Raw genomic sequence first — 529,426 nt, forward strand, 5'->3', positions numbered from 1 at the left:
TTCAGGACAGAAAAAAACGTTGCTGGCTACAACTTTACGTAGAAGGAAGCCTAAAATTAAATAGTTCTGGTGGATATTAGCATTTGTTCAGGATAGATAAACACTTCCCTGGCTACACGATTCTCTCGTATTTTCACTTGACAAAAAAGTTAGTTATCGTTAGTGATGGCCTTTCGAGGCTTCATTGCCGCAGCAGGATATTATGCTAGATTTTCTTTTTCAAAATAAAATCCATCATTATAAGTTAATATAGTTAACAATCTTGTCTGTACATTTTATGTTTAATGTCCGTTCCAATGTTATTCTTGTCTGTTCATTTTCACAGACTAGATTGTTAACTATTTTGCCTTATACATTTCAGTTATGGCTTTTATTGTGATAAAGAGTGCTGCCAGCATAATATCCTGCTGCTAAAATAAGGCTAAAGAAGCCTCGAATGGCCATCACTAGTTATCGTCACCTATATTGATAGATACTGTATCTATGTCATTCACAAATGGCTAATTAGCTGTTAAAATGGCCAGTGGCAAAAGAGGATTTGTTCAGGATAGACAAAAACCTTGCTGGCTACAACATTGAGTAGATACGTTATGGGAAGCCTAAAATGAAACTGTTTACTAAATTGTAATTATTTCTGGTGCATTTTCGAATTAAGTCTCAGGATTTGTTCAGGATAGACAAAAACCTTGCTGGCTACAACATTGAGTAGATATGTTATGGAAAGCCTAAAATGAAACTGTTTACTAAATTGTAACTATTTCTGGTGCATTTTCGAATTATGTCTCAGGAATTGTTCAGGATAGAGAAACACTTCGCTGGCTACACGATTCTCTCGTCTTTTCACTTGATGGAAAAGTCAGTTATCATCATCTATATTGATACAGTAGTTATTGTATCAAGGTCATTCACGAATGGCTAATAAGCTTTTAAAACGGCCAGTTGCAAAAGCCATAAAGTTTATAGATGCTATTTGTGGTGGAGGTAAACTTAGTAAGAAACGTTACTCAGTTAACACAATATAATGGCGTCTAGCGACATATTACTTGCTAATAAGCTTTTAAAACAGCCGGGGCAAAAGTCATACAGTTCATAGATACTATTTGTGGTGGAGGTAAACTTAATAAGAAACGTTACTTAGTTTAACGCTAGTTAATGGTGTCTAACAAAATATTCAAACTTGTTAATTAGTGAAAATAATATAATGTGAAGAGGCTATACTAATGCCTGAGATGTGTGCAGTTTGGTGGCGTAGTGATGAACGACAATGCCTTTCACGAGGGTGACCCAGGTTTGATTCTCGAGATGGCAGCCACGATTAGCACATTCTATTGCGGGCCGGCTGAACTAGGCTTGCCTGGTTTGTTGTTCTCCCCTATATCAAGATGTCCAATTCGTGTTTAAGGCCCTGCTTTATTGTGTCAACTTGGGAGAGTCTAAACTAGATGTGTCCTCCAAAGCACATCTGATGCCATTTTGCTTGTCAAGTTGCTCTCTCAACCTGGAAGTGTTCTCTGGAATCCTTATGCGCTGGAGGAGCACATTCTCTGGCCGTGATTGAGCTCACAGAGTCCCGAGGCACCCCAGGGAGTAGCTAGACCCCGACAAGGCAAGGCAACCATATTCAATGACTAAACCTCAACCTTGGATGGTACTGGCCAACTGCACAACCCCTGCTGGATCCTGGGATAATCTGCAAGCAGGATTTGAACCCTGGTCTTGTAATGACACTACGGTGAGGTATAATAAGTCTTTCTAACAGCAGGCTCCAATCACCTGTTCTAATAACTGTTCCCACGCTGAGGGTTAGTCTTCGAGGATTAGTCATGACGAGCATTGATGTAGTCAAAGTAGGCTATTAGTTTAATCCTTTGAATACAAACTAATGTGTACCAACAATTGGCCACTTGTTGTAACCACATAGCAAATTCCAGATAAATAAAAAAGGTTTTCATACATTGCTATTCAATGACAATTAACCAAAATGACTGAACATATTTTGTTTTACCTACCAAATAGTTCTTACAGTGATTAAAGGGCAAATAAGAGAAACAGAGGGGAAGCGTGCAGCCGGTCCGGGAAGAAGATGAACCAGGCTAGGGGGTTGAAGAACCAATGCGCATTAACTGGACCCTCAGGGCTCAGCTTGCTTTGTGGGCCGTCCACAACGCAATCCCTTCAACACCTACATACCAGCAGATGGCGAATACATTAGTATAGAGAAATTGATACTCGTGGCAACATCTAGGCTCCTTCAGAATCCCAGTGGTATCCTCTACTGTGTAGACCCACCTTTTGTGAAACATCCCATCACAATGTGGAATAATTTGAATTTGAATTTACTTTACCTGTTGTATGATGATTTCGTTTTTATGTTGGATGTAGTCTGTGGAAAGTGTCCATAGGGATGTGTTAGTCTATCACCTCGGTTTTTGGTTTGCTGGTCTGTAGAAATGTAGTCCTGCCCTGTTACCACCCGAACTAAAGACAATGTTTGATTTGCTAGCACACCAGAAGCACTTTTAGCTAATTGGGAGGTAATATAATATGTTTGGTACAATGTGGTTATTGTACAGTTTGTCATTTTGTGCCTGTTATGGGCAGGGATGAACCAGTACGAAAATTATTGTCAAATACCGATAGCCAATATTATTTTAACACAATCAGCTGATGTTGATACCAATACAGATGTTTTGTCATGTTGTTACCTGTGTGCCCTGACATGCAATAAACAAAAAGGCAGCTGATCATGGCTAATCTCTCCAAACGATTGTAGATTATGTTGAGGCTTCTAATTTCTCCAAATACTAATTCAGTCATACAAACATTATTGTTATTGTTCAATAACAAAAATAGGCAAAACGAATGGAAAGATTATATGATTAATACATTCTCTTTCTGTAATTATACTTTATACAATGCCTGGATATATATCAGTAAATAACAAGGAGACTTTATCAACAAAACTGCAGGAGATAATAATAACAATAAAACAATAGAAGACATGACCCAGGCTGAAAGAAAACAGACGATGCAATCTCATGATACTGATTATTACATTGTTGCCTATCACTGGCTGATACCAGTTCACGGTCGATATATCAGTGCATCCATAGTTAGAAGCTTGAAAATATGTTTACAAACCAAGAAAATAGGATTTTATTCCACATTGTGTCTTTTAAAGGCTCTATCAGACTGTCATGAAGTAACCATGGTAACAGCCTGAAGTTTAGACAAAATGCTTGGGACCCAAAAACTGAACCCGGTTGGGAAGGAATCAAGCAACTCCTTACTCAGTTCACTTGAAAACAACCCCAGAGAGCAAACACAGGAAAGAATCACAGTGGTGTGCACTGCCACCTGCTGGAAAAACACCACCACTACCAGCAAATACCAAAAATAAGCAAGCACTTTCACACCCTCAAGTCTCAGTGGAGATATGGCTTTGTGGATTACATTGGACAAGGTATGAAAAGGTCAAAGAAAATGATCAGGAATTTGTAGGCATTCTCTTCGAACTGGAACTTGAAATACTTCCTGTGTGAGGTTTTGAAGCATACACCAGATACACAAGTTTTACTGTAAATGGGGCTTTTTTATAGGAAGATACTCCAATTGCAAACTTCTAATTATTTAAAATTATTATTTTGCATTCTACTCCAAACACAGCGTCAAGCTATTTGCACAATTAGCATTAATTAGTCCTAAAAGAGTCTCTTTAACAGTTGAAGATAGAGAGACTAAACTAACATTGTTTCGCATGTTTAGGAAATCCCAATGTAAAATTCTCAAAATTGTTAATATACTTTAACTACTAATTTGCATAATAAGCACAAATGAATTCATTAGGATATCTCTTCAACAATTGAACCAACCAAATATTTGTTTTGCGTGGTTGGGCTAACCAAACCTCAAAATCGTAAACATTATCTTTAAAGAGTTAATTCAAGCCCCAGCAACTTTACCTGTAATGTTACAGTCTAGTTAATGAATACAATAGTAATGGATTGAGTCAATGCTGCAACACTTCCACCACAGAATGTGGCATTAGGGCCTTTTAAACTGGAGCCAAGACTGTCAATAACCTGAAAGCATTAGAGCTATGGGTATTTGGAAAAAGATGGGTAGCCTATTTGTTGTCATTTTGAGAAACTCTCTCAACTTCGATCCTAATCCAAAAAGAAATATACAATTAGGATTTTTTCATGATGTGAAATCAGTGAGTCACAATACATTTTTCAAACATATGGTGCAAACAGTAACTGTCTCAAACCTTTGTTCGGGTAAGTGTGAAATGATAGCAGGTCCACTCAGTTAAATGTCCCAAGGTTCATTGTGTCTTAGTGCCATCTGGTGGTGTTAAGAATATGTTACAAATCTGGTAAGAGTGCTCTGTCGGATATACTAAAATCTAATGAAAACCACTAACTACTCAATATACTTCAAACTGAATTAAAATATTTGATTTTAAATGTAATTTCACTGTCTTCTGAATTGTTGTTTTCACCTATGAAACATGTTGTGGTTACTATTAAAGTCTAAGACTGGAGGCTAAAGGGTGAATGTAAGCACTCTGTAAGTAGGTCACTAGTATACATGCAAGTGAGCATGCTGGGCAATGTATAGGCTAAGTGTGGCGCTAGAAGTGCATATACAGTTGCTGAAAAATATATTGGCACCCCTGCAATGTTCTTATTAAATATTCCCTTCTTAAATATTAGGTGGAAATTGACACTTGTGATTCCATCCTTACAGACCCGTTTAAAGCTTAATGGGAGAGACCAAACATGGCAGAATGAGAAGCTTGGGGAGGGACGTAGGATTTGAGCATTGCCAAAAGGTACAAATAGGCACTTCCCTTTGCCTTAGGCAAACCCTGTGTTCTGATAGTGGATGTGAGACTGTGGCGTGCACAGAGGAGAACCCAGGAAGGTTGGCACTACAAGGTGTCAAAAACGCTCCTCAGGGACGTTATCCTCGCTAACTCGTTAACTGTCCCGTGTTAGTGATGGACACTGGTGCCAATCCATGTTTTTGCCTGATAGGTTTGGAATTCGCCTCAGTCACTCTGCTTCGACGTCCCATCTGTGACAGGGAACAACCAGGCGTGCCTTCCGAGATGCCTTGCTACACCCCACGGTTGTGCTGTGCCTTCATTTGCATGCATTTGCCCGCAGGCTTTCATGATTCATGCATTTCTTCAACCTCTTTCATCAACAAACTGTCTTTGCTTACAGAACAACCACTGATTGGATGTTTTTTGTTTGTTGCACCAGTATTGATAAACTATAATACCTTTTTCTGAAATCTCTGCCAAGATTTGGGGAAATGGCATCCCTGTGGACCTACTACACATCTGTGCAGTTCGGTGCTCAAGCACAACTACTAACAAAGAACATTCCTCATCATTCATAATTCAAAAGACAGGGGTACTATTTATTTCACAGACAGGAGATCCAGGTACTGTATGTAAGCCTTGCTCTGGCTCTTCCTCACCCTTCCTTCAGAAAGCTATACATTTTGACAGACATTCCAACTATAAGTTTATGTTTTTTATGAACTTGGACATATTCAATATTTGCTGGGAATCCATTTCACATGCTTTTTATCAGATTCAGCCTGGGCTTTCCGGAAAAAGTCTTTCAAATCGATGAAATAGTTTACTAATATTCCCCTAAAATATTCAGATTAGAGAAAATATTTTTTCTCTAATCTATAGTTTGAACAGCACAGGCTTTTCAATAAAACAATGAATATGGGGTTAAAGTCAAATGTCATTTGAGGGGTATTTTCATTCCTATCGGATGAATCATACAGAAATCATACGGCACATTTCATACATAGTCCTCACATTTTAGTGAGCCAAAGTCTTTCAAAAGGTTAAATCATGAGAACAAAATAGACATGTTTAGGACTCTGTCACATAATGATTGTCATAAAGTATGAGACTCATAGGCATCACCAGATGCTCAGTATCTTCCCTCTTCAGTTCCTACTTGGTTTTAGGGCCTTCGTGCCTTCATTCTGGTTTTCAGCATGTGAAAGGCATGCTCAGCTGGATTCAGATCAGATCGCTGAACTTTCCGCTTTCTGGCCCTGAAAAACTTTTGCTTGTCATGTCATTTGGACACAGTATCTCTTTCTAGAATTCTGAATGCTCTTTTATGTACATTTTAGGGCATATTCTCTTTGAGGATAACTCACCTTTGCCATTGCTGAGCTCACCAATGCACCCATTCTTTATCTTAATGTACCAAACCGTTGATTTTGGTATTTCTAATGTTTTGGAATGTCTAATGGATTTATGTTCCTCATACACTTACATTTTATTAAGTTAGGAGACACAGGTTAATAGTGAGTGCATTCAAATTAATTAATTAGTTATTCTGCAACTAGTTAAAACGTCAGTGCCATAAAGAAGACCATAATAGTAATAAACATAAATAAAAGATCATCATTATTTAATTAAAAACTCATAAATATATAACTGAGTTTGATTTTCTCAATTTCTTTGGGACCCGTGTGTCACGATAGACGACAGGACCCAGGAAACAGGAGGCAAGTGCACAAAGTTTATTCATACAAAAGGTCAACAAAACGGAAGAACACCAAGACTAGAGAACGGGAACAAGAACAAAGGTGAGTACAGAGGTGGGTAACAATCTGGATGGGTATTCCACATACAAACAACATTAAGGCCAGACAATGAGCGCTAGCTGACTGAGGCCATGAGTAGGGTGGCTGATAACATCATTGGGAACAGGTGCACTCAATAATTAGGTGACAGTGACCATGGCAACATAGAAATAGGTTGACTAGAAGATGTGGGATGGTGACAACTGGGAACCCGTGCTAGTGGCAATTGAATCACACAATGTTCAGTTGTGATCATTCTCACCATAAAAAATGCCCGGTGATTTAAAAGGGCAGTTGCTGAATGTGTTTGTCTGGTTCCAATCACACACTTTTTCTTGTGGTGATTTTGTTTTGGTGTTGAGTGTCATGACGGTAGAAAGTATTATGATAACTAACCTGGTACGATATTGCGAAATCCAAAAGGTATTTGCAAGTCTGAATACTCAAACACTGACACTTTCTGACAACGTATATCTTTCTCAAGTTAACTTTTATTTCCTCTCTCCTCAGTTTGTGTTATTAGGTGATTTCTTCTGGAATGTGCTTAATCTGACAAATTCAAGACACCTTAAATGCTTTAAAGCATTTCCAAATCTTTCAGGTCCTGACCCAATTCTGGTTTTTGGACCAAACAACAATGAAGGTGCAACTCTGTTAATGCCCTCCCCTTAGTGGTGTCAAACATCACTTAAAACACCCTAATGAGGCCTTCAGCTCCAAACAGTAGGCCACCATAAATACCTGCTTTGGCGTAAAGCTTTGGCTTCCAAACGTCCTTCTAATTGAAATCTATTAAAACGAAACAAGGAATTATTGTGCTCAGGCAACTGAAAAATCCTCATCTCAGTTTCCTACAGCACTCGAAAATGATAACCTAGAATCGACTGATTAATTTAAAATTGTTGAGTGCTTCAACATCCACCTGTTAGGGTTTCCCATGCGTTTGTATCTCCTCTGCCTACTCCTGATGCCTGCACCGATGCCCCAACCCCCCGGGCTCCCCGTCAGAGATACACTCCACCAACGCTTTAGGCTGTCTGCCTAGATTATCTCAGCTCATATCAGTTGCTTCTTAAACCTCTTATTACAAACAGCTGTAATCCCACAGGATTGGAAAGCCGCTGCCATCATTCTTCCGTGCAAAGGGGCAAAATGCTTGACCTTTACTGTTACTGGCCTCTCAATATTGCCCTTCATGTCTAGATTATTTATGTCAGGTCCATAAACATTTTACCACCCGAAATCCAGTCAACAGTGCAGTTCAGTCAGGCTTCAGAACTGGACACAGGTGTACAGTGGTTATAAAAAGTCTACACATGCCAGGTTTTTGTGATGGGGATGTGGCTGTCTTCAGAACTAACCAATCACATTCAAACTCATGTTAAATAGAAGTCATTACACACCTGACATCATATAAAAGTGACTCATTATCAAGTGGAGAAAATATGGCACAACAGAGACATTACCAAGTACTGGACGCCCCTCCAAAACTGATGAAAAGACGAGTAAACCGATCAGGGAGGCTTCCAAGAGGCCTACAGCAACATTAAAGTAACTGCAGGAATTTCTAGCAATACTGGCTGTGTGCTACAACAATCTCCCGTATACTTCATTTGAATGGGCTATGGGGTAGGGTGGCAAGACGAACGCCTTTTCCTATAAAGAACAACATCCTAGCCCAGCTGAAGTTTGCAAAAACAAACATCAAGTCCCCCAAAAGCACGTTGGAAAATGTGTTATGATTTATCTTTGTCAAATTTTTTACATCACATGAACCTGCCATTTTAACAGGCATGTGTAGACTTTTTATATCCACTGTATCTCAGCATCTTTAAAAGTCCTTTAAGAACATAGCTCCTTAAGACAAAAGGCGGTACTGTGCTGCGGTTTTTATTGATTTGGCTAAAGCATGTGACTCTCTAACCCATTGCATCCTTATCAGTAGAAAAGCCACCTAGTGTTCTCAGAGGATTGTCTAGCCTGGGTTGAAAATGATTTCTTTATGTGCAATGCATCAAATCGGAAGGCCTGCTGTCCACACATCTGGTGCTCTCTATGGGTGATCCAAAAGGTGTGATGATATAGGGATGCTGTATTCTCTGTGTATATTAATGACATCGTGTTTGCTGCCAGTAACTCCTTTTTTCCTCCTTTACGCTAACAAAACTATCCTGTATTTAACCGCCCCAACTGAATACTGTTCTGTCCACCCTAAAACATCGGAAGTTGTTTCAATGACATGGGGCACACATCGGCACACATCGGCACACATCGGCACACATCGGCACACACCGGCACACACCGGCACACATCGGCACACACCGGCACACATCGGCACACATCGGCACACATCGGCACACACCGGCACACACCGGCACACATCGGCACACACCGGCACACACCGGCACACATCGGCACACATCGGCACACACCGGCACACATCGGCACACATCTGCATAATCTGCACTTTTTGACTTGACTGCACTACTTTTCCAACCAGTGACTGAAAATGGCAACGTTTTTAAATAACGTTTAACGCAAATGACTTAATGGCCTGGTTGGACTTTAACACAGGCTTCCTGTCATTCATGATAGTAATCTGGAGTGAAGGTGATGCTGTTGATTCCTTTCTGGTTTCAGTTATTGTGCTGGCAGCATCTTGTTGAGGGTGGACTTGTTACTGAGCTAATAAAACGACTAGACGAACGAATAAATGTGAAAGGTGCAAAGCCCATGAAAAATAGAGAGCAATGTCTGTCTCAGTCTTGTGAAAACCTAACCTAAGTAAAAAAAAATCTGCAGGGAAAACGTAACAAAATATAATGCCCAAGATTCACCTGAAAGGCTTTCCAAGAGTTGTTAAAGCTTCCTGAATGGTCCAGTCGCTGTCCTGACTTGAATCTGAAAGTGGCGCTCTCAGAACATTCGGATAGAACCCATCTTTGGTCCTGACCAAGTCCCCTAGTCATGGTCTATGTGTTATTTTCTGCCTAAATTAATTGCAGCATGGCTTGGGCTGTTGCAGCAATTAATTAATTTATAGTTAAAAATAATTTTGTATGATGGACTAAATAAAAAAATCCCATCAGCTGTATGAGGGACACAAGTCAATGCCAGATGATACTGCCATCTAGTGGCTGAATCAAGTTACAGGCGCTTTGAATCAGCTATCGTCTGGTTGCACTGTAATTAGCTAGTAATAATCTTAATCTGCAGTTGGGTCATCTGCAATGAGTTTATTCAAATTAACTGTCAGTTGGCTTGGGAGCAGGGCAGCATCGATATTATTGCCCGGGATAAACAGACAATGTGATACAGGCCAGAAGTAATTTTTGAGGGAACATCAAGGTGTCTGCATTCACCATTCCTAGTAGATAGCCACTAACTAAACCTTCCTGGTCCAAAATGTAGCACCCACTCAAATGAAGCCTTGGCAGCTGAAACACTAAAGAATTTAAAAGAGATGCTTGCAATATGTGCTATCTGCTAGCTAGGCAATCTAGCGAACTTTGTATACAATGTTTGATTTGGAATTCTCATTGTTATAGTTATATAGTTTGCTAGAATATATATATATATATATATATATATATATATGTATATACATATATATGTTACATACCGTGTGTCTAGCGTGCATGTGGTATTTAACTATAATATGTAACTAAGACCAAGTGAATAAAATGCTTTTTTTCCTGGGCTGTAGTGGCACCGGAAAAATATATAGATTGGTAGGTTACTATATGCTTGCTCATAGATGAATATATAGCGTACCTTTTCAGGAAAAACAGGTAAGCTATACATTTTGGTCCATATCAGTATTCTTCCATTCCTCACAAGAGATACTTATTCATACTTTATCCCAATTTCTTTGGAACTGATAAAACTTTCTTTCATTTGTGCAGTACTGCTTTAATCCCTCTGGATTTACATCCTAATCTTAATGTGTTTTTGCGTTTGTTTGGCTAGAGTAGTTAAAGGTAGATGGTCAATGTCAGTGTTGTGTCACTAATACATTTATTGAACTAATTAATTACTAGAATAAAATTTGTGTGTGTAAATTCCATCCATCCATCCATCCATCTTCTCCCGCTTTATCCGGGGCCGGGTCGCGGGGGCAGCAGTCTAAGCAGGGATGCCCAGACTTCCCTCTCCCCAGACACTTCCTCTAGCTCTTCCGGGGGGACACCGAGGCGTTCCCAGGCCAGCCGGGAGACATAGTCCCTCCAGCGTGTCCTAGGTCTTCCCCGGGGTCTCTTCCCGGTGGGACGGGACCAGAACACCTTCCCAGGAAGGCGTTCCGGAGGCATCCGAAAAAGATGCCCAAGCCACCTCAGCTGACCCCTCTCGATGTGGAGGAGCAGCGGCTCTACTCTGAGCTCCTCCCGGGTGACCGAGCTTCTCACCCTATCTCTAAGGGATCGCCCGGCCACCCTGCGGAGAAAGCTCATTTCGGCCGCCTGTATCCGGGATCTTGTCCTTTCGGTCATGACCCAAAGCTCATGACCATAGGTGAGAGTAGGAACGTAGATTGACTGGTAAATCGAGAGCTTCGCCTTGCGGCTCAGCTCTTTCTTCACCACGACAGACCGATACATCGACTGCATTACTGCAGAAGCTGCACCGATCCGTCTGTCAATCTCCCGTTCCATCCTTCCCTCACTCGTGAACAAGACCCCTAGATACTTAAACTCCTCCACTTGAGGCAGGCACTCTCCACCAACCTGAAGTGGGCAAGCCACCCTTTTCCGACTGAGGGTTAGGGTTAGGGTGTGTGTAAATTAGTGTAGCCTATATGTGTACATGTATGTATGAATGTACGTGTATATGTATGTGTGTTTTAGTAAATAAAAACTATGGATTAATCTCATTGAGATTCCGCTGGTAATCTCTGGAAAATAAATAGTGTGTCTGGACAGGCAACATGTTTTTTTTGTTGCACACCAAGTTTTTGTAGTCCGGGGGCGGTTTTGTTTCGTGGGAGGTGCTCCTTTATATTGTAACACATGATAAAACAGTGGTGTGCTACGGGCTGCTGGAGAAGAACTCTTGCGACATATATTATATCATCCAATCCTCCCCGATGTGTGACCTGAAGTGTGCCCAGTGAAGAGGGCTGGTTAGCCAATGTCGGGTAAGATCCCAACTGTGATATCGGAACAACCTAAGACAGGCACAGTCGTGCATCTAGTCACAATCCACAATATACATACCTGAGGTACATGTGAACGTAACCCAGAAACAGGATCTGTGCTGAAAAAATAGCATAATGACTAGACCAAGAAGATGTGGTGCTTTCCAGGTCCTGGGATGTTGTCGAGTGTCACTCAGACAAATGCACTGGATTCCCAACTGCACTAACTGTTACAGTCTCACTCTCGACTGGTGATCCAAACCATGTGCCAATTGTTTTTGTGGTTTTCCTGGAGCATGGAACCTCACATCTCCCGGATATAAAAGCAAGGGACGATGCACCACTTAATAATGTGTTTGTCTGTCTGTATTTTGTGTCTTTTTTGTGTGAGTTTGTGTGATTGAGTGTGAAATATGCATTAGAAAAAAAGGGGAAAAAGAATGGGTGCAGAAATTATGCTAATAATGACAGTATTCACCATTGACTTTTTTTGACATTAATAATGACAGTATTCACCATTGACTTGGTTGACATTAATAATGACAGTATTCACCATTGACTTGGTTGACATTAATAATGACAGTATTCACCATTGACTTGGTTGACATTAATAATGACAGTATTCACCATTGACTTGGTTGACATTAATAATGACAGTATTCACCATTGACTTGGTTGACATTAATAATGACAGTATTCACCATTGACTTGGTTGACATTAATAATGACAGTATTCACCATTGACTTGGTTGACATTAATAATGACAGTATTCACCATTGACTTGGTTGACATTTATAATGACAGTATTCACCATTGACTTGGTTGACATTAATAATGACAGTATTCACCATTGACTTGGTTGACATTAATAATGACAGTATTCACCATTGACTTGGTTGACTGCAGGTCTGCGTCTCTAACTGCTATTAACAAGGGTCAATCAGTCAGTCAGTCAATCACTCACTCAGTAAGAGACATTCACCCTTCTTGGCCGGCTCCGCTTATGCAGTCCAGCAAAAAAAGAAACAATGCTGGGTCAGGGGTCAGGGTTGTTAGAATTCAATGACTGTAAACCATGCAATCCCTACAAAAAAATCACCTGAACGCTATTTGTTCTATACAACCCTATCTGTAAATGGACCAATCCCATTTTTGGCCAGACAGTGTCATTTAAAATAGTGTGCAGGAAACAACCCCATCTGGCAAAAGTGTCAGGGATAACCCAGGTAGCAGTCAGTTCTAGGCCATATCAGTACATCACCAGGTCATCACCAGGTCATCACCAGGTCATCACCAGGTCATCACTAGGTCCCCGGACCAAGTCTGGCACATATATGGCCCTTATCTTGAGTATCTGGCAAAGTTCTGGCCCACATGCCCCAACACAGGCTGGTGATGTACTGATACAGTGTGGCCAAGAACTGACTGGTACCTGGTCACGCGGCGCTACACAACACCTAAACCATAATACACAAGAGAAAATGATTGGGTGACAGAATCCACTGAGCGTGAAGACGCCGACAATTATAAAGTACTCATTTCAAATAAAAGTTTCCCCAATTCTCTTTGAAATACAGTTGTTGTTTTTGTATTGTGAAAAATCTATGAATTTCTCAAACTATGCAATGATTTATGTGCCAAATGTGTATAGTAAAACTGAACACCGGTACTTCAAAAGGCAGGCAAATGTATTTATTTACTACTAGACAGTAGTATTTATTTAACTACTGCAGTTGCATTCGTTTATTCAGTGAACTGTCTGTGCATGCACGAGTTGAGCAGAATAATTATTTCATCAACACATCTGTGGTTTAGTGTGTTCCTTACATCATTGCTAATGTCTGACTGTTAGCTCAATGCAGGATTGGCATATTTTTATACCCATTACATACCCAGAGCACGTGCTCTGCAAATCTGTCCAGAGAAAAAAAAAAGTGAATAACATGGTTGACTAACTCCCTGGCTGGCATGTCATGCTGGGGTGAACATGCATAAGGGGGAAAAAATCTTAAATTATGGTCACGCTCTGTCTCCCACCCTTAGCTTAAGCCACTCTGTAAATGAAAAAAAAAAGATCACAATTTGCATGTTGAATTTCCCTAGCTGGTAATTTTCAGGTCTTGGTAGAGCTGCTTGTCAGGTAATTCCTTCCGGTAGGCAGCTTCCTGTCTGTCTGCTGTGGGCAAACTAGTTTTAAGATGAGTCCTTCCCGTTCCAGGATTACTACCAGTGAGAGGATGAGAGGGTGACCCTAAGAGACCCGGAATAAACAAGTTGGTAGCATATAATTACTACTGTAATTCAGTTTATTTTCAAATGAAAAATGTTTCCATGATGCTTGTGTTGCTGACAATAAGAAGGTGCCACTGAGGATAGTCGACGACAAACATATCTATGCTGCAGTACAGGAACATTATGCATGAGAAAGATTGTTTCATGCTATCACAGAGCTGATTGAGAGCCTAATGCATTCTGGGATCTTAAGCATTCCAAATGATATGAATGAGATGTTTCAGATTGGATTTTTCCAACAAAATGACAGCTTCCTTGATAATAAAAAAAACATTTTAATGATGCATTACTGGTTATGTTGTTGTTTTGGTGTCCTAAGAGTGACCAACAACTGTAACATTGCTGCATTTATTCTTGTTTTTCAAGCAAACAACTTTTCTGAGAGTACAGAAGCACAGTAATTTGCTTAAGGCTAGCCTTGAGCTTTGAGCAAAACAGACCGTAGTTTGTGTGCGTCTTTAGAGTATGCTCTTATATATCTTGTGGAACTCTGTAGGCTGTTTTCTTACTTTGTCCAAAAAGGGATCATCTGGTGCAGTGTTGAGGCTTGGGGATGCGTATCCATAGATTTCGCCATGATTCAGTCACTCCATCATAGCCGACTTTGTTCCCTGGAGCGTGAGGAGAAGCTTATCATCTGTCTTGACACTTCATGCCCCGCGGCAGTCTAATCTAATGCTGCAAACTTAGGATGCCTCTACATATCATTTATGGACAGACCTGCACCGGACCCAGTATGTGGAGAGATGGCATACTGTCATATATCTGTCGCAGGAAATGATCATACAAGTGCCCTACAAATAGCCTACACACTCTTGGCAAACTACCCAAACATCTTCTATTATAACTGCATGGGGATGTGTGCTTGGTCAAGGCATCCCACCATGTAATGGGATGATAATGGGAGAAGGCATTTACCTTACTGTTCTTGCAGTGGCAGAGGGTGAAGAAATACCACATATTTCTCCGGCTTCCCAAGAGCTCACAGATGCACAAACACTGAGGAAATAAATTTTAGGCAGCAATCTCCAGAGCTTCCTATGCCCACCTGACTGCCCTTAACGTTTCCTCCCTTGCATGCTCAGATTCACTTAAACCCTTTCCCATCAATCACTGTACCCACCATTTTTTATTTTTTTTACCTTTATTAATACAGGAGAATCAAACTGAGTCCTACAATACCAGTAAAAAGTTCGGACACACTTATGGGTAAGTTTTTCCAAACTTTTGACTGCTCCTGTATGGCATCAGCATAAAAATGAAAATGACAGTTTCTCTCGGTTTCATATGTCATTTATATACAGAGTACACAGTATGTGAACCTAAATGTAATCCTGGGGAACTCCTTTATAAATATCAGAAAATGTAGATTAGAACTGTCTGTTAAAATAACCTGATTTCTACCACCAAGGTCATTTTCAACCCATAAGTGTCAGTGGCATTGCCTGGACAGGTTAGTTTCTTTAGCAACATGGACAGATCAAATGTCTCAAAAGCCTTTGGGAGGTCAATAAACTGACAATATCATTTACGACCAATGCAGTTGCTGTAATACTACTGTGTGCAGGTCAAAAACCAGACGTAGATCTTTTCAGACTGCAGCTGTATATTTACTGATGACTCCAGGATTATAGCATGGCTGGACATTTTAGATGTGGGTCGATAATTGTCCAGGTCACTAGTATTCCCATACTTATGTGGTGGCAGCAGATGGGCAGTTTTCCATATCTTTGGAATAATCCCAGAAATTAGTGTTAATTAAAAATATGCATTAATGCTCCAGAAATAGCATGGTCTGTAATTCCCAATGACAGAAAATACAAATGTCAGGAATATTTCAACAAACAGTAGGCTATGCTGATTATCAATTGATCTTCTGGTCTTTGGGTCCCACTTATTCAAAGGGAGTAGTATGGAGCCAAATTGAGCTCAAATGTATTGACTGTAAGAAAAGAACATTTTTATAGAAAAATTTAAAAGTATGAAAAAACGAAATTCAATCGTATTGAAAAAAAATATTTAAATGGACTTTGTCCGATCTTAAAATGTCTTTGTTCAAACACATTTTTTCCACGTTTGCTTCTTCTTACGATTACAATTTCTTCCCACCTTCATTCGAGTCACATTTTCAAACCAAGTTTTCAGCCTCAATTGGCGTGGAGGCGGGGATTCATCTGGGCATTGAATTCTCGCACCCGATTAGCTGTGAATTCCACCATTATAAGGTGGGATTCATAGCCTTTCTATGCACTGCTTTCCCAATGCAATCTATGGAGAGATATTTAAGAATTGTATAAACTAGGCTAAATGTGTACATCGACTTGACTGTTGCCATGGTCACAGACACAGATATTGATGAAAGTTTAACGTGTTCAAGTGACTGAAGTTAGACAGGGGCTAATTACCATTTGTTCTAAGCCTAATGGTTTGGAAACATCACAGCAAAATATAAAATTTACTGCATTTGAATTTCGTTTTTTTCCAGCCCAATAACTGCCCATTTTTTACATTAAGAACAACTATATTAAATTAACATCAATAGTTATTATTTAGTTAAATAAATCTGAGGCCATGGTCCTCAGTCGGAAAAGGGGTGGCTTGCCCACTTCAGGTTGGTGGAGAGTGCCTGCCTCAAGAGTTTAAGTATCTAGGGGTCTTGTTCACGAGTGAGGGAAGGATGGAACGGGAGATTGACAGACGGATCAGTACAGCTTCTGCAGTAATGCGGTCAATGTCTCGGTCTGTCGTGGTGAAGAAAGTCGATTTACCGGTCAATCTACGTTCCTACTCTTACCTATGGTCATGAGCTTTGGGTTATGACCGAAAGGACAAGATCCCGGATACAGGCGGCCGAAATGAGCTTTCTCCGCAGGGTGGCTGGGTGATCCCTTAGAGATAGGGTGAGAAGCTTGGTCACCCGGGAAGAGCTCAGAGTAGAGCCGCTGCTCCTCCACATCGAGAGGGGTCAGCTGAGGTGGCTTGGGCATCTGTTCCGGATGCCTCCTGAACGCCTTCCTGGGAAGGTGTTCTGGTCCCGTCCCACCGGGAGGAGACCCCGGGGAAGACCTAGGACACGCTGGAGGGACTATGTCTCCCGGCTGGCCTGGGAACGCCTCAGTGTCCCCCCGGAAGACCTGGAGGAAGTGTCTGGGGAGAGGGAAGTCTGGATATCTCTGCTTAGACTGCTGCCCCCGCGACCCGGCCCCGGATGAAGCGGAAGAAGATGTATGTAGTTAAATAAACCATAGCACACACATCAGACTGTGCACTGATAGGCCTGACGAGCCGTGAGTTTCCTGTGTTTTACATGCTCCTGTCACCCTGGTCACCCTAAATCTGGGGGGAGATTATGTTGGGGTACATAGTACCTCCAGAACACGTTAAACCTCTGTGTCTGTGACCATGGCAACAGTCACGTCGATGTACACATTTAGCCTAGTTTATACAATTCTTAAATATCTCTCCACAGATTGCATTGGGAAAGCAGTGCATAGAAAGGCTATGATTTCCACCTTATAATGGTGTCATTCACGGCTAATCGGGTGCAAGAATTCAATGCCCAGAAAAAGCCCCGCCTCCACGCCATTAGAGGCTCAAAACATGGTCTCGAGAAAACATGATTCTAACGAAGGTGGGAGGAAATTGTAATCGTAAAATGAGAACGAGGAAAAAACGTGTTTGAACGAAAAAAATGTACGATCGGACGCGAAAATCCATTTAATTTTTTTAGCGTACACTTTTTCCGCACTTGAATCAATTGTTTTTCATTAGATTGAATCTTTTTTTTTTTCATACTATGAAATGTTTTTCTTTTCTTACAGTCAATACATTTGAGCTCAATTTGGCTCCATAGAGTAGGATCAATTTAGTGCCAGCTGAAAATGCACACATTACTTGTGGCTGAACAAATCTAGGTCCTGACCTCTCAGTAGATCAGTAATAAGAACCTTAGTGCATCCTTGTCTGACCCCTTGCTAGAAGCACTAAAGACTAGGTATTGTAGTCCACAAAATATATAATTCACTCGTGTCATGATTTCAATTTACTGACAAGGACGAGGACATAACCTCACTTGGCATTCATGTAGACAATCTTTATATGGAGTCAATAAAATGACACACTGCTAAAGTCAGGGACGGTTTAAAGAACTATTCCGGGTTCCTTGTAGAACACTTTCCAGAGAGGGTGGATAACATACAGTAAAATATATAATGTTTTGAAAGACAATGTTCCCTAACTAAGTTAAATAACTCAATGGGCACAAAGTGATTGGATCAACATTGTTTCATGTAATTCAAACAAAATAATAAGTTTCTGATTATGTTAAGTCAACATTGAAACAATGGATTAGAAAGAAGGAATTCATTTTATCTTTGATTTGTGCAACTTTTAACATGAATTCAATACAATCATTTGTTTTCACTTCGTGTTGATTTGACTTTTAATTCTAGTTACTTGACAACACAATTGTAAATCAAAACTAGACATTGAATTGATGTCTGTGCTCAATGGGATCAACAGGAATTATCAAGAAAACTACAGCCAATTCATCTCTATGTTCGGCTTTCTGTCATCTTACTGGTGGGGTATTATAGCCTCAACCACACATGCATACATATTTCCCCAAAAGCTAAAATACTGAAATATGTAAATGGTTTGTGCATGAGGCATCAATGTATAAACATATTTAAATTAAAATAAGAATTTTGCTTTAGTATGCACTGTTTACAACAACTGCATCAGCAAATGCATTGTGTTAGATGAGAGCACATATTTGTATGTGTGAGAGAGGCTTTCTCTGGTGAACTATGAGCTGTGGGTAGCCTTGTCCTCTCAGCTTTAGCGTGGATGATTTCTCTGTAGTACAGGATTACCCCAGGGATTAAGCACTGGGCCAGGCAGCACAGCTCCCATCGATGGGAGAGATGACAGTTCCCATCATCACTCAACTCCAAACCCTGGTACACTGCGGCTTAAAATGGAGCAACAGCAGATTACATGGGCAGGACGGCAGGGGGAGAAGTAGCCACCCATTACAAGCACAGTGCAGATTAAGAAGTTGAACAAGCTCTCTTCTCAGATTTCAGGGTGGGTACAACTGGAGCATAGGATGGGGCCTGGCCTCTTTGACCCTGTATGGGCCAAAACTTACTTTCAAAGAAAATATTTTGTAAAAATAAACAGAGTAACGATTGTCTTTATATTGTGTATCTATGGATCCATACCGTATATGTGAAATACTGGACCAAAACATTACGGGGTGACCTTGGAAATACAGTGTATTTTGAAAGTATTCAGCCCCATTCATTTTCTTCACACTCTTTGTTGTGTTATAAATAGCATTTATAATTGACAAATGACAATATCCCAAAATATGTGATTCACATAAGTATTCAAACCCTTTGTCATGACATTCCAAATTAAACTCAGATAGATCCTGTGTCCTTTGATCATTCTTGAGTTTGTAAATCAAGAATTGAGTCCAAAGGGGTCAAATCAATTGACTGGAAATGATTAAGTTGCACATGGAAAGCCTCGGCTGAGTATACATGACTCTGAGAGCATAAAGCAAAATATTATCTGGTCTGATGAGTCCGAAATCGAACCATTATGCCTGAATACCAAGTGCTATTTCTGGCAAAAACAAGGTACTGCTCATCACGTGGCTACAATACCATCTATACAGTCAAGAATGGTGGTGGAAACATTATGCTGTGGGGATTCTTCACATTGGCAGGGACTGGTAGACTGGTCAGAGAAGGATGAACGTAGCAAAATATAGAGAGATACTTGGACAAAACCAGATAACAAAGGGCCTCAAGCTGGGGCAGAGATTCATTTCAAAACATAAATCGCAACAGGAAGCACTCAGCCTAGACAATGCTGAAGTGGCTTTGGGACAAGTAAATGTGTTTTAATGGCCTAGCCAAAGCCACAAACACACCCAATTTAACCTGACAGAGGTTTAGAGGATCTACAAAAATGAATAGGGGAAGCTGCCCAAATCCAAGTGTACAAAGCTGGTAGGGACATACGGTATCAAAAAAGTAATGGTTAACATTTTTACAAAATATTAAATAATAGGCATGAATAGTTATGTACATTGTTTTGTTTTTTATTTTGAATATATTGGCACTCTTTTCTGATAACTTCGTAGTTTGATGGAAACAAGTGATCAAATATAAATTAAGTCTGCAAGTGTAATGCAACAAAGTGCAAAGAAAGTGAAGCGGTCTAAATTCTTCCAGAAGACACTGTATGTCCAAGGACACCGCCGTCTACAATTAATGACATACAAAAGGGTTTTGAATCCACTTGCTGTCAGTGACATCAAAATGAGTTTCAACAGTTGAACAAGATACGAGGGAAGACACTCCCCAAAACCATCTAGATCCATCTGTCAAACAGAAGAATGTATTGAGAACATATTCTGTTTCCCATGGCATCCGCATCTATCAGCAGTTTACAGACACTATTCTGTTCCCTTTCCGGGTGAGCTCTGTTGCTCTGACATTCATGACTGACTGTGGAACTCAACTGAGCTGCATTTCCTGAGGCACGCTTGTTATCTCAGATTTCTTGCTCTGGTGTTGCCTTTATGTGTATTTGTGTGTGTGTGTGTGTGTGTGTGTGTGTGTGTGTTTGTGTGTATACAGAAGCTATTTCAGTTCTTTAATATCATATAATATCAAGGTATTTATTTATTTATTTAATCAGTTATAAGTCCTCAACTCAACAAAATGTGGATGAAGGGAAGTGGTCTGAATATATTCCAAAGGCACTGTACATAACCCATTAAGTAAAATGCTGTATCCATGTACGGCCAAGTATGTAAACGCTCATACTGATTGATCCGTCCAATGAGTGTTGTTCAGTATTGGTTATATTCATATTTCTCTTCTAAGTAATACAAAAGTAAAGTAATCAGAGTTAGGTTATTCAAAAAGTCACGTTACTGATTATAATTTTGGAAACGTACCTTGTAACTGTAATGGATTTAAAATGTAACCTACCCAACTGTGTGTGTGTGTGTGTATATATATATATATATATATATATATATATATATATATATATATACATATATAAATAGTGGGGAGAAAAAGTATTTGATACACTTCCGATTTTGCAGGTTTTCCTACTTACAAAGCATGTAGAGGTCTGTAATTCTTATTCTAGGTACACTTCAACTGTGAGAGACGGAATCTAAAACAAAAATCCAGAAAATCACATTTAAATAATTAATTTGCAATTTATTGCATGACATAAGAATTTGATCACATACCAACCAGTAAGAATTCCGGCTCTCACAGACATGTTCGTTTTTCTTTAAGAAGACCTCCTGTTCCCCACTCATTACCTGTATTAACTGCACCTGTTTGAACTCGTTACCTGTATAAAAGACACCTGTCCACACACTCAATCAAACAGACTCCAACCTCTCCACAATGGCCAAGACCAGAGAGCTGTGTAAGGACATCAGGGATAAAATTGTAGACCTACACAAGGCTGGGATGGGCTACAGGACAATAGGCAAGCAGCTTGGTGAGAAGGCAACAACTGTTGGCGCAATTATTAGAAAATGGAAGAAGTTTCAAGATGACGGTCAATCTCCCTCGGTCTGGGGCTCCATGCAAGATCTCACCTCGTGTGGCATCAATGATCATGAGGAAGGTGAGGGATCAGCCCAGAACTACATGGCAGGAACTGGTCAATGACCTGAAGAGAGCTGGGGCCACAGTCTCAAAGAAAACCATTAATAACACACTACGCCGTCATGGATTAAAATCCTGCAGCACACTCAAGGTCCCCCTGCTCAAGCCAGCGCATGTCGAGGCCCGTCTGAAGTTTGCCAATGAACATCTGGATGATCCAGAGGAGGAATGGGAGAAGGTCATGTGGTCTGATGAGACAAAAATAGAGCTTTTTGGTCTAAACTCCACTTGCCGTGTTTCGAGGAAGAAGAAGGATGAGTACAAACCAAAGAACACCATCCCAACCGTGAAGCATGGGGATGCTTTTCTGGAAAGGGGACAGGACAACTGCACCATATTGAGAGGAGGATGGATGGGGCCATGTATCGCAAGATCTTTGCCAACTTCCCTCAGTAAGAGCATTGAAGATGGGTCGTGGCTGGGTCTTCCAGCATGACAACGACCCGAAACACACAGCCAGGGCAACTAAGGAGTGGCTCCGTAAGAAGCATCTCAAGGTCCTGGAGTGGCCTAGCCAGTCTCCAGACCTGAACCCAATAGAAAATCTTTGGAGGGAGCTGAAAGTCTGTATTGCCCAGCGACAGCTGAGGCAACCTGAAGGATCTGGAAAAGGTCTGTATAGAGGAGTGGGCCAAAATCCCTGCTGCAGTGTGTGCAAACCTGGTCAAGAACTACAGGAAACGTATGATCTCTGTAATTGCAAACAAAGGTTTCTGTACCAAATAATAAGTTCTGCTTTTCATATAATGTGATTTTCTGGATTTTTGTTTTAGATTCTGTCGCTCACAGTTGAAGAGTACCTATGATAAAAAATTACAGACTTCTACATGCTTTGTAATTGGGAAAACCTGCAAAATCTGCTATGTATCAAATACTTGTTCTCCCCACTGTATATATCAATCAATAAATCAAATGTATTTATAAAGCCCTTTTTACAACAGCAGTTGTCACAAAGTGCTTTACAGAGACACCCGGCCTTAAACCCCAAGGAGCAAACAACAGTAGTGTTGAATTTCAGTGGCTAGGAAAAACTTCCTAAGAAGGCTGAATTTTAGGAAGAAACCTAGAGAGGACCCAGGCTCAGAGGGGTGACCAGTCCTCTTCTAGCTGTGCCGGGTGAGATATGAAGAGTCCAATTGGAATAATAAATTCATTTCTCTGGGCTAAATCCAGAGTATATTTGAATCTAGACTAGGTCAAAAGTATGACCAGGTGGACAAAGACAGGGACAGCAACGGGCCCCCTAAACCAGGTACTCCGCAGGTGTGGACCAGAACCTCATCTCCTCCTAAAATTTAAAACTGGAGGAGACTGAGATATATACACAGCAGTGGATCCCATCATACCACCTGAGAACGTATCACAGAACTGCAGAGGTGTAGCTCAGTGTGGCTCATAGCATCTTCCCTCTGACTCTATCCTGTGAAATCTGACACACAAGTAATTCAGTGTGGCCACAGAGAGTCTGTATATTTCATCCAACGGCTGCCATAGCAGAGCACCTCACTTACTCCCCAAGTGCTGAACACATCTAGTGTGTGTATGTGCTCCCTGGCACCTGCTTTGAAAGCTTGACTTGAACAAGACCCTCACTGCTCACACAGTTCTTCAACACAACAAAGTAGATGGGCGACCAGTTACAGCACTTGCAAACCTCACTACCTCTCACTGATCTCGCTGCAGCATGACGGTATAGTGAGGGAAAAAAAAACATCAAGAAAGGTTCTGAGTGCTTTTGACGCTTTGTTCACTTTGTTGCATATCCTAACACAATACGTGTATGCCCTGAGCACACTGCTGTTGACAAAGCTTTAGGGAAATATCAACATTTTTGCTGACACACATTTAACTTGCTGTAACTATGCTGTATAGAATATGCCTGTTTTTGTCTTGACAACTTTGAAAACATTTAGAGTTCTCTACATTCTAATGATATGACAAGCCATTTCACAATGAGCTCGAAAAACTGATCGCTGATTTTACTGGCTGCAAGATTAATTGGAATGCAAGATACTGACTCCATACTTTATGGCTCATTGTGGTTCCGTTAAGAGAGCATGGTGTTAGCAATGTGAGACAAGTGAGTTGGATTCCTGCAGGGAACTGTAATCACTCACCACTGTATGTTGCTCTGAAGAACTTCAACATATCTAAATCCAACCCATAAGGTAGACAATTTTTATGTTATCTTCTATAGCCATCAGGGGGCACTAGAATTCTACCCCTATGTCAATAACATTAGACATTCAAAGCATAGTTTTTCCTAATTTGTTTAACAAAAAATAATAATAATTAAACAAATGTTGATCTCATTTCACCAACAATAAAAACTGGATGGAACTTTGAACAATACTTCATGTCATATTTCTCCCCAGTATAATCAACACAGGACAGGAAGAAAAATATCTTCCCCTCAAAATATAGAAAATATAAGTTAAAGTATATATTTTTTTGAAAATACATACTGTTCTTAAAGAACACGGTCTTACCGGTTCGACTCTATTGTGTAAAACACTGCCACAGGGATATTTTTCTCTGTCCTAACATTCGCTATAATTAGCTGGATGCCTGTTGTAGTCATTTGTTTACACCATTCTCCGTCAATATGCTCTATCCCATTCTCCCGGTGGATGCTGAATGTCATATCGTCATGTTTAATTTATTGCGTTGTTAATTCCTTATCGCACGTGATGTGATCTGACAGGAATGGAGTAGTGACAGATGACTTTAATGCCCCAAGCATTGCGCAAAAGGCAGTCGGTGATCTGTAAATCCCACTGAACACTGCAGTGACATCCCGACGGTGGTCAAAGTTGAGTAGATGTCTGGGTCAAGCAGCTGATATAAGGACTTTTAACCAAGCACATCGTTTTCGCATCGACGGAATTGGGATAAAGTAAAAACGGAGAACCTAGAAGAACAAAAACCGTACACAATCTTATACCACCTGAACCGGACATCTCCATTGTCGTTATGCAGAACTTTTCCACAACAGAGATCGTATCTGACAGCTCAATGTACGTTTATCTATGTAACGCACGGTGTGCACAGGAAAAGGCAGTATTCTTACAGGTGTGATTGAATAAGGTAGCTTAAGCTAGCTATTCTTCCTGGGTAGAAATGAATGAAGTATATTCCTCATCACTTTGCTGAAACTCAAGGAAGTTCGACCCTGGGAAGTTGCATGGAATAAAGTGACAGCCACGTCGGGTGCCAAAATGAGCATTTACTGTCATATCTGGAGGATTTTATCGATAGTCCTAGCGACGATTGTCTCAGTTGTCATGCAAGGTATGTAGGCTGCAATTTTAAATAGCTTAAAATCTGCCTTGGTATCTGTCGATATATTTGTTCTATTCGTATCTTCATTTGATAGGCAACACATTCATTTGCGGTCTCTTTATGGTGTTGAAATAGCCTAAATAGTTTTTATTTTATTTATATCCTATTAGATGTTACATATTTTATTTATGATGAAGGGATTATAAGATATATACTATACCCTGGTGTCTTACTTGTTATGTTAAGTATATGAAAAAGCGAAATCTTATAAATAATAATTATTAATATTAATTAGTCCAGTAAATAAAACTAAAGGTCTAATGTTGAAATTATACAACTTAAATTACTTAGTGCCATGAGAATCCAGGTAAGCCAAGGAGGTCCACCTTCACCTAATTACACCAAAGTATATGTTATGTATAAGTAATCAAACAAGGATGAATTGCTATTTAGGGTTTATGTTGTTGAGGTTTGAAGTTAACGTAGTTTAGTTTGGATAATTGGAATACAATTTTCCAAACCATCTAAGAATGAATCAATATGTTTTATGTACCAGTTATTAATGGGTTATTTGATTATAGCTTAAAAGTAACTGAACTCGTTTTTCCTTTGAATTAGCTAATTTTCCTTTCAACATTTTAATTATGTAAAGAAGCTGCTTTTTGTCTTGAAAACGTTGTGGCTGTACCTCAACAACAGCATGATGTGGGCCTATATAAGTCCTAAAAAATATTCATGAAGAGTGGAGGGCTGGTTGGCCAGCTCATCCTCCTTTACAACTATAATTGGCCAGCTCATCAGTTTTAAATTATACTCCATGGCATTTTATAAAAAGTCTGTTTCAATTACAAGTGTTTTTACTTTGTTTAGTTTATGCTTTGACAACAAATCCAGCATAGGACAAGTCAGCAAAAACATTTGGTTATCAGAGTTCACCGAATATAAACCTTTCAAAGCAACTTTTTTGTAGGCAGTTTAAGTTTCACTTATCAAATGGACATGCGTTAAAAAAAAGAAAGTGCTCTCATTCCCTAAGTTTAATCTTAATATGCGGACTGAAATGTGTTTCAGCGTGTATATTACAAGAAGTCCAAAATACATAATCAAGCTAAGTATTGAAATGCATGGGACACTGTGGACTTTAATTAAAAACCCAGAAAATATTCCACATCATAAAGGCAGTTGCTGAAAAGCTTTTAACTGCCTCAACAAATGCTATTTCCAGGCGATATGGCCTTCCTGAATTATAATAAACAGACTGGATAAAGAGATAATAAAAAGCAAGAAATCCTGATAAAACAGATTTTTAAAAGCAGCTTTAACAGTCTCATTGGATATAGCAATCCCTACCAATCTCTACATAGGCCTAAGCATCCTCCTCTCCCCTCCCTCCTCTGCCTCTCTGTTCACATGATCAGTGCACTCGTTTGTATGTAGCAGTTGCATCGAAATAGGGCCTTTTTCAGAGCAAAACATTCATTTCTGTTTTGAGAGCTCTGTCCTAAAATGCTTAGATCATGCCTGACCTTTCCTCTGGGGAGCGGAAATACCTACCATGGACGTAAATAAAATCTTGACCTAAAAACGCAAGCTCTCGTCATCATGCAGTGTGCAGCCTGGCCTCAGACCCATAGATTGCTTAATATATTTATTTTTTATGCAGGTTTTATAATGAAAGTACTAATGGTCTAGTTACTTCTGACAGAAATGTAAATAGGAAGGTTTAGAAGGATAGGCATCCATCACAGATGGGATGACCACTCAAAATAAAGGAGCTTGAATGAAGTCAGTGGAATGGCATAAAACACATGGAAATTATGTGTGACATGTTTGCTACAGTTCCATTTATTCCACTCTAGTTTGGGATACTGTGACCTTCTAGCATTTTGAAGGTTCAATGGTTGATTTGCATTATAGACAGCTGTAGCATTTTAGGTAACCCTTCTGCAAACCCTTTTGCTAACGCTAACCGAATAACCCTAACCTACGTAAACAGAAAACTACTTTTTGTTAGTTGTCCTAATGACCCACATACTTTCTACCTGTCACAAAACAAGCAAACTGGTCATTAAAAAATAATACTATAAAATAAATGGTAAAATAATACTGTATTTTCTCTAAGATATGATATTGTTCGAATGGGTAAGATGTATAATACTCTACTTCTTCTGATATTATGCGATTGCTATTCCAGTCGTAATGGATCCTAATGTAACATAAAATCAGAAATGTAGCAAACACATTTGAATTGCCCTGGGACAAGGTTGTAATGTGGATTAAGTGAGACATCTGTTTCATGTCTCCGCCATGTCATTTGAAGTCAGATCACTTACAGGCTGTTCTGCACATACGCAAACATTCGATATAGCACATTAAAATGCATTGAAGTTGCACACACAATATATTTAGCAGTGGAGGAACAGAAACTGATCTGCATACAAAGATGATATTATCACAGAAAGAAGGGAACAGTTACACTGAAACACCAGCATCATAATGTCAGCCTACATCAGTGCGTTCCATCAAAACTAATTGGAAGTTTACATACACTTAGGTTTTCAACAAATCCACAGATTTCATGTTAACAAACTGTAGTTTTAGTCGGTTAGGACATCTACTTTGTGCAGGACAGAAGTCATTTTTCCAGTAATTGTTTGCAGGGAGATTATTTCACTCATCATTCACTGTATCACAATTCCAGCAGGTCAGATGTTTGTTGACTGTGCCGAAATGATGTCATGTCTTTAGAAGCTTCTGATAGGGTAATTGACGTAATTTGAGTCAATTGGAGTTGTACCTGTGGATGAATTTCAGCAACTACCTTCAAACTCAGTGCCTTTTTGCTTGACATCATGGGAAAATCTAAAGAAAAATCTAAAGAAAAATAGTTGACCTCCGCAAGCCTGGTTCATCCTTGGGAGCAATTTCCAAATGCCTGTACCACTTTTATCTGTACAAACAAGAGTACAGAACTATAAACATCATGGGACCATGCAGCCGTCATACTGCTCAGGATCAGACCATCATTATGTTTGGAGGAAAAAGGGGGAGGCTTTCAAGCCAAAGAACACCATCCCAACCATGGAGCACAGGGGCTGAATCATGTTGTGGGGGTGCTCTGCTGCAGGAGGGTCTGGTTCACTTCACAAAATAGATGGCCTCATGAGAAAGGAAACCTCTGTGGATATATTGAAGGAACATCACAACACAGTCAGGAAGTTAAAGCTTGGCTGCAAATGGATCCTCCACATGGACAATGATCCCAAGCATACTTCCAAAGTTGTGGCAAAATAACTTTAGGACAACAAAGTCAAAGTATTGGTGTGGGCATCACAAAGCCCTGTCCTCAATACTATAGGACATTTGTGGGCAGAACTGAAAAGGCGTGTGTAAGCAATGAAGCCTACAAACCTGACTCAGTTACACAAGTTATGTCAGGAGGAATGGGCCAAAATTCACCCAATCTATTGTGGAAAGCTTGTGGAAGGCTACCAGAAATATTTGACCCAAGTTAAACAATTTAAAGGCAATGCTGCAAAATACAAATTGAGTGTATGCCAACTTCTGACCCACTGGGAATGTGATAAAAGAAATAAATGCTGAAATCAATCATTCTCTCTACTGTTATTCTGACATTTCACATTTCTTAGTGGTCATACTAACTGATGTGTGATAGGGAAATTTTACTAGGATTAAATGTCAGGAATTGTGAACAACAGAGTTTTAATGTATTTGGCTAAGGTGTATATGCTGCTATATATACAATGCTATATGCTGCTTTTAGTACTAGTGAGTAGTTCTGTGATAGACATTAGTCAGTTTACAGCTTTACTACTACCGTAATTTATGCCAAACAGACATACAGATACCATACATGTATGGTCAGTTTTGTAAACACAGATTAAGCCTAGTCTAGGACTAAAAAAACAAGCTCAATGGAGTTTTCTATTGAACTAGATTTTTCAGTCTTAGATTAGGCATAATCCATGTCTGCGAAACCGGACCTTAATGAATTAGCCTTTGTCTTTGTCACCTCACTTCTAGCAGGTCTATATTTGTCACTGTCTCCACTAGTAATCCTAATTGTACTGTACATCTCCCTGTTCCTAGTAGTAGTGTTCAAATGTTTTATTATTAGGAGAGTGGAGAGTTATTCTAAGAAGAGATTTGAACATTATGTTTAAAGGTCATCTCAGTCCTGTTTTTTCAGATCAGAAAACTGTCGTTGTCTCTCTCTCTCAAGGCTTTTCGTATGATATATAATGTTTTTCAGTTCTTAGTAGGTCTACTATTGCTTAATGCAAGCAAGACCACTGTACATGTTTAAAAACGTGCATACCTTATATATTTTCATTTGGAAACTGCTGGAGAATTGCCGCATGAAGTTAAACTGTAAAATATATTGGATGAACAGCAGATCATTTTGCAACCTGGATAAATATTTGGTTTTGGATGAAATTGGATGTTGTTTTTCATGTGGTATTTAAAGAAGCAAACATTTGGGTGAGCAAACATTTAGATGGGCTGAAAATTATTTTTAAAAGCATACTCTGTTTAGCAATTCCCAAACACTTCTAATTCTGAAAAAGGAACACATACCCGCCATGGTATTTGTTGTAGCTTTGATGACAGTACCAAAAACCCATCTGTGAGTTACCTCACAGTGAGTTAACACCTAGTGCATCAATTCTTTAATGCAGATTTGATTGAATTTAGCCACAAGTAATCTCAAAACTGCTATTTTGTTGTGTTGATATAGTTCTTTCTGTTGTCATTTAAGACAATATGGCTTGGTATTGAAATAGTCATTGATATATCATCATCCAATTAACATTATATTGCATCATCTAACACAGATTAGATGATGATGTCATGGACGTGCCTTTAAACTTTACATATACATATACTATGACAAATCTCAGTCTAAATGAAGCATGCTTAGAATCAGGGCTCCTGACTGTGGCATTGAAAACCGAACATATTTTTTCATGATTTGGTCAAATGGAACCAATAATACCAAACTTTTCACTGCCTGTAAGCCACTCTGTTCCAACATTATCCTACTGACAGGCCACTCTGTTCCAACATTTTCCTACCGGCAGGCCACTCTGTTCCATCATTATCCTACCGGCAGACCACTCTGTTTTTTGCAGCTACTGCCCGAGTGCCCCTGCGCAATGCGATTTCTCAATGAATCGACAAATGGCAGAACGATACCGCAAACGAGAACATACAGTTGTGCTCAGAAGTTTGCATGCCCTTGGAGAACTGGTAATGTAGAGAAAACATGAGTGAGCAGGCAAAACACGTATTTTATTTCTTATGGGATTCACATTCAAATGTAGGTCATAACAGAATGGCACAATCATAAAACAAAACTTGGCAACAAAGAAAACAATTAACTGACCCCTGTTCAAAAGTCTGCATATCCTTAGTTCTTAATACTGTGTATTGCATCCATTTAGGATCAATGACAGCTTGCAGTCTTTTGTAATAGTTGTCTATGAGGCCCCACATTCTTGCAGGTAGTATAGCTGCCCATTCGTCAAAATGCCTCCACGTCATGCAAAGTTTTTGGTTGTCTTGCATGAACCGCACGTTTGAGATCTCCCCAGTGTGACTCGAAGATATTAAGGTCAGGAGACTGTGATGGCCACTCCAGAACCTTCAACTTTTTTTGCTATAACCACTGGAGGGTCAACTTTGCCGTGCTGGAAAGTTCAAGAGCATCCCTTGCGCAGCTTTCATGCAGAATAATGCAAATTCAAAAACAGAAGCTGTAAGGTGTGTCAAGATGTTGTCGGGCATATTGTAACCTGGCTTTTTTGTAGCCTTGGTGCAGTAAAGGCTTCTTTCTGGCAACTGGACCATGTAGCTCATTTTTGTTCAAATATCGTCGTATTGTGCTCCTTGAAACAACCCCACCATCTTTTTCCAGAGCAGCTTGTATTTCTCCTGAGGTAACCTGTAGGTTTTTCTTTGTATCCCGAACAATTCTTCTAGCAGTTTTGGCTGAAAATTTTCTTGGTCTACCTGAATTTAGCTTGATATCAAGAGATCCCCAAATGTTCCACTTCTTAATAAATTATTGAACAGTACTGACTGGCATTTTGATATCTTTTGATATCCTTTTCCATCTTTATAAATTTCCATTACCTTGTTACGCAGGTCTTTTGATAGTTATTTTCTGCTCCCCATGGCTCAGTAACTAGCCTGTTCAGTGTATCCACGTGAGAGCTAACAAACTCATTGACTATTTATACACAGATACTAATTACAATTTAAAAAGCCACAGGTGTGGGAAATTCACATTTAATTGCCATTTTCATTCAAGGGTATGTAAACTTTTAATAAGGGCCATTTGGGTGATTTCAGTTATAATATAATTTTTTTAAAGGAGCCAAACAACAATAATAAATGGCTTCATATGATCACTATCCTTAAATAATGATGATTAGTCATGTTTTCAAAGTCAATGCCAAAATTTCACAATTTCTGCCAGGGTATGCAAACTCATGAGCACAACTGTAGATCATAGTGAAATCAAAACAGACTGTAATATCACCATAGATGAGATGCAATTTACAAAGTTCAAATCAGAGACTTGTTGCAGGTCTACAAGAAAATGTATCCCTCTCAATCCCTCTCAATCCATGCTAATGACGTAATATGCACTATTTTTATTGGCATCATAGTGGATGATATAACAAATATACCACAGATCAAGTTGGCTCCTCCCTTTATTATCACATTATCAGTGATGGGCAATTCATGAACAATTTGTTTGAAATGCAATTACTGAAAATTTGGCCAAAAACTAGTTGTGACATTTTAGAAATATTACATGTATTCTTTAGCATGTAGACAAATATCCTGTCTCTGATGTGTTGCATTATGGATAAAATTTAGGGTTATGTTGGCAGTAATTGTTAAGTCCCAGTTAAACAAGGGAAACTGGTATCACTCACCACAGTTACTGCCTTTTCCTTGGTTTTACTGAGGTTTGTTAATGGTTTACCTTGGTATTATAGATTGTTATTCACTTATACACTCACCTAAAGGATACTAGTACCATACTAGTACTGTGTTTGACCCCCTTTCGCCTTCAGAACTGCCTTAATTCTACATGGCATTGATTCAACAAGGTGCTGAAAGCAATCTTTAGAAATGTTGGCCCATATTGATAGGATAGCATCTTGCAGTTGATGGAGATTTGTGGGATGCACATCCAGGGCATGAAGCTCCCATTCCACCACATCCCAAAGATGCTCTATTGGGTTGAGATCTGGTGACTGTGGGGGCCATTTCAGTACAGTGAACTCATTGTCATGTTCAAGAAACCAATTTGAAATGATTCGAGCTTTGTGACATGGTGCATTATCCTGCTGGTAGTAGCCATCAGAGGATGTGTACATGGTGGTCATAAAGGGATGGACATGGTCAGAAACAATGCTCAGGTAGGCCGTGTCATTTAAACGATGCCCAATTGGCACTAAGGGGCCTAAAGTGTGCCAAGAAAACATCCCCCACACCATTACACCACCACCACCAGCCTGCACAGTGGTAACAAGGCATGATGGATCCATGTTCTCATTCTGTTTACACCAAATTCTGACTCTACCATCTGAATGTCTCAACAGAAATCGAGACTGATCAGACCAGGCAACATTCTTCCAGTCTTCAACTGTCCAATTTTGGTGAGCTCGTGCAAATTGTAGCCTCTTTTTCCTATTTGTAGTGGAGATTAGTGGTACCCGGTGGGGTCTTCTGCTGTTGTAGCCCATCCGCCTCAAGGTTGTGCGTGTTGTGGCTTCACAAATGCTTTGCTGCATACCTCGGTTGTAACGAGTGGTCATTTCAGTCAAAGTTGCTCTTCTATCAGCTTGAATCAGTCGGCCCATTCTCCTCTGACCTCTAGCATCAACAAGGCATTTTCACCCACAGGACTGCCGCATACTGGATGTTTTTCCCTTTTCACACCATTCTTTGTAAACCCTAAAAATGGTTGTGCGTGAAAATCCCAGTAACTGAGCCGATTTTGAATTACTCAGACCGGCCCGTCTGGCACCAACAACCATGCCACTCTCAAAATTGCTTAAATCACCTTTCTTTCCCATTCTGACATTCAGTTTGGAGTTCAGGAGATTATCTTGACCAGGACCACACCCCTAAATGCATTGAAGCAACTGCCATGTGATTGGTTGATTAGATAATTGCATTAATGAGAAATTGAACAGGTGTTCCTAATAATCCTTTAGATGAGTGTACAGTGATTGACATACAAGAAACTAACAGCTACATAACAATACATAAACACAATGTTAAAAAAATGAATCATGGTAACATATTCCAGTGGTGTGCCAAGCAAGAAGGCAGTAACTGCTGTCTAGGGTCAAATGTCATATCAGAGGTCATGTCAGATATGAACACGAAATTACCGTACCCATAGTAAGATAACAGAAAACCACATCTCCACTGATCTACCTATAACTAATTCTGCTAGAATATAAACAAAACTTTAAACACATTTTTCTCAATTTGACTCTATGAGCAGTTACTGCGTTTTTGTTATGTAGGGCAGAAGAGCCTACTATTCCGAATTAGAGTCTTGTATGTAGAAACATTTTCAGGTTATTGCTCGCGGACAGTGTGTCCTGTGAGGTGCTCTGGGCCTAACTCAAATGAATGCAGTCAATTGAAAGATTTGTTCACTGAATGAGCCAACGGTCTGAGTCAGTAAAACTTTCCATCACTAGTTTTTCCTGGCTAAATTAAGCATGCCAAAGCACAAGACTAAAGTGTAAGATTAAAATAGCTAAATCAACCCAAGAAAAATGTAATGTTCTCTGTAATCCCTGTATTTGGTGTAGCCATGACTGCATTCTTAAATAAAAACACAGAGACTCTTGTCCCAGGGTCGCGTAATCATAGATGTAAAGGACAGCAGTGGAAACTTAAATCGAATGGATTTACTGAATTAATATTTCTATACAAATGTATGTGCCAAATATGTTTTACTTTATTGTATTCAAATTCAATTACATGTCTTGTGCCAACTGAAGAACTCAGTGGCACCAGTAGAAAATGTCTGAAGTCTGGAGCCGTGGTGGCAGCAAATTATCTAGAACATTCAGTAAATAAGGTTGCATGGAAATGAATAGATGCAATTGTGTTATTCTATTCTAAGAAAGATGAAATACTCTGATATTTTTGTCACAGTACCCCCTGTCGAGTCCTGTATGTCTTGTGTAGGGGGTAGAGGGAAACAAAAGGCACGTAGAGAATATGTTCTAATAGCCCGAATTTTAGGTTCCCAATTTATATTCCAATCTGATTTGGTAGGTCTGGCTCCCAAGTAGGTGGGCAGTAGTCCATCCACGCCCACCCGTGCCTAGAAGACTCATGTTTGGGTGGGGTATGCAAAATAGATGAACTTTGAGCATCTCTGTCTTCTGAAGAAAGAGAAAACCAATTGCAGTGGAGACACATGGGAGGTGACTTTGCGCCGGCTAGGTTGTATATTGTTGGCCTGGGACGTATTAGTGTCCAAGCGGGGTCATTGGAGCAGCTCTGTGCTGAAACAGCTGGTGGAGGGATTTGGCTTTGTTAACCAGCAGGATCATGGAGAAGGAGAGAAAGAGAAAGCGGACATACAGTATAGGTGCGAGTTCTCTCCATAATGGAGACTCTGTGATTATTGTCACAGCAAATGCTGCAGTACAACAGTATTTAAGCATATCCCTAGGGAATATTTTACAGTACAATTTTACCACACCCACAGACCTTGCTCAGGTGTTTTGAAATACCCTGAGGAGCACATATGACAAGTCAAACTCAACTGTAGATAGATTGAAAAGCATAACATCTACCCACTGCAGATATGCAGAGGCGGAAAAAGTCGGTGAGCATTTATTGTCAGCGGAAGTGGTGTTAAAAGGTCAGGTCGGAGCAACTTTCTCACCGATCTCCAGACCAAATTCTCAACGGCCCGGGCTAAGGGGACTTGCATTGGTGCTGTCTTTCTGATAGCGTGTTAAAAGGGTGTCCAGACTCTCTAAGGTCCCTTTCCCGAGCTGCCCCACCCAACCCGGTATAGGCACTAAATGTATTCGATCAATAATGTACTGTAAGTCCATCTGGACAAGAGTGTCAGCTAATTGACTAGATGTAAATGTTGGGAGGCACTGCCAGCTCTGGTATTAAACAGCACATCTGTCAGTGGCACCACTGGAGCTCAGTGGGAGTCCCTAACGCGACCCCAGCCCTAATCCAGTTTCCTTCTATGGAAAATGATTGAGACACTCGACTGGCTGAGAAACAGAAGATCAAATTGTGTTTGACTTTGGAATGTTGCTATGTAGACATGACTTTACTATGACACAAACTTTTTTCTCTGACTGTGTGCAGCTTTCCAGTCGCTGCATATACTATGTCCCAGCTGGCTGCTCGGCTTAGCTGGACTTTCAAGAAGCTCCAAGCCCCTTACCTCCTAGAAAAAAACAACCATCCGTTGTCTGTGACAGATGCTGACAGGTGCTGTTCTCTCTGGCATTTCTTGTCATAATTTGACAAATGAATCCAAAACGTGTCTCGAGTCACGACAAATGCAAATAACATTATAAGAGAGGTAGATAATGATACTTTTTCATTGTGTCTGGAATTTCACTCAACTGTGCTAAGGACACAAACGTTGACAGATTAAAGAAGTAGTTGGCAAGATGAACATTGTTGTGCCTGGTGCAATTCTGAATATCAAGTAAATTGGATAGACAAAATGTATTTCTGAAGAGATGGTATTATTAAAATGTAATATAGAAGAGGACATTACACTGTTCAGTAGGCCTGCTTGCATTTCAAGATTATTCTATCTGCCTGCAACCAGATAGAATAATACACACAGACAGGCATCACATTATTTTATACAATTATAAAGAATGGGGACCTGGAGACTTTTTAGGACCTGAGTACAAGCGTGGCTCTGATAAACAGGATTTACATTTTACATTACATTTTAGTCATTTAGCAGGTGCTCTAATCCAGAGTAACTTCCAGTTATAATGTTGCAAACATTATAAGAAGCTGGGTGGAACAAACACTCAGTAGTGGTAAGTGCACTCTACTCAGTTCATTTGTCATCGACAAAAGTCTGTGGTGGGAAGAAGAGAATACAAATAATAAACATAGCAAGTGTTAGGTCACAAAGGCAATGAAGGTGGTGCCTCTGGAGATATTCTACATACTCTTTGAAAGGGTTGGGTTTCAGGGCAGAATGGGACCTGCCAACAGCCCAGAAGTGGAAAAATAAAGAGCCTTTGGGGAGGAAGATTTAGAGAATTGCTGTAAGGTAGGGAGTAGATGCTTCCCTTGCTGCTCTGTTGGCAAATACTATGGCCTTGTAGTGAATGCAAGCTTCAGTTGGATGCCAGTGGAGTGAGTGGAGGAGCGGGGTGACATGGATTTTAGGAAGGTTGAACATCAGACAGGGCTTGGCATTCTGTTGCAGGCATTTGGTGGTAAAGATTGAATACGTTTTAAGTCATTTGCCCCCACCACACCTACTGTAACCTTACTCTTACACCTACCCCCAAACTCGTAATGCCTAAACCAAAATGGAACCCATACCCAATTGTAACCTTTAACCAAAGTCTGACCCAAAATATCCTAATTCTTTGAAAATATGGTCTAATTCTGTTTTACTAGACATACGAACACAAAATCACCATTCAACAATTTGAAAGAACAGGACCTATAAAAATAGTTCCTGCACTAAACTGTACTAAAGTTTTTAGGGTTTTTTTCATCACAGAACGTCCCCTAATTTAGTCATTTTCACATGTTTTCACTCTCAGTTGGGAATGGAATTGACTTGATCTGGATGAGATCAAATCAATGGTGTCTGTTTTTCAGCTGTCCCCAGTGCTCTGGTGCCACTGCATCACACGGTAATATGCTTAAGCTGCTCCTTCTATCATTTGTAATATAAAGGTCCTCTAGTATGCTCTGTCATGGGAATTTGAAGATTAAGTAAATGGACAGTGCTAGCCCTTTCACTTTAATGATGATGTCCCATCCAGTTGATCAGCTTGCCTTCAGTCTATTTCCTGGAAATGTTCTGGATGGTTTCCTTTTGGCAGTTCCTTTTTGGCACTCAGATGATTATGATTATGTGAAACAATGGACCCCGTTAGTACTCCTGACCTGATCATGAGCGGGTGGTAGGAGGTAGTGATGGGCAGTTTGCAAACAATTTGTTCATTTTGAACAAATCTTTTCAAAGAACTGAGTGCACTAAATCACTTCCCTAAAAGATTTGTTCAAGTAAGTCACTTATGCAACACAAAGGAATGTATATTTAGACTGCTTTTCAATTTGGAATTGGAAATGCTTAACAAAAATAATATTCCAAGAAAATCAATTCTCCTCTTAGTTCAAATGTTTTCAAACCAATTCAACTAGATTAAATTTGCAATAACACATTATAAACTATCACTTATAGTTTACAGTGTATTTAAACTTTCCTTGCTCAAACCATTAGAACAACAAAATTATTATATTTTTAATTCTAAAATAGTATTTGTACACTTACTAAGTATCTCATTCCAAGATGGAGATTAATTAACAAAAATTAATTTAAAAAATTGTAAGTTATTTGATTCAAAATGTCAGAATCTATTGACTTAACTGAACTGAGTGATTTAGCTTTCAGAGAAGCTGATCAGTTGCCAGTAGATCATTAACATCAAGCAAAAAACTGCTAGCTGAGACTCATTTCACTTTCACACCTAGCTAGTTTAGTCCGGTTGAATTAAACCTGGGCGCATTTTCCCACCTTAGTCCATTTTGTTTGTGGAGATGAAGTTGGCCCAATTAAACCCAGGTGCACCAAGTAACTGTACTCAAGTACACAAGGTGGACTCGCACCACTTCCGAATGAGCCCTTGCACAATTTGTTTCAAGTGAGAATGCAGTCCGACCAAAATATAGGGAGCGACCAACAAATGCTTTGTATTGTGGGTTGAAATCGTTATGTATTATGGGATTAGCAGGGCACTCGTCAACATTGTGTTACCTACCTATGGTATGAATTCACGTATCACTGGCGACAAATGGTCGTTATAGCAAGGTTGTCTCCTGCAATATTCATATGTGATAGCAGCCCATCCCCCTTTTAAATACATCAGTTCTATTTAACGCAGTCATCATTGTAGGCAGTTGCTGAGGCTCTGTGTATTCATCGAGGGCTTAGCGCATAGACTTGGGATCTGTTACTCGCGGGGCAACTGAGTTTCTACTTTTCTTTGCCAAATATCTTACCAATGAGTAAAGTCATTTCTGACCACATAGTTTTTGTTTACAACATTTGGTTAGCTCAAATTTGGGCAGGATACAACCCAAGCAGACTAAATAAAAACGCAAACAAAAGTATCAATTTTGTTTTGATTCGGACTAAGCAAATGGACTAATAGGTGAGAAAATGTGTAGTGATTCACTTGCACATCCTAATTTATAAACCTGAAAACAACAGTGTCAACCTGGCTTAATGTTTTGCCTCTGCTTTTAACAGAGTTGGACAGTCAGGAGATGTCAGACAACACCAAGAGCTCTCTGCCATTGCCTGTGTTTCTTCCAGTCAGCTACCAGGTGGTCGACACAGATTACTTTTTCCTGAAAGAGGCTGGTCAGGACTTCATGAGGAACTTCAGCATGCAGACTCAGACCCAGCCATTCGTCATCCTGGGAGCCCGTCGTCCGCCGGCTGTCAATGCCAGCTACGGGCCGTTGTCCACACAGCAGCCCGTGCCTCTGGATCTGGTCCAGTCGGTGCAGTTGTTCCGGGCCCCGGGTGTGTTCACCTACAACTGGAAGGTCCAGTCCTTCGTGCTGACCCCCCGGGTCTATTCCACCATGCCCGTGGTCCGGGTGTTGTTCTATGTGGCTGGGAGGGAATGGGACAGGGGAGCAGACGGGCTAACGGATGAGTTGCCATGTATTACAGTGTTTGCCTTCTGGCAGACCCAAGAGGTAAGAGGCTCCTGTGCCCTCGGGGGTCAGAGGGGCACCTGCATGGCTGAGTTAGAGCCTGTCGCTGGCTGGTTTAGTCCTGCAGCAGAGAGCTCCAGTCGGGAGAGGCTGGACCAAACCGAGGGCAACACTGTGGAGCTGTACTACCAGGCCCGGCCCAGCGCTTATGGGCAGTGCATGGACAGGAGTGGGAGCCGGTGGGGCAGCTCAGAGCAGCCGCGGCAGGCTGACTACATTCATGTGACTCCCATGCAGAGGATCGGCAGTGTGCGTCTCCTTAAGGTGCCAAATGGAGCAGTTTCTCTGTCTCAACTCAAGCTGGGCAAGGCTGTTGTCATCCAGACCTCCTCCAAACCCCTGAAGAAGACAGATATTGCCACTTTCTACATCCTCATGACCAGTTCCTCCTCCTTGGAGAACTTCACCCTGCGGTGAGTTTCGAACACATTTACTTTACTTTACAGACTTATTAATGTCATGTCAACTTTTTCTCTGAATTCTGGTCATTCCTAATGCAACCATTTCTGCGATAGTAACGTGCCCATTTGACTGTCCTGTTGGTCAACGTTGCTAGGATTGGTTGAAAGCAGTTACCCCTGTTTGCTGAAGTAATGCTGATGTATTGCTATGTTGTTCTACTAGATTTAGCCACACGTGACCAAACCCTGTCCATTAGAAAGATTTGGGAAAATTTGGGAAAATGAGATTTGTCAAGGATTAAAGTAGTTCTGTGAAAATATGATGGATGCCAGAGGTCTTACTGTGAATTGAGGCAGATTATTAATGTTAAATAGAATAACACATTTATATGCTAGTAGAGAGTAATTATTCTCAGAGCTTTTTCAACTTCCCATGCAGTCAGCAGGCCTCTCTGTGGCACTGTGATGAAATGTGTGATCACATGTAGTTTTCCAGCAGATCACTATCTGACCTCATCTAAAAGGGTTTCCACACATGTTGTGTGTCTTAGTATAATGACTGTGTATAGGGTGATTTCATACCAGCAGGAACATAACATATTTTTGGTATTTAGAATGCCCTGTTCATTTTTACAAAGCCCCTTAATTGGGAAGAATAGTGTTTAACCTGAAATCTACCCATTTAGAATTGTATTTTTTTATATATTATAAATTTTTAGGAAACCCGATTTACCAATTAACACAACTTTAAAACCATTTATAAAATACAAAATGTCCTTTTGCAGACAAAGTTAGTACAACCCTACCTTTACAGTCACATAAAACAGCAACAGTTTGAGTCAAGGGCACCATAACAGGTGCACATTATAAGAAAATCATTAGAGAGTAACTTAACAGTGTCCAGTCTTCAACAAAGATTACAAAACCTGGGCTGCTTTGGTCTAAACCATATAGGTTTGAGGTAACACATCGTGCCAAAATCAAAAATACCTATCTGAGGCCCTCAAATTGAAGATCATTGAGTCTAGGAGTGTTACAAGGCCATTTCCAAACAATTCAAAGTACATCATTCTATTGTCGACAGATCATCGACAGTTGGTAAAGAGCTGACTGAGGGTTGGTCATGTAAGTCTCTAAGAATCCCAGGGTAACATCAGGGGATCTACAGGCCTGTCTTGACACATTCAGTGTTCAGTGAGTCAACATTCGAGTTCGTGAGTCATTCATGTTCGTGAGTCATTCATGTTCATGAGTCAACTATCAGTGGCTGCACAAACTTTGCCTACACGGGATGTCAGGGAGGAACACGCCTCTGCACTTGAAAATCTAGACTGAAATCAAAATAGTACTCTTTTTTTTCAGAATCTGGACATACTCCATATTTCAGAGCAAACCAGAAGGAGTACAATGACAGCAAGCTTTTCTCTGCATGGTTTACACATCACAGGGTATACGTAGGCTGAATACTTAGCTCTGAAAAGAACCTAAAATTGCCACTTTCATTGCGATTCAAAATGCAACAGAAAAAACGAATAAGGATATAAAAGTACAAAAGCTTTTGAAACGTCCTTCCTCCAAATTAAGTTTATATGCAAGAATTGCACAAACGGAGATACAAATTTCTACAAATGTCTACTCCAGCTGTCGTGAAACCACCGTGAGGATTTGATTTCAAGGCATTAGCTTGTTCATTAAATGTCCTGGTTGGAAACAGTACCTGCACACTACAGAGCTCATGTTACTGAGACATCATAGTGGGAGGCATGCAAGGATTATATCTTCAAAGACGGGAGGCTAATTTGTTATATAGCTTCCATTAAATAAACTGCAATTCATGGCTAGGTTTTGGTTTTATAATGCTTAGTAAAGTACATTGACCAGTTTCAAGAAAACAATCCAATATCTTGATTGACAGCGCTGATGGTAACTATGAGAAGAGTAGTCCTGTGTGTTTTCATTTATGTTCTGCAGTTTTGAATTGACATTCATCTTTACACCAGGCATTATGAAGAGAACTTTATTAAGGCTGAGCTCACAGATATTTTTGTCTGATTGGAATGCTTCTCTCTAGAGTTTTACTTTATCAATTTTGAATTGGGTTATTTCTAAAAGCATTTTCACTTGTTATAATAATATGCACTGAAAACACTGTTATATAATGTTTTCAGTGCATATTATCACCACACCGCAGTCAGTATCTCCACATCATTCCTAAAACAAATAGAAATGGATTTTCACTGATGAACAAACACATAGCCATCTTTGTCAAGGTTTGCTGTCAACAGTCAGGTGGAGATTTATGATGTCTTGATTAGAGATAATACATTTATTTTTCCTGCTACTAAATTTCCTCCACACTACTATAAGTAATGAATGATTACACTGTCAGGGGTTTCTAAATCCATTTAGCTTGCCTGTATTCTGGAATTACTGTGACAGTATCAGTGAGAAATGTTTGCTAAAGTCCATACTTCTCAATGTTATGACTTATCTCATCCCTAGAGATACACGTCTGTCTGGCTGTGTTTATACTCTGTTCTGCCACTGGGGCAGTGTAAGAGTTGATGAGGCAGGCCATAAGCGCAGGAAGAACAGAGGGCATTTAATAAAACAACTTGAACTGTAACCAAAGGAAACACTACAAACAAGACAAGACAGAACAACTGAAACACAAGACACATGCCAAACAATGACCGACAAGATACAGTGGGATTGGAGGAACAATGATTGGGGAAACAGGTGAGGGCAATATACAACACAACGAGTGTCCATGATCCAAACGATGGAGAGGGGGAAGGGCGTTGGGTCTCACTGACACAGCAAGCCTGCCGTCTCAGGACGTGACAGGCCGCAAGGAGCTCGTTTAGAAGGTTGGTCCAGAAACACACAAGCACACTGGCGGGAATATCTACAGTACTTGTTCTGATTTAATGCTATAGGGGGTATTTTTAGTTGACACAGGCTATAGCTTATCAATCCATGACGTTCTGCTGTTTGTCTGTTTAATGTAATGTAAATGTTTCAAAAGTCTTCCAAGTTATTTTGATAAAGTACAATAATGGGTCTCACTACTTTTCTACTTATTTAAAAAAAAAAAACGTTTCTAATGCGCAATGCACATTTTCACTCATTCGCTGCAACTAATTTGGATGGAGTGACATCAAATTGACAGCTGCCTTTCTCTGTTCAACTCCCACGTGTTGGAATGTTTACTTAAGCAATGGGGCTGAAAATAACCCTTTTCCCTGGGCTCTCTCTCTCCCCCCCGGTGCCTATGTCTTTTAATCACTGTTACCTCCCTTTAAATCCCATTGAAATTGCCTCTCACTCACAGTCTCTCCTCACTCAATCTGTCTCGCAGGTCAAAGGCCACATACTGCAATATCAGTAGAGCAAAGCATAAATGGCAAGGTCTCCATTCCCTTAAACTCAACCCTGACCTCTCGTAAAGAGAGGAGTGTGTCTGCCTGTGGGAAAGGAGGTGAACAGTTTGTAGACAGACTCACTGACATGCACACTGTTGTTTAAGTGCTACTGCGTGTTTCTTCTGGCCCCGGGCCTTGTGAGCTGTCAGACTATTTCATCGCTGTTCAAGTTCCCCATTAACATGGGCTGAATACTCAAGTCCTCAACTTGATGGTCCCTGTGGGGGGGGGGGTAAAAGACAGGAGGTCCAGTGGGATCACGTGGTCAAACCACACCTGATAGTTTCATTAGATGCCGGTGTTTCTGAGGGGGTTATTCTCTAGAACGGCTTTATTACTAATCGTGCTGACGATGTAGTGCCATCACCTCCCCATGTGGTCTAGTCAGTTACATGAAGGGGAAACAGATTGCTGTAGATGTGTTTAGTCTGTGAACCATGAGCTGTATAGAGCGCAGATTGCATCGGCAACCCCGACCTCCCGGTTTTAGGCAATGATTACATTTTGACAATATATGATCAAACACAGTTTTAGAAAATTGTATCTCATAAGCTGTTTTCTTCAAATAGAGCCATGTGGGGGTGTCTGTTATCATTTGCTGTTCTGTGTCTGGCTACTGACGAGAAGTCTGGTCATTCATTGATGTGACATAGGACTTTTTCAAGCCATTAGATATGTATTTGGTTCTGGCCATCTGGCATTGAAATTGCCCTAAAAGTCTTTCGAACTCCCTAAACCGCCCCATGAGTATCACAAGCGCATCACTAATGACTGCCGGAGAATCAGAGTAGCTGAACGATGGTTATTTGCTTGCATAATTAAAGTATGGATTGCATCTATTTGAGATTGCATTTGCATTCAGTTTTGGCTCCATGACTCTGCAGTGATTTGTGTGGACAGAGCCAGGCATGCAGGCAGAGTGGATCATGGGGAGGATTGTAACCCTTGGGTAACAGTAGAACAGGTGGGCTGGCCAGCAGGTTGGGTCCTCCTGGGATAGCTCCAGTTAACGTGCTCCCCTCAAAACCAGGTCAAATAAGGATGAGGTGCAACATGCCCCTGCTGACTGCAACTGAAGTGATGTTTGTCATCTTCATAAGATCGTCTATAGAATCACATACATGCATTAAAAGATTGTTGTTGCGTTTTAACAACAAATGTGATACTTTTGGTTTAAATGTGACATTTGAGTATTCAATCACAAACTGAAATGCTGAATTATACGAGACTATTCTATATCATTTTAGTGTGGGATTTTCAGGTTCTCATCCGTTCTTCACACTGTCTATACAATGGAAGTGAATATAGTATGTTTATTTTATTTTTTAAATGAGCAAACACAAAAGTAGGTGCTTGCTGTCTGGGGCTGTTCACGGGGTGAGGGCTGCCCTGAGTGTGTCTGACTGAGGCGAGGGAGGCCGTGGCTTCCTGTGGTTGTCTGGGGAGGAGGCGACTAGGTGGTGGGGACGCAGATAGGTGGTAAAACACAGAGAGTTAGTCCGCTACTCAGACCTCGCCTGGGGAAAAGGTAAGATGGATGGCAGGTGCAGCACCTGAGAGCTGCTGTTCTCACACACTGTCAGCTCCAGTCTCTGGGCCAATCCGTCTTCCCTGCCCTGGTGCCTCAGTAACTTGTCCTCCTCCTGCCTCCTCAGCCCACACTGGCCAACCACTGAATCGGTTCCATCTCTGAACCAGCATTAGAAAAAGTCCTCCCTCTCATCGTCATGGGATTTCCCCCTTAGAGCCCAGAGGGTCTGATGGAGACACAGCTTCAGATTGGTACTCTTGTAACCGTCAGTTTTTATTAGGTAAAGCCCACACCAGGGATAGGCTACTTTGGTCCTGGAGGGCTTTTGTTTGGACCTGGTAGTTAATTGCAGTCACCTGGTGTCAGAGGTGTCAATTTGTTTTGGATTAGAAACCAGTAGAAACGAATGATGGTTCAGCCATTCATGATCATCGTTTGAGAAAAAATTTGAGCAGTCCTGAATTAAAAGATTCAGATGAGGCCAACTTACTGCCTACCCCTGCTCTTGAAGTGCCATACTCCTCTGGCTAACAAGCACAATTCACTTGCAGGTGTATTTGACTTTAAAGTGCCGCACCTAACAGTTTAGCTTCTTCCACTGATAGTTTGCCTGCCCTAAAGTAACCCCCTGCTTTGCAGAACACATAACCACTCTCACTGACAACGTTATAACAATTTGGGGTATGCTCAAGGTACCAATTGGATAGCTCCATTGGTGAAATTTCAAGATACCTGTGAAGTGAGCTTATTGTATGTTCCTAATTTTGTTACACTCACCCCTTCTAAACTGGCCACACAGAAGCTGTTGAGCTGAGCCCAATTGCCGATCTGGATGACAGGTACCAGTAAAACCGACATCTGTGTGGTGTTGCTAACAGTTTAGTTTCCACCACTGACACTTAATTTGACCCCACATTGAACGCACACCAGTGATCTTCTGCTTTGAAACACTTAAAAAACTCTTTGCCTTGACAAGGTCTCTAATTGTTTGACCTATACAAAGGTACCAATAGATAGCAATGTTGGCAACATTTCAAGCTAGCTGTGGAGTGAGCGTACCGGGATTATCTTAACTCTGCTACGCAGGCACCTAATAAGTTATCAATAAAGTTCAATGTGAAATGGCACCCATCGCCGGCCATTCTTCCCCCGAACCGTACGGTGCTGCTGGTGGTGTAATCCAGCCGTCGGAATGCCGCTCAACAGTCTACACAAACAGAGCCAACAGACATGGCAGATGGTAGTGATAACTATGGTAGCGGCCTTGTTAACAGTAACTAACATTGTAGATTTTAGAACAGTTCATGTGGAACTTTGCCGTAGCATAGATCCACAGATTGATCAATAACAACACAATCCGATGCACATGGGAATATATTTGTCTCTATGAGTAGCTGCGCTATGACTTTTAAGTTATTGTAAAAAACATTTGGTTGCTGAATAACATTAAGTTAAGTACTGTCTATAATTATTATTATTAATATATTTGTCTCTATGAGTAGCTGCGCTATGACTTTTAAGTTATTGTAAAAAACATTTGGTTGCAGAATAACATTAAGTTAAGTACTGTCTATAATAATAATAATAATTATTATTATTAATAATAGCCTACCTAAAAATGTTTTAGTATTGTTCAGCTACATTGAATTAGTGGAAATTAGCTTTAAAACGACAACATTTCCCACAAATAAATAAAAACAAAATCTGAAAATGTGTTCCCTTGGGAAAAACTCTTGTCCTAGATGTTGTAGCGGTTTCAAGGTGACCTGTACTCCAGGCTCCAGGAGTGCTCTTGCGGCCTGGAAAGTTGTATGATGACAAGCATGTCCCCTTCTACCCTGTCGTCCCCTTCTACCCTGTCCCCCTACTAATCCGCTCCTCTTCTTTCCTCTCCCCTTAGAGCTTGTCTGTCCCCTGTGCCTTTGCTTCTGTTTCCCCATGATAACCTTCTGGTTCCTGCTAATAATAAAGTAAGGGCCCTCTTTGTCCCCTCTGTGTACAGTACAGAGAAGAAAGGTCACCTTCCAGCAAATGCACACTCAATACAAATTAAGTTGGCGCCTGGTGAAGCAGCACCGTGTTTTGAATGCAGCTAGTGTGTTTACTTGGTTGTGTATAGATTTTTAGAATGCAATTAAAATGCAGATTTCTTTCAATGAATAAGCTACAGAATATTATAGGGACACATTTCTGGCTGATTTATGTCCAGAAATCTTATACTGTGAAGGATCCCTGACTTTGAGTGGGATTTTAAGCTCTGTGTTTTGTACTGGGAGGAGGAGGATGAAGCGAGCTTGGCACTGTGGCGTTTTACAGTGCAAGGTCTCCGTGCCCCTCTCCACAGTCTATTCATTTCCAAAATGCAAAGTCACAAACAAAATCAATGAGCTACAAGTTCTGACAAAAACTGTACTTCTCTCACCTCTGCTTTCCGCATTGCTGAACCGTGGCTAAGAACCCCATTGCAGGTACTGCTGTGGTAGAGATCATCTTTCAGAATAGTGCAATAAATCTGAAGGAGGTGGTGTGAGCTTTTACATCAGCCAACATTGGTGCAATGTCACTATGTGTCTACAACCAGATCTGGAATATACTTTCACAACTGCAAACCTTGGTATTCAACCCACACACTGTGGTCAGTCATATTGGCTAGAGTTTACATCGCATAAAGCAACTGCAATATCCACTGGCTGATCTGATCACAGAGCTGGAGGGAAAGATCCCAAATTGACAATCATTGGGGATTTTAACCACACAATCTTAGAACAGGATCTTTCCAGATAAAATCAACTGATTAAATGTCCAAAAAGACCTGATACAATTCTGGACCATGTTTACTGCAATATTGAAGGGATGTACCACATTCCATCCATGTTGACCTGGGGAACTTAAACCATCTGATGCTTCATCCCTGCGTTCAGACATTAACTTAAACTGCAAAGCGTGTCAAACATTGGAAAGGGACTGACATATGCAAGCTAATTGACTTACACCCGAGATCTCACTAGGACACATTTAAGGACAATAATGCTGATACATATTACTACAGTGACAAGATATCATGTATGTGAGGAAATCTAGTCATCCAGTCAAAAAGCTTTTGTTCACAGCCACCACAAGCCATTATTCACAGAAGAGTTTAGTGACCTCCAGTGTGATAAATCCAGAGTCCTACATTTTCTCCACATTTTGTTGTGTTGTATACTTAATTTATAATTTATAAAATGTTTAATGCAATCAATTTACACACAATATTACAAAGCAAAAAAGAAAATGATTTAAGTTACTGGAAAAAAAGGTTTTCTGACTGTTTATTCAACTCTTTATTCAACTCTTTATTCAACTCAAAGCAATCACAGCTTTGATTCTTCTTCGGTACGCCCCTACCAACATTGGACACCTCAATTTGGGTAGTTTCTCCCATTCTTCATTGTATCCTTGTAGCTCTGTCAGATTGAATGAGGAGAATATGTGAACTGAGACCTTCAGGTCTCCCCATATATGTTTGATGGGTTTCAAATCCAGGTTTGTCTGGCTCACTCAAAGACCTTCACCGACTTGTCCCGAAGCCACTTCAACATTGTCTTGGCTGTGTGCTTGGTTTCGTTGTGGGGCTGAAAGTTGAGTCTTTGATCCATTCTAAGGCTCTATGTGCTTTGTAACAGTTTTGTAACAGTTTATTTTTCAAGGACCTCTCTGCCCTGGAAAAAAAACTGAAGGTGATCTGAATGACTATAGAGCTGTAGCACACACTACAGTCACAACAAAGAAAACCAGCACTGGTATCTTCCCAGCATTCAGACTTCTGCTGCTAGAATGTTAACCAGGACCAAGAGAACAGAGCACATCACTTCAGTCCTTAAATCTTTGCATTGGCTTCCAGTCAGTTACAGAATACATTTCAAAGTGGTGCTTTTAGTTTATACATTTCTGAATGGTTTACGACCCAAATACATTTCTGATATGTTTGAAGAATATAAACCGAGCAGGGCTCTTAGATCCATGAACACAGGTCAGCTAGTAGAGCCCAGGGTCCAAACTAAACATGGAGAAGCTGCGTTTAGCACTTATGTTGTACACAACTGGAATAAACTACCAGAAGATCTTAGACGAGCCCCAAACTTATACATTTTTAAATCCAGGTTAAAAACACTTCTTTTTTCATGTGCCTACGACTGAGTGCTTAAACTTAACCACAATGTTTAGCCTTATAGTTTCCTATGTTTTTATCCCATTTTTTATCTTTATGTTTTCTTATTATGATTTTTTCATTTGTTTTTACGTTATTGTACTTACATATATTTTTCTTTGTATAGCACATTGAATTGCTTCGATGTATGAATTGTGCTATATAAATAAACCTGCTTGCTTGCTTCCTTCATCCACTGCAGTTAGCCTGCGGAGCCAACAGGTATGTGGACCAGTACTATAATCAAGGTTCTCCACTACATCCTCCACATTCAACCCAAAGACATATGCAAGGTTTGCAAACTTTAACTCCATTCAACATCATCATCCCAGAAATGCTGGAAGACAAGCTGCCTCCACTAAATGTGACCCGGTCTGTCATTGGGTCGTGATAATTAGTAAGCACATTTTGGACTTTTTATCCCTGAGCACTGGAGTGCAGCGAGGGTGTATCCTGTCAACCCAACTCTCCAACCTCTTCACAGACGACTGTACGTTCAACAATGCATTTGTCAAACCACTGAATGTTGTCGATTGACACCACCTTTGTTCATCCTTATATGTGTACCCTGGAAAGTGACCGGCTTTTGCCGTGTGTCTATTAAAATAACCTGGAACTTAACACAAAAAAAACATGGAGGTTGTGGTGGACACGCCCCCATCTCCACCCCTCAAGATCGAGGGTTCAGCTGCTGGTTTGACTGAATCATTAAATTCCAAAGTGCCATCACAACCCCCGGCATCAGGATAACATCACAGCAATAACTAAGAAGGAACATCTGTGGATATACTACTTGGGGCAGCAGGAAAAAAAAACAAATCTCACAGTCAAGCCTGATCCGGCTTTGTGCATCAACTGTATTTTCCATCCTCTTTATCTTATGTTAATGTATATACTCACCACCACAATATTATGTATTCTGTCAGTATTGTCTACCAAAAGCAGCAGATTAAACATCTGCAGGTCAATGTGGATATTTGGCTCTCACATGTAGCCACGGGAGGAGGTGCTGATGATGGCCAAATGGGGGTATTTGACAGATATTGATCAAACAGATGGACGAAGAACCCCTACTTGATGTGGCACCCCCAGCACCACTACTTGACGAAGCACCCCTGGCACCTCTACTTGAAGAAGCACCCCTGGCACCCCTACTTGACGAAGCACCCCTGGCACCCCTACTTGACGAGGCACCCCTGGCACCCATAATTGACGAGGCTATGCGCATAGTCCTGGATGGCACAGACACACTAACACACACTGACCTCTCTGTTGGTTACTCAGCATTCAGCCCATAGCAAATCAAGAATTGTACTTTTTGCCGCTTGCAACCCTTTTAAGATAATCCCAAGACATTTCCTGACTGCATCCATCTCCTTTGGGGATGGTGTAATTCTCCTGTAATCTGCAACTTTTCTATGCCAGTTTTGTAAGTACTGTTAGCATTTTTGTCGGATAGAGATTGTAGCAGTAACATGGCAGGATCAGTGAGATCTTGCCGGAATTTCGGAGACATCTGCCACATGTACTGGATGTCCCCTCCCATCAAAAGAGGGAGAGAGAGAAGACCGTTGGAGAGCGAGGAAGAGCCCAAGGCATTGGGTCATTTAAGTGTACCATGTGTCACCATGACTGGAAGATTTCAGCAGCCTCCATGCAAAGATTAGTTCTCCCTTGAGTCTTCAGCCCATTGCTTCTGCAAGAGTGGTGTGTGCAGATGTTCTTACACAGTATACACAGACACACACACACACCACAAATGCAACAACTTCTACACACAAATAACACTTGCTTAAGCATACCAAGCAAAATAACAATAACTCAAACCATTTCATGTTTTATGGGATGAGTACATTAGTTGTTGTGCAGTAATGCGATTGTAACATCTGTCTATGACCTTGAATTGTCCTTCCCCAGCCCACCAGACGGGAAGTAGAATGCTCATTCTCTAGATTACATCCCCCCAGACACCCATAATGTTTTCAGCGTTTGTTTTACTGCTACGATATACTGTATATCTGAACGAGTCTGTCATAAACTCCTGAGCAGTAGCAATGGGCTAGAAATGACGTGAACATGACAATGCGACACTAATGATATTCAACTATAAAGAGAAGCTTTTATGAAGAAACAACTTGGTGGTGCTCTGTTTTTATAGACAATTCAGCTGGAAAAATGCTAATTGAAAACTGCTTTGAGTGGCTTTAAAGGCATACACGAGGGCAATGAGTGCAGTCTTGTAATCCTGTACAGTTACAGAGGATGGGAAATGGGATGGTAGCCTGTCCTGCATGACACCATGGATAGTTAAAACACTGCAGTCCATATGTGAATAGAAACACAACTTTTGTTGGTTTGGCTTTGTACTCCAGCACGATTTGAAATGAAGTGGGTTTAAGTGCAAACCGCCAGCTTTAATTTGAGTGTACTCACACTCAGAAAGAGTGAAACGTAGGAATTACATTCTGGATATAAAAAGGTATCAAAAGTATATGGACAAAATCAATGTCATCTTATATAAAGTTGTCGGATTTAGTGCTTAGCTGCAAACTTGATGACTATTTGATGACTGCCTGAAGTCTGTGACCCTAACATCACCGGATGCTTGGTGTCTATTCTTGTGATGCTCTGCCAGGCCTGTACTGCAGCCATCTGCAGTTCCTGTTAGTTTTCGAGGCATTTCTGCCTTCTGTCTTGTCTTCAGCAAGTAAAACACATGCTCAGTTCAATTCACTTTGGGTGACTGGCTTTGCCAGTCAAGAACATTCCACTCTCCAACCTTGAAGCAGGATGTTTGGGTGTAAGTGCCAGCAAATTTATTTTGAGGCATTTGGTTAGAATGGAGCAGACAAGATGTTTTTTTAAAGTTCATCCTGTCTTTTTTCCCTCTCCACACTTCCTTCTTGCCATCATTCTGATACATGTTAATATTTGAGTCATTGGTCCACAGTGTTTTTCCAGAACTTTGATGGCTCTTTTTGGTATTTTAAAACTAATGTTTTTGGATATACCCTGATGATGGAAACGAACACATCTGGCTAGCAGGAGACAGGCAGGTATACACTCCAAATACCTTAGATACTTTTAAATGGGGGGGTTGTGTATAAAAAAGTGCAGTTATTTTTAAAAAGTTAATCCATTATGAATGAAAATATATCTCAAATAAAATCTGACTTGAAAGTCTGTACTTCCATACTTGCATCTTTTCTAATCCAAAAAGCTGGAGGTCAGAGCCAAAATAACTTGTGTCACTGTCCAAATACTCATCAGCTGCGCTGTATCTGACTTCCTCCACACTTATGCTTCACTAACTCCCTTACCTGCCCGGCAGGACCTTTTACACTGGCCAAATTGGAGGGTAATGTTTTTAATTAGCATTCTGCTCCCTAGTGTTGTATTCTGTCTACTGGAACAGTATAACTGTTCAGCTGCATTAAATACTGGTTATCACTTACAAATGAGAGGCCAGCAGGCAAACAAGCCATTAGCAGCGCACTATAAATAATTTGTGTACAAGACAGGAACAAATCGTTTTGTATTATATGAAAAATAGTAAATACTCAAAATAAATGATCCTGTGTCCATTGAAACGTATCCCAAGGGATTTGTCCAATCCGCTTTTGCTATAAGGAAAGTAAACTCTGATTGACTCAAGGTCTTAGGAATGAGTTAGTTCATGGCTTCAAGCATTGGCATTCAACATCATGTTTGCTAGCTAGCTCCACTGTTATGGAATTACTACCAGGAGAATCCAGAAGCAGAGCACCCTGCATCTCACTGCTGGCTGACTGGTGAATCGAAGCAGGTTTGGTGCTTGTTAGCCCACGGATGGGAGACCAGATGCTGCTGTAAGTGGTTTAGAGGGCAAGTAGGGAGAACTCCTCCCTCTGATCTAAAGATCAAGTTCCAATTACTCCAGGGCAATGAATGGGAAATTGCCCTGCGTAAGGATACATTAAATAGGTGTTCTGAATCCCTGTGATCACTAAAGTTCCCATGGCACTGATCATAAAAGTATGGGTGTTAAGCCTGGTGTCCTGGCTAGATATCCAATCTGGCCCTCAGATCTTTATGGCCACCTAATGTTGCTCTGTTGCTGCTAATAATTGTAAAGTACTCAATAATGCCAATGCATGCAATTAACCCTGGATTAGAAATTATTACAATGGTTTTGTGCATATTGCGTTGGTTTAACATATTGTCTTATTTTCATTTTTCATTCACAGTGCAACTGTAAGGCAAGGAGTATTGTTTCGCACAGCAACACCCAGCAACTCATTGCTGTGGGACATCACTCTGGATACTGGAGTGGACAGCACCATTGCCGTTATTTGTCAGAGGAAAGTGCCCATATATGGAAAAAGGCAAGTCTACTAAAAAATAAATGATACCAGTGAACTCCATAAAAACAAGATTTTGTTCAAAGATTGGGCCATGGCTAGACCCTTTATGTCTGGGTTTGGCTGCTTTAAGTAGCAGTACTTCAAGAGTTGTGTCGAGAGAGTTTAATGAAATGGTGCGAGGTTTGGTCAAAGTCTTTGTCAGACAGGTATACCCTCCAATGTCACTCTCTGTGTGGATTCATTTAAATGATCTGGTGGGTTTTCAGGTTTTTATTGAGAAATTCCAATCAAATTAAAGGTTGTAGTTTGTAATCATAGCATTGTGGCATCCATGATTGCATTGTGTAGCAAGCAGGATATACTTAACATTGACAAGGCTTTAAAGAGATCGTATGACTGACACTAAAAGTATATTGTTATTGGTTTGACCTCATTTAGTGGTTTCTCCTTGTTTTTTAGTGGGGATTAATGCATTTACTCTTAAACCTGTTTCAGGGAATGCAGAATCCTTTTTTGGGGGTGGGGGGTTGCTAATCCATGTGAAAATGCCCTATAATTTACCAGACCCCCTGCAGTTACTGTCTAATGTTACACCCCTTTGGAGATTTCATTGACTTTGTCTCTCAGCTACCTAGCATTTGGCAAGTACCCTCTTTGCAGTCGTCTAAATATTTATGCATATTTTGCATCTTTTTGACAGCAACCAATCAGACGTTTGACAGTCTTTTAGTGATGTCCCTTTAATAATCTTACGGTTGGAAGTACTTCACTGACTCACCCACAAGAATGACAGAAGGCTATAATGGTGTCCCCCATTTCACTTTAATGCTGGATTAAAATACCATAATCTGTTTTAATATATACTTTAGGGGATAGACCTTTTTAATTATGCACACTTTCTGATTTTTAACTAAAATACCTTTATGGTTATGTTTGTGTGTCAGTGTGTTTTTGTGCTAAATACTTACTAAATCAAATTTGGGTTAATCTATATTTTTAAATCTACAAACTTATGGTTTGTAGAATAAAAAAATAAAATGATACTGAAATCAGAAGTGGCTTTGTGCTTGCAGTTGAACTGCACCAGATATTGGACAGATCAACTTCATAGTGACAGAACCTGGTGTGTTTCACAGTGACTCACAAATACAAAGAGACAGGACAGAGATCAGTTGTGAAAGACCAAGGGACAGGACCGAGACTCTTTTGTCAAACCCCATATGACTCAGAATTCAAAGTCCATAGTTAAAAGCTGCAAAAAATCTTCCCCATTCTTGTCATTCCCTTGTCATGTTTATGATGATCTAAATTACTTTCAGTTAAAATACGCCTAACACTGTCTGTAATGCTTAAAAGATGTTCCACTTCAGAGACTTTGAGCAGATTCATCCGATTAGAGGGGATCCCATTGAAGTACTTTTCAAGGTATTATAGTGTACAGAACACAGAAGATCAGGCTATCAGAGACCTACTACAAGCTATCTATCCTATTTAGAACATGTGTGCAACCTCCTCCAGTCTGTGGTAGCACGTGTGTTTGTATATATAGGTCATAGGTTTCCGTGGAGGCAGGAGATTGTCAATCTCATTAATCTGCTGTCTCACAGGCTAAGTAATCACTAATGCTCATTTGCTGTTTGACTAGTCATACATTACATGTGCACAAGAGTGATTGATTTAAAATAACAGGAAATAATTTCTTCAGCCCCACTCCTTGGGACCACTCAGCAGTGACAACAAAACATTGTTACCAATTGTTCCACAAAGCTGTAGCCCTCACAAAGCAAGGAAACATACTTTTTTTTCTCCGGCAGGGGATGTCCTAAGAATGTCCAAGGGACCTCTGTCCCCCCCAAAAAAAACTCCAGATATTTGGGGACGCAATGAACAATGAATTTTTTATTCTCTTTTCACATCACCCATGTGTTCAGGAAAATGACTATTTGAATATCTCAAAGTGACACCACCGATTCAAACGCTTAGAGCCCGGTCCAAGCTCGGACTACATTAGAATCAGTTTCCTCACAAAGCTAGGACACCTGTGTCTAAACTAACTTCACACGTCTGTAGACAGTCACCCCTCTTAGTTGTTTGTCATTTTGAGGGGTGACTGTGGACCGTATGTACATCACACCCAAATCAACTGACCCGATTTTGTCTAAACAGTCATAATGACAAGAATCAATGACACTGATTGGCCTCGTTCTTTATTGACTCTTCTGTTCCGGTTTACTCTGTAGCCTGTAGTATCAGGATCAAAGCTGCGCCACCCTGGGTTTCCTTTCTCACCACCCATCGCTCCGTAATATTGTATCTCAATTTGACCTACTGCACCACAACCACGTATGCTGTTGTGTTAGCGATTATAGCCTGGGCTGTACGTTTCCCCCCGGCAGTGAGAGTCCCAGTAGGATCATGGCTCCTCTGTCTTCTGCCTTCTCTAAGGACGGACAGCAGTCTACTGGAGGTCTTACAGATGGACTTTGAGGTGGAGGAGCTGGGCAGCCAGTTGGACAGCCAGGTGATTACATGGCATCTGGAGTCGCCACCAGACATCAGGGATGTGGGGAACGAGGAGGGGTCTATGAGGATCTACACCATCCAGAGGGACTTTGTTGGCCTGGCCCCGCTCGTCATGGTGAGCACCGCCTAACGATCTCTAAAATCCACATCTACAGTATTTTCACCCGTGACATTTGTTATTGTAAATGATCTGTTTGGCTATGGACACTGGCACATGGCCTCCAGCATTATCCACTCTTTTAGAATGAAAGCAACATTGTACAGTATGTGATCCTTGTTTGCTGACTACAAAGCCTATTTCAGGTACTGTGACCTCAAGCTCATGACACTGATGCCACTGTATCATGATATCATATACTAAGAGGTTGACCGGCTCTGACAGATGTTTCTATATTGTGTATGATGTTCCATTCGTTCCTTAAAACCACTGCAATTAATCCGCCATTTCATCTGTCACTAAATTGGGAGTGGTATGAATACTGTCACAGCCATTTTCATTATGGTATCCTATCTGCTCTTACTGTAGTTACTGCTGTTGACCTATTAAGCCAACTTTTTTTGTTGTCATAAGAGATTTTTATTCTACCAATGTCATGTAATAATGTTTTCAGAATGATATCTTTCAACATTTTCCATCTTTTCTGTTCTTGATTATTTACAAAATATATGTAATAGATTTCTGCAAATTAATTTTAGAGAACAGTGCCTTCATTGTCTTTCTATGATTCTAACATATACAGTATTTACATATATAGTGTATACAGTAAGTGCATAGTTCTAAGGCACTTAAATATGATCACATTGGTAATGTGATTTTTGTTGGAATTTCAACATGGTTGATTTCAATCATGGATTATATGGTGACCTTAGGCTTTAAGCCAAACATGAGGAGATTTGATCGTTGGCCAAAGCGGCATTACGTTTTGACTGATCTAGCTTTCAGCGCTATGAAGTCCTAAAACATTTTCAATATTGGTTGGAGCTATAGCTACGTATATAGCCAATAAAATTTGGATTTATACTGCTTGCTTGTATTTAGTTGCACTTATGTGAATGCTGTATATTTTGGGGTAACACATTTGAATTTGAAAATATAAATTCAGGTGTTATACGAATGGTTAGGAATGTGTTAGGAGTGGCTATAGTAAGCTCATTTTAAACCTGTATTTTAACCATAAGGGATTATGAGTGGATATACTCAGTAGATGTTAAACCTACATTTTAACCATAAGTGTTTAGAACTGGTTACACAGGCTGAAATTAAACCTCTATTTAAACCATAACTGGTTAGGAGTGACTAAAGTTGGCTGATGTCATTAAACTTCAATACAAGCGGATGATGTGTTCCTGATAGGACTCTGAGATCCTGAACACGGCCGTGTTGACTGGGAACAAGGTGGTGCTGCCTGTCAGGACCGTGGCTGTGGAGGCGGACGGGTCAGTCACTGATGTCTCAGACTTCACAGACTGCAGCTCCACAGATGAGGACATCTTAAAGGTGCAGTGGCACATATCATTTCCAATGATGTATGTGTGCTAAACCCCTATTAAGTGCGAAACATCAGCTGCTAGCTGAAATGGAGACATAAGAGGAAATGAGACGAAAACAAAAGAAAAAAAAACTCACAGGGCTTGTTTCTGCACAATATCCCTTTATTACAATCTATACAATCTATTTGCATCATCATAATTATACAGTATACCGTGGTCTGTTTACTATTATAAACCAGGTGGTTCAAATCCAGAATGCTGATTGGCTTAAAGCTGTGGTATACACCCATCAGCCATAACATTATGACCACCTGCCTAATATTGTGCAGGTCCCCCTTTTGCCGCCCAAACAGCCCTGACCGGTCGAGGCATGGACTCCACTAGACCTCTGAAGGTGTGCTGTGGTATCTGGCACCAAGACGTTAGTAGCAGATCCTTAAAGTCCTGTAAGTTGCGAGGTGGGGCCTCCATGGACCAGACTTGTTTGTCCAGCACATCCTACAGATCCACAATCTTCCATTGCTCCATGGTCCAGTTCTGATGCACACATGCCCATTGTAGTTGCTTTTGGCAGTGGACTGGGGTCGGCATGGGCACCCTGACTGGTCTGCGTCGATAGAGCCCCATATGTAACAAACTGTGATGCACTGTTTGTTCTGAGACCTTTCTATCAGTACCAGCATTAACTTTTTCAGCAATTTGAGCTACAATTGCTTGTCTGTTGGATTGGACCACACAGACCAGCCTTCACTCCCCACGTGCATCAATGGCCCTTGGCTGCCCTAGTTCACCGCTTTTCCTTCCTTGGACCACTTTTGATAGATATTGACCACTGCAGACCGTGAACACCACACAGGGGCTGCAGTTTTGGAGATACTCTGACCCAGTCATCTAGTCATCACAATTTGGCCCTTGTCAAAGTCACTGAGATCCTTACACTTGCCCATTTTTCCTGCTTCTAACACACCAATTTGAAGACAGAATGTTCACTTGCTGCCTAAAATATCCCACCCACTGACAGGTGCCATGATAACAAGATTATCAGTGTTATTCACTTCACCTGTCAGTGGTCACAAAGTTATGGCTGATATGTATATTTAACTCCTCAATGCGTCGTGCCTAAAAACAGCTCTAAGCCATGGTATATTGGCCATATACCACACCGCCATGTGCCTTATTGCTTACTTTAACCTCGGTTAACAGCCAATCAGCATTCAGAATTCCACCCGGTTTACAAGACTGTATAACACGAATATGACATCGCATAATGTTTTACTGCTCTGATTGCGCAATTAGGCATCTCTGGAGTTCATGGTACAATATATTACTAATAGTTGCTCTTAGCCATGGTATACTGTCCATATAACATACCCGATTGTGCCTTGTTTCTTAAACAGAAGTTTAACAAAAACAAAGGCTTATGCAAGACACAACCAATTGTTGTTATTCTGTATTTTAGGAGATCCTTTGGACCACAAGAAACACGTGGTGTCTGTTGTGTAAAGGAATACTGTATGACAGCAATTGGATGATGATGGTGGCATCACAATGTAAATCACAATTCAATGCATAAAAAATATACATATGACCCCTTCATAGTTACCCAAGCTTAGACTTAAAGCTTATAGTGTTTGTTTGCTGATCAGATATCAGTAAGCTTGAGTCGCAAAAATTCCCCCTAAGCTTCTTAGTTTAGCAGATCTACTCTGATATCTTTGCTCTTATGACGCATCTGAAAAAAGTATGAAATCTGCAGATAATAAATGCTAAGGCATTTTACCGTTATTATTTTGTTCTTGTCTTAAAATGCCAGAATGAAGTAAAATCTGTGAGGATGAAGAGGCTTTTCAGAAGTATGGAAACATTTGCTTTGTCAGTTGAGTGAAGAGCGTAATGGACACTTGGGCACTCGTGTGAAAAGCCATGCTATAAGATTAATCTGGCACGTCAAATATCAAAATGTACCACTATGACAAACTGTCTTTTTTAAAATGGATATTAAAAGAAAATTCTTTGTAAATGTGTAGCATCTTGTGTCATGAATACTGTATTCTCACCGCAACCTTTGAGTCCTTTGAAGATCACTCATTCATGCAGTTGGTATTCGCCTTGTCAGCTCAGCTACTAATAGATGTTTGTTCACTTGAGAGAGATGCAAATTAAATTAATATTGTTGACCTGAAAGAGGGACGCTCTTGCTCCGATTTGATACTGCGTGAAATGTTGAAAGACATGGTGTAGATCAAATAAAACGTACATTTCAGACCCAGAACACTGAGTGATGTTTTCTCAGTTCCATGCTGAGATTGTGTCTTTGGAGCTATGCAGGAGACTTGGAGTGGCACTCCAAACTCAACATCTTTTAAAGTGAAACTTTTTGGGGAATAATTTAATCATGCTGCCATGTAAACATGGTGATTGTCAATGAGAATACACTAATACGGAGTAGCTTGGAGATGAAAAGATTAGGACTTTTACCTTGAAGCCTCAGGCAGAGGAGAATCTCTCAGATTAGAGATGATTGTTTGATCTAATCTACCATTTTTGGATGAAAAAGATGAATCAGTATCACCTATTTTTTTGCCAGTAACATTTGCACATACGCACATTTTTGCTTGGTGATATGGTGCTTCTATTGATGAACAACCCTTATTATACCCAGTGAATGTGATTGAAAGCACTTTTAAAGAGCAGTTAGGATTAACTGCCCTGCTCAGAGACACACACCAGGTTTTTCACCCTGCTGGCTCTGGGATTCAACCTGGTCGGATGCTCTAACCAATAGTTACCATGCAGGTTACGGATAACATGCACATTTTTTTTTTTTTATGTTAGGAATTATGGGCATTTTGTGTGCACCATGTCTGTGGTATGTCAATATGAATTCAATGCATGGTTGTAATGTTAGATGTTGAATTTTTACCATCAAAAACCACCATGGTTTTAAGTGCTATCCTTTAGAAATACATTATCTTTCTGCATGAGAGACTTTTCCCCCAGAATAAATGTATTTTAATTCAACTCAATTTTCTACATTGAACTTGGAAAGAGTATTAACCAGAACAGTGTTTTAGTTAGTGCAAGTTAATTACTGTCACTCATACAATCTGGGCAGGATATCACAGGACCTAACTCTGACAATGAATCCTCTAACTGCTAAGTACATGAATAGGAGTAGGAATCTTTGCTATGTGCATCCTCCTAGATCCATCTATCAAAGTCACAGCCATTTTTCTGTTTCCCTGAGCACACAAGGGAGCCAGTGACATCTGAATTTCAATGCTCTGTAAATTATCAACTTGATTGAAGCAAGGAATGTTGATAGAACCAGGCTGAACCTACGGTACGTCTGCCATGGTTTCACAAAGAACCTGCCATTTCTCAATGCGCTGACAGAAACTATTCACCAAGGTTACAGTAGAAATTAAAAACAACATTGGCTCTTGGGTAGTTTTTAGAAAGATTGATGTCCAAAAAGTTATATTAAATGAAAATACATTTGCATTGTAATATCTTAATAACACTAGGGCCACCATATGCCTACATGAATTGACGTTTGAGTTTATAATTAAAATAAAACCGCCATTTTGAAAGCTACACTCCTCCTTCCATGACTTTTCCTAACTATTTACCTCTCCATGAACTGCCACCTTAACGTGGTGGAGGGGTTTGAGTACCCGGGTGACCCTAGTAGCTATGTTGTCTGGGGCTATATGCCCCTGGTAGGGTCTCCCAAGGCAAACAGGTCTTAGGCGACGGGTCAGACTAAGAGCGGTTCAAAACCCCCTTAATGATGATAAAGACTTTGAGTTCCGTGACGTCGCCCGGTATGGCGCAGCCGGGGCCCCACCCTGGAGCCAGGCCCGAATGCGAGCGCCTGGTGGTCGGACCTTTCCCCACGGGGTCCGGCCGGGGTCAGCCCGAAGGAGCGGGCGGCACTCGAAGACAACCTCGACAACCCGATCCTTGGACACGGAAACTAGTTCTAGGGAAGTGGAACATCACCTCGCTGGCGGGGAAGGAGCCTGAGATTGTGCGTGAGGTTGAGAGGTTCCGACTTGAGATAGTCAGGATCACCTCTACGCATGGCTTGGGCTCTGGAACCACACTCCTTGAGAGAGGATGGACTCCTCACCACACTGGAGTTGCCCATGGTGAGAGGCGGCGGGCTGGTGTGGGTTTACTTATAGCCCCCCAGCTCTGCCGCCATGTGTTGGAGTTTACCCCGGTGAACGAGAGGGTAGTTTCCCTGCGCCTACGGGTCGAGGATAGGTCTCTCACTGTTGTTTGTGCCTACGGGCCGAACGGCAGTGCAGAGTACCCAACCTTCTTGGAGTCTCTGGGAAGGGTGCTGGAAAGTGCTCCGACTGGGGACTCCATCGTTCTACTGGGGGACTTCAACGCCCAAAGGGGCAACGACAGTGACACCTGGAGGGGCGTGATTGGGAGGAACGGCTCACCAGGACACCCTAGGCCGTAGGTCGATGAACGACTTTGTTGTCGTTACATCTGACCTGCGGCCGTATGTCTCAGACACTCGGGTGAAGAGAGGGGCGGAGTTGTCAACTGATCACCACCTGGTGGTGAATTGGATCTGATGGCGGGGGAGGAAGCTGGACAGACTCGGCAGACCCAAGCGTACTGTAAGGGTCTGCTGGGAATGTCTGGCAGAGTCTCCTGTCAGAGAGATCTTTAACTCCCACCTCCGGCAGAGTTTCGACTGGATCCTGAGGGAGGCTGGAGATATTGAGCAGCCCGGGTGGTTGTTGAGGCAAAAACTCGGGCCTGGGAGGAGTTCGGTGAGGCTGTGGAGAAGGACTATCGGCTGGCCTCGAAGAGATTCTGGCAAAACATCCGGCGCCTCAGGAGAGGGAAACAGTGCCCTACCAACGCTGTTTACAGTGGAGGTGGGCAGCTGTTGACCTCAACTGGGGATGTTGTCGGGCAGTGGAAGGAGTACTCCAAGGATCTCCTCTATCTCGCCGTCACGTCTTCCATTGAGGAAGCAGAGGCTGAGGGCTCAGAGGTGGACTCGTCCATCACCAGGGCTGAAGTCACTGAGGTAGTCAAGAAACTCCTCGGTGGCAAGGCACCGGGGGTGGATGAGATCTGCCCTGAGTACCTCAAGTCTCTGGATGTTGTGGGGCTGTCTTGGTTGACACGCCTCTGCAGCATTGTGTGGCGGTCAGGGACAGTGCCTCTGGGATGGCAGACCGGGGTGGTGGTCCCTCTTTTTTAAGAAGGGGGACCAGAGGGTGTGTTCCAACTACAGGGGGATCACACTTCTCAGCCTCCCCGGGAAAGTCTATGCCAGGGTACTGGAGAGGAGAATACGGCTGATAGTAGAACCTCGGATTCAGGAGGAACAGTGTGGTTTTCGTCCGGGCCGTGGAACACTGGACCAGCTCTATACCCTCTACAGGGTGATGGAGGGTTCATGGGAGTTTGCCCAACCAATCCACATGTGTTTTGTGGATTTGGAGAAGGCATTCGACTGTGTCCCTTGCGGAATCCTGTGGAGGGTGCTTCGGGAGTATGGGGTCCTGGGTCCTTTGCTAAGGGCTGTCAGGTCCCTGTACGACCGAAGCAGGAGCTTGGTTCGCATTGCTGGCAGTAAGTCAGACTTGTTCCCAGTGCATGTTGGACTCTGGCAGGGCTGCCCTTTGTCGCCGGTTCTGTTCGTAATTTTTATGGACAGAATTTCTAGGCGCAGCCAGGGGCCGGAAGGTGTCAGGTTTGGGGACCACATGATTTCGTCTCTGCTCTATGCGGATGATGTTGTCATGTTGGCCCCTTCAAACCAGGACCTTCAGCATGCACTGGGACGGTTTGCAGCCGAGTGTGAAGCGGTTGGTATGAAAATCAGTACCTCCAAATACGAGGCCATGGTCCTCAGTCGGAAAAGGGTGGCTTGCCCACTTCGGGTTGGTGGAGAGTTCCTGCCTCAAGTGGAGGAGTATCTAGGGGTCTTGTTCACGAGTGAGGGAACGATGGAACGGGAGATTGACAGACGGATCGGTGCAGCTTCTGCAGTAATGCGGTCGATGTATCGGTCTGTCGTGGTGAAGAAAGTGCTGAGCCGTAAGGCGAAGCTCTCGGTTTACTGGTCAATCTACGTCCCTACTCTCACCTATGGTCATGAGCTTTGGGTCATGACCGAAAGGACAAGATCCTGGATACAGGCGGCCGAAATGAGCTTTCTCCGCAGGGTGGCTGGGCAATCCCTTAGAGATAGGGTGAGAAGCTTGGTCACCCGGGAGGATAACTTATTCATGTCACCTATAGACAAATCTTATATGAGACTAAAGCTATGCATTGGTGTTGAAATCAAGCAACCGTCTTTTAGGCCTATGTACGGCTATTCATACAGATGTCTTCTGATAGTCGGTTGGTAATGTCTGCTATTTTACCTTCTACATCACCAAAATGAAAACGAAATTCTAATTTAAGTGTTGTGTAATTTTCCTTTAGTACATTTGTATGGCATAATAATTGAACAATTGCTCTGGCTGGATGGTGATACTGTGGAAGAGAATTTGTATGCTAATAGGGCCGCTAATGACGACAAACGATGTTCGGCTCAGGCTAAGTTTATAATTGGCATGTGGAAATGTCCCTTTTTAAGGTTCTGTTAACTTAATCAAAAAAATATTGTTGATGCACTACATCTGTATTTGTGGCAAAATCTTTCATTTGGGAAAAAGAGTCAGGGTTAAAAACCTTACCACAAACATGGATTTCACATGCCATAGAATTGCCTTTGATATACATAAAAATAAAATGTTTTATTGAGCAAACCTGTAAAATAAATGTTTTAATAATAAAATAAAAAAAACACAATTACACAGTATGGCATGCTTACCCATGGGTTCATCAAATATTTTTATTTATATCAAAGGCAATTCTATGGCATGTTTTAAACTGTGCGCATATGACAACAAGCAGTCTATCTTTCAATTGACCTTGTTATTTCCTCTCTGATTCCTGTGCAGGTGTCAGACAGGTGTGACTATGTGTTTGTGAATGGGAAGGAGATGAAGGGCAAGCTGAGGATGATGGTGAACTTCACCTACAGCTACCTGAGTGCCCAGCTGGAGATGAACGTGTGGATCCCACGGCTGCCCCTCCAGATCGAGGTGTCTGACACGGAACTCAGCCAGATCAGAGGCTGGAGGGTGCCCATTGTCTCCACCAAGAGGTACTGCACAGTAGGGTCCAACCAACCTCCTCATTCCTGTAGTAGTGACACCTCCACCAGTAGAGAAACCTACTGGTGTTAAAGGCAGCTCTTAGCTCTAAAACATGTGGATATTTTTAGCACAAATGATATCTCAAAGGCTTGGGTTTTAATACTATTACAATACAGTGTGATCCAATCTCAGTAAGAGGATGACAATACTGTGTGTGCATGTGTGGGTTGTGACAGGTGTTCCCTTTGCTGTGCTGTAACACAGTCTTTCCATTTATTCCCCCGGCTCAGCTGGAACAGCGAGGACGAGGAGGATAAGAAGGGTAGAGGCTGCATGTTACAGTTCCAACATGCCCTGGTGCGCGTGGTGACACACTTCATAGCGGAGCAGTCGGACCCTCGTGAGCCCCAGGCCTACTTACTGGGCTCGGACTGGCAGGTGGACGTCACCAGGCTGGTGCGCTACTTCCTGAAGGTGGACGACCCCCGCATTGCCAGGTTGCAGGCAGGCACCGTGCTGTCAGGACGAGATGTGGGGACCACCTCTATCCAGGTAACAACCTGATGGAAAACAGGACTCTGAGTCTCCACCGTATGTTCTCACTAGTGGTGTTCCACAGGTTCTAGGCCTTCTCTTTTCTCTTTACATGAAGTTACTCAGCTCATATTCTCAAATGGTCCCTCCTGACATGCGGATGAGACTCAAGTACTTTGGTCTTCGCTTTCGTACACCCAGGCGGCGACACAAGACATGGCGACCACCTCAAGCTCAACCTCATAAAACGAAGCTGCTCTTCCTCCCGGGGAAAGGCATGCCGAGCTCCTTTATCAAGTCTATCCACTCCTTGGTTCCCCCTCCCAGAGGGCAAATAATCGTGGCGTGTCTCCAGAAAACACCTTGTCATTGTCTGCAAACATCAAAGTTGTGTCTCGCTCTTGCATGTTCATGCTAAACAACATCCATAGAATATATTTTCTTACACAGGAAGTGGCGCAGGTCCTAATTCAGGCTTTTGACATCTTGCCGTCTGACTACTGCAACTCTCTTTTGGCTGAGTTTCCCACTTGTGTAATCAAACTCCTGCAACTCATTCAGAATGCTGCAACTCACCGGGTGCCCAATCTTTTAAGTTCTCCCATATCACTCTGTTTCTCTGCACCGTCCGCTGGGCTTATTGTCAAAGTTAGCATCTTCTTCATGACTGACTTGATATTGGCCTACAGAACGGCAAGAGGAAATGCCTAATTCTTACCTTCATGTTTTGTTTTGTGCCTGGTCAGGTGCTGTCCCCACTTTCTGACTCCATCCTGGCGGAGAAGACGGTCACTGTAGTGGATGACAAAGTGACCATCACAGAACTGGGGGTGCAGCTGGTCACCGGCCTGGCTCTGTCCCTGAAACTCAGCCCAGGAAGCAACCGGGCTATCCTCGCGACAACAACTACCCAGGAAGTGCTACAGAGCCCAAAGCAGGTGAAGTTTCCCAATTTACTTGGATGACAGGTCATAGAAAAGTGTACCACAGATTGAGTTCACTAAAGTTTCATTAAAACACTTCTCTTGTTTGTTTTCAGGAGGCTGTGGTAAGTTCCTGGGTCCAGTTCAGCGATGGAGCCATGACCCCTCTGGACATCTATGATCCCACCTGCTATCGATTGACAGTGACCTCTCTGGATGAGGGCGTGGTGTCAGTGCGGGGCTCCCCGCCTATGGTGCAGGCCCAAGGAGAGGGACAGGGAGTACTCATCCGGGTGGAGATGTCCATCTGCGAGGCCTGCCAGAAGTCCAAACGGAAGAGCACCATGGCCGTGGGCAGCGGCAGCCTCAAGGTCAAGTTCCAAGTCAACAGCCGGCGCTTTAGCAGTAACAACAGCATCAGTGGTGGAGGAGGGGTTGGCAGTAAGAGCAGTAAGGACGGCAGCAGTGACTACGGAAACGACGGAGAAGAGGTGGACAGTGAGAGGAAGCAGCAGCAAACCATGTCCAGCAGCTCAGCCTCCGAGCGGGAGGAGAGTGCTGTGCGCAAGGTCACCACAACCGCCAAGTCAGCTGAGCGTGAATCTGCTCCGGGCAGCGTGTCTAGTGATGGCAGCATTCAGGTCGCTGAAGGCGGGGTCAGTGAATCAGGAAACTCATTAAACGCTGGAACCCTCAACAGCCCTGCAGGACCTATCAACAGCAGTGATGTTAGCAGCCCTAGTGACTATGTGAGAACTGAAGGGACAGACAACGGTCTTGTTGAAGACATGGGTAGCATTGTATTCAGTAGCACTGTGAAGGCCCCGGGTAATCTGGTCAACTATAAAAACATCCCCTCTGAAGAGGTGCCGGGACAGGAGCCAGTGGAGATGGACATGGGAAGCGAGGACGTACTTTCCAACCGGCCGTTCTCGGACTTGGAGATCGGCATGTATGCCTTGTTGGGGGTCTTCTGTGTGGCCATCCTGGTGTTCCTGGGGAACTGCATCTCCTACGTGGTGAAGTTCAGGCACAAAGAGCCCCCATCTTACGGCCAAGAGCCCACTGGACACAGGCATGACTGGGTCTGGTTGGGTACGGATGCTGAACTGGTAATGAACGTGCCTGGAAGTCCCATCCAGCAAGAAAGCCACAACGCAACCACGGTGATAGACATTGGGCCAGATAAGACTGCCTCTCTGCCCAGGCGGTCTAGCTGCCTGACTTCCTCTAGCCCCTCCTCTCTTCCGGGCTGTGCGGGCTCCCTCAGGAGTAAACCCATAAACCGCACCGAGTCCCTGCACTCCCCCACCAGCAAGAGGAAGAGGGTCCAGTTCACCACCTTTGCCTCGCTGGACCGCCAGCCCTCCCCGCACCTTCCCAGAGAGAAGGGCCATGGCATCCATTGGGTGGGGAAAGAAGAGAACAACGCTGGACCCCAAGTGCCCATCACAGAGCCTGTGGAAAGGTTGTAATACATATCGGGACTGATTCACCCAAACTGGCATTTATACAGACAAACCAATTTTGTATCGCTCAGTTAATAGGGGCATGGCACTTGCAATGTCAAAGGTTGAGAGTTCAGTTCCAGCTGGGGCCACCCATATGTAAGATGTATGCAAGCGTGACTATAATTTGTACCAAAAAATTTGTTAAACTGTCTACTAAACGGCATATGTTATCTTTTAAGTAATCATATTATGGTAGATCTTTCCACCAATTTGTGAAACAAATATCAGAATTGGACAGCCTGTGTAAATGCAGCCTACAGGATGTGACTTTGATTACCTCAATGCCTTTTTTCATGGATAAAAGGAGACACTTGTTCATTATCTGTGATTACACAAAGATCCTTTGTTTCAATATCTGTGAAAGAGTGTACAAATATTAAGTGTTTTGTGGAAGATTTTTTTTTATATTAGATACTTGAGAGAATACTGTGAATACTTGTGAGGATCCTTCTCATTAACTGAATGACGGTGCTTAACAGGGGTTTAATAGTTTGACTCAGGCTGTTGCATGTGAAAGAAATGTATCTTACCTTTTACACTCATTTGGTGGTAATCCCCTCATGTGTTAACATTTACGCTTTACAAGCAAGGTATTGTTAGTGAGTATGTGAGCCAAGGTACAAAACAAGGAGTTTTTCTATATGCACTGTTTGTCTTTATATTGTGTACATTTGTTTTTTCTGAATTTTTGATCGTATCTGAAAATATTTTTCATTAAACATATATCAGTACTAAGTTTTTATTCAATATTAGGATTTTATTTCATTCTGTTTTATTCCACGTTTACAAACTTACTTGTGATCCGTCCACTGATTGTAGACACAGTATTTGAATAATCTGTTAGAACTAAAATGCTTCAGCGATTGTGCGGTCTGTGAATGACCAGCTCCAGACAGGATTCAACCCCAATTTTATCCTATATTTTTTTTAAGCTTCACATTTCGGAAGGTTTTATTATTACTATCTCACAGTGAGAATTAAGCTACTCTAAAATAATCAACAGAACATTTTTATAATGCTTTTTTAAATCACATTATGGAGAGCTTTACCCTATATCCATATTCAGTGTGAATTAGGCTACTCTAAAATAATTACAGTACATGTGGGATTTGTATAGCAGTTGTGAAGAATGAGAGACAGAGAGATAGACTGGGTGCTTTGTAACAGAACTTTCTGACTACTGCTGATATAAAAAGGGCTTTATAAATACATGTGATTGATTGAGAGAGAGATAGAGAGAAAGAATCAGGGATAGAGAGAATGGCAGCCCAAATATGCAAAATTCTACTCGGCATGTTCATTGGGGATACAAGCACCTTTGTTTTTTGACCACCTGTAAGTGACCTGTGAACCTTGAGAATCACATTGGGTTTCCACAGTAGGGGATGTGTATGTGAATGAAGTTGTACTACATTGTATACTACACGTCCTAACAGAGTGAGTGTGTGTGTGTAGGGGGGTGGCATAGATATAAATTGTAGGACCATTGGCAACCTAAATCTGAAGGACATTCAAAGAAATATTGATTCAAAACATGTATGACAATAAATGTTCAAGGATGGACACCTACGAAAAAAGCAACACCATTTAACCATCTTTTTTTATAGAACGTGGTACATCAATAAGAAAGAGCATACAAATTTTTCATAGATTAACTTCCATTAGAGTATACACATTTTTCATAGATTAACTTCCATAATCTTTTAATGACTAACATTCTATTTGGAAAATATGATATACAATTTAGAGAGTAGCATCACGGCATCTATACTTTTTATAAAAAAGCATGTAATGGACGACAGTTAGCTTGCATGTACTTGACCCACCATAAGAGGTGCATTGTACAGTGTGACAAGGGCATCACTATGAGACCATTCCTGTCATGCTACTCTGCCTTGGACCGCTCCCTCTCATTTCGATCTGCTAATCAGGTTTGACTGTGCCGAGTGCTATTCGTCTGCATAAAACTTCAGCTCGAGATACATAAAATATGTAAAACAATAAAAGGAACCGTTGGTCCAATCCCCCAAAAATTTGTATGTGGCATCCATGTGCCCATTTCTTTAACCTATATTTTCCATCAGTCTAGCAAAAACAATATGGCCGCAATGAGCTTGCATGACAGGTTTTTCCCGTCAACCGCGCCACCTCTAGTCAGAACAAAATCACACTTTCAATACCTGAGCGTATTTCCCCACTCCATTACAAAAGGTTAAGAAGATATAAAAACTGGCCTTTAATTTGCCATCGTAGGATCGATCAGAATATGCTCTCACACATTTTACATGTGCCAAAGTCAAGGGACATCATTTACCACTGGAATTCAATATTGACCTATGTAATACCTGATGATAAAATCTATTTATCCCTTGTGGCCTTTTTAATGTGACCCAGCTGTAACTCGGTGTAGTTACAAAGCAGCAACAGAGCTTAGGCCGAGGTGTAAAGCCCCAGGTGAAGAGAAGGTGTAGGCCAACGTTGGTGTCATTCCTGAGTGATAATAGGGTTGAGACAGAGGAGTGGGTTAATTGGCTAAACCTCAGTGCAGTGTGTCCATCAGCTTCTGGTAAGCCTTCCTCTCATGGTCCAGGCTGTGGTGCTCCCTAACGTAACGTTTCCCGTTCTTCACCACACGATCTCGCAGCTCCTTGTCTAACAGCAGCCTCTTAGACATACTCACAAACTCCTGGAGGGACAGAGACAAATTCAGTAAGAACAATTACACAAGCCTCTAAAGCCCATCAAATCAATAACATTATCAGGTGGGAGACAAGGTGGGTAAAAAAATTAAAATAATAATAATCTAGCAGACCAGGACAACGGGATAAACGTGACAATCAAGGTACTCTCCACTGATAAGGTATCTGCACTTCATTAAGGGCTGGACTCTCTGTCCCTTTCACATTAACCTAATTCATTTCACATCTGACAAATGAAAGCTTAGCCAATGAAATTAAATGTGCATTCAACCTGAGTGTGCAGACTTGATTTACTGTTGAGTTTGGTGACACGTCAGCTATAGTTGGGTGTGCGATATGTCCTCTTCAGATGAGGTCTATCCAACCAGATGTGAATGACATGTGTAGCTATTCGCATCAGTAAATGTAATATTTTCAGCCTTGCTAATTTAGGGAGGCATCTGTGATGAGTTCCGGAACGGCCATAGCAACAGCACTTTGCAGCCTATTCTGGTGGCTGCTGCTTCATGGAACACAAACACTGCTGGTCGGCTGCTATTTAATGGGCACGCCACACCAGCTGGATGACAAGAATGAAATGGCAAGAAAAATCAAGCAATTACAACATGAGTAATGACATTATCCCTGAGCGCCAGTGGAAATGTCTCAAGCCCATACGGTCCTTTTTGGATTCTGGCAGCTTCTTTAGTGGCCTGGGAGGCTGAGACCATGGCTGTAATAACAGACAGACACAGCCTTTCAGTGAAGACTCCTGTTCTGGCACTGCAGCCGACACCTCCTGGAACTTAGAGCCTTGTGGGTAAACAGGGCTGCAGCCAACTGCCAGAGCAGAAGGCCGTTTCGCTTCACTCAAGTGATGTGATCACGTTTGGAATGCCTTTTCATTTGAGACGCAGCTACACGAGAGCCATGAATTCCCAGCGACACCATTATCGGTCAAGTTGAGCAGTATGGTATAATCACTGGACTCGATAAAACTATCCTACAGTCATTGTGAAAAGGCCTTATTCTGGTTACACTGCTACGGACATTGAAGTGCTTGATCCACAGACAGATCTAGAGGAGCGTTTGTTATGTTGTACATTAACAAGTAAACAGCACATTGTCAGTCCTGGGAAAGGCTTTTGCAAGATGTAGATCATCCCATGCAGCAGCTAGTCTAGAGGTCATGGTTTAGCTAACCTTTGTCCCTGAAGCCATCTGTATGAGAGGCTGCCGATAGAGGGATTTCTCCACAGCTCAGCTGAACACACGTGACTTAACCTACTCAGAGAGGAGAACACTTATCTTCTGGCATCAATGCAGTATCACAATTAATGTGTCTCTCCTGCCTGCCACCACGCCATGCTGAGGAAGTACCCCATACCAACTGAAGCCTACTTCTCTTTTCGCATAAAACCTACAAGCAGCCACACTGAACCAAAATATTTAAACGCATTGTGCAACCATTTAAAATATTTGACAAAGTTACTGCCTGTTACAGTTGGAACATGAACAAAGAACACACTTCACCAGCTGAAGGTTGGCATTTGCCCACTAATGTTGGTTACAATGTTGAACTGTAGGTCAAGACGCTGGTGAGGCCTACGAGTAAGTAGATAAGCTTCCCTGAGATGATTTCTGATCATTTGTCCAGAAATTCTTTGGTTGTGCAAACCCTCATTTCTATCAGCTGACCATTTTTCTAATCTTAGATGACCTTGCAGACCCTGGATGCGTGCTGTGGCGACCCTGGTCTGACACTTGTTCAATGCTCTACAACATTTTGGGGTGGCTTATGGTATGCAAATAAACATTCAATTCTCTAGCATCAGCTCTGGTGGTTGGGTTCTCCCTCAAAACGTGAGACATCTCTGGCATTTAGCATTGTTATGTGACTAAACTTCACATTTTAAAGTTGCCTTTTACTGTCCCCAGAAAAAAGTGCACCTGTGTAATGATCATGTGCACAGCATTTGTGAGAAGATTTGAATGTTTATGGACAATGTCTGGGATGTTTTATATTAGCTAATGAAACATGGGATCAACACTTTACATGTTGAGTCTATATTTTTGTTCAGTATAGATAAAATAAACCCTGTAGGGAACCTCACCTGTTCACCAAATTTCTGGTTGGTGTCATGTACCATTATACAGACAACTTGTTACTGTAGCAACTTGACTCTTTCCACTGGTCTTCATTCTTGCTAAAATCTTCAGTAGGACTTCGATATTGAAATCCGTATTCTTAACAATGCCTACTTACGCACATCAAAACTATTATTTAAATTATGGCTGTATTGTTAAGCCTTACAAACAAAACAGAAAATGCCATGACTGACTTTGTCTCGTAGGTAAAGCATCAGAAACTGTCAGAGAGACAATCTGAAGTGGTTCTAAAACACCTCAGTGACTGTACGTATTTGTCATTCCCAAGTAGACATAAGGCAAACTATGTTCATGTTGCTAGTGCTAGTCACTATGTTTTCATCCTGCATAAGCCTCTTACACAGTGGATGTTAAAGTTGAGTCCAGCTTTGACTGGGAACCTTGGGAAGGGGTACCTGAGGGGACGAGTAGAGCAGACCAGTGACCTCATGTTGCACCAGCGCTGTGTTGCCTGGGATGTCACGTGCCACCACGGGTACCTCCAGATCCATTGCCTGGACAACCCAAAACACAGACTGTTACAGCAACCTTCACACTCCCCCAGAGTGACAAACAGCTAAGGGTGACTTTCTGCCTTAATTTACTTATTATGTAGGTACCCCTATGGGATTTAAATGTCATTAATTGAGGTAATACCTCAGCAGGTTGTTAAACATGCAAATCACTGTTTAAGCCGGGATTGATTTAAATGACGGTGTATGAACAGATTAACAGGATTACACACAGTCCTCATTCAGAAGAACCAAAAGATAGCATGGCAAGCTATTCATTCTTATAAGGACTCTGGCACATTTCACAAGACACTCCAGGCCAATAACGGTGTCTTGAAGCAGCTTAACAATATGAGATGGATTCCAAATTCACATGGTGTAATGTTTGGCGGGCAGAGCGTAGCAGGGAAAATAACGACAAAATGAATACTGACTACGCCACAAATATTGATCCTTCACCCCTCACCCCTGAGAGTAAGCACCTCTAAAATGGCAGCAGACATCCCCTCGGAAACTGAACTGTTAACCACAGCAAATGACTTCCTCATCGCAGCGTGGAGCTCCTCTTGGCTCCTTTCCTGGGCCAGGTAGACCCCTGCAGACCTGGAGAAACGTCACCACAACACACTGCGTGACAAGGGGCCACTATAGAGATCGTCCGCCATTAACGACGGTAATGAGAGGTGACAGATGCAGGGAGTGATACATAGTGCTGTATGTGACATGACATGCTCTAAGATTACCGGGAGGTCATAGCCATAAAGACACATGGCCTGTTCCGGTCAAGCCCTTTGGCTAATATCTCTCTGAGAGCTGGGGTTCTTAAAACAAGGCAAGTTAGCTTTTTCCATTTGCATTCCGCTAACACTGCAGCAGACATAAGTTTGTTTACATGCTCTCTTGGGCCAAGTGGAATAAAGCGTGAGATAAGCCAAGGATTTCTCACAGGACCGGCCGGCTACAGATCAGTTTGGCAGATCTTTAGTTAACTTAGCCCAAAAGTTCTACTAAAGTGATAATCATGAAATAAAAGTTTAAAAAGGCTTTACCTTTTAGTTATTGCTTCGACTTCCTCGGTAAACAAAGGATCAATCTAAAGTAAAAATCAGAGATAAAAATGCTTAAAAACAACTTCAGACATGATTAATGTTCCAGTCAAAGCAGGTTATACTGGTATGGTGTTTAACTATATAATAGCTTGAGCATTAGTTCATTTTTCATGAACATATTCAGAATGTATGCAGTGCACTGTACAAAAGCAATATCTGCCTCATGTGGGGGAAAACAATGGTTCAGATCTATACGTAATACTGTAGACGACAGAGACATGAAAGATTAAGCATCCGACTAGGTGCTGAATAGTCAACACCTCGGCCCTGCATGAGATAAAGACATTGTTGCCTTAATCACAACCATACGATATACAACAATGGCAGAGCTTACATTGTTTTTTAACACAGCCAAATACTTTTCTGAATATACAGGATTTTCAGAGATTGGGCAACCACCCCACCCTGACCTCAATCTGATTAATTGCGCAGTGGGATTTGTGTGCATTAGCTGGTCCACTGCAAAGTCCCAGCAGCAGAGCAATTTAGGTCAAAGATTCTGCAAGCAAGCTGTTTTTGACTTTTTTGTTTTATTGTCATGCTTATCACTCTTTGGAATTTAAATGGGATATTTCATGCGCATGTGTATTACATGGAAATAGTCTTACTTGAGACACAACGTCCAGAAACAACGCTAGGATTTACAGAGATAAAATGGGCAAGGAGACAATATAAGCATACAATTAGTGATTACTCTTCTATATAATGATACAGAGATCAATATATTAATGGATTAGTGGTTATATAATAAGTTGACCAAACAGCACAGACATAATAAGAGATACATCATTCTAGTCCCCTTCCCTGATCAACTTTAAACAACAACATTATCTTTCATATAATAATTTATAATACATCTGTAGTATGCTACCCGTTTAACACAGAACAGGTGGATATGGAGTATATATTTCAGAAGCTGGTCAGAATAACTGCAATTAAAATATAAAAGGCAGAAGCAGAAATCAACAGAACGATACAGCGCGTTTCGTGACATCCCAAACTAGCAGACAAGTATGAAAAGTACGTTCTTTGCAGTGGCTGTGTTTTTATCACCAGTCCCGGGACGGCGTGCGCGAGCCTGAGCATGACTGTGCCACGACCTCTCATTAACACCGCTGGCCTCTGTTAACACAACATGTGACAGCCAGGGAGTTCCATCAGTGACCCGGATCCCATGCTGCCCTCTGGGACCCGGGTAGAACCCCCCTCCCCCCCAGACTATTGACGTAGCCAAGCAGATGTCCTGGTGCCGGTCCAGCGACTCCACTGACGAAGAGACAGGCCGTCAAGCAGGTGGGGCCAGCCCAGGACTGAGATGGCAACTCCCCACCGGTACATAAGCTAGACTGAGAGGCGGCCCATCGCCACCCGGTATTCCATCTTAATGCCGGCTAATGCTGTTATCTCTGTTACACCCAATTAGAGCTACCTTGGACCTATCCTCCGGAGGCACGTGGCGGTCCGCTCACTGCTCTACACTTAACAGGAACAAGCAGACAGTAAGCCGCCTTGGCCTCTCGGGAGTACAGTCTGTGATGTGACCATGGTCACTTACCTTAGGCCCGATGATGATAAGGACTGCCAGGGGATTCTCAGTGTGCCACTCTGAAAGACATGAACCAGGGACAGTGACAGGCAACCAGAATTACATTTACTCGCCCTGCGTTTCGGTTTGGGAATGCAAATGTAAAGACGGCTCAGATAGAAGATCAGATAATGTCGTTTTGGCAGAGAGTGTGTCCAGTGAGAGTTAAAGGAGGGTCTGGAGGGTAATCCTGTACCTGAGAACGCCTCCAGCAGATAGAGAGGATCCTTCACTCTCCTCAGGCCACAGACCAGCAGGAACACATGCGTGTCCTCCACGCCCTCCCCAGGCAGACCTGAGAACAGACAGACAGCAGAACGCATCACAACCTATTAAAATGTACAAGGAAACCTGGACGGCAGTTAATGAGAGACATTCATCAGGCGATGTCATGAGGAAAAAAGAAACAGCGGTGACTAATGCTCTAGTCAAACACAACTCTCAGATCCCAGCAAAAAAACACTCATGCAGAAGTGGTGGTTCATTAAGTAAAATGCCGTCGTCCTGGAAGCTGAAAGTGACGGAGAAAAAAAACAACGACAACAAACATCAGTTTCGCTATCTGAAATGTCACTTGGTGCATTTCAAAAATGGAAATTGACCGACTCAGAATCAGACTAAACACACTAGTGCGTTTATAGAAGTGACCTTAATTGAGAGACTGAAAAACTAAATCTGCGCTTTTACCAGATCATCCACCATCCATTCTCAAACCCTCCCCCAGATTAGTGGGGGATTGGCTGGCCTGCAGTGAGCCTGGACCTCCATGCCAGCTACCACTGCACCCTGCCTGCCAATGCAAATCAAAACCATATCTCCCCAGCAAACCTCTGCTGTAATAAAGCCTGTTGGCATACTACTGGGGGTGTGATTCTGTCAACTGTATGAAACTCCTACTATCATCGTTTTAGAAGGTTCTAGCAGATGTGAAAACAGTGCTGCAGTCAGTATGATGAGTTGATTAGAACATGTTCTTCATCATGTGTGCTTGGGTGGGGAGGTTTCAGGACTGTAATGTCGGTAGTGGGTACCACAGTGTTTGAGGTCTGGACGACATGGTGGCATGGGGAGAGATCATAGACAATACCACTAATCTATTGTTGCAGGCACACGGAATAAAACAGATAGCAATTACCGAAAATAACCGAATAACTGTGTCATGGCATTCTTCTCCATCCCAGTACCCTAATGGTGGAACGCGCTTCCCCTGTAGCGGAGTCTCTGGCCATTTCCAGTAATCTTCTTAAAACCATAAGTTTAAAAAGTATCTAAAATAATTCCACAGTTGCCTTAGTGTTTGGGTTTTCTGGTTGTCATACCTGGCTATCATTAGATGAATGCACTAACTGGAAGTGTCTCTGACTAAAATGTTAATGTAAACAAAGAGAATAAGCTGTCACTGAAAATGAGAATCGGTTCTCAAAAATGTGATTCATTGTGAAATGTTATGGTCTAAGAATATTGGCTTGTTGGGAAGTGGTCTGGTGTAGAAAATAGATGCTCAGCATTCTTAACACCACAGTCAACTTAGGAAGTCCTGCAGGCACGTTGTCTTGACTACTGCCCAGTCAAAAACAGACCTTGGAAAGCTACAGGTGGTCCAAAACAAGGCTGTGTGCCCTGCCTTTAATCAATGAGCCAATGTCAGAATGCACACATCACACTGTAAATTATACAGAAGAGATTAAAAGCACTTCTAGTTTTAGGAAGGAATTTTGTATTCCAAACTGTCAATTTAGTCAGCTGACAGAACTATGTAATATAGATGTTCCTAACACAACATGCAACTAGGGGTTCTTTTTACAGGCCCAAAATCTAGAACGAATCCAAGGCAACACACATTATGTGAACCCATGATCGTAATGAACTCCTTACCATCTCTAATTAAGTGAGTGGAGTAAGGAGAGTTTAAACAAATTATAATAACAACCCAGAGCACAAAATGAACATGTAAATGTTACATACATGCTATTTAACAAGTTCATTTAACTGAAAAACAGACTATAGTAAACAAACTGCTGTAAGCACACGTGAAATGTACTTTGCCGTGTTAACAGAACATATGAGATTAGGATATATGGATATAAGACTAAAGAGACATTTGCTCATCATATGAGGTGGGGGGGGGGGTTCCCTTGAAATTAAACAGGTTGTTTCATCAGGTTGTATCGAACGCCAGGCTTGAATATAATGAGTACTACTATATGAATTCTTCATGTTATGCTTTGATGTGAGATGTAGATTGTTATGTCTTTACACCATACTTGTATATTAATAGTATGTATTATGTAATGACCTGTCTAGCATGGAAGGCAGGGAGATTAGCTGCAGCTTTAGGCGTCAGCTAATGGGGATCTTAATAATATTCTCAAATACACCACAAACCCCTGACACGGATCACGTTTGTTTGTGGTATTTTGCCTGCGTGTCACGATCCCTGCTGGTGGGGACAAGCAACATCTAAGCCATGGTGAGGAGGTCGGTACCATTAGGCAAGGGAGGCAGACGCCTTTGGCCCCAGAAGGCTTGTATTAAAGTTTGATTCAAACTTTAACACAATTTTACATTTTAAAATATAATAATACATTTTTTTATTTTATTATTTTTGTCTTAAAATCTGACTGTGTCGCTCAAAATGATCATGCCTTCTAATACATTAAGTTTTAGACCAAACCCCCCTCTCTTTCTCAATATAGTCTGTCCCATATTGTTTCTCACCAAAGCAGCCTGAAAGTAGGGGTGTGCGATACCGCAAAATTTGGGTTTGATCCGATACCAAGTAATACAGGGCCAGAAACGCTGATATCGATACCAATACCCATACTTTTTATTATTAAAAGCGGCTTATGTACATTGAGGTGAAAACAGTGTGCCATGATCCATCCATCCATCTTCTTCCGCTTATCCGGGGCCGGGTCACGGGGGCAGCAGTCTAAGCAGGGATGCCCAGACTTCCCTCTCCCCAGACACTTCCTCCAGCTCTTCCGGGGGGACACCGAGGCGTTCCCAGGCCAGCCGGGAGACATAGTCCCTCCAGCGTGTCCTAGGTCTTCCCCGGGGTCTCCTCCCGGTGGGACAGGACCGGAACACCTTCACAGGAAGGCGTTCCGGAGGCATCCGAAACAGATGCCCAAGCCACCTCAGCTGACCCCTCTCGAAGGTGGAGGAGCAGTGGCTCTACTCTGAGCTCCTCCCGGGTGACCGAGCTTCTCACCCTATCTCTAAGGGATCGCCCAGCCACCCTGCGGAGAAAGCTCATTTCGGCCGCCTGTATCCAGGATCTTGTCCTTTCGGTCATGACCCAAAGCTCATGACCATAGGTGAGAGTAGGAACGTAGATTGACCGGTAAATCGAGAGCTTCGCCTTGCGGCTCAGCTCTTTATTCACCACGACAGACCGATACATCAACCGCATTACTGCAGAAGCTGCACCGATCCGTCTGTCAATCTCCCGTTCCTTCCTTCCCTCACTCGTGAACAGGACCCCTAGATACTTAAACTCCTCCACTTGAGGCAAGCACTCTCCACCAACCTGAAGTGGGCAAGCCACCCTTTTCCAACTAAGGTCAGTGGGCTCACCACCCACAGGAGGGACCATAAGGGGCCGGTGCATAGAGGATCGGGCGGCAGTCGAAGGCGGGGGCCTAGACAACCCGATCCCTGGACACGGAAACTAGCTCAGTGTGCCATGATTTATGAGGTAAATGCATCATCAAGAGGCTAAATTTGAATACATCCTTATGACCAATAAATGACTGCAATCATTGTGAGTGGTAGTGAAGGGAAGGACAACTAATTTTACTGACTCGGATTTTGTCTAGTCGTTGAGAAAAAAAAATGAATCTTTCGAGTCATTTCGTTCTTTTGAGTCAGTCATGCTTATAGACAACCCATCACCATAATGTCGTGTACGTGTGTTTTTTTTACTTAACCAAACACTTGTTTTACTCTGATTACAACTATGTTTATCATTACAATCAAAAATCAAATACTACATTAATTACTGTAGGCCAGGGGTGTCAAACCGGTTCCACGGAGGGCCGAGTGTCTGCAGGTTTTTGTTTTTTCCTTTAAATTGGTTCCCAGTTCAGACCTAAATAACCAGGTGAGGGTAGAAACTAACCAATTAGTGACCTAATTAATCAATCAGGTACAAGGTGAGAGTGAAAACCTGCAGACACTTGGCCCTCCAAGGAACCGGTTTGATACCTGTGCTGTAGGCCATGTGTCCAATTATCTGTTACAAACATGTATTTACAATGCTACTTGCTTGATCAACTTTTCTTTGAGAACGTCAAACTAACAGCAGTTGGACGGCAAGTAGGCTTCGGGGCTGGAAGCCAGCAGTTGGGGAACTCCGCTGGCAGACGTTCAAATGAACGAAACAACTGAATGAAAGATCTGAGCAAGTCAGTCGTTCACAAGTCTTTTTTACTCAAGCAAAGGCGGTGGCTCCATGGTCGTTTTCATCTATTTTCTGTCATGACATCAGTAATCAACTAACTATATTATAGTCTGCGTTCAATTATCAGTTATAAACATGTCTTTATGAAGTTCCTGTCTTGGTCTATTTTTCTCTGCGAATGCATGTAGACAAAATGTTTTGTGCTTCACTGTAGACATAGCTTACCAAGCAGTATGTAGCCTATCGTTCAGATAATTATTTTCTCTACTGAAAGGAGCAGCAATGCAAGTGTCTTTGGAAGTGGCAATTCCATTCAACAAGACAGAAAGAAGGTATTTTCAAAATGCCAGTTTTGCTTTGATAAAGACAATAAGATAAAACATAGATGATGTTGGGGCCTCAACCAGTTTCTGCCTAGGGCCCCCAAAATCACTAAAACCACCTCTGGGTGCACGTGGTGCATGAATCTACCCTCGCTTAGTCTAGTCATGGTGAGAGGGTAAAAGGGCAGCTAGGGGGTAGTTTCAGTACCAATATGAAGTCATGAACTTTTTCTGGCTAATGTAATTACTATTATTTCACCTAATATGTATTGATATGTATTTATTATTTGTATGATGCCTTATGAAGGCACAGAAATACAGTCTACTTGTGCTCACATAATTTTTGTACATTTCTGATATTTATGTTTTGTACATAAATGACCTGTTTTCTGCGATGGAGGTTTAAGAATTGTTAAATGTCTGTGGTTGTGTAATTGGTTCAGGTGTCTGTCACTCGTAGGATACTGCGCCACAACAGCAGCTATTGGACGTGCTAGCAGAGAGGTAGCCCCTTGGGTGCTGTCAGACATTTACAGCACTGGTGCTGCGCAAGGCTCAAGGTCACCTGCAAAAGATAAAACCATGTTAAATGTCTCGTATCTTTAGACTGGACTGACCATGTCAGCGTTTTCATAATATTAGATCCAGCTACTAAGCAGTTGTCGTGATTTATGTAGACAATCTACAAGCAAATCTTTTAAAAGATCTTTTATATTGTGATAAACTACAGTGAAACTGTCAGTGCTGATCAGTCACTGTGGACATGACAAGTAGTTTGCATCTGAAATCGCTAATTGAAAAGCAAGAGCTAAGAAATAGCATTGCAAAAACAAGGCCCATTTTGGTTCCCCTGCCTGCTACTCAACGGAGAGGGTTTGTCGTCCAACTCATTTGAAAGATTTCCAAAAAATGTTGCCCAAAAAGAATACTGCTGTGCTACATTGTTGGTCAGCTGAGCACAACAAAATTCCTTGCCTCTTATTTTTCCCAATTACAGTGGGTAGAACAAGTATTTGATACACTGCCGATTTTGCAGGTTTTCCCACTTAAAAAGCATGTAGAAGTCTGTAGTTTTTATCATAGGTACTCTACAACTGTGAGTGACAGAATCTAAAACAAAAATCCAGAAAATCACATTGTATGATTTTTAAGTAATTAATTTGCATTTTATTGCATTACATAAGTATATGATACATCAGAAAAGCAGAACTTAATATTTGGTACAGAATCCTTTGTTTGCAATTACAGAGATCAAACGTTTCCTGTAGTTCTTGACCAGGTTTGCACACACTGCAGCAGGGATTTTGGCCCACTCCTCTATACAGACCTTCTCCAGATCCCTCAGGTTTCGGGGCTGTTGCTGGGCAATACAGACTTTCAGCTCCCTCCAAAAATTTTCTATTTGGTTCAGGTCTGGAGACTGGATAGGCCACTCCAGGACCTTGAGATGCTTCTTACGGAGCCACTTCTTAGTTGCACTGGCTGTTTTTAGGGTCGTTGTCATGCTGGAAGACCCAGCCACGACCCATCTTCAATGCTCTTACTGAGGGAAGGAGGTTGTTGGCCAAGATCTCGCGATACATGGCCCCATCCATCCTCTCCTCAATACGGTGCAGTTGTCCAGTCCCCTTTGCAGAAAAGCATCCCCAAAGAATGATGTTTCCACCTCCATGCTTCACGGTTGGGATAGTGTTCTTGGGGTTGTACTCATCCTTCTTCCTCCAAACAGGACGAGAGTTTGGAGGAAAAAGCTAAATTTAGACCAAAAAGCTAAATTTTTGTCTCATCAGACAACATGACCTTCTCCCATTCCTTCTCCAGATCATCCAGATGGTCATTGGCAAACTTCAGACGGGCCTGGACATGCGCTGGCTTGAGCAGGGGGACCTTGAGTGTGCTGCAGGATTTTAATCCATGACTTCGTAGTGTGTTACTAATGGTTTTCTTTGAGACTGTGGTCCCAGCTCTCTTCAGATCATTGACCAGGTCCTGCCGTGTAGTTCTGGGCTGATCCCTCACCTTACTCATAATCATTGATGCCCCACGAGGTGAGATCTTGCATGGAGCCCCAGACCGAGGGAGATTGACCGTCATCTTGAACTTCTTCCATTTTCTAATAATTGCGGCAACAGTTGTTGCCTTCTCACCAAGCTTCTTGCCTATTGTCCTGTAGCCCATCCCAGCCTTGTGCAAGTCTACAATTGCTCTCTGGTCTTAGCCATTGTGGAGTGGTTGGAGTCTGTTTGATTGTGTAAACAGGTGTCTTTTATACAGGTAACAAGTTCAAAAAGATGCTGTTAATACAGGTAATGAGTGGAGAACAGGAGAGCTTCTTAAAGAAAAACTAACAGGTCTGTGAGAGACGGAATTCTTACTGGTTGGTAGGTGATCAAATACTTATGTCATGCAAAAAAATGCAAATTAATTATTTAAAAATCATACAATGTGATTTACTGAATTTTTGTTTTAGATTCCAACTCTCACAGTTGAAGTGTACCTATGATAAAAATTACAGACCTCTACATGCTTTGTAAGTAGGAAAACCTGCAAAATCGGCAGTGTATATATATATATATATAGCGAAGGGCAATGACGGCCATGTTCATCGTGAAATTCCTACGCTGGCTGTGACAGCAGGAATCAGCCAGAAACTAGATATGACACTCAACCAGGAAAGGGACAGCTAAGAGTCGTCAGGTAGTCTTGACGCGAGGGCAGAAGACTAGTAGTGTATGTGTAGGCAGGGGTTAAATTGTTATTTTAGGAAGTAGAGAGCCCTACATTATACTTTCCAGTTGTGTCTAAAGTGTGAATCTGCTGGCCAGTGGAAGTATGGGAGCTTAGCTTCCCCCAGGTCTCGTTTTGACCCTATGTGGAGGAACTCAGCTCCTGCTGGCCCCTGCCCAATTTAACTGATGCATGTATAGGTATATACGGCAGGACCAATTGGGGGAGAGAAATTTGTCCATGTAATGCTCTGCAGAATACTAGTAAAACCTTCAAATCACTCAAAGACTTAATAAGCAGCCTGTGTAGGTAATCTCTTACTGGAGTAATATTGTCAATTTATTTTGTTTTTGTTAAGATTCTAGCAGACAATTGTTTATCAGGGTAGCCAGAGAGAAGAGCATTGCAATAGTAAAATTGTAAACAAAAGCGAGGAATCTTTTTTTTTTTCCTTAAAATGTTCAGGAGATGGAAAAAAGTCACACTGTTAATATTTTATACATTCATCAAAACAGATGACTGTCCAGAGTAACACTGAGGGCCCTGGCTGTTTTGGGGGAGGTACAACAGTTGAGGTTCATAGTGAGCTCAGACAGCAAATCACTTGGTTTCTAAGGATCTAAAATTAGCATTTCTGTTTCTATCGGTCATCCACTTCCTCACACCTGGCAAACAGGCTTCCAGGGTTGGCAATTTGGGGGATGCCTTGTTTTATTACAATGAAAACAAAAGTGGCCCCAAAATCAAGTCTTGAAAAACACCATGGTGTGCTAGATTTGCCAGAAGACAGACAATCCACACATACAATTGATGTAATTCTGATAGATAAGATCTAAACCAGGTGTCCAAAACAGTTCCACGGAGGGCAGAGTGTCTGCAGGTCTTTGGTTTTTCCTATAAATTGGTTCCCAGTTCTCACCTAAACAACCAGTTGAGGGTAGAAACTAACCAATTAGTAACCTCATTAGTCAAGTACAAGGTGAGAGTGAAAACCTGCAGACACTTGGCCCTCCGTGGAACTGTTTGGACACCCCTGATCTAAACCATGCAAGAACATGTTAGTGTAGACCTATTTGAGTTTCCAATCTCTCCAAAAGAAGTGAACAGTATTGTTGAAGGCAGCACTAAGGTCCAGAAGCACAAGAAAAGACAGAACCTTGGATTGATCCCATTAAAAGGTAATAAACTTTTACAGGTGCAGTCTCAGTACCATGATGGGGTGTAAACCCGGACTATTTCGTAAATCCTATTTATCTTAAGGAAGGCAAAAAACTAAAGAACTGGAAGTTAGATATTAAATGGATTTAGTAAAGTAAAAGTAAAACCATTTTGAGGTGCAGGGTATTATTACTCTTTTTTGTTCATGACCAAATTGGAGGGCTATATTTTAATATGGTGTGCACCACCTTGTTTTATTTTACTCAACCTAAATTAAGGCACAATCGCAGACTCAATGAAGAAAACTAGGTGTACTCCACTGACAATGCTAGTGACAGACTCCACAAAGCTAGCGCAAACAGCCTGTTGCCTGACCAACACCCTTTCTTATTCTGAGCCTACATCGTTAGGTCTACTAGACAGACCTAACGATCACAATTCACAGTCAGTCCCCATTCAATCTGTCAGAGCTTGAGAGGATCTACAAAGAAGAAATGGGAAAACCGCCCAAATCCAGGTGTGAAAAGCTGGTAGAGGAATACCAAATAAGACTCACAGCTGTGATCGCTGCCTAAGGCGCTTCTACAAAGTACGGAATAAAAAGTCTAACCACTTTTGTCATTATAAAAGTTTTCACTTTGTAATTATAGAGTTACTGTGAGTAGATTGATGACATTTTTTTCTCTCCAATCAATTATAAATGAAGTGTATCACACAAAAGAGAATGAAGAAAAGGGGTCTGAATTCTTTCTGAAAGCACTGTATGAATAAAAAAAAAGTGGAAATCTGTGTATCCCTGGGGTATTTATAACTTCCAAAAGATCAGCAAAGACTTCCAACCTCCCAATACATACAATACAGTATCGTTGTAACAGAGGACTCAGCAGAGGGGGATATGACTGATTTCTTTGTGTCCCCTCTCTTTACATCCACCAAAACCCAGTAGCACAAGGAGGTGTATCACAAACCTCAGCCAGTTTTTGTTACTTTCTTACAAACACTAAGGGCTTTTGATGCAATAGAGAAAAAAATACACTTACATCTGATTTAAAGTGAATGAAATCCCACCAATTCACAGTAGGACAAAAAATATCAGGTACTGTACAATATTTTCAGATCTACAACAAGACAATGAATGAAGGAGAGCTGGGAGAAGTATTAACAGGCCTTTCGAAGGGGGCGAAGTAATCCAACAAAAATAAAATCCTCCGGACATTTGGAAAATATTCATCTTACTTAAGGGGAGAAACAGAATGGCCCAAACTCTGTTCAGCTACTGTAGCAGCATTTGTTTCTTGCCTGTCCCTTGTACTGCAGAAACACATTGTTGTTGTTCTGCCTTTGATCTTGAGGGGCACTTTGCATAGCTCAATGTCATTGTTCTGTGTGTGTGTGTTTGTGTCATCGTGGCGCCTGTCAGTATGTCTGGAGACTGTCACAACGTGAGACACTGAAGGCAGAGGCTAAATAAGAGATTTTGAAACACAGCAGCTTTCAAACATCATTTAAACTGAATTCTGGATAAACTATAGGGAGTTAGACTGGGGACTGACATTTCCAATAAGAATATTTGTAAAATCTGAAGGGAAATCTACAATATCCAACACACCTTTTAATCTCCAGATGTGGCAGCAATAGAGGGAAAAAACACTACATTATGTATATTTGTGGAAGATAAACAAGTCTCTTGCAGCTAAACATACCCATACCCCACATGCACTTTCAGACGTTACGGATTAATTTGTACTGCCTCTCAAGGAGGTTGGTGTCAGCCCCCCCCCGTCCCTACAGTGTAAAACCTTCTCCACTTCAGGGAAAACCCCTGCCTGCACCTGGCCCTCTACCCCTCTCTCTCCCCCTGTCAGTCACCAGCCTGTTCCCCCGACCCTGCCCCTGTGTAGCCACTGAACGCCAGCCAACACTGAACACAGCAGGGGGCAACACACCAGGCTTCTTAGGGGGAGCTGCAGCATTCAGACCTGCCGAACATTGCACTCGCTGCAACACTACGCCCCTGGAGGCCTTGCAACAACCAAAGAGTAACACAGTGAGAGACGCATCTACAATCAGGCAGCTGGGATGCTGGGGCCTCTGTCATGTTTCACTGTAGAGGTATCTTGGGTGAGTGCCCCCAGAGCCAAGACTCCCTCAGATTCCCATTTTTACACTCAAAGCCATCCACACACATGTTTGGAGCATAACCTATATGCAAGAGGGGTGTTTTAGGTGTCTGCCATTCACATGGTGTGCCATTGCAGTTGTAGGGAATGGCAAAACAAGCCCTGTTTGGCAGAATGAGCGTCCTGATCTACTTTGAACAGAAGATACGCAGAAGGTAAGTATTGAGAATGTGTCCTCCACAGTGCCTGAGTGCGCATGGACATGGATGTGCATGGTTTTGACAGAATAGACTAGGACTGATCTTTCTGAGAGTGGAGTTATTGATTCTGCCAGCATGTTTTGCTGTGTTGTAGAAATTAAGGTATGAATGAATATGAACAATTCTTGACGGAGAAATACACTGTAGGACATCATCATATCATGGTCCAAAAGCAGGAATAGAGAAGCAAAGGAAGTAGGAGGCCCTAACATTGAAGTAGGAGGCCCTAACATTGTAGCTATGGCTGCATGCACTCAGGAGATTCTTGTGCTATAGCTAAAGAAACTCCTGTGTGTTCATTTTTGACATACAACAAATGGGATTCAAGATAGGCTTTGGTAAGAAATTGCTTCCTTCTTGCAACCCTACTAACCAAGTCAGATTAGTAAAGTTTGGGATATTTTTGTGCTTTGCACACTTGGACCAGGCTTGGCCATAAAAGCCTGTAGCTCAGTCAAAGATAGCCTGTACCGTAGCATCAATCTCCTACATCCAATTTGGTGGGATGAGCCATGCTGGGTTGAGCATTCTCTTTGCAATTCACTACAAAGAGAGCTGTCAGAAATGACTGAGTTTAACCTGAAATTATGCACATAGCCACAGCAACGCGATTCGGACTGATTTGAGCTTGTAACACAATCACCACTAAGTTGAACATATTTTTTTAACTCTAGTTAATAGTGCTGCATTTTTTTTTAGCAACTAAGGTAGGAATGAACCTGGCTAGTCTGTCTGGAGAGTATTGCATTGTTGGTTTATTGGTAGATAAATCAATAAATTTTGACAAAACAAATGACAACACTTTCACATTTGTTTTTCTGTTATAGCCTGCAAGGACCTATAGGAAGTCCAGTGTAGCTCATCTGGTGCTTGATAATTGTGCTTACAATGCAAGCGTTGTGGGATCAACTCCTGTATTTTGCTCCATACATTCTTTTTTCAAATAATACGACCAGTCCCTGATGAGAAGCCTCCCAACAGAATGGACAATGTAGGATCAGCGCTACATATAGTGCTTTCAGTTTTGTTCATCTTATTCCCATCTGACCACAAAACACTTTTCCCACATCAGAGCGGGGTCACTCATGCTTTCAGATTGTAGTTTTTGAGTAACGGCATCTTTCTTGCCACCACAGTCTAGTCTCATGCTGAGGTGCGATATGATTGATCGCTTTACCATAACTCGCTCACAGCCACTGAACTATGTAGTATCTTTAAAGTGATAGTTGACCTGCCTATGGCTTCTCCCATAAGTCTCCTGCTTGTTTGAGCGCAGAGTTTTAAGAAACAGCCTTTCCTTGGCAGTGTCTAGATGGTGTGATGCAGCTTCAACTTGCTGATTATTGATCCAACTGCACTCACTGGGATATCCAAACAGTACACCCTTTTTCTAATCTATGTATACTTAATCTGTAACTTCTGAAAAGAAATTGGGGGGACTTTTCATTATGACCAATTATCCTTCAACAGTGGTATTCTATCCACAAAATGTAACAACTTTAATGGTTTCATTTGTGTAAACATATTTCAGTTTTCATTTTTCTTACAAATAATTTCCCAAAATGAAAGTAATGTCACATTGCAATAACTGATTTTGAGTGTCAGTGTTTTGAAAGTACCAAGCTGTTGCACACCTGCAAATGGACCGAAACGTTGTTCTTAATGAAGCCCTTTTGATATTGCAAGTGATTTGAACAGTGTGCAGGAGTTTTTGTTAAATGACTGTCAGTGTTTTAAAAGCAAATATCCAACAGAAAAAATTTGAGAATTGGTCAGGGATCTGAATACAATTACTGTGTAAGGCACTCTATATACAGATTGATAAGATGCTTAGTAGATGCAATTATCAGACAGCAGCTCAGACCATACGTTTCTGAAGGAGTAAGGAGTGATGAAAGTTTGAGAGTCTTTTGAAATTTGTTTCAATCACAGGCAGCAAAGAACTGAAAAAAGAACTGACAGCAAAAGGAAGAGTTGACTTTAAGAATGATCAGTGGGAGGTAAATACAAGAGCACAGCTATTTATTTGATAGCCAGATATTGATGGACTTGAATATAAGCTGGTTCCATTGAGTCAGGAATTGTCTCAAAGCAGATTGTGGTTAACTACTTCTAATTTATTGAGTTGAATATTAGTGGCAAACCTGTAAATTACTTTGCCATGACAGGCTGCACAGTCATTTTTACAAGAGTTTATGCAGCGTTCGTGAAGTTTGCGAAATAGGAAACTGATTCTGGATTTCATCATAGACAGGAGGTGGTCAAAGTGGATCTGGAACGAGAATGAATGATCTAACCAAATACCCAGACACTTGCAGCCAATCTTCCCTATAAGCTGTGTTCAAGCATGACTGCACAACTCTTACCGCACAGAAGAAATGCCAGCCCGTATACAGGATGTAGATCAACTTAACCATATTTGTTTGGACTACAGATTTTCCACAGATGACAAGATTAAGCTTCAATCAGTTCACCCTATTAATTTATATACCAGAGCTAAGTTTTCAATGTGATTGATTCAGCATTAAACCAGCCCTTTACAATATAAGAAACCAAAACACTGTCTTGTAATGGGTGAGTTACAGCATCATACAAAGCACAATACATGTAGCCTACATTTCCATCCATCTTTGAAACATTAGTCAAAAAGCTTGCTGATGAGTGAGTGAGCAGTGTATGTTGAGGCATGGAGGGTATGTTCTAACATGATATCCTGGCTTTCACTGAGCTAATATAAGCTGTCTAGTAATCTGATAGCCAACAAGCTGACAACAGTCTTACTGGGCTATTGACTGCTATTTGCACTACATTTATAAAGATGTATATGGTATTTTAAGATTTGGAAGGAAGACTATGCAAAAGCAAGGCCCTATATATGCTGGATGCCGCATGATGTGTCTCACTAGTAGTTACTGTTTTATAGTGGTTGACTAAATCGAACAATTAGTAGTTATGGTCACTGTAGCAAATCCCTAGAAGCTTGGAAGAGTTGAAGATCAGGGACGTGTCTTTCAAAACATGCCCATCTAAGTAGTACTTGTTCTTATCCCAAAAATATATATGGACCCTCCTGCCATGGAATTGCCCTGTTTGCAATCAGTATTACTGGCACTGTTGTATAAACCGTCTGAGGAATGGCCCTGTATGGGAGAGCTATTAATCACAAGGTATTGGAGAGCTGCATCCCTGAACAGCCCTGAGCTCTCTGATGTACCTGGGATGGAAATCATCCCACAATGTTCAATTTAAAGTCAGGGCTGTGTGGGGAAGCTACTTTGAGTAATGACACACATTTACTATGGTGGTGTTGGTGGTGGGATGGGGGGGGGGCTGTAGATCTGGATCCAAGAAAGAGAGACTGAGGACATGGGTGAGTGTGAAAGAAAGAGTAAATGTTTTTAATATCTTCTGGAAGGTGGTTGTTTACAAATCTGTAATATGTGGATACTTTTCCCTGTTTCTTTCCATGTTAACTGTTCAAAATGACAATACCTGAGCTCTTTAGAAATTCCCACCAGCTGAAGCTTGTAGCCACCTCAGTCTTGATCCCTTCAGAACCAAAGAAAAGCATGTTTGTGTAAGTCTTAAAAACATTTTTTTAAATCCCTTTAATCACCTTGTCTAATAAATGAGTATATACAAAGACCTTCAACAGCAAATATAAACAAGGAAAATATTATTATCATTACCCGGCCTTGTAACCAATAACAACAAAAACAACTCCTACACCTTTTTTATACACAGACAGTTTACCCATTTTTAGAGAGCATTATTGTCACCATTTTAGAGGTTATTTCTATCTTGCAAATATGAGGAAATACCTGTAAAATATGATAGTTTTAAGTTATATTAACACACGCTTAAATTAGGTCACCTGACAAGAATGTGCATTTAAATTGAATGACATCCATGACTTTCTTAAATGTCACATCTATTATTAGATCAGGGCTCCTCCGTATGAACAGGCTAATATGTACTGAATCTGGTTGCAGCTAATTAGACCTATTCCACCAGGGGTGATGACAACCGGCCACCACTGAGTGACATAACTGGGGTATGAAGACAGCCTGGTATTGCTAACTGCTGACATGAGTTTAACTGCTGACAGGAGGGGGATTCATGCATCATTACTGTACTTCTCTGGTACCTGTTTTTATTGACAGTCCAACTGTTTAATAGGTAACAGTGTTAGTAGATCTTTCCGTGACCAGGCTTTGCAGGCAACAGTGGGGACAATAAGCTTTTTTTGCTGGAACTGGGCCCTGGGATCAATTGGTTCAGCCGAGATGTAGATTGGACATCTACTTGTACAGTTCTCTGCAGCTCAAAATATTCTTTCTGCAGCAACATTTTATAAATGTGCGATAACTCCCAAATGTGCTTAATGCAACAGCAAACAATGCCAGAAACAAACAGTGAAACACAGCAATGGACACTGATATTTCATCCTGCACACTTTACCTTGAGGCTGGATGTAGATTTTGTTGCTTTGTGACATCTAGGGGAAATCAACAGAGGATATGATATTGGCAAAGATTGTGAAAGTGAAAGTTCAATGAATCAATTTAATCATTGTAAATGTTTTGCATGATGACACATACCAACCAAACAGAAGTAACAAGCACGGAGATTTTCATAATGGATCATTTTCACTCAAACTGAGTGCAGAGAATAATTTGTGGTTAGAGTATGGTTATAAAACACTGACATTAGGTGGTAAATAAATCCATCTTATCTTAATATAGGGGACACTAAAACAACCAAGGGAAAGTAACAATTCTAGTCAGTCTAATTCAATCTTAACTTACACTACCATTCAAAAATTTGTGTGTAAAATTTCCTTGGTTTTTTCCCTTAAAATAACCTCAAATTGATCAGAAATACAGTGTAGACATTGTTAATGTTGTAAATGACTATTGTAGCTGCAAACGGCAGATTTCTAATGGAATACCTACATAAGCGTACAGAGGCCCATTATTAGCAACCATCAGTCCTGTGTTCCAATGGCACATTGTGTTAGCTAACAATGTAACATTGTACATTGCGGTATCTGCTGAAAATTGAGGATTTTTTTTAGGACAGCAAAGTGTGACTAAACTAAAAAACATTATTTCTAACACTGTCAATGGCTATATTTCCAATTCATTTAGCTAGATTTCCTATTCAGACTAATTTCACTTATGTTTTCATGGAAAACAAGGACATTTAGAAGAGACCCCAAACTTTTGAATGGTAGTGTACGTTTATATAATCACCAGTCATCAACAGAATGAGCCACTGCAAACAATTTAGTTGATGGAAAGACAGGATGTTATCACAGAGTTAGGCTGGATTAAAGAGTTAGTCTGGATCAATTCCCCATTTGTGTTTTGTCCCAATAAAAACTGTGCACCTGTCTTGAATGCATGCGGTCACAGCTAAATGACAGCGATAAAGCGTGCCATTCGCCTCAATCTGTAGCCCACGGCTGGAATCAAATCTGGAAATAACACAGGGTAATATGGTTTTAATAAGACACTATTATGGGACGGGGCAGGATATTTGGTTTTAGGTAGTAAAACCCTTCTGTTTTATTTACTGCTGCTGTCAGGGCCCTGCTGTGTCTTGACGAGTTGTTTTCCAGCAATATGCTTCAACATCATGCTGGCTCTTTCGGGTTTTAAGCGAGGTATTTGTAAAACCTTTTTTTGACAACTGCTGCAGTAAAAATGGCTTTATAAAAAAAAATATTTGATTGAAATGGTCTGATTTGAAAGTGCAGAAAGTGTTCCTTTCCCACTATGACCTATGGCAAGTTTCAGTACACATACAATGCAAATTATTTTGGTCAAAATCAGCAGATAATACAGACTGCCCTTTTCCTCAATAAAGATGTATATTAGCATTTCTATGAACCAGCTATGGTTACATCTGTGACAGACAAAAAAAGAATATGGTACACACAAAAACATGCACTTCCAAAATCATTTTTGAAGCACCACACAGTAAATGTGCTTGGTTGCTCTAAATAAGATAATGTGAGCGCTGTTCTAAAAGTAGTAGAGAAATCAATCATAGCTACCATATATACTTCAGCCTCTTCTTTCAGTTTGTCAGTAAATGCAACAGCAAATCTGTAAAACAATAAAAAGGAAAATTAATAACTACATTTCATACAGAAAATGTGTGCTTGCATGCTTATAAGTAATTATTTGATGCAGATGCAACCAACAAATATGAAAATTGTTCTCTATATTTGCTGATTTGTGCCACATGTAATCAAAACCACTTGCTTTCAAACAATCTTGTGGCTAAAAGAGATGACAGTGATAAATAATACATCCAGCCCAAAATGGGAGGTTAAATTCATTATTTCGGTAATTGTATAATTCCAAGACTGCATCTTTAAATATTGTGACAAATTGTACAGTAGTGATAGCGACTAAAAAGTCATAGTAATAAAGGTAGTAATACTAGTGGCTGGTTACCTTTAAAACAAGCAGATTGATGGGTGAATTGACTGATTGTCAAATAGATAGCTTGCACATGCACACACTGGTTTGGTGTCAGTAGCTTGAAAGGTTCACCAGTTACTATTGATGTTAGGTTATCAATTGATTCACATTAAACTGATTAAAGAGTAGAGAAATTAAAGACTTGAAAGTGTTTCCATCATCCGGAAGTAGGCTTCAAGTGTCTAATTAATGCTTAAGGAGAAGTGGTTCTTTTAATATATACTGTACTGTACCACTCATGGTCAGCACTGACAATACCGTAAACGTAATCTTAACCAATCAGATCCCAAAATATGATATATAAATATACAGCCTCGAAACATAGCTAAAATATTACAGTATGGACGGTCAGACTACATCAATTACTTTGATTTTAAGAATGGTTATTATTAACCATCCTCATCATTCATCTGGTAAGTATAAATCATTTAATGTCAATAAAGATTAGAATAGATACTGATTCGGGACAATCAGCCTGCAATCAAGTAAAAAACATTTCAGGTCAGAATGGTCCAAAACATTTTTTTTTTAAAGGATTATGCATTCTTACCTTATCTTTCATTTTATGAAGAAACTGCTGTAGTTTTCGAACAATAATAAGATCTTTGACGTCCTTATGAATTCAAAAGAAGTATTACTTCCATTGCCCAGAGGCCATAACCATGCGTATAAATGAAGTTTTAACTGCTGTCTCATGGTCGATTACTTAACTCACCACAGCAGATGTGCTGACCTAAAAGTCCTGGTTAAAACATTTCTCAAGTGAAGAGCTAAGTACATTTTAGTCTCACTTAAGATAGAAGAGATTGTTTACCCGCCTAAGAAAGTCATAGACACCCAATAAAGATAGTCCCACATACATGGGATTCAGGTATTTCATAGCATTTCAGATATATATAGTGTAAAGCAAAACAGAGGTAGGCATTCAAAGAATAATAGTAATAGAATGCTGTGTTCAGGGGTGTCAAACTCATTCCACAGGGGCTTAATTCCACAGGCTGCCCAACCCTGTTCCTTGAGAGTTACTGTCCTGTCGGGTCTCTTTAACCCCAATCTAGCAAACTTGATTTTAATAATTATTTGGATGAAAAACTAAAACAGACTACAACTGGGTTTGTAGAGAAAACCTATAGGACAGTACATCTCCAGGGTTGGGTGGTTCTGGCCGAACATCTGCTGGTTTTTGGTTTTTCCTTTCAATTGGGGTCCAATTAACACCTTGACAACCAGATGAGGGAAGTAAAAAGGCAGGAACCAAAACCTGCAGAAATGCTGCCCTCCATCGAATTAGTCGATACCTGTGCTCTACTAAATCAGCATACTTCTTATTCACATATTTCAAAAAAATAAGCTAACAATATACCTTTTGCCCTGTCATATACACTCACCTAAAGGATTATTAGGAACACCATACTAATACTGTGTTTGACCCCCTTTCGCCTTCAGAACTGCCTTAATTCTATTGATAGGATAGCATCTTGCAGTTGATGGAGATGTGTGGGATGCACATCCAGGGCACGAAGCTCCCGTTCCACCACATCCCAAAGATGCTCTATTGGGTTGAGATCTGGTGACTGTGGGGGCCATTTCAGTACAGTGAACTCATTGTCATGTTCAAGAAACCAATCTGAAATGATTCGAGCTTTGTGACATGGTGCATTATCCTGCTGGTAGTAGCCATTAAAGGATGGGTACATGGTGGTCATAAAGGGATGGACATGGTCAGAAACAATGCTCAGGTAGGCCGTGGCATTTAAACGATGCCCAATTAGCCTAAAGTGTGCCAAGAAAACATCCCCCACACCATTACACCACCAGCCTGCACAGTGGTAACAAGGCATGATGGATCCATGTTCTCATTCTGTTTACGCCAAATTCTGACTCTACCATCTGAATGTCTCAACAGAAATCGAGACTCATCAGACCAGGAGTTCAGGAGATTGTCTTGACCAGGACCACACCCCTAAATGCATTGAAGCAACTGCCATGTGATTGGTTGATTAGATAATTGCATTAATGAGAAATTGAACAGGTGTTCCTAATAATCCTTTAGGTGAGTGTATTTCATGTCAGTAGAGGAGAATTTGTTACATTAATAAGTAAGTCCACATCTTATTCCTTAAAAAGAACAAAAAAGCTCCAAAAAAGCTATTTCGCGAGTGAAGTCTAATTCTTATAAAGACCTTTGCTGAAATTATTTACTCGACAAAAATGTACTCAAATGAGCACCACTTGGTGTCCACCTCTGTCACAAAACAGCTTCATGTTTCAGCACTCCAAAGCTGTCTACTTGCCTGCCTTTTTAGTTACCTGCTCTCGCTTCATCAATTTAATTTCAAATGTAAAATTTTTGCATTAGTCTTCCCTTTGGTTTCATAAAAATCTATAGTTTTTTTAATTTATGAATAATTAGAACACTATCTAAGAGTGATGAATTCAGCAAATGCAAAAACTGCTTTTACTTCAGTGCTAAGGGTATATGGATAGCTATAAGGGTTTTGAAGCCCACAACGTATCTTTCTCCATATCATGATAATACAATTGTATTTCAGCGATGGAATCTAGGCTTTGTCACTCCTCTCCGAAAAATGACAGTTAAGAAAATGTCAGAGCAGATATCAAAGGTGTATGACAGCAACACCACAAAATCCTCCTAAGTGAGGATGAGTAGATGTGGGGGGGGGGGGGTGAAGCTGCTGCTTGTGGTTTGAGAATAATTTTTGTGTGAATATACTAAAAATACAAAGGGAATGTTGAACTACACACACTTGTGTGCTATATTTCTTAAGGATTGTGAATTGGGGCAACAGTCTCTAGTTATGGATGAGTAAATTTCATGATCAAGGTTTGCAAGGCGAGGCAGGAACAGCAGGGAGTACCCTGACTGAAATGTTTGAAGTCATGGGACCCATATTGCACCAGTGCTCCCCAGAGGCAATTATCTCTTTACACACTAGATAGGTGTCTTCCTCACTGTCTGTAAAATAAAACACCACCCATGAAAATGAAAACAGTTATATGCAAAATATAGGCCCAGATTTAGATGAGCCAATGCTAGCCAGCCACAACAGGTGAAGAGTGGTGAAGAAAAAACACACCACCAGCACAACTTGGGTTAGTTTCACTGATAAACAGTTCCACAACAGTATTACCTGCTGGTAATCCAGATACTAGAATACATCAAAGTGATAACTGATAGGACTAATCTGACCCACATATTACTCATTACTGCCAAGCACAGGTCAACTGATCCAGTAGTATTATCTTCTCTCTACAAATGTTATACAGCTGTACTAGGCTTCCTACCTGTGCATTGAAGCAATTTGTTTTATTGGAGGTATGAAAAAGGGTGATTTGGGACAATCAGACATGGTAAAAATCAATAGATTATTTTTGGAGGAATACATGTTTTGGTTGCTTGTACATTTTTATTAAAGGACATTTTTGGAAGCATATAACCCCCATAATGGCATATAGAGCAAAAGTTACTCAACGAACCGTATTTCTTGAGTAATCAACTTTTCACATTATAATTATTGCAGAGCTGTCTAATGGGAAGGAGAATGGTAGCTTTCTGGAGTAGATGGGAAATATAGACCAGGTACATTCAGTGTTGGCTAATTTAAAATAGCATAAAAGCAAGGGAACTGTCCAGTGTAAACAAATTGAAATGGTTAGCATGCAATCTGTACATAATAATGCTCTGTGGTTTAAGTGGAAATAATTTCCCAAATTAAGAGTCTGAGAAAGGTTGAATTTACCTGGCTTTGAGCAGCACCTGCTCCATAACTGCACGCTTCTGCTCAACTTTAACATCTTCATTAATGTCTGTCCCTCCGAAGACTACTCCAAAGGGCACTTGGATATCTGGCACACAGAGTAGACACAAATTGCGAGATTTTGAGAATATTTTAAGGATGTTGAGACAGCTGAATATGTAACTTTTGTAATTACATAATTGGCTACTTATCTACTAAATGAGATTATCAGTACAATTAATCTAAATGGGTGAATCAATAAAGGAAAAGGTGGCAAGAGCGTTACCTAAAAGGAGCCTGCCTGCTTTGAAGAGGTGAATGGCAATTGCACCCTCGAAAGGTGGCTTCTGCTCTATCAAACTGGCCACCTCTGCCGAAGACTTGAAATCCGCGGCATCTCGAAGTTCACATGTGTGACCAGCAGACTCAATATGTGTCCTGAAATCAAGAGTGTAGCTAACTAACAAGTTAGATAACGCTATAGCGTTGTTTTATGTGCAGGTTTACTTTCCTATGGCTTGATGTAGGAGCAGTGATCCAAGTGACGCGGGCCTATAGGTTTGACATGAAGACCATTGAATGGGCATGGCGTCAGCCTTTATTGGCTTTACTGCATTAATGTAGCAAAGCACAGCTAACGTTAGCTAGCTAGCTATATATGTATAAATTCTGTATGCTAGCTAAGCAGGTATGTTGAGCTCTGTTTACCTCTGATTTAGCGTATAGTACTATATACAAAGGGTTTTCCTGACAATGAACTAGCGCTATAGCTACAGTAGCTAGTTACTTCCTTACTGTACTCAAGAGAAGACCACAACCCAAATATTAACTCGTTACCTTATTCTCTTAGCTGTGGTGCAGTTTCCAGTTTTTGGACTGAGGCAAGCAAGAAAAAGCAATTTCATAGCTAGCCTATACTTAGGGCGGTCTCTAAATAGACAATTTCAATAGAGGTTATTTAAAAAAAAAAAAATGTAGGTGCCCTGCTAAAAGTCCATCCCGCTGACGTAGATACACGTTGGCACCGGTTAGCACACATGGGACTGTTTACAAATGACTAATGACAGTCCGTCTTTCATAATGTCCCCGTAGAAACATGGAACTATCTGCCCCCCTCCACAAAAGAGAACCTTGTCCCTTGCCTGGTACATTATTATTTCATAGTAAATTAATTTAACTGCATTTTAGTTGTATGCAAGTTACTCAACTCAAGTGAAGGAAGAGAACGCAAACGAGACCTCCCGGAAGTATTGAAGCAAATAGTATTGAATGGCTTCCTTTTCGACCAATAGGTAGTGTGTTACTATTCTGGCCAATACGGTTGTGTGCAAAATTACGACACAGTACTAGGCAGAAGAAACTCATCTAATGCGTGCCTAATCATTACAGGAACTGCACAAATCGCAGAGTTGTAAATTGTTTGGATTGACTACTCCATTCGCTTTAACTTGCAGTTGTATAAAGTGAAGTTGATCGACCTGTTTACGGTAGGAGGGAAATAAGCACAGTTTAGACTTCGCTTAACGAGTTCACGGTCACGCGCCAGTGCTGTGACAGCTAATGTTAGTTTTGTAGTGTTAACAAACCTTGCTAGTTAACATTACTTAAGTAAGTTAGATGTTCGCTTTTCTAAACACAGTATTGTAGCTAGATACCTATTGCATTTACTGGAATGTCGAGCACATAAACTGTTTACTGTGACGTTAAATGGCAGACTTTGAAGCGTGTGTCATTCATTAAGGTATGTTTTTTTAATTACCCTCATGTTATTAATCGAGTCATCATCATGACATGTTGTTGTCATGCTAGCTAATAGCTACTTTATCAATTGATAGCTACGCTGATGATGTCTGTATTGTTGAACGCATCTAGGCGGACGTCAAAAGCACCAAACAAACTATAACTAATACTGTACCTCTACTTCTCGTTTTATGTTCTCCCTTAAACGAGAACGATCTACAGTAGGTATTTAGCTAACCTAAACTCTAGCTAAGCTTTGTTTCTGTGCTAATGTTTTACACAAAAAAGTTTAACTGAACTGGATCATGTTTTAATCACTCCTACAGTATAACATGTCGTATACATGTTTCTTTAATCGTCGTCCTGTTTTAATTTTTTTTAGGATTGACATTTTCCAGTAAATATTTAAAGTCAACAATAACAAAGTCAGCTAACGATGGCCAGCAGGGATGCCAGTGAGAGCACCCCTCTTTTGGACAGCAACTCTGTGGCTGTGAGCAGACCTGCGTCAGTGTTCCAGGGACGGAGACTGGCATGTGCCACTATACTCTTAGCTGAATCATTGGAACGAGTTGCGTTCTATGGCATAACATCCAACCTGGTACTTTTCCTCAACAGTAGCCCATTTTATTGGGAGGGGACCCAGGCCAGCCAAGCACCTCTGATATTTATGGGGGTTACATACCTAATATCACCATTTGGTGGATGGCTGGCTGATGCGTTTCTGGGCAAGTTTTGGACCATTGCTGGCAGTTTGATCCTATACTTCATTGGAATGCTGTTTTTTCCATTTATTGCAAGCGAAAACTCCAGGAATACCATTTGTGGGGATGAAATGGCATTTCCAGTGCAACCTCCAGAATGTTTGAGCACAAACAGTACCCCTCCAAGCAATATGTCATGCCCTACAAGGACACCTTATTGTGGTCCTGTGATCTACACTGGCCTTGTTCTCATCGCTCTAGGTGTGGGAACCGTGAAGTCCAACATCACACCATTTGGGGCAGACCAGGTACAGTAAAAAGTGCAATTCCATGGTTACTGAGCTGTTGGGGAGACTGATGCTTCACTTTAATGTATGTCAAACTCTCACCTGGAGCTGAGTGATCTCTGCTCTTCCCCCCCAGATCAACAATGTGGCAGTTCTGGTCTGGAAATCAGACTAAACCAATCTGAAACAATCATAGATGTGTATGGTTCAAAAGCCTTGACATTTTAAGTACAGCACAAAACAGAATAGTAGAGTACAGTATAATTCCATACCGTAGTACAGTTTAGTTAAGTGCATTACATTACAGTGTACTGAATTCTAACTTTGTAATGTACCAAACTTGACTATTCTAAATTATAAATTTTTTTTTGACTGTGCTGAACTGTATTGTGAGCCCCTTCACCTTCCACATTTGTATGCATCTATAACTGGTGGAGATTCGTCCGGTACCGGGCAGATGGTTACAGTGTGTGGAAGGCGAAAGGGCTCATTGGTACAGGAGGTGTCAGGAAGAACTGGGAGAGGTGAAATAACCGGTAGAGAGATTGGGGAGTTTTCCCTCTTGATTTGACCACGAGGAGACCGAAAGACGAGCAGTTAAATATGTTTAACATTACAGTATGGTAGTGGAAGTAGGGCTGTAACCGGTGACTCAACTGTGGTTCATTGGGACTCACATTTAGCCGGGACAGTGACAGATTATCGGTTTTAGATTTATCGGGGGAAATCCCTTTGCCACATATATATCACTTGATTATTCATAAACTACATTTATATTAGTAAAAACAACAGTAATAGTTAGGTCTGCCTTTGCTTATTACTTGTTTTTAACAGTCTTCGCCCTCACGAGATAAATATAATTTAAAAAGTGTGTTTTTGGTAATGGAATCTTTTTAATGGCAAGGTAATTTCTTTTTTACATTAGGTGGCAGAGAACCGTACTTGAATATGCTTGGGTTTTGATGTCAGCTAATAACATTTTAGCTTTCTCTGTAGATCTTTTATCAGGCCGCATTTGGGTTCAAGAAATCAAACCCATTCCTAATATTTACTATAGAGAATGGTAGTACAACTCAAATATTCTGTCTTTTCAGAGGAACATCAACTTTTAGCACTTTTTTTAAAAACCAGATTGAATGTGTTTGTCATGTTAGTGCTCATGAGACCTTCTGAATCGAAAGCACCTAACGTTCACAAATAAGCTGTGCATTCTCGAGCTTATTAAGATTGATAAAATATTCAATATGCGTTTGTTAATGCCAACCCTTGATGTGAGATAGGACAGTATACGAAAGTGTAATTTATATAGCCACTAAGGACTTGAACATGATATTACTTTGTTCAGCTTGTACAGTTTAATGGACTGAAATGGTAATTGTGGAATAGGCAAAATGTTGATCTAGTATGCCTATCATCTCTCTAGGTTTACTGTGAGAACTCAATCAGCCAGACTTCTCCTGGTTGTAGCCTAGCTGTTGATAATTTTCATCATGAGGTTTAGATTTAGGTAATGCTATCCATCAGATCAACAGCCCAGTCATTCTAAGGCTGAAGAGAAAGCTAGATGAGTCATTATACATGAAATAGGAACTGAAATTCACATCTGTCTCATTCTGATTCTTAACGAAATTCTAGATTAGGCCTGTAAGACCCAAGATGAAAGAGGAAAGGCAATTTATTGTTGTGGGACATTTATGAAAGGGCTCATTGTTATTCACGTTAGCTAACTGAAGTATTGACTTTGATTAGCACATATTTCTATCGTTAATCAATGATTTACATGTTTCTGCTTGCCTAATTGCGTTGTGGATTTATTTTTAATGGTGAATATATCCAGGAATCATAAAGCAATGTTGAAATTGTGCAATTCCACAGTAACAAAATTATGCTGAGACATTTTAAAGTGTTAAATGTGGAATTGCCCAACTGTGACTATTTATTTCTCCCTGAAGAGTTCTAAGGGAGAAATTAGTTTGAATGATGAATTTAAGTTGACATTAGTTTCCATGACCCTTCATTTTGTCTCACAGGTTAAAGATCGTGGCCCAGAGGCCACTCGCAGGTTCTTCAACTGGTTTTATTGGTGTATTAACCTGGGGGCCATATTGTCCCTGGGTGGCGTGGCCTACATCCAGCAAAACATCAGCTTCCAGTTGGGGTACATCATCCCAGCCGTGTGTCTGGGTGTCTCTTTCTTGGTCTTCCTGGTGGGGCGCACTGTTTTCATAACCAAGCCTGCTGATGGTAGTGCTTTCAGTGACCTGTTCAAGATCCTGGGCTATGCTTGCTGCACTGCACATCCCAAAGAGGCCAACCTGCTACGGTAAGATCACCTCTGTGTTGTTGTTAAGAGAGGCCCGTCAGAAAACCTCTGTGTTGTTAAGTTCAGCCAGTCAGATCACAGATTTTTGGCCACTGCTTGTAAAACTGGATTGTTCAATCCAAAACGAGTCCGCATTTTCTTGGGGTGCGACCAAATCATGAGCTGGTGCCACTAACTGAATGACTCATTGGCACCAGTGCCACCTATGGAAAATGTTACTCTTGAAGAGGTGGGTGAAAGAGGTCTTTGTTTGATATTAATCCTCAAGCAATTCTCCTGACTGTAGCAAACAGGTTCAAATCTTCTTTGGGGTTAAATTATTTTTATTATGCTGCTTCTTTGATCCAAGATTGCACTGCTAGGTGTTGCTGGTAGCACTTTGTTAAACCCATCTTTGATCCCCAACTTGTTCTGTAGATTTTGCTTTTGTGGTCCTTCCCATTCAGAAACCTGACACTGAATATTTTAAGTTGGCCAGTCCTCCAGCCTTTCATAAATTCCTTATTAAAGATTTTTCTCCAGGGATAGGGATTATAAGCTTTAGAATAAATTTATCGTCCTTTCTTTAGGAGTGCTGCTATTTAAAGGAGAGGCAATCACAAAAAAATCTGGATTAAGTCTCTTATCTTCAGAGTTTAAGTAATAATATTATCTTGAAGGGATATTTATTTGCAGAATGAGTTTTGTACATTAGGCCTGTAGAGTTGTTAATGTGTTGGTGTTTTTCTTCTCATTAAGGGCCAAACCCTCCATGCTGGATGGTGCTAAGGTTACGTATGGAGGCAAATTTCCTGAGGAGAAAGTGGATGAGGTGAAAGCACTGTTGAAAATTCTGCCAGTATTCTTTGCTCTTATCCCATACTGGACTGTATACTTTCAGGTGAGAATTATGTATTTACCTCTCTAATTCATGTAAATTGTTTTGTTTCCATAGATTTTAACAACGTTACTTACTTGAGTTGTTTGAGGTTTTGACAATAAAACCCTTTGCTTCAGTGTCTCTCTAAACACCCTTCCTTTATACTGGATTCAGAGACATACAAGTTTATGGGCCTGAACTATCTCTTAACCTTAGGTTTGTTAACTCTCTTAACCTTAGGTTTGTTAACCTTAGTGTCTATGCAAGCAAAATCAGGGCTTGTCACTAACACTTCTGTCTGCTTTCCATAATAAAAAAATGAAAAAATATATATACACACACACACACAACCATTCAAAGGTTTGGGGTCACTTAAAAATGTCCTTGTTTTCAAAAGAAAAGCACATTTTGTATCCATTAATAAAATAATATGGAACTGATCAGAAATACTGTGTAGACATTGTAAATGACATGAGATGGCAGGTATTCTATATTTTAATATTTCTACACAGGTGTACAGAAGCCCATTATGGCATCCCTCAGTCCTGTGTTCCAATGGCACATTGTGTTTACTGATCCAAGTTTAGAATTTGAATGTGATCAGCTCAAGCCAGTTTGCGCTGTTCTGTGAAAGGAGTAGTACATATCATGTGTCAAGTAATTAAAACAGACACAGAGCTCTACCAAGTGTTAGCATTTCATTCCCATTTTTCAATACAATGTTGTCCAAATGTTGTTCAAGTTGCAATAGATAGCGCTTACAAAATCCTTAAATAGCATCACTACTTTAGAAAATAGTTTGGGGGCTGAGTGATGTAGAATTCCTTTTTACTGTGCTTTAGATGCAGACAACGTATTTCCTCCAGAGCCTACACCTAAGGATTCCTGACACCAGTACTGGTACCAACAGCAGTGCTAGCACCCACCAGGTAAATTCTTAGATTTCCCTCTGATTCTGGATGGCTGTTTGGTATCGATGTGTTTGCCAGCATTTGTGCTATGAAAGTCACTTTTGCTTTTCCAGCCTCAGTGTTTATGTAAGTCATGCTGTATTCAAAACAAAATCACAACAGGTGTGATGGAAACAGGTCTGTAACAAGATATTAATGCTGACAATTTGTTTGGTGGTCATGGAGGGTTTATATGTCAGTAAAATGCGTAATAGGAGAAATGGCAGTAAATAGGAGAATTATAATATGGATAACATTTCCATCATATTGAACTAAATTTTTGTTTTCGGATCTTCTTACTACAACTGAGGAAAATAAGAAGTTTGTTAGGCTATAGATTAAATATAATTATTGTTAACATCACTGGTTACTGAACATGTACGGTGATTAGCTTGATGTGTCTTTCTATCTAATATTCAGGGTCTTTGTCTGGGGCCATGATTGATGCTGCCGTTTATTTAATCCATAATGCCTCATGTTGTGTACCCTACCTTTGCTGTATTTGCAATCTGTTGGCTAAAACATCGGTATCGAGGCTCAACCAGGCACGTTTTCTTTTAAATCCAACAGTTTTCATGTCAGAAATGAATATGGAAACTCTTCAAACTAGAGGATTTGTTTGGCAAATTAAAACGACCTCATGTAAAAATAAAAGCTTTTTATGCACACTAGCACATCTCACATTGATTTCTACCTGCAAAAAAAATATCTCTTGTGGAAACTCACCTCTGGTGGGACAATTAGCATGTTTTCTTGATGCACATTTTAAATACTCACATGAAAATCTGTCACCAAGTGGATGGAAACCTAGCTACTGTCTGTCGTGATTCAGAATAGGAAGGATTAGTTCTCCTGTAGAGTAGAGGTCAGTCAGTAACCAAGTCAAAAATCGTCAGAGGATACAGATGGAAGCAGTCAAGATTGCTTAAACCCTGAGGATTAAATCGAAAGTTTGACCCACTCCCTAATCACAGATAAGCAACCTGCTTTTTTTTCCTTTTTCTCTTGGGCGTCAGTCAGGCAATGTTCTTGGGTGCCGCCGCTGACTAAACAAGGCCAGAGTCCCAATAGAGTGGCAGTATATCAAAGAAAGTATGTGATTTCAAGTGTCTAGCTATTCTACATCTCACACACAATGATGTCATATAGGTATGATACTTGCACCTGTTAGTGGTTTGGGTTTATTGCTACTTTTATGTTTCTTTGGCATTTGATAAATGCGTAAGTTGGTAAGGGAAGCGTGTTGATTAAAATGTGAACTGAAACCCTTTAAAGGGCCAATCTGCAGTTTCTGCATCTCTTTTTGGATTTAGAAATTATGTATATGTACTGTTTCTTAAAAAATTCCAAAAATACCTAATAGGGGGTATTTGCAAAAAGCATTTTCAGAGTGTGGTGCCAGATTTATAGAGTGAATGCATGATCAACCTCACACAGCATATATTACATCTGATCAGTCAGCCATTCATTTAAACTCACAGTCCAATTACATTGGATTTGAGTGCATTTCAGACATAGCTAGATGTTTTTAAAACTTTTTTTTTATAAATATATTTGTTACTTCTGGTTCTTATAAACCATCATTTACTTTTTGAAGATAAATTGGCCTGCAATCAGACCCAACAGGCATGTATGATGAGCGGACATAGATTAAATGTAATCTACCAGTTGACTAGCCGAATTATTGTTCCATAAATCAATCCAGTGGATATCTTCTCATTTGCAACATCCCATCACTGACAAACTTTAATTAAAGGTTAACTACACCCACATTCCTCAGATTTCTTTACAGACCTGAAATGGTGGGAGGATTGTCTGACGGTTCACACCATTGAAGACCGTAGAAGCATAACTGGTTAGCATCAAGAAGATTGTTCTGAAACAGTTGATGCCAGGGTGCGGGCTGACACACCACCATCAATGACACAAGAGTCTTGATGCGTGAAATGCTAAAATGTCCTCCATGTCTCCCCTTGCTTGTCAGCTTTATTTTCTTAACATTATTTGACCAAACTGTCTTAAAAATCCCTATTAACAACCTAACTATTCACTTTCAATTTACCGTTCACTAAAACAGTTCATGAATCCCCTTCTAGACTCCTAATAAAAGCCACCAGCTACTAACTAATGAAGCAATCCATGTACAGTATATTGTGTTACATTGGGGGTTTAAGAGGTGGTAGAACATATAGTTTTGCTGGATGTAGCACACAGTGTCCCATCTCCTGAGTATTCTCCTGAGAATTTAGTACAATATAGTGTGGTTGGATTTATAACAATCTCCCTCCAAAGCTAATGAGCACAAGCAAATTAATAACAATATGGTCAATAACGGGGGGGGGGGGGTTATATTTCATGAGGAATGGTAGAAGGTATCCAGAGATGATCTGGAGGAGGGAGGAGGGGCTGGCATCACGGGAGGAGGTTGTTGGGTGACTGAGAATCGGCAGTTACGGGTCTTCATTAGAAGAGTGCTGAAAAAAAAGTTTGGTGCGAGAGTCTAGTGGACCCAATAGGCTAAATGATTAAGGTGAGCATGTCAGTTAGAACGCTGAAAGGCCAACAAGTGAGAAGTGGCAACGAGTTTCTTCACTTTTTATATTTAGTTCATTTTGCCTGTTCCATTAGATTTAAATCAGACTTCACTCTGATACATGTTAACCTTTTTCGCTCTTGTCTGCATTACGGTCTTCCATAACTCTGCAGTCTATTTTGGGACTATGCGATTTCCTAGCCATCTGGTTGTTGCGGCTAGGGTTTGCACCTTAAACTGATCTTGAAGTTGTGCTGTAGATGTATTATGTGGTTGGTATTGGTTAACACATCCAAGTCTTCCTCCTGGAAAGTGTTCCTCGTCTGTTGGACAGTTGTGTTTTTTTTTTTTCATTATATGGAACTTATTATTCAGGTATCCACTGTGGAGGTGTTCCTTGTTCTCTCAGGCTGTTTGCAATAACTCTGCTAACCTAGTGTTTTCCAACTTTTTTTTGATTTTATGATAATGCATTCTGTTAGGTCAACCTAAGGATTTTTTCTGATTTCAGAATTTTAGCCTCATAATAGCTGCCCTGGTGTTTTTATATCTTAAAATATCAAATAAACAGTTTTCTAAATATTTTAAAACGGAACTGCTTTTAATGTGATGTAAGCAGTCTTTAAAATGAAAAGGGAAGTGGGAATAGTTATCTTTACTTCAGTGAAATACATTTTAGACTGTAACTTACAGAGAAGTATTTTCAATTTCCTACTCTGATATATATAACTTTGCCAAAGTTACCAAAACGACATGCTCTCAGGTTAATTTACTTTGAGGATTTCACATTGTGAAGGTCAAGAAAGTCCAAAAATATTTAAATAATTAAGTAATCCTTCTTTGCAGTGACTTCTTAAGTAAATTGCAACACATGAGAGTTTTGTCCACATGTGTTTTTAGCGTCACTTTCCAAAGCCCAAGGAAAGAGTAGCAAGGTCCCCCTTGCCTGGCGGTTTTTCTAATTATCACTTTATACCCATTGTAATGTTGAAACACAACAAATTCCTCAGTAAAATGATTTACAATCAAAAGTCTTCTAACGTATATAGCAGTTGGTTATTTCGATTTTAAGTCAACAGCACGTCAGAATCAGAAGATACACTAACTGCAGGATGGGCTGCTCTAAGTCTTATGGCTACAGGGGGCTTTATATACTCTTGACCAAAAGGTTGATTCTTTGTTACAAAAGGTGTGCCAAATTCTAATGCCATCTTCCTTTGTTTTCTCCAACAATGAAACAAAGGAACCCAAAACTAAACTCTTAGTCTAACTTTTCAATTATCTCTTGATATCCAGGAGAACATTTACTGGTAACAACATTTTTATTCCAGTGTACTCAAGAATACACCCTTGATCATTTCAGTCAATGTAGGCTAGGTTAGCACACATTGATTTCTTACGGTTGATTAGGATAATGAATTAACTGGATAGGAAATAACTTTGATCAGGATGCAGAAATTGGGCAGTACATGATGAAAACAATCAAGGTAGACGATGTGAAATGACATACCCCTTTTGTAAGTATGGGACACCCCTTTTGTAAGTATGGGACACCCCAAAATCATGATCTCAACAGTAATTTGCTTACTATGATGGCTCCTCAGTGAGTCATGCTTGCTTGGGTGACTCAGTCAGTAAAAATACTAGATTAGGCACACTTTCATGTTTTCAATATGATAATGAGGAAATGGGGGGGGGGACCAGAATCTCTCAAAGCACCATCGATAAATGACTTGTTGATGGTCTAAGAAATGTAAATTCAATACGTTTAAATAGCCGGGTCGTCAAGCTATTTTGGGAGGACAGCAGGCATTTCAGTTGCAAATTAAGTTTTCAGTACTATTGCCTTTCATTTTAGTATTTACTACTGATGACGGTAGACTTGTTTTTTGTTTTGTTAACCAGTGTACAAATTTACAATTTCAGATTGTAATCTGCCAATGGTCTATAGCTATGTCATAATAATGGACTCTTAATCTCTGGTCTTTTAATACATCTAATATATACTGCAATGCTGTCAAATCTTACTGCATACTAGTGAGACCATGTTCTAGCTAACTCACATAACTTTGAAATCTGACTGAAATTGTTTCATTCTGTTGATGCTACTCGCATTGATTTAGAGTGCCAGATATTTTGTGAACTGTAAAGGATACTTTAAGACATATCACTATATTTAGATTTAGGTTAGTTCATTTTTTCTTCTGTCCACTGGAGGGCACCAGCACAGTGTCAAGGCCATCAGAACATCTCACCCCCAAGAAAGTGGACTAGAGTGAAATGACATTCTCTGTATTGTTTTTCATGCCTTGTGCACTTCTTGTACATCGTTTTTCTCATGTTTTTCTTCCTCTGGATTCCCGGCAGATCACTTTCCGCTTCCCTGCTGCCTGGCTGACAATGTTCGACGCAGTGCTTATTCTCATGCTGATCCCCCTTAAGGACAAAGTGGTGGACCCGATCCTCAAGCGCAGAGGCCTGCTTCCCTCATCCCTGAAGAGGATCGCGGTGGGGATGTTCTTCGTCATGTGGTCAGCTGTGGCGGCTGGTGAGTGGAGTGCACTGAGTGCAAGCCTTACTTATTCTGTGGCATGTCTGGAGAGACTGTCATGGTAAATCATGCTTGTAAATCTTCAATATAAACCACCCCACATCCTCTTTAAGAAACACTTCCTCCATGTCAAACTTCACAATGAAACATATCACACCATTCAAACTGAACAGTGTTGTCACATGTTAGGGAAAAACCCTTGATCTCCCATCTCTCAATATTGTCTCCTTATGAGGCTGGACATTGCTTCTGTAGAAGATGATGTCAGGAGTTGGCAAGAGGCTAACCGGACTATACCAACCAATACTGCTTTATTGTAGTATGAACAGTGTTTTCAAGCAAGGCACAGACTGGGATCCTTTCCCTAAATCCGAGACCTTATTAGACCAGGTGTGCCATGATTTGTGTGAGCCTGCATGTCACCCAGGTGTCTCTTCTAAGCTGTCCGTCACAGGGCAGTCTGTTTTCGTTTAACAACAACAGTGGTCTGCCAGAAATGTATTCCTCGTTTTTAGTTTTTACTGAAAGAGAAGCTGGTATCAAACATAGACAAGTAAGGTTTACTTTGTTTCTTCTCGGTTACACTGCCCAGTGAGTGAGGCTATGGCGTCCCACCCTCTACTCTGGTTCTGTTCCACTGCACCCATATCGAGAACTACAAGCACTGCTCGAGTCCAATTCAGTCTTAGACTGGATTATCTTTAAATAAACTCAGCCTACCCTTCCCCTGGGTGCTGCATTGATACATTCAGTCTAAAACATTTTCAGTGAGTGGAGCCTGAAGGCAATGAAAATACCTTTTCACGTGTCAGTGGCACACTGGAGAAGCGATGCACACTTTAAACCTCACATCCCTTTTCCCAATTTTTTTCTCCTGTATGTGCCACTTTAAATGCATTGCTTTCCACTTTGACCTTTGGGAAATTGAATCATACAGACAATTAATTGTTAATTATTCACAGCTAAATTTGCTTAACCGGCATTTGTGGAGGATCATTAAAATCTTCTGGTGTTAATATTTCATTTACAGTGGCATTAAACAACGCGCACACACACACATACCTTCTAGACATTGCTTTGTTGCTATAGATATTGCATTAGGTCCTACTGTATGATGTGTGTGACTGTGATGGTGGGTAGATGAATAGTGATCCAGAAGCACTAGCCAGCTATGTGATCAGAGCCTAATAGAGGCCCCAGAGACACAGTCCCACCTCTCCTAAGACATACTGGCTCTGCTGGATCCTATTCACTCCTACTGCACCATCATTAATAAACCACAGCCAACTTTTGGTTCTTTCACAGGTTTGGCATCTATCACTATGCCCTTGTTGAGCAGTGGATCCCGAAGCTGGGAAACATGGCCACGCTTAGCTGACATTGCCTTTAATCAGTTTCAACAATCTTTTAAACTTAGTATTTGTAATCTTGCTAGTCCTGAATGTGTTCTGCAGTAGATGACCGAAGCTTTGGCTCAGGCTTCTTTTTTCAAACGCCCAGGGACGGGGCTCAAGTGCCTGATATGATGTTGTTAAAAAAAGCATGTGTGTTTATGAAGAGCGTAAGAAGTTGCTTGGGGCAGAGCTGCCTTGCCTTGCCTGGGATGGACGGGTGGTATTATAGGATAGCTGGATTACAAGGCCCCATCCCCTCTCAGATACAGCATTAAATGTGGCCCGATGATAGGAGGCTGTCTCTGGGAGTTATCTGGAAATAGCTGCCGGTTCCATGATAATGGTTATCTAATAATGCTTTTAGTAAGCAGCGGCTTGCTGATGACAACGGCTAGCGGTGTCATTGTGGAGCTGTCGCCTCTCTTCTCCATTACTAACTACTGTGGTCTCTTGAGTGTGAGCGTGCAGATGTGATCTTAATGAAGCGCTGGCTTTGACTTGATGCTTAAGCCCTAATGGACTGTCAAATCCTCCTAACTCCTGCAATGGAATATGTTTGGCTGTTTGTCTGTTTGTCTCTTCATTTGGAACTCTTAAGACTTTTGCAAGTGTTTTCGTTTTGATCATCATTGTATATTGAGGGCAGGCATTTTTTCCAAGTCATTTTTAATACTGTGGGCTCTAAAAACCTAAAACATTATTATATTAAGGGGATAGTTTACATCTTTGTCTATCTTTTATGGATGTTATGGAGAAAACCTTTTTTTAGGTTTCTGTATGTTGTCTTTAACCTATTGGGTGCTCTAAGCAAGGTTGCTCAAGAAAGTCGTCAACTAGCATCAGTGCAATTGCTATTAAGAGCACGGTTACTTGAAAGTCATAGAGACGCCCAGAATGGCGCAGCAGTAAATTCACTACCTCACAGTGGACTGTCCCTGTCCAGAGGCCTCCTGGTTGTGTTGCAGATCGAGACGATGCCTGACGACTTCAGCTGCCACTGTGCTGACACCTCCCCCGTGTTGTCCCTTTCCTTGTCCATCTGGTCATGCTTCCGACCCAGACTAAGTTTAAATAGACTCTGGACTCAGCCCACATGCATTTATTAATGCAATTGTAATCTTAATATGTTCACCTGGCACAGCCAGAAGAGGACTGGTCACCTCTCTGAGCCTGGGACCTCTCTAGGTTTCTTCCTAAATTTTGGCATTCTTAAGGAGTTTTTCCTAGCCACTGTAATAAAATGCCAATTATTTGCTTAAAAATCATACAATGTGATTTTCAGGATTTTTGTTTTAGATTCCGTCACTCACAGTTGAAGAGTACCTATGATAAAAATGACAGACTTCTACATGCTTTGTAAGTGGGAAAACTTGCAAAATCGGCAGTGTATCAAATACTTGATCTCCCCAATGTAGACTAAATTTGACAGATACAGGAAGTCTCTACAACAAACAAAGACAGGGCTACTCACAACAGAATGGGATTTATTATATTTCGCCTACATGTGGAACAGATTATATGCCCATGCAACACACACACACAGCATATAAAAAAGTATATATGTATTCTATGATGAAAGAAGATACTGTGAGCAAGCTATCGTTAGCAATTTACCACTTCAATGAGAATGAGATGAAATCATGAAATACATTTTTCAAGTTGTTTAGCTTCTGTCAGATCTGACAGTGAATAAGCATTCAGCATTCGCAGAACAGATACAGTAGAGTACCTTTAAGGAAAAGGGCTTCTACACTCACCTAAAGGATTATTAGGAACACCATACTAATACTGTGTTTGACCCCCTTTCGCCTTCAGAACTGCCTTAATTCTACGTGGCATTGATTCAACAAGGTGCTGAAAGCATTCTTTAGAAATGTTGGCCCATATTGATAGGATAGCATCTTGCAGTTGATGGAGATTTGTGGGATGCACATCCAGGGCACGAAGCTCCCGTTCCACCACATCCCAAAGATGCTCTATTGGGTTGAGATCTGGTGACTGTGGGGGCCATTTCAGTACAGTGAACTCATTGTCATGTTCAAGAAACCAATTTGAAATGATTCGAGCTTTGTGACATGGTGCATTATCCTGCTGGAAGTAGCCATCAGAGGATGGGTACATGGTGGTCATAAAGGGATGGACATGGTCAGAAACAATGCTCAGGTAGGCCGTGGCATTTAAACGATGCCCAATTGGCACTAAAGGGCCTAAAGTGTACCAAGAAAACATCCCCCACACCATTACACCACCACCACCAGCCTGTACAGTGGTAACAAGGCACGATGGATCCATGTTCTCATTCTGTTTACGCCAAATTCTGACTCTACCATCTGAATGTCTCAGCAGAAATGGAGACTCATCAGACCAGGCAACATTCTTTTGCAAATTGTAGCCTCTTTTTCCTATTTGTAGTGGAGATGAGTGGTACCCGGTGGGGTCTTCTGCTGTTGTAGCCCATCCGCCTCAAGGTTGTGCGTGTTGTGGCTTCACAAATGCTTTGCTGCATACCTCGGTTGTAACGAGTGGTTATTTCAGTCAAAGTTGCTCTTCTATCAGTTTGAATCAGTCGGCCCATTCTCCTCTGACCTCTAGCATCAACAAGGCATTTTCGCCCACAGGACTGCCGCATACTGGATGTTTTTCCCTTTTCACACCATTCTTTGTAAACCCTAGAAATGGTTGTGCGTGAAAATCCCAGTAACTGAGCAGATTGTGAAATACTCAGACCGGCCCGTCTGGCACCAACAACCATGCCACGCTCAAAATTGCTTAAATCACCTTTCTTTCCCATTCTGACATTCAGTTTGGAGTTCAGGAGATTGTCTTGACCCTGACCACACCCCTAAATGCATTGAAGCAACTGCCATGTGATTGGTTGTTTAGATAACTGCATTAATGAGAAATTGAACAGGTGTTCCTAATAATCCTTTAGGTGAGTGTATAACATACCCAGCCAGCTCTTCCTGATAGCCAGCCAGCTCTTCCAGACATCCAGCCAGCTCTTCCTGAGGCAGTTTAAAGGGATATATTATTTGTTTTCCATGTTCGAGATCATTTTACACTTTTAGTGTTGTGGCATCTCACAGCAAAACTCCACAGCCCTGTCAAGCAAAAATATGTATAATTTGAATTATACTTCCTGAATTGCCCTTGGATTTAACAGTTTTAGGTAAAGCCTATACAGTTTGAGATGTACATTTGATAAATCTTATGATTTTGAAATAAGGATTGCATTTAAACTAAAGTATGGAAGTCTTCAAATGGGTTTGTAGTCTAGATTATAACTATCCCCTCCTTCATGCAGTGGTATGACTAGAGCAGCCATCTATATTTTGGGAATCATCCCTGAGATTAACATTAAATTAAAGAGGTGTGTTACTATACAGCAGAATGGATGGTTCCAGATTATCTGCCCCTACACACTTATTTTCATCAATAGCAAGCAAGGCAGCAATAACTTCAGATTTTTTAACTTCCTGTACTGTATATTGATTAGTCAATATGTCTGTCAGCTGTGGCAGCCCAGTGCTTCCATTGGAAGTAGACCTCATAGAGTAACACCTTCAACGTGCTCTTTACCTGTGTATTCTATGATTTACAAAGCCTTAAACATCCGTTTGTTTCCGTTTCGGTTTTTGATCCTTGTTTCTCTATCCTACATCGTTGTAGGTGTCTTTTTTGAGGTGTTTCTGGTGGGTGTCCATGGTGGGTGTTTGTTAATACTCTACCAGCTTGGCCAGCGCCCAGTAGGCACCCTCGCAGATGGATTGAGAACCCCCACCAGTTTTATTTTGAAAGTCATTTCTTTTGTTAGTTCTCTGTGTGTTGAGTGACAATATTTTATGTTTATTTATAACGGATTGTTAAATTTCCATCCCAGTTTCAGCTTTAAGGGTTTTACTCAAGGACCTTTCTGTTTCACTTTCATTCATTTTCACTTCATTAATTGAGTAATGGCTTCCTTCTTTCCAGTTGCCACCCTTCCATACAGGTCAGATTTGTGAAACCCTTGTGTCCATGCTACTCGATTGTATTCACATACTCTTTAACCAGTCTTTCACCAGAATAGCCTGTAGGTAAACATCTCTGGCCATCTCTGACTACCTTTGCCTGTTATTCAAGTACTCTGCCTTATGGTTTTGGTTGAACTTGGGAATCATTTAATAATGTGTTTGGCTGTGGCAACCATCCACCTGGAAAGTTACTGTTTACCGGCCCCCACCTGAAACCCATTATAAACCCATTTCAGCCTAAAGAACAATACCTTGAAAAGCTAGGGTGATTCAGTGTTGGATAAAATGGCTGCACGCCGAGCAGCTCCCCAGGTAAGAGTTTTTAACCGTGGCCTAACAAAGCAGTTATTGTACTTGGTTTCTTGATCAAGGCAACAATGGTTGGAGATGGTAGAACTATGCAAACAGCAAAGAAAATTGGAGACTGGGGTGAAATCCTTATCATTTCCTGCTTGCTAATTTGACAAAGTTCACAAGTCTGCTCATGAAAAAACATGTGGTTTTTCTGTGCCCACAAAATCATTAAAAATATAATATAAAAACTTTAGTTCTTTGAAGCTGGTCAACCAAAAGTGAAAGTAAAATGCTAGTCCGAGTTGGAAACAAGGAAGTGGGGAGGGTTGGTTTGAATGTGAACCGAGCTTTCACTAAATACATTTTTTCAAATGTATCCTTTAAACCAATGAACAAATATTTTTTTAACAATTCACAAGTAATGACCAATCATTCATAGTAATTTTGTAATGCTCAAACTGGTTATTGTGTGTCTGTCTGTATCTGTCTGTCTGTGTCTGTCTGTCTGTCTGTGTGTGTCCTGTTGAAAAATAGGAAAACAACTTGGACCACAGCCATGGTTGATGTTGTACAGAAGAGTAACACACAACTTTTACAAACATAACAAAGTGTACTCCAGAAACTACAAGTAACCAATACACCCAAATACAATTCAAAGACTGTAGTTCCAGTCAGTTTCTCAATCTGTTTTTAATAATTACAATCTACAGTATGTAATGTCTGTCTCCTCTCCACTGCAGGTATACTGGAGACAAAACGACTCGAGATCATCAAATCAAATGGCACCATCGACCAGGTATTTGGCAAAGCCATCTTCTACGCCGCAGATCTGCCCATATGGTGGCAGGTTCCTCAGTACGTCCTCATCGGAATCAGCGAAATCTTTGCCAGCATCGCTGGTGAGTCTGGTATTGCATATATTATAAAAAGCGATTGATGATGATTTTTCTAACAGATTTTGTTAACAGTTATAATTTGATCTTGCACCCACTAATTCAGTACTAATCGATATTGATAGATGGTTATCATTAATGACCTTCATTGCAGCACTACCATTATCCATGAGCCAGTAATGGCATGTTTTTAAGTTTTAAAGGACACGTTGAAGTGCAGTCTATTTATCACAATGAATGTGAAAAGGTTACTTTACATAGTCTTCCTTTCCTCCGGTCCTTGAAGACCAGGCATTGATGTTTTTCTATGCCTCATTGTTACGTCCTAATGAGTCACCCAATCAATGCTTTTCCTTTCTAAAACACAAAACCCCTGCTTGCGTCCTGAAATTCATGTAGCTGCTGTTATCTGCAGGGATTGATTTTGCCCAAAGGCCATACAGTAGTTGATAGCACAGTCGGATTTAACATTGGACTTTGCTGAGCTGCATGTTTTCTGGTGAATCAGATTTAAGCACAGCTTGTAGGCTCAGAAGGTCATCCATACTGGTCAACACCCACATGCAGTGAATTGCGCCTGCGATGAACTTACTCTTCCAAAAGGACATGATGAAATTATAGTTTAAGGTTGTTGTATACTTTCCAAATTGTTTCGGTTTTTCCCTGAGCGAGAATAAAAACCTATCATTTCTGTTAGTGTATTCCAGCACAATGGCTGATAGTAAGTGGGTAAGCATCAGTCAATTTCCAGACTGGTATTTATTCTTTCTACAGTGTCTGCAGAGAGCCAACAATCATATTTGTTGTTTGAAAGTGAAACCAATTCTCACTGTTCCACTCATCCAAAAATAATGCCAGGGAAATTATGCTTTGAACTGGGACTGTGAATTATGTCAGTACAGCAATCATTTGTCATTCCTATGTGCGGTGACATACTTTTCAGCTGCAAAGCCCACAAGTACAAAGAAAAGCTATGCTATTTTCTACCATTTGCCCTTTGCCAAAAAAACACTCTTTGCTTATAGATGTCAACATCTTCATTTCATTTTCTTCGTCTCTGCTCCGGTCAGCAGAAGGACAGCTTTACTCTTGACTTATGAACCTTAATTATTTACATGAGAAAATTGAGTTTTAGCAAATAGTATAATTTCTTTAAATACTGAGAATATTGTTTGATGTTCGGCATTACATTAATTGTGCCCAGTCATTTCATTTCTGAAACATTTCAATGACCTGGATGACTACCCCTCCTTAACATTTCCAGCATTATCTCTATCATGTACTAGGCAGTACCATGTGTTTCTCTTCCTTTGCCCAAACATTGTCTCCACAAAGGAAAGCATAATGGATTCCATGTTTTAGTCTGTGTTGTATGCCTGGCGGTGGAGACAGAAGTGTGAGCCAGACAGCCAAGTTGGCTGCCAAAGGTTCAGGACGGTCTTGAGTGTAGCCCTCCGCGTCCAGTCATCCACTCAATCCTAGCACACGCTGCCACGGACGTGTAAGGACGTTTCCGTGACTGTGTCTTCGGCTCATGTCTCGTCAGGCTTCCTTTGCGGTCATGGCTATAAGCTCTGTGGATCCCCCAACTATGACACAGGCCAACCACGTTGACGTTCGAGGGATTGGTGCCAGTGGTAGGTCAGCCACACTATGGCCCTTGGAGCCGTTACTGCCAACAATAGCCACTACATCTAGGATTAGCCCTTACCAGGTAGAAATACATGGTAATTAGATTTTGTGTGTCTGGGGGTACATTCAGAGACTTTGCTGATACAGAATGAATTAATTCACCTTAAGTATGTATTCACCGCATTTAATTAAATATCCACATTATCAATTAACTTGGTTAACTTTAACATTATTAAGTTATGTTTGGAACGGTGTTCACGTTGGTTTTCCCAGGGTGTCTATTAAAAAAACAGTGGCGGTCACACTTTACTACAGTGTCGGGACGACCGTGAAATTCAAATGCAGACATAAGGAAGCTGTGGGGAGCCCTAAAATAAACTTCCGCTGCACTCCTATCACACTGGCCCACTGGGGGTGTCTTCAATGAGAATTGGATGACAGAATTGTGACATATGTCTGGAAAACCAGTTTCCCCTTGGTCGTATTCTGTTTTGAATAAATCATTTGAATATATCTAGGTACCCACCTACTCCCCCACTACAATCCTTCCAGCCTCAGAGGTACCAGGGTAATTATGTGCTTATACCCCCCGTAGTTCTTCTGCTTTCAGGCACTAACAATATATGAAAACTTTGCAAAAAGGTTCCCTCTGGGATTTTTAATTATGTATTGCTCTTTTGAAAATGTTAAAGGCTAATGTTTTTTTTCCAAGAAAGAAAAATCACCCCTTCGACACAGCCCTCGGGAGAAAGCAAAATAAAATATTTTAACGTTCTGGTTACGTTTTGAATAATTCAGCCTCTTGGTGCAGAAAGGTCAGGCTGTTTGTTTTGTGTGTGGTAGTGAAGCGGACATCATTATAATTCCATCCCAACTTGTATCCACCTCCACATAGAGTAAGGGATTTAGAAAATAGTTCTGCAAAGACTTCCTTTCACTACAGAGCCCATTGTACAGTCGGACATTGTCTGAGAGGCCTCCATCCGTTCCCCTATGGTATGTATTGCATTAACAGCGGACCAGGGCATTTTTGTAATCTGTGAAAAGGTTATCTGAGGATACAAATAAAAGTGTTCAGATCGAAACAAATGGAAAGGTCAGGTGTGTTGTGGCAGAGCGTTTGACACAGTGTAATAAAGTGCCCGTGCCACATTATTTTATTCTATTAGGAAGGGTTTTCGTTCACACCTCCCTCTGTATTGTAACAACCTGAGTTAGTCCCAGTCCAGGTAGCTGTGAGAGGAGTCGTGTGAAGCATACATTCCTTGTAATGTTCCCCTCAGAGGATGGTTTAAAAAGGCATCCTTACTTAACAGAGGCTGCCTAATCTCTCCTGACAGCTTCAGCTATAGGGCCTAATTTGAAAAATCACAAGTTTGAGGCACCATGAAATTATCAATGTCAGCTAGCAGGCAGGCAGCTCTCATGGCAAAAGAAAAAACGATTTGATGTTTTTCTCTCCCTTTCCTCTCCCTCTCTCTTGCTTGCACGCTTTCTGTCTGTCTCTCGCTTGCGTGCTTTCTCTCTGTCTCTTGCTTGCGCGGTTCCCTCAAGCCATTCGTTTTTCTCATGGCATATAAAATATTGAACGACTTTGCCAGAAACAATTTCAGGTGCTTGAGGCGGGTCCTCTGCTGGCCGGTAACCCACAGGTGTAAGGAGAAGAAAACAGCCCTATGTTTTACTGGTATTTACAAGTAGGTGTTTAGGGGTTCACCAAATATTTTGTAATATAATACTAAATTGTTCACATTTTTCTCCCCTCCAATTTCTTTTGTGATTCTTAAAAAAAAAAAAATTTACACATTTCCTAGCTAACAACCACAGTTGAGATTGCAGGTGGTGAACCTGCCACAAGGAGTTGCTAGAGCGCCATGAGAAAGTAATATTTTCGGAAATCCTCCTTGGACAGCACGGAGCCAATCCCCACCATCCTGTGCCGTTAATGTTTTATCTCCAACTATCTGTCCATCACCATTGTCATCTGCAGTGAAGCCAAAATGTTTCCAAACTAGAGATTTCAGTCATGATGCCAGATCCTCCAGTAGGACAGAACTGTACCCCACAAAAGCATGGTTTAAAATGATTTTGAGATTTGAATACAACATGCGACGGACGGATATGTTGTGTAAATACACTGGTCAAGTTGTTGTTTTAGGTAAAGCCCTATTATTCTGATCTCATCTCCCCTCGTTGGCTCCTGAGTCCGAGTGGGACATGTGGGTGATGAGTCATCGTCAGGATAACGCACACTGTCTGCTGCTGACTCTGGACTTGGTTGGCACTGGTTGTTGAAAGAATGCACACAAAATTGTGGCTATGGGGTAAAATATGGGTATTATTATTTATTATTATTATAAATGTTATTTTTTTGTCATTTGGGCTTGCGACAGGCTGTTTTTGATGTCAAGCATGCCTGACGCAAAGGTCTGCTCCCTCGTTCCTCTTTGCCACTCAAAGGATGCTTGACAGAACTTGCAAACCCTAATCAGATTAATCTGTGTTGTCTGAGAACACAATCTCATTTGCTGCACCAGTCTGGGAGCAATTAGGGATAACAGTCCTGCTCAGGGACAGAACAACAGACTTTTCATCTCGCGATGTCAGGGATTCTATCTTACCGCCTTCAGGACACAGATCAGATGCTCTAACCACTAGGCTACCTGGCGACTCTTGGTTCAATCTTACCATGCAATGACTTAATACGATGTATACATTTTCTATGATATTTTAAGGAATAGATTTATAGGAAGAGCGGAGGGAGAGAAGCCGGTGAATGCTGACTGAAAGGCGATGGTGGATTGCTGATTATGGCTGTTACACGTGCTACATTTACATGCATGGAATTCAAGTAGACGTTACTGGAGCGCCACATATGATACTAGTAGCTGTTCACTTCTGAATGACTTAATGAATTCATTTTATAAACATTTAATCAGGCACTAGTACTTTCTTTAGACTGGAGGGCCTAAAAATGTGCTAGTATCATATGAAACAGTACTATGTTTTTCTAAAGGCTTTTGAAACCATGTTCGTGTCCATTAAGCTTTCATTTTTATAATTTTTTTCTGCCAACTAATTAATTGGGTAAAATATTACTCATTGTTGGGTAAACACAAAGTTGTGTGGTTGTTTCACCTAGCTATCAATGTATAGCTCTAAATGTATGCAAAGTGTAATTCTCTCTGGATAAGAGCGTCAGCTGCATCACTCAAATGAAAAATTGTTGTTGGTATCTTTGGTCTGTGTTCAGCTAAGTGTCTCTGTCTCCCCACCCAGGTCTTGAGTTTGCCTACTCAGCCGCCCCCAGGTCCATGCAGAGTGCCATCATGGGGTTGTTCTTCTTCTTCTCTGGGATTGGTTCTTTCGTTGGCTCTGGCCTACTGGCCATTGTCTCCCTCAAGGGGATTGGCTGGATGTCCTCCCACAAGGACTTCGGTAAGAATAACATTTTTGTTCTAAAAGCAGGTACTTATTCTTTGCCAGTCTTCATTGCTGAAAATATATCAGAGGTGGACAGGGTCTTCAAAGAGAAGTGATTGGGTATGATGATGTATTGTATCAACTCCTAAGAATATATGGACTCCAGGGAGGACTGCTCCTGCAATGGGCCTTAAACATGGACACAGTGAACAGAGTTGTCCAGGGACGATGAACTGTATGATGCTCTAGTTCCATCTACAATCATGATGTTATAGAGGTTACTGTACGGTAAGATGGGTGTCACAAAGCATGATGAAGTTTAATCATCTTATTGATTGTTTATGATCTATATTTTCAACAGATGTTTCCTTTGAAACCAAGGTCTCATTTACAAGGGAGTCAGGCGTGGACACAATATACGAAATACAATATGAAGCACATACTGTATTCAAGAAAAACGCATCATATACCTCCGCATGAAAGGTCCCAAATAAATATTTTAATGCTGTATAAAAAAACATCCAGTGTTATGGAAAGCTAAAAACAAACTTAATGCAGATTTACCCAACTTATAGGTTGGGTTTCCAGAATTAGCCATCTCTTGGACCCAGTATGGAAATGTCCTAACTTACGTGTGTCTTCATATTGACACGTGGATTCCCTCAGCAGTGTTTACTCTCACAACATCAACAGAAATGTATTTCCTGGGGGGACTTGTCAGAAGAATTTTCATGTCTCGCCCTTATTTAAAATCCACTTAAGGAGTTTGTAAATGAGTTGTGTCGAAAAGAGAAAAAACAACCCTGGTGCAATTCTCTTGTTTTAAGAGTGTTTCCCGTAATAAATAGAGATGTCAGACTAACGACAAAAGGTTTGTGTAAATCTGTCGTCGGGTAGAATGAATAGCGTGGCAGTGGCAGCAGATGGATGTGTTCCCTGGTGAGAGGAGCCTTGCGGCCCAGATGCACTTTACTGGGAGCATGTGGTAAATAAGACCGCACTGTAAATTGTTTACCCACAAACACGTAATAGCTCATTAATACAGTGTGCCGACAGTTTGGGAAGTATTTTCTGATGATGTTAGCACTTGGAGATTGTTGGCAAGGCTTCGTAAATCCATCCTTTAACTTTTCTCGCCCATGGAGCCGTTTGTTTAGTAAGCATCATTTGATTGTTAAACTAGTGCGATTTTCCTGCAAGCTTTCTTTCTCTCCTTCTCCATCTCCCTCTTTTCACTTTGAAATCATTTAAAGACAGGCCGAACAGCGTAAGGGCAGGCTAACCGAATAACACATCAAGGTCGCCAAAGCTTTGGTCTCAATATCCGCCAAAAAGTGAGTTCCTTGTTCTGCATGTCTTACCTCCACGACCTTTGCTGGTACCCGTCTCTGTCCCCCACCACATCTTGGGTTTTACACTCCGCAGGAGCTATGGATACGCGTCCTCCTTATTTCCCTGGCCGAGGGCTGTAGAGGCAGAGCAGTGTGGAGTGAAGCAGGCAGTGAACACAAGGCTTGGCGAGCAGAGCAGAGTAGGCCTGGGGACAGCCACCAGGTATTAATCACTGGCTGCGGGCCTGATTACACAGACCTTTCCTCTTAAGTAAAGCTGCCCCTGAGCTTGCACAGCGAGCGAGCTTCCGCCTTGGTGTGCTAGAGGCCACAACTCGTTGGTAGTGGATGCTAGATAGGCTGATGTCATAGCGCCCCTTTCATAGTAATTGAGCAATTTGTCAGCCATCTTAGCTAGGTCCTGTTTTAGAGCAGCAACAAATGGAAAACATGGCAGGGATCATTGCAACTCCTTTATTTCATTTACGGGACATATATAAAAAAAACAATTATGCATAGGATAATGTGTATAATCACAAAATAGTTTCGCTTGCCACCATTAGCCAACCATTCCAGTGGCTGCAGTTATGCCGGCATGTTAGATTCAGTGAGGAGCAGTCATATAGCAGGATTACATTGGGAAGGCATAGAATAGCTGTTGACAAAATGCTTGAAAATGATGGTGTCATAGATTGCCAAAAGGACACTCCCAGACCATATGAATGGATGTTCTTGCAGTAGCCTGGGAGCAAAACATACAGGCAGGGGTTTGGCATTTATGTTCAGCTGGTAAAGTATTATGAGAGGGGCACAACATTGTAGTGAACGTAATGTGTGCAAAATGGTAGAGAATAATTTAGTGGTTAGGATTGATGACAATGAAATGTTCACCCACTAATTATTCCAGTTACTATTCACTGCTGGTATATATATTCAATTTCAAGTCAATGTTAAAATGTTGGTTTTAATACAAGTATGTGTAATTTCTCAACTAGTGCAGAAGCAGCTAGATTGTATTGCTTTTTCAAGACTTGGAATGTACATAAGCTACAACTGTCTACAATATCTGAATGAATGTGAATTCCCCTTTTACTTAACACAGGAAATGATATTGGCTGGGCACCCAAGAGGACTCTGTGGTTATTAAACAGTGGCATATATTTTTGCTATGAAACCCCATCGAATGCAGTTGTGAAATTGTGGGGCCAAAATTGCATTTGGCATTTTTATTTGAAATGTTTCAATCATGCTGTAGAAATGTATTTGTGGATGTTTGTTCTTTGTATTGATGTGTAAGCTTAGGCTTGCTTAAAGGGATAGTTCGTCTAAAAATCATATTTATCCAGAAAATCACAAGTTTGTCTGGAATGGACATTAGTCATTTGTTCCAACCCTCCATTATTCAGCTCTGACCCCAGCTGTAATTAGCATTCTTAACATCGTCCAAATTCATGAACGGAAACTGTGCATCCCACTACAGCAAATCTGAAGTTAACATTGACGCATTGGGACGTCAGATAGGATTTTGTTGCCCTATCTCCTACTTTATGTATTCAACTTCTCATGAACAAGTATAGAAGAAAATTCTGATATGATGCATTTCAAAATGACAAGCCATAAGCATTTTGTAACTAATATCGGGATTAGGTGTTTGACTTGGTGACTAATAATACCCCAATTGTCAGTCAGTCAGGCAGCCTGACATTACATCTGTCTGGCAATTCATCACATTTCTTTATGTGGTCCTATAAAAGGCAGTCATCTCATCTCTAACATAAAATGCAATGGGTTCAGTTAACCTTACATATAGGCAAGTCAATAAAATGGCAGCCTTCTCTTTTTCTGCCTCATAAGTTTGCCTGTACACATGAAGATGTTTTATTCTGCTGAAGTGGTTATCTCCTTTGAAATGTTGCCTAGTATATTCATACCCTTGACTTTAAGGACCACTAAGCTTGAGGCACAAGTATAGTTGTTTAGTTTTTGTTTACTTACAGTCAAAGGCAAAAAACACAATTCTTGAATTTTCATTGTGTTATGTTCATTAACAGTCTAGTTAGAGGCGCTCATATCCTGCTCATGTCACATTGGATTATACTTAGCGGGTGTTTCAGTTTTTTAAGGTTTGAGATTGGTGGTTTAGTGGTATAATATGATACATGAATAAGGGAAGTCCTCCTTTTTTGAAAGAGGAAAGTATGTGTGAGAATGACATTTGTTCTAACGTAAAACAATACAAAAAGAGTTCTAAAGGTATTGATTTCTCCATCGATACGCGTAACAAGTTTATTGATAGATCCTGTAGAATACAATTACCAGTACTCCTTTATTTGCTGCCTACAGTTATTCTAGTCAGTCCAGAGATTTTACAATACAAGAAAGAGAAGTCAAAGAGGCGCTAATGGAAAACATTAAAGCATGCATTGATTTTGTCATACATTTTGTATCAGAATATGGTATGGAATATCTTAAAGCAGTGTTTCCCAATCCTGGTCCTGGGTGACATCGGAGACAGAAGAATTTCAAAAGTACAATTTCAAATATCAAAATAGTTTTTTGTTTTTCTCAAATCATTTTCCCCCTGATATTCTTTTTGGAGCCAGTTATATTACTTATTCTGAGGGGACGTTTATTCAATCTGTAAAACACAATTATGGTCAATAAACGGGTGGCTCTGTATTTATTCAGTTGTTGTTCTATCTTGGCCTCTCCTCTCCAAGTCCCCTTAAAGCAATCTCCGCTGTTTTAATTAAGGCTTTGCTTGTGATATCTGAAGGTTGCTTAAACTGAATTATCTGTTTGAAATACAAGCAGACTCTGCAGGTATACTCCCACTGTGCCAGCCTCCTGCATTGTTTTATTCCCTATGAATAATTGAACAATTGTTGGACTTGTTTCTTTCCTTCACTTACATTTTAAACATGGCCCACCTTGAGAGACGCGGGGAGCACCAACAGAAAAGGCTTGAAATGGAAAAAAAAATTACGTTTCTAGCTTTTTGCTATTCTTGAATCACAAAATGGCTGTTGCCATTCTAATCAGAAGCAGTATTTTCATTCCTTCTAAATGTTAGATGAAAGATTTTCTATTAGATTAATTGTATTTGCATAGATGAGTAACCCTGTTAAGTCATATGTTATTTTCAAACAATACACATTGTATTGTCCCCCTAATAATGAGCTCTATCCCAATAGTCTTTCTGCAATACTCTACTTTCCCAACTGTCTATAAAGACCATTCCGGCCATCTAGACAGCAGCGGGACCCCTGGCAGTAGGACACGTCTCCTCTATGTTGTGTGTGGATATGATGTGGACACCTGACAGGCGGTCCCTGTAACACGTTGTTTAATTCAGTCCTATTATGAACTGCTAAAGGCGCAGCCTGAGGCATGTGTACTGTCGTTTTACATACATCTAGACAGCCTGCCAAGTAAGTCTCTTGCCTGTTGCAGTTCAGAGGTTCTTCACGGCTAATGCCAAACTGCATCTCCTGCTGCCTCCCCCTGGTGAGGTTTTATCTGCAGTAAATCCACTGAGTTTTTAGACAGGATTTATTTCCAGTTAGAGCTTTCAGAGGGAATGGTATCGTTTTGTGTTGTAGAAGGAAATGAGAGCTCAGAGGTCCTGGACTGTGCCCTCTGCCATGAAATCATGTCTCCTTTAAACTGCTTTGGTAGAATGACAAAACAAGCAAATAAATGAATGCAAGCCGACAGTATGTGTACATTTTGCATACCCTTGGATAATTGGTAATATATGTACCATTTGTAAAGTAAACATGATTGAGCAGGCAAAACATGTCTTTTATTTCTTATGGGATTCACATTCAACTGTAGGTCATAACAGAATGGCACAATCATAAAACAAAACATGGCAACAAAGAACAAAATGACCCCTGTTCAAAAGTCTTCATACCCTTAGTTCTTAATACTGTGTATTGCCCTCTTTAGCATCAATCACAGTGTCTTTTGTAATAGTTGTCTATAAGCCCTGAATTCTTGCAGGCGGTATAGCTGCCCATTCATCCTAAATTTCACAATTTCTGCCAGGGTATGCAAACTTATGAGCACAACTGTATATGGTTAGTGTTTGTTGGCCTGACTCATGACCTCCAAATTGTATTCAGTCAGAATGTCATGCCCTTGGTTAATTGGGGTCATGATAATGACCTCCCCAGTATTGTGGATGTTTGATGTTGTCTGGTGTACATAGTGACTCTGTGACCCTCACTGAGGGAGAACTGGTGTTCTCCTGGCCTAAGGGACCTGAGCTCTGAAGGGACAGGTATAATAAGACTCCACTGGCACGGAACCCATGGGCCATCAGACCGCTGTCCCTGTTCTCTCCCAGTAGCCCACACCGCCCACCATCACTGTGGGAAATGACAAGAAGACTTTTGGAATTACATCCATATCAAATGAATATCAACCCTGGTCCTTGTCCTCTAGGTCTTTATTTACCGTGTCACTTCCACTCTGAGCACTTAAGAGGTGCATCCTTTTGACAGCGCTTTGCCCTGCAGCTTTGGACTGGCTCCTTTTCAGATACAGTATGTAGGGTAGCTACTGTAGCTCTGTCCGTACTCCCGTGTACCCTTCTCAGGCTAAAAGACCGTGCCAGGCTGTGTGCCTATTGTAGAAACCAAAACTGTTTTTAATAAACTGGAGAAGAACCCCAGGCTGGGTAGTCTGATAGGGCAGCCGTCAAATGAATAGCTGTGATTTGCGTCAAAGTGCTGCAGGCTGAACAGTAAGGCCAGTAAACCAGACTGCTTAGCATGGCCAGGGGTGGAAAGCCTCTCTAATGCCAACACAATTGTCAGACAATGCAGAGTTTAAGTTTCAAAATGGAGGATTTAATGCAGCTGTCGGCTTTTCCCTTCATGTCAAACTGTAGCGGGGAAAAACAAGATTTTGTTTAGAACTCCTCTCAAGTGTTTATTTGATGAATAGGGACAACCAATCAGCAGTGCCAGCATTGAATTCTGAAGTAAAGACTGCAATAGCCGGGTGCAAATATAAACCTTGGCAAGAGGCTTCTTAATAATGATGCACTGCTGAGACTGGTGATGTTTAGCTGTGAATAAGGGTGATCCTGTTTATCTCATTAAGACAGATGGGTAATATTTTCAAACAATGAAGAAAGCAATCGCAGGTAATTGCATGAAATTCTGTAGTTATTTGATTAATCTGAATTTAATTTGTCCATGTAAAAAGCTCAGCACTGAGTTACTGTAACGACAGATCAGGGTGTGATTGTGTCAGAAAACGACCTACATTAGAATACAGAATAGCATTTTCACCATAAACAGTAAAATGGTCACTTTAACATAGCTCCCAATGTTTAAGTAGGCAGCCTGCTGAGGAAATGCATCTCTTTTGAAATGGCTTTTTCAGTTATTTTCCTCCAATTCAAATGTGTGCATAGTTGAATATATACACACAAACACACACACACACAGCTCTGGGGAAAAAATTAAGAGACCACTGCAAATGTAACTGTTCCTCACTCAAAACCTTCCTTTTCAACTTTTTTGGAAAGGAAAGAAAAAGGTGCAGTGGTCTCTTAATTTTTTCCATATAAGTCTGGTGCCTCGTGTAGCTACACTTACGTCACAGCAAACACACTTAGCCACTGCATCTTAAGGGAGTGCATCCATTTTAAGATAGTTGCCTTTGTCTCTACATGGTCAGATGCATCTGTGGCAGGGAATGACGGAGGCATGCAGGAGTAGTCTCTCGAGCCAGACGGCTTACTTCTGCAATCTTTGAAAGCAAGGTCTGGTCACAGGAGACTATGCAGGAGTAGTGAACTGAGAAAACTAACATATTTTGATCAAATTTAGGAAACCAAATGTTAAAATACAGTTTCAGAAAGACTGGTAAATATTAAAATACAATGTACTGCCCAGCCCTAACAAACCCCCTCACACACACAAGTACACGCAGCTTATATTTCAATCTCACCAAGGCAGAATGTAGGCAATCTGTGAAGTTTGTACCATTGTGTTTTTTTCTTTTCCTTATTGAATTCATTCCCCTGAGGAAACAAACAGTCCTTTTAATAGTGATGAAAGACTCCCCGCCTCTCCTCACAGCTGTGGTTCAGACTCTTCTGTTATTTCTCATGCTTCAATCCCAGATCATCAGTAATGCCCTCTATGTGCGTATTGGGGGTCAAACTGTGTTGTATTCGGAGCAGTTCACTGTAATAAGACAGTAAGACGGCAGCTTTCCACTAGCCTGACAGAGTTCTGTTTCTTCCCATGCACCAACCACTTTAGACAGATTTCATTTCTCTCAAAAGAGTGAGCTAAACATGGAAGAAAAACAACTGTCGTATGACACATGACATTGTCAGGTTATGTTCGTAAGCTTGAATGGAGCATGTATCACTGCTTGTTGATGTTGGTGTCATGCTCCTGTCCCTTTTCTGGCTTGTTCTCCCTCTCTGTGGGTTACATCAACCGCTGCTGTTTTTGTCATGTTTTATTTCATTTTGATGATTTGTATACCCTTTTATTTTGACTCACAAATGATGACTTCGGCACTGTTCCTTATTCTTCCCCATCTCTTTCTCTTTGTACCTTTTTGTGGTGTCTGTCTGATGTGTTTCATTGATGTCATAACAATGCCCCTGTGGCTCCTCCCCCTGCTCCCCTGTCTCTAGGTAACATTAATGACTTCTCCCCCTACTCCCCTATCTCTAGGTAACATTAATGACTCCCAGCTCAACTACTACTTCTTCCTGTTAGCGGGGATCCAGGGCCTCACCTTGCTGGTTTTCCTCATCGTGTCTGTCAAGTACGACAAACAGAAGAGTGGTAGAGCAGGAAGTCAAAGGCAGGGTGCCACGTCCTCTTGACCCATCCCCCTCACCCTACCCGCCTTGGTGCAAAGTGGTTTGAGCCAAAACCCTTTCCTGATTTTGCTACGGGATAGAGTTTATTTTCCTCATGCACATCTTCACGTTAGATCAACTTCATCTTAATGTATTATTTTTGTACAGCACCTTATTTAAACAGTCTTAACCATGTTTGAAACTGTTTATTTTTAGATGACCGGGTTCTATCATTTTTACCAATTATTTAAGCTGATGTCGGATTTATGTCATCAGCAGATAAGTATGGCATTTTACAACTGGGCGCCCTTTTTACTTTTATATCTTAAGTAACAATTAACACACCGATTTGAACTAAATTTCAGACACCCTGAAACACCACTTTGAACAACTTTCAAGGCTTTGACTTGATACTGACTGATCAGGTTGTTGGGTTCCTAGTAAAGCCTTTGCACTACAGGAATTCTGCCATATTCAGATTATAATAAATGTTATTTAGGTCTGTGTGTGGGTGTGTTTATGACATTTATAGGGTAAATAGAAAAGGGCTTTTACTAATTACCATTACCATTGTTTTCACCTACTGTGTGTTTTTAATATGGTATTATGTTTTCGCTCTTTAATGTTGAATGAAATATTTTGTATTTTTTTTTACTGTTGCTCATATACTGCATTAATACACTTTGTCTTCTAGGTGTTGAGATCTGAAATTAATTCATATCTGGTTTCATTATTGAATGAAATGTGCTTGGTACGTCCATAAATAAGGTATAGCGTATTACCATTCCACTATGCAATGATTTATTGATTTAATCAAAATGATTACATATTCAATGGAACAGGTGCCAGCTGTTTAAACTTGTTTACAGGTTATCATAATTTAATCAAACTAACCATCGACAACCAACAAAAGCATTATACAGTGTTTTTGACTGCTGCAGGAAAAGATTATGCAAATGTAATATGAATAAAGTTTTAAAAACAACACAAAATATCCATTAGAATGTCATTGTCTGCTTGGATTGAAGGTTGAGAATAAGGACAGGATGTTCGTTATAGTCTCTGTTGAACAGCCTCTGATCTGAATGTATTCAGGTCAAAGTCCACATGGTGTGGACCAGGCTTAACATGGACAGTCTGCACGTCCACATGGTGTGGACCAGGCTTAACATGGACAGTCTGCACGTCCACATGGTGTGGACCAGGCTTAACATGGACAGTCTGCACGTCCACATGGTGTGGACCAGGCTTAACATGGACAGTCTGCACTTTCCGGTAGTGCAGTTTCATGACTACGGTATATCCATCATAGGGTTAACAATTTAAAGAACAATCCATACAAGCCCTCTTATGTAGTTGATACTTTTCACCCCACTCAAAGCTTTAACTATTGACTGTGGTACTTATCAACTTTCACCAATGGATTTCATTTATTTATCAATCGCTTGTGATTGTTTAGGAGTGATTTACTTTTGCTTTATCTAAGATTTACAGTAAATGCAAGATTTGAAACCTGAAAGTTAGATATTTATAAACCAAAATCCTTTTGGAGTTTGAGGGATTTTGAAGTAAATTTTATTGTAAATCAGAATATAATGGTCACAGATATGATAATCCATAAAGGAGCAATATGTAGAATGTTTTCACCATGTAGAAGCTAGGTGAATTGCAACCACAACAATTTGCATTCAAACTAACTCTCTCAAATTTAGCACGGTAAAATTTGTTTGATAATCAACATTAAATCGATTTTTTTTTTTTTCCTCCCAACAATTGCTAAGCATTTCAGGTGAAGCATTCCAGGACCATGGAAATTGTCAAGAGAAACCAAATATTCACCAAATGTATATTATACAACGAAATTTAACTTGCTTCCTTTTTGGACTGTTTTGTCACTTTTGGTGAACTGCATTTATACATATTACTCCTTTTTATTAATAATGATACTAAAAAGGGTGTGCCAAGTCCATACCCAGAGGACATGCAAATCTCTCAACATTAACAATAACAGGGCATGGTAGCAATATTGTTTTTGTATCATTTAAAAAATCCAGTGCTGGATTAAAGTGAAAAAACAAATTGTCACTGTCCAAATACTTCGGAACATGTTGAATTGACCTTTAATTATTGTGTAAGAACCACTTACTAACTAATTGACTGTGTTTTATGATATTTGGCCATTATTGTGTTTGTGAATGATGTAGCTCCTTATTTTATTCAGGCTTTAAAGTCAGAATCTTCCTTTTGTCATCTTAGGAGCTTTTTATTGTATTTTTTGAAAATGTGTTTTTGTGGGAGATTATTATTTTGCTAATAAAACGGATTAACATCTAAGTATGGAAAATGTATGGTAATTAATCAATTTGAAATTCAGACTGTTCTATTTAAATAAAGACTTTCATGACCTTGTATACCATGTTAAATCTGCTATGGCAATACCTTTTGTTTTTTGTTTCCAGTTCATGTAATCCATTAATGATTTGACTTTTCAAGAAGGTAAAAATATTCTTCCAATTATTATCATGCTTGTATTTGGAATCAGCTTGTCACAACTCAATCTAACACTGAATATCATACGTTTACATAACATCACTGTTACTTTCAAAACTTGCCATTACATGAGCACACAATTCAGGAAAGGAACTACAAGCCTGCTTGATAATCAAAGTTCAATTCTTTTTTACCCAGCATATGTGGAAGCTCAAGGAAGTGTTAAAAAACAAACAATGGACAGTGTAGTGGAGTAATATTTTACATGTAACTTGTGACCAGTATACAATTATGCAAACATTCCCAAGATGTATTTCACCCCATCATTTATAGTAAGGTGTGATGCAAGCATGCAATATGAATCATGGCAAAAACGAGACAGAATTGAATCATATATGCACACAGATATACTTTAACTTCACATTGCAGATCAATCAGCCTGATTAATGATACAGCAAATTCAATGGTTCACAGGTAGAGGCCAATGTTAAGGTAATTGTGTACTTTTTTGGGCAATTTATTTCATCTGCGTCAATTGGGAGCTTCCACAATACCGGGGTTGAAAACTGATGTAGCAATATATTTCTGGTTTTCTTTATTACATTTCCCAACATACAAGAAAAAAGTAACACACAAGATGTCAGTCATATTTTAAGTTCATGAGAAAGCATATAGCCTTTTTGCTCCTTACTGAGGTGTACAGTAACAATGGAGTGCACTGTATATCACTCTGACTCCTTCCACTGCAGTTGTTTAGGGAACATCAAAATTAGGGAGTTTTACAAAACAATCACCGATTGGATCATCTTTACTCAATCAGTATCAAAGCCAATGATTGCTTTTAGGCAGCAGCTATGTTGGGATATCTGTGACTTCCAATGGTCCTTGTCCTTAAAACACCCGTCTGTTTTCACCGACAAAAAGTACAAATTAGCTGAGATTTTAACTAGAGGTCGACCGATTGATTGGCGTTCATTAGTGCCGATATGAGGTTTTCAAAACAATCGGAGTCGGTGTTGTACGGCATGCGATCCATACTTTCTTGGGTGAAAGCGCGCGTTAGAATGGCATAGCAAACCACGAGGAAACTGCATGGCATTCTGACTGATTCTGACCACCAGTCAGAGCATCAAAAGGTTCTTGTGGCTGCAAAGAAGCCAGGGTAATATGCTTGCCTGAATGGTATGGTTCAGAAATCACTAGAATTTTGCTAGGCGTGGTTGATCAACTGTAATTATAAGTACTGTCGTAAAGACTGTCGTAAACTGCCTACTAAGTATCTGTCACGACAATGGAGAGGGGCAGTTGTGGTAAGCGGGAGTTCTAGAGGAGTTGCCAGATGACTTGACTTTGACAATCTTGTACACAGTACAATAAGTATCATAATAAAGAACGTTGCATGGTACCTGGAGTGAGAACCAGAGAAGGACACAATTGAAGGGATAAAACGGATGGACATGTGGATGAAAATATGAGCTTTCTCCTCTATCTAACGCAATTGGCGCCGATGAAAAGCCGACTGCATGTAAGGTAGCTCTGTTGCTAACAGTAGCTGACATACAAGCTACAGAAGTATACGACACGTTTGCCTTCAAAGATGAATAAAATAAAAAATATTTGGACAGTGTTAAAATTGTTTGGTGATTACTGCACGCCTAAAAAGAATGAAGCGTATGAATAGTATGTTTGTCACGCACGGGTTCAGAAAATAGGAGAGTCTTTCGAGAAGTTCTTAACGGACTTGAAACGGACTTGAAAATAAAGGCAGAGACATTCAATTTTGAGCAACTCAAGGAATCTATGACACGTGACCAAGTTTTATTTGGAATCTTGGACTAAAGGTCAGGGAGAGGCTGCTCAGGGATAGCGAGCTAACACTTGAGGCTGCGGTAAATATGCCATGCAAGTGAGCTCTCGGCTATGCACTCAAAAACAGTTGAAACTGAGGAATGTACAGGTGGATGTAATAAATAAAAAGGACACAAGAGGGCGCCCAGGATCCAGACATACGGCACCGTATGACTACGCGGTGCAGTAATAGGCATATTGCGAAACAGTGTCCCGCATACGGAGAGAACTGCGTTAAATGCGGAGGCAGGAATCACAAAAATGTGTTCCGGGGAAGAGAAATCTGGGGCTAGGAAAGCTGTGCACGTTATCGATGACGCACAAGCAACCACGAAATCAGAGGAACTGTTTGTTGGAATGGTTAGGTGTGAGTCCACATTGAACAATGCACAAGAAAATGTGAACGGCCAACAAACAGAAACATGGATGGCTCCCTTGCTGGTGAATGGAGAGCCGAGTTGGACCGCATGGAGGGCCTGGGGGTTGTTAAGATCATGATGGAACCCACTGACTGGGTTCATTCCATGGTCTGTGTACTTAAAAAGTATACATTGAGAGTGTGCATGGATCCTAAGGATCTCAATGCCAACATCATACGAGAACACTACCAGATTCCTAAGAGAGAAGAAATAGTTACTGAAACGTCAGGGGCAAAATATTTCTCCAAGATGTATGCCTCAAATGGATTCTGGCAGTTAATACTTGATGAGGAGAGTGTTAAACTGTGCACTTTTAACACGCCGTTTGGCCGCCACTCCTACCAATGCTTACTCTTTGGTATAAGTGCCATCCCTGAAATCTTCCATAGAGTAATGGAGCAAATGATTGAGGGTCTAGAAGGTACCAGGGTATATGTTGATAGCCTGGTAGTGTGGAGATCTACGCAAACAGCGTGATAAGAGACTGGAGAAAGTGAAAATCCAACTGAATAAGGACTGAATAAGGACTAATGTTTATTCAATGACCCTGAGATCAGGTTCCTGGGAAATAATATTTCTGATCAAGGCATCTAACCAGACGAGGCAAAGGTGCAGGTGATACTGGACATGGAGAAGCCTATGGACAGGAAGGGAGTTCAGAGCGCACTTGGCATGGTAAATTACCTAGGCTGATTAATTCAAAATCTGCCAGTGAAAACAGCTAGCCTGAGAAAGCTACTTGCATCAAGACTCAGCATTGGAATCACAAGCATGATAAGGAATGGTTGGAACTTCAACCTGTTTTAGCAAGTGAACCCCTAATGGCCTTCCTCTGGCATAACAAAAAGACAAAAGTTTCAACTGATGCCTCCAAGGATGGACTGGGAGCGGTCCTGCTCCAGGAAGATGAGGGTGGTTGGCGACTGGTGGCATACGCCTCCCTAACCATGACGGAAACAGTGCAGATATGCACAAATTGAAAAGGAATGCCTAGGCTTAGCATTTGGGTGTGTGAGAAATTTCACATGTACATCTATGGGCTTCCCAATGTCATTTTAAAGGCTGACCACAAGTCACTGCTGGGAATTGCACGAAAAAGCTTGACACAATGTATGTATGAGAGTACTAACTATCTCTATAAGAAGGACCCTAGTTAGGAAATGTGATGCCCCATTGCTGATGGGTCCCAAACACAATGTCCATACCTCCTGATAGTAGTTTTCCATGTGACTGTCATAGACTCTATGAATAGACCCATGGACCGTAGGTGAGCACATACCATTGTGAGAATGCCTGTCTTTACCTGATGATATGCATGTATTTTAGTTATATTCTCTTGTTAGAAGAGGGGTTCGTTATCTTGTGCTATATGAGGTACCGTATCACAAGCAGTTGGTATCCACTACTGAGGGGCCCCATACAACCTAATAAGCTGTGGAGCCAGGAAACTCAAGAGGGGACACTACCAGGCCATGTAAGGTTAGGATATAGAATACACGTATGTGATTGGAAGACAGACAGATATTGGAGGGGATATGCTGGGGCATAAAAGGCTGTGTTCACTTTGTAATTATTGGAGAGAAAAATTAAAGGAGGGTTAACATCGTAGCCTCATGCTGAATAAAGATGGCTCTCCCCTGACTTCCTGTTGCATTTATTTCGTTCATGGATCAACATTGGACAGAATCTAACAGCATGGTGCCATGACCCGGATAAATGGATTTGCACTCTGATTGGTGAGTCAAATCACTCTAAAAGAACAAGTCAGTTAAATCAGCATGGGTATCCAGATGAACACATCTGGAACAACAAGAAGCCCTAGAAATGTCTCTTTTTAGGCAATGGAAACCTGTGGTGAGGACATGCAAGACTTACGTTAACACTGAAAGATGTGTTCTTAGTCTTAGTCCAGAAACTCCACAGAAGATACTAAAGCTTCCCTGTTGTGATGGGAAGAGCTTACTAGACTGAATAGTGTGTCACATCTGTATTACAAGACCTTATATAGGTTGACACCTGTGTAGTAATACTTTAAATCTAAAGGGGAAGAAAAATTAAATGACGTCTTTAAACAATGTGGTAAAACTGAGGAGTGCAGAAAATAGCTTATGACATCAAAAAGAGCTTGAAAATAGATGCCTGGCATCAAGAGATAATTAAAACACATGCCATTGTTCCAGAAGAAGATACACAGAAAATATTGGAAGAAATTCAAAGAATGCCTGATGAATTACAAAAAACACGTTGGTCGTGATTATTATAGTGTTATAAGTAATTTAAATATTTGAATAATAAATTCCTCAAAGATGATTTGAAAGATTTTTGAATTAGAAATAATGTGTCGGCTGAACAACTGGCTGAACTGGACAAGTTGAAAAAAGGAACAACATCTAAAGACACTCAAAGACCATTGAAATAGAAACCAGGATCATGTCACTATTGTAGAATCCCTGGACATTGGCAGGATGAGTGTCGCAAGAAGAAGAAAAACCAAAGGAAAAAGACATGATGCACAGACAGTTGTAATCCAAAACAGCCATAGGCCTTTACAGAGGGTTTCCACCAAGTTGGAAAGTGTGTGTTCTCCCTCTCTGCCTCGTCACAGGACGCCTGGTGAGAGGGAAACAATACACAGTGGGTAATAATTTTGAAGTTAAGTAAAACAAATGGGTTTCCATGTGCACTGAATTTGGTTCTAATATATGTTATAATTTGGTTTTAGACAAAATATTGAGATTACAGTCTCGTGAAATTATGACAAAAAGGGTGAAAACAGCCAAAAACGAGTTTATCCCCTACAATTAAATATATATATATATATATATATATATATATATATATATATATATATATATATATATATATATATATATATATATATATATATATATATATTTATTTTGAATGTTGAATTGGCTTTGGTTAATTGGGAACATTTTCATTTGTTTGTTTCACTAAGATGACATTTGTGTTTTATAGAACAAGTCAGGTACTAAAAAGTTGACAGACTAAAATAGTCTCACCCTTGGTTCAGAGAGCAGCACATGGGGAGGAGTGCTTGAGCCAACCCCCCTACACACTGCCCTGGGGTAGCAAGAGTAACATAGGCTTACTTGGGTGGTCATGTCTGTTCTTGGTTTAGTCATAATTTGTATCAATGTTTTGGAATGTCCACAAGAATATTGAATTTTAAATTCCTCAAAGATGATCTTGAAAGATTTTTGAATTAGAAAGAATGTGTCGGCTGAACAAATGGCTGAACTGGACAAGTTGAAAAAAGGACTTGAAAAGTTGAAAGCAGGAACAACATCTAAAGACACTCAAAGCCCATTGAAAAAGAAACCAGGATCATATCACTATTGTGGAATCCCTGGACATTGGCAGGATGAGTGTCGCAAGAAGAAGAAAAACCAAAGGAAAAAGACAGGATGCACAGACAGTTGTAACACGAGTTGCTGTGTAGATATGACAAGCATATTTTTATAAACTGCCAACAATACTAGAGATGGGTAGGACAATAAATCTAAACCTTCACTTAAAAAAGGATATTGGTTAAGTTGAAAGAATATCATGTCTTGCTACAGACGATGTCTGATTTTTAATATGTGGAAACCTAAATTTCATATACATTTTAAATAATCCATTTGGCCTTTATTTGTGGCTAACCATAAGTGGGTAAAGCCAAGGGCTCCAGGAAGGGGGCAGATCCCGACGATGACCCCAAACAACCTCTCCCATTAAATCAGGGTAGCCTATTACTAAGGGTTAAAATTGAGTGTTCAGACTGGTCTCAATTGTGGTAATTTCCCCAACATAAGCATATTCAGTTTTGGGATAATCAAACATGAAGTGAAGGTTAGACACATTTTCCACTCAATAGCTTTAATATAGGAATTTATGGTTTTGAAACCAACTGCAGGAAGGGTGGAGACCAAAAGTCATCCCCAATTGTTGATGATAGTCAATTCAATGTCAATAGAACCACAGAGGTGAATATAATATAATTTGTGATTTAGTGTTTGGCTGACCGCCACTATTTGGAATAAAAATGAACTTTGACATAGTATTTTATGGAAACTTGTCTGAATAGGGTGTATGCTTCACTCTAATGATGGAACTTCTGAGATCCACAAGTTTTCAGGACTGATCTATTGTCTTCATTGTTGGGAGTTGACGGAACCATACCCAGTGGATTAAAGTCTGATGGACTGTTGAACCACACTAATCGTTGTTTTGCAGTTATACTTTCAACAGATCAGGACATCACAACACCTTTTCTGATGATACATCACGTCACTGACTGGACAAAAATTATGCATTTCATTAATATGTCATGTTAGGTCTGTTTCTGTTGGACACTGGATAGACTGATAGTAGCCTGGGACTTGATGTGTATGGTAAAGATTGTTCACAATGGTCACTACGACTGCAATGCCATACTATCTGTCAGAGCATGCTGTGTCCATTTAATCTTATTTTCAGTTAATTAGGAATTGGATTGTACTTTTATTTTTCTAGTTTTATCAACATGTAATGATTATACACTCACCTAAAGGATTATTAGGAACACCTGTTCAATTTCTCATTAATGCAATTGTCTAATGAACCGATCACATGGCAGTTGCTTCAATGCATTTAAGGGTGTGGTCCTGGTCAAGACAATCTCCTGAACTCCAAACTGAATGTCAGAATGGGAAAGAAAGGTGATTTAAGCAATTTTGAGCGTGGCACAACGATGCCCAATTGGCACTAAGGGGCCTAAAGTGTGCCAAGAAAACATCCCCCACACCATTACACCACCACCACCAGCCTGTACAGTGGTAACAAGGCACGATGGATCCATGTTCTCATTCTGTTTACGCCAAATTCTGACTCTACCATCTGAATGTTTCAACAGAAATCGAGACACATCAGACTAGGCAACATTCTTCCAGTCTTCAACTGTCCAATTTTGGTGAGCTTGTGCAAATTGTAGCCTCTTTTTCCTATTTGTAGTGGAGATGAGTGGTACCCGGTGGGGTCTTCTGCTGTTGTAGCCCATCCGCCTCAAGGTTGTGCGTGTTGTGGCTTCACAAATGCTTTGCTGCATACCTTGGTTGTAACGAGTGGTTATTTCAGTCGATGTTGCTCTTCTATCAGCTTGAATCAGTCGGCCCATTCTCCTCTGACCTCTAGCATCAACAGGGCATTTTCGCCCACAGGACTGCCGCATACTGGATGTTTTTCCCTTTTCACACCATTCTTTGTAAACCCTAGAAATGGTTGTGCGTGAAAATCCCAGTAACTGAGCAGATTGTGAAATACTCAGACCGGCCCGTCTGGCACCAACAACCATGCCATTGTCAAAATTGCTTAAATCACCTTTCTTTGACATTCAGTTTGGAGTTCAGGAGATTGTCTTGACCAGGACCACACCCCTAAATGCATTGAAGCAATTGCCATGTGATCGGTTCATTAGACAATTGCATTAATGAGAAATTGAACAGGTGTTCCTAATAATCCTTTAGGTGAGTGTATAACCAGCATATTGTGAGAACACTGGAAAGAAAGGAAGGCAGTGTAAGTTCAGAATCCACTAATACATTTGCATAGTTACTTTAATTATATTTGATGATTATATTTACACCTAATTACAATTAATGTGTATACAGTGGATATAAAAAGTCTACACACCCCTGTTAAAATGCCAGGTTCTTGTGATGTAAAAGAATGAGACAAAGATAAATCATGTCAGAACTTTTTCCACCTTTAAGGTGACCTATATGTGAACAAACTTTTACCTATAGAAAACAAACTGAAATCTTTGAGGGGGAACATTTTTAAATATAAAACTCACAATAACCTGGTTGCATAAGTGTGCACACCCTTAAACTAATACTTTGTTGAAGTACCTTTTGATTTTATTACAGCACTCAGTCTTTTTGGGTAGGAGTCTATTAGCATGGCACATCTTGACTTGGCAATATTTGCCCACTCTTCTTTGCAAAAGCACTCAGAATCTGTCAGATTGCGAAGACATCTCCCGTTCACAGCCATCTTCAGATCACCCCACAGATGTTCAATTAGATTCAGGTCTGGGCTCTGTCTGGGCCCTTCCAAAACATTAATCTTCTTTTGGTGAAGCCATGCTTTTGTGGATTTGGATGTGTGCTTTGGGTCGTTGTCGTGCTGAAAGGTGAACTTCATCTTTAGCTTTCTACCGGACGCCTGAAGGTTTTGTGCCATAATTGCCTTGTATTTGGAACTGTTCATAATTCCCTCCACCCTGACTAAGGCCCTGGTTCCAGCTGAAGAAAAAGAGCCCCAAAGCATCATACTGCCACCACCATGCTTCACTGTGGGTATGGTGTTCTTTGGGTGATGTGCAGTGTTGTTTTTGCGCCAAACATACCTTTTGGAATGACGGCCAAAAAGTTCAACCTTGGTTTCATCAGACCATAACACATTTTCCCACGTGCTTTTGGAGGACTTGATCTTTGTTTTTGCAAACTTCAGCCGGCTTGGATGTTTTTCTTTGTAAGAAAAGGCTTCAGTCTTGCCACCCTACCCTATAGCCCATTCATATGAAGAATAAGGGAGATTGTTGTCACATGTAGCACACAGCCAGTACTTGCCAGAAATTCCTGCAGTTCCTTTAATGTTGCTGTAGGACTCTTGGAAGCCTCCCTGACCAGTTTTCTTCTCGTCTTTTCATCAATTTTGGAGGGACGTCCAATTCTTTGTAATGTCTCTGTTGTGCCATATTTTCTCCACTTGATGATGACTGTCTTCACTGTGTTCCATGGTACATCTAATGCTTTGGAAATTCTTTTGTACCCTTCTCCTGACTGATATCTTTAAACAATGAGATCCCTTTGATGCTTTGGAAGCTCTCTGCGGACCATGGCTTTTGCTCTGAGATGGAACTAAGAAAATGTCAGGGAAATCCTACTAGAACAGCTGAACTTTATTTGTGATTAATCGGAGTCACTTTAAATGCTGGCAGGTGTGTAATTACTTCTATTTAACACAAGTTTTAATGTGATTGGTTAATTCTGAACACAGCCACATCCCCAGTTATAAGAGGGTGTGCACACTTATGCAACCAGGTTATTGTAAGGTTTTTATTTTAAATTTTTCCCCCTTGAAGATTTCAGTTTGTTTTTCAATTGAATTGTTCATATTATAGGTTCTGACATGATTTATCTTTGTCTCATTCTTTCACATCACACAAACCTGGCATTTTAACAGGGGTGTGTAGAATTTTTTTATCCACTGTAGTTACTTACAATAAAGACACAAACATACACAAGGTAAGAAGAAAATGTAATAGGTACTGTCGTAAAGACAACTGCCTACTAAGCATATGTCACGACAATGGGGAGGGGCTGTTGCCATAAGCGGTAGTTCTAGAGGAGTTAACCACTACAGATGCATGCGTATTGTGGTGGCAGAAAACTGGGAATGCGTGGGCGGAATATTTTATTAGCCTAACAGTTACAGCAATAAATACTATTTCTAATAGTTCTAACATACATTAAACAATGAAGCTTATGTACTTTCATGTACGGGAGAGATTCTTGTAATATCCAGAGCAATTGGGGAATGACCTAAGTAATTACGTTTTACCATATTTCAGGTTTGAGGTATTTTGTTTGAAAACCCATTAAAATAAGTAATTAATATGATATGTTTCAATGGGCTGAATATACTATTTGAATGTCTGAATAGAGTTTATATTTCACACCACGCTCCTCTTTCGTTCAGCCATGGCATTCATGCATGCAATAAATGTATGCCTATGGTTGGGATTGGCGGTTGGTGCCGGTAGTCATGGTGTGCGCTGCTGCGCGCTTTGCGTGCGCAATGCATTTGTTTGTTGTTTGATTGCACCGTCATACACTGACCAGCCATAACATTATGACCACCTGCCTAATATTGTGTAGGTCCCCCTTTTGCCGCCAAAACAGCTCTGACCCGTCGAGACATGGGCCCCACTAGACCTCTGATGGTGTGCTGTGGTGTCTGGCACCAAGACGTTAGCAGCAGATCTTTTAAGTCCTGTAAGTTGCGAGGTGGGGCCTCCATGGATCAGACCTGTTTGTCCAGCACATCCCACAGATGTTCGATTGGATTGAGATTTGGGGAATTTGGAGGCCAAATTGGATTGGATTGAGGTGGTTTACCTCAATCCATTCCATTCATGGTCTGCAACAATGCTTAGGGAGGGGGTACGTGACAAAGTAACATCCACATGAATGGCAGGACCCAAGGTTTCCCAGCAGAACATTGCCTAAAGCATACTGCCTCTGCCGACATGCCTTCTTCCCATAGTGCATCCTGGTGCCATGTGTTCTCCAGGTAAATGACACACACGCACCTGGCCATCCACGTGATGTGAAAATGTGTTTCTTCAGACCAGGCCACTTTCTTCCATTGCTCCTTGCTCCTCACTCAGATCCTTACGCTTGCCCATTTTTCCTGCTTCTAACAGATCAACTTTGAGGACAGAATGTTCACTTGCTGCCATATATATCTCATCCACTGACAGATGCCATGATAACAAGATTATCAGTGTTATTCACTTCACCTGTCAGTGGTCATAATGTTATGTCTGATCAGTGTAAACAACAGCAGTGGAGCTGGAGAAGCACTTAAGATGTGTTCTCGACAAAGGAATGTTGTTGGCACAGAGTGACAGTTCTGCTCTTTGATGAAATTGGTACAATCTAGGAGAGAAACATGGAAACTGGTATCTAACCAATGCTATAGTGGAGGTAAACTTAATAAGAAACGTTAGTCAGTTTAACACAATCCTCAATGGAGTCTAGCAACTGCTGAAACATGTAACATTTAGTCTCACATTTGAGACTAAATAAATTGTATTAATCTACTGTGTTAAGAAGTTGTATTAGGTGTGCATTTGTTCAGCATTTTTGTAATTGTTTTTTTTTTTTTACATTTTATAATTTGCTTTTATCGTCTCCCAACATTCGGTATTGGCGATGACAAACATCACAATAGGTCGATCTCTACTTTTTAATGGACACACCAATCACACTAATCCTCATTTGTAGGGTGGTTTGGGCTAATACACCCCCCTAAGATCAATCTATTTACTGACACAAAAAATAAGTTTAGTATTATTTATTTTTTATGTCAAATATGGCTATGCTTAGGTTAATGGATTATAAAGTAAAATAAATGGCTACAGTTGATCGATTATTTTGTCAGTTGACTGATTATTTTTTATCAAATATATATTTTTAAGAAAGGGGCCTTTGTTCCAGCTATTGTGATAAGATGACCCCATGGGGTTAGTTGCCCCCCGGGGAATCTTATACCTATAGAAAATAAATTATGTCTGAGTTGTGTCTGACTTTATCACAGAGTTCAGATTAAATGCATCATCATCATTCTTCATCATTACACTTCAATCACATGCATAGGTGTGTCTAGGTTGATCAGGGGGTTATTGCCCATTCATTGACTGACGCCATTAGATTAGATGTGACTTTATTGACATTGAACAAGTTTCAAGTACAGTAAAAAAAAATGCAGTTAGCATCTAACCAGAAGTTGCAAGTGTAAGAAATGTAAGTGGGATGTATGAAATTGAAGGTGCAAGGTGGCATGTGCAACTGAAATGTAGGGATAACAGCAATGAGGTTCCAGAGGAAGACGTAGTAGTATAACAACTGAAATGTAGGGATAACAGCAATGAGGTTCCAGAGGAAGACGTAGTAGTATAACAACTGAAAAAGAATGCAAACAACAAGTACACAATTTCAGAATGATTTGGAATAGCCTACATGAAAATGTAGAAAAGTAATTTGTAGATTTTATTGATCAGAAACAGTAACATGAAATATGTCTGCTGAATTGATAATTGGTGATCGTTGGTATTTTGTTTTGTGAATAATAATTTTGCCTAATACATTTGTAGAATCTTATTCTTCAGTAAAATAAGCAGAGACATTTCAAATGATAGGATTTTAGGAAGTGTGAGCGATTTTGTCTTGTCTCCTAAAAAAAACAGTAACGGTGTAATAAGTTTGTTGAATTTGTGATTAGTAAAGAATGTCTGGTATTTAGTTTCCTGAATAATTATTTAGATTTACATTTGAGAATTAAATTTTTTGAATTAGCCTACACAAGAATGCTGAATCTCCTATTGGAAAACAGTAAGGTGTGATATGTTGTATTGTCAAGTAACATATATTGTTTGTATTATGTTTCAATAATAATCTAATTAAATTGTTGAATGGTCATGGAAATCTTCTATTTTCTTTGTACGTTCATTCAAATTCCACCAAGACTATCATTCATCTGGGAGTATCACACATTCATCCATTGATGTCATGCATTCAGTGAGAGGTAATTAGCACCTAGGTACTGTACCATTGGGTACCAGCGTTAAGTGCCATGGGCTATTGGCAATTAAGTCTCCATTCTCACCAAGCTGCTTGGCGATGGTCTTGTAGCCCATTCCAGCCTTGTGTAGGACAGCTCTTTGGTCTTGGCCATGGTGGAGAGTTTGGAATCTGATTGATTGACTGCTTCTGTGGACAGGTATTTTTATACAGGTAACAAGCTGAGATTAGGAGCACTCCCTTTAAGAGTGAGCTCCTAATCTCAGCTCCTACCTGTATAAAAGACACCTGGGAGCCAGCAATCTTTCTGATTGCAAAATCGATTTATAACATTTTTTACATGTGTTTTTCTGGATTTTTTTGTTGTTATTCTGTCTCTCACTGTTCAAATAAACCTACCATTAAAATTATAGACTAATAATTTATTTGTCAGTGGGCAAATGTACAAAATCAGCAGGGGATCAAATACTTTTTTCCCTCACTGTACAAGCAATTGCCATAATCAGGGTTTTCATTTTTAGTTTTGTTCAATAATATCAGCTCATTTCTGTTCATATGTAATTGCTATGGCAGATTATATTAAATTTAAGCTATGGCAGATGTTATTTATGGGATTTTTGTTATGTGGGTATTATAAAGTATTCAATGATGCATTGAAGAATTTTCCTGACTCATAATGCATATTCTCTATATGCATCTAGATTAAGCACATATCAAAATATTACACATCCAGCCCAAAATGGGGAGGTTTACCAAATATGACTAATCGTAATAGTCACAGACTTTTCTTAAATTTCAGCCACACCCCTTACAAAACAAATATTGCAGTCAGACTGCAATACACTGCACTATAAATTAAACTATTGTGTAGTACAGTGCAATTACTGTGTACAAAATAACATAGTCGTAAGGACCTGATCTCCAGCAAACTGGTGACACAATTATAGGTCCAGCGGGATATAACGCTGTTCCGTCTTACACTTCCTATCTCGGGACTAATTATTATACATGCACATAACATTCACAGACAGAACTAGCATTAATGTGTGCCACATTCTGTTGACCAGATAGGCGATTTGCTAAATAACTCAAAAAACATTTAAACTACCAGCAAATAAACACGCTTTATATCTCTGGCTCGAAGACCTTGAGTTGTTTTCAAACAGGCAGAAAGATGTCACACCCGTTTTTGGAGCAGTGCTGATACGCTGCCCTGACACATTTTCCCACCAGCCTCACTATGTATCTATATGACATGGTTGGGTGCACCTTTCATCTTGTCGCTGGAGGCTTTTTGCCAGCCAGTCTTCCTTTGCCTTTGGGTTTTTGAGTCATCACTTTATTTTCTGGAGTGGATCAGGGTAGGGTTCTGGGGTTGAGGTGGGAGGGGAGTGGAGGAGAATGTTGTCATTTGTCAGCTCGCTGAGGTGCACAGGTCAGGCGGGAGACTTTGTTTACAAGGCGCAGCTACTTGGCTCAGGCAGCAGGGATTGTGTTTATGAATGATGATGTCTGCAGTTCCTTGTAGCTCCAACTGTAAAATAATTTAATGAAGCTATTGTACACAAGAGGGCATTGGTAAACAACTTTTTATCACGTGTTGTGGACATTTTTGAACTTATGTATACTTGGTCCTATACATGTATAAATAAGTTACTTGTTAAAAGGTACTGAGTCCCCATGTTTGGATAAGAAAAGGAATGTAGGAGAGGGGGATCTGGTGTTTAGGGTCAATATTGACTGGTATCAGCAGATTATAGGGTTACTTGTAAATCTGCATATCTGTACAACCCATCAGAGTCTATCTATTGTTTGTCCAGATGATGCAAGACCTCTTAGGGGGGTGAAGAGGTTACCCATCTGGGGGAGGATAGCCTGCCCCTTGTGTGAAACCTAGGTAGTAATAAAACAAAGGGAATGTGTTCTGTTGAGTTAGGACAGCTGGGCAGCAACTTACCACACCCCTTTTTCCACTATAAGTACTGATGATAGTCATGTATTAAGTTAGAGACTCCTCGGATGATTATTTTGAAAGCGTTTGACGCGTCTCTCTATTTGCAAATAAACTGTTAATTATGCCAAGAGAATTTTGTCTCTGTTCTTCCTCAAAGAGTTCTGATCAATGAAATTGCCATCACATCTTTGCAGTGGTCGTATGTACAAGGCAGTAGCCAAATAAGGTAATATAGGGGAATAAGCCCCCTCAATAAGATCAATGTCTAATTTTTGATACTAAAAGGTCTATGCCATCCTTTATTAAATGTGTTCAGGTCAAACTATACATGTTTGGAAATTGCATTTTAATACACTTCTAATATTCCTAATTATAAAATCATATTAGGAATATATTAGGAATATGTTTTAGGTGTGCTAAAATGCTGTTTACAACCATATATTACAAATAAACTAAAGTGTGAAATAAGTGTGTCCATTTGAACACATTTAAGTATACTTAAATACTATTTTATAATTTTTTTGAGTACTAAAATTACGACTTATGTGGTTCTAAAACAATACACCTAAGTATTTATTTTTTTGGCTTGGGAAAGTAGGCTAGCTAGCATCTACATTATAGCTAGGAACAAATTATCAACCATAAAGGGATGAGATTAGTAGTTTATCTAGGGTGGCTTCTGTCACTTTGGTGATTTATGACTGGGTGTTCTCAACATGTTATTTGACAGGTGACTTCTCTTTCGGTGGGCGGGACTTCTGGTTTGGTGAGTGGGACTTCCTGTGTGATTTATGCTAGGGGTGTAACTCCCTGTATTATGTATGTTAGGGCGGAACCTCCGTTATGACATTTGCATGACCGGTTAATGTAATATGGTGTGGGTGTGTGGGTTGACAACACTCCCACAATTAAATTACAGCAGGGGTCGGCAAGTAAGTTTGGCATCGGACCAACTAAACATTTAAGCTAGCTGTATACACAAAATGGCACTATAAAAGAGTCTAAAGAGGAAAGTTGACAGCGAAAATAGAACAATCAAAGATGAATGGAAAGAGAACTATGCATTCATCCTACCTAGTTTTGTGAATGCAAAGCCAGTGTGTCTTATTTACTGAAGTTGTCGCTGTTTGCAAAGAGTATTGTCAAGCAAGCCACAATTGAATGCACTTCAGAACCTTTCAAAGTAAAAACTCAATTCAACTCCAAATAAAGCATTGTTGCAAAAATCATTCTTGCACTTTTATTTTGTAGGCTAAATCACTAAAGAGGAAGTGTTTATGAGAGTAAATGTTGCTGTCATGACTGAGATCTATTTCAGCACCAGCCGCTGTCAAAATGATCATGCAGGCCATCTTTTGCCCAGTTTTACAGTGTTCGATGCTTTAGAAGGGTTCAAGCTTGTTATATTCCAAGACAACTGATAGTTGTAATAACAGTAGTGAGATGTTTGATGTTTAACAATAGGCCTTAGGTTTCCAGCTTGTAAAATGTCCAGGCATTTCATGTTACGATAAGTGCTACAACAGCTGCATTTGTAACAAATGGTTTATAACCAGCAGAAGGTAACGTTTCATGTTTTACAATATTTGTGTAACATAGGGTGTAGAAGTATAGAATTTAATGTGAATACATTTATTTAATCTTCCTTTTTGTCTAAGATATAAAGAAGGGGTCAGACGTTTTGGACAATTTTGGAAAGATTCATCAGATTTTTTTAAATGGAAACAGGATTTAAGATCAGATATGCTCGTTGAATCTGTCAATAAAATACATTTTATAAAATTCTTTAATACAAACCATAGTTAATTTTAGGTGAGAAACATCCCTATTTTCAACAAAGGTTTGTAATCCACCATAGAACTAAGTATGTGTGGGTAATGTTGGTATGACATACCACCTTGGTAGAACAGACATTGTAGCTAGGTTGAATATAATCGCATTTGGAGTAAAGAAAATAGCTAAAAATAAAACTGATGACTTTGCTACATACATGTGTGTGGGCAATGGTGATTTGTGAATTCAAAATAGCTATTTTACATCAGCATGAACTTTTGACTTGCATTGTATGGAAAATAAGTTACACCATTTCTAAATACCAAAACAATTTATCCGCAATATCGATTTGATAGAATTGCTTGAAAATAAAACAAAGATTATATTTTGTTTCTCAGGTTTAGTGGCAGCTAAACAAATTTTAAAAACTTTTTGGGGAGACTGTGTTTTTTGAAATTAGGGAGAGGGGGTGTCTTACCTCATGTTAACCTACCTTAGACCAGCACAGCCTTGATAAAAATGTGTATCTTACAAAGCCAGCTGATTGATCAATTTGCACTGTGATTTTTTTAAATGACTGGTGGTTCATACGATTTATTCAAGTTGCTATGGGAAAGGCAGTCAGCCAGGCACTGTTCCCTTCCTAAATCAACAAAAGCTGACCTTGACAGCTGCTCCTCTACCTCAAGTTGTGTGTGTGTGTGTGTGTGTGTGTGTGTGTGTGTGTTGGGGGAAGCTGAATATGGGTGTGTTACTGTTTTTTACAACACTAATGCTCGACAACAAAGCATATGAAAATATTTCAACAATATACAATAAATAATTGAATCAGTGAACTCAACTAGAGTAAACAGAGGCTCTGAGCAGCACTACCACATGGAAAACAGAACAGCTAATAATTTATTGAGAGACTCACATGATTCATTGAATTGGGTACATCCAAGTACAGTCCTGCGGGAGGTCTAGGTCTTTTTGCCTGGACAACTGAGCAAGCATCACATTCCTCAATGCAAAGCTCTAAGTACATTCATTATCTCTCCAATGTCATGAAGGTATGTATACATGTCTCAGTACACAGAGACTCAAGGGGGAGAAATGGGTGGATGTAATAGCATGTGCTGCTGCTTTGTCTCTACGTGACAAGGCCAAAGCCACCACTGGGTGAAGAAAGAGTCACAGTGGTGTGTTAATTAGAGGCCCCTCCATCAATCATGCCATTGTGGCTGACAGTTGAATTCCTCCTAGGCCCGACTGGCTCTCCACGTCCTTCACAGTCCGCAGGCTGAGCACAGTGCTCAGTCCCAGCCAGCACCCAGCCCCAACATCAATCCCCCTCCACTCCTCTGATAGAGCCACGGTATTGGCCAAATCACATGGGAAGACAAAAGAGTGGAGGAAAAGGAACGAATCATTCATCGGGACAAGGTAGAAACCAAGACAAAGGAGGAGAGAACCAGATAAGAGGGAAAGATAGAGCGGGAGGAAGGGAGAGAGGTAGAGATTGATATTTAATCTGGTCTTTTCATTCACCACAGAGAATAAGATCAATAGAGGAATAGCAGGAGCAGCAGGGAATCATGTAGACACTACTTGAGCTAAATTAATAAAGGAATGAAGATTACCCATATCAGTAAACAGGCTTTCAGGAGAGAACTATTCAGCAGGCCTTGAAGACATGACAAATGGTGAATTTAAACCATTACCTATCTTCTCAAACAGTACACCATGTTTTGGCAATGAATTTATGGACAAAAAAGTCCCTTGAACTTGATTGTACTACTGCAGCCCTCCTGCATCACTGTTCATGTATTTGTATCCCTTTGGGTCTCTGCAGTTTGTTGTTGTGGCATTAATTTGCCCACTCAAAGGGCTGTGAAAAAACAAGAAATCTGTCACCGTAGATTTGAGATAAAAGACAGGAATTCAGTTCAGGGATAAATATTACACCATTCCAGCCGCTTTGAAGATGAGGATGTTCCAACAGTCTCACACTCAGATCACGCAAAAACATGCAAAAAGTAATGACAGCATTTGTACATCTTTGAAAGACTTCATTAGTGTGAAAATGCAAAACAGTTAATTCATTAGAGGGGATACAGTGAATTGGGAGACAGCATGAAGGTTGGAGCCAATGATTAACCCTGGTTGGGATTTTACATGTACAGTGGGTATAGAAAAGAATCACCCCCCTTTAAAATAATCACATTTTGTTGCTTTGCAGCCTGAAATGAAGACAGACACCGTTTTTGTGTCATTCAGCTGTATATACTCAGTGCAGTTTATAACATCCAAGTGAAAGATATAACACCAACATGTCAGATTTAAAAAAAAATAAATAAATAAACAATCACTGAGTTGGAAAAAGGATCACCCCCTTTTGTCAGTATTTTGTTGAACTACATTTTGCTTTAATTACAGCCTTTAGTCTGTTGGGATATGTCTCAACTAACTTTGCACATCTAGACGTTTGACCACTCTTCTTTGTAGAACTGCTCAAGTTCAGTTAAATTTGATGGTGATGGTTTGTGGACTGCTGTCTTCAAGTCAGTTTTGCTGTCATGTTGGAAGGTACATTTTCTTCCCATTGACAACTTTCTGGCAGAGAACAGCAGATTTTCCTCAAGAATTTGAAAGTATTTTGCCCCATCCATTTGTCCTTCTATCCTGACAAGAGCTCCAGTCCCTGCTGCAGAGAAACAACCCCATAACATGATATTACCACCTCCATGCTTTACTGTAGGAATGGTGTTATTTGGATGGTGATCTGTATTGGATTTTCGCCAGACATATCGTTTGGCATTGAGGCCAAATAATTCAATTTTAGTCTCATAACACCTTTTTCCACGCGGCCTTAGAAACTTCAAGGTGCGTTTTGGCAAAGCTCAGTCGTTTTTTTTTCTTGCAACCCTCCCAGACAAGCCACATTTGTGGAGAATTTGTGATATTGTTGTCACATGCACACAATGACCACTCTTTGTCATGAATTCCTGCAACTGCTTCAGAGTTGCTGTAGGCCTCTTGGTAGCCTCTCTGACCAGTTTCCTCCCGGCTCTTTCATCCAGTTTGGAGCGACGTCCTGACCCAGGGAGGGTCTGTGTTGTACCAAATACCTTCCACTTCTTAATAATAGACTACACTGTGCTTCTAGGCACTGATAAAGCCTTTGAACTTTTTTTGTGTCCATCTCCTGACTTGTGCCTGTCCGCAACTTTATCCCAGAGATCTTTTGACAATGCCTTGCCACCCAACTCAGTGATTCTGTTTTAAATTTTTTTTTTTTTTTTGACAAGTTGGTATTATATCTTTCACTTGGATGTTATAAGTTGAAAATACAGCTGAAAAAAACAAAAATTGTTTTGTCCGTTTTCATTTCAGGCTGTGTGATGGTAATTCCATGTATCGACACTCGGAGTAAGGGACACAGAGACAAAGTTCTCTTTTCCATAACAGCTGCAAAGCAACAAAATGTGACTATTTTAAAAGGGGGTGATTCTTTTCTATAACCACTGAACATGGAGGCCCAAGCACATTAAATGTTGACCACAGGCTCTTCACCAGAGAATTTAAATGAAGACTTAAAGGACTCTATTTGAACAAACTAGAGACGGTGGGAAATCTTAATGCACGTTCCAGCGCTATAGGTTTGAGGGTGGGTCAGAACCAACCACACCTCTCAGCGATTACTTTCGCAAGGAACAAACCATGATTATGTTCAGTATGAACATAAATCAGTGCAATTACATTCATAATGACGTTGCACCTTAAAGTTTCACAAATATGTTAGTCTTTAAAGTAGTCAATTCCAAAAGGAAAAACATCTTGTTGTGAATAATATTCAGGGCTACAGTTAATTCATGTTTAAGTTTAGGCATCACAGTACTGGCATTAGGGTTCGGTTGTAGGTTAAGGTTACAAAGACACAAAAACGTCTGTCTAAACAGCACCATTCCCCAAAAACAAATATCTTCACGCTGGAATCAAACTCACAAAAAACGCCTGCCCACCATCCCCAACCACAACGCCCTAGCAAACAGCTACTATTTTATTATGAATACTTTCATAACAGCCCCTAGCAGCCAGGTTCCAACAGTAAATAGCACTTCTTATATGTTGAAATGTTATCGCGAAGACCAGTAGCACTGGGATGTATTCATACTGAATGTAATTAAGATGAAATGTACATACTGAACATAACTGCGTTTTCTAAAATAGTTACACGTGCACATAATAACTGAGATGTTGTGTTGGTCAACCGTTCTTGCAATTTTCTTGAGGTATTTTTTCAGTGTTCACCCCTCTTTGTCAATATTTGGTAGAGGCACCTTTTGCAGCGATTACATCCATGTGTCCATTTGAATTAGTTTCTATCAGCTTTAGACATTTGGACACAATTATGTTTTCCCATTGTTGTGTTTATAATTGTTAATGCTCCGTCAAGTTGGATGGGGCATTTGGTGCACAGCTAATTTCGACCCTTCCATAAATTCTCAATGGGATGGGGGACTGGGCTTTGAGCGGGCCACTCCAGGATATTCACAGACTCCAGCACTGTCTTTGTGCTTTGGGCCGTTAAAGTGCTGAAAGCTGATTCTTCATCCCAGTCTGTGGTCCTACAGTATGTGCTCTGGATCAAGTTTTCCTCAAGGATGTCTCTGTATTTTGCTCTGCTCTTCCTTCCCCTTAATCATGATCAGTCTCCAAGTCCCTGCTACTAAGAAGCTTCACAGTAGGGATAGTGTACTCGGGATGATGTGCAGTGTTAGGCTTGCACCAAACATAGTGCTTAAAGCTCTATTTTAGACCACAGAATTTCTTCCACTTGGTCTCAGTTTCCCACATGCCTTAGAAACTAGTCAAGATGGGGGTCGTAAGAACATCTTTCACCCGGGCCTGGCATCATCACGTCACGCCAGTGGTTGTACCACAATAAAATGTAAAACACTTTTGAGAGGAACTGTAAAAAACTGCAGTAAGTCAGAACATGTATAAAATGTGGGGGGGGGGGGTTTATAGAATTTTTTATGTGAGAGAACCATTTAGAGGGCATTGCATTTACGCCACTTGAAAGCCCATTAATCTAAATGCAATTTAATATTAATTTAAGGACACACTAACATACCATTATTTGATCAAATTCCAACCTGTAATCTGTAACCATAAGACAATAAAGCATATCTGTAATAATGCATGTTATCTTCATACATATTGTGGGATGACACTGTTTTGAATTGTCAGTTGGCTTATAGAGCTCTATAATTTCCAAAATAAACATTACATTATGAAAACCTATTTGATGTTTTAATTTGAGTAGAAAGAGTTTGAGTGGACATGTCCTTAAAATCTTTATCAAGAATAGATTTATGTTAAAGGAAAGGTTTGATATTTTTGACGATGGGGCCTTTTTTCAGATTATCTAGCATAATCCTTGACTGTAGAGACATTTTTCTGGAATTATTACAGGTTTTTTGATTTAAAGGAAGCCTCTCTCGGGCTACAATGGAAGTGAACGGTGCAACCAATATAGTGTTTTAAAATATATTATATATTTGGTTTTCCAAAACGGGAAGGCCATGGTATATTGATATAGGTCCCCGTATGTTCTCTGAAAACAATTCGAGCTAAAACGAGCATTGTTTCAATCGTTATCGCTGTTTATTCTTTCTAGAAAATGCATAAACAGCTGCTGTGCTGATTAATCTGTCTGTAAGGAGGCTGTATCTGGAACCATCTTAGTTTATACAACTGTAGCTCACATTAGCTAGTATTAACTACTAGCTCTAACAAAAATGCCAACTAGTTCTATTAGCTGGTGATAAACTGATGCAAATCTGTCTGCGAAGAGGAATTATCCAGAAACCGGCTTTGTTTACAAAACTGTAGTTCATGTTAGGAGTGGGATTTATTGCTACTAGTGCTCTCAAATGATTAAAATAATTAATTGCGATTTGAACACACTCTAAAATTGCAATTAATCGCAATTAACTACAGAAGATTATGTGATTAATCGCAATTTTAGAGTGTTCAAATGTTGCCCTTAATACACACTTTTCTGTTCAAAAAGCAGTGCATTATGGTAGACATCATTTGTTTTATTGCAAACTATGGACAGTGCTTGACTTGAAATTAAATAAATGCAAGATGTCAATTACCTTAATATAGTTTAATATACATACAATGTCAGTCCATAACTTACCACAATAACTGTCTGCAACTAAATGTAGCCCATGTAAATAGAATCGCATATGTTTTTCTTGATTAACGCACCATGGACAATATCTGCTACATTAGGCTACTGTATAAAACACATAATCAGCCCCTCTTATCTGGACAGCTACATGGTGTGCAGGCATTTAACCCACTGAATCACACCTAAGCTGGTCAAGGTATTGTCCTTTGATGTTTAGTCTGAAATGTGGTTAGAATGGGGTTCAGGTGAATGCCTGTAAACATCTGAAAGATGTTAGCCACAACCAAATACTTCATAAAGTATCTCTAATACATTTTTCCCAAATTCAACCAAATGCATAAGGTAGGCTACTTTAACAGGCAATGGCATAAGGTAGTCATGGTGGCTAGAGTTGTTATATACAAACATTAAATCTGGGTACATCTGGAATTCATGCAGAATACAGTTGTTTGCTAATTTCACTATGAGAATATGCTTTGGTGGACATTAATGCCTAGCTCAGATTAGCAAAAACATTAAATAATTGACAACTTACCATGCTACAAGCATTGTTAGTAGGTGGATTCATGAAGCAGAGCTGGGGATGGCTAGCATTCCTGTTTGAAGTGTTTTTGTAGTGAGACTGGGGATATTCCCATTTCCTCACATCCATTGAACAAACTCATGTGTAGCATACTAACGCATTTTTAGGCTGTTGTTGTTAAACTAGTGCCGAGTAAACACAATTCACGACATGAATGCAAACTTTCCAATTATATATTGGAAAAAAATGCCTGTGAAGCGCACAGGTCAAGTCAACCGCCAATAAAGTTAATGTTAAACAATAAATGTGTGATAGTAGCACGATCCTGTCAACTCCCACTAAAGTCAATTTCTTACTGAATGGCGCCGAGGTAAAAAAAAAAATGTTGCGTTAACGGCGAAAAGAAAATTAACGGTGTTAAGTATTTTAAATTAATCGTACGCATTAACGCGTTAACTTTGACAGCCCTAATGCCAGTCGAGAACCTTGATGTGTTTGTAGATGAGGCTGAATCGGCTCCAGCGTGTGCAACAGATGGCATTGACATTCAAGCTAGCTCTTATCAACCGGACAATTATGGAATACCTTCCACGTCCCCAAAGAAACTGGAAAAAGAGGCAGAGGCCGGAGGGACCAAACAGACAAAAACAAATTCTGTAAGTCGGCATGTAATAGCTGTTTGGATAATTCTGTCGTAAGTCCCGTTCTGCAGGAATAGTATGGGGAGGTACTGAAATGATTACTATATGGAGCACTGGCACTATTTTGATAATGTTGGGAATGGGCATGTCAGTTATTTTCCCTGACTGATAATATTCCAGAATGACGGCCTGTATTTTAAACAATTAGGTAGATTTTATTTTATTAACACAATAAAGGGACTGCACATTTTAGAAACATTTTGATAAATGTCCGTAAATTGTCCTTGTTGAGTTAGTAAACTCCAATGAGGTCAACAATGTGGCTGTTAGCTCGAGTGCGGAGGTTTACAGATGGTGTGAGGTAGTGCATTGTTTAAAAAAACCAAAATTGGTTTCACGTGTAACATACAATACAATGCTCATTCTAGCTACATTTTTGTGGCCTTCCCATTTTGAAAAACCAAATGTATCATATATTTTCAAATGCTATTTGGTTGCCCCGTTCAGTTCCATTTTAGTGTAGAGAGAGACTGCAGGAAATATCTAAAAAAACTCAAAACATAAATAATTTATGAAAACAAATTCTAGATAATCTGTAAAAAGGCCCTAAATTAAAAAATAGGGAACCTTTCCTTTAAGGTGTAGAAATTATGCTGGTGTAATGTGCTAACTCAATTGTTTACTTTTGTGTTTGCTCAGCTGTTTATTGTTGATTTCCATGCTGTCCATACTACCAAGGTTGATTATTGATGTCAAGTTGATGTGACAGGTTAAGTTAAATTTGAAGTAACTCCAATAAAATAAAATCTTCAATCCTCTTTCCCCACCCAAAATAAAACACATTCCCAATTTATTACAGTTGATAATAAGAAATTCCCCTATTCAAGAGAAAAGTAAATTTTGTCCTCACTGAGTGTTTCCTCAAGCTCTGAGATGGGTTAATTAGACCGTATATGGCTTTTTTATAAGCTTCCACTAATTTAATTTACTGAGTTGAGAGGAACTGTCACATTAATATGTAGTCTAATCATTCATTATTCACTGTAATCACACATTAATACAGTAAGCATCATGTTACTGTGGGGAAACACTATTTTCTGGTGAAATAAGTGTTAACAGCTTCATCCTTTATCCAAAACTAGCTCTTCAGTTACCAAGTTTAATGGTTTGGCCTAATATGCAGTTGAGTTTACAGTAATTGAAGTATGATTGGCAAAATTCTTGGAACAGAACAGGAGCAAATTACTTCCAGTTGCCAAATGATTGAATAGAAATATATTTCATGGAAATGTATCATTTGTAAAATTATTTAATTACTGTTCATTATTATAGCTAAATACATCTCACACACAATATTAATATACAACCAGGATTTATACTGTGTAGCTTATTAAGACAACCTGGAAAAGCGCTAATCTTTATTCAGTCCCCGAAAATAGTGGGCAGCAAATAGAAATTCATCTTGGCATGTGTAATATAATTCAATGTGGTTGGTGGATTAAAGCGGACACACACAACATTTTTGGATATTCTTTAAATGATAGATATGAAAATACAATATACAGCAACAATACAGTGGCTTGTAGGAGGAGTGTTTAGTATATACAGTACATAGCCATGTCTTCTGGTAAAGATGAGCATGAAGCTAAACTTTGTGCCATTATGTCAAACCACATGCAGGATGTTCTGTCAGCTAATTCTGGTTTATCCTGGGAGGTCAGACATTTATCCACCCCAAAAAAGACAGGATGTGGAGTAGGAAATTAATATAAAATATGCTACAAAACTTCCAACAACTTTCTAGGAGTACTTTATATACATCTTGAATGTTCATTCATATTACATTCTTAAATCTACATCATCATCATCATCATCATCAGCGTACATTTAATAATTTTGTCAGTAATGCAGAGCAAGTCATGGTTTAAGTCTACCTAAAAAAATAATCACAATGAAATAATAATAAAAAGGTAGGAAGAGATAAACAGCATAGAGAAATTATCAAAAAATAAACAGACATCCTCATTTGTTGACATATTTCTTTTCAAGTTAATAATTTTCCATTGGTCCTTTATGGTACCATTACTACTTTTGCCCTCAAGTTCATTCCCACTTTGGCAGTTCCATGTGATTCACAAAAATTTTGCTTCTAGTTTACAGCCTCTGACTGTAGCAATAGGTGCTGTCCAGGCCCACTTCACTGTGAAAGGCATAAGGGTGAGTTCGCTATAAGTGCAGTGAGCACACAGACTACACCACCTCTTTTAAAGCACTGTCATTTAACCTCTCCATGTAGTTCTGGAGCTCCTTGGAGTCGCCAAGCTCTACATCTTGGCACACCCACTTAATGTTCTGGCTATGACCCACGCTCAACGTGCTAACACTGGGACAGCCGTCATCTGGTGGAATGGTGGTGAACGTGGTGAACTTCACCCGCTTCCTCTTTGTGGTCGGCGAATCTCCTTTGCTGTCCTTGGCTGTGGCTGTGCCTGTGCACCCCCCTGCATTTGCTCCGCGGTGCACCTGGCCCTGCACATTCTTCTGGGCCAAGCACCCGTTGAGCAGGTGGCTGCCCTCTTCCAGCCCTGCGGTGCAGTCCACCATGGAGGTGAGCTCGTCCTGCTGGGGAGACAAGCTGACCTGACTCTCCAGCAGCTCCGCCTCATTCCCCAGCCACACCCAGTCATGGGCATGGTTCAAGCTCTCCTGACCCTCAACGGATAGCTCCTTGTGGCGGTACTTGAGGGTGTAGGAAATGCAGTTGATCAGAAAGACCAGGATGGCAAGGCAGAAGACCCCCAGCAGGGCGTACATGCCAATCTCCAGGTCAGTGAGTCCCCGGGCCGTCTGGATCAAATCATCCTCTATGTTGCGACTGCGAGGGAGGTCAACCTGGGCGGGGAAGTCGGAAAAGTCTGGCATGTTCTGGAACCCGTCGTCCGAAAGCTTGTTTCCATTGGGCCTCCTGATGATGGCGCTCTTGGTGGTGGTGGTGAACCTCCTCATGACGGAATCCTCCATGTCAGCGATGGAGCTACCATAGTAGTGTGTGTCCAGACCAGTTCTGTCCTGAGAGGGGGACTGCTGCCTGTGGTCGACGGCCCTGTTTTCAAGCTCCTCGGCCTCCGCCCCATAGTCACTGCCTCTGGAGGTGCCGCTGTCGCTCTGGCCAAACTTCACCCTGACGTTGCAGTTTCCCGCAGCCAGCACGCTGCGCCGCTTGAACTTCTGACAGAGCTCACAGACGGTCATCTCCACCCGTACCAGAAGGCCTTGGCCCTCAGCCTCAATCACGATCACAGGCCACTTCCAGGAGGGGGCCTGCTGGACAGTCACCACCTCCTCATCCAGGGATGTGGCCGTCAGGATAAAGTGCTCTGGGTTATACAGGTCCAGAGGAGCCATGGAGCCATCGCTGAACTGCAGCCACGCACTGATCAGAGCCTCCTGGGTACACACACAATGAACCAAACACAAACATGGATGTTTCTAATGAGCAAAGGAAATAAAAGTTATCTTCTAAAAGTAACAACAAACAAAGTACAGATGAATACTTAAATAATATTACTTCCAAATCCATTTATCCATTAGTTCTAGAATATGAAACAAAGCCTATTTCAGCAATTTGCTTTTGCTGTTATTTCATTAGTCAAGCTAATCTTATACAGCACCCTACAGCATAATTTTGAAATGGCAAAAGGAAACATTAAACCATGTCCAAAGCTACATTTTGCCAGAAAACTAAGTACTTCAAAAATACAAAGGGTCAGAATGTAAAAAGGAAACTATTTTTGATACTACTTTTAAAGATGTAGGCCTACAGCACTGTAATCCATTAAATGCCATATACACTACAGTAGTGGAAATGGCGAGGCAGAAAATGAGAAGCGCATTAAGACCCATTCAGCTGCTGTGCTCAGCACACAGATCGGAAGATAGCAAAGAGACATTAAAGACAGTTCATGCAAATTGGGATTTGCCACATGCAAGAATCTTAAGACCCTTTCTAGCCGTGAATCTGCAATTTGCTCAATAAAATTGGCAACAGGACAAATCCCTGGGAACAATGATGGAGATCCCCTTAGGGGGCAGCCTTTGCTCTCCAATTACAGATCCTCAAGGGGAATTACTGGCCGCTTATCTCTGCATGGACATCTTCCCTACAGAGTTTGGGATGATAAAACTAGCCTCCATCCCTTACTTGAGAGAGGACCAGAAATATAGGAAAATGATACTGGAGAAACTGACAGATTGGATCCAAGAGATCCCGAGAAAGAGAGGGATGAAGGAAGAGAGGTGTCAGACGATCGCTCAGCTCAGCCAGCCAAAATGACAATATGTTACCTCAGCGAAGCATGTTGCTTTTACGTGCTCTGACAGTAGGCTCATCTATCTCACGCATGTATTTACACACACACTGTAGACTTCAAATAAGATGTAAACTCCCCCGCTACCCTCTCTCACTTAAAACAGCCGGCTAATCCAGTAGTACAGTAGTTTCCCAAGAGGATACGTACAGGATGTTGAACCGACCTGTTTTGGGCTCTGTAGCACTTCCTGGGTAGTTGCCGTGGCGAGGATAGCACGGTTGCTTCCTGGGCTGAGTTTCAGGGACAGAGCCAGGCCGGTGACCAGCTGCACCCCCAGTTCTGTGATGGTCACTTTGTCATCCACTACAGTGACCGTCTTCTCCGCCAGGATGGAGTCAGAAAGGGGGGACAGCACCTGACCAGGCACACAGAGTTGAGTTGAGTCCATTGGGATCCAGGTTATGGGAGAGACATAAATATACATAAGAGATAAAAAATTCTCGAAAAAGAATTTCCTGTAACATCATCCAGCCTGAACTATATAGAGGGGATGTAAGGTGAGTCAATCTTTCAAAACATTGCATTAAATACACTGTATTGACAGATGTGTATTACACCTCATGTGAGATCCATCCGCTCGCGGCTGAGTGTACGTACACGGTTTACATTATCTAAATGGGGAGTCTGATGTAATTCAATTATTTTAGGATGCTCTGTAAATCCCGCAGTAATTCTAAGCTCTGACCTTGATGTCAACATTATACAACATAACTGGCTTCCATTTAAATTGATGATTGTAAAGATTTAGTTATTTGTCAGTACTTCAGGAGACCTTGACAAGCCCTTCCACATCTCCCAATCAGGTGTCATGTATTAATCTGGAGAGATAATCACCTGCATACACAAGCAACAATCAATAGGTAATGTCTGCTGTAAAATTACCTTCCCTGGTAATCTAATTGGAGCAAATCGGTTTTCATTAACTCATTTAGAAAACAAATGAGAGCTTTCCCTGAATACTCATTCACTGAGACCCCTTTCCAGCTCTCAGACAGACAGGTATTCACAGTTTTGGCCGGTCTTGACTGGTGTTGTTTTCCACTGTTGGGTGTTTTTTTTTCCTCTGCGCCCAGCCAATTGGTACGCAGGAGTCAGGCTGGCTATGGATGAGTTTGGAGGTGAGGGCACCCGCAGCCAGATGGATGAGTCCACGCTGTCAGGCTGCGGATCACTCTCATACAGATCATTACCTGTCTGCTATCTATCCAGTTAGCCAGCGGAGTCTGACAAATGAAGGGGCTCTGCTGGTGAGAGATCAATTGCTTCCTTTCCGCACCAGGGTGAGGCCCCATTTAGTGTCACTGCACCTTAGAACTAGTGACATTGGACCAGTGAAATTGACCTGCCTGGTTGATTGCACACACGGGGATAAGGAAAGTGTGAATAAAACTCAGATGTAGATGTTATCTTCACTCCACAATTGCAAATGGCAATGTTTTGACTGACTTAAAGGTATAGTTTACATTTTCCCAAAAGACACCCTTTAGTTACTTAATCAGTAAACAGTGGTGCAAACATTAAATAGGAGTTTCACTCAAACAATATAGAGATACAATTTATTACATACAGTGCTCATATGACTGCTTTGTGGACAAAATCACAAACTATGCCAGTATTATATTTTTAGGCTTATTTTGGAAACAGACAGGGATGTTTTACTGTTACTTTTTCAGTTCCCCCTCTCCTTACTATTCTAACTTGCTGGCTCTGTTGATGTTTGCTCTGTGGTGGTACAGAAACTTGGTCATACATGCACAGATATACCTGGATGGTAGTCATCCCCATGTCTAATCCTGCTAGTATGCGTCCATCCTGTAGCTGTGCTATCTGAGGGTCCTCCACCTTCAGGAAGTCCCACACCAGCCCAGTGATGTCCACCTGCCAATCACTGCCTAGCATGTAGGTCAGCTGACCACGTGAGTCAGCAGATTCGGCCACAAAATGTGTCAACACTCGGACCATGGCATTCTGGTACTGTAAGGTGCAGCTCCTCCCTCTCCGGTCTTCATCATCCTCATCATCACTGTCCCGTGCAGACCTGCCATTACAAACAAACCTAGTCATATAATATGAAATCCTACAATGCACTGGACACGTTTAAATGAAGACTTAAAGTTGAAATTAACATCTCTAAAAAACACCTACTGATCCTCCAATATTACCTATTTAATGATTATGGTACAAGTTATTTTGGAGAGGCATAGTTAGCGCATGCATAAAGTGTGCTATTCTAACTGTCAAATTTTTTCTGTCACGGACTGACAATACAGTCGTGTATAGTAATGTCAGGCTTAAAAAAAGCCAGTAAGGAGTCACGTCTGATGACAATGTTAAAACCAAAGCACATTTGTCGTAATTTATTCAAGCCACTAATCATATGTTTTGTACTTTACATCAGATTTAGTTTAGATTTACCCTCTACCTTCACCATGGTCAGTTTCCAGAGTTTGAGCACATGTAAAACAATACCTTGGAGCTCACTTCAATCAAACTCACTTTTCAGCATGTAGGGAGTAGTAGTTTTCCATAAAAAAAACGATAAAGCGTGTATCTGTTGTCTATTATAATGCTGGCTTGACACAGTAACAGAGTTGGATCAGTTGGTCTGCACAGTTTATTATTTTTTTTATTGCAACCAAGGTCAATTTAGCTCTAAGCTCTATGTAAGCTCCCTTTAGTAGTGTGTTAAGAAATCCAGCAGTAGCCTGCAGATAATATGCATGTCCCACGTCTCTGTTGCAATCCCCTCACCATATTCACAATCTGTTTATTACGTTATATAACTGACAAGATCATTTTGGAGAATGACAACAAGCTTTCATGGCAGTCTGGTAAAAAAAATATGCATGAATTCTTCAGTTAAGTTATTTAAGTTAACTAAGCAATATTTCTGACTTCCAAATTCACTTCAGACCAGTGTTTGAGTCCAGGCCATACAGGCCATATTTGCTCCATGCTTGCACCAGGCATAATGTCCCAGCAAAAACAACAGGGGTTAACAAATGTGATCCAAGTCTGTTGTTTATTTTTAACTAACATTAATATCTGGAGTTATTCCAAAAGTAATGTGTAAGGAAAAAACGTTGCTGCAGTGTTGAAGAATTGTGGTGAAACTCGTGACTTGGCAAACTATTACCCTACTACTAAATTGTCCTGCCTAGCAACAATTCTGTAGTCTTTGGTAAATACACAGTTGCATTCCTTTTTGTTTTTGCTCAAAACCCAATTCTGAACTATCAAACTGGTTTTAGACCTGGGCACAGTATTATAACTGCTAATACATTGGTTGCAAATTATACTGCCAACGCACTGGATGAAAAATCTAATTGTATGACTTTACCTGTAAAATGCTTTTGATACGGTTGATCAATCCATTTTGATTAAGAAATGTAACTTGAATAAATAATAGGCAAGTTTCATTTATGTTAATGTTTTGATTTGTTGAATCATCGAAATCTGTGCCCTTTTTGTTTTAAATATTTGTATGAAATACAGTGGGGAGAACAAGTATTTGATACACTGCCGATTTTGCAGGTTTTCCCACTTACAAAGCATGTAGATGCAATATGGACTTTCAGCTCCCTCCAAAGATTTTCTATTGGCTAGGCCACTCCAGGACCTTAAGATGCTTCTTAAGGAGCCACTCCTTAGTTGCCCTGGCTGTGTGTTCCGGGTCGTTGTCATGCTGGAAGACCCCGTGATCTTCAGTACTCTTACTGAGGGAAGGAGGTTGTTGGCCAAGATCTCGCGATACATGGCCCCATCCATCCTCCCCTCAATACGATGCAGTCGTCCTGTCCCCTTTGCAGAAAAGCATCCCCAAAGAATGATGTTTCCACCGCCATGCTTCATGGTTGGGATGGTGTTCTTGAGGTTGTACTCATCCTTCTTCTTCCTCCAAACACGGCGAGTGGAGTTTAGACCAAAAAGCTCTATTTTTGTCATTAGATCACATGACCTTTTCTCATGATCAGATCCCTCACCTTCCTCATGATCATTGATGCTCCACGAAGTGAGATTTTGCATGGAGCCCCAGACCGAGGGGGCATCTTGAACCTCTTCCATTTTCTAAAAATTGCGCCAACAGTTGTTGCCCATCCCAGCCTTGTGTAGGTCTACAATTCTATCCCTGATGTCCTTACACAGCTCTCTGGTTTTGGCCATTGTGGAGAGGTTGGAGTCTGTTTGATTGAGTGTGTGGACAGGTGTCTTTTATACAGGTAACGAGTTGAAACAGGTGCAGTTAATACAGGTAATGAGTGGGGAACAGGAGGGCTTCTAAAAGAAAAACTAACAGGTCTGTAAGAGCCGGAATTCTTACTGTTTGGTAGGTGATCAAATACTTATGTCATGCAAATTAATTATTTAAAAATCATACAATGTGATTTTCTGGATTTTTGTATATGTTCCCACTGTTGTACCATAGTCTTTTATTATTTGAATTGTGTGGTGTCTATAAAATACAATTGTTTATTTGAATGGATATGATATGCTGTTGGAACTATTAAGGGCTTGAGCCCATTATTTCCACATTTAGCAAGACAGACAAAGTGAGAAAGACAAAAGACAGAGAAAGGTTAGTTCCAGAGCATCAAGAGGAAGCCATACCAAAGAACACATTTAACAAGATGTCAGAAACGCACCCAGGCAAAATTGAAAAAGACACCTCATGTTAAATCATGAGGATTGAGAAACATGAGATTGATCAGAGATGCCAGTATAGAAACCTCCCCCTTTTGGATGCCGAATTTGGTCAGCCACCACTTCAATGCACCAAAGAAAGCAGTTATCTTTCAAATTTTACTTAGATCAGGAAAGAAGTTTATGGGCAAACTGCTCTGAGCAGTCTTCAAGTGACGGAGTGGACTGGGGACTAGCTCACGCAGCTCTGAGCTGTCTTCAATATATGAGACAATAACCCATAGTAAGTGCACTTGAGGTTGCATTGATCACAATTATATATTTTTTTTATTCCTCCATGGAGAAAATCAACGAGGATGTACGGTTTTGCCCAGCTAAGCCTTGATTATCAGCCAGAAGAAAATAACATGGCCTAATATAACTTAAGAAACCTAGGCCTTCTCATTAGACACACACCAACATATGTGTTAAGGGCAACATAACAATGTGATCTTTCATCTGGAAAACACGGACGGGCATTCAAGGGTTGAAATACTCCATCTTATCGACCAACCGCCACCAAGATGCATTTGAATCTATTACCACAAACTTGCTTAACCCAGAAGGCTTCCAAATCATGCTGCCTGACGAAGCTGCTACACAAAGGGACTAATAAAGTACCTTAAGTATTGATGTTTTCATTCCCACATTGATGGCATGTGATTATTCTCAGGATTTAGTATTAAGGGACAATTATAAAGTTAGTCTTTCATAAAAGACTTAGATCAATACATTCTTTTAGTTATTAAATATATTTGAGTGTGTCTGAGGTTACTACAAATTTGCTCAAACCATCCATTTGAGACTTCTAGTCTAACAATATATTTAAAAAAAAAGAATCAATAGAATTATGAACAAATCCCTATTGTGGTTTTACACAATGAAAAACTCCCATAAAGGTTTTAGGGGGTATTCTGTCTTTCTGTTAAAGTCAGGCACACCTATCTATTGTTTTTGTGTGAAATTGAGCATGCTGAACATTTTAATGTGGTTTCTCTTCATTCCATTTTGCCCTTTAATGCAGCATTGTTGGAGACTCACTAGAAGGGGCCACTGGATTGTCAAATTAGCCCCTACATCCTTAAAGGTTTCCACTCCACTTGGGCAAATTGTGAAGCCATGTGTCAATGCACAAATGAGGGTATGGGGAAGATAATCAAGAGGACTACATAATGTAATGAGCCCTCTCATCCACTGAGACCATGCTGCTCCCCAGCTAGTTAATGCCCGTATCTAGAAACTTCATAGTTTGAAACTGCCAAAGGATCATTCGGTTTTTATGTAAGTAGTCTTTGTTTCTGTTTTTACACAAATGTATACATTATGCAGTAGTAAATGTGATTTAGCTGTCACGCTGAGATTTAATTATATACATAAAAGAAAAATATAATATCAGCTACAGCAACAATATCTAGGTACTTTCTTAAGGAAGGTGTTCAGAAGTGACATCCAGATGGTTGCATCCAGATGTCGACCATACTACAAGTTAATTACTCCTCGATCGCCCGTCGGAATGAACATCACTTTGTTTTTACATGTTTTAACTATTGCTTTGCATCTGTTGTGCCAACTGGCCAACATCAACTAGTTAGCTAGTCGGAAAGGGCTGAGCAGGACGATTGACTTAGCCGACTGAATCAAATCCATTCGTCTCCACTTGACTCTTAGCGGCCCGATACAAGCCATGAATTTGAGCACCAGGCATTTCTACATAGGTGGGATGATATGGCTGTGGATCTTTTGTCTGACTTTTAGGGAAGAATATATCTTGATCACATTCTACCCATTTATTTATTCTGTATACAGGCATAGTATTCTAATTGATTAAGCATGAATTACGTCCTCAATCTTTGTAAGCTGCTCTGATTTAATCAACCTGAGTATGTCGCCCACAGCTCTGCCCCTTTAATGACGTGCAGTATGTATATAAAACCGTGAAGACCAGAATGTTTCCTAGGCTTTCCCTAGAAGTTGTAGAATAACTGCACATAACAAAGCATTCATTTCCTATATTAGAGGTCTTATACAGGTCATTATTAACCTGTTATTATAGTAAGTTAGTAAGTTTTTGTGGCCTCATTTAAAGTGTGGGCTATTTATATTTAATAAATAATTCAGTCATTTAACGTGTAATTAAAAAGATTGTCTTATATAATAGTGTTATATGACATTAAAATAAAGATATTTAGAAAATGATAACATATATCTATTAACATATATATTACTGGAAGTTACTTTTTCACCAGAACATGTATTCCAGACGATCTCAGTCTAATCATTGTTAATAGAAACACTGCATAATCTAGTAAAATGCATGACTAGGTATTTGTTCCATACAGTATGTCTTAGATACACAGAGATACAGATTGTGAAGACTTATTAGGCAGGTGTGTTTGTTTGCGTCATTAAGGTATGCAAGAGAGCTGTCAGTGTCTAGTCTTGTTGCTAGACTTTGCATTTGAATTGGTATCCTTTGCGAGTGTATAACAGCATGATGACCAAAGAAGTATCAATGGTATTTAAACTGGCCGTCATGAGGGAGATAATTAAGAATGTATAGATCAGATACACAGCCAAACCATCAGGCAGGCCAAAATAAACTGTTTGACAAAGAAGAAAGAAAGCTCAGGTTAGCTCTGCAATGGCAAATTATCTGGTATTCCAAGGAAGACCTCAACAGTGATGAACAAAGAATACCCAATCATAAAAAGAATACAAACTAGAACTGTCTGACAGATTGGGAACAATCTATAAGGGGTCGGGCGGGGATGTTAGCCACTAACATTCGCAAAATACTTCATCAGACTAACTACACAGGCTGGACTGCAAGCTGCATAAACAGTTCAGAAAAATATTATTGTAGACAGATAAGACAAAGGTTCAGAAAAATTATATTGTAGACAGATAAGACAAATGTTAACATGAATGATAGCAAGAGGAAAGTAAGGGGAAATAAAAACTAACTGGCATACCAACAAATCTGTGAAATAAAGAGGAGGGATGTTATCTTTTGGTCATATATGGCTACCACTGGAACTAGCTCACTTGTCTTCATTGATGATTACTACTGACAGCAGCAGTAAGTTAAATTCTGTAAAGAATCATCATATTTGCACAGATCCTACCAAAGGCTTTAAAACCCATTAGATGGCACTTCACCTTACAGTAGGAAAATGACCCTAAACATACAATGGTTTTTAGGGCCAAAAGTGGAATAGTCTTGCCTGGCCAAGTGTATTAGCCAACATGAATGCAATTGAGGGATTGGCTCTCCCAAAGAGCTTGGTATGAATCACAAGGACTATCATTCCTTTTCTGTGGGTGCAGTACTCTTGGCTTCTGTCAATATAGAGAAAACAGTATATCATCATAACCCCATCATACACAGCACTTTCTGTATCTTAAAAAAAAAATCAAATAGCACTTCAATCTTAAGGCCAATGTTATGTCTGCTCCCAGTAGCAGAAATAAATTCCTCCTTATAACCTTGAGAATACATTATCAAAGTGGAGAGACCTGGTGATCCATAGCATCCAAACATAAAAGAAGTCTTAGTCTCTAAGTTACACACAAGTCTCTAAGTTACACCCAACTTAAGGAAAGAAGTTCAATTCGCAGTTAGGCAAATTGAAACCACAAATGTTCATTGGATTGAAAATGTATCCCTTTTTGAAGTATCCCCCTTTTAAATAAAACATTGAAAAAAGTATGATGTAGACATCAGGTTTATGACATTCTAAATTGAGATGATGACATAATGTTGTACAGGCAAATAAGAGTGTAAGGGTTCCTATGTACTACAAAAAATTATTATCAACTCATTGTCAAAACAAGGAGTGTTGAAAGATGGAAATAATATCTTAATTTTAATAATTTAAGGTGACAATGTCCTAAATATATGCTGTACATAGTTCAGTGGGACTAATGATTTGATAAACTACAATTTATAAATCCTATTGTTCCTTTAAATGTGAATATATATGTAAATTGCAACAAAAAAAAGATTGTTTAGCATTGAACACTACAGACTTTCAGATTGAATAAATGAGATAATTTGAACCACTGTAGTACTGTTCATTGGTGGAAATTGTCTGGTGTCCAGTCCAGTAATGGCTACCTGCAGACTGTCTATTGAGTCTGTTGAGATGTGTGATGGTTGTGGTAAAAATCTATCAGAGACTAGCGCTTTGTAACCACTGCCTCTACACATATTACAAAAAGCAGGTAGTATAGCTTACTGTAAGTAAAATCCTTGGGACAATCCCAGGGCCAACAAAGTAAATTGAATTGGTTGTTCTGACCTTGAGCAAGACCGTTAACCCTAATTGCTCCAGGCCCCTCAGTAGATAATGGCTGATTAACTGGCTATGACCCCACTCTCTTTTATGCATAGGATATGCATAAAAACACGTCTAATTCACACTGTGTAAATGAGAAAAAGGACAATTATAAGCAAAACCTGAATTATTAACAGATTCAGTAAATCAAATTCATGGCCTCTACACGTTGGTCATTTACACTGAACACAATTATAAAAGCAACACTTTGTTTTGGCCCCCATTTATCATGAGCTGAACTCAAAGATCTAAGACTTTCTCTATATACACAAAAGGCCTATTTCTCTCAAATATTGTTCACAAATCTGTGATAGTGACCTCCATTTGCCTCACGCAGTCCAACACAACTCCTTGGCATAGAGTTGATCAGATTGTTGATTGTGGCCTGTGGAATGTTGGTCCACTCCTCTTCAATAGCTGTGCGAAGTTGCTGGATATTGGCAGGACCTGGAACACACTGTTGTATACGACGATCCAGAACATCCAAAACATGCTCAATGGGTGACATGTTTTCAGCTTCCTGGAATTGTGTACAGATCCTTCCAACATGGGGCCGTGCATTATCATGCAACATGAGGTGATGGTCGTGGATGAATGGCCAATTGCATGCTCCCTTAAAACTTGCGACATCTGTGGCATTGTGCTCTGTGATGGAACAGGACATTTTAGAGTGGCCTTTTATTGTGGCCAGCCTAAGGCACACCTATGCAATAATCATGCTGTCTAATCAGCATCTTGATATGCCACACCTGTGCGGTGGATGGATTATCTCGGCAAAGGAGAAGTGCTCACTAACACAGATTTAGACAGATTTGTGAACAATATTTGAGAGAAATAGGCCTTTTGTGTAAGAAAGTCTTAGATATTTGATTTCAGCTCATGATAAATGGAGGCAAAAACAAAAGTGTTGCATTTATAATTTTTTTCAGTGTATATTAAAATTGTTTAGACAGAAATCTGCTTGGCTTGGATTGGGTTTGAAGCCTTGGAGCTTATTTAGACTACATCAATTGTTGTGAAAACTATTTAATTTAAATAACAGTTGCATAATGTGGAAATACAATTTTCTATTCTATTATTACTGCCCTGAGTTACACCATGAGGCACACCATGCGTGCACAGCATTTTGGCCAGAACCTTGACCTGGAAGCAGTATAAACTCTCTGACTATTTCTTTTTACCTTTTAACTAACATTGTCTGCATACACAGTTTAAGCTGGATTCAACAGTTGGTGTTTGGGATGTGGGCGTGAAGTGTAGTGATATAACATGTATTACCATCAGCTGGTTAGCTTGGTAGATATGTTTAAACAACCACCTGCTTGTTCATACAAATAATTCCTAGTTTAACTCCTAGTTGTATAATGGTTACACAATTACACTCTCTGGAAAAAAGTCATTGGGAAACTTTTTGGTACATATTTGTACATATTGTGGCTTAACAATCCCCTTTGTCATAGTAGTATTAGTAGGTATTTTCACTAGACATTGTCTACTTATCTATCTCTGACTTGGCTGTATGACCAGGAGAATACATTGGTAGCCATTACAGGTTTCGGGTGTATCAATTGATGCCAAACCATAGGAACAGAAAGGTGCTGCAGCTTTCAAAGCCCCGCATCCCCAAGCAGATCCAGGACAGACCAACAAAATTAGCTGTCATATACTTTCATATCCATTACATAATTTGGGAGATGGAAAATAAAAATTCAATCTCCTCTTACATCAACCTTTTGATAACAGGATGTGTGACACAAAGAGGCCCTTTCACACTTTGAGAGAGTTAAATGAGATAGAAATGTTCTATTTAGCATAATCATTTCCACAGCATTTACATTTACATTGGCATGTACTGCCAACTAAGCCAAGTGAGGGTTGAAGACTGGAATCGAGGGACATGTGCATGCAGCAGCTTGTCCAGAAACCTTTCGGTTTCTACTGTCCTGATGTATTTTCATAGGTGACATTAGGTAGCTTGAATGAATATATTTGGCAAATAATAACAGCAGGCTAATTGCCATTTCCTCTGCCACCTTAATCACGTTTGCTAATTAGGCAATGTTCAATTAATTGGCACAAAATTAATCCATTATTGTTTCTTAATCAAACCGCCTCAGTCAAACTTTTACATTTCTCTCTATAGAAAAGGATTTCAATTTGAACAAGACAATTACAATGAGGACCTTATTACACTCTCCAAGAACTACAGACATGGCAGATACGGACAAGATTAAATCCAATGTGAATATAATTAGATTAGAGTTGTCTAGAAATTGTTGCGCATCCCTGTACCAAACTCAACACTCTGCAGAGTTTTTATGGTCATGTTCGATCTGTGAATTACTAGCCTAATCAGTGACAATCAAGCCCATGGCCAGAACGTGTTGCATTAAATTGCATAATGATATGTTACAGCAACAAATTGGACCCCAAGTTAAATCAATCCAAAAAATAAATCCCACTCAATGTAGGCTCCCTAATGATGGAATCAGGTACCTCTTGAAGCTAGGACACCAGAGTCCCTACCTATTTTCAGAAAACTTGAAAATACTTTATAATATATCTCAACAGTTTGAACCTTCCCCACCATTGTGTTTTGGAACTAATAATTTCCTTCTTTGTAGCACAGAATTTCCTGATTCTTTATTGAGTTAAGTCTACTTACTAGCAGGTTGTAGTTATTCCACCTAGCTATCTTAAGATGAATGGACTGTTAGGTAACAGTGTCTGATGAATACTATGTACATTCAATTTGTGTATTTTTGTAAATGTGTAATATATGTACTTGTGTATTTTTCTCTATATATTTTTTTTATTACTTTACTTTTTGGTTTTACACTACTATGTCATATATGTGACCATTACTATATTAATTGACCCACACAATATCTCACTGGCTGTATGATGTCATTTGCTATTGAAGTTCGGCATTTACAAAATAGGGGAATGCCTTATTCATAGTGGTCTGTGTGAATGGGCCATTGTAGGATGTGACCGGGTTAGTGTGAATGGGCCATTGTAGGATGTGACCGGGTTAGTGTGAATGGGCCTTTGTAGGATGTGACCGGGTTAGTGTGAATGGGCCACTGTAGGATGTGACTGGGTCTGTGTGAATGGGCCTCTGTAGGATGTAACTGGGTCTGTGTGAATGGGCCTCTGTAGGATATGACTGGGTCAATGTGAATGGGCCTCTGTAGGATATGACTGGTTCAGTGTGAAGGGGCCTCAGTAGAATGTGAATGGGCCTCTGTAGGATGTGACTGGGTCAATGTGAATGGGCCTCTGTAGGATGTGACTGGTTCAGTGTGAATGGGCCTCAGTAGAATGTGACTGGGTCTCTGTGATGTGACTGGGTCAAAGTGAATGGGCCTATGTAGGATGTGGACTGGGTCTGTGTGAATGGACCTCTGTAGAATGTGACTGGGTCTGTGTGAGGATGTGAGTAGGTCACAGAGGGCATAACAAGCAGACATCCTTTATGCATTATCAACTGATGGCTCTCAATCCCAACCCAGATGGTATTTTACTCCTGGCATGAATATAATCTGCGGCAGGGCACAATGCAGTGATTTCCAATCTCATCTAAGGTTAATCTAATAGACTCAAACTCAGGGAACAACCTTCATCTGAAAGTATATATTTTTTTCTCTGCTTCATTTACTCTCACTTCTAGATTTAGCTTTTGTACGAGATGCATTTTAACGTTTTGTGTCATGCTGATTTTGTAGTGCCCTGTGGATTCTGCAAGATATTTGTTTTTGCTGCATGTATTTTTTTCTGTTACAAAGACAAAACGAAGGTCATTTATTGAAAGATGGATGCCGCTGAAATGTCTCCTCTAAAGAAGAACATGGTTTACTTTTCATCGTTCAAGTGCGGATACTTTGAAATCTTGAATGAGGTAGTAAGTGACCTAATTTTGGCAAGGTCAACACTGGAGGACTACACACAGGCACTTATAACAAGACCCATGCAGATGTTCTAAAAACAGAACATAAGAAACCCTTTACAAAGGAAACCAGGAGGAAAGGAAACTTTGCCTTGAGAAGAAATCATCATGACATGTTGCACATCCCTCACAGTGAGCACACTTGTGTCCCTGAGCTAGGGGAATTCATTAATGTGCCTGCCAGTAAACGGTTATCTTGTCCGTGCTGGGGACTGGGAGGGGGGGGGAGTGTTTGGCAGGCACCCCACTCCCAGGCCTGGACACTTGGCAGCCTCCTAGACTCAGGGAGAGCCCTTCTTTTGGTGCTATGTGGGTCCCTTTGACTGTGGAATGATGCCCGGTGCCCACTCTTGTCACCAGTCACGCTGCTACTTTGCAAGGTCACGCCTGTTATTCCCTGATAAACAAAGATGAGAAGAGGACAGGGAGGAAACAAACTCCTAGTTGACTGTCAGCAGCCAGGCCAGACTGGACACATTTATCAGCAACGAAAACAGAAATAGGCTCTCCCTGCTGATAAAGGCATACCAACACACAGTTGGAAAAAGATGTCCTACACAACACAACAACCCCCAGAATTCCAAACTAAGCGCGTCTCTGCTCAGTCTGTCAAAGTGTTTAATGATGTAACAACTAATTATAAACGGGCCAGAGGCTGGCAGGTTAGACAGGTTCACTGAGTCTAGGCCAATACAGTACTAATTACAGTAGGTGGACATGATCTCTGATCCCTCCATTGATGCGTGTCAAACAATGTGAGGCCAGCAAAAAGGTGGAGAATGTGCTAGTGGAGACCAGGCCCCTGGGGAGATGCATGACCTTCAGACGGCTCTAATAATGTCAGGCCCTGCACTGAGCCAGGAGAAACCTGGAGCAACCATGGCATGCTGGTCGGCTGAAGGGTGTTACAGTGACAAGCTGTAATGTATCGGTCTGCCATTTGGTTATCACATCGGGCCTGTCGCTCCATTGTAATAGATTGAGGTGTGAGAGAGGGATGGAGTGGGGGAGTCAGGAGGGATGGAGAGGAGGGAAGAACCGAGCAAGGAATAAAAGGATATGAGGGTAGTTGTGTCCACATGTTCTTGTTACCCAGACTCATCATGACCACATTCCAATAAGTCCCAAGGTTCCATTCTATACATCACTATCCACATTCATGGGGTGAAGAGTCTTAGTTTAATGGGAAAGGAGTTACTTTACCTCCTACAGAGTCCCTAAATTCTACACAAACATTGCATATCAGTTTGGAGTTCATTCATCCTCAATCAAATCCAGACAATGTCTCATACAATACCTGAAGAACAAGCTACATAAGTCCTTCCCTGACACCTCTCACGTGTGACAAATTATCTGTGAAGAGCACTTCACTTTGTCCTACTGTACTTCTTAGCCTGCACAGCTCACAGTTATGCTTTGGAATCCTCACAGATGTTCTGGAGGTTCAGGCCTCATTCAGAGTTTTAGAGGCTGGTTTAACAGCAATACTATCTTATGGCTTTATTTTTGGGCAAATAATGTAATTCTGATTCGTAGGGTGCTTTCCTTTCCTGTTTTCTTAATTTGTTTGTTTTTGTCATTATTTTCTGTTTCCTTTTTATAATTTTTTTTTCCTTTTTTGTATTTTTTAAATCAAAAATAGCGCACATCAAATCTTTATTCAAGTGTAAAAAAAGAATATATATATATTTATTTGAAACAGAAAACCTGACATTTACAATAACATTAACATAGATTAAAATCTATTTAAAACAGTAAAACAAAAATAAAGATGTTCAACCAGAACATCTTGATGGCTGAAATGAATTACAGCTAGTGCATACAGTATATATACAGTATATATGCGTGTGGGTGATCAAATTAAAGTCATAGGTTCATACAAAGTGAAGAACACTTTATATTATGCTCTTCCAGTCTACCCTGTGTCTCATTTTCAATCCATATACCTGGCTAGGACAGCATGGATAAAAGCCTGTCGATGTGATTCTATGGAGGGGGAAAATGGGACACATACCTTTGGCTGCTCACCACAATGGGCACCCTCCAGCCTCTGATCTGGCTGAGTTCCGTGTCAGACACCTCGATCTGGAGGGGCAACCGTGGGATCCACACGTTCATCTCCAGCTGGGCACTCAGGTAGCTGTAGGTGAAGTTCACCATCATCCTCAGCTTGCCCTTCATCTCCTTCCCATTCACAAACACATAGTCACACCTGTCTGACACCTGCACAGGAATATGAAAAGAGGAAAGACTAATGTGTTAGTAACCCCTCAAGTAATCCCCAACCAAAGATGAACCAGCTGAATCCAACTAAACAGATGGTGAATGACACAAGAAGGCAGTACAGTAGGTCAACAACACACATTTTCCAAACTGGACGGTGGTCGTTTTTTCTCATGACCCTGACAGAATAAGATACAGACAAGATACAGTGCTGTGTGTCTCTGATGTATTATTTCTAACGTTTGTCCTTTGAGAAATAAGATGAAAGCTTGTCTGGCAGTGCTCGCCCAGCTACATAAGAAGAGAGGAGGAGAGAAGTGTTGCATATTTGAATGTGTTAAGGGTTGCAACGCAGGCCACTAGATTACCAATGCATAAGACCAGGGACGAAACGTAGCACCAACAGCTTGCCGCTAAGAAGAGCAATGCAGCTCTCCCCTAATAACATCTCAAAACCCCCCCAAAAAATTGGCCTTTTCAGAGTAAATCATTGGGACAATTTCATGCCATTGAAAGAGGCAGGGATTAACAGCTCCTTGTTGTTTTAACTGAATGACTCACCCCTTCACTAATAACTACGCTTTGATCCACACCCAACATCGCACTCTCTCAAAGCTCCATGATGTCACCATGCTAGTACCACACATACAGCATATACACAAAGGCTCTTCAGAGGGGTAGCCGTTGGCTACTGGAGTGCATCAAACACACACACACGTTTTAAATAAATTTTTTTGGAGCCCAAAAATTACACGTGTACTGATAAACATGGCCCACATAACATAAGGGGCTGATATTTCACCAGATTGGAAGTATTATGTCCACAGTCACTTTCCGTCCTAACTGGCTTACACAAGGCCTGCTCTGTGTAATCATCTAATAAGCAGCTCCTCTCTCTGGCCTCGCTCCACAACCATCCGGACAAGAGAATGTGAATCTGTGCTGTTGGTTAGGAACCTGTCCCAGTTCAGTAGCTGCATGTTGATAATTCCAAAAAACCAATCCCTGAGCAAGGTATCTGTCAGGCTGTTAACCAACTTCTAATGCAACTTCACTAAAAAGCGAGTGCATATTTTTTAAGGGACATTTGTTTTCCTGTGAATATATTAAAATATGAATGTACAAAAAACATTTTATTACATTTTAATAAATTATTCTGCTGTAATGTGTTTCCATATCAATTCGTAAATAAAAATGAATAATTCAGCAACACCACTCAGCACACCTTTAAATCAACAGACAAGCTTGTGAGCATAGTACAGCAAAACAAAGACAATTCTCTTGTTACAGAGATCCTATCGAGTCTAAAGAAATTAATTTGTATTTAGGATTCAAACCTGCTATCAGGTCATAATGTTACATTTTGTCTTCAAAAAACAGCTATGGTCGACTCAAATGGTTTAGTAATTACAGACCTTTGCGTGTCTGGAACACTGCACACATTTCACGTGCTTCATTAACAACACATAATGACTAATCTCATTCCCAAACACTTTCGCCCAAATTCTTTCATACTTAGCATTCCATAGCCTATAAGACTACTGCCAGAAATCGGTGGCTAAAATGCCATTGGCTTAGTCAACAAATTTGAACAACCAGTCTCCTTCTACACCAACCTCCGAATGTGTTCTTTATGCCATTGTTTATATTCCCTCAGTTCAAATGTTAGATTTCCTTTTACAAAAAAAATTTGAAATATGTTTTTGAAGCAGTTCTTTCATGGGCGCACAGACTGCACACAGTAAGAGCAATGCATATTTGAATTGAATTTTAAGAAAGCTTGACTTCTATTCATGGATGTACTTCTGTCACTTGGTGGTGGCATTGCCATGATGGTCAAAATCTGAATGGGTCTCATTACTTTAAACAGGGTAATTATTGTTTTTTTCTGAATTTCTCTAGGGGCTTGGAAAAAACATTGCTAAGTTCAGCAACATTATTTAGACAAATGAGTGCTGTCAGTTGCTAGCAAAGTTTGTCAAAAATTGCGAGGGATGCTAACGTTAGCTAGCTCATTCATTGCACACAAAATGAAACACTCAAAGGGTTTAGTTACTTGCAATAGCCTGGGAATGAGATTAGGTGGGGATTAACAGTAAATGCTTAATATGAATGCCATATAGACTAAATTTGACAGATACAGAAAAAAACAGGAAGTCTCTACAACAAACTATAATGGGATTGATTACATTGCGCCTATATGTGGAACAGATTCTATGCTAATGCAACTCACACACACACACACACACACACACACAAACACTCAAATAAAAGCATATTAAAAAGTATGTATGTATTCTATGATGAAAGCAGATACTGTGAGCAAGCAGTTTACCACTTCAATGAGAATGAGATGAAATCATGAAATACATTTTTCAAGTTGTTTAGTTTCTGTCAGATCTGACAGTGAATAAGCATTCAGCATTCGCAGAACAGATACAGTAGAGTACCTTTAAGGAAAAGGGCTTCTATAACAGATACCTAGCCAGCTCTTCCTGATAGCCAGCCAGCTCTTCCTGAGGCAGTTTAAAGGGATATATTATTTGTTTTCCATGTTTGAGATAATTTTACACTTTTAGTGTTGTGGCATCTCACAGCAAAACTCTACAGCCCTGTCAAGCAAAAAGTATGTATAATTTGAACTATACTTCCTGAATTGTCCTTGGATTTAACAGTTTTAGGTAAAGCCTATACAGTTTGAGATGTACATTTGATAAATCTTATGATTTTGAAATAAGGATAACATTTAAACTTTAATTTCTACATAAAAGACTGAAGTTGATTGTTGACTAAAGATTCTAAAATCTTTGCAAAGTATGGAAGTCTTCAAATGGGTTTGTAGTCTAGAATATAACTATCCCCTCCTTCATGCAGTGGTATGACTAGAGCAGCCAACTATATTTTGGGAATCATCCCTGAGATTAACGTTAAATTAAAGAAGTGTGTTACTATACAGCAGAATGGATGGTTCCAGATTATCAGCCCCTACATAATTATTTTCATCAATAGCAAGCAAGGCAGCAATAACTTCAGATGTTTTAACTTCCTGTAAGAAAAACCCTGATAAACAGTTCCCAAATACCTTAAAATTAACTAATAAGATATCTAGCAGTTTGGATCCTGGTTAAGCTTAGAATTTCTTTCAAATGTATAGCCAGCTGATATTAAATGTTGATTGAATAAATGAATGTTGTCAACCTTGTCAGTAATTGGCCCAGTATCTAAAAAAAATGTGGGGTAGAGAAACAGACCGAGCATCCTTCAATGATTCTACAGTTTCCAGAATATAGTAGGATTCCCACCATATGCAGATTGTGTTAACATAGGAATTTGATTTGGCTTTTCTTACTAGTTTCACACATAGATTTCTCAATTGCCAGAACGACTGCTAGTTTGGCGTAGGTCTGTGTATCAAAGCAGCATCTCTATTATGTATGACCTCCGAGAGCTCTGCAGTGAACCAAGGACTAGACCTATTTTAAATGTACAATCGTTTTAAAGGAGCATAATTATCTACAGTGATATTGAAGACATTTAAAAAAGGTCATTTACAAAGATCTGCTCACTAAAATGTTTAAAATTCCACTTAGCAATAAAACAGAATTAGCATCTACAGTAGGCATTCACACATCAGTCATTCAGTGATCATTAATATCCAAAGAGAGTATCCCACTAGCAACAGAGTATGAGTAAATATAAGATTGATCACAGTAGAATTTGTAGTCCTTAGAATTTGGACAGGTGGGCTTGTTATTAACATGGCCAAATTGAGACTAAAAAGTCTGAATTCTGTGTTTTCAATGCAAGGTAAATATTTAAGGTTATCAACACAAAATAGTTTGAAAAGAAGCAATCAGTAGTTTTTTTTGTGTAAATGAAATCACCCCCCATTTGCCCTGCCCATCAGCAGTTAATATAAGCCAACTCATACTGAGACTTTGAAACAACAGGAGAGTCAGTGTTTGGATTATCCCTTATTGGAAAAAGGGACCAAGTAGAAATAGCAATTTTATTTCTCCAATTATCACCAAATGAGCGATACTATGATTCTGTGATTTATTTTTCCCTTTCCTCACAAGGGAAGGCCTATATCCAATAACCTAAGGGTTCACCACTTTTATAATGATGTGCAATACACAACTAATTAAGGCAATGAAGACAATTACAATGTATTTGTTCTATTGCAAAGACTGCCCATTTTTCTACTATATTGCTAGAAGTTTTTAATGAAGTTCTTGAATATTCGTCACAGCAGTGCAGACCAATTCTGCTCTGTCAGAGCTTAAGGTGTGAGTCTGTGCATGGACTTATAAAGATGTCAGAGGAGCATCACTTCTTATCAGGCTACATTGTTCTCTTCCTCCTCTCTCTCCTACTCTCTCTCTCTCTCTCCTTCTCTCTGACTCGCTCTCTTTCAAAGCCATGTCCTCAGAGTTGGAACTTTACAAATTCTCCATTGCCCGCCATGGTTGTGACATCACTGATAAACAAAATGGCATTCAGCAACATGCATACTTCAATTGCCACTTGATGTCCAGCCTTCACCATTTATAATCCCAGCTCTGTAGGCAATCTTGCTGTTCAGTGGGTCACAATGTGACACCGCTTAATTCATGGCAGAGCTGCGACCGAAAATGTAATCACAAATGGATATTATATTAAGACTACATCTGTTAGAAGTGAATGTAGAGAAAAGCAATAGGATCTGACAGCATATATGAGTGCTGGGATTGATTAACATACAACACTACGGCTCCTGACAGCCAAATGAATACCTGCTGGGGCTCCAGTAATCTACTCACAATAATCTGAGCAGAAACAATTATGGAAGCCATGGGAGATGAAGTCGAGCCATCCTAACACATTACACTGACGCTCTAACAGTGGCCCCAAGTGGCACATTATCGGCCAGCTTAACTCACAATCAATACTTTAATGTACAGACTCACCGTTCTCCTCCTCGGGAGGCCGACTGGAGAAACCTGGTATTGTAGAGAGGACTGGAAAGGAAGCGACTACGTCACTGTGAGTTACATAGTCTCTGTCACACTCATCCCTCAAGGTATCATAAACGTCCAGGAGGATCCAGTGGCCCATTAATCAGACGCATCAGGCAGCTAACGGGAGAATACCTACAGAAGACATTAAGGCTGTCTGGGGATCGAGCCCAGGAAATTAACGACTTGCCTACAATCAGTGGCAGATATGAGGGATGGGATTGGAGAGCATGAAGGTGGGCATGCCTAGGTGTTGAATATAGAGTAATTCCTGACAGAACCAATTAGGCGGTACACGTCAGACATGCCACTCACATCGGCAGATCGCCTGGGGGTGGAGCCTTTAATCTTGGTTGGAAGAACCCATCTACATGGCAATAAACAGACCAGGAATCCACATGAATCAAATCCCACTGTCCCAACACAAGTTTGACTTCCATTAATTAGGCTTCATTGAGAGAGGCAGGTGAAATGGCAAATTGAATAAACTCTTGTGACTCCTGTGTCCCACATTTATACTGAATGAGCTTGCTGAGCTATGTTTTCTTGCTCTCCGCCTCATTTAGGAGATTTGTGTGAAGGCCAGGTCTAGTTGAGCGGATAAAGTGATTGAACGTGAGCTATAATTCTTTTTCACTATTGTCTTCATTGAGCGATGTCAGCAGCAGGTTGAGAGAGGCCAGGGACACAGAACATTAATGATGAACCTTAATGCTTTCAGTATGTTGTGTCAATAGTTTGAACAGAGCAGAACGCCTGGGAATTCCTCTTTCTTCCAGGAAATCCCGGCTTAACCTATAAGCTAAATGGTCTAATAACGTTGGTGAACCCACACACATCACATAAAAAGTAACAGCAAACTGATCTAGGAACAGGGGGTGAGTATGGGTCTCTCACATAAAGTTCACTCTACAGGGCCCAGTAAATTTGTCTGTATGGTTTGCCATCAGTCCTTTAAAAGCCCTGTCAAAATCACGCACTCAATTATACAAAATATTCATTTGAATAACAATGGCACAACCTAATTTCTGCTTGTATCTGTCATCTCAGATTTGTTTAAGTAACATTCTCTAGTGGGGGTTAACGGAAAATCCTGCCAGATGCTGTATCTTTTTAAAAGCATGCAGTGTCATTATAAAGCTATAGAGAGAATAAATCAACAGTGTTTCATTATTCAGGTGATGTGTCACTCTGTGTTTACTTAACAGTACTTTAATTCCCCAGACCCAAATTACATGAATTAGTCATGTTTACACTCAAGATCCACAACGAGGATTAGATATGAGCTGATACAATCTAGCTCTTCTTCACCCATTCACTTCATGCAAAGAATAAACATTTATTTATACTCAGAGCACAGACATCCTCTTCATCTAAGGTTGTTCCCTTTTCGTTGAAACTCATTTTGGTGTGGAGGGACTCTCTGTGTCTCTAGCCAAGAACTCAATACTAATGTGATAGTGTAGGCTAAAGAAAAATTAAAAACACTACATGAAAATCAGATTATTTATGGAAAGAAATATAAGCAAGCCAAAGTTCGTTCCTCAGTGTAACATAAAATGTTAAGTTAACGCTATAGCACCATATACTTAAAAGATTATTTCCTGGATTTCTCAATGACAAATATGCCTGTAATTAGGATAGTCACGATTTTTGTCTCCCTGGCTGAATTCATCTTCATCATCACGACATGTTCAAGGAGAGGGAAAAATCCATCAACTAGCGTAGGCTTCGGCAAATAATGGATGTCTGTGGATATCTCAGCCAGTTAGAATGGAAAGTGACTGTGGACATAATGAAGGCTCTGCCTCTTTACTCCAGTTGATGGTTTGGAGAGGTAATCATCATATGGACAGCTAACCAGTCATGGTCTGGAGGATGATTTCTCAGAGAGCGGCAGTGAGGCATTGAGGTGGTGGCTCTGCTTGAACCCTGCTGAACTGTTTGTTCTGGGTCTGATGTTTAAGATGTTTGTTCTGTGCCCTTAGGTTTGAGATGAAAAGGAATCTGTCATTGATGTTTTCATATCAAAAACTTTCATTCTCTCAATGTTTGTTTTTATGGTTTGGGGGCTAAAATATGAAAATAGGTCTATAAAAAGGTAAACTTCTATTTGTACTGGTTTTCCTTATTGACTTACACAAGCTTGAATGTACATTTACGAAGAAAATAAAAATAGGTCATTTAAAATTAGATTAGATTCAACTTTATTGTCACTGAACAAATACAGTACAACGAAATGTGAGCATTTAAATATGAATATATAAAATATTTGAAAATGCACTCACCTAAAGGATTATTAGGAACACCTGTTCAATTTCTCATTAATGCAATTACCTAATCAACCAATCACATGGCAGTTGCTTCAATGCATTTAGGGGTGTGGTCCTGGTCAAGACAATCTCCTGAACTCCAAACTGAATGTCAGAATGGGAAAGAAAGGTGATTTAAGCAATTTTGAGCGTGGCATGGTTGTTGGTGCCAGGCGGGCTGGTCTGAGTATTTCATCTGCTCAGTTACTGGGATTTTCACGCACAACCATTTCTAGGGTTTACAAAGAATGGTGTGAAAAGGGAAAAACATTCAGTATGCGGCAGTTCTGTGGGCGAACATGCCTTGTTGATGCTAGAGGTCAGAGGAGAATGGGCCGACTGATTCAAGCTGATAGAAGAGCAACTTTGACTGAAAGAACCACTCGTTACAACCGAGGTATGCAGCAAAGCATTTGTGAAGCCACAACACGCACAACCTTGAGGCGGATGGGCTACAACAGCAGAAGACCCTACCGGGTACCACTCATCTCCACTACAAATAGGAAAAAGAGGCTACAATTTGCACGAGCTCACCAAAATTGGACAGTTGTAGACTGGAAGAATGTTGCCTGGTCTGATGAGTCTCGATTTCTGTTGAGACATTCAGATGGTAGAGTCAGAATTTGGCGTAAACAGAATGAGAACATGGATCCATCATGCCTTGTTACCACTGTGCAGGCTGGTGGTGGTGGTATAGTGGTGTGGGGGATGTTTTCTTGGCACACTTTAGGCCCCTTAGTGCCAATTGGGCATCATTTAAATGCAACGGCCTACCTGAGCATTGTTTCTGACCATGTCCATCCCTTTATGACCACCCTGTACCCATCCTCTGATGGCTACTTCCAGCAGGATAATGCACCATGTCACAAAGCTCAAATCATTTCAAATTGGTTTCTTGAACATGACAATGAGTTCACTGTACTGAAATGGCCCCCACAGTCACCAGATCTCAACCCAATAGAGCATCTTTGGGATGTGGTGGAACGGGTGCTTCGTGCCCTAAATGTGCATCCCACAAATCTCCATCAACTGCAAGATGCTATCCTATCAATATGGGCCAACATTTCTAAAGAATGCTTTCAGCACCTTGTTGAATCAATGCCACGTAGAATTAAGGCAGTTCTGAAGGCGAAAGGGGGTCAAACACAGTATTAGGATGGTGTTCCTAATAATCCTTTAGGTGAGTGTATATCTCCTACAATGTCCAAAAAATCTACAGTGTTTTAAATATATGTTTGTCTTTGTATGAATACATAGCTTTGCAAGGTCAAAACCATCCCACAATATTTAGGCATATTATTGCCTATGTAAAACCATGAATATAACAAACTGTATGAATACTTTCAGCACTATGTCTTAATATTATGCAAACATACTAAATTAGCAAGCATGGTTAATTAGATAACGCTAAATAAGCGCTAGGTATCAACTGCTAATGTTTGATTGGTCAATAGCGATGCCAGATAAAATGTGGTCTTAACTTATAACCCCTACTGTTCATGCTACCACACCATGCTTGCATCGCCTAACAGTACTCCTCGAAATCTGATTGGTTAAAGACTATGACAATCAACAACATCGTCCCCATTTGCTTCAAAAGCAGAGGGGATTCACTTGAAATTTTGAAGGCCTCAGGGTAGATTTTCACCCGGAGACAGCACAAGTGAAAAATCTGATTGGATAAAAGCTCGGATTTATCTGCACTGCACTGGAAGCAGCACAACTGAGGGAGAGACTAGAAATAGAATGATGTTAATAGACTGATGGGAACAAACTTTGTAAAATACATACAAATAAATATATCTCTGTATCTGCCCACATTGCTTCCCTTCATTAAAATGAATGGAACTCTGTTATTTCATTTCCCTCAACAGAAGTTAAGATGCCATGTTAGAGGAAGAAAAATACACAGGGCTTCAAGGCAATGTTACATCAATATCCAAAGTCTGAAAATAATTTTGACAAAATGTACTTGAGTTTGATGACTAAATGTACTTGGGTTTGATGAGTTCTTGCAACTATAAATGAGTCAGGCTTGGACTGTGCCACCAGTCAATACAACAATAAATGGCCAGGCAACTAAATGCACTTGGCCATTCTTCATTACGCTCCACCTTCCATGAGCTGGCTGAAACCCATCTCAGTGGAAACTTCATCACACTCAGTCACCCTCCAACCACTAAACATGGGTCACTGGAAAAATAGTCACAAAAAAAATCAATGAAGACGTTTAAATAATGTCAACATGCATGAGCCTCACGAAAACATTCAGACACTTTTTCTAACCGCACAGTTTTTTTAACCCCTAAACAAATTCAATATGCACATAAATTACTAGTGGTGTCAATGTTTCAAAATGACACTGCTGGTGAGAAGAGAAAGAAATGAAAACCAATATCCTCTGCAATATCCTTCTTATAAAATACTTCAGTGCAAGATTGAGGCTTAGGAAAAAAAAAATCCATTATAAGTTTGATAATAGAAAAATAAAATGTTTGTCTATAAATCGAATAATTTCTTTTGGATTCGTTTCCACTGACTGACCTTGACCACATCTTCATCTGTGGAGCAACAGTCAACAGCCTCTGAGACGTCGGTGACCGCACCGTCGGCTCCAATGGTCACCACTTTCACTGGGACAGCAACCGTTTTCCCTGTCAGCACGGCAGTGTTCAGGATCTCTGTGTTCTGAGACAGAGACAGAGCATCAGCACCAATCATACACAGGGAAATATTAGTACATTACACAATATAGACAATCTTCCCAATCAAAAGTATTACTGAATGGACAGCTCTATAATCAGCTCCATTACTAAGTGGATGGCTCTAGAATCTGTACCATTACTGAATGGACAGCTCTAGAATCAGCTCCATTACTAAGTGGATGGCTCTTGAATCAGTATCATTACTGAATAGATAGCTCTAGAATTGGTGCAATTACTGAATGGATAGTCATACAATAAGCTCCACTGCTAAGTGGACAACACTGCAATGAGCTCCTTGATTAAGTGGACTGTCCTAGAATGAGCACTGCATTCCACTGGACAGCTTTTTGAAGTTAACATATACAATTAATTTTAATGCTTAATGGTGTAAAGATTTTTCTGAAGCCTCAGAACTATTGATATTCAGTGATTGACTTGATCCGGAGATTTCCAGGGCATGTTGCCAAAATTTCCCAATGTATACTTGGTTATTTTTTGCCATTTTACTTGTGCCGAAGCTGTCTGGAGCAATGCATAGGTGCTTCTTTGCACTTGTGTCGAGTAGAAAGAGACAGCGAGACATGACTTCAGCATCAGGTAGAACCCTGGCATACTGTATAATAGAATCATATAAAACAGATTAATTACATAGCAAATTGTAAAACCTAATAAAATAATGGTATGTTATCTGTAGCATGGAGGTGGACAAGACTCCGTCAGGAAAGCAACTGTGTGTAGGACCCCACCTGAGCCCCAATCAAGACACATTTTATCCTAGACATCAAATACTGGAAAATACCTTGAAAAGCGTAGGTGTGACTCAAGGTTAGACAGGGCTGCACATCCTGCAGCTCTTCAGACAGAAGGGCTGATAAGCATTTCGTACAGTAGGCTAACACAGCAGAGTACTCGATCAAGAGCACTATGGAAGAACTATGGGATCACAGACCAACCAATTTAGATTTAGATTTACATGTACTACAAATAGATGCTACCAGTTATTGTGTTAATTTGAGGTCAGAAAATGTATGGGTCTAATGGACCAAAAAGACAGTAAAGCACCATCCAAAGTTTACAATAAAACAGAATACTGTATGCCTTTAACATAATCCACTGCGTTTTAAACAATTGTTTTTATTTAAGGACACATTTGGAAAGATCCTAGAATTGTGATTAACTGTGATTAACTGCAGACAATTATGTGTTTAATCGGGATAAATTATTTTAATTTTTGGGCTGCACTAATAATTACTCTTAGTATATTCACAGCTCACACAGAAACCAGCTCAGTACTATTAATGATAAGGCAGCTGTGCCTGACCTCAGTATTGTTAATGATTGGGAACCCTTGTGGAGAAAAAGGATCAGCAGGGGTTCGTTACTCCCGATAGAGCTCTTAACCTTTCATTACACAGCCATCACACAGTCAGAGGAGATAATTGGGCCAATTAAGACAGCCAGGGAGAGGCTTTACTGTTTTGGCCAGACATGAACATGAAACTGTCTGTTATAGCCAATCACTTCAGTAGAGCTCCATTTAGATTAAGACAGATAGGTAAGCTGAATCACCACCAGCATAGCAACTTTCATGGAGATAGAAAACTATATAATCGTTGCTGTTTTGAGTGCCTTACATTATATTGTTTAATCTAAGGGCAAAAAATTACTAATTTAATTGCTCTGTGAACTCTAATTTCATTGGTTTAGCTTTGAGAAGGCTTTACAATGTGCCAAAACCTCTGTTACTGCCATGTCTGCATTAAAGACATGGCTCTCAAACTGATGTCTATAGAAGACAATGACATATTCTTTCATATTAATAACACTGACACCTCATGACAGGCTCTATATGATGTGTGTTTGACTTCCTTTCAACATATCCCATTTACCTCAATGTGGGGAAAACATTTGGATTTGTGAACAGCTCTGTATACTGCATGCATGGGCCTTAAGACTTTCATTTGTGTTTTGCGAAGCATTTGGGAACAATAAGAAAAGGGAGATTAAGTTCTGTTAAAAGGAGCCTGGTTGTTTGTAAGCGTCAATTACCCAGTCCATTCAGGCTTTAGAAAGAATGTATTATTAGTTGATCATAAAGATACCAATGAATCGCAAAAACACTTAATGTGGCACTATCTTCAAATGGCTTTTCATTACATTTTTATAGACTATGAAAGTGTTAAATAGCGTATAACCCCCCCCCCCCCCCCCCCCCTCCTTGGTACTGACTTTGATTCAATTCCCCTAAAAAGTGGCTGCAGTAAATTAATGATATCCCTTCTGGGTTTCCTCTATTTCCAAAGACTGTCTTATAATAGATGATGGGGCAAATGGTTGAGACCTGGTGAAACACAGGGCAGTGTTACATTACAGTCTGGAAAGGATCCAACAGACTGGAGAGCAGACACTGGCAGTAAGCCACAGCGGGCTGTTACAGAGATGAGTCAATTGCCCACACAGCCAGAAAACACACAACGAGACCGAACCATTTAGAAAGATAGTTTACCTATTTTTACATGTGACCTTATTTTCACTTCTGTGCCCCAAACAATTTTTATATGTTGTTTTGTTACTGAAAAAAATGGTTGTCAAATCACTGGCCTCTGGTGATGGATGACTACAATGCATTATGAAAATGACTAAACATTTTATGAAATGCTCCAAAACACTCTAAACCAACTCATATTACATCAGAATCTTATTCTGGATAATGTCTCTGCACTCAATGTTTTATTTATTTTTCCTACTGTGCCATAAATCCATGTTTGAATGATGCTCTTTACAACAATAATGTAAAAAATGTAATAGTCCATATATGTATATATGTGACAGTGGCATTTACCCAAAATAAATTCAGGAAAAAAAGACATTGTCCAGAAGGATATTCTGATGCAATATAAATGAGTTGAGGGTTTTGAAGTGTTAAATGCTCAGGCACATTTCCATAATGCATTCAAGTCAGTGGCAAATGTAAAAAAAAAATCTCTTTCATGAAACAAAATAACAAGTTGGTTTTGGGGATAAACTACAGAGTCAAAATAAGTGATGAACCCCCTTTAAGGCAAAACCGAGACCAATAGTTCACAACAGAAGCTAGAAAAGCCTAGTGGTGAAGAGCATTGATCCAGTAAACAAAATGTTGCTAATCGGATAATCTAATCCCAAGCCAACAAGGTAAAAACATTTATTGTTGTGCTGTTGAGAAAGGTATTTAATCACAATTGGTCCTATAAGTCACTAGATAAAAGCTTTTGCTGAATTACTAGAATGTTAAAATGTTATGGATGCAAACATTCGAACTCTGAAATGGACTGACGTCATAGTGAAATACAAGCCAGATTCCTGTAGTACAATAAGGATCACTCAATTAACCATGCTACATGGCTGGGAGAGTTAGACTTCAAGCATGAGATTCATTTCTGTTACCATTTAACATGAGAAACCTAGATACCTAAAACCCACTTATTTTGAACCGATACCGCACACTGTTATCTTGCATGGCCATTATGCAGGTCGTTCTGAAACCCAGGAGCACATAGCTAACAGTTCTTGAGAGCCTATTTGATAACCAATCAGTCCTGTCTCAGTGTTTTTCAGCCTTTGCCCTGTAACGTGAGGGAGAGGTGGCTGCCCGATTTTTCACAATGTGGTCCCTTCCTGGAGATGTGGTCTGGACCATAATTTCTGCACGCGTCTGGCTTGCAACTGAAAATAAGTGAGATTTATGGTGTCAGGCCGAGTGACACTGCCAGCATGAGAAGCAGCCAACCAAGCTCTCTGAGCTGTTCAAGGCCACAAGCTAGGGATCCGTCTACTTCTGCCTGCCCTAAAACATCCACATTCTAACCCAGTCAACTTGGCCACTGCTCCCACTAGAGCAGGTCAAGCACACAGTTGAGCCTGGGATTTTAAAGGCTTGCATTATTCATAAAGCAGCAATGTGGAGAGAAAAACTGACAGAGACAGAGTTTTATCCAGTTTGTGTGTATATTATGATATTTATGTTGGAGTTGGTGTTCAACTAGATGTCTTCTGGTGGTATGCGCATGTCTCAAGACACATTTTGTCTTGAGACAAACAGGAGTCCTAGCACTCACTCTCTGATGAAATGATTATACAGTGTGTATCATCAACCCTGTATTTTGAATCAGATATGTGAGTAGATAGGCAAAAACAAAAGGGTTTTTGATCAACAGCACCAGTAGTAAGAGAGGGAACCACAGCGACCTCCAGAATTATTGTCCCTCTTGGTAACGAAAAAAGGCAATGAAATAATCTAATTGTTGTGGGCTAGATCATACATTCAACCCATTATCTGAGTAAAAGCTGTTCAAATAATAAAATGTGATTATTTAAGTTAAACATGTTCTTCTTATAAAATGTGTATAATGATTATTGGCACCCCTAAGAATTGTTATGAAACAAATCTAATAAAAGTAATGACATCTTCCCATTGACATATAGAATATAGCGACATGAAAAAGAAAAAAAAGGAAAATTGTAAATTACAAACAATGTCGTCCAGAATCATCAATCTTGGTAAATACGGGAAGAAAAAGTTCAGAAAATATATAATTGTTATTTATCAGTTTGATTTTACATTCCAGATGAGAGAAATCTAACAAAAAACATTCATAATAAAAAATATATACAGTATCTCACAAAAGTGAGTACACCTCTCACATTCTTGTAAATATATTATTATATTTTTCATGTGACAACATCGAAGAAATGACACTTTGCTACAATGGTAAGTAGTGAGTGTAAAGCTTGTATAGCAGTGTAATTTTGCTGTCCCCTCAAAATAACACATCACACAGCCATTAATGTCTAAACCGCTGGCAACAAAAGTGAGTACACCCCTAAGTGAAAATGTCCAAACTGGGCCCAAAGTGTCAATATTTTGTGTGGCCACCATTATTTTCCAGCACTGCCTTAACCCTGGAGTCATCTTCCACTCCTCCATGACAACATCACAGAGGTGGTGGATGTTAGAGATCTTGCGCTCCTCCACCTTCCATTTGAGGGTTTAGGTCTGGAAACATGCTTGGCCAGTCCATCACCTTTACCCTCAGCTTCTTTAGCAAGGCAGTGTTCATCTTGGAGGTGTGTTTGGGGTCGTTATCATACTGCCCTGCGGCCCAGTCTCCGAAGGGAGGGGATCATGCTCTGCTTCAGTATGTCACAGTCATAGGCGCCGATTTATGTTTTCCTCCGTGGGTGCTCATAGGCGCACGCCATTTATATATATATACCCACCTATATACCTATATATACACACCTATATATACCTATATATACACCTATATATACATATATAAACGCACTACGCACACCTATTCATTTACTTATTAATAAATGTACCACTTATCACAAATACAGGATTGGAGATGAAAAGTTTAACTGACACGTAGGCCTAACCGCGATCAGTTCGTGGGAAATTCAGGTTTTGCGCTATTATCTAAATATCGATTAAAAAAAACTACACATATAGTTTCTGGGAGTTTCTCCCTAATTTCTGCTACGAGTTTTTGATAGTGGCATTTTTTCATCTGAGAAACGCTGTGATTGGTGGATAGGGAGCACCCGGAGCAGGCGACTGGTTATGTCGCTGTCACTAACATCGACATAACCAATCACAGTGTGACAGACGCTTTACATATCACCAACGGCAAGTTTAATTTTAAATGAATGTAGCCTACTGGCGGACTGGCGGTCTGGCACACGTGGGTGCTCGTGCTCGGTATTTTCGTGGATGCTCGCTATTTTCCGTGGGTGCTCGCTATTTTCCGTGGGTGCTCGAGCCCCGGAGCACCCACGGTATCGGCACCTATGGTCACAGTACATGTTGGCATTCATGGTTCCCTCAATGAACTGTAGCTCCCCAGTGACGGCAGCACTCATGCAGCGCCAGACCATGACACTCCCACCACCATGCTTGACTGTAGGCAAGACACGCTTGTCTTTGTACTCCTGAGCTGGTTGCTGCCACACACGCTTGACACCATCTGAACCAAATAAGTTTCTCTGTCTCATCAGACCACAGGACATGGTTCCAGTAATCCATGTCCTTAGTCTGCTTGTCTTCAGCAAATTGTTTGCGGGCTTTCTTGTGCATCATCTTTAGAAGAGGCTTCCTTCTGGGAAGACAGCCATGCAGACCAATTTGATGCAGTGTGCGGTGTATGGTCTGAGCACTGACAGGCTGACCCCCCACCCATTCAACCTCTGCACAAATGCTGGCAGCACTCATACATCTAGTTCCCAAAGACAACCTCTGGATATGACGCTGAGCATGTGCACTCAACTTCTTTGGTCAACCATGGCGAGGCCTGTTCTGAGTGGAACCTGTCCTTTTGAACTGTTGTATGGTCTTGGCCACCTTGCTGGAGCTCAGTTTCAGAGTCTTAGCAATCTTCTTATAGCCTAGGCCATCTTTATGTAGAGCAACAATTCTTTTATTCTTTTTCAGTTCTTTGCTATGAGGTGCCATGTTGAACATCCAGTGACCAGTATGAGGGAGTGTGAGAGCGATAACACCAAATTGAACACACCTGTGGACCCATTCACACCTGAGACCTTGTAACACTAACGAGTCACATGACACCGAGGAGGGAAAATGGCTAATTGGGTCCAATTTGGACATTTTCACTTAGGGGTGTACTCACTTTTGTTGCCAGCGGTTTAGAAATTAATGGCTGTGTGTTGAGTTTTTTTGAGGGGACAGCAAATTTACACTGTTATACAAGCTATATACTCACTACTTTACAAGTGTCATTTCTTCAATGTTGTCACATGATAATCAAATATAATCAAATATTTGGTCTGTGTAGATTAGATGGTAAGTGAACAATCAGTTCTTGTAATCAATATGTTGGATGCAGTAGAAATGGGCAGGAGTTAAGACCTGAATGACTTTGACAAGGGCCAAATTGTTATGGCCAGACAACTGGGACACAGCATCTCTGAAACCACAAGGCTTGTGGGGTGCTCCCGGGCAGCAGTGGTGAGTACCTAACGACAGTGTTCCCAGGAGGGGCAAACCACAAACCGGAGACTGAGTGTTAGGTGCCCAAGGCTCATCGATGCAAGAAGGCAATGAAGACTATCCCATCTGGTCTGAAAGGACAGAAGACTACTGTGGCAGTCACCAAATATTTTTCTGATTGTTACAGGACGAATGTGTCACAACACACAATGCATCGCACCCAGCTGCATATGGGGCTGGGTAGCCGCAGACTGGTCAGAATACCCAATGCTCTGGGCATTGTTCCACTGGGAAACCCTGGTTTGACCGGGTACACCCCTTTATGGCAATGGTGTTCCCTGATGGTAGTGGCCTCTTTCAGCAGGATAATGTGCCCTGCCACACTGCCCAGATTTTTCGGGAATGGTTTTTGGAACATGATGACGAGTTCAAGTTGTTGCACTGGCCTCCAAATTCCCCAGATCTCAATGATGGACCAACAAGTCCGATTGGCAGCTCCACCTCACAACTTACAGGACTTGAAGGATTGCCTACTAATTTCTTGGTGCCAGATACCAAAGGACACCTTCAGGGGTCTTATAGAGTCCATGCCTCGGCGGGTCTGCTGTGTTTTGGGCGGCACATGAAGGGCCAACAGCATATTAGGCAGGTGCTTGTAATGTTTCGGCTTATCAGTGTATTTAAGGGCTGTCAAAGTCAACTTTTTAACTAGAGCGATTCATTTAAAATGCTTTACCCCATTGATTTTCTGTCACACCATTATTATTATTTACATATAACATTTTGGGTAGGTAGATACCACCCAAAGGTACATTTTCCTCTTAATAAAAATGGAGTGTGGGCATTTTGTCGCAAATTCTGTTTACACGTCCGTGAATTCTTCCTAACATCCCATGATAAATGTAAACATGATAAGTTGTTCTAAGTTGGAAATTGGAAGTATCTTGCCTTGTGTGCCTCTTACCTGACACTTTTCTCATACTGGTCCCGAGATGCTATTTCTGATTCTGCTTGCATGTTGTGGGCCATTAAGCAAGCGTGTTGTGGCTTGAGGAGAAAGAGATATGACATTCAGCAATTAAGTCCCTAACCTATTAAATAATGATATACAACAGACTAGATAACCATTCTCAAATACCTAGCTTTAAGTATGGTAAGTTATCATTATTTGATATCGTTGCCAGTCACGTCTCCAACAAAACATATTCTAATAGTGGAATTAAGAACTTCCATGAAGCGCAGGAATCACCCCTGATTAATGCTTGTGGATAACTGCTGGTCACCTTGCCTACTTTATGCCTATTACTTATGTAGCCTACCTTGTGCATTTGGTCCACCTTTAATTGAATATGAGAATAATTTAATAAAGCACAGGTATTTGGTTTTGGCCAACCACCCATCAGAAAAACTGCTGTTTGCAGGTCCCTACCTCAGTTACAGGACAATACCTTGAAAAGCTTAGGTATGATTCAGGGTTGGATCAAATGCCTGCACACCCAACAGCTCTCCAAAGAGAATGATTCAAGTTGTGGCCTTGATCAACAGCACAATGGTACAAGATAGTAGAACTGTTCAGAGACCTGCAACCTTCTACAGAGAAATACAGTGACTACAAACAAACGGTATCGTTGTGGAAATTCGAAGGGAGAAATTTAACTGTAACACCTTGGTCTAATGGACGACTTAGAAAAAGACAGCTTCTGCACTCATTTAATGCCAAGTCAAGCACTATAATACAAAGTATATCTTAACATAGTGCACTATTAATTTAGGGCTAAATTTCAACACACTGTAAAAATGTGATTAATTGTAATAGGGATTAACTAGACAAGGATAATAATTTTAATCGTTTGACAGCACTGATATACATATATTGACCAGAGACTGGAATAGGCTTGAAGCCTGGTTCATTAATAAAAAAATTAAAATAAATTAGAGGCATAAAAGGAAGAAACTGAACCAAATATAGGCTTATCTGCGCAAGTCTCCCTCAGGTGGAAAGGGGCAGTTATGGTTGCCGGGCTTTGCCCCTCACCGTTTACGCCAGGAACGGCAACACAGCACATGCGGTTAGTCAAAACCTTTTCTCCTTTCCCAGGGGTGGCTCAACCATCCTCTTTAGTACAGCACTGATGCCAGGTAATGAGAGGGAGGTGTCAAAAGGAGGAGCTGTCCCTCCTCCCTCTGGAACATTCAGGGAAAATAATACCCCTTTAAAAACACTCAAAATAAATTATTATATGCAATTATGATCACAAATCTGACTGGGCCAATGTAGGAAATTCTACATGTTGAGGCAAATAAATAGTTTTTATAATTTTTTCACAACAAACTACGAATTTGTTATGGTCCATTGGTGCAACATTTTTATGCAAAAGAAATTCAAACAATTATGAATAGTGGACTGAGCATTAATAAATTACTAAAAACAAAATATGTAAGGTGCAAGAATTGTCCAGTTGAAGTTGTGTATATGTGGGGAGGGGTCATAGATTTGTCTAGTTGAGTGTTGGGTGTGTACAGTTAAGTCCAGAAATATTTGGACACTGACACAATTTTCATAATTTTGTCACTGTACACCACCACAATGGATTTGAAATGAAACAACCAAGATGCAAATTAAGTGCAGACTTTCAGCACAGTCCCGTTATTTCAGGGGGTCAAATGTAATTGGCCAATTAACACAATCATAAATAAAATGTAAATTTTTCATACTTATATATTTTGTTGAAAATCCCTTGCAGGCAATGACTGCTTGAAGTTTGGAATGCATGGACATCACCAAACGCTGGGTTTCCTGCTTTGTGATGCTTTGCCAGGCCTTTACTGCATGTCTTCAGTTGTTGTTTCTTCGTCAGTCTTTCATCAAGTGAAATGCATGCTCAATCGGGTTGAGATCAAGTGATTGACTCGGCCATTGCAGGATATTTCAATTCTTTGCCTCCTGGGTTGCTTTCACAGTATGTTTTGGTTCATTGTCCATCTGATAAGTGAAGGGCCGTTCAATCAACTTCGCTAAATTTGGCTGAATCTGAGCAGACAATGTATCCCTATACACTTCAGAAATCATCCGGCTGCTTCTGTCTTCTGTCACATCACAATAAACAATAGTGACCCAGTGCCATTGGAAGCCATGCATGGCCTTGCCATCACACTGCCTCCACCATGTTTTACAGATGATGTGGTATGCTTCAGATCATGAGCCATTCTAAGCCTTTTCCATACTTTTTTCTTCCAATCATTCTGGTACAGGATGATCTAAGTTTCATCTGTCTAAAAAATGCTGTTACAGAACTGGTCTTTTTTAGATGTTTTTTTGGCAACACCACACTCATTGATAGTATTTGGTCTTGTGAAGTCTTCTCTTCTCTAAGGATGGCCTGTTTCACTTGCATTGGGCGCTCCTTTGACCACATGTTATGGGTTCACAGCAACAGCTTCAAAATGTGAATGCCACACCTAGAATTAACTCCAGAGCTTTTACCTGCTTAATGAAGAAATAACAAAGGAATATCCCACACCTGTCCAAGAAACACCTTTTGAGTCAATTGTCCAACTGTATATGGGGACCTAACTGTATGTGAGGAGCGGGCTATAGTCAGTTTGACTCCGAGGGCATGTTCTTCAGGCCTACTGCTATAAGAAGGTGAATTGTCCTGCTGAAGGGTGAATTTTACTCCTGAGCTCTCCATTTTACAGCAGTCTGAAGCAAGTGCTCTTCCAGCATTTTACTCTATTTTGCTCCATCCGTTCTTCCTCCAAATCCAATGCTCAGTCCCTGCTGATGAAAAGCATCCCCACAGAATGATGCTGCCACCACTATACTTTACTGAATGATGAAGGTGTATGGTGTGTGTTGAGACGTGCAGTCTTTTTGGCCACACATTGGCCAAAAAGCTCAATCTTAGTCTCATCGATCCAATAAAACTTCTAACTCAATGCGGCTGGGTCACTGTAATACTTTCAGATGAGTAACAACTCTAGATACCCTCCAATACAGGCAAGTTTTATGCAGAGGGACCATGAAAATTATTTCTCTAACCTAAAAAATAAATACAATTGTAAGATAAAATATTTTTCATAGGCTTTTTTGCGAATATTTACCAAGAGAGTCGATAATTGTATGTAAACGATTCAATGAAATATGTGCATTCATTTAACAAAGGACAATTCATTCTCTACTCTACACATAATTTGTATCTAGGAATATCTAACAACAGCTAGAAAAGACAAAGACAAATAGTTCAGAAATGTAATGACAATCATACGCAGGTTTCTTGAATAAATAAAGCAGGCTACAGTAAGTGAGATATCCTTTCCTCTACTCCACTCTCCTCTCTGTGTCAAGTGCCAAGTGTCTCTTCTCTCAGTACAGTGGGCCTTTAATTGGGATGAAGTGAACATTGTGGAAAAGAAGCGAATAAAGGCATGGTTTGCACCAGGCACAACGATCTATCACCGCATGTGAACCCTTTGAAGTTTAGAGAACATTTGAGAAATGAACACTCCCTTTTAATAAAAGTCTCTGTTTCTCTTTATCTCCACCTGAGAAGCCTCTCTAACTCTCTGATGCTTTCCCCCTCTTTCCCCACAGAGAGGTTGGAAATGCTGTGTCAGCGGGGACAGGTCTTACAGTATCTCCAGCAGGCATTCATCCCTCACTGCCACCTACAACACAACTAACCACTAGTGTTCGCTGGACCTCCAGAGCCCGCTTGTCTCAGAGCTTATCTTCTCATTAGAACAGGCTGGTGCAGGGGAGACAGGGTGGGAAGTGCTGCTGGATTCAATGGGGGCTTTGATAGTGGAAATCTTCCACTGAGTGCCAGCCTGGGAACAGAGGTCTAATGAGAGAACATGCCAGGTATCCCGTGACCAAGGCCTATTGCTGAGGGAAATTAAACACAGCTATCACCACTGAGGAGGCTTCATTTAGCTGGTGGCATTAGATTTAATTTCTCCTTACTAAATTCAGGGCCATTACAGAGAGTAGTCAGTAAAAGATGAATACCCACTGCTCAGTCATTCACTAACTATCTGTAATGACCTAAACAAAAGTGTGAGTTTGATGATCTAGAAAAAGATCTAGGAGAGATAATATTCAAAACATGGCCATATATTAGCCTATTAGAAAAAATTTAACCACTCCAAACATGTTTAAGCTTTGGATTTAGGATTATTTCTTGATAGATGAATAGATGATTTCTCCAGTTTAAAACAACAACAAATGAATACAATCATTATGGTGGTGAATGTTTTTAAATTGGCCAATGAAATGTAAAAACAAATTTGAGAAATGGAAACAATTTGGAGATAATAAATTAAATATTAGAACTTAAAGGTAAGTATTACAACTGTTGATTTTACATGCAAATTACATGAGCATATGAAACTATGGATCCATTTCTCTGCGATGCGCTGTGTCTATGAACTGCTCTTAGCCGTGGTACATTGGCCATATACCACACCCCCTCAAGCCTTATTGCTTAGATATATAATTGTTAGGCTTTCACAAGGCAGTGCAGAGAAACATATAATAATTCTGATGCACAGACAATGGAGTCAGGACCTTTTAGAGGTTTATTTAGATATATTTTTGCTTACAAATTCAGACTTTTTGTGTCGAGGAACTTGTGTATGTATGTCTTTTAAGTACACTTGCATCAAGCACGATGTACATTAATCTTGGAACTAAAAGACTGGCCATTGCAAACTACATCATTCATCATAAATTAGACTTAATCAGTTATTACACAGATTTTTTTTTACATTTAGTCAACCTAAAAAAATGTAGGCTTATTTTTTAAGTTGGGTTAACCCATTCACACTTGTATTTGATCAGTTGACCCAAAGTAGATCAATCAATTTGATTTAACCTCATACATAATATGGGTTTAAAAATAGAAATGCACATTTTAACTAGTAAGTGAGTGGTTTGCTTGTATGACATCAAAGCACAGTTCATTATAAACCATGTCCCCTATTTCACTCCACATTTATGGCTGTTGAGTTACAGCATTATCGCAAAAGCAACCCAATTTTCAGGATGGATGGGGACATTTTCTTGTTGCACTGGTGTTATCGTTGAGCACATCGGTCAGTTCAATCCCATATGTTGCCTGAAAGCAGACACCCCATAGCCACTGCGATTCAATGTAGGTCCGTATCAGTGACCAGATCTGCCATTTTCAACTCGTATATGAGTTGTGAGCGTAAAGAGCTACAGAAAGAGCCATATTCATTGATTTATAAGGTTCCTATACTCATAGATATCATCTCCTATATGGAAAATGAGTTTGGGATGAATTGCTGCTCTGATAGACGGGACACACTTTATACTCACCAGAAGACTGCTCTCCTCTCCATCTCTCATAGAAGTGTATGAGGGTGTTGCTGATGCATGGGGATCCATATGACAGCTCATTGATAGTATTGACTCTTTATTCTTGTTGAATTGCTCTAGTTCTACATTATTTATGAGTACACGTGATTTATGGGTAAGCCTGTCCTCCAGCAACCAAAGTGTATATGTGACACTGCTGACTGGACAAATCCTTAGCTAAAATATTAATGACATTATCGACTCTGCTCCATTCCTTAATTTAAATTGAATAGTTTTCGATGAAAATGTACTCTGAGATATACAATTAAGAGTGTAAAATACAAGGTGGACAAAAAGCCAAACTATGGCAAGCTGTTTGAAAATGTATACCCTTGCGCTGACTAGACATCATTTAAAAACAACTAATAGTTATTCATTAGTAACTAGAAACTCTTTCATTTGACTATATACTAGTACTTATTAATTAGTTACATGCAGCTATTTCAGCTGTTACAAGTAACTTTCAATTTAATTAGATTGGACTATTCAATGGATTCTGGTGACTTTTTCCTTTTTAGTTTTTTCATTTGTACAAGCACTTTTAATAAATTGTTCTTTTATTTATTCATTATTATTATTTGCTTATTTATTATTTTCTTTTTCATGCACTTTGAGATTATCCCCTTTACAATGAAAAGTAATTAAATTATTATTATTAGATACTAAATCCAAAACTACTTGTCAACATTTTAATTGTTGGTCTTTTATCTATATAAGACAAAATCTAATTTCAACTACAAGTGATTAATGACAAGTTGATATTAGATTACAGATATCCACTGATTCCATTTGTCTAGACATGTGTTACTTTCGACCAACAGGTTAGCTTGGTCCATCCTTGCATGAGTTGAGAGTCATTATGACAGATGTGCATTATCAAAACCCCCTGATCAAGACATGTTCCAACCACTGAGCACTCAAAGATTTAGCAAAACGGTAGATCGAATTAGATTGGGTTGTCAGTGCATCCCTGGCATTTGTTGAAATGCACTAAATACTCAAACATAGCAGTAAAAGGTTTATGTTTAAGCATTTGGTTGCTTCATTGCAGCTCTGCCATGATGCTACCAACATCTCTGGGCCACATTCTGTTTTACAACGTTCTAAATGTTGCATGCAGACTGAAATGTCATTAGCAAGGGTTGATTCCTACATGTCAGAGATGCATTCCAAATATTCTATCTGAAAGTTTTGTCCTGTTGAATGCGCCATTGTTCAACTTAAAGTTCCCATCAGGAAAGTGAATGCATTACTTTTCTTTACAGTTCAGTCAGGATTGAGAGCTATACATGGGTGACTCTCAGCATCTCTAAAGATCCTTCACATCATATCTGCTGTAAGCAGTATTGTGCAGCTGTTTTATTGACATGGCTAAAGCCTATCAGCATCTATTGCATCCCAATTATTACTCAGCAACCTAGAGGACTATCTAGCCTTGTTTCAATGTATTTGGCCATATAATGTGTCAAATCCTTTAACCACATTCTCTCCCAGAGGCGGGGATTATGGCCTTGCCTCATCTCAACAACTCCATGGCAGGTGCGGAATAGTTGGCCATCGAGATGTTTCCTCGAAGCACATCTCCTAGACTGTTCTGATCGTTATCACATTGCTCTCTCACTCAGGTATCCTATACCAGTACACATGTACTTGAGGGGAACGCATTCCCCAACCAACAACCTTGCCGCCCTTTGCTGGACCCCTGGTCATTGTAGGCATGACACTGATATGGCTGTATTGCAAGATAGCAGCATAGAACACTGTGCCTTTTGGGGACTGTAATGTGTCACAATGGAGCGCTTGCTGATGTTATCTATAGGCATTCCTCAGTTATATTCGATTCTTGGGACAACCCTATTCTCTGTGGATTTAAATGAGGTTTTGTTTTCTGCAGATACAGTATCTAAACAAAAGTGAGTACACCCCTCACATTTTTGTAAATACTTGAGTATACCTTTTCATGTGACAACACTGAAGAAATTACCCTTTGCTACAATGTAAAGTAGTGTACAGCTTGTATAACAGAGTAAATTTGCTGTCCCCTCAAAATAACAAAACACACAGCCATTAATGTCTAGACCACTGGCAACAAAAGTGAGTACACCCCTAAGTGAAAATGTCCAAATGATTGAGAATGTCCAAATGATGTCCAAATGATTGAGATGATACTTAACTAACATACTGTACCATGTAAACAGTACTAAGATTTGAAGTTAGCAGGCTCACTCACAAAAAAAAGGAATACACACGCTGCTATATGATCAATCCAGCTGATCCGTCTGTATATGTTGGTCCTCTGGCTCGACTACAACAAATAACTGTTTGTTACACATACTTTATGCAGAGAAAAACAGATCAACCTGCAGGCAGCATTAGAGAAGAAAAAGACATTAAGATGCCTGGTGCAGGAATGTATACAATTAATTGATTATTGAATGTCAGACAGAGCTTTGTAGAACCAAAACATACAGTACAAAGTCTCTTTGAATAAACTGCTTCAGTTCACAAATTATGCATTCAGAACTCTCAAAGCAGTCAAGTAAAACCAGCTCCAACTAGACCACAGCTATACATTTAAAACACTCATTTAAAAGTCTGAGTCAAAAATTACAGCAATCAGCACTGGATTCTAAATGTGTGAACAAAATGCTTGTAGAGACATTAATATTTTGAGTTTTAGTTTATCATTTAAGCGGAAAAGATTTGGTCAAGCGGTACAACTAAATCAATTAGGGCAAGCTAGCCCGTCACTGCTACAGATTGAGAGAACAAATACATTGGCTTAAATTAGAACCCAATAAACGTTACAGTCGAGAAAGAAAGGCATTAAAAGAAAGAGAAAAAAAAGGTTTCATATATTTTTGCCTTAACGGTTGCATACAAAATGGACGTATATTAGTGCCCGTCCCTGTTTTATTACCTGCTGGCACATCTATATCTTATAACTTGTATTAGGTCTACAACTTTCATGTACTGATGGCGTACAATTGATTATTCCTGACACGTAAACAAATACATAGTATGTAAGTACCAATTACTTTCTCTTTGAAAGGTTGTTTTGATGGGAAGCTGAAGGTTGGCTATTTGAGTGAACAGGAAGTGAACCACTGAAGCACAGTGGCAAGGAATTGATTCTTCTCATGCTGGGCCAGAAAGCTTGTGAATAAAACATGGCTAAAAGTAGAACCACTATATTTTAACTTTATAGGGCATATCCCACGCAAGGCTCATGAATATCATACGGGCAATACATCTAGATCAATTGGTCAGGTGGACAGAAATAGTCTTTATTCCTGATGAATACAAGTGACAGTGAGTTTCACAGATCCAGGAAGAAGAGACACCAAGGTCAGGCACCATGGACACAAGGTCCTCTCTCCCTGCCCCAAAACAAATGCAGGGCCTGGGGTGGGATGGGGGCAGCAGCAAGAGACTGGCGGTGCTATAGTGATGACCTGCATATGGCCTGCTTCTCTATGGTCACCTGTGGAGCCTGCTCCATTTCAACCCGATATCTATCACTTTAAGGTGATCGATAAAGACCTCTTCCCTTGTTCCGGACTGGAGGGAATGACCTCCTGATCTCACTGACTGATTTCCTCCAGATCCATACAGCCTGCTTAGCTAGGCGTAGCTGCCCTCTGGACTGAAACCTCAATTTTCAGGCTCAAAGGTCAATTTGACTGCTGAGTCCCATTACCAACACTCATAAATCTTCAACACGTGTTCTTTCATGCCTCACAAGGTGCGTTTACATTTACAAGACAGACTGTATGTGATAATACCGCCTTTGTTGCAGTAAATTCAATTTTTTTTAATTTATCATTTCCTATAAATAGGAATGTGGTCAATCAGTTTGACAAAAGGTCTGGAAACAAAATCATTACAAAAACGAATATTGTTTCAGTGGGATGTAAGTATATATTTGGGGCTGATGTTTGGAGAGCAAAACTTTTGAGATTCTAATCATGGGCTTGCTTCTCCTCAACTATAAAGGATGCTACAACCCGAACAAATTTTCTTTTTTTGCTTTCAATTATGTAGACATTTCAAGACGGTCTGTATTCCACATCTGACACCAAAAGAATAGAGTACACCATTAAAAAAAAGCACTTGTACTCTTTTTAAAATGGCAAACTCAGTTCCCGCCCACACCAGTCTTGCCGCTTTCAGCCTTATCAAAAACAGCTGGGAATTACTCTGCCTATCTCTTCCTGTCTGTTTTAGAGAAGGCTTTGTAAAGAAGAAGAATGGAGGGATAGAATAGATCCCCCTTATTTAGAATGCAGTTTAAAAAGGTATTGAAAAGGGAGAGATCAAGGAGTGAGTGGCTGTGGATCAGAGGAACATTCATCATATGTGTTGCGCTCATTAACATGACATGCATTATATGACACGTGAACACAGCAGTAGGCTCAATTAAGAGCCAATGCTCCCTCTTATATCAACCTCCCAGCCATACTGTTCCAGCTTCTAATAGATTGCCCACTGGGGATTCATACATCAGTCCTCATTGTAGACTCTATGAGTCACGCTATGCAAAGAAGTGCAATGCTTTACGCTGGCAATGCAATCAGCTAGAGCAGTGCCTGAGAGCAATGATGGGGGCAAACACAGGTACCTGCAGTGTAATCTTTTATAATTTAGTGCAGTGCATTGTTTAGTACAGAGGAAATTACGTTGTGTGGTGTACTGTGTGGTTCAATGGAAATTACGTTGTGTGGTGTACTGTGTGGTACAATGGAAATTAGGTTGCATAGTCTGGTGACATGCTCAGCATCTGATTGAGATCAGACTACTTCTATCTGTTGTTAGAAGAGCATGTCTGGCTGGGTTCAAGATACATGCTCGGCTTTTTATACATTTGCATCTGGCAATATGTTTTGTAAACTGCTCTCCATCTATTTCACCTGCCTAGCTGAAAACATGGGAACTAAGGTTCCAGGAGAGGAGAAAGAAAACATAAATTACAAAATAAAAAATGCCATTGAGTGTTGCTGATGGATGACTGTATAATGTGAAAGAGGTAGTGGCTGGAGAAGGCCACAGTGATGTATTGATGATACCATTCGGAGAGAACACGAATACAAACTGCTCCATTCATTTCTCCTGATCTCCATGCTGTTTGAATGTGCTGTGTGAGTAAGCACAGTTTAATGTTGAGGAAAGCCGTCTCAGAAAGACAGATGAATGGCGATACGTTGTATGCCCTGTCCTTTCGCTTTCTCCATCACCACAGCGTGGGTAATGATGATGACGAGTCCGGCCAGGATAGGAGCGTAATGCCTCAGCAAGGTAAAAGATAATGGACCAGCATCCCGCTGTGCTGCTGAAGAACTAGCTCAGCCTCCAATTACTGCCTTTAAGATCAATCTTCAGCTGAACCGAAAGAGTCTCAGCCACCCCCCCCCCCCCATTAGGGAGTGGAGAGTGACGATGGAGAGGAGGATGGGGGGGTGAATTCCTCCAAACTGTTAATATATGAATGTATGTTAGTCTGGAGTAAATATAGGAAATGTGAAGTGAATGAGGGGGGAGGGAAGAAGGTAAGGCAGAACAGGGAAAAGAGAGCCTTCGATGTGCAAGTTTTGTAAGGCATTTCTCCGCGCTCTCTTCATAGATACTTCTAAATTCCCCCATTTAAAAGCATTGTCCTTTCCAAATAATTGCAGCATTTGCAGAAATCCTGCTTCACAGTTTGAAATGAGCGACAAACCTTTGAGTAGAGCTGGGAGCAGTGTGCAGGTGTCCCTGCTACAATGCTCGGGAGAAAGCTGCATGCTTCAAAGAAGAAAAAAGAGAGCTCATGATGGCTGATCTTTCAGTATTGAGCAATTTTTTTGCAATACATTAGAGGAAGGGCATTCAGAGAATTCAGAGAATGATGTAAATGGGTTTAAGAGAGACTGAGGTATGCCATAAATGTGATCCAACCCTGAATAAGCTTACCATTATTAATAAGCATTATCTTTATTAAATGATAACCTTTGATGCATGGTCAGGATCTGTTTAAGGGATTGTCTCTGGCCGAAACTCAATTAGCTTCAGAATCATGGAAAAGACAGTCTAGCCTATTAGCCTAATTAGTCCTAATTACAGATGAAAGCCTCTTCTTAAGCAACGTGATGGTACAGTTGTGTCAACAGATGCCTTCAGCATGCTCTCTGAAGACTTCTTAACTCGATTATAGAGATTAGAGCCCCCCTGCTTCTATTCTCTCTATTTCTTTCCATCTCTGTTATTGCTCGGATTTCATGTCACCCATCATTGATAATAATACTATTTTTCTTTTCCCTGGGCTCCTCTCCAAAACCTCTAAAGCCCCAAATAGAAGGGATCAACAGCTGGAAGACATTGTTGTGTCATTGATTCAGATCTCTGACCTGTCTGCAGTCCTGTCCTACCAAAGAGAAACACAGTAACAGTCAGTCAATCAAGTACATTTCATAAAGTTGTCGCAAAGTGTCAAAGTGCTTACACAGACACCTACACAACCCCAAAGAGCAAGCAATAAGATGTTGCAGCAAAGTCACTGTCCTGTGTTCTCCCATTGGCAGGGGAAAAGTAGGGCCATTTCAAGACCTGCTTTTAATTAATCTTTCCCATCATCTGTGTGAGGAAGGGAAAAGAGAGGTGAAGGGCTGGGAGGGTTATCTATATGGCCCTTTCAGGCCAGAGTGATCCCAAGTAATCTAATTCAGCCTACCATGCTGGTGTGCCTCTTCTTGCACTGAAGCATGTAGTTTGCTGAAACTCAAATCTGTATGTGAATGTGAGTGTGTGAGTGAAGGTATAAGGCTAGGCTCACACAATGTTAGTCTATTTTGTGTTCTTGGGGGTTTTGCTGTTAAGAACGTGGGAAGACTCAGTGCCATGTACTGAAGAAGTTGGAGGAAAGAGAGCGAGAGTCAATTCATTACCCAGAGAAACAGAATCACAGGAATGCGAATGTGTATTTCTAAGGTCATAAGTGGCTTAATGAAAAGCTTCCTGAATACTAAATCAAGGCAGGATGACTAAACATCAGAGGTTAAACAATCTCTACACACATGTAATCTGTTCCAATATATTTGGAAACACCATTCATCTTTTCATGTCTCTCACCATAATGACTGTCCATAATTGATTTAGCCAGAATTAGCTAATTATTCTAATTGTAGGTTAACTATGATGGATCTTTGCAACCTAAGGCATACCTTTATAATCTGACTTATAATCAAATCATAAATCCTTACTGCAATTCAAAATGCATAATGAAATTATTATAATACTAGGAACTATTAAAATGATGGATTATGCAATGCAATGCTTCTACATAGGTGTGATTTATCTCTATGGTATCTAGTATGTTGCCTTTCTGGATCTAAATGTTTAGAAAGCCATGACAAATGAGGAGAGATGTTCTGTGGAGCTACATAGAATAGCTTTGGTTAATCCAAAATTCAGAGCAGCTTATCTGTATAGCAGCCTAAAAGAGACACACACCTCCAGGCCTAGCTTCAGGCTGAAAAGAGCCTTTGTGCTCCACACAGGGCCGGCTGAGGCCCACATGCAACCACTTCTCTGTCATGTCCAAACACAGACTCCAAAGTCAAAACTACTGTACAGGTCTGCTATATGAGTAGTTATATCTGAAATCAAAAAATCAGGAAATATACATTAAGCGACATAACATTTTACAACCTACAATTTACATTTATATTTTGTTACAAACTGTGAAACCCAGGGAACTCTGAAAGAATGTGTTGCTCTTTGGAACCCTGGCAAAACCCATGCGCTCTGTGTTGCATGAGTCATAGTGACGGTCACCGACTGACCGGCACCACTTACCATGGCCAGGGGCACAATGCCCCCCAGGTCCTTCTGTGCCAGCCGTATCTCTGTCTCCGCCTCCTGCACCGTGGCACGGCTGCCCGGGTACTCCACCTGCCACGTGATCCAGCGGCTGCCCAGCGGGCCAAGAAAACTGTCCACCTCTAGATCCACCTGGAGGACCTTCTGGACACCTCCTTCAGACCTGCAACACAATGCATCCATTCAGTACAGGAATGTTCGCTTAACACTTTGAGGGAAGCCAACTGGATTTGAGAAAGCTTGTTGGAGAAAACATATGAAAAAGTATTTTCTTGAATTGGAGCCGACCTCAACCTGCCTGCGCCCAAATATCCTCGCTTTGAATGGGATTAAGCTGAACATACTGAACATGGGGACACAGAGAAATAACTTGGTATATGGCTTAACTGCTTGATCTCATTCCACAACCATATCACCCACCTTCAGTCTCAGGTTGAATCCAGAGTTAGTTGCAGGTTTTGCTACAAGGCATACTTCAAAGTAAAATTCAGAATTAGTTCTTGTTTCGCAAAACAAGGCATCCAGCACACATGTTGTCAAGTACACCCTTGTAAATGTAGCCATTCCGCCAATCCTTGAATATGACGATTAAGTCTATAGGCTTGCAGCAAAAAAGGGTCCACAATGAATTCTATGTAATTTACCAGTGTCATCTGATTTGTCACCAGAGCCTTCTTTACTGGCCCTCGCTACATATTTATACACCACCAGTCTCACAGGTTGCAACTTATTTCCAAGTCTGTTTTAAGTAAATGACCCCTCTACCTGGCCCATTCCTTAACATACAACTTCAATAGCAACCTCACTTTGGTCACTCCTAAAGCCCAGACTTCCTTTGGTTGTCATGTGTCTAACAGAAATAAACCTTTTAAGGGGTGTTCTTTGTTGATTTATATGTAAATAAAAAGTATGTTTGGAAGCCAAGGCAACGTTTGTTCATGTATATGTCCAAATGTTTAGGAAACTACCTAGTTAATAACTGCATGTTGAATCAATAAACGCGGGTCAGAAGTGAGCTGAACTTGAGCAAGCTTGTTCAGTGTGATAACAAATGTTGGTCACAGTCACATTTTACCAAGCATTTCCAATATATGTTTGTCGTTTGGATTTTTGCACCAGTTAATATGATATACTAAGTCTCACACATCAATCTTCTTAGTGATTCACTGTCAGTGTAGGAAACAGAAGAAAAAGGAATCATATATCCCCTTTATTGGGACATTATTGAAGTTGATTCAAAATTCAACTGCATGGCAGCAAGTCACGAGAGGATCGCGCCTTTACCCAGCAAAATGTCATAGAGGTTGATGGAACTATCTATTATAGCTTCTTTTTTTTTTTTTTTTTACAGTGAGGTCAATTGCATAGCCTGGTAATCTGGTCTCATGTCCCTAAAACTGGTAGAGCACAACAGTTGCATCAGCACCATCGCGGTGATGTGGGTTTAATTCCCACATTGAGACCAACATGAAAACCTAGGTGCTGCCTCGAAGAGGCTACTTAAAATACGATAGCAATGATAGCAAAGTATTTCTCACAGATGTCCATTCTCCACTGCTATGTAGGCCAGTTCCTCTGTACAGTAATGAATGAAATGGCAGCTCAGAGGGAAGCTCAGCACAACGCCGCTCCCTTTGCTTTAGACATAAAGGTTTGGGGTTTTACCGCTGCCCTTGTTTGCAGCAGTATTTTGAATATATTGCCTTATTATGCAAGAAGGATATATGGTGGGGCTGAATTATTCCAGACAAATGGAGAGCGTTGATAATCTAATTTCCTGGTAAGTCTCTAGTGCTCAGAGTTTAAATATAGCCAAAAGGCAGCAAAGGTCAGCTTTACACAAGAGCAGCAGGAGATGGGAAATGGCACTAGATCTGCTAACCATGTCTGGCGTGTCAAAAGGTAGGGTTCTGGGCCAGTACATTTAATGCTCTGTCTTCAAAAGCCCCCTGGCACTAAAACACATCTCCTTCGTTTGAGGTTGTACAAGAATGAAAGAAAACACATTACTGCACATGGCACAAATTGCATCCTACAGTCCAAAACAGAACAAAAATGAGTTATTTTCTCTGCTGCTTTCGAAGACCAGCTATCAATTTAAACTTTTTTACTGTTTTGGTGAACAAAGAACACCACAAGCAAAACTTCACACATAGACATCTTAACAAATGTTTTCTTTTCTAAATTATGAGTCAGACTCTGAAAACAGGAAAACAATGAATAACAGACCATGCGTTTTATTTGCTGAACTTATTTTTTGTATGGCTCAAACTCACTCGCCATTCTTGTGTTTATTTTCTCCCCGAAAGAATGAGTGATTTGTTGCATCTTAGCGCACAACAATCCAATTTCTCTGAGAAACAGTAGTGTTTACAAATATCTCAAATGACAACCAAATCACTTCTGTCACATTCCATAACAGAATAGCAATGAGTGTGCGGAGAGGTAGACTATGGTGGTCTGTCAGAGCATAGACATGGCAGAAAGGCGCCTTAACTCTCCCGTCCACAGTCCCTCGAAGAAATCTGATGCCAATTTGGAATGCCCAATGAAATCCCTAAGGTCATCAATCAAAAAACGATGACAGATGAGAGTTTAAAAACTTTGGTTTTGTCACTGGACTGCACTTTGTGCTGTGTCACTGGAATCCTGAAATGACTCGTCATGTGGGATGTCAGTGCAGACATGATCCTCTGGTAAACAGCACATCCCAGATACAGTAGGATATACTATAAGTATGTTATACAGGATACAGTAGGATATACAAGATACAGTAGGATATACAAGATACAGTAGGATATACAAGATACAACAAGATATACAGGACACAGTAGGATATACAGGACACAGTAGGATATACAGGACACAGTAGGATATACAGGACACAGTAGGATATACAGGATACAGTAGGATATACAGGATACAGTAGGATATACAGGATACAGCAGGATATACAAGATACAGTAGGATATGCAGGATATGCAGGATACAATAGGATATATAGGATACAGTAGGATATACAGGATACAATAGGATATATAGGATACAGTAGGATATACAGGATACAGCAGGATATACTGTACAGGATACAGTAGGATATACTGTACAGGATACAGTAGGATATACAGGATACAGTCAAACTAATACAATTGTCTGAGGTGCAACTGTGAATCATAATACTGAAAGAATTTCATAAATTCTCTCTTCTCCCTGAAAATTCTTCTACAGAGGAATAGAGTTTAATTTCAGGTTTTTAATTTAGATACATAAATGTTTACCCTCTCTACAATATGGTGGTATTTGTTTAATAATTACTGTGAAAATGAAAAATTGGATGAGGTAAAAAATATATATATCTTCATAGAATATAGTGAGACACAATAAGAGTCACTTTTTTTGCTCAACCATAACATGCAGACATTCTACTAAACTAGCAATAAAAGCCATCTGAAAAATAAGATTGCAATAAAAAGAGAAGAATTGAATTAGGAAGAATGTACAAAGCAAATATTGGATAGGGAGAGTAGAAGGCTTACATAGGAAGAAAGAGGAAAACATAATACACACATTACATGAGTACATTTATTAACAATTGATCTACCACATACTGTAGTTGGCTGCAGACAATCCCAGTAAAAGAAAACTACACCATAGTTACTAACACTCACTGTACAACTGAATAGGAACAGATGCTGTATAGTTAAGTGTACGTGTGAGTGTACGCAATAACTGGTATTTTGTGTTAACATTCAACAGCTGTCAAAATCCAATGCATTTAAAGTAAATCTATGAATAATAACAAAAAAATGAATTATAACTATGCTAATGTAGAGTATGTACAAGTGTATTAAACATGTTTGGATTGGAAATGTGTTTTTTGCTATTGTCAGAGGAAGGACCTAATACTAGTCACTGACCCAAGCCACAGACCGTGTCAGTACTATTGCATGGCATGGATCGTCTGTCGTACAAGTATTGGTCTGAGGCGCTTCACCCTTGGGGACCTCAAATGTTTTTCAAATGTTTTTCATCTTCTAAAAATAATAGCTGTCTCCGATCACCATTTTTGTTGGGGGGTGGTACTGTATCTAAGTTCGCTATGAAAATGTGTGGTACTTTATGGACAGACCAATACAGAGGAAGTAAATAAAACCGCCCCATTTTTATTTGTTCTTCCCAGATTATGTTGAGGAGAACTAGTGTTTTTATGACACAAATGTATCATTGCTAACATTAGTAAGTGGTACATTATGTAGTTGTGCTGCGGTGAAAAGCTCCTTTTAAATAAGGCTCCCGAATGTTAACTATATGCATTGTTCCACCTTTTTGCATTTGGTTTAGTACCATATGCAAACGTTATTTAGATATTTCTATCTGTATGTTTGGAAAGATGCTCTACCCACTAAGCTATCTGAAACCTTAGCATTTGAACTGAACCTTTAGTCTACACCTGTTATTAAGAAGACGTACAAATACAATTTGATTTAATTTCTCAAAATCGAGTAAGAATGTCTTGATACTTATTGAACATACAAATGTAAATAGATATATGTATGTCAGTGCCAAGCCGTGGTTGAGTGGTTGCACTCTCCGCTGGAGACCAAGGTTCAATGCCCATGTCCACTCTCAACTTGTCGGTCTCAAAGCATTGAGGAAAAAAAAAGGTTAAAAAAAGGGTAAATAAAAACAGAGAAACTTAACCTCCTTTGGCCAATAAACCATTAGTTGTCACAGGTAGTCAATGCAGCAGAGAAAAGGTTGAACATAGTTGTATACTGTATATTCTATTCATCATCAAATGATGGCTTGCTTAAAGACTGTGAAATTCCAATGTTACAGTGTTAAGTGCAGGCTCTGTTGATAGGTCAAATGTATGACCAAATCCAATCAAAGTTAATTCATTTGCAAAGTAACATGTAAGTGGTACAGTGAAGTGCTTACCACCAAGCTCTCCTCAACAGAAATGTACACCACCTCCTCCCAGCCCCTGGTGCTTGTCCCTCAGACTTCCAGGAAGAACTCTAACTTAGTTAACTAACTTTGTCACATAATAAAAACACGTTAAGACAATACTCAGCCATTTTGATTGGGAAAAGTAGGTAATACTAAATCTACTAATATCTGACATACTGTACAACAAAATGTGATGCAAGATCACACACAGCAAGAAGTATTTCTTATATGGTCTGAAGCTAAATTCTGTGACACCATCACAATTTAATTCAAACACATTCAACGGCAAACAAATGCCTATCTAGGTAAGTGCAAGCTAGTTAGTCTGTTTTTATGCCCCAAGAAGTCTAAAGAAATAAAGATTTAAATGTCACTGAGAATAAACTGACAAAAAACAAATCCTTCCTGAGGTAAATCATTTCTTGTAGTTGTCTTTATAAGGACATAATTGAAACTGGCTCCATTGTCCTATTATCAGAGCCAATACTTCACTATGACACTCTCATTTAATCTCCGGGAGATGTGATAGCTGCTTCTGTGTCCTCTCCCTAACAATGCTCGGGATTACGCCGCTACAGACACATCATCAAAAGTCTGTGTGTCTGTGTGGAAGTGGAATGGCTGACATTTCAAGTGTCAATATCTCTATTACTAGATCCACAGCAGGAGACCGAACACTTCCACCCCTCTAATGGTTCTGGTACATTAAAACAACAGCTCTACCTCCCCTTCATCGCACTATTCTGGCTCCATTTTCCATGAACGTGTGTGAATCATACCTAAGAAACTGGACATGAAAAAGCCTGGACACAAACACGCACAGCACCACACACTTGGCAAGAGATGGGGGACATGAGTGAACCAGTTTGATATGTGGTGATGGACATATCCTGCAGACAGCCTGTAGAAGAGATTCACTAAACAACACACTTCCCTGCAGGGAGGGTTTACAGGGAGGGTGGCCTCTGTGACGAAAAAATAAAATAAAATCACATTTAGGGCTCCAGTGGTTCTTACGAACAGCACCCGGAATGTCTGCTGTTCCCATGCTCCTCAGTGTGGAACAGTGATATTCCAGCCCACAGTGATATTCGCGCGCACACACACAGTATCTTATTTTTTCTGAGAGGAGGGATGCCGAGTAACCTGTCGTATTCAATCGGGAATCAATAGTTCATAAATATCCCTTTGCTTTACTGAAGTTATTTTAGGATTATGGGAATAATATTGAAAACAAAAAACTACTGAGACTAATGTGGGCAGACTGAAACTCACATAAAACAATTTAGCAACAGCGATGGTTTCTCGGCACCCAAAGGTATGTACGCAATTACACAGAACATTGTAATTTGTGAATGTCATTGTCACTATCTGGCATGCCCCTGTCGCACAGGAAATAGAACACCAGCTGGTTGACAGAGTGCCCGGCGTTCTCTACGCACTTGATGTTATTCTCTCAATGGAGCATCCAAGTCCTACGCCGCAGGAAGTCAGAAGATACCATTGATCCCAGGAAACATCGTCACGACCATCTCCAAATCAGCATGCATCTGACTCACCGGTGCTGTGGCCTTCCGAGTTATTTCCACCGCGATGGGTGGCAAGAATGGCTAGGGGAAGCAGAGTCAGGGCACCGTGCTGACTACAGTAGCTATGTTGGTCCGTGGTACTTCAAACGTGTTAGCACGTTGCTTGTAGAATTGAAATCTATTCAAACAGACTAATTAAGACATGAAGGAACTGCTCCCCCAATAGTTTGTACTGCATAAAACATAAATCATTAGGTTCTCCACACACCACACCAAAATATAATCCCATTCCATTACCTTTACATTTTGTCTTGTTATAATAAAGCAAGCTTTGCTTTATACTCATATACTTGATTAAGTGAGCTGTTTTGTTTTGGTTATAACAACTGATGGTGGGAATGGAAGAGTCCCCCAAATACATATAGAGGTATATTCCTGTTGTTGAAGAGACTTGTAAATTTTGGTGTCCGAATGAAATATTTTCAAAACACAACAAGTAATGTTCATATACATGTTTGGTTATCTAACGATGCTCAACATTAAGTGGCTATTTTGAATGAAATGACATGATGATAATCATATACCAGGATATGACATCACAGAGACAACTGAGAGACCCTGTAGTTAATTAATATGAAATGTTAGCAAGTTTCTTTTAAATGTTTGATAAGTTTACATTTCCACTCCCTTTCAGATTTCACCGCAAAAGTTGCATCATTCAGTGCATCTGCAAAAAAACAATAAAAAAATTATCTAAAAACCACTTGATGTCAATGTATACTTTTCACATGGGTGCACAAGAAGTGGCCTGTAAAACATGTTTCAAAAAGAATGCAGTACAAAGAATATAACCATTTGGAGACACCAGAAATTTCCGGTAACACCATATGACTAAACAGTTAAACTGAACGATACCAATGTGTTTCTAAAGTTATTCAGCAGAATGCCTCAGACACCTCATCCAGGAATCGTTTGGGAAGAGCACCTGGAAAAGATTCAAGAGCCAGAGTCCCGGGAACGGAAATGGCGAGTTCCCATCCTTGGAGTGAAGTAGCTCCAGGACGAGCAGCTTCGGCGGTTTTCAAGAGTCCTTGAGGGAGAGAACATGGAGAGTTTTGCATACAGAGAGCTCAGACCCCGATCAGGAACACCTGCCGAAATCTGAATACTTCTTCCTCTCAGAAGAATTGATCGTCCAGTTTGGGCAGTTGGCTTGGAAAATGAGATCATCCATATCCACATCTCACTATCAAATGGGGCCTCTTTTACTGGGAGGCTAGGAGAAGGGGGGGGTAAAGGACTGAAGGATTCATCATGATACTGGGACAAGGTACTATACCTTGCTCACAACCATGCTTTAGGAAGACACCTGGCCAGAGATAAAACAGAGTGACTACTGGGCAGGCTCTACTACTGCAGAATCACCCAGGATGTCCCATCTGATGAAGGAACATTGCAGCCTCTACAAGATGAAGCAGATCTATCACCCACAAATGGATGTGGTACCTTGTGGAAGGAACGGCCCCCGGTGAAGCACCCCTGTGGTGAATTGCTGACATCCCAACTAAAAAAGTACTTGGAGAAGGTAGTCCTGCAACATCAATGAGTTCGACATCCCCAGGACAGGCTACCTTTCTCCATCACCACATGGGAAAAAGGTACACCAGAGACCACACAGGATTCCAGAGGCATTCTGGGAAATGGCCCCCCCAGAAAAAAGGTCAGAGATGCTGAGGATGGGATTAATAGGCCCTTCAACAAATGGGTGGTCAATGTGCTACCGTCATCGTCATGGTCCTATGATGGGTCTATCAGGTTCTGTAATGACTTCCACAGCCTCAATGCCATTTCCCGGTCTGACACCTACCCAATGCTTTATCGTCTAATTAAGCCCCAGGTGGAAAAGCCGTGGTTGAGAAGTCACAGGTCAGGAAAAGCCCATGGCAACGTGGACACACACTCCTGGCCCTCAAGGCCACCTGGTCGTTCTTGGGGGGAGACGTGTGAGAGCTTATTGGCCAGCAAGAGCAACATGAACAAACAGCGCCCTCTCCTGCGAGGTGGCAACAAGGGTACTCATAATGAACCACTTGCCCTTCGCCTGCTAATGGATCTTCATATCAGTCAGAATTATCTGAAGTATTGTCATACTAGTTGATAGACTGGCTTAATGGTTGTCTCCCAAGTACAGGCTGCAGGCAGTCGTCAATTTTTTGGTTTGATTTTTCTTTGTATCGCCAAGGCTTGTGTCCAGATGGCATTTGTTTTGAATTACCTGCAAAGAGTTATAGTTTTGGATTGTTCTTGGTACTTGTTGTCATCTTCTAGCTTAAGATCCCGTGCTGCTGGGACAGGACTTCCCCATATTCGCCCGGTTGTGGTCACCAAAAAGAAAAAGGTGTAAACAAAAGGAACACAGTGTCCCAATACAACTTGACCCTTCAGTGGTTCTCAACCTTTTTTGGGCCAGCGCCCCCCTATCCATTATCCAGGTCCCTCACCACCCCTATCAAATAATATGTAGGCTAATTGCCCTGAATATTAATGATGATGATGATGATGATTGTTACGATTGTTATGATTATTATTGTTGTTATCATTATTGTTGTTACTATTGTTATTATCAAAAATCATCAAAAAAGCACATCATTGAATGACAAACAACATATTTATTGGTTTCCCAAGGAAACAAACAGCAGCCAATCAGAAAAAGCTAGCAATTTAACATTCAAATCTTAATTAAACAACACCCAATCAAAAATACCAAACAATAATCATTCATATGAATTGTTCCAACGGAAAACAAGCTGGCACTAATCAAGGGGTAAAAGCAAACGATTAACTTTCAAAGGAAATAAGGTAAAAACCTTTGAAAGTTAGTGAGAGCCCGGCGCCTGGTTGTATTGCAGTCATGTCAACAAAGCCACTTGTATTGAATAGTGTTTTAATGTGGGTCTGGATGCTGGGCGCTAAGTTGCTTTCAGGGGAACTCCAACAGCTGAATATGCCTCTTGTAAATGTGTTACCACTGCGTTCACAATGTATCCCTCAGAGAAATGAACATTTAAGAGAAAGAAGTTCTTCCACTGGTAATCCCAAGAAAGAGGGTGTAAACTCCTAAAACATCCTAAAACAAATGCCCCCCAAGGGCACCGCAACGCCCCCCTTTCCAAAATATTGCTTCCAGCGTCCCCTGTTGTCCTCTAAACACCCTGTGGGGGGCGGTACCGCCCCCGTTGAGAAACACTGGTCTAGTCTGTGGTCTGTGAGTGGATAAAAGTGAAACTGTCACAGAGTCCGGCAAAACAACAATATTTTATAATGTTATGTATTGTCACAAAACATTGACCCATATATATTTTACACATAGGCTAAAATCCTGTACAGTGGTTCTTGTTACTGCTCAGATGTATCATGACAAAAGGATTGTGTGCATCCAATCAAGCACATTTTTGTCTAGATAAGTGCCATATTGGCTCAGTTGTGTACATGTACTGTGCAAAAATTCAACAGAGACGTTTCAGAGTGCAGGACTTCCCCTGGAAGAACAGCATGAAATGCCCAGCCCTGGGAGAATGGAGTGGAGGATCTGATGGTTCAGTGTGGAGGGCAGCGGATATATGAAGGCAGATCAGCTTAGTCAATGTGAAGAGTGCAAAGAGTCTGGAGACACAGATGAATAGGTCAAAGAGTCTCTGTGACAAAGAGGAGAGTAGGTCAAAGAGTCTCAGTGACAAAGAGGAGAGTAGGTCAAAGAGTCTCTGTGACAAAGAGGAGAGTAGGTCAAAGAGTCTCTGTGACAAAGAGGAGAGTAGGTCAAAGAGTCTCTGTGACAAAGAGGAGAGTAGGTCAAAGAGTCCCTGTGACACAGTGGAGAGTAGGTCAAAGAGTCTCTGTGACAAACAGGAGAGTAGGTTAAAGAGTCTCTGTGACACAGTGGAGAGTAGGTCAAAGAGTCTCTGTGACAAACAGGAGAGTAGGTCAAAGAGTCTATGTGACAAAGAGGAGAGTAGGTCAAAGAGTTTCTGTGACAAACAGGAGAGTAGTTCAAAGAGTCTCTGTGACACAGTGGAGAGTAGGTCAAAGAGTCTCTGTGACAAACAGGAGAGTAGGTCAAAGAGTCTGTGACAAAGAGGAGAGTAGGTCAAAGAGTCTCTGTGACAAACAGGAGAGTAGTTCAAAGAGTCTCTGTGACACAGTGGAGAGTAGGTCAAAGAGTCTCTGTGACACAGTGGAGAGTAGGTCAAAGAGTCTCTGTGACACAGTGGAGAGTAGGTCAAAGAGTCTCTGTGACACAGTGGAGAGTAGGTCAAAGAGTCTCTGTGACACAGTGGAGAGTAGGTCAAAGAGTCTCTGTGACACAGTGGAGAGTAGGTCAAAGAGTCTCTGTGACACAGTGGAGAGTAGGTTAAAGAGTCTCTGTGACACAGTGGAGAGTAGGTCAAAGAGTTGGGAGTCGGACATGACAAGTGCATAAGGTGAAAATTGACTTGCGCAACAGACCAGAAATCATGTAATATGTTGATTCGTTTTTTTTTTCTCTATCGGAAGGCAAGAAAAGTTGCTAAGACATTTTAGTAGACACATCAGAGAAGACTATGATCAGTCATTTGCAACACAAATACAAGCAAAATAAAATGTAATTGAACAAAACTGTAAGGTGGCTGATAATTGGAGACAGTGGCTGATAATACAGGGTCATATCTTTAGCTATTCTGCTAACCAACTGGCTAAAAATATGAATATTGTCATGAACATTTCTGAAATGCTCTTTATTAACATGCTAGTTAACATTTTTATATTGCTAATAATTACAAAACATGAATGACTTGATGAAATTATTACTTGGTACAAGATGTATTTCATAGCTGTTGGCTATGGCAATAATAGGGGGTTCTACTAGAGCTGTTTTGAAAAGAACCAGTAGCCTAAACATTACAAATGATCATAGGGTGTATGATATGTCAGGCCAATAATCTACAGGATGGTTTTATGGAGATATTTACACGTTCAGTGCTTCCCAATACTGTACTTAACCCATTACTGTAGGAAATTCTGTGCTTTAGTAAGTGATGTGAACACTAAGCTACAAATAATTTGTAACTACTGTAGTTAGTTAATTTATAAAAAAATTGATTGATAGCTATGTATTTTGCTATTAAAAAGCCTCAGTAAGCCATGCGTTCTAAAATTATTTGCTTTCCATTCCTCGTGCTGAAGTTACTAATCAATACTGGTAAGCAGGATAAACATGCCTGCCCATTGAAATTACATGCCTGTCCAACACGTTTGTTCTAGCGCCGGGCCTGATGTTTCCTCTCACAAGCACCACGCATCAATAAAGCAAGCAGATGTCTTTTTTCTACTTTTGCCCTTTTTTTTCAAGTGCAGCTGCAATTAGTTAACCATGAAAAAATAATAGATCAAAGGGAAAGATTCAATTCAACTTACCGCCCTTTTAGTCAAACTACCAGGGACCAGGAGTTTGTGAAGGGGTTGGGGGTGGAAAATAGGACAAGAAGGAGCTACAGATGTAGCCCTAATAGCCAGCAAAGCCCAGATAAAATAAAATCACTAAGCTATGGGGGAATTTTGTTTAACAGCCATGGGGAAGCCTGTCAGAAGTGTATTAGCCAAGGCAGCTCGAGCCATGCAACCAACTCCAGAGGTGAGAGTCTATTGTCAGGGCAGCATGGTGAGATTGGACCCAATCTTGGAGCTGACATGGGAGCAGTGTTTGGACTAGAGGTTGTTCATTCAGAGTGTTTACATCCCTACAACAATCTTCTAACCATTTGCAATCGGATCATGAGTTCGCTCAACCTGCATTGAGATCAACTGCCAGGTAGGCAAGATAGAACTACCCAAATCACATAATGGTAAGTTTGAATAAACATAGGACTTAACACAAGTACTGAAACACAGGTCTATAAAACAAACCCATAATAGAGCATGCAACATATCAACAAGCTTGAAATTTTGGTCAGAAGGAGCAGCGTTTGCTGATTCAACATGCAGTTTTAAGTCAATCATCTGCAATAGGGTTGTGAGTTCGCTCAACAATTTGGTATATAACTGAAATGATTAATGAGCGCAAGAATGAATAAGTAATTTTAATGTTGTGAAATAGTTTGGAAAATGCAAACACATCTAGTAGCTCCGGAAAAAGTACAACACATCTAGTGTGGAATATTATATATTGTTGAGGGGCTTTACAGCAAGAATATACAGTGGAAAAATTAGAGAGTGACAAACAAAGAGAAAGTTAACAGGGAAGGGAGGGAGAGAGAGGAAAAGGGAGCGAGAAATTCCATTGGAGACCTATACCCAGCAGAGCTTCTCAGTTCAGCCCGGCCAGTGAAAAGAAATGCTGTAGTGAAAGGACATCAACTGAAACACTGTCAAATAAAAGGAAGACAAGAATAAAAATAATAGTGATAAATGACAGGGAAAAGTTGCTGGGTATATGCTCCGGGATGTTCATGGTTATGCAGTGAGATATATGGGTTATTGAAGAGGCCACTGGAGAGATAAAAGGTAGCTGGGGTAAAGGAAGAAAAAGCTTCCTACTTGTAAAGAAAAGGCTTACTAGCGAATAGAGTTGGATCATCGTGCTTTATAAAACAGCATTAGAGTAATCAGGCAAAGGCACTCATAGTATCATGCAATCACAGAGGAGGACTTTGGTGTTCACCAGGACATAGATTTAGGGTGGAACGTCCATCCACAGGCATATATTTCGGGTGGAACGGTCGGTATATGCCCCTGGCAATAATTGTGATGAGTCTGAAGGTGTTTCTATCATGGTTTTCAATTTTTTCCACTCCACAATGGGTTAGCACTCAAGATCCCAGATGGGGGAGAACTCAAGATCCGATATGCGGGAGAACGCTGATCTCAATTTGTCCCAGGCTGCTGTGTGTCGTTGCGTGTATGAGTCAGCAAGGCACTGAAAGAAAGTTAAGTGTCTTGGCTGAGATGATGCTAGGCTACAGTCAGGTTGAAGGAAGCACTGAGTGAACAATTCATCTTAAAATCAAAATGTAATATAATGCTGTTGGATTATATTGTTCGGAATGTATACTTTGACTAATGTTTGAGAACCATTTGTTCAAACCTCACGTCTTTGCTTGGTGACTGTGAGAATGCTAACACTATTTGTTTATTGAAACTGCTGCCACATGCAGTGCATGTGAGCATGTCATGCACACAAGCTAGCAGCTGCTCATGCTTAGAGCGACAGGGCAGAGGTATTGATAGGATGGTTAAAAGAATGTGGGTCCCCACCAGGGTTCAGACCAAACCTACACCCTTACAGACTTCAATTTGTCTGTCTGTCAACTAGCTGGTGTTGTTCTCTAACTGATGTATGCTCTGTCCAGTGCTTCATTTGTAAATCAAATGGAACCGGAAACCAGCCCTTGATGGCCGGGTTGGCAGCTTCACTCAGCAAACAAATTTTGCAAAACCAGCACGAATATTAATCTTAAGCAACACTTAATACTATTATCTGCATTTTGGTGGTCCTCAGAAACCCTATATGAGGTTGCATGTGTTGACCCAGACTATATTTATGTAGCTACAACAAACTAGCCTAGGTGAAGTAAATATTTTGAATAGTAACATATTGGTTTAGTCAAACATTATCCTATGCTAATTGTTTCTGTAGTGATGAGGAAACAAGTAGATATAAACTGTACTTCCACTTAGTTGTCAAGCCAAAAATAAACCCCCACAGGCTAAACATGGACATGGCAAAATTACATCCAGGCTACTGATTTCCTGACACAAGCTTTTGGAGTAGGAAGGAGTAGGCCATTACATACACTACCACTCGAATGTTTGGGTCAATTAGAAATGTCTTTCGTTAAAGAATCCTCCATTTTCAGTAACAACAGCCTTGCAGACCTTAGGCGTTCTAGCTGTCAATTTGTTGAGGCAATCTGAAGCGATTTCACCCCATGCTTCACACCTAAAGCTCCTACCACAAGTTGGTGTGACTTGAGGGGTACTTCTTACATACAACAAGGTCAAGCTGCTCCCACAACAGCTCAATACGGTTGAGATCTGGTGACTGTGCTAGACACTCCATTATAGACAGAACACCAGCTGACTACTTCTTCCCTAAATACTCCTTACATAGTTTGAAGCTGTGCTTTGGTTCATTGTCTTGTTGTAGTAGGAAATTGGCTCCCATCAAGCACCATCCACAGGATATGACATGGCATTGCAAAATTGAGTGATAACCTTCCTTTTTCAAGATCCCTTTAACCCTGTACAAATATCCCACTTTACCACCACCAAAGCACCTCAAGACCATCACACTGCATGCACCATGCTTGACAGATGGCGTCAAGTACTCCTCCAGCATCTTTTCATCACTTTCTTGGCAATTTCTCACATGGAATAGCCTTCATGTATCAGGACAAGAACAGACTGATGAGTTTCAGAAGAAAGTTCTTTGTTTCTGGCCATTCTGAGCCTGTAATCGAACCCACAATTGCTGATGCTACAAATACTCAACTAGTCTAAAGAAGACCGGTTGTATTGCTTATTTTACATTTTTCAGCTGTGCTAACATAATTATAAAAGTGGTTTATAATGATCAATTAGCCTTTTATGATAAACTTGGATAAGCACACTCAACAAGCCACTGGAACCCAGGAGGGATGGCTGCTGATAATGAGCCTCTGTATGCCTATGTAGATGTTGTATTAAAATATCTGCCATTTCCAGCAACTGTAGTCATTTACAACATCAACAATGTCTACACTGTATTTCTGATCAATTTGACATAATCTTAATGGCCAGAAAATGTGCTTTTCATTCAAAAACATGGACATTTCAAAGTGACCCCAAACTTTTGAATGTTAGAGTGAGTAAAGAGCAAAATAACCCACTGTATTCTTTCCCTCCAAAAAAGGCCCACCTAAATTGAAATGTTGTGCCAAATAATATCTGACATTGATTTATTAATGGCAGTGGCAGTGCAACGGGTGTCCACAAACCCAATCAAAACTATGCCGTAATGATCCAATCTTAAATGAAATGCACGTAGGTCAACTGATTTATTCTTATAACATTACTTTGAGAGTGCTTAACCACAAATATATGATTCTGACCCAAAGGCCGACCCAAAATCATTTAGGGTCTAGTGACATCCCTGTGTGAGACTACAAAAGGTTTCTTGCCTGTGATGAATTTGTCTATGTGGGAGAGATATCAGATGACTGATTCATTTACTGCATGTAACAATGCTTTTCGGCTTGCTCAATGTCAGACTTGTAAGCATTCAAGAGTCATTTCCACGGTCAACCATTTCTGTCCTTGCAATATAGTTTATGAGTGCGCTACAATGGATTTCTCTCTTCAATAGTCAAGTTCTCAGTTCGCTCTGTGATGCATAACCTAGCTCGCAGGGAATTCTGTGCACGTGTGACATTTGGCGCTAATATAAACCATTATATATAATAGTATTTCAACTTTTGTTGTTGTGTATGTTATGTGGTCTACCACCAGCTGCACTGATTCAAGATATCCTTCCACCAAGTACAATTGTTAGTATGCGTAGATTTCCTTGGTTTCTGCCTGTCTGCCTGAATAGAGACATGTTGAGCATCTGGACTGTGAGGCTCTGGTCACAGGGTGGCACTTCCCCACTAAGTGCTTCTTGACTGAAGTCCATGAGCTGCAGGACCTGACATACACTCGGCAAAGCTGTTGCTATTCACTAATGTCATGAGAGTCAAGCAGGCTTTTAATTCACCACTGCCACCGCCAGCCAACTCTGGCTAAAACATAAGAACAGACCCACCTTAAAAACAAAGGCAAATTGGCCATGTTATTAGGCAGTGAGAAGGAAAGACATGCACAATTGCTTTATGGGTCCTGGGTATGTGGGTGTCTGTGTATGTTCGTGTGAGCGCTAGAGTTAGGGAGACAAAGATGTTGAATCTATATTTGCATTCTCTGAGATATTTCTGAAAATCAAAGCTGGAAGATGAAGCAGTGGCATGCAGGCCAAAGCATCCCTCATGCTGCTATCATTTCCTGTGAGATACTAAACTAATACCCTATGATTTATGGCATGTCTGCTGCCATTCATTTACCCCACTTTGACAGAGCCGTGAAAAAGGTGGAAATATTGAATTGCCACAAAATAGGTCTACCGTAATGCAGGTTGCCTTGGTAATATGAGTGATACAACGCTGCTTGCTGAAATACGTTTCACATATGAGATATTAAAATGACACTGAAGTACAAGAGGAATGGAAGACAATCTGACACCTTTACTGAACATGTACACTACTGACAGTGCCACACGCATTAAGAAAATACACTGATCACTGATGTCCTCTAAAGTTGTGATTCAGTTTTACCACTTTACCCTTCTATTCTCTTAAACATGGAAATACTACAGGATGCCGGGAACAAATCAATCGTTGCTGTTTGATGCAAAGCTTGTAACTCACCTTTTTTATTTTCACATTAATTGATGCTATTGGTTGCCCTTTAGATCTCTATGGATGCTTTAGGACCCTTGACCAATTACAGTCAAGCTATTTATGATATTGAGTACGCTGACAAAATACATCTCTTTTTTCCATACAAGTATATCCTGACAGAGACATTTTAAGCACTGATCAAAAGATATCACATTGCTAATGTCAAGACAAAATGGATGGTCCTTTTTCAAAGGTAAAGCTGTTTCATTCGGTTTGTCCAGAAAAAACAATTAGCAGATTAGCTGATAAGTCATTCATATTATAGCAACACAAGACCAAGAATATTAGGGTGGCAAGACTGGTAACCTATTCGGTAAGGCAAGGCAAAATGAGTTAAGCCACGGAGCAAAGTAAGCAGACAGGAGGTTTTCATTTAGATCCCGCAATTACCTTTTTCTCTGCTGAAAGGTTTGGGAGCTCATTTTCTTGTGTCTAAGGTAGAAACAGTGACTCTGAACATTGAATTATTAGCCTTTACCATCCACTATTTACAACCACTGTAGGGTAGGCTACACAAATTGCGTCTCACTTAATAATGGGTACACACTCTGTAAATGATTCACATGATAAAATATACAATTCATGTCAATTAGTGAAAATTGAAATGGGATGTGTGAATACCTGTTCTAAAATTAAGTCAAATTGTGAACTTATGATGGTATATTCATTCATTTTAAAAAGTATTTTTTTTATTTCCTGAAGTTACCTTATATATTAGGTTTACATCTGAAAGCAACTGAATATATGTCAAAATATACCCCTTAATAAACTGTAAATCAATAAACTAATGAATAAATTTACACCAATGTGTGTCATTATTTGTAGTTACATTAAATCTTTACCAAAGGAACAGGTGTTCAACATTGCTATATTAAATTCCAGGTGTGTATTTTCTCTGAACAAGGGAAGGAGGTGAACGTTTAAATTTCTATTCATCTTATTCTCTTGAAACATGTAAAAAAGATTTGCCAATTAGATTTTAAATAACTTACTGTTATTTCTCTTTTAATATGCATCAGATTCTTTTAAATTAATCATTTATTATTCAGCCTGTTCTAGTGCGGCACACGGAGAAAAGGCTGAGTGGTATTAATTATACAATTATAATGAACTGTGGGCACAAACCAAAGGCTTCTCGCTAGTGTGTATCAAACCCAGAGAGAGGATCACATTTCCTATTAGCCTAACAGCATTCTAAAGCATTCATCAGCTAACAAACCCCAGGTTTCTCACACTCCTCTCACACTCCCTGGCTCATCCACACTCTCTAACACACACAAGGAGAGTGCCTTGCCATCTAGTCATTTTCATGTTTGCTGCGAAGAATAAAACATAGGTTGTCATGCACTTGGGAACCGGGAGATAGAGGTAGTCTCATCTCATCTCATCTTCATCCGCTTAGAGGTAGTCATGCTATGTATTCACTGGAAGTCCCACAGGACCATTGTTTTAGTTAGCAGTTATGTTATCACAGGTTGCTAAACAATGAAAGAAACATGTGTACCAGAACCTTTCATTCAATATGCTAAATACTTTTATTTTATTCAATTTGTCAAATACGATACATTACTACTTTGTACAAACCTACAAAGCAGTTCACCATTTAACTAAGAAATGCATCAGACAAAGGAGAGGTATTACAGTACATAGTATTCAGTACTACAGAAGGTACAGAGGTATTACAGTACATAGTATTCAGTACTACAGAAGGTACATAGGTATTACAGTACATAGTATTCAGTACTACAGAAGGTACAGAGGTATTACAGTACATAGTATTCAGCACTACAGAACTCCACACACCACACATCCTCATGAAGAGGTGAAATGAATGCCCTGAGCCACCAGGTGACCAATCAGAAATAAATGCCTTTCTGAAGAAGACCATCAACAGAGCCATTAGTGCAAGGAGCCCTGCAGTTTTAATATACTTTAGATAGCTACAGTAATCATCAGCTGCTACCCCTCAATGTCAGCATAGAGTTATGGTCTTCGGCTCTTTTTAGGCTAATGTTTCATTAATCCTCTCCTCTCCACACCATTCCTTTCTACCATTCCATCTCTCTCCCCAATACCCCTATCACTGAAAAAGTGAGAATCTTAATATCTTAACCTCACCCTTTCACATTTGGCAATAAACTGCAGCTCACGGTGACCATTAAGGACCAATGGGAGCAGAGGGTACATCCACACACTAGGAGGCAGCAGATACAAAACCCAGCTGTCCGCAGCAGTGGGTGACATCCTCTTCCTGGCCCTCTGAGAGTGTTTAGTAAATGACATGATGTGATGGCCACCTGCAGCTGAGAGACTGGGAAAGCCTGTCTTCCTTTACAACTTAATGAGAGCAGACCATGGAATTTCACCATCGCTGGCACAGCAACGGAACCCAGGGAGCACACAAGGCCCATTGACTAGGGCCGCCCAGAGTATCCAATCAATGGCACTCTATAGAATTCTCCATTTAGCTGAGGCAAAAATGCTAAAGGAGAAGGGTGAAGACCTCCTGGTGTGTTCACACCAACTCAGACGGGGTCAGAGGATTAGTGGCACCCATCCATGTTATTGGTCTTAGCATAGAGACGCAAATGTTCCAGTCCTTGATGCCATTGTGATGTCAAGAACTAAATGGACCCTATTCAGACAAAACTGTATCACGTATAGCGTAAAGAGCAAGAGCTCTTTAGTGGTCATATCCAAACACATACAAACGCATGAATGCACACACAATCAAAAGCAGCACACATAGGCACAGGTCCTCTGTAGGATGCAGTGTGTCGGTGAATGTCCACATCCATGGACGTATGGTGGAGCCAGCACAGGTTCAAATCCGGACTACTATCCATTCACTTTGTTAAAATAAGTATTTCTATAAAGATTGTGTGTGCGTGTATGTGTGTATGTGAGTGTGTGTGTGTGTATGTGAGTGTGTGTGTGTGTGTGTGTGTGTGTGCACATAAGCTTGCATCTTTTCATGCTCTCAGCGACAGGGCAGGGGTAGCGATATCATTTAGGATGTCCCCACCAACGTTCAAACCAAACCGACACCCTTGAGCGTAAACATTATTTTTTGTAATTATTCTAATTATGTTCTGCCCACCGACCATCTTCTACAGGCTTGTTGCCTACCCTTGGTCGATTCTTCCCAAGATAATTACGGGGAAATTAAACAGTATATGTTACAGGTCAGATTCACAAAGTTTAACGGGTGATTACTGTGATTTGTAATCGCATAAACAACATCAATGCAGCCAAAAGGTCTCCACAAATTAGTTAGATTTTATAGTGACTCGTGAGATTTTGTAAACACAACTCAAATCCCAGCTGCATGTCTCTCTGTGTCTGAAGGGTGCTTGAGTATTTAAGAAAATGTAGCCCCATCTGTGGTCCACCCCATTCATTACCTCAGAGCTACATCACAGGCAGCGCAGTTAAACCCATCAGAAGCATACATCTTACAAAACTACTAAAACAATCTGGTCTGCATGCACACATGCAGTTCTTCAGGAGCCACTGCAGCTTCAAATCGATCAGGTAATTAGTCTGGTCTGAGCTGAGCGCTCCTTTCGGCAGAGAGAAATTATGAAGCATTTAATAACTGCTAAACTGCCTCCACTCACCCTGGGGTCCATCTGCAGTAATGAGACATTGATCCATAATTGGAAGCACTCGGTCATGAAATGTGAAGACTAATTAAAGAAAGTGAACTTAATAGCAAATATTTACATATTTGCACACCGATTCAACGTTGGTTGCAATCCAGATGTATGAGGGAGAAGATGCCTTATGTACAGGAGGGGCAGAAAGTGCACCCAGATTACATAATGGGATCGATGATGGAGTGATGCACATTTTCATCAGTGGGCTCTACTAATAAACCAAACATGTCCAGAACATACTATGAATACTTTCATGTCACTGCGGAGACTTCAACATCTTCTCCTACACAAGTATTTGAAGTTGCACGCCAAATAACAACTATGATCACGTGTACAATATCTCAGTGAAAGTCCTCATTGCGATTTCATAATCCTCCAGGGTATCTCTTTCTCGCTCAGACGCTCACTCATTGTCATTCGCTCCTGTCGTGTCTCTCCCTCTGTCTGTGACCCCGGCGCTGGCAACTCCTGTCGGGGCAAGTGACAAGAACAGAGTGTGGCATCTCATCTGGTGGTGGTCAATGTGGCTGGAGAACCAACAGTCAGGGGCCCTGCTAAAGATACAGCCTGGGGCCCTGGGAGGGTGTGCCGATACCCTGGTGGCCAAAAACTCAGAGCGTAGGGCGGCTGATTACATGTCAGTGCTGGTAAATGACTGCAAAAGGGGAGCCAGGCAGCAGCGCTGAGGAGGAGCGCTTAGCATTGGAGTTTTAACTGCATTTCATCAAGTGGATGCCAGTTCTGCCCGTTAACCTTGGCTTGGTACAGCAATGTGATGCGACAGTAGAGGGGGGGACACATAGCCAGGGGGAAGCACGGCTCTGCTGCATTCAGATAGCAACCCACCACAGATATCACAGTCTCCTGGAGCCTGGACTTCCTCTATCAAAAATCACTTGGCATCCATTCCTCTTTTCTCCTTGTCCTGCTTCCTTCTATCTGATTGATTCTGTACGCTTTTTGACTCAGAAGAGTGACAAAAGGAGATCCCATTCAGTGTGATGAGGGTTGCAGTGGTACAACACAGCGCTTTTTTTCATTTCACAATCTCACAGCATCTTGTACTTTCTCAGCCCATACTTTGTGCTTCATTCTACCCCTCCAGTGTGTTGCATAGCTAAGGCATTCTGTTAATAGGGTAATTTGAATATTTATCCTGCAGAGGTTACAGAAATGAGAACTCCCTGGTGCCAGCCAAGCAATCCTAGACACACATTCTCAAAGAAAAAGGGCATATAGAATGGCACATGGGAATATGCTGTGCCCTAGCCTATTAAACTCAACTCTACAAATTACGATGGAGTTGAGCAGCGATTAGTGTTGGCGGACTGAAGCTCTAGATCACATAGTTATTTATCAAGAACAACAGACTTAAGCATCCAAAGAATAGCCTGCTTTAACACAGAACAAAGTGATGGTTGAGAAAATCATTATGAAACTGTTAAGTGCTTTTTAACCCCCTATGTGCCTGCGTACATCCTAACTGTGAACCGTATAGATAATATTTTGCTACTATATTGTGTTCTGTAAATATGGAATAGCCCAGATTCTGAAATACATACTTCCACATACAGTTTTTGTATGCTTATGTTTTCGACATACGTTTTGGTGCAATACTTCAAACATGTCAGATTGCCAGGGTGGGTTCTTTGATCATTTTGTACAGATGACCCATTTTACACATTTAAACTGACATGATATGTCATTAAATAATCCCAAACCTCCCTTGGGAATGTAGATTTGATTGAGACCACACAATATGGAATGATGCTTCCTTCCCCAAGATTAAGTCTCTATGCAAACATTTTCAGAACAATCTTTCTGTCCCCTTTCACGTGGATTTGCCCAATAATATATTAATATTAATAGTACATTTCCATTCAAGAAATCAGTCAAGCATTCATATAACGTCTATAGACAGATTACTATTTATGCTGGAGACCACTTTTTCTTCCAAGCTTAGTGCCACCTGTAGCTAACACAGTGGAGTACTCATTTTAGCAGACTCATTCCAAAACAACAAGATTGCCTCTCACCACAGGTCTAATTTAAAGAAAATTGTGTTTGGCTTTTCAGACAACATGAGGAACTGCCTGCAGTGGTATGTGGTCATAAATCTGTTTATGGGCGGAATGTATGAGTAATAATTTCATGCAGGCTTATGCAGACCATGCTGTGCTTATTTATGTCCTTTTGTTTTGTACGGCACCATTTTACAACAGAACCAAAGCTCCCCCTCAGCGGAGAGCTGAATCTAGGTTTATGCAGCAGTACTGAAGCAGCAAGGCAGGCAGGCAGAATGGAGTTTGGCTATCACTGTTGTTATTAGAGACAACACTCTATACTAATGCTCAGCAGCCATTCAAATCCTTTGGGGATTAACCTCTAAGAGCAGGATATCCACTCGCATATTATAAACCCTTATACATCTGAAACACATGAACTTAACCCACAGGCCAGAGGGACCAAACTACAATCTGTCTGTCACTCGTCTGGCTAAGTCACGACGCATCCTGTCCCATATTTACCGTAGTCCATTTAAGTCAGTATTCCTATGGCATTGCAAAGTTTCCCATAAAGAGCTATTCAATCGGTAATGAGCTCAGAAAACCAAATCAGAATGACTCATTTGATATGGACTTGTGTAATCATGATGGGTGAGCCACGTTCACTGTAGTAATGGGAGTTATTACCTCCTGGTTTATTTAGTTCCATTGGAACATTGTGACACTAGGACATTTTGTTCAATCTCTGCATTGTTTCCTTGGCCTGGCCAAGTAACAGGAGCAGAAAGAGCACAGTGCTGCTGAGGTGTAATCTAGCATGATTAGGGTAATCAGTAGGGTGTCCTAGAAAGACACCATCTCAGCCCCCCCTCTTACCGAAGGAGGGCTCACTCATTTCATAACACCCATTTACTTTTCCCTTTTCCATTATCCATACATCATATGGCCTAATGATGGAGCTGATCTAACAAACAGCCCTGCGTTCTCTCTGCCTTGACAAAATCCCGGTGGTAAAGAGCTCTACTTGACTGGGCTGCAGCAGAGAAGAACTGGACTGATCAAACGTAATTCCAGTTGTGAGAGGAGCACATAAATTCTGCAGCACCGACAAATTATGCATTGGTGGAAATACCAATGGGTCTCCTGTGAGGCTGTGTGAATGAAGACCGTGGGGAATGCGGTTGCTTTATTGTCAAGGGTGTTTTTATAAGTCCTAACAGAATAATCTGGGTGAAATGTAATAGACCCGTTTCATTTCTGCCTTGATTTATGCTACATCAAGGTCCACAAATGCCGCTACAGTAGTTCCCATTTGTTCCAATGATACTGTCGGGGCCTTCTGTCAGGGATGGCCTTATGCAGACAATGGGACTTCCAAATACGTGCATTTAATTTGATTACATGTAGTTATTTTAAAACACACAATATGGTCAACGCATTCCTGTGTTAGAAAATGAGTAAGGTCTGGGAAATGTTAAATAAGAAATGCCTGAGTTCCACACTACTCAATCATGTAAGTGTCAGTTTCAACCTGTTTGACTGTGTATCTTCACTGAGGGCTTGGAATGGGTTCTAAATGATTAAGCTAGTTCTGTATAGAGCCTGTAACTGCTCTACATGAGGTCTCTCCCAATGGCCAGTCAGGCTAGGGGATTAATGAAGCTGGTGCCACTGAGGGGAAATCCATCTGGTCTGAGACAGTCTTCATTAACTTGGGCCAGACATGGCACTTTTAGTGAGGAGAGAAAGGTCGACTTAGACTGGGTTATGACATGCTGAGGAAGCAGGACTGCTGTTGTTTAAATGTGCTGCTGGTCTTTAATGGCACTGCCTGTGAGTTTCCAATCTCCTTAAGTGCTCTTTTAGCTGATATCAGGTACAAAACAGTTCTGTGTTTCTATGGGAGTTTATAACGATCCTCCTGTACAGTATTGTATTGGGAGGAAATCAAATTGTGTCTTTTCTCATAACACACAAGGGGAGAAGAACTTGTCACATCATTAGGGTGAGTAAGGAGACACATCTTGGTTAATAAAGTAATATTCTGTCCATTAGAAAAAACTTAAATGCAACTTTTTTCTGAAATGTTTGAGTCAGATCCACTGTATAAACCTCCATTCAAAAATGTGAGGTCACTTAAAAATGTCCTTGTTAGTGAAAGAAACACATTTATGTCCATTAAAATTACATTGAATTGATCAGAAATACAGGGTAGATATCGTTAATGTTGTAAATGACCTTTGTAGCTGGGAATGGCTGATTTTGTAAGGAATATAGGTGTACAGGGGCCCATTATCAGCAAACATCACTCCTGTGTTGCAAAGACACATTGTGTTGGCTAATCCAAGCTAATAATTTTAAAAGGCTAATTGATATTTAGAAAACTCTTTTACAATTATATTAGTACAGCTGAAAACTGTGATGATTAAAGAAACAATAAAACTGGCCTTCTTTAGAGTAGTTGCGTATCTGGGGCATCAGCAATTGTGGGTTCAATAACAGGCTCAAAATGGCCAGAAATGAATAACTTATTTCTGAAACTCATCAGTCTATTCTTGTACTGAGAAATGAAGGCTATTCCATCCGAGAAATTGCCAAGACACTGAAGATCTCACACAACGCTGTGTATTACTCCCTTCACAGAACAGCGTAAACTGGCTGTAATCAAAATAGAAAGAGGAGTGGGAAGCCCTGGTGCACAACTGAGCAAGAGGACAAATACATTAGTGTCAAGCTAGACAAACAGACACCTCACAGGTCCTCAACTGGCAGCTTCATTAAATAGGACCCACAAAACACCAATCTCAACATCAACAGTGAAGAGGCGACTCTGGGATGCTGGTCTTCTAGGCAGAGTTGCAAGGAAAAAGTCATATCGTAGAATGGCCAATAAAAAGAAAAGATTACGATGGGCAAAAGAACACAGACACCGGACAGAGGAAGATAAGTAAAAAGTTTGTGGTGTTTGGATCACAAAACAAAACATTTGTGAGATGCAGACCAAATTAAAATATGCTGGAGGAGTGCTTGACGCCATCTGTCAAGTGTGTTGGAGGCAATGTGATGGACTGGGGGTGCTTTGGTGGTGGTAAAGTAGAATATTTGTACAGGGTATCTTGAAGAAGGGAGGCAATTACTTTGCAACACCATGTCATACCCTGTGGATGGCATTTGATTGGAGCCAATCTCTTCCTACACCAAGACAATGACCCAAAGCACAGCTTCAAACTATGCAACAACTATTTAGGGAAGAAGCAGTCAGCTGGTATTCTGTTTATAATGAGATCTGGTGACTCTGTCCAGCAGAGTCATCAGATCTCAACCGTACTGAGCTGTTGTGAGAGCAGCTTGACCGTATGGTATTTAAGAAGTGCCCATCAAGCCAATTCAACTTGTGGGAGGTGCTTGAGGAAGCATGGGGAGAAATGTCTTTTGATTCTGCTAACAAACTGACAACTGGAATGCCAAAGGTCTGCAAGGTTGTAATTGCTGCAAATGGAGGATTCTTGGACAAAAGCAAAATTTGACACAATTATAATTTCACATAAAAATCATTATTTCTAACCTTGTCAACTACAACATTTCTAGGTGACCCCAAACTCTTGAATGCTAGTGTATTCTTTGGAGGCTGTGATAAATACCACTTTATTTTCATTCAAGGAAAAGTGCGTATGGGCATCTAAGGGTGAGTTAAAATGTAATTCACCCTTATAAATAAAAAACATTTCTGAAATGAAATGGAACTGCCACCACTCCTAGTGTGACTCCTCAATGTCACATTGTATGCAAAGTCTCAATTCCCTTCTATAAACAGCATGAAAGGGAGGTCTCCTGCAGTATAACTGCTGCTCTCCCCATGTACCACGCATAAAATACATCCTAAACACAAGGTAAAAAGTAGGTGTGAACAGGTAATAACAATTCCCCCTGGTAAAAGAGCTGACTGACCACTACAGTAAACGCAACTGCTCGTTGTGGATGGAGAAACTGACAAACAGGGGAATATAGAGGGAAATACAGTCAGTTTGAGCTTGAGAAATTGGATGACAGCTCAATAGATGAGATGCCTGTAACTAATTCCTCCAAAGGGGCTCCAATGAAAACACTTGGAGTGGGCAGGAGGGGGGTGGGGTTGAGCCAATTTTTTTTACTGTATATTATATCCAAGGCTGGACTTCTTTAGGCTTCTTTATGGAATGATTTGAACAGCTGGGGGATTAGTGAGCAGTTGTCCGTCCAACAAAGCCTGACAGGACAGTCACGGATTAAACAGAATATGCTCGCTCTTGTCTTTGACTCCCTCACTTAAATCAATAGCAACAGATTTAACTATGCACTCAATGGGTAGATCCTCTGCCTATTATGGTGATACTCCTGAGAGAGAGTGGCGAGACACACCCAAGCAGGTTGACTGCACCGGGCTGTTGATTGACAGGTTTTATGTTGTAAGATTCTGAAGCATGTTTGGGCTACCTCCCTGGTACAGAATGTACAAAATACAACAGACATGAATGTCCAAAGTCTCTGGACTAATCAAGGCTGGCATAGCTATCACTCTTCCTTCTTTTGAGGACACATCTCTGCACTGAACTAACCAAAGTAGAATTATAAAAGCTAAATCTATTTTCTTTAAAAGCAGGTAGAGCGAAACGATGCTGATGGACTTAATAAGCAGAGCGTTCCAACCTCCTAATTATTCTCTAATGCGTAAACTTCCACTTTTCACTAGAAAGTTAGATTTATTAACCCAACTTCCTGATCCATGGAAGAAAACCATTAGGATACACAAAGGGCCTGGATCTGAGCTTAATTAACACAGCAGCAACCTTTTACACATCGTGGAAATCCGTTTCCTATTTACTAGATTAATTTAAGTAATACAGATAGGAAATGACCAAAACAACTTTAAGGCCGTTTCAGATGGGGAAATTAATATGCTAATCAAAAGAGAGCTGTAGAGGCACTGTTAATAACCTCTTCCTTGCTAGTTGGTGCATGGGCACCACCACAGAGATGATTCATCATTCAAGCCAACACTACGATATGGAGTCAACTGTTAGTTGGACGGCAGCATTCAGGGGAGGGTTGGAGATTGGTTTGTTGGCTGTCCACCAGTCATGTCCAATAGGACACAGTGTGGAAATCCAGGCTGACTGACCTTTGACCGTAGCTGGACTCCTTCCTGCGGCAGTGGAGGGTGACCACCCTGTGTCCCTCGCTCCTTACGTCCTGGCTCACCATCCACAGGGTGGGGTTGCTGGGGCGGGCACCCAGAAATGCCACGCCCTCTTTCAACTTGACCCTGGGGAAGAAGCAATAACAAAGAAAAACTGAAAGATACAAGAAGCGCAGCATGGCCAGGTTAAGCATGTGGTTATATCAAACAGATCTTTAGTTTACCGAATCCCTGAAAGCATCCAGCTGAACCAGCCTCACACAGCTGAGACCCAGCAGACCATGTCGTATTCACCAAAGAAATACTCGAAACCGGATCAGATGGTCTCAGAACATTTCCTTTCATTTATATGTGCCTCAGCTGTCTTTCCTTTGCTTCCCAAGAAATAATTTCTCAAACTGTCACGCTACAGAACCAATTATGTGAATGAGAGATGTGTATATCCTCCGAGAAGAGTATATTGATAGATTGCAGATGCTTTGTTCTCTGTCTTTCCTAATGTAACTACTGCTCTTTCAATAACAACTGCATTACCGTATACACACACACTTACTCTGGAAAGATATAACATTGTTTACATTAAAATCACAGTCTTATTTTGATTTCACATGTATCAGTGAAGTAGATTCAAATGAAAGTTAATGACACAGGAACTACACAATTTCTAACCATGTGTGTCCTAGATACAATATGCTTTCAGCAGAAATGTTTAATAACAATGAAGCATGAATGAAAGGCATTCAGTGACTGCAGCAAATGACAGTGGCCAATATCCTTGGAAGAAAATACTACAAAAAGTGAGTGTTCACAGAGAAAATCTCCAAAAGGTATTAGTCCAGTCACTGCACAGAAAGCAATCGGGTTTCTCAGGGGCAAAAGAAAACCAAAAAGCAAAAACAGCCTTTCTTTACATTACGTAAAATGTCTAGTCTGGTGCAGTCAGGAAGAACTATGTGTCTTGCTAACACAACACACCTTCCTAACACCACACCTTTTCCCAACACCACACCCCTTCCCAACCCCACAACTCATTCCCAAGACCACAACCATTCCCAGCACCACACCAATTCCCAACAACAAACACTGACTAGCTGATACCCTGACAAAGGAATGATCAGACCCAGCCCGAAGACCTCTCTGTTCAGACATTGTTGTTGACAAATTAAAGTGAGCTGTTGCTATAATAGCTGTTGAATCAATGGCAGCTGCCCTCTGCCACAACAGCAATAAGAAACATATTCCAATGCCAGAAATATATGCAATGACAAAACCCTCTCTTGACTAGTCAGAAGGAACACTTTGATGTGAGATCTTATTAGCATGTGACAGAAACAATGATTGGAGCTGGGGAATCATAATGAGACAGCAGCACAGGTGGTGTTGTTCCACTCTCTACAGGATTGGGGATGCACTCCAGGGCTAATGGTCACTCAGAATGCATTACTGCGTGCTACACTTTCTAGACATTTGACATTTCTCGACCAGGTTGGTTCTTTGTCTTCGATGTTAGCGTGGGGTATCAGGCACCCTATACTATATTTGAGAATCCAGACAGATAGGCCTAATGTGAGGGGATTATATAACCAGAAAAGGAACCAGGCATGGGTTACAAGCCTATTTTGGCCAGCCTGCAATTAGATAAAGGTTGTTGCCCTCACTGGACTTGAACCCAGGTCTCCCATGTGAGAGGCTGTGTTTTTAACCACTACACCACAAGGCTGTAAAAATTCTGAATGTCGGTAAAGCGTCTTGACATTAGATAATTCTGTCAAGCATTAACATCGCGCCAAATTTGAATATTTCGCTAGACACCATTAAACATTGTGTTAAACTGACTAACGTTTCTTATTAAGTTTACTTTCACGCCCAAATAGCATCTACAAACTGCATGGCTTTTGCCACTGGCAGTTTTAACAGCGTATTAGCCAGTAATAGGCTTACTAGTATCTACTAACTTACTACTTGGAATAGTCATAAGAACTGAGCAATTGTTTGCAAGACTAAAGGTGACTTTACACTGCCAAAGCTATTTCACTTTGTGGCACAACAACGCTCCTTTTCCTTTCATTCATGAATGACACTGATACAATAACTATCAATATAGGTGATGATAGCTGACTTTTTCGTCAAGTGAAAAGACAAGAGAATCGGGGAAACCCCTCCTCTTTTACTGTCCAAGGGGTTGTGATCTAGCCTATATTGCCCCAAAAAGCATGTACGGATGTTTACGTCAAAAGCCCACTAGAAATAGTCGCAAAATAACCGTAAACAGATTTATTTTAGGCTTACTTTAATGTAGCTACTGAATATTACCGCTTATGCAACCCAACAGAAAAGAGAGGGGAACTTCAATGTCTGAGATGGTGCAAAACTCTATGAACGCTGTACCCATTAAATCCAGGTAAGATGCAATTGAGTTAATGTTATGGGGATCTGTTTAATGTGGCTCTTATACATACTACATGCAGTGAAGAGGTTAATGGAACTCAACCCAAACAATGGAAGTGCTAAGGAAGTGCATTGGGGAAAGATGCCTGGCGAATCTCCTCACTGCCCCCAGATTAGCCTACATTATGTCAATTGCTTGTATATGTGTATATGTATATTTCATACTATGTTAAAGTAATGATGCATGAAAGGATCAACCACAGTCAGTAGCAGCATGTGATGAAGGGGCTGCCAGATAAAGAACCAGGCAAGCCTAGTTCTGCCGGCCCATGATTAGAAGGGATGAATGTTGTGGTCCCTGGCAGGATTCGATCCGCGGTTTCCTATGTGGCAGACTGCGTATTTCACCATTACGCCATTTAAGCATGATATGTGTATAGAGATGTGGTGTTTGGTTATTCAGCATTGTCAAAACATGCATGTGCTGGAGTTTGAAGACATGCCTGGGCTACATACTTTACATACTTTAAGCCTCATTCACACCAGGGACAGCAAAATGTATGCGTTCTCGGGCAGAAGTCTGTTCATTTAAATAAAAAGCAATCGGCACCGCTCCAGCTAATCTAATGCTCTTGGCCAGATGTGGGTGCGGTATGGCAGAAGTGTTGCATGAGGTGACATTTTCCAACTTGTGCAGTGCTTTTTCGTACGGTGTCAGAAACGGAAGCTGATGTACCACCGAAGAAGAACTGAGTTTATGGGATGGCAAGAAAAGCTTTGAGAGCTCAATATTTGTAGTAGCCTACAATATCAAAGTTTGAGACTTAAGCTAAATATTTGAGAGAGACCCAATTGGTAAAATATTTTAGGGACATTTTTATGGAAAATAAATATATATACATAGCCTGCGTGACTTCAAAGTTTTCATTTTATCTATTACAATGATACCTAAATTGAAAAAGCTCCTGCTCATCACCTTGCTAGGCACTAACAAAACATCTTTGTGATACTGGTTATGAAGATGCGGAAGATAACTGCAATGTTTGCATAGTTTGATTGCGATGTTTGGATTAAGGTACCGTATGGTAATGTTATGCTGTGCCTTGTGTAAACAAGGCTTTAGAGCAGTGTGCAAATCGGTGAGCGGCGTGACTCAGGGCATAGCCTTTTTTGACGGTAAGAGAAAACAGGTAGAGAAGAAATGTACATTTAACGCATTAAATTAGAAAATGATGACTGTGAATGGCTAATAGCAAGAGATGATCGGAATCAGAAAATTATAGTTTTATCATTAAATATATACTTTCATTAAATGCTATATGTATTTTACTAAGTTCAACCCCACTGGTCTATTAACGTAATGTCACAGCTACTCTCTCCCTAAGTTGCGCTGTTTCCAATGCAGCTCATAATTGTTCTTTTATCCAATCCGATTTTTCACCTGTGCTGTCTCCGGGTGAATATCTACCCTTAGCCCTAACCTTTTCAAGTGAATTCCCCTCTGCTGTTGAGGCAAATAAGGATGATGTCGGTGATTGTCATTTTCTTTAACCAATCAGATCTCAAGTTTTTCCATGTTGGGCATATGCTTTGACATGCCAAGCCTTCTAGCTGGCTAATAGCTATACAGCACCTATAATGAAAACAATGACTCCAATCACTCCATGGCTGGTTTGTTTCTTTAGAAAACAATGACAGTGGAATAGCTAACCACTACGCTGTGAACTATGCTATGCAAAATTGAAATCGAGAGCAATATGTTCATTATCGGTGCAGTTCGTCCATCACACTATAACCATAAACAGTTTTACTTCAGGCTTACTATAATATAGCTACTGAAGGTAGTAGCCAACAACATTGTAGTCGGTCCAGAACAGATCCTAGTTCCTTATCTGTTTGTTCCGTGGGGAGGATGGAACCCCGGTGCAACGGTGGCGGAGGAAAGGGACCAGGTGCAGGCGGATTGCAGTCGAGGTAGACTTTTTACATTGAAACAAACACAGACTACAAACAAACTGAATGAAAGGGGAAAAAGCTGGCTTAGCAGCAAACCGACCGCACTTACCTGTTACGTGTGACATTCAAGCAACAACGATAACCGACAACTGAGGGCAGCAGAGGAGAAACATTCAAACACACAGTGATGACATAATTGGGACCTGGTGTACGTGATGATGGGAGACAAGACAACGAATGAGTCCGGGGTGAGTTCGCGGAGTGACAGGAACTGGGAGTGTACGGCATGATGGCGCAGATCCTCACCGCACCGTGACCCCCGGGCGACAACGGGGTAACCACTCCGCGTCTCTAACCACTATGCAAAAAAACGATGGATTGTCAGTACTAGCTAAGCAGTCATTGTGATTCATGTTGACAATATAGTGGCAGATTTTTTCAATTATGTTTCACACTAACAATTTTAGAATTTTACAGATAAACAGATACATTTAAATAAAACATGTCAGTGCTCATAAAAATCACAAACTCCTAGTTTGGACAAGGTCCATTTCTTGATCAAGTGTGCACAATAACAGCACATAAAGCTTGTAGGCATATGCTACATTAATACTGATGTAAAATGCTTGAAATTACCGCTTGCTACTTAGTTATCTGAACTTTCATCATTCACATTGTTCCCAATTATATTATTGTTTGTAGCATATTGTTATATTGCTTATCTGGGTCAATTTTGTTATTATTCTATTCAAAATTTGGGGAATTTTACAATAATTGTTTTGTGTATAATTACCTAATGTGCTTTTATATTTGTGGGGATACAATATAATGTTTAAGGTCAATGATGCACTGCCAGGGACAATCTATTCACATTAACAATTCAGCATTTTACTGAAATCTGCCATGGTTATAAAAATGCAGTAATTGAGGTAGGGCTTTGGTGATTGCCAGGGGCTAGTACCAGCTCAATGTTAACACCATTTGTAACTGTTATAGTACACTTTATTTGTGTAGTACAGTGGCTTGTGGGCATGCATAAATAATAGCTGAGTTCTAAAATTGCCAGTGACACCAATATATATTCACGCCATATTCACCTTAAACTGCATTACAGCTAGAAATACCTTTGACTACCAGCAACAGTTTCTGTATGCTAGCTACTGTATGCCACCAGCTCATACTTTATGAATGGGAGACATAATTTAGCAGTCCCTTCTTCTAAACCTGAAAAGAAAAATGTCTATATGTTATTGCACTGTAATCTTTTAACAACAATTAAATCATAATGGACTGAAAAAAAACCTCTTTGTTTAGTGTTCTATTGACCACTATAGCGTACCCTTAACACATTACAGATGAGTTTTCCAAGCTTTTTCTGTCTTTATGTATGTCTGATTGTAAGTTTGTAAGTTGCTTTTAAAGGAGGCAGAGACTAGTGGGGATTTGATGTCACTCAGTAGATCCCTATCCAGATATTGTATGGGAAACTGTTCTTGACTAGGCTGAATACATCATTTAAGAATACAGGCCATTAACGTCTCCAACCATGTCGGAGCTGAGAGTGTAGGGTAGCTCATTGAGTGCATTGACTGAAGTGAAAGTCCCTTTATTGAGTTAATGTTCAATAAGGACATCCAGTTGAGGAGCCTCCTGCAGCTCTGAAGGCCCATAAGGGTTTCTAACATCTATCTAAACCTCTGCATGTATACACTACCTGAAATACTGGAGCGTTTCCACTTTTTTTAATTTGTAAACTGACATTTTGAACAAATATGCTTTCCGTGTATATTTCATAACATATAATTATACTATCAATAGGAAACTCCTGAGTGTATATGTGACACCTAAAAGCTGACATATGCAATATTTGGTTTGCTTCTTGAATAACTTGGCAATAGGCAAAGTTAACATATTTGCCTCACATACTCCTTGTAAAAATCTAGTAAAAAGTGTTGTACTGTTTGTCCCAACTGAGTCATGGTAGGAACAACATACTGTAAAAATATATTGTAAGTCTGAATTAATCTAAGATATATCAACAAATCTATAATGGCACTGGCCTTTTTGCAGAGATCTTTGTCACAACGTTTTACATATAAATTGTCTAAGAATGTTTGGTGCAATATTTTGGCAAGTAAAATTATGTTTGTGATTCGCTAAAAGGGATTGCTAGTACAATTATTGTAAAGTAAATTCTGTATCTACCTGAGAGGTTTTTCTGAAACATGAAAGCAAGAAAGATTATTTGGCCTTCATGCCTCCACAACACACAATGGACCGTAGAAAATGTTACACAATACTGACATAATTGAAATCACCACAAAATAGTCTGGGCCAATTCACCACAAAACAGTATACATATTGAGTGGACGGTTATGAAGAGTTTCATCTGTCCTTTTCAATCACTTATTATACATTTCTTTCTCACAAATTAACTCCAATGAATGCAGTATCACTCTCTGTACTGTGGGGAATCAGAAACCAAATAGTGAGTGAAATCATGGGCAAGTCTGAGAATAGAATGCAGCAATTGGGTGTTATTCTCAACAAAGTAAAGCTTTGAGCTGACATTTTCACAGAAGTAAAAGGTGGAAGCTTATTCTATATCAATACTTGCAGGCTCCAATAGATTTTCTATAAAATATTGAGCTACAGTACGTACCAGATCGAATGTCCTGAATACCAAATAATGCCCAGTAATACACGAATGAAGCAAAGATAATACCTGAAATAACACAAACGAAAAGGAAATGGCATGTGTTTGAAACAGCCAATGATTCATTAACACTACACTGATACTGCATGGGAGTCACAATATGCTATTTCACAAAGCTGTCAACATAACGAATCTTGACATTTCCTCTTTAAGTTGGAACAAAATGGAGCTGAGCACAGTGGACACTGCTTCTCCTGAGGCGATCAGAATGCTACTAGTGCAGTCCACTCTCAATTCTAACACAATTTCAACTCATCATTGTCCTTTCACAGGGCACAGAGGAATAACATCACGGCACCCCACTACCAGCCAACCCCCTCTCCAATCCCCTCCACCTCCTCTCTCAGACCCTGATTGTCTGCAGAAGCCACACTGACTCCTTGGCACATTTCCTCAGTAAATAACGATGAGATAACTAGAAAGAAGCACTGTCTCTCGACGGGGCAATAAAGGAAATAAACATCTTCTGAGAAAATCCAACAAGTTGGAAGCTGAGCGACATTGTTAGTCCCCAGCCGGCGGTACCCCACGTGCGCCCGGGCCTCCCTCGCTCCCCTTTCCCTCCCTCCACCCGCTCTGCCTGGCACCATTAAACAGCACAGGCTTGTGGAGAGGAGAGAGATGGCACTCTGCTCCCCTCCGTTTCCCTCCATTACTCCGCTGAGGCCCATCTGCATCCTCCATCACCAGGCTAGGTGCTGCATGCAGGAGGCCATGTTTCACGGCTCCTCTGGTCCGCCCTGTCCAACACACACAGTGTGTGGGGAATGAGATGGCCCAAAGGGGGGGGCGGGGGGGGGTGGTGAAGAGTGAGTTTGGCATCAGGGACACAGCAGGGGGTCAACGGGAGAGACTGCAGGAGGGATGGTGGTTTGTGATGGTTTGTGGCTCAAGGCTAATGGAAACTGAGCTGAAAAGCCTAAGAAGCAGCTGACACTGTGAAAAAGACTGTACCAAGCCTGTCCCAAGACCATCAAAACCCCAGGTTATTAAACACACCAACACTGAAATATACAATAAATCCTAGCCTAGACTGCACAAAAAAAGACTATTCATAATACTGTAGCCATGTGCAACCACAAAAAGTATGTTTTCCCAGATCTACTATTTGGACATTAATAAGAACAAACTATAAGAATCACAAAGGCAGATGTTTTATTCCGCAATACCTGGAGGTAGTTAAGGTTTGTCGGTGAGACCAATTAAGATGTTGGTAAATCAGTTATTTGGTATGCAGTGCTTGCAAGTTTCTGGAAAGCACAGATGTCCCATTCAACACACATACGCTCAAGTAATGTGTATTTACATTACAGTCCTGCATCAGGCCGGTTGCCTGCCATTCCCTGTAGGTGAACTGGAAATAAATTGGTGTATTAAAAGACATTTTGAACCGGCAATTTTATTTCTACAACAAATTAAAGTTAGAGACAAAATAGTTAGGAGTTGCTAATAATTATAATATGAGGTTGTGAATCTAGCAAGACAGTAAATCCTTGTGCCTGTATGTGGTAACACTGGCTTGGGGTGTGTTGAGTCAATGGCTGCCATACCCCTAGAAATAGTTTGCCCACTCCCATCCAAAGGACCAAGAGGCCACATTGTGTTTGTGTCTGTGTACTGTGCATTTAACTGCTAGTTAAATTAATCATGGAAAATCTGTTACACTGTGACAACAGTTTACCTCAGTGTTATACTATGTGACAACGTTGTACCTCACTGTTATATTATGTGACAACAGTATATCTCAGTGTTATACTATGTGACAACAGTATATCTCACTGTTATACTATGTGACAACAGTATACCTCAGTGTTATACTATGTGACAACGTTGTACCTCACTGTTATATTATGTGACAACAGTATACCTCAGCGTTATACTAAGTCACAATAGTTTACTTCTGTATACCTCAGTGTTATACTATGTGACAACAGTACATCTCAGTGTTATACAATGTGATAACAGTATATCTTACTGTTATACTATGTGACAACAGTATATCTCACTGTTATACTATGTGACAACAGTATACCTCAGTGTTATACTATGTGACAACAGTATATCTCACTGTTATACTATGTGACAACAGTATACCTTACTGTTATACTGTGAAATATACTATATTCTTTATGACAAACTGTTGTCTTAATGGAATGTAAATACGATGATAAACAAAGTTTTGTGACGCATTGTATAAATCACATCACCCTCTACTTTTAACCTCACAATGCATTATTCATATGGTCTCTCTTTTAACCATCACAATGTCAACATAAATTACAAGAAATTATTTAGAATTCCCCACCTGTGCCTATGTCATTATGTCAATATTTGCATATATTATATACATATCATGTATCTTCCCATTTTATCAATACTGACAAGTGCATAGCAAGCTGGGGTTGCAGAAGGCCTTAAGAGGCGCAGTAAAAAGAAAGTTCTTTGTCCAATGTATCACTGCAATGCGGATGACACTTTTCTCCTTCCCCACTTCTGACACCCAGTCTCTGTGTGCCTGGCATACATCTCAGCTTGGATGTCGACCCACCACCTCAAATTCAACCTTGACAAGAAAACGGCAAGCAGCAAAGGATCTAATTGAACCACTTTTCATATCTCATCTTGACTACTGCATCAAAACCTCTAAGCCATCAAACCTCTGCAGCAAATCTGGTGTTCAATCTTTTAAACTTCCATGCCACCCCAATATCTTGCAAATCCTATGGCTTCCACTGTTACCGACCTAGCTATTGTCAAACTCTATATTCCAACCCCAGCACTCCGTGCGGTTGGCTCCGCTCCGTCAAAGCCCTTTTTTGTCCAGGCACTCCATGGTAAAACCAGACTCTCCCTAATGACAGAGTCTCTGCTCATCTCAAAACATCTGAAATTCTACTTTTATGAAGAGTATCTTAAATAAGACAGCTAAATCTCTATATACAATAACAAAGGATAATGTACTGTACCTACTGTAGAAACATTTGAATGAACAAGGTTGCTCGAAATCAGCGTACCTGTTTATAGTGTTTTAATAGAACGCCCTTTTGTATTGAAAATACTTGTGGGATCCCTGACAACTTGTATTGTCTAACAAAGTAAAATGATTAGGACAAATGTTGCTGTAGTTGTTGTTCTGTTAGTTTTGGCTTGAGGTCCGGGTCCAATAACTTTAAAAATATGAAAATATTTAGCTACAGTAGATGTCCCCTAAAATGAGGAAAGGGGCCACCGCCGACCAAAGGGAGGCTAAACCATACTGCACCAATTCTTTCATATCCTAGCTGCGGCATACCAGCACCCTTTGGGACATACAGCACTCCTGCTCAACGAACCACACAGCAACCAGGCAGAGCCCAACGTGTTGCCCTGGCCACACACCAAAAGCAGCCTGAACACCCACTGGTAGTCCGTCGCTCTTCCATGAAGAAACAGAATCAGTGAATTGTCTTGTGTTACTTAGCAGTGGCTAATTTCTGTGGCTAATAGAGTCTGGTCTATAAGAGGCTGTCAAATCCCAATATCATGATTGGATCCCTACTTTTGAGGGACCTGGGGGAACACGGTCAGTGAAGCATAGTGCTCTTGCGGTTTACTTCTTGGTGCAGTATCAGCAAATATGGTACATAGACAGAGGATCAAGACCCTTGTAAGACACCACGAAAGAAGGCAGGGAATGTTTTGCAGTGAAGTCCACTGTGAGGCCAGGAATAAAACCATAGATTAGACCAGGGGTCTTGTGGAGGGCAATTGGCCCGTATTGTCCTTATTTGAGGGTTACTAATCAAATTGGGTAGCTTTGTTGTGCTCGAGGAACTCCCATGCGTCATTCTTCAAACGGAGTCTTTGGCTCGCTGGCAATTGTACCTGTATACAGCACACTCCAAGTGTTTACAACATACCTTTAGTGGTCAATCATTCCACTGCAAAGAGAGAGAGCACGTTTCCTTGGCTTTTTAATTCAGAATCACATAGCAGAGATTATGTTGAGCCATTGATCTCCTTAGTGGTGTGCATAGAGAGTGTTTTTCTATTTTTTCATGCATATCTCTGTGCCAGTTTCACCACCCTTTGTCTCAACACGCTACTGTATGTGCAAAAAGGAACCTTTACAAACCCTTATTGAGTATTCATATGCTTGCTGATATGGTGAGCAGTTTTGTGATTTCCTCACAAATCTGCCTCTTAATTGGATTTTAATGATAGTCTGGCCGAGAGTGAGAGAAAGAGAGACAGTGAAAGAGAGAGAGTCCAAAAAAGGGAGAAAAAGAGAAAACACAAAGAGACAAATGGGAAGGGACTGAGAGAATGAGAAAAACAGAAAGATAGCACGAGAGCAAGAAAGAGTCAAATTTCAATTAGTTAAAACTAAATGACTATTGTAAGACACGTGTAATATTTCTTCTTTTGCTCCATCCAGAGTTTTCCAATAATTTAAACATGGGGCACTGCTAATTCCCTGTATTTCCAGAAGGTTAGCTCGACCAAGCACCTACAGGGCTCAAACTGTTCGCCTCATTCACTGCAATTGGATTTTTTTTTGAATGGCAGTTAGGCTATGATTTGCGTAGTTACTATTTTCTATAGCGGAAAAGTTGAGGTGCTACTCTCTCCCGCACATGGACGTAAGTCCTAGGGTATACAAGTGTAACCCCGTTTCAGAGGAGTTGATTTGGAGAGAGGACAAAGAGAGAGAGAGAGAGAGCAGACAGAGAGAGCAGACAGAGCAGCAGATGAGTTCAGTTCAGGAAGACAGTGAATTTCCAGTGATTTCTACAGCAGGTGCAGTCTAATCTGCAAGCAAACGTGTGCATATGGGTAAACATGGCTATCATTTACAGCACAACACCACTCTCAGCCTCAACACACACACACGGCCGGGCCTCCACTAAGCTGTGACGGAGAGATAATGCCGGGATGTTGCCTGAGGCAGGAGACAGATTTACCCTCACATTTGTTTCCCCCCCTTTTCTTCACTCAGTCTATTTTTCATTTTGTTTGTACTTCTGAAAATAGGTGGAATAAATAGTTCTGTAACCGGAGGAAATTGGTTTTAAATGGAAGCCCTATTGAAAGCCTATTTTTCTTTTGTTGAATTTCTTGTTTAGAAATTGTGCAATTGGTTGCACCTGACTGGTACTGCTGGAGCTTACATATCAACTGGGATGCATGCTCCGAGTGGACAGATGACCAGGTTTAATGTTTGCCTCTACCCTAAACCCCAATTTTAACCCGAACATCTGCCCTAAACTTAACCTTCATCTTCAGCATTTACATTACAATGAGAAGACAGCAGGCAGTAGGCTACACGAGGATGAGGAACTGGGCATGTACCCATACTTGTTATTCTTTGTGGTGTCCAGGCCTTTTACATGGCCGTCACAGCCCAGAGTTATTTACACCAGTGGCTTCCTCTCCTCCTTAATTCAGGCCCCCTCCAAGGCCAATGCTCACCCCCCACATCAACACACCACAGGGACAGGGAGTTAGTTAAAGATAAGCATTGTGGCAGCATTGGCTACTGACACTACTCCAACAACAAGAGGATTTAGGCTGAAAATAGAGAACTAATGCCCTTCACGTGATGGGAATCTCAGATAAACACACGCTCATGCATAAAACGCAGACATCTACACTGCCACGCATGCACACGCACGCACACGTACGCACACACACGCGCACACACACACACACAGCTCTCAGTGAGGTAATGAACAGCCTGCCATGGTACAAGCCCTCCGGCACGGCTTACTCTAATGCTCACAAAATTACTTTTAATTGGTGGATGAGAATAAATCAATGCAAACCATGTTTGGAAACTAACAGGGGAAAGGACGGGGAATAAAAGATAAAGGGATGTAGGAGAGAAACAAAGTTGAGTGTGGGTGGATCAAATGCTGCGCTCCTCTGGAAATTCTGCCAGGTGACGGTTCTGACAATTAGGAACAGAAATCATATGACACTCACTAAATACCTCTGCATCATCGGAAACAACAGCGACTGATGAATAGAGATGTAGTGGGTACAGACACATGGGGTTACAATGACGAGAGACAGTCAGACCCAGATGGAGGGAGAGAGAGTGGGTGGGGTTGAATGAAGAGGGCGGAGTTGATGGAAGGCCATTTATCTGTGTGGAGTCAATGGGGACGATAGCATTAAGGAGTCCTCTTGCTCAGAGACAGAGAGAGAGAATGAGAGAGTGGGGGCTCCTCCAGACCCCCCCCCCCCCCATAGCAGCTTTGATGTAAATTACCCAGCAGTCCAGGCTTCTCCTGTGATCGACAAATCTCTATCCCAGGCATGATGACCTTTAAAAGAGCAGGAATGAAAAAAGGCCAGGCCTGCCTGGCAGAGAGCAAAGCGCTGCTGCATGTAAGAAAAAAAAGGTGAAATGCAAAAATGACAAAGCATGAAGTTCAACTTCCCTAAAAACACAATGTGGGAGAGACAAAGAGGAGGGGATTTGGCTCGGTGGAGGTGAGTTCGCAGAGTGCAGTGTCTTTGGGGAGGTGTGCATCAAATGTCATGAGCGAATTAAAAGACTAACCTCAGTCAGGCACCAAAGGAACACTTTAGTTAAGCCAAATAAAAACTGTACTCACATGGCCGAAGAAATAGATCATAATCTCTTCCATGTCACTGCCATACTTTCTCCCAAATGCTTTCAAATTGAAATGAAAATCAAAAACATTTTCCAATTGCTATGAACAATTTAATATTTCCTGAAGTATTTCCAATGTCCCCATTCTTCCCATTGTCTGCTGGGTACCCCAGCCTCTAACCACAGGCCAAATTGGATTAGAGGGTCTAGGTTCATTTATGTGATCCTTCCAGATATTTCCAAACTATGTAAAACACTGTGTCACTAAGAGCGCTGAACAGGAGGGAAGAGCATGTTGCAGTTAATCAGAGAGCACACTAAGAGAATTAGGAAAGGTGAGTGAGGGGACCGCATAGTGGGTGACCCACAACAATGTGTAATCTAATTAATTAGTAATTAAGTAGTAATTAATGAGCTGGTATTGGATGCGGGTGTTTAATCCTGGGTGAAGACACTGCCCCTACTCCACCACTCTGCCTCATCCTCTTTCTCCCTCTCTGTTTCTTTACAGTGGCCTCAGAACAGGAAGAACAACGATAGAGAGAATAAAAGAAAAAAGAGAGGAGAGGTTAACTTTCAAACACCCCTAATCTTCACCTGAGACAGTCAGATTGTCTAGGATACACACGAGCTGAGACAGTCAGGTAGTCAAGGATAGACACTAGATCTGAGACAGTCAGGTAGTCAAGGATAGACACTAGATCTGAGACAGTCAGGTAGTCAAGGATAGACACTAGATCTGAGACAGTCAGGTAGTCTAGGGTAGACACTAGAGCTTAGACAGTCATGGATTCATGACTGTTATTAGTCGATCAGATGATCACAGTTACCGTAAAAACAATTTGAAACTGAAGACATTTCATCATTTTGTAGAGTCCATAGCTTAGCTGCATACATTGATTTCCGTAAGCTCTTCACTCCACAAAGAAATATGTTTTCATAAGTCTTTATTTTTAACCTTTAATTACCCGTCAACTGTACCAGCCTATATAGAGACAATTTCCCGACCATTCCTTTGACTGATAATGTAGTGGTCTTCCGCAAAGTAAATCACTCCAACAACATTTTCAGTCCCCCTACTGTGAACAGTACAAACCCATTAAACCCAGCGAGTGACAGGTGATAGAGCAGATGACAGTCCCAAGTGACACGGGCGTGAGGTGAGCAGGCGAGAGCTCCACGGAAGAACAGGAGAGGTTTGGTATGTCCTTGTCCCGTTTGTCCTGTTTGTGTGGCCAGGGCTCACCCACAGCCCTGCTGAGAGTCAGAGCTGTCAGACTGCAGTTTAAGCCGTCCACAGTGTATATCAGCCCTCAAGGTGCACCCAGTGACATTTCATCTCCCCATAGTGGAAGCGACCTTCAGTCCTGACTTCTACCCAGTTCTCCCCGTGATACATCCCACCCCCACCAAAACATCACTGCAACGGCGTTTGGTGTGCTCCGGACTCCAATGAGAGGAGATGCGGACGCGATTTGTGGACGTGAGAGAGACGTGATATGATGGCAGAAGATAGATATGAGTGGCTAATGACAGGTGAAGACTGATCACCTATAATGTAGGAACATCTATATTACCAGTAGTTACATCTGTGTTTTCAGACATACTTGCAGCTCAGTGGAATGTAATATGTACAAATGAATGAGTAATCAAAGTATTACTTGTATTTCTAATGGACCTATACCAAACACAGTACATACACTCCTATCTTTCCCATCCATTTCAATCAGCTTTCTCGGGTTTATACTGTCACAGAAATCATTTCTGTTCGTGTCCATGATGACCGGCAGGATTTGATATAAGTAGACACCATGTTATACAGGGATTACAGTGGCTTAAGTTATCTTTAATTCATGGCCAGATTTGACAGGAGCATGTTAATAAAGGTTTTGATGTGATTTTTGGCAACCCTTCCCTAAGGCTGTCATGACCCAATGTCATGATGTGGCAGAGGGGAGGAAAGTGCTGTGTAATGCTGACCAAACACCACACACACACACACACAGAGGCACACAACTGCACACCTTTTTCCTTTGGCATAATGCACTTGAATGATGTAAGTATTTTATTGGAAAAATAAACACTTCAGCTGCAATCGTAATTTAATCTCAACTAGTTTCTGTTAATTTGGTCTATTGACAGGTGAAGACTGAACATAACCTATAATGTAGGAGCATCTATATTACCAGTAGTAACTATAGTATTTTATTACAATACTTGAAATGCTTAAATAGAGGTATAGAGAAATATGGACAACCAAAGTTGGCATTCCTTGTCAGTAACTCCCAGGGAAACTGAAATCTGCTTTACCTCATTTTTATCAACATGAAAATTGTGCAACTAAAGGAAACTAAACCCTGGAAAAAAAATTATTTAAGCAAAAACAGCAGTGATGCCTTCAAAAATGATATTGTTGGATGAAGCAGATTCTACGCAAACCCAGACTGGATAAAGATCAGGTGTTCATGTAATAACATGGATGAGTTTACCATAACAGTTTCCTAGTGTCATTAATGAATGGATGAAGTTGTTTCCAAAGTGACTATATGTAGACATCCGATCAGAAGCCTTACATTATTAACAGGAAATACAGCATCCGCAGTGTGCTAAATGTCAAAGCTGCTGCTTAAGGGGAAGGACACAAATCAGACCGCTTAAGACATCCTGCTACAACATCAGATGAGCCATGATCCTGTCAAAGCACCAATACGGTAAGGGGACCATTACAGAAATCTGCCATGATTCTACTCTGATGTGGTAGGGCTGGCAAACGTTCACGGACTACAAAAGGACACCCAGTTGCAAGCTGCCCAGAAACGCAAGCCTGCCAGACAAAGCCTTCTCTGCTCGCTTCGATGCAAGGAAAACAAAACTATGCCTGAGAACATCCTGTTTCAAATGACTTTGTGATCTCACTCTCTGCAGCTACTGTAACTCTGCAGCTAAACATTTTGAAATTCACAAAGCAAGTCTTGTACTTGGTGCATGTTCTGGACCAGCTGGCAGTGATCTTCACAGACATGTCCAAATTCTCTTTGATTCAATCCATAACACCAACAGGCTTCCAGCAGACCAGCATATATGCTTGTGCCCAAGAACATAAAGGCCATCGGCTTAAATGATCCATTTGCACTCTTTAGCATTACCATGAAATGCTTTGAATGGCTGGTCATGGCTTATCGGCGACATGTTTTCAGGGCAGTATAAGCAGACATTTTAAAGAGAAAACACTATAGAATTAATGGATGTACTGTATTACAAAAACAGTAAACGCATAAAACACGGGGCTGGTCTGAGGGCATTGGAGGGTTGGAGTTGATACTGACTCTACCAGTAAACGATGGAAGGCTAGAGCCTGCATGATGGTATCACAGGGTGATATGTTAGGATTTTCTTTTCACAAAATCTACCTAGAAACACATTTTCAACTACAACGTAACACGATCTTGACCGAGCCTCCCACATGTGGTAAAGGTTAGCCAACAGGATATCTGTAAGGCTCATCATTAGTCACCTCATGTTCTACTTGTTCACCCATGACTGCAGAGCCACGCACTGTTCCAAAAACCATCATCCAGTTTGCGGATGTAGCAATGGTAGCAAGTGATATCTCCCATTAATGTCAGCCAGATGGTGCACACACACCTAGACAGTGTCAGGACGACATGTATTTTTTACCTGCACGGCCTACTCCTTCTTCCAGCATGGGAGTCTCTACCTCCTGTACAGTTCTCTTTTAGAGCACACCCAATACTGGTAAACAAGGTGTGGAAGGAGTTGCATACCCTGAACTGGGCTTGATCATCTGGAGCCTTTTTTCTGAGGTTGTCGGCCTTTATTATCACCCACTATCATCTGCCTGTTAAACCCCTGTTTACAAACAGCTGTAATCCCACAGGATTGGAAAGCTGCTGCCGTCATTCCTCTTTTCAAGGGGTGACAACCTTGATCCTGATTGTTAAAGGTCTACTTCAATCCTGTGCTCCCTGTCTGATGTTTTAAATGCCTGTTCAATAACTACTCATCTTGAGTCCCCTGTGTTTTGTTGGCTAAAGCCTTTAACTCTGACAACCATCACATCCAAATTAATAAAATGAGCAAACTGGGTTCATCAAAAGCAATGTCAAGTCAGGTCTGAAAACGACAGTAACGTAAACACATTGGAAAGTTGTCTTTTTTATATATTTGTACAAACTTTGCAACTTAAACTTTTTGTTTGGCAGAATGAATACACCACAACTCTCAGAGGCAAGGCATCTCCTACACAAATACAGCCAGGGGCTGGGAAGGAGAGGAGGGGGATCAGCAGAGATCCAGCTCTCTACTGTCCTCTATGGAGGTGAGTTACTATATTAGCATGTATGGAAAAGCACTTAAGATCAGGCAGTACTTTTACCACCTGCTCAGCTCATCGAGCAAATTATGTTTTCAAGGGTGGATCCCCAAATAAATATGTGAAGTAATTTTTTTTTTAAAAGAATGATAATCCTACTATTAACACAATATAACATATTTTTGTGATGAACGCCTTTTTTGGCACTCAAGGACATCTTATATTAAAATCTGATTCAGTACATAGTGTCATAAAATTAAGTGAATGAATCAAGGGGCAATAAAAACTTGTACAATATTGCTTCTCAAATCGTCTTTCTTGCCGGTTAACAATGTGACATCATCACACACTCATATTCAAGGCTTTCTGTGTGTTTGTAGTAAAAAAAAAATCTGGGTCCAGTAGACTCTAGCGAATCCACATATGTAAGACATTTATGTATGGCATAGCATGGAATGTGCTGTTTGTGGTGCTTTGTCTGGAAAACATAGTGTTCACGAAAACATAAATCCCACGACCGTATGAGGTACATTTTCCGTGAGGAAAAAACGTGAGAAACGTGCTGGTCGTTGCTGGTTTGGGCTGTTACTTTCACAGCCGGCGTTACATACACATTTGAGCAGAGTCAGTGATGGCTGTTTTCTGAAAGAGGTGTTCTTCACAAAACAAATGACACAGCCTAACAATTGGCGCTACAAACTCATGAATACCGCTTTTACAGGTTTTGCTTTACAACGCCTACAAGCCAATCAAATGGTGAATTTTTTTTAAATGGATATGGAAGCAAATTACTGCAAAAAGGGATAGATGTCCAATACAAAGTAAACTTCCAGCATTATGTATTTTAGCTGTTTATTTAAGTTATGTTTAGGTTGCTATGCAGAATATTTCATTTAATTGGGATACCTAGTGTACAATGGGCCTGAACAATATAAAATTGTTAAATGATTAATCTCCATCTTCAAACAACTCCTTATGTTGAACAACAACTATAGGCAAACTTAAGGTAAAAGAAGGCACTTGAGTTTCCAACACATCATAAAAAAAAAAAAAAATGTTTGCATAATTTTCTAAAGTAAAGCTAATTCAAAGGGGCCATGGCAGATTTCAAGTAACCTCTGCAGTAAAATACACATGACTATCAAATGAAAGTTGGCTATACGAGTGCCTACCTGTGAATCTCAAACTACCCCTCAGCCCAGTACAATTGTTTAGAGTGCACTACATTGTCATGTGCTGCTGACAAAACTCAGTGGCTCACTTTCAGAGAGTAGCAAGGGGATCAATAAACCCATCAATTCTGGGACTAAGAAAAAAAAGAAAAAAGTACTAAGAACACAATTGAGGCTGTTTTGGAGATGGGACCTGCCTAGCGCTGTAAGTAAGTTTAGATAGTGGACAGGATAAATATTGAGATTTATTGGGACAATGAATTTGTTACCCTCGAATGAAAGAGAGGCTGCTCACTGCAAGACGCTGTTGTGTAAGTGAACCTATGAGCCTCTAATGGAAGATGTGAGCATCAAACAGTGATTGGGCATTTGTATTGATGCAAATGGCTATGTAGTAAACAAAACAAATTGTGTGAGTAGACACTGTCAATGTGTCCCCATCCATGTTTGCCCAAAACTGCACGTTCCTCAATCTAATGATTTGTATCCAGCAGGTTGAGACCAACGTAAGTACACTTGCCAGGTAGTGATGAACAAGCTATATCAATTTGTCTTGGTAGTGAGGGACAATCGTTACTGCTCACATGTACCACATAGTCATTAGTGGACATGCATTGGATCAAGGAGCACTACTGAGGCACTGGATGTGTGATTCAAGATCCATTAAGTGTTTAAATATAAACTTCACCAGACTGTGTGACCCAGCATGGGAATTACCACAGACCACCATTTATCACCTGTCAGTCACAGCCTATCTCCTACAGAGCCAGCTAGACTATAGGACTGAAAGGTTGTGAATGCACAAATATGCATTAACTAAAATTGGAAGACAATGACAGTAACCCAAGGATTGCATAAAGAAACTAAATGCGCTGGGTTTATTTCACAAAATAACAAATTGTTATAACTCAGTAATATAGCCCAAACTTCATAAATCTCTCAACTCAAAGGGCCAGGTCAAACTACACACCAAACTTGCAGGGTAACATTAATTCAACTCTTTGTTCGCCCAATAAAGACCAAGCACCGGATTTTCAAAATGGCCCACATTGGGTGAATTTGAACCCAGCATTTCTTGGAGTGCAAACTGGAGCTTTAGGTCAACTACGAGAAGGTATGGAAGGCAAAAACACGAGAAGAAAATATAAAAGCAAAGTAATCGATTGGGATGAAACTAAGGATAACGTAAAAAATGTCCCTCAACCCAACCTGCTGGCTGTCACATTTTGGTTAAGCCGGACTCCAGGTACAGAGTTAAGGGACAACAAAAGAGTTTAATCTGGAAACTGAGGCAGGTAAAAAAAACAAGAAAAACTGCAGGAACACAGGAACAAGGCACGCAGGCAAAAACACAGACCGATGGCAGGCAAGACACATACACAAAAAGACTCACATGACTCAACAAAAGGCTGACAGAACTGGGTAAAATCAGGTGCTAATGAAGGTTAATAAGAAACTAGTGAAAACAATCCGAACAAAAGGACAGGCTACATTTAAGAACAAAGGGGGAAAAAAACTAACAGAACAAGCTATATTCAAGAACAAACACAAAACTAAAACCTAACAAAATAGAACCTCTCACTGGGTTTATCACATAACCTAACACACTTGGTTGTTTTAAGCCAGCAATACAGCCTAATGTATAGCCCTAAGTGCGGGGTTAACAAATAACACAAATTAGGATTTTTTCAGTTCAGTATCCTTAAGAATGCAGAATATCTAATAAAGTAAATCAAACATGAGTGGGATTTTAGCTGTACCTGAGCTGAGGCTTCAGTCCAGTATTCTGATGTATTTCTAGAGGACAGCAAATGTGTGTATTAGAGGACACTATGCGTGTCTACTAGAGATGAAGCACTTATTTTTCTCAGTAATCTAGGTAAAATATACTGCAGAAATGCACAAAAAGACTGCCACAGCCTCTCACATTGTTTCTGTGCTGAACAGAAAGACACTGCAATGTTTCTCTAAAATATACTGGGCTGGCATTCTAACAGGACTCAGGAGGAAGGCTATACAGCTGACACACAAGACTACTGTTCACTGACAAGGAGAGAGTGACATTACAGAGTAAATTGCAGACTGCACACAAAAGCTAGCGTGCCAGCCACTTTGTATGCAATCTGCATTTTCTAAGGTCTACACAGGACGACAACTGACAATAAGCAGAAGGGCTTCTGTAAACACCATTGTAGTCACGTGTAGGCGACATTAAGTAGGTACACAGGAGCAGATAGCAGGGATGCGGGTGAATACTGCAGTTCACATTGAAGGCTACTGAAGGTGGATGCAGCGATGCTACTATAAGTGGTAGTTATCATCAAAACCGTACTCAGTACACCCGTCCATCGTTGCACGTTGTCGCATTTCATCCTTCTAACCAACTCCACTCATTATTTTGCATTCAGCAGCATGCTAACAGCCGTCTGTGGTGTACATCAAAAATACTGATGGGTTCAAAACCCGCGCTGGTGCCCCACTGCCCACCCTGTGCACTGTGTAAATGGCCACCTGTCTTTAATTGCATTTTGCTCTGACATGATGTTGTCTTTGGGAGAAAAAAAAGGGTATGGTAGTAATCTTGTATTGTAGAATAGCTTTGGGGCTTGTCATTTCTCAATGTGAGCAGCATTCACTCTGTGTTTTGAAGTTCTGATGTTTTCTCATGGACACTGGGAAGGTAGGCGATCAAATAAATGTGTAATCTCAAAAGTTAACATCTGTTTTACTGGGACTCTGAAATAATGGTCTTTTTAAAGAAGTGTGTGTGTGTTTAGAGGAAATTCACAAAACATCGGAATTAAGAGAGAGTGAGAGACAGAAAGAGACAGCCAAATAGACAGACAGCATTGGGATGGTTTAGAAGGGAGCCTGTCTCGGAGGGTGAATAATGGTCCAAGACCCAATCATTTTTACATTTGTCCCTGAGCCCCTGAAACCATCTCTACCCTCACTGTTTAACAGAGACATGAAGACAGGCTACTGAACATATAGCAGGTCACACAATACCTTTCTTGCTTGGGCTTATATAAGTAAATGTAATACCCTGGTATACGCGAAAATGTAATAACTCATTTTTAATGCAATAAAACATTAAGAATTTGTGTTTCTGTGGGTGGATAGCCCCTTTATATTCAAGTCTTAACATCAGAAGTTAAAACCAGCACATCAGTTATCACCAGGAAGAAACAGGAAGGCAATCTGCCAACCATTAGTGCAAACCTCTATATTTCAATCTTCTATTTGAATACAGCTGGCAGTAAGTTTAACATTATGGTCCTTTGTCCTGTAGTTTAGTTGGTAGAGACTTTTTTTGATTCCCACTGGATGTCAGTATGAAAATGTAGACACACATGTCTGTAAATTGTTCTAGATAAGAGCGTTTAGTAAACTGCTTAAATTTAAAATGTAATTATTGCTTACTAGGAAGGCACAGTCCTGCCACTAGCTGGTGAGCCATCCACATCATGAACAAACAGTCCAGCCATTCCCAGTGCTTGACATGAGATGAAGTACAGGCTCTGTCTTATTCTAAGTTGGTCCATTAGACCGAGGGTGTCACAGACCTCTCCTGCCCCTGGCATTTCATTATCTTTATTCAAAATGATTTGGAGGTGTATTAGCTTAAATGTTTGTTGCTGTTTTACAAAATATAATATTCATGTTTTGGCAACTCTAACAGACCCTGTGGGCAAGGAGGCTTATTGATGGCATGGCGTCGGCTATTCAATACACATGCTTCAATGGTCAACGATATTGAAGATACAACTAATGTTGTTTTTTTCTTCCTTCAAAAAGAGAGAAAAACCTTATCATTGTATTGTCTGGCAACCACACACCGTACAATGCTACTTTAAATCAGGACCGAGATTTCAACAAGGCAAGTATGGTGACAGGTTGCTGAAATTGTTGGTGTCCCTGGGGAGAGTTAAGCTGGACTAGAGTTAACAATTGTCTACATTAGACTTATGATGTTAATAAGTCTTAACATCATAACTAACGCCATTCCGTTTCTAAAAAGTTAAGAGACACAAGCAAACAGGATGTGCAGACCGTTGCTAAGTGTGCAGTTTGGCTTTCATTGTTTGCTGGTCTGAACAGTAAGTTAAACTCCATCTCTCCTATTTTACTTGTGGTGACTCTCAAGATCACGATTTAGGGTAGCAGCTTTCTGACTACATCAAGAGCACTTACTAGGCCACAAAAACAGCTGGCAAGTAAGTTCTGGATCGAAATGTAGTGAGCGCTTTTCTAAGCAATGGCTTGCATAGCTGTCCATGGTTCTGAAAAATTATCCTTTACTAGGGAGGGAAGTTTGTGTTTACAGATATAGTTAGGCTGCACACTTCTAGTGTAATTTCATTCACATACACCTTATTGTAAATATGTATAAGGCTTTCAAGCACTCCGTTCACAATGACCTTGTAAGCCAACAGTCATAAGTTTAAAGGGATAGTTTACGCATTTCTAACATGGCCTAATGATCACTCTTATGGACTTGTAGATAATCCAGCAAACAAATTTACCAACATTTTGTTTGGTTACAGAGAACCTTCTTCAAAATACACATGTTATGAAATGCTCTTAAACACTCAAAACTCAAATTACATAAAAAACAACATATACTCTTCTGAATATACTCGACATAATTTGATGTTTCTTCTATCTTCTTAGAGCCTGTTGCTGGGCGGAAAACGTCAACATTTCATTTACTAACACATCTCAAGGAACAAAGCTGGAGATTCCTTTCCCCCTAATAATGAAGAAATGACCCCACGAAGATACTGTTGCGGTCAGTGCGTTGTGTGCTTATGTCATGTTTTCACCGCGATCCGAGAAGCAGGCCCTGCCTGTCCTACTTTTGAGGCGTAAGGTATCTCCTCGACCCAAACAGACCGCCTACTGTCGGTGGCGGAAAGTATTTACACAGGCTGTTTGCAATGACATGCCACGCGCTCTGTCGGCATGCAGTCGGTAGCGCGCAGTGCGGACTGTCTGGCCGTTTGGTGCCTCATCCCTGTCCCTTTATGTGGGACAGCTATCTCCCAGTATCAGCGGAAGTGTGATAGATGACAGGTGTAGGAAGTGTGAACAGGGCTCCTCAGAGCCCATCGGACTCACTCCACTTGCCCATTAGTCTTCCATTTAGCCCGCCGCTGCTGGGCCAGCGACCCTGATCACACACACACTTCTCTTTTTCTGGTCAGTGATGAATCCATAACCTTGCTCCTGCAGGAGAGGCCCCAAGATTCCTTTAAGGGGATAGAAAAGGCCAAAAAGGCTCATCTCTACCAGTCCAGGAGGATTGTAAAAAAGCAATTCTCTCTGCTCCACCTTCTCTTTCAGCCATATAATGATTAATTGCCTGACTGGGAAAAGTCTGTCATATTCTCACTGTCTTTTCGCACTGTTTGATACTAGTTGAAAACCTGACAGGATTTTCCTTTAAATGAAAGAAACATTAAAAAGCAGAAACAATTCAACAGCGGAAAAGCAGTTATTCAGAGAAGTTCTTTAATCCTGACTCAACAGTATGGATTATGGGTCAGCGAACAGTTATTATATTGTGTTTAGTTACACCTATAGGCCACAGGTGCCTTGTCAATCTCTGTTGAGACTCCATGCCTCCCCAAAGTGGTTGGCTAGTGCAATTGTAATTCAGCAGAGTTTAGTAGCTGGATGCAGCCTATCGATTAGACCTAGGAGATGAAGGGTAGAGTGGGGGAAAAGATCACAGAAAGCTGGCTGAGAAAAATTTCTTCCAGCTTATAAACCATATCAGCAGGCCTAAAGCAGGGGAGACACTGCAAGTTATTAGCCAGATGTAAGGGGTTCCTGATCAGCCCCCAGAGCATTTTTCCAAATTGTAGGAAATCGCTGCAATCCCTGAATAAATCGTAAAGCTGCAGCCATTAAAGTGTCAGCACATAGCCGATTTGCAGTTGATAGCTCTCCCGGACTGCCTGGCACCCTATGGGCACTTACCACATCCCAATAATTGTTTAACATGTTTAATATTTTGACCTCAAATTGCCCATTATCCCCAAGTGTGAGAAGTGCTCTGAGCAGATGCATGCATGTCCCACAGTCAAGCAATCAGCTGCTCAAAAATAAAAAGGCTTTCTCAGCTCAACACGTACTCACTCACACACACAAGTCTAACCTAGCTCTTCAAATGTGAACACCAAAATGAATTGCCCTTAAAAAAATAAATGTTTACTAATCCTAAACCTTTGCCTAATGCTATCTATAACCTCAATCCAATTCAACTCTAAACATAATCCCAAAAACCTAACCTTAACCATAAAATCTACTCTAACCTTAGACCCAACCTTCAATGCCTAATCCTAATCCTGACCCTAAATGCAATCATAACTTTTGCCCTATACCTAATAAATGAGCAAATTTTTTAAATAAAAAAAAATAAAAAAATTCTACACAGGGTTAATACCAGAATAATTATTTTAATTGACTTAACGTAACAGGAATTTGAGATTCCTACAAGGTCGGTTTTCTCACTGAAATTACATTTTCAATGTAGTTCTTAAAACCACTTTCTACATGCTGACTGTAGTCCATGTGTAGAACTCTTAGATCAACATCACTCAATACAGCATATTATTTGCGTCAATCAAAATTACGGCTTAATGCTTTAAATCTCACAGTTTGTTGCTCAGTTGGTAAAGCACGGTGCTTGCAACAGAAGGGTTGTGAATTCAATTCCAATGGGAATATCTGCTAAAACAGAAGACAGAGGCTTGCCTACCAGAAGTTATTATCTAACAAGTGAGACCTGTTTCACAGTGCCTAGGTGTTTCCTCAAACCCCAAGCCTCCAACAAGCCAACCAACAAGGAGTGTGAATTAGGTAGGTACACTTCTTATATGCAGACAGTCTTTAAACCCAATGGCAAATTAAAAAAAAAAAATACAGTACTTCCATTAGTATAAATTCAAGACAAATTATTACGGGTTCTGATTCAGAACTAAATGAGAAGTTAGAACAAATTACCTTTTTGTTGCATGTTATACAACAGATCTTTTACCCTTTGATGCCCAAGCTATGCAAACCCCTTCTAATGCACAACATGGGTAAAAAAATGACCTGTATTCATTCCCTATGTAATTTCATGCATGGCTGAGTGTTTCTTTGCTATACCTTTTGAAATAAATGTATTTAATCATATACTATTCCAAGAACTATCTTGTTTTTGATTACCATAAATCATTATTTTATGAAAAGAAATATTTTCTGTATTACTACATCAACTTTACACAAATGACCCAAGTATGCAAGTGTGATTATAAGCGTAAAGACATACTATAATAATAATTGTTAAAATATTTATTTTAACAGTGATTTGGACCAAAATATAATACGTAAAACAATAATAGTAAATAATAGTAAATACGTAAAATATATTGTCACATAACACACATATCACTGATAACTGATAACGCTGATATTGAACTGTAGTGCAATTGGGTACAGCACAAATTGCCATCTCAGTGCTAACTTTCCTCACTGATGACAACGATATATTTGAGCTCCTTGCACACAGGCCTGGTGCACTGGCATCACCAGCTGCTGACTTTTCTGCTGTCTTTGGAAGCTGGGCAGATCTTGCACCTCTTCCTCTTCACTTGTTCCTCCAATTTCAATATTTTTCCATTTCCCTCTTCAATATTATTATTTGAAATTGGCCTATTTAGTTGCCATTTTCTATTGAACTATTTTGCTACGCTGGTCAAGACACAAAGTCATTCAAATTGCAACGCTGTTCCACATTTTCAATTAGTCACTGTTAAATCAGGTAGAAACGACTTATCATCTGCAAACAGGTTCAATCAATGTCTCAGTTTAAGAATTGCCAAAATAACCCAAAGCCTGGAACTACAGCTGCTAGTAATCACATAATTCTCTGAGGGCCTGCACAGATAATCACAATTTAAGTTGTCCACATGTAGCTCATTGTTAAGAGCATGTTGCTTGCAACACCAGGGTTCTGGGTGTGACTTGTTCCAAGGGCCATTATGAAAATGTATGCACTCACTCCTGTTAGTCACTCTGTATAAGAGGATCTGCGAAATTACTTCAATGTAAATGATCCATTGGGTAGAGTTCACATACCCGCAAAAAACATATGTTGTGTATTTCAGCCTTAACAGGAATCAGGCCAGTGGAACAGAAACTCAATAAACTGATGTTGAACACTGAAACATTGACACTGAAAGTACCAAATGAACAAAGAAAGGGCATGACCTTTGGAAATGCCACCTTGTTAAATAACCCAGCACGTTTTGGAAGTGCATGTAAAATGCCACAGCATTGTGCAGCATTTCTTCACGGGTTATATCCCATGGTACTACCGTGGGGTTTGAGGCAGAGAGATCTTTCATAATAACACAAATGTAAAAATGCAATATATGTTAACTGTCATATGCTGATATTATTAACACAAAAAAAAAATATTGTATAAAAGAAAGAACATGACTTTCATAAGAAATCAGAGATTATCTGAAACTGATACCTTTTGTAGTTACAACCTTCCTGGCATGAAAAACAATCTAGTGAAGTTTTTTTTTAGATTTAATCTCCATGTATCAGGCATGTTTCACAGGCCAAAGATCTCCAAAGCTATGAGTATTGTATGAGTATTGTTAAAACTAGAAAAACATTAAGAGAATACAGAGAATTAAGAGCTGTTTAGTTGACGTGTGTTTAACACCACAGATATGTGTATGTGATCAGATAAAGTGTAATAGTTTGGTTTTAATTACAATGTTGTACTGTACAGTGATTGGTGTAAACAGTTATTCATGTTATAAACTTAAGAGTCTATTTACCACAAGATTCGACAGCACTGTTGAGTGTATTACAGTGCAGATCCCAGAGGATAGCTAACTGAACCCGTCCAAACAGCCTACATTATGCCCAGCCATGGGCTATCAATCATCTCAATGAGTCGACTCTCCAGGGGAACCAGATGTATCCACATACAATGTTATTCAAGCCATATGATACTAATAATATAAGGTGTATAATAACAATTTTCAATCATTTTTTCCATGAACATTTTCCAACATTGAGTTTCAAGATTACCAGAGCAATAGTGGGATTTTCTCGTAGATCTAACTTGAATAAATGTAACAGAAAGAGCTATGCACAAACAGACAATAACCATTTTAATTGCTTTTGTTTTTGGATTCAAAACAGATGCATAGTCGGCTCTGCATATCAATGAATGAGACAACAAAGTTACATTGTTATGAATGTTATCTTCTGCTTCCTAGCTCATCTAAAGCTATTTGTTCACATTGCGCCTTAAAACTAAACGAATAATGTGAAGTTTTACAGCTCTCCCCCTGGGCGAAGGCCTGTCTACACCAAGACCTCTCCATTACGGTTGACAACTCCAAGGTGTCCCCTTCTCAGAGTGCAAAGAACCTTGCTGGGACCCTGGACAACATACTGTCATTCTTTGCTAACATCAGGGTGGTGACGCAATGCCTCAGGGTCATACTGTACAACATTCATAGAGTAAGACAGTAGCGCAGGTTTTTATCCATGCGGTTGTCATCTCACGTCTGGAGCACTGCAACTCAGGGACACCTGCTTGTGCCATCAAACTGCCATCAACTACATGATGCCGGCGCATGCCTACGGAGCAGCAAGGGCAACTGCCTCTCTCTAGGGTTCAAGCAATTATCCAACCATACATCCTTACATGCTCTCTTCATTCTGGCATCTGTGGTCTCTTGTCCATCCCACCTCCTGCTCAGCACAATATAAGCTAATCTATGTCCAGGCACACCATTAGGAACCAGCGACAAAAGTTCCTTCCTACATTCCAAAAAGCATGTTTCTTGTTAGAAATACCCTGGGGGGGGGCTCGTGGTGTGCATGTTCAGTAATCTGGCCTTGCTGTAGTATATATCATGTTGGTGAGAAAAGATAATGCGATGTTCATACATCTTCGGAGCCTTTTGTAATTCTACCACATCAAACTCTGAGACATCTCACACAGAGATACTAAAGAAGAAACATGCTGTGATTGATGGTCAGAAGCCAGGTGAGGTGGTGCCTATGAAAATGAAACTCTGAATAAATTATGTGAAACATCTGCTCTGTAAAATGGAAGTGTGCGTTTGAATATGGCACATAATATTAAGCAACGAGAAAGATGGAAGCCCACCACAACAATTTAATGTAATACAATTCTTTCTACAAATAGTCTTAGTTACTCTGAATACCATAAAAAAAGAGTATAGCAATTTTTATTAATTAAAATGTTGTTGTATACAGTTGAAAAAGAAGCAGGAAGGGACATGCAGTGGTGGTGGCGTAGAATGCACAGACAGAAGGATGGATAAACATCCCAAATGGATTTAGAGGGATATGTGTTTTTCGTGTAAAAACCTCATTATTTTCTTAGTTTTAGTGCTGTAGCATCATCCAAACACTATTTTAAATTCAAATGTCAACCTTCAAAACATCTCCCCAAAAACTCTAAAGCCATTTTATGTCTTTGCCGGCTATACACGGATGTTGATATACTTCCTGATTTGCTTTTATTTTGGGCAGATCAAGTTATACAGTTATGAATTGATATTCTTGTTATTGTGAAGAAGGCCGAATACTTTAATATTGCCACGTGTATGAACTAGACATGAGACTTGTCTAGAGACATGAGAGGGATGTAAAGTTGGATCATTACAGTTTTTAACAATCAATTTACAACCACTAACATTGCTCATGCAAGAAACATTGCGCAGAAATTGCACAAAAAAACATAATCAGGAAAGGAACGTGATTCTACCGTGGAACCAGAGGCCTTACATAGAAACAGACTGAAATATCCCTTTAACAACATGTGGGGGGATGATCCAGGCCAGTCCTATGTTAGGAACAGATTGCAACAGCAACTATAGGGAAGTTCATCAATAGCCAGCCAGAGATTCTGGATGGTTTACACCAGCTTTACAAGCAGACACTCAGCAGAACAGTCAACATCGACCCCTCAAAATATGCGCCTAGGAAATGCGAGTGACCAGACATACTGAAATAGTTATTGAGATCTCCCGGTTGATAGTGCGTTCAACAGGTTACATTTTTCCAGCAATTGAAAAGCTGCATGTTTGATCACCCTTACTTCAGGGAATAGGCAGAAGTACCAATGATACTGTATAATGGTTACCCTCTCACAGTGGAGCTGTTTATGTTTCAGCAAGACAGAAGTAGATCTCAAGCTAAAGAAGGCTATGTCTTTGAAATGGTAATAATGCTGAAATCACACAATGTTTGTTAGTTAAAGAAGGTTAAATCAATGGAATACATTCCCCCTTGCCTGTGGCTGAAGTTACCGAACTGTCCCATTTTCAAATCAATAAAGAAACGGAGTAGACAGTGATTATGTGGGCTCCCACAAGAGATCGTGTCCTTGGGCTATTCACATATCACACACCATAGTGACTCATTCTTTTAAGAGCTCACACTACGGATTATAGCATACATTTATTTAGTCAATCCTGCATGGTTTACTGCATCTATTCACTGACATGGTACAAGGTGGTGTTGCACTTTCCTAAAAAAACATGTTTTTGTGTTGAATTGACTGGTTTCAGTTAATTGAACATTTTAACTTTATTTTAGCATTACGATGACACCAGATGTCTCTTTTACAGACGCACAACTCCATACACGATACACAAAACACAATCAAACAAAAGCAAAACACAAATATCAGAAGGAAACACATCATTTAAAACATCCTCTAACATCCCTATAAATTGCCCTAGAAGCTGTGCCAAAAATCAACAAGCATATTTACCTATGACACAGTGGAGAGGTAAGACTCCAGAATTAGCTGTCCCTGAGCCTGTGTATGACAGCGGTTCATACTGAGCTTAAAAATAACGTTCAAAAAATTGGAGCCAGTACAGACCCTTGTGTGCAGCCTTTGTTATGCCAAGAATCATCCGTAAGTAAACACTGAATACTTTCTGTGAAATCCTTTTCAAATAGCCTTTTTCAGACCAACTGATGAACACGTGTCAACTTGAAACACGCCAACTTGTTCAGACAAATAGATTGAATGAGTGATCCAGTGTCAGCGGGAGAAGGGCGGGTCTTATCTTTACCTTTTGGAAAACAAAGGGTCTCAACCAGACAATGAAACCTATCTGAAGTCTCTTTTCTCTCATACTGTGGTGTTATCAAGAAACCCACTTGAAAGATAACTTGGATCAATCCTCCAACACCATGTTCCTACCTCTAAATCTAAAACTTCCTACATACCTACATGAAAAATTATAATTCTAATTTAACATGGAAAGTCTCCCCCACAGTTACTACTCCTTTCACTCACATGTCCACACATGATTTCGCAACTTTCCAAATAATAATGTCAAATAACTCCTATAATGCAAAATACCATGACAATAAAATCATAGATCACACCTGCAGAGATTTCGCAACTTTCCAAATAATAATGTCAAATAACTCCTATAATGCAAAATACCATGACATCAAAATCACAGATCACACCTGCAGAGATCTCCCAATAAATTTTACTACGGGAAACACAAAGCTTCTTTAGCTGGTACACAGGCTAGAAGGCAACTCATTCCCCAGGATAATAACCAGGATTGAGCTTCACAGGCACACCAACTCCTAACAGGAGCTGCGTGGTGTGACGAGGCAGCCCTGTTCGACATCCCACCTGTCTTCCTCAGGAAGCACAGGGGCCAGTTTGCGACGCCATATGCTGTATTTTCTGTACGCCGCAACAAGGATTTAAACACCTGGCCGCAGTGACGCAGCTGTACTGTGAGACAGTAACTTAGACCATCATGACACTTGGGAGACATTGATTCCGTCTTGCAAACACACCCTACACAGCATTTGTGGAGAATAAGCACAACACAGAGAAATGTGTGCAGCTCTTAATGTTGTCATTGACCTCTTGACGGCCTGCTTGATGAGCTTTCTCTTAGCCTTGTCCTAAATTTTTGGGGGGTATCTGTTGCAATGTCCTGGCGGTGTTATCCATGTCTTAATGATATTCAGGGTTCCATAAAATTGTATTGTACATTTATATGTATGTATATTATATGTTTTTCAGTTCAACAATATTGTTGGTTACAAGACCTGATTAAAGGTAATGAAAAAGGGTTGGCATGACCTGAAATTCAATGTAGATTAAAGGAGCTCTATCCATTATCATTTCATAACCAATTCATTACTTATGTCCATTATAATAACTACAGGAACAATACTGTTTACCAATATTCTTTCACCCACAAAGTATTTTGGGTGCATAGAAAATGCACATTCTAAAATTGAAACTATCAGTCAAGCTTCTTAAATCACAAGGACAAGTGAACCATGGCAGACTGGGTTTGACTGGTGTAGACTGGGGAAAGCAAAATCTCCTGGTTGCAAACATTCTACTAACCACAGTTCTGTTCAAGTGAGAAAACAAACACTGAAAAGTGTAAGCCACGTAAATTACAATGACATATTTTATTATGTATATACAGTACACTGCTCAAAAAAATTAAGTGAACATGTAATCATCACAGTATTACACCAAGTCAATTAAACTTCAGGAATATCAGTCTGTCCAGTTAGGAAGCATAAGCGATTGTGAATCAATGTCACCTATTTGGTGGAAATGAAAGTGATAACAGTGGCACTGGAGCGGCAACAGCAAGACAACACCCAAAAAGGGAATGGTTTTGCAGGTGGTGGCCACAGACAATTGCTCTCTCCTTATCCTTCCTGGCAGATTCTTCTCTAGTTGTGTGTTTTGCTAGTTTTACACTGGTGAAGTGGGACTTGGGTTCCTTCTGCTGCAGGACAATGCCCGGCCTCATGTTGGGTGGGCATACAGGCACATGGGGGCCATACACACTACTGTGTCACATTATGAGTTGCCATGATGAAATATACGCAAGTTGGAACAGCCTATGTTTTAAATTGTTTACTTTGATCTGTGTGAGCTTGAATCCAGCCTTCAATTGTTGGTTATTGTGGTTTCCACTGACCATTGTCACGTAATTTTGTTCTCAGTGAATTACACAATGTACAGTAAAGATTTTGGTCTTTAAAATATTTTATTCCTTGAGACCCGATGTGTTCCCTTCATAGTTTTTTTTGAGCAGTGTATAAAGAGCTGTAAAAGTGAATGCATTATGTGTGCAAACAATTTAAAATGCTCAATAATGTTCATTATTTTGTCATCGTTAATGCTTCTTTCTTTGTTGAGCCTCAAAACTACCCATAGTTAGCGTATTGGTAACTCCATTGGCGCTTGATTTGTCTGGAGCGCTTTGTGGGTACATATTTTCAATATTGAATAATTTAAAGAAAACAAGTATTTAGCTACAGTGTGGCCAAACATCCATCAGGAAAGCTACTTCATTCTAACTTCTCATTTAAGATAAAACATTAAAGGAAAATACTGTAGTAACATAAGGTGTGATTCTGTGTTGGATCAAATGCTTGCATACCCAGGAGCTCTCCAGATAAGATGGGCTGACCTGTGTTTCATACAGTAGACAAGCACTGGGCACTGGGACATGAGGCACTCCTTTTCCTAAGTGATGGGACAATTTAAACGGAAACAAAGATGCACCATTCAATTTTAAAACGCATTACTAATTTGAGTGGTGTATGTACTAACGCTTTTTCAAAGTAAAAAATACCAGGTGACGGACGGCGTGTGAAGCTTCTGACCTCACACAACCATCTAAACATGTCGGAACTGATAGCCTAAAAAAGTGCTGCACTCTAGACAAGAAAAAATTATATATTCCCATCACAAGCATGTTTCCTATCATTGTAATAAAAATACCAAGGCATTGTGAAGCAAATGTTGAACCCAGTGGCTCCGTCAATGGTCATGGGACTTCCAGCAGAACAATGACCAAAACACACATCAAAAGGTATTCAGGAATTGTTAAAGACAAACGTTGGACTGAAGTGCACCACATTGAGTCAAGATCTAAATCCTTCCTGGAAACAACACTTGGGAGGTACCCTTCAAATCGGGTAGAACTGGAGTTTGCACAAAAACAGTGGGCCAAACTGCCATTACAGAGGTAAAGGAAGATTAGGACGCCGTTGAGGACAGTGTAAGTTATTTGAAGTAAGTGCAAGGGTGCCAATACATGTTTGTACATGTTTTAAATGTGGTCCAAACAATGCTGTAAAGAGGATAATGGAACTTGGAACAAAGTTGTCATGGGAACAAATGGCAGAAAGACTGTGAATCAACTCACTGACCCCCTGTAATATCTGCTTGAATTTAGGATATTATTTGTATGTGCCTTTCAAACTGTATTGAGATATACAGTGGATATAAAAAGTCTACACACCCCTGATAAAATGCCAGATTTTGGTGATGTAAAATAATGAGACAAAGATAAATCATGTCAGAAATGTTCCACCTTTTATGAGCCCTATAACGTGAACATTTCAATTGAAAAACAAACTGAAATATTTGATGAAAAAACAAAACTCACAATAACCTGGTAGCATAAGTGTGCACACCATTAAACTAATACTTTGTTGAAGCACCTTTTGATTTTATTACAGCACTCAGTCTTTTTGGGTAGGAGTCTATTAGCATGGCACATCTTGACGTGGCAATATTTGCCCACTGTTCTTTGCAAAAGCACTCCAAATCTGTCAGATTGCGAGGACATCTCCTGTGCACAGCCCTCTTCAGATCACCCAACAGATGTTCTACTTGATTCAGGTCTGGGCTCTGGCTGGGCCCTTCCAAAACGTTAATCTTCTTCTGGTGAAGCCATGCTTTTGTGGATTTGGATGTGTGCTTTGGGTTGTTGTCATGCTGAAAGGTGAACTTCCTCTTCATCTTCAGCTTTCTAACGCACACCTGAAGGTTTTGTGTCACAATTGCCTGGTATTTGGAACTGTTCATAATTCCCTCCACCCTGACTAAGACCAGCTGAAGAAAAAGAGCCCCAAAGCATGATGCTACCACCACCATGCTTCACTGTGGGTATGGTGTTCTTTGGGTGATTTTTGCGCCAAACATACCTTTTGGAATTATGGCCAAAAAGTTCAACCTTGGTTTCATCACACCATAACACATTTTCCACATGCTTTTGGGGGACTTGATGTTTGTTTTTATAAAACTTCAGCTGGCTTGGATGTTTTTCTTTGTAAGAAAAGGCTTCCACCTTGCCACCCTACCCCATAGCTCATTCATATGAAGAATAAGGGAGATTGTTGTCACATGTAGCACACAGCCAGTACATGCCAGAAATTCCTGCAGTTCCTTTAATGTTTCTGTAGGACTCTTGGAAGCCTATCTGACCAGTTTTCTTCTCGTCATTTCATACATTTTGGTGGGACGTTCAGTTCTTGGTAATGTCTCTGTTGTGCCATATTTTCTCCACTTGATGATGACTGTCTTCACTGTGTTCCATGGTATATCTAATGCTTTGGAAATTGTTTTGTACCCTTCTCCTGACTGATATCTTTCAACAATGAGATCCCTCTGATGCTTTGGAGGCTCGCGAACCATGGCTTCTGCTCTGAGATGTAACTAAGTAAATGTCAGGAAAATCCTACTAGAACAGCTGAACTTTATTTGTGATTAATCAGAGTCACTTTAAATGATGGCAGGTGTGTAATGACTTCTATTTAACACGAGTTTGAATGTGACTGGTTAATTCTGAACACAGCCACATCCCCAGTAATAAGAACGTATTTATTTATTTTTCAAGATTTTCAATCGATTTGTTCACATTATAGATCTTATTAAAAGTGGAAAAAGTTCTGACATGATTTATTTTTGTCTCATGCTTTCACATCACAAAAACCTGGCATTTTAACAGGGGTGGGTAGACTTTTTAGATCCACTGCATACTGAGTATGTTGCTTGTATGGATGTCAATTTATATTCATTACAGTTCAAAACAACCTTTACTAAAACCAAAATCTGTGTGTCAGCTATGCTATCAGCTTATATGAGTGTACTTCTCAAACAAGCTGCTATGTATGTATAGATTTAAAATGAAGTGTGTATACATTTTATCATACAAAAAATAAAATCAATGTTTGAATCATTGAAATAACGATTACACAGATTCCAAGATCACAGACTGTCACTTTAACTGGTTCACCAGTTAAATGAAGAAAAATCTTAATCCATTACCTGAAAAGTTTACATTGCAAAATAAATCTCATGTCCATAACACCTGTTTTCTCTGGCTTTCAGATCCTGCTGTGCAGGGACCTTTCTGATCCAGCTAAGATAAGCATGATGTTGTATAATTATTACCAATTAAGCCTGTAAAGCTTTTGTTACAGTCTGATAAAAAATGTGACATTTGAAATAGCTACAGAACCTGACAGATTAATACTCACACTGTGCAAAAAAAATTATATTTCTTCATTGGGAGTCAAAAAGTGAGCCACATCCAGGCTAACAAAAAAATCTGTACATCTAATTAATTACGTTCATGTATGTACAAACCACAATAACGTTCAGTACGAACATAAATCAGTGCCATTACATTCACTGTGCCTTAATGACTCGCTATTACGTTGCCCCTTATTGTTTCACTATTATGTTGGTATATAATGACATCGATTGAAAATTTTAACCTGGGGTAATTTAGAGTTAAGATTAGGCATGATGGCACTGGGCTTAAGGTTTGGGAATAAGGTTAGGTATCACAGTACTGAGGTTAGGTTTAAGGTTAAGCGTAAGGTTACAAAACCAGAAAACTCCTGTCTTAACAACACAATTCCACAACAAAAAGTGTCTCGCTTATCGCTGGAATCAAACTCGCAACCATGGGACTGAAAGTCAGTTGTTGAAACACCCACCCACTCACCAACTAGAAACCCTAAGCTAACATACACTTTACTTTATTTAACAATTAACATGTTCATAACTGCCCCTGCGACTACACAGAATTTAAACACACAGAAACCTTAATACTATGAAAAGCTACAACACATTTGATTTAACTAGAAAGCCAGAAAAGGAACCTAGTTCAGCCGGACTGCAATTACAAGTGATAAATATTGTGGCCTTCACTGGACTCAAACCTGGGTCTGCCACATGAGAGGCTGTGTCCTTAACCACCCAGACCATGGCGCAATACATTTGGCCAGTGTCAGTACAGCATCTCGACATTAGATAATTTTGTCACGCAGTAACATCACACCAAGTCTGAATGTTGCTAGACACCATTAAGCATTATGTTAAACTGACTAACGTTTCATATTAAGGTTACCTCCACCACAAAAAGCATCTATAAAATCTATAGCTTTTGCCACTGGCTGTAAAATACCTGCCTGCGTTTTCCTTTCGACCACTGGCAATGCATTGAAATGCCTCAATTCTGCCTGAAAGTTTCGAACAGTATCCAAGTCAGGGATTTCCTCATTGGCGTCCGATTCATCTTCTGAGTCATGGCATCATTGTCCTCCAAAAGGTAAAATCTCACAACTTGTTCCCACTGAGATTTGTTGAAAACGGCAGCTAATTTCAGGGCAGCGATATGTTTCATAGCTGTAGCAACGCGATTGCAGTTGTGTGCTTTTGAAAGTAGCAATTCTACTGAGCAACTCTGGGTGTAAAGACAGAAACCAGTAATTCGGCAGACCAATGAGAACTCAAGATGTCAGCATCGTTTAAACAAGGATTTACGTTTAAAATGTTATTCAAATGTACACTTTACATACTAGTTTTTTATTAAGTCACATTCAAGTTCAAATCTTCAAGGCATTTCTGCAAAAAAAGACAACATGTCCCAGAACATGTTTTTCTTCTTACAAACAGCTCTCTTGAAAAGTACTGACTTTTCCTCATATTCCATATTGTTTTAAAGATTTAAAAATACTATATATTAAACATATTGCCATCAGTGCTAATACTTAATTTTCTGATTTAAAATGCTTTTCATGATAATCTTTTCATGTTCTGAATCAATTAATGCAATTAAAAAAAATACCTCATGACATAAATCTGGATTAGAGATTGTAGTTAATTATAAGAACATTACTTAGATCAGAGAACAGAAAAAAGGGGCTCAAGCAGGGAATTACAAAGCTGTGATGATTGAATAAGTTGACCCAGTAATTAGTCATCTTTAATGAATAGAAAATATGATCATGATTTAATCCAGTCACATTGCAAATTAATAAGAAAATGTAAATGAATGTACATATGGTGCTCAAACATTAGGACATGTGTTGAGATCCATTCCTTTGAGCTTGATTCTTATTCCTATTTTCATCAAGAGCCTGACATCTTCTAATTTCCTAGGAAGTACCAGCTTTCAATTAACATATTCACATTAATTTACTAAAGGATACAATTGTTAGATTAAAACACAGACCACGTCATTAGTGAGCCCATCTATACAGACTGGATAAGCGTCATAACAGCATTCCATTTAGCAGGAGATAACTATGTCTACAGAACGGCATGCATGTCTGATGGGTGAGAGTCAGTGTTTTCAGTGTGGAACGCTATAGTCCATGGAGTGGATTGAGCGGTACAATATTTCCATCTTGAACAGGTGGAACCTTTGGCAGGAGCGTGTGATAGCATTATCTCCATTATTTGCTGGCTGGGCCACAGATGCACATATGATCCCATCTGCTGGCTAATAAAAACAAGTACGACCTTAATGGGATAAATTCAAATAGGCAAGCTCAGCAGAAAAGGTGTCATGTTTTGACACTTAGAAGCGCCTCCTGGGCTGCTTTATTGAATACGTGAGGAGAATTGCCACTAGTTAAACGATCTGCTGAGAAGGGCTGGTTTTTTCCCTCTCAACTAAACCGAATTATCATTGTGCTCATGAGCTCACATGAAAACATTAAAACTGATGGCTTGAGCAATTGGGTACCTGGACAATCAAATTTTACTTTAGGCATTGTCTTTCACACAATCATTATCTTTCTTAAGTTTTGATGTGCTCCATTCAGACACAGATTTGGACAAAAAGTAGACATCTATAATTGTTCAAGATTTCTGGTCTAGTTCAAATTTGCTTTGTCTGGAAAATGATTGTGTGAAAGAGATATTGCAGTTCTAGGATTTGCTTGTGCAACAAATGATTGGGAATTATCAAACAATCGCATATAACATACACATTTCTATTGATAAATTGGAGCCAAAGGCAAATATATGTGTGCTGATGAACAAGCAAGCAAGCAAGTTTATTTATATAGCATAATTCATACATCGAAGCAATTCAGTGTGCTTTACAAAGAAAAATACAAAGTACAATAACAAAAACTCAAATGAAAACTACAATAAGAAAACATAGAAAGTTTAAAAATGGGATAAAAACATAGGAAACTATAAGGCTAAACATTGTGGTTAAGTTTAAGTGCTCAGTCATAGGCACGTGAAAAGAGAAGGGTTTTTAACCTGGATTTAAAAATGTACAAGTTTGGGGTACGTCTAAGATCTTCTGGTAGTTTATTCCAGTTGTGTACAGCATAACTGCTTAACACAAACGTTTGGTTTGGACTCTGGGCTCTACTAGCTGACCTGTGTTCATGGATCTAAGAGCCCTGCTCGGTTTATATTCTTCAAACATATCAGAAATGTATTCAGGTCCTAAACCATTCAGAGATTTATAAACTAAAAGCACCACTTTGAAATCTATTCTGTAACTGACAGTAAACCAATGCAAAGTTTTAAGAACTGGAGTGATGTGCTCTGTTCTCTTGGTCCTGGTTAACATTCTAGCAGCAGCATTCTGAATGAGCTGCAGTTGTTTTACAGTCTTTTTCGGTAGTCCAGTTAAGAGGCCATTACAGTAGTCAACCCTACTAGAGATAAAAGCATGGATGAGCTTCTCTTGGTCTTTTTGGGACAACAAGCCTTTGATTCTGGCTATATTTTTTAAATGATAGAATGCTGTTTTGGTGACCGCTTTGATATGACTGTTAAATGTGAGGTCTGAGTCTATCAGAAAACCAAGATTACGCACTTGATCCCTAGTTTTAAGGGCCCAAGAATCCAGCTCTTTACTAATACTTGTTCTTTTATTTTTGATGCCAAACACAATAATCTCATTTTGGTTCACCCAGGTATTTATGTGCTCTATACAGTGACACAGAGTCTATTGAGCTGTTGTCATATGGTTCGGGAGCCATATATATTTGAGTATCATCAGCATAGCTGTGGTAGTTAAGGTTGTTCTTCTGTAGAATTTGGCGCAGAGGTAGCATATAGAGACTGAACAGAAGCAGGCCTAGTACTGATCCCTGTGGAACTCCACATGTCATAGCCACCCAATCAGATTCATGATTACCAATGGTGACAAAGTAACTCCAGCTATCCAGATAAAATCTGAACCAATCAAAGACTGTCCCGGAGAGTCCTACCCAGTTTTCCAACCTATCTATAAGTGTTCTATGATCTACAGTGTCAAATGCTGCACTGAGATCTAATAGAACCAGAACTGTTATTTTAACAGAATCAGTAGCAAGCATTAAAACACAGAGGTCCTCGGTTAACAAGTTACTAGGTTACTTCTGAAATAGACGAGAACAAGAAAAACAGAAATCTGAAATCCGAGGTTAGGTTTAGTGAAAATGGCTACTTTATGCCTTCCTGTGTAATTCGCTGAGAGAGAGGGACTCCAACCGATGCCACGAGGTATCATTGGTAATGCTGTTGTTTAATCAGAATTAAAACCTGTCCTGGAAAACATTTAAGCAAGCTAATTAGCTCACTTAACAAGTCATTGTTTAACATCTGTTCTATCGTAAGAAGTGAAACAAGGCCACAGTCCACCACCCAGTACCACAGCACACTCACCTGCTTATCATTCAAACACACTCAACCATGAAGCTTTAGCAAAGACGTGGCATCTCTGCGGGTCCCTTCCTCCACCCCACCCCGCCACCCCATACTGATCCTCTTAGCATTCTCTGAGTCACTGCATCCTGCACCTGCTGATTTGTTAGACCATCACTGCATATATTAGTTCAATGTTGTCCATCAGCACACATAATGAAGCGTAATAGCAGATAACGTGCTCACTGATGCACTGCCTTTAAAAGATGAGGCACATTGATTCCCTCTAAGTAGCTCATGCTTTTGGCATTCTGTGTGCAGCAGGCCCCCCACACACACCCAAACTAACACACACACGCGACACATTACTCACACCGATTACTCCCACAGCTAACAGATTCTTTATTTAAATCGTTTTTCAGACAAATGTTTTGTAGATTGTTCTTGGTGGGGAGAGAATTATTACAACAAATTAGAATGGGAAAATCAACACTGACAAGTAAACACAGACACACACAACTCAGCATATGTACAGTAGCCATATGTACTGCAAACAAACACAAACAAAAAGACACAGACACAGTTACACGCAAACAGAAAAACACAGACACATTTACACACAAACCAAGACACTGACATAGTTACTCACAAACAGAAAGTCACAGACCGTTACACACAAACAGAAAGAAACCGACACAGTTACACACAAACAAAGACACAGACACAGTTACACACAAACAGAATGACACTGACAAAGTTATACAGAAACCAAAAGAAACCGATACAGATACACACAAATACTAAAATATTCACACAAACAGAAAGACACTGACACAGATACAATCAAACACAAACTAGGTCTATAAAATCCTGAGACCTTACATGAAAGAAACAAGGAATTAAGTGCTGTTATTTCATTTCTGCATCGCCAATATTGACTAAGCGCCCTGTTTTCAATCTGGTTTCTGAAGTCACTGCTGTCTGATAAAATGATGAATACATGTAAGGACAGCATTCTAATCACACAGAGGTTGCTTCAAAAGAACTTCTAAGACCTGAAACTCACTTCATAATGTCTCAGTGAATTGTCATCATGAAACACTGCAAAGTGATATTGAGCAACCTCAGATGTGATCCATATTTCCCTGTTCTAAAGAAGGACTGCACTTGTATGGATGAGGAAGCTATTTAGATAATTAGACAGGGGCATAGTAACCATCAGGTTTTAAGAGGGTCCTCTCCTCTAACAGCAAGTGATTGTGTGACTCTCATCAATCTACATCAAAAGGCAAGCTATATGGAGAATGGATAGACATTGATCAACTGTACATAGACAACAAAGGTAAAATGTTTGGTGATTAGTATGCTGCATGATGGAATTGTTTATAAGTAGGGCACTTTGATTTAATGAACTTGCTTTTTTCTAGTAATATATGCGTTATGTCCTGGGGAAAATGTATACCCTAATACTGAGATAATACATTATCAAGGACATATAACAATACTAATTATAGCCTAGTGTTACAATGATTGCTGAAAACATTATGTTAATGACTACATGGCCTGTATGACTTGCATAATGTTAATTGTCTTTCAAATCTCCGATGCTAAGCCTATTCCTATGCTTTTCCCAAATTTGCTCTTTTGAAAGAAGATATATTGGCCGGGTTGCAGAAATCCAGTTCTCATAAACAAGATGAAATGGCATAATTGGATTTGAAAGGGCTATTAGTTGTGTAGACATTCTGTTATTACCAACTCATCAATTTAACACAGCAGGAAAATATCAGGCGAGAATCAACAAAGAAGAACAAACAATAAAAGCCCTAATCCACCGTAATCCACATTCTATTCAGAATAGAATGATCAATATGATGTATAGCAATGTTTTTTTGTGTGCAAAACTTGGTCAAATCATGTTTAGATACTTTACAGTAATTGCCTTTTGGCTCAAGTAAAACAGCATTGCATCAACAGCTATTGATATTAAATAATGTGTACAGCTGTGATTATGCAAAATATAAAAATCCTCCTCTGGGGTATGAGAAGAGAAGAGAGTGGTTCTGTTTCATAATGACTAGCTTGTCATTAGCTTTCGTTTGGCCTCTTAATGAGTGCCAACATGTAAAAAAACCTGTTGAAAACAGCCTAGTGTACAAAAGTGAGGAACAGAAGGGTTAAAATTAAGAGACTACTGCAACTTGAATGCTTCTGTTCCTCACTCAAAACTTTCCTTTTCAACTTTTTTGGAAAGGAAAGAAAAAGTTGCTCTTAATTTTTTTCCTGGAGCTGTACAGTGGGGAGAACAAGTATTTAATACACCGCCGATTTTGCAGGTTTTCCTACTTACAAAGCATGTCATTTTTATCATAGGTACAGGTTGTGTTTTCTCGCTCTTTGTATAATTAAACTAAAATGATCCAATGTGCAAACTTCTATGGTTAGCTATGCCTAGCTAATTTGACAAATGTTAGAAGTTAGCCAAGCTATTTAACAAATGTTAGCCAGCAATGATAAAAGGAAAACAGTAATTTTGCTAACTAGTAGCATTAGTGCTAGCTAACTAGCTTTAACTGGCTAAACCTGGACAACTGCTGCAAATAGCATCTGCCTTTAATTCGGTTTGCCTACAGCCCTTTTGCAAAACCTACTAGTATATTGGATTTCAATTAGAAAAGGTTAAATTGATGAGAGTACGAGAACAAATTGCTGTTCATTTTTGGATACACAGAGTGAGGCATAAAAGCTAGATAAAACCGCTTTTTGTTATTTTGCCCCATAGATGCAAAACAAGAATTAGTGTTTAAAAAAAAACTTTCAAGTTTTCAGAATTGTACAAACTGATGGTTACTCTTGCTGTTAAATGTATTTTCTTAAACTATTGCCCAGTTCTGACCATTTTAAATATTGCAATGTGTTTGTTTTATTTTATTATTGATTTGTTCATCATTTTCCTTTTCTTAAAATGTTCTCAAATTCCTTTAATAAATTACTTAATTAGTTTAATATTAGTAGATTGGAAGAAAGGTCAGAAAAATAAACCCTTCCTAAAACTTTCATTTCAAACAGATGTTTAGAAACTGCTTATGAATATGAGCCAAATCTTGGTGAGAAACAGTTTTATTTGTGTGAATATTTTAAAAGGGTGGTTAACACCACACCACTGTGTTGTTCGGGTACACCCACAGAATTCTAACACTTAAAATACGCTTTTAAAATGTAAATTGAATGTTACCAGGAAAGAAAATTATTTCACTCATTCTTGGAAAAGTTTTAGATCAGATCTCATATAACTTGGGAAACAATGCAGTTACTGTAACATATTAACTGTGCCTTTGGAAAGTATTCAGACAATTTAACTTTCTTCAATAATTTATAATTGATTAAATATATTTTTTGTATGAATCTACACACAATTCCGCATAATGACAACTCAAAAGCATGTTTTAGAAATGTGTGCCAATTTACTTGAAACAAACATGATGTGGAAAACAATTTGCTGAATTTAATCAATAAGGACACAAAGCTGTAATTTAAGCACCTTGGTTTTGCTCTGTAACCCTTCTCTGGCTTTTTAATCATGATTTTATTCTGGATATAACATATATTTCTTCTACTGCATTATTGTGTGACAAATGGAAAAAAGATAGCTCTTGGAAACAACCTATACATTATAATATTTTAAATGGGGAGAGACACAGGGAACGGACACATTACAAGTGTTCAGGACCCTGAGGGCATTTTATGAAGAATAGCAGGCAGTGGGGTATAAATCAATACTATAAGACAAACCAGTCTTCAGGGGTGGCCGCATCGTCTCCTTACGGTGGTGGATTTGGAGGAATGGGTCTGGGCAGTCAATTCTCTGACGGCCTCTGCACCATTCCTTCCCTGGAAATCGTTGCTGGGGCAGTGTGCAAGGAAGGGCATCTAGGTGTGGCTTAGTGTACATGTCCCTTTTAGCTTCTGCATAATCCATTTAACTTTTGGCCTTGTACCACAGCTGCTCCTCTGGGGCCTTTATATACCTGCCCCGATTAGATCCGGATGGAAAGCAGCTGAACAGGGGATGAGTTTTTAGGATTGTTCCGGCACCTGCTGGCATTATCCCTTGGGGGCATTGGCACGCCAATGATGCAGGCGATGGCACATTCCTGCCACGTTGTGTATTCTAATCAATCCACTCCGTAAAATCAATCTACTCTTTTAAAATGTCATCATTGAAGTTTCACGTTTCAAGTTTCACCTTTCAAGTGGTACATCCTATGCAAGACTGAGGCCAGCCAATGGAGGTGGACGTTGGGGGAATGAGTACATATAAGTTAATAATGTTGTGTATGAAGAGATCTGAGACTTTTTTTGTCCTTCCTTGTTGTTTGGGCATCCTAACACACAAGGTCACTCTTATCACCTAGGAACACAGAGGGGCATGAAACCAAAGTCCTCTTTATATCTACACCTCTCAGCTGGCCAGTAGAGGCTGGTAATTACAAAGTACACTACTGCTGCCAAATAAAAATACCACAGGCTAATTCTCTGTGGTTTGATGCATAGGCCTAATTCATGTTATAAAAAATGTAATCATAAATGTTTTCCCAGACACTTCCAAATCTGTGTACAGCCTATTGCGCCAATGCGTCAAAATTGTCAATAGAAAATTAAGCAGAATCATCCTGGCCATTTCCATTGGCTTCATCTACCAACCAATCATCAAGCACAACACCTTCCCCCTAATCTTCCACTGTACTGTATAAAATATGCATTGAATCGGCCCATCAACTAATTTGCAGTGATTTTCATTGCATTGATTTTTGATGGTTGCCTGGAGAGGCTGCTGCACAAGCTGCTCATTGAACATAATTGGAATCTGAAGTCATGATGTGAGAATCAGCATGGTGGTTTGATAGTGAGTAACTTGTTACACTTAACCAAGAAAGCAGCCATGTCATCATCATCGTTAACTTTAGCTGGCTAGCTGTCCGGTAGCATGGAAGTAAATTCAGCCATGTATCCAGCAACAATCAGCAAGGTTTCCACAAAGCCACAAAGGTTTCCACAAAGTCTTTGACTGTGGTAAAGCACTGAGGGCATTTAATCAATAAACCGATAATGTTGTTTGTTGTGACAAGATAAACGTCATGTTACTGCATTAATGTACAGGGGGTTGACAAAATAATGGAAACACCACATGGAAATGGACTGTCACACGCAATTATAAATGCAGTTAAAGATGTCAAATTAGGTTTAATGCCATTTTGCAGTACATGTGCCAACTACAAAAGAGGTCTGACTAATAGCACTTTGATATTGGAGTAACAGTCAAATAACAGTTAAAAATAGGGCAAATAGTCAGTACCTGTAATGCCGGTCCATTAGTCACAAAAACTGCTAAATTATGCGTGTTAAGGGGAACAGTTAAAAATCATGATAACGTATGCTAAATGATGCGTGTTAAGGGGAACAGTTAAAAATCATGATAACATATGCTAAATTATGCGTGTTAAGGGGAACAGTTAAAAATCATGGTAACATATGCTAAATTGATTTGGCGAAGAGTGACCGACAGGGATATATGTAGACTTAACTGGATAGTAGCTCAATGCCCCAATAGCCTCCAAAATGACCACATAATTGAAGTGGCACCAGTGTAAACCACCACTGAACATGAAGTTCTGGAGCACAGTGTGCAAAGTAGACTTCCACCTCCTTCGTTTCCTCAAAGAACTGGAGGCTTTTCTTCTTGAAGAATAGTGCAGCCTCCCACTACACACAATTTAGGACTTGTATGACAGCATTACAAGAAGGATTGGAACTGATCTGAAGGCAAATGGTGGCCCAAGTCCTTCATTATATAATTTGGTGTTTCCGTTATTTTGTCCACCGTGTGTATAGATTAGGGTTTTGTAAAGAGGGCAGTTTTGGATTTACTTTGAGACACTTTCATTTATTCAGCCCTTACAGGGGGGTGTCTGGTGGTGGTGCTTCAGCAGAAATACTTCTAAAGACATTGTATAAAATATTGTAATGGTAATATTAAAATGTTTGTTAAGAAATCATTATAGGGAAGAAAGAATTTATCCTCTGGTTTAAAAATATATATATATATATTGACAGACACAATATACTGTATCAGCAATGGATTAGCTCCCTAAAATCATTATTGTACCTTTAAAATCTTGTCCCACATTGCTTGATTTCATGCAGAAGACAAGCGATTGCATATAATCAACATATATGTATATATATATATATATATATATATATATATATATATATATATATATATATACAAATATAAAACATATAGTAAACATTAAATCAATGACAAAAATTTATGACAACGCCATTTCCAAGGTTCATGGAGAAAAATACAGAGTAATAATCCCATCAGCAAGTTGTCTTGTTTTCATTTACATAGGTTGACAAATTGGCTTGACCCCTAGTCGTAGCATCTCTTATGGTTTAGAAATGTTCCCAACCAGAATGATTAAGATCAGGCTTGGAGTCATTACGCTAATGGAAATGCATTTTAATTAATGATATCCTCATTTGCATTGTGTGTTAATGATCTAAATCACTTAAGTCTCATCTGCACATTCTAATTAGTACTCACAGCTCCAATGAATTTGACAATTTAATTTATGTTAGACAAAGACACTCAACTCACTGCTTTCGCTCAGTTACATAAGCTTGGCTAAACTGAATAAAGTAATTTTTTTGGTCTACTTTTATTTTGTTTACCACAAAAAAAGAAAAAAAGAAATCTGCACTGACAGCCGAGCTGCTAAACATTACAAATGCCCTACATTCCTTGGCAAACAGTCTGGTGTTGCTAATTGAATTATAAGTAAGGTGAGCTGCATATTTTCTTAATTTCTTCCCTCTTTAATATAGCATAGCAGATACACTTTGTATAACGATAACCTTAAATGTCAAAGTGCTGTAATGTATTGTCTTACCTTAGGGTGAACATTTCCACGGGTGAGAAGGCTGAGGCAGAGATGAAAGCAGAGACAGTATCTCTCTGCCTCATGGGCGTGGCCGGTACCATGACCAGAAAGTTACTATCCAGCCTGTGTTCAGTAAGGGGTGGGGCGGCAGGGCTCTGGTACAGACGCACACTGCCGATCCTTCTCATGGGCGTGGAGGTAGATGAGCCAAACAGCCCTTCTTGATCCGAACGGATGGAGTTGCCTTTCCGGGACTCTTCCGAGTGGCACTCCCCTGCCTCTGTTGATTGTAGTATGTAGTAAAGCTCTACCGGAGTCCCTTCAGCCAGCTCTATGGTCCTCTGACGCCCAGGCACGACACTGGGGGGGCTGAACCAGCCAGCCAGGGGCTCCAGTTCAGCCACACACAGCCCCAGCTCCCCCTTCAACTGGCAGGTGCCACGCACCTCCTGGGTCTCGTGGAAGGCAAACATGCGTACACAGGGCAGCTTGTCGATGGCACTGTAGTCATCCCAGTCCCTACCAGCCACGTAGAACAGTACCTGGACTCTAGGCTTAGTCAAATAGATCATGTCCTGTATGATGAAGGTCTGCACCTTCCAGTTGAAAGTGAAAATAGAGGAGGCCACAAATGCTCCAGGGTTTTGGATGAGCTCCAGGGGGATGGGCTGCTCCACAGATAGAGGGCCATAGCTGGCGTTTACTGAGGGCATGCTGCGGGCCTGGTAGACGAAGAAGGGCTCTGTACGCGACAGCAAGCTAGAGTTCCTCATGAACTCCTGATTGGCCTCCTTCAGGAAGAAGGCCGACTCTGCATTGAGCACCTGGTAGTTGACAGGCAAGTAGGTGGGAATGGACGAAAACCTCTGCAATCCGTCCAAGACTCGACAGTCTGCTACTACAAGAAAGAAAAGGAAAGCTGAGTCAGGACAAGCTTAAACAAGTTCTTGTTTCCCATAAACTTCCTCTAAAGAATCCCTTCAGTACAACTTGAATGTCTGTACTAAGTGACAGCCATTCTGACCAGAGCTTATTTGACAGACAAGCTAGAGCAACAAACAGACAGCAAAAAAGACAGTAACTAATGCAAGCTGCTGTCAGGCATACATTTCAACACATTTTATGATGTTGTATGTGTAGTCTCATGGTGTATGGTAACTTTCTAACAATTCTGAAATTAAGGAAACTATAGACAGGACTCATGACACTTGCTCATTACAGAACTAAGCATATATTTGTCATACAGTAAATAAAATAAATATAAATCTGGATCAAATGATACATATTAATTTCTAATTTACCAAGACCGAAATAAACACATTTACAGAAATCCCAACTGAAGTAACCACATGATACATTTGGTCACTTATATTCTACTTAGTATTTTTCCCTTTTTCATACTGCCCCCACCCAGACTCCTTTCATTTTGGCTGCGCCGAACATATTCTTCTCTCAGAATGAGATGAGATCCAATTATATTGAACCTCAGTTAAATCAATCTTTCAGCTGAGCTCAGCTCCATCTCCAGATGGATAGGAAATATGTAATACCATAGTATGAGGACAAAAGAGCAGAGCACAAAGCCAGAGGAGTGACGACATAGAGGCACCAACAGAGAAAACATGAACAGTAGGATAAGATAATCATTGCTGTTAAGTTGTGATAAAACAAGACCATGTAACATAAAGTTAATAAATGGTACCTAAGGTATCACTGTCATATTGCGACTGATATGAACAAAATCTTAAAGTAGGTCTACAAATCATTTGTTAAAGGTTGGTTGAATTTCCTGACTGCTTTTGGTTTTAGATTTGGGTCAATCATAAATAAAAAATGCCAAGTGACCTAACTTGAAAAAAAAAACGTTAGTCTCAATTCTGACTGTCTAAATGAGAACAAGTGCCTTTCAACCACTCAGTTGATTTACAGAAATGTATGTGAAAGACAAGGACACGCGATCAAGTGAACACAAGCTCCCAAAGTCAACTATTTTGCAAGAACAGGAAACAATTTGACACTAGTCCCTCAGCTCTTATGGAAGAGTAGCCAGGGCAAAGGTGGTGATTGTGGGTAATTGTAGACAATTCACTTTTAACAAGGATGTGACAGTGAACGTGGAGGGCATAGCAACGCAGTCTTTACTTCATTGTTTGGTCCAAAAGATAATTGATAAATTATAATAAGTTGTAACAAGTTGAATACACAAAAAAGAACAAACAAGCTGCCGGTGATGAACAGTACATAAAGGTCACTTCCTTTGAATGCAGGAGGATGCCACTTTTTTCATTCCACTCTGTAGGCTTCTGACCATTAATGCACAGTAATATGAGAGATTGCAATTTTGGGAATTCATGTAGTTATTCTAAACAATGTGTTTTTATAACTTTGAAGTGAAACAATTCCATCTTAAATAAGTGTTCTGAAAAAAAAAATGTGCAAGATTACTCTCAAGTCACCTAACATGTCAAACAAATCCTGTATGATGTCCCATTTACTGTAAGACAGTAGATCCCTGACATGATTGATGTCCTCCCCATGATAGTATTATTCAATTCAATAATAACAAAACATTTAAAAAAAAATTATAAACAAGTTCATTTATTTTATAACATCAGCAAATGTCACTTGTGCTTTTACAGATACCCAAACCTAAACAGCAACTAATGCAGATATGAAAGCAGAAGTGCAGAAGTGCAGATCTAGGATCAGTTCTGCCATTTTGATCATGATGAATAACGTTATGGAGCTGAGGATTGGATCCTAGACCGGTACTCCTACAATTAAACGCTCTGAGGGCTTGGTCAACTTCCATAGCCACATGCAGAACACCAGAAACTAGATTAGCAGCACGACCAAGTGGACCAGAGACAGGGACAGCCAGGACTCGTTTTATGGCTCAGGTCCTCCTGGAGGGCGGAAGGGAGGAGAGGAAAGGAGAGATGCAGAGAGAATCTAGCAAATAATGATGATTAAGATATTACTCAACACTTCCAAAGTAGAATCAGCATACCATGCTAGCTAATTGGTTTGCTTGATAATTTAGCAAACTTCTGCAATGTATATTCCTTTAACAATATCTAGCAAAACACAATGATTATTTTGACATTACACCAATAAGAAATGCATGTTGGAATTTTAAAGTTATTGGAAGCAGACATCCCACATGTTGTTTTTTTATTAACTAGCTACCTAGCTAACTTTAGTTAGAAGGGGTCTAAGGTAAAAAGAGTACAAAACGGTTGTTTTAACAAACCAGAGTGAAGCCGTGCTTTACAACATGCTGGCTAGCGTTATACCTTGAAAATTTTGTCAGGTGCTAAATCTAGCTCTTGGAAGAAAGGGACAAGCTTTTTAATAATCCAGATGGCAAAGGTTGTGTCTGTTGTATGTTATTCAAATAAATGTTCTGGTTCTATGCTCTATTTGCGTTCACAGATATTCATAAGGCAGGGAAGGGTAGACCACACTGTGATGTTTCTGAGTTAGCTCCTCAAAGTTTTAGCATGTAGAGCGCAGTTGGTAAAAAATTACATTCATACTAAGCAGCAGACAACGAAATTTGGTAGTCTGAAGTTTTCTAATGATCACATAGGCTTTTAAAATTATATACTTGGATTAGCAAACACAACGTGCCATTGGAACAGAGGACTGATAACTGCTGATAACGGACCTCTGTACGCATTTGTAGATATTCTGTTAAAAATCAGCCGTTTCCAGCTACAAGCCATTTACAAATACAAGGTCTACACTGCATTTCTGAATAAATTGATGTTATATTAATGGATAAAAAGTGTGCTTTTCTTTCAAAAACAGGGGAATGTCTGAGTGAACTTAAACTTTTGAATATGTGTATATTATTGAAATGTTCTTATGTACTCATGCAACAATTCTACATGTCCCTTAAAGTGAGGTAATTTCCATGTAGAGTAATAATAAGTTGTTTCTGGAGGGTCACTTAACAACTCCTGTTTCATAGTAGCCTGTGTTGGTCTGTGTGATGAAGAACACACCACATGTGTAAAAAGGTTTTAATCACACAAAGAGTGGGCTTTGACCTTCCTTTCAAGAGCAATCTGCTGTGCGATTCTACGCTCTCCCTCCCTCACTCCCTGGCTGCCCGCACGTCACACTCCCGTCTTCCAAGTTGGCTTGGAGAGGATTTAATTCCCTAGCCCCAGTCTTGTAAATCAATGTCCCAGCAATTTACAAATCAGCCAGGGATTTGTGTTTCGTGGCGCCCCCATGACCTCTGCTGTGTCTGTCCAATAGAGGCAACGTGGAGGCAGCCAGGGATGCCGTCTGCCTGAACATCTGAAGGGCAACACAACACGCTTTAGTTCAGGGACTCTCTTTCTGCTGATCAGAAGTCAGACAGAAACCATTGAAAAATACCATTCTGCTGTGTCATTGGTAATTCAAAATATATTTGTACACAAGAAGTATTGTTGCAAAAAGTGTAATGACAATGCAAAATGAAAAGCTTGTTTGTCGGGCAAGAGCAATACAAGTACCAAAATAAACCAAGTCCCATCATTTGCGGTCCTATGGTAACAATGTTTCTACGTGAATCACAGGACCTGTCTCAATCTAAAACAAAGCATTAACTCGCGAGCCCTCAGACTTTCTCCCATGTCTCAATGAGATTTATCTTCTGTGCTATGCAGATGATATAACATAGAGAATGAAATGTTCCCAGGTACAAATAATGTAAATATATTGCAAAAAAAGGCATGTATAGACATCAACAAATAGGATCACTCTTGTCTTGGTAGTCAGTCATTTGTTTTTATGTCATTAAGTCAGTCTGATTCATTCCCTTGTAACCAGCTGTGAAATGACAAGTTATCACAGTGTGTGAACAACAAATACATAAACTCCATTGGCATCAACATTTGGACTCCATTGGCATTAAATTGCTTATTAGATATCAGTGATGCTCACAAAAAGGCACTCTTTCTTGAATACCGGACACAATGTTCACAGATTTTCCATGAATGTAATAAAAGTAATGTGATTAGATTTAAGGTAAGGTTTAGATAAAGGTAAAAGATAGGGTAACAAAGAGTTGTGCTCAAAAGGGTGTGTTCCCTTGGAGAATTGGTAATATATGTACCATTTGTAAAGAAAACATGAGTGAGCAGGCAAAACAAGTGTCTTTTATTTCTTATGGGTTTCACATTTAACTCTAGGTTATAACAGAATGGCACAATCATAAAACAAAACATGGCAACAAAGAAAAAAATTAACTGACCCCTGTTCAAAAGTCTGCATACCCTTAGTTCTTAATACTGTGTATTGCCCTCTTTAGCATCAATGACAGTGTTCAGTCTTTTGTAATAGTTGTCTATGAGACCCCAAATTCTTGCAGGTGGTATAGCTGCCCATTCGTCTTGGCAAAATGCCTGCAGGTCATGCAAAGTCTGTGGACGTCTAACATGAAACGCACGTTTGAGATCTCCCCAGAGTGACTCGATGATATTAAGTACAGGAGACTGTGATGGCCACTCCAGAACCTTCACCTTTTTCTTCTGTAACCACTGGAGGGTCAACTTGGCCTTGTGCTTAGGGTCATTGTCGTGCTGGAAAGTTCAAGAGTGTCCCATGCGCAGCTTTCAGGCAGAAGAATACAGTATTTTCTGATAACATGCTGTATTCATCATGCCATCAAGTTTCACAAGATTCCACTTCTTAATAAGTGATTGAACAGTACTGACTGGCATTTGCAAGGCTTTGGATTTCTTTTTAAAGGCTTTTTTGAGGCATTGGCGCAGTAAAGGGTTCTTTCTGGCAACTCGACCATGCAGCACATTTTTGTTCAAGTATCGTCGTATTGTGCTCCTTGAAACAACCACACCATATTTTTCCCAAGCAGCCTGTATTTCTCATGAGGTTACCTGTGGGTTTTTCTTTGTATCCCGAACAATTCTTCTGGCAGTTTTGGCTGAAATCTTTCTTGGTCTACATGACCGTGGCTTGGTATCAGGAGATCCCCGAATTTTCCACTTCTTAATAAGTGATTGAACCATACTGACTGGCATTTGCAAGGCTTTCGATATCTTTTTATATCCTTTTCCATCTTTATAAAGTTCCATAACCTTGTTACGCAGGTCTTTTGACAGTTCTTTTCTGCTCCCCATGGCTCAGTTCTTAACCTGCTCAGTGCATCCATGTGAACGCTAACAAACTCATTGACAATGTATATACAAACATTAATTGCAATTTAAAAAACCATAGGTGTGAGAAATTCACCTTTAATTGCCATTTCCACCTCTGTGGGTCACCTTGTGTGTCTGTAACAAGGCCAAACATTCAAGGGTATGTAAACTTGTGATTAGGGCCATTTGGGTGATTTCTGTTATCATTATGATTTAAAAAGGAGCCAAACAACTATGTGATAATACACTCACCTAAAGGATTATTAGGAACACCTGTTCAATTCCTCATTAATGCAATTATCTAATCAACCAATCACATGGCAGTTGCTGCAATGTATTTAGGGGTGTGGTCCTGGTCAAGACAATCTCCTGAACTCCAAACTGAATGTCAGAATGGGAAAGAAAGGTGATTTAAGCAATTTTGAGAGTGGCATGGTTGTTGGTGCCAGACGGGCCGGTCTGAGTATCTCACAATCTGCTCAGTTACTGGGATTTTTACACACAACCATTTCTAGGGTTTACAAAGAATGGTGTGAAAAGGGAAAAACATCCAGTATGCGGCAGTTCTGTAGACGAAAATGCCTTGTTGATGCTAGAGGTCAGAGGAGAATGGGCCAACTGATTCAAGCTGATAGAAAAGCAACTTTGACTGAAATAACCACTCGTTACAACCGAGGTATGCAGCAAAGCATTTGTGAAGCCACAACACGCACAACCTTGAGGCAGATGGGCTACAACAGCAGAAGACCCCACCGGGTACCACTCATCTCCACTACAAATAGGTAAAAGAGGCTACAATTTGCATGAGCTCACCAAAATTGGACAATTGAAGACTGTCCAAAACTTGTGATAGATAATGTGTTGACAATGAAATACATTTTTTATAGAAAGAATCAACTGTTAAGGATTGAATAACCAAGACTAGTTTACAGCAGAGTCATATTTATTTATTTATTTCTGAATACATAACTGGTATGCAGTGTGTGCTTAAAGGAAATGTATGTATCTTATCTTTTAATAAAAAGTTAGTTGGCTTTGTATTGGTTTCCATCTTGTCAGTTGTAAACTTTTGACACAAAAGAAAGAACAAACAGTTGTTTATTGTGCTTATTTTGCCAAGATCTATCAAAGGGGGCATATTACTTAACACCATGTAATCATAAAGAAAATGTTAAGAAAATCACCCCCTGAACGTACAGTATCAATGAGTTTTGAAATGGATGTTTACAACAAATACACAAAACACTTATTGTCTTTGTAGATCAGAAAATAATACTTAATCGTTTCACCCTAATGCTTTTTTTCATTTGTTTCTTAATAATAGCAGCCAACAACTTCTGAGTATGTCGATATACTATGTGTTGGAGTAACTGCAGCATATTGCAATGTGTAGCATATTACAATATGCTTACACCCGCAGACAAATGTGAGATCCCATTTCCTAGATTCTGGGTATTTGTATGCAAATCTCAGATGGAATCAGTCTCTGGAATTGGGTCTGAATTTCAAAAGTCAGAAGGAAATAAAGAGAGATGGGAAAACTCTATACCTGAATCCATAGTAATAACTGAGTTAAAAGATAAGATACATACATTTCCTTTCAGCTTATTATTGAGAAAGTGTTTGGAATTAAAATAAATAATATATACATTACTGTATGCATAAAATGTATGTATTGTGGATTACAGAAATCTCAATATGCTCCAGTGGCTAAACTGAGCACCACTGAACGGTAAACTTGAGTCTTTCAAGCCTTTCAGAGTCCCATTCAGTGTTGTGCTCCTATAAGGAGAAATAGGCCATACAATGGTTTGACGTTTTCAGAGAAATAATTTGGTCCACCTGCATAGAAGACAGAACTGAGTGTTCCCAATGTCCAGATCTGCAGGGTTAGTGGTACCAGTGTGGATGCCAGCCTGTCACTGGTGTGTATCGCCTGAGTCAATATGCCTGTTGGATGCCAGCCTTGACTATATTGTATGCATTATTTCCAAACATCCAGACTGGGCAGATTAGCATACTTTATAACGGCTAACACACAAAAAAATAAAATAATTCAACTTCGTATTTCTTAAAGATAGATTATTACTATATCAGCATATTCTGAAATGCGTATGTAGTTAAATAATATACAGCATTATGCTACATCAGTTTCAGTGTAATGTAGGTTCATTGTCCTTATCATAGACAACACATTCAAGTACTTATCAGCAAACCTTTGGCAGTTTAATTTATTTTCTTTTTTTTATATTTGTCCATGTATTTAGCAAAAAATAGACTATTTTGACATATGCATTATCATATTAACCTTCATAGTACAGCATTCTAAAGGAAAGACCATAAAAATCTCAGAATAGTGAGTCTGACTTTTTTCGGGCATTTCTTCACTTTCGAGAAGAGCTGACCACTCATCCTAATGTTGGCATGGCGATGAGCCTGGGGAGAGCTACACAAATGTTTGAGCCGTCAGGACAGACAGGGAAGCGGACAAGCTCCCGACAAGAGTGCAGTAGAACCAAGGCAGAACTAGGCAGAGAGAGCTCCTGACTAACCAAGCAGCACTCCTCATCCATACATGCTCAGCCATGCTATGACACGTAGCACTGTGTGTGTGTGTGCCTGTCATGTGCTGAGCTGAAAATGGGACTGACAGAGCAGGCAGGGCAGCAGTCTTCACACACGAAGGAGCCTGGGTAAATGAATCGCTACTGGAGAGGACACCTGGAGTGGAGACAATGTTCTTGCTGCCCACTGCCATGCCCAATAATATGGGTGGCCACTTTTGCTCCTGGCACAGTTCAACCACAGGACCGACAGGTGTGATAGGCATGCCAAAAACAGCCCAAAACAGGGCCAGGGAAGGCGAGTGGGAGAGAAAGTTGACCTGCAAAGGAGAACTTATACAGTGGGGAGAACAAGTATTATATACATTGCCGATTTTGCAGGTTTTCCTACTTACAAAGCATGTAGAGTTCTGTAATTTCTATTATAGGTACACTTCAACTGTGAGATACGGAATCTAAAATCCAGAAAATCCCATTGTATGATTTTTAAATTATACATTTGCATTTTATTGCATGACATAAGTATTTGATCACCTACCAACCAGTAAGAATTCTGGCTCTCACAGACCTGTTAGTTTTTCATTAAGAAGCCTTCCTGTTCCCCACTCATTACCTGTATTAACTGCAACTCGTTACCTGTATAAAAGACAACTGTCCACACACTCAATCAAACAGACTCCAACCTCTCCACAATGGCCAAGTCCAGAGAGCTGTGTAAGGAGATCAGGGATAAAATTATAGACCTGCACAAGGCTGGGATTGGCTACAGGACAATAGGCAAGCAGCTTGGTGAGAAGGCAACAACCGTTGGCGCAATTATTAGAAAATGGAAGAAGTTCAAAATGACGGTCAATCTCCCTCTGTCTGGGGCTCCATGCAAGATCTCACCTCGTGGGGCATCCATGATTATGAGGAAGGTGAGGGATCAGCCCTGAACAACACGGCAGGACCTGGTCAATGACCTGAAGAGAGCTGGGACCACAGTCTCAAAGAAAACCATTAGTAACACACTACGCCATCATGGATTAAAATCCTGCAGCGCACGCAAGGTCCCCCTGCTCAAGCCAGCGCATGTCCAGGCCCGTCTGAAGTTTGACCAATGACCATCTGGATGACCCAGAGGAGGAATGGGAGAAGGTAATGTGGTCTGATGAGAAAAAAATTGAGCTAAACTCCACTCGCCGTGTTTGGAGGAAGAAGGATGAGTACAACACCATTCCAACCGTGAAGCATCCTTTTCTGCAAAGGAGACAGGGCGACTGCACCATATTGAGGGGAGGATGGATGGGGCCATGTATTGCGAGATCTTGGCCAACAACCTCCTTCCCTCAGTAAGAGCATTGAAGATGGGTCGTGGCTGGGTCTTCCAGCATGACAACAACCCGAAACACACAGCCAGGGCAAATAAGGAGTGGCTCCGTAAGAAGCATCTCAAGGTCCTAGAGTGGCCTAGCCAGTCTCCAGACCTGAACCCAATAGAAAATCTTTGGATGGAGCTGAAAGTCCGTATTTCCCAGCGACAGCCCTGAAACCTGAAGGATCTGGAGAAGGTCTGTATGGAGGAGTGGGCCAAAATCCCTGCTGCAGTGTTTGCAAACCTGGTCAAGAACTACAGGGAACATATGATCTCTGTAATTGCAAACAAAGGTTTCTGTACCAAATATTAAGTTCTGCTTTTCTGATGTATCAAATACTTATATGATGCAATAAAATGCAAATTAATTACTTAGAAATCATACAATGTGATTCTCTGGATTTTTGTTTTAGATTCCGTCACTCCCAGTTGAAGAGTACCTATGATAAAAATTACAGACTTCTACATGCTTTGTAAGTGGAAAAACCTGCAAAATTGGCAGTGTATCAAATACTTGTTCTCCCCACTGTATCTATCCTCAGATAACTTTACCTACTGACACTTTAATTAAATGCATCTCCCACTTAAATACATTGATGGCAGATCATTTCTAGCAACTAAATAAGGATAAAACTGAGGTTTTGGTTTTTGGAGCAAAGACCCAAAGACAGTCTGGCAGTACATTTACAGTAATTAGAGTTAGATTGAACACACCAATCAAAGAACGTAATTGTTACTTCAGAATCTGATCTTAATTATTTTAAATATTAATATATCAGAAATGGGGGGGGGGGGGGGGGGGGGGGGGGGGGGGGTTGGGCAATAAATCCATACTGTAACTAACAGTTCTTCAAAGAAGTTTAGCGAAGAATTAAAAGATGAATTAAACGTTCCTTTTCCCAACAACATTGTGACGAATAAGGCTTCTAGACTTCTAGCTACAGGGTTTCAGTAATCTCAGCCATTTTATAATGAAGTTCATCCATTTTATAATGATGGCAGCTAGTGTAACGTGAACACGTCCTCTCCTGTATCATCAGGCCAACACCCACCATGCCCATAGCTGCAACATAGGGCCCTTGAATATAGCTCAGCAGACATCCCTCAATATGGCATCCCATGCTTCCAATCAGGCCTCATCAGAGGGAGAGGATAAAAGGGGCCCAGAAGAGATGTTCTAGGTTTAAAAAAACAGATGGTGAAAGAAAGGAAGATTAGCCTCACCACCATTGCAGTGGTTCTACCCTGTGACACAGGAACTGCAGGAAGAAAATAAGGAAATGAGTTCTGAGGCAGCCACGGTTACGACCGCCCACACCCATCCCACCTGAACCGGCATTGTGAGGCTGCCGACGACACAGTGCAGCTTCACCGAACCCAAGCGGTTTGAATTGATGTTTTTCTTGATGTTGACATGAATGGATTTAATGTGGGAACATGTGGGACATGTCCTCCGGGCTCCTAAACCACTAACCCTGTATCTTTTTCCTGTCTCTCTCCCTGTTATACTAGCTAAGTAGTAGTACACGCAAGTGGTGCAGTCAAGGCCATTAGCAGTGACACGCCACATGCCTACCTAATTTGGAGCTACTTTGCGGTCACTTCATTTGGAGAGATTTTGCGCATACACTTCTATAATGTATTAATGTACGCATAAAACATAAATACAATTGAATTGTATCTATAGCTCTACAATGACCACACCTGCTTAACTTTAGGATAATGATAACATTATAGTAATATGAATTAGCAATTGCATCTTGACTTGCAGTATTGACTAGTTCAATTGCAATATTAACTTCTTTTTGTAACTAGTTGGTATCTATAAGTTAAAAAACGTGCAACAACAGCTAATACGTTATTGTTGCCAGCCAAGGGTGTTGTTAGAAAGGCCAGCCCACTGTTACTCCTCAGTAGGGTGTATTAGATATACTTGCCATTGGTCCTTTCCCCCATTATTTTTATCAATTTGCAATGTGCACTTGGCAGCCAGTGCATGAAGGCTCGGTCTAACGTTACTAATCATGAGTAAGAAGAAGGTAGCAGTAGATATTTACGTGCACTGAGTAAGCTGGTGGAGACATTAGGCAACATTACCAAAGACAGTAGATAATAGGTCCCATCAGTACATGTTCTGTACAACAGGAACATTACAATGTATTGCCTGGACCTGAACCGCTGTAAGTCTGAGCCAGAGGTAATAGACTGTCTATTGTGTTGATCTCATTTCAAAATACAGTGCTATTCAACACAGAACCACCATGGCATGAACTGCTATTCTTATAGAATATCCACTGTGTTAATCTAACTGCCTTATCTGTGGTGAAATGAGCAAAGTATGTAGAATTGCAAGAAGGCACTCTTTTTAGAATTGCAAGTTTTAAAATAATTATTTTTCCTCAGGGTAAAAACCCATGAACCCTGCCAATCTGGTTCCTTTCACAATGTGTGACTGACTTTCACTCTTGTGATGAACTATTATTTGTTGACATTTTAAGCGCAGCTTTGTGCAAGGTGGCAGGTATATGAGCAACCTCTTCAAAATGCAATTTGCAGCAAATGTAAACTGCACATTCCAGGTTTGATGCGAGCAGTTTCACAGATAAAGATGGAAATAGCAGTTTGAAATGCCAGAAGCTATGATGTGCGGGAGAATTGAAGATGCAGAAGCTATGATGTGTTTCTTATATGACTAGGATAATGCCTTCAAATGCTAGACAATGAAATAAAGTGATTTTGAAAACCAATGCAACAGGAGAATGCATAAGGAATTGTTTCTAAAATATTTACCCAACCACTTATGGTCGGATTATGGCTTCGATAGTTTGAAACAAAAACCTCTAGTTCAGGGTTACTCGACTCTCCCTACGAGGTCTGGAGCCTGCTGGTTTTCTATTCTACATCATAGTAATGGTACTCAGTTGGTGTCTCAGGTCTAAATCAGTCCCTGATTAGAAGGTTGCAGGGAAAAAATCTAGTGGAACTGGCTTTGAGGTCTGGAGTTTGAAGGGTGTAGTTATTAGGTACAAAGTAGCAAGCCTAATTGTCCAAATGACATCATTATTATTTGCATCAATCCATTCATTAATCATCAATTGCTCCCTCCAAAACAGTGATTGTTTGATTCTAATGTCATTAGAAAACACTTATCTAATACAGTTGAATGGCAGATACCTTCTGTTCAAATCCTGAAAGCTTTCCCCTAGCTACAGCAATACTAACATCCTGGGCTTCCTAGAGAACAGTTCGGATAGGATATTCCATTCTCATTGCTATTAACCCTTCTCTTGCCAACCCAAACTAAAAACAATTATGAGAAGATCATTCAATTAACAGAAGATTACATAACACAAAAAAAGACGGATTCATTTAAAATGTTACAAAAACATATGTATATTTATTTGATCAGTCCTTAACCACTAAACATTCACCACCGGTTATTGCATTACTAAAGCAGACTGAAGCTAATAAGGGGAACTGCTTGTTCAATGTGGTATAGTAACTTAACATAATAGTCAGAGGAGTGGTGGGGAGGTAAGGTAATTTTAAACAAATTGTTTTCCCAAATTGTTGGCATCTGTTTTATTAGCACATAAACACACTCTGTGTGTTGCCAGGGAATTGCTTATATTCATTTATTTGAGTTTCAGTCTTTTAAAATAAAATATCAAACAGATGGAAATGTCTATATAGCATTTGTAACTCATTACTATGATATAATTGGTCAGGGGTTCAAAATACTTCTGCAAGGCAGTGTATATTTAAGTAGAATAAAATATATGTATAAGCAAATAATATGGAGTCATGGGAAGTAACTCAAAAATTCAGCTAAAAGGTTAAATCTATTAAAATAAGATTTTACACTAACCAGTGTTATAATCTAACACTTGTCCCGTGTATATGATTCCACTTTCAACACTCTCAGCTTTAACACTGGAGAATTAGCTGTGCAGTAAAAATGGAATAACAAGTTGCTAAAAACAAAGGGAAGGACCTTCTTGTAGGGAATAACAACAAAGCTATAATTTTGACTTTAACATTTGTCCCTCTCTTTCTCCTCTCTCAGGACATGAATCTCTTCCCTTCCCACAGCCCTTCTCACAGCCCTTACTTTAATCCTAATGGACCCTCCTTAAATATGAAGAATAACTCAAAGCTCTATTTCATCCCTATGTATTACCAACAAAGTATTAATCATCATATGCAATTAAGGGCCATTGAATTTGTGCCTGAGCTTCAGGAATAATACAAAAAATATATATTTCAAGCATAATTTGAGAATGATCTATGGAACCAAAAAATGTAAGAAGGTGGAAAAGGCAGTAAGGGACAAATCAATAACACAATATAATATTATATTACTTTCTGCTAGTTTACTTTTCATACAAAAGCAGGATCATCCAGACATTTGCAATCTGTACCTGCTCATTTTGGGGACTGCAGGGTTGCCACCATATACTTTACAGACATTTTACGTAGACATTCTCTATCCCTTAGACAAGAACAATTTAGTATATAACCACTCATGAGTAGGGGATGGTGCTATGGGTGAAACAGTTACCTCACTTACCTCAACTATAGTAAGGATCTGCTGTGACTGCTTGTTGCTTGCTCTAATGGATGGTAACATTTAAGATGGTAAGAGCTAATAAAGAGTAATGGGCCCGTGGCTTCACTAAGGGAAGAGCTATTTTTGAGTTCACGAGATAAAGCATCATCTTGGGGATTAAAGAGTATCGACCAGGGAAGCATAAACAACAGCAGCAGCATTCTTTGGATGTTCGGTAAAGCCGTGGGGCAGAGGAGAGAAGGACCTTGCCCACCACTTTCTGGTCACCTTGTAGACCTGTTTGCCACACCGTTGACACTATAGTGGACTAAAAAAAGGAATGTTCAGGTGCTGTGAAAAGACATGATGAGTCTGGAACCCATCACCGAACGATATTGGTGAGTGAGTGGCCTGGGCTGGGCTGTAGACATTACTAGTCGCCTGTGTGCATAGAAGAATGGCTCAATTGTGCCAAAGCAGGCAGTAGGGGAGAAAGAAAGGCCAGACGAGAGTGCTTTTGGCCAGGACATAGAAGATAAAACAAGCACAGATTTGTATGCCTATCAGTATTCCTATTGCTGATCCGGAAAAATATAAACTGTCCACCTAAAGAATGGGTGATTACAGCATTGGTCATAATATTTGTATACAAAATTTCTACTTTGTTGTCACACATATTGGACAAACAAAATACAACTTGGGAGGCGTCTTTTTGGTCTGAAAGGTACTTTGAGCTACTGGCATGTTAGTGTAATGAAGCAAAACATTTTGTGTGATATGAGATCAACAAGCCTTTTGGGGAGACATTAGCAAAAGGCTGTAAGTCTGTAAGCAAAACATAGATTGCTATTTTGAAAAAAAGGGCTGGCTGAACACCAGAAACTATTTTGAAAAGATTGACATTTTCAATTATTAATTTAGAAAGAATAGTTGGCTGCTATGAATGTTACACCCTTGTTTGAAAAATATATTCAAAGATACCAGATGTTTTCAAATTATAACTTTTATTTTTGGATGTTCAGGTTGACCTTCATATAGAATCACTCAAATCCCTTCCCCTCACATTGCCCTTTATTGCAAATGATATCGTAAATCAGAGCAGACACAGGGCCTTTAGCAGGGCAGAATGAGTCTGCTTCTCTGTGCGCAATGAGGGACATCTAACAAGTAAAACAAAGGTTTCAACCAAGGAATCAAGTGGACCCAAACCTACCCAATATCTATATGCTGCTGCTCAGACAGAGCATAATACCCTGTGCAAGTGCACAATAGGTAAAGAAAATCAAGTACAAGTTGGGACACTGTACAATTGTGAATAAAAAACGGAATGAAATTATGTGGAAGTTTCAAATTTCTATATTTTATTCAGAATACAACATAGATGACATATGTTGATTTTAATAGATGACACAGTCCATTTTAAATGATCCTTGGCCCAGAGAAAACGCCTGCGCTTCTGGATCCTGTTTAGATACGGCTTCTTTTTTGACCTATAGTGTTACGGGTTGCTTCCCCTCCGCCCTGAGTCAGGTGGTTCGGTCCCTGTTTGTTTTTTCACCTGGAGTGCTGGGGGTGTGTTCAGTAGGGCAAGGGGCGTGGCAGAGTCTTCACTACAGAGCCATTCTTCGCAGCTGCACCTCATCCACATGATTCACTCCAGCAATATTTAAACCCGGGCTGATCACCTCTTCGGCGCCAGTTCGTTATCTACTACCCATGTGGTACTTGGCTCTCAGTTCTAATTACTTGCTATTATCGTCCGTGTATTCTCGTGTGCTCTATTTTGCCTTTGTTCCCTGAGTTTGTACTTACCCTGTGTTTCTCTCCTGTTACCTGCTCAGACCTGCTGCTTCCTCTGCTGCGCCTACCAGCTCCTGGCCTCACCACCCAGCCTTCGCCGTCAGCTCTCCCCCAGCTTCGGACCTGCCTACACAGTTTTCTCGGAGTACCCTGGCTCTCCATTAAAACCTTTTTTTGAACCTACCTTACGTGGTCTGTGTGATTTCTCTGCGTTCTGGGTCAGACGTACTCTAACATATAGAGTTTTATCCGGCAACGGCAAATGGCACGGTGGATTGTGTTCACCGACAATGTTTTCTGGAAGTATTCCTGAGCCCATGTTGTGATTTCCATTACAGTATCATTCCTGTATGTGATGCAGTGCCGTCTGAGGGCCCGAAGATCATGGGCATCCAGTATGGTTTTCCGGCCTTGACCCTTACGCACAGAGATTGTTCCAGATTCTCTGAATCTTTGGATGATATTATGCACTGTAGATGATAACTTCATACTATTTGCAATTTTTCTCTGAGAAACTCCTTTCTGATATTGCTCCACTATTTTTCGCCGCAGCATTGGGGAAATTGGTGATTCTCAGCCCATCTTGACTTCTGAGAGACACTACCACTCTGAGAGGCTCTTTATATACCCAATCATGTTGCCAAATGACATAATAAGTTGCAAATTGGTCCTCCAGCTGTCCCTTATCTGTACATTTAACTTTTCCGACCTCTTATTGCTACCTGTCCCAAATTTTTTGCAATGTGTAGCTCTCATGAAATCCAAATTGAGCCAATATTTGGCATGAAATTACAAAATGTCTCACTTTCAACATTCGATATGTTATCTATATTCTATTGTGAATTAAATATAATTTTATGAGATTTGCAAATTATTCCATTCCTTTTTTACTCACAATTTGTACAGTGTATCAACTTTTTTGGAATCGGGCTTTTAGATAACTAAATAAAAATGTTCCAGTAAACATTATGAGGAGGAAAAAATACAGAACATTTACAATTTGAGAAAAAGAATGGCTCCTTTCCCTGCCACAAATACACAATTTCTTGTCTTTCTTAGTCAGTCACTAGCTAACATATATATATTATCCCAGCCCCATACACAAGCTTAATGGAAAGGTCCTCTTTCCTACATACAAATTCAACTGTTATGCACTTGCATGCCACACATAGATAGTTGTTTGCAATACAATTAAACATTTTAGACCAGCGTTTACTATGAAACATTCATTGTTACTTGACTAGAACTGACAATTGCAAGGGCTATAAATCTGCCCCCCCCCCACTACTAGCCAATCAGAAAGGGCAGTCCAGTGTAATGTGTGATCATATACTGCATTAACACACCATAGTCGAGGTCATCAAAGTAAATTGTAAGCATATCATTTTGAAATCACGTTTTGATATGTCATGGCTATTTGATGACTAGCTAATGCTTAGTTGACATTGTTTACTCAAAACATTTCTAATTCAAGTTTGTCCGAAAATCCAAAATTCCAATGAAAATTTCTTTCACAGATACAAAGCCTCAGAATTAAAACATCTGACCCAGATTAGTAGCCACTCTCTTGGAGATACATTCCTCCCCAGAGACCTCTTTCTCAAGGTGCGTGTGGACAAAATAATCTTGTATGTGCCAAATTTTCCAGCAAATGTCAGTGATACTATTAATATTATAATAGTATAAACCTGGAGGGAAAGTGTGCATATCTCCCAGCAAATGTCAAAACAGAAGTACACACACAACCTCTATTAGTTAATCAACCGTATCGCAAGCAAACATTATATTTTGTGGAAAATTGAGGTGAATGAATCAAAATTACTAAAATAGTTGGATAATAAAAACAAAAAATTACACAAAAAACTATTTTTCTCATGTGCAATATGTGAATCCTTTTATTTAATAACTATTGGCACCTCCATTAGCAGTAGTATCTTTGAGTAAATGTCTTCTATCACCACTATTGAATCTCTGACATCATTGAGGTATTTTTTTGCCCACTCCTTACAGATGTCAGCCAATTAAGAGAGGTAAGAGGAGTGTACTGCCCGATTCAGGTCCTGATACAAATTCCAAAACACAAATCTTCTTTCTCTAGAGGCAATTCTTTGTAAAAAAAAATATTATTTTGCTGGTAGGCAGTGTTGGGTTTTCACCAAACACAGTGGTTTTGATTCTGACCAAAGAGGTCAATTCTGGACTTGCTTTCTAGAGAATGGATTTCCCGAAACCTTCAGGATTGTCCAGGTGATTTCTGATAGAGTTAAGAAGGACAGTTTGGGTTTTTTTGACAGTAGAGGCTTCTTCCTCCCAGGAAGGCAAGAATGCACAGTAACCTTAGATGCAGCAATGGAGATCTCCAGATGTTATGTTTGGTTTTGCATTTACCTGATTTATAATTTTTCTTGTGACTCTTGGGGGTATTTTCGAAAAGGCGACCACTTCTAGGCTGAGTTTCTGTCATGTAAAATGCTCTCCATTTGTAAATGATTTGCCCCACGTTGGATTGATAGAGCTCCAATCTTTTTTAGATGATTTTATAACCTTCCCCGGACTGATGTTGTGTCCCCACTCTCCTTTCCTCTCGGCAGTGTGTCTGTTTTGCATTCACCTATATGGGTAACACCAAACTGACCAGGGCTCAGTTTCCTGATAATGTGGCACTTACCAGATTAATGATGCATGTAGCCTTAAAAGATGGACTTTATTACGACAGACTTATGCCTGTTTTCCAAATCATCACGTACGTCGCTCTTTATAAAGTGGATTGTAAGTGCTACGTTACGGCCGTTTGGAATGTAATTAAGACTCGTTTGGGGTATGGAATGGAATTAAGTCATGAATACGTTTTTAAATATAGCCTATTGAATTTTGATAGAGCTTGATTACTTATCAGAAGCATATAATATCTCTGGTGATGTATTCTACTACTACCTAGGCATCAATAGGAAAATGCAAAACTCGAAGTAGTAGTGAAATTTAGGGTGGACGAAACATTATATCCAACCAATGGGGGTGGACTTTAGGACCGGAAATCCATCACATAACATCAAATGATCAGTTCCTCTGGTAGCTACAGTATATAGAATGTCACTTCATATACCAATCAACACATGATTGATTAACTGGGAATATAAAGCATAGTTGGAAAAATTCATTCTAATTGTATTGAGTACAAATGGAATGCAAAAGAAAACAAGCATTCATAGCTGAAGAAATCAGTGTTGTTCTTGAAGAGGTGGAGATTCACCAGCACAGATACATCAAAGACAGTACCAGTATGCAGGGTTTCAAACTGCATTCAATTACATTCACATCTACTCAAACACCTATAATTTGTCTAAATAAATTGGTCTAAATTAAAACTGTTTTGATAATTTCTCTATTGCCTTAATATTAACTGTCTGCGATTACTCCTCGTATGTTGAGGGAGGCGCTATTTCACAAAAACAGTGAGGTGCCTGTTACAATGGACTAACAAGTGGTCTGGAGCACTCGTTAAAGAGCGATGTTACGTGCCATTTAAGTAATGACGCTTTCAGGAAACGCACTGCATCTTAGTGCTTTGGGAAACCAGGCCCAGGTTTCTTTTCTCTATCAGTCAGAGGCCCACCCTGCTCTTTCCTACAGATTCCTCCATAAGAAAAAAATAACGAAATTAAAATGCTATGGTATATCCTGGCAAGTAAAACATTTTTGTTGTAAGAGTATTTATAAAAAAATAAAAAAATAAAAAAACAGGCCTTTTTTATTTGAAAATGTTATTTGCAAAAAATGAATAGACAAGCAGTTGAATACTAACTTCATTTTGAATATTTAAATAACCGTGCCCATCCCTCCTTAACATATTTTGTTCTTTATAAAATACTGTAATAAACAGTAGTGAGTAAACCATGTATTAGATCGAATAAACTATAACATAAATTACATGTAAAACATGAAAACACAGTTTGACTCAGATACTCATACATATACTGTAGGTTTCCAATTAGCTTTACCTAAAGAAAATATGCTATCTACAGAAATTCTACAGAAATGTTATCAAATTAACTATTGTGCTTTCTTTAGGAAGATGTTTTGTCATAGTTGTATCATATCCTTGTGATACAGCAGAAAAAGGTGTTGTTGTCACCTCAAAAAGCGGATCCAAGGGATTTCCAAATGGGTGTAAGAAATATAAAATGGCTCTGATTTTCTAGCAAAGATTTTATAATTTTGTAGGAGACAGTTGTGTTGCTGTCAGTAATGTATGCATGTTTAAATAAATTAGGCGCCATGTCTCACTAGTCACAACAAGAAACAACACAGTGACATTTCTATTCTAATCACATTTAAATATGCAGTTGTCCATGAAGGGCCAAAAACACTTCAATATCATCCTTAAGGTTTTGTACTCAGACCACAACTTGCTGCTCTGTGTTATTCATTGCAGAAGGCTTACAGTGCAAAAAAAGAAATAACTTATGAGATGCATGGTGTAAATGTAAGGACTGGTACTAACTGTCTTGTTTGAAGAGTTGAAGCAACAGCCTTTTCTGAGATAATCCTCCTTAGAGGCATATGGATAAACATGGTTCTTGGCCAGAAATCACAACATCTTTATAAGAAGACGTTTATTCTGAGCACCTGCAATGAAGGCAAATGCAGTACATATGGCAATACTAAATGTGCAATAAAGGCAAATAGAGGAGGGTGGAAAATGTAGGTAAACAGACGAGGACAGTATTAAGTGTATTATCGTGTATGTTACAAGTGGGATAAATAGTTGTGCGTGTACAAACAGTAATTCTATATAATGGCATTCTAGATGTGCAATCAAGGCAAATTGAAGGAGTAAGGTAGCATGTGCAACTGGTATGCAGAAATAGCAGCAATGAGGTCCGCAAGGTATACATGTATATGTAACAATTATAGAAATGCAAGTACGATGGCTATTCTAAATGTGCAAAGAGGCAAATTTAATGTGCAAGGTGAATGTGCAACTGAAATGCAGGGATAGATGCAGGTTCCTGAGGTAGACACATACCTGTAACTGAAAACTTCCATTATCAGACTTTGCAAGGCAGTGTCAGAGTAGTATAAAGGGCGTAGTGCAACAAGGTCCCTGACAGGCGGGGTATGGTTAGGTATGGTTAGTGACGGGACATAGGTCAGCAGGGTTACAGCAGAAGAAAATAAACTGTGCCTGAACCTGCTGGACAACCAGGAACTCCTGGACAACCAGGAATTCGAAGCTGGACACATGCTCGACCTCAGTGCCATCTATGACAACTGCTGTGTGACTGCAGCCTTTAGACTTCCTGTAATCTACAATGAATTAATGTTTTCTTTGCGTTGAGGGCCAGGTTGTTGTCAGTGTACCATGCTGCCAGGCGCTTGACCTCCTCCCTGTAGGCTGACTCGTCATTGTCACTGATCAGGCCTATCACCGTGGTGTCGTCTGCGAACTTGACAAGGGTGTTGGAACTGTGTACCTGAACGCAGTTGTGGGTGAAGAGGGAGTACAGGGAAGGTCTCAGCACACAGCCTTGTTGAATACCAGGGGGGAGTTGAATATATGGGGGGAGTTCAGCCTTAATGGCTGGCTCTTTGTTGTCTTTGTCAAAGTGGGCCTAGAACTTGTTTAACTCGTCGGTGATGGAGACGTTGCTGGCTGTAGATGCCCTGCCACATATCAGGGTCCGAGTTCTTGTTGAAGTGCTCCTCAATCCGCAGTTTGTGGTAATTTTTTAGCCATCTTGATGTCCTTTTTCAGGTTGGCCCTGGATGATCTGTAGGCCTCCGGATCTAACCCTTCTGGCCACACTTTGACTGTCCTCACTAATGGTTTCACTTGTTTAATGAGGGGTAAATGCTTGGGAAGTAGGAACAGTGAAAGATGGTCAGACTGTCCCAGGTGGGGAGCGGAATGGCTTCGTAAGCTTCCGGAATGTTTGTGTATACATGGTCTTGTGTACTGTCTCCTCTGGTGGGGCAGGATACATTTTAGTCTCCTGCCCTAACAGAGGAGCAGGGCATTTTTCATTGCTAGTTTGTGAATTGTGCTCCAATGGAGTTCTTGTCAGCTGTATAGAGTGTGCGCTAGGCTGTACTGAGTGAATAAGCTAAGAACTATTAAGTGAATTACTGCTAGACGCTGAGCCTCACGATATACACGCACTGCTTTCTTGGTCAGTTGCTAGCACACCTGAATCAAAGTATTTACTGATTATCAATCCCCTGACTACTTGATTCAGGTGAACTAGTTCAGGGTAACAATTAAACTGTAAGGTATATTGGAGTGCCAAAGAAAGGTTTGAAATCCAATGATGTACACCACTTCTCCAGCTGTTGACTAAGCTTAATTTGAACTGCCATTTATGTTATAATACTGAAAGACATGATTATTAATAATAATGAAAATTTTCCCACTAGTGGAAACTATTCTGTAACCGGATATGATTGTAATGATAGGCAGGTGGGTGATATTTTCCATGGTGGTCAGCAATCCCTCAACCTTTAAACTTTGCCACAATACCGTAAAAAGCAACCTTGGCATTTGTAGGGTTTTAATCATAGGACTATTTTAACAGATTTTACTAAACTGTCCGGCAGACAAATTGAATCAACTGCACTCCAATTACTTGTTTTTTTTAAGTGGGCCTAGGGTCTATAACAAGCTAAGGAGAGAAGTTTTCCAGTTTTCTCGCTTTGGCTTGGAATAAGGCTAAAAACATAGTAAATTTACAGGTTAAAGTCTATAGGAAAAGCACAGTAAATAGAAATGTATTGTAGTACGGTCACTGTTTGGACCCATAGTTGAACAACTTACTGTGGCGCTCAATTTGAAAATGTTGGTTTTAAATTGAAATTTTTTGTTTTACATTGTAATTGTTTCTGAAAATGTATATGCTGCTATTTCTTTGCCAGGACTAGGCACAGTCTTGCAAACAGATGGTTAATATCAATGGCATCAACCAGTAAGAATTACCCACCAAACCTAACAACCATCTCCTTGCTTTTTACATGCAAGTGCTCAGCTGCTCTGTGAAACAGCTTGAGCACAAAGTCAGAGATCTGCACTTTACGATTAATCTTTGTATCTTGCCATTTTGTATATATTGTATGTGACACAGGTTTAATCTGAGAGAGACATGGCTAAGGAGAGTAGAAAATCAGCTGGCTCACCAATCAGCTCAGATGATAACTCTGTTTGGTACTAACATTTTACTCACTGCTAGTTAGCTAGACTAAACAGTTTACGTAAGAAAACAATGCACAAAACCTTTACAAACAGAGCCCATAAGGGTGAGTATAATCCCTTAAGTAAACTATTAGTTGTTAATAAAGCTTGGCAATATCACATTCCAATGTTTGGTTAAAAGATAATATGACTCTTTCTGCTCAGAGTGATGAAGTGCAAAGTTTTAGGTAGAATTAGGTAGAAGCATATATTTTTCAGCTTGTCCTCGTAGTACCCGTTTTCAGATTCTTAAAAGAATGCAGTGTATGTGGTTCTGTCTGGAACTTACATAAAAGGTTCTACTGACCATTTTTATCTTTTAAAGGTGGTATATAGAAACCTCTATGAATGTTATAGCCTATAAATGTCACTGTTTATAAAATAATATATCTTAATGTCTTTTTTTGAGGGCCTACTCATACTCCATGGGCCATTTGTCAATCAGGCACAAGCACAAATCTGCTTAAACCATGCGTGTGATCACATCTGTAGTGTGAGATAAAAATGTGTGAGATAAGGCAACTGCAATGTTATTTGAAATATGTAAATAACAAATCACTGATAATATTTTATTATTTTCTTTTGTAAATTCATGCAGCTTTTCTTAGCATGTTAACACAAATCCATATAAATCATAGCTATTTGGTAGATTGCTGCCATGTGTAAAACAATTGCTGTAATATTTTAACAGTCTGAAATAGTAGGAAATAGAGAATAGCAGATGTCGAAGTTTCTCCAATGGAATATGTAGCACATGCTTCATTCCGTAAAAAACAAATTTTTAGATACATACAAATCAGTGATGATAAGATTTTATTATTTTCTGTGACTCCAGGTCAAGCACGAGAGGAACTTCCATTCAGGAGGGAAACATAGTGTTGGCTAGTAGCTTTTGCAACATGCTCCATTGTGCAGACGGTACCTCCTCCTACAGTCCTTAATACAGGGCTGGGAATGTGGCCAGTGAAGAGGCCTGGTTAACTAAAAACAGGTAAGATCCCACCTGTGAAACCAGGGCAACCAAAGACAGACACAGCCGTGTATCTGGAAACATAATATACATGTACAGAGGTACGCACACACATACACAAGCTCAGCGTGATGAATAAAGAGGATAATGAACAAATAAGACAAGTATGTTCCTCCTCTTGATTAATGAGGAGGAACACTGCTCAGCAGGCCTGTGATGGCCGAGGGAATTAAGGTACAGGCTTATCTTTGCAGACTCATGTTCCCCCTCGAGTCTGGCTTACCACCAATTTGCAGCCTAATATATTTGTCCCTCGTTGAGGGTCCGGTGCCTACCATGGATCACAGGGCTTTGGTCGGTGATGTCCAACACATTTTTGGGGGTTTGATTGTGGGTGTCTGTCTTTGTGGGAAGGTGCCAGTGTGCAAGTATAAAAAAAAAATTCTTAGTTGAAATTATGCTAAAAAACAGGAAGGGTACTTCGCTTCCTTTGAAAAATGGAGATCACAACTGTTAACGTTAAGTGACAAATGTTTTTAGATGACTTTACTACTGGATACAGAGATAATAGTTTTAGACATATCTTAATAAATGCACTCTATCATTTTCTAATGTCTGAGATCATACATTTTATATTATAACAATGGATAGGTAGTTAAGCATTAAAATTAAATAATCTGCCTAGTGCAATTCAAATTGATTTACATAGCGTATAAGAAGCAGGCAGTAATGCATTAAATCGTTCGGCAATACATTAACATCTTCATACATTTTGCACTCAATTTGAATCAAATTGTAATAATTGTATCTGACTAATCCGCCGTTATCCTCGGGTTCATACATTCTCAGAGATCTCTAGAGTTCCCTTCCAATTTACGTTAATGAGGGGGCCCTGGAGTGAGAAGGACAGGCTGCAGGAGAAGATAGTGGTGCAAAAAGAAGAAGATCGTGCTCAATGACAAATCAGACTCCTCTGCTCTGAGCCCACGGAGCTCTGTGTTTAGCTGGACACCACACTGTGACTGCCAGGAGGCCTCCGATTCATTGATATCACACATTCATGGCATGATAGCCCAGGAGTCAGTGGCCCTTTGACAGACAACTACAATGTAAGATCAAAAAGGGGCACTTACAGATAAGGGGTTTTGAGTTGGTGAATGTTGTTGATGTAATACAAGATTTACTTGACTATGAATTAACAGTAGTGCAGAGTGCACAAAAAAGTTAGCAGTACTATCAGGCTCTGTTTTTAACAGAGTATGGGATTTGTGGTTTTGGTGACCATTGTTTAAAATACTTGTAGACATTTGAGCGTTCATTTGGTGGAGTCATCAAAGATGAACAAGTTCCTGTGTGAAAAGCAGGTGTACTGATTGAGTGCTGATGTGGCCATTACCTTCATACTGATTAGGAGCAGAGGATTCTGGGCACGTTGATTGGAGACATCATTACTCCATTTACACTAAGCACCTCGCCCCTAGTTACAGTTTTGTTCCTCAGGCCATGTACATGACTGATTAGAGGTTGACAAAAACTAAATCAATATGTGAAGGTATTTCTTCTGTACTGTTTCAACAGATTTGCAACAGAATGTAATTCTAAACTGTAAGTTAACTGTAAACACATACCACATGAAAAAAGCACCACCTACCTTTGGCCAGTTGAGTTACTGATAATGACAAACATTTGATTTACTATAGTGCCTTGGGCAAAAAGTTTTATTAATGTGTTTCGTAAATGTTAGCAAGACGCATCCTTCACTCCTGTTAAGTCAAAATTGTGCCAGTGGTGCCTGAGATATTGTGTAGATCAACTAGACAAATAGCCCTGAGTGAGCCAAATTTCAGTCAAACAGATATACAATACCCTCAGAATGTTTTGAGAAAAATTTGAACAATACAGTGGATATAAAAAGTCTACACACCCCTGTTAAAATGCCAGGTTCTTGTGATGTAAAAGAAAGACAAAGAAAAATCATGTCATAACTTTTTCCAGTTTTAATGTGACCTATAATGTGAAAGATTCAATTGAAAAACAATACAAAAATCTTCGAGGGGGAAAAATTAAATATAAAAACTGAAATATCTATTTGCTGTAAGCCCATGCCCATTATGGTGTGACCATGTGGTCCTTATAAATGTTCTTGCGTATGTTGAGCCTCAATAGGGTTTGCTACACATTTTTTTTAATGCCTTTCACTGATTTACATCCATTCTGTGCATTTATGTGCTAATATAAATAATATTTTTGTTGAACAACCCTGGTCTGTAGATGTAACTTAATGGCACAAATGTGTTCTTGTGAGGATAGGGACGTACAATATTTACAGAATTCTACTAATTATTTAATGTTGTTGTTGACTTATTACAGTCGTTCTTGGCCTATTATCGTTAAGCAACTACAACACAAAGTATATTGTGAATGTGTTTTTGCGTTTCAGGTTGTTTTGGCTGCAACAGGTTACCAGCCGGTTACACATCAGTGACGAGTCAGACCAGAGGGCTGTCATCTAGCTCCATAGATGCATCGTTAGAGGTACTGTACAGTCATTGGTAGAATGAGTAGAGGGGTGGAAGCATGCATTCTTGTGAAGCTTTGGTGCCGAGTGATAAAAGCCAGAAATGTGCACACCAAAATCACATATTCTTGAAATAAAAAGAAGGCTCAATAGGTTTTAAATCTGGAGACCAATTTGCCTGTAAAGAATGTTCTACTTCGTGGCACAAAAAAAAACATCCATGTTGCTAGGGCTGTATAGTTGGGGTCATTGTCCTGCTTTATAATGATGGTATAATGAAACACTTTCCAATGAGTTTGAAGCTTTTGCTTTTACTTATAGGGCCATATGTAAGTCTTTTTTTCTGGACTACTAGCATGAACACAAGCACTAATGACCAGAAATGACCAGAAGACATCTGCAGTTAATGATTCAAATATTTTTTCTACACAATTGATCGGCTTGCCTGACATATTCCCCATTTATACTTTCTCACTGGTCCATCTATCAGTTTGTATTGGCGTGTTCTCTCCTCATACTCCCTTTAGATATTCACAGTACAATCTTTCCAAACCTAAACCACCCTGGTCTAGCTAATACTTTTCTGCTCTCGTTCAGTACGGAAGAAGAGGAGGAGACAAGCGGTGTTATAGTTTAAATTCAGCCTTAAATGTTTGTGGCAAGATTTTACACAGTACCCCTTTAGGCAAACAATATGTTTCTGTAGACTTCAGAAATCTTTCAGCTGCTACCACAAGCAGTTAGATAATCAATGAAGTCAGCCAGTTTCAGTGGCAGCCATAAATGCCCAAGCTATTACACCCCCTCCACCACATTTCACCCCCCCCCCCCCAACATTTTCCTTTTGGCATCACACGTTAATCATTGTATCATCTATCCTCAAGCCTGATCCCTTGTTTTATTACTCTGCAAGATCGTTGATGTGCTTTTAGCAAACTGTAACCTGGCCTTCCTATGTCAGAGGCAAATTGTTTACGTCTTGCAGTGAAGCTTCAGTTCTGCTTTTGAGGTCTTCTGTAAATGGTTGTGGCTGATATCACATTTAACAATAAACAAGAAAAGGAACCAAGCAAGCCTAGTTCTGCCGGCCCGCGATTAGAAGGGAATGTTGTTGTCCCTGGCTGGTTTAAATCCGCTGTCTATGTGGTAGACTGTGTCCTAAACTACTATTTCAAGTAGTTAAGGACAGGAGTGCAAATACATGGGTAGAGATGAGGTTTACTTTAGCCCTGTCACACCAATTAGTTGAATCTCCATGGTTCTCAAAACTAGTTCCCTACATTATTAGCTGACACCCAAACCAACAACAGGTATAACAGCGTCGCTACACTACAGTACATTCAACGTGTTAAATTGGAAAGAGATCACTGTAGATGGCTAGCTAATAATACAGTATCTATAATGGAAACAATGACAGTTGAATAACCACTACGCTATGTGAACTATACACTACATAAATTTAAGTCGTGAGCAAATCGTGCAGTTCATCAATCGCAAAATAACTGTTTTACTTTATGCTTACAATAATGTAGCTACGGAAGCTTGTAGGCCAGCAAAGTTTTAAACTATCCTGAAGAAATCTTAATGCTTAATTTGTTATGTCCATGGCGGGGATCAAACCCCAGTCGAAAATGGGTAGTCAGTCACTCACTCAGTGACATTCGCTCTTGGCCGGCTCCACTTACGCGGTCCGGCAAAAAAGTCTAAAATGGGTTTATTATACTTCAAGGTAATAAAAACAGAGAAGTTGACATTAAAGGGAAATTTCACCATAGCTCATCCAACACACAAAACATGATAGCAATGATACGTGTGATAAAAATGACACTATCGCGTAAGTTATCAAAAATACAAACAAACATTAGTTTATAACTAGAAATACTTTTTTTTCTCCAATTATAATTTCATTTTGATAAGCACATTCATGCTTTCTCAACTTTCCACATAATCTGGTCGTTAGATCTAGGAACAACAGCACTGTTTCTTCTACCAAATGTCCAACTAGCCAGAATAATTTAAGAATAATTTAATCCAGGCAGACCTCAAACATGATTACGCTCTACTATAGTAAGAATCTGGCAGTTTCAACGATAGCTTCTCTTTTTAGATATGGCTATATGTGTTTTACATAAATATATACTAGCCACATATCTCAGTAGTTACTGTAGCTTTTAAACCCAAAAATTGCAGTATGTCAGTTCCCACAGCCACTATGTTTGTTTAGCAAGAAGGTGCAGAATAATTTTTGGTCACGATGAAACTTACGTGGTGCAACGGCGATTAGTAAATACATACTTTAATCTGTATTTTGAAAATGTTTCACCAGGATATCATCAGGAGAAAAATCGGGTTCTAACATGTATGGTTTCATCACCACATGAAATAATTTTCTAAAATGTATCATTCAAATCAACACGTTGTGTTGTGTAGTGTAAAGTTACTTAGCTAGCAAGCAGTAACCAGTATGTATAAAGAAATGTTTGGAGAACATGCTGAGGGAAGGGGGAGGGACTGGGCTGAAGCAGGAATCACAGTCACCCCAGAGATGTAGTATTTGGAAAAATATTAACACCTTATACGTTAATTAAGATTCAATATAAGTTTAAACGTACAGTTGTGCTCATAAGTTTGCATACCCTGGCAGAAATTCTGAAATTTTGGCATTGATAATGAAAATATGACTGATCATGCTAAAAAACTGTTGTTTATTTAAGGACAATGAAAATCATTTTATTATCACATTTGTTTGGCTCCTTTTTAAATCAAAATGATAACAGAAATCATCCAAATGGCCCTGATCAAAAGTTTACATACCCTTGAATGTTTGGCCTTGTGACACAAGGTGACACACACAGGTGAAAATGGAAATTAAAGGTGAATTTCCCACACCTGTGGCTTTTTAAATTGCAATTTGTGTCTGTGTATAAATAGCCAATGACTTTGTTAGGTCTCACATGGATGCACTGAGCAGGCTAGATACTGAGCCAGGGGAGCAGGAAAGAACTGTCAAAACCTGTGTAATGGAACTTTATAAACATAAAACAAGGTCATCTTTATATTTATAAAAAGATATCCAAAGCCTTGCAAATGCCTGTCAGTACAGTTTAATCACTTATTAAGAAGTAGAAATTTGGGGATCTCTTGATAGCATGCCAAGGTCAGGTAGACCAAGAAAGATTTCAGCCAAAACTGCCAGAAGAATTGTTCGGGATACAAAGAAAATCCCACAGGTAACCTCAGGAGAAATACAGGCTGCTGGGGAAAAAGACCGTGTGGTTGTTTCAAGGAGTACAATATGATAATACGACAATAGAAATGAGCTGCATGGTCGAGTTGCCAGAAAGAAGCCTTTACTGCCCCAATGCCACAAAAAAAATCCTGGTTACAATGAGGGGTCAACAAGGACTTTTGTGAACTGAATACCATCCCCACTATGAAGCATAGTGGTGGCTCACTTATGTTTTGGGGCTATGTGAGCTCTAAAGGCACAGGGAATCTTGTTAAAAGATGAATGCAGCATGTTATCAGAAAATACTAGCAGACAATTTGCATTCTTCTGCATGAAAGCTGCGCATGGGACGCTCTTGGACTTTCCAGCATGACAATATCCTTAAGCACAAGACCAAGTTGACCCTCCAGTGGTTAATGCAGAAAAAGTTGAATGTTCTGGAGTGGCCATCAGAGTCTCCTGACCTTAATATCATCAAGCCACTCTGGGGAGATCTCAAACGTGTGGTTCATGCATGATGACCAAAGACTTTGCATTTTGCCATGACTAATGGGCAGCTATACCACCTGCAAGAATTCAGGACCTCATAGACAATTATTACAAAAGACTGCACGCTGTCATTGATGCTAAATGGGGCAATACACATTATTAAGAACTATGCGTATGCAGACTTTTGAACAGGGGTCAGTTCATTTTCTTCTTTGTTGCCATGTTTTGTTTTTTGATTGTGCCATTCTGTTATGGTCCTACAGTTTAATGTGAATCCCATAAGAAATAAGATGTGTTTTGCCTGCTCACTCATGTTTACTTTACAAATGGTACATATATTAACAATTCTCAAAAGGGTATGCAAACTTTTGAGCACAACTTTTGAGCATAACATGACCATCACACCTATATGAGCTTGTTGGACATCCCATTCCAAAACCATGGGTGTTATTAAGGAGTTGGCCCCCCGCTTTGCAGCCACAACAGCCGCCACATTTCTGGGAAGGCTTTCCACAAGATTTGGGAGTTTTTCTGTAAGAATTTGTGCCCATTCAGCCAAAAGAGCATTTGTGAGGTCAGGCTCTGATGTTGGACAAGAAGGCCTGGCTTGCAATCGCTGCTCCAATTTCTGCCAAAGGTGTTCAGTGGGGTTGAGGTCAGGGCTCTGTGCAGGCCCCTCCTCCACACTAACCATGTCGAATCGGAGTCTAGTGGCGGCGTGCTTTACATCACTCCAGCCGATGATGGACATTGTACATGTTGATGAGAGGCTTGCGTACAGCTGTTCGGCCATGGAAACCCATTTCATTAAACTCCTGACGCATAGATCTTGTGCTGATGTAGCTCAGCGGCCCCGCTTCGTGAGTTTGTGTGGTCCACCAATTCATGGCTGTGTTATTGTTGCTCCCAGACGCATCCACTTCACAATTATAGCACTTACATTTGACCGGGGCCAAAGTTCCATGGCAAAGGTGGCATCCTATGACAGTGCCATGTTTAAAGTCACTCAGCTCTTCAGGACAACCCATTGTACTGCCATTGTTTGTCTATGGAGACTTCATGGCTATGCGCTGGATTTCATGTAGCTGTGAGTAATAGTTTTGTTTGAAACACCTGACCTCAATAACTAGTGGAGGTGCCCTCACACTTTGGGCCATATTTTATCTGCTGATAGCAACACTGCAGCAATACATCCAATGGCTCTATCAATCAAGGACAACCATGACTACACACAGACTCATACTGTATGTGTGTAGTCGTGTGCCTATGTTTTTTCAGATCTCGATATTCCTCCAGTACACCTGATGTAATACAGTGTTGTTAAGCATGCAAATCACAGTCCTGTGCTCCGTCTGGCCAGTTGTGTGAAACAAATCTCACTGACCTAGATATCTCTCAAACTCGATACAAACCACCTAAGCTTCCTCCAGGACGACATGCCCCTTTAAATACATTAAAATGGACATTATTTTATCTTTATTGATATAGATCATTTTAAATATTGTTCAGCTTGGAATGAGCTGTCAATCTAGTGGCCATCCATGGTTGCAATAGGCCCATTATCTCTCTGAATCCTTGTGAAGACTCCAAACGTCACAATCCAGAAAGTATCCACCTCCCCAGAAATATGTCAATGGGCCTTGAAAATATGCACAAAATCATAATGGGACAGGACCACACATAGAACCTACACAATGTCACTCCATTGTTTCTTCTAATGCATTTAGCACTGATTCCTCAAGACGCTGATGGTTACTTACAGACTCCACTCCAAGGCTCTTTTGTCCTTTGTCCAGCCACCAGTTCACCATTTCTTCCAAAAATAAATGCAAGGACAAATGTGCATGCCAATGATACATTTAAACAGCAGAACAATACGACTATGATTCAGTTACAGGTTTTCTTTGACATAAAACTAATCGAGCAATTGAATATAATTGTATTGACTTGAAGTACAACATATTGCATTCAAATTTAATGTAATGTTGTGCTAGCTTAGCATTTTCTCCCTGCGTTGCCTGCTACTGTAATAACATCTCTACTGTTGCAGTAATGAAAACAAAATGTCTCTGCTTAAAAAAGTAACACTTTTTTGATGTTTCTCATTTTGCTGATGTTTCTCATTTTGCTGAAAGTCTATTTTTTGTGAGATCCGTGGCCATCTCCACAAAGCATTTTAGAGTAGAAAATGTGTTGAAAATACAGACATTTTACTCCTTACAGGCAAGGATGGTTTGTGTTGACAAATTCATGTTTTACTCTTAGTTTCATTTTTCAGAGCTACAGTTAATCTAACAATCTAGTTGGCCACAATGTCAAAGTAAAACTATGGTTTTGGGAAAGAAAAATTATGATGCAGCTTTGTCGTAGCTTTGGATAAAGCCAACTACTTTTAGGCTACTTGCTAACACTTTAGCTACCTTGCTGGCAGTTATGTTCTGATAGCAAATAAACGTAAATAAAGTTGCACCTGCTGCCTGTGTCTTTCTCATTCACCTTTACACAAACAACAATTTTTGCATACATTTGGACCCTCATTAAACTCACTACCCTTCAACACAGCTTCAATAACATAGATTACACTGTTCTTTATCTCCAACTAAGGAATTCTAATAAAACCTACAAACATTCTCACCTTATATGGTTCTAGTATCCCTGTATCTGGTCAGACCTTTAAATCGTTCCAGGTCCATATTAGACACCTTCAGTTTAAAATCAAATGTAGAATAATTTCCTGTTTTGCAACAAAGCCTACTTCAACCATGCTGCAAAACATACTCTTTTAAAAATGACCATCCTACCAGTCCATGACTTTGGTGATGTCATTTACAGAGTTGCTGCTAACAGACACCCCTACAAATTAGATGTCGTATATGACCAGGTCATCTGCTTTATCACCAGTGCTCCAACAATACTCACCACTGTGATATTTATGCTCTATTACACTCATTGGTACCAACTTATTTATAAATCCCTTCAAGGCTAATCTCCACCTCCTAGGCTAATTTCCACTCGCTTCTCAACCCAATTGAAATCTGTAAGATATTTGGTAGATACCTTTCTCTGGTCATTTCTAAAGCAAACACTTCCTTTGGCGAGTGTTCTTTTTAGTTCCTTTCTGCACATGACTGGACCAACTTACAAAAGACTTAAACTTAACTCTTGTTATCATTTTAAACAAATTGTCTGAACTGCAAACTAATCCCTGCAACTGCTAAGCACCTTATCCATACAATGACCAACAATCCATCTACGTATATTTGTATCACTTCCTGTGGTGTAACTTATGGGTATACTTAGTGATGGCCATTCAAGGCTTCATTACCATTCTTCTAGCAGCAAGATATTATGCTAGCAGATTTTATTTTTCAAAAGAAAAGCTATAATTGAAATATATAAGGCAATATAGTCAGTACATTTTATGTTTAATGTCCGTTCCAATGTTCTTGTTCGTTCTTTTTTACAGACTAGATTGTTAACTTTATTGCCTTGTAAATTTCAATGATGGCTTTTATTTTGAAAAAGAAAATCTGAGTGCTGCCAGCATAAAATCCTGCTGCTAAAATAATGCTAATGAAGCCTCGTTTGGCCATCACTAGGTATACTTGATCCATTACCTATTCCACAGCACATTGTGTTCTTGAACATAGTGTAATTACTTGTATAATTTAGTAATGTGTTGCAATTGTTATTCTTTTCCCAGGTGTCGTAAATGAGAATAGATTGTCAATTAGGTAACTTGGTAAAAGGAAGGATTTCATAAAACTTTTAGGAAAAAATACTCTCTACAATACATTCCTATCCAGAAAAAGGAAGGAAGGTATTTCCATGATTCCAGTGGGGAATCATTACACGTTGCCATGGCTAATGTTACTAGTTATGGTACATCCTTTGCCTTACTCTGGAACAGTGCAGCGGTCGTCATGCAGGAACAAGTGATGCTGTGCCTGGCATTCTCCCTTGATTGAACAACTGTATAACAGTAACACCCAAAAATCATTGTGTAAATATTATAATACATTTCCCCTGTAGGCCGCTATTGTAGTCTGGTCTCAGAAAAGGAAATACAATTCGGCTACACCACCTCCTAGTGACATAATTCTGCTGACCAGCAGAGGTTTGATTTGAACTTCTCACACCTGTCATTTGCATAACTTTATTTTATTTATATACAACTCTGTTAATAAATAAGCAGATCAAGGATAATGGTCTTGTTTAATGCTTTTCAATGCATAATACCCCATTTGGACATAACCTTCAACAATGAATCCCATGTTTTCAGTTTAATTTTTTTATGTTAAGATAGTGATCCCAAAATACAAGTTGGTAAATGACTCTTAAAATAATAGATGATATGTTTCTGGGCACTTATTTTTGCATCCTGATAATTCCATGATTAATAAAAACCCTGAAGGAACTATGAATAAATAGAAATTATTAAAATGACCAAATAATAAAATACACTGTCTTTTTGAATTCAGCAAAGTTATTGTGGAAGAGGTGAAAAAATTATTGCTATTCATCGATAAGGACAAATCACGTGGTATTGACGACCTGGATTGTAAATTACTGAGATTGAGAGACTGTTTGGCCACTTCTATTTGCCCCATCTTTAATCTAAGACTAGAAGAAAGAGTCTGCCCCAAGACCTGGAGGCAAGCCAAAGCCATTCTGCTACCTAGGAATAGTAAAGCACCCTTTAATGGTTCAAACAGCTAACCAATCAGCCTGCTACCAGTACATAGCGTTTAAAGAAAATATACACCTAAATCCCACATTATTTCACAAAACACTAAATTAACTCCTGTAGGAAAGGCCCCTCAACAGGCCCTGTCATAAAGCCCTGTCACATTAGCCCTGTCATAAACTGCTGAGAAGCTGATAATAAATAGATTATGGCAAATGTATTGTTAGATTTCAGGGCAGCTTTTAATATCACTGATCATTAACCTATTGCTAAAACAAAAAATATAGCTCTGAAAAAAATTATGAGACCACTGCACCTTTTTTGTTCCTTTCCAAAAAAGTTGATAAGGAAAGTTTTGAGTGAGGAACAGAAGCGTTCAATTTGCAGTGGTCTCTTAATTATAACCCCAACTTTTTTGGAAAGGAAAGAATGAGGTGCGGTGGTCTGTTTTTCCAGAGCTGTAGATGTAATGCTTGGGCGGAGCTTAGCTATCACTCATTGATGGCATAGAAGATTCCCCACGTCAAGCATATAAAAAGAAAAAACAGATTTTTTAAAACATCTGGAAATTATGTAAGCAAATTTGATCTACCATGATGAACCAGAGCATGTATTAGGCTGCAAAAAAGGTGTATCTGCAGCTACAAGGCCTCGCAGCAAGCTACTATTGCACCTAGATAATCTGTCTTCCCTCCGTTTCTCACTGCTGTTATCATTGCCATTGCTAGCAGACCTACCATCATTAGGCTTATTAATCTTGGCATGTTGTTGCTGTTTACACTTTACTCAAGACATTTGACTGGGCCACATAAGTTATTATATAATTACAGTTGTGCTCAAAAGATTGCATACCCTTGGAGAATTGTTAATGTATGTAACATTTGTAAAGAAAACATGAGTGAGTAGGCAAAACACGTCTTTTATTTCTTATGGGATTCACATTTACCTGTAGGTCATAACAGAGAAGCACAATCATAAAACAAAACATGGAAACAAAGAATAAAATTAACTGACCCATGTAAATAATTCTGCATACGCTTAGTTCTTAATAATGTGTATAGCCCCCTTTAGCATCAATGACAGCATGCAGTCTTTTGTAATAGTTGTCCATTAGTCATGGCAAAATGCCTCCAGTTCATGCAAAGTCTTTGGTCATCTTGCATGAACCACATGTTTAAGATCTCCTCAGAGTGGCTTGATGATATTAAGGTCAGGAGACTGATGGCCCCTCCAGAACATTCAACTTATTCTGCTTTAACCACTGGAGGGTCAACTTGGCCTTGTGCTTAAGGATATTGTCATTCTGGAAAGTCCAAGGGCGTCCCATGCGACACTTTCGTACTGAACAAAGCAAATTGCCTGCCAGTATTTTCTGATAACAGGCTGCCATTCATCTTGCCATACATTTTTACAAGATTCCTCATGCCGTTAGTGCTCACACACCCCAAAAACATCAGTGAGCCGCCACCATGCTTCACTGTGGGGATGGTATTCTGTTTACGATAGGCCTTGTTGACCCCTCTGGTTGTTACCATTAAGCTCGAATTTCGTCTTGTCACTCCAAATTACAGTGTGCTGTGAGGTGTGTCAAGGTGTTGTCGGGCATATTGTAACCAGGCTTTTTTGTGGCATTGGTACAGTAAAGGCTTCTTTCTGGCAACTCGACCATGCAGCTTATTTTTGTTCAAGTATCATTGTATTGTGCTCCTTGAAACAACCACAGAGCAGCGTTAATAATGTCAGAAATGTTTCCACTTTAAATGTGACCTATAATGTGAACTATTCAATTGAAAAACAAGCTGAAATCTTTGAGGGGGAAAAATGAAAAATAAAAACAACAACCTGGTTGCATAAATGTGCACACCCTCTTATAATTGGGAAGAAGTCTGTGTTCAGAATTAACCAATCATATTCAAACTCATGTTAAATAGAAGTAATTACACACCTGCCATCATTTAAAGTGACTCTGATTAATCACAAATAAAGTTCAGCTGTTCTAGCAGGATTCTTCTGACATTTTCTTAGTTGCATCTCAAAGCAAAAGCCATGGTCTGCAGAGAGTTTCCAAAGCATCAGGGGGATCACATTGTTGAAAGATACAAGTGTGCTACATGTGACAACATTCTCCCGTATTCTTCATATGAATGGGCTGTGGGGTAGGGTGGCAAGACAGAAGCCTTTTCTTACAAAGAAAAACATTCAGGCCCGGCTGAAGTTTGCAAAAACAAACATCAAGTCCCCCAAAAGAACATGGAAAAATATGTTATGGTTTGATGAAACCAAGGTTGAACTTTGTGGCCATAATTTCAAAAGGTATGTTTGGCGCAAAAACAACACTGCACATCACCCAAAGAACATCATCCCCACTTTTGAAGCATGGTGGTGGCAGCATCATGCTTTGGGGCTGTTTTTCTTCAGCTGGAACCAGGGCCTTAGTCAGGGAGGAGGGAATTATGGACAGTTCCAAACACCAGACAATTTTGGCACAAAACCTTCAGGCGTCTGTTAGAAAGCTGAAGATGAAGTTCACCTTTCAGCACAACAATGACCCAAAGCACACATCCAAATTCACAAAAGCATGGCTTCACCAAAAGAAGATTAACGTTTTGGAATGGCCCAGACAGAGCCCAGACCTGAATCCAATTGTGCACAGGAGGGGTGTTGTGGGGTGGGGTGTGCACAGGAGATGCCCTCACAATCTGACAGATTTGGGACACTTTTGCAAAGAAAAGTGGGCAAATATTGGAACGTCAAGATGTGCCATGCTAATAGACCCAAAAAGACTGAGTGCTGTAATAAAATCAAAAGGTACTTCAACAAAGTATTAGTTTAAGGGTGTGCACACTTATGCAACCAGGTTATTGTGAGTTTTTTATTTTTTATTTTTCCTCTTTAAAGATTTGTTTTTCAATTGACTTGTTCACGTTATAGGTCACATTAAAGGTGGAAAGATTTCTGACATGATTTATCTTTGTCTCATTCTTTTACATCACAAGAACCTGGCATTTTAACAGGGGTGTGTAGACTTTTGATATCCACTGTATGTCATAATAAATGGCTTCATATGATCACTATCCTAAAATAAACAACTGAATGATCAGTCGTATTTTCAAAATCAATGCCAAAATTTGAAAATTTATGCCAGGGTATGCAAACTTAATCTGCTTGTGACTGACTGTTCGACACAATGCTTTAGCAGATGGCCAATTACCTGTGACTGTATTGACAATCCAGCATTGACTAGTGTGCTTTACTGCTTTTAGTAAATTTTTAGTAAATGCATACACTTCAATTCTTCCATTAGACGATAAAGTCCAGACAAAATCTGTTGTAGTGTGGCCACAAACCTGACCCAATCATAATTTTTTATTTCATAGTTCCTGTGTAAAAACACTGGTTGTCCTCAGAAGTGGTTCCCATGCAGGATGGCTCACGTTTGTGTCACTTGCTAGCTCACTCCAAAAAAAAATAAAAAAATTACAATGCGTTTGTTTTAGCTTTGGTATTAGAATTTACTTGGACATAAATGTGATGATAATAATAACTTTGATCCCTGATGTCGCCTGGCTCAGAAAAAATATTTTGTATTGTTTGCAAAGTACGCACTGGAGGCAAACCACACTAGTACCCAGCTGAACCAAACTAATTGCTAGGCTAGAAACAAGGAGAAATAATTGGATAAATTCAATAAATCATTCAGACAGCAACGTGAACGTGATAACATTCTTTTCGAGGCACACTTATAATATTTGGGTGAAGCTGTTAGCAGAAGTAGGTGTGTCTGTGATGTCCAATACAATACAGCTTGGAACACAGCTCAGCATCCAAAATCCAAATTAGCAGCTTTATAATATTGAATAATGTGTTAATTAAAACATTTAGGGAAACTTCAGATTGTAACCATAGATAGCAAGCTGACATGAAAACTTCTCTGGTGAAAAATCTCTGGTGAAACACTCTGGTTTCTAGACAAATCTCAGTCCACCAGACAAGTTCTACATGCACTAGTTTTTTTGCACCTGGACCACTGCCCATGTGTGTGCTCAAGCACAGCAAACGACATAGATAAATTGTAGACCCTGAACAGAGCAGCACATATAGCAGTTAGATGTACACGAAGGCTGAATGTCAATGATATGCATGTCAGCCACTCTTGGCTCAGTGGAGAGACTGACGGCATCAATTTTGGCCTTTATGAGAAGTGGAGATGTGTTGGGGGAGCCAAGCTTTCTGTTCAGGCAATTAACACAGTTCAGAAACCAATCTTTATCATACAAGGCATGCAACTAGAGATCTCTTCATAGTCCCTAAGTCCAAAACAGAAGCTTCAAGGCAAACACTTATAAATAATAGCCATGACTAACGTACACTACCCTTCAAAAGTTTGGGATCACATAGAAATGTCTTGGTTTTCGAAAGAAATAGCTAATTTTTTGGCTGTTAAAATAACATACATTTGTTGGGAAATACAGGCGTACATAGGCCTGTTATCAGTAAACATCAGTCCTGTGTTCCAATGGCATGTTTTGTTTGCTAAGTTTATATACGCTTCTTAAAAAGCTTATTGATCTTTAGAAAACCCTTTTGCAATTATGTTTTCACAGCTGAAAACTGCTGTACTGATTAAAGAAGCAACAAAAGCAATAAAACTGGACTGGTTGAGTTTCTGGAGCAACAGCAATTGTGGGATCGATTACAGGCTCAAAATGTCCAGAAACAAAGAGCTTTCTTCAGAAACTTGTCAGGCTATTCTTGTTCTGAAACTGAAGATCTCGTACAACGTTGTGTACTACTCCCTTCACAGAACAGCTCTGGCTCTAACCAGAATAGTAAGAGGAGATTGAGGCCCCGGTGCTGAGCAAGAGGACAAACATTTGAGTGTCTAGTTTGAGAAACATGCCTCTTGGTCCTCAACTCGCAAAACACAAATCTCAATGTCAACAGTGAAAAGGCAAATCTGGGATTCTGGCCTTCTAGGTAGAGTTGCAAAGAAAAAGCCATATCTCAGACTGGCCCATAGAAAAAAGAGATTAAAATGAATGAAAGAACACAGACACCGGACAGGCAATGTGATGGTCTGGGTGTGCTTTGGTGGTGGTAATGCGTGAGATTTGTACAGGGTAAAAAGGATCTTGAAGAAGGAAGGCTATCACTCCATTTTATGCCATGCCATACCTTGTGGACAGTGTTTGATTGGAGCCAGTTTCTTCCTACAACAGGACAATGACCCAAATCACACCTCTAAACTACGCAAGAACTATTTAGGGAAGAAGCAGTCATCTGGTATTCTATATATAACAGAGTGGCCAGCACAGTCACCAGATCTCATCCCTATTGAGCTGTGGTGCGAGCAGCTTGACCGCATGGTAAGAAGAGCCCATGGAGCCAACCTAGCTTATGGGAGGTGCTTGAGTAAGCATGGGATGTAATCTCTTCAGAAAAACAAATTCAAAAAATCTCAACAAAATGACAACTAGAATGCCTAAAAGTGTACTGTAATTGCAGATTGTGTTATACATAAGATTACTGGTTACAATATAATATATTGTGTTGTGTCATGTTTGAATTTCCATTTGGACCGCAGGAAGAGTTGCTGCTGTCTAGGCTGAGGCTAAAGGGGATCCTAATAAATGCTAAATGCACTGAATAGTGTGAACCCTTGGGCCTCTCAGGGTCTGAGGAACTCTCTCATAGCACCAAGCTGACCACCACAGTCTAAGCTCAAGCTTTAACTGTGCTGCTAGCTCATGAGCGCTTGGGAAACCCCATCGCTGATGCAAATTAGGCCGGCATCACTTGATAAGCAGGGAGTCATTAGAAGAAGTGATTTCCTGATCTCATTGTTTGAGTTCTACCCTCAGGCAGCTTGGGCACCTACAAAGCTAACTGATGTCGTTGTGACCCACATCATGTGACCCACGTGACATCCAGATCGGAAGAGCAGTATGGAAACTAGCACAATGGCTTGGCATGGATGCCTAAGAGAAAAGCTTGCAGTGATATTCAACACTCCCCAATCTATTCGGAGTTGTTGGGATAGGACAGGGCTGTTGATGAAATTGGATATGATGAAACTGAGAAAGGGCAAATACAGAGATATAACGGCAGTCTAAAAACTAATTAACTAAAACAAATTGGTGAAAAAATAATCAATGTTTCAGTTTATTTACTTCCCAGTGATTCCAGATTTACAATTTAATCCTCATGAGGAGGATGAGCTGGCCAATCAGAGGTCTAGAAAAGGATGAGCTGGACAGTCTACTAAAATTAACATTTTGACAGTGACCTGTTTACGGCAAAATTCTGTTTTTGCGATATGCCAATACCAGCCTTCAATAAATATTAGAAACTTGGTCTGGTTTGGTTTTAACCAAATGGGTGAGTGGTAACACAGCATGCCAAGATCAAAAGTAGTCTCTGAGGCCCTAGGGAGAAAGATTATTGATTCCCGTGTGTCTGGGAGGGGTCACAAAGCTATTTTCAAGCATTTTGAAGTACATCATTCCAGTATCCATTTGGGTCATCTAGAAATTGAGAATTTAAGACCACTGGCAATCTACATAGGACAGATCATCTCTCCAAATTCTGCCCAACCGCTGACCAAAAGATGCTCATTGAAGTTTCTGAGGAACCCAGGGCAACATCAAGGGATCTACAGGCCTCTCTTGCCACAATCACTGTTGAAACGCACAAGTCAAGAGTCAGAAAGAGAATGCACAAACATAGCTATCATCTGAGGTCTAGAAGGAAGAAGCCTCTGCTAAAAAAAAAAAGAACATAAATTCACACTGCGTCAGATGACCTGTCCTCCAGCATCCGCCAACCTCAACCCAATTGAGATGGTTTGGGATGAGTTGGACTGCTGAGAGAAGGAAAAGGCAACCAGAACATGCTCAGCATATGTGCATGCTCCTTCAATACTGTTGAAAAAGCATTTCAGGTGACTACCAAGCTGGTTTAGAGAATGTCAAGTGTGCAAAGCAGTCATCAAGGCAAAGGGTGGCTACTTTGCAGAATCTACAATATGACATTAATTTATCTTTTTAACACTTTTTTGGTTACCATGTGTTATTTCTTAGTTTTGAAGTTTTAATCATTATTCCACAATGTGTAAAATAGTAAAAAATAAAGAAGTACTCTTGAATGAGTAGGTGTCCAAACTTTTGACAGGTATATACCACTTATAATTCATGAATTACCCTGGAGATAGTGGTGATTAGTCTTACTGTTGCTCTCCCCGCAGAATGCTCAACAAAGATAAAAAATGAATATGTAAAGAAACAAAGTAAAATTGCATTACAATGATTACATAAAGGTACAACAAATCATTATCATTCCTGAAGGGAAATATATTTTAACTGCTACTGTACATGTGCTTCGAACTTTTTCTAGATTAAGAAGGGCTCAGTAGTAAGGAACAATCTACAGCATAATATAGAGGACAACCATCTTTGCCATGTTCTGCTCACAAACCTTTGAACAGAAAGACTTTAAATTCTCATGCTTTAAATCAAAGAGTTGATGACAGAGGTTGAGAGATAAGTAGCAAGGTGACTAGAACAGACGTTTATGCTGCTACAGTAAATTGAGACTTCAGGAAGTCCACACCCCAAAAAAACTAGGAAGGCTCTTGGTCATTATAGGAAGTAATTAACAAAATGTACACACTTATTAAATCACGTGTAATAAAAGTGTTTAGCAGAAAACATTCTGCTATCAAAAGCTTCAATAGAATTATTGGGCATTATTGGGATGAGGCAGAGACAACAGCTAGGTAACAACAACAGCTAGGTAACAGCTTGTGATGAAACGGATCTTCGACATGCTCAAGAAAGTTAATCTTACAACAAAAAGAAAATCAGTGTTGTTAATCCAGTGGAAAGAAAGAATTTGCCGTCTGCCATAGGCTCTCTGTACATATTTCGGACAGCTAAACAGTAGGCCTTCCCTGGAGCTCTGAATGTATTCTACATATACAGCAAGTGTCTGTGTAGTGGAAGAAATGGATGCTCTATAAAGACTTGCCAAACAAAGCTAAATAATATATACCATATGTATGTAATTCCATCTTTGGTTGTACTGACAGTGGAGAGAGCCCTGCCACATAGATTACAGGGAAGGGATGTTGTGAGAAGGATCTCAGTATAACTCTATGGACAGACGACACAACTGACAATATATATTCTTTGCTACAATCCTTATAGATATACTCCTTAGAATTTTGAAGAAGTTCTCAATATCCTTTTAATAGAATCCATATAATGATACTATGCTTGGACAATGTATTTTCCTCTTCAGCATTAAACTCCACTGCCTGTTACTTGTGCATTATGACTAGTGAATCAGCAGCCTGTGGTTCCTATTAGGTTGAGTTTCATAATGTAGACTCATGGACTTCAACTTCAACAATGTTTTAAGAGACATATCCAGATCATTGGCCTTTGACTCCATACATACTGAACTCAATTTACAGAACCAACTCTCATGAACTTTGAGTCAATTTCTGTTACATGTACTGGAGCTGGGTATGATAATGAGATGCTGATTTGTTCAAAAAGGTATGGACAGCTATGCCAACATAAAAACAGCAAGTAGCTTGTTTGAATTGTTGTAAGATGATGGACTCTCATGAACAAGCTATCCGAATGACCCGTTAACGTGGGTAACTTATTCACTAGCTATATGACCACCCAATGTTCATGATAACAGAAATATAAAACACACCAGCTTAAGAAACTGAATAAAATATTAAATTATTTCAATATCATAAAGCTAAAATGAGTTAACGTGCGGAATGGTGACAAAAACAAATGGTTTAAAATGTCACTTACCCCCTAAAAGTATCAAGATTGATCGTAGCGCACGGAGATGCAACATGTTTCTTTTCGCCTCTTGAAAAAAATCCATGTAGATTTATTGTTAAAGGATGAATCAAAAAGGGTGGCGAATCAAACAGCGTAAAACCGACACTCGTATTTTTACAAATGTCCACTGACCATCCAAATATTGTATTTTTAAGTAAAAGACAGTTTAATGAATCCCACAGGAACTTTCATCATTGTTTAATATCGAATGTAAAACTTGGATATATGTAATACATTTTCAAACAAAAAATATTTGGGTACTAAAAGTAAAACGTACATGGACATTAATTGCTGTCCAGACAAAAGCGCAAGTAGTGAAGCGTTACATTAGACTAGCCTACATCTAGAAAACTAAGTTATCTTTCATAAGTGGGATCATGAAAAACCTTGCAAACCGTTGTTATTACAGTTATATTTTCACATGTGGATTATAGTAGATTTTAAATCCCCTTTCCTGGCCGATGTTAAGTTTCTTGGCGCGTCGTTACAGCTCTTATTGTCGAACCCCAATAATTTAATTTAATCCCCGATAGTCTACTTTGGCTGTAGACTATCAAAAATTGTTGTAAAAATATACAAATAAGTGTTTATATACACTTCTTCAGGAGTCCTGCTTCACCAGTAGAAAAAAAATGCATGTTTCAAATCACGCGTAACTCCAGCACAGGTTGTTTACAGCGGGTACAAAAATGAATATCACCATGTCGAATGCAGAACCTCAAAGTGGTTTGATAGTAGTTGTTTGACATTCGTTTGATTCAAACTTCCGCACTCCATGTGGCCGCCGACTATGCAGCATGAAATAAGGATTTTCATTTGTCTCCGCTTAGGTTTCGGGGTGCAGATACAGCCAAGTTATAAGGACCTGCCATTCCGCCCTCTTAAATCCATCCTCTTGGTACAGTGCACACCGTCAACATCCTTTGAATAAAATGCTGAGGGAATTGAATGTAAGTCACAACGTGGATTGCCAAATTCTAGTCAAGGAGGCGTGTAGAGTTAAAGGCGGACCGACCGCTCAGCACCCCACGCACGCACTCTACATTGCAGATGTGATGTAGTCCCAATGAAGATGAAATGTTTTGTTATTCATGTTTCCCCAAAATGTAACGCATGGTAGGCTAAGCATAGCATTTATAAACTTTAGCACACTCACAAATAGTTATATGCTATTTATTTTGCCAAACAATCTGGATACATTTAATTCAAGGCAACGGATAGCTCATGATCTTTCGAATACTAGCCTAACTATACAATATTTATATACTTGAATAATAACCCTAACTTGCAGGCGTCAGTGGTTCTAGGTTGACATCGGTCTGCAGTCCAGTATTATCTTACCACCGGACCTCGGGATAGTCAGATTGTTTATAAGTCTGACTCTACGTCGTACGGTCAACTCACGAACACCTCTGACTAACAGTCGTTTAGGAAGTCGACGTAAATTGGCTGAAAGCCTGGTATGCATGAGACCATGCCACGAGTATGACATAAGATGGTTTTTAACCGCTCTAATTCCGTTGCCAGTGGTAACCGGTATATAATAGCAATACGGCACCTGAGGGGTTTGTGATATATGGCCAATATACCATGCCTAAAGACATATCTAGACACTGCATTGCATGAAGGATAAGAACAGATCTTACCCATGGTACATTGGCCATACCCCCCCCATTGGCTGAAAGTCGTGGTATTTTACCGTGCATGTATTTGTTTATGCTACGTTTCCTGGTACCTCGGATTTATGGGTTTTTGCCAATATACCATGGTTAAGGGCTGTATCCATGCACTACCTGTTGCATTGGTAAGTAAACTAAGTTCACTGGACGCATAAATAAACGAGTCCTAATTATTCAGTACATTGATATGCAAAAGGTGTCAACTTGTTTTCAATTGGTTGGCGTTTAATTGCATTTTACACACCGCACTGGGCATTTAATTTTCAGATTGCCAGTGTGATAACGCCGCGTGATTGACAATCCTAACCTAACCTAAACAAAAAAAAATATAGCGAAATCCACATAATCACAACTGGTTAGGCGGCTACATAATGTTCTTGTTTCTTTGGGCACTAGCGAAGCTCTTCTGAGAGTGTGCAGATATTAAGAAAGCAATTTCATAACATATCTAACCAATTCTCTGCCAACTGATGTTCAAAAAGACATTAGCAATTTATGTTGCCGAACTCTCCTTGACTCTCATTGATTAATGCTCTTTGTAATTGTTACTCGAGTCCCGGCCGCTTCTTAATTGTATCCTGATTGACAAACAACAGCGACACCAAGTGGATTAACTGTTTTTGTTTGCCCAGAAGATAACACTGGTTAACTCCGGGCATTTTGAGTATCTCACTTGAATTTCGCGTGTACATTGTTAATATATAACTGCATCTGTTGAAAATACATCGGTTCACGCCCACCAATAGTGCAAGACGTTGATAATGTTTTTTTTCTGATTGACAATAGACGTTTTTCCAAATATTATCCTCAGTGGCCGGTGTTCACTTCAGAAAACCTTTCAGTTGTTTGCGGGATTACTTCAGCCACCATCAATCAGTCTAGACCGTATTACGATCGTCAATGCCAGAGTGTACATGTTACAGAAGTTATACTTTGAAGACCAACCAACATTTTAAACTGCATTCAAGTCACTTTAATAACTTGTCCTAACGTCTCTTGATCTTAAACAATGTCTAGTCTACTAAAATTCTTAAATAACACAGACACAGGAACCAAATCATGTATTTAATGTTCAAATGTAATCCAATATAACAGGTATTATAAAACGTAATCAATAGTGTAGTGGATTCAACATGTAATATCACTGCAAACATTCTCATTTGTCAGTCTTTGTGGTTAACAGAACACCATGTTCACTATTTCCTAACCCTTAAACTGGAAATATATTTTTTCTTATTGGAGACTGTCTTAAAACGTTGGGACCAATTTGTCAACTTTTTCTTTCTTTTCTGGGGACTTATGGTCCACATATTGTTAAACCTACATGCATACATACATACATGCAAACCCACTGCCATTAAGCATGTGTCTGCTTTTGTCAGTTTGAATTAATCTGGATAGTCAAAGTTACTATCTGTAGATGCTCTACAGATGTGCATACTATAAAAAAAAACGAAGGAATACATGTTAAGGTACATTTTGGGGAAAACGCTTTAGGGAAAGAATGAGGTTTATGGTTAGGGTTAGTTTTAGTAGATAGTTGATGTTTTTAATAGCCTGTAAAGCATCTACAGATTAACCGTCCAAATAAAGTATTGATGCTTTCTCTAATCTAAAGGTTAATTCCATTTAGAAAAAACGCACTGAACTCATAATGGTAAGCCAGTTGCATGATATGAATGAGTAAAAATCCAGAGCAAAAGCCTATTCACTATGAACGCTACTTACATTTAAAATCAGGCAAGTCAGTACAGTTGTCTTTTGCTGCTCTATTTGTTTCAGTGCTTTGATGTATCTTCAAACACAGCATGAAGTGACCAAACATAAACCAGCCCAATCATAAGAGATGTGTATTGATAAATCTGTAAATAAGAACAGTAGAATAAATTAGCACATCCTCATTGCTTACATCTTAATATGTTAGCATACGTCCTTACCCACACTACAACAAAAAACAGGACACTAATTATTTCACTATTATAATATAGCAACATGTATGTAAATGTGTGTATTCACTCTTGCTTTAAGTGTCACTGCCAGTCCATCATTCTCAAATTTGGGTAGGCTTTTACATGTTGGATGTCTACTTGGCTAGACACATGTCATTCAACATTGGGCATAAGAGACTTGGAGTCCACCATGTGGCCATAATCTCTCTTATAATGTATACTGTATAGAATAGTTGTACCATGTGTGAATAGAAATGGCACAACAACACCTTTTCCAACCCTCATCATCATTGTTGTTTATCATTAGCAACATGAAAATGAACTTATCAGAAACAGTTTGTATACACTGTTTATTTGACACTCCTCAAAGTAGGCAGTGGAGCTTCGTGTTGGCCTGTAATGGCCAGTTTTGCAGAAGTAATGGGCTCTTCTCAGCCATCTTCTGCATCCCTTTTCCAAGAAGATCACACCTCGCAATCGATCTGTATATTAAACTCCCCAAGAAAGTGGCTTCCTCTGTCATGCTGGATACCCTTCTGTCTCTGATAATTAGATATCTTGTTTTGTTTTTCAGCTCCCCCACCCACTATCCAGATACCCAGAAAAAACTCACTAACCTCATGATCTGTGGGCTTTTACCATCTCAGGTTGTAGAGCAGAGGATGCTCTCCCAGTGCACAAATCACCCACATGTGGACCATATCATTGATTACGTGGTGGGCAAAAAAGGATTGAAATGATGGTATGGTTCACTGCTGGTCTCTTTGAGGGCCTGTTTTTTTTTACCGTTTTGTTTGCCAATTGCTGCCACTGAGAAATCATCTATCACTGCTCATCAACTCTCTTTCTCCTTTCCTACTCAACCTATCTCCTGTTGCCATGACAAAATATCTTAGGGTGCAAATGTTGGACAAATGTCTATGTAAAATTTCTTATGTAGCACAAATAGGTCTGGCCACCACTAGAAGCCTGGCTCCTCTCTGTTTCTTCCTAGGTTCCAACATTTCTGGAAAGTTTTTCCTAGCCTCTGTGCTTCACCATCTTAGTGCTAGTTAGACTTTTAATTCATAGAAGCTTTTTGTGACAAATGTTGATGTGAAGACATTAACCGCTTGATCCTTATGATATATGTTTTACTATTTACAGCATGCAGTAGCAGGAAAGGCCAATATCGATGTAATTTAAAATGTTTTAATGTTTTAAAATATCAATACCTGAAATATCAATCCCTGCAGTGTCAAATGCTAAATGATCCATCTAATAACTATTGTAAACAATTTAGTACAGCGCCCTCCATATGTTTTGGGACACAGTCAAAATAGCTATTTTTGCTGTACAGTTAAGGCGTATGCAAATAGGATTACAAGATGAATATGAAGCAATAGTACAGAATGTTTCTAATTGACCAGGTGTTTCCTGATGAATTGTTTGTTCACACATAAAAGAGCTGTGAATGTGCTGTCTCAGTTGTATCCTTTGCTTTTGCCTTTGAAATCTGCATTTGGTCTCAATTGGCATAATCCAACATGATGGAGCTGTCTATGAAAGAAAAGCAAGCGATTTAGAAGCTGAAAGGAAATAGAAACTCAATTAGAATGGTAGCACTAAAGTGCATAGCCAAATCAACAGTTTTTTGTCAAGAAAAAGAGACTACTGGTGTCTTCAATAACCTGCAACAACCAGGTCGGCCATGGAAAACAACAGCAGTTCATGACAGAAAAAATTACCAGAGCTTCGAGAAAAAAAACAACCCTAAAATAAGTGTCGTTAGAGAAGGGAAAATCACCAACCACTGTCAGAATGCTGGGGTGAAAGTGACAGAATGTGCTGTTCACAGAAGACTGCTGCAGAAGAATTACAAAGACAACAGTGCAAGATTCAAACCTGTGGTTAGCATCAAAAATAGAAATGCCAGATTAGAATTTTCTGGAAAGTTCATAGATACAGTTCAGTTCTGGAACAGAGTTTTATAGACAGATGTGATGTTGAACTTTAATCAAAGTTTTGGGAAGGCAAATGTGTAGAGAAATAAGGGACTGCAAATGATTCAAAGCATCTGTGAAGCATGGTGGAGGTAGTGTCATAGCATAGGCATGAATGGGTGCCTCTGGAACAGGCTCACTCGTTTTTATTGATGATGTAATGAATGGTGGCAGCAGCAGAATGATTTCAGAAATGTGCAGAAGCAATCTTGGCCACCAAAGTACAGGAAAATGGACAATGATGCAAAACACACTGCCAATGCAACCAAAGAGTTCATCAGGGGGGAAAAGTGAAACGTTTTAGACTGGCCAAGTCAATCTCCTGTTTTAAATTCGATTGAACCTGTATTTCACTTGCTGAAGAGATGGCTCAAGATAGCCCAAACAAGCAACAACCCAAAATGGCTGCAGTAAAGGCTTGGTAAAGCATCTTAAAAGATGATACCAAGAGTTTGATGCTGTCATTGGGTTGCAGACTTACTGCTGTTATTGCATGAAAGGGATAAAATACTAGCGACTAAATACTAGTTTTCATACCTACATTTGCTTTGAATTACATATCCATTATTTATCCTCACATATAATGGGGGAATGGAACTCTGAAATGTTTGTATTTTCATATGCCTTAAGGGCAGTTTTGACTTCGCTGTCCCAATACTTATGGGTGGCACTATTTGTTAGCTTAATACATTACGATTCCTTGTTACTATTGCTGTCCCAAATAAATATTAAATAATGTCAGCCATTCAAACATTCCCTCACGACAATTTATCTGCTCACTTTTTATGAGATATTTACATAGCAATATGATTTTTTAATAAGAACCAAATGAGATGTTTACTAAGCTACATCACTTTGATTGGACAGAAAACAGACCTCACACACTGTCTTCAAGTGTTTCACACAGGTTCTAAATTTCCACGCCCCTGGAACCTGTTTCGATTTCCTCTGCATGTATGTAATGTGATCTCTGTAAGGGAAATTCAGTTTTGAACAGCCGTAAAAAGCATTAAGCTTTTTTTTTTTTTAAATGGTCTCAAAAAGGGTCATTTCTTCTCAGCGGCAATGTTGAATTGGCTTGTCATTCAACCAAAATCTGGCGCCAGCCCAAAGGCAGCACTTATGTATCTGGGCTTTCGCTCAATTCCCTGGAAGTCTGTTCTACACTGAGAGGTGTTATATTTCTTAAGGTTTGCATAATGTTCCAGACTGGGTCTCAAGGTCTAAGATCACACTTTCTGTGACCGCAAGTAATAGTGAAAGGCAGAAATACACCTTTAACTCCTTTTCAATCCACATCTGCTAAGTGTATTAGTATAGTCAGGTCTGTTGGTTAAAGGAATGGTTTTGTACATGTAGTTTGGACTTTGGCAGCATATACACTGCATCAATTTACTCATGACTCAAATAAGACATTTTGGATGGGGAAGTTTGAGGACTAAAAATACAACGGAACAATACAATCTGTTTTGGTGACTTTGAGAATGTAAATACACATAGGGAGAAATCTATGTTGTTTTACGTTCGACCAGATGATGATAAAACCTTTCTGTCATCATTACATTTTTACTCCCCCTCTGGCCTTCAGTTCAAAGTTGCTATGTATTCCTTCTCTGTATATGGTAAGTTGTTCCCTTGGTGCAACCCTGAGGTGACTTCCTTTGTTCATGACCTTAGCCAGGCTCCCCGGCCTGCCATTTCCTGACAGCTCCACCGAGGTGGACAGGAGCCCCAAATTCATCATCACACTTCATTCTCCACCCTCTATCAGATCCCTGATAGCTCCAATAATACCCACTGTCAATGCAGACTAGGCTCTACCCTGTCTCCCTGAGTTCCCAGTACACCTTGAGCTTGTGGAGATTACAGCCATCCATTGAAAGGGCATTAAAATTGTATTTAGTTATCATCTTGGCTGTGGCCATCACTCAGTGTGCCTGGCAGATTCCCACAGGGGAAGAATAAAGTGACCTTTTCCAGTGGCCCTCAAGTTAGTCACAAGAGGGTACACTATACCAGCTCCTATCCAGGTGATTTCCTCTTTTTGTATAACCTTTAAACAAATACAACTCACATAGGCATAGAAGTAAATAACCTATTCTATTTCAAATAGCATACACAGACATGAGGTAGACTTGTAATAGAATCGTAATAAACATTTTCCAGCAAGATAGTGGAAATAACATTTCTCAATGCTTAATTCAAAAACAACTGCATCTTTATTCTGCAAAACAGCTTGATGTACCAGATGTTGCCAACTGAGAGATACTTGATTGAGATTTGATTAGACCAGTTGACTATGAGGGTTTCACATAACCATCGCAGTCCTCTACAAGTTCCACCATATAAGGAGGAATGGATTTCTGGTTCTCTATGTCAGATACTTAACAGATGGCACTCAAAGATGTAATTGACAAAAAAAATTCAAAACTTCAAATGCCACAGTGACAGTGTGCAGAATCATAACTATAGTGTACTAACCAGCTGGCTCTTTAGCCATCCTCAGAAAAACATTCTGCCACCACTCGGCACTATTAATACTTCTATGTTTGCCTGTGCTGCTAGCTGATGAGTGGCTTGGAAGCACAATGGAGGATGCAAATTGGCCATCATTGCCATCCCAGGGGCCATGTCAGCAGTGATTTCCTGGTCTCAACACTTGTAAGCGACTCCATCAGCCAGCTCAGGTGCCTACCAACCAACCCAAATTAGTTTGTCAGGTGACTGAGTTTGGTTTGTCAGGTGAGTGAGTTTGCCTGAAAGGCACAGGCAAGGTAAACAATCATTTACTAATGGAAATAAAATGTTTTGTTTTATTAGTGATTATGGTTTGTCATGTTTTGGTTGCCACAGACACAACCCAGTCATTCATTTGATTAGTTCTATATTTACAAGTAAGAATGTATATAGTAAATGTTTGCTCATTGTTGTTCGCACACTGAGGTATAAAACAGATGCCTCTATTCCCAGCAATGAGTCACCACATTGCGTCATCCATTATTTTCAAATGTAGTGTACAGAATGTTGGTGTTTATCCCTTGTGTCTATTATATACAGTTGCGCTCAAAAGTTTGCATACCCTTGGAGAATTGGTAATGTATGTTACATTTTTAAAGAAAACATGAGTGAGCAGCCAAAACACATTTCTTTTATTTCTTATGGGATTCATATTCAGCTGTAGGTTAATACAGAATGGCACAAACATAAAACAAAACATGGCAACAAAGAAAAAAATTAACTGACCCCTGTTCAAAAGTCTTCATACTCATAGTTCTTAATACTGTGTATTGCCCCCTTTAGCATCAATGACAGTGTGCAGTCTTTTGTAATAGTTGTCTATGAGGCCCAACATTTTTGCAGGTGGTATAGCTGCCAAATTACAGTGTGCCAGAAGCTGTGAGGCATGACAAGATGTTGTCCAGCATATTGTAACCAGGCTTTTTTGAGGCATTGCCGCAGTAAAGGGTTCTTTCTGACAACTCGACCATGCAGCACATTTTTGTTCAAGTATCTTCGTATTGTGCTCGTTGAAACATATGTTTCCCAGGCAGCCTGTATTTCTCATGAGGTTACCTGTGGGTTTTTCTTTGTATCCCGAACAATTCTTCTGGCAGTTTTGGCTAAAATCTTTCTTGGTCTACATGCCCGTTGCTTGGTATCAGGAGATCCCCGAATTTTCCACTTCTTAATAAGTGATTGAACAGTACTGACTGGCATTTGCAAGGCTTTCGATATCTTTTTATATCCTTTTCCATCTTTACAAAGTTCCATTACCTTGTTACACAGGTCTTTTGACACTTCTTTTCTGCTCCCCATGGCTCAGCATCTAGTAGGCTCAGTGCATCCACATGAGAGCTAGCAAACTCATTGACTATACACAGACACTAATTGCAATTTAAAAGTCGCAGGTGTGGGAAATTCACCTTTAATTGCCATGTTCACCTGTGTGTGTCACCTTGTGTGTCTGTAACAAGGCCAAACATTTAAGGGTATGTAAACTTTCAATAAGGGCCATTTGGGTGATTTCTGTTATCATTATGATTTTAAAAGGAGCCAAACAACTATGTGATAATAAATGGCTTCATGTGATCACTATCCTTAAATAAAAGACAGTGTTTTTGCATGATCAGTCATATTTTCCAAATCAATGCCAAAACATCACAATTTCTGCCAGGGTATGCAAACTTATGAGCACAACTGTACCTAGTCTTTTGGTCACAACAGAAGAATAACTATAAATTTAAAAAGTCTGTAATTGAAAAGTGTAAACTCAATATTGCCTAAAGTCTTTATAAGAGGGAACATAGATTTTGTTTTATACTTCAGAGTTCAATTCACTTAGGGGCTATTTGGTTTCCTTTGAAGTGTTCATACTGCACAACAGTGTACGAGAACCATATTGAGTTTGCACAAAATGGTTGAAAAGAAACCCAGTGTGACCTATTTTGAGTGACAGTTCAGCAATTTTGATAGCATAAATGGAACACAGTGATTTCTTTTCTCATTCTGCCTTACATGGGCATTTATTTCTTATCAGGGAGGAAGAGTCATGACCTGCTTAGGGCATGCTTAGCTTTCTCTGACCTTTCATACAGCTGATAAATTCCACCCAGATAATTTCTCTTCAATATTCTGCCAGCACAAGAGAATATTACGCAAAGACTCACTGTACTGATAAATCCACCGCTTAGAGTGCCAAGCACTGGGAAGACCTTCCCAAATCTCCCCCTCACTTGATTTCCATTTCAGTCATCACCTTCATGTTGCCAAGGGTACTTTATTACCTTTCAAACTGTAAACAGTCTGTAGCTTTAAAAGTTATGTGAACATTTTACTCATTCATTATAGGTTAAAATTGCATTTGGTTTATAATGTTTAGTCTATGCTTTTTATGCTCTGCCCACTAAAGGGAAATTGCACCCAGCATTACATAATCTACTGTAACTGCAACTGTAACTCTAAAGCTAACCCTAAAACCAACATACCTGTAGTTTGCATGCAAATACTTTTGGCCATATAGTGTAAGGGCTATAGTTGTGAAGTGGAAGTATCTAGGAACAACAACAGCCCAGCCACGAAAATGGTAGACCACGCAAACTCACAGTGAGAGACTGCCGAGTGCTGAAGGACAGTACATCGGAAGATTTTACTGAATGGGTTTCCAGGGCCAAGCAGGTGCACACAAGCCTCGCATTAAGGTGCACAATGCAAAGCATCGGCTCGAGGCGTGTATCACGCTTCACTCTCTGGCAGCCTGATGGACGTATCTGGATGATGCCAGCTACCTGACGGAATGCACAGTGCCTCCTGTAAAGTTTGGTGGAAGAGGGATAATGTTCTGGTGCTGTGTTTCATGGTTTAGGCTTGGGCTCTGTTGCTATATGGTGAAATTAGTTGCAGTCTGTATGAGACGTCGTTTACCTTCCAGAGGACACCGGACGGCCCCACATCCCGGGGCCCAAGCTTAAGGCAGGGCAGACGGGGGAGAAGGTTCCTCATGGACAACCACACCTTGTCCCCTGGGCGGTACTCGGGCGTCACTCCGCTACCTGTCCGCCTGCTTCTTTTGTCTTGGCACTCTGTCTCCTGCGGGTGGATGTGGGCAGCAGAGCAGACCTCATCTGACTTCCTGAACCACTCCTCCACAGCCTGGATGTCACTGGAACCCCCCACCCTAGGGCACAAGGGTCCCGTCTCCCTGCTTTTGTATGTCCGTGTCAATGTCCCAGGAGACAGGACTCACAATGCAGGAGGCTGGTATGATGGGCGTGTCTTTCTGTAGTTCGGCCCCCCGGTCATGTAGACGGGAGAGTGTGTCGGCACATTCTTTTTACCGGGGCGTAACGTCAGGGTCAAATGGAAACGCTCGAAGATGTCGGTCCACCGGGCCTGGCGGGGATTGAGGCGCCGCGCTGCTCTGACGTACTCTAGGTTCCGATGGTCGGTCAGGACAGTGAACAGCTCCAGGGAGCCCTCCCGCCAGTGTCTCCACTCCTCCAATGCCAATTTCCCCGCCAAAAGCTCCCGGTCAGCCACGCCGTAGTTCCTCTCCGCAGCAGACTGGTTTCTTTGAATAATAAAAAGGCACGGGTGGAGACAAGGCGGACCCACTCCCACCCCAAACCCGGACGCATGTACCCCCACGGCGAAGGGTTTGAGGGGGTCTGGATGTTTCAGGAGAGGGGCTATGACGAACCTGCCCCTCGGGTCAAGGAAGGTTTCCACTGTGAGGACAGGTGCGCTGCAGACCTCGCTAGGCCCAATATCCACTAAAAACCTGAGGCAACTGAGGGAATAACACCGGTGTTTAAAGCAGTGTAATTTGTTTTGAGTTAGCTGTGAGCGCCTTGTTTTGTCTGATCTGTCTTTTTTCATTTAATTTTCTTTTTTTTTTACCATTGAGCCTAAACTGTATGTGTAAACATCTATACACAGGGCCCAGCAGTAAAACAGACCTTGGTCTCAGACTGTGTTCCTTGTTGAAATTCAAGGTTTAATAAAAATTATCCCTTTCTTGTTGGAAGATTTTCTTTTACAAAAGCATGTATTTGAAGGTAATTTATTTACTTTTATTTTAAGGTTCCAAATTAAACCATGTATAAAGCTTGTAAAGACTTTCATTTTTATTATATGAGTTGTAAATCATTATATCTATATTTGTGAATGTCAACTAGAAATATCTAAATAGTCAACTAAGCAGGTATAAACTCTAGATTCATGATTTATTCCTGGGTTGCACATTTTGACCCAATGCATTACATGCTTGTTTTGAGGGCTAATGTCCAACTAAGCATTCTACTCGATTACATCCTCAAAAGTTGGTATAAAGTGTTTTACTGAGGCTTGTGGTAGATACCAGCTCTAAAGAAGTTAAATATATAGTAATTAAACCAGTTGTCATCATTTTCATACATACATTATAAAGTCAGGTAGCTAATATTGAAGGGTGACCGAATATGTGACTTTGCTAGCTAATGAAAACATTGCCATCTGTTTAAAAAACATTTGATCACATAAAGATTCCAAGTTTTTCTTCCAACTATTTGCCTATTGTACCAAAGTATTTTTATTCCTAAGCCACTATATTTTAATTGAGAAGAAACGGTAATTAGCCCTCCTTGTTGGCCATTAGCCCCATACAACTTCAATAATGGGGGTGGTATCTGTAGAATCCTAATTGTCAATAGCAAGTGACAGGAGTGCAATCGACAAATAGTGTATATACGGTGATACATCATACTGTAGAATCTTCAAAATATAGAATTAATACAAATATTTTTCTACTTCTGGGTGGAATTCCACTAACAATTGTGTTTTTACCATAGTGTAAAGAAGAAAAAAAACTATTGGACAAAGCCCATCTTTCCATTCCATAATGCTGCATAGCATTGTGATATACACATTGATGGGTATATTAAGGTGGAAATCAACATTTTGCTACCTGATGTTTTGAGAATGCTTTCAACTTCCTAGGTAAGTTTCTTTGTCCTCCCTAGTACCACCACTTGATAAAGGGGCGAGAATCGGGAGGGACCCCAGCAGCACTAAATGATTGTCTAATGGATTCCTGCTTTACTGCTGGTAATCTGGTAATCAGAGGCTCAGAGAGGGCACATCTATCACTGAGGGAACAAATACAAGTCTTGATGTGTCCTGCTCCCTCTCACCTAAGGAGGAAATGTGGACCAGATAAATTACTTCCTTGTTTCAGGAGAAACCAGATCTATTGCCAACAATTTGTGGCCAACAAAGTAATTTCGATACCAGTCCATGTATTGATAGATGGGTCCTGAATGTAATAAGGATCCAATTTGCCAATAGGTGGTTTAAGAATGGAATTGCAGTTATTTTCTGTTTTCTGCTCTCTTCTCACAATCCAGCTGAAAAAACACAACCCAATGGCGACTCACGGCTGCCACCTTTGAACGGAACAGGTCCATACTTAGAAAAAGTCAAAGAAATTTCACATGCTACTATTTTATGAGCTGCATCAACCAAAAAACATTGCACAATTTGTGCTATGCTAATTCACCTTTCTACTGTGTGCTCCATTTTTAAGGCGCAATTGTTTTTATTACAGTGAATATCCACAGTATATATCAGCATTTTTCTACATTAATCCATTGTTAACAAATTACAATGTTTTAGTCAATTGACATTTCTAATGTGAAAAACACTAATACACTAACACTGTAAATCAGGCATTGAATATATGATCTGTATGTGTGATGTGTATGGAACTTGGTGTGTTGTATTGATGGTCAAAGGATACTGAACTCAATCATTTTTTGATTAGAACCTAAAATAATGCAGTAGCATTATTAACCAATACATTTTTAGGATCTGTCTCTGCACATCTGTCACATGCAATATCTCAGACATCATTGTTGTTAATGTATTGCATATTATTATGTATTGCCAGCGTTAATTAATTCAAAATTCACCACATTTGTGCAGTTATTACATTTTGGCATTTTCTGAAATTATCAGTTGCTAGATTGTGTTTATTGAGCGCTGTACCAAGCAATGCTTGACCTTCAGTGAAATAGGTGCAGGAGTTGTGTTTTTCTAATTTGTGTCCCAGTCAGATCCTCCCTATCTGAATTTCTGGGAGGGTTTGAGAGGTTTTGGAACCCTGGTATTATAATATAATAACAGAAATGCATTAATTATTTTATGCTATAGAAATCTTTAAAAAAAAATCACAGTTCAAGTCCCCAGAATTTGATTGACTCGCCAGTGACACAGAGTGCTGTCAATACTTACTGTTTTACATGACTCAGTGTATAGCCTCGTGCTGGAGGTGAACTTCTTCTCCAGCCAACAGCCATGATATAGCTCACAGGCACACCACATACCACAAAGAGTTGCTATAAGCGTGATGAGTCCAAGTAACTCTGTCCAACATCCGCCCAGGCAGAGTTGAGACAAATATGTCCCTCTCTCAGACATTAGCATTTGTACACAAGGCCACAATGATGCGGCTCTACAGAAGCCTTCTCCATTGCAAGCAAACTGTCATAAGGGTAATTAACGTACTTGTATTTTTAACAAACTAACATATGGTGTGATCATGTCACTGTTTTCTGATTAGAAGATATTCTCCAGTGTAAAACCAAACTAACATGCCTTCAATGAGAGTGTGGGGGAGGTTTCTTGAAATGTAATATCAATTTGAAATCTGGACAATTCAAACTGTTTTTGAAATACAGAAGTTTCCAGACATGAGGAGATGAGGAGTTGTGGCCTTGCGAGACTAGCTGCAACCCAAAGTTTAGCAGTTAACTATAACTGTGCTGAGTATAGGCTGTAAAACATTAAATGCCAAGCTAGAAGGAAATTATTTTCAATGCATAACGTACAGATTTGTTCCTGCTGAGGAGGTTTTAAAATTGGTCAAAAGTTGATTAACCATATCCGAGGTTTGGGCTTTAGCAGGTTTGGTGACCTGCCTTGCAGCCAGCTTGTAATGTTCAATTAGCAGATACCCAAAGGATATGCCAGTACACAATGTTTCTGCCCCATCACACAAGGCTCATAGGGAGAGTAGGTAGCTTTGATGCCTTCCAGGTAGGGGATAATTTCCATTCTGACCATGTTTGTACTGAACTCATACACAGGCCTGCTGTCTGCAGATCCTGTGCCAATACAAACCTGCCAATGGCGGCTGATACTGGTATAACATTTTGACCAATATTTATTAATGAAACAACAAGCCTCTTTCAGTGAATATATTTAGTATTCTTGAAATATCAAGGGAATGCCGGTCTTTAGAGTCTGAAACCACAGGATTTGAGTATTGAGTATTTCAAATTATTCAACTCTGATGGGACAATTCTGAAGCTCTGCTCAATGAACATAACAGCTTTCTTATTTGTTATTTTTATCACTGTGTAGGCTTCCGTTGACTGTTTTATATCTTTAAATATATATACATTTATTTCCCTCTGTGTTTTGGAGAAGTGACCAAAAATAAGCGTTGTATCGTTAGGATGCACCTGTTGTTAACAAAGCTTGTGACATTTGAGTTAAGCAGACTGCTCAAAACAATGAAGGGAAACACATCGGGTCTCAATGAATGAAATTAGGGATCAAAATCTTTGCTGTACATTGTGTAATAAGCTGAGAACAATATGATGTAACTACTGGTGTAGCGTGGTGATGCTGAGCCGGGGTGCAACATGTTGTAAAGGACCTCCTCCCAGACCTGGATCAGGGCATCAGTGAGCTCCTAGACAATCTGTGACGCTACTTGGCGGTGATGGATGCACCAATACATAACATCCCAGATGTTCTCAGGTTGCGGTCTGGGGAATCTGAGGGCCAGTCAATGGCATTGGTGCCTTTGTCATCCAGGAGCTGCCTACACACTTTAGCCACATGAAGTCGGGCAATGTCCGGCACCAGGAGGAGCCCAGGGCCTGCTGCCCCAGCATTAGGTCTGTCGATGGGTCTGAGGATTTCATCCCGGTACTGTTGTCTAGCTCGTGGAGGTCTGTGCGACCATCCAAGAATATGCCTCCCCAGAACATCACTGACGTATCGCCAAACCGGTGATTCTGGATGATGTTGCAGGCAGCATAACGTTCACCACGGCGTCTCCAGACTCACATCTGTCACATGTGCTCAGTGTGAACGTGTTCTCATCTGTGAAGAGAAAGGGGCGCCAATGGCGGACAGTCAGGAAGGACAAAGAGAGAGCAACCATTTGCAAAACCAATCCATTTTTGGGGGTTGTCTTGCTTTTGCCTCTCTAGTGTATCTGTTGTCACTTTCTTTTGCACCAAAACAGGTGACATTGATTCACAATCTCTTATACTTCCTAAATGGACAGATTGATATCCCTGAAGTTTTATTGACTTGATGTTCTACTGTGATGATTAGGTGTTCCCTTAATTTTTTTGAGCAGTGTAGATTTGATGTGCTCCTATGAACTTCACATTTGTATGGGTTCTTTTTCATGGAAATGCCCACCACCAGAGTTACTAAACAGGTGTGTATGCACAAAAAATATATGAAATGCATCTCAGGCAGATTTGTCAAATAAGTGAAATGGAAATTGATCATTCATGGCACAAAAAGTGAATTAATTAAAGTGTGGTGAGAAATGGCATGAGGCTGCAGCCACATCAGAGAGATCTTGAGCAGGCTGGCATTCTTGCAATGAACAATGCGTTATTGAATGCCTGGGTAGGATGTGATTATAATAATGCCTTGCCTGTAAGTGATGAAATTAGAATTATTAATCAGCCATTGATTGAACTGCTGTGCTCTGTCTTGCACTAGAAGGAAAGTGCGTGCGGGCTCCCACTGGGCATTTGTGATGAATGAATACACATTAAAATGTAGAACACATGGGGAGAAAACACTTCGGGGGAAAAGTGCAGTGGTGTGTGCATTTGTTTATTTCTGCGTTTGTGCCTGTGTGTCTTCATTTCAACCTTGTGTAGCACATAAGGCGTTATAAATAAGCTTGTAATGCATTATAACAGGTATTTTTATAATAAATATGAACAAATATATTAGAAATCTGCAAACAACGGGTCAAAGTAATCAACTTTGTAAACATGCTGCAATGTAGTCATAAACTTGCCAAGGCTGTCATGCCCTAAGGGGTTACCACCTTTGATTGCATTCACTTGTGTTGCCTTATGTCTCACCCACACCAGGTGTCTCCCATCCATCCCCTCATTATCCCTGCCTACTTAACCTGTCTTCTCTGTTTGTTCCAGTTACCAGTTCGCCTTGTGGTTTCCCTGAGTCGTTCCTTGTCTGTAGTCTCGCCTTCCCTCAGACCTCCTGTGTACTGACCTCTGCCAGCCTCGACCTCCTCCTGCTCACTCCCTGCCTGCGTTGCCGTTTGTGCTTGCCATGTACCCAACCCTGCCTGCCGATGACTTGTCTCTGCTCTGTGATTGTGAACGATTGAATTGAACCTAACACCCGCATCACTGTCTTTAAGTCTGCTTTTGGGTCTCACTCTGAGTCATGTCAAAGACACTAACTCGCTAGGGGAAAAACAAGGCCAGGGATAATCCTACTTACATAAAAAATAAAACAGTGTTGCACAAATACCGTAACATAAACCTAAACCTGGGTGCTACAAAACTGTTTGTTGGCAAGCTTGTTGGAGTTCAAAGGAGGAAAAAAAACAATTATTCACGGTTGAAACAAGTTTATTATTCACACTTGCCCAAGGCAGCTGATTACAAGTCATAGGCACAAAAACAGTGGAAGAATGTCAATGCACACTAAACAGGTTGAAGTAACAGAAAGACAACATCGGGTATTACATGCTCACAAGGAACCTCATCTTCTAGATGAGCCAGCCATAGGAGTAGATGACAGCAATTTGATCTTTCTATGACATTTTACAGAGTTTATGTCCTTCCAAACTTGTATACGCTACCACTAGCTATCTTTACAAGTATGACTATTGAACTGTGAGGTAACTGTTAAGGTGCACATAACTTGCTGCTAATAGACTGTTGACAGATTAACTAGGTGGGGGTATTTTTCATTGATTTGGTGATGAGGGGGACTGGGTTCCCTTCTGCTGAGCTGTCATTAGCTTAAAAAAACTGAAGCACACATTTTGTCGTTAAAACAAAAGAGAGGAACGCCCCATGCCACTATTCCCTCTTCTAATTGCTTAATATTATTAGGTAACATTTAAACAACAAATGTTGAACATTTGTAGCCTTTTTGCTAATTTACCTGACTTTTTACAGATGTTCCCCACCCTGCTAAATATTTGTATTAGTGGTTTGGGAAATATACATTATTGATTATGTTAAAGATAGTACAAGAAAAATTGGGCTAAATATGTATAAAATATGTGATTCCAAACCAACTTTTCAGTTATCTATATACCCTGCCAGCAGCAGCTCTAGGCAATTTGCCTGAAACCCAAGGCTTGCATTGAGGTTACTTTTACAGAACCATCATAATGGACCGCTTTGCGGCTTTGAAATCAATGTCTGGGTCTCTGTATCAGATTCACCACAGATGGTGCTAAAGGGCAAATTGTAATTGACTTCAAATAAAATTATTTCATATCAGTCACTGTCAACATTAGTACTGCCATAGGTATTCCGACCCTTCAAGAAAAAACTGAAGTAGCCGAATCCTTATAACCCAGACATCTGCAATATAATAAAACAACTATTAATTAATTGTTGCTATTATCTTTAAAAGAGGAGGTTGCATAAAATACAGAAAGGGCCCATATGCAAGATTCTTTTTGGAGTTGATTCCCTTGAATTATAATTTGAGTCTCAAATATTCCATGTGTAGGAAAAAAAATGTTCACTCATGTTAAACCTAATGCTGGGTTTCGTTAATGTTGTTTTCATTTGCTGTTTTAGTTTTTTTCTAATATTTTCTTGGTTACTTCTAAGCTGCCTTTGTAGCGCAAATGTTCGTGACAAATACGGCAATAATTGTTTTCATGCATGTTAATCAGCTACACACTGATTTTCTTTGATTTCTGTTGCTTGATAGACAGTACGGTTTGCTGTGAATTATGGCGTCTTGGTATTATGTCTAGTGTGTCGTTATACGCTGATATAAGCAGGCTGATATCAGCGTTGCTTTAAATGTAAGCGCAGGCGTCTGTACAATCTAGTAGCTGTGAGGACCATAGATGCAAAGCATAGATGGGACATGACGTCCAAATAGGTACACCATCTTACCTGTGATGAGTGCGGTAAAGTCAAGTCACTTAACACTAGTCATGCTGGTATTTTGTGCAGCAGAAATTTGGTCCAGAAAAAGGACAAATGTTGGGGATTTCTTTTCATAGTTGGGGATTTTTACTTTCATAGTTGGGGATTTCTTTTCATGCATCAGTAATAGTGTAGAAAACTATGTTAACATTATTTTATATAGTCAAGCGTTTTTTAAATCAATGAACAAGACAGATATAACCCGGCCTAGCTGTGACTGTGTAGCTATGTACATTTATAGTATCAGAAATCAGAAAAAAATTGTCTCAGCTAGCTTGCTACAGTAAATTATGAATGTCACACACTACGTATATGAAATAACATATTTTCGTCTACCTACCAACAGCATATAATACATATATAATAAGCAGGTGGCGATGCTGGGTAGCTTTTGTCCACAAAAAAGTAGCCTAGTTACTTCCATTTCTGCTCTCCAATTTCTTTGCTACAACTGCGTCTACGGCTCATTCTGTTACAACGCTACATTGGTGTCAGAATTGGGATTGGCCTGGATGGCCATCGGAGAGGCATGTTTCTGTGTGGGACTTGGTATAGTGAAGCATGAGGACACACTCTCCTTTTTGGTGGGGGTAGTGTAGCAACCTTGGTAAGGCCACTACTCGCCCCTCCAAAAGGGATATCCCTATTTGGATCAGTGGGCAGTGTGCCCGTCTGGGGAGCCAAAGGTTGTGGTATACTGCCTGCCAAACACTACAGGACTATGCTGTACCTTGCTATGTTACACCATAGCCTTTTGTACTCTCAAATGAATAAAACATTAAAAACTATTTTATTTGGATTTGTTTGTTAATATTCTGAAAAGTACAGTCCTGGTATGCATTATGCTATGCAGGACAGTGGTTATTTATAATAATATTAGGAACATGTAAATATAAGAACTTAAAATGGCATGTGTTTCTATTGTAACTGGTTTATAACAGGTCCCAGGTAAGATGGCTGCCAAATTGCTCCATTCTGATGGATGGGGCTCAATGACATCATCCTATCTACTCTTTTAATATCTATGGTGAGGACCGTTGCGTCTAACTACACTTCCTGTTTTGGAGGTAAGCAAGCGTTGATTAGCAGCAGCAAGTTAGCTTGAGGTAGCTATCTCGTTGGATGATTCTTAAATCAAAAGAAAATAGCTAGCTTGCAAGCTTTGCAGTTTTGTAAAATATTGCTCGGTTTTTAATTCGATCTCTAAAGCAGTTTAAGTTTGGGGAACCACTGTACTGTGTTCATTTTCATGACATGACTTGAGCCATGCCTGGACTGAGCTCATGATGTAGCGCTTTAGCTATATATATATTTTTTAAGCTTTCTGTGCTGACTGTAAAATCTACCCTGCACTGTAGGTAAATAGACACACATCTATCAGACAGAGATACTTTGGTGGATTACAGTATTAGTTACAGTAGCTTGTTAAATCTGCCAGCTGATTCAATGTAACTGCATCGACTTGCATTTTTGTTTTGGGTGTAACGTTATACACTTTCCAAAAACCACCCATGTTGTCTGCAACTTTCAGATTAGCAGTATCTGTGAAATAACACTTTTATAATTGTCTGTTTATCTAACTAATGCTGTTTTGCTTGTTCAGTGTTCCAGCACAAGCAGGAGAGCGGAAGATCGGTTAGGAGCATGCCTTTCCTCCATGGCTTTCGCAGGATTATTTATGAATATCAGCCACTAGTGGACGCTGTGCTGTGTGTTGTTGGCTTGGAGGAAGAAAGAAGCACTGAAGAGCGGTAAGAACTATTTGGCATGTTGTTAGTCTGATAAATGACTGCAATAGTAACTTGCTATGACAGGTAATTTCCACAATGTCATTTTACAGTATATGATCATGTGTAAGATATGCTGCGTGTAAAATGTTTTATTTCTCTGTATTTGTCTTTTCTTTGGATGTATAGGAACTGTAATCCAGATGTAGAGGACAGTGTATGTGGATCTTTAGTGGAGCTGCTAGAAAAGGAGTCCCAGTCAGCCGTGTTTGAGGAAGGGGTCAGCTATGCTCTGTTTAAGGTGGCTGAGCGAGGACTGGTCAATGCAGCTAAAGTCCTGCTTCGGTATGGAGCAGATCTTAACTTTGAGGGTGAGAGGACTGATGTGTTGTCAATCAAATACTACAAGAGTGAATGTCCATAAATGTTTTGAAACTGAAAGTAATTGTATTCCCAGACCCTGTGTCCTATTACAACCCATTGCACATTGCGGTACTGAGGAATAAGCCGAACATGGTTAGGATGCTGGCTGAACATGGAGCTGACATTAACAAGAGAGATAGGGTGAGTGCAACTGCTGGCATATCAAGTAGGACATAGGCAGAATTCACCACTATTGTGTCCTTTCTGCTGTTTATTTTACACAATATATTGTTATGGCTGTCTGCAGCACTGCATCTTATGCCGATGTACTACATCTATTGCAGATCCATGAAAGTAGCCCTTTGGATCTTGCTAGTGAAGAAGCTGAGAGAGTGCCATGTATGCGCACACTGCTGGATATGGGGGCTGATGTGAATGCAAAAGACAAACATGGTAAGTAAAAAAATGTTAGCTGTATTTACTTATTTACTCATGGGTTATTCCCAAAGGTGCCTCTCACCTTCTGGACTGATTGCTGCACAATGTATAGAATTATTTATTATAAATAGGCCTACTATATTTATTTTCATTAAAGTCTCTTGATGGTAGGATATGGCATTTGCAGAGGTGTTTAAAACCTTTACTTGTTATCACCACATTGTTAAAACAGTCCCAGGGAGAAGCCTGTATCCTGTATTTCACAGAACCGTGTCATGCATTTCAACACTGTCTTTTTGATCTTGTGTCCAAAGGAAAATCACCCTTGCTCCATGCCCTTGCAAGCAGTGATGGACTCACTGTGCATAACATAGAAAATATCCGTCTGCTACTCCAAAGAGGTACTGTGCTATATACACACACACACACTATTTTTATTTATAAGAGTTAAGTATAAATAGTTGCCCACTGACAAAGAAATGATCAGTCTATAATTTTAATGATAGGTTTATTTGAACACTGAGAGACAGAATAACCAAAAAGAAAAAACAGAGAAACACGTCAGTATTTTTATAAATGGGACATCAGTGACACCGATGAAAGAGAGTTAGGGTGCTGCTTTTCAGTCTGACAACCTGTCGAAAACAGAAAACAGTTCAGCTTCTGTTGTCCAACACAAAGGTAGTATGCGCTTTTTGACACAATCATTTCCAGATTAATATTATGGAACACTCTCATTCCACTTTTACTGCATGGACATTTGCTAATATTACAAAGCAAAACAAAGTTGTATTGCTTCATTAAGAGAGATGAAGAATCCTGTATATGCTTTGTTATACCTCTGGGATATGTGTAGCTGAAAGTGAAAGGGTTTTTTGAGGGTTGACAACCACTAGCCAATTGAAGTATGTGTCTTTTTCTTCTTATACTTGCTTATACTTGACTTGTGTCTGTAGGATGAAAATTCCACACTTTATATTCGGGAAACGTTGTCTTTACCTTTCTAAGGTGCAGATATCCATGCTGCCACAATTGATGGAGAGACGGCTGTATCTTCATTGGTGTTACTGGTGAAGGAAGCTTTATCAGCCTCCGTGGAGGATGCGGCTGAGATAGGCCGCTTCTGTCTAAGAGCCACGCGGTTGCTGCTGGCCCAAGGGGCCGACCCGAGCAGCTGCCTTGCCACCGATGGGGAGGAGGATGGGGAACACTCCTTGACCGCGACCAGCCTCGAGCACTTTGACCGGCTCTTTCCCCTGGCTGTGCTTCTGCTGCAGAGTGGGGCCTCCTTCTACTGTTCTCACCATGGAGCCACCTGCTGGACTGGCTATGGGATTATGTTCCGGAGGCTCCAGGCAGCCCTGCTGGACTGTTCTGATACAAGGCAGGCAGCTGAGCTTCTGGAACAGGCGGAGGTCCTCCTGGACTTGGCCCGGGTGTCCTCTTCTAGTTTGGCTCTGCCCTTGGACCTGCGTATGCCAGACCAAGCCCCCCACGCTCAGGCACTGCAGGACCTCCATCGGCGGATGGTGGAGCAGGAGACCAGCCCTCCTCCCTTGCGCGGCCTCTGCAGGGCCTCCATCAGGGGCCACCTTCAGCCCTGGCCTCTGGATGACAGGGTGAAGGCTCTGCCTTTACCTGATAGACTGAAGGAGTACCTGCTTCCTGAACATACCCTGAATCCCAAACCAGGTTGGGACTGCTTCATGCCCGAGCATTCTCTACAATTAAGACATTAATACACCAATTTATCAGTATACTCAAAATTTGCCATTGAGGCCTTTTGTTTTTGTGCGTTGCCTTTGCTGAATCAGACAAAATCTGTGTATATGTTTACTTACTTCCTCATTAGATATCACTTATAATCTTGACATCTTTATGATGCACAATAAGTTGTGTAACTTCCATGCATGATTTGTGCTTTTGTAAGGGAGTTGATTTGTATTATATTTTTTCAACCAGGTAAGCCAGTTCTAATTTACAATGATGACCTGGCCAAAGGCATAATGACTGCAAGATTCAATTATAAATACACACTACCAGTCAAAGGTTTGGACGCTTAAGAGAGACTTACCCATTCACAATTTTGACTGGTACTATAAGTATAGTCAGAAAAATAAGCTATTTACGTTTTGCCTGAATCAGAATAATAATAATGCTTGTAACAGTTTGTTATGGAACACAAATGTCATGATTTCTTTGTATTCAGCATTTCTCATTTAGTATGTGCATACAGCTTTAGTACTAGCCCCCATTCAAACAGCAGTCCTGGCCTTGCAAGTACCAACTGAGCCACTTGGGACACATTAATAATGTTTGGACATTATTTGCGCTTTGTCTTTATGTATTTTAATAGTAATGCGAACATTTACAATAACTAATGTTTACACATTTGGTAACTACCACAGCCTTCGCCCCCCTCATTCATATTGGGATAAAAACATTCAGATGAAAAATTGTGGCTTGGATCAATTGTTCATTTTAGAGGTGTGGTAAAATGTTCTACATTTTCTGGTGCTTATATCTCAATGAAAAAGATACTGATTAAAGGAATTAACAGCTCACCCTCTTTTTAGCTGCTTGTGTGTGCACCTGCTGCTGCGAACCCTCCATCACCTGTATAAAAGCACAACCTCTAGTGAATTTGGAAAGCTGAAAATAAGTATTACTCATTTAGTTAGAATACGTTTCTTGCATCTTTGCCACTGTAATGCTCAGTCTCCAACTACTGCATCCACACACTTTCAGCTGCTTTTAAAGGGAGTTTTGTGTACCACACAGTACACCCCGAATGGGATGAGAAACCTGGATTAGAACCTTGATTATTTTTACATTATATTGTACATTTTTATATTGAACTCCTATCCTAGCGTCTTGCAGTTATTTTTGGCACTCTTTGGAAATGTAGGGTTTGTAATGTTTTCTGAAAATGGGCAGACTGCTATCCAATCCTCAAGTGGAAGCGGGTTTCACCAGAGAGATTTTTGACCTGTAGTTTATACTTTGGTACTATTCTCTGAGCACATGTTTTGAAAAAGGATTGCTACTAACTGTACTTTGACCAAGAAGCCAGATGATGGCAGTGTTATACAATGGGGAAAGACCAGCAGTTGATTTGATTCCACTCACTACAGTTAATAATGTTTTTAATGCCATAATATCCAATGCCCTTGTTTGAAAATAGTTGTGTGGTTATTTGCACTCACTTTATTAGTAAGTTATTTGAATTTCCCACTATGTTCAGAACATATTGTAGTACCTCAATGCATTCAATGCAGAAAACAGACATACTGTTGAGAAAACCGATGTACATTTGTGAATTGTAGTGTAAATGGAAGATTCTAGGTCGAGTGGTGGTTTTCTGTAGGACAGAGCATAGCAGTGAGGCCTGCTGAAGTTTAATTGGGTTTGATCCCAAAGTGTGTTTTAGCCACACCACTGTATTTTCTGCTGAGAAACGTCCCCGTAGCGTGATGTTCCCACCACCATGCTACATTTTGGGGATGATTGTAGCCAGATCATGAGCGGTACCTAGTTTTTGCCGGACGTAGTGCTTGGCATTCAGACCTAGAAATTAGATTTTGGTCTCATCAGCCCAGCAAAACTTTTCCTTGTGCTCTGTGTCCTTCAAGTGCTGTTTGGGAAACTCCAGAGCCTGAGCATCTGGGGCTTCAGCCATGGGACTTTTGGACTAGCCTATAGTTTTTTGATCCAATTCAAAAAATACATTTCTACTTTTATTTGGTCTGATAAGTGTGCAAAATTGCAAGCAGAAGATTTGCTATAGGAGATATGTACCTTGACAAAAATGTAGGTTTAAAAAGGTATTTTGTTAATTGCCAATGTCTCAGTCTAGGCCAGACTGCACCTCGAGTCTCCCTCATAATTAATATTTTTTTATTCAATAGAAGTACATACATAGTAATTGCAACACAATTCAAATCTCACTGAACTGTTTAAATATACTAACGTTTATTGGGAAATATTTCTGGGAAATCAGGCAAATGCAGTCCTACGATTTTACGTTTCTGTGGTTGTTTCTGTGAACATTTACCTCACCTGTAAGACTAGTAAATAAGAAAAAAGTATTCTGTTATTAAATAAGTGGGTATGCTATTTTATTGTTGTAGTCGATGAGCCATGGCATATGAGCTGTCATATGAGCTGTATTAGACCTACAGTTTAATAATGGTAAACATGGTGGATAGCCTATATGCGCCTTAAACGCCTACTCTGCTGATGTTACTGTTATAAGACTTGCTGAAACAATACTGATCGAAAAAACCTACTGATTTAAGATTTTCTGTTTTTACCATAGACCGCGCTAGCTATCGTGAAAAATGTGTCTTGGTGTCGCCATTTACATGCGTGTTAAAATCATGTCTGTGGTCCCTATAGTTACCTGCTGTGCTTGTGCTAATCTACGCTGTGATTAAATGTTGCCTGCAATATCCCTATCAACTGTAGCCGTGCGGTTACATCATTTCAGATTGTCCTGAGGGGGGCAGAGAAGCCCCATATTTCTAAGAAATGTTTAGAGCGAACGTCCTTGAGGCATGAAATGACAGCTTGAGGGGGTTCTTTCACAACAAGCAAAGCCATTTCTGTGAAATAATGCTGTGTCTTGTGAGAGCCGTGGTGAGTCAAACGTTTTTTAAGATTCATGAATGCGTTGTGCGCCCATTAGTGTGTACTGTGCGTTCATTACTGCTGTAGGGGGTCGGTCACTAGGCAAGGATAATATAGACTGTTATAGTAGCTAGGCCACTCCGCATGTTTCCATAAAAATAATATCAAATGGCTTACATGTGGGGGTTTTGTTACTTAATTCTGTTGTCAAGGATTACAAAAGTATAACATTAGACAAAGATAACCGCAATTTTCAAGGTTAATTCCTTAGATCGAGACTAATTAAACAAGATTGACGCCCAGTGGATTAAACTGTCATAACAGTTTGTTCTTTTTATACGTGGTGTTTGTTTGCATGTTCATAGAAATGGTTCAAGCGCTTTAGAAATGTCTATTTACATATGTTCTAAACCTCAACTTGAGTAATTTGTTTTTGTCATAGAATGTGCTTATCCAGTGTTATTTACAGTAGTTGTTTAATTCTAGCTACTTATCACACTTTCCCGCAACTGAATACAATTCAACTCCTTTCTGTAAACTTGTTATTTTATATGTTGCCAATGGCCTTGACGTTTTGTAGGGAATGTACAGTTTTATGGTGTTGACCGCTGAAGGTATAGGTGGGCAGAGGTGTCAAAAGTAAATTAGGTAAGTAATAGGCTGTGTTCACCCATTTTGGGACTTTCCTAATTAAGAGCTAAATTACCAGGGTTAAGGGAGTTCATAACTAACCACTGATCAATGAAATATAAGGCAATAGTGAATACGATATTCAGTCACCCAGCGGAGTACTTTGTTCTTTTTACACCTCTGCAGTTAGGCCTAGAAATCGGTTGCCCCCAAACACTGCTGATTTATTTGATATTCAAATTGAAACTAAATAAACAATGGGTACTTTAAAAGAAATTGTCCCTGAATGTAATCACATCTTCAACCATAATTTAATGTTATATTTATATATTGATATTTATTTAGTTTTATTTATTGAGCAAAGTTCTTTGACACAACAATTTAAATGAATGACTGGTTGTGTAAGAGTGGTCGCTTCATGGAATTTTGGTCTACTCTCCACTGCAGAGCTGCTGTAACATTTATTGGTTTTCAGGTTCTGACGCAACATCTCATTTGGATTTAGGTCTAGAGTTTAACTAAGCTACACAACATGTTTTGCTTTTCAGGCTTTCAGATATAGACTTGCTTGTGTGTATCATTGTCTTGCTGCATGACCCAATGGCTCATCAGTCGACACAAAAAGTTGACTGGCCTCCCGGATGTCCAAGTAGTCTAGGGCACTACTTATCACCAAGCTGACCTCCACAGTGAAGGTTAGAGATCAGCCAGGGCACTGAGGCCATCATGCAATAGAATAAAAACAGCCACTCAGATTTTTGACCAGCCCAAATATTTTGACACATTGACTATGCTCCATAAATGTCCTCAAATGAAACATATATTCGCAGTATAAACTCCAACCGGATGGAAGACCCACCAAGCATTTAAACAAAACACCAGTAACTGGGAAACATGAGATTGATGATGAAACACTTAAGGAGATAAATATTCTCCAGCACAGAGCTTCTTAAAATGAGTCACTCTCTCCTAAAAAAAGTACAGTACAATTTATTTATACCATGACTTAACTTAAGTCATGGAATAAATCAAATGCATCTATCTACCATATTAATCAAACAGAATAAAAACACTTTACTTTTACTTAAAACGTTTGTTCTCTGACTCTGATTTTACCTATTGCAGTATAAGGTTAGTATCATATTGAACCAAATGTCAATTAGGAATTCAGAGATTTTTTTTTTTTCTTCAGCTAAGACCAGGCTTGGTAAAGCCATGTTGCCTGGTAAAGCCGGTATCAGTGACTATCGTCCCAGAGAGGTCTTCACATCACCAGGACAATCTGCCCAAGCTGCCCGTGCCTCCATTGAGGCAGACATTTGAGCGCTACCTGTTGATGCTGGAGCCCCTGGTTAGTGAGGAGGAACTGGATCACACACGCAAGCTTGTCAAGGAGTTTCTTACTCCTGGTGGGGTAGGAGACCGGTTGCAGAGAAGCCTGGAGCGCAGAGCCAGCAACAAAGAAAACTGGGTTTGTAAATACTGTATTGGCACTGAGCTGGTCACACGTTAGCAATGGTCATTGAAATTGTTAAAAGGTTAAAAACAATCATTATTCTAATGCAACAGTTTAACAATGGATGAAGGTACTCTGTCAATTCAACATCAGGGATATCAATCTGTCCAGTTAGGAAGCATAAGCGTTTGTGAATCAATGTCACCTGTTTTTGTACAAATGAAAGTGACAACAAGTATATTGGAGAGGCAACAGCAAGACAACCCCTAAAAAGGGGATGGTTTTGCAAGTGGTGGTCACAGACAATTGCTCTCTCCTGAGACTTCCTGACTGATTCTTCTCTAGATTTGCGTTTTGCTAGTGTCCTTGTCACTACTGGTAGCATGAGATGGTCATGGCCATACAGGTTGCACATGTAGTCCAGCTCCTCCAGGATCCATACGTGACGTCACAAGAAGGTTTCCTTGAGGGGCCGACGTCCTCTAGTGGGACCTGTGCTCAAATCCCGGCACCATGCAGCTCGACTGGCTTTCGCCAGAGCAGGTTCTCACTGAACATGTGACATGCTGTGGTCAACGTTATGCTGCCTGCAACATCATCCAGCATGACTGGTTTGTTAGTGGGTCAGGGATGTTCTGGGGAGGCGTATCCTTGGAGGGTCGCACAGACCTCAACATGGTAGCCAGCGGTACCCTGACTGCTGTTAGGTACCGGGATGAAATCCTCAGATCCATCGTCAGACCTTATGCTGGTGCAGTGGGGCCTGGGTTTCTCCTGGTGCAGGATAATGTCCGGCCTCATGTGGCCAGAGTGTGTAGGCAGTTCCTGGATGACGAAAGCATTGATGCCATTGACTGGTCCTCACATTCCCCAGACCTGAATCCAATTGAGAACCTCTGGGACGTTATGTATCTGTGCATCCGCTGCCGCCAAATAGTGCCACAGACTGTCCAGGAGCTCACTGATGCCCTGATCCAGGTCTGGGAAAAGATCCCCAGGACACCATCCGTCATCTCATCAGGAGCATTCCCAGATGTTGTTGGGAGTGTATACAGGCACGTGGGGGCCATACACACTACTGAGTCACATGATGAGTTGCCGTGATGAAATTCACGAAAGTTGGAACAGCCTGTGATTTCATTTGTTTGATTTAAAAATATAATGGAGCAGTGTCCTTAATGTATTTTTGTTGGAATCAGTGTATTCAGTTGATTATAAAATGTCAAGGATATATAGGATATATATAAAAAATATATCAGCATTAAAAAACAATAAAATTATGAAAATTATTAAATTATCATTTCCACTAACAACACAACATGTGTACCCTGGTCTATGTACAGTACCAGTGAAAAATTTTGACAAACTTGATTGGTACTGTACATCCTTTATCCAGTTACTTAAATGGGATGTTGATAGAATCCATTTCGCCCACATAAGATTCGCATTTAGATTAAACATTTATGTTACATTTAATACATATGAATTGGTTTACAAATACATGTATTTATGGATGTTTGTGTAGCTCACAGAGTGGTGGATGCAGTCAGCCTATTTGGATTCCCGGATGCCTGTGGCAGTTTATTCCAGTCCTGGGGTGGTTCTGCCTCGCATGACCTTCCAAGATCGCCAAGGACAAATGAGGTGAGCACCAAGCTATACTGTTGAGACTCAAACCAGCCATTGTTAGAAGACAGTTCAAAAAGGCCCTTCTTCCAGCATTGAGAGGTATTGAAATTGTCCTTTACATCAGTGAAATGCACATCTATAGGCCTAGTGCTTATTAAAAACTTTGTTGTGAATTAATTTAGTGTGGATGGATTAATCTAGCTCTTTTGCACTTGAGAATAGGCTTGAGTTTCACACTGACCTTTGGACAGACTTCCCTTTCTTGCTGGCTATTTTAGGCTCATTGGCTGCTTGTAGCATTGGTCAGCTTTTTTTTTTTAAACACATGGGGTAAGCAGTTCACATTGCAGACAGTTCTAAATGAACACAGTTAAAGATAATACTACAGCCCACTCCAATGCTTATATGAAAAGTCAATGATGCATCAATATCCTGTGCTGCACTGTAATGTACACCCATCTACAACTTGACTGACAAACATTTCACTAAATGTATAAAGATAGGATCAAAATAGACAGGTGTTGACAGGAGTCCAATGTAAACAGTTATTGTAATATTAATGGTTCTGAGTCTGGCGTAAACAGACAGGTGTTTATTGTAATATTAATGGTCCTAAATCTGAGGTAAACAAGTTGGTTTGGAGATATGAGGCCATATTAGGACTTTCCCCAGCCTTTTGAGGTCCCTCTTTAGGGGAATCTTACCAGCATAATATTTTTGTGGCCCCATTCTTGAAGGAGCTAGAGATGCCTAGAGGCCCCCAGCCAGGACCTGACAGTGTCATCAAAACCACTGGCTATATAGCTTGGACTTTCATGGTTAACTGATTCTACTTATTGTTCATTCACATACAAGCAACATATTATGAATTCAAGCCAAAATGGGGGGTTTAAAATAATTTTAATTTCTAAAGGCCCAGACTGTATCTTTAATTAAACTTTGTTTATGTGCAGGTTTGCTGCAAAATTAATTGCAGGGGTTTTGGACTTCAAACAAATGATTGACAGGTGAGTATGATGTATATAGATTATATTATCAGTTTTAGATATAATTGTAACACAAGGTTCTGTGTTACAGTGAGACCCTGCCTATTGAGTATTTGGGTGGGAAGCCCCTTTGTATGGACCAATACTACCAGATCCTGTCCTCCTGTCGTATCCCCGGACCAAAGAGAGACACTGTGGTCAATCATGCTATTGGGAAAGTGGCCCCAACTCACATCACTGTGGTCCATAACTTACAGGTACACTAACCGTTCATTATACACTCTAAAGCTGCTTTATACTCAGCGGCCATTTTATTAGGTACAACACCCCGTTAACAGGGATAGACTGGCCACTGAATGTATGTTTAGAGGAAACCAGTAATGCTGCATTGTTACTGTAGTGGCGTGGTTGTAACACACTCAGAGAGACATCATTCACTGACTGGCTTCTCCCTCTGTTTTTAGTTCTTTGTTCTGAATGTGTATAACAGCGACGGATCACCGTTGACGGTGGACCAGATCTACATGCAGCTGGAGAAGATCTGGAACTCGTCCCTGCAGAGCAACAAGGAGCCTATCGGGATCCTGACCTCCCAGCACCGCAACACCTGGGGCAAGGCCTACAACAACCTCATTAAGGGTATGGCCTGGTACAGCCAGGGCTCAGAGAAGCACACAGGGTGACATCCCAGCATAACCCCTTGTTTTAACCCAGTCCCAAGCTATGAAGGAAGAGTAGCATGCGGGCAAGCTATCTCAAAGGACACAATCGTTTCGAGACGTTGGTTTACTGTTTCTCTGAGGCCCTTGTGGTTTCGTTTGATCGTTTTCTTCCTCAGACAAGACAAATAAGGAGTCGGTCCGTGCTATCCAGAAGAGCATCTTCTTGGTTTGTCTAGACGCACCCATGCCGCAGATTTCGGAGCAGCGGTACCAGAGCCGCGTTGCTGCCCAGATGCTACATGGTGGTGGGAGCCGGTGGAACAGTGGCAACCGCTGGTTTGATAAGACGTTACAGGTGAGTTACTGGTTGACATTTCTTTTCAGGTTTATATTTTTAATGATAAGGGCTCTTGCATGACTGTGCAGTGTAAAGAACAGCCTTTTGATTCATATTTTTAAATGTTTGCTATCCTCAGTTTATTGTGGGGGAAGATGGTACCTGTGGCCTGGTGTATGAACATGCCCCAGCTGAAGGCCCACCCATTGTGTTTTTGGTGGACCATGTTGTTGAATACATGTAAGACATTACAGAATATACTTATTCATGACATTAATTGATGATTGGTACCGAGTGTTTGAAAATCTCTACTACTGTAGAGAGAAGCCTAATGTTATGAAGATATACATTTGAAGTTACAGTTGTACTCATAAGTTTGTATATCCTGGCAGAAATTGTGACATTTTGGCATTGATTTTGAAAATATGCAAAAAAACCTTTTATTTAAGGATATTGATCATATGAAGCCGTTTATTATCAAATAGTTGTTTGGCTAAGCACAAGACCAAGTTGACCCTCCAGTGGTTAAAGCAGAAAAAGGTGAAGGTTCTGGAGTGGCAATGACAGTTTCCTGACCTTAATATCATCAAGCCCTCTGGGGAGATCTTAAATGTGCGGTTCATGCAAGATGAGCATGACCTCGAGGCATTTTGCCAAGACAAATGGGCAGCTATACCACCTGCAAGAATTCGGGGGCTTCATAGAGAACTATTACAAAAGACTTAACACTGTCATTGATGCTAAAGGGGGCAATACACAGTATTAAGAACAAAGGATATGCAGACTTTTGAACACTGGTCAGTTCATTTTTTGCCATGTTTTGTTTTATGATTGTGCCATTCTGTTATGACCTCCAGTTGAATGTGAATCCCATAAGGAATAAAAGACGTGTTTTGCCTGCTCACTCATGTTGTCTTTACAAATGGTACATATATTACCAATTCTCCAAGGGCATGCAAACGTTTGAGCACCACTGTATAATCTTTATCAACCTTGCATAATTGGTAAGATAATCAATCACAATTTGAGTCAATACCTGTTTAGAGAGGCTGACTTGAATAATTGGAATTTGAACAAAAAGCTCCATGGCTCTTAGAAATTGACGGACAAGTCTATTCCCCTTTCCTTTCAAAATTCAACACTTGCAACAAAACTATATTTGTCTAAGGGGTCAGAAGGCTACTAGTTAGCTGATCCATCCTGTTTTATCATGACAGATCAACGGTACTATTATTGTTAATATTGTCTGTCCATGACAGATTGGCTAAATTCAGATAGGGCCCAATTCTTTTGAAAATGTGGTTTGTACTCATTTGTACTGTGATAATGACACTGACCTAATGAATGTTGCCCTGCCTCTCTTGGAGTGTAATATTTAGTGTGTTGTTTCTACAGGCAGAGGATGGAAGTAGTGCGTGCTCCCATGATCCCTCTGCCCATGCCTCCCAAACTGCGTTTCAACATTACACCTGAGGTCAAAAAGGATATTGAGTCAGCTAAGCAGGATATGAACATGTCTGTAGTCCATTTCAGTGTTTCTTGCAGTTTCCGTTCAAACATGTCTTTAAAGGTTTTCTCACTCAGAATCATGCACCCCCCCCAGAATGGTGCACGACTTGGATGTGAATGTGGTGCTGTTTTCTGACTATGGAAGAAATGTACCAAAGGCACATGACCTAAGTCCAGATGCCTTCATACAGATGGCTCTACAGCTTGCTTACTTCCGGTGGGTTTCAGAACTTTTGTACTCTAACGAAACAGTATCTGAAACTGGTTCACCTTAACCTGCCACAGACCCATTTGACACTTGCTGTTATTTCATTCATCAGAATGTATAAGATGTGCTGTTCCACCTATGAGACTGCATCCTTGCGTATGTTTGCGCTTGGTCGGACAGACACCATTCGCTCCTGCTCTAACGAGTCTCTGAAATTTGTCCAGGCCATGGACGACCCAGTTAAACCAGTAAGCAAATATTATCGTGAATGGACAATAACTAACTGAGTGTATTGCAATGATATGTGTTTATCTTGTGTGTTGACAGAACACAGAGAAGGTGGCTCTATTGGACAAGGCATGCCAAGCCCACAGAGAATACACTCGTATGGTAAAACAAACTGTTTTTGATTCAAATCTACATTTACTATAACAATCCACATTCACCTCCACATTTATTTTGTGTTTTTCTATATGTCAAGGCGATTCATGGCCAGGCCATAGACAGACATCTTCTTGGCCTGAAGTTACAGGCGATTGAAGAACTTGCATCCATGCCAGAGATATTCATGGATACAGCCTATGCTGTGGCTGAGCACTTTAATCTCTCCACCAGCCAGGTATGCAGCCCATTTATGTGACAGGTTAAGCTTCCTAAAATGCAGCATACAGTGAACTTCAAAAGTATGTTGCTGAGTATTTGGCAATTTTTTAATTGGATGAACCATTTAGAAATTACAACACATTTTGCAATTAGTCCTCCCATCTAAGAGTGCCAAAATATTTGGACATTTGACTCAGCTTTATCATAATAAACAAGTGTTGTTTGTTTGCAACATTAGTGCATGCAGTCTTAAATCTAGGCTTTGCATTTCCCTTTGGAGTCTGTTGTTGGCATCTGAAAAGTTGTCACATTTGTTATTTAAAGAAGAAAACAAGTGAACTCCTATTTTTATGTAATCAGAAACATAAGCAAAAAAGTATGTTCACTGTCATCACGCTCTACTTTTCACCAACATCAAGTCAGTTTGGTGGAAACACCAATGTTCGATTAGGTACAAATCTGCCAGTTTGATGGTAACCTACAGGATTTAGTGTGATTGGCTCCTATTTTGGATATTTTTGGATCCCATTTTCCCATGCTAATTACTAAAGTTGTATTTCTCTTCTCCAGGCTGGTGCAAAGACAGACTGTGTAATGTGCTTCGGCCCGATGGTGCCAGATGGCTACGGAGTTTGTTACAACCCTATGGCAGACCACATTAACATTGCCATCACAGCATTAAATAGCTGTGAAGAGACCCATGCAGCGAATTTTGGCCGGGCTGTGAAGAAGGCTCTCAGAGACATGAGGTCTCTGCTGGGGGAGACTGCTATGGCCAAGCAGTAATGCCCCACATGCATGGCTCCTCTGTAGGGCTCTGTGGAACGGAACCTGCGCTGGAGATAGTGGGGGAAACTATTGTTTATCTAGTGCTGTAACGTTGAGAGAGGAGAAGCCCTATGCACTGGCAACCAAGCCTTGGAAGCTTTTGGGCCCTTCAGGTAGACTTGATATGAGTGTGGGAAAGGAAGTCCTGTAATAGCCAAATGGGCCTTAAGCGGAAAGCAAGTATGACACGACGGAAAGTTGTACATTTCATGCTGAGTGGATCCCTTTCCAGATTGGAAGTGCCTTACTATGTCAAAGAAAGATCCACACCGGATCATGACACAGACTTAACTGGATGTTTTATTTTTCAATGTTGACATGCTAGTGCTGTCTAAAATGAATGTGTGTGTGTTGTGCTTACCTACATATGCTGTTTCATACATAGGAAATAATGAGTTCAAACAGTTATACATTGTTTTAGTAATGAAACTCATCATACTGTAATGATGTGGCATAATAACAAATTGCTCAGTGGTTCTGCAGGTATTTCGGTATGAAATCTTTCTATACAGCTAAGAAAATAAAATTGAAAAGAGACTTGATTATTTTTTATACCTTGAGTATTTATTTTCATGTTACAAAATCTAACAACAATTCTTAAACTAAGGAAAAACTCCAGGGGAATTTTTTTTGTTACATTGTCCTTAAAATCCCTGTCTAGTTAATTACAGAAGTACAGAAAGGCAAGCCACGGATCAAGTCTCTATAAATGAGTAATTAGCTTGGAAACTTCTGTTGCTTTGCAGGTACTCGCCATGGAATTCAATCTCCGCCATATTTCCAGCAGATTGCCAGTGAAAAAGCTGTTGGCCCTTGAACACTGTGGTTTTCAAAACATCCACATCCCGTATCTAATGGAGATGGGATTAGAAACAATGTTATTTACAAATGCATACATGTCAGCATGCAAGCTGAATGGTTCAATATACAATCAACTAGACTCTAGTTTATCTTGATTAATGTACTGAATACAAGAAAGAACCATCTTCCTCGCTCACCATAATAAAAGTGGACTGGACTTCTGTGTTGTTGACGAAAGGGCCAATGCTCAGAGCCTGGATCCTGATCTTTACTGAAGGAGGGGCATTGATGAACACCCGGCACGTATGACTGTCCACCTGTGAAGTCACTATTGGATTCACAATGACCCCACTGGGAGCGAACAGCTGGACATCACAGTCTGTGTGCGCAATACGGAAGAAGCATTTGGTTATATCTTAAATTAAGCAAGTAATACAGTTTTTGCAGCATGTCGTTATATCAAATATATTCTAGTGCACTGTAACGCTGCAACTGCAACTCTAAAACCAGCCAGTAGGGTCCCTGTCACATACCCTGATAATGATTTTTCTTGGTGTTCTTCTGACTGCTGTAAGTGAGCAGTGCTCCATTTCCTGGTGATAGGAGATTCTGCCTTACCAGCAGCACATTAGTCCTGGAGGTCAGTTCAGTGTCCTTTAACTGCCCACACTTCCTGACCAGTACCAGTCGATCATAGAACGCCACATACTCCCCTGCACAAGTACACACACAAAGTGGATATTCAAATGTTGTCGCGTGAATTGCCGTGGGCTTTGAAAGGGCTATCACATGAGGACTGACTTGTTTTGCAGCTTAAGGAGCTGGACTCTACTTTGATGTAGATGACCTCATCCAGGGGCCGGCCTATAGACAGGATGCAGCGACCTATCTCATGTCTCAAGTCCACTGTGCCAGACTCTTCTAGCAGAAGCTGTCCACATGGACCTCGAGAACAACACACAATGGATTACTGTCATACCTCCCAATGCTCATGTAGCTCTCACTTATCTTAAATAGTATTGGTTACAATATATTACTAAAGGTGTAAAAAGGTCTGACATTTGTTTTGATTTGAGTCAACAAAAGTGTCATTTTCATTAAGGCTGTGTGGACCTCTGGTATCTGTCTGTGTTTTTACTGGCTAAAGAAGCAACAAGGTCTGCCACCTTACTGGTTTTTGGGGTGGAGGTGGGCGTGGCTTTGTCAGTCTGTGGGGTGGTCATCTCTGTTACAGTGGAAGGTGTCTGGGTCAGGCTGACAGGTGGAGACTCCACCATGGGAGTGACCTCCATGCCCTGGTCCCTGCTCTCAAGTGAGGGCCCATTGGCACTGTAGTAGTGGGTGTGGAGTGTAGTCTTCCTCATGAGCCCGCAGTCACCCATCTGGCAGCCCCGGATAGTGATGGGCTTAGCCATGTGCATGCAGTGTAGTGGGCTGAGGGGCTCCGGCTTGATGGGTCCCATGCAAGACACTGCTCTGGACTGGACCCCATACCCACAGGACACAGAACACTGAGGGACAAGGCATATAGTGCAGTGGATATTAAAAGTCACCACACCCTAATGGACAATGCAGCTTGTAGTAAAGGTGAAAAAAAGGTCTGGCATGATTCATTTTGATTGCATGGACAGAATCTGTATTTTACATGTTGTATATCCGCTGGACAGAATGCATACTTCAGTCGGTGTACCATATGTTGTGTATCACTGCGTCTGCCAGCTCTTCATATGTATCGTTAGTGTGCTGCTCTCTGTACCCACCGGACTCCAGTCTTTAACGTCCCATTTTACGGTGCACGCCTGCGCCAGACATGGCACCGTGGTGGCAGGCTTAACGGCTGGAGGGCACCTCTCCTCAGAGACCTCGCTGTCCAGTCCGTGGATTGACTCAACACAGGCTATATGCCTCCTGGCTACCCCCAGGTCGCAAGAGACAGAACAGGCCGCCGTCCCCAGCACTTTCCACCTGGGCAGTTTTTCGCAATTTTCACGTTCATTTACATACTTGTTTTGTATGTAAATGCACACTGAACTAAGCACACTGAACTCATTCTCGTTTGATTAGCTGTGTTAGCAGAATTTGCTTGCATCAACGTTGAGTCACCAACAGACATACTTTTTTCAACTTTGAAAATGCTTACCTGTACTTCTGTCTGTCCTGCAGAACTGCAGTCATTCAAGCTTGTCCGCCAGTGTGTACAGTACATACATTTTTGTTGTTGTTGTACAGGGCAAACAAGTACAGACAAGTGTTTTTTAAAGAATTGATTTTTTTTTTACGTATTGACTGTTGGTGACTCCATGTCGTTGCCAATAAATCCTGCTAACTCTGATAGCCACTCAACTCGAGATCAAAATAATTTTAGTTGAATTTGCTTAGCTCCATTCTAGAGGTCTCTCAGTATCCTGGTATGATCACACGGTTAATTTCGCAGCTCACAGTCCAGGAGAAATGTTTCACCCCGCTCCTCCTGGCTGCTGTGTCTGTTGTTTACCTGGCTGGACAGCTGAAGGAGTTGCACGTGACCAGCGCTATGGGTTTGGTCACGTTCATACACTCTGTACTGTCTGCAACCTCTTCCTCCTGTCCCATGGTCTCCTGGGAGCAGTAGAGAACCCTGTGGGCCAAGCCTCCACCGCACGACACACTGCACCCTCCCTGCTTGTAGCGCCACCTGCATGGAAAACCCGCCGGCGTTACCCTGGGGCGACCTTTTATCTCGATATCTATTGTTCTCATCCAGGTGAACTCACGTAGGAGGGCATGGGAAAGGGTTGCAGGGTTCCGTGCGTGGCAGCGGTTTCCTGGACGCATCACAGAGAACCTCAGGCACCCCCAGCATGCTGTAGTGCTCCATGCAAGAGAACCACACGTGCAGGGTTCCTGCGGACGTAGAAGGCTTGGTTTGACCAAGGAGACAGCACCAGGACTAAACGGATTGTGCGGTCTCACTCACCATTCCCACAGGTCTTCGAGCATCGGCCAATCACAGGACTCCACACGTACACTGCGCGGCTTGTGGAGCTCAGATCAGGGGAGTTGTTGATTATTAGTGGATCCTGGTGAAGACAGGTCAGAGGATGTCCGACCCCTGAGTTCTCCAAGTGTGACATCTTAGAATGTTCTGTTCATATAATGGCTTTCGTAGGAATTGGACAACGTTTACCGTACCTCTCTGTTGGACTCCCATCCGATGGGACAGACATCCACCACGCAGGCCACCGACACGGGGGGTTTGAAGAGCCCAGAACACAAGCTGTGGTCGACCGCAACATCGCGACCCCCTTCGGACCGCACACATGTCACAACACGTTTGGCCTCTCCTGGCCCACAGACCGCTGAACACACCCCGAGTTCTGACGCAGTCCACCTGTCACAAACACACGTCGAATGCAACCATTATGCTACGTGTTTGTAGTATGCCGTTTCCTTCACATATCCAATGCCTGGAAAACGGAAACGGAATTAAAACTGGGGTCTGAAACCTATGCTTGCTCTTTTTAAATTGACAAACATATTCATCGGTCCATTAGAACATTTGTCATTTGGCCGTAACCTTTTGCTATTTGGTATTTAGTCAATGCATGCCCTTACCTTGTGGGGCAGGGTTGAAGGTTGCATCTATCCACTGACTGTGGAGCTGAGTCTTTTGAACACTGAGAAGCCGGCACCTGTTGGATTCCAGCTCCTTGCCTCTGGACACATCTCACAGGACGTAGTGCCTCTCCACCACCACACGAAGCACTGCAGGGCCCAAACTCTCCCGTCTCCCAGCTGGGAAACACAACACAGGAAATGATCAATCAGTTAGACACTGGGAATTTTCTGGCATTAAAGAAACACATACAACGTTTAGGTGTTGACAGTTTGCATTTGAAAGTAGCTCGAACCTGGGTGGACAAGCGGAAAGGTGACAGGCTGCCTGTTGAGGAAGGGGACTGGGAACTGAGTCACAGTATAAGTCCTCCAGATGTTCCTTAGTGCCTTCGTCCACACAAACATACACAGGTTTCTGTATGCCTACAAACATTTGTAAAAAGTGTAAAAAGTAAAGATAAAATTGTTAATAGCAGGGGCATTTGGAACCAAAAAGGGACTATGTTTTACTTTATCGTTTTTCATTTTTGTTACTCGTACATCTCAGGTTGACATGATTTGTGTGTAAAAAAAAAAAGGACTGCAAAGTGACCACTTACCTGAGCCACAGGTGACTGAGCAGGAGGTTGTAACAACATTCCACTTGCCCCTGGGCATCTGTTGTGTAAGAACATTATTGCTGATGGGTGTGTATAATTTGTATGTGATGTTTGGACTAGTTTGCTCTCCAAATTCTTTTCCATATTTCCGATAGACCTGTAAGACGAAATCTATTATGTTACTTTCCATTTGGAAGACTTATTGAACATTTCTACTTGGGGATGTCCATTAAATGTACGTCTCTCACGGTTGTGAGGCTTGCACAGTATGTTCTCTGTTCAAGCATCTGTTGTCATGTCTGGGAATGTCACCTGCTGACCTGTATGTGTGTTTCCTTTGTAACAGGTCCAGGCAGCAGTAGTTCCTCCATGAGAGGTAGGAGGTCAGGGGTAAGATAGAGCCGATAAATCAGATGACCATCCTCCAGAGGAGAGGGGTGAGTGAGGTTTAATGCGATGCTGCCACTTCCAGACACAACATATTGATCTTCAACCAACACAGCTATGGATGAAACACCAAAAGAACTTGCTTATTGTGTTTTCTATTGTATATATATATATTTATTTATTTTCTCAAACCACCCAAGGTCATCCACTCACCAAGATGAGTGAAGACAGGTGCCATGTTGACAATTTGAACCTGAGTAGCATTCACTGGCAGGGTCAGGAATGTGACATACTCTGGGAATCAAATAAACAGGGAAGGAGAGTTTAATAACTGGAATGGAATGGAGATAGACAGTGTCACTCACCAGACTGAGAAGTGCAGTGATTTGTGTCATTACCTCTGGCCTGACCTCCACTGTAAGACTTAGTGGTGAGACTGCAGGAGGAGCCATCTCCTCCACATATCCCACACACATCCTCCACCTTCCCAGACTGCAACACTCCATCACAGCCAAACACCTTGAGGAAACCATACATCAATTATAGCCTGTTGGTTTATTTTAATAGCCAGGTATAATAAAGTGTTGCCAGATCTTTCTAAGGTGTCCAGAAATCCTAGCAGGCCCTTACCTGGCACGTCCCTCCAAGACAAGCTGTAGTGGAGCCGAGGGAAGCTGGAGTGTTGGGTTCGCACCGAGTCCCATCCACAAACTGAGAGCCACGACTCACAATGAAGTTTTCTCCCTCAGACTGGCAGATGTACCTGCACTGTTCTTCCCCTGATCATAGGTAGGTTTAGAGTGGGGAAAGATGGTGTGAATGTCAAAAGTCAGTATATAGTGTAGTTCAGCTATGCCTTGTTTTTTACCCTCCACCCAGCCATTCTCCATGTGTTACAGTGTCTTGCCCCACCTGTGTCAAAGCCCACAGCGGGGATCCAGCTGTAGAAAGAGGCCTTTTTGGGGGACAGGTACAGGGGTTGGAAATCCGTCTTTGAGCACTGCTCTGCCATGAAGGCCAGCTGGGTCTTCTCACACAGCTGTTCAGCCATTATAGTGTGTGGGAGTAACATGGAACACGCCTGTTTCAGTTCACGCTCTTAGTTTCATGTTACGTCTCTTTTATTAATCGAAGGGAACGTTTTGATTATAACAATGTTTTGGAAGGGAGCCATCCTTTTCTACTCTGAAGCATGTGCATACATACTGTATATACATAGATATAAGCACAGTACTCACTGAGAGAATGGTGCAAGAATGTACCTTGTAAACATGACCAACAAGAGGCTCACTGTAAACAGAAATGTGACCTGTTGAGTTTTACCTGCCGGTGACAAAGTTCAGCCTCCAAATCTCTACCCTTGCAATCATTCCCACCAAATGCAGGTCTGGAAATACAAGAATACACTTTTTTTTTAACTTACATTCAAAAAGACAATGACAAGCAGTTGATCTAATTTGCATGAATCGTGCTGCCTGTGAACTTGAGATGACTCACAAGGATCTGTGAGAAATGTTTGTTTCCTGTTTACCGAGGGTTGTTGCATTGCCTGGTCCGCGAGGTGATGCCACCGCCACATGTCCGTGAGCAGGGGGAGAACTGGGACCAGCTGGACCAGGAGCCATGCACCACCACAGAGGAAGAAGGACTGAACTGGTTTGGGGACACGCAGCGACCCTTTAGGCACCACTAGAAGAAATACATAGTTAGTGAGTAGGGCTTTCATTTCACACTACCAACCTGAATACATGGAGCAACAATCATAGCTGTTGTAACCTCAGGCTCATTGACTGGGCCAGTGATCGGATGGGATTATTGAAAATATATAAGGCTGTACCTGGTTGGGTGCACATTCTGTCCCATCCAACAGAGGCACCAGCAGGCGTTTGCAGACACGGTTGTCCCCCGGTTTGATGTGGCAGGAAAGAACACGGCATACAGGCTGACAGGAGGAAGGAGTTGACACATTTAATCCTAGATACTGTCAACATAATTAACCAGCCTTTTAGTGTAACCACATCAGTTTAATCCTAGAAGGAAGACCATACATGTAATGTGTCCCGTACCAGGTCAGTGTTGGTGAAAGAGCAGGCTCTGGCAGTGCTCCCAAACGCTATGCGACACTGGTCATCCACTCCATAGTAAAGGCCTGGCTTCCAGTCTTGCAGAGATCCTCCCAGAATGGGCAAGTCTTTCAGACAGTCAGCATTGCCTTCACTAGAATAGCATTATAAATTCGACAAGACACTTTCCAAAGTAGTAGCATTAGCCACGTTAATACAGAAATATACTTAAATGAATATACTTAAAAGTTAAATGAATTACTACCATAAATGTTTCATCCACACTGAGACGATTTTCTAAAATAATAGCGAAACCATAGGATCTTTTTTTATATTCTTAAAACCAGCTATTTGCATTTTGGATTACTTTACCTAACCCCAACCAAGGACATTCAAAAGTGTATGTATTCTATATTACCTTTAATTTACTAGGCAAGTTCAGTTGACCAGTGCAAAAGAAGAAATGGTGTCACAAATTAATTGTGTATGTTTCTTTCTAGGTTCCCGGGTTCAGCATATTACTGCTTGTTCTTTTGGGTTTTAGCCTGGGTGTCAGTATAAGCACTTTGACGTGAAAAGTCCTTGTTTGGACAAAGGAAATGGTCATAGCTAATATCAGTTTGTTGTTCCTGAAAATAATTGAACAGCAGTTCTGTTACTAAAAGCAATTGTCTTCAAAAATAAGAAACACCAAAAGTGCCTGCATGTACTAAATCCCCATTTTATACAAAGCAACTTACAGTAGTTTGTGCATATATTTCTAACTCAGGATACTGCCATTGCAAGCACCTTGCTGAACTGAGCCAAATAGGACCACCATTACCATGTATTTGGTTTAACATCCCTACCATCATTACACTGACATCTTTGGTGAGCGATGTTGTTTTATTAAAATAATATTGCTCTCTCCACATACAGTGAGGAGAACAAGTATTTGATACACTACCAATTTTGCAGGTTTTCCTACTTACAAAGCATGTAGAAGTAATTTTTATCATAGGTACTCTTCAACTGTGAGTGACGGAATCTAAAACAAAAATCCAGAAAATCACATTTTATGATTTTTAAGTAATTCATTTGCATTTTATTGCATGAAATAAGTATTGGATACATCAGAATAGCAGAACTTAATATTTGGTACAGAAATCTTTGTTTGCAATTACAGAGATCATACGTTTCCTGTAGTTCTTGACCAGGTTTGCACACACTGCAGACCATACAGACCTTCTCCAGATCCTTTATGTTTTGGGGCTGTTTTGCTGGGCAATACAGACTTTCAGCTCCCTCCAAAGATTCTCTATTGGGTTCAGGTCTGGAGACTGGCTAGGCCACTCCAGGACCTTGAGATGCTTCTTACGGAGCCACTCCTTAGTTGCCCTTGCTGTGTGTTTCGGGTCGTTGCCATGCTGGATGACCCAGCCCCGACCCATCTTCAATGCTCTTACTGAGGGAAGGAAGTTGTTGGCCAAGATCTCGCGATACATGGCCCCATCCATCCTCCCCTCAATACGGTGCAGTCGTCCTGTCCTCTTTGCAGAAAAGCATCCCCAAAAAATTATGTTTCCACCTCCATGCTTCACGGTTGGGATGGTGTTCTTGGGGTTGTACTCATCGTTCTTCTTCCTCCAAGAGTTTAGACCAAAAAGCTCTATTTTTGTCTCATTAGACCACATGACCTTCTCCCATTCCTCCTCTGGATCATCTATGGTCATTGGCAAACTTCAGACGGGCCTGGACATGCGCTGGTTTGAGCAGGGGGACCTTGCGTGCGCTGCAGAATTTTAATCCATGACGTCGTAATGTGTTACTAATGGTTTTCTTTGAGACTGTGGTCCCAGCTCTCTTCAGGTCATCTGCCGTGTAGTTCTGGGCTGATCCCTCACCTTCCTAATTATCATTGATGCCCCACGAGAGTTTGCATGGAGCCCCAGACCGAGGGAGATTGACCGTCATCTTGAACTTCTTCCATTTTCTAATAATTGCGCCAACAGTTGTTGCCTTCTCACCAAGCTGCTTGCCTATTGTCCTGTAGCCCATTCCAGCCTTGTGCAGGTCTACAGTTTTATTCCTGATGTCCTTACACAGCTCTCTGGTCTTGGCCATTGGGGAGAGATTGGAGTCTGTTTGATTGAGTGTGTGGATAGGTGTCTTTTATACAGGTAACGAGTTGAAACAGGTGCAGTTAATACAGGTAATGAGTGGAGAACAGGAGGGCTTCTTAAAGAAAAACTGACAGGTCTGTGAGAGCCGAAAATTTTACTGGTTGGTAGGTGATCAAATACTTATGTCATGCAATAAAATGCAAATTAATTATTTAAAAATCATACAATGTGATTTTCAGAATTTTTGTTTTAGATTTCGTCTCTCACAGTTCAAGTGTACTTATGATAAAAATGACAGACCTCTACATGCTTTGTAAGTAGGAAAACCTGGAAAATCAGCATGATTGGGTATAAAATAGTATTCCAGAGAGGATGAGTCTTTCAGGAGTAAAGATGGGTTGGGGTTCACCACTCTGTGAATGACTACCCAGGCAAATAGTGCAACAATTTAAGAATAATGTTTCTCAATGTGAAATTGCATCATTAAGATTCAGAAAATCTGGAGAAAACTCTGTACAGAAGGGACAATGCCGAAAGCCAATATTGGATCTCTGTGTTCCTCAGGCCCTCAGGCAGCACTGCATTAAAAACAGACATGAAGTGGACATCACTGCATGGGCTCAGGAACACTTCCGAAAACCCTTGTGTGTGAACAGCATCCACAACTGCAAGTTAAAACGCTACCATGCAAGAAAAACATATATAAACAAAATCTAGAACCGCCGCTGCCTTCTCAGGGCCCATGCTAATTTAAGATGGACTGAGGTGAACTGGAAAACTGTCCTGTGGTCTAATGAATCAAAACTTTTATTTTGGGAATCATGGACGCTGCATCCCCTGGACTAAAGAGGAGAGGGACCATCCGGTTTGTTATCAGGGCACAGTTCAAAAGCCAGCATCAGTGATGGTATGGGGGTGCATTACTGTGTATGGTATGGGGGTACATTACTGTGTATGGTATGGGTGTACATTACTGTGTATGGTATGGGTGACTTGCACATCTGTAAAGGCACCATTAATGCTGAACAATATATAGCTCCGGAAAAATTAAGAGACCACAGCACCTTTTTCTTTCCTTTCCAAAAAAGTTGAAAATCAAGGTTTTCAGTGAGGAACAAAAGGGTTATAATTAAGAGACCACTGCAAATTGAATGCTTCTGTTCCTCACTCAAAACCTACCTTTTCAACTTTTTTAGAAAGGAAAGAAAAAGGTGCAGTGGTCTCTTAATTTTTTCCGGAGCTGTATACAGGTTTTGGAGTAACATACTGTATGCTGCCATCCAGACAATGTCTTTTTCAGGGAAGGCCTTGCTTATTTCAGCAAGACCACCACATTCTGCACATATTACAACAGCATGGCTCCATAGTAAAAGAGTCTGCTTGGTAAACTGACCTGCCTGCAGTCCACATCTGTCACACATTTAAAAAAGTTGGTGCATTATGAAAAATACGACAAAGGAGACCCAGAACTGTCGAGCAGCTGAAATCCAGCAAGAATGGGAATACATTTCACTTTCAAAACTACAGCATTTGGTCCCAGTTCCCAAACGCTTACATAGTATTGTTAAAAGAAGAGGTGATGCAACACAGTGGTAAACGTGACCCTATTCCAACTTTTTTTAAACGTGTTGCTGGCGTAAAAAAAAATTTTGTTGTGTCTTTCCAAAAACAATACAAAATCTCAGTTTCAGCATTTGATATGCTGTCTTTCTACAATTAAATCATTAATAAATCAATTCAAGTAAATACAGGGATAAATTATTTGCACATAATTGCATTCTGTTTTATCTATCAATCAGATGTGTTCCAATGAAAATCCTGCAAGGGATTTTTATAAAGAACTGGTAGCTCCAGCATTCTTTATCTACAGTCATGCACTAACACTAGTTAGCAACTGCACTAATTCTATTTGGCAACAAACTTAAGACCAAACACAGAAATATAACGGGATATTCATTAGAAAATCTGTCTCTGGGGAAATGGCTTCATTGTTTATATCTCAAATGACCCCGTTAAGATGCTTTTGGGAAACCAGGCCCTGGACATTACATTTCTGAGAGGTAATCTACTTACAATAAACAGTTCATATTGTTATTATTAACATTCTATGTGAGTAAGAACTGCCAAGCCAACCTGAAGAATGTCTGCAGCTGCTGTCTACTGCACGGAGACCAGGTCAGATCCACACTGTTGTAGCCTCCATCAGAGGCCATCATAAAGCCACTGCTGCTGCACGTGTTGCCCATCCCATCGTGGTTTATACCAAAACTGTGGGGGAGAGAAGTGAGGATAACTACATGTTCACTGATGGCTTTTGACAGTGACGCTGCTGTATTGCTACAGTGTGTCTTACCTGTGGCCTATCTCATGAGCGATTGTGATGCCCAGATCAAAACCTGTGTCCTCTGTGATCACACAGCTCCACTGGCTAGAGCAAGCCCCGCCTAGCTGGGCCACACCCCTCACCTGCTTGTTTCCATTTGGCAGCTCAAGGTCAAATCTGGGTAATAGCAAACAGTCAGGTAACATTGGACACATTCTATATCTCCAGAGTACCCTTTTACTTGATGTCAAAACAGTTTCCTGTATGTATTTGGCACATAGTACTATTTCTTTAGGCTTTTTTGTTTTGTCTCTGTACCTTCAGCAGGTTAGAAATGCCAATGCTGATTTTATTCTACCCTTTATTCTACCCTTTATTCTACCCTTTATTCTACCCTTTATTCTACCCTATCTACCCTTATTAGTGACTCAGCAAACATTTGCTGGTTGTTTTGGTTTAATTTTGGGATGTTTGCCAAATATGAACTGAATGATCAATGATGACTAGTTTCATTTTCTTTATAAGTGAGTAGATTGTCTGTTTCAAAACACCTTTATCTTGGCATTTAACGAGTATATGAATAAATCCTTATCAGTGAGAAAAAATGTAATTGTCTGCTTTAGGTCTGTAGGATGTTTGATCTTTGTGCCTCTGTCATTTTGTTTCACACATTATTATTCATGATTCATTAATGCAGAAGTGTTCAGAATCCTAAATCCTTGCTGTTATAAAAAGTTATTAAAAACAATCAGATCTTCAAATGCATCTAATACATAACAATTTGATATAGTCATGAACACGGTATACATACATTTGTTAAATATAAAGTGTTTTCATTTTTAAACCAGGAAACAGATATGGATTTGTGAAAATATAAGGTTACATTCTGGGCTCCCTCGCGATGCAATGTTAAGAAGTTCAAATCCTGCTTGTGACCTACTAACAGTACAGAGGGTGCTGGAAAAAGACTCAACACCATCTGGGCTGAATGCCTAGGATGTTGGACGGGCTGCCTTGTCTGGTCGTGCTCTAGTGACACCTTGCAGGTAGGTCAGGCCCCTGCAAAATACCTCCTTGGTGGAGCTGCATGATAATAAGCAGACACCGTTGGATATTCAACTCTCTCAAACCGGCTGGCGAGTGGCTGCGATGAGTCAAGACCTTAACCGCAAAATTAGACGTAACAAAATTGGGATCGGAGAAAAACTTGAATATGTTGGGAGTACAGAACCAATTCTGTTATCGTAGCTTGCTCGTGCAAATACATGCGCAGGGAAGTGTGGCATTAACATCAGATTATCTACCTTGTTATGTACAGCACAAGGTCAGCATGCAAGGGGTCTGTGTCGTTAGTCGGGTTGACTCTTCTGGCCCAATCACACACACTCCTCAGGGATGAGGAGATGTTGGTGGAGATGTTGACCTCCGTCTATAAAAACAAATCCAACACTCAGTTGCCAGGCCTCCGCAGGAGTGTTTTCGGTGTGGGCGGGACAAGCATTTTCGAACACTGACCTCTGTGACATCCTCTGTGAGGATGATCATGCGGACCAGATGCACTCTTATGTTGGCACCCAGCGTCGTGTCCCTCAGAAGCTCTGAGGCCTGTCATAGGAAAACAGGAAACACGAGGACAGCCAGAACGTCTTTGATGAGCAACATTCCTAAGCGTCGCTTTACATTTCTTTAAAGAGTGACAGACAGACAAACTTTTTAACAGTCACACAATGCCTGACTGACTAACAATGTTGAGGTTGGTGAGGATGTATCTCTCTGTGTCCTGTCTATGGATCAGCTGGACGTCAGGCCCCACTACCACTAGTAGCTCTAGGTGGGACACCTCGGGCATCATGGCCGACCGACTGCGAGGCAACCTCTTCACTGTCAGGAACAAGACAAACAGATTGTGCATGGATGATTTACCTACTGTATTGTATGTAGCGTAGGTAAAAGAACATTCTTTTATTCTGGGACACTAACTGTGAGAGTGTCTGGGGTGGCTTTTGGCATTAAAGGACTGGTGGAACACCAGGTGGGGTGTTCCTGGGCTGGCAGTTCTCCTGGCTTCAGTCAGATACATGTGCTGATGGAGCACTGGCTGAATGTATAGTGTCTCGGCCCCTGCAACCACCATGCCTTTCTGAGGGAAATGAAAGAAAAACAACTCCAATACAGCAAAGTTCAGGAGAATACTGACGTTAAAGACAAGGGAGCCGTTAACATAAGTCCACTGTAGAATTGTATCTTAAACTTTGAGACAACTTACGATTTTCCCAGCACAGACGGTAAGAAATCTTCTAACTAAAGGCGGATTAAGAACGTTTCCCTGCTGACAAGACATGGAATTAATTTTCCTTGTGACAATGGTGTTTAGGGCTGTCTCTACTGAGTACCGACAGGGGAGGGACAAATTCTTCACCCCAGGTCCAAGCAAAAAGCGCTTCCCATGGGCCTCAGAGGAGCATGGCCGGGGGCCAGTGAGGTGGTCCATGGTGGTACAGTTGGCCCAGAAGAGCTGAAACTCAGGCACTAGGGTGAAAAAGGTTTACTTCAAATGTGGAGTTATTGATCCACCAAAATGATTGTACAACAGTCTATAATTTTATGTAAATGTTATTACTAAGGAATGTTAATACTGAAAAATACCTGAGGCAGCAGAACCAACACCAAAATAAAACACCATATCCTTTTGATTCAGGGAGTGTAGAAATTGCTGGAGATGAGATATATGTATATTTATATATATATGTATATACAATTTTGTGATAATTTTTTAAACCATCAGTAATGTGAGTAGATTCACTTAAACCATCTTACAGTAGCTTGTAATGCAGATTGCAATATATCTGCTCGAAGAGCTCAATTAAGTAAACAGGAATTACCGACATCCCCAAAGAACTACTAAAATATCCTACAGGTGTTGATTTGAAAGTGAGCGTGACATACATCTGAGATCATGTGAAACATTATCTGTTTTGGCTGTAGGTGCAGATTTCCACACGGTGATATATGCAGCATAAATGGAGGAGGTCAATGCACTCTGCAGATGTCACAAACAGAGAAATTCCAAACTGCTGCTCTATGTTTTTCACCTACCTCCTCAAGTGGAGATCTCATTAGTGTTGCTGTGGAGCATGGCAGCACTGACAGCAGACAGAGCAGCACCAAGGCTGCCATGTCTCCCCTCTCTTTTCCCCCCGTTGAAGTCTCTTGCCGTCTATAGGGAGTGAGGTCTTCCTTCCAGCCGAGACTGCTGTGTTCCAGCCAAGTGGGGAAATGGCAAACGAGTTTAGTAAAACATCAGGGACAGTAGTTGATAAGTGACAGACCTCTCTTGTTTATTTTTACTGTGGGACTAAGTAAAACAGAGCAATGCCAGCTGATTGGCTGGATCTTGAACGCTGATGTTTATTCTATCAGTCATGGGAAGGCTCTGAAGGATGTCATATACAGTGCAGAACAGTACACTCCTTCAGTTCAGACTCACTTTTTTCCTTATTTCACGTACAGTATATTGTTCAGAAGTAGTTGTGAATGAAGTAAAATATGAAATTCATTGATAGTTGCCCCTTTAAAATGCCATTACTGTAATCAAGGTGGTTATTTTCTGTGTAATATACATAGGCCCACTAGAGGGCAGATAAGGCCCATTGTCACATTACAGGTGTACTGTGGAACGGCTAAATGCTGACACTTGCATTACGATTCTTTCGGTGGTGGGTCTATCTACTTTTCCATGATTGGTTCCAATAGAAATGTATTGAGTTCAGCTTTGGCTTTGGTTAACCTCTGGAAACATCACTGCTTTAGGAGATGGTTCGCTGCGAGCACACTGAGCTTCTACATGTCATCTATTAATTGTAACTCGGTTTTCACACTCCATTTTGTCTGCTTTTGAAACATATTTAACCAGTAATCCTTGGTCTGTGAAATGTTACTTAGTAGAACTTAATAGTAATCATCTAACTTATGGAAAATAAGTATCCTAAATCAGTAATGAATTTAGAAGGACAATCATTCAATGCCACTAATGCACATTCATTTATCTAGGTCCAAATAGGAAATTCCTTTTCCAATTCCCTTTTATGTTACTGGAAAATACGTAGAGAATATCTGAATATTTTTTTTTTGCTGGTGAATTTAAATGAATTGTCTTTAGGTTTATATATTCATAGTTGACTGTACCTGTACAGCAGACATTGTGTCTGGTCTTGGCAATGTCTTCCCCTATTTTCAATTGATATGCAGCCACTCTATTCTGTAATACTTATTGTCTCACATAGTTTACTTTTTCCAGAAATTGTCACTTGTCCAAAAACATAATTCAGTCCATCTTTCAAACAATCCAACATTTTGAGAAGCCTCTCTTCATGTTCTTCCAGTGTTTTCCAGGCACCCTGCAGCATCATGTCAAACGAAGCTGACATATAAAACCTCTGGCAGGACGTACAATGCCTTTGGAAAGTAATCAGACCCCTTTACATTCTCCACATTTTGTTATGTTATGTTATAGATGTAATTTATGACTTTAAAAATTTAATTCTCAAACATTTTCCCTCAATAATAACTTATAATGACAAAGCGAAAACATGTTTTTAGACATTTGTACCAATTTATTGAAAATAAAATCTTAAACATGTAGTGTAAATAAGTATTGTTTATTTCTGTTTTTGCAATTCTTTTTAGAAACACCTTTGGCAGCAATCCCAGCATTCTAGTCTTCTTGCTTTGCACACATAGATTTGGACAGTTTCTCCTATTCTTCCTTGTAGATCCTGTCAGGTTCTTTCAGATTCGATGAAGAGCATCAGTGAACTGTAATCTTCAGGTCCCTCCACAGATGTTCAATGGGGTTTAAGTCCAGGCTTTGGCTAGGCCACGCTGAAGGACATTCACAGCCCCAGATGGGCCCCAAAACCACTACAGCATTGTCTTAGTTATGTGCTTTGTGTCTTTGATGAGCTGAAAGATCAATCTTTGCCCCAGTCTGAGGCACTGTGCACAAAAGGACCTCTCTGTATTTTGTTCCATTCATCGTTCCTTCAAACCTGACCAGCCTACCAGACACCCTGTGGAAAAGCATCCCCATAACATGACTTTCCCACCACCATGCCTAATCGTAAGAATTGTATTAGCCAGGTGATGAGTGGTACAGTAGATTGTTTTCGCCCAAAGTCGTGCTTGTCATTCAGGCCTAATAACTAGGTTTTGTTCTCATCAGACCAGAAGACATTTTACTCATTCTGTCAGAGTCCTTCAGACAGCATTTCATACACCTTTTACTTTACTGGAATGGTACAAGCTATTTCACTGTGTAGCCACTCTACTATGGAATCCCAGGAATGACAAATGTCAGTAAAAGGTTTGATGGGTAAATTATTTAAAAGGATAGAGAAATATAAAAAAGTGTTAATCATTTCCTTAGCCTACTATTAGCCAACAAAATAAATTCAAGAATAATTTATTTTACTCTTACATTTATCATTTACTCACCCTTTATATTTTTAAACACCTCACTTATACTATTTTCTCAGGCCTAGCACAGTTTAATCATGTATCTATTTTCCTCATGTGACAATTCTGATGCAAATCCATTTTCCACGTCTCATATTATAATTAGAAGAGTGCCATCAATGCAATTGTATGAATTCTAATGATAATATCTAATACATCCACAGTAGTATGTTAATTATAATTTTTTTGCAAACACATTACATTTTATTCTTTATTTTATAACATAAATTTAAACTTGCTTAAAATCATGAAATCCAAGAATGACTCCCACTGTATCCAATTGTATCAGTTTCAAAGTGGGACTTTTATTCTGAAGGCGAACAAGCGATTGTACTAATACTGATCACGCTAATGTTTTTCACGACACGTGCCATCAGAAAGTCTCTAAGCCCCAGAAGTGTGACTTTATTTCGTCAATAAATATTTGTTCCTGTCTCTGACAAACATGGTTCTTTTGGGTCACAGAATGATTGTCATTCTGACAGCCAATTTCCTTTGCAGGGTTGCCTTATCTCCTCACCATAAATCTCCAATATGCAGTCAGTCTCATTGCTTGCATCGCGTGACAACTGGATTCAGGAATAAAACCAAGTATTTAAATCCCTGAGATAGATCTATCTCCTCACTTGTATAAATTCCTGAGGCCGTCTACTTTTGCATGTACACTATAAGTATTCGTTATTGTATGGCCCTATCCTTTCCTTTGAAAACGCATCTGGTATTTCTCTTTCTCATGTCAAACTATTGACTTCCATTATTGAACTAGCGCTACGATAGACTAGTTCTAGAGCAGCATGTACAGCGTTTAATTCCAGCTGAATATAAACACTGCTATTAATAAAATCCAAGTAATTTCGACAATGCCTTTGGAGTCATATCACAATTATTCTCCACTGTAAAAGCGCGTAATTTGGAGCAACATTTAGTCCGTAACTAGGCGCAAGGCTGACCTGCTTGAATGCTGATTGAGTACCCGGTCAAGAGAATGTGGGATGGGTTTTGGGCTAGAAGTCAGAGCCGGGTCAAGTTACACAAAAAAAACTGCTTGTTCCTAGTACCCGTTTATCACCCATCTCCGCCTCCGTGCTCAGCCTGCCATTTAGCCAAAGGAACAGCTTGTTTCAGTCTGATAAAAGTTTTGCGCATGGATGTAACGTGCAGCAGCATCTTTTCAAGATCAGAGTATATTCAAGAGACAGCATTTTCGAAATATATATTTTTTTACCTTAAAGTGCGTATTAATTGATTTGTTACTTTTCCGAAAGAAAACACAGATGCAATAAGTTGAGAATGACTTACATTATGTTTAAGTACCTTGCCTTGGCGGTCTTTATTTGCGGGCATAATGTCCTGACTGAGCCGCGCGTTGAGGGGGACCAAGAGGATTTCGATTCCATGGAAAGTGACAGCGCTTCAACCCTGTCCTTTGTGTTCGATGTTACCGGCTCAATGTATGACGACCTGAAACAGGTGATAGAGGGCGCTTCTCGGATCCTAGAAAAGACCCTTAACCGGAGGACAAGACCTATCAAAAACTTTGTTCTAGTTCCATTTCATGATCCAGGTAACAAAAAATATTACGAAATTTCAAGCAAATTTCAACATAAAATACTAAGACATTATTAATATATAAATTAAATCTATGTTTACATGACACGATTGACATTTAACCATAATTTCACTCAATTGTCTAATTAGTGTGCCTATTCAATATGATAGTTTGAGGTTAAAATAAATGTTTTATTTTAAATTAATTGGCATATAAGTAATATGCAGATTTTTACCCATTGACTAATCTTGGGTTGGTTCATATACAATTCAATATTAATTCAACATGAATTCTGTGAGTTTGATTTGAAGCAAATTAGCCTTTGTTAAGATAAACCAATTAGAAACACAAGACACATTATGTTTTGGGCCAGGCTACAGTTACTGTGATTAAACAAGACAGGCACAGAGAAAAAGCATAACTGAGCTAGAGAGGATGTGGCAACAGGTAAGCTTCATCTTCAAGAGTCCCTGTTCCAGTCACCCTTTACGGGAAAGCTGAAGCTTGGAAATAGAGAGTGGCTTAATGGGGGAGGGTGTTTGAGCACTGATGAGAAGCATATGCTGTCTGCTTGTGTGTAATTACCCCAATCACCCCCACCCACCCCTCCGGAAAGCCTGCCAGCCACATCCAGTAACCAAACTTGGGTGGAAGGACTAGAGGTTGGTAGGGGGATGGTGTGCTCGGTTAGCTACACTAACACCACGCGTTCTGTCTGTGTAATGTGGTGTGCCCTCGGGGACCTTGTAAACCCCCTGAAATTGCAAAGAAACTGGCTAACTGACAAAGAGGCCTGACAGTGTCCATGTGTTATGGGCTCTCATGAAAGAAGCCATATTTCTCAATTGGTTTTGCTAACTAGTCCTTCACCTACTAACAAACTGACAAACTCCTCGACTCCTGAACAGTTTATCATGGGTCTCCGAGGTAAGAGGACAGAATTTTACCCAACTGAGGCCAAAGGCTTGTCAGTCTGTCAGCATGTCAGCCTGTCAGGAAAAAGACAACGGGATACCAAGATAGGGGGAACAAAAGGGTAATAGTCTGATATGTCCATGTTTTATCAATTTCTGCTGTAACAGCTGTATTCAGTCAGCAAGACTGAATACTCATACTTGAGCATGATGACAAAGCTTAACACACAGACACATACAACCACACAGGTCCTACCACAACCTACTGTATGAGCTTCTCCCTCACACCAGAATGAAACACTGGTATGGCTAGATTTTATATCACATATAATATATTAATTCGTTTTTGGGCTCATGTTTACCACTCCATCAGTCAACATCTGACGGATTCCAAATCTTATCAGATCTGGTAGTTATCAGTGGTTTTTGTCATCCTAGAGTCCAGTGCAGTATGAGAGGGTTCAGGTCACCTAAAAGAGATTAGAACAGGTTTTTATGTTATAGTGTCTAGCATGCACTGTATGTGATAATATAAATTTGCTACACATGGGATTCTTTTGTTATTACATTTCAGAAAATCACCATTATATAGCAACAATAATAGCAGAATGATGATGTTTCACTCATTTGCTTGTCTGTTGCAATATTTGTTTAGTGATTTCTGTTCCCTGAGCCAAAATGTATATTTTTCCTGGATGCTAAAAGAAATATACAGTTTGCACAGTGTGTTTATGTAAGTAAACAAGCACTAAATATTGTACAGAAAATGTTCCCTTAATCTTTGTGAAGTATACAGTACCAGTCAAAATTGTTTGGAAACACCTACTCATTCAAGGTATTTCTTTATTTTACGGACTCATGTAGCAACCAAAAAAGTGTTAAACAAATAAAAAATATATTTATATTTTAGATTTTTCTAAATAGCCACCCTTTGCCTTGATGACAGCTTAGCATTCCCTCTACCAGCTTCATGAGGTTGTCACCCGGAATACATTTTCAGCAGTCTTGAATTAGTTCACAAATAGGCTGAGAACTTGTTGGTTTCACTCTGCGATCCAACTCTTCCCAAATCATCTTAATTGGTTTGAGGTTAGGTGATTGTGGAGGCTATGTCATCTGATGCAGCACTATCACACCTTCTTAGTCAAATAACCCTGACACAGCCTCAAGGTGTGTTTTAACTCATTGTCCTGTCAATAACAGATAGTCCCACTAAGCTCAAACCAGATGGGATGGTGTATCTCTGCAGAATGCTGTGGTAGCCATGCTGGTTGAGTTTGCCTTGCATTTTAAATAAATCACAGACACTGTCACCAGGAAAGCACTCCCACACCATCACACTTCCTCCTCCATGCTTCACGGTGGGTACCACACATGAGGATACCATCCGTTCTCACAGAGACACAGTGGTTGGAAACAAAACTTTAAATCTGGACTCATCTGAGGAAATGACAGTTTTCTACTGGTCTAAAGTAAATTTTTTCATGTTTCTTGGCCCAAGCAATTTTATTCTCATTATTGGTGACCTTCAGTAGTGGTTTCTCTGTAGCAATTCAACCATAAAGGCTTAATTCACAGAGTCTACTCTGAACAGTTGATGTTGAGATGTGTCTGTTACTTTTATATGGGCTGCAATCCGACGTGCAGTTAATTGCTAATTTCTGAGGCTTGTTACTCTAATTAATCCTCAGCTGCATGGGTAACTGTGGGTCTTCCATTTCTGTGGCAGTCTTCCTGAGAGCCAGTTTTGTCATAGCTCTTGATGATTTTTGTGACTGTTCTTGAAGAAACTTTGAAAACAAAATTCCACAAATTAACTTTTTACAATTAACACCTGTTAATTCAAATGCATTCCAGGTGATAACTTAATGACGCTGGTTGAAAGAATGCAAAGACTCTGCAAAGCTGTTATCAAGGCAGAGGGTGGCTACTTTGAATAATCTAAACTATTAATGTGTTTTGATCTGTTGAAAATGTTTTGGGTCAATATGATTCCGTGAGTGTATTTGAAATTATGAAAAAATGTAAATATATTGTTGGTGGACGAAAAGGATAGCTAAAAGTAAAACACTGCCCTTCATTATGTTGTTAAGCGAGCTAGAGGCAGAATTGTTTTGAATGAAGAACAGTGGTCTTGTAATTCACCTACAGTATATTCCACATAAGTGGGAAATCCAATATGTAGAACATTTAATTGACCTAATGATCTAGGATTCAGCAGACATTTTCTCTGAGGGAAAAGCATGGACTACCATCAACATTAATGGACTGAGGACAGAAATTTGGCAAACAAATCAATTTTCAAATATAGTCATTTTAATTATGTCCAAAGGGCTAAGAAACACCAGCAGCTTGCATAGAAGATCCTCTTATAGATATCCACTGCAACAGATTTATCTTTTATGTTTTCTATTCATTTCTATGTACATTTCTATGTTCTATGATAGTCTTTCGATTATCCAGAAAAGTGTAAGGTTAATTACATCCATATAATGTATTTTCCCAGACATTGGCCCAGTCTCCATAACCACTGACCCAAAGAAATTCCAGCAGGATCTGCAGGAGCTGTTTGTCCAGGTGTGTACCAGATCCCAAACCTGTTACAACATTATAGCTGAAACATCTCTGCCAGAATTGTCCAAACTCCATAAGAAATATGTTATATCAGTAAATCAGTATAGTGGTAGGCAATGGAGAGATATACAGGCCTCTTTCTATAATATATAGTATATCATGAACTGAGTGGTTTGAATCCTGATTGGCTGAAAGTCTGGGAATATGAGCCTGTGTGGCTGCAAGCCCTCATCCAACACAGTTATTGTGATAACTGGCACCAATTTCACCCATTTACACTCAAGAGGCAGATTGTGGTCCTGCGAAAGTTGGAAACCAATGTTTATGCTCCTACCATCCTTCCTGGCCTGGGTTGGTAGTTCGATGCAGGGCAGAATGTTTGGCAGGGCAGGCATAGATCTTTATGCGTCATGAGAAAACCTGCATTGTTTACTGTATTTATTGACCAGCAAACTGAGAGCCAAACGGGTACTGACGTGCCTTGCACCCTAGGGCATGTTGGGGAGGGATTTTCTTTCACCACAGTTTGTTGTTTCCGAATGATAAACTAAAAGGTAACTTATGGTTACAACTGTAATAACTGGTCTTCAGAGGAGGGAATGGGGTACTATACTCTGTTGGCCCTGCTGCAATAAAGAGCAGTCCTAAATCTGACTATCAGGCCCGAGCTGTGATTTCATCCCCTGGAAACAAGGCTTCCAACAGGCTTGTGCCTTAGTTAAAAAGCTTGATGGTAGAATGTGTTCAGGTGGGGACACAGTAAGAATGGTTATTACGGTTATACGTTATTTATTGCTTTTACCTATAGAGGCCCCAATGATACTGTTGAATCAATGTCTGTGCTGTCTTCTCTCAGGGAGGTGGAGACTGTCCAGAGATGAGTATAGGAGCCATAAAGAAAGCACTAGAAGTTTCTTTACCAGGCTCCTTTATCTACGTGTTTACTGATGCCAGGGCTAAGGATTACCGCCTAAAGCGGGATGTGCTTCAGCTCGTGCAGCTCAGACAATCACAGGTACTGATTAACCCAATGTACTGTTTGACACAATAATTGTACAATAATTTCAGTTCAGTATTATTATCAATCCACTCAGAACCATCTTTACCTTTAAGAAAAAAACATGCTACATGTAGGTCTCTGTAACCTTTTGGCCCCTTTCCCTCCCAGAAAAGTACATTAGTTATCTTCCACTTGTTATGGCAGTCATTGACCTTCACTCAATTAGCCCATGTAAGCTAAATAGTCGAGACAAATATCTAAAGCGTTTAGTAATCACTGCCAAATGAATGTGTCCATGGGCCCCGGCCTACAGGCACTGGCAATGTTTTTCTTTTTTCAAACGAACATAGCTTCGGTGAAATGTGGAGGATTGCCGGAAATGTATTTAATTATTAACAAATGGCGAATGCTTCTCATTACCCAAAGGCAAAGTATGTAGTTTAAGAATATTATACTCTGCACCTCATGTAGAATTGGCCAAATGTGTAGAATTGCAAGGTTATAATTTAGCACTACAAACAAACACTTCTGCTGTCCTCTGTGTGCACTCAGGTTGTGTTTGTGCTGACTGGGGACTGCGGAGACCGCTCTCAGCCTGGGTACAGAGCCTATGAGGAGATTGCTGCCACCAGCTCTGGACAGATATTTCACCTGGACAAGCAGCAGGTCAATGAGGTAAGAGTCAGAAGAGGAAAGTCACCAAACCTATTTCTATTATTTTCAAGAATACTCATGAGGTTGAGCTGAGTCAATAGTTAAACAACAGTTTGATTTTATGTAACAATGAATTAAACATGGATTAAACATTTCTTTTGTTTAATATAAACCAACATTTACATTCTGTTCTACACAGCCAAGCATGTTGAAGTCACTTGAAAATACAGATGAGTATCTAATCAGCTAAGCTTAAAGCCAACAACACAGCTAGTTCAATTAAGCAGCTAAATGCTGAAGGAACATAATCTTTTCAGGATGAACACGTTTTTATGAATCAAAAACTACCTTATTTTGCCCAGTCAGTGCAGTTTCTGCTGAGACAGCAGCATTGTATGTAAAACTCAACAATGTTACAGTTTACAGATGGATGAGAGGGAGAAGATGTTGTGGGAAATGATTGGTTGATAGACTACGATGACTTATCCAATGCCTAGCATGCTGGTAATTTCTCATAACTTTCTTATCTATTAATAAAGCCCTAGTTGAACGAATTGTTGAAGCAAACCCAGAAATTTGTGCAAAAGTGTTTGAGCGCAAGATTGTAGATAAACATATATATTAGTTAAAATAAAACGCATGGAACACTTTTCATAATAAGGGTGATTGATGCTTTTATCTTCGCATGTAACTAAACTAAAGCTGATACTTGGTGTGTGTATATGGGTAGGACATGGTTCTATTTACCCTATCAGTTCCAAAACCACAGCAAAAATCTATACAGTGCATTCAGAAAGTATTCAGACACCTTTTTCCAAATTGACGTTACAGCCTTATTCTAAAATGGATAAAATACAGCTCCGGACAAAATTAAGATACCACTGAACCTTTTTCTTTCCATTGCAGTGGTCTCTTAATTTTAAGCCTTCTGTTCCTCACTCAAAACCTTCCTTTTCAACTTTTTTGGCAAGAAAAGAAAAAGGCTGTATATTTTTTGCCTCATCAATCGAAACACAATACTCCATAATGACCAAGCAAAAACAGTTAAAATAAATAAATAAAAAATATCACATTTACGTAACTATTCAGATCTCTTTACTCAGTACTTTGTTGAAGCACCTTTGGCAGCGATTACAGGCTCAAGTCTTCTTGGGTAAGATGCCAAAAGTTTGGCACACCTGTATTTGGGGAGTTTGTGCCTTTTTTTCCCTGCCGAAACTCTCAAGCGCTGACAGGTGGGATTTACAGACATTTTCAGGTCTCTCCAGAGATGTTTTATTAGGTTCAAGTTTAGGCTCTGACTGGACCACTCAAGGACATTCACAGACATGTCTAGAAGCCACTCCTGTATTGTCTTGGCTGTATGCTCATGGTCATTGTTCTGTTGAAAAGGGAACTTTCGACCCAGTGTGAGATGCTGGGCGATCTGGAGCAGGTTTTCATCAAGGATCTGGCTGTACTTTGCTCCAATCATCTTCACTAGAACTTGACTATTCTCTCGGTTTTTGGTGCTAAAAAACATCCTGATAGCATTATGCTGCCACCACCATGCTTCACCATACGGATGGTATTGACCAAGTGATGAGCAGTGCCTGGTTTTCTCCATACGTAATGCTTAGCTTTCAGGCCATAGAGTTCAATGTTGGTTTGATCAGACCAGAGAATCTCCCATTCACTCAGGAACACTGAAGCTCTGTCAGAGAGGCCATATGGTTCTTTGTCACCAACCTGACTCCCACCGTTCTCCCACTTGCTCAGTTTGGCCGGATGGACAGCTCTAGGACGAGTGTTGGTAGTTCCAATCTTCTTCCACTTAATAATGATGGTAACAACTGTGTTCGTGAGAACCTTCAATGCTTGGCCCCTCCCCCAGATCTATACATCAATACCATCCTGTCTCTGGGGTCTCAGGACAATTCCTTGAAAGTCTTGGTGTGGTTTGGTCTGACATGCACTGTCAACTGGGGGACCTTATACAGACAGGTGTGTGGGTGACCGGTAGATAAAATGCATAATTTCTTGTTGACAGTATGCGCTGTAAGCAATGTTATTTCATGTCTGTGCATGTGAAAATGTGTTTAGTTAATTCATGGGCTTACAAGATATTTTAACAAGTTTAAGAATGTGTTAACTATTAATGTGGTTTTCAGAAAATAATACTGTTAGATCATCAATCTACTTGCACTGTCTAATCTAACAAGATTGATTGCTCGTGCCTGCAAGTCTATATTGGGGAGCTCTCGTGGTGTTCCTCATTGTTGATTAAGTCACGGTTGAGGAAACTCTATGCAGAGTATTTTGTTTTATATTATCTCCCCTTTCAGGTATTTCATATCCAAAAAACTGTTGGATAGTTATTGAAACTTAGCAAAACTGTTTTATATTATTAGCAACCACTTTGTGAATTCATAACATTTTACAAATTACTTAATATTTGTGTTTGGAAAAATGCTAATTAACTTTGAAGTTCTAGCCAGCATAAATGCTATGAGGTTTGACCACGTTGTTGCTTTACCGAAATGTGTTGCTTTGTAATTTGCATTGAGTGCGACTAAGCCAGAAATATGTTGTTTTGTAAAGTGAACTTTGTATGAAAATAATGTAATAACATAATTTGTCAATATAGTATACATATTAGTATTTTGTATATTGGATATTATATTATTCAGATTCTTGATAAAGGCATGGTTGAGGCATTTTGTATCTCCCCTTTTAGGGGTATTACATTTGCTTTTCCAAATCATGTCCAAACAACTGAATTTAACACAGGTGTACTCCAATCAAGTGTAGAAACATGTCAAGGATGATCGATAGAAACAAGATATGTGCACCTGAGCCTAATTTTGAGTGTCATAGCAAAGGGTCTGAATACTTGAAGAAATTTGATATTTTTTATTAACATTCACATTTAGGTCCAGAATAGGTCAAGAAAAAATTTACATGTTTTGTTATTTTGACTGTTAACCAAAATATATTCAAGCTACAGCTCAGTCTCTCAGCTTTAATTTGAAGGTATTCACATCCAAATTGGAGGAAGGTATTAGGAATTACAGCTCTTTAATATTTAGCTCCCTTTTGTTCAATGGACTAAAACTAATTGGACAATTGACTCAAAAGCTGTTTCATGGACAAGTGTGGGCAATTCCTTCGTTATTTCTTCATCAATCAAGCAGATTAAAGGTCTGGAGTTGATTCCAGGTATGGCATTCGCATTTGGAAAATGTTGCTGTGAACCCACATCATGGGGTCAAACGGCATGTGGTCAAACGCGGCTGCAAAAAAAAAAAAAATCATCAGAGAGATAGCAGGAACATTAGGAGTGGCCAAATCAATAGTTTGGTACATTCTGAGAAAAGAAGAACGCACTGGTGAGCTCTGCAACACAAAAGGCCTGGACATCCACGGAAGACAGCAGTGGTGGATTATCATAGGATCCTTTCCATACTAAAGAAAAAAACCCTCACAACATCCAGCCAAGTTAAGAACACGTAGGCATATCATTATCCAAGTCTACCATAAAGAGAAGACTTCACAAGAGCAAATACAGAGGGTTCACCACAAGGTGCAAACCATTCATTCCTCAAGAATAGAAATTCCAGATTTTACTTTGCCAAAAAACATCTAAAAAAGCCAGCCCAGTTCTGGAACAGCATTCTTTGAACATTTGAAACTAATACCAACCTGTACTTGAATGATGGGAAGACAAAAGTGTGGAGAAGATTTATAACGCCTCATGATCTGAATCATCATTTGTAAAACACGGCAGTGTGATGGCATGGGCATGCACGGCATCCAATGGCACTGGGTCACTAGTGTTTATTGATAATGTGACAGAAAACAGAAGCAGCCGGATGAATTCTGAAGTGTATAGGGATGTATTGTCTTCTCAGATTCAGCGAAAGTGATTGGAGAGTGCTTCACTTTACAGATGGACAATGACCCGAAACATGCTGCAAAAGCAACCCAGGAGTGTTTTAAGTCAAAGAAGTGGAATATTCTGCAATGGCCGAGTCAATCAACTGATCTGAACCCGATCGAGCATGTATTTTACTTGCTGAAGACCAAACTTAAGGCAGAAAGACCCACAAAGAAACAATAACTGAAGACAGCTGCAGTAAAAGCCTGGCAAAGCATCATAAAGGAGGAAACCCAGCGTTTGGTGATGTCCATGCGTTCCAGACTTCAAGCAGTCATTGCCTGCAAAGGATTCTTGACAGTATAAAAAATTAACATTTAATTTTTTAATGTGTTGATTTGTCCAATTACTTTTCAGCCCCTGAAATAAGACTGTGTATGAAAATGGTTGCAATTCCTAAACGTTTCATACAATATTTTTTGTTCAACCCCTTGAATTAAAGCTGAAAGTCTGTACTTCTATTGCATCTGCATCTCGGTTCTTTCATTTAAAATCCACTATGAAAATTGTGTCAGTGTCCAAATATTTCCGGACCAAACTTGTATTTCGTTCATCTGACTTTCATTTATCTCCAAGACCACCCTTTATATTTTGCCTCAAAGTAAGTGTCTTATTTCCTTTTCTGTAGAACACATAAAAATGTGATGTACAGTAGGCACATGCATTCATGTCCTTGTCTGGCTGTGCCCAGAAGAGTTTAGAAGAGTACATAACCTTTTCTGAATCATTCATTAAGTCACTTAAATGATCAGATGAATGCTCAAGAATTAGGCTTCCATAACAATCAATCAATACAATTTATTTATAAAGCCCTTTTTACAACAGCAGTTGTCACAAAGTGCTTTACAGAGACACCCGGCCTTAAACCCCAAGGAGCAAACAACAGTAGTGTTGAATTTCAGTGTCTAGGAAAAACTCCCTAAGAAGGTCGAATTTTAGGAAGAAACCTAGAGAGGACGCAGGCTCACAGTGTTAAAAACAATCACAGTGGTTATATAGGGTGCAAAGGTCAGTTCTTCTGTGCACAGTATAAGTCCCAGTTGACTTTTAGCTAAGTGATCAGGCAGGTTGTTGTCAGACAGAATCAAGATCAGTAACACGACCATGTGAACCTTCAATTGGAAAGTGTAGTTGGGCTGTGGGCAGCGGCAGCAAAGAAGCTGCTCTAGAATTATTCATTTGTTCATCAAACAAGAGCTATGGGTCCAAAATTATGCAGAAGGTCCTTTATTTAAGATGACTGATGAAATTCATTGTCAAATCCAAAAGCAGATCTCTTTGTTTCTTGGGACAAAGAACTACAATCTCCGTTTTGTCAGAGTTTTAAAGTAAAACTGTTTCTACCATCCACCTGTCTGAGGGGGCTCATGCTTACAGTATAAGACATTGTTTAGGCTTCACCATGTTTCACCAGAATGTACAGCTGTGAGTTGTCTCCAAGGCAGTGGAAATGTAGTTGATTGTTTCCAAATGACATCACCAAGAGGCAGGATACTTTACGTAGTGAAAACAAACGGAAACCTGAGGAGCACTGAAACTTATGCTTGTTTTGTAGGAGTACAGGCTGTCCACAGAAAATTATATTTTGCCAATATCAAAACCACAGAAAAGTTTGACCAGTTTCTAATCTTTCCCAAAAAAATTGATCAATGATGTTGAAAGCACCACTATACAGTAAACTGGAATTGGGCCAATGACAATTACTCGCTGCCATCACATCTTACCAGCTAGTTTAAATTCTGAAGCTATGTTGTTCGTGGTTACTAACGTGAATAACAATGCCTCTATTCTTGCTACACTAGCCAGCAACATCTTTAAATTGGCCTCTACGTTAGTAGCCCTGCCCCCTGTAAAAATATGTATGGATTGACAAGTAGTTATAACAACAAGCTGAACACCGCTGCTAGCACTACAAGCAGGTGTAACCAACGTGCATTGTCTGGTCCTTTATATACAGCATGTTAGCTTACTACACTATTATAGACACTATCTCCTGAGATTTCCTACAATATGTAGAATAACAATTTACCTTCAAACAAATATTGTGTATTGTCCAAGAGCAATGTTAAATGTGCTTGAGTGAGAGTATTAGCGTTACATGGATGTATTGTAATAATTTTTACCTTAAACCATTCTGACTTTCCATACATTTTTGTGTAAAAGAAAGACCCTGCACCGGCCCTCTTTTTGATTGGTCATCATCTCACAAACAAAGCTCTAGCTCAGCCCCATTGAGCACACACGTCCACATTGCAGGGCAGTGGTATGCTACAGTGAGGAGCCACTTTCACACACCCAACCAGCCAGTTCCTCATTGTAATCCCCAGCTGGCCGGCCTATAGATAGTGCTGGATCAGGCTGGAGTCTCTTCATGTTTTATTTAGAGGTTTTTTATGATGAAATATTTTATTTATAATAATAGCACCGACAACAGAAACACCCGCTGACCCACTAAGCTGACCGATCACCTTTAAAATGTAATGCTATTCAACAGGTTTTGCCCTCACTTAGCATTAATTCACATATGATTACTACCGTATTTCAAATGCATTCACAACTAGTTAGATTGCAAGTCCTGGGTGACATGTGATTGGTGAATGAATTTACGAAAGTCCTGTGGCCAAATAAAATATACAGTTTTTTTTTGTTTTGGGGGCGACATGTGGAGAGAAAACAGACTGCTTATTTTACTTTCTAATCCCAGGATATGATCTGTCATGGCTTCTCTCCCCCTTTCCAAAACAGCTGCCCTCTGGAGCTGGCTGTAAACCCACACACAGCAGCTTATTGTGAAAGCCTGTGTGTGATACTCCTTCCTCTTTAGACTTAACTTATTGTTATCACTCGAAATCTTTCCAAAAAAGCTTTGTAAAAAAGCTTCTGAAGTTTTTTGGAAGGCCAAAGCAGCTGCTATTCTCCCTGGTGTCCACAAAGGAAAACCTTCAGAAAACATGATAGTAACAAAGCACGTATAGGCAGCTTAAAGAAATACATATCTTTAACACAAACATTGACAATACAAACAGAACAACTAATTTGTTGGTCTGTGTTGGACTGGGTGTGTTTGTCTCTTCATAGTCCTATTTGTACCATGATATTCTTTTTATTCTCCTTGTTAGAATAATTTGAGATGGACAGGCCCCTGCTCTCATGTTTCATGCAAAAATGTCTCTGTATAATACAATTTGCGTCAATTTGTGACCATTTGCGTTGTCATGAATTTGTGCAGACTATGAAGAGACTGCTGGTGGAATGTCTTGTGGGATATGTGTCGGTATCTGAGCTGTCTTGTCTGTGGATTTGGAATGGCTCAAACAGGAGTGCCTATCATGCATGTTGTTTCTGTGAGTTACATACATGCAGTTCTGGGAAAGAAATGTTGCTCTGTTTTAAACAACCTGCAACATAGTAATTTCTGTGGTTTTACACATGACCAAAGCTACTGGACATTAGTCAAGATGGGTCAAGACCAGGGCTTGAATAACTAGTACAGTAGGTTGTTTAAAAAATGCAGGACATACAGTATTTTATTAGTGTTATCAAACCATTCAAATAATGCATCTCAGTAATTGTAAACCATTCAAGTAATGCATCTCACCAAAGTTTAGTATGTAGTCGAAGCAGGCCATAAAAATAGATATTTTAAAGCCCAGTACATTATGTTAAAAATAAAGTTTGATGTTTTATGTAAAACACCTACATAATCTGTATCAGAGTGTTTGGAAAGCATTTATTCAGAACAAAATATCTTTGTAATTTAAAGCTTTTAATGGTTACAGAGTAGTCTGAATAATGATTTTTGTTTTTGTTTAGACACATGCTTGCACTCTCTTGCAGACACACAAACAACATGTTCCACTGTTTTGCTACATCCATGAAATGTTCAGCTCATGTTCGAGCATAGTGCTCTTTCTTCTGTTTCATGACGGCCAGAGCTTGTGCAGTGCACTTTAACCCTGAGGTGTCTAGTGGGCTCCAGTGAGGGCAGTAGCCATGTCATTTTCTCTCATTTTGGTCCAGCTATGTACTGTATATCCTCATAACATTCCCTTCATAACCTTCATGATAACTAATACTGTATGTTGAATCATCAGTGCAATCCTACTGTATTTGCCTCCTCCATGCAAACTCTAAAAGAGCAGGCTACTTGTGTACTGTTCTGCTACCCCACTAGATGTGGCATGCATAAACTATTAGTTGACAAACAATGCTGGAATGTGGTGTTGTGTTTGTGACCCACCACCTACCTTTATATTGGGACAGTTTAGTATTTTCTGTGGCTTTCTTGGCTTTTTAATTTTAACAAAAACATGTTTGTTCTCACTTACAGGGATTTCACTCACCCTGAGAAGTAACACAGTATGACTTTACTGCAACAAAATAAATTAGCAGTGTTAAGCATTTTAAATTAACAACAATCTTAATAATCAGCATTGTAGTATCACCCCTTTTTTTTACTGTTCCTAAAAGCTGACTATCTATGTGAGTCTTAATAGCTTAGCCTCAAGAACCTTCTCAATGGTCACACTTTTTATATTCTATTCCAGCACTGAGTTCGAGTTCATAGAGAAGGTTGAACCAAATATGACTTTTTACTTGTTTGAGATCTGATCGTTTTTCATCACCCACTAGAATTCTGAATGATTTTGAGCTCACTGAATTTGGCTGGTGACACCTACAATGTGTAAACATTGTAATCCTAGCTTCTTGTAAGACAAGTGGCAAATTGGAAAAATAGAGAAAATTAAGGGAATTAAGACAGCTGCACTGAGTGACAACATGTTTCAAATCTCTGAAGTTCGAGAAGAAGTACAATTACTTCAGCTTTCACCCACACTTGTGGACGTGTATGCAGAGTTCAGTGGTCTGATATCTCACTCTACGCCCAAGGAGGGGTCCTTACGCCACACTCTGGGTATTTAACCAAATGATTCCCACTACATTCAAAATATCTCCACATTTACAGTAAAAAAATGTCTATTTTGGTTAGTTGTTAAACCATAATTTAACAAATACCCCATCTACCTTTTGATTATCTAGGCTACCATTTGGATTTAAAGTAGAGTAGTTGGAAATCTTAAGACAAGTAATGACGAAAATGCTGGACAGAACATGTAAATAGCTCATTGCTAGGGAAATATATGCAGCTATAATATTTTTTAATGTTACCATAATCATTAGCAAGTTGATTTAAAAACTGTCTGTACACAATTGTGCTCATAAGTTTGCATACCCTGGCAGAAATTGTGAAATGTTGGCATTGATTTTGAAAATATGACTGATAATGCAATTTCATTTTATTTTATTTAAGGAAAGTGATCATATGAAGCCATTTATTATCACATAGTTGTTTGGCTCCTTTTTAAATCATAGTGATAACAGAAATCACCCAAATGGCCCTTATTAAAAGGTTACATACTCTTGAATGTTTGGTCTTGTTACAAACACACAAGGTGACACACACAGGTGAAAATGGCAATTAAAGGTGAATTTCCCACACCTGCGACTTTTAAATTGCAACTAGTGTCTCTGTATGTAGGCAATGAGTTTGTTAGCTCTCATGTGGATGCACTGAGCCTACTAGATACTGAGCCATGGGGAGCAGAAAAGAAGTGTCAAAAGACCCACGTAACAAGGTAATGAAAGATGGAAAAGGATGTAAAAAGCCTTGCAAATGCCAGTCAGTACTGTTCAATCACTTATTAGGAAGTGGAACATTTGGGGATCTCTTGATACCAAGCCAAGGTCAGGTAGACCAAGAAAGATTTCAGCCAAAACTGCCAGATTAATACTTCGGGATACAGTGGAAAACACACAGGTAACCTCATGAGAAATACATACTGCTGGGGAAAAAGACGGTGTGGTTGTTTCATGGAGCACAATACGACGATACTTGGACAAAATGAGCTGCATGGTCGAGTTGCCAGAAAGCAGCCTTTACTTGACACCCATCACAGCTTCTGGCACACTGTCATTTGGAGTGATGAGACCAAAATAGAGCTTTATGGTCACAACCATAAGCACTATGTTTGGAGAGGGGTCAACAGAATACCACCGCCACTGTGAAGCATGGTGGTGGCTCACTGATGTTTTGGGGGTGTGTGAGCTCTAAAGGCACAGGGAATCTTGTAGAAATTTATGGTGAGATGAATGCAGCATGTTATCAGAAAATACTGGCAGACAATTTGCATTTCTTCAGCACGAAAGCTGCACTTGGGACACTCTTGGACTTTCCAGCATGACAATGACCCTAAGCACAAGGCCAAGTTGACCCTCCAGTGGTTACAGCAGAAAGCGGGTGAATGTTCTGGAGTGGCCATCTATCTCCTGACCTTAATATCATCAAGCCACTCTGGGGAGATCTCAAACGTGCGGTTCATGCAAGATGACCAAAGACTTTGCATGACCTGGAGGCATTTTGCCAAGATGAATTGGCAGCTATGTCACCTGCAAGAATTCGGGGCCTCATAGACAACTATTACAAAAGACTGCAAGCTGTCATTAATGCTAAAGGGGGCAATACACAGTATTAAGAATTAGCCATTCTGTTGTGACCTACATTTGAATGTGAATCCCATAAGAAATAAAAGACATATGTTTTGCCTGTTCACTCATGTTTTCTTTACAAATGGTATATATATATTACGGTTACCAATTCTCTAAGGGTTTGCAAACTTTTGAGCACAACTGCTTGGATGTGTCAACTAAATCTACAGCCTTGAATTTTTTTTTGTTTTTGTGAGTGGTTCCTTATTTCCATTCATCGAATTAAGGGTGCACGATGAAATGGATGGACACAATGTGCGGGTACTACAACTGCATATCAAAGCGGTTGACATTCTGCGTTCCTCACTTCTGCTTCCCTCATAGGAAGGCTACACTAAAATGGGTTCACTAATGTCTGCAGAAATGATCCTGTTGTCCCACATTTCCATGGTTTACACTAAGTCCCCATAATAATGATTGACCGGTACTGGAGCGCAATTATTGATATTTGCGGAAAAGATGCCAAGTTTGGCCGCTGCTCCTTACCTGCTCTTCTCTGAAGACAAGCTTCACCTGCTCCACTCTTCAAACTGCATTCTTTAATCTGCATTCTTCAAACTGCTCCAAATGTTCTATCACATACTCTGTTGTGAACACACATTCTTTAAGGCAGTATAGTCTGGTACCATTTTCAATAGTTTCCCATCGATATCTGATCACTTTGTATTTAACACATTTCACACATCACATTAGCTTTCCCTAATTCAAAACAGCAGTTTTTGTCTTTCATAGGCAGTTTTTATATACATATAAGGTGATGCTTTACTGTTGATGTTGTAATTTCACTTCAAAGCAGCGAGGAATCCCTGTAGGAAACCACCTAGCTAGAGGATGAAGAGAATAGTGCATCGTTTCAGCCTTAGCCCACCTTCCTCTGCCCACCCTCCTTTTTTCTATTCATAGAATAGCAGAGGATCTTTTTCCTGACACCGCCATGTGTCTCTTCAGTCAAGACACAGAGGATGAGGTTTCAAAGACCCGTAGATCCTCTAGATTCCCTGCGGCTGAAGGCTGCGGAACACAGCATGTTTCAGGAGACACCTTGGCTAGACCAGACAGCAGTAGTTCTGTCTCTGGGTCTCCCCTTTCTTCCATGTCCCCTTTTTAAGGATGTTTCTGAATCTCCGTCTCTTTGTCTAAAGCTTAGGGGAGATGAATGTTCACTCTGTGTCCCTGGATATTAAATATACACTAGGGGAAGATGTAGGTCACTACCCCAAGTGGTATGTAAACCTTTAGTTAGTACCCCATGTGTTCTACTATAATTTTGCGGGGCAGAATTTCTTATCTCTCCCCACCCCACAATGTAACCTTTTTATTTATTTGTTCTTCATTTTTTTTTATATTCAGTACTGTGTAAAAGTCTTAGTCACCTGGAAGTTGAACTAAAGCCATTTATTTGAGTAGGAAGTTTTATAATAATACATATATATATATACAGTGTGGGGAAAAAAGTTTTGTACGTTTGCCCACTGACAAAGAAATGATCAGTCCATCATTTTATTGGTAGGTTTATTTGAACAGTGAGAAACAGAATACCAACAAAATAAATCCAGAAAAACACATGTCAAAAATCTTATAAATTGATTTGCATTTTAATGAGTGAAATAAGTATTTGACCCCTTTGCAAAACATGACTTAGTACTTGGTGGCAAAACCCTTGTTGGCAAAACCCTTGTTGGCAATCACAGAGGTCAGACGTTTCTTGTAGTTTTTTTGTCCCGTAGGGATTTGTCCCACTCCTCTTTGCAGATCTTTCAAATCATTAAGGTTTTGAGGCTGACGTTTGGCAACTGGAACATTCAGCTCCCTCCACAGATTTTCTATGGGATTAAGGTCTGGAGACTGGCTAGGCCACTCCAGGACCTTAATGTGTTTCTTCTTGAGCCATTCCTTTGTTGCCTTGGCCGTCATTGTCTGGAAAAAAATAAGAGGAAATGCAGGTATTAAAATTAAGAGACCACTGCAAATTGAACGCTTCAGTTCCTCACTCAAAACTTTCCTTTTCAACTTTTTTGGAAAGGAAAGAAAAAGGAGCAGTGGTCTCTTAATTTTTTCCAGAGCTGTAAATATATATAAAAAATATATTATTTCTTATTTTTGGTGACCCTCTGCAGTTTCCATTGCAGACAACAACTTTGAATACCTGCATTTCCTTTGCTGGGGATGGCTGCACATGTGGCGGACATTACAGCTGTTTCCAGTTGTAAATTCAGAGAGGAACCAGCTGCTGTCAACACCCAGTGGGTCAGTTCACCAAGAGTAGAGGCCTGCTAATTACATTATCAAAGGCTTTTCTTACCCTAAGTTTCTCCATTAATTCCTAAAAATCTATATATTTTTTTTATATATGAAGTTTTCATTTAGATTTGATTTGGAAACAAATTGCTTTGACCAACACAATTTCCCCCAAAAGATTAAGTGTATTCTCAATCATTGAAATCTTACTTTTATTCTACTATTGAGGTCAGGGGAGGAAAACTTTTTCATGAGAGCTTACTCCTGGAATTTTATTTTACCAAGCCACCCAGAGTTAATTCATTCTCTGCAGATGCCAGGCATTATGTCATATTTTCTCTGAGAACAAGATAATGGCCCTCATTTCAGAGTGAAGACGCCACAATCCCATCAACACCAGACCAGACCAGTCTTCTCAGACGCCATCAGCACGACCAATATCTCAGAAAACAGAGACAAATGCATCTGTTAATTACACTTTTTAAAAGAAAACAGAACAGGACAACCATTACCATAATTTGGCAGGGTGCAGGTGGTCATTTTTGTCTCACAGGTATTGCAGCACTGAAGAACTGAAGGAATTTCCTTTCAAGTTGCCGAAGACTGTATGTTATCTTTTTGACAGTAGAGCTGTTCCACTTTCCATTAGTTTGAGGAAGATCCATTTGAGACTGGTTATAGAAAGATCTAAAGACAAAGACCAGTTACAGTTTCCTGTCGGTCCGCTCTGAAACATTACTTTAATCAAATCCAACATGCCTTCTATGACTTCCACCGAGCATTAATTACATATACTATTTAAAGGGGCACTGTGTAGAAACCTGCCTCTAAACAATAAAGCAATGTGTCTACTCCATGTCTTCCCTTATCCAACAAGACATGTATAGTACTAGTGAATCCAGGGTGGTTTAGGGTGGGAGGAATTGTCCTGTGAGTGTCTAAAACAAGTTTACTAGTCAATACAATACATTACATTAAAAGATTAACTCCAGATATCTACTGGTTATTTTTTGCTTGTTTTTATGCAGGTACTACAGAAAAGATTTTACCTGTTTCTCCTTTAATAAAAAGCTATACCTCAACCTACTTGCCTTTTAATGTCTTGGCACCAAATGGAGTTTGATTAGGTCCAATACCTTGGTATGTGCATTGACTGCTCACTCTCATTCAATACCCATATCCATCACCCCCCTTCAGTCTAAAGTGAAATACAGAATTGGGTTCTTGTTCCGCAACAAGGCATCATCACTCAGCCCTAAAAAAAAGACCATCTTGCAAAATACTTGCTGCTAAAAAGTGCCTCAGTAAATTTGATGTAATTTATCACATTACAATGTGCTTTATCACCAGGGCCCCCTTGAACATTAATCACTGCGGCCTGTACACCCTGGTTCACAGAGCAAAATGGATACAGCAATGTACAGATTTGTCCTGAAAGAAAAGCTTCTGAAGTCTGCTGGAGATCAGGGACTTTGGAGAAGATTCATCATATAGCCAAAGCCACACTGAAGTGGCTTAAAAACAAAAAGTTCAATGTCCTGGAGTGACCCAGTCAAAGCCCGGAACTGAATCCAATTGAGAATATGCGGAAAGAGTTGAACATTTCAGTTCACCAAAGGGCCCCATCCTACTTCACAGAGATTTAACAATTTAACAAGAAGAAGGGACAAAACTCACTGTGTCCAGATGTGCAAAGCTGGTAGAGACTTATCCAAATAGATTATTGGCTTTAATTGCTGCCAAAGGTACAAATATTTACTAAAGGGGGTGAATACTTGTGCAATCAATTATTTTCTGTTTTATATTTGCAAAGATCTATAACAATTTGCTGATTTTATTTTCACCTTGACATTATAAAATGTTTTGTGTTCATCAGTGGCAAAAACTCCTGATTAAAAGCATTGTCACTTCACATTGTAACCCAGTAAAATGCAGTAAAGTGGGTAAGCTTTTGAGAGCCACTGTACATTCTGATAGTGGTGAAATAGAATAACACCTGTCCCGTCCATCCTCTGGCTCTGAGCTGATGTTTTCTCTCCGGCCAGGTGTTGAAGTGGGTGGAGGAGACAGTTCAGGCCCTGAAGGTCCACCTGCTGTCCTCCAACCATGATAGCGCACAGGAGAACCAGTGGGAAGTCCCCTTTGACCCCAGCCTGAAGGAGGTCACTGTGTCACTGAGTGGTCCAGCCCCTCAGATTGAGCTCAGGGATCCCCTTGGTATACCCCTTTTTTTTGTGTATTCTTACTTTATAGATATCACGTTTCGTCTTCACTTACGGTACTGTGCAAAAGGCACTTGAAAGTCAAACTAAGGCCATTTATTTGGGTAGTAAGTGTTGTAATTTGAAAAAATATACTATATATATATATATAGAAACATTAATATACTATACATATTTAAAAAAAAAACACTTACTATCCAAATGAATTACTTAAAATTTTGAGGTGCCTAAGACTTATGTACAATACTGTATGTATAACCCTATACTGTATACCCATTTTCAATTGAATACCATTTTCCATTTTCAAATGACATAGTTGTGTCTCAATTGCTTAGGTCGCATTGTTGGAGTGGAGCAGGGCCTCACAGAACTGCTGAATATCCCAAACTCAGCACGCGTTGTGAACCTCAAGTTTCCCCGACCTGGAGCCTGGACACTGAAGGTACATTAAATCCCCCTGCCACTCACGTTACCATTGTGCATGAAATGATGGCAGTAATCTCTGCTACATAAAACATAAACTGAATGAACCCTGTCTATGTGCAGGTGGGCTGTGGTGGCCGTCACACTCTGAGAGTCACAGGTGTCAGTAATCTGGACTTCCGCGCTGGGTTCTCCAGTACACCCGTGTCTGAGTTCAACCGTACCAGAGAGAGACCCATCAAAGGTACTGCGTGTGTTTCATCCTCATGTTATATTTAGTATTTTCACCGTTTTCATGCAACAAATAACACAGGTCCTCCCTCGTCATCTGAAGGAGTACCGGCCCATTTGTTGCTGAAGTGTACTGGGCTGAAGCCCCCAGGTCAGCTGAGTCACGTAGAATTAGTGTCAGGTTCTGGACGCTCTCTGCGCACCGTGCCCGTGCCGCTGCCATCTGACGGGGGCAGCAGGGGACTCTGGAGTGTCCCAGAAATACGCACTACCTCCCAGAGTTTCTTCCTCAGGGTGACTGGAAAGGATAAGGAAGGTTACCGCTTCCAGAGGTTGTCCAGTGTCTCTTACACGAACATCATCCCGGGTAAGAGCCTTTTCTTAGTGTCCGTCATAGTTTCTCATAGACGGCCTTGGTCTTTTGGTTGACCTCTTCCCTCCTCATGTTTTTATGGCGACACAGATCCCCCAGCGGTAACCATGCCCGATACGGTGAACGCTTTTTACATGCAGCCGGCTACAATTGGCTGTTTTGTAGAGAGTGACATTCCCTATCAGCTGAGGTTCACCAGGAGTGGATTGGCTCTTGGGGAGGAGAAGTTGTTCCAGTAAGTTTATGTCTTCTGTTTGTCAGATAAACGACATTGCTTTAATTGCCCTATTGGATGATACAGACAAATGCATTCAATGCCAGCTATAAAAAGGTACTTAGGTCATAGGATATGACACAAGGCATTTTTACAAATTACCAACTCTGCAAGACATTAGTCTAGTTAGACTTTGTTGCCTTTTATTAGTCCATCAGTCAGGATATGGTTATACACAGCAGATGTTGTGTCCATTACACATTTTATTGTGTCATCTTGGAAAATTAACAAAGCGTTATTTTTCTCTCTCTGTTCCGACACTGTTTTGAATTAACTACATGAAATAATGTCTCCCTGGCGAGATGTCTTCAGTGTGTCTCTGGGGCCGAGGTGCATTTTCCAATGATGTAAGACTGTATCCTGATCCCGTCATAATTCACCTGCCAGCTAACTGTCCATGCGTCCCAGGTTCTCTGGCAAAGCATCGTGGGAAATTCCGCATGCCTCTGGGGAGGACGAGGGTCTATATGAATGTATCGCTCAGAGCAGCGCAGGACTGGGACGAGCCCTGACACACCTAACTGTGAGGGGTATGTCACAATATACACCCATCTACCCATACACGCATGCACACACACACACATACACACACACACACACAAACACACACACTCACACACACACATACAAAACACACACACAGTCCCATACCCCTTAACTAGCCAAAGCTTTGAAAACCATTCCAAAATCCGTATTTACATATCACTGATATGCTTTATACCACAGATATAAAAAGTAATTCCAAATGTTTACATTGATTGTAAACTGTCTGTGTTGTTTAGTCCTGGCTGATGGCGTGTTCTCTTTCTCACTGTGTTGACTACGTTTCCAATGAGACAGAGCCTCCTCCAATGCTGAAGGCCCCTGTGAACGTGAGCTCCGCCGTGGGCTCTGTGGCTGTGCTGGCCTGCCAGGTGGAGGGCTCCATGCGCCACAACCTGACGTGGGAGCGGTCTGGCCTCGCTATTGAAGCCCGCTCCGGCAGGGTCAAAGTCCTGCCCGACTCCTCCCTGGAGATCAGCGGCGTGCAACCCCAGGATGCCGGCCGGTACCACTGTGTGGCCACCAACGCTCAGGGAAACAGCAGAGTCGCTGTGTGGCTGCTTGTCCCAGGTACCACAGCAACCACACCGGTCATCTGCTGAAACACTTTACACACCAGGGCCTCGTCCGGGCCTCCTCCAGGCCATTGACATCTGCTTTCCATTACTGACTAGAAGGACTTATCCGCTTCTCCAGAAATGCTCCCGGTCAAAACCTGTTTCAAATCAGCACACTTGGTGCATGTAGAAAATTGCGGCTTCTATCGTGGGCACGGCCTCAGATGCTTGTTATGTGTTTGAAAACGACGAGACAAATTTGAAACACGTCTCGGGCTGTGATTATGACATCGGCTTCACCCTGTTAATCACACCTGGCCCCTCGCACTAGAAAAGGTTTACCACAGCGTTGCAAAGATCTGTGCTGCCTGTAATCAATTACTTATCATAACGGCGTGACTGGGACATGAGTCATCAGCCTTTTTGCATGGATCCTCTGTATCTCCCCCGTAGAGGCCCCTTCTGTGGTAGTTAGCCCCCAGAGCCAGGCTTTCTCCAGGGGGTCTGATGTCCACCTCGTCTGCACAGCGTCCGGCTCGCCCACTCCACAGCTGTTCTGGAGTCATGGAAACATCTTCCTCACTAATCGGCCAAGGTAAAGGAAATCTCAGCTCTCTCAACACCTACACTAAAGCCGAGGCAGAGTAGTTTGATTCTATTTTAAAAGCCTACTCTGATTATACACATGTCACATCATGTTGGCTGAATTTCATAGTTACCAAATCATCCCAAAACTATATTATTCCGGAATGTTTTGTACATTAACATGATGTAGCTGCCAGTAAATACGTATTCAAAAGCGAACATGTCTCAAGGGATCAAATGTTTTTCTTGGACACCAAGGGATGAATTTAATGAAGACATCTGTATTTGTATTCACCTAAATAAACAAACGTGACTGATATGCCTTACATAATCCAGGATTACCATATCCAAACATGGACACCTAACAATCAGAGAAGCTCTTCGCGAAGATGCTGGTAACTACACGTGCCTGGCGACCAATGAGGCTGGAACTGCAAAACAGACTGTGTCTCTCAATTATGCAGGTAGGTGGAGACCTTGAAACATTTCAAAGCAACATGAATTTAAGTTATGTTACAACATAGTTCTTATTCTTTCTCCATGTTGTGGCTCTCAGTATCCCACTTTCCAACCCACAAAGACTAACAGGACTGGCCACATCAACACACCTCCTATGTGTAACGTTGTGGGCAAGAGGCAGGGCACAGGGAGAACGGAGGATCCTTATAAAAAACTCTGACACAAAACAGAAACTACGACACAGAGGCAACACAGCTTTACAATGGAACGAGATCCAAATAATCTGGACTGTAGTTTGAACATAGTGCAGCTTCCCTCTGTGGGTTAAAGTTTCTACCAATAAGTGCTTGACACTGATGGACCGTGACAGCTTCTCCTTGCGGTGTGTGTAATTGCAATGCTCTAATTGTTAGTGATGGTTAAATACTTTACAACACTGACCTGTCAAGACGCCGTCAAGCTGACTCTGGCTGAAAACCCAATGTCAGCATTTTAGCTGTCTCATATTCCTCCTGTAGGGCATGTCACAGTCGTGTCTTTGGCGACGGGATTCTGTCTGGATCCGCTGGCCACAGTTTATTGACAGGATTCTATTCACATTTCTTTGCTATTCTGACCATGTACTGCATTGTGAGCATGTCTGGTGATTTGGTAGATAACGTTTAACATGTTACTCTGACCCCCCCCCCCCCACACACACACACACACACACACGTACAGAGGAACCCAGTATCTGGGCGGTAAAGGAAGTTGTAATGGTTACTGTCGGGGAAGATGCGACTCTGGAGTGCCGTACAACAGGTGTCCCTCCTCCTCTGGTCAAATGGTCCAAAGGTAAATACTGGCCAATGTTTAATGAGCTGTGATTTTGTCATACTACTCACCGGTAGCTTTAGATTGGCAGTCATTAAAGAATCTGGGTCTTCCTATAATATCTTGGCTATTTTTCTCAGGTGATCTGCAGGTGGGCTCGGGTCCTTTTGCTGAGCAAGTCACTGAGCATCAAGGGAAACTGCAAATCCGAGGAGTGCAGGAGGTTCATGCGGGGGAGTACAGATGTGTGGCCAGGAACCCGGCTGGAGCCTCCACTGCCATCGTCATCCTGGAGGTCGGAGGTGAGGGCAGCCTTACTGAATGAGCACCACTTTCCCTTTAACCACTAGCAATGTGTGGCATCCTTGACATGAATCAAGTAGGTGTGTTACAGGCTATAACAGTATTTTGGACAGAGTATTTCCCTATCTCTCTGTATCTGAGTATTGAGAATCTCCCCCCCGCCCACACACACACACAGCGGCCCCAGTCTTCACAGAAACCCCTGTGGACGTGACGGCGGATGTGGGGGAGAAGGTGTCGCTGCCCTGTGCTGCCCGTGGTTTCCCGTTGCCTACAGTTACTTGGCACAGAGAGGAGGGAAGACCGATCATCACTAAAGCAGACAGCAATAGTGGCATTGTGCGACTAGACGCAGGGCATCTCCTCATCCACAGTGAGTGCTCCGTACTTTTCCTACTGTTCTTCCTGACACTATTGTACTGTCCTGCTATTGAGTTCCATATAAAACAGTAGGCGCCAGTAGGACCACAACCTCCGTTAGCATTGAGTGTGGGTGACTGGCATGGCTGACATTCTTTTGGTTCATAAATAAAGAAGATCCGATTTAGTAAACATTTTTTTAACAGAGTGGTGTAACAGGATACGTCTGGCACTGCTGAATGAAACTGAGTCTCTCCTTTTTCCTTCAGTGAGGGAACTGAGCTGCTATGAGAGCGGACAGAGACATGTTATACCAGGGCTTAACTGTATTATCAGGATATACACTGTACAAATAGAAAAGACTCAAAACACCATGACTGTGTAATGAACCCATGAAAAGTATTGCACGCAACCTGATATCCTCTGTAGGGTGTTGGAATCTAAACCCCAATTTAAGGGCTGTGATACACTAAACATTTTAAAATGAAGAAACCACTGGGTTGGTTAAATCTGAATAATGGTGCATTTAAGAGTATTGAGACAACACTTTTTTGTGTGGTGTTGCTTTAGGTAAAAGACAGCATAAAAAGGCTCTTATGAAATACATTGGGTAAAATATTTTTTGTGTTTTGATGCGTTTCCCCGCATGTATTGCCAAGCACATTTATTCTTGTGCCTACATGTATGTCCATAGGTGTCTGGTTGGATGATGAGGGTCTTTATGTCTGTGAGGCCAAGAATCAGTTTGGAACCATCAGGTCTGAGGCCAGAGTCACTGTTGGTGGACTGGGTATGAACTAATATTTGTGTTCAAGTTTTTTGGCAAACTAAATCTGGTTATGTTCAACTTAGAACATTTTACTTCTAACATGAGCACCACTTAGAAAAAAACACTGTCTGATTTTAGACAAAATCTCTACAGAGCATGATTAAGTCTTAAAGATGAACCTTTCTCTGCTGATAGGTAACTCCTGTATATTTTGCTGCATCTCATTATAGTTTCAGTTTGATCCTACGTTTTTTCAGCTGCTGCTTTATATTTTGGTCCCTGCTAATGTAATGATATCCCAGGCTTTGTCCACAGAGCCTCCACTTTTGGCTAATGGTACCCCAATAATCACCACTGGGATTGGTCAATCCCTGAGCATACCGTGCATGCTATTGGATGGAATACCCCTGCCAGAGAGAAACTGGACTCACAATGGAAACAAAGTGAGGATAAACTGTCCTGGACAATCCCATATTAGTACCTTAAAATGCATTTTTATCATTGTGATTGTCACGCGTTGCTGTTCCTTAGCTGCAGCTGAGTAGCAGGGTGTTGCTGAGGAGCGATGGCAGTTTATACATTGCAAGGGCACTCCCGGAGGATGCTGGGACATACGTTTGCACTGCAGTGAATATAGCAGGGTCGGTCAACATATCAGTCAGCCTAGAAGTCCATGGTAAGAGGAGATATGGTCCAAGCTGGGCTAGCAGGATGGGTTCTTCTACTGAATGAATGATCATTTTTTTCCTTGGACAACAATAACCGACACACATCTTAGGGTTAATCAACATGTCATAATGATGAGATTTCCCGGTTGTGCTCAGTAGACAGCTGTACTTGTGACCTGTTTTCCCAGTGCCCCCAGAGATCAGTGCTGGTCCATACCACTACGTAGCGAATGAAGGCGTAGCCATCACCCTGTCATGTGAGTCCAGGGGAGTTCCCAAGCCGACTGTGGCCTGGTCCAAGGTAGGATGTTATGCTTTCTGATTGGAAGCAACTATTTCCTGAAATGATGGTTTTGGGTCCATTCCATTAAAAACATGTGACAAATGGCCCATGGCAAATCAAATAGTTTATTGGGGATCTGTTTTAAGATGAATGGCCACTAATATAATTTAAAAAAAAGTGAAGTAATGTAACTTTTGTAAATATTACAAAGCTGCCTGTGTCAAGGAATATCATTCCAGTTACGTACATTTTCATTTCAGCAGACACATCATTAAGTACACTTCTATTCTTGTCAGATGAAAGTAAATCTGGAAAAGCCATCTTGTGCTCAGTAGAAAAGGGGTAGTACCTACCCTGTGAGAGAGAGAGGACAGAGGAGAAAGAGAGTTTGTGAAGGGTAACCTTCCCTGTAATTATACAGACTCAGACATCAGAAGTGTAGTTGGGCTTTGAACCTTTGGCCTAGTTATGTGTGTCATTGCTGTTGAGTGTGTATCTGGGCCTCACTCTGCCTGCTCTGCCCCCAGGGAAGGAAGCCCTTGCCCAGGGAAAGGCAATCCCTCCTATCAGACACTGATGGTTCCCTCCACATCCTCAACCCTACTGCGGAGGATGCAGGAATATACACATGCACAGCCACCAGTGCAACGGGCTATGCCAGCTATGAGATCCAGCTGAGTGTCAACAGTAAGGGCTGCGCATTTCTTCACTAAAGTCTGTGACTGAAATGGCAATAGCAATTCCGAAATAGATTGAACAAATTAAGATCATGTTTCCTCTCCCCCCAGCCAAGCCTAAAATCGTTGGTGTGAGCGGTCGGGAGAAGACGATGAAGATGGCTGCTGAGGTGGGCTCTGAGGTCATCCTCCCCTGTGAAGTCCAGGGCAGTCCCTCTCCCCTGGTCACATGGAGAAGGAATGGTCAGCCCATCCCTCCGGTCACTGCCTGGTGAGAGGAAGTCCAATATTTATGCACTGGTGACATAAAAATGCTGTGAAATTTTCCAAATGTTCTCAAGGGAAAATTTCTCACCATATCAAAGCATTTATCTTACCCCTGACATGCTGTATGTAACCAGTTCTTTTAACAAGTCATTTTGATTGAAGCCTGCTGTTATCCAAAGCAGACCTTCACGGTCTTATTTAGTGTTGCCTTTTGAAGCGTCAGAAGCAGCATACACACTGGCCTGTATCTAAAAGTGTGTGTATATGTGTGTATGTAGAAGCATATGTTTGTGCGTTGTAGTATACATGCTAATTTGCTCAGATAACTGGAATTCTTTCTAGAAGATCATCTGTTCCCAACCTCTTATATCCTCTTTCTCTGCGGTGTCTCGGCAGAGACTTCTACCCAAGTATTTGGTGATGTGTCTGTAGGGCACAGACTTCTATCCAAGTATTTGGTGATGGGTGCCTGTAGGCCTAGAGATTTCTATCCAAGTATTTGGTGATGGGTGCCTGTAGGGCACAGACTAAGATAGATAAGATAGATAGTAACACTCATTAGCCGTCACCATTCCCTCAGCCCCTGGAGGAACTGAGTGACAGTGGTTAAACCTGTGGTGGTGGTGGAATGTGGACACCTCATGTTGGGTCAGGAAGGAGGGACGGGATGAGGGGAGGTGGGGGGTGGGTGGGTGGGGGAGGTGTGTGCAGACGGAAACAAGGCCGGAACACTGACTGAAGAAGAGACAGCTCGTTTGACGTTTGGCTCCCGTGTGGATCTCCTGTCATAAAAGAGCATGTTGACTCTCTACTTGTTACCAGCCCTGGATGCCTGATGAGAATAACACACAGCCAGCAGCAACCCCCTCAGTCACTTGAGCATTCAGACATTTGGGTGGAGGGGGATGCATTCTCTCAATCCGGGAGGGTTAGTGGGGGTCGTTGGATTCACTCGGTCAGTGGGGTGTTCTGAGTGTGTGCTGCCATAGCCCTGCTCTCATCCAGTTCTTTCACCGCAGGTCTTAGCATTGCAGATAGCTAGCGCGTTTGGAAGATGAGATGCGTGCTGGTCCACACTGGGTCAGGGAGTACTGGGAGCTGCACTCAGAACTCTCTGATTAGCCCAGTTGGTCCTAGCAGGCCTGTTTCACCCTGTGTAGACATGGGGGCAGGGATGTGGGGGGAGGGGTATGTCACACAGCACTTTGATACGCCTTACAGCGCTTTTATTTTTTAACTACAATCGTTTTATTTTGACTAATGACACTTAAGGTTAATGATACATTTTTCCATGGTGTAAACAGGTGACAATTTCAATGGGCACACTTTTCAGGCAATAAGTCTAACTAAAAGATAGTAATGGTTTATATAATGTATACCATCCATAGTTAAGTAGCATGGGATTCATTAACAAATTAACATAGAACAAAAAAGAAACAAACAAACAAACAATTCCCCACATTAACCAGCAAGATATCTTGCTGGGAAATGTGATAATGATGGATGTGGTGATTGACAGCTCTAACTAGTCTAACACCAATCTGAGCAAAGTTGTTTGCAATTGTCACAAGGGTGTCGTCGTGGTGTATGTAGAATTGAATGAGCCAAACGCAGGGAGGCAGTTAACGAAGCTTTGTATTATATCTTTTAAATGGCACCCAATAAACAAAAGCGCACAAGCGCAAAAACAAGCGTGCAAGAGCTTCTCCAGTACAACACCAAACATAGAACAATACCACACAAAGACACCCAGAAACAAGGGAACTAATATAGGCAACCTAATGAGGGAATGGACACCAGGTGCGTGCAATAACAAGACATGACAGTGCCGTGGGAGGAGGAGCGGCGTGACTAGAAGGCCGGCGATGACGCACGCCGAACACCACGCCTGGTCCTCGTTACAGCAATATTTCAGAACCTTTACTTATCTGAAAAGTTCTTTCTTGTGAAAGAACTGAGGAAGGACCCCTTCTACATGCAGTTGCAGCACAAACTGAATTTGCTGTACTCAATAGTTAATAAAGTACATTTCCATCAATCTAGTAATGCGATTCATTACTAGATTGATACAAGGCAAATGGTGTTTTCCTGTCAGACCTGGTTTACTTGTCAGACCAATGAATTACCAAAAGGGTAAAAACTCTTGGTGAGGTGGCTAGGTGTTGCGTGAAGGTTGTTTCGTATTGTCAGTAAAATGTATTAAATAACTTCTTAAATAACATTGTTTTGCTTGCTCACCTCACCTCTGAAAGCAAAATCTTTATTCAATTAGTATATTCTCAGTGTAATTTTGCAATTAGCTATCTTGATTTAAAGCATTTCAGACCTGCAGTATAATTGGATTAACCGTAATCCAACCCATGGCTTAAAATAAGGTTTTACTACCACTAGTTGATTTTGTTTGCAGATTACCTGCAGGGAACTGTGAGAGTCTGACCCGATTTAGGACTGGATGTGAGCCCTCTGCTCACAGCTATGTGAGAATGCTGGTTAGAGTGTCGGGGATGGTTGCGAATATAGATTCACAAATACCCACAGGGCTGTAGATGTCCAGTTTGACCCCAGGCTGACCTCTGACCTCTTTCCATGTCCAGGTTCACCGTGCTTCCTTCCGGCTCTCTGAAGATCACTGATGTGCGACTGATTGATAGTAAACTTTACACCTGCTTGGCTGAAAACCCGGCAGGCAACGTCTCCGTCAACTACAAGTTACACGTACAAGGTACCTTATGGTGGACTCATTGCACAGAACTCCCTGAACTGACATCTGAGAACATTTTCCACTTCACTGTTCAAGATGCTGAAAATGTTTAGGAAATGATTCACTAAATCTAAGACCCAAAAAGGAAACTATGGATGTTTGTAATTTCATTTACAACCCCTTTTCCAAAAAGTTGGGACACTGTGTAAAATGTAAAGAGAAAGAGAATGTGATGATGTGCAAATCATTTCAACCCTATATTGAATCGAAAATAGTACAAAGACAGCATATTGAATGTTGAAACTGAGAAATGTCAGACAATAAGATTCTGGCAAATTTGTCTTAACCACTGCATTATTACCTGAAATACACATCGTCTTTTTAAGTACAGGTAGATATTTGAAGAATGTTGATACTGAAACATTAGAAGTAGTCTTCATTTTAATTTTTTCAGACAATTTGCTCAGCAGCCAATCCTTTTCCTGGCTTTTTGTTGATTTTCTTGTCGGTCCCAGAACTGTGTTGTACATCCCTGTATGTAACAGTGCCGAACAGTACAGTAAAATTTAACCCAACAGATTTCAGCACTTTATGTACTTTGCTGTGTTCTACTGTGCTGTGTTCTACTGTGCTGTCCAAACTGTGAAACATGGGCAATTTTTTCAATGTATTTTTTTCACCATCATTTAGGTTACTGGGTACATTATTACAACTCAGTCAGATGCCTGCACCTGTAAATGTCAATGTGGATTAGAGTGTAAATATTATGAGCCACAACCTTGTTTGTTTGTTTCCCAGCTAAGCCCAAGATCCAGGCGGCTCCTTCCCAGCTGAAGGCTCTGATAGGCCAGACAGTGATTCTGCCATGTGTGGTGCAGGGGGAGCCCAGCCCTGACATCAGTTGGTTCCACAATGGACTTCCTGTGACTCTCAGGGACACTGCAGCCCTCAGGATAGACAGGGCCAGACTCACTGACCAGGGCACCTACAACTGTGTGGCCAACAACACGGCTGGACAGGACTCCATGGAGATCAGATTGGAGGTGTTAGGTGAGAGATATGATCAGTGATCCTGCAGGTTCTCCGTGCCAATGAGCTGACCAGTTATCAATCATGACATCATTTATCAATTCATACTATTCAGACTATGCCTCACCCAAATAGCACACACTGAAAACATGCTAAATTGTCACTGTCGATACTACAGAAAGCTACATGCGCACACATACACATCCTCCATGGTTTTTCTGCTGTTGTGTTTTGTGCTGAGCCAGTGTCTTCTGTCTGTGTTGTGTACTTAGTTTAGCTTTATTTGAATCCCAGACCATTTCCTTAAACGAGGTCTTGAATAATAATTTGATTTTAATTGCCTTGTCTGGTTATATTAAGGTTTCACTGATATGAAAGCAAACACTGTCCCAACTTAAAGACTGGAGAGACAGTGACTATACATTGCTTTGTCTTGAGTCACCATATGGGTAAACTTCATTCTATCAGTGCCAGTAGTGGGTCGGTGTGTTAGTGGGTGTCAGGGAGGCTATTCAAGTTCTCTTTGACCGGAATAATTACTGGAAGACAGAGCTGGAATTTAACGAGTAAGTTGGAGGCAAAGGAGACCTGATGTAGATTGTTCAATAGCACATTTTCACCCAAACGCTAATGTGATTAACCCTCAAATGCCTTATCTTAAGCTCCTCCAGCGACAAACATAAGAAACAAAAACTACAATTAAGCCTACTATTTAAAAATTCAAACCCAACTTTTCGCGTTGTTCAAATTTGCCTTGGTGAATTTAAATAACACGTCTTATAACATCTCATCCCCTGTGGGGTCCTAATGCTCAAACCTTATCTATTCCACAGAGGCCCCTTCCTTTGCTGAAGCTGGAGATGCCATCATGGAGAAAGTAGCTAACAGCAACATTACTATCCCCTGCCCTGCTGAAGGTAGGATAAGATTTATGATGTGTGTCAGTTTTTCGGGAAACACATACACAATAAAGGGAAACAGTCAGATTCTGAGGATTCTTTTGTTTGGCATAGAGCAGTTTTTTGTATGGGTGTGAACGTGTGAGGTTATGAGCGGTTCTGTGTGGGTGCGTTAATGTATGTGGATGTTATTGTGGATTTGAGGGGATGTGTGTGTCTGGATGTGTTGTGAATTTGTTGTGGATGTGTGTGGACATGCGGGGATGTGTGTGTGTGTGTGTGTGAGGATGTGAGGGAAGGCATGCTTGTTTCAATACCTTTTGGAGACAAACATTACTGACATTTCGAGATGTTTTATCGGGATAGAGTTCAGGTTGGTATTTGTAGCTACAGTTAGGTCTAAAATGATTTTAGGTAAGGGTTCAGGTTTTTGAATTAGTTGGGTTTTTCAACTAGTTAGTTCTGAAAGTCATGAAAACGTGTGTGTGTACTCTTATGTGTGTGCTTGTGCAGGCAAGCATTCAACCGTGTATTCTTTTTTAAGCTCAGGCCCAATGAGTCTCTTGTTGAAAAAGACATGTAAATAGGTGTTGTTTGTATGGAGTCGTGCCATGGTAACGGGCATGTTTCACAAAGAGCGCTAATGCGGGTTGAGCAACAGCTGGAACATCCTGCCTCCTCAGTGGGCCACATCTGCTTTCCTCTCTGCTCTGCGAGAGGGCCTGCTGGGAGAGACATCCAAATTACAGGCTGCTGCTGGCAGATAATGGACAGAGATGTCTGGGGCTGGCTCCGCTGGCCCTCCCCATAGAACGTAGTCAGGCAGCTACACTGTTACTCTTACATGGCCCTCAAAGGGATGCTCAAGAACCACAGCAGCATTCGGAGCCTGGCCGTGAAAGCTTGTTTATGACCAATTGTTTCACAGATAGGTAAATATCTCAGTCAGTCTGCAAGAATTTTGGATGGGAAGATCAAAAGAGATTTTCCAAATTTTTACCTACAGGAACACTTAATGTCCTGTAATAGTAGAAGCACTAAATAACACCTGGAACTGATCATTGAAATAAGCCGGGTGAACCCAAACAAATAAATAACTACACAAAACTTGTTCTAATAACATATAATTATATCTAAACGGAACATCTGTACTCACCACCCACCCAGAGAAATAATACATTTGAATTAGAAGGAGTCTTAAGTGTAAACTCTTAGTGGGACCGGGTGATATCATTACCTTTGGTTGCTCTCTGTAGTTTCTCTTTGTTCCCTTTGTATGTTTGGACTGGGGAGGAAAGATGTGTTTAATTTCCAGTACAGCTATCTAATGTTTGGATATGTTCTGTAAATAGAGATGGGTTAAAATCCACATAGCTAGATATGTCCTGACATATGTAAGAGAGACCTCAAAATGGGTAATATGGGGTAAAGGAGCTTTCCCGCCTCTAAATCCATCCGACTCCCTGCTCCCAGCCCATTTTCCCATTGCAAAGCTCCAAACACATCTGTTTCAAGCACCTATAGTACATGACATCAAAGCTTTCAACTTTTGGCCCAACCACTACTCCAACTGTCCAGGGTACTCGACCTATGATTTTGGCAGTAAATCACGAAACTAGTATATAAGTATATTTAAATCTACTGATACACTGTACTGTGTCTGGCATGTATGCGTTGCTCACCAAGGGCAAACACGGTTCTCAGCCTCAGTAACTATTTGGCAAGTTCCCCTGCTGTTCCGCTCTCCAAACAATAAATGTAGGGCCTGCTTTGTCTTTTGTACACTTGGTCATACGGTCTTCCTGTTGAGGAGCACAAACAGAAGTAACTCTTATTTCTTAAGTAAGAAAGCCAATTTTAAGACCTCCCAGAAGCTCCTCACACTGCCCACTCTGTTTGCTCTACAACCACAGGGTCGCCCCGTCCGAAGGTACGCTGGTTCAAGAATGGCCTGGAAATAGATCCTGACCAATCAGAGCTCTCTGTGGCCCCTGACGGCTCACTTGTGATTGGCTCAGCATCTGCCAGTCACAGCGGGGACTTTAAGTGTGTGGCCAGTAATGATGCAGGCTCTGTTGAGCGGAAGACCCGGCTGAAAGTAAATGGTAAGTCATAAATAAAATGTTTATCTAGAACCTAACTGTTCATTCAGATCCCAATAAAATGTCTTAATAAAGGGACTTCTAGATGATGTCTCTGCTGTACTCCTCCAGTACTCCCTGAGATCCAAGATGATGGACAGCCCCTGAACCTAACTGTTACCCTGAAGCAGCCCCTCACTCTGGGCTGTGATGCATTTGGAATCCCCTCACCTACAATTACCTGGACTAAAGATGGACAGAATGTGAGTCACTTATTCAAATTAATGTATATAAAAAGAAAACATAGAAAATGATGGGTTAGTATTTACGAGAATAAATACCTTTGAGAGGCCTTTAAATGATTATAAGTTTTTTATATGAAAAGCATGACGTGAAAGAATATAACATGTAACATGATGGAATGGTGATTATATGCAATGTCTACATTTGGCTTGCGTTTCTGCTCTGCAAATTGCATGATCACTCATGAACAGTTAGTGTTACTCAACCAGGACGTTTAAACTGAAATCCTTACGTGCCAGAAGAAATGCATCCTTTGGCCTTCTACCTTGGTTGAGCTCCTAGGCTCTCAAGGGTGTCAAGGCAAAGCAATCATATTTGCTTTCGAACCCCCCCAGAAAACACCCTGTAACAACACCCTGTCATTCTCCTCAAACATCATGCTAGTGACATGCTGCAGTTCATGCTCTAGACCGTTTGTAGGAGGCAACCTTACCTCACAAGCTGCTTACGCACAGTACTAATCAAGACTTGCCATTTCTCGTCTGGGCTATTGCAACTCATTGTTGGTAGTCTTCCCTGCTTGTGCCACAAACCCCCAACAATTTACCCAGAATGCAGACGTCCATCCATCCTCTCCCTTGGGGGCCATTTCACAATATTGTGGACGGTCTGTATTGAAATGAATGACATCTGGCGCAACCAAACGGAGTGCTGATGCTTAGTGTGAATGAGGCATAATGTTACATTACATTATGAGGCATAATGTTACAATGATACTACAATGACACCGTTCATGTATTTATGTAATTAAACGGATTCTTAGTAAACCATCCCTTAAATCCCTACACTTTGCTTTTTGGTGTAGGTTACCATGCGTTTGGCAACGTGGTCATACATTTTTTTACAGTCCCATATTGGTCATATACGTTAACAATAACTTCTGTCTGTGTTTAGGTAATGGACACTCCTGGAGTGTACCTAGAGAATGGGAAGAGACTTTTGAGAATCTATCGAGTCCAAACAGATCACGGAGGCCAGTTCACCTGCACCGCTAGTAATACGGCTGGGCAGACCCGAAGGGACTACAACATTATGGTACAAGGTGAGTTTCCAATCAAGCTTGGGTACTGTCTATTCCACCTCTACCATATTTTAATGTTAGGTTCAAGGCAGTATAATGTTGACATATAACATAGAGATTTACATTAGGAGACACATCTAAAGATTATATTTTCCCAAAGTCATGTTAAAACGTAAAATGTTCCTGAGTTGTGTGACATCATAAAGTGAACCCTGGAACCCAACCTCTTCCCTAAAATGTTAATATCTTCAAATGTTTTATTTAAAAATGAATCGGGTGCTTCCACAATGAAAACACATGATTTATCAGACACCACTTTCCTGATTGTGACTAAACTTGGGTGACTGATGCTTTTTGCCAGAGACAAAGCCACAATATCTCAGAAACCACTGGCTCAGTTTTTACTGAACGGTTGAATAATTCATGTTCTCATACAGATCATTTATTAAACAGAAATACATTGACCTCTGGGGCCTGCCCAGTAGTAAAACTCGACTAAGCTACCAAAGCCAGGGCGAGAGGAGAAGCCAGCTAGCTGGGCAAGTCTCATCAAAACCAGTGTTGCTTTGTTGAAGACAAATGTGAGTTTTGTATTTCTGTCAGCCCCACCAGTAATCTCTGGGACATCCAGAGTGCAAGACCTTTCAGTGGTGGCAGGACAGGAGGTGGAGTTCCAATGTCGGGTCAGTGGCCGCCCAGCCCCCAATGTGGAATGGAGCCGGGATGGAGAGTGAGTCGCTGTAACTGTCTGATATTGATATCGTATTTCACATCTGGGTTAATCAGCACACTTCCATCGTCGTTTTGATCACGCCCTTCCTTTTCCTCAGGGTGCTGTCGAAGGATGGGGACCCCCATGTGGAGTTTCAAGACCAGGACCAGGTGATGAAGGTGAAGGCGGCCCGGCTGAGGGACCAGGGAGTGTACCAGTGCCTGGCCAGTAACAGCGCTGGGACACAAATGCGCCAGTTCAGACTCACTGTGCAAGGTACTGTCCCCTCTGTCACGTTTACTTCTCAATAACCAAATACCAACAACTCAAAAGTCTTCCTGCGTCTCATGAGTAATCACTGCGTTGATCAAAAAGCAGATTCACCTTCTGTAGAATCAAAATCACAGAATCACGTTGCATTAAGTACATTTCTGTTGGAGGGTTTGTAAATGTATTCATAAAGGGTGAATCTGCTCACCACCCATAGACCACATTGTTAGACGCAGGGAGATGTGGAGAGCTTTCAATTCAGTATAATGCAGCTATTTACTAGCCATTTTATAGCTGGTCTCAGAGGGCTACAGCATATTCCTTGAGAAAGTCACCCTTTCACATCTTACTCTCCTCCACCCTCACTGTTTCTCCAGCTCCCCCCACCATCAGAGGCTCCAGTGAGACCTCAGAGGTGTCTGTGGTGTTAGGCTTCTCCACGGTTCTGCCCTGTGATGTAGACGGCTCTCCCATGCCCAGTATCACCTGGCTGAAGGACAACAAGCCCATTGTGTCTAGTGCCGAGCTCACCTACACTCGGGCTGGGCAAGCACTGCGGCTGGGTTCGGCACACGGAGAAAGCGCTGGTCTCTACACCTGCAGAGCGTCAAACCCTGCAGGCATCGCTCTCAAACATTACTCACTCAATGTGCTGGGTAAGTAAACCGGGCAGGAGAAAGGTTGATTCCGGGGTACAGAGTGAAAACATGGAGACCAGGGTTCAATGCCCATCTCCAGCCTTCACTTCTATGTCCCCACTAAAGTTGTCTCCCTCTGCTGGCAATACATCTCTTGTAAAAACATTTAAAATAAGTAAGGAGAGAGTCCACTCCAGGATCATCAGGACAGTTTCATGTAAGTAGGAGATTTAGACTGCTTGTCTCATTTGATCAGTTCCACCACAGATTGAAGGGGAGTCTACCTCTCTGAGTTTCGGTGGCCGAGAGGAGAAGGTCCGGATCAATAGCTCAGTAACCCTGTCCTGTTTGGCTAAAGGCTTCCCCGAACCCAAGACCCAGTGGTTTAAAGATGGCAAGGTTGGTCTGTGTTTCTATTTCACCTCGTTTTATTCAACGCCACCGATGTCTATTGATGCTGATATGTGAAGTTGTTTCTAGTTGCTGAGTAGGATGTCTCACATTGGTGTCCGTGAGGATGGTCACCTCCTTCACATAGACCACGCCATGCTCTCCCATGAGGGCCAATACACCTGCGTCGTCACCAACACTGCAGGAGAGGACAAAAGAGATTTCCATGTCACAGTTCAGGGTGAGTGTCCATGCATAGAAGTTACAGTGCCTTTGGCAAGATTACATTTAAATGTTTTTCCAGGTTTTATTAATTTATCTGGAACAACTTACAGGAGAAATGTGTGCTAAGTACTTTACTCAAGGGCACAACGGCATATTTGACTTTCGACCTCTGCATTCTGTATTGTTGAGATACCCATGTGATAAGATTATGCACGTCTCCACGCCAGTTCCTCCCGTCTTCCATCGAGTGAATAATGGTGCACAGGCCTGGGGTCTGGGAGAGGAGGAGGAGGGAGGGGACAGAGAAGATGAGATGACAGAGAAGAGGGAGGTCGTCCTCGGGCATCCTGTCAGCCTGTCCTGTGAGAGTAACGCCATCCCCCCACCCCATCTCAGCTGGTACCGAGAGGGACGCAAACTCTCCACTGCTGACGGAGTGGTGCTGCTGCCAGGTGAGAGAAGAACCAGGCCTTTCAGGTCCAGTCCAGGATGTCAAACGGCTACAGTGTGATCAAGTGTATTTGGGCTGATGTGTGGTTGTCCTCAAAGGTGGGCAGGTGCTTCAGATTCCCCAGATTCAGCGGGAGGATGCTGGGAAATATACGTGTCAAGCGGTGAACGAAGCAGGAGAGGACCGCATGCACTTTGACCTGGAGGTGCTGGGTAGGCCTGTTTGATTGTCAGATTATTCAGTGTTGGGTCCTTGTCTGAAGGTCAAACGTCTGAGGATCTAAAAGCTGCAAAATGTACGGCAAGGCCAAGGTGTCATTTCCTGAAGTTTCTCTCTGTTATCATTCTATTTGTCCAGTACCCCCGGTGATAACTGGCCAGTTGGACGAGTTCATGAAAGAGATAGCAGCAGTGGTAAATAGTACGGTGGCTCTCCACTGTGATGTGATGGGTCACCCAGAACCAGTCATTTCCTGGCTGAGGGATGGTACACCACTGCGCTCCGGACAACACCATAGCATCAGTGAGGATGGGAGACAACTGCAGGTTAGAATCCCTTAACAATATAAATAGAACAGAGCAGTGGGGTTTTGAATTACAGTGTCAGGACTTTGTTGGCTTTCGCTGGAGCCACAAATGTATATACAGAGAGCTCACATCATGTGTCTAACTTTGAAGGTTTAGTTCTCTGTGTTTTCTCTGGCTTTCAGATCCTCAGTGTGCAGGTGTCAGACATGGCTGGCTACCTTTGTGTGGCTGAAAACAAGGTTGGAGAGGTAGAGAAGCTCTTCAGCCTAACAGTGCAAGGTGACGTAGAATACACTTCATCTACCACACTGGAAGGACAGGGGTACTCTCTGGTTTCCTCCAAATGTGTGTGTTATCACTAATGTACTTCATTGCATTAAATGCTTTGGACTGTGAATGATTGATTCCTGTTATTCCCCAGTGCCTCCTAGGATGGTGGCTGGCAGGGAAGAGGAGGTGAGTGTGATTGAGGGTCACATGGTGTCTCTGATGTGTGACGTCCAGGCGTACCCTCCTCCCGATATCATATGGACCAGAGACGGACAGGTCCTCCAGTTTAGCACAGGCGTCCACATCTTGCCAGGTCAGAACTGACTCTTCGACACACAGCCCAGGGCCCATAAACCTCGTGACCTCGCCGTGGTCTCAAATGCCTTATCTGTGATAAGTCTACAGTCCTCATGCTCATTATTGTTGACTGTCATCATAGGAGGTCAGATGCTACAGCTGCCTCGGGCCAGACTTGAGGATGCAGGGCAGTATGTGTGCACTGCCACAAACTCAGCAGGCCAGGCCCAGAAGAGCATCCAGCTCAGCGTCTACGGTGAGAAATATCCTAGCCCTGTACAGCCCTCTTGGGCATTACACTTCACCTGATCCAATATCTGTCATTATATTTGTCCCTGCTGTCGGTTTACAGTCATGCCAACCCTGAAGCCCCGCATTGACTCTGAGTCCGAGGTTGTTACCGCTCAGCTCGGGTCGTCTGTCGGACTACGCTGTGAAGCTCGGGGCGTTCCAGCACCCGAGGTCACATGGTACAAGAACGGGCTGCAACTGGTAGCTGGGAATGGACTGAAGGTGGAGGAGCACCAGCTGGAGATCATGGGAGTTCAGGTAAACACATTAATCACATTCAGTTCATCCTAGTCGGTCTCAGAAGCATTAGCGCTGATAACTGACGGCATCAGGTCATGCATCAAATTGAAACAGTGTTGTTCTGACTATGGTCTATAGGTGTCTGACAGTGGAATCTACACCTGCAAGGTGTTCAATCTGGCTGGACAGGTGGACAGGACCTTCCGCTTGGCTGTTCATGGTGAGATTTGCCTCCCATGTAGCCTTCATTAGATGGGATTTTTACAAATGGTAATACTGGTAATATGGCAATATCATATGTCCCACTAGTATGAATCCGGATGTTTATGTTCCATTTAGTTCCCCCTGTCTTAGATGGACCTCTTCATGAGTCCCTTACCCAGAACGTGGGCTCCCATGTCACTTTGCTATGTGAACCTACGGGGGTCCCAGTACCCAGCATCACCTGGCTGAAGGATGGCACTCCGATTGGTGAGAGGATAGACTGGTTGCTTACTTCCTGAAGCGCCATTGCCACAGATGACCCGTTAAAAAAGAATTATGACACTGCTTTTGACGGACTTGTATTCTGACCGACTGGTTTAGCCTGACCAATGTGTGATTATTTCCAGAGGGCAGTGTGCAGTGGAAGTGGTCGATACGAGGTAAGAGGCTGGAGCTGGGGCCTCTCGCCCTCTCTCACGCAGGGACCTACACCTGTATGGCCGAAAACAGCGAAGGAGAGACCCGGAAGGACTATGATCTCACAGTGCAAGGTAGGTTACATAATCTCACACACACTGCTCATTAGCTGTTGTAAGGAGTCATAGACCCTCTGCGTGTTTCACTGTCGGAGCTGTGTCGTAACACTGACCTTTTTTTCAGTGTCACCCACTATCTTGGAATCTGGCCACCAGTCAGAAATTAGTGCAGCGATGGGCGATGAGGTGACTCTGGAGTGCAGGGTGACAGGGACACCTGCACCCCAACTTAGCTGGTTGAAGGACGGAGCCAATCTGGAGGACTCAGACATCCAACACATAGAGTGAGTCCCTTTCGCTTATCGTTTTTCAGTTCTGTGTTATGTTCTGAGTTAAACATGCAGTTTGCTATTGTTGGACAATGGTTGTAAAAGTGTTGCTGTCGAAACAAAACAGGGTCCCTGAAAATTGTCTTATGTACAGTATGTGCCAATGTCATGGCTAACTGAGTTATAATAGTCACTCTACTTTTTATGCACATATAAACAACATATAACCAAGTCAGCCCAAAATGCAAGATATAAATTTTTTTACTTTGTTAATCGCAGAAGTTCCAGACTGTATCTTTAAGTGTTTGCATCTTTAAATGACCCTTAGTTTACTTTTTTGTACATTATGTCCATGCCTATTCTGAAAGCCAGCTGTTTGTTTGGGTTAGGTTCAAATACACCATATGGCCAAAAGTATGCGGACACCCGACCATCACACCTATATGAGCTGGTTGGACATCCCATTCCAAAACCATGGGCATTAATATGGAGTTGCCCCCCCTTTGCATCTATAACAGCCACCACTATTCTGGGAAGGTTTTCCACAAGATTTTGGAGTGTCTTTGTGGGAATTTGTGCCCATTCAGCCAAAAAAGCAATTGTGAGGTCAGGCACTGATGTTGGACAAGAAGGCCTGGTTTGCAATCACTGTTCAACCATGTCTTTATGGACCCCTGTTTGTGCACTGGGGCACAGTCATGCTGGTACAGGAAGGACCTTCCCCAAACTGTTTCCACAAAGTTGGAAGCATCCAATAGTCTAAAATGTGTCCTGTAGCATTAAGATGACCCTTCACTAGAACTAAGGGGCCCAGCCCAAACTCTGAAACACAGCCCCAGTTCATTATCCCTCCTCCACCAAACTTTACTGAGGGCACTATGCAGTCCGCTAGGTAGCTTTCTCCTGGCGTCTGCCACACCCAGATTCGTCCATCAGACTGCCAGATAGTGAAGCATGATTCAACACTCCAGAAAACATTTCCACTGCTCCAGAGTCCAGTGGCGGCGTGCTTTACACCAGTCCAGGCGACGCTTGGTGTTGCGCATGTAGAGGCTTGTGAGGCTTGCGTACAGCTGCTCGGCCATGGAAACCCATTTTGTGAAGCTCGAAATGCACAGTTTTTGTGCTGATGTTGCCTCCAGAGGTGCTTCAGCACTTGGCGACCCCGCTCTGCAAGTTTGCGGGGTCTATCATTTCGTGGCTCATAATTATAGCACTCAATTATAGCACTCAGGCTTAGAAGCCTGCAAAGCTAACTGAGATCATCCATAATCATTTCCACAAACTTTCGATCTAGTTTCAGAGAGGGACAGAGATTGGCTGATGGTCTAAATCACACCCCCTTCCCAAGATAAGCAATAATTTGTAGAAGCTCTACAATCAAACAAAATGTTTTATCCAGGAGGTGGGAGGGATTTCAGCACTTTAATTACATAGTGTGTAAATTAAAGGGTTTTCAGTGTGAGTAGGTGAACCACATCTATGAAGCCTGTTCGTCACATGCAAAAGGCAAGCCTGAATAGCAACCACTAAGGAGTGTATAGAAATTGCGTCGGAGATACATACATCTACCACATTGGAATCTAGCCCTTACTGATCCATGTTTGTCCGGTGATACAGTATGGCCCCCGATGGGAGCACATTAACCCTGCGGAAGCTGAGGCCTGAGGACTCTGGGTCATACACCTGTCTGGCTGTCAGCCCTGCTGGCCAGGAGAGCAAGATCTACGTCCTGTTTGTACTCGGTCAGTTGTACAATATCTACCTGTTGACCAAAATATGTCCTGAACAAATTGGTGCCGAGCTTCCCAGAAGCTATCTGGATTCTTGGTAAAAATGATTGTGTAACGCCTCACAGTGCCCCCCTCTATCTCGGGTGAGACCAGTGCCCCCAGAGAGGTGCAGACCATCCAGGACAGTGTGGTAACCCTGGAGTGTCAGGCAGCCGGTAACCCTTCACCTCAGATCAGCTGGCTCAGGAATGGACGCCCTCTGCAGCTCTCACCGCGTACCCGCCTCCTTTCTGCAGATACTGTCCTCAGGTCAGATTCTTCACATGGCAAATGTCAAGTTTGGTTTTCATACTATACCGCCTACAAAAATTGTTGTTTAAGTAAGTGTGAGTTTCAGATGAGTTAAATTCAATATACGTTATGCTATATGTGTTTATGTATGCGCGTGTGTGTAGGATCTCTCCGGTGAAGTTGTCAGACTCTGGGATCTACACATGTGTGGCACGTAGCCGCGCTGGCCTTGCCGAGCTCAACTATGATTTACAGGTTCAAGGTACTAACTTACAGTGGCCTTTTGATGATACGCTACTTAGCTGTAACAGCCGTGGCTGCTGTGTAACCGACGTCTGTGCGTCTCTCTCGGCGTCAGCGCCTCCAGGCGTGGACCACGTCGAGCCCGTCGAGCCAGTCACAGTGGTGCGGGGCTCCTTGGTGACGCTGACCTGTGAGGCGCGGGGTGTCCCCCCTCCCTCCCTGACGTGGCTGAAGGACGGCCAACCCCTGTCCCTGCACCGCAACCTGCTGCTGGACGGCCGGGAGACGCGCCTCCAGCTGCATGAGGTGGGGCTCCCCGACAGTGGCCTCTACAGCTGTGTGGCCAGCAACCAGGCTGGCAGCAGCACCAAGAGCTTCAACCTCACCGTGTTAGGTGAGCAGCAACGGCCCAAACGTTTTTCACTCACCCACCCGTCACCCACGCACAGTTGCAAAAGTGAACGCTCCACTAAAGCTCCATTACAGCAGTTAAAGGGGAGCCCCATTAGCAGCAGATGTCAGCATTTACGTGAGATGCAGTTATATATAATCACAGCTGCGTAATGGAGTAATGGAGAATAATGTGTAATGAGTAATTTACTGAACTTGTTGATGAATGCAGGTAAACCATCAAATGTAGCCGTGGTATTAGCATATAAACAGTTGTGTAATGATGGAATCCATGTGCTGTTCTTAATAACTTGCCTGATTAAATACAAGGAAATACAATTTAAAAAAACATTTATTACCTAAACAAATCTGTGTTCTCAGCTTGAGCGGATGGGGCTTTGCTAACATCATGTTAAAATGTGTCTTCTTACGTCAAACCAATGATTTGTGATTAATCCGATGCAGAACCTCCGAAAATCTCAATGTCCAGTTCTCCAGAGGAGTTGATGGTGGCTGTGAACACTGCCCTGGAGTTGGAGTGTGTTGCAGAGGGGGTCCCCCCTCCTATCCTCAGCTGGCTCAAGGATGGGCGCCCCCTACAGGAAGATAGTCAGTTAGTGCAGGAGGATGGACATGTTCTGAGGATTGCCAATGTGCAAGTGAGTCACCCACCTAATGACGCAACGTTTGGGAGACATTGAAACCATGTTTCTGTATCATAGAAAACACCAGATAATACGGGTGAAATGTGTCCTTAGGTGGAGGATTCTGGTCTCTACACCTGCCTGGCTAGCAGCCCAGCAGGTGAAGATGGAAGGAACCACTGGGTCCGTGTTCAAGGTGGGGCACACTTTTCCTAGCCCTTTTTGATCCTGCCAGTAGATGTTAAGGTCCCGGTTAATCAAATCCTGACCCTGATTATTACCTATACTGGTGTCTCCCTGCTCCAGTACCTCCAACTGTTCATGGTTCTAATGAGGTCAGAACCTTGTCGGTCCCGGCCAAAGGACATCTGACTCTGGAGTGTCAGGCTGACAGTGACCCGGCACCTGACATAGAGTGGTTCAAAGACGACATGAAACTACAGGTCAGACTAGACGTTATTGAAACAGAGGCTGGCATGAATCCCAAAATACCGTTTATAAAATTAAAACATTCCTAAATTTCTCTGCCTTTTTACCCTGGTCCCAGCTGGAGGGTCGTATCCAGAGTCTGGCAGGCGGTCAGTATCTGGAGATCCAGGATGTCAGAGCTGAAGACAGTGGCCAGTACAGCTGTGTGGTCACCAACATGGCCGGAAGCACAAGCCTCTTCTACACTGTGGAGATCCACTGTGAGTTGGCAGCACGGCCAGTTAGAAAGAGTTAGAAAGAGGATTTTGATCATGTATTTGGTATATGAAGTAATTAGAGTTGCAATCAATTTGAACACAGTGCCACCCGTCATCAGAGAGAGCAGCTCTGTGGTCACTGCTCATATCAATCAGGATGCAGTCCTGCTCTGTGAGGTAGAGGGGTACACTTCGCCTACAGTCCTGTGGAGAAAAGATGGTATCCCTATAGGTCCAGCGAATAACAAGTAAGACATTTAGCCGATGAAGGTTATTCAGTTACCGTAGCAGATGTATCATAGCAGGTTTGTAGATTGTCCAGTGAGCTGACTGTATGTGTTGTGTGTCCCAGGTACAGCATACTGCCAGAAGGCTCTCTGCATATTAAGGCTGTTCAGCTGGTTGATTCTGGCAACTATTACTGCACGGTGTCCAATCAGGCCGGTTCAGATCAACGTGGGATGGAGCTGCGTGTGTTTGGTAAACACAACTCCAAGTGAACCGAATCACTCTTTTCTTTTTACATGAACATTTTGCAGCAGACACTCTAATCTAGTCAGATTTAATTGTAAATACAGTATCTCTGCCTCATCTCTCTAGTGGGTCCCACGATTAGCCCTGGTCCCTTCAATGTGACAGTGACTACAGGGGTAAGAGCGGTGCTGAGCTGTGAGACCACAGGTTTACCTGTCCCTAAGGTAACCTGGAAGAGAAATGGCACTCCGCTCGACACCAACCAGCAGCCTGACACCTACAGGTACGTGAAGCAGAAGCGTCTGTCCTCTGTGAACTATAACGCAACGCATGTTAAAGCAGAAATGAACTAGTTTTCATTGTTTTGTTTCAAGGTTACTCTCCTCTGGATCTCTGGTCATTTCCTATCCATCCAGTCAGGATGAGGGATACTTTGAATGCACAGCGACGAATGAGGTTGGAGAGGAACGCAGAGTCATAGAAGTCATCTTACAAGGTGATGATGCTTTGGGGTCCTGATCAGACGTTGGTGAAAGTCCGTATGATCTAATATAATAACAGACTGAGATGTCCTCTCTCGTAACTCAGTTCCGCCCACCATTGAAGACGATGTCACAGCAGTCACGGCTATTAAACTGGCCCCTGTGGTGATGCCGTGCCATGCCCACGGCCGCCCGGAGCCCACCATCAGCTGGACCAAGAGTGGAGCTCAGCTGGGCGCCCGGGGAGGGAGTTACCGGGTCCTGCCGACAGGTACTGTGGGTACAGCAGCCGTTCGGGGGTTGGCATAGTGTTGCTGCCGTGCTGTGATCCTGGCAGGTCAGTACCTTGGCCTTCATTTCTGTGTTTTGTCGGATCCAGGAGTCCTGGAGATCACAGCTACTACCCCCAGTCATGCAGGGAGGTATACCTGCTCTGCCCGGAACCCGGCAGGGGTGGCCCACAAACACATCACCCTGACAGTGCAAGGTGGGTGCTGGGGTGTATTGCGGCGGGGGACATACCGACCGTCAGTCTGTGTGTCATAAACACTGTGAACGGATTTGCCGTCTTCCCCCCTCAGAGCCCCCTGAGATCAGTGCCATGACAGAGGAAGTACACGTTGTGTTGCATCACGGGACGGTTCTGCCATGCAATGCGCAAGGTTTCCCCCGACCATCAATCACTTGGCAACGAGAGGGCGTTCCCATATCAACTGGTGAGAATTAATAAAAAACGCTTTACCTCAGATATCAAGGCAGAATATTAAGGCAGTTTACAGTTATATTCCGCTGCTTCTGAATAGGGAAACGTTCTTCCTACGACTCCTCAGGTCACAGGCTGGCTCTCTTATCAAACGGAGCTCTGAAGTTCTCTCGAGTAACACTGGGTGACGCGGGCACTTACCAGTGCCTGGCGCAGAACGACGCTGGCACGGCAATAGGAAGGACACGGCTAGTGCTGCAAGGTCATTATACACCTCTACAGTTCATACACAGTTTGTCCAAAAAGCACTTCTTGAAACTTAGTTGGGTGATTGTGGCAAAGGTTCAACTGTGTGTGTTGGTGTTCCTTCAGTTCCCCCGGTGCTGAATGTCCCGCGTGTGGAGTACACAGCTGTGCTGGGCCAGCCGGTGAACCTGGCGTGTGTGGCGGATGGTCAGCCCCAGCCGGAGGTGTCCTGGCACAGAGAACGCAGGCCCGTCACGGAGGGGGCGCACATACAGCTCTTTGCCAACGGCACACTGAGGATCGCGGCCACTCAGCGCAGCGATGCCGGCCTGTACACTTGCTCGGCCAAAAACCTAGCTGGAAGGGCCAGTCATGAAATAAGGCTTGTCATAATCAGTGAGTAGATAGGAGCTAGGGGCGTTATTTTGTGAGATATCATTAAACGTAATTTCACCTAACGTGAGGATTAACTGTGTATCAGAATGGGGCCAGTGTTCTGCCAGTAACAGACAGTGTCTCTTTGTTCTAGTCCCGCCTATGATTCCCACTGGTCAGCCGGAGCTGTACGTCATCCAGGGCTTTCAAGCCTTGTTGCCATGTGCGGCTCAGGGGTTGCCAGAGCCCAGGATATCATGGGAGAAGGACGGTAAAACAGTGCCCAACCTGCCGGGCAAATTCACTGTGCTGAGATCAGGGGAGCTGATTATTGAGAGGGCAGAGGTCAGACTTATTTCTATTTAATATTCGATTACAGTCGATGTGTTTAAGGTTAAAGCTCCGACTAACGTTATGGCCCTTGCAGCCAGGCGACGGTGGTGTGTTCACGTGTGTGGCCACCAACACGGCAGGCAGCGTGAAACAGGACACCCGTCTGTCCGTCAACATGAGGCCCGCCTTCAAGGAACTACCCGGGGACGTGACCCTGAACAAAGGCCAAAATCTCAGCTTATCCTGCCACGCCCAGGGCACTCCTACACCTGTCATCTCCTGGACTGCTAACAACAGCCCCTACCAAGGTACCTCACCGCCCTCCACTGGCTCCATATTCTGCTATGGAGTCGCAGTCGGAGAAACTTAGAATGATCTGGATAACTGCAATCACGTTTCTCCCGGTCAGGTTTTAGTGTGGATGAGGCTGGCAGGAGCTCCTTGGTCATAGAGAATGTCACCAGGGGTGATGCAGGAACATACGTGTGCCTGGCTGAGAACAGCGTGGGCACCATCCGAGCACTCTCATTTGTCCGCATCAGAGGTGAACATTTTCTGCACCTCATGGCTGAAGTTTTGACTTTGCGCCCTGTAGTTGTTTTCGGTGACGGGTCTCCACAGTATGTGATGTGCTATGGTCTTGTCTCAGAACCTCCAGTACTGAAGGGAGAGGCCCACACCAGCCAGAGTGTGGCCCAGGGTGGTACTGCCATGCTGGATTGTCCTGTCCACGGAGACCCCAGTCCTGTCGTGCGCTGGCTTCGCGATGGCAGACCTGTCCTCCGATCCCTTCGCTTACAGCACCTCCATAACAGCTCGTTGGCCATCTACAGCATCACAGTAAACACGCTATGCCGTCTGTCTTCCTCATAAAGTCAGGATCCTTTTATCCAGTGTTAGTTCCATTTGAGAGTTCACATTTTGAGAATGAAAGTGTCTCCAAACGTGAAGAGAGTAGACATATGTATATTTTCTCACACAAGAAATGATAGAAGTCAGCTTAAGTGTCAGGGGATGGAGCAGTGACCATCAATCTGCATTCCATCTGCAGTTCTGAGTCATGGGACATTGGCTGACCTAACTGGTGTGTAATTCTTTGGCCTAAACCAGATTGGAGTAAGATAAGTCAGAGACTAACAGCATTAACTAAAGATAGTAACTTAGGGAAAGGGAGCTCAGAGATTAATGTCCTAGGCCCTCCCCTTGTCTGTTCTGTTGTGCTACCTGTAACTTTGTTACCTCTACAAATGATGCTGTTATACCAAGCCTTGCAGCTGGCACTATGTCAAGGACAAATGATTCCCCTTTCCACAGAGAGCTTTAATGTGATACTTCCCCACTCTCTGGTGTTATAATGACAATGATTGTAAACAAATGATAGGGTTAAGGTCCCCAAAAGCAAATCAATCCTCATATTTTAGAGGGAAAAAATGAATGGGCTTGTGTTGAATGTGTTTATGCTCTAATGTGTCTACCTGTCCCCATCTGTGTCAGAGAGTTGATGCAGGGGAATACCAGTGCGTTGCCGAAAGTGAGGCTGGAGTCGCTGAGAGGACCATCTATCTTAAAGTACAGAGTAAGTGAGTGGGGGAGTGTTAATACAGTGACACTAATGTGTACATATATTTCTGTAAAGAAATAAATATGATTATTCTTAAAATGAGATCCTCTAGCTCAATGGTTTTCATTAATTTTTTTACATTTCTTTAATTTAATTTTGATCATGAACATACAATTTTACAGAATGTAATTGTTGGTAAACTATTTTACAACTATATCTAAATATTTTCAACAAAGAGCTACTTAGCAGTGCTATACAACACATGTTGTAGTCTTAAACAAGTCCACTTTAACATTATGCATCAATAATATGAGCAGTATGGATGTATTGACAGATTGAAACAAATGTAAATGACTAATATATAGACTAATATACAATAAATGTATTAGCTATATATATATATAATAATAATTAATATGTATATATATATATATATATAAATGTATATAACTAATACATTTACTGTCAATGCAACATAAAAAGGAATCCTTTGTAGCTCAGTTGGTAGAGCATTTATCTTGCTTTGCAGAGTTGCCAGTTTGATTCCAAAAATGTCTGCCCAGTCATGTTAAAAATACAAATATTCTAATGCAAATTTTAGATGGCAACACCAGATACGAACCCCTGCTTTAGATTCATTAGACCAATAATTAGAACAAATTAATAACAAAACAGCTCAACTCAACTGGAGAGAAAAAGAAAACATTGTTTATCTCCTCTTCCAAATATAATCTATCACAGTTAATGGAGGATACTCTAACTGGGAGGAGTGGGGCTCCTGCAGCGCCACCTGTGGACGAGGGGTCCAACAGCGAATCAGGTTGTGCAACAATCCAGAGCCGGCTGACGGGGGACGATCATGTGGCGGTCCCAGTTTGGACTCCAGGGAATGTCAAACGGGACTCTGTCCAGGTAGGGTTTTTTCAGCTGGTCTTCTGTCACGCCAGACAAGAGAAATATACGATCTAAATGGAAATGTATAACTACAGCTGCGTGCTTAATACTAAGAAGACCTGTCCTCTCTACCCCGTCTCCCTCTGGGTTTGGTGACTGAAGGGGAGGCCCCTCGTAAGGCAAGGGGGAGTCTGATAGGGATGGTGAATGAGAGGGAGTTTGGGGTGTCATTTCTGGAGGCTAACATCACAGATAACCTAGAGGAGAACACCAGCACTCTGCAGGCCAACTTGGACAACATCCCCCCTAGTGTGGGTGAGTAAGGGATGGGGACAGATGTCTTACATCAACCAGTAAGAACCTGGTAGAAATACCAACTAAGTAAGCAACTTAATTTATTTTAGGTTCCGCTATGCATTATTTTGATGTTCCGGTTCAATTTGACACATTAAGTTAATCTTAATCTAACAGAACTTTCATAATGTTGAATGGATCTTAATAAATAAATAATGAAATGTTTTTGACAAATGCATCAGTTATCTTAATCTGATCAATAAATTTTTTATTTGTATCTCTCTCAACAATAGTTGAGAAAATGTTTTTTATTTCTTCTGTAAATATATTTTATTTACAGATATATTATATTATGGTTTTGTACTAACCTCTTTTTATTTTTGTACCTGTCAAGCACCTTGAAATGCTTTTCATTAACTAATTGTGCAATGTAATTTAATACATTTTTTACCAGTCTGAGACCTGTAGTAGACAAAGTATAAGAAATGAAGGCTGTGTGGAAAAATGTATGATTCAAAACAAATTTCAATGAAACTGTGGTCTTACTGCTGATGTTTTGCAGGTCCCTTGCTGCGCATGCTGGTGTCTGTATTTTCTCCCATCTACTGGACCACAGTGCTCCAGACCGGAGCAGCCAGGAATGGCTACTCACTGACCCAAGGCTCATTCAGACAGGAGTCCCAGCTGGAGTTTGACACAGGTCAGAAATGAAAAACAGATACAGTAACATCCTGGAAAATAACCATAATAAATATTTACTGTAATCCCTTGTAGGTGCTGTTTTTTAACAGATTTTTTCTTTCCTTGTGTGTTAGGGAACCAGTAGAGGGCAGTGTTTTCTTTTAATGCAGTTTTTTTGTTGACTTTATTTTTCCTACTTTGAGCAATTTGGTTTGCGGTTGTATAAAAAAATACATAGATAAAATCAAACAAGAAAATCACACCAGAATACCAGATATATGTAAACACAGAGTTTATGTGTTTCTAGGGGAAATACTTCGGTTAACCCATGTAGCCAGAGGTCTGGACTCAGAAGGGGCTCTCCTAATTGACATTGTTATCAACGGCTTCATACCTCCAACATTATTGAGCTCCCATCTCAATCTGCAGGTGTGTACTAACTACCAATCTCATCCTAAGACCTGCTCAAGAGGCAGACCATGACTAAACATGACAGTCTGTCTCTTAACTAACTATATTATATATATCATTTTTTTTACAATCTCTCTCTAATCTAGATCTACTTTGGTTTTGTGTCCTTTAGGAGTTTGATGAGTCATACGTGCAAACAGGTCCGGGGCAGGTTTACTCATGGTCATCCCAGGCTCACCAGAGAGCGGGCAGTTCTGTGGTTCTGCGCTGTAACCACTCCATTATCTATGAGGGCCAGGAGGAGCGCCAGGGGCCGTTGTTGCAACTGCTCAAGGTGTCCCAGATGAGTGGCATGTATAGCGTGTTCACCCTTAGCCTGGACTTCCAGATCACTGCATCCCTACTCCTACCAGGTCAGTGCAAACCATGTGTGGGATCAGTTCCTATCCATTCTAAAAGAAAACTTAATCCCAATTGTGAAATTATCTTGACTGAAAAGCATAGATGGTTATTTGGATTTGTACTTCCTGAAATTAAGCAGAACTGAACCAAACCAAAAGTGACAGATACACAGTCATTTTAAAGACACATTCATTTTTTAGACGCCATTCTCATAAGTTATATTGTGATGAATCTTCTCATGGCCTGAATGCATTGCTCTGTTGATAGATGGTGATGGAGAAATGTGCCCAAGAGGTTTTGTCCTGGACACAGCTTCTTATTGTGCTGGTAAATGTACCTTTCGTCAATCAATTTAACCCTCTTTTTCCTTTATGAAATGTCATTCAATCTTATAATAATTTGTATCTTTTGAAACTTTAGATGAGGATGAATGTGCTGCAGATTCGCCTTGCTCTCATTCATGCAACAATGTGATGGGTGGCTTCTCCTGTGCCTGTCCCTCTGGCTTCTCCATCTCCCTAGAGAACAACACATGCCAAGGTCAGCCACAGGGTGTCTTCATACTAAAGGCTGTGCGCTTTATTACAATATTTTACATATCCTAATTAAATGCGTTACAGTAAAATATCAGTCTGTATAGCGCTTTGATATCATGTTTAAAGTATTCCGAAATATATTGTGACTATAGTTGCCCCTCACTGGTGTAAACACTCAGCTGGCTAGCACACACAAATATTTGCTTCTGGGTCAAGAGATACTCTGAACTGATATTGATGCTGTCAATGTCAACCTACTGTTATTGTAGAATGTATCCTTCTGTTCCTCTTCACATTTTGGGGGACCTCTCTGCAGATATTGATGAATGTGCCCAGGGCTCCCACATGTGCCACTACAACCAGCAGTGTATGAACACAGTTGGCACATACCGCTGCCAGGCTAAATGTGGGCCAGGGTTCAAGCCCAGCGCCATGGGAACCAGTTGTGAAGGCAGGTCGATTCATAACAAATTACCATATTTTCCCCCTCAACTGAATAATGTACATGCTAAACCATGTAGAGGTTCATCCTGTAATAATAGATACTTGTTTTGCTAGTAATAATAATAGTACTAATAAAGCATATTAGTAACAGAGTTTGACATGCGATTTGTGAGTTTCAGATGTGGATGAGTGCCAGGAGTCATCTCTGTCCCCGTGTCATCAGCAGTGCTTAAACACCCTGGGCTCTTTCCGCTGTTTCTGTAGCCCTGGATACCAGCTCTCTGGCCACCGCTGCCTGGGTCAGTGGAACCTGCAACTCAAGCAAGGTTTTCGCACCAGCTTCTTACGGAAGCAGTATATTAGCTTATGGAATTCCTAAGCCCGTATGCTTGTTCGTACACAGACATCAACGAGTGCAAACGGAACGTGTGCCCAGCTCACCAGCAGTGCCGGAACACGGAGGGCGGGTACCAGTGCTTTGACAGCTGCCCAGCTGGCCTGAGAATGGGAGAGAATGGGGCCTGCGTGGGTATGATGCCATTCACACCTAAAAGTTATTTCCTTTTGACTGTGGTTTCATGCAGGTGCAACTTGAGAATGCTGATCCAACCACTAAGCTCTGTGTTCTTCAATGTCGTGCGTCACAGATATCGACGAATGCCAGGACGGGAGCCACATGTGCCGATACAGCCAGATTTGTCAGAACACCATTGGGGGGTATAGCTGCCTGTGTCCCAGGGGTTACCGGTCCCAGGGAGTGGGCCGTCCATGCCTGGGTAAGACACTGGCACAGACATGTCGTACAACAGTGTGCTACTGCGCAATGAAACATTGTTATAAGGAGTGTCTAAGTCTAGTTTGACCTTTTAGACGTTGATGAGTGCCAACAGACCCCGAGCCCCTGCGCCCACCAGTGCCGTAACGTGCCAGGCAGTTTCCGGTGCCTCTGCCCACCAGGCACTGTGTTACTGGGGGATGGACGGTCCTGCGCTGGTCTGGAGAGAGGACAAGCCTTCTCGAACGGTACCTCGGTCAGAGCAAGACTGCGCCCGCAGCTGGTGTCGTCGGCGGGTAGGCCCATACTCTCTCGGCATCATGGGGTGTCTCGAATCACCAGACAGAGCTGTCCAATAGGCTACACCAACAGAGATGGCACATGTGTTGGTAAGAAATAAAAGTTGCTCTGGATGTTTTTTCCAAAACAGACATTTTGTTACTGAATGAACCCCTATCACCAAGGAAAATCCAGTTTTTTCATCTAAATAACTCTTATGTTGGAGAAGATATGATTTCTTTGAATCACTGTATGCAAATGTAGAGTGCAAAATAGTTGAGTCTGGTACCTCTGGTGCTATCCTTATCATGTAATTTCCTGTCTGGTACCTCTGGTTCTAACCATATCATGTAATTTCCTGTCTGGTACCTCTGGTGCTAACCTTAGCATGTAATTTCCTGTCTGGTACTTCTGGTGCTATCCTAATCATGTCATTTCCTGTCTGGTACTTCTGGTGCTAACCTTATCATGTAATTTCCTGTCTGGTACTTCTATTGCTAACCTTATCATGTCATTTCCTGTCTGGTACTCTTTGCGCTAACCTCATCGTGCCATTTTTCTCTGAACAGATGTGGACGAGTGCTTGCTGAGGAACCCCTGCCAACATGAGTGCCGAAACACCATAGGCAGTTTCCAGTGCCTTTGTCCTCAGGGCTACCAGCTCTTGTCCAATGGCAGGAGCTGCAAAGGTATGAAGATAACGTATAATACACATACAGGGAGGGGACAACATAACGGAAACACCAGACTATATGTTAATATCTCCAACCTAATAATGATTAGGGACACCCTTTGCCTTCTGAACAGGCTCTATTTAACCTTAAATTCTGTCATACAAGTCCTGAACTGTTTGTTGCGGGACATTGCACCATTCTCCAAGAACAAAAGCTTTGAGTACTTTGGGGGACGAAGGAGGTGGAACTCTGCACTCTGGTCTCCAGAACTTCCCATAGATGTTCAATTAAGTCCAGATCAGGTGATTAGGCAGGTGTTTGACGTCGTCCTGGTGTTCATAAAACCGGCATTGAATTTGTTTGGCAGTGTGTACGGGTGCGTTATCATCCTGGAGTATTGGAACATCCGGAGGGAACAGTGTTTGCACTGTAGGATGCACCTGGTCCTGTAAAATGGACTCATATCACTTGGCCGTTATACAACCATGCAGAGCAATCATCAGACCCCGTGACTCCCACGAGATGGCTGCCAATGCGACTACAGATTCCCTATCATGTTTAACAGTTGGCATTAGACATTGTGGGCTGAAGGCTTCCTTTGTATTTCTCCAAACGTAAACCCATCTGGATGTAGGAAATTGGGTTGAAGATTGGCTCATCAGACCATCACTTTTTTTCCATTGCTCAGGGGTCCAGTTTTATGCTACTTAGATGCAAGTTATGCATCTTTGTGCCTTGGAATTGGATACAATTGGTTTCCGAATGGCATCCCAAACATAAATTCCAGCTTTGTGATGCCCACATGTAGTTTTTGTTGGGACTGGGTCACAGAGGCGTTGATTCAATTCTGTGGTATAATTTTAATTATAATTTTGGGGCTGTACATTTTGGGCATTGAGCAATTGTGTCCATCTATCGCTGTCGGACAGTGTGCACTGTTCCTCTTTGCTGATTGCCGTATGTTGTCAAGATTTTTTAGACTGTTCCCCCCTTGACACATTTTAAAGTTTTGCTGTTTTATTTCATCACTGACTATTTGGCCTCTTTAGTTGCCTCATGTTGCTTTGAAAACTCATATAAGTGCAAATTGTCAGAGCTCTTGTATGGCTGGCACATGTGTACTGCTATTTGACAATTAACCTAATGTGTCTGCAGCTGGGTTTGTAATTGGGACTTTTCCATGTTGAGTCCCCCCCCCCCCTCCCCCCCGTTGATACTACACATGGACCACCCATTACAACTAGGTTTGCACACAAACGTTTTGTATGTCGTGCTTCCAGATATTGACGAGTGTGCGGTACAAAACATCCAGTGTGGACATAACCAGATGTGCTTCAACACTCGTGGAGGATATCAGTGTCTGGACACGCCCTGCCCTACTTCCTATCACAGAGGAGGGAGTCCAGGGTAAGAAGCCACAATCAACACATTAGTGTGTGTTGTCACTAAAAGCTTTTTTCAGTGGTAGGGTATATTACTGCTGCTTGCATGTAACTTTGAAGGATTTTCTGTCATTTATCTCAAGACATACTTCCCTCCCTAGTTTATAACAGGTGTATTCAGTTACCTCCTGCCATCTTTGAGGCCATATTGCTTGTAAAAATGTTAAGAAAAACAATTCAGAATTTTACTGATACTGTATTTAATTTTACAAGATCACTGATTTTATGGTGACATTGGTTTTATATATAGTATACATATTTGGACATACCGATATACTGTATAATCTTCTCTTTAACGTTACTGACCGATACATCTCACCTAATTTAACAAATGACACTGTAAGATTAACCTTTGCAAACATCTATCCTCTAGAGAAATGCATTTACATAGTGCAGAAAAAATGGTTTTCGGTTTATTTTAAATTCAGGGTTGGGAAGTGGCTGATAACAGACAGTATCAGAAACTACGTGTCATTCTTTCTCCCTGGCAGGACATGCTACAGACCCTGCTCTCGGGACTGTGCCTCTGGGGGATCTCCTCTGCTGCTGCAGTACAAGCTGCTGAACCTCCCCCTGGGCATACCGTCAAATCACAATGTGGTGCGCCTATCTGCCTTCTCGGAGGCAGGTGTGTTGCAAGAGAGAACATCCTTCGCCATCCTGGAGCAGGGCAGTGAGGGGGGCCCAAGGGCAGGGGGACACATGTTTGGCATCCGGGACGAGGCAGGCAGGGGCATCATCTTCACCCTACGGCCCCTGCAGAGGTCCGGCCTGGTGCGTCTGAGAGTGCAGGCCACTACCCTCTCCACGCAGGGGCGCATCACGTACCAGACCATCTTCATCATATACATCTCCATCTCCACATACCCATACTGAGCTACAGGCTACAGTTAACTATGGCCATGAGAGACCACAGAACCCTCCCAAGTAAACCTCTGTACATCAGGGCCACGGCCAAGAGGCCCGCGAACACAGAGCAGGCCAGCAAGTCAAGCCAAGGGAGCGCTAACCCTGAGTAGTATGACAAAGGATTTCATTTGGATCATTATCTGTGGTGCGAAGTCAACTGGAATTGAAATGGATCTTAAACTATGGGGACACAGATTTTTTCAAAATCGGTTTATGTAAAGAATATTGACCTTTTGTAAGATTTGTTAAATTAATTACAATGAAAATGAACACTGAACATGCCAAAGATGGTCTTTATGTAGTAAACAAGCTACAGGTGTGGTAATGTTTTTTTTCACCAGTGTTTTTCAATCTTTGAAAAAGAAAATGTTTGACAAGTAAAATAACTGGTGCTATTCTGAATGTACTTGACTGTGTTGAAGTTTCTGACCTTAGCTTTATTCAAACCGTAAGGCAAGAACAAAAAAAGTATTGCTTCCACTGAGCAGAACAAAAAAATCTAAAGCAGGAATTTTAAGACAGTGTGAGTTGTCTTTAAGTAGTAGGGCCACAATTCTTACATCAAAGGAAAATGCCCCATTCTGCTTCATGCGGATTCTGATATAGCCATCCATATTTCTGTTTCAACGTTAGGTTAAAAGCCATGGACACGGAAGTAGCAAAGACATTGTGCTGAACCACAACCATTCGTTGGTAAACCAAAAGTGTACTTGTTGAGAAGTATACACTCAAATGCATCCAAACATCCTCAAACATGCGCAAACATCAAGGAGCGTTTGGAAATGGAGAACCACATTCAATGAGTGTCTGTGAAACAGGAAGAGAGGGTGAAATGAATATATGATATATGCACAATATACATGTGTGAATTAAACATGCAAACACAACGATGATAGAACAAACAAAAAAACAGCTAGATATGGCTGCAGTACTCCAGTGGGGGAATATTAAACTACTGTACATTCATTTTGAATTTTGACTGTGCTCTCTTTCATTAACTGTACAATGAATAAACTTATATTTCAGTGTCACTGTATAAACATGTATTGCAATCAATTCATCCACAGATGTGTTTTGGTCAATTGTAACTATTATTATTGTGTTTTAAAAGTTAGCCAATGAAAAAAAGGGAAAATATTTAATACAATTGTTCGATTTGATCTCAAACAATTGTATTTTAAAAACAAAATGATTAAAAAACATTATTAATTATTATTTATTTTATTGAATGATGCAGATTTTATTTTGTATTTTTTATAAAATCAGAGAGAGGTATGGTTGAAATGAGTGAGCAGAGAAAAGTAGAGACAATAAACAGAGGCTAGTGATGGGGCAGGGAACCATCTTGTGGAGGGTACAGTTCGCACTGTATGTGGCACCATTTCCTGCTAGCAAAGGCCAGTATTTAGCATATGATGTTGATTTTCATAGGGTGAGAAGCTCAGCCATCCGTGAGGAACTCAGAGTAGAGCCGCTGCTCCTTTGCATTGAAAGGAGCCAGTTGAGGTGGTTCGGGCATCTGGTAAGGATGCCCCCAGGACGTCTCCTTAGGGAGGTGTTCCAGGCACGTCCAGCTGGGAGGAGACCTCGGGGTAGGCCCAGGACTAGGTGGAGATTATATTTCGACACTGGCCTGGGAACGCCTCGGGATCCCCCAGTCAGAGCTGGCAAATGTGGCTTGGGAAAGGGAAGTTTGGGGTCCCTTGCTGGAGCTGCTGCCCCCCGCGACCCGATACCGGATAAGCGGATGAAGATGAGATGAGATGTTGATTTTCATATTAAGATGAAATTGCCAATACAAATGAATTGACTTCCAGAGTATTCCATTTTAATTTGTCATTTTCATGTACTCCGTTGCATTTTCATTTACCTCGACAAAGGCCTCATCAGCATATTCGTCCAAAGATTACAATGTACATGTTCAGGGCAGGGTTGCTGGGTGTTGCACCCAACCCTGAATCCAATCATTTTTCAAGAACTTTAAAAAAAAGAAATTGACATTACATTGCCATTGGGAAATGTGTGTTATACTTTTTCCCTTTCCTCGCTATTTAAGTAAAAAAGTTCCCATGATTAATAATCACAATCTGATGATGTGCTTAGTTAAGCTTGCGCCAAACAGCGCTTATCATTGAGGGTTGATTCAGACAACAGAATCTTCTTTCACTTAGTCTGAGTCAACCCCATGCCTTCTGTTTTTATCAATGGCTTCTTTATGGGCACTCTCCCATGAAGAGTTATTTTTCAAGTAACTTGACCTCAAGATAATAAACAGTAACACTTGTTTAGTATTTATAACAGCTGTTTATTATTTATGAATGCATTTGAATGAGCAATGAGTCAGATTTAATGTATTCCGGCTGTCAGGCTTGCCTTCTCTCTACTTTATTTAAATCCAACTGAGGTACTCTGATAGATTTCTTTCTGAAGCATTATTTCTTATTCATATATGGGCAACCATTTTTTACATTTCTCAAATGCCAAGTTAACACTTTCCAGAAGTGATGATACAGTACAGTGATATCAACTTGTATTCAAACCTGTTATGTTTGATTCCAGATGCACCACTTTCAGCTCATAATCTCACATGCATAGCCCATTCCCACCTTGAATTTCCTCTGGTTTCAATTTCCAAACCTATTAGAAATAGAATAATGCATTAATCCGGAAAATATTACTGGTGTCTGTAGAACATGGGACACAACAGTAACGGCCAGAGGATTCCCTCTTCTATCCACAGTGCTTTGTGAGCAGGACCAGACATACTGGAGGCTGACTGCAGTTTCACCACAGCCACCACCTGACCCATAGCCTCAGCCTCATCTTTTCCACCATACACACTGTACTGTATACAGAAGGCAATTGTTTAACAGGACTGGGCCTGGGGGAGAAAAAGAGAGGAAACTACAAGTACTGTAGTGTGATCTACAGAGGAACACAGCTCCCACAGGAAATGTCTCTCTGTCCAGACCCTGCTTCAGAAATAAATGTAAGAATATAAAGAACATGTATTTAGTTTCATTCTAATCTCCTTGATTTAGGACAGCACTACTATTGGAATCATGTCAAAACCCCTGTCTCATTCAACTAATCTCGTCTCCGGCTGAATCAGTTGCCGTAAGTGAAAGTGGTCTGTTATGAATGGAACTGCTGTTGCGTGCTGTGGCGCATGGTTGCTGGACAGGATTGGGTGGAAACTGCCCAGAGGATAACACACTGAATTTTTCCTCACACAGAGTTTCACCTTCTACTTACTAAAAATAACATACAGCACAGTACTAATCTTACCATTGACTAAAATGTATCCAATGTTCATTTGTAACATTACTGAATACAACAGATTTGCAACAAGCCAGTAAGATGCTTATGTTCTTAACCTATTAGATAAAGGGTTTTCGGGAGGGAGGGTGTTCATATTGGGAAAAAGTTGTCAAACTATTTTTTTAATGTATATATTTGCTTGTGGGAGTTTTTCCTGGTTCACCACATAACAGCTTCATAAATGATGTTGCAAAGAAATAGAGTTGCATGTATCCAATGATTAGCAATTTCTCATATAACTATATGATGTTTTCCCTTTTTCCTCTTTTGCTGGCATATGCCTCATCTAACAAGTTATTCTGCTATTTCCTTTATTCTCTTATTTGGTACCATCCTCATATATTCATGTACTATGAGCACATTCTGTTAGGAATCTAGTAATCCTTTGGATACTGACCAAGTGATCTAACTAGGATCTCTCCTGCCCAAGACCAGTCTATTGGTCAATGACACACTCAAACTTGCCTTCTACCCACCTCAGTGATATTCAGAATTGTTTTCTTAAACAACAGTGCAGTAAGTTAACTAGCAATCATATCGCACAGAAAATCCACAAGAAGAATAGCTCATAGAGGTCAGGGAGAGGCCAGGTGTCTCATTGTGCATAAAACAACTATGTAGACAAAAAAAATACTCTTTACTTTGAGACAGTAAAACAATCCTACGTAAACTACCTCAGAAGGGTACCAAAACTGCATAGTTCTACGTAAACACAGAGTAAATGAGGTATGGAGAAATTTGGGTCATGGACAGGCTTCCCCCATAGTGCTAGCCATTTCCACTCCTAACTTGTATGTCCCCAAGACATAAGTTATTAAAGCCAGCAGACCTTAACCTAAATACACACCAACAGAACACACCTTGTTCTCCAAATTCTGGCAACCAAGGGAACAGGGAAATGGCCTTCAAGTCATATATTAACACCATTATAGGCCACACTTGGTATGAAGACCGGCTTGTTCCTAACCATTTTTAGAATTATGCTGTTCTCATAAAGTGTAACATTACAAGCTACAAGAATATGAGGTTTTGAAATTATTCATTTGTCAAGGTGCTACGAAACAGAGCTGTCACATAGGCGTTTTAACATAATCAAGAGGCTTGGGTTGCTAATTTGTCTCGAAGGTATAACCAGTGAACAGGAGGTAGTGTTTCACTTCACACCAGACATTAAACAGCACTGCCAGCACATTTTTTTAAATCTGAAAAACCAGAAGATATAGCTTTAGAAGTCTTTGAGGCATACAGTACCAATAAAAACCAATAAAAATAGTAAGCAGTGTGTAGTCATTCTTTAAATACTTTACGGGGACAGCTGTACTGGGTTTGATTAGCTTGCTCCTCTGTAATCCTGTGGAACTGCAACATAGCACGCTGCACATCTCCAGTCACGGTTTCTGTCAGTCTGAATGGGAGTGAAAATCTGCTGCAGGTTAATAACATCAGTATCTTAACAATGTTAAACTGTCATGAAATAGAGGAAACACCCAGCCAGCAAGGGACAGGGTGAAGGTATAGCCCAGTGATACCAGGTGGTTACAGTTGTTCACCTAAACTCTCAATGGTTCAGCCTAATTACTTTGTAGAGAGATTGGGGGGATTAGCCTGGTCAAGGACTAGGGCAATGATCAAACACTGGAAGACAGAAGAAAATGGAGAATAGCCAGGGTGTTAAGGCTTTTCAGAAGACCCTTTGACACATAATACATAACACCCCACTTAGAGTCTAACCTAGTGTTCTGGACAATAACAAACAAGACAAACCATCAGCTTACACAGCACCTGTCATCCACCCTGGGGTGTTGCTCCCAACCCTGATTGGAGTACTCTTTGGTGACGGGTCGTTGAACGAATTTTAACATCTCTTTTTGGTGAATGTTGGGAACCGAATTGCATTGGTGAACATGCAGAATTCTATACCCACCAAATGAGTCTTCCTCCAAAACTTGTTTTCAGCCACTAGGACAAGAGAACTCCCTGACTACTGCCATGCGTGTTGCACCATAGAGTCATGCAATGCAGCAAGGACACTGCCGCCTTCTGTTTGTCCGACACACAATCCGCTCCTTGTCACCCTGACAGACTCCACTCTGCCCAATGCCTCTTCCACCATCCTGGACAACTGCATGACCAAGAAATACATCACAACTTCCATAACAAACTCCTCCAATAAGTCCCTGGATATGGACCACTTTAATACGTTTTCCAGTCTTCAACATCTTTTAACTTCTCAATCTTTGACAATCTTTAATTTCGTGCCACTCTCACCACCTCTACCTACTCTGAATTATTCACATTCTTTTGTAACCTGGCAGCCCTTCCCAATTAGGTGGAATTGGCTGCAGGACTGCCTTATGGGCTGCCATTCCCTTATCCACTCGCAGGTGGTGTCATTGTGCCAGAACATTTGAACAGCCTTGCCCCTCAGGCCCTTACAACGTCACGTGACAGACTGATAAATCATCAAAGCCGGGATTCATGGGGAAGTAATATGGAGACAGAACCATGTTTATAGTTACATTCGAGGGTTAAACTTCTGAATTATTTTCCTCACTCCTCTCAACCCTGACCGGTTCCAAATCAGTTTTTAGGCTTTAAAAGTCATGGTGATTCTGGTGGAATCCAAAGCCAAAGCGGAGCTTTCTCCACTCTGACCTGGGTGCAAACCAGGATCCAGCTTGACAATCACATTAGGCACAGCATACATTCCTCAGAATCCGAATTAAAAACAGTTGCATACGGAATACAACGAGACACAGTCCTGCAATGGCTTGAACAATGCTGTGGAAAAACTGTCCAGGCCATTTTCGTCTGCATCACTGAAAGACTCTAAAAACACCATACAAAAAACAAGAAACAAACAATAATAGCAAGTGTACATTTAGATTTCATGAATACAGCCTTCTGCAATGGCACACAAACAATGAGATAATGAACACCATTGCTCCTTTTACAAAAAGCAGATCTGGTGACTCATTTAGAGATGTGATGTTCTTTTGAATCAGTCTCCACACACACTGTCTCAGTAGCGCCACAACAACCTCAGGCACAGCACGGGATACAGAGCCTATCGTTAAATAATAATAAAATATCACAAAGTTGAAAAGTATATGAAAAAAATACTCAAATGTTACACGGACAGGTCCCCAGTCTTGGTGAGAAACTTTTACAGAGGTTCAGTTCTGTTCTGCAGCTCATAATAATATAGACAGATATTCATATTTATCCCAGCTCTGAAACTCACTCCACAACGCATTGCTGTTAAAATTGAGCGATAGCAATCTGTTCAGCTGACTTTTCGCCCAGCTCTTACGCATAAGGCAAGCAGAACATTCTGAGTATATAACGTGCTTTTCAATTAAATCCAGACAGAAATTCAACCAAGGGGTTCACCTATCTACAAGTCAGTGTAAAGCATGTTCTGATGCTGAAGATAACCCTACGATCCTGTTGTTGTGTGAGAGCTGCCTGTCACTCAGTGTGATGTAACAAACACCAGGGGTTAGAGTTACCATGGGACCATTCATCATAGTCAGGGAGGCAGGGACCGGCTGCCTCGTGGTGCAACAGAACTATACTTATCCTGAAGGGGTTGAGCGGTAATGTGGGCATACAATACCCATTACATTATGTGAAGGGTGTTTGGATGTGTGTGTTGATGTGTGTACTTGTGGGAACCCAAATCCCTTACATAAACAGTAAAATGTAGAAAATCGGCCCGCAAGGTTTTTGGGGCAGGTATCCAGTAGGAAAATGTTGATTTCCAATGAGGTTAGGGTTTAGGGTATGTGGAATCTGAGCATTAACAATTACAATATGAATGTACATTTCATTGGAAGTGAATGTGTCTAGATGAGAACAACAGAAACATCTCTGTTTAGATTATCTCTCTGTAGGTTGTGCTGTAATGACCATAGGAATTTCTCATTAATGCAATTATCTAATCAACCAATCACATGGCAGTTGCTTCAATGCATTTAGGGGTGTGGTCCTGGTCAAGACAATCTCCTGAACTCCAAACTGAATGTCAGAATGGGAAACAAAGGTGATTTAAGCAATTTTGAGCATGGCATGATTGTTGGTGCCAGACGGGCCGGTCTGAATATTTCACAATCTGCTCAGTTACTGGGATCTTCACACACAACCATTTCTAAGGTTTACAAAGAATGGTGTGAAAAGGGAAAAACATCCAGTATGCGGCAGTCCTGTGGGCGAAAATGCCTTGTTGATGCTAGAGGTCAGAGGAGAATGGGCAGACTGATTCAAGCTGATAGAAGAGCAACTTTGACTGAAATAACCACTCGTTACAACCAAGGTATGCAGCAAAGCATTTGTGAAGCCACAACACGCACAACCTTGAGGCGGATGGGCTACAACAGCAGAAGACCCCACCGGGTACCACTCATCTCCACTACAAATAGGAAAAAGAGGCTACAATTTGCATGAGCTCACCAATATTGGACAGTTGAAGACTGAAAGAATGTTGCCTGGTCTGATAAGTCTTGATTTCTGTTGAGACATTCAAATGGTAGAGTCAGAATTTGGCGTAAACAGAATGAGAACATGGATCCATCATGCCTTGTTACCACTGTGCAGGCTGGTGGTGGTGATGTAATGGTGTGGGGGATGTTTTCATGGCACATTTTAGGCCTGAGCATTGTTTCTGACCATGTCCATCCCTTTATGACCACCATGTACCCATCCTCTGATGGCTACTTCCAGCAGGATAATGCACCATGTCACAAAGCTCGAATCATTTCAAATTGGTTTCTTGAACATGACAATGATTTCACTGTACTGAAATGGCCCCCATAATCACCAGATCTCTACCCAATAGAGCATCTTTGGGATGTGGTGGAACGGGAGCTTCGTGCCCTGGATGTGCATCCCACAAATCTCCATCAACTGCCAGATGCTATCCTATCAATATGGGCCAACATTTCTAAAGAATGCTTTCAGCACCTTGTTGAATCAATGCCACGTAGAATTAAGGCAGTTCTGAAGGCGAAAGGGGGTCAAACACAGTATTAGTATGGTGTTCCTAATAATCCTTTAGGTGAGTGTAATAATAACACTATAGAAAAAAACACAACAATAATAATAACTATACAACTATAGAACCATAGTGCAATGTAAAAGTGACAGGTGTGCATGATATGATTGGCAGATGAGCATGATATAAAGTGACAGGTGTGCATGGGACTATGGATGGAAGGGAGGAGGGGTTCCTGAATTGAGCAGCCTGAGGAAAGAAACTGTCCCGTAGCCTGTTAGTTTTGGACGGAATACTCCTGTACCTTCTGCCTGACGGCAGCTTGGTAAACAGTCTGTGGCATGGGTGGCTGGGATCTGTAAGGATCCGTTTGTTCCTCCTCCTACACCTCTCTGTGTTGAGATCTTGCAAGGATGGCAGGTCAGACCTTGTGATGCTCTCTGCTGTTTTCATCACCCTCTGAAGTGCTTTGCGGTCGAGGGGAGTGCAGCTGCCATACCAAGCAGTGACACAGCCGGTCAGGATACTCTCGATAGTGCATCTATAGAAGTTGTTGAGTATCCTGGAATCCATGCATAGGAAGAAGAGACGTTTCCTGGCCTCCTTTACCACGATGTTTGAGTGATGAGACCAGGTCAAGTCATCGCTGATGTTGACACCAAGGAACCGGATGTTGTGAACTTTCTCTATTGCAGACCCATAGATGTGTATGGGGGCGTGGTCTCCCCACCGCTGCTTCCTGTGATCAACAATCATCTCCTTTGTTTTGCTGATATTGAGCTGGAGGTTGTTATCCTGACACCACAAAGTCAGTGACCTTACTTCGTCTCTATAGGCTGACTCGTCAGGCCTATGATGGTGGTGTTGTCTGCAAACTTAACGATGGTGTTGGAAACGTGAGTTGCCAGGCAGTCGTGGGTGAAGAGAGAGTACAGGAGCGGGCTCAGCACACAGCCCTGGGGGGAACCAGTACTGAGAGTCAGTGAGGAGGAGGTGGCGTTGCCCATCCGCACCACCTGGGGTCTGCCCGTCAGGAAGTTCAGGATCCATCTGCACATAGTGGGGTTAACCGCCAGCTTGTGGTATTGAAGGCTGAGCTATAGTCAATGAACAGCATTCTCACGTGTTCCTTTTGTCCAGATGAGAGAGTGCAGAGTGGAGGGTCAGAGTGATGGCGTCCTCTGTGGATCTGTTTTGTCTGTAGGCAAACTGTAGCGGGTATGGAGTCGGTGGTGTGTGTTTTAGCTAACCACTCAAAGCATTTCATGATGATTGGTGTGAGTGTTACAGGGCGGTAGTCATTCATGCAGAGGACTTTCTGCTTTTTTGGCACAGGAACAATTATGGACTTTTTGAAGAAGGTGGGGACCACTGACTGACTGGCGATAGGTCTGTGTAGACAAACTGAGTCTTGAGAACATGGCCTGAGATGTTGTCCAGGAGCCTTCCGGGTGTTAATCCTTTTTAGGGCTTTACAGACGTCTGACCTGGTCATTTGGAAGGGGCAGCCGTCCTGGTCCATTTGAGTATCCATGCCAGGGATGATGTTTTCAAAGCAAGCATAGAAAGAGTTCCTCTGGGAGAGAAGCCGACACTTACCCCACACTACATGTATTGCCTTTATAGTCAGTGATGGTTCTCAGACCACTCCACATGTTCCTTGTATTGGAGCCCTGGTAGAGAGATTCTACTATGAATCTGTATTGGCTATTTCCAGTTTTTATTGCCTTCCAGTCCGTGCCTTAAGCATGGCACGGATACCACTGTTGACCCATGGTTTTTGATTTGGAAATTATTTTTGTAGTTGTACGTCGTCAATACATTTGCTAATAAAACCGGTCACTGACTCTGTGTATTCATTGATATTGCCTCCAGACGCCACTCGGAACATTGCCCAGTCTGTGGGGAGGAAACAGTCATGTAAGTCGGCGTCCGATTCATCCGTCCATCTATGAATGGACCTCGTCACTGGCTTCTCTTGTTTTAGCCTCTGCCTGTAAGCAGGGAGCAACAACAGTATCGACGCATGGTCTGATTTGCCGAAAGCAGGACAGGGGAGGGCCTTATATCCATGATGAAATGAAGAGTAGACATGAGTGTTTTTCCCGCGTGTTGGGAAATTGATGTAGAACTTTGGTAGAACTTTCTTCAGATTGGCGCCGTTAAAATCACCAGCAACAATAAAGGCAGCCTCCGGATGTAAACATTCAAGCCTATTGATAACTCGAAAAAGTTTGTCGAACGCAGCCCCAGTGTTGGCTTGTACACAGCTGTTAAAATGTACACAGCTGTTAAAATGACTGATGTAAACTATATAGTAAGGGCGACATTTAATCGTAAGATGCTCCAGATCAGGAGAGCACCCAGAAGAAGTAGACAGGACCCTATGTTTGTAAGTTCACTACAATCAATATTATAGTTAAAACAGTAATACTATTTTGGGGGCTATATGTAAACTAAAAACACATTCTCACATAAATCTGGAATGCTGCTTTTTCATTATCTATTTTAAACATCAAGGGTTTTAACATAGTTGCTTGAACAAGTGCAGCACCTTGGCAAAACCCTGAGGAGCTCCTGTGATCTAGTATCCCCACATTACATTGGAAGGTAACGCCTCCAGAGCATCTAGAGTGGATGACTTTTGCAAGTTTACACAACAAAATAATCTAGTGGCTCAAGTCTTCGGCGGCATACTTTTGTGAAAAGAGATTTTAGGCAAGGATTGCTGTGATTACCACTCTGCTGTTACAAATGACAGCCAATCACAAAAGTAGTGGTGGAGGACTGAAAGGTAGAGGGGGAACTGGAGTGAAATGTGTGTGTGTGTGTGTGCGCGTGTGTGTCAGCTTCCTAACACATTGTGCCAGAGCATTTTTTCGTTTAGTAAATGCACTGAGAGAGAAAGAGAGAGAGAGAAAGCGCAAAGGATAAATAGGGAGAGTGAGATACCGGGAAGGGGAGAAACTAAAGAGGAGTTAAAGGAGAAGAAGAAAAATACTCTCTTGTGACTTTTGCGACAGAAGTGATAGACACAGCCCTCAGACCATGCTGACCTTTTACTTCCTATTCTCTTACTGCCTCTGAGGTATCTGCTAACATATGTGGATTTATTCTATTTGACAGGTTTTTGGAGCAAGTTGTTTTTAATTGTTGCTCCATGTTTACAGTACAAAGGACTTCTTTTCATGAAGTGCAGCTCCTGCTTCTAATAAAAGTGTTTTAACAATAAGCTTAAAACCACAGTTTTAAGTGGGAGGACGGACTCCAAGGACAAGTGAAAAGTGCTCCTGAGAGAGAGAGACAGACCCAGGCAGCTTTCACACAGTGATTACTTTTCTTGAAGGGGACACTTCAATCAAAATTGCAAGGACAGCAAAGAAACTGAAGGACTATTAAGCTAGAGTCTACAACAACCTGGTAGAGTCTGCAATTATCAGTGGCCTTTTACTTTAATTAATGTTTAAATGCAGTAATATTGTATGGTTTTGTTAATTAATCACAGCAAATCCTGCAGGTTACATTCATTCCATTTTAAGCCTAAAACCTAGTTCTTTACTTAATGAATGTCTCACATATTCTCTGTTGATTCTGGTAGATAATCCTTTGGAGAATTGAATACAGCTTTTTGCAAGAGATTTCTGCTAAACTCTTTGAAGCTTAACTCGTCAGTGCCAAATTATTTTGCTGTCAATTGTCCAAGAATGGCTTTATATGGCTTAATACATTTGCAGTTTAGACAATTGTCCAGGATATATGATAATGTAGCCATTTTCTCTATCCTTGGTAGCACGCTCACATTACACAATCAGTATATAACAGTACATATTTATACAGTTTATTTTGATAATATTCTACACTATTATCTAAATAAATTATCAAAACAGAGTACTGCGTACAGCTTTCTCCTACCTCAGGAGATGTTCCACCATGCTGAAACAGACAGGAAAGAAGAGGACTGTTCTGTTACATCTTTGCTGCCAGGACTGATTGGAACATAATCCACCTTTTGAGGGTATATCATAAAAAAAAGTCCTGCTCTCCCCAAAAGGTTGTATTTAAATAAGTTAAAGAGTACAGTTCACACACAAAAAAAAAGCATAATGCCTATTTCATGTTTTGGTTTGTTGTCGTGAGAGAGACCCTATATTTGATGAATGACTGTGCCAAGTGTCATTGGTGGCAAGCTATTACATGAATTGACATGTTAATTAATTGTGAGAGAAGAGCCCCAGGAGAACTGATTAATGAAAGACCATCTGGCTGATGTCTTTGGTTGCCCTGCCTGCACACCCACCCATGCAGGTTGGCATGCATTTTTATACTCTGTAATTTATACATTTTATTTATTTTGATTCGTAATGTGTATATTGGTAAACAAAAAAAACAAAAATGAAGAACAGGGTGTCTGAAATTGGAAGCATGTGTTGCCACTGATCAAAGCTGTGTTGTTTGAAATAATGTACATTCACACACTGAAAAATGCAAAAAGCCGACACTTCTGTGCCACTAACACTTTTTAAAATAGAAATAAAAATGATCCGAAAACAAACCACAACATGATGTAAGCATTTTGCAACTTTTTAGGGTACGTTTGTAGAAACTTATTGAGAGACGGCCTCAAACCTCCTGCTTGGCATCTTACACCACAACAAACATCACAACAAAGAGTCAAAGTAAGACATCCTACTAAACAATCATCAGAATGGCTCTGTGCTGTGGAGAGCCATAAAAAAGTCTGCTGTTTTCCATCAGCGTCAGACTGAGCAGGTAGCTGTAGCTGGGGTTAATTACGTCTGCCGTGTAATGTTATGGGCAAACCAGGATTACATGCTTGAGGAAAGAATGGGGTCATACAGGATAATGTCATAACCCATATTGCCATGTTCAAAGTGAAATAGCTTTTGATCCAAGGGATATTGTATGACATGAAATGCAAGCACCACTCTCATGGCTCACTACAATTAGTCCTAATGTACAGGTACCACATTTTGTACAGAGCTCCAGTGCTGCAGGTTGGGTGATGTATTTATAATTAACAGTAAACGTGTGTACGTGTATGGTGGTAGCTGAGATAACGATTCTTAAGGCGCTTGTTTGACTAGCTGAGCTGTGATAGGGACTAGGCAGAACTTACATCTAGGTACAGCAGAGCTGTGGCAGAGAGGAGTTTCTATTTCCGCCTCTTTCTTTCTACATAACTAGCTGTCTGTCTGCCTATCTGTCTGTTTGTCTGTGGAAGCTTACTCTAATGAGGTGACTAAGAATGTGAGGAATTTCTATGCTCATTCTGCAATGAGGGGGTCTTGTGCAAAATACATTAAGTGGGCCTGCTGTACCACTCCATTCACCAACTGATTATTATGTTGATCACGAACAAAAACATCAGCACCCACAGCTGCACACAGCCACACTGCACCGCGTAAAGCATCGCCTTTCACACCCATTTCATAAAGCACTATTAAACCTGTGACCTTATAAAGCACTATTAAACTTGTGACTTTATAAAGCACTATTGAAGTCCCTGACCGTGCAGTCAATAGGTATGACGCCACAACAACGACAAGGTCAGTTAGTCTGATGTCACTGTGTAACTGTGATGTAGAGGGTGTGAGGGCTGTTCTTGTTGTCTCAGGCGGTCGGCAGCTGTGTGTTAACTGAACGGACAATTCCAGACAACGAGCACAGCCATTTTCTTCCAGCTTTGAGGTGGTTGGAAGCCTGGCTGGGAGACTCCTGTCTGACCGCATTCGTAGTATTATGGTTTTCTCAGCAGCCATGGAGTGGTGCATAGTTTCTCTCAGACACAGCACTTATACTCTAGAGAGTGGAAACCACAGCATTTACAGGCCATTACTGTGAGGGTCTGGGACTTTTCTTTTAGACTTGATTGATCTTTCTCACAGCCTATCGTGGAAGTCATCTGTGTTGCTTTTTTAAATTAATCTTGAGGAATCTTAAGGGATTTGTTTGTTTAGATAATATAATTATATCAACATTTACAATGTTCTCAGTGTCAATCTGCATCTGCTGTTATGATATGATACCACCTCATAGGGTTTGTGGAGACCAGATTAACCAAACGTGAACCAACTACTTCATCCAGAGGAGAGTTTCAGTAAAACCATAATAAAACCGAAACCACAGCTTCTTTTGAACTTTTACTGGTGGTCAAAAACAGATGTTAATCATTGTGAGAGCATATGGATATTCTGTAACAATATAGATCTCTTCATTTGTTTAAGTGTTTTCACAAAAGAAAGTTTATTCTATACCTATGTGATTTCAAAAAGGTGAGCAAATCAGTATCTGCCTTTCTCTCCCACTCCATGTCTTAATCTCTTTCACATCTTCAGCTCTAATTTTCCTCATACCAGCCAGAGATCAGCAAAGGTCTTGTTCTTGGACAGTTCAAAAATGTTTCATCCATCTTTGCAACTTAATGTGCTGGCTTCATGCCCAGAATAGCAAGGCAAAAACAAAAGTGTTATCCCCTCTGATTCTGAAGGCTGTCTGGATATCAGCCTATCATGTGTGTCTTTGGGTCAGACCTCTAACAGTAACTACTGAATAGACCCAACAGAACCAGACCAGCAGCCATGTGTCTGGTCAGCACCATGCCCCCCACTCTAGAGGTTGAACATCAGAAAGGCTTGTCCGTAGGGAGGTGTAGCACAGGGCTTCTCTGTAATCTAATCTGCAGCAGCTTTCAATTAAGGAGCAACAGGGGTATAGGCCCTTGTTATCCTTACACAGGAGTCACATTCTCCTCTGGACTCAATGATATCCCCTCAAAGCTTCAAATAACACTACATCCCCTTCAACTGCTGCCCAGCTTTTCTATTAAAAGGGCTTTACTTTATCAAGAACAAAGAGCAAAGAGCACTTCAGTGAAAAGCTATGGGTTGCGTCAAAAAGAAAGGAACATCTTTCTTACAGAAATCCCCCACCCACCCTGCGTTTTTCCTTGTATTCAATACTGATAAGGTGCGGTAGAAGTTGTTTAATCAGGACCTGCTCAAGAGGCTATATGCTTCAAATCTCAGCATTTATCAGTTATAATCCCATAAGATTGAAAATCTGTTGCCAATATTCCAATTTTCAAACGGGGGACAAGACTATGACTGTCATAAATGTATATCTCAATCCTGCCCTTCCGGCAGATGGCCATAGGTTTATCACAGGCCCAAGACAACATTACATCTGCTTTAGACCAAAAACAGCATTGCAAAGTTATTTTTATTAACTTAGTTAAAGCCTTTGTCACCCATCACATCTTAATCAATAGACTCAGCAACCTGGGGTTCTCAGAGGACTTAGTCTGGTTTGAAAACAATTTCTCTGACCACGTACAGTGTGTCAAATCTGCAGACCTGCTGTTTGTCCACACCTCTGGAAGTATCTGTGTTTTTTTCTCACTATTTGATTCTTTGATTGAGCCTGTTCTCAGTGCACAATAATAATGATGTACTTGCAGTCAGTAACCCACTCATCCACCTTCATGCCAATTCCACTGTCCTGTAGACAACTGGCACCTCACTGAATGCTATGCTGTCCATCCTACAGCAGAATTACAAGTACCATTCGTATTTCAATAATATTTGAAAAATGGTCAAGGGACTGAAATGACTATATTATGTTCACTTTTATAGGGACATAGACAATGTTGTTACAGTCTATTTTATAAAATACAAAGTTACAGCATCCTTAGCAGGAAAGGTCTGTTATGGAGGTCAATATTTTTAACCCTCAGTGGAATACCCAGTCTGCACTAGAGACTCGGCTGAGCTCTGGAATGAAAGGACAGGGCAGCTCTCTGAGCTGTGTACCTGCCTGGCCCCTCAGGGTAGGGACTAAAAAGGCTTTAATAAGGTCAATCATTGAATCTGTGAAGGCCCCCATTGAAGTTCTGTTTGTGTAAGAGTAAACTCCAAACCTTTTCCACTAAAGGGTGTTCTGCAGAACACCCTTTAGTGGACTAAACAAGCAAGCCAGGACATTTTACTATATTTTACCTCTACAACAGTTATGCCAGCTTGGGCCATTGATAGAATCCCATCTACTTTCGAGATTTTCATTATTTAAATATAGTAGGATGGATTAGTAACACTCATTCAATGAGTGACATGCAAAAATTACAGTATCTCACAAAAGTGAGTACACCCCTCAAATTTTTGTAAATATTTGATTATATCTTTTCATGTGACAACACAGAAGAAATGCAGCTCAGTTTCAGGGTCTTCTTATAGCCTAGGCCATCTTTATGTAGAGCAACAATTCTTTTTTTCAGATCCTGAGAGAGTTCTTTGCCATGAGGTGCCATGTTGAACTTCTAGTGACCAGTATGAGGGAGTGTGAGAGCGATAACACCAAATTTAACAGACCGGCTCCCCATTCACACCTGAGAAACACTAACGAGTCACATGACACCGGGGAGGGAAAATGGCTAATTGGGCCCAATTTGGACATTTTCACTTAGGGGTGTACTCACTTTTGTTGCCAGCGGTTTATACATTAATGGCTGTGTTATTTTGAGGGGACAGCAAATGTACACTGTTATACAAGCTGTACACGCACTGCTTTACATTGTAGCAAAGTGTCATTTCCTCAGTGTTGTCACATGAAAAGATGTGAGGGGGTGTACTCACTTCTGTGAGATACTGTAGATTGTTACAGATTTTGTCTTGATCAGCATCTTCCTTTTCTCAGCCTGTACACATTACCACCAAACTGACACCACCTTACAAAACAACACCTTTTTAATAGAGATATGCAAAACTCAAGAAGTAAATATTAGTTTAAATTATATACAATGATATTTCTATTTAGATCTATTTAATGTATGCGTGAACCGGGCTGTACGAGGTCATTTGAATTAGATGGCTGACCACCGATTCTGCTGATAAGTCATTTATATTTAACATTACTTAACATATTATATGTATTTGTGCCAAATCAATGGCCTTCCTTGTTCACTCCTCATTTCTTTCTACCATTCTATATCCCTCTGCCTCCTAAGGTGTGTCAGTGTGACCCACTCCTAGACCGATGGAGGTCCCTGCAGGAGTGCTGTTGTTCTTGCTGTATGGTCTGGTCTATGGAGCCCAGCGGCCCCACAGAAACACTCAGAAGAGCAACACCCTGGGCAGAAAAAGGTTTGAGAGCAGCGTGGATATGCTGAGGAGTGAGTTCCTTTATGCTGGTCAGAGGAGCAGACGGGCATCCACCGACCCGCAGCGACATGACCAGTGTTCGTATACCTTCATTGTTCCCCAGCAAAGGGTGACAGGGGCCATTTGCGTGAACCACAAGGAGTCAGACACCGTGCCGGAGAACCCCATCAACAAGCAAGAGCTGGAGCAGGTGAACGGGGAGCTGCAGATGCAGAAGAGGCAGATCGAGACACTGCAGCAGCTGGTGGTGGTGGACGGAGGAATCGTCAATGAGATGAAGCTGCTGAGAAAGGAGAGCAGGAACATGAACTCCAGGGTGACCCAGCTCTACATGCAGCTGCTCCATGAGATCATCCGAAAAAGGGACAACGCCCTGGAGCTCTCACAGATGGAGAACCGCATTCTGAATCAGACCTCTGAGATGCAGCAGCTCACCAACTGCTACAAGGACCTGGAGCACAAGTACCAGCTTCTAACCTCTGTAGCTAACAACCAGTCGCTCCTAATTCACCTGCTGGAGGAGCAGTGCCAGGGTCAGCCAGTCGGTCCGCCTCGCCCCGTTCCTGTACCCCGGCCTCAGCCCCTACCATCGCCATCACCGCCCATCAACAAGCCTTACCAACCTCCCACCTACCCACGTCTCATCAATCAAATCACCAACGAGATCCAGAGTGACCAGAAGTCTTTGCAGCCTGTCCTTCCTACCATGCCTAGCGGCACAGGCAGCCCTTTCACCACTAACAAACCTTCTGGTAAGTCTCTCGGTTTCATCGAGCAGCTGGCATTTACCCTTTGAAATTTATGTTCCTTGATACTGGAAGTTACATCTACGTACAGAATCAAGCATTAAAAGAGGAGCTGGAACCTCCTTGAAGCTCTCATCAGACTGTCTATGCAAGTAAGAATCAGTTATGTTATGTTAATAATCATTCATAATCATTCATCAACAAACAACGACAGGTATCATTCTTCATCCATTCTTCTCACTAATGTCTATGGGAATAAAATTAATTTGCCCCATTCTCTGAGAACAGAGCTGATGTTGTCTGAAAGCCTTTGAGACGCATATTCATGAAGCCATTAAGAGAGGAGCTGTCAAAAAAAACGAGCCTCAATTTAATACACACTTAAATGAACAGGATAATTGATTCATATTTTTTATATTATTAATGACGTGTTCTCAGTTGTACCAAATTAGAATAATTATGTTGGGGGAGGCTAGAGGGAGGTGCTTTTGGGTCTCAAATCATCATGGGCTACAAGCCCATTGCTTTGGGCCAAACTCCCAACCCATCAGACTAGGCCACCTTTGTCCATTACTCCATGGTCCAGTTCTGATGCTCACGTGCCCATTGTATGTGCTTTCGGCAGTGGACAGGGGTCAGCATGGGCACCCTGACTGGTCAGCGGCCACACAGCCCCATACGCAACAAACTGTGATGCACTGTGTGTTCTGATACCTTTCTATCAGTACCAGCATCAACTTTTTCAGCACTTTGAGCTACAGTGGCTTGTCTGTTGGATCGGACCACACGGGCCAGCCTTTGCTCCCCAAATGCATCCCTGAGCCTTGGCCGCCCATAAACCTGTTGCCGGTTCACTGCTTTTCATTCCTTGGACCATTTATGACAGGTACTGACCACTGCAGACCAGGAACACCCCACAAGGGCTACAGTTTGGGAGATGCTCTGACCCAGTCGTCTAGCCATCACAATTTGGCCCTTGTCAAGGTCGCTCAGATCCTTATGCTTACCCATTTTTCCTGCTTCTAACACATCAACTTTGAGGACAGAAAGTTCACTTGCTGCCTAATATATCTCACCCACTGACAGGTAGCATGATAACGAGATTATCAGTGTTATTCACTTCACCTGCCAGTGGTCATAATTTTAAGGCTGATCGGTGTATATTCTTTCCATTCTGCAGTGTACTGTATGGGACTCCCCTCTTTGGATGGGGTTTCCATAATCTTTGGGGTTTCTGTTAAATTCAGCCCCAAAAACTATACAAATGAACAAATTAGTCACACTAATATAATTTGTATAATATCATTTGACTTGTTCACACTGACAGTTTTTGAAATCCATTTTTACCCCATATTCAAATGGAGAGGATGAAATGGAGTACCAGATTAAAAAAGGAGGATGAACTACAGAAATGTTTGGGACTCCAGGATTTATGATATGAACAAATTCATATTTACAGCAACAACCCGATAGCAATTCGGATTAACTGCCTTGCACAGGGATATACTGACAGTTTTCACCTTTGGTGGCTCAAGGATTTGAACCAATTAACTTTTGTTTACTGTAATGCTCCAGAGCACTAGGCCCCCCACTACCTCGTAAATGTAAAAAATATATGGTTTTATAGTTCAGTTTGTGACATGTCATATAAAATGGATGATAAAGACCACAACTGGGTGACATATATCAAAAAACAGGGGTCTATTTTGGCTCATAAGCAACACTTTAAAAACTACTGCCTGTAATGTAGAAAAAGTGTTCAAACTTTTATAGTAACATAATAGCAAAAAATATACAGTGGGGAGAACAAGTATTCGATACACTGCCAATTTTGCAAGTTTTCCTACTTACAAAGCATGTAGAGGTCTGTAATTTTTATCATAGGTACACTTCAACTGTGAGAGACAGAATCTAAAACAAAAATCCAGAAAATCACATTGTATGATTTTTTTATTATTAATTAGCATTTTTTTTCATGACATAAGTATTTGATCACCTACCAACAAGTAAGAATTCCGGCTCTCACAGACCTGTTAGTTTTTCTTCAAGAAGACGTCCTGTTCTCCCCTCATTACCTGCATTAACTGCACCTGTTTGAAATCGTTACCTGTATAAAAGGCACCTGTCCACACATTCAATCAAACAGACTCCAACCTCTCCACAACGGCCAAGACCAGAGAGCTGTGTAAGGACTTCAGGGATAAAATTGTAGACCTGCACAAGGCTGGGATGGGCTACAGGATAATAGGCAAGCAGCTTGGTGAGAAGGCAACAACTGTTGCCGCAATTATTAGAAAATGGAAGAAGTTCAAGATGATGGTCAACCTCCCTCGGTCCGGGGCTCCATGCAAGATCTCACCTTGTGGGGCATCAATGATCATGAGGAAGGTGAGGGATCAGCCCAGAACTACACGGCAGGAGCTGGTCAATGACCTGAAGAGAGCTGGGACCACAGTCTCAAAGAAAACCATTAGTAACACACTACGCCGTCATGGATTAAAATCCTGCAGTGCACGCAAGGTCCCCCTTCTCAAGCCAGTGCATGTCCAGGCCTGTCTGAAGTTTGCCAATGACCATCTGGATGATCCAGATGAGGAATGGGAGAAGCTCATGTGGTCTGATGAGACAAAAATAGAGCTTTTTGGTCTAAACTCCACTCGCCGTGTTTCGAGGAAGAAGGATGAGTACAACCCCAAGAACACCATCCCAACCGTGAAGCATGGAGGTGGAAACATCATTCTTTGGGGATGCTTTTCTGCAAAGGGGACAGGACGACTGCACCGTATTGAGGGGAGGATGGATGGGGCCATGTATCGCGAGATCTTGGCCAACAACCTCCTTCCCTCAGTAAGAGCATTGAATATGGCTCGTGGCTGGGTCTTCCAGCATAACAACGACCCGAAACACACAGCAAGGGCAACTAAGGAGTGGCTCCGTAAGCAGTATCTTAAGGTCCTGGAGTGGCCTAGCCAGTCTCCAGACCTGAACCCAATAGAAAATCTTTGGAGGGAGCTGAAAGTCCATATTACCCAGCGACAGCCCCGAAACCTGAAGGATCTGGAGAAGGTCTGTATGGAGGAGTGGGCCAAAATCCCTGCTGCAGTGTGTGCAAACCTGGTTAAGAACTACAGGAAACGTATGTTCTCTGTAATTGCAAACAAAGGTTTCTGTACCAAATATTAAGTTCTGCTTTTCTGATGTATCAAATACGTATGTCATGCAATAAAATGCAAATTAATTACTTAAAAATTATACAATGTGATTTTCTGGATTTTCTGGTACTCTTCAACTGTGTCACTCACAGTTGAAGAGTACCTATGATAGAAATTATTGACTTCTACATGCTTTGTAAGTGGGAAAACCGGCAAAATTGGCAGTTTATCAAATACTTGTTCTCCCCAATGTATCTTGACAAAGTCCAATGACTACACCTTGGTTTCTGTCTCTTATATGATGCAGGGCCATGGATGGACTGCCTGCAGTCTCTGGAAAATGGTCAAACCGCAAGTGGGATTTACTTGGTGAAGCCAGAAAACAGCAACAGACTGATGCAGGTCTGGTGTGACCAGAGAAGTGATCCTGGAGGCTGGACCGTCATTCAAAAGAGGCTGGATGGCTCTGTCAACTTCTTTAGGAACTGGGAGACTTACAAAGTAGGTGAACAGTCTGTAATTGATAGCACAGGGAATTAACAGACTGACCATCCATGATATTAAAATTAGAGTTTGAACCACTCTTCACATACACATACACTGAAGGACAACATGCTGACATTTTAAACTAAATTCAGGAGACCCTTAAAAGATATGCATATAACAGAAAAAAACATTTAACTGAAATATTGGGCAGTATGTGTAATATCTTGATTACATGTGTATAATCTACAAATAGAGACCCAGTCCACATTGGTAGGATTTAGGTCAGGAGACCTTTGCATCTGGATTTGGAGGTATGCTTTGGATCGTTGTCTTGCTGAAAGATCCAAGACCACCCAGTATTAGCCTCTTGGCAAAGGCAGAATATTTTTGGCCTAAATGTATCAAGGTTTCCAGGGACTTTGGAAGTTAATCACAACAACATCCCAGCTTTGGTTATTTTATCCATGATCATGGATCTTTTAAGCAAAACCCATGTCAGGTGTTTGTTCTCATTTAGTCAAACCATGGAACATTCTAATGACATTTAACAAGCTACAGGTGTTTATTTTTGTGATTTGGTGACAGTAGAGGCTTTCTTCTGGCAATCCTTCCAAAAAACTTGTTTAATAGTTGTTTTGAAATTGATGACCCTAACATGTAACCAACTGCAATTCTCCAACTGTGATCCATTTGCTTTGGGGCAGAATATGAGTCCTCTTCCAAGCAGGTTCATCACAACTCCAGTTTTAAATTTCAAATTTTTGACCCAATAGTGAAGATAGGTATTTCCAGGTGTGTAGCAATGTTGTACAGGCATTACCTGATTTGTGAAGGTCAACAACCTTTTGTCTCATTTAATTTGTGTTTCCTGGCCTTTCCCATGCTGATGGATGATGGATAAAGGATAATCCCCCAGACCAGATCATCTTCACATGAAGGGACCTGATAAAGTCCATAATGCTAACTCCTTTTGTCTCCTATAGCAAGGCTTTGGGAACATTGATGGCGAGTACTGGCTGGGCCTGGAAAACATCTACTGGCTGACCAACCAAGGGAACTACAAACTGCTAGTGACTTTGGAAGACTGGTCCGGCAGAAAGGTGTTTGCAGAGTATGCTAGCTTTAGAGTGGAGGCAGAGGCAGACTTCTACAAGCTCAGGGTGGGCCGTTACCATGGGAATGCTGGAGACTCCCTTACTTGGCACAACGGCAAACAGTTCACAACACTGGACAGAGACCACGATGTGTACTCAGGTAATGTCAACATCAAACTGTAGAACACGCTCTCACTCAGTCACTACAGAACTAACTAACATAGCAACTCCCTTCCTGGGGCAGGAACCAGCAAGCTCAACTGATGTTGTTAGTTGAATGAGCATTTACTACGACACACTTATTCTACTAACTTGGTTGAGCAAGCTGTGTGAAAAGAAGCAGAACAGCATGTAAGCGGATTAAGAGGATGCATATCTCAATCTTTAACTATCCTAAGCCCGTTGTAATTTGCTGTGGTAAGGCAAGTTTGTAACTAATAATTGGACATCAAATCCTTTGGAGAAAAAGGGGGTACATTTCAATAAAAACCAAACCATACCATTTCACTTACATCCGATGCACCGTTTGCTATGAAACAAAAATGTGAGATAAAATCTGTAGCGTTCTAACTCCACTAACTGACAGTTACACCAGAATACAATTACATCCACAATACATTTTGGATTAGATTATACATTGTTGTCTAATATTTACTTAAATTCAGGTAACTGTGCCCACTACCAGAAAGGAGGCTGGTGGTACAATGCATGTGCCCACTCTAACCTCAATGGAGTATGGTACAGAGGAGGACACTACAGGAGTCGCTACCAAGATGGAGTCTACTGGGCTGAATTCAGAGGAGGGGCTTACTCCCTGAAGAAAGTAACTATGATGATACGACCAAATCCAAACACTTTCCATTAAATATCTATGAACAATCCATTTAGTACCCCTTTTTTAGTGAAACCGTTAATTTAAACAACTCTTGAACACAGACAATGTCACACAGTCAGAAAAGATGATGTTGACATAGTAAGTGCAATAATGTAAGGCTCAGGCAGAACGCTTGGACAAACTATCAGGGTGTATCCTTTTCCATGTTGCTCCAAAAGCAAACACTCCCACTTGCATGGCTGTTTTCTTGCTTCTTTCTCTAGAAATTGAGTTAGAATGCGTGTATTTTCTATACATTATGGAAGGTGTACTGTTTCCTCAAAACGGTTTGTACGGTCTATATCCCCCAAAACTCAGTGCTCAAGCAAGGACACTCATGAGAGAATCCACAGAGACAACCATCTGTTCATAGGTTAACCTACAATGTAAGAAAGGAGACAAAGACCAAGATGATGCAAAGAAACCCAAAGTGCTAACAATGCCCATGCCAAAAAAAACAACTCTTAGGTGGACTACGGTGGTGGCAGCATTATGCTGTGGGGATGCTTCTTATCAGCAAGTATTGAGCTACATGTTAAAATAAAATGTATTAAGTTGGTAGGTGCGAAATATTGGATAACATTGCATAAGAACCTGCTTCAGGTTGCAAAAAAATCTGAAGCTTTATTTTTCAGCCAGACAGTGATCCCTAGGACAAGGCCAAAGCAACACTGGAGTGATTCAAGAACAAGAAGGTGAATGTGACCAAATCATATGTAAATGATTTGAGACCAGGTCTCAATCCCATTGAGAATCTGGGGCACTGATTGAAAATTGTAGTCCAAAAGTCTGGTCCAATCAAACTGAAAATCCTGGTCCAAATCCCCAATTAAGAATGGGCCAAAATCCCTCAGACATTGTGTGCAAATCTGTTAATGCTTTTATTTTTTAAATTTAACTCGCAATAATTGATTTTGTGTTATATGTTTTAAAATAAAGTATAATTAAGAACCAAATTTGAATGTACCATTTGTAATTCAGTAATATGACAGAATTGTTCAGGGGTTTCAATACTCTAACAAGGCACTGTACTTGTTTTTAACATCTAATGCTTGATTCATATTAAGAACCTAATGCTCTTATCTTTCCGATGTAGATGTGTAAGGGAGTTTGACTTGTGGTTTATCTCATACTGTATAAATGCCCATGTGAAATATGAAGTCATGGATGACCACTTAAGATTCTAGTAACTCAAATGAGTTATTTATCATTGAAAAAATATTTCATTAGATTTGGTTCATAAAAATATCTAGGGGTGCCAATGATTGATACATTTTTTGATAAAGATTTATACTTATTTTTTCTTAGAAACCTTTTATATTTAAGGTTGGATTTCTCTCATGTTTAGTGTAAGATGCTAAAAATACTTAAATAGCCTTTGTTGTGTATGTTTTGTAAGGGGTCCAATTATTCTGGAAGGATTTGTACCAGTAGTGCAAATTATTAAATATCCATTCCAGGATTTTTGCCCAGTGGTTTTAAAAGTGGCGAGCCAAACATATCCACAAAAATGTTGTAGTATAGTGATTTTACTTAAAGTTTATGTACATACAGTATAAATAACATTTTCCACATCCAGACTGCAATTTTAACTGGTAATCTACAAAACTGACATTATGGTGACAGCTAATGCAGGAAAGCTTATCTAATCTCTCATCAAACTTCCAACCTGAACAGGTTCGGCTGCGTGTTTGGGATTTAGGCTAAATTAGTATTGTGTGGATAGAGATGACTCAAAGAAGGACAACCCTTATTCCATTCCAGAGGTAGGACGGATCTAGGACCAGTTTGAGGCCCTTCTCCCCAGTATCGGGTGTTGCCTGGACAGAGTACCTGGCACACTGACAGGTTCCAGTGAGAAGAGTGCTGCTGCCACAAGCTTATGGTTTTATTTACACTGTTTGCAAGTCATTATGTGGATGTTATTACTAGGCCCACCTATGAATAACTACAACATTCACATTGCAGAAAACTTTTGGTCTGCAAAATCACCCACTGTCATGGTCAAGTAGGGAGTTATTGTGTACAACATCTCCCTCTGCTGGCCATGTGTACACAAACAATGCAGTTTTGCCTATTAACAGCTTTCTCCCCACACCTACAACAATCAGTTCAAGAAAACCACTGGACAAGAGTGCCAAATCAGCATTTTTTATTTAACAAACGCATTTTATATTGAAATTTCTTTGTATCATAAAAAAGCAATTTACAAGCGTAAGAACCAAAACAAAGCAGCACAGAATGATTATGAGTAAAATATATAATTTGAATAAATATATCTTATATTTCATGCTATAAAATAAATTCATAAATGGCAAGTTAATAGTTACAGCATCAGCTCTAGCTAGCTTCATTTACTTCATAGTCATATAAAACAGTAGAGTTCTGAGGTTCACAGTTGGGTTGTGAGGTTGTATGTAGAATAGAGGAAGGTGGACTGACACCTTGCCAAACTAAAAGGTCTCCCCTGATCCTTAGCATTGAAGCTCTGTGCTTGTCACATGCATGCAGAGAGGGAACGGAAGAACACGGGTTCAGTGAGACCCTTGAGGCAGAACGTTTGGGAATCAACCGACTGAGGATTTGTTTCACCACCTGAACTGAAGTGTAGACTGAATTCTATGCACACGCACGGTATGCCCAGATTGACCACTTTATAACACTAGTATAAACCCTGAGTTCTACTTTATTTTTGCCATATCACCAAATACATTACCAGAGACCATAGAATGTTAGAGCAAAGAGTTTCACTTCAAAGACAAGGAAACAGGTCAGTCTTAAAGCAGCACTGACCAGCTACAACTAGCCTCAGGACTTAAGGGGAGACCTTGACTTGATTTTAGTAAGAAAACCATTGCCAGTGCCAATGTGGCTGTGCAGCCCAAAATCCCTTTCAATATTGACAGATGGGAGGTGCAACTTTAAAACCAGTGCCTTAGGGTTTGACTGAATCACATGCTTAGCTTTAAACTGACAGCCAATAGCTCTGGACGCCTTTTTAGATGATCAATATCAGTCTCACCTACTGAGCATTTGACTCAACCTGGCTGAAGTCACAAAATATATAAAAAATAAATCAATATCAATCGACACACATCCTACTCAATTTAACAGCTCCTTAAAACTCTGTTTTTATTGAAGACGTGACAGGCCAATAATTGAATTCCGGTCAATGATACCAACACATTTCCTTTAAAAAGGTTATTGCTTTTGTATATTACACAGTGGAGAAGGGTTGAGAAGCTATGGAAGACTTTCAGATTTTTGTATCAGTGTTCATAAACTACCTGAAGTTAGTCAGTTTCAAAAACCGAATTGGACGAGCTGCAAATTCAAAAAGTAGCCGAGTCCAACGGTCTTCCCTGTAAACACTTCCTTTTGATTACTTCTGGCCCAGGAGCATACCCCCTCGCATTTTCTCTGAATAGTTCTGAACAGTGAATGCAAATAAGTGTCAGGTTGAGTTGGTTGGTGAGTGTTGTGGCATTAGTAACATATGTTTATAAAAGCATTTACACAAATTACCCCTCCATCCCCATACGTATATATTCATGTGTATAGTCTTGTGTATAAAAATCAATAAATAACCTGACAAGTCTAGAAGCACCATTTAAGGGAAAAAGGTCCCTAAAGATAAAGTTATTGAGGGCATTATAGCGGAGTCCCTTAAGGGGGAGACTAGAAAGATACGTAGACCCCCTCTGGAATTTATATGGATCAAAGACAGGTTATTTTTAAGTGCATGCCAGATGAGATAAAAACTAAACGATTGTTGAGTTCCAAAAACTGCCATCAGCATCTCTTTACAATTGTGTGGTGAGCGACGTGCAATATAGCTAACAAGATAAGCTTGCCATTTTTCGCTCTACAAATTTCATGTTTTTCAAATCTGCTCATTCTCAAACAGCTGTCCCCGTGGCCAGATGTTACAAAAGGAATCTTGAGAGGGAAAGAGTGCAGCTGTACTCCCTTCTCTCAGAGTGAATGAGATGTTCTAGATTGTCCTCAGTGCTAACAGAAAAGGATAAAGTATAGACAAAATGGCCCTGGTGAGGAACCAAACAGCTCATGACTGTTTAGATGCCATGCAAGTCATCATAATACCATAAACACAATCCATTAAACTATCAATGGATACAAGTATCAAAAGGGGTCTGATGGCAACAAAATGGTGGGGCTGAACACAAATGCAGTGACCATTATGCAAAAATAAATGAGCTCAACGTGGCCATATGTTCTCCGACATGATTCTTTTCACCGCTGAACTTCTCAATCCCATGCCATTTCCTTCTAGACATTTCTTTTCCACATAAATTATTACTGGAAAAATGTCCAAAGTAATGCAAAAGAAAATCAACAGTACTTAGATATATATATATATATATCTATCTTCCCCTCAATATTTATTTTATTTGAACATTGAAGGCAGGCACAAAACAAAGGTCTACTAAGTGCCATAGAGTTCGGGATATAAAGCTACCAATAGTTTGTAGTAAGGCACAGATGAAGATTTAGGCCTTTTTCCTCAAGATTATATACAATTGGCATTTTAAAGTTACATAAACAAATCTTAATATTAGATACTTATGGCTTCATCAATGTTCTTCATGCTATAAAATCATATTGGGAAACATCCTTAAGACTAAGTGGGATTCAACAATGTTTGAAAAAGAACATCAGTTGAAATTAACAACGAACTGGAAAATCATGCCTATTTTGATCTCCCACCACTCCTTTTCATTGGATGATTATCAATTGGGCCATCTTTGGTTTGACTCCTGACAAGAACGGAGTAGTCAGCACGGTTCTAATAACATGAGACATGGTGAAAACACCATATTACATGGTCAAGTCAATTACCACTTGGAATTGGTTGGGGAGAGAAATTCAAAATGAGTGTAAGACTTTTACAGAGACTGTTTTGCAAACGTGGACAGCGCATAACCACAAAAATGACATAACACACGACATACATATCCCAGACTGAGACCAGCAGACATTCAGGCAGATGAAAATAGACTGTGGCGGACTTTGGACAACGCTGTCAAGCAAATGTTGATGGTGAAACAAAAATAAAACAAACGGGAAGGGACTCATTGATTTCCAAGAGGAAATCAGCAACAAGACATGGAGACAGTGAATCCAAATTCACAAAATCTAAGGGTCCTTGTGTTTGTAAACAGAACAGCTTCCATGGCCTTTGCTGAAAAAAAGACCATGAACATGAGAACAAACACTTTGTGTAGGTTCAGTGGAAAAAGACTGCATTTTTGACCAAACTTAACATGGTATGGACATGCAAACTGTACGATACAGAATCCCAGCAAAATAATGCATTACTGACAAAGACAAGGGGTGGGTAAAGGTTTGATTAAAAAATATATATATATTGGCATTGTAAATGGCAGCGCTACATTAAATGGAGAAAATGCTCTTGTCCACACCCACTTGTGGACGTTAAACACACTGCACTCTAAACCTACCATAGTTATGGTATTATGTGCTTGTGTGTAAAACCAAAAAGATAACAGGATACAAGAAAGCTTTCCTACTGATCTAAACCGTAAGTACGAAATAAGAGCTTGCTCTGGACTGTTTATTATAGTGTAGCCCTGTATTCATCGAAACCATTGCAGTGAGAAGCCTTTCCACATTGTAGGAATGGCCAGAAAATATAATTAAACCCTGGAAGTTACTATGCCATGAATGGGGCGCTACAGTGCTGAGCCATGTGTCACATGTAGACATACAGTACCTTTCATCCCAAGCAGAAAGTGACAGCCAACATTATTGTTTCAATCGAAATGTGCATATTTTAGTCACTGAACATTATCAGACCTTGAATAAACCAAAAGCTAATAAGATAGCGGGAGCCTGAGTGAACAAATACTATCTGATATGACCCATGCGTTACCAATATGTTCCTCTTTGGAAAATGGAAAACACTACATTATGAAGTGTCTTGAAGGGTACTTCCGGAGGTGTTTTTGACTCTGTAAAAACAAAAATTCTGGTCTTAATTTTGACTGTTTGTTACAACATTGAGATATTTTGGTAATTTAGTGATAAATCTATCAATTTTGCCCCTAATGCAGTGGGTTCTCACTCCTATCTAGATGCAGTGGATGGTAATGGTACTCTAGGCTCATTATAAACACAGCTGACAGCATGGCTGTGGGAGTTGGAAGGTTTGTGGTAAGCCACTTAACTTTATCCTTTTTCCTATATACTTTTCCTATTTGTATATACACAAAAAAAAATAAAAATAAAATCACTGTTCTCTTCTAATAAAGTTGAAGATCTGATAATTCAGTATCAAAAACATTCAAACATATTTGAAAAGGGGATGCATCTTTTTCACAGCACTGTATATGTACATTATATTTGTCAAATGTGGACAAATGACATTAGTCCAACTGCTGATCCAGGAGAGAGTAGCTAATTGCTGAACAAGCAGAATGCACCAAAATCAATGCCAGCCAAGCCTTGAAGATCATTTACCAAGTACGGCTGAAAACGCTAGCTACCAATGCCACTTGTCAAATTGGCATACACTGACTAACGCATTTCTAATTTGATTTTTAAGCAGAAGCTTTGATTTTCATTCAACAAAAGGTAACAACTAAATACATAAAAATGAACATAATTGTCACCAAATCACCATCCTGGCCATTCCACTTACAAAATGTGCACCCTTACTTTGGATAACAAGCTTCTCTCTAAAATCCTCCACTCTATCCATTAAACTCTTCATTTCTGATGAGGCATCAATGAGACTATGTGCTTCCTCATTTGATCCTCTCATCTCAAAACCCAGAACTGATCAGTAAAGGGTAGAAACAGTGGATGAAAACAGTGGATGAAACCAGTGGATAGTGAACAGAAAAATGCCATAACAAAATGGTTGATATTCCTTCGTTTTTCCTGTTTGCATATTAATTCCATGCACAGATCCAGGGCAGCGCTGATCCTGCTGTGCTAAGCTAATGAGGGCCCTCCGCACTGAGTATCATCTCCACAAAAAGAAACAGTTTCACAGGTTGAAAATAAACGAAACGGCATTAGAATAGACACCAAATTATTTCACTGTGTACGTGGATCAATCATTGATTCCAAGTGGATTCATAGACAGAACAGCATCTGTAAAACACTCCGGCCAACTGCATGTGACCGTCAATGGTAAAAGGGACGATAGGAGGAAACTGCTTCAATGCGTTCTGAAAAGCAGTCTTGGCTATAAAGAGAGTGGAAATCACAATGTATCGTGCTTTTCTATTATTGTACTCTAGCCACTGTCCTCCTTGCGCTTTCTCAATGCAAACACACAACATACTTAATATTTTTATACAGACACCAATATAGCACCTTCGTTCTTTGACCACATTGCATCCTCTCTGACCATGAAACGATGGACAAGGACACAGTCCAGAGTTCATACAATCAGCAAGGAATATTAATCTAAAAGTAACAAGGCTTTGTGTTGAGACAGGATGTTCAGCCTAGAGTTTGGCAAATGCAAAACGGAGACCCCAAAACAAAGCTGTGTTTTAAAACGGAGAACACTTCTGTTTCTGTTAGGTTCTTGGCTATGAGGTAGAACCCGATGGAGTTTCATAAAAGCTAAAATACTGTCTGATATGAGTATGTAGTTGCATCATGAGGTATTGAATGGATATGTAAAACGAAGCTTTGCACAGGCAGAAAAATCATTCCTTGTGAGTAAAGTGACCTCCTTTGGTCAAGTGTGCAAAAACAGGTCTGGTGAAACGTGATGTGACAAGCATAAGAGCTTTCACATTATCGATTATTGCAACATGCCTATATGACTCTGTAATTATGTTTACAAAACATGAAAAAAAAAAAAAAAAAAAAAAACAACAAGGAAGCCTTGATTATTGAGGCCGCCTCATCAATAGCAAGTTGATATTCCTTATTCCCTTTGAAATAATCGATTTGAAAAAAGCACCCTTTTTTCTTCTTTACATTAAACAACAGTTGACTTCCCAAAAAACGAACAGGCAAAAAAACCTGGACGCACAAGGCAGGTTCAACATGTGTCAGAACCATTTCCAAAACAAATCCTTAACAATTAAAATAGCGTCTCTTAAAGCTTCCTCGACTAGAATCAAGACCTAAAAATCACATCTGGACGCCTGGGCTTCCTCTGGGCTGCAGGGAGAGCTCTCCTCTATGTCGTTGGCTGGATCTTCCTCAGCATACTGTGTCTCAAAGGCCATCCCCTCTGAAGCATCCTCCGGCTCCTTCTGACTAGAGCTTCCCTCCGTCGTCTCTGGAGAGTCCATGTGGTTGGTGCCCTCCGTGGCCCCCAAGTGCTTCTTCCTCAGATGCTGGTTAAGGGTGCCCTGGAAGGGGAAGCACTTGCCACAGATCTGGCAGTGGAAGGGCTTGTTGTCTGTGTGGCCCCGGATGTGGTACTCCAGCTGGTCTTTGCGCGTGTACTTCTTGCCACAAAACTTGCAGACGAAAGGTGTGATTCCCATATGCAGACGCATGTGGCGGTCCAGGCTGCCCTTTTGATTGAAGGACTTGCCACAGTAGATACAGATGAGCCTTTCATTATAGGGGTACCATTGGCTGCGGAGACTCCGTTCCCGGATGTTGTTCTCAAAGCCTGATTGGCCCAAGGCTGCCTCGCTGAGATCCTCTGCGTTTCCTGGTTTGATCTGACTGAGAACCTCCGCTGGTACGGCCACCGGGGGGCGCTTGGCTCGCGCCCGGCCACCCCTGAAGCCGCTGAGAATGGAGCGGGAAGGGCTGGAGTTGCTGAGGCTGACGAAGCAGGGGGACGACAGGCCTGGGTAAGTGTAGCCTGCCGGCTGAATGACGGGACCATAGGACCCAACGCTGACGGCAAGCACTTGCTCTCCATCCACCAGCTCCGTGTGGTAGCCGTCGTCACCCGCCGAAGAGCTGTCCGAGTAGCTGGGCCGGTCCGTCTTCTCCAACTTCACGTGCACGTCGGTCACCTGGCCGTCCTTCCCAATCAGCTCCACCTGCTCAGAGTCTCCTTCCATTGCCGCCTCCTGCTCCGACACACTGTCGCTGCTCCCGCGGTCGGACTGGCCCTCCTCCTGGTGACGTGCCCGGCCATGGCCTTTCCCCGCCGCCAGCTCTGAGCGGGCCTCAACGCTGTGCCTGGAGTAGTACGGGGGGGAGATCTGAGTGGGATTGACGAAGAGGCTGCTGTCCTTCACACCATTGTGGCTGGCTTGGGAGGCCTCCTTTTCCGGGCTGGCGTCGCTAGAGGGGACGTTGATCTTGGAGTGGATGCTCTCCAGGATCTGGGTGCACTTATCAATTATGTTCTGCATCTGCAGGAAGCTAGCTGCTGTGAGGAAGCTGATGACATCCTTGAGCTGCAGGGACATGCGGCCTGTGTAGCAGAAGGCCAGGAGCTGCTCAAACACCTTGGGGTTCTTGATGACAGAGATGGACAGGCCACTCATCGTGCCCAGTGAAGAGTGGTCGCGGAAGTACGGCGAGCTGGCCGCCAGCACGGCCTTATGAGCCCGGAACGGCTGCCCCTGGATGTGAACAATGATGTCACATAGCTTCCCCTGCAGTCGCAACTCATTGAGCTGGTTGAGGACAGTGTTGCTGAACTCGGGCACGTCAAACTCTATGTAGGCGCTGCCGTCGTCCATCTCTTGGATATATCGCTCCAGATTGTAAACAGCCTGGCAAAAGAACAGAGAAAGTAATGAATAAGACATCATGACAAAACGGTCTCTATAACATGGCGGTTTTATGAAAATACTAACTAGAGCATTAAATACAAAGTTTTCATTTAGTAGGTAACAGTGATTCCGTTGAGTTCATTTTACCGTGGCAACATGCCATGGCAAAATAATTTGCCACTTCAAGGAGAAAATTTTTTATTAAATATATTTTTAATGGACTAATTTAAATGAGTTTTTTAATGGACTAATTTCTTGTAAACATGTTTTTAAGGGTATTTAGCTTGTTGTGCTTTTTTCTGCATGAGATTAGAGGAACACAGATCACATACAGTAGTAATCAGAGCCACCAATGAGCTATATGAGAAGAACAGACATAAAAAACGTTTTCCCTGTGAGCACCATGAGAAACAACTCGTTCTCCCAGCGTGTGAAACAAATTATTTAAGAGGGTATTCCTCTGTAGAAGGAAGGAGATCACCATAAGAACGCACATTGAAGGTACCAATTGTTTCTTTGCTTGACTACATTAATTAGCTAACATTTCAGTTAAAACAAATTATTCTCACCTCAGATGTAGCGATTAATATTGCTGTCACAACTGTATCCCCAGTTATACTGAGAAACAATGACGAAAGGCAAACCAAGTTTTGCTAGCTAACAGTAATATTTTACCATGTTAGCTAGTTTTGAATTTGATTTTTCTTAAGTTGTTTGTTGAAATATTTTTAACAGTTGCAGCAAAAGAGCAAGGGCGAAATAGTGTTAGGTAACTTCAGTTATTCTGATGAAAGTCTGAATTAAATTGTATTTTTCTGAACCTGAAAAACATTAAATTAGGAGAAACAGATTAGCAGCCTACCAGGGCAGAGAGGTGAGGAAAAAAAGATAAGGCAATAATGGAAGAGGAACAGAGGAGAGAGGTAGAAATTAAAGAATAGATGGAGAGGAGGAAATTGGAAGAGGAGAGAATAGATGGAGAGGAGGGAATTGGAGGAGGAGAGAATAGATGGAGAGGAGGGAATTGGAGGAGGAGAGAATAGATGGAGAGGAGGGAATTGGAGAAGGAGAGAATAGATCATTCTTTACAGTGTCTGAGATAATCACAATTGGCTGTATTATGGCGGTATTGTTAAAGTACGAATACACACACTGAAATCATTTAACTAAGTTTTATATTGAAAATCAACAAACAACAAATTAAATTAGCAGCACTATGCACATTGTGTGCATAAACATTAAAATAAGAACACGTTTGCTTATTTAACATTAAGTTAGCAAATCGAATGTGCATTTTAAAGCAACACAAATCAGGCAATGGCCATGTAAGAACAATGCAGTCATACGTAAACAGAGGTGTTGACATTAAAATAACAAAAAACTTAAACAAATCAAATGAAGAGCACTGATCGTATGTCCTTTCTCTCCTTCATAAAGAAATAAGTTGCTGCTGGCCTAACATCCTGCATGAATGCATCTTTGTTCACTTAAGATTAAAATGTTAAAATGTCAGTATATTACCATAACTTGTCCGGATTAACTTACGTTCCATTCAGGGTTGCCAGATTTCATTAACTGTAAACTGAAAAATCACATGCTGACAAAGAAAAACACCCAAACACAATTTATTCTATGCAACCCTATCTGTAAATCGACCAGCCCAAGGCCATTCTTTCCCCGCACACTGTCATTAAAAATAGCCCAATTTTCAAGAAACCACCCCATCTGGCAACACTGCATTCGCTTTAAAGGAGTGGGTGGTGGTCACGATGACTGAAGTGATCTTAAGTTGTTTTTTAAGCAAATTCTTTGCATGTTCTGCAGACAGGCTGACCATCTTCGATTGAGTTTCCCTCAGCACTCCTGAAAACCCCCAAATATGACCGTACTTCGGCCCTCTAAGAAGAGCACTGTCATATTAACATGTGGACTCGCCAAAAACTAAACCCATGTTGAATGCTGCGCCTGTGTCAGACAGTTAACATTGGTTGATGCTGGACAGTATTTATCGCAGGTTTTTTCACACCACTGCAAACAAAAACGGTTTTAGTGATAATTAAAATTTGAAACGGTAATACTAACCATTGGGAATTTTGCCATGGTTTATCGTGAAACCGGTAACGTTTTCATCCCTAGTGCCTTACTTCTCTCTAAACAAACAGTGGCTGTGGGAATTGATGCAGTGCTATATTATGGGTACCATAGTATACATCATACTCAGCACCTGTAAATTGTGGTATTCATTATGAACAGACCAAAACAAATGAAGCAGATTCACATGAACAATTACTACATTAAGTAGATGTGCTGTGGTGAAATTACCCTTTAATTATTTCACAACACAAAATGTATTAAAATGAAAACCTCACATAAATGATATTGCTGACACATTCAAAGTCAGACCATCATCTGACCAGTCAAACGAGTGTGGTCTTATATCGTAAAAATCAACACTAATGACAATTAAATAACATTTTACAGTTCATCAAGAATAATCATGATAAAAATGTTGGGTTTAACGGGTGCAGTAAGTCATAACACTCACTCATGAACAAGACAATCGATATGGCTTCGGACACGCCCTAGGAAAAAGATCCATGGTTGACGGGGCAGTGCCTAGGTAACTCCTTCAATACGGAAACATAATCAAATCTAAAATATTGTATGGGCTAGGGGGTTTTGTTCTCAAAACAGAAAATCTATAAAGCACTGGCTTTTGTTTTTATTGGATGTACCCACAAATGTCTAGATATTAGGCTTACACACTAAGTGAAATGTGCATTAGCTATTGAAAAGTACACAAATGTACTGACCAACAAGTTAATATTACACTGAGCATTGGTATACTAAGGAACTAAATCTCTGGTGAACTAGGTGAACTTGCATGGACCTGAACTTTGTACTACTGTATCCAGAGATCATGCTTAGCTTGTTAAAACAAATTATATAGGCCCTTATTATACACAGAACACCATTGGTTTTGTCTGGCATCAGGGGCAAATCTAGGAATTGTTTACCAGTAGTACTTTGGGTCAGCTTTGCAATTACATAAGAGTGGTTCTGTGCTCTACAGAACATGCAAGCACTACCACAATGTCAAATCTTCACACTCAATGTCAACATTAAAAAATACATTAAAAATAAATGTTTGTTTATTTGGTTATGTAAAATCACACTTGCCGTGATATTTGCCTATTTATTTTTCCTCAATGCCTGCAAATGGTAGCCAGCTTGAAACATAAGTCTGCTCCGCTCAAACAAACTGATATCCGTGTAGCTTTTAAATGTAAGCTTGCAGGAACAGGCTGTGCGAGGCTACATATCTATCATCAAAAGATAAGCCATCACATTTTTGCCCGACCACGTAAGCAGAGCCGAACGAATGTCTCTTACTGAGTGACTACCCCTTGGGCATTCTACGTAAGCGACAGAGCCTTGCCGCTGATATAAATTAGGTACTACAATTTGTTCAGAATAGACAAAAACGTTGCTGGCTACAACGTTCTGTTGCTACGTTATAGTAAGCCTAAAATAAAACTGTTTACGATTATATTGCAACCATTTCTGTGAGCTATAGGTAATAGCCTATAGCTCACAACCCCTTATGCAGTAAAAGAGGAGGGCTTTCCACGATACTCTCTTTTCACTCTAAAAAAAAGTTATCTTCCCCTATAGTTGTTATGATAGTTATTGTATCAATGTCATTCACGAATGAAAGAAAAATGAACAGTCTCACTAGCAATTGCTCAATTCTTCAAACTATTCCAAGTAGTAAGTTAGTAGATACTAGTAGGCCTATTACTGGCTAATAAACGCCATACACTTCATAGACGCTATTTGTGGTGGAAATAAACTTAAGAAATGTTAGTCAGTTCATCAACATTTATTAATGGTGTCTAGCTAAATACTCAAACTCTGTGTGAGAATGTGTGACAAAATTGTATTATGTCAAGACAATTTTCTGATGAGGTAGTATGTCCCAATCGGTCCCAACACTGGCATACTTGCTTACTATATACAAAAACAGTACACACTTCAAACACTATTAAACATATGGTGTTAGTGTCTGTATTATACCCATAGAACCAACTGTAATTTAGGTAAATTAGCACTCAACTTCGCATGAATTTTTTCACCTTCACCTCCTGATCGAATGTACAGATAGCTGTCTGTACTTTTGTACGCTTTCATTTTGGTTGCAGTGTAAGAGGATGGATTCTCCACAGGGTATATGTACACATCCCCAAAATTCAGCTCTGGCAGGGATGTCACTGTTTTTAACAATGTAAAGAAGCAGCAGGTGCTGAATATGGGTCACAAGTGCCTAAGAATTTGCAGTGTGTTTGCATACCTTTGTTTTTACGTTTTGTGAGGTGATCTAAACACTCATGGACTGTAAAAGCTGAACATTTGACCGGCTTGTGCAGTAGCTCCATAGAATTCCCAGTGTTTGCCGCCATGTTTCAACAATGTTTTGCCACTCTTTAAAACCATGGATGGGGAATGAACATTGAAATTGGCGAGAATAACGCAATATTAAAGAGGAAAATGTATAAATTGTATACCTATGAATTTGTAAAAAAAAACATTCAAATGAAAAATAAGACATAAGTTTTGCCATGTAGGGATATTCTTGAAAGATTATTGTAGCCTGATGAAAATAATTTGATATACACTTAACTTTTAAATACAAATCTGTATTTAGGTTAAATACACCTTTTTCTGGGATGTGAAGTAGAATTAAAAAAAAAAACGACTTCAAGCAGATGAACAAACATACATCTGGAATAAGGTTTAAAAGCCCCAGTCAAGGATAGGATATAAGAACATTTCCTGGGCAGAAGATCCCCTGCAGCACAGTAAAAACCACTAAGGACTTGAGAAAATATGGCACAACTGTCTGGATTAGACAGTCCTCTAAAACGGGTAGGGTTGCACGATACTGATCATGAATACTGCATTATCAATATTTATTTAATCTCACAATTCTTAAACATATATAAAAACTACCATTTGCACTTGCCTTCACTAATGGTTAGATGCTAACTGCATTTTGTTGTACTGTACTGTTCAATGACAAAGTTTAATCTAATCAAAAGTTTCTTAGGATACGGCCCCAACTTTAGTCTCTATAGTAGAGGAACACTTGTCAAGGCCAATCAAAGGTATTGGATTTTTAGACACGGTACCTAATCAACAGTAAAAGCAAAATCACATTTTTCTATAGAGTATTTAAAACAAACTGGGGGGCAGAAAATTCAACTGAGGGAGCTAAGCCCCCTCTTGCCCCCTCGTGGTGCCAGGCCTGTATGAGAAATGAGAGCTGATACAAGCAATTGCTGTATACAAAAATGATGCAATGCACAGCATTACTTTTTAATAAACGGTTATCAAAATATTAGCTACTTTAAATATATTTTCATGAAATGAGACAAAAGCATGAAAATACAATAATTGAGTTAATATATTTATGGTTACATAAATATATTTCAATACACTACTTGCACTAGTTGGTTGACTGGCTTCTTGTGTGTCACTGCTAGCAAGCGCTTAGGTAGGCATAGTTAACATGACACTTAATGTCGACAAGCCATGTCCGTATGGTTTCTCTATCCATATTCAACAGACTGTCATGGACCTAGCCTGTGAATGGTTTATAATTTTTCACAACATGATAAGCAGTCGTAATTCGTTTTTCAATTTGGCAACGCGCCAACATATTCACTCGGAGCAGGCATATGTTCACAGGTGCAGCCGCAGGGTTGTCAGCAGCCTGTTTGGCTACAACACACGCGACATGCTGCAGGGACGAAAGAGCAGGTTTTCGGTTATTGTTCGTTCCCTTAATAAACGATGCTGCCTTATCGGCTTTCGTCGGGGACACACGACATGAACGGCAGTTCGTGTCCCTTGCCATTATTGATCTTGACACATGGAACTTGGTCTTTCCACGAAAAAACAAAAATGTGCTTTGGCTCTGGCTCGTACGATAGCCTACCATATTTGGGTCATGCGCCAGAATGCATTAAGAACAATGATTGGTCAAAACAGACGAGCCATTGAATATTATTGGTTAGAAAGATGACTCCGGCACTGTACCACACCCAGGGGGGATAAGAACCGCCACATATGCATTTTAATGTGATAACAAGCAAAAATCGAAGTGGGAAGAGTGACAAAGATGAAAAGCAAACATTTTAATACGATACTATAAATTTAAATGGGGAAATTGAGCCCGTCGTTAGGTATTCTTGGCCCTCGGCCAGTTGGCCATCATTAATATTGAACCCTGCCACCAAGAGGCCTATGGCAACTCTAAAGGAGTTACAGTCTTCCATCACCAAGATGGGAGACACTGTGCATATTACACCAATAGGCCGGATGTCTCACAAAAGTGGCCTTTAAAAGAGAGTTGCAAAAAGAAAGCTATTCTTGATCATCTAACCTAGTTTGGCATAGGGCATGTGGAAGACTGAAACCAAGTGTAAGGGGTTTCTATGGTCTGGCGAGACGACAATTGCTTTTTGGGCTCAATGCTAAAATCTGGAAAAGAGTTCATGTTAACAAAAAGTCACTAGTCAACCCATTTTGGGGAGGCTGTGGCTACAACAGTGGACAGACACGTAAAATACAATACTTCACTTTGCAAAAAACAGTCAGCATAAAAATGGACAAATCTGTAGTCACATCTGGGAACAAGAGAGTGATGGAAGCACACCTAGAGAACAAATTGAAGCCATGGCGCAGCATGATCTAAAACAAGTGTCATTGTTTGCTTATCAGAGACTTCAGTTTAGTATGGCTTAAAGGCATAAGTTGTGTTTTGAATTGAGACATTGTTTATCTTATATTAATACACTGAACAAAGTCATATATGCCAATCCAGAGCATCCCAAACATGCTCAATGGGTGACATGTCTGGTGAGTATGCTGGCCATGCAAGAACTGGGATGTTTCAGCTTCCGGGAATTGTGTACAGATCCTTGCAACATGGGGCAATGCATTATGAGGTGACGGTCATGGATGAATGGGACAAAAATGGGCCTCAGGATCTCGTCACGGTATCTCTGTGCATTCAAAATGCCATCAATAAAAGCACCTGTGTTCGTTGTCCATAACACACACCTGTCCATACCATAACCCCAACTCCACAATGTTGACATCAGGAAACCGCTCACCCACACGACTCCATATATGCTGCCTGCCATCTGCCCTGCACAGTGAAAACTGGGATTCAACCCGTGAAGAGAACACCTCTCCAAAGTGCCAGTTGCCATCAAATGTGAGCATTTGCCCACTCAACTCGGTTACGATGACGAACTGCAGTCAGGTCGACCCCCCGATGAGGAGACAAGCATTCAGATGAGCTTCCCTGAGACAGTGTCTGACAGTTTGTGCAGAAATTCTTTGGTTATGCAAACTGATTGTTGCAGCAGCTGTCCAGGGGATCTTGGAGGTGAAGATGCTGGATGTGGAGGTCCTGGGCTGGGGTGGTTACACGTGGTCTGCGATTGTGAGGCCAGTTGGACGTACTGCCAAATTCTCTGAAACGCCTTTGGAGACGGCTTATGGTAGAGAAATGAACATTCAATTCACGGTCACCAGCTCTGGTGGACATTCTTGCAGTCAGCATGCCAATTGCACATGCATGACACCAAAAAGCATTATGGTTACTGATGGATCATAGGTTCCTAAGTTAATTAATTCTATATTTATCCAGAGCAGAAACTGAGGAAAATGCATTCCCAGCTAACCCGTTTAAATAATCGTCAATAATAACTATCCATGCTAATTATTCTAGTAAACATGCCAATAGGGAATAAAACACACCTTCTTGTTCGTCATGTGACCATGATTTTATAGCACAGACATTTCAAAAACATACTGGTTATGGTCGTTCCAAAAGATAAGTACACAAAGCAATCACTTTACTGACTACTTAGAACTCTAATACTTTACCTTGTAACTACTATCCAAAAGTGTAATCAAACATGATTTTTAGAAATAGGCTAAGCAACTTATGAGAAAGTGAAACTAAATGCTAAATCCTGTTTAAACACCATGTAGTTATATTTGTAAAAGTTTCCCTTTCACATAAGGTGCTAATTCCTAGGTAGCTACATATCAAATACAAGGAATAATTCCAATATAGTCCCGTAATATGAATTACAATTATCTCTGCAATGTGCCTACTCTAATAGTGCAGTTTATCTGGAATAAAATTGAGCTTTCCAGAAGGTATGGTTTATGGCTCAATGGTTGTGTAGTAGTACCGAATTTGTCAATCATTGAAAAACGTTACTGTTGTGAAAAATGTTGAAGCGCCTACTTTCATTGAATCTACATTAACAGTAGAGTAAATGTTTATGATTTGGTTGCATTGTGTCAAGAGGCTCATGTGCCACACAAAAGAAATGCTCACGCACAGAATGCTTGGGAACGCCCTAGCAGAAACGGAGAGCTTGCTCTAACAGGTTTACCTGGCTTGTAGTGATGCGCTGGTTGACACAGTCCCAACAGTTAATTCCATGATGTATGCAGGTTTAGGGTCATAACATATTTTTCTGATAAAGTGTGATTGGGTTGAATGATATGGCTAGGCCACAGTATGCCTCAAAGTAAGCTACTTTTCAGCTGTCACAACTCATGTTGTGAAACACTTGATCTAAACAAAGCTATGCGAACTGTATGTTGCCCAGCATTTTCTATATTTCCTGGTTTAGGGTCAGGTGCAAGCTTCAGAATTTCACTTCATCCATGTTGTCTGGCAGTTGCAGGTGGCTTAATTGGTATTACAGGGCCGTATGGATGGGTAATGGAGGTGTTTAAATGGAGGTGTAATTTATTTTATTTACTGTTAAAATGTAATCACAAAAAATAAAATGGATATGCCAAAATTTGCCAAAAATTATTTATATATGGCTGACGTCGATTAAAAATACATATCTGCTAGCGACGTCAAATTATGTTGGTGGCACCGTCCAAACTAACAAACTCTTAACAGTTCAGCTAAGGGTCATTGTTAACAAAACAGGTTGAAGCATTTATAACCGTGAATTGTGTGAAACAATTCAAAGACCACCTGTTATTGAGAAAACTAATTAAATTATTGTATTGTTTTTACATCCGTATCAACAGACATAAGCGTCATCCCACGAGGAGCTGTTCCCCCGCCCAAATACCCCCTATTACATCGCCCCCTGTCGACGTTTATAGAAAAACGTAAATAATATACATGTCTTACAGGTTAATAATAACTAATCAGATGTACGATATTACACCTAGCTACTGTACAAGCAAAAGGCTCTTCCTCTTGATACAGGTACACTGCTTGGCGGAGAAGATAATCATGTTCCGAAGGTTTTGACTTCTTTTTCGGACAAGCAATACATACATCTTGCCGAGTTTCACCCGATTCCACGATTTACAGGAACGTTATAAACGTTAATTACATCAAATCCAAAAAGTGGCGTTACCCTAACCGGCTGACGAGTACCACATCTTGCGTGGAGTAAAAAGACTCAGCAACATAACACAGTATAGTTTCTAAAAAGTTGAAACTAATGTAAGCTACTACTAATAGCCACTGGTCTAGTACAGTATAGAAACTAGTTTCCTCTGCCGCCTGAACTGACATGTTAAACCCATTCTGACAGGCTAGTTAACTAGCTAGCTATGTGGCTAACGTTACAACCAACAGCATGAAACAAGACTGACAGCCAGGCTTACAAAATAAGTTGACGTTTGTTACTTAGCAAAGTACTTTAGCCAGTATAATTGAGAACAAATCAGTAGGAGTTGCCCCGGGATAAGGTTTATTAATGAATATCGGAGATGATGTCCTAACTTGTGAAGCATTGTTTTACTGGCAAATTCTTCCAAAATTAGCTAGCTAGGCGTCAACGCTAACGATGTTACAGTAGTGTCAGTATGTTAGCTAGCTACCCAAGTTAGACAGCGACCTAGCGCGCAGTTAGCCTTCAAACCCTTTACATTAAATTACACAATGCAACGTTTTAAAACAGCACACTATTAATCAGAAGTGATTGAATCTGTTACAATATGTCGAACTTACCTTTCCCGATCAAACGTCGCCCATTTCCCCTAGTAGCTTGCTTTCTCTAATCAGGCCTCCCCCCACTCCAGCTATGTCAGTCACTGCAAAAAAAATGTAGCAACCGGAAGTGTATCGCTACGGCATCTGAAATGGTTGTCTAGGTCTTTTCCATAGATATGCTTAGAGGACAACGTATTGGAAGTTAGCAACTATAGGACTTAGGAACAATAGTGAAATTCTACGTTCGCCTTCATTAAAGCGATATAACGTAACGTAAATTGTTTGAAAATACAGTGGGAACATTGGACATTTAAACTATGTCACTATTTCCAATGTTAAAAATGTTGTTAAATAATAATACATTATATAAACAAATGAAGTTCCACTGTATGTCTTATATGGCATATTTGAATCAACAACATGCTATTATAAATTATAAAGATTAAGCTAGAAATGTGCACCCATCAGGTTACTCAGTTACAACCACAGAACAACTGTGAATAGTCATAGCATCTTGGCTTTTACAACTGAGGTTTGAAAATCAGTGAGAATCTAGCCACAATAAAAATCTATGGATCTGTTGTAACTGCCAAAATGCTAACATTTGTGTGTTTTAGGCATGTATAAGTAGGCCTGGTGCACAGTTGGTGTGCAAGCTTTATACGTCTCCAGCTGACGCTTTGCATTGCTCATGGTGATCTTAGGTTTGTATGTGGCTACTCGGCCATGGAAACCCATATCCATGAAGCTCCCAACAAACAGTTCTGGTGCTGACATTGCTTCCAGAGGCAGTTTGGAATTCAGTAATGTGTGTTGCAACAAAGCACAGAAGAGTTTTATGCACTATGGGCATCAGCATTTTGGTTATATGTGTGGGACTACTAGTTCCTACAAGGTTTTTTAGCCGGTCTCCCCAGGAAAGAAAGGTGAGGTTTATGATAAAATGGACAACTGGGGTAATGGTAACGTGTTAGAATTATGTTAGGTTTAGGCATAGAGGATAGGCTATTGTGGTTAAGGTTAGGTTTAGGATTAGAACATAGGGAATAGTGGGTGGTTTTATCTACAGGAACAAGGTGAAGGAGCAAGGCAGACCACACAAGTGGTCTGCCTTGCTCCTTCTCCAATCAAACAGAAGATAAGTCTGACAACTGTAAAACAGAAGATAAGTCTGACAACACACACTAGGAATCTCTATCCTTATGGAATCACAAAGTTATTATTGCTCTACACAGCATAAAAAGGCACAAAGCCCGGCAACAATGGATGAACACAGAACTACATACAATAAATAATTGAAAGCGAGTGTAGGTTGCTACACCTGTCAGGTGTAATTGAGCATGATGATATTTGTTTTGACGCATGCATGTTACCCATAGTGACCCCAAGGTGACTGACATACAGGGAACAAGAGGTTAATATTAATAAAAATACTCCATCACAGTACAATTCCCTTTCGGTTGGTCACTTCGGTGCAACATAGTGGGACACACCTTGCAAGGCCAGATGTTTTGTAAAAGCACTTTGTGACAACTGCTGATGTAAAAAGGGCTTTATAAATATATTTGATTGATTGATTGATTAATGCCCACATAACCTAATGACAAATACAATGATCCCTTTTAAGACCCTGCAGGTGTAAAACCAGCCATGAGCCTCACTTCCCAGACTGTGAAAACTCATCATACAACGACATATTTAGTGCTCGTCACACAGTGACCATGAACAGCAAATTTCACACTAGCTTTATCTTTGCTATCAAACTAAGTCACCTCTAGGCATTGTTATTGTAGTTTGTTATTATGGGGCCATTGGACACCATCGGTGGTGATGGTGCTTGCTTCTCTATTTTCTCCCATCTTGCCGCCCCCCAACTCAGTCAGTCTTTTTGAGCCCACTCTTAGCCCACCTCCTTTCCCGGTCCTCAGCGTTCTCTGCCAGGATACTCTCTCTGCAGCATTTGTCCTATTCACAGGGCTTTTTGGCCTTAATCCGGTAAGGGCAGGAGCCCTTGAAGCTGATATTTGTACTGCAGCCCATTGTGCCTCACCCCACAGTTTTGTGAGGTTTTACCACCTTGATATCATTGCCCCTAGCAATATAAGGCCCCATTGTTGTTCAACTCTTGGTAAAGAGAGAACCTGAATCTATGTGGGCAGGTAAAATATGTGATCTTCTAGCCTGGGAAGTGAGACTGTCTGGTTTTATAACTGCATAGACTTAAAATATGTAATTGTATTTATCGTCAAGTTATCTGCTAATACATGTTCATGTCCCCTTGTGTCGCACCAAAGTGACTGACCGAACGGGAACAGTAATGTTTTTGAGTACCTACTTATATTAAAATATATTAATATATTTGACTGTGTTTGATGTGAAGAGTACCATGTTCATTGGAAGCATCTAGGTCATGTGATCGGGAGCTATAAAATATATTGTTTATTGTTTACATTTTTTTTAAGACAATTGTCAAGCAAACTAAAATGAGTAACATGTGTCAGTTCTTTTGGAACTGTTGGTTTGAAGTGTATAGCTGATGTCGTCAAAGAGTAGCTAAGATTTGAAAATGGTGAGTATGTTCTTTCTTGTGATTTGCATACCTGTAGATTATGTCCAGGCAGCTTAAAATGTCACGATAACTGTCTCATAGTATTTTAAAACTCAGTCGGAATCCAGAAAGCAAAACTTTTATGATAGCCATTTGTTTGCTTGATATAGCTTTGTATACTTATTGGTCATTGGGTATGACCATAACCAGAATGTAATTGAAATGCAGTCCAAGCTACAAAATCTTGGGCCTCTCTTCTAAGCATTTTTAGGAAACAAGGGGGTGTGTTTGTTGAATCCCTATAGAAGACAAATGTTATATGTTAAAAACCTGTTTGATGACCCCCTTGACAAATCCTGTGCAGGAGAGGGCCTATAATGCGGCTATGTGCTGACAAGATCTATCGTGGAGCGCACATTTGGCACGCTTAAGGGTTAAGGATCGGTGGCTGTGCTTGTCCTTTCCTGTGAGTGCATTGTAACATGACCTGAAAAGCCCACAACATGGCCATTAAAGTATTGCATCTCGCTACAGCAGTGGGACAAGCCTGAGGACCCTGACACACAATGTCTGACACAACTCTTGAATATCCCAATGCAATGGTGCTTCAGAGGGGGATTGCTGTTATTTAACAGTTTTAGTAAAGAGTGAAGACATACAGCTCTAGAAAAAATTATGAGACCACTCCAAATTGTTCTTAAATCAGCATCTCTACATATATGGTAGCCATTCCATTCCAGTGTCTTTTGAATTCCAACACAGGCACACCTCAAAACAAAAAAACACTGCTTTGGTCATCAGTATCCTCTTGCAATAGGGCCAGTTGGATGGCAAAAACAGTGTAAGTACTACCGCAAAAGTAATTTGAAAAAATAGAACTATTCAGCATGATAACATTGTACTTGAAAAAAAATCTTTAAGTGAGGAAAAGAAGGGTTCAATTCTGGCTTTACTGGGAGAGGGATACAGTGAGCATTCAGAGATAATATCCATCCTGAACATTTCAAAGATAGCTGTTTATAAGAACAATGGCAAGCAACAGACATTGGGGACAACAAAGCTACAGACTGGCAGAGGGCAAAAACAACTGTCCACTGACCGAGATGACCATCAACTAATTTGAATGTCACTCAACAACCGTAGGATGACATCAAGTGACCTACAAAAAGAATAGTAAACAGCAGCTGGGGTGAAGTGCCCGGCAAGGACAGTTAGAAACAGGCTGCTAGGGGCAGGGCCGAAGTCGTGCAAAGCTAGAAAAAAATCCCTTCATCAATGAGAAGCATAAAAGAGCCAGGCTGAAGTTTGCAAAAGACCATAAGGATTGGACCGTAGAGGAATGGAGTAAGGTCATCTTCTCTGACAAGTCAAATTTTCAGCTTTGCCCAACACCTGGTCGTCTAATAGATTTGTATATATTTGTCTTTGTAAAGGACGCATGAATCAAGCCAAGTAAAAAGTAATCCTGGAAGAACACCTGCTTCCTTCTGCTCTGACAATGTTCCCCAACTCTGAGAATAGATTTTTCCAGCAGGACAATGCTCCATGCCACACAGCCAGGTCAATCAAGGGGTGGATGGAGGTCCAGATCAAGACCCTGTCATGGCCAGTCCAATCTCCAGACCTGAACCCCATTGAAAACCTCTGGAATTTGATCAAGAGTAGGATGGTCACAAGCCATCAAACAAAGCCGAGCTACTTGAATTTTGGTGCCAGGAGTCACCCAACAGCAATGTGACAGACTGGTGGAGAGCATGCCAAGACGCAGGAAAGCTGTGATTAAAAATCAGGGTTATTCCACATAATATCGATTTCTGAAGTTGTTGTTGAAAAATGTATATGAATTTGTTTTCTTTGCAGTATTTGAGGTCTGAAAACAATGCATCTTTTTTGGGTTATTCTGGCCAGTTATTATTTTCTACAAATACATACTCTAAATGACAATATTTCTATTTGGAATTTGGGAGTAATGCTGTCAGTAGTATAAAGAATTAAAGAAAACTGTTCATTTTACTCAAACACATACCTATGAATAGTAAAACCAGAGAAACAGAATTTTGCAGTGGTCTCGTAATTCTTTTCCAGAGCTATATTTTGCTCTTTCGCATGTCCCTTTATTCCACTCAGGGATAAGCAACAAAATCCTCCTTCAGGACATATTCTCTGTGTTTATTTTTTTGTCGTTGTCCTCCTAAGTAGTTAAAGCACTCAAGAGACGTTTAATATTTTCTAAATATCCTTTCCAGACTCAAAAAATACAGTATTGCATACCAGATATGGTGCCGTTTTCTTCCATAATATAACCAGAGATGGTGACTGGTTTGAGCTAGTATGTCTAGCAAACCCATCTTATAATTAATATCTGCTGTCAAGGTTTATTGGATGAAAGTGAGAATAATGGGTTGGTGTGAAGCCAAAACATTTATTAATTGCACATGAACATCACATGTGAATTTAAGATACTGTTGGGATACTACATATTACATATTATTACTAATAAAATGTATATAAACTGTGTGTATTTTAAAATGTAGACCTACTGTTACTGTATTTAAGTGTACATTTATTTGCAAACCGATTATACATATTTATTTATCAGAGGTAATGACCAAGACACTGATCACACAAGCATTTGATTAAACAGATAATGTTGACAAAAATGGTGGTTGTGAGTTTATGTAGGTCAGCTAATGGTTCCACACACCAACAGTTATGTTGTTCACCTAAGAACCTAAAAAGATCTTGTGAATGACATGTTTGTAAAACTCTGCCCATCCCCTACAGACAGATGCATATACTATCTAGAATGTTGTGTAAATGTGCACATCAACAGTTAAATCACGTATGAAATACTGTTACCACCCATATCCATTCATCCCATGCTCTCTGGTGTGCTGTACATCAATGTACTGTATGTCGACTTTTTTGGTCTTGGTATTTTGACCCTATATAGTATGTGGGCCTACCACAAGCAACACCTTTAACACATTTCTGGGTATGTGTAAATGTACATAGCAAACAAAGGCAATTTCAGAGAACCGCCCTAGTCATTAAGGCACACTGCATGTAATTCTGTAGTCTCTCCAGCTTGGGGTGCCACAGACTAAATTAAGATGGGCTTTACTAGTAAAGAACACAAGCATTTCAGATATACTTTTGCATGCGTATTCAAATGTATTATTAGTAAAATAACAACAATATATATTATCTCTAATAGTAAGCTTCTGAATTAAAGGTTTTATTTGGACTAAAGGATCAATGGATATGAGTTAATCAGTAAAATGTTTCTTTACAAATACATTTATTTATCTCAGTGTTTAAACAGAACAAGTATCACTCATATTGTCATTTCTTTAATTTCAAATAAATATGTTTTGCTTCTCAAAATATCATGTGGTCTAATATAGCAGTTGCTGGAAAAATAATCTCAACTAAATCTATTTTGACATATGCACTGCAATACACAATATGTATAACTTTCATAAAAATAATGTTTCTCTATACTTGCATATAGACAAATGAATGCAGAGGTGAATTAGAAAAATTCTTGATGCAATAAGTGTTACCACCGGGTTCTGCACATTCTATATACAGTCAACTCAAACAGTATTAGCACTCTTCATGTAACTGAGCAAAAACGAGCCGCAAGATACCTTCCTTCAATTACCACTCCCCTCACCTCTCCCTGCAATCTACCACAATATACGTACACTCACCTAAAGGATTATTAGGAACACCATACTAATACTGTGTTTGACCCCCTTTCACCCTCAGAACTGCCTTAATTCTAGGTGGCATTGATTCAACAAGGTGCTGAAAGCATTCTTTAGAAATGTTGGCCCATATTGATAGGGTAGCATCTTGCAGTTTTGTGGGATGCACATCCAGGGCACGAAGCTCCCGTTCCACCACATCCCAAAGATGCTCTATTGGGTTGAGATCTGGTGACTGTGGGGGCCATTTCAGTACAGTGAACTCATTGTCATGTTCAAGAAACCAATTTGAAATTATTCGAGCTTTGTGACATGATGCATTATCCTGCTGGAAGTAGCTATCAGAGGATGGGTACATGGTGGTCATAAAGGGATGGACATGGTCAGAAACAATGCTCAGGTAGGCCGTGGCATTTAAACATTTAAAAGGGGCCTAAAGTGTGCCATGAAAACATCCCCCACACCATTAGACCACCACCACCAGCCTGCACAGTGGTAACAAGGCATGATGGATCCATGTTCTCATTCTGTTTACGCCAATTTCTGACTCTACCATTTGAATGTCTCAACAGAAATCGAGACTTATCAGACCAGGCAACATTCTTCCAGTCTTCAACTGTCCAATTTGGTGAGCTTGTGCAAATTGTAGCCTCTTTTTCCTATTTGTAGTGGAGATGAGTGGTACCCGGTGGGGTCTTCTGCTGTTGTAGCCCATCCGCCTCAAGGTTGTGCGTGTTGTGGCTTCACAAATGCTTTGCTGCATACCTCGGTTGTAACAAGTGGTTATTTCAGTCAAAGTTGCTCTTCTATCGGCTTGAATCAGTTGGCCCATTCTCCTCTGACCTCTAGAATCAACAAGGCATTTTCGCCCACAGGACTGCCGCATACTGGATGTTTTTCCCTTTTCACACCCTTCTTTTTAAACCTTAGAAATGGTTGTGTGTGAAAATCCCAGTAACTGAGCAGATTGTGAAATATTCAGACTGGCCCGTCTGGCACCAACAATCATGCCATGCTCAAAATTGCTAAAATCACCTTTCTTTCCCATTCTCACATTCAGTTTGGAGTTCAGGAGATTGTCTTGACCAGGACCACACCTCTAAATGCATTGAAGCAACTGCCATGTGATTGGTTTATTAGATAATTGCATTAATGAGAAATTGAACAGGTGTTCCTAATAATAATTTTTTTAAAAATTGGGTAAAGTTACGGATTATGATTAATGTTTTTTTGTAATCCGTTACTTGTAATCAGTTACTCCCAAATTCTGCCTACAATCAACATTTTGTCAAGCCTCCTGGAGTGAATAATAGCACTGAGCCTCTCCCTGTGAAGTCTGACAAGGTTGGTGCACACTCTTGGAAGGGATCCTGGACCAGTCCTCAATGCTGCACAATTCAAGATCCCTGAGACCAGGTTGGATAACCTTAGGTTTGCGCTTGTATACCACCCTCTTCTATTCAGACCGTGGGTTTTCAACGTCTGGAGATTGAGATGGCCATTGTAAGATTTTGTGGCCCCACAACCATTTCTGTGTTTATTTTGATGTATGATTGGGGTTATTGTCTGGTTCAGTTTTCTATCTATGGCCTTGTCTCTCTCTTGGCAGAAGCAAACAGGTTTCAGGCTGAAAAATATCCTGGTACTTTGTGGAATTAATTATGCCATTGATCATATTATGAGCCGCTGACCACTAGTAGCAAAACAGTGTGTATCGAATGCTTTTCTTGTATGAAGTCTACTATTGTTGCTAAATATGCCAATGGTTTGCATGACATTTTGCCTCATCTGACCACAACACACGATTCCAATCGTAGTTTTAATACGCTTGACAAAGGTCAGACGCTGAAATTTGTGGGTTGGGCTCAGTAAGGGCTTCTTTTTACACACCTGTTTTTGAAAGTTTGGCTTAAACGTTAGTGGTATATCCAGGGAGTTGGAGGAAGTTTGTGAAAAGACCAGGTTGATTAAAGGGATAGTTTGACATAGATTAATATTTGGGTGAAATTCCTCCGTACCCTGAGTTGTTCTAGAATGCCCATGGAGTCATTTTTCTCATCAACCCATGAATCACCTCTGTCCAAACCAGATATTTGCATTATTAGCCTTACCCAAATTCGTTAATTGAAATTGAGTGTCCCGAGCCGCGAAAGTCACATTGCAACTGGAAACCTACTCCCAAAAATGTCAAACCAAGACTAGTGGTGTTGTTTACCTCAAATAACCTGTGAATGTTTTATTCCTTGAAGTAATCTTTTCCTTTTTGCTATGTAAAGAAAATTGTCGACCAAGCTGATATTTTCTATGTTTACTGGTCAGTTTCAAATTGTATCGATCTGTGTTTTTTTGTGTGGTTTTAAAGTGGTTTTCAAGTTATTTCGTGAACAACCACTTCACATTCTCTAGCTACTTCACAAATCATTGCCAAATAGCATATGCTGTGTGTTGTGGCTACTGATTTCTTTTTGCATGGAGACAGTTTGAAGTCACCAAATTACTGAATTTAGTTTGAAAAGGGACAGTGTTTGTAGCAAGATTAGAATGAAAATTACTTATGTAAAAACAAGTCAGGACTGTCTTTTTAGACGATGGCTTCATAAATGTATAAAGAAAGTTTGTCAAGACCATATCAGAAGCATGATGACACCACCAATTATTCCTGTGGCTGTTATATAGATTTTCTTTAAACTGTTTCTAGTGTGCAGTGTTATGTTTATTTTTGCTTATATATTCTTCTCCTTAACTCTCACTACGTAGTTGTTGATTGCCATGTCATAAGAATTTTTTGTGCACGATGGTGCTGTGTTGCTTGGTGCTTTTGAAAAATAAACCTTGAAACTTGAAATTTGGACTTGAAACTACTTTGGCTGTATGCATAAAAACAAAATTGTGGCTTCCGTGACAGATTACTAAAGGAAGTTTGAATAGTTTTCCTCCTGCAATGCTTCTTTTGCTTGTTTGGGTATCATGGTTTTAATTCTTTAATTTGGATTAAGCTAACAATGCTAAATACAAGCGAGGAGAGAAGCAAACAATGGCTTATCATGAAATACAGCACCATGGGCCTACAGACACAACCTGAGGTAATAGGAATTTTATCCAAACGATTTTAAATCTATCCCTTTATACTCTATTGTTTCCATTCTACTAACCCTTTATACAGTTCATTGATATTTCAAGAATGCACAGTGCCTTTGGGAAGTATTCTGACTGTCATGTTCTGGCACAGCAGCCTGCCGTGCCAATGAATCAAACGCCCTCTCTCCCTCTCTTCACTTTGTCCTCTGTTCTCCATCCTGGTATCCGGCCTCCATGCCTCAGTATTACCACTGATTCCTTTATTTTCTCCTTTTGTTGTTGTATTATAGACTTAATTCATCATTCATTACATTTACTGAATCTACACACAATACCCAATAATGTCAAAGTGATTTTTTTTTTGGAAATGTGTGTCAATGTATTAAACATTGACACAGACTCCCAGTCCCTGGTGTTGAGAAGCCTCCCCATAGCATGATGCTTTCCTTGACCTTAACCCACCATGCTAGGGATTGTATTAACCAGTGTAAGGGGAGAGACATAGGGAACGGACACAGAGGGTGTGTTCAGAGCCCTGGTGGACGTTTTATTAACAAAAAGAAAAGGTTAAGGGTAGAAGGTGAGGGAGAAATCAAAACCAAATGTCCAAACCCGGTTTTGGGGAGGCAGCATAGACTCTGGGGTGTCCTTTGGTAGGGGTCTTGGAGGATTGGGTGCTACCCGTTGTATCTTTGGTGGTCCATGCACCCTCAGAGGTTGTCCGGCAAAGGCCCCACATTATCTGGGAGCCCTTAAATGCCTCCTATGACGAGGTCCCAAGGGTAGCCAGGTGTGTAGGGGCATGACCGAGCTGATGGCTTCCAGAATCTTCCATAATGTACCGATTGTTTCTTTTGGGGGCATTGGTGTGACGCTGATTTATGGGATGAAGGGGATAGTTTCATTAGACCAAATAATGTTTTTCCTCATGCTCTCACAATGTTTCAGCTGGCATGTTATATGCATTTTACTCAGGAGGGGTTTCTGTCTAGTGGCTCTAACGAAATTATAGATTGATGGAGTTCTGTAAAAATGGCTCTGCAGTGTAGCCATTGATTTGGGTTACCTCCCAGGCCAAGGCCCTTCTTGCCCAGTTCTTTAGTTTGATTAGACGGCCAGGTCTAGGAAGTCTTGGTGGTTCTAAACTTTTTGCATTTCAATTATTGTGTCTACTGTGCTCGTGGGAACTTTAAATGCTTTAGCAAATCAGAGATCTGTGGAGACAATTACATAATACTTTCTCAAGAGTAATTTTTTAGGGGGACACCAAAAGTAGTGCTGTAATACTGTATTCGTTTGCATCATCAGTTTTCTTGCTACTGTAGCTGTGCCAATTCAGCTATTTCGTGTGAACCCTACCAACATACAACAAATTTACAGGATTAGCCTCACGTTAGCTACGTGCACTCCAAAGCCATATACACATAGATTATAGGCTAAATAAAGACATCTACATACTTGAATTAGTTATCTGATGGCAGAGGTGGAAAAAGTACAAAGTACTCGCTGTGTTCACCAGTTCAGAGTTCATAACTAACCAGTGACATTAATTGGACATTCACACTCTTCCTTTTTATTTTATTGATCACTGGTTAGTTTTGAACTCCCTTTACCTGGTTACTTAGATCGTAATTAGATACTTCCCTAAAGTGGTGAATGCAGCTAAACCCAGTTGAGTACTTGTACTATGTACTTTTTCCACCGCTGTCTGACGGCGAGAAGCCAAGTCTGATAACCCAAACCTATGCCATAGACATTAGGGATACAGTTACATTACACTGAATGTCACTGGGTGTATAGGATGGGATTACTTTGATGTCACTGCTGACAAATGAAATTGTGAAATTACCAAAATAAAAAGATGCCACTAACTATGTAGCTGTAAATGTCAATAGTGAGTACATTTTGGGGGGTGTGACACGACCTTATGTCACATTATTCACGTAGTCATGTTTCTGCACATTAGTTATGAACAACATCGCCACACACCATGATATCCCCTACAAGCACAAATGAGGACAAGCACTTCTGTTGGACAAGCACCTAATGTATCTTCATACTAAGCAATCTGGTGTCAAAAATGTAATAAATGCCCCAGAACATATAATCTGACTTTCTCATTCTGCATGAGCGACAGCTTGGCAGCTCTGGTGAATATCTGCCCTAATCTGGGTGCAGGTGGATGATCAACATCAGAAACAGAATCGCTTTGTCATTGCACGTGCTCCTGGTTTAACAAGTTACTCCTCTATTCTCAACATTTTCAAGAGATTGACACACAACTGAAGTTGCAGCCAAGGTATCGTGATGAGAAATTGTTTTGTTGACCAGTAGGGGTGATCATGGTGTTGATAACATTTCAAACAGACTGCAATCAAAGGGTTTCCTGTTCAAGTTGTAATCTGTCTTGAAACAAGGCTTTGTTAGATGCAGTGCCGTTTACTTAACCAATAATTCTCGCTGTAAGCTAATGGGACTTGGTTTGAGTGATGCAGAGAAAAGGATCCGATGGGTAATCCAGGTGGGGTGACTTGGGGCTCTGAGGTGCCTCATTCTTACTTTTTTTTTTTTATTCCAGATGGCTTTAAGCTTTGGGGATAAACGACTGCTAGGAACGGTTCAAATTGCATAACGTGGTTATCAATGTGAAGAAATAGGGAGCTAACGTTACCTGTTTTACAAACTACACAGAACATAGTACATATACATGTGCCAATAAAAACTCAACAACCTACAGAAGGAAATCCTATCATTGTTTTTGTATAAGTGGATTTAACATGCCTGATAATAAATAAGGATTGAAGAGCATGCTGTTTATCTTCTTGTATAAAATAATACATTGTTCTCTGTGTATCAGAAGTCTAGAAATACCTTGGATGTCAGTGCTCAGGAGGGACAATGGCCTCCCATTATTCCAGACTTAAAAAGAAGCTATAGCTCACTGATGGAGAACATATTTTCCAGCAGCAGGTGTTTGAGTCTGTTAGTGGTCCTCACGATGCCTGTCAGTGAAAGGGCCAGACTGGCCAGGTGTGGAAGCAGCTCTCTGGCCCTCTCAGGTTACTCCTTAAAGAAGTTGGGGGTTTGGGGGGGGGGGGGGGGGGTGTAGGTGATATCAGCGAGGAAAGGTTCGCGTTATTCATATAAAGAAAGCATAGCACATTACTTTCTTTCTTTTCATACCAGAGGTAACCTTAATATTATTCATAAACCACAAACCATGCATTTCCATCTCATATCTAGTGCTATATTTGTCCTGTTAAACTTTTAGGTACGTGAATGAAAGTGAATAGCTTAGATATCTCATTTTAATTAGAATCTTCAAAAATGAACAATGGCACAGAACACTTGTTAAATTGTGACTAGAGTTTCGTAGATACAAATGATAATGAAGCACTAAATTATTTTCTTCAACTGTATCATATCATATGGAATTAAGGCAATTTTTGGAAATTATGGCCGGAGCTTTAAAAGAACACAGAATGGCCTGTGGAGATGAGTGATATCTGGCACACCATGAAGAGAAGGAGAGGTGTGCTGCCGGTGCTTACCCTAAATGAAAGCCCTGCTTAGTGGAGCAGAGATCAAGATGATGGACTGGTGAAGGGTTCAGCTGGTCCTTTGTTATTGATAAGTCTGTCATCCCTGCTGATATTGGAGCAGTAATGGCAGCTGATGATTAGGCCACTCCTGAGCTATTAACAAAATGTCTTATCCTTTTACTTGAACCCAGGAGAGCAGGCTAGAGAGACAAAGGCAACCTTTATGAAGCCAAGGACTTAAACTGCACCCATCTGACCTGAAAGACACAACTGTTATGTCTTTCTTTCAGGCCAGAGAAGTCAGGGATGAGATTCATGTCAAAGGTCGCTATTTGAAATCATGGGATTGTGAGTGACTGGACCATTGAAAGAAGGCTGTGACAAAATTACAGAAAATTGACTGTTTTGTCAACATTTCATCGGCAGATTTACAGAAAACTTACCCCAACCCTGTTTCTCCCCCTCTTTCACAAAGCTAGGGGTTTTGGGTTTGTCAGAATTGACTGACAAACAAATCTCATCTTTACTTCGGTCTCATGTTTCCTCTCCATCTCAAAATGTGATATCTAATATAATCTCTTTTTAATTATGTTTTTATATATCCCCCAAAACTTGTAAAAATTTAATTTTAGATTAAAGTGTATGTGCCTCTTATAAATGTTTAAAGGAGATAATCGATCAATGTTTTTAAGAATTTAATATTGCGATAACCCAGAAAATTAAACACAATTGAAGAGATACTGTTAATCGGTTAATATGTGCTAATTATGCAAATGTTGCACATTTAGTTTGAAATAGTCAATTAACATGACATATTTTAAGTTAAGATATCTTAAACATGTGAAACAAGATTTGTTTGCTGTCTATAGCTTAAAAGATCCAAGAGATACTGTAAGTGCGTTCAGTATGCAAACTAATATGCAAACATTTTGCTGAACGTAACGTATTTTTTAATGTTTGAACTGCATCTCTAACTTTACCACTGTGGAAGGAGTAGCAGTCTAAATATTAAGATATAGTTTGTGGAAGACTGAACTAATGCTTTGCAAGCCCCAGTTATACATTATCATTCTGGATTGGTTGGCTCTGAGTGTTTCCTCTTACATGTTTTGGAACAAAGAATTTCCATCTTAAATCCCTATACTTGTCCCTGACACCAGACCTTGCTTCTGTCTGCCTCTGGTATTCCCTGACAAATACTAGCAGGAGTCCTTGGCTTGTTGGTTTAGTATTAGCAGCCGGAGGCAAAGCATCTTTCATTAAAGTCTAAAACCTTAGGAATATGATACAGGCCCTGTGATAAGATCTGGTAATGCAGTAACATGGAATTATGGATGAAGAAAATTGCCATTTTGTAAATAAGCACCTGTGATTTCATGAAAAGCCCCCTGTTTATAGGTCGGTTCAATCCAGGGAGAGAGACAACCCTGGAACCCAATCTGGCCCTGTATTCACTAAGAGGAGAGATCTACAGACCAGGGGCATGCAGGGGCCCGGAGCAGTAATACTGGAGCTCTGGTAGGTCATTCCAGTGAGGGCCAGACAGGGCTCTCGCTCTACACCACCTGCAGCCAGAAGACAAATCACCCTCTTTCAAAAAGCAGAATTGCCTCCTGTACATTTATTACCAGTCAGTGTCAACCTACAGACATTCACCAACAAAGTAATGTTGTGTGGTCAAAGTTAACACGGACGACGCAGGGCATTCCATGCACTGTCTGTTGCAACCCAATCTCCTAAGAAAAAATGCAGTCCAATTACATAACTGCAGAAAGAGGTATGCACTGTAGGACTATATATTAATTAGTCTTTTATATTATAATTAGTGTGCTATATTAAATGTGTGTTAGTAAAGTATCACTGGCAACACGCATTTAATATATTTCATGTGATTTTCAGTGAATTCTTTTCACTGAAATGTACTGAAATGTTATTACTTATTATGTATTAACAGTATGCTAAAGTATGAAATAAATGGGTCAATTTTAACACACATAATATTGTAAAACATAGTGATTTGAGGAAACCAATTGCACAGAACAATTTGAGTTAGGAAAAATTATTTAAATGTGCTTTGTCAAGTAATCACAAAAATGATCTTGTTAACCATATTTGAATATAAATAACGGAAATGTACAACCCTGTTTCCAAAAATGTTCGGACGCTGTGTAAAATGGAAATAATAACAAATGTGTAAAATTGGGAAATTTTTATTTTTTGCACACTACGTTCTTGAAGTTACATCATACTGAGGTTTTGAAGATGATGGATCACTATGTGTCTGTTGTCGTGGAATGAGTATTAACATATGAAATATTGTCCGTCTCCATGTTTAAACAGAATCAGAAAATTAAGATAAAAAAATTAAGATCACCAATGGGAAGCAACTAAAACATCTTATAGGCACTGAAGAAGTAATTCTACCTATCACCAGCAACAGCATTTCTTTGATAGAGTGCTATGTTATTTTACATGTAATCAATTAAGTCAGTCAGTTTATATGCCATCCGGTCAGTGGTCTGGCCAAAGCACTGCGCATGCAAGTCTTTTATCTTACAGCACATTGAGAGTATATATATTGAGAGATGTATATATATATATATTGTTTATGCAATACAAATACAATTCTCAGACTCAAATCCGACCAAGTTCTGTCATTCATTAATTCATTCATCTTCCGCTAATCTGGGGCCGGGTCGCGGGGGGCAGCAGTCTAAGCAGAGATGCCCAGACTTCCCTCGCCCTAGACACTTCCTCCAGCTCTTCCGGGGCGACACTGAGGCGTTCCCAGGCCAGCCGGGAGACATAGTCCCTCCAGCGTGTCCTAGGTCTTCCCCGGGGTCTCCTCCCGGTGGGACGGGCCCGGAACACCTTCCCGGGAAGGCGTTCAGGAGGCATCCGGAAAAGATGCCCAAGCCACCTCAGCTGACCCCTCTCGATGTGGAGGAGCAGTGGCTCTACTCTGAGCTCCTCCCGGGTGACCGAGCTTCTTCCCCCATCTCTAAGGGATCGCCCAGCCACCCTGCGGAGAAACCTCATTTCGGCCGCCTGTATCCGGGATCTTGTCCTTTCGGTCATGACCCAAAGCTCATGACCATAGGTGAGAGTAGGAACGTAGATTGACCGGTAAATCGAGAGCTCTGCCTTGCGGCTCAGCTCTTTCTTCACCACGACAGACCGATACATCGACCGCATTACTGCAGAAGCTGCACCGATCTGTCTGTCGATCTCCCGTTACATCCTTCCCTCACTCGTGAACAAGACCCTAGATACTTAAACTCCTCCACTTGAGGCAAGAACTCTCCACCAACCTGAAGTGGGCAAGCCACCCTTTTCCGACTGAGGACCATGGCCTCGGATTTGGAGGTACTGATTTTCATCTCGACCGCTTCACACTTGGCTGCAAACCGTCCCAGTGCATGCTGAAGGTCCTGGTTTGAAGGGGCCAACACGACAACATAATCCGCAAAGAGCAGAGACGAAATCGTGTGGTCCCCAAACCTGACACCCTCCGGCCCCTGGCTGCACGTAGAAGTTCTGTCCATAAAAATTACGAACAGAACCGGCGACAAAGGGCAGCCCTGCCGGAGTCCAACATGCACCGTGAATAAGTCTGACTTATTGCCGGCAATGCGAACCAAGCTCCTGCTTCGGTCGTACAGGGACATGACAGCCCTTAGCAAAGGACCCAGGACCCCATACTCCCGAAGCACCCTCCACAGGATGCAGCGAGGGACACAGTCGAATGCCTTCTCCAAATCCACAAAACACATGTGGCTTGTTTGGGCAAACTCCCATGAACCCTCCAGCACCCTGTAGAGGGTATAGAGCTGGTCCAGAGTCCCACAATCCAACCAGGCCTGATAGGACTCCTTCTTCAGCTTAACGGCATCCCTTACTTCCGGTGTCCACCACCGGGTTCGGGGATTGCCGCCTCGACAGGCACCGGAGACCTTACGGCCACAGCTCCGAGCGGCCGCTTCGACAATGGAGGTCTGAACCAAGTTCTGTCCATCTACATAAAATTATTCTAAGGTAGTAAAGATGTCCTTAGACAGATATTGTTGCAGTAGTAGCAAACAAGAGGACTTTGCTGACTTGGGAAATGGGCTCTAAGAACAGAGCAAGGCAACAACTGGCTAGGTATTGCTTTGGCTGTGTCTTTATGGGCAGCCTGTATATGTTGAAGAAAATATTTTTGGTACCATGAAATGTCTCAAGGTCAAGACCCTTTACAATGTTTGAATTGTAAAGGGTATACAATAAGGTCCGAAAATATTTGGACACTGACACAATTTTAATATTTTTGGCTCGGTACGCTACCACAATGGACTTGAAATGAAACAATCGAGATGCAGTTGAAGTGCAGATTTTGAGCTTTAATTAAAGGGGTTGAACAAAAATATTTAGGTTTAGTCATTTTCATACACACTCCCCATTTTTATGGCGCTCAAATGTAATTAGACAAATCAACACAATCATAAATAAAATTAACATTTTTAATAGTTTGTCGAGAATCCTTTGCAGGCAAGGACTGCATGAAGTCTGGAACGCATGGAAATCACCAAACATTGGGTTTCCTCTATTGTGATGCATTGTCAGGCCTTTAATGCAGTTTTTATAAGTTGTTGTTTGTTTGTGGGTCTTTCTACCTTAAGTTTTGTCTTCAGCAAGTGAAATGCGTGCTCAATCGTGTTGAGATCAGATGATTGACTCGGCTATTGCAGAATATTACACTTCTTCACCTTAAAAAAACTCTTGGGTTGCTTTCACAGTATGTTTTGGGTCATTGTCCATCTGTAATGTGAAGCACCATTAAAATTTCTGAATTTGGCCAAATCTGACCAGACAAAATATCCCTATACACTTCAGAATTAATCTGGCTGATTCTTTCTTCTGTCACATCATCAATAAACGCTAGTTACCCAGTACCATTGGAAACTATGCATGCCCATGCCATCACACTGCCGTCTTTTACAGATGATGTGGTATGCTTCAGATCATGAGCCGTTCCAAGCCTTCTCCGTACTTTTTCTTCCCATCATTCTGGTACAGGTTGATCTTAGTTTCATCTGTCCAAAAATGCTGTTGTAGAACTGGTCTGGCTTTTTTAGATGTTTTTTGGTGAAGTCTAATCTGGCCTTTGTATTCCTGAGGCTTATGAATGGTTTGCACCTTGCGGTGAACCCTCTATATTTGCTCTTGTGAAGTCTTCTCTTTATGGTAGACATGGATAATGATATGCCTACCTCCTAGAGAGTGTTCTTCCTTTGGCTGGATGTTGTGAAGGGGTTTTTCTTTACCATGGAAAGGATACTACGATTATCCACCACTGTTGTCTTTCATGGACGTCCAGGCCTTTTTGTGTTGCAGAGCTCACCAGTATGTTCTTTATTTCTCAGAATGTACCAAACTGATTTGGCCACTCCTAATGTTTCCTGCTATCTCTCTGATGTATTTCTTTTGCAGCATTGAGAGTTCCTTTGACCACATATAGTGGGTTTACACCAACAGCTTCCAAATGTGAATGCCATACCTGGAATCAACTCCAGACATTTTGCCTGCTTAATTGATGAAGAAATAACAAAGGAATAGCCCACACCTTTCCATGAAACAGATTTTGTGTCAATTGTCCAATTACATTTGGTCCCTTGAAAAAGGGGGGGCTACAGATTAAAGAGCAGTAACTTCTAAACCTTCCATTCAATTTGGATGTGAATACCCTCATATTAACACTGAGAGACTGCACTTTAAGCCCCTATTCATTATTTAACTGTAACTTTTATATATTTTGGTAAACAGCCAATATAACAAAACCTGTGTCAGTGTCCAATTATTTCCCGACTTAACTGTATGTGTGTATGTGCATGCTAACAGGCATCCAGTTGTAGTGTGTGTGTGTGTGTGTGTGCGTGTTTGTGTGTGTGAGTGTGTGTGTGTGTACGCGCTCATACTTGCAAGTGTGTGGTGGTCCAGTAGCACTAGGCATTCCTCCTAAAAACCGAAGTGGGCTCAAGTCTCCAGTAACCTCCTTTTTGTCCTGCGCTATAATAGAACCTTTTGTTTGCTGGTTTTTGCAGGTCATTGTGAAGAGCACTTCTTAGTGTCAGCTTTAATTCACACTGTAATCCTAACCATGATGCCCCCCAAGTCCCAACTATCCATGCTGACTTCCATTCTTTTGCTTTGGGAGGGCTGTGGCTGCATTACCCCATAACCGCACCCAAGGGAAGACTTAATACATTTTGTTGCTAAATGTTTAAATACCGGTTTTATTGACATCTAATAGACCCCATCCAAAGTAATATGTTGACCGGTAAACTTTCTGAGGTCTCTTGGCTGTCTGACCCTGCTTGGTCCTCTGTCTGTCTGATTCTGCTAATAATGTTTGAATAATGGAAATTACAATTACATAGATTCCAACATCCCAGACTGTAGCTTTGAGTATTTTATCATTTCACAAGATACACCTTTAATGTATTTGCTTATGTTTAAATTGCAAGATCAATCTAAGGTCCAAAAACATATAACCCCTGGCTTTCTGACACTGCTGGAACTTTCTTCTGAGCCTGTTAAGACATGAGAATTATCTGGTGTACTGAAAATAATTGACACCTTTAGAGCTTTGTTTGAGTCTGACAAAAAGTTGAAATTATAGGTAATTAGATATAGAGATCGCTGTCTGCTGGTTTTATCTGGGGTCGAAAAGTAAGATATAACTAGGCCAAAAGCATGTTGCTTAGCTAAATACTATGGGTTAGCTTTCTGGTATGAATCACAAATTATTTGGCTTTTCAAGTTAAATTAGTTATAAGCTACAACCTTTAAATACATACCATGGATGTGAGTGAGATAGCGATGTGTGTTTAAATAACATCTAATTCAGCTCGGGGGGGGGGGGGGGGGGGCTTGTTTTAAACATGATCTCATCAGCTAGCTAAATTTTGCTTTGCTAAATGTAGGTTTTGACTTTGCTCCTAAAGCACTGTGATCAATCAATATGTTTATTCTGTGGGTGTTCCTTATATATTTTCTAAAATATATTTGTACATTACAGTACAACAAACTGTTGCAGGATTACTTTTTGGGGCGGGGTAGAATCTATTTTGTATATGTATTAAGAAATTACATAAATCTCATAATTGGTATCAGACTTCAAATTCAAAATCAGTCAACCTTTAATCTCTTCTCCACGTTAAAATGCATGCACTAATTAAAAGTCGCTCTGCTCTGATAGATTACGAATATCGTATATTCCACATCACATGCATAAATGGACCAATGGAATTTTGTAAACAAAAAAAAAAACATACAAGGGAGCGCTATAACACGTTATAAAAGTAACATAATCATGTCATAATACTTCAAAACAGATTGTATTAATTAAGTTTGCATTTACTCATTGTTGCCAAAATAAAACACTTTAACCCCATAACAAAAGTTAAATGACATAAGCACGAATGTGTATAGCAAAAATAAAGGTTAAATCCAAAACTAGATTAATAAAGAATGAACAGAATAGAATCAAATGTTTCTTGGTGTAAACAGATTGTAAGTGGCTTGATGTGATGTCTATTGTCTTGCTGGGATAGATGGCCAGTTGCAGGTAGGTGGAAAAGGGAAAGAAACTGTTCAAATTGTGTAATATTTTGGTAATGAGTGACCAGTACTGTCCACATTTGCCAGATGACATATTTTTGAAAAGTGTGTGATTGAGGTGGGAGGGACCAGCAATGATCTTGCCTGCATGCTGTCAGACATAAAATATTTTTCTGTTTTCTCTACTTTGTTTGAGTCTTGCTGAGCAGCCTTCACTGACACGAGCAATGGCAAATAAGCTGTCTAGAATCTGTCCCATAATTTGACTTAATTTAAAATGAATTGGCCTCCAGGTCAACTGTGTGCAGTCTGCACACACCTTAATAGTGTCAAAAACCACAAATATTAGTATTCAAGTAAAATAAAAACATTACATTACAAAAACCTACTATATACTGTGTATTTTCTTTTCCAGCAGTGCAGAGTTAGAGGGAAGTAAGGGAAGTAAGTAAGTATGTGACAAATACTATTTGATAGCTAATATTTAATGTACATTAGCATCATTTAATGTGCCCATTCATATGCACTATTACACTTATTATACATTTATAATATTTAGTATTTCTATCCATATTGTCCTTATTCCCCATTTCTACTCTCTTTGGAATTGCTGCTAGTTTTCATTGTTATGTAAATTTTTGCTATATATCTTTCTTAATGCTTACTGTGTAGATGTTGCATGCCATGTCACAAGAATTTCACTGTTCAGAATGACGTATATTATTCGGTGCATTTGATAAATGAAATACATAATTTCCTGAAATTGCCCTTGTTGTTGTAATAATAATGTTGCAAACATTGATGTCAGACATATATTTACCTGAATGTTGTGTCACTGATGGTGGACATGAATTAATTAAAATGTATGTCAGCCAAAAATTCATGTCAGAAATAAATTATTATTCATCATCAGCAACAGAGCATTGGGGTATCTACAGTTAGCATTAATGTATGTGCAAATACAATGGCAATAATTTGGTGAATTTAGAGAAGAGTTATACTGTAAACACACAATTGAACTTGACATACTAAGAGAAGTGTAATGACATGGATTGACTTGTTTAGTGGGTCTTGACTCCAGCCATAACATGATGCATTGTACTGTATGTCCCAAATATAAGGTCATTGCAATGTTAATGCAATATAAATTGAGTAAATGTTTTACGTGGGTATGACAAGCTATAATGTTACAATTCAAGTACACTGTTACAGTGCCTACCTACAGAAGCCATACCAGATCTCAGGTCCACCCAACAAGAAAGCAAAATCACAGGGAGGTTCAAATGGGCTTGTTGACTTGTGGAGTGGAGGATTGTGGGAATTTGAGCTCAGTCGCTCAGCACAGATCACATTCTCTGGGTGAACTCATGTCCCAGGGGTGGGGTCCAGCTGCGCAGCAATGTCTCATGTCTCAGGTCCTCACAGTTCACTGAGCCCTTTAAAGTGAACACATCCACCAGGGGTACTCAGGTCTATAAAAACAGACAGGGAAGTCTAAGCTCCTGAAACACACACACAAGCAGGCATGCATGCAGGCATCCTTTTATCAAACTCACTTTCCTTTAAACACTAGGCAAAAAAAGATTAAGCAGATCTCTAGAGGTTGGCAGCATGACATTTTCGTAAACTACTTCTTGAAGACATTTGCCTGCTTTCATCTGGGAGAGATGGAGTCTGAGATGATTTGAGAAGGGCCATGGCGAGAGAGGATCATTTTCCTGACATGCCACACTTCGGTGAACATATGTATGGAGATCAAAGTGACCCTTGTGCCTACCGCAGTGCATCTCTGACAGATCTGACAAAGTAGCTCCATTGTGCAGCCCAGACCTGTTACTGATAATGGTAACTACTGGAGCTGCCCATTTTGAGTACTGGTCACACACAGACAGCCAGTCAGAGATTTGATTGCAGTACCTTTCACCCAGGATCATCCTGTATGACAACATGTCGGCTCTCATGTACAACCCTGTTTCCAAAAAAGTTGGGACGTGGTGTAGAATGCAAATAAAACAGAATGCAATGATGTGCAAAACATTTAACTCATTATTCATTAGAAAATAGCACAAAGACATATCAAACTGTGGAAACCGAGAAATGTTATTGTTTCTTGAAAAATATATGACCACTTGGAATTTGATGCCAGCAATGCATTTTAATCAAGCTGGGACAGGGGCAACAAAAGACTGGAAAAGTTGTGTAATGCATAAAAGAAACAATTATGGAACACGAATTCCGTTAATTGTCAACAGGTCAGTAACAATCCCAGTGAGGATGAGTCTTTCAGAAGTTAAAATGGGGAGGGGTTTACCACTCCATGAAAGACTGCTTGGGCAAATAGTGCAACAATTTAAGAACAATGTTTCTCAGTATAAAATTGCAAAGAGTTTGGGGATCTCATCTTCTACGGTACATAGACTGAACAAAATTAAAAACGCAACACATTTGTTTTTGCCCCCATTTATCATGAGATGAACTCAAAGATCTAAGACATTCTCTATGTACACAAATGGCCTATTTCTCTCAAATGTTGTTCACAAATCTGTCTAAATCTGTATAAGTGAGCACTTCTCCTTTGCCGAGATAATCCATCCACCTCACAGGTGTGGCATATCAAGATGCTGATTAGACAGCATGACTATTGCACAGGTGTGCCTTAGGCTGGCCACAATAAAAGGCAACTCTGAAATGTGCATTTTCATTGTATTGGGGGGGGGGGGGGGGGGCCCGGGGGGGTCTGAAAACCAGTCAGTATCTGGTGTGACCACCATTTGCCTCACACAGTGCAATAAATCTCCTTCGCATAGAGTTGATCAGGTTGTTGATTGTGGCCTGTGGAATGTTGGTCCACTCCTCTTCAATGGCTGTGCGAAGTTGCTGGATATTGGCAGGACCTGGAACACACTGTCGTTCCAGAGCATCCCAAACATGGGTGACATGTCCGGTGAGTATGCTGGCCATGCAAGAAATGGGATGTTTTCAGTTTCCAGGAATTGTGTACAGATCCTTGCAACATGGGGCCGTGCATTATTATGCTGCAACATGAGGTGATGGTTGTGGATGAATGGCACAACAATGGGCCTCAGGGATCTTGTCGTAGTATCTCTGTGCATTCAAAATGCCACTCGATCCACAACGTTGACATCAGCAAACCGCTCACCCACAAGTCTGCCATCTGCCCCGTACAGTGAAAACCGGGATTCATCCGTGAAAGAGAACACCTCTCCAAAGTGCCAGACGCCATCGAATGCAGTCAGGTCGAGACCCCGATGAGGACAACGAGCATTCAAATGAGCTTCCTTGAAACGGTTTCTGACAGTTTGTGCAGAAATTCTTTGGTTCTGCAAACCGATTGTTGCAGCAGCTGTCCGGGTGGCTGGTCTCAGTTGATCTTGGCGGTGAAGATGCTGGATGGGGAGGTCCTGGGCTGGTGTGGTTACACATGGTCTACAGTTGTGAGGCCGGTTGGATATACTGCCAAATTCTCTGAAACACCTTTGGAGATGGCTTATGGTAGAAAAATGAAAATTCAATTTATGGGCAACAGCTCTGGTGGACATTCCTGCAGTCAGCATGCCAATCGCACACTCCCACAAAACTTGCGACATCTGTGGCATTGTGCTGTGTGATGGAACTCCACATTTTAGAGTGGCCTTTTATTGTGGCCAGCCTAAGACACACCTGTGCAATAATCATCCTGTCTAATCAGCATCTTGATATGCCACACCTGTGAGGTGGATGGATTATCTCTGCAAAGGAGATGTGCTCACTTACACAGATTTAGACAGACTTGGGAACAATATTTGAGAGAAATAGGCCTTTTGTGTACATAGAGAAAATCTTAGATCTTTGAGTTCAGCTCATGATAAATAGGGGCAAAAAAAGAGTTGCATTTTTAATTTTGTTCGGTATAATATCATTAAAAGATTTGAAAAGAATTGAAGAAATATCTGTATTTAAAGGACAAGGCCAAAAACCAATATTTGATGGCCGTGATCATCAGGCCCCAAGCATAAAAAACAGACACAATTCTGTACTGGATGTGTCCATGTCCCTCCTCTCCGATGCTCCATCTCGCCAGTGTACTAACCACTGGCTTGAGACTGGCAGCAGCGCACCCCGAGGACACACCTGTTCCCAATCACCATGTACTTGTGCATATAAATTGGGGAGAACAAGTATTTGATACACTGCTGATTTTGCAGGTTTTCCCACTTACAAAGCATGTAGGGGTCTGTCATAGGTAATCTTCAACTGTGAGTGACAAAAATCCAGAAAATCACATTGCATGATTTTTAAGTAATTATTTGATAACAGTATTTGATACATCAGAAAAGCAGAACTTAATATTGGGTACAGAAACCTTTGTTTTCAATTACAGAGATAATACGTTTCCTGTAGTTCTTGACCAGGTTTGCACACACTGCAGCAGGGATTTTGCCCACTCCTCCATACAGACCTTCTCCAGATCCTTCAGGTTTCGGGGCTGTCACTGGGCAATACAGACTTTCAGCTCCCTCCAAAGATTCTCTATTGGGTTCAGGTCTGGAGACTGGCTAGGCCACTCCAGGACCTTGAGATGCTTCTTAAGGAGCATCTCTTTAGTTGCCCTGGCTGTGTGTTTTGGGTCGTGTTTTGGAAGACCCACCCACGAGTCATCTTCAATGCTCTTACTGAGGGAAGGAGGTTGTTGGCCAAGATCTCGCGATACATGGCCCCATCCATCCTCCCCTCAATACGGTGCAGTCGTCCTGTCCCCTTTACAGAAAAGCATCCCCAAAGAATGATGTTTCCACCTCCATGCTTCACGGTTGGGATGGTGTTCTTGGGGCTGTACTCATCCTTCTTCTTCCTCCAAACATGGCGAGTGGAGTTTAGAACTAAAAGCTCTATTTTTGTCTCATCAGACCACATGACCTTCTCCCATTCCTCCTCTGGATCATCCAGATTGTCATTGGCAAACTTCAGACAGGCCTGGACATGCACTGGCTTGAGCAGGGGGACCTTGCGTGCGTTGCAGGACTTTAATCCATGACGGCGTAATGTGTTACTAATGGTTTTCTTTGAGACTGTGGTCCCAGCTCTCTTCAGGTCATTGACCATGTCCTGCCGTGTAGTTCTGGGCTGATCCCTCACCTTCCTCATGATTATTGATGCCCCACGAGGTGAGATCTTGCATGGAGCCCCAGACCGAGGGAGATTGACCGTCATCTTGAACTTCTTCCATTTTCTAATAATTGCGCCAACAGTTGTTGCCTTCTCACCAAGCTGCTTGCCTATTGTCCTGTAGCCCATCCCAGTCTTGTGCAGGTCTACAATTTTATCCCTGATGTCCTTACACAGCTCCCTGGTCTTGGCCATTGTGGAGAGGTTGGAGTTTGTTTGATTGATTGTGTGGACAGGTGTCTTTTATACAGGTAACGAGTTCAAACAGGTGCAGTTAATACAGGTAATGAGCGGAGAACAGGAGGGCTTCTTAAAGAAAAACAAACAGGTCTGTGAGAGATGGAGTTCTTATGGATTGGTAGGTGATCAAATACTTATGTCATGCAATAAAATGCAAATTAATTATTTAAAAATCATACAATGTGATTTGCTGGATTTCTGTTTTAGATTTCGTCTCTCACAGTTGATGTGTACCTATGATAAAAATTACAGACCTCTACATGCTTTCTAAGTAGGAAAACCTGCAAAATTGGCAGTGTATCAAATACTTGTTCTCCCCACTGTGTATGTGTTGTTTTCTCCACTGCAACCCACGGACTATTGTTTGTATGTTCTGTACCATGAGTTGCTAAAACTTGCTCTTTTGAAAAGAAAAGTAAAGGTGCTATTGATTGATATTCCTCGTTTTTGATTTCCTTTCTTTTTTGCCTCACCTTTATGTACTTATACCGTCACAGTGGAAATTACTGCATGTGCTCTGGAACACTACCGAAAACCATTGTCTGTAGACACTGTGACTTGCATCCACAAATGCAAGAAAAACTCTACGATGCAAAGAACAAACCATACATAAACACGTTCCAGAACCGCCGCTGCCTTCTCTGGGCCTGAGCTCATTTAAGATGGACTGAGTCAAAGTGGAAAACTGTCCTGTGTTCTTGAAATAATTGTTTGGAATCAAGTCCTCCTTATTAAAGAAGAGAGGGTCCATCCGGCTTGTTATCAGCGCACAGTTCAAAAGTCAGTATCTGTGATAGTATGGGGGTGCGTTAGTGCACATGGCATGGTATCAATGAAGTTTGTAATATATACAGGTTTTGGAGTAACATATGCTGCCATTCAGACAACATACTTTTCAGGGAAAACCTTGCTTATTTCAGCAAGACAATGCCAAACCACATTCTGTACGTATTACAACAGCGTGGCTCCATAGTAAAAGACCTCAAGTATTAAATTGGCCTGCCTGTGGTCCAGACCTGGCATCCATTGAAAGCATTTGGCACATTACGAATCAAAGTATACGGAGACATCAAACTGTTGAACACCTGAAATCCTATATCAAAGCAAGAATGGGAAAACAATTCACTTTCAAAACTACAGCAAATGATCTCCTCAGTTCCCAAACTGTTGGTAAGAAGTAGGTGATGCAACACAGTGGTAAACTTGCCCCTGTCCCTACTTTTTTGGAATGTGTTGCTGGTATCAAATTCTAAATGGGCATTTTTTTTCCAAAAACAATAGCCTTTCTCAGTTTCAACATCTGCTATGTTGTCTTTATGCTATTTTCAATTACATTTTGGGATAAATGATTTGCGCAGCATTGCATTCTGGTTTTATTCACATTTTACACAGCATCCCAACTTTTTTGGAAACAGGGTTGTAATATGATAGACAGGACTGGGGGATAATACACACACAGCGCTGGGCTCTCGTATCTTCAAGAACCCATTCTGTAAATTCAGATCACCCACTCTGTTGCAGGTATATTAGTCCATCATTTTTCCCCTGAGTGACTATTTTGTTACTGTATATAAGAAACTCTAGGAAAATCAAAAGAAAAATGCAAAAGAAAAAAGCTTTGGGTTCCATACAGAAAAGGTATTTGTATTTCTTTGATATTTCTGCTGAAACAGCAATGGAAAGGATTTGGTTTCCAGCAGGCTAGAACAATTTTGTCCCCTCACAAAACCTACATCTGCCTATTGTCTGTGTTTTTCATTTTACTATGTTGCAGTAACATCATGGAAATGTCATTAGTCTAAAACAGATACCCTCAGTCTGCTGATTGAAAAACATGTTTTTCAAACTGCAAACCTGTTCAGAAAGCTATCAGCACTAAGGCTCAGAAAGTTCCCCTACATGCCCTATCTTTGCTCTTGGCTTATGATCTCTGTGTCACTCCCATCTCCTAACATGTTGGAATGATCAAGGACAGAAAAGTAAAGTACACCAACATTGACCTTGTCATGAACTCTGTCTTAACTGTAACCTCTAGGTTAAAATACAATTTCTAACATTATTAGTTGTGTATATTAAAGACCCATCCATGACAGGTTTGTGAATTAGCATTGGCATGATTCTATAAGATACATTTGAGCGCTGCTGGTGGCTCCATCTCACCCAGACTGGCTTCCTTTTAGCAGAGACAGCAGAAGCATGAGGGGGTCAGAAATGCAGGTTATCAAAGGATCCCCAAAAGCTCCCTGGGGCTCACAGAAACAGGCCAGACTCACACAACACACCGTACCAGCCTGCCAGGCCTGAGGGCTCCTCCAGACTCACACAACACACCGTACCAGCCTGCCAGGCCTGAGGGGCTCCTCCAGACTTGCACAACACACCGTACCAGCCTGCCAGGCCTGAGGGCTCCTCCAGACTCACACACAGGGAAAGTTCTCTCTTATACTGCTTTCAGACAGGAACTGCGGGTTTGTTGCAGCATTGTTTCCGTTAAGTTTTTTCCTTAATGTCTCATCCCTCATCTCATCTTCATCTGCTTATCCGTATCGGGTCGCGGGGGCAGCAGCTCCAGCAGGGGACCCCAAACTTCCCTTTCCCAAGCCACATTTGCCAGCTCTGACTGGGGGATCCAGAGGCGTTCCCAGGCCTGTGTCGAAATATAATCTCTCCACCTGGTCCTGGGCCTACCCCGAGGTCTCCTCCCAGCTGGACGTGCCTGGAACACCTCCCTAAGGAGACGTCCTGGGGGCATCCTTACCAGATGCCTGAACCACCTCAACTGGCTCCTTTCGACGCAAAGGAGCAGCGGCTCTACTCCGAGTTCCTCATGGATGGCTGAGCTTCTCACCCTATCCCTAGGGGAGAAGCCAGCCACCCTTCTGAGAAAACCCATTTCAGCCGCTTGTACTCGCAATGTTGTTCTTTCGGTCATGACCCAGCCTTCATGACCATAGGTGAGGGTAGGAAGGAAAATTGACCGGTATATCGAGAGCTTTGCCTTCCAACTCAGCTCTCTTTTCGTCACAACGGTGCAGTAAAGCGAATGCAACACCGCCCCTGCTGCTCCGATTCTCCGGCCAATCTCCCGCTCCATTGTCCCCTCACTCGCGAACAAGACCCCAAGATACTTGAACTCCTTAACTTGGGGTAAGGCCTCATTCCCTACCCGGAGAAGGCACTCAATCGGTTTCCTGCTGAGAACCATGGCCTCAGATTTAGAGGTGCTAATCCTCATCCCAACCGCTTCGCACTCGGCTGCGAACCGGTCCAGTGAGTGCTGAAGGTCACAGACCGTTGATGCCATCAGGACCACATCATCCTCAAACAGCAGCGATGAGATCCCCAGGGCACCGAACTGCAACCCCTCCCCACCCCGACTACGCCTCAGTATCCTGTCCATAAAAGTTACAAACAGGATTGGTGACAAAGCGCAGCCCTGGCGGAGGCCAACCCCCACCTGGAATGAGTCCGACTTACTACCGAGAACCTGAACACAGCTCTCACTTACAGGGACGTACAGGGATTGGATAACCCTCAAAAGGAACCTCCTCAACCCATACTCCCGCAGCACATCCCACAGTATCTCCCGGGGGACCCGGTCATACGCCTTCTTCTGATCCACAAAACACATGTAGACAGGATGGACATATTCCCAGGCCCCCTCCAGGATCCTTGCAAGAGTAAAGAGCTGGTCGGTTGTTCCGGGACCAGGATGGAATCCGCATTGTTCCTCTTCAATCTGAGGTTCGACTATCTGCCGAACCCTGCTTTCCAGTACCTTTGAGTAGACTTTTCCAGGGAGGCTGAGAAGTGTGAAACCCCTGTAATTGGCACACACCCTCTGGTCCCCCTTTTTGAACAGGGGAACCACCAACCCGGTCCGCCACTCCTTAGGCACTTTCCCCGACTTCCACATAATGTTGAAGAGGCGTGTCATCTAAGACATCCCCTCCACACCCAAAGCTTTCAACATTTCATGATGATCTCGTCAATCCCTGGAGCATTGCCACTGTGGAGTTGTTTGACTACCTCAGTGACTTGGAGATTGACGATGCTTCCCCATCAGCCTCCAGCTCTGCCTCCACTAAAGAGGGTGTGTTTGTGGGATTTAGGAGTTCCTCAAAGTGTTCCTTCCATCGCCCAATTACCTCCTCAGTTGAGGTCAACAGTGTCCCATCCTTACTGTACACAGCTTGGATAGTTCCTCGTTTTCCCCTCCTGAGGTGGCGGACGTTTTTCCAGAAACACCTTGGTACTGACCGAAAGTCCTTCTCCATGGCTTCCCCAAACTCCTCCCACACCCGCTGTTTTGCCTCTTTCACAGCAGAGGTCGCAGCCCTTCGGGTCTGTCGGTACACTGCAACCGTCTCCGGAGTCCTCCGGGATAACATATCCCGGAAGGCCTCCTTCTTCAGTCGGACGACTTCCCTGACCACTGGTGTCCACCAGGGTGTTCGAGGGTTACCGCCCCTTGATGCACCTAAGACCTTTAGACCACAGCTCCCCGCCGCAGCTTCGGCAATGGAGGTTTTGAACATCGACCACTCAGGTTCAATGCCCCCAACCTCCACAGGGATGCCAGAAAAGCTCTGCCGGAGGTGTGAGTTGAAGATCTTTCGGAACAGGGGCCTCCATACGTTCCCAGTTCACCCACACTACCCGTTTGGGTTTTCCCGGTCTGTCCACAGTCTTCCCCCACCCCCTGACCCAACTCACCACCAGATGGTGATCGGTTGACAGCTCCGCCCCTCACTTTACCCCAGTGTCCAAAACATGCAGTCTCAGATCCGATTACACGATCACAAAATCAATCATCTAGGGTGCTCTGGTACCACGTACATTTATGAGCATCCTTATGTTGGAACATGGTGTTCGTTATAGATTATCCATGACTAGCACAGAACTCTAACAACAAACGACCACTCAAGTTCAGATCAGGGAAGCCGTTCCTCCCTATCACGCCTCTCCAGGTGTCTCCATCATTGCCCACATGTGCGTTGAAGTCCCCCAGCAGAATTATGGAGTCCCCTACTGGAGCCCCATACAGGACTCCATTCAGGGTCTCCAAGTAGGCCAAGTACTCTGAACTGCTGTTCGGGGCATATGCACAAACAACAGTCAGAGATTCCGCCCCACAATCCGTAGGCGTAGGGAGGCGACCCTCTCATCCACTGGGGTAAACTCCAACATAGCAGCACTCAACCAGGGCTTGTGAGTATCCCAACCCCCGCCCGGCGCCTCACACCCTGGGCAACTCCAAAGAAGAATAAAGTCCATCCCCTATCCAGGAGTACGGTTCCAGAACCGAGACTGTGAGTGGATGTAAGCCCCATCAGATCTAACTCATAGCGCTCCACCTCCCTCACAAGTTCCGGCTCCTTCCCTCACAGAGAGGTGACGTTCCACGTCCGCAGAGCCAGCCCCTGCCGCCCGGATCTGGTCCGTCGAGGCCCCTTGCCTTCACTGCCACCTATAGGGCAGCGCACCCAACCCCAGTGGTTCCTCCCATGAGTGGTGGGCCCATAGGATGGAGAGGGGGGTGCCATGTTGCTTTTTCGGGCTATGCCCGACCGGGCTCAGTGGCAAACCCAGCCACCAGGCGCTCGCTGGCGAGCCCTCCCTCTGGGCCTGGCTCCAGACGGGGGCCCCGGGCTTCCTCCGGGCAGGGTAAATTCTCATCTTCCTCGTTTAAACATGGAGTATTTTTGAACCATTCTTAGTCTGGCTCCTTTCCTGAGACCACTTTGCCATGGCAAACCCTACCAGGAGCACTAAGGCCCGGACAACACAGCCCTCAGGTTCATAGGAACACACAAACCTCTCCACCACGATAAGGTGATGGCTCCCGGAGAGGTTTTCCTAAATGTTCTTTAGGTAATTGTTTATACATCGAAATGTTTACTCCAATGTTGGAGTATTGGCATAGGGTTTTATACAGACAAGAATTCTAAGCCATATTTACTGCTGTACATTCAAGCTCAGGTATCATGGTTTTAATTAATGAATTAAGATGAAGTTAATTATGCAAACTCCACTGTTTTCTTCTGGGTTAAAGGCCCCAGAAGAAAACGTGTAAAGAATGGCTCATCGGGAAATATGACACCATGGACCTTAGGTAAGGGGAATTTCGACCAAACATGATTTTAGGTCAAACTATACTTTTAATTAATTACTTAACTAGTTAGCTATCTATGCAAGAATTAGGAACATTGATGATTTTTCACCAGCACATAATCTTTGAATGTTACGTTACAGAAAAACTGTGGCTATCAAGCACTGGCTTAATAACTAGTAATATTGCCTGGGAACTGTGTGTTTGGTATTACCTAGCCAACCAGCTATGAAAGAATGAGGAACACTGATCGTTTTTGACTGGTGAAAATGAAAGTTGAGTTGGGAATGTCAACAAGCATGAAATTTCAACACTCTTCCGTTTTTCTCTTGTCTCTCTCAAACTCGTCTGCAAACTCCATCCTAACCTCGCCTCGTTAACTCCCCAACCTTTCACAACTGGCCTTATATCACCTTGGACTAACAGATAATTCCTTGGCTCACTGTACACTAGTGACTCCCTCATGCAGGTTGGGCGCCTGAAAACGAATTGTGTCTATTAGCCAGAGAAGCATTCTTCTCCGAGTACTCAAGTCCCAATAAATTTCCTGGTGTTGCAAGAAATGTGGAAGGACACAAATGGCTTGTTGTGTATGTCTAGGATGATATATTTCCTGATCTTCAACATCAGGTTTCCTAATGCTTGCTGTCTTTACCGTTGGTGGGGACAGAGAGATGCCAATGCCATCAAGGTACAGCAGTGGATATGTGTTTAGAGACAGGGCTTTGTTTTATCCTGTCTTCTGTTTTGCTTTGTATTTCTATTCTGCTGATGATTCAGGGGTGCCGTGAGCGGATCGGAGAGAGATTGAAAGAAGACTAAATGCCTGCCTGTCTGAACCTCATCTAAACGATGCAGAGTTACAGATAAGGCTTCCACCAACACAATGATGAGGGATGTTAGAGGTCATCTGCTAGGTTATTTTTTGATATGCGTGAGCCTGATAAATCAAAAGCCATCCCAGTCACTGTTGTTTGTTTACAGTATGAAGACAGGACCAATATCCATTTGTTCAGCCTCTTTATATATTTATATGTATATTTTTGTAAGATGTACAGCTTTAATGATTTCACTACCAAAGAATGAATGTGTGTCAGGAAAACCTGTAATGTATAGCAGCTCTGCCTGTGCAGAATATCTGATTGTCCTGGGGAGGGCAGCGTTTAGCCAGCTGGGGTGGTGGGCAGCTGTGGAAGGTGGTAAAGGAGGCTACAGATATTTTCAGTAAATCTATTAAGACAGTTAACTATTTGGATTGTCAGCTGTTGTGATCGTTTGTGGGTACTGCATGGGGGGAGTATCCAGAGTGGCAAAAGTTTCGACACAACATGTTCACATCTTAAGAAGAACCTTGGTGGAATTATATATATATATAATTCCATTACATAATTCCATTAGATTCAGATCAGTATACATATAAACATGTATTGCTCTGAATCCAAAATAATTATTGAAAGTTGAAACAACTGGCCGAGTCTTTACTAAAAACATTCCAGTTGATACATGAATGACGTTTTGTATTTAAACAATGTCTCTTGCAATGTAGTGTTAAAAGTGTATGCAAATTATTTATTTATTTATAAGATAAACACACTGTAAATTGCACCTTACTAGTCCAGGTCTGGAATGGATTAATGACAACAATATCTCAAACAGTTATATAATTCAATATGAAAATAATAATCAATACCCTCAATTGCTGAAAGTACACGTCAGTCTTCAGAGCTGCATCAGCATTCAACTTTTATAACTACTGTAATAGATGAGACCAAAAATGTATGTTCATACTAAACTATGCATGTTGGTATTGCATGATATGGTGACAAAAATAGCCTGTTATAATAAAAATGTAAACAGATAATGAGAGACTATTTCATTGTGTTTTTATAAACATCACCACCAAAGTTAGTTAGATATAAAGCACTAAAAATAAAATTATGTTGCCACACTTAATATTGATGCAGCGTTTTTTTTTTTATTATTTCAGAGCGACGGTTTTAACTTACACATTTTTTTAACGTAAATGTTTTATCTAACTGCTCATCTATAATTTCAAGTTAACTCTGATTGCAGTACATTGAATAGGTTCCAGGGAGCAGTATTGAACTGGCAAATCAACATTTGGCCCCAGACTGACCACAGAACAACTTACAGACAGGACAGTTGAGAATCTCACTCTCGGGCCTTAGTATAATGCCAACGTCTGGAATATACTGCTGCCATTATCAATGGCATACAATCTAGTCAAATAATCTTAGAAAATGTATTGTAGTATGACAGAAATGTGTCACAGTGCCATTACTGTCAATGTCAAACATAAAATACAAAATAACATATCTCCACATTAATTTCATAATTACAGTTGTGAAAGCATGACTAAATGGGTGTGTGTTGCATATCCAACATTGGTGTTGAGTATATTATTTTTCATAATCTATTTTTTAATTGCTTTTCTCATAACTAACACTTGACATATGACATATGCCTGACATATGATTTACAAACTGTTTATGACTGTATGTAACATTTGTCTTGGAATTAAATATTTAAGCAAACTGCCTTTGCGCAGCTGGAATTGGCCAGCACCCTCTCGGTATATGGAGTTAGAAATTAATCATTGTTGTGTTGTCTCTTTTCTCACTTGTGATGAGTACCTGTGAACTCAATCAGGGTAGAAGGACAGAGAGTGTGTTCCTTTTTGGCACTTTAAGGATTCTGGTTTAAAAATTCATTTTTGGTTGAGAAGCATGGGAGTTAATGCGATGATATCACTTTGATATCACAAAGTTTGGGAGAAAAAAAAAATAATATAACACACACAAAAATGTATGCACTTCTCATGCTTGCAGGCTCACATGCACTGGCGAAGCGTGGTGATGCACTGGCGAAGCGTGGTGATGCACTGGCGAAGCGTGGTGATGCACTGGCGAAGCGTGTTGATGCACTGGCGAAACGTGGTGATGCACTGGCGAAGCGTGGTGATCCACTGGCGAAGCGTGGTGATGCACTGGCGAAGCGTGGTGATGCACTGGCGAAGCGTGGTGATGCACTGGCGAAGCGTGGTGATCCACTGGCGAAGCGTGGTGATGCACTGGCGAAGCGTGGTGATGCACTGGCGAAGCGTGGTGATGCACTGGCAAAGCGTGGTGATCCACTGGCGAAGCGTGGTGATGCACTGGCGAAGCGTGTTGATGCACTGGCGAAATGTGGTGATGCACTGGCAAAGCGTGGTGATCCACTGGCGAAGCGTGGTGATGCACTGGCGAAGCGTGGTGATGCACTGGCGAAGCGTGGTGATGCACTTGCGAAGCGTGGTGATCCACTGGCGAAGCGTGGTGATGCCGGGCCAGGGTGCAAGCTGTCCTTATACGCCTCACCCCAACCCGGGAAGAAAAATTACGTTGCTGTATGTATGCATGTGAAGCCAATCCTGGCATAGAATAACCTCACAGCCGATGTCTGACTATGATTGCCACATAGAACAACTCAACGTAAAATAAAAATGCTAACAAATATTTATCATAGAGGCCAAGCACGGGCCCCTCCCCCAACCGCGAGCCCTGGGGCAGCCACACCCCCTGCACCACACGATATCTACGCCAGTGCTCACATGCAAACAGACACCGACAAAAGCATACTCAAACTCAAACTCAATCAAAAGTGTTGTTTTACTTATTTATTTAATGTTGTCTAGTAAGTTGGTCTGGTCCTATTATATCCATTTGTGTTTGCTGGCACCTGCTTCTGTGTATCTAGTTTAATGTATTTTGTTAGAAAAACATTGAAAGGAAATGTGTTCTGTAATACACTTGATAACATTTCGGTGAATATAGTCAACACAATACAAACCACTGCATTAATATAACCTGAATTTCTTTTTAAATGTAATTGTTTGACAATGACATATGACAACAAACTCGCCATTGCTTCATACACCCATTGTTGCACACACCTGAGAAACAAGTTGACGAGTAAAACCAAGGCGAAACTCCAAAATACCCAGCTAACTTTGTCGGGTCTTGTCACGTTGTTGACCGCAATGTAATGTGACAGCTGAAAAGCAACTGAAGAGACCAACTGTGGTTAAAAGCCGGATCACAGCTGAGTCCACGGAACGCCAAATGCACACAAACTCAGCCAGGGAGACAGAGATAGAATAGGTAGATATTCGAGGAGGAGAGAACAAGATATGTCTGGGCTGCAGATGAAGCCGGGCAGAGAGCTCCAGGGAGAGCAGGCCAGCGGTATAATGCAGGTGGTTGGCTCATGGCTTGCAGATAGGCTTGCCGCCAGCCATGCCCTGGGCTACATCCCTGGCGGTTTGTGCTCTATTCAGCCCTTTGTGTTGCTGTGTAGCTGGCCAGACAAATGTATGTCTCATCATAACACACTGTGATGGCAGTGACTTAGCGTCAATATGCCACATCCGTTGAACCAACAGCGATGAGTGAATCACACAATGCATTCGCCCGTGCCTGCAAGCACATGCACACATATAATGACTGACAGTTGAACGGTTAGAAATACAAAGACCTGATATTATCTTTTCAGTAATGTCGTTTTTTGTATTGAAAAAAAATAAATAAAAAAAATACAATTTAACCAATACACCCATACAAATCTTACTGTCAAGCAATAATGCAGTTTGAAATGTAATGAAAATATAATGTCTTTGGACAGGGTCTCACTGCTTGTTTTCCTTTTCAGATATCAGAGTTTCAAAACAAGAACAACCCACAAGTATTTGTTGTTTTTTCTGTGGCTAAGAGGCTGCAAAAGAGACTGTACAGAATTACATTTTTTTTTTATCACCTCAAATTCATACTGGTGTGGTCTTGATGCTTGTGGAGGAGGCATGACTGAGGTTCAGGCACTGCAGTCTCATGAGTGGACATACTCTAATGAGAAGCAGAACCTAGGAGGTGGGAGCAGGGCCCTGTGAACGGGGTCACTCTGGGTTAACACTCAAAGATGAGGGCAAACCTATCCCTTAGTTAAAGGCCCAGAAGAAAACATCACCCTGCACAAACCAAGCCCTACAAACCAGGAGATCCCCGCCCTATATTAATTAATCCAAGACATTGGAAGCTGGTTTTCTTCAACCCTGCCAACTCCTACTTACTCCAACTCGGTCAAAAAACATGTTTGTCTAATAAGACTGAAATGACATCATTTAGCCATGTCACATTAAGGATTTCTGCAGCTGATTTCAGATTTGAGACAATAGTTGTGAATAATGGTTGACCAAACATATTTTTTAAATATACATTTCTTTTTTTAGACTCTTTTTTTATGTATAGTTTTTCTTAGCAATTCATGGTTTTCAACAAAGTTTCAACTCAGCATAAGGAATTGATACACAGTTTACTATTTATTGAAAAATATATTGAGAGAATAAATAAAGTATATATGGTTTAACCATGGAGAAAATATGATAATACTTTTATTGCAGTGCTGGAAAGATTTGTGTGTGGATTTTGAGAAACACCCAGTAAATGTGGAGACCACAAAGTGATAGACAGTGAAAAACCATATGAACACAGATGTGGAAGTCCAACATTTAGTTTGACAGAAACAGTAGCAACAATGAAGTTGTCTAGACAGCTACATTTTATTAGATGAAAAGCTGGCACAATTAATGCATTTTGTTGATTGGGCCAAAGTTTTAGCCAAAAACAAGGTTAGCCAAAAACAATTCACATTTATGTGGATATACAGTAAACTTTACTGTGTGAAGACTTTTTAAATACATTAAAATGGTTTTCACAATCCTAGCAGAATCTTTTCAACAACACTTCATGCTAAGTTGGCCATATGATTATGTTAACAAACAAACTTATGTTTGTAAATATGCACATAATCTGTTAATTACTGTACATAAATAAATAGGATACAATCTAGCACTCATATTCCTTCAACCCATATGCTCACAAGTTTGCGTATTGTACGTAAATGTAAGTTGACCAAAGTATAGTTTAATGTGATGTTTGATAAATTCATGTGATACAATTCATGTGTAATCTGTCTCTATATGTTAACTTTAAATATGGGTAGGTGTACATTTACATAATAAATAAAATAAAAATTATTCAGATTCAGAACATCCCTGCAAATAACCATGTTAATAACTTATACCAAATTTGGACATTATTACACGTAACTACAAAGTGCCAATAACATAGAATTCACATTTAATACCAGAAGGGATAAATAGACTAGAACGTTCTCCTAGAGTTTCTGTAGTTTTCTGAAGATGGGCAGCGACTCTGCTTTCCTAGCTTCAAGGTGAAGAAAGTAAAAACATTGGGATGAAATGTTTGACTGGGCTGGGAGTGAACTGCCCTCCTGATATCCTCCGGTCCTTCAGGATCTGCAACCTCTTTTCAGAAAATCCCCATAAGTCTGCTCAAACTCTTCAGCAGCCATGTTGATGCTTTGAAAGATCACCAGGTTAACGTCTTCAGATCCCTTATTTTTTATACTTGTTATATTGTGCAGTGGGTTAAAAAACCCTATTCCTGGAAAGATACCTAGATACATTTATTCAGCTGAGCAACCAGCTAATTATTTACAATCTGGTGCACTAGATTAAAGTGGTAATCCACCCCAGAAACAAAAATCATTACATTTGGGGAAAGCCTATATTAAATTTGTATATAAAATATGTTTTTTCACAATGATTTATTTTGGAACTTGCAACTGTGAAATGTAAATTGTAAAATGTAAATCATAGTGTAACACATGATTAAAAACATTATACGTTCCTCCATTTATTGACCACTAGGTTTCAGATCACCTTTTTCATGTGATTAACTTCTATTGCGAATATACAAACAAAGCAAGTATGCTAGATCTCTAAGTCAAAAGAACATGTGTTATGATTGATTTTGATTTTGCCAGTTGTTTAAACTATTTTCTATTTCACATGCTGACACTGGCTTTGTATTATTTTGTTGATACATTTTCTAATGACCTAACTATCCACTGATGTAAAATTGCACTTAACCTGCAATAGGCTGTCTACAAAGAGCATTGGAGTGTGTTTTTTGTAATCAACATCATTTTAGGGTGACCATCTGAGGAGAATTAGATTTTTAACAAGTTTGTTTATATTGAGGGAAACATGCAAACCCTTGGATGGTGAGCAAATCATATACGGACAACTCAATGCATAAAGCATGCAGACATGGTAGAAACGTTTAGTTTTTGATCGACCAAACATTAGAACGAGGAAGACCTGGCTCAAAACAGCTTTGACTGTTGAATGATTATTGGTCCCAGCATCTCAGAATCAACTCCTGGAATTCACTCACTACGATCTCTATAGTTTACAGAGAATGGTGTGACAAAAGAACCTTCAGTGAAAAGCAATTCTGTGGGCAAAAGCACCTTAATAAGTCATGTCAGATGAGAATATCCAGACTTGTTAAAGCTGACAGAAAGGCCACAAATACTCACATAACATCTGTGCCGATCTTTTAAACTTTTCTGTTGGAATAATTTAAATTCATGTCATAACAATAATTTAGATTTTGTTCTCATCAGCCATTATCTGTTTCAATAAATTATTTTATTTTGTCTCAATACCGTTACGCAATATAATTCATTATGCTGCTGGCACACATGCAAACACACACACACACACGCACACATTCAACACGTAACACAAACACATTCACTGTCCCAGATCTTTTTCTTCACCTTAAGGGAGATCCCTCTTTCTTCACAGCAACACATTAGTCTCCTTCCACATGTCCAGATAGAGGTAGCTCTGCTAATGGGATTTTAATAATTGTCAAATGGGTTACAGGTCCTTGGGTAGTGGCAGTAAAGGCATATCACTGAGACACTGCTGGTCTGACACTTCACTGTAATGGCCGTTAAAAGACTGTTGGATATGTTCATAATGAATGTACTAAATCAAAGGTTCCTCATCATCCAGTCAATGTGGAGGGAAAAGAGAAACCAATAGCCATTAAGACATTGCTCAGCACAGTGCTGACAGCCCTTATAGCCTACTGGGTCCTAAAGCACCAGCAATGTGAGTTGTTAATACATTTCCAATGCAGAAGAGTTTATTGTTTCGAAGCAGGTCTCCTCTTGCTGAAATCATTAACAGCTTTACATTTTTCTGGGCTGAATTAAAATGAATGCGCTCAGATTAGTATTTACTAATTATATTGGGCCACAGAGCATAATTTCCTGGGTGAGCTTTGTCGTAAGCACGAAAGAAGTTGGGCACCTGTCTATGTTTAAACTGCAATGTAATCCCACAGTCACATACATAGTATCAATCCCTGGATGGTGTGCCAAAATAAATATATGTTTGCCAACATCCCTGCAGTTTGAGTCTGGTTATTGTTAGCATACAACATGCTGCAGGGAAAATGTAAGATCATTGTTATGAATATTGTGTCAGGACCCAATCACCCTATTTTTCAGTGTGGAATAAAAGATTTGTGACAGATAACTTTGTCAACATATGTGTACACTCATGCTTTCAGATTGTACTTGTTTAACACCTTCTTTCTTGCCACCTTCAGTTTTATGCAGTTACCTTTATATGGTTTATCAGTGTCCTCTTATGCCACTCCCACTCCACTGGACTCTGTTGCACATTCAAAGGGACTGGTTTGCATCCCTGTAGCTTCTCTCAGATTTTAATTGTGTGTTTCCAGAGGACAGGGATAAAATAATTATGCAAGCAGCCTGTTAGTTTTCCCAACATACTGCAAAAAGAAAATTCAAGTTTGAGTGTCGGTATTTCAAAATAAAATATCAAACAGAACAAAACATCAGCGAATCCTTTCGCATTCAACGTTATGAGTAAACTGGTCAGGGGTTTCAATACACTTGCAAAGCACTGTATTATATCAAGATACATAAAACAGTGTGTTACTTATCCTTATTCGTTGGACTGCTTAGAGCTTGGTGCTCAACACCTCTTAGTTTGTCAGGCCTCTCTTTTCAGCAGAGGAAGTCAACAGAGAGCTTTCAGTCAGGAGAGTCCAGTGAGTCTGATGACATACAGGGTGGTGGGGGACAGAGCCATGTGAACTCATGTCCCTCCACCCCACCATGGGAGGGACCGGCGAATGCCCCGGAGGAACCAACCGATCCATCGCAACCCTGACTTTCCAGAGCCTGCTTTGCCTTACTGATGTGAGGGTCTGACCGCACCGAATGAGGTGGAGTAGGCCTAGAGGGAGGGTCGGTGAAACTCAAGCCCCATACACGCACGCACACACACACGCACGCACACAAACACACACATATGCAAGTATGAATGCACGCACACAGACATGGTTAACCATAGCCGGATGAGTGGTCTGCTGAACACATCAACACACAGAGAAAATGGACACATAAAACCTGCTTACACAAGTTACACAAGGGCCTGGGCAGGGCTGAGACTTGGCAGGATGTTGGTGACATGCAGGTCTCCCAAAGCCTTTACATCCTCTTAGGAATAACTATGCAACTCAGTGCTCTGCTCTTGTTAGTCCACTTGGGTAGTTGATTTTGAGGTGATCAATATCAAGACGTGTGTGTAATTCTGAGAGGTCTTGCCCTTTGTTGTCAGTGCTAAATTGTAATCTGGAGTCAAATATTGAAGATCCTGCTAGAAAAATACACTATAAAAACATCCTTAAAATTCTATGTTTTAGAATTAGGTAACGCGATGATCAAAGAAACATCCAGTATTGTGAGACATGTTCTGGGTCTAGATATTAACGTGGACCTATTGAGATAAATCTATTAAACCCACAATTGAATCTCAGATCGCAAGATGAACAATAGCAGCATCTGACTCTGAGATAATGTAAAAGTCGAATGTCTTTTCCAGAGGATCCCACAGTTAATTATTAAACCATGACATTTAAGAAAGGCCTAAGAAATCCATATAGTGAAATCTACTAACCTTTTGAAGAAAAGACTGGCAGGCTGTTAATCTCTGGTTTATTTGAAATGTTTAAAGCCTAATAATAAAGCTGTCACAGCCAGTTGACGCATACAGGGATTTTAGTCAATACAGTCTAGGAAGCAACGAGGAAACATTGACAGAAGACGCTGAGAAAGCACAAGGAAACATTATGGTGTGTAGAAATAACACGAAACAATGGCTTTGATTACCTGATCGCAACTCTGGGGTCTTAATCATTTCTCAGAGATGGGGACGAGGGTAAGTGACAGCAGTAGTATGAACTTCTCTGTACAGCCATAGGTCATAGGTCATACATAGATGGCACAGGGGACGGGATAACCTACAAAAGCCACCCAACGACTCATTAGGATTGCACTGTTAAAGATGCATTTAATAGCTTTGTCACTGCAACGAGAAGTTAAGCAGGAGGAGTTTAGCAAGAAGGGTTTATTGAGGGCGTAAATAATTGAACAGTCAGCCAATTGGATTTTTGTGGATTCATTGGTTGCTTGACTTGTTTGGGTGTAGTTAATCCCTTGGGACATCTCGCTTAACATGGCCCAAAAGTCATTACTACTGTAGCTATTCTCTCCTGTATAAACCAGCTGGTAAGAGAATCTTCCAAAAGAACTCTGAAGTTTCTTCTCCAAAACCATAAGACTATGTACTAAGACTACCAATTGACTATCAAACTACCTCCTGACTGTCTGCATTTGCCCCCTTTTGCACTGTGCTTTTAGTATTGACTACCCAGACACGCATTCACTCAAATACACACAAACACAGCTACGCACACATTCACACATAACAGATACACAGACATACTGGCCATGTGCGCACACACACACACTCACTTTCGTACATTAAAAATCGTGTGCTGCTGTTTGTACTGTTTATTTGATGCTCCTACCTATATGCACCTAAAGCCAGGTTGTTATTATTCCTATAATTATTGTATTTATTATTTGTCATTGTAATTCATTTCATAACTATGATAACTGTATATATTTTTATTGCAATTTTTCATCTTTACATTTTTATATATCGCTAACTAGATTTTTGGAAAAATCCCGTAAGAAAGAATGCTACTTTAAGTGTTTCTGTTCTTACAAAAGCATTTGAGTACACGTTCATTATATTTTACACTGCCATGGATTGTTGAGCGTTCCACACAATTTATATTTTTAATTCCTGAAAATATACCAAGTTTTAAAAAAGTGGTGTCATTGGGGGGTACTATTGCCTCTTCACAGTACCCCAGGGCAGTGAAGGAGACATTGACCTACAAAATGTGCCGTTTTTTCAGAGACAATAACCAGATACTGTGGTCACTATTGATTACATCTGTTGTGAGAGTAAAGTTGTTAACCTTGGTATCCTGCATCCATTTCCAGTCTGGCCATTATGTCGAAATGGACTTCTAATCAAACCAATTTTCTCATTCATCCCCTTCGCAGTAAATAATAATTAAGTTCTATGGATACTGAATATATACAATCAATGTTGTCAAATTGCTTTGGATACGTGTGTTTGCTAAATGACTAAGATGTCAAAATTGACATAACCTGACATACATCTCCGGAAAAAATTAAGAGACCACTGCAACTTTTTCTTTCCTTTCCAAAAAAGTTGAAAAGTAAAGTTTTGAGTAAGGAACAGAAGCGTTCCATTTGCAGTGGTCTCTTAATTTGAACCCTTCTGTTCCTCACTCAAAACCATCCTTTTTACTTTTTTGGAAAGGAAAGAAAAAGGTGCAGTGGTCTCTTAATTTTTTCTGGAGCTGTATAAGAATAATTTTTACCTATACATTAACTTGAGAAAATACTTGAATTTATGACATCCTTCATGACATTCTTCATTAAGAACAGAAGAAACTCATATTCAAATGTAAGACAGCAAAGGCCTTGAAATAACAGAAAAAAAATGCTTTTGTTGGAAGTATTAGGTGTGCATAATAAATAGAATGTACATGACGTGTCAAATACAAAATTCCATGCCGTTTAGTTGACCAGTTACTCGCTGTTGATTTTAGGATTTACTGTCTACAGCAATTTCAATGCCTACAGTACCTGTGATTTATTAGCAAAAATATTTCCTCGCCTTCCCAGTGGACTGTACATGCAGTCTGTGGGGACTCAGATTGTTGAGAACCAGTCATCAAACTAGTCCCTGCCCCATGTGAGCTTGGACAAGTTGTCTCGTATTCAATTTCAGCTTTACAAGAGTTACAGGATCACAAAGTGAAGAAAGAATCAGCCTTTAACAGGCTATCAAATGAAACTGATAATGTCTCTCCATTACATGCAGACATTTTTTGGAAAGAGAATGAGATGGAATAAAAGACTTAAATAGAGCTCTTTATTTGACTTGGTTTGTAAACTGCCCGAGTAACTTGAAACTGCAGACACACTCCCTTCCAAGCCTTGTGGTTAACAGATTGAGTTTATCTAGAGAGAAAAAGCTGTGACGGGTTTAATTATGTCTTCCATAATGCACATCCAATATAATTTTCCTTTGTTAGAAATTAGCTCAGTAAGTGTTTCCTGTGTGCAATGTAATAGAGACAACCAATTACTTAGTAGTGTCATTCTGGGAGTTGAGTGGACTTCAAATCGACAAGAAACTTAACAAATGTGTTAAAGGGAATATATACTGCTGCTGTATTGACCAATATACATTAGTTAATATGTTATTAGCAAATAATATGTACACCAACATTGTGAATTTCAACACACAACACAAACAATAGCGTTTTTGCATTTCACTTGATCACCATTTCCTGGTTGTAACCAAATCACAACTTACACAATTATTAATAATGTCCAGCTCTTTTTGTATTGAGGAATAATCAGAAGAAGCAATTATTTCACAATTTCAGAAAGACTAGCTAGCTAACTAGCGAGCTCCAGAGAATCTGTGAAATGCCTTTTTATATATATATGTATATTTATTTAATAATATTTCTGTTACAATCCCGGCCGAACTTTAAAGTCCATGTCTTGGTTTTGTCTTTTCCTTTTTTGGTTGTTCCTTACTGTCTTCCCTCCCAGACTCAGTTAATCAGTTTCATCTATCCCACCTGTGTTGGTACTCACCTGTTTCCTCATTTACCTGTGTATTTAGTTCAGTCTCCTCCTCCCTGTTCCTGTCGGTTATTGTATGTCATGAGACAGTGTCAGTTTGTGTTGCTTTCCTTTTGTTGTTCAGTTAGTTTTGAAAAAACCTACCTGTTGACTCACCATCCTGCCTGTGCCTACACCAGCCTACACTACGCCTACACCAGCTAGCTGTTACACCATCTTTAGATGAACTATGCACTAATAACAAGTGTGGATGGTCCCTCTGCTCTTTAGGCCACGGATACGGAATCCATGATTCCCAAAATGTATTTCACATTTTGATTTGTCAGACCACAGGACAGTTTTGCACTTTGCACTTTTGCCTCAGTCCTTCTTAAATGAGATCACAACCAGAGCAAGCAGCGGCGGTTCTGGATCTTTTTTAGGAATGGATTCTTCTTTGCATGGTAGAGTATTAACTTGCACTAGTGGATGCAGCGACGTACTGTGTTCACGGACAATGGTTTTCAGAAGTGTTCCTGAGCCCACGCAGTGAATACCACTACAGAATTGTGTCTGTTTGTAATGCAGTGCTACCTAAGGGCAAGAAGATCACGGCCATCCAGTATTTGGTTTTCCGCATTTCTCCAGATTTTCTAAATCTTTCAATGAAATAATGTACCACAGATAATGAGATCTCCAAACTCTTTGCAATATTATGCTGAGAAACGTAATTCTTAAACTTTTGCACTATTTGCCCACACTGTCTTTCATAGAGTGATGAACCCTGGGATTGACTGGCCACCGGGAGGTTCGGGACTTTTCCCGTAACATCTCCGGTGCCTGTCGAGGCGGCAATCCCCGAACCCGGTGGTGGACACCGGAAGTAAGGGATGCCGTCAAGCTGAAGAAGGAGTCCTATCAGGCCTGGGACTCCTGAGGCAGCTGAAGGGTACCGGCAGGCCAAGCGGACTGCAGCCCGGGTGGTTGTGGAGGCAAAAACTCGGGCCTGGGAGGAGTTCGGTGAGGCCATGGAGAAGGACTATCGGCTGGCCTCGAAGAGATTCTGGCAAACCGTCCGGCGCCTGAGGAGAGGGAAACAGTGCCCTACCAACGCTGTTTACAGTGGAGGTGGGCAGCTGTTGACCTCAACTGGGGATGTTGTCGGGCGGTGGAAGGAGTACTCCAAGGATCTCCTCTATCCCGCCGTCACGTCTTCCATTGAGGAAGCAGGGGCTGAGGGCTCAGAGGTGGACTCGTCCATCACCCGGGCTGAAGTCACTGAGGTAGTCAAGAAACTCCTCGGTGGCAAGGCACTGGGGGTGGATGAGATCCACCCTGAGTACCTCAAGTCTCTGGATGTTGTGGGGCTGTCTTGGTTGACACACCTCTGCAGCATCGCGTGGCGGTCGGGGACAGTGCCTCTGGGATGGCAGACTGGGGTGGTGGTCCCTCTTTTTAAGAAGGGGGACTGGAGGGTGTGTTCCAACTACAGGGGGATCACACTTCTCAGCCTCCCCGGGAAAGTCTATGCCAGGGTACTGGAGAGGAGAATACGGCTGATAGTAGAACCTCGGATTCAGGAGGAACAGTGTGGTTTTCGTCCGGGCCGTGGAACACTGGACCAGCTCTATACCCTCTACAGGGTGATGGAGGGTTCATGGGAGTTTGCCCAACCAATCCACATGTGTTTTGTGGATTTGGAGATGGCATTCGACTGTGTCCCTCGTGGCATCCTGTGGAGGGTGCTTCGGGAGTATGGGGTCCTGGGTCCTTTGCTAAGGGCTGTCAGGTCCCTGTACGACCAAAGCAGGAGCTTGGTTCGCATTGCCGGCAGTAAGTCAGACTTGTTCCCAGTGCATGTTGGACTCCGGCAGGGCTGCCCTTTGTCGCCGGTTCTGTTCATAATTTTTATCGACAGAATTTCTAGGCTCAGCCAGGGGCCGGAGGGTGTCAGGTTTGGGGACCACACGATTTTGTCTCTGCTCTTTGCGGATTGTGTTGTCGTGTTGGCCCCTTCAAACCAGGACCTTCAGTATGCACTGGGACGGTTTGCAGCCAAGTGTGAAGCGGTCGGGATGAAAATCAGTACCTCCAAATCCGAGGCCATGGAAAAGGGTGGCTTGCCCACTTCAGGTTGGTGGAGAGTTCTTGCCTCAAGTGGAGGAGTTTAAGTATCTAGGGGTCTTGTTCACGAGTGAGGGAAGGATGGAACGGGAGATTGACAGATGGATCGGTGCAGCTTCTGCAGTAATGCGGTCGATGTATTGGTCTGTCGTGGTGAAAAAAGAGCTGAGCCGCAAGGCGAAGCTCTCGATTTACCGGTCAATTTATGTTCCTACTCTCACCTATGGTCATGAGCTTTGGGTCATGACCGAAAGGACAAGATCCCGGATACAGGCGGCCGAAATGAGGTTTCTCCGCAGGGTGGCTGGGTGATCCCTTAGAGATAGGGTGAGAAGTTCGGTCACCCGGGAGGAGCTCAGAGTAGAGCTGCTGCTCCTCCACATCGAGAGGGGTCAGCTGAGGTGGCTTGGGCATCTGTTCCGGGGAAGACCTAGGACACGCTGGAGGGACAATGTCTCCCGGCTGGCCTGGGAACGCCTCGGGGTCCCCCCGGAAGAGCTAGAGGAAGTGTCTGGGGAGAGGGAAGTCTGGGCATCTCTGCTTAGACCACTGCCCCCGCGACCCGGCCCCGGATAAGCGGAAGAAGATGAAGATGTTTGCAGAGCAGGATTGGTCAATATCTTAAGCAAATTATTATTTTTATTAATAATGATATGATGTTAAAATGGAGAGGATGTGAAAATGTGGTGCTGAGAAAGTCAGAGATAAATGTCAACAGTCTCTTGAGGGGAGATCCTGCCAAGTGCAGCAACATATGTGATGATGTTTCAGATGCAGATTCAGCCCAAAGGTGATTTTCCTGTCATACCAAAGTCGAGTAGTACTATAACAGTGATGGGAAAACGGCACACGATATCGCGCTTGACTTGCTAGTGTCTCTTAATTTTAGGTGTTCGTTATAATGTTATTTTAAAATCTAGCGATTTATTTTAAAATCTCTCCTCCTGTTGGTTAATGTTCTGTTAATGTGCTGCTAACTAGCTAACTGAAGAATTGGTACATGATAGGAGGCAAACTAGTCACCTTTCAGCGGAATTCGCTGTTTTTTATGTGGTGGTAGGTAGTTAGCCAACTAATTGTTATCTGCCAGCCTGTTGGGTCAATTTGCAAGCTTACTTTAGGTGCCAAAATGCAACAGGCCTTTTTGCATACTGGCTGTGATGAAAGAAAACACTTTTAATTTAAACAATTTTCTAATATTAATACTTTGTCAAATACAATAGTCTAAAGTATGTGAAATCTAATGTATGTCCTTATTTACATCTAAAGTAAGTGAAGTTGAGGCAGCAGAGACAGACACAGAGTCGGCATTTGCAGCGACTCTAACAGGTGCGGCATAGCAGCTAGGGAGCGCGGTAGCGTTTTGAACAGGGGAATAGTGTAAATTAGACACTTTAAATTGGAATTTCTGTAAATGTAATACATTACTAATATTCTTAAATTTATATAATTGTTTCTGTAAAAATAAATTAAAACTACATTATTGTACAGTTGACTTAATAGATTGTATAGTCAACATAAAATATGCCAATACAGCTAAGAAATGCCAGTACAGAGCCTGAGAAATTGAGAGGATGGAGAGGATGGAGGCAGGCGTCAGCCCCCCCCCCCCCCACCCGCCCCGCCCGGGCAATTCCACTTCAGATTCCCGGTCTGATATTTTACCCCAGTCCGCGCCTGGATGAAGCCCTCCCCATCTTTAATTCTGAACGACTCATCATCTCTGGAATAATCTTTTAAATCAATAATACTTTTTTTTCAGGCTTTTGTTTCCTGTCCCAAAAATGTTAAAACGTGTTGCTGGCATCAAATTCAAAGTGGCCATATATTTTTCATGAAACAATAACATTTCTCAGTTTCAACTTTTGACATGTTGGCCTGTTACTATATTTTATTGACTATAGGTTTGAAATTATTTGCACCTCATTGCATTCTGGTTTTTTTATACATTTTACACCGCAACTTTTTTGGAAATGCATCTGTACATCAGGTCATGCAATAATACTAAAACACTTTTGTAAAAAATGTGTCAATTTATTTACTCCGCATGAAGCAAAGGCTCACAAAATAGTGTCCTAACAAAATCCTAAATAAAGTAAAGACTATGATAGATACGAGGTTTACCAATTATCTCTTCTTTATCCACATTTAATAGACTCATTCTTAGGATTCATAATAGGAGCATAATACTGCCTGTC

The 529,426-nt window shown here is 40.8% G+C and overlaps 10 protein-coding genes and 2 long non-coding RNA genes across 26 annotated transcripts; 7 read left to right on the top strand and 5 right to left on the bottom strand.

Annotated features, from left to right (window-relative positions):
* The first annotated feature begins 6,512 nt into the window (after window positions 1–6,512).
* On the top strand, window positions 6,513–67,850 carry LOC105025196 (transmembrane protein 132D). 4 transcript variants are annotated; one of them, XM_034296233.1, is made up of 9 exons: window positions 6,513–6,636; window positions 38,622–39,510; window positions 52,870–53,007; window positions 55,432–55,624; window positions 56,864–57,007; window positions 63,993–64,198; window positions 64,481–64,742; window positions 65,471–65,662; window positions 65,764–67,850. In XM_034296233.1, the coding sequence occupies exons 2-9, from the start codon at window positions 38,639–38,641 to the stop codon at window positions 67,120–67,122; spliced, it is 3,366 nt and encodes a 1,121-aa protein (XP_034152124.1). In that variant the 5' UTR covers window positions 6,513–6,636; window positions 38,622–38,638; the 3' UTR covers window positions 67,123–67,850. The 4 variants fall into 4 exon arrangements, with proteins under 4 accessions (XP_034152124.1, XP_010894019.3, XP_034152123.1 ...); XM_010895717.4 differs by lacking the exon at window positions 6,513–6,636 and adding an exon at window positions 24,427–25,066; XM_034296232.1 differs by lacking the exon at window positions 6,513–6,636 and adding an exon at window positions 24,427–24,792.
* Window positions 67,851–68,744: 894 nt separating this feature from the next.
* On the bottom strand, window positions 68,745–97,687 carry glt1d1 (glycosyltransferase 1 domain containing 1). 4 transcript variants are annotated; one of them, XM_010895716.3, is made up of 12 exons: window positions 97,273–97,687; window positions 96,722–96,873; window positions 96,439–96,544; window positions 92,245–92,296; window positions 90,645–90,681; window positions 89,676–89,732; window positions 75,387–75,485; window positions 75,161–75,210; window positions 73,546–73,589; window positions 72,979–73,099; window positions 72,401–72,499; window positions 68,745–69,844 (listed from the first exon to the last, which is right to left on the bottom strand). In XM_010895716.3, exons 1-12 carry the CDS (start codon window positions 97,338–97,340, stop codon window positions 69,698–69,700), a joined length of 1,032 nt encoding a protein of 343 aa, XP_010894018.1. In that variant the 5' UTR covers window positions 97,341–97,687; the 3' UTR covers window positions 68,745–69,697. The 4 variants fall into 4 exon arrangements, 3 of the variants coding, with proteins under 3 accessions (XP_010894018.1, XP_010894017.1, XP_019908482.1); XM_010895715.3 differs by having other exon boundaries at window positions 96,722–96,891; XR_002197714.2 differs by having other exon boundaries at window positions 69,740–69,844; window positions 72,963–73,099; window positions 96,722–96,891.
* Window positions 97,688–97,937: 250 nt separating this feature from the next.
* Window positions 97,938–130,832, top strand: slc15a4 (solute carrier family 15 member 4). 2 transcript variants are annotated; one of them, XM_020052675.3, is made up of 9 exons: window positions 97,938–98,176; window positions 98,558–99,187; window positions 101,197–101,489; window positions 102,228–102,369; window positions 103,191–103,277; window positions 108,199–108,379; window positions 114,618–114,711; window positions 114,824–114,982; window positions 119,888–119,976. In XM_020052675.3, the coding sequence occupies exons 2-9, from the start codon at window positions 98,612–98,614 to the stop codon at window positions 119,892–119,894; spliced, it is 1,539 nt and encodes a 512-aa protein (XP_019908234.1). In that variant the 5' UTR covers window positions 97,938–98,176; window positions 98,558–98,611; the 3' UTR covers window positions 119,895–119,976. The 2 variants fall into 2 exon arrangements, with proteins under 2 accessions (XP_019908234.1, XP_010894016.1); XM_010895714.4 differs by lacking the exon at window positions 114,618–114,711 and adding an exon at window positions 128,073–130,832 and having other exon boundaries at window positions 97,948–98,176; window positions 119,888–120,046.
* Window positions 130,833–142,438: 11,606 nt separating this feature from the next.
* LOC117595421 lies at window positions 142,439–154,438 on the bottom strand. The gene is made up of 2 exons (XR_004576680.1): window positions 153,762–154,438; window positions 142,439–142,637 (listed from the first exon to the last, which is right to left on the bottom strand). It is a non-coding gene; the product is annotated as an uncharacterized LOC117595421 (long non-coding RNA).
* A 1,394-nt stretch (window positions 154,439–155,832) lies between these two features.
* Window positions 155,833–326,255, bottom strand: si:dkeyp-14d3.1 (transmembrane protein 132C). Of its 3 annotated transcripts, XM_020052672.2 has the most exons (9): window positions 325,311–326,255; window positions 280,952–281,840; window positions 232,998–233,141; window positions 205,164–205,350; window positions 183,803–183,946; window positions 173,741–173,949; window positions 160,525–160,798; window positions 158,924–159,115; window positions 155,833–157,837 (listed from the first exon to the last, which is right to left on the bottom strand). In XM_020052672.2, exons 1-9 carry the CDS (start codon window positions 325,384–325,386, stop codon window positions 156,641–156,643), a joined length of 3,312 nt encoding a protein of 1,103 aa, XP_019908231.1. In that variant the 5' UTR covers window positions 325,387–326,255; the 3' UTR covers window positions 155,833–156,640. The 3 variants fall into 3 exon arrangements, with proteins under 3 accessions (XP_019908231.1, XP_010894015.1, XP_019908233.1); XM_010895713.3 differs by lacking the exons at window positions 280,952–281,840; window positions 325,311–326,255 and adding an exon at window positions 237,226–237,263 and having other exon boundaries at window positions 155,836–157,837; XM_020052674.2 differs by lacking the exons at window positions 205,164–205,350; window positions 232,998–233,141; window positions 280,952–281,840; window positions 325,311–326,255 and adding an exon at window positions 204,819–204,935 and having other exon boundaries at window positions 155,836–157,837.
* LOC114840674 lies at window positions 297,082–297,547 on the top strand. Its single transcript, XR_003782796.2, has 2 exons — window positions 297,082–297,285; window positions 297,406–297,547. It is a non-coding gene; the product is annotated as an uncharacterized LOC114840674 (long non-coding RNA).
* A 19,472-nt stretch (window positions 326,256–345,727) lies between the features above and the next one.
* Window positions 345,728–349,772, top strand: asb6 (ankyrin repeat and SOCS box containing 6). 4 transcript variants are annotated; one of them, XM_010895710.3, is made up of 7 exons: window positions 345,728–345,747; window positions 346,284–346,431; window positions 346,597–346,778; window positions 346,865–346,971; window positions 347,115–347,223; window positions 347,523–347,609; window positions 348,217–349,772. In XM_010895710.3, exons 2-7 carry the CDS (start codon window positions 346,325–346,327, stop codon window positions 348,945–348,947), a joined length of 1,323 nt encoding a protein of 440 aa, XP_010894012.1. In that variant the 5' UTR covers window positions 345,728–345,747; window positions 346,284–346,324; the 3' UTR covers window positions 348,948–349,772. The 4 variants fall into 4 exon arrangements, with proteins under 4 accessions (XP_010894012.1, XP_010894011.1, XP_012992091.1 ...); XM_010895709.2 differs by having other exon boundaries at window positions 345,746–345,786; XM_013136637.2 differs by having other exon boundaries at window positions 345,747–345,786; window positions 346,597–346,752.
* Window positions 349,773–351,338: 1,566 nt separating this feature from the next.
* zgc:154046 (choline/carnitine O-acyltransferase) lies at window positions 351,339–361,237 on the top strand. Of its 2 annotated transcripts, none has more exons than XM_010895706.5 (14): window positions 351,339–351,846; window positions 353,660–353,938; window positions 355,449–355,567; window positions 356,506–356,559; window positions 356,630–356,795; window positions 357,003–357,177; window positions 357,377–357,555; window positions 357,677–357,777; window positions 358,933–359,052; window positions 359,141–359,263; window positions 359,367–359,502; window positions 359,582–359,644; window positions 359,736–359,873; window positions 360,428–361,237. In XM_010895706.5, exons 1-14 carry the CDS (start codon window positions 351,823–351,825, stop codon window positions 360,641–360,643), a joined length of 1,893 nt encoding a protein of 630 aa, XP_010894008.1. In that variant the 5' UTR covers window positions 351,339–351,822; the 3' UTR covers window positions 360,644–361,237. The 2 variants fall into 2 exon arrangements, with proteins under 2 accessions (XP_010894008.1, XP_010894009.1); XM_010895707.5 differs by lacking the exon at window positions 351,339–351,846 and adding an exon at window positions 351,864–352,485.
* adamts13 (ADAM metallopeptidase with thrombospondin type 1 motif, 13) lies at window positions 361,228–375,869 on the bottom strand. Its single transcript, XM_010895705.4, has 31 exons — window positions 375,654–375,869; window positions 375,204–375,270; window positions 374,824–375,086; window positions 374,538–374,697; window positions 374,302–374,438; window positions 374,073–374,162; window positions 373,862–373,986; window positions 372,588–372,734; window positions 372,368–372,502; window positions 368,136–368,286; window positions 367,907–368,011; window positions 367,601–367,758; window positions 367,393–367,456; window positions 366,982–367,108; window positions 366,700–366,848; window positions 366,468–366,588; window positions 366,283–366,363; window positions 366,003–366,184; window positions 365,683–365,839; window positions 365,377–365,506; window positions 365,081–365,260; window positions 364,658–364,856; window positions 364,443–364,545; window positions 364,240–364,369; window positions 363,981–364,160; window positions 363,247–363,451; window positions 362,658–362,997; window positions 362,288–362,431; window positions 362,020–362,199; window positions 361,684–361,865; window positions 361,228–361,536 (listed from the first exon to the last, which is right to left on the bottom strand). Exons 1-31 carry the CDS (start codon window positions 375,732–375,734, stop codon window positions 361,381–361,383), a joined length of 4,629 nt encoding a protein of 1,542 aa, XP_010894007.3. The 5' UTR covers window positions 375,735–375,869; the 3' UTR covers window positions 361,228–361,380.
* A 3,327-nt stretch (window positions 375,870–379,196) lies between these two features.
* Window positions 379,197–436,686, top strand: hmcn2 (hemicentin 2). 2 transcript variants are annotated; one of them, XM_020052924.3, is made up of 81 exons: window positions 379,197–379,635; window positions 383,041–383,111; window positions 383,965–384,123; window positions 384,661–384,783; window positions 399,508–399,679; window positions 400,020–400,126; window positions 400,231–400,351; window positions 400,442–400,705; window positions 400,802–400,946; window positions 401,394–401,515; window positions 401,826–402,098; window positions 402,539–402,680; window positions 403,007–403,134; window positions 403,850–403,963; window positions 404,083–404,244; window positions 404,424–404,618; window positions 405,300–405,395; window positions 405,690–405,817; window positions 405,906–406,050; window positions 406,231–406,343; window positions 406,853–407,012; window positions 407,114–407,273; window positions 409,864–409,991; window positions 410,769–411,020; window positions 411,833–411,916; window positions 413,812–414,003; window positions 414,112–414,242; window positions 415,177–415,324; window positions 415,907–416,033; window positions 416,134–416,291; window positions 416,663–416,941; window positions 417,180–417,322; window positions 417,404–417,554; window positions 417,766–417,990; window positions 418,088–418,201; window positions 418,347–418,534; window positions 418,699–418,795; window positions 418,938–419,099; window positions 419,226–419,339; window positions 419,436–419,632; window positions 419,753–419,834; window positions 419,954–420,085; window positions 420,226–420,369; window positions 420,479–420,638; window positions 422,244–422,368; window positions 422,482–422,665; window positions 422,812–422,909; window positions 423,006–423,284; window positions 423,746–423,939; window positions 424,039–424,120; window positions 424,231–424,367; window positions 424,472–424,613; window positions 424,714–424,858; window positions 424,963–425,090; window positions 425,211–425,367; window positions 425,459–425,580; window positions 425,673–425,837; window positions 425,946–426,053; window positions 426,148–426,282; window positions 426,397–426,531; window positions 426,642–426,911; window positions 427,045–427,235; window positions 427,318–427,531; window positions 427,633–427,767; window positions 427,873–428,063; window positions 428,718–428,799; window positions 429,526–429,696; window positions 429,841–429,993; window positions 430,535–430,672; window positions 430,961–431,082; window positions 431,237–431,477; window positions 431,734–431,793; window positions 431,887–432,006; window positions 432,319–432,453; window positions 432,626–432,745; window positions 432,850–432,975; window positions 433,094–433,222; window positions 433,317–433,610; window positions 434,070–434,189; window positions 435,455–435,581; window positions 436,108–436,686. In XM_020052924.3, the coding sequence occupies exons 1-81, from the start codon at window positions 379,362–379,364 to the stop codon at window positions 436,490–436,492; spliced, it is 12,642 nt and encodes a 4,213-aa protein (XP_019908483.3). In that variant the 5' UTR covers window positions 379,197–379,361; the 3' UTR covers window positions 436,493–436,686. The 2 variants fall into 2 exon arrangements, with proteins under 2 accessions (XP_019908483.3, XP_019908484.3); XM_020052925.3 differs by having other exon boundaries at window positions 423,015–423,284.
* An 11,133-nt stretch (window positions 436,687–447,819) lies between these two features.
* On the top strand, window positions 447,820–461,307 carry angptl2b (angiopoietin-like 2b). The gene is made up of 5 exons (XM_010895703.3): window positions 447,820–448,259; window positions 453,859–454,764; window positions 458,218–458,411; window positions 459,380–459,650; window positions 460,156–461,307. The coding sequence occupies exons 2-5, from the start codon at window positions 453,888–453,890 to the stop codon at window positions 460,353–460,355; spliced, it is 1,542 nt and encodes a 513-aa protein (XP_010894005.2). The 5' UTR covers window positions 447,820–448,259; window positions 453,859–453,887; the 3' UTR covers window positions 460,356–461,307.
* Window positions 461,308–462,536: 1,229 nt separating this feature from the next.
* zbtb34 (zinc finger and BTB domain containing 34) lies at window positions 462,537–480,219 on the bottom strand. Its single transcript, XM_010895702.5, has 2 exons — window positions 480,138–480,219; window positions 462,537–470,062 (listed from the first exon to the last, which is right to left on the bottom strand). The coding sequence occupies exon 2, from the start codon at window positions 470,027–470,029 to the stop codon at window positions 468,497–468,499; it is 1,533 nt and encodes a 510-aa protein (XP_010894004.1). The 5' UTR covers window positions 470,030–470,062; window positions 480,138–480,219; the 3' UTR covers window positions 462,537–468,496.
* Window positions 480,220–529,426: the final 49,207 nt, after the last annotated feature.

This window comes from Esox lucius, chromosome 13 (assembly GCF_011004845.1).
Source record: "Esox lucius isolate fEsoLuc1 chromosome 13, fEsoLuc1.pri, whole genome shotgun sequence".
Taxonomy (NCBI): domain Eukaryota; kingdom Metazoa; phylum Chordata; class Actinopteri; order Esociformes; family Esocidae; genus Esox; species Esox lucius.

Bases quoted from the DNA above. Each gene is read 5' to 3' on its own strand.
- LOC105025196 (XM_010895717.4), top strand. From the start codon at position 24,994: ATGAGCATTTACTGTCATATCTGGAGGATTTTATCGATAGTCCTAGCG. The intron at 25,067-38,621 runs GTATGTAGGCTG...TGCTTTTAACAG, and splicing joins TGTCTCAGTTGTCATGCAAG to AGTTGGACAGTCAGGAGATG. The intron at 53,008-55,431 runs GCAAGTCTACTA...GCCTTCTCTAAG, and splicing joins GTGCCCATATATGGAAAAAG to GACGGACAGCAGTCTACTGG.
- glt1d1 (XM_010895715.3), bottom strand. From the start codon at position 97,340: ATGAAATTGCTTTTTCTTGCTTGCCTCAGTCCAAAAACTGGAAACTGC. The intron at 92,297-96,438 runs GTAAATTCAACC...ATTGTTTTACAG, and splicing joins CAGGTGCTGCTCAAAGCCAG to ATTTGCTGTTGCATTTACTG. The intron at 75,211-75,386 runs GTACAGGATTAC...CATGTCTTTCAG, and splicing joins TCTGCTGGAGGCGTTCTCAG to AGTGGCACACTGAGAATCCC.
- slc15a4 (XM_010895714.4), top strand. From the start codon at position 98,612: ATGGCCAGCAGGGATGCCAGTGAGAGCACCCCTCTTTTGGACAGCAAC. The intron at 99,188-101,196 runs GTACAGTAAAAA...TTTGTCTCACAG, and splicing joins CACCATTTGGGGCAGACCAG to GTTAAAGATCGTGGCCCAGA. The intron at 120,047-128,072 runs GTAAGAATAACA...CCCTATCTCTAG, and splicing joins GTCCTCCCACAAGGACTTCG to GTAACATTAATGACTCCCAG.
- si:dkeyp-14d3.1 (XM_020052672.2), bottom strand. From the start codon at position 325,386: ATGGATTTTTTTCAAGAGGCGAAAAGAAACATGTTGCATCTCCGTGCG. The intron at 233,142-280,951 runs GTAAGACAATAC...CTTCTTCCCCAG, and splicing joins GTGGAAATGTTCACCCTAAG to GGTCAAGTTGAAAGAGGGCG. The intron at 205,351-232,997 runs GTCAGTCAGCCT...ATTGTGTTGCAG, and splicing joins GAGTCCAGCTACGGTCAAAG to GTCTGAAGGAGGTGTCCAGA.
- asb6 (XM_010895710.3), top strand. From the start codon at position 346,325: ATGCCTTTCCTCCATGGCTTTCGCAGGATTATTTATGAATATCAGCCA. The intron at 346,432-346,596 runs GTAAGAACTATT...TTGGATGTATAG, and splicing joins GAAAGAAGCACTGAAGAGCG to GAACTGTAATCCAGATGTAG. The intron at 347,610-348,216 runs GTACTGTGCTAT...TACCTTTCTAAG, and splicing joins CCGTCTGCTACTCCAAAGAG to GTGCAGATATCCATGCTGCC.
- zgc:154046 (XM_010895706.5), top strand. From the start codon at position 351,823: ATGCTGTGTCTTGTGAGAGCCGTG. The intron at 356,560-356,629 runs GTGAGTATGATG...TCTGTGTTACAG, and splicing joins TTCAAACAAATGATTGACAG to TGAGACCCTGCCTATTGAGT. The intron at 359,503-359,581 runs GTAAGCAAATAT...GTGTGTTGACAG, and splicing joins TGGACGACCCAGTTAAACCA to AACACAGAGAAGGTGGCTCT.
- adamts13 (XM_010895705.4), bottom strand. From the start codon at position 375,734: ATGGCAGCCTTGGTGCTGCTCTGTCTGCTGTCAGTGCTGCCATGCTCC. The intron at 368,012-368,135 runs GTACGGGACACA...TCCTCCTGTCAG, and splicing joins CTTTCACCAACACTGACCTG to CCTGTATGCCGTGTTCTTTC. The intron at 366,589-366,699 runs GTAAGGGCCTGC...GGTTTCCTCAAG, and splicing joins GTCTTGGAGGGACGTGCCAG to GTGTTTGGCTGTGATGGAGT.
- hmcn2 (XM_020052924.3), top strand. From the start codon at position 379,362: ATGACTTACATTATGTTTAAGTACCTTGCCTTGGCGGTCTTTATTTGC. The intron at 414,004-414,111 runs GTAAGTCATAAA...GTACTCCTCCAG, and splicing joins GACCCGGCTGAAAGTAAATG to TACTCCCTGAGATCCAAGAT. The intron at 414,243-415,176 runs GTGAGTCACTTA...GTCTGTGTTTAG, and splicing joins GGACTAAAGATGGACAGAAT to GTAATGGACACTCCTGGAGT.
- angptl2b (XM_010895703.3), top strand. From the start codon at position 453,888: ATGGAGGTCCCTGCAGGAGTGCTGTTGTTCTTGCTGTATGGTCTGGTC. The intron at 454,765-458,217 runs GTAAGTCTCTCG...TATATGATGCAG, and splicing joins CACCACTAACAAACCTTCTG to GGCCATGGATGGACTGCCTG. The intron at 458,412-459,379 runs GTAGGTGAACAG...TGTCTCCTATAG, and splicing joins GGAACTGGGAGACTTACAAA to CAAGGCTTTGGGAACATTGA.
- zbtb34 (XM_010895702.5), bottom strand. From the start codon at position 470,029: ATGGACGACGGCAGCGCCTACATAGAGTTTGACGTGCCCGAGTTCAGC.